Raw genomic sequence first — 576,716 nt, forward strand, 5'->3', positions numbered from 1 at the left:
TCGATCAGCTGATCAGAAGAGGTACAACTCTATTTTCCCATCCTGTGATGGTGAAAGAAAGCATTTGCAAGGATAGAACAAGATTCTCAAAGCAGAGCTCAATGAGTCGATGTCCTCATTTGTTGATCTCACTCTGTCCCATCGCAGCACTGATCAGTAACAACTTTTCCCCCTTCTAGACTGAAATCCCATGTTCTCAGCAGCGCATCGTGTCAACAACTCTTGTGTTAGTCTAGTAGAGGTCTTCAGTTTCACCAGCCTGGGATTGTTTTTTTGCAGGGTATTTAAGATCAAATCCTGCTTGCTTTCAAATGACAACACTTTTAAATCACCCTGTTTAATTTCATTCTTTATATAGGCACTGATTTTTAAGTGTATTACATCTGGGTGTAGGGTTCCTCTGGATATTACCTGTGTAGGATGTAATTGTAAATTATCCAGACTTTCTGCAAAGCCACTTAAAGGAAAAAAAAATGTATAATTTCTAGGGTTTTTCTTGGTATAAGAACAACATTCAAAATCTTTGTGCCTACCTTATCATTCAATTTCCTATTGTCTGTGGAATTATTTTGTTGTTTCTGCATTGTCACACAGACTCTGCGTTTCCTTAAATTATAGTGGCTCTTGTTGACATTGCCCTCTCTTACTAGCGAGGATTGGGTTTATCAGCAATAAGTTAACCTGCTCTGAATTCACTTCTACATCTGCCAGTCTGTAGTTACTGAAAAGATTTCTCTTTTCTTTTTCCTCCTCTTTTCCCCTTGGCTAGTTCAGCGTTTTCAACCATTTTCCTTATTTTCAAAGGCTTACGCCTGAGGGATTAGGATCTACATTCGTTTAATATCGGGAATAAAGTGGAAGTTCCAAACTGCAAAGCTAAAACTTGAAGAAGGATCTTTGCAGAGATTAATAATTTCCTGAGCAATCTGCGAGCTGAATCATGGTTTAATTAAATAGCACAGATTTAGTGAGTTTGCATTTAAACATTAGCAGACCCTAGAACGGGTAAAGCTGAAATGAGTTTGAATCTTTTCTGTAAATGGGAAGTTAAATTATCATAGTAATTTGATTAAATCATTTTTAAGTATTTTAAGCTAAATCGCCATTTTAAAAGAACAGTTTGAAGTCTTAATCATTGCTTGGAAGTGCCCCTCTCTCTGCTGTTTTTTCTTACCTCATTTCCTGTGACAAAATCTGTTTCCCAAGGCAGAGCTTCCTCAGCTCTGCTCCATGAAGCACTGTTTGGCAGCGGAGTGCTTGCATCAGGCCAGTGGAGAGCTGGCTGGTCACATTCTTCCCAGCTGCTAAATTGAGTTCAAAGACAGCAACAAATGCATTAAATGCTTTACTACTAGTACTTTTCCGTGTAAGCAATTGCTTTGTTTACCGCAGGGATGGGATACAATCACCCCTGCAAGGAGAGGATAAGATCCCTTTTTTAAAGGTGTTGTCCACGCAGTGGAAGAGTTTGAGAGCATGGAGTGTAATAGCCGTATCAGAGGGCAGGTTTTGATTCATCTTCCGTTCTTGTGTTTTCTAGGCCTGTTCTCTTCCTCTTTTCCCTCCTCACTCAGTTTCTGTGTCAGAAATATGTAGAGCGTGCATATTCCTAACGCTGCAGGCCAAATTGCTATCCAAACTGCAGCGCTAAAGATCTCGGGCAAGTTTCCTCTCTGTGCGAAAAATTAGTCCAGACTCCGTCCATGTACTTGCAAATTCAAACATGGTCGCAGATGCTGATTACAAATGCTGATTCTGGGGAGAATTGGACCAGTTTTGTAAAGAGTTAAAAACTAAACACTGATTGTCAGGTTCTTCAGAAAGAGTCTCTTTATGCAGTATGGTGTAAAAAAAAAAAAAAGGAAGAAGAACTTGGCGAGACTTTGACTCGCCAAGCATTTTGTTGCTGCTAAAATTCTCCTATCTGATTCCCCAGCAAATCTGGCTCTGGCACTCTGGGTCCGGGAAGAGGAGGAAAAGGTGTGTAATTTCTGCACAAACTGTGCATGGTTTATAGAAAAATTATTTGGAGTAGCTCATCGTGTGTTCTGTAGCACAACAGTGAATACCCAAGGACTTGCTAAAGAGTCAGGGAGTAAAGATGACCATTTGTTTGGAGTTTGCATTCCAAATTAAGCCCAGTGCTTGGACACTATGCTTAAGGCTTCAGTCACGTTTGTATGTGTGTGTTAGCATGTCTGTATCGATAACAGCTGTTTGTAGGACACAGAATTCAGGGATTTTCTCTTATTGACGCAGAATTATTTAATAGAATTGCCATCTTAGAAAACTATCAAAAATTTATGGATTTGGGAAATGGTCTCACGTTAATTAGAACTAAATTTGCTAGAGGTAATATTTCCCTGTCATCTTTTTTAAAATGTTGTAGCTTTCTTTTTCCCTAAGAGAGATATTTTTGCGTTTCTCTGCTTTCAGCACAGTGCACCTTGATGTGCAGTATCACATCTCTGCAGCATGTCTTAACTGCATGCTTCTTAGAGCATGTATTCGCTAAGACTCAGAATTATTAAACATGTAAAATTCCCATAGGACTCCATTATGTGTAATTAACAGATAAACTGTCATCAGAATCAATAAAACGTGCTAAATGATCCAAACTTGTATATAATTAAGTGTCTGTTTTAGAGCAGGAGCTGTAACTTTTATTTTTTTTTCTTTTCAATTTGCACATTTGTTTTGACAATAGAAGCTGGAACATTTTTGTTAACCTGTTATTTACTGGTTTGTGTTTTGGTTTACATGTTTGTGTTTGAAAAGAGAGAGGTATTTACTATCTGGCCTAATTATCTGAGGAAATAGTTGCACGTCAGCTTTTAAGAAATGAATCTGAGGTGCATCTTAATTCTCTGAATGTAATTCAGATATTTGAAGCACGTGCAGAATTCGATGTTGCTATCATCAACAGGGTAAAACATGAGGCTCTGTCAAAATACTGATCCAGGGCATCAGACTGCTTAATACAGGGCTCAGAAATGATGATAGAAGTGGGTTCTTCACCATCCAACTCCTCAGTTGTTATTCTGTCTGGGAACAGGAGCTTTATTCCAAAACCAAAAATTAAGATGCAAGGCAGCGTTGTACTAACTTGAGTTTTCAGGGGTATACTTTAATAATGCCATGTCCCAGTTTCAGCCTGAGCTGAGCTTGCACAGTGCAGCCCATCCCGAGGACTTGCACACCTCACAGCAGTTACATTTTCATATGGTGTTCTATGGGCTCTGTAAGTCTGTCGACCATCCAAATTTTGGTAGCCGATAGGGGCTGTTCGGTGGCCTCTTTCACCTATGACCATGTGTCCTTACATTCACCTCACTTTGGTCCACATCAGGGGTTTTTTGGCATTTATGACAACATAAAAGTCGGAGAATTAGGGCTGCTCATCTGAAGTCATCTCGGCGTGGTCCAGTAGCTGCATGTTCTCAGGGACATCTTCCCTTTTCTCTATCTATGCTGTTGAGGGTTTTACAGTTATTTCAGTTAGATCTTTTCTTTTTATTTCACACTTCCATTGCTTTAATCTTTCCAGGTCATGTAGCAGTTTAGTTTAGTTCCTGGTGTGCGTTGTGTCTAGGCTTGTCACTCAATACTTAACACCACCAAAACATCTCACCTGGAAAGGTACAGGCCGAGGTGCTTGCTTTGAGTGATTTAGAAAAAATGCAAAACCCCAACAATAACAAGATAAACCACCCTCTGAGCGGGTGGGAGAGCAGGATTACACCTTGCAGGAGATGTTAGCTTCGCAGAACAAAAGCTGTTCAGGAGCATACTAAGTGTTGCCTGTCTGCCTGAATGTGCCTGAGGGAGAAAAAATTTGCTGAACCTATCAGGAAATCACATCAAACCCGCTTTTCCCTTGTGTTGGTGCAGTGGTCCTAATCCCGCCATTAGCGTCTCCGAGCAGTGGGTAACGACCATGGCCTCCAACTCCACGGCCTTGGAGCCCGACACAGAATTTTCCTGAGCTTTTCCATAGTAGAGAAGTCATTCTTGCTTCCCTGATAAAATGCAGACCTCAATTCATACAGCCTTTGGCACTATCATTTCTTCAAAGCAGTAACTGTAAGAGATGGTTTATGGAGCAGCGAGGGTGACTGTTTTACTTGTTGGAGGAGGATGAGGGGAAGGATTACTTACACAGGAGTTAATTATACATTTGTAGTTCCACAGCGGTTCCAGATATTTTCCTGAAGGTCAATATAGAAATTAGTGGGTAATTCTCTTCCTCCTTTGTGAAAGAGGATGGACAGAACCAGTGACAGTGTTGCGCAGCCATAGCGTTATCTGACTTCTGGTGCACCAGACTGAAACCTCCTGTTGCTCCTTTGTTTTGCAGACTCAATGCACATAGAGGATGTTGAGGCAGTGCAGAAACTTCAGGACGTCTTACATGAGGCTCTGCAGGATTACGAGGCCGGGCAGCACATGGAAGACCCGCGTCGCGCAGGCAAGATGTTGATGACTCTCCCGCTTCTGAGGCAAACCTCCACCAAGGCTGTGCAGCATTTCTACAACATCAAACTGGAAGGCAAAGTCCCCATGCACAAACTTTTTTTGGAAATGCTGGAGGCCAAGGTCTGACTAAAGCATCATGGGCTTCCCCATCATGCACGTTTTAAAAAAAAAAAAAAAAAAAAAAAAAAAAGGAAAATAAACAGGATAATAATGGCAAAGAAACTTAGTGTTTAATTAAGGAAAAAATGACTGCACTGATATTTAGCAGCAAGACTGTGAAGCAGCTTTCAACTTTTTCTTCTGTGTCTTTCTGATGCAGTTTTTCTTTTCCTTTTCCTTTTCTCTCTTTTCCTTTCTGTTCTTTCCTTTCCTTTTTCCTTTTCTCCTTTTTCTTTGCTGCTGAACTTTTTAAAAGAGGTCTCTAATTGAAGAGAGATGGAAGCCAGGCCTGCCAAAGGATGGAAATCCATAATATGGATGCCAGTGAACTTATTATGAACCATAATGTCCCCAATGACAAAGGAATCAAAGAGAGAACCACCGTACCTAGCAGTACAGTACAACACGATGAACTGACTGAATGCAGTATTAGATTTCATAGGAGCAGTCTCTAATTAGACGACTAAGCGACGATGCATCGGCTGCTTCTTATCATTGCATTTTCCATCTAGATCAGTTACAGCCATTTGATTCCTTAATTGTTTTTTCAAGTCTTCCAGATATTTCTTAGGTTAGCTACAATGTAACTTTTTCAGGGAATAGTTTAAGCTTTATTCATTCATGCAATACTAAAGAGAAAGAAATACTGCATTTTTGTGCTGGCTTGAACAATGATGAACAATAATGAAGGACAAATGAATCCTGAAGGAAGATTTTTTTAAATGTTTTGTTTCTTCTTACTAACGGAGATTTTTTTGTACCAGCTTTACCAGTTTTCAGCCATTTATTAATGTGGGAATTTACCTTACTAAAGCAATAGTCGAAGGGAAGGTGCATATTATCACGGATGCAATTTATGTTGTGTGCCAGTCTGGTCCAAAACATCCAGTTTCTTAACATGAGCTCCAGTTTATAACTAAATGTTCACTGACTCAAAGGATTAGATTACACCTACAGTATATCCGAGTAGTCTAACATATAAATACTCCATGTCAAATACCAATCTGTAACGGTGTTAGGAGACAGCGACTGTACAAAGGTATAGTTGCTACGTGATTTCTAACTGCTTCAGTTGCAAATGAACGAGATACTGCCTGTTTGCAAAATTATAACCTCACACGCAGAAAAACCCCATGAACCAATAGTAGCTTAGAGGCAATAAGGCAAATGCCGACGTTTGCAAAATTAAGAAACCAGAGTAGTAGACTTCTGACCAAATTGAAGAATTTAACACTTCTATACCTTATTTATTGATTTAGATTTTATTTTGGAAATGGCAATCTTTAACAAGTAGCTAAACCAGTATATGTGCTTTTCAACCAGTATTGTCACAGCATGAAAGTCAGTCAGTTTCAAGACTGTTACGAGGTGTAATCTAATGTATAAACCGATTAGATGCCCCCAGAAAACTACAGTCGCTAAATAACCAATAAACAATAACCTCCATCAAATGCTATACCAATGTACCAGTGTTAGTAGCTGCTCCCTGTACTATGTGAACATCCTTATTCTATGTACACAGATGTAATTAAAATTGTAATCCTAACAAACAAAAGAAATGTAGTTCAGCTTTTCAATGTTTCATGTTTGCTGTGCTTTTCTGAATTTTTATGTTGCATTCAAAGACTGTTGTCTTGTTCTTCTTGTGGTGTTTGGATTCTTGTGGTGTGTGCTTATAGACACAGGGTAGAATTAGAGACAATATTGGATGTACAATTCCTCAGGAGATTACAGTAGTATATTCTATTCCTTACCGGTAATAAGGTTCTTCCTAGTAATAATTAAGAGATCGAAACTCCAAACAAATACTCGTTATGAACAGATACACACTGAAATCATAATATTTTCAAAACAAGGGATAATTTCTGTAACAGTTTATTATAGAATACCAATGTATAGCTTAGAAATAAAACTTTGAATATTTCAAGATTATAGATAAGTCTAATTTTTAAACGCTGTAAATATAGCTTTTATTCAATCATCTCTCAGATGTTGTTATTAACTCGCTCTGTGTTGTTGCAAAACTTTTTTGGTGCGGACAAGTTTCCAAAACTATTGCTACGTTGTGTGCTTTAAACAAAATAACAATGGGCTGATGCTCCGTCGGCCTCGTGCTAGGAAAAAAAAAAAAACTGTGTATCTATCATTAGCTATATGGGACTATATTGTAGATTGTGTTTTCTCAGTAGAGAAGTGACTGTAGTGTGATTCTAGGTAAATCATCATTAGCAATTCATTCAGATGGTCAATAACTTGAAATTTATAGCTGTGATAGGAGTTCAGAAATTGGCACATCCCTTTTGAAAAATGTCAAAAAAAAAGAAATACAACTCCTGGGAAAAAGGTGCTGATTCTATAAGATTATTTATATATGTAAGAGTGCAAAAAAAAGTTTATTTTCCAGAAAGTTTGTGCAGGGTTTAAGTTGCTACTGTTCAAGTACACTATATATATATAAATATATAATATAAAGATTGTTTTTGCTGTATCACATTAAAGAACTTGGGCTTCAGGGTCAAAAGCCAATCGACTAGAAGTATACAAAACCACACAAAAAATGGAGATGTGTTAAAGGCACACGGTGCAAACTTTAGTTTTCGTTTTCCGTAATTTTTTGGAGCTGCAAAAGAACAAGTATCTCAAGACTGTAAAAGCATTACCTGAAACATAGCCTAAAGAACTGCACGGGCTTTATAACGTTGTTCATCTTAAACCTTGCTGGAGAAGAGTTCTTTCAAGACCACTTACTTAATGTGAAGTGTTGGGAAAATTTCAAAGGGTGTATGTTTTAGCCATAAGGATTTAATTTCTATTTTTGCTTCATTTTTTAATTTTTTCTTATTTAAAGCAATATGATTGTGTAACTCCCAGAAGTTACACATTTGTTTCAATCAGATCAGATTGTTGTATTTATTCCACTATTTTGCATTTAAATGATAACATAAAAAGATATAAAAAATTAAAACTGCTATTTTTCTTATAGAAGAGAAAATGGGTGTTGGTGATTGTATTTTAATTATTTAAGCGTCTCTGTTTACCTGCCTAGGAAAACATTTTACGGCAGTCTTATCGTGCAAAGATCGCAAAAGGACAAAAAAAATTAAACTGCTTATAATAATCCAGGAGTTGCATAATAGCCAGTAGTTAAAACCGAAACAAAACAACAAATAAAAACAAACATGTCTATAGCTGTAGATGGGCTTCACATCTGTATAGCAATCAACTGTATATTTTTGTGATGTGTATCATACCGTGTGCTCCAACCAATGTCCATTTGTGTAAATGTATTTATTTTATATTGTATATATTGTTAAATGCAAAAAGGAGATATGATTCTGTAACTCCAATCAGTTCAGATGTGTAACTCAAATTATTATGCCTTTCAGGATGATGGTAGAGCAATATTAAACAAGCTTCCACTTTTGATTGCTTTTATTTTATTTTTTGTGTTGTGGGGGTTTTTTGGTTTTATTTTCTTTTTCGGAGGAGGAAACGGAGCAATTAGCATTACCTTTTGTTACTTCCATTCAAAGAGGAGCCAGCGTTCTCCCTTCTCCCTTACAGTACAATATGAGTGTAAATAAATGCTATATAAAGCCTTGTCAGAATGAATTCCAGTGTGGTGCAAGACATTTTGCATACTCTTAAATATGCAAAATGTCTCATAGCACATTAGAATTCAGGCTGGCAGGCCTTTATATAGCACTTATTTAATCTTAAAGCATCTCCACATCAACCGGCATTACTCAAAATCATTACCTCTCTGTCAATGTCATAAAAGAAAACTTTCCCACTATTTTAAGATTGCATTAATATCATCTAGAAGTACTTATTTGCTTTCTCCATCAACAACCAGGTCTATCATTCGTTTCCTACTGCAGGAGACTCCTTTTATGTGTTCTGGGTAAAAAAAAAAAAAAAAAAAAAAAAAAAAAATCCAAAAATCTGTGTTATTTGATCCAGCTTTTCTGAATGGAAGTAAATAGCCACCGGAGCGATAACATAGATTGGTATTAATGAAGAGCACTGCTAAGTCGCCGGGATCCAGGGGGGTTAAACAGCACGGTTGCAAACTGGCAGCAACACACAGCGTCTGAAACCTCTCAGCCTTTTAGCTCTGAGAGGCCGCAGCCCCGTCGCTCGGGGTCAGCCCCTCGTGCCTGTGGACCCTTCTGGAACCATCACAGAAGTGCTAATGTGTGCTTTTCTTGCTTTTTAGCCTATCTTGATAGTATTCTGTCATTGTGTTTGCCAACATATTTCTCACCTTCGCTGCTGGCCGTTCTCTGGAGATTCGGGCTGATGGCACAAAGGCTCCTGAACAGAACGGTGATGCTCGGGGACGGGAGTTGTTTCAGCCAAGCTACGGGGGCAGCGCCGGGGGCTTTTCGTGCTTTGCGCTCTTTCAGTAGCAAAATATGCCTTGAAACGGGAGGGCACCTCTCCCCTGCTACCAGTACCTTCTGTGTTTTAACCATCCTAGGCAATGGAAGGGGGGGGGGTGTGAGTAAAAGGAGCAGCAGAACAATAGAAAGGTGAATCCCCCTGGACTCTTCAAAGGAGGTCAGAATTGGGTTTTAGTGTCAACGCTGCTGTGTGCACAGCCATATGTACATACAGACGGACCTACGCATGCACAAAACCGGTTTTCCCCCCTTTTTTAGTGTTCTGATTTTGAATTATTGCAAAGTACTGCTTCAAAGGAAACGTAATACTGCACTGTAAGTTAAAAATGAAAAAAGCAGTGTTAGAAATTTTCACACACAAAGGGGAAAAAAAAATGTAAAGAGTGGTGCTCCTCGTGTTCCTCAGCATGTGATTGTCTCTAATCATTGCTCAAAGTTTTCACATACAATTAAAAATCATAAATAATATTTCCGTACCATTTTTACCAGAGGATCATGAAGCACCATACCATCATAAATTTAGCATCACAGAAGAGAAAATAGAGGGAACACTGAGATGAAGTCACTTCTAGGGATGCAAGTCTGCAGAGCTGGTTTGGTTTTTGTCTTTCTGTCTTCTCCCCACGCGGCCTCTGCAGCAAAGCCAGGACGGGCACAGAAAGCCATTGGAAACGTTTCGGTAGGCAGAAATGTTTCAGTACGTATCTGTGGGGAACTTGGCTAGGAGCACAAACCTCTCTAAACTATGAAAATAGCTACTAAATCTTTAAAGAAAATTTAAAAAGGACTTGGGGCGCTGGCATTCGTAGCTTGACCAACACATCCCGCTGCAGCTCTCAACTGCTGCAGCCCCAACCTGTGGCTGCAGCACCAACACTGAGCTGAAATAAGGAGATCGGCAAACCGAGGGTCTTTCCGTTGTGGATATGGCTTAGCTCAGCGAAACTAGTTTTTGACTGACGTGGTTTACATCACCCTTCCCTACCCCCCCCCCCCCCCCCAATAACAGAAGCCATCCCAGTGTAAGAGCGTGGTTTTGCCACCGTAGGTGCTTGTTTGACAGCCTTCTACCCCCGCCGCCGCCCCAGCCTGGCCGTGGGACGCTCCGCTCCTCCCGCGCTGCTACGCTGGCACCCGTGCCTGCTCGCAAGCTGGCCGATGCCCTCAGTACTGATGCAAAAGGCCAACGCACCGCTTGCTCAGCTGGCTACTAAACGGCACGGGGTTTCTGACGGGCTCCAAGTTTTCTTCGGAGCTTCGCATTTGAGTAATCATCTAACTTGATAGAATTCGGGCTTTTTGTTTGGTTGGTGGGGTTTTTTTGACCTTGTGAGTTCACAGTGTGAGAAGGTCTGGCAAACACCAATACAAAGTAGTCTGGTGTGGTCCCTCCAGCTGATCCTTTCTGAGAGAAAGAAATGGCATGAAAACCATGCACCAGTCAGTGCTATTACACATGCAGTTACGTCTGCTTCTTCATACACAGTGCCAATGCTGCTGAAATACTAACAGAGGTTTAATATGGTAGAAAAAAACCCAAACAAAACACCAAAAAAGAAAAGAAAAGAAAGATGGATTCTGAAAGATAACAGAGATGGAAATATTGTCCTTAGTAGGACAAGCCCCCATGCTGTACATCTTTAAATGCCCTTCTGCAGCGTTGCCTGGTAATACCCTACTGGAAAAATAAACCCTAAGCATAAAAACACCTGAGATTTTTTGTGTACAGGCTTTCGCAGCAGAAAACACCTCTTTTTTATTTTTTTAACCTTACCTGTCCTGGCTCTTGCACTGAACTCAAGAACGGGACAGCTTCCATCTGTTTTCTGAATTTTTTTCTACAGCCTTCGTTTATTTTCCTAAACAGCTTTTTTCACTTGCACCTTTCCTTTACTTTGCATTTCGTCTCTCTTGTGTAATGTAGGTGTCTGATTTCACATGGCACTCTGCTAATTACGATATCCTTTGGTCTCCAGCCTGCCTGCTGTAGCTGCCTCCCAAGGAGCGTGCTTTTCCTGGCCGACGAGGTGCTGGTTCTGTCTGCATGGGCTGTCTCTAACACACAGATCACAAACTTCCTCCTTGGGGTTGCTATTAAAGAAGGAAAAAAAAAAAGTAACTATAGAAAGGAATACGGGTGCGTTTATTTGCTTTTAACATTTTTCTTCACAAGTGTTTGCGTTGCCACATCCTGGCCATGCTAATCATTAGTATTTTCTTAAGATTAAAGGCCGCTCTTTCTTAGCGTTCGGATTCCCAAACCTGGCTCCTTACAATCTCCGTTAATATAAAAAAGCAAGTGGCGGTAGATTGATTACACGCAGGCTCTTATTATTAAGCAGAACAGAAAAGAAAGGAATTTCAAAATATAATCCTCCGTTCCCAGGAGTATTTGTCTTGTTCTCCATGAAGTTAAAGGTCTGAAATAATGTGCCCATCAGGAGCTCAATGTTGCATGTCCATGCCAGTTGGTCCAAGGGCTTGTTATGATGGTAATGACCTGCTGAAACGTGAGCTTTGATGGCAACAATACAATTGCTACCAGCTCACCCGCTGGGAGAAATATTTTATTATTGTCAAATGCCCTCCGCAGAGATTTGTTTTGCCTGTTCCTGTTTAAATTAAATTCAGAGCAGAACTGCATTATTATTTCTCTAGAGTATATTTGAAATAAACAACTAGTCTCCAAATTTAGGATTCCTGGTTAGTTTAAATTTTCTTATTAGCAGAAAAATTACAATAGGTGACAACATAGCTGCAGGAATATTATTATGGCAGCCATACAAGAGATTTACACACTGAGAGCATGGCCTAAAAGCACAAGAACTCCCTTCTACTTTACAAATGCCAGCCAAATTAATAATTAACTGTGCCATAAATTCTCCAGCCCTCAAGAATGATGTCAATGCTCTTCTGTGTCACACTAGAGGAATTTTGTCATAAGACTAAGTGGTGTTCTTTATAAAGAGCGTTACTTATATGTAGGAAGCGGCCCAAGAAAACAGCCCTTGCCACTCCACATTACAGCAGCTCAGCGAGCAAGTGACAGCAGGACTTCAGAGTCATTTACTGCTGCTTTCTCAAGGCAAAACTCTCTCCTTATGCCTGTGAAACAGAGCAAATTTTGTTCCACATTAAATGGGCCAGATTATCTCTTCCACAAGCTAAAGAGACAACACTAAATCCCAGCTCATGTAATTTCCTTCAAAATTGTTCTGCTCGGGCTGGGTGTTCCCAGGAGCGCCACCAGCAGAATTACCCAGCGATTCAGCTGTACTTAAATTGGCAGATGTCGGAGATTTAAGACAGTCCCGAAGCCTTAACACAAATCCTCTATTTCTGAACTGCCTCGTGGCCTCTCCTCGCTCATCAGCCGATGCCACCGCTGCTGCCCGCTGCCAAGCAGCCGATCCCGTGGACTGACAAGCTGGCGGGCAGTGCCGTGATTGCCTTGCTCAATCCAGCACCAAGAGCCAGTAGGGGAGCAGAGGATGTGCTGCCGGTTTGCATCTCCGTCTAGCTAAAAACAGGCTGTAACCCTGCATTTCTTGTTCAGGGGGCCTGGTGGCCTGGTTGCCCGCTTGCTGTTTGCCTTTTTCCCTGTCTTGTGACTGCTCACGCCAGTGAAAAGCTGCTTCATCGAAAGATGGGGTGAATTTTGTACCCTGCTTTGCTGAAAGATGCTTTATTCAGAGAGGCATTTGACTAGTGCAGGGCAAGCATCTTAGCATGCGCAAGGCGATACCTATAAGCTAATGGTGCGAGGGCAGGTTATATCTGCTCTGCGTCAAAATGTCAGACATCCATTAGAGGAGCTACCACACTCTTGAAGAGGGAGGACCATGTCCTGGGGAGGCAAGGACCGCCGGGTACCGTTCTCCTCCAATGATCCCCCTTTGACCGCGCTTCCCAGCCTCTTGCACAAGCTGCCAGGCACTCACACCAGCTGTGGGCTGACCAGCAGAGAGCGGGAGTTGGTGCGGCCAGAGCCATGAGCTGGCGTGGTTGAGGATGGCAGTCCTTACAGGCTCTCCTCGCAGGCAAGGTTTGCCAATTACGGATGTTCGCCTGGCTGGGCGCTGGGGAACCTGCTGCGGTAGCCGCTCAGCATGCTTTTTAGAGAGAGAGTTAGAGGGTCAATGGCAAGTGAAAGGGGTTAAAAGAAAAAAAAATGTTTAAATCACAAGTGCTTCATGAATCGCACTCCTAACACTCTCCTGTTCAATCTACCATGCTCTATCTAATTTCACAGCTTCATTGGGAATGTCCACAAGGTGAGGGACTGGCAGTAAGAGGAAGTCAATAAGGGCACAATTCTCATACCAGGCTGCGGAGGAGTCACAGAAGTGCCAGTATTACTTGCTAACTTGGGGTTAACTTGGGGTCTATAGGGCTCCTTGATGGTACTGAACGGAAAAACTCCGTAACATCCTCAGTAGTTTTCTTCTTGACTGCTACCCCGATTGAAAAAAACCAAAACAAAACACCTGGGTTTGAGTCCCAGTGAGCATCTCTGTAGTCTGACACAGAAGTGCTTCAGTCTTCCCTAGGGCCTGCAAACTTACTGCCCACAGACTTGCCGGGTACACAGGTCTCTCTCCTTACCCACAGCTGAACCTTCACTGAATATTTCGTCCTTTCCTACATAACAAAAACAAGTTAATGAATCAGATGTCTACAGCCCATCGAGGCTGAGCTGTACAGCTTAGTCGCAGACATGGAATAACCTCCTCAAGCAGGGGCTGAATCGCAGCTCATGCCCATGGTTTCCACCTCAGTTAATTTGGGCAGGTTGTTCCCACTCTGCCATGAAACCTCAGTGTAATCCTACAGCAACCTCAGTGTAATCCTGCAGCAGTGATCACAAAAGAAGTGATAGGAAAGAAATGCCTCCCCCCACCCAGCCTTTTCACTTCTTCTCCTCCAGGCTCCTCCTGCTCCTCTTCTCCGCAGGACCAGCACTCTGTTGCCAACCCTGGCCCAAAACACTGGATTTAAGGCAGGGGGGCGGAATGATAATCTCTTTCCAGAAAGGGTGCCTTCCCCCCGCTGCTGCCCGCCACAGCTCTGGGCTCACGGCTCTGTGCTCAGGGCCCCAGCCTGCGCTGGTATTTTCATCTGGAAGCAGTACCTAGGGTAGCAGCATAAAGTTTCTTGGGGCTGGCCCTGGGGATGCTGTGGAAGAGAGGTTGCCTGTGTCCCCAAGATTCGTGCGAGCGTTTCTTAGTGGACACTACAGATGCTCTAAGCTCAGGCTTGAGCCTGGGCATTACACTCCAGAGCAGCCTCTCCAGAAATGCAGAAAGCACTCCTGCTTGCTAATAAAGAAAAAGGCAGGGGGTCTGATACACCCTGATTCTTGTATTATGGAAAAGCCTACAGGCTGCATTACCAAATTCTCCGTCCCCTCCCTGGGAAAGAAAAAAAGAAGAAGAAAAAAAACCAAAACCAAGCCACTGTAATACAGTCTGACTAGATGCGTGTTTTTATCCTTTCTGTCTGGCTGTCACTGCAGTCTCCATGTGACTACTGTGCCATCAGCTTTCTCTGAAAGGGCTCTTTCCCGAAAAGGGTGGCACTCTCCCATCTCCCCATGCTGTGCTGTTGTGGTTTAAAGACACTTTCAGTTTTTCGCCATTCCCAGGTGACTGGCTGAGTGTCAGCCTACCCCTGGCAGTCACATATTTCTCCAGAAGATTAAGATCAGCCATATTCCGGAACATCCCGAGTTGATTCCTTTTCTCTGCTCAAGGTACTCTAAAAGCTGCGGCACAAGCCTTGTACAACAGTGGCTGCTTCTGCGGAGTTTAAATCTGCAGAATGCAACGTGAATAGCTTACAGCAGCACCAGCAACCTGGCCATGAGTGTTTTCTTATGAGTAGCAATGGGGCGAAGGAATACAAATCCATGATAAGTTTCTGTCTTGCTCTAGTTTAGTTATGTGAACTTGGACATCCATTTACCAGCTCCTTTCCATCTACAGGGGGGAGATAAGCTCCCATGTCCCACTAATACTGTGAGAAATAATCAATCAGTCCATGTATGGAGGCAAGGACTGATATTGTCTATGTATCCAGCTCCTTACAGATGGATAAAATAAACTGTTGTGGGAGGGAACAGGTCGCTTCTTGAGGCCAATTCCGCACATTGTAAGGCAACAATGGAGGATGCACACAACTACAGCACTGCGCTGGTTTTTCTTTGCATTTCAGATTGGAGTAAAATGAACAAGTTCTTCAATTTCTTTCCATGACTCTTCGTCCTCTCCCATTTATATCTTATCCTCTGACTACGGCAATAAAAAAAAAATTTGTCTTTGATATATTTGAGATTGTGGTACGTTGATGGATTTCGGGCAAATTGTTAAGATGGGCTTTGATAATACTGTAAGATGTAAACGTGCCTATACTTGCAATATATGAGGTTTTACATAGTTCCTACATTGATTCCCTTGCTCCTTTGTCACCTCGACACAGAGACCCACTCACAAGGTGACCATGACAGAAGTGTACAATGGAGAGGGGGGTCCCTTCCCCCTCCTTCCCTTGCTCCTTTACATTGACCAAATGTCTTTCTAAATGACTTGCTGAGCCAGGCTATTCTTATATCTTACATATAAATGGACTCTGTCTTACAACCAGAAGATTCAGGGGAAAAAAATTTCAGCTCCCAATGTGAAAAGATTAAGGTCAGTCACTTTACACTACAAAACCTTTTCACAAGAGCAGCATAACAAAAGGATCTGCAAGCCTATCTGCAACATGGTTTATAGCTCCAAGAAAAACAAGGGAGCCTAGGACATCCTTCTACATTGACTTATATAGACTTTATATACTTACAGCAGAAACGGTTGAGGAGAGGAAGGTGATATTAAATAAGAAGAAAAGCTAACTTGTCTCCTTACTTCCGTTTACTCACTGGTATTTTTTTATGGAGAGAACATCTGCAGCGTAGTTGAGCATGTGTGATTCATAGAGAACGTATCAAGTCTGGATCACATTGGGTCACACTGCAGTGAACGCAACGGTACCTGGTAACCAAATCCCTACGACAGGTTCCTCTCTGTTTACTTCATCAGTATCGAAAAGCAGGTGACAGACGCTATGTGACTCAACACCTGTGAAGAACAACACGCTCCTTGGACTGAAGCAGTTTCGAAGTGCCATTCATGAAGTCAAATCATCTTAACAGATGTTCCAGCTTAAAGATAAATTATTTGTATTTGGCACTGTGGCCCAGCCAAATTGCATTTCAGTAGACTTCATTTTGGCAAAGCGATGAGTATCAGAAAGGCCTCACCAAATGCATTAAAAAAAATCTATTTAAAATTTACAGACCGTGCCAACAGCAATGGGGGTCTGGAGCAGAGCTTGGTTAATATAAATAGGTTAACAGTGGCCAGAAGGGGTAGCAAACACTAGTCATCAAGCATGCCCATGGATTTGGAAGAATCTGAAGATGAGAAGGTCATGTCCATGTTAGAAGTGGGAGGCAAAATCTGCAGAAAGGAAAAGAGACCTATATGTGAAAGCAAATGCAGCTGTGGGGGCAGAGAGAGCCAAATATGGACAAAAAGAGAGAAAGAATATATGTAGGAATGGAATAGACATCAAGGAAGAGGATAAAAACTCCAGCTTGCCTTTTTGTTATGTCTATTTCATAACAGCCTACCCCCCTCTTGGAGTCAGTACAGTTATATTCCTTTATTATGATTATTAAGTCAGTCCAGAATATGAACTGGGCCCACAAAACTAACAAGGTAGCAGGCAGATACTGGGATAAAGAGGCATCTTAGCAGAAAAATCAGAACATTGCCCTTTGATTTTGTGATAGAGAGTGACAGATCTAGCCTATGTTTTGCTTAAGCAGCAGGACAATTTGGAGGGTGCGGAGCGCCATAGTGTCCTGGCCCCGTTTCCCCCTTTGCCACTGCCCTGAGCCGCTCTGTGGTCAGAGCTGGGCTCCCCTCTGGGGCTGATGGGGCTGTTCAGGGCTTCGCTTACACCTGCGCACAGCAGGAGGCTTCCAGGTGCTTTACCCTAATCTGCTCCCAGCTGGTGTGAGTTTAAGTGATGCCCTGGGACAATTCAGCCTGAAGAACAGGTGGTCCTAATCCCTCTGTATTTAAGGCAGAAAGAGACAAGCCGATCTTTTGCTAGATTGGGTCAGATTTGGTTTAGAGCTGGAGTACAAGATCTACTCTGGGATGAACCAGCTTTTTCCCTGTCCTGCTTTGCCAGGCCCTATTCAAGAGGGGCACTGGTGTTAATAGGAGCCACTTCAAATACATCAGGTTGGTGGTTTGTTTTAACTATGATTAAAAGCCTAGGCATCCTGAAGCCTGTGTGGATTATCGCTGTTTGGACTGAGTGGGTGATGAAGCACTTTATCAGCATGTACAATGAAAGTACTTCTGACCTGAAGGCCTTAGAAAATAAGTATTGCGTGGAAGGTAAAACATAATTAAGAAAAAGATGGTGGGTGGGTACAAATAACAGCGAGAGGATGCTGATCAGGTCACTATGTACCAAGTGCTTAATCAAGTGTGAGGGCTTTCCTATAAACTGAGAGCAATAAAGTTTCATCCTGGTCAGTATGCAAACTGTGCTGTGCACTTTGGCAGCTGAAGCTGAACTATGTGACGGCAAGCTGAATGTCTATGTTCCACCTGCTATATGAGCAGCTATTTTTGGAAGCTAATTACCCCTGTTTAGGGAGTCGGGTTAATATATATTTGTGGGACACAGGATTAGAAAGCAGAAGGCCTCAGCTTGTTGGAAATCAATTTTAATATCCTATGGCTCTGGTAGCATAAGTGTCAATATACCATATACATGTCTTACAGAGGCTTCTCTTTTACAATTAAGCCACTTGATTTACTGCAGGCATGACACTTGAAAGAGCTAGGGAGGAGTTTTATTTTCAGGGAAAAGGGAAGAGCCAATGATACCATTCATAAACAACTCCTAAGCACAACTGCTTATTTCTCTTAAGTCATCATATGAATTCTTATCAAATTGTAAGTATATGTTTGTGCCTGAAAGATGGTCATTTGGAAGGGAGCATATTTTTGACAGTTTGGACTTTTCTCTGCATTTCACCCTTGCAGTGTTACTGCAGTGCAAAGCTTGCTGACTTCTCTTCTGAACTGTTAGAACATCAGCCCTCAAACTGGAGGGAGGAATCTCTGTACTGGAATGAGGCATGTGTCTTGAGGTGGACACAGAGACCTTAAAAATAAGGAAAAAAAAAAAAATCTACCTCCATGTCCCTCTTCTGCAGAAAGCTCCCTCCTATTTGCCAAGCATATGGAAAGAATAAAATTGCCGTGCTTTATCCAATGGACCAAAATTTGTCTTGAATTGAAGTAAGTCCTGCACGCAAATCAATAGTGTGTAACACCTCCTCTGTCTCTCTTAAACCCTGAGTAAGGACAAACTTCTGTACCCAATAACAACCAGAAAACAAACTACTTCATGTTAAGTGAAGGAAGAGTACAACACTTGCAGCTCCCTCTAAAGAGAGCCCAAGGTCGCCCACTGAGGAGAGACACTGGTGTGAGTGGGACAACATGGTCTCTGAGCAGATGAGCTGGGGTATCCAGGGTGGATATTCCTGGTGCTATGAGTCCTTCGCACCTTTTTTGTGGAGGAGAATTCTAGCTATGGAAAAGTGAGCTGCTGGGGAATGGACAGAATAATTACTTGGATTTAATAGGTTAAGTTGGGCAGAACTGGTGTTGCTAGAGCCTGGATTGTAATTATTTAGTGGAGGGTAGAAGAGGGAAGGCAGGGCAGTGAAGGGGGAAGAGGAGAAGACAGTGTGGGTATCCAAGGAGCTGAGGAAGGCCAGGTTATGGAAGGTGTGTGTGCTTATGCATGGGTGGAGAGGGTCCAGCTATCACAGAAAACAAGCAACATCTCATCTGAAAGCTATCGAGTAGGGACCATGGTGAGAATAAAGGCACTGAGATCAGGTGCCCCCACCGCTATTTCTAGCTGCTGGAATGGCTGTGGCCCAAGCAAGAAGAGGAAGGGAAACCCATGTGCAGGCAGGGCACTTCGGGCAGTGGCAGGCAGGAATTCTGCTGCTGTTGGGGATGATTTTGTGAGGACAATGTTTCACTCTAGGTCTTCTAGGCACTGTGTTCAGTGTCCTTCAGCCTCTGGCTCTCTCTGAAGGCTGCAACATGGGTATTCATCCTTTTTTTAATTTCTCCTAAATGGATCCACACTAGCTCCTGCTCAGAATACAGGATTTTCTGAACACATATGCCATTTTAACACTGGCTAAATGAGGAAAAATCTTGTGTAAAACATCTTCCATTGTAATTTTTATATAAATATATTAAACTGAAGTAATTTTGAGACAGGCTTAACAAACAAACCAAACTAGGTAGAACTAATCTGCACAGATTAATTTTGTTCTTTAGCCCCTGTCTATGGGGCAGCAATCTTGCCATGCTTATTGATTATCAGACAAGACTACTAATCCCCTTAAGGTCATTAAGTGTACTTAATTAAAGAGCAGTTAGCAAGCTTCTCTTTACCAAGTTAATAGTGGCTGTTAAAAGTGATTTGTACATTACCAATATGGTAGCCATTAATCTAAAAGTCAATTTGTCATTTATATTTTCCCAAACAAATACATTCAGTAGGCTGCAAAGGAGGCTAGAAAGCATTCAGCATCTGTTCTTGCAGTCTGTGTACAGAAGAACCCTGTTTTCTTAAACTGTAAGGCTTAGGCAGTAGCAATTTCCACCTACTCTCTTCTATGACCCACTGTCCTGTTCCAGCCTGAATTGGCAGGGAGAGGAGGAGAGGATAAAAATCTTGGAAATACTTAGTTGGGACAAGTTTCATGAAAGGTAACAGCAAGATGGAGAAGCTCAAATCAGTGTCTTCTCTGACAAAGTTTGAAGCTCAGTGTTACTTTCTTTGGCTTTTTGACTGGCAATTGGCATGCAAGAAGTTTCAGAGAAGCTTCTCATTAAAGCCAAGGAAGGAGGCTGAAGGTATGGTCAGGGTGACTGAAAAGATATGGAAGGGGAAACCAGGGCTATTGATGATGAGAAAGGAGGGCAGGGGAATGCAATTCTGTAGAAACCTGAATTTCATTGTTCTGTGAATATCACAATTAATTTTTTCATTACTCTATGCAAATACTTATAAGTTTTAATATGATATATATTTCAAGATTAAATATATAATGAAATACAAAATGTTTTCTGGTTCTTATTGTGTACATAATTTGTTTTGAGACAGATGTATATAGGTTGAATCTTCAATGTAGATGTTGTTTCACTAGCAGAAACCTATTGCTGCAACTAAAGCAAAAATTCTTTAGCAAAACACCATGCGTCTGTCATGTACTCTGTTCTACAGACTTAAATATGTAATTTAAGAGCAAAAGCAAATGTGTCTAGAAAATTATGAACCTCAACTGAGCTCCTTGTAGGGTGCAGGGTAGAATGAGCGTTGCACTGGGGATGGAGGTGTAGCTGCTTTGGAGCACACCCAGCGGAGCTGGGCCAGCAGGTACCTCTCAGCAGTGCTTAGTGGTGCTGCTCTTTTAGAGAATCACCAGCTGGTGAGGAAGGTGGTTGCTTTCCCTGTTTGGCCCCAGCAGGTAGCTTTCCAAGAGTGGAAATTTAAGTTCAGGGGACTGGAGAAAATCTGAAGGTAGAGGACTCACCTGTAGAGTATTTTAGACTTGGGAAACTTGCAAGGATAAAATGTCAGTCACAAAAGTATTGTTTTAAACCACATTAAGGTTCATTTATTTGCCTTCAATATTTTATTTTTCTGCTGTGTCTCAGCTATATATGTACATAAATCTTTGTCAAAGATAGACCCTACGTTGTAACTTTCTTTTCCCATTAAAAAATGGATTCTATACGTGCCAATGGGATAAAATTCTCATTTTGATCTCTAGATGCAAATATATCCATAAGCCAGGATAAAACATTATCTGTCCTGATCATACAGCCAGTGTCATTCTGGCATAACACCTGCATTTGAGAACTTCTTTATAACATATTATTTTTGCTTTACTAATCAAGCCTGTTTAGAAAGTTAGCAGGCACCTTGACTTATGGTGAAGGTCTGTCTTTGGCAGAAGTACAGATTTAAATCTTTTTCCTGCTCTGGTATGTCATCAGAGCTTTCTGTGATGATGCTGGAAACATGACTAGGGAACTGATCTTGCTTTTTAAAAAACAAACAAAAAACCCCAAACCCCAACCAACCAAATAAAAAAAACCCACCCCAAATATGGCAAAACAATTCTGCTCTAAGTGGATCAGTTCTCCAATTAAGTTCAAGGTTTGGCTGCACAAAAAGCTAAGAAAATGAAGGGTGGAAACAAAACTGAAGAGGGGAGAAAACTGGTGGAAGGGAGGAACTGTGATTTCTTTCATGCTGGTACTATTGCTGAGAAAATGTATATGGGACTGTTCAGGGAAGGTGGAACAAATTGTATGAAGTAGTGCAGCATCCACCCAGGAACAGAAACTTGTTACCTGTTTAATACAAGTGTAAGAGCACAACTTAGATATTTTTTTTATTCTTAAGGTCAAGCACATTAGGAAATTATATAATAACTATTATTTGTGTATAACAGAAAAGAAAGAGAATACCTTTTAGTTCGGAGGCTTTTTACATGAGTAAGGGCCAAATCAGCATTTCTCCTGAAAAATCCTTTGTTTCCCTCTAAGGTGCCAAGGAGAGGTTTTTCTGCAGCAACAGGCAGGGGCAGCGACAGGCTTGGGGCTCAGCTGGAGCACCTGTGCAGTCATCTTCATTTTGAAAATGTATATACTGTTAAATGACAGAACTCCCTCCCCCAAAATACATTTAATTTGGAAATTTCCAAGCAGCTTATCTGCTAACAATCTTTTAATATTCTATTTATTTATTTAATATTGTTGCTTGGGATGCTCATATAATCAGATAAAGGTCATTAAACCAAATTTATGATTAAATAGGATAAAACTATTCTCTTTACTCAGCCTATTAATGTTATAGCTTATGCTGACTAGATGTCGATATTTCAAATGAAGTTACTACATTTTTCAAATATCATAATTATATGAAAGAGCTATATTATCTCATTGTGAGGATTACTTTCCACTACCTTATCTGCCATAATGTCTGTGCATATTGGCCTTCAGATTTTCTCGTGCTGCTAACTGCAGACATTTCTCTAAGTCTCCCATCTGGTATCTGCATTAACCTCCGCATAGTTTTGTTTTGTTATTTTATTCCTTAAGTCACTGTTAAGGATTTAAGAGGCTGTCTCATACATTAGTCAAGCTTTGTGTTTTCAGGTTGGCTCGTCAACCAAAGTATCAAGTGTTTTCTCCTTTAGTTGCAGCCAAATTGTTTATGCTGTGGCAATGTCACAGTGTAAAGCAACTGCCTCCTGATTCTGGGGTGCATTAATGGAAGAGCATTCTTTCAAAGATATATTCACTAAAATGTAACTGATTTGAGCACCTATCTCAAAGCTATAGACTCTTGCAAGCTTTCTGTTTTGGGAGAAACAGACCTTAAGCTCTGTATTTTCTATGCCAAGCTGGAAGAGACCACCCTACGCCACAGCACATCTTGCATCTCCTTTTGTTTTAAAAGCTCTGTGATATTTGAGGGTTTTCAAAAGCAAAGTTGCTGTAGTTTGAGCTGCTGCTCTTCTGCTAACCTTTTTTCTCCTTTTAATTGTCTGTGACCTTGTCTTCAGAGAGGTTTAATTAGAAGCTCATAATGGCCACAGCCAATTTGATGGGTTTTGTGTAAATGTAGACTGCAAAACCGTAAAGCTGAGTTCCTCAGACAGTCCCCATTGTTGGAGATAGCTGGCCAGTTAACTCCAATTTTTAAGATGCCTGACAGATCTGAACCCATCCATGTGCGGTGGAGTCTTAGGTCTAGAAGTGAAGTGACGATGTGACTGGCCCACATGCAAATGACACCCTCCTAGTGTGGATGCTGAGGCTGGTCTCCTTATGACAGGCTGGTGACCACACAGCAGCAGAGTAGGTCTGGCTCCAGCAGCAAATAAAAGCATGGCAGAAAAAATAAATTTGACCTAGAAAATATTTTATGATAGTCTAATTTGAATGGTTCCCGAGTAGTTATAAAGCAGAAGCATAAACTAGATTTTAAAAATAATTTATTCACCCTTTTTATGCTGAAAATTTCTAATAAATTAATTTACAGTTCTTCATAAGAATTAGTGTGTTAGTTCACCTCCAGATTGTCTGATTTCTTGACTCTTTCCCTATAAAAATCGGACAATTTTCTCCTCATTGTTGACTCCTGTCTTCACTCTCATATTCTTCCAGGTTTTTGAGTTTCCTGCTCTCTCAACAGCTGGCCTCAATTTCATCATCCAAAACTTCATTTCTCTAGGCAATCAGGCAAATGAATTGTCTTCATCCATGTTTAAAACAAATTCATTCTAAATTAGTCTGTGCCCCTTCAGCGTTAATTTTCCATGACTATTATAGTCATTGAGCTTTATAGCATGAACACAAGCAAATATTAAGTTTGAAGGCTTAAATGTTTTTCAGTGAATTTTAAATTGTGGGCTACATCTTCAGCTGTGATTTGAGTCAATAGGAGTCTTCAAAGCCAAGGGATATGGTTTACGTGATGTGGTGAGAACAGTAGCATTATGTTGTCTTCATGCTAGTTGAAAAGCTGGCCTGTAACTAGTCCAAATAAGTTGTTTCAAATTATGAATATGAACAACTTTTAATACAAATTACTTAAATTACTCAGCTATGAAACTAAAAATGTTGAATATATCTAAGGTATTACTTCAGCGTAGTCCAAAGTCGGCATAAATGAGCTGCTTGCTATTTTGATCTGGGATAGTTGGCTGAAAACTATTTAATATTTATTATAGTAATAAACATTTAAATACAAAATGCACTGAGTAATTTTGCAGCTGATTTGGAGAACAGGGAACTCTCATACAGCAGTAAGTTTTTAGAACATTTCTTATATCTAAGTAAGATATACCTCTGACATATTAGTACTCATATGAGGAAATCAAGATACAAATCTTGGAGAGTCAGTCAGGGCCAGAAGCAGTGGTTTGACTCCTCCTTTAAACTGTTCTCCAAAGGAACCTAATCTAGGTGGACTAAATTACCACTCAGAAAAGCCTCTCTATCTGCACTGAGTACAAAAGGCACATAAACCCATTTGTCATGTATTTAAAACCTATTACCTTATTCTACATGCAATCATTTAGTTAAGGCTTATTCCACAGTCTTAACATTCTCCCCTCATGAATTGGGGTACTGGTAAATATTAGCAAGTTACTTTACTTTTCCACTTGAGCCTTGCTTTAAATGTTATGTATGAGAGTATTACTTCAGTCCTATGTATGTATTTCTGGAATTTAATACTCGATGATGCAAATATTTCATTCCTTGTCTGCTGGTTCAACTTGATCCAGTTTGATTTCGTGACAACAAAGTTTGTGTGGTGCTTGTATGAAGGTAAATTTGACTCAGTCAAGGTACGTCAGGAAGAGAGCCAACATAAGTATCTAAATAAAGGAATTTCTGCCTAGCAGACCTACTCATCACACAACTTTTCCTAAAATTCCATTTAAAATATTTGAAGAGGAACAATGCCTCCTATAAGTCAGCACATGGTAGGTGGAAAGAATCTTACATTCTGAAAGCTGGAACTTCTGTCAGCAGCTAGTGGTGGTCTTGGTCACCTGGCCAGTTTGGCTGTCGGGCTGAGTCACACTAATTTGTGAATCTGTCAAAAGAGAAAGACTACACCTCCCAGATTGCATACATAATTTTACTTTGACATTGAACATTTCAGTTCAGTTGAAATGAGAAAACAAAACAGGAAAAAAAAAACCCAAAAAACAACAACTTAAGCTGGGTAACCTGAGCTGTCTTGTTTTGAGTCACGCTGGAGGTCCTGAGTCAATACACTGGGCTACCTCCAAACACCTTCAAGGCTCAAGTCAGCTTCAGAGTTTCTCAGACACCACTTCTGTTGTATGACTGCTCCAAGTTCAACCATATCTTCCTGGATCATGACTTCCAAATTAAAATTTCTATGGAGGTGCTAAACATATACATATCAATTTTATGTCCCCCAGCCCTTCTGAGTAAGTTTTCTCGCAGATTATTGATCAGGTTATTCATATAAGGCTGAAAGATGGGACACACTTCTGTAATACTGAGTTGTGAAGGACAAAACTGTTTCAATCTCAAATTTCATTTTTTGGATATCCAGGCAAACAGTGCCTTATTATGTAAAACAAACTGAGAAAGATGAATCCTAACTATGAACTTTCTTTTAATATGCTAAATTATAATGGATTGATAGGATATCTCCTTCAACCTGTGCAGCAGGTTAAGGACACATTTCATGATGGAGAAATGTGATTTCAAAGTGCGCTTGCCATAACTACAAATGGGGTGGCCTTAGTCTGTTCCATAGAGAGTAAATACCATTAGAAGTGCAATCTAATGCTCTGCTCATGATGATAGTAAGGTCCTAGTTTTGCTGGGCCCCAGAGAAACTATAGTAGTTAGCAGTACATTCATCAATATGACTAATTATCAATCTCTTTGTAGTTCCAAAACATTCTTGTCCTTTGCTTTCACTAAAAAACAGGAAAAAATAACTTAAAGTTGTTTTATATCTTGAATTTAGGTAAAACAGAGTTGGAAATTGTACGTAGAACTCAAATGGTACAAGAGGATTAAAAGCCAGTAGCAAAATTTTATGGCATTAGAAACTTTTGAAGCATTTTCCTTAAATAGACATATTTTGGTTGCAAGAATAATCATGAAAACTTATGTCTGGTCTGAAATCACTTGGGTTTCTCCTATTTAAAGAGAAAAATTTCCCAGCAGAATAGAAATGATGTGGTGTGGGTGATCCGCCCTCTGCCCACAAATAATGAACTGTCAAAGGTAAAAGAACCACCAAACCGTCATCTCTTCATCTGAAGCCTGATGCCATTACTAGCTCTCCTGAAAAGTTAATAAGCCTCAACAGAAGATCAAAGTTCAGTCCTCACAGGATGGCTGGCAAGATCAGAGCTACAGCTCGGATGGATCTTTGTAAACAAGCTTATAAGCTGAAATGTATCTGGAAAAAGTTTACAGAATATCAAATTCTATTCTTTGAAGAATCTATTACCTCTAATTAATTGAAACTAGGAAGGAACATCACCAGTCATTTGTCATTCATAACAGATTTACTTCTAGGGTGGACTACTGAAGACATTAGGTTTTTCTTTTCTAAATAGTGTCTTATACCTGAAACTTTCAAACACTTGTTAATTTTTCCAGCTGTAGGAACACTTAGTTTGCTATGGCGATAACTGGATAAATTTCAAAATTAAAAATCATTCAAAAACTGAAAATCATTTCAATTGTTAAACTTCTGGAGTAGACAACAGAAGTGTCAAAAGGCTGGATGTACAGTGAAATGCTTGGAATACAAACCATGAAGTATACATGAGTCATATTTATATAATGGAGTTAATTTTTAGTAAGTTTGAAAAAACTTTAATGTGAATGTGTCTAGGTATTTTGGTAGACAACTGCTTGAATAATTTGTAAAGAATAATTGAAAAATAATTGCATTCTTCTGGAAATTAGTTTTGACAAAAGGTTTGTGTATTTGAAGGACTTCTGGAATCTATTTTAGTGACTAGGAAGTAAATTGTGCCTTTTAAATATGCATATAAGATATGCATTAATAGTCATCTTGCCCCTGAAAACTGGAGTGTAATATGAGGCCACTTTCTCATTTATGCTTGGTTATACTTATGTTATGCTGATATGATGCTGGTATCTTTAGTGTTACTTGGTAAAATTTATATAATAAATTTAACATCAAGTGTGTGGAAGATGGTGGTAATTACTTTTCTTTATCCCAAACATCCAAATACAGAAAGGCATAAATATAGACGTGTTTGTGATTTTTGTCAAGGTGTCCTTGAATGAGAGGATTTAAACCTCAACCCTGGTGCTTGGGCCCAAGCCAAGTCACGTGTCCTCATTGGTCTTGAGGCTTTTCCCGTGAATGCAGCTGTCACTCGCCTTTGCGGTGTATCCTAATGGGATGAGACTTCTCTGTCCAGTCCCTATCTAATACTATGGATGTGTAGCTGAGGCTATAGGAACCCCTAGCTGTTTAGCACCTCTTACCTGAGCTCAGTAGTTTTTCTTTGCTCTGAGACCAACTCTGCAAGAAAAATCTCTTAATTATGAGATTTATAAAATATGTATTAAGCAAACGAGCCTGATTAAAAATATATACATACATCATTTAGTATAAATTATGTGCGAAGTGCAAGGGGATCATTGCCTGCTATTTAAACCTTCTCCATATGCACAGGCTGCATTGTTTTAGCAATATTGATAAAGCTAAAGCAGTGCATTCCCCAGTCTTCAGCTATATCAGTATAAGCACATTGATGCACGTACAGTTTATTTCTCTTCCTTTAGGGAAACTGGGATATTAGGACTTGCCTTTCCTCAGAGATTTTAAAAAGGAGTCAATTGGACTGTGGCTGTACCAAATTGTTTGTATTTTTTGCATACTCCTGATGAAAATTACACTGACATTTGTGCACATTCATAAGGATGGTCATGAAAATGCAATGATAATGGCATAAAGTAGTTCTGCCTCTCACAAAACAAATGGAACACATTTTCCTATGGTTTTGTCTGTTTAGGGATGTCCTATTCCTTATGTGCAAGCTCTGTCCCCCTGCCCCTGTTTTCTGATGTATCTGTTAAGATCCTGGGCATCATGTGCTGTGCCTTGTCAAGGAGATATGTGTAATTACATGTGGGCTGAGTACAGCCAAGGAGAACGTATCAGGGCTGAGTTCTGCCTCCTCTTCCATCCGTGGTATAACTAATTTAGAGATCTCTCTTTGACTTAGCTAGTAGTTTTTGAGTGCCCTGTAGACACTTCAAATTCTCTGGGCCCTCTTCCCCTCTAAAGCTGCTGGGAAGGGGAAAGACACTAGGAAACATAATGTCCTACAAAGTCATTCTTGGTCTACGTAACTAGCTCAAAAACTGCCACTAGTCCTGGCCTTGGAAGGAGACTTTAAGGATCAAATAAGTACACAACTTGGGATATGTTTTCTCGAAGCAGACTGAGACCATCTAAAAGCTTGCTGCATTTAGAATGGGTGATCCTGTTCTTGCCAATACCCTCGTACCCAATTTTGGCGCTCATTTGACTCCTTGGTGAGTGGATTCAATCTGCTAAATCCTCTGGGTGGGGTGGGACTGCCTGTTTGGGCAGCAGTCAGAATGAGGTTAAATCAACCTTTCCTCAAAGAGCTACCACACTGGGAGTTTTGTGGAGAAAACCAAAGGGACTGTTTCCCTACCATGTGCTGTCACCCAGCACTTTGAAGGACTTTCTAGTCTTTCTCCTTTAGAACATTTTCACCAGTAGAGATGCAAATCCATGATTCCTTGCTGTGACTATTAGATTGTATTTTCATGTTATTGATTCTATTTCTATTTTAGCTGATCATGTAGGGAAGATTTGTAAAGATGCAGGGTCCTACTATCAATTTTCCTTTGCCATGGGATATTAATTATTGGCTGCCCTCTAGCATTTCACAGGACCAGTTTGCTGGAGTATTTGCCCATTGTATGAAACTTCCATTTGTTTGGCTTTTAATAGTAGATCTTTTTGTTAGTAACCGAAACTAGATTTACTGCTAAGTTAAGCACTTTCTTGAACTTCAGAAAAAGGGTTCGTTTTGACATTTGACAGTTAAACTTGGAAATTTTACTGCACTTGGTAATTCTCTGGTATTTTCTTCCTTCCTGCACATCTCATAGTGCTTTGCTAAAGTGACTATCAATCTTCTCGATTTGTAGATAAGGAAATGAAGACACAGACACCTGCACAGTTACTCATTTCTGAGCTCTGATTAGAATTTGAATTTTCTGACTGTTTTGTTTCCTCTTCAGATAGCCTCCCTTAATCTAGCATCTGAATTTTTTTATGAGAAGGATGTCCATTTATTTTATTTAAACTAGCCTATACTTATCCTACAATTCTAGAAAAGTACAAAATCCTACAGTGTATGCTAATGCTCCTCAGAATTTACAGTATAGAAAAAGGTGCACAAAATTACTTTATGCAAAAATGTGTATGCAGTTACAGCAGATACAATACTTGTTGAAGATAACTGGGAATAATGAACATCTCAAAGTTAGGATGATGAATAATGTTAATGTGTTTCACTCACAGGTGGAAGTGTAACAAGCTTAACTTGGTGGCTCTAGGGAGATGGCTGTCTCTTTAAATGCAACATAATTTTTAAAATGATTCTTGAAGAAAAGTGGTGCCAGGAGCAGAGGAATCCCTGCTTTAAGGAAATGCACGTGGCTTCTATGGCACTGCATGCATTTGAAAAATGGCACATAATGGCACAGGGGAACTTTGTCGCAAAATTGTACTGATAGTAAAGTTCTTGCTCTGTATCAGTCTGAAGTGGAGAGAGGACCTGAAGTCAACTGCACTACGCTCCTGAGGCAGCCGTGTCCTTTCAGGGCTCGGGGAGTAAATTGGTCCTGGTCGCTGGAAATGATCTGAAGAGATAACTGTTACTTGAGAAGGCAATACTGCACTGTGCTGGCACAGGTGAGCTGTAAAGGGGCGGGAGGAAGGGCAGAAAACAGGCCTATGCCCAGTTTGGTTTCTTTGTAGTTCCTCATGGAGGGGAGCAGAAGGGGAAATGGCAGTAGCTCCTCCCCTGTGTCTTGTTCTTACTGCTCATCAAAGATCTTGTTGGTGCAGCAGGAAGGGTTTAATTGCTCCTCCTGGCATGGGGAGACCTCGAATGTGTCCTGTACAGGAAAGAAGGGCAGTGTGACTCTGCTCTGGAAATGATGAAGGTCCTACCTCACCATTATTGTCTACTACCCCAGCAGCTAGGCAAAACACAGCAATAACAATTTTATGGCTCTGGAGTTTTTCCTCTGGGTCTCTCCTTTAGGACATATAGAAGACACAGAGCCCTCAAGAAGAAAAGGGATTTACCACTAACTTTGGAGATCTTCAGACCAAGGTGAGTTCAGGGTGGAAACTTTCAGAGGGAAGGGAAGCCAGATAGGGAGAGAGAGGGGAAAACTAAAGGTGGGAGAATTAGTGATGACTGTGTGCTATGAAGGAGAGGGATATGTTGAAAAGCAGAAGAAACTGGGGGGAAACAAGGATGCCGGGGGCAGAAGATAAAGGTTTGAGGGATCTGATGCTGGTTGAAGAGTTGTTCTGAATAGAAAGTGATAAGATCCTTACAGGAGCAAATAGGAGGAAGATGTTTGGGGAAGGAGCATATCCTTGGGAATGACAAATATGAGTGAATTGACTGTAGTGATTTGCAAGAAGCAATAGGAGGGGCTGTGAATAAAAGTGAATTTAGAAGCTGAAGGAGAAGGATATAAATGCAGGGTTTTTGGCAAAAGATGATAAAGATAGGTGAAGTATTTTGAGAACGGTGAAGTATTTCGAGAACTGTGAAACAGGAATTTTCAGGAAGAAAAACAGGAAGTTGAACATTTATAGGAGCAAACAATTATGCTCATGTTGTATGGTGCAGTCCTCAACTGAATACCCAGTTCATCTGTCTTCAGAAAACTGCCTAACTATATGAAACTTGAACAAATCCTAATGTAACTTTCCAGTTTGTCAACATGTATATGCCAAGTCAAAGTCCACCTCTGCTGTTACGTGAGGACTGTGCTGAAGACACTGACTGTCATGGAACCCAAACAGAGAAGAGGAGGCAGCTGCAAAGCCGGAAGATCCTCCTTTGGGGTGGAATGAAAAGTTGGAAGAAGATGCGGAATCATGTTTTGCTGAAAGAAGGCTGGGGCGAGGAAGGTGAGATCAGCTTGAATGCCCAAGGTTGAGCAGGATGCTTGTTGCTTAATGACGATAATGCAGAAGAGGATGGAAGGGGGTGTCTGGTGAAGCAGCTATGGATTAAGCAGCCATGAAATCAGGGATTAAAGGAGAAGGTCTAGTGAACAATGAAGAATAGGGGCAGGGATTTGAGAGTCTGGAGAAGGTGTTGATAATCAGTTGCTGAAAACAGAGAATTGATTAATTAGGTACAGATAATGTATTGAAAGGGTTGAAGGCCAGAGGATGGATTAGAGAATGTTTTGTGGAGAATGGGCTAATAAAGGAAAAGAGAAGCTGTTACTTGAATGCTTCCTGTGCTGGGAACTGGCAGGAATGCATATGATGGATTGGGGCGGGCGGGAAGTGTGGAGGAAATAACAGATGCTGTGGGGAGAGAAAAGGTCAATTATTGGAGCCCAAGTGCTTCCGCTGTATAGGATGGCCCTTCCTGCTTGGGCAGGGCATTATTACAGCCTACCATGGTCATGCACAAGAAAATATGTGTAAAGAAGTCCTTGCAGAGATTTCTTCTCACTGGATTTACCATGTGGGGGTGTACAGCCTAGCTCAGTGTTTTCAAGTGAAGGCAGCCTGTAAAACTTGTTGCCTAAAAGAGTCTTTCATTTCTGCCTTTCTAGTAACAAAGAAAGTTTTTGGTGCTAAAATAAGCGATGTGATGTACTTTACTTCTAAAGCTGTTAAAAGGCTCTTAACAGGTCTATAAAATACTTGCCGCCTCCTCCTGTGCTTTCAGAAAATTTTACTCTAATATTTATTTCACTGGCTTATACAGAATTTCCTCCCCTTTAAAACATAAGTTGTTAATTATTTCTGGGTTGTCATGATCAACTCCCCTCCAGCTATTAAAATGTACTTGCATTGTAGTTTTATTATTACTTGCAAAATATTGGAAAAAATAATTTTGCTAGGCAGTTAAATTTGAAATAAATATTGACTTGGCTATGCAAATGGATCTTTTATGTTAATTTCCTGCAAATATTCAAATGGTGTAGTTTTAGGAGAAAAAGCACTCATAAAAACAAGTCTTTATGAATGTTCACTGAAAGTGAATTTTGAATTGTACACTTGAGCCTAATCTTTGAAAGTCATGCTGTGTGGGTTAGTCTGCATAGGTCACTTCACACAATAGCAAAAATAGTAGCATGCGACTAGTCAACGCTGCACAAATACAAGCTAATATTCATATAAGGTGTTTGCAGAACATGACACAAATGGAAGCTTTCAATACACTGCAAAATTCCTCAGTTTTTCAGAACTCTTTATGAATGGAAGACAAGGGAAAACTGATGAACAAATTAGTTGTCAAGACTTTGCTTACCACTAATTAAAATATTATTTAAAAGCAATTGTGATGGTGCAGAACACCCATGGTGTTTTGGGGAGAGATGGATTCCCTGAAATTCTAGCTCAATAGTTCCAGGAATTATGATTGCAAGGAATTTATTTTAAGTTGGTATTGTGCTTATTAGTAGAAAACACACACGCAACTGTACACTTTTTGTGCAGACTAGTTTGGTATCGTTGGAGTTTTGAGTAAGTGTATTGCTGCATTCCCTGTCTCCTGTCATCTTTTTTTTTTCTCTCACCTGGTTATCATTGTTAACAAAGTCGAACACGTTGAAGTTCGGAAATGGTGGTGTTAAGTTTGCCCTGTATGCAAAGTTACCCTGTGGTTTTACGATCTCCAAGATGCTCTACTGACCTCCACTGAGCATGTGCAAATTGGTATTTTTGAGGGCTTATAACTTGATTATAGAAAGATGACTTCTCATATCAAATCCCTGCTTCAGAGCATATCAATTTTAGACATGTGGTCTTCAAAATTTTCCAGTCAAGGCACAGACTGCTGTATAACAAACTAGGCTTCATGGTTTCTTTTTCTTTGTAATCTGCCCCAACCATCTAGAACAGTCAGTGGGTCCTGAGACTCTGCTAACCATGGGTTAAGAAAACAGCTGGTATGGAAAGCTTTTTGGGATGACGCTATCTGCCATAGATAAGGTGTTGAATCATTAGGATCAGGCTCCCATTTATGTCACAACTTTCTGATGAAGGTCAGATTCTCCAATGGCATCTGTGTGGCTTAGAGCACCCCAGCAGCTATTAAGGCTTTCTTCTCTGATGAGATAAACAGTTGTAACTAAAAGCTTGAAGCATTCATATTAGGTAATTTTCCTTGTGCTGCAATTCTAATTCTGTTAAATGGGCATAATGAATGCTTCACGAGAACTCATGGCATAATACTAGCACACTTTCTTGCCTGGTAGGATTCCCTGTTTTCATATATGTATATTAAAGAGCCCTCAAAACACTCCTGTGAACAGGATCCATAATATTTCCCACAAAATCACTCTCAGGTTTTTTGTTTGTGGTACAGTTTATATTGCATGCCTGTCCCTGGCTGAAAAGGCCTTTGGATGCTTGCTCATCTATTTAATCTCCTGCAGGTAGTTCATTCATTTTACTCCTGATGAACAATGATGTCCTTGACAAAAATGTAGTGATCCTTGCCTGGGTAATTTTGCTGTTGGCCTGCAATGTGGTTTTGCAAGGTTTGTACTATTGTCTGGTGTATTTGGATGAAATACGTAAAGGGAAAAATTGTGATCTCTGCTGGGCTGGTTATCTTTGGGGACAGAGAGTGCAACATTTGTCAGGGCCATTTCCCCAAACTGAGCACTGACTCTGAACGATGCTATGGTGTACTTGGGAGGTGGTGGGGCTGTCAAGTATTTGCAGAATATAACAAATTGCATTTTGTGATGAATGTGCTCTGAATTTCCTTTCAGATACCTGTTAGACCTGCAAGGATTCTTGGAGCGGGCCTTGGTGGTTGCTAGAAAGATGTGGGACAGAGCAAAATCTGATTTTTTTTTTTTTAATATTTCAGGAATGTCAAGAAATATACACAAGTCGCAGTCTGGTATCTTTGGTCACTTGGTAAGCTCCCATTTTTGTCAGGTGTGTGCTCCATGACTCATAGCTGTTCCCATCTTGTTTGATGTCCTGACATGGTAGCTAACATCTGGGGGTTTATTACTGCTTTGTTTTCTGTCTGTTCTCTTTCCATTGTGTTCTAAAAGACCTGGTTTGTTCTTGACATGCAAATGCTCTCACTGTTGTATTATTGATGGCACTGTGATAGCCTATGGTCAAACTGTATTTATCTAGAAATGCTTTACGTGCTGAGGTGTTGCACCATGCCTCAGACCAATGTTTTCCCCCCCATACCTTCTGTGGTAAACAAAGTTCTTTACATTTGAATACTTTTGGGAAGGTAATTCTGACAACAGAGCTACTATGTTTAATGACTACCAGAACACGAAAACACTGCAGAGTGACTGATAACACTTGAGTAGGAATTACTGTTTATCTTTTATGACCTTAGGAAAAAGATCTGTATTAAAGCAGAGATGTTCCAGGAACAGTCGAGGAGCTTGTTTGATGCAGTATGATGGGCTTGTTAAAATGCATTAAGAGTTATGACAGAGGATGTTTTCCTAGCGATTGTATATGTTGCCAAAGAATTTTGTTACTATGTAGCTAGTAAAAGTCCAAACATGCTAAGGTGACGAGTTACTGGAGGCTATTTCAACAACATTGTCAGGAAAGAAAGATACCAGCCAGGTTGCAGCTCATGCAACTTCCATAATAAAGGTAAAATTTATAGATGCCTTATATATCCTCAGGGGAGGTATTAATTGGCATGTATCTGTCCAGAAATACGTATAAACAACCTATTGTAGCTCACGCTCAGCTCACTGATGACAACTTTGCAGCTTGTTTGTTTGCTTTGCATAGCTGTACTGAAGAGAGAAATGATGTTCTTCTCAAAAACAGCTGGAGGTCCTGACAATGTTTCTTCTTTGTGCTTTTTTGCTGTGGAAACTGTACCTACAGCACTCTTGTTCGTGCTCTTCCATTGGTCCTCTGACTTCAAACTCCCACCCTAGTTTCAGTGTGTAAAAAAAGTTAATTCTGCTTTCTCTACCCAGTGAAAGTCTGACTCTAACACTTGAGAAAACCGGACCCAGAGAGAACTGACTCGTCGCTTCCAGAACTTTGCAGGGCAGACCTTGACAAACGCACCCCGCAGAAGGGCTCACACCCCCAGAAAAGGCGGCCTGGCCCCGCCGAGGTTGAACCAGGGCGGGCGGCCCCACAGAACCGCGGCCTGAGGAGCGCCGGGGCCGGCCTGCCTGCCGCGGGCCGCCCGCTGCTCCCGAGGCGACGGGCGGCTGCCCAGGGCTGCGTTAAATATTTCATACCGCCCACCCGAGCGGCAGCGAAAGGGGCTCCCGCGGGCCGCCCTTCCAATCCCGGGGCTACGCCGGGGTGGGGCGGGGGGAGGACGGAAGGAGCCGTGCGCCCGGGACTGCCGTCTGCTGCCGCTTTAAAACGCGGCGGGCGGGGGCCGGCGGGGCCGCGGCGGGCCCGGGCCGCGGGGGCGGGGAGGAGGCCGCGGCGTTGCCGGGCGACCGCGGGCGGCGTTGCCGCGGGGAGCCGCCGGGCGCCGCGCCGCTCTCCTCGCTCCGCTCCTCTCCCGGGCGGAGAAAATAACGGTAAATCAACTTATTTATCGGCTGCCATCGCGCGGTTTGCCCCCTGCCCAGCCGGCCGGTGAGCCCCAGCGCAGGCGTCCGCTGTTAGAAAGATCCACACGGGACAGATGGGGAAGGTGGTTTTAATCAGCTTTGCCGAGCGCTGAAAGGAGCAGCGTGAGGTGGGCAGCGGGGTAAGGCACGAAGCGGGCCGACGACGTGAGGGAAGGATAGGTGCATTGCTGGGGGCTCAGGCCGCGCCTCAGGAGCGGAGTGGAGGCAGGGGGGTGTCCCTCAGCGTACCCTGAAATAGCGTGGCGGGGACGGCGCTGAGCAGCTCCCTCTCAGCGGGGTAAAGCTGAGGTAAGCGCCGGGGGATTGTAAACGTGCGATTTGACGAACTAGCTTGAAACCCTCCGGAAAGATGTTCGGACGCTGAAGTTGCATGCCCTGGTTTGCTGCCTTACTCCGTAGTCATTACCTTACAGCGTAAAGCTGAGCGTCAGCCTCGCGCAACGCAACAGATCCGGGATAAACCCTGCTTGGCTGTGAGCGCGGGTGGGCTCGAGCTGGCCTAGTCTCGTTGCCCTTACTTAGAGAGATGTCTTGCCAGAGAAGGTGCAGGTGAGGCTGCTGGCAGAAATTTGGAAGGAGAATTCAAACCCTTAAAATCCCTAGCGGGGCATCGCCTCTCTTGGTGCAAAAGGGCATGTTCCTCCCATGGATTGTGTCTGTTTTTTGTGGTTTGCAGATACTGGCTGTCGCCCATGTGCGTTTCGCTGGCCAGAAGACATAGATGTTCCCTGTGACTGAGTCCTTGCACGGGTGTTTTGAAGATGAAACGCTACGTAAACTCTTAAAGCATACCACCTGAGGACATTGCTACTGACATGGACATCATTATTTATTTACGGATGCTTTAATCAGGAGGAGCTTTTTTGTAAACATGAGTTGCTGGGCTCTTTCCTTGAGGTGTCGTTTCTTGTTTCATGCTATTGAAACATTAATCTTAACTTATTATGACTCCTTTGTGTTGGTCAGCTCTCAGGGACATTTCCCTAGGCTTGAAAATGTGGGAGCTTTCAAGAATGTGTCAATCGTGCCAACTCAAGCCACTTGTGGGCTACCAGACCGAAGTACTTTCTGTCACAGTTCAGTAGCTGTTGAAAGTATTATGTCCTGCACCCAGAGGTTCTGTGTCCAGGAATGTCCGTACAGGTCGTCACCTTCTTCCTACAAACTGCTTCTTTCAGAAGGCCTTGGTACCTGTATCGCAGAGGACAAAAGGGACTTGCATCCAGGGTCCTTCAGCAATGCTTCCAGTTTTATTTTTCACAATCACAAGGATTGCTTCTCTACTCCCCGTTCTCCAAGGCTTACAGCTTCATTTACATTAACTGTATGGTTGAAACCTGAGCAAGAAGGTGTAATGTAAGTAGTATTGAAGGTGTTTACTTTCCTGGTGCTCTTAAAAAAATTGATCATTGTAGTCACGGTCATTATGAGCAAGCTATTTAAAATTTTAAAAGGTACAGTGAGAAACTGTGACGTGTTAAGGCTGTATTTAGGTTGGGGTCTTCACAAGTGTCAAGACAAGTAGGTTCAGTTTCAGTGGCGTTGACAGATGATAGTCCAATTGCTTTCAGCGGGAACTATTCATACCTAATGTGTGAGTCTATTCTTAAAAATCTAACTTTGTGTTTCTAATTCACATTCCTCCTTCTAAAAGCTGCTAGCAAAACATATTGTCAGGGGTTTGTGCTGTTGCTGCTTTCATGATGGAAAAAAAGGATCTAAAATTTTAGGAATCCCCTAACACAAGTTTTCTCCTTAAAAGCAAACAAGGAAGACCCCCAGATCTTCCAAAATGAATATTTCAGAGCTATAGAAGAGTGGTCATAATTTTTCTGGAAGGTCTGTGGACTGTTGACTGAATGAGAGATCATGTTGCTACTTTAACAAAAGATTCCACTATTCAAACTGCTAGTGAAGTTTCGCTAGGTGTTCACAAAATAGATGTGGCTAAGCATGCTTTCTCTCTTACTTGCCTATATCTCACATTTTTAGGAAATATTGCTGTTAAAAGTGTCCCTTCAGCTTGACTGGGCCTTACTATAATGAAAACTTGCTTCTTGAAAAATGCATTGCAAATCCTGCAGAAAAAGTTCCCTTCACTTATCACAAAATGCAGAGCCTCCTGTTCTTTCTTACCCTGGTTGTGTAGATTCTCTTTAAAGTGAAGCACACAAAAAGTACAGTACATTCCTTCAGAGTGTATGTCACAAATCTTTTTGTACTTGTATGCATAACTTATTCTTGGAATGAAAATAATGATCTGCTCTGTTGTAGCATTCTTGATACTTACTTTGTATGCTGCTGTGAAATGGTAAAGTTGTCTAGGGGTGTGAAAATCATCAGAAGCAATAGAAATGTATAAAATTGTAATGATATTTGTACAATTATAGTCTCCTTTATGCAAGGATAATTACCTTTAAAAAAATCAACCTAGCTATACAAATTGTGGTTACGGAGGGGAAATAAGATCTGCAGAGCAAAAGTAACTTTAGTTTGAGCTTGAGTTAAATCAGCTCAGGTGAAGGTATGTGTAAAGGTGTCTCTGGAGCTTTGGCCTAGTGTCTTTTATAGACAGCATTTTCTATATAATGTTTGAATCTTGAGTGCCAGAGAGTCTGTTCCTGGGGTTGTTTTATGCTATGAGTTCATGTCCATTCACATGCAGGCGTATCAGAGTCTTGTTCAGCAGAGCATATGCCTAACTCGAAGCAGAAATGTCCTGCTAATTTCCAAGCAAGCTGTTGCAGTGATGTGTTGAGTGAGCCCCGTGAAACTCTTTTGTCAATGGGATAGGCTTTTGCTTGCATGGAGCCTAAACCAATGAAATGTATGTCCTTAGTTTCAAATGATTTAAGTGCTGTGCAGAAACCAGACTCTGCTGATGTCTGATTATCCATGGACTAGTGTAAAACATTAGCCTCCAATTGCTGCTGTGTTAATAACTGCACAATGTACATATTCCTGTTCAGTGGGTTTTATAGATCGCTTTAAAATCTAAATGTTTTTACTCAATTTTTGTAACAGATCACTTCATTCTTCTGCCTTGTGAGATTGCTGCTGCTCAACATGTAGAAATGACAATGGTAGAGCCCAGTCCTGAAAATTGAAGTGGGACAACAGTTATTCCAGTGGTCAGGATAATGTGCCACTGTCCAGACTCTTTTTCACTGTTCACAGAAAGTGTGTTAATTTTTCTTTCCTCATAAAAGGAATATAGAGCTCCCATTGTGGTGAAACAGTAATTGCACACGAATAGCCACTGAAGCTTGACTCGGAAGGCATCCTACAAAAGAGAAGCAGTTTATCAGCTAAGATGTTTTTCCTTTGATTGTATTGGTTTAGTGAGTCCTTCAGGTTGGCAGGAGTTTGACTTTCCACACGTCCTACATTTTGCAGTCCCTGATGGGGAATTGTCCCTGTTAGATGTCATTTGTGAGACCTTTTAAACCCCATTATCACAGCAGAGGGACTTCACAGACCTGGGACTCATTCTAAGAAAATCTTTGCGCTGCCACCAAAACACTCAAAAGATGAGCCAGAACCAGCTGCTCATTTTACCAGTAGAATAATTGAAAGTCTAACAAGGTGTTTTGTTTACTGGCGAAGTGCTCTTACATCAAGTACAGCAGACCCGTGGTTTTTGGGCATGTCATACTAATGTGTTTCTTTGTGCTGAATGTTATATGGTCTGGCTGCTAGAGAGCACTTAGGAAAGAAGCTAGGAGTGTTCCTATGTAGTATCCCATTGCATCCTTGTAAAGACCGTGACATTTCTGTTACGCATGTGCCCGTGGAAGAGAATAGCAGGATTTTTCTGCTAGAACTTACTGTGCTGGCTGAAGTGAGATACAGATGTGAGTAGCCAAAGTCTGAAGGCCCTTTAAAGATTGTGACATTCTCGGGGAGTGCATACATGTGGATAATCAAACACACCAAGAATTTTCTTCATCAATTTCATATACCAAGTTTTCTTGTGTGAATCTGGGAAAGAATACACTTTCATACATAGAGAGGGGAAAGTCAGGTCATGTTACAGATTTATTTGAAGCCCTAATGTTCTTCTGAGATGTATAGTATAGATATTTGTAGGTATGCTTTTAAGTCACTGCATATTGGAAATCTTGAAGAAAAGCAAGAGAATAGTGAGAAAACACTGACATTTGTACTCCAGCCTTTAAATTTACTTTCTCTTTAGGCAGTAAGTGCAATAAGTGAGCAGAGCTCTTGTCCCTGAATTTTATTCTTTCCCCATGCTTCCTCTCTTACTGCATGTACTCATCAGTTAATATAAATGCTTTCAGAAAGCCTTTGTGTAGCCTGTAAGTAAGCCTTAGCAAAATATAGGAAATCATATATGATGATAATCCTTTGTAATGGGATAGGATAAGAATATGAGTAGAAGCTTAGCATATATGAGTAATGATTACAGAGAGTTTATCTCACTTTAGTGTGAACTGGGCTAACTGGAAGTTAGATGACCAGAAGACAGTGGTGGTGGGAGAGAAATGAGCTGGGGCCTTTTACACACAAAAGGGTTGGGGGAATGGCCTGATTGTGAAGTGGGCAGTAGGTGTCTTTTTTAAACTTTATTTATCTAAAGGACTAAAATGATATCCTATTACTTTATATACATTCAGATGTTTTACATTAGGAATTAGACTGAAAGGAGGAGTTGCCTTAATACTGTATGTCTGATTTTGAACCCGTGCAGATGTTCCCATTTGCAAGTGCTCCAGTTAATGTGTGGGGATCACCAGTGCAGCTGCGTTAGGTCCTCTAGAATATTTTTCTCTTTGAAAGCTGACCAAGCAGATTTGCATTGCTTGCTTTTTCTTCCTCCAACCCCTCCATAGAGAATTATGTAGTCAGGAATTGGCTCTGTGGGACTGCAGGTTACCAGCAGTTGGAAACTTCACAGAGAGCAGTGGTTTCTCTCTGTAATCATGGCTGGAATAGAAAATCGTGCTCGGAGTCAGAAGTAATGCTTATGCCTATTTCACCTATGTTACCACTAGTTTGGTTTTTTTTCTCCCTCACCCTGTTTTCTGCCTCTTGATTTTTCTCTTTCAGCAGTGAGTCACAATTCACATTTGTTCTTTCCAGTTTTCAAAGTGATGTACATCAAGGTCACTTACCTTCTTAAAGTCATGACACCTTTGGGGATAAAAACAATGTGGGGATGTTTGTTTTAGATAACTAAAAAACCAAAAAACTGGATTATCCAATTATTGTTTATCCAGGAACTGGGTAAATCCAGTTCCTAAATATTTTGCTACTTAGCTGAGCCTTTCCTCACAGTTGTTATCTAGCAAAACTAGCATGTTTACAAGCAAACAAAATATTGAAAAGACCAGTTGACAATATATTAAGAAACATGTTTTTAGTAAGGTTTGGAAAACAGAAGTTTGCATTTTGCGAGTTGTTTTATTGACAATGTTCCAGCAGGCTAAAATGGTAACACTTAAAATGAATTAATTTTCCTCTTGGATTTAAAGGGGAATTAGTGAATAATGGAAGTATCAAAGAACAGCCTTTTGGGTACTTTTCTTTTATAAATGCATAGTAGGTGAAGATGCTTATCGGTAGACAAGGGTTTTTTTTTTGTTGTTTTATTTCTGAAATATGTCTAAGTAAATCCTGGTCTCATACAAATTTTATATGCTTCTCTCTTGTGACTTAATGCACTAATTTAGTCTGGTGTAACTGTTAAAATATTTGGCTTTTCATGGGCCAGTAAATTGGGGACTAGATTTCTCAAGCAGTTGAAATGGGAATGCAGAACTTGATAATTTTTGTTGTACTGATGATTACCTTAAAATACATAGCTGTTTCACAAGCATATATAGCCTATGCTTTCTCAGGACCCTTGACATGATGGTGAATGGATTGGCGAAAATATTTCAGCAGCTAGATAAGCAATGTTGGTTGCTATGGATGGTATTCTTTGTACCTCATATGTCAGTGTTGCATTTGATATTGATGTGAAGTCATTGTGGGAAAGCAACCTAACAAGGGGCTGGCTAGCCTTCTTGCCTTGCTCTGGTTCTCTTAGGTTAAAGAAAGACTATGTCAAAGGGAGAGTGTAGGGGAAGCTGGTGTTTTTGCTACCTTACCTGGACAGATTTGGTGGAAAGATGGAAGACTTACTTCCAGAACATGTCATTCATACTGCTTTTCGTGGTTATATTACATTTGCCTTGTTAGACTAAGAAAAATGTAAGTGCCTCCACAGGATGTACTATGTTGTACAGCTTTGTATGAAAAGTGCAGCAGACACCTGCACGGTGCTGGCCAGCCACTGTAGCTTCTGTCATGGAACCCTGAAGAGAGGAGGCAAAGTGGACCCCTCTTCCACCCTTATGTGAACTGGGGTTGCGTGCACTAAATTAAAAGAAAATGAACATATCTCACAGATTAAGACAGAAAATATCTTTGTTAAAGTTCTTTTACACTTAGCACATCCTGTGACTTTCACTGTCACTGAGCATCTTCAAGAACTGTATTTTTAACGTTTATTTTAATGTGTTCTGGTTAGCATCACTTTACAGGATAGCACCTTGGCAAGAATGTGTATATGTGTGTGCCTCTGACCTTATGTTGTTTTTCTTGGTTATTTCCAAAGGTGTGTGATAGAAAAGGCTATTGATGGGCAGACTGTGTTCAAACTCACGATCTCTGAGAAAGAGACCATGTTTTATTATCGCACAGTAAATGGTTTGCAGCCACCAATAAAAGTAATGACACTGGGGAGAATTCTTGTGAAGAAATGGATTCATCTTAGTGTGCAGGTGAGTAAAATAAAAACCATTTAATATTTGTTGAAATACAACATTTGTGTGAGAATGGCATAACTGTATAAATATAAAAGGGTAAATTGGGGGATGTAAAAGATAACTCGAGTCTTGTAGGTAAGGATCTTAATTTGGGAGCTCACTTTGAGGCAATTGATAATTTTGTACTGGAAGGAAATGCTGTGCCCATTCTTCTGAACAAACAAGACTGACCCTTGAAAAATTCTCACCCTTAAGGACACGAGTATTTGGGGTGAAGAAAACCTACTTATTTCTGATGTTACCAATACTTCTAGGGTCTCTGAGATCATTTCCTAAAAATGAGAATGTCGTCCTCATCTATACATGCTAATGTACTTATCTGGCAGAGGTGTGTCCCATTTAATTTTAAAGACTTCCTACAGTGCATGTAAGTAAACATGTATGAGTTTGTGCAGGATCAATCAAGCTAGTAAGTTACAGAGCTATTACTTCTTATTTTAAAAATATGATTCAGAATTATTAAAACACAATCCTTGTGTTCTAAAAGTCTTCTGTTGACATAACTTTTTAATAAGTGTACAAATATCCACTGAGGATAAAGCAAAATTGAGTTTGTTAAATTTTAAACTGTATATACAAAAATCAGTAAACAAACACAGAAGAAATTAAAATTCAGTTATTTGCATGTCTTGTAATTCCCAACAGACACTCTAGTAAATTCTATTTGTAAGCCAAGTTCAACTAATAATTATAAAGCACAGTTATCAGGTATTGAAATGTTTATCTTCTCCTTCCTTCATTTCCTTTATCCATTCTATTAAATTTCATTTGGTTTACAGCACAATCAAGAATAGTTTTGCTGCTTTCTTGAAACTTGCTAAAAGGTATTGACTGTGATTTGGATTTTTAGTGCTGATCTTGTCACTTGTAAGAAGTATCTAAGCTGACGTCTTGATTTTTTTGCAGTTTTCTTTTTTCAGGATAACAGCATGGTAGTGCGAATAAGATTTTGGCTGTTGGATTAAAAGAGTGACCTTAAGGTAGAACTAATGAACTTTACACTTCAAACACTCCAAGGGTGCTATATTACTGCTGCTGCTGTCAGCCACGTTTTGTACTAGCCTCAGAAACTGCTAAAGCCTGGGATAGCAAAATGAAGAGTGAAAGACCTGGATTTAAATACACACACATATCTTAAATTGTATTACAAAGAACCCTCAAGCATTCTGTAGAATTTAGTCCTTTGTTTCTTTGGGGAAAGTTGTTCAATGCATAGCAGGAGTAAAGAAGTGTAGCTTCTAGACCCTTAAAGGGACTGCAGGTTTAATACCTTTTCCAAGTTTCTGAGCTCAAGGTAGAACCTTACATTCTGTGATTTGTGGTATTGTAGGATTCAGCTTCCCATTAAAGATGATAGCGGCTGCAGCATGATCCATTTAGCACTAGGTCTGGCTATGAAACTTTAGCCAAAGGGTTGTGTTGGGTTTTTTTAGCAGCTGTCCAAAAGCTTTTTTTTATAAATGGAGAAATAAATAGTAAATGAGAATGAGAGAGACCATACAAAAATATGCAAAAGTAGTTTTCATATGGAAGTGTCTGTCTTCAGACAATAGTAGTATTTGATGATATACATTTATATATCATGATATATATTTGAATGTAGGTGTTTCCTTAAGCTGATGAAAAAGTCTTTTGAAGATAAAGCACTATGTAGTTTTATAGGCATTAATAATTTTAGTTAAAAGCAGTGGAAGAGCCTGGAGTTTACACCTAAAAGTACAAATCGTCTGATCTTACCACACGTGTGACTTTTGACTTCTCTGACTAAGCAGCCTTTTCCCCAGGTGATGCCTGTGCGGTAGGTATGGGCACTGCAGCGTGGAGGAGAGACCCTCCTCTGGGCTGTCAGTGAGCTACCTGGGGTAGAGGCAGCAGAGGGTCTGAGTGCAATAATGGCCTATTGCTACTTCGAGCTTTTCCAAGTCAGTCAGACCATGTAGAGCTCCATGCTGTCTTGTTGAGGCAAAACTGCCTCTAATGCCTGTAAAGGATTAGCAATCTCAGTTCTGTGTCACTGTTTTAGGCATAACCTTTATTTTCAAGCAAAGACAAGCCCTAGGACTCAGCGCCATGGCAAGTAAATTAGGAAAGTTTGCAGTCATCCTACAGCCATGCTGGTTTTGAAGTAGGTATGGTGTTATCAGCGTAGTTGCTGTATAACCTCCTTCTACAGAAACAAAAAGGAAGTTGTTGGATGTGAAATGTCATGTATGTGACTGTGATGTTTAGCCATAAGCTATTAGGGTTAACTAAACTAACAGTAGATTCAGCCCCTTTTTAGGTACTTTGCAGAATTTGGAACACTGTTTGGCATTCTTTTCATTGGGGATCTAGCCAGAGCTGGGTGACATGTCCTGATGTTAAAAAAAAAAAAAAAAATATTCATACGTGTTTGACAGCTTGCTTGACATGTTTTTTGGACTAAAAGAAAATAATGTTTGTGAATGTTATGGGGCAGCCAAGTACTGTTCTTGATAAGACAGTTGAAAATGTGGAACGGATGTTTTCGTGCATGTAACAAAACTTGTATATGTGGAAAAAGTGTAATAAAAAAAAAAGAGCAAATAGCAGCATTGTCATATTTGAGGTTGTAGGACCCCTAAAACCCTTATCTGTGAATTTAAGACGTAGAAGGTCGGGATGCAATGCTGCTATGCTAAGCAGAATTTTACATAAAGAAACAATATTCTCTGCGCATGAAGCATAGCAGGCACAAACCATTCAGATTCTTTATTTAAAAAGTATGTGCTTTTACAATTTTTAGGCAATATAATTCAGATACCGGTAATAACTGAAGAAGTATGGGGTAACAGCTCTTTTGTTTGTTATGAAAATGTTTTAACTTTATGCCAGAAGTGTGGGCATCTAACCTATTGACAGGCAGTTTGGTTTCCCAAAAATTTAAGCATTAAATGCTGCAATTAATGTCCCTGGCCTTCAATATGTATGACTTTTCTGGTAGATGAAGCATATTTGGTCCTTGTTTTTCCTGAGACTACAAAACTTTTTAACAATGTAGCTTTTAAATTCAGTGGTGGTTTAGGTCTGTGTAGGAAATGCAGGTGACAACAGTGGGTCAATATAGTTACCTTGTAAATTATATTGGATATAAACTTGACCAGATATTCTCAGAGTATTGCAAAGTATTGTTCAAAGCTGTGCACAGCATTGCATGTTTGACTGGTAGACAGGGAGGAAAAAATTTGTTGGTGCGATGCCTTGTTGCTCAGTGACTGTTGACCACGTTACAGATATGTCTAATTTGGGGTGAGTCTGATTTAGGACAAAAGTTTTTTTTACTGAATGCTAGCACTTACTAATACAGTTACAAGTAGGGATGTCTAATGGGTCCTGCCCCTGAGACAAAAAGCAATACCTGTTGGTTGGCTCACAGGGAATTTATGCATCTCATTTGTGACAGTGCATGGGAGAAGGACAGGGGTGGGCTGGCTGACACACCCAGTGGCTGCAGCCAAAGAAGCAGGGATTGAGGCATAAGGCTTTGCATGCCAAGTTGGTGACAGGAGTAACAGCTAAGGGAGACTGGGATTTGGTTTTATAAGTGTTCACGGCAGACTGGTGAATTTTTTTGTTTGTTTTTTTAGCAGATTGGTTGTAGTTTGTGAAGAGGGTGTGTGTGAGTGATGTAGCTGACTATGAGAGAAACTGCTCTGCCAAGGAGCGAGGGTCCAAGTCCATCTCTGAACACAGGTATGCCTAATATGAGACTGATTTGGGCCAAAGGTCTCCAAAGGCAAGCAGTCAGTAGGAGCTGGGAGCCTGCAAACAAAGGAGTTCCTGTGGTCAGTAGGAAAAACTGAAATATTTCTGCATAAATGCTAGGCAACAGACACCATGACAGAGGAGCATAAAATACTGGTTGCAGATGTAAAACTGAGTTTAGAGAGAGCAGAAATATGGTAGGATGACAGATATGTTTGGAATTCTCAGGTATAGGAGCATATGCCTATTCAGGAATGATAAAAATGAAAGCTAAATGGCAGAAGAGCACCAAATAGTAATTAAATGATAAGAGGAAAAGAAAGAAGAAAGGACAGCACAGATTGAAAATAATTTCTTTGGAATAAAATAGTTCTAGGGGAAGAGAAGGCTAGTAAATGAGTTCTACTTGAAGTAATCTAGGAATTTAAATTCTTGGGTTTGGATTTAGGTGTGTAATTCGTTGGAGAGAACTACTACTAAGAACTGTGTCATTGCAGAGACTTGTTCTCCAGTTTATAGCTGGGAAATTAAAGTTCTAGTAACAAGAGTGGGGCCCAGACATTCTTGTATGTTCTGCGTGAAAGGTTTCTTCATCAACTAGTCACTGAAGTGGAAAGTCTGGAGACCAGCTTTGTTAAGTGATGAGGGCATTATTAGAGGATTTGGGTGTCAAAAATAATGTTAAGTATTCATACGTAGATTCAGAAGAAATAGAAGAATAAACAGTTCTTTGGTTCTGTAGGTACACTTTGGGGTTTCAAAGAGACAAACAAATAGGACTACTTTAATAAAACAATATGAACTGTGGAGCCCAGAGATTGAATAGAAAAAAGGCCTGGAGGTTATTAAAAATAAAAATTATATAATTAAGAGGAATCTCTGCTCTTAACAAAGGAAAAAAATTGGAGATGTAGTGCCCAGGCTTATCTGAGTGAATAAGCACCTTTGCAGTTAGAGATGGCAGAGTCTGCAAGCACTGGGGAATGGGGAAGCAAATTTACAGAGAATGCTGTGTGGGAATAGAAATACAACTGTAAAGATGTCAAGCTGAATTAGACTTTGCAATGACTGTTAAATGGTAAAGAGTTCTTAAGACTTTTTTGTGTAAGAAGGCAAGACCTGTGTACAGCGAAGGTGTGCTTGAGATTAAGGATGATTTGAGAAAGGTCCCCAAACTAAATAAATACTTTGCTTCTGTTTTCAATAAGGATAATAACAGTCACAGAGCAAAACCAAGTTGGGTAACAGAAATGAATGTATGGAAACAGAAGTGATCATGAAGTAGAAACATGAATTTGGAAGCTTATTGTGTACATGCTGATGCAATCAGATGGCCTTTGTCCAAAAATTCTGAAAGAACTGGTACATAAAATCCTTTGACAAAGAGATATTTTATGCGAATCTGCCAAGTCAGAGGTGGAGCTATAATGCTTACATTTAGGAAGTGTCGTGCATTGATGCTGGCCAGCAGCCAAGCACCTAAGCCCCCCTCATCCCTGAAGTGGAACAGTGGAGAGAGTAACAATAGCAAAAGCGAGAACTCATGGGTCAAAATGAAGACAGTTTAACAGCCAAAGGAAAGGGGGTGGGAGGGGAACAAATGGTGCAAAGGCAATCACTTGCCACCTCCCACAAGCAGACCACTGCCCAGCCAATCTCCGAGCAGCAGCCACCTTGTAAGTAAAACCCCTGCCTCCCCAAAGTCCTCCTCCTACCCCAGTTTTTATTGCTAAGCATGAGGTTATACAGTATGGAATATTCCTTTGGTCAGTTTGGGTCAGCTATCCTGGCTGTGTCCGCTCCCAATTTCTTGGCCCAACCCTAGCTAGCTTACTGCTGAGGTGGGATGGGGGGCAGAGTGGGGACACAGAAAGGCTTGACACTGTTCAAGCACTCTTGAGCATTAGCCAAGATATTCGTGTGTTATCAGTGCTGTTTTAGCCACAAATCCAGAACACAGCACCATACAGGGTGCTATGAAGAAAGTTAACTCCATCCCAGCCAGAGCCTGTATAAAGAGGAAGGAAAAAGTATCTTGGCAATGCAGACCAGTTTGTCTTGACACAGTGGCATATGAGGATTTAGACAAGATCTTTGAAGGAATAGATAACGATGTGGAGCTAAATGAAAAAGGGGGTAAAATGCAGCATGGATTTACTAAAGATAGCTCATCGCTGTCTAACCTCTTAGCTTCTTTTGATGAGAGAACGCATTTTCAAGCAAAGTAAATGTGTCAGATTTCCTCTGGAGTTCAGCTTAGCGTTGATGTGACAACCCATGAGAAGTTATAGGGTCAAAGGGAATGCTCATGGGGAGGGTTGGCAACAGACACTGCTCTGACGAACTTGCTTGTAATCCTGGAGGCAGGGGAGGAGGGAGGCAAAAAAGCAATTTAATTCCTTGAGAGTTAGTCTTTGGACCAGCCTTGTGTTGTATTTTCATTAATGATCTTGGTAGAAATATTAAGAGTGTACTGATAATACTAGCTGGTAACTTACTGGTAACAGTAAGATGCCATACAGGAAGAATGGCATGACCGAAAGGACGAGGGTAGCTGGCATGAAATAAAATTTGGTATTACAAAATGCAAAGTAATGAACTTGAAATCCCTCACAAAATCTTTTGCTAAGTAGTTAATCATTAGAAAATTGCTGAAGTAGCAGTCCCAGGTAGTGATGATGAGTTACTGGTATGATGTGTCTACAAAAAAGGCATGTGTTGGGGAAATGTATCAGGAGAGGCATTTCCAGTAGTGAGAGAAAAGTATCATTGCTGTTGCTCCAGACTGTGGTGAGATTTTGTGCAAAATGTTGAGTACAATTTCTGTCATTCATGTTTAAGGAATACAATTCAGAACAGCTACTAAGCCTACGATGACAGCGAAAGGCTCTATGCAGGCCTTACAGAAGATGATTTGGAGAACCTTCTTTTGGGAATTAACTATAGTGAAGAGTAGGAAGTCATACAGTTTTCTCTGAATCTGTTGGAGTGTAAACACCAGGCAGAAAAAGGGACTATTTAAGTTGGAAACTGAGTCTGTTCTATTGCAGCAGAGTGTTTCTGAAAAATCAGAATAGTGGGGATAAGAAAATGTTTGGGGTGTTTTTGTTGTTTTAATTTAAATTCAGTAACTTTCATAAAAAGGGTAATGTGGTATAGTGCCTCCAACAGGAAAAGACAGGAATTCATATAAATCAGTTGTTATATAGGTGGACTGTGGGATTTTTTCTTTTTTTCCCTTTTCCTGTGATATTACTGTAACAACCACTGCCAGCAGGATGTTGGACATGAGTCACTAATAGTCTTAGAATGGACTGTTGAAAAAGCTACTTGAGACTAGATGGCATCAGTCTAAGAGTAACTTCATACTTTTTATATAGTTTATGCAGCCTTCTTAATATGTGGTGTATTGCTGACAGAGCTGTTGGCTATCCATTTCTTTGCTCTTTAGACCCAATAAAATTTTGAAAGTCATCCTTAAAGTTCTGCTGAGGTAAGTTGACGTGGATTTGCAACAAAAGTGAATTTTGACCATTTTTTTTTCTGTGCTCCAATTAATATGACTTACTTTTCTCTAATGTTGTCTGCCTTAATTTTCCACTGCTTATGATTTGTAAAGGAACTTAATATTTTCTTTTTGCAATTTCAAACAGTTTTATTTGTTGGTTTTTCTAAGGCCATAAATTGTGGAACCTGTTTTCTTGAAATTACTGCTCCTATTCTAGTTGATTTCAGTTGGTGAGGATCAAGTCCTTCAGGCTTCTGAAAGTTTTGAGTCCTTCTATGTGTTTGACCTTGATTTAATGATATTTATCACTGTATCTTTTTAGGTATATATTAGCAAAAACTCTGAAGGTACACAGTGGAGTAAAGGATATATAGCCTTAATTTAAAAGAATCTGATATCACTGAAGTGAAACCTCAGGAAAACTGGTGTCTTAAAAAATTAACTTTTATAGAAATAAAAAATTTGAAAGCATAGCAATGCATAATTAAGGCCAATTGTGTACCTCATTGTGTCTGCAAAGTGATACCAATATCGGATTTGTGCCACTTAGTAATAGCAGCTTCATTATGTATTTTCTTTTTCAGATTCACTGTTAAGGGTCTCTCACTTTCCCTTTGATACTTCAGAATTTATTTAACCAATTAAGAGGAGTGGAATTTAAACATGAATTTTGAGATAAAGCCAAGGCTGCTGAAACAGGAGATTCTTTAAGAACATGTCAGATTGATGTATTTGTTTCATATTTAGTGTCTGCAATTATAACAATAATCTTTTTACTAGCCTTTATTTTGCCTGATCATGTCTATGTAACTCTGCCATGTTTTGGCAGACTATAGCACATTAAAAGCTTTAGAAAGTAAGTTTAAAATCTAAATGCAGAGAGGTAACCATGACTGAATTACTCTCCTGGGAGGAAAATGCTCTTAGAGTGCCTATTGAAATCAGCATTATCATTTCAATACATGTCAAATATGAGTCATTTCCTAGTTTAGGCAAAATTTCTTTATAAATCTTTAAATCTCCCAGTTCTTTCAAGAAAAGGTTAAAGTACTTATGATTTAATGAGACCGCTTTACATCATAACTGTTTGACTATCAAGAGAAAACTTGTCCTTTCCAATTTGTGAAATCCTTTTATTTTCTGCACAAGTTTTTGAATACTTTAAAATTTATATTAAAAGCAAAGAACCCCAGACTTAAAAGCAAGGAGGAAAACATCTACTCTTACACTCTCTGTGTATGTATCACTAAATACGAGGTGTCTTAAACTGTATATTCGCTGACTTTAGTAAGGACATGAGAAAGCAAGGAAGCATTTTAATTTAACAAATCACTTTGATCTCCTGTTTGAAGTCATCACTTACTATCTGTTAGGAGTAGTTTGTCAGTCCCAAGAAGGGAGGGGAGAGTTTGCATTGATTCTATGTATTGGAACAACTTCTCTCTTAATTGCAATTTTGTGTTGAAAATATTTAGGAGGATACAGTCTGTTCATATGTTTGGTGCTATGCTCCCAACAGACAGCAGAAATAAAATGCGCGTTACAGTCTGTATAATGTATTTGATTGTCTGTTTAGAGGACTGTTCATAGAAACAATGAGCATTGTTTCTGGCAATGGCAACTGGTTCATCATTTAATCTGCTACGATTGTGGGCCATTTAGATACTGCTGCTGAACTTGCAGCCTTGGGTTTCTTTGATATTATAACTTGCTGTGCTGCATCCAGAACTCCTACTGTGGTGCTTGCCTCTTCTTCTCCTGGTCCAGGAGTCAACTGTGTTGATTTGAAAGCTCTTTGTTATAACTTTAGCTCCTTGCCATATTTCCTAAGATGGCTCTATCTTCTCTTCACTTATACTGTCTCTTAAACTACTTCCTTTCTTGCCTGAATATGAGTTCAGGCAAGTTCTTGCATATTTGCAGATTTAGATTTAGTCTAACAGGTGCCTGGGAACGCAAGACAAAGAACTTCATCTGGGCCAAGATTTTAATTTCAGACAATGCCAAAAATACAGGTTTTGTCAATGCCACCTTGACTACACTTCTGGAAATTGCGAATGTTTTTTCAATTGCAAATCCCACTGAAGTCTGCTCAGACTCTATTATATACAGTAGGAATGGAATTAAGCCTTTGTATGACCAATGCTGGGAGTTGGTAGTATTGAATGGTTTGCAGAAGTTATACCTGATTTGTCTGGAGAGTTTCAGATGAGATTTGAAATCCATCAAGTTTCAATTTGTTTTACAAGCAGTTTGTTTCCTTATACAAAAATATGTGCCAGACAATTAAATTGTATTTTTAATAATGGAAGCACTATGTTAAGAATTATTTGCCTTCTTTTGTTCCTCTAGTCTCAAATCTTTAAAAGTTCTGCAGTTCTTAAGGTTGTATTTTTGGTGTCTGGTGCAGTTTTACTTTTTTTATTTAATTTTTATTTTTTAGATAAAAAGGAGTAAAGTAGAGATGAATAATGAATGATCTGTGCCACTCTAGAATTGTGGGAGGTGGGGTATTTTGTTTGTTTTTTAATTAGAAAATAACTTTCAGTCTTCCTAAGCATACCATAATTTTTTTAGGATAATTAATAGCTGTGACTCCAACTTCTAGTGACCATTGTAATATGCAATACGTCTATTTCTGTCATGTAGTTACAGTACATAAACTATGATTTGTAAGCGTATTTTTGTTGGAAAAAATTGTTATTTAATATTGTGGTGGCATATGATTCTAAAAGATATGTCATACAATGCGGAAGTAGCTTGCCTACTTCTTAGATGAGAATGTTTTGAAATGTAAAGAAAAAAAGATATTCAAGTGTTCAAATTCAATATTAAGAATAATAGTAACAATTGCATAGCTGGAGTTAGAAGAACTGAGAGAAAGAGATGTGTGCTGTTTAACAGCGTCCTGTGAATGAAACTGTGGTCACTGGAATCAACTATTTTCGGATTGCTAGAAATCTGGAGTCCTACTGGGAGAAACATAAGCAAAAAAATATTGTTTAAACTAGATAGCCCTTGATTCTGAACTAATCTTTTCAATACATGTTTATATACACTGCTTATAAGTGGGTTGCCAGATATGTATTTCTTGGCATAACTTTAGGTACACTTCTGCAGCTGTATGACTGCTCTTCTGTTTGTACGTTTGCGTGCCCTTGAGTTGTGTAGGGAGCAAACTTTGAGAGACTGGAAGTAGCTGCGTGTACTTGGTATGGCTGTTGGTGTAAAACATTAAGATGACACTCAGAAGGTACATCTACGTTATCAGTTTTGTGTATGGGAAGAGTTCTTTTTGATACAGGTTTGCCTTCTGTCTATTTGGAGTCGTGTTACTGAAGAGCACTGCTGATACCCTTGAGTTTGATTCCTTTCTGGGAAGACCAAGCTTGAAGTTGTACACTAGAGTATCACCATTTAGAGCACACCATTTGTAATGTGGGCAGAAGGCCCTCCAGAAGGTAGTTCTTGGCATGCAGAGTGTGTGAGCAGAAAACTGGCAACTGGTTTGAACTTCTTTGCTGGTAAAGATGGATCACAGATACTGAACCGTTGTTCTTCCCTCTTTATGCTGTGCTAGTTGCTAAGTAGATGTTTTCACAAGATACTTGAAACTTTTTTGATAAGAGGCTATAAACTTCACAAGTACAGACAAATAGCTTCTGCTTTTCCTGGTTATTTAAAAAAAAAAAAATTACTACATTTTGTTCAGGTTTCTGTAGCTTAAAGACAGAGATCTAAGTCAGAGGTCTGATCCAAGAGATGGAAGATGAAACTTTCAGATTATCCTTTATGCAACCTCCATTATTTGTGTGAACTTTTATGTGTATCTTGCATTATCACCTGTGCATGCAGCAAATGGAAGGTGACATAAATGATGTGTAGATCCTGTACAATGCAAAATCTGTATGTGCTGGTGGCAGTCCACAGGAGGAATCTTCTGGTAAGTCTTTATGTATCATTTTCTCATGGAAGCAAAGAATATTTCCTGGCACTGAACAACTTGTCAGCTTGGCTGGAAAGTAGTAAGTTCTGGGATGGAAGAGGGGGAAGAACTCCTCCTGTCCATGTATCTTGTTCCAATATCTCAGCTCAATAATGCCGTAATTTTTGCATCATTTAAGAACTGCTGCGTTGGTTTGACAGTCTGCCTAGCTAATCTGTCTTTGAAAGAAGAGTAGGTGCACAGAAACAGCTTTCTTTTAGATACATCACTGACCTGTTTTCTGACAACCAGTGTTTTTGAAGCTTCTTAAGCTAGACTGTATTGAATAGCCACTGACTGACCTATTTTTAGTTTAATAGTCTAGTTCTTTTTTATAATTTATATTTTGGTATTGCTAGTATCTTGTGGCACTGAGTTCCTCATATGCAATTATGGCTGTATGAAATTGTTCTTTATTTTAAATCTGCTGTCTGCTAACTTTTTCCTTTGTCAGTTTCTTTCTATTTATCATTCTCATTCTATTTGGTATTTTTGTTATAGAACTTGATTGCATGTTTTATAATTGTTTATAAACTGGATCTCTTATGTTGAAGCCATTCTGTGGTTCAGTCATCCTCACTGACCTTTTCTGAAACTTTTGGGGTTATACTGTTATAATTTTGGGGATGCAAGGGTCAGAACTCCACTTGTTATTCCAGATATTTTGCACCATAAATTCCTAAACAATGAAGTTTTGTGGTTTTGTTCTTCATTTCTTTCCCAATGAGGAATGTGTTTCCTCTTTGCCATTGAGCATTTTGCGCATTAGTGGATGAATATGTACAGTAACTCCAAGACCACTTTTTCTGAACAGTGACACTTCAGAACTTAATGTTATATTTACATAGTTAAGAATATTTTTCTCATGTCTACTACTTTGTCATTAACACATTTATTCTGCTACTTTATTGCCTGTTCCTTGAGATCCTTTTGTAACTTTAAAGTAAGCTTTGACTTCTGCTGTCTGGATGTATTCACTACATCCTTTTTCACCTCACTGATCACTGTTTTCAAGCCTATGCAAAATGTTAAATAGCAGAGATTGTTGGAGTTACCTCCTGATAAACTTTTGTCTGTGTGAAATGTGGACATTTTGTCTCTACTGAGTTTGAAACCTTTCTGGAAAGCCAGTATATTATATTGGTCAGTTCTTCCTTATTGACATGCATCTTAACTACTTCAAAGAGCTCAAAGTTGGAACTTGATTTCCTTCCATAAAAGCCACGTTGCCTTTTCCAGTATACAATATTTATCCATGTGCTTTTCCAACCATTTCACCCTGTGGAGATTTGATTTGATGAATTATCAGAACAATTGCTCCAAGACCTGGTCATGCATCATGTCTGTAATTTTAATTTCTGCATTGTTCTTTGATGTGTGCAGGGCTAATTGAAAATTGTATTTTCTGTTTCTGCTGCTTTTCTGTCTCCCATTGAATCTGAAGGTGCTGCTTTTTTTAATTTAAAAAAATGGCCTGGAATACCAGCTTCTGTAGTATGTTTTAATACAGTTAGCTCATTTACCTTATCAAAGTTTGAACTTTAATGTATAGCAACATGTTTTCAGTGGCATGATCTATGTAATTCCTGACATTCAGGTTCAAACATTTTAGGCTTTAGATTTCAAAGACAGGTGTATTTTGTCATGATCTACAGCCTACATGCATTCTTAGTTAGGACTTTTTCTTTTAGATACTTTTAAGTTATTTTTTCCCTAAACTTGACTGTTAGCTCTCCTAATTTGATAAAGAAGTAAACTTGCCCTATTTGGGCGTAGGAGAAGCTTGCCTTTCTTTGATTCTATCTATTCCAGAAAAGTGTCTCAATTTGGAATTGACCTAAATCTTTTTTCCATGCACTGTTTGCTTGGTTGTGTGTAGAATCATGCAACCTTGCTTGTCTGACCCTTTGTGATACTGGCAGCATTTCAAAGAATGGCACTGGCTTTGATATTCTGCCTCCTGAATTAATGCCAAAATATTTTCCTCTTGAACCTCTCCTCTCTCCTTTCCAGTGGTATTCAGGTGTACTATCGCTATTGACTCTGACTGTAGATGGCCTGTATATCTTGAGGTTCACCATTGTTGCACCTGTAGGCAAATCAGCATGCGATATTCAGTGGCAGCATAGATTAAACTATCAATATTGCTCCTAATCTGACATTTCAGAACTGCAAGCTTCTGTTTCTTTCCATTGCAATTCTTACCCTGAAGATTTATCTCAGTACTCAGAGATGTGCCTTTCTCTTTCTAGCTTGATGACCATGTCCCATGGGACTTTTCCAGTTCTTGGAGTCAGGACTGGTCAACAGAAAGTGTTTCATCTCTCTGAGCTTCTCCAGGTGGCCTTGCTTGAGTCTTGATAGTAAATATTATGTCTCATCAAGTTACTACTTGTGCCTTATGCACGTACCGCTTGTCTGTAAGGCAGGTAATTACGTATGTCACAGGTCGGTAAACTGGGCTACCACTCTACTGCTGGACTTCTAAGTGCATTTTATTATATTTGAAGGGCTTTTATCCTTTTTCTTAAATTGTGTTTATTGGCATCCACATCTTTGCTGTTGATCAGTAATCTCCCTGGCCTTTCTGTGCCTTAACTCGAGGCCTGTATACTAAAGTGTACAGGAAATCACTACAAGCTTTCTGAGCAGCGTCCCCTGGTCCTCTTGTGGCCCATCTCCAACAAAATGTGGATGAGGGAGCTGCTGCATAAACTTTTTCCTTTAGCTTTTTCCAAAAATAAGCTACTAAAACGCAGCCCTCCTAAGTCAGGTTTGGTCTATGTTCAGTTAACAGCACTGTTTGGATCTACTGCAAAGCTTTGCTGGTAAGATGCTTAGTAACTCTGGAGAAAAGCATTTATTAAAAAATGAAAATAGAAGCTTACAGTGAATTGTCATCAAAAAGAGTGTTGGAAAGTTATAGTACAAAGGAATAGTTGAATGACTCTTTCTAAAGCAGTTTGTGATGGAAGGAAGAAAGCAGGGCACAGAGGAGGAGGAAAGGGCCTGAAGTAAGGTTGTTGGGAGGAATACGAAAGGAATAAAGGGCAGGATTTTGTGGATCCTTGACCATGAAGAGAAACTAAGCCTTGAAAGGAAAGATGAGACTTTATTTGCAAAAACCCCTTAACTGGATACATGGAACTTTTGTGGTGAGGCATTCAGAGGGCAAGAATAATTGCTTTCTTTCTATGTAAATCATCACAAAAAGACAGAGGGATGGATTTTCAACCTTCTAGTCCCAGCAGAGCTGTTCAGCTGTTGTAGAACCAATGTATTCTCACATTAAATTTGGGAATGACTTACAAGTCCCAATATTGAGCAGTGCAAAGTGGTGCGAAATTCTTCACATGTAATCAATTCAAAAGACTAGAATTTAATCTACAGCTGATAATGTAACACAGGGTTAATAATTGTACATTAGTAACAGCTTCCTTCATTTGTGTGGGTATCTGCTTATTCTTTGACTAGTGAAGCACAGACTTTATTCAGAAGGGACGTTTCATTTGACATCTACATCTCATCCCTAATTTACATGATTACAAGTAGTTCAGGAAAATTCAGAATCAGTGGTTGTGCTGTATTTTAAATGAAGGGGGCAGAGAGAAAATGTGCATTGTTATGAGATTATCTAAAATGTACTTCCAGACCTTTTGTTTCAATTAATTTTGGCAAGTCTATTTTACGTAACTGTTTTAGCTGCTAAAAAGCAGCTTGTTGAATCCTTAATACTTGTATCCTTTCATGTTACTATAGTGATCATCAGATCTTGGATCTGATTTGTTCTGTGACTTGGGGAAAATAGAGTTGTTATGCAGCAAGAAAGCAATTGTTCTCCGTGTATTTTCAGATCTGATGACTGGGATCCTCTTACATTTTATTGTTTGGAACTCATTTGCAGCACAAGAGTCACTTGTTAAACCTTTCCATGTAAAAAGAACAGAGATTGATCAATGATTAAAGTAGTAGTTAGAGTAAAGCTTATTTGTTAATTACTGTAGTTTTTAACAGAATCTATATTTGCAATCTTGAGCTTTCAGGTTCCCTCTGCCATTCCCCTGCCCAGATGTGTTTATTCTGTCCTGAGGCATCAATAATAGATTGATAGAACTCTACTGACACAGATAATAAAGAATAATTTTCATTGGTACAGTGCTGGTTGGGGTAGAAAGTGGCAGAGCTGTAGTTAACCGTTTTAATATTACTTCATAGTACTGAAATGCTGGTGAGGTACTCGCCAACAAAAGATTAAATGAAAATTACCAATCCGTAATTGGAATGCATACTCTGTGGCAGAAGGATCACTAATCTCCGATTCAACTGTTTCTTTTAAAACAATGTTTACTTATTTAAATAGTAATTCTTTAAAAATACAGACCATTTCAAAAGCTATCTCTTTGCATCGATCTCTTTGTCTTCGGCCTTGTTTATCAGATAATTGACAATGTGGGTTATATCACTGTTTTTAACACAGTCCTAAAATTACCCTTGTCCAAAAAATTGACATAAATGATTCTTATTTTGGATCCTTGTGTTTGTCGTTACTTTCATTTTTGCATCTTAAAGACTTTATTAATAGCTATTAGCTAGTCTTAAGCCTGTAAACCACCTTATGGATCGGTCTGCATTCCAGTTTCTGATTTCACTGTTTGGGGTCAAATTTGTATTAATATGTGGCTTGCTCTTGAACAGAGCGTTAATTGCTTCAGGAGCACTCCACGGTTCCATCTTTTTCTTCCCTCCTCCGTACCTTTTTTTAAATTTTTGATGTTCTTCAGGGAATTCAAGCTGAACTAGTGGATCTATGCACAAAAAGAAAGACTTGGACTGAAGGAAAACCATTTCCCGTTGAGAAGGGATTAACATTGTAGGAGACAGTGAAAAAGAAAAGTAAAGGAGGGCAAAAAGAAAAGCTAAATATCTTTTATACAAATGCTAGGAGAATATGTAATAAGACTGCTGAATTGGAGTGACATGTTTTCAAGGATAAGAAAGATATTATTGGAATAAGAGAGACAACCAGGAAAATGAAGGGGGATTTAAAATGCCAGGATACACAGTTTTAGTGAAGGGAGAGCTAATATAAAGCTGGAAGAGATGTAACAATATTGCTGAGGGATGATACTCAATCTGCAGTAGGAAACACTCTTGCTGCCCCCCCCTCCCCTTTTTTTCCTTCTTTTTAAACTAAGTTCAGTCATTTGCATACAGGGTAAGTAAGGACAATTTAATGTAGTTGTGATGCTTGGCTGTTGCACTAGACTTGTGGGTGGTCAGAAAAAAAAGCCCAAGCAATAAAAATATTAAAGACATAAACCAGGTCCCTAAGAAAACCAGAACTTTGATTTGAAGAATGCTGGGGTATTGAGGAGGAGATAATAGAAAGGGAGATTGTTAGAGATCAGTTAGGATATTGACTGTGTTAAAACTACAAATGAGAGCATGTTTCCACTGTTGCTGTAAGGTTGTTGCCTTTATACTGTTATTGAAACAGTATAGAATATTGTCACTGTTATCATGGAAAGATTGCAAATATAAATCTATATATGGAGATAAGAAACAAAATCTAATGACCATAAAATCATGAAATTTTTAAATGGTTGTGGGTTGGGGGTATGTGCTAGATGGAGGAAACAGCCCTAAAGTTATTGATTTTTAGCAAAGCTAACTTTGAAGGAAAGCAAAGTGCTCCCGGGATTTTTGCCTGCAATCCTGTGATGAATGGGAAATCCACTCCACACAAGTAGAGAGTACATAGTGTATAAAACACGTAGAGAGGCTGCAATTAAAATTCATCCCAGTTAAGTCAAGAAAAGGAAAGGCCAATATGGGCCTGAGGCAAAAGAAGGAAAGGCAAAGAGACAACTTGCCCCTCCCGACCTTATGCTTTTTCCTTCCTCTTTGCTGTTCTTTACCATTTCTTCTACTGTCCCTTTATCCTCTCCAGCCCTTCTGTTTTAAGACAGTTCTGTCGCTGTGGTCCCCTGATGAGGTTTCTTCCTCAAGTCTGTTTTTTGTACACTGGATTTCTCAGAGCATGGGCATAGCTGTTCAGAGTGCTCATAACATGGGTGTGAGTCTCTCTCCCCCGTTTCCCCCCAAAATACTTACACTGTGCATCCCCTTAAACATGGTGGCAAGCTGTATGTAGTCGCCATATTTCCTCTTCTCCAGCTTTATCTGTTTGTGGCTCTGGGATGATTTCAACTCACTGTATGGTGAGGAAAGGAATGAGGCAGCAGGAGCTGGGGAGGGCAAGAAAGTGGGTACATAACTCATATAGACAGCGGGACTATATGAAAATTTTTAGAAAAAGACACTGTGCTGTGCTGGAGCATCTACCACTGAAATGGCAGGAGTTCTCCGAGAGAGAAGGGTCAGACAAGCACATAGATGGTTGCAGGTGCTGTTCCTTTCTTTTGCGCAAGTTAGGACACAAATCAGGTCTTCTTTTGGGACCCAGTATGCAAGATGCTTTATTGTCCAACATCCCACATACACACATTATCAGACATCTTGTTTCAAGGCGTAAAGAACAGCTGTGAGGAAGCAAGTAAATTTAACATATTTGAGGTCTGAATCTCAGCAGGTGTAAAATGGCATTGCTGAAGCCAGTTTATAGTGGCTGAAGATCTGGCCCTTAACTAAAGCAAACAGTTTGAACAAATTTTGATCTGGCCTTTTATTTTTAAAAGGCAAACAAAGATAATAATGGCAAAAGTGGATTTCAGAGAGAGATTTAATGGGACAGTGATGAAAGATCGAGTGGTCTTTTTCTGTCAGTCAATCTGTATTCTCTCTTTTTCTTTTTTTAAGTCCCAGTGATTTGTTAACTGCAGAAATTGGCAACAGGCAGAGAGGATGACCATGTGGTCTTATGGCATCCAGCTGATGACCAGTTTCTGAAGATGGTTTGAGGGATCATAAAGTTCAGTTCCATGTGTATTGTGATGATAGTTGCATCTATATTTAAAGCTTTCTGTCACTGAAGCACTCTTGGTGTTGTCAGATGTCTATTGGACTGGATGAGCTGCAACTTCTTACAATTGAATGTCAATAAGACCAAAGCAATTTTGGTTGATTCATAGCACCAGCTTAAGCATATTCACTTGCACGGATTACATTTGACAGATAGTTACCTTCAGCTGAACTCTGTGGTTAGAAGCCTTGGTGTACTCTTGACAGTGAGCTTAGAGCTGATGCCTTATGTTTATTTCATATCCTGTTTTTGCCTTCTTAATACTGCATGTGTATGTCTACATTTAAATAAATTCACAGCTGAAGTACTAGTCAGTCCGCCTGTTATCTCTGGACAGAATGTTGTGATGAGTCAATTTCAGGATTTAAAAAATGGTGCTTTTTCCCATTTAGGCAGTTTTAATTTCAAAAGCCATCTAATCAAGGATTATTTTTTTTTTTATCAGGAACTCCTACAAAAGTGTCTGTCAAAGTCTAACAGCAAGAGTAAAAGAAAGAAAAAAGTAGAGGATAAAACCAAATGTGAAAAAGTATTTTTCCTTTTGGAATGTTTTCCTGGTATTCTACCAGTTTGGCCTGCAGGAAAATATATTCAACACAGGTGTTCTTACCTTGTTATATTAGTGAAAGTTAAAATCCTCTGGATTCCACAACAAGATTGTGTGCAGTGTCATCAAATACTGATGTGTGTGCACATCCCCTATAAATCTTGTAAAGAAAGGCATATTTCCAGGTCTTTTCCTGTAATGGTCCTGTAATAATCTGGGTTAAAATACAGTTTAATTCACTGATTTGGGTAGTTGATCCTGCTTATGGCGAACTTACATATATTGAAACTTCATTTGGAGCGTACTGAAAAAGAATTAAACCTTTGAGTTATTTCAAACCATTTCCCCATGCAGGGTCCTATCAGCTTAAAGCAGTATCCTGATTTTGAAGAAAAATTCAGTGATATAATGCCAAATAGCTTGTGTGTATACTGTTTCTACTTGCTCACAACTTCAGTTCCTGTTTTTAAAGGCCAAAGGTGATTTTCCTATAGACCTTAAGAAGGTGCTAAAAAGGAAATTTTGGACTTTTTACTTCCTTCTCAGTGAAGAATAGGAATGCAGCATTCTTGAATTTTGATATGAATGAACTAAAACTAAAATACTTTTAAAACTTTTGTAGTTTTGTATTTTGGCTAGACTGGCGCATTCTGGTGAGAGAGCAGAGTCGACTTTATATTTGTGGCTATAGTTAGATAATTAATTCAGCCTAGAACTATTCTGGCAGGGCTTCCTTCTAAAAATGACAGAATGGTTGGAAGTAAAGGAACCTCCCCTAACCATGAATGTTAACTTAAGCACTTTCTTTTTTTCAAATCATCATAATAAAGTTCCTGACCATGCTGTTACTTAAGTCAGCGGTTGCAATGAATGGCCCCAAGCCCTCTTTGGTTTCTTCTTGTAAAATGCTCTTTGGCCTGAGAACCAAAGATGTGTGAAAAGCATCACATTGAAACCTGCGTAGATGGCAGGGTTGCAGCTTGCCACTATCTTCTTGTGCTCTTTTCCTTCAAGCTTGCAGCCAAGTTGCTTCAAAGGCTTGAAATACAGAGGGGTGGGTAGTAGGTTTGGGTTTGCTCAGAGGTGCAGAGTTCTTATAGCTTAAAAACTTTGTTTTTTGCCATGTGAGGATAGTATAGGATTTGAATGCAGAAACATAGGAATTTAGAAATGTGAATAAAGTAATTTAATAATAGCAGGTAAAATAAATGTTATCATGTGCGTATCTTTTGCATTTGCTCTAAGACAATGGCCAAACAGTCTAAAAACAGCATTAAAGATTTTAAGTAACTGTAATGTCTATATAAGGTAGTACTCTTTTTCTCCTGTACTTAGTGAGAAAAAGAAATGCATTTGAAATCGAGACAGGGTTCTAGCTGAAGCAGCACCAAGCTCACTGGCAAACTCATCAGGCAGTTCTTTTACTGGTATAGAAGGTGCCATTCATCTGTCAAGTGTTTTGCAGATAAATTCTCTGAGCTGGCCTGTCCTCCTGGATATTTTTCTTTAATTTCCATGCCCCTCCCTCCCCTCATCCCCCTGTCCCTATTAACATGGGTAGTAGCATCTTTTTTGGTTTGTTTGAGAACAAGATCCCGGACAAATTTCTCCTGACATACTCTTGTTCTCATATGTTTGCTACATAAATTCATTATCTCTTGCCAAGCTTTAGATCTGCCAAGTGTCCTCTGTGTTGTCTCAATTTTCATTCCAAATAAAAAAATTAAAATGCAAAGAGCAAAAGACTAAAAATGAACTCTTTTTATCTTAGGGTTGTAAGCTTTGTCTCTGAGAGGGGGAAAAATAAAAAAAGAGCAGCACAGGGCATTTTTATGTATGTAAGACATTCACTGCCAAAATGTACTTACACTACAAAAATGTATGATAGTGCTTGTTCCTGAATTATCTATTCAGGTAAAGCTTTTAACTTTGGTTTAGGCTGTATGTGATATGTTGTAAGGAGAGATAAGCAATATAAGACTGTATGAGCAGGCTGTGCCCCAGTGCCGGTGAGTAATGTGTGGAGTAGGAGGTGGTTGAGCGTCATGTGGAATCTGCAGAGGCTAAGCTGTGGAAACTACCACACCTCTTTATTTTCTAAAGTAGTCATAAGGTGGCTGACAGATTACCCAAAGGCTTGGGAGGAGTAGAGGAATTTTGGGATAAGCTGTTTATTTTGCTCCCTATTTGTACTGATGTTTGAGAAAAATAGTACTTAAAGGCATGTAATCTGCTCCCACCTGTATTCACTACATTTTGTGTGTTTTTTTTAAAGCTAAATGTAAATGTAGTAGATTAAAAAGGAGAAATAAAAATTAGTAGAATAATGCAAAATAAGAAGAATAAGGCAGAACTGGGGGGTAGGAAAGGAGCTTTTGAGATGGATGTTCAAGATGTGTAAATTCTGCAATTTATTCATTGAAAGAAGATGTTGAATTGTCTGCTGTTTCTGATGCATCAATTTAGGGGCACATAGCTTCCCAGATTTTTAAAAATATGTAAAATGCAGCATTGTGGATTTTGGTTGCTAGCTCTGCTTAAATCACAGCGGAAAGTAACTTTGGATTCATGTTAATGGTTTCATACTATTTTTTCCCCAAAATTCCATTCATCCACTTTGTGTTGCTGAAGTCTGTATCACTGACCTTTCCTCTTTACAGAAATTCACTTGCAAAATATTAAAGCTGTGTGGAAGCCTTTGTAACTGCAGCTTCAGCAAGATTTACAATTATGCAAGAAAATACTCAAATACATACCTGTGTGCTTCTCATCTCTTTGATATGCAAAAACCCTTTACTGTATCTTTTATTAACTGTTATGTTTCTGTTTCACACCTGCTTTTGCAGAGTAGAGATGTGAACCCATGTGTCCCCCAGTGGTAGAATATGCCGTATATCTTTATATAAGCAGGCAAAAAGAGCATATTTAGACAGGTTGAAGGTGAAAAAGATTTTTATGCTCAAGTTTCTGATTAGACCATTACAGCAGCATCACTAATTCCACTCCTTCTATCTATTGTCTTCCCTCATCTGTTGTCATCAGTGACCACTGTTGATTTGTTGACTCTATTAAAGTATTCAAGGAAGCCACAGACCTGTCATTTTGGTCATAACCTTAATCTGTTTTCTCACCTTGGGAGAAAATGTGTTAATACACTGTCTCATTCTATAGAATGAACTCATTGGAAAAATTCCTGATGCAACAAATTGCAATATGTTTAGAAGAACAAAAGGTTTTCTGAGTCTTGGTCATTTTAACAGATAGCAAGCTATGTTTAGGTAGAAACTTTTATAAGAACCATACCAAATTAAGTAATGGCAAGCAATTGTAATGGTATGTTGTGTAGTAATTTTTGAGCTAGATGAGTCACATCCTCCCCTGATTTCTCATAATCTCTGATTCCTTGTTATTTCTGAATGATTAAGCAAATCATTTATGCTAACTTCTGCTTTCATTTACATCTCTGTAAAACCTGTGTAACTTTATTGATTCTAGAGTTGCTTTAGCTTTTATAGCAACTAAGGGGAGGGGTCATTTCTGCCAGTTTGATCTGGAAAATAAATGCAACACCTTTTTTTATGCCTTACAGGTAAATTGTTTAGCTACCTAATTGCTTTTCATAAAGCACTTTAAAATTCTTCATATTGTGTATCACCTTCTTTTAATAATAAAATTATTTCAATTTCTGAGAAACTTCTTGCTGTGCAAACAGAGCTTATTTCAAAGATAAACTAATACAGACTTGTTGGAGTTTTCTTATAGTTTATTTTTCATTCACTTATTCAGAGGAGAATTTGCTTAGTTTTCTCATATTTGAGAAACAGGCTTTATGTTTTAGTTTGTACTTAATTTTAAAATTTAGCTTGCATTTGCAGCTAGCTAAATTTGCATTATTAACTTAATTAGTTTGCCTTTTTTAAGTTTTAGTTTGCAGATACCTGATATTTGGAAGAATCTTGTTCACTGCCTGGTACATATCATAGATTTCTGAACTGCTTCTTTTTCATCTTAACTGAAAACAGTGGTGTCCATTACATGTACTGGAATGTATTCCATTTCTTAGTGTTTATCTGAAGATTAATTTTTGGTCCTTGTTTTATATGTCAGTCATTTCTGCCCTGGCCATCTGAGACTTTCTTTGATGGTATAAATAGCCTTAAGAGCTGAAGTTACAGTTGAAGTGTTTGCCATCACTATGTTGCCTGGATAACTACATAGACCAGGGTTGGTATCATTTGGCTTGAATGAGTGGAAAAGATTTTTTTTCTTCTTTCCTTTTTGGTGGCAGAGTTCTCTCTATTGTGGAACTCCTCATTTATGGCCTGCAAATCTGGGAAGAAATCTGTCTGGTTTCTTCATCTGTCTTGCCAGACACTGTGATCTAGTTATTAGAACAATAGATGATAAGAAGAAACTTTAAGATTAAATTGTATTTTATGGTTACTAGAAGCTATGATGAATAAGAGTAAAAAGAATGTATATTTAACCAGTGGAAGAGATTAATGTTGTCTTGAAATAACTCCCCTTAATTTATCTGTAATATTTTAATAAAACTTTGCTGTGCCATTAAATATTGGGATAGGAAAGATAACCTAAAGAGAAAGATTGTACTTGCTAAGAAACAGGTATGTCTTTGAAACATACAGTAATTATAAATTCTAAAACATTTAGGAGAAAGACTACTGCATCTCTTGGTTGTATATCATTTAGTGCAGTGGAGTTTTGACCTCTGGTTAGCGATCTTGAGCTCTGCTGTGATATATTTAGCTATTCTTTATTTTTTTTAATGGAACATAAAGGATTCTTTTCCCTGTCTTTCTTTCCTATCTTATTTATTAGAAATAATTTTTCACAAGTTATGTGGCTAGTATTAATGTTAGGACTTATTTTTAATGGAAAAATCTTACTGATGCAGAAAGATCATAGCGTCCACTGAAGAAGAATTCACTTCATTTATTTTGGCTGAAATGATGCAATTCAGTTCTACATGGAAGAGACTAACTTTGTCTCAGTTGCCTTTATATATATGTAACAAGACATTTTGATGACAGGATGATCGTGTGTGAAGAAAAAGTGTATGTTTCTTAAATGTGCCAGATATCACATGTGTGTTGCAATGTAATATATGTGTGTATTATTACCTGAAAGACAAAACTTTGTAGATTGGGGTCTGAGAATTCCCCCAAATTGGCTTCGGCTTGGAAAGTGCCATTGTAGCTCAAAAAAGGGGAATCAATATAACTGTCTTTTACTTGATACCCAAAATGTGTTCTGCCTCTGTGTTAATGAAGAGGAAAACTAGGCTTTTTTTTGAAAAGCATATTGATAATTTTTATTGCAATAGTAAATACTTTTATTATACCTGTTATACTGTTTATTTATACCTGTTATACTACTTATTTATACATTTATTATACCATTATACATCTGTAGATAATGCTACCATTAAAGGCTTAAAAACAAGAGAGAAAAACACATGGTATTCTTGAATCAATCTACACAATGAGTGCCTTTGGGGGAAGTACAAGTTTTTGCATTCAAGGAGCAGCTATACAAAATCATGCAGAAGAAATCCATGGAAAGCTACTAAATGTATAGAAACCGTGGCTGGCTGATGAAGTCTCTGAGCTGCCAGCGGTTTCAGGTTCAAAGAGTATTCAGGAGCAGGATTGTGTTTACCATAGTTCTGTATGCTCCCCTGCTTCTGCTTTTTGCCATAGTTAGTCCCTCAGTCTTAGCCAGTACAACTGCTCTGAAGTGGTTGTGATGCTCCTTTTTGCCACACAGGTTACTGCAATATAATGGAAGTTTCTGTTTGCAGTTAATACATGAAAATACTGGGTTTTGTTTACATGACAGCTCTGCCTGATCCAAACCCAGTGGCAAGACACATGTTAAATTTTATTGTTATGTTTTCATGGGTAGGGTCGGAGTAGCACAGATCTTTAGGTGAGAAAATAAACAGTTGTAATGCCTTTTCTGTCCCTATCTCATTTTATAAGTGGTTGCTTGTCCTTCAGTGTGTCCTCGTTCATTCTGCACTACAGTGACCCATAGGGTAGGGAATTTTTCCTAGGTAGGAAGTGGTTGGATTTGGTATTGCTGGCTCTGATGGGCAATTTGCTTGTGACAGAGGACCATAAGGGCTTCATTCGGGATGCACTGAAGGAACTTGCCTATCAGCTTACTGGTCCAGCACCTCTCATCTTTGAAACTCTTCTGGATCATAACAAGAATACCATTAGAGGAAAGATTGTGGATATCTTTCACCATCTCAGTTCGCCATCAAATGGATTTTCCATTGCTTGGAATTGGTATTAGGCTCTGCATTGGCAGAGGCTAATGTAGTTGCAGAGTGAATTTATCTTAGTAACTAATCCTTGCCACCTCCCTGTGAGGTGATTTGCTAAGTATTTGACAGATGGGGAAGCACGGGAGGGAGACATGGCTTCAGAGCTGGGATTAGAGCGCTGGTGTCCCAGGCTTCTGGTCCTGTGCTCTGCACAACCATGCACAGCCTTTCCTACCTGACTCCTGTTACTCTCCTGGGGCAAATTCCTATAGAACATTATTTAAAAAGACAACAGGGGAATAATCTTATTGTCCTAGTCAGGAGTGAAATTCATCTTTTATTTCAGTGGTCTTGTATGCAATTTAATGCTAATGGTCAGGAGACCTTAAATAACCACATCAAACAGCCGGTTCGGTGCCAGCCTTCCTTCTTATTTAGCTTAGTCTAAACTGACACCAAACTTTGAGACATTTCTCTCCTCCCACAGTGGAGAGCCGTTGGGATTTTTTTTATACCACACATGGTTTCCCTCCTACATTTCCCTCCCATGTCAGATATTCATACCCCCTTTAATAACCAGCAGGGGGATCATTACATTGAGCTACTGCCAAATGCATAATGACTGCTGCCTTTGCCTTACACAGTCACTGCACTACTGATATCCAATTCAGCATTGTAAAGTGCTTAGAGCTACCTTGGGGATGTGCTATATTAAACCCAACTATTCTAAATCCTATTTAATACAAAGAGATTGGTGGTGGGGGAGGGGGGAGGGAGATTTAAAATTGTTGTTAGTTGCCTATTTTCAACAAGTAGAAATACCTGGTCATTTAGGGCCCAATTCTGTCACTCAAGTCATAACAGTCCCACTGATTTTAGTAGGGGTGCATGAAGGTGAGCACTCTGCTTACCACTGGGGAAGGCAGAATCGGGTCCTACAGAAGCTGCAGCTGAGATGGTAAGTTTGCAAGGAGCTGATGGGGGTGAGTGCGCCTGTTTCTGAATTCCGCTTACAAATGTTTTACAGTGAAAACAGGAAAGCGGAAACATGCTTCATATCTGACTAAAAATAAAGGTACTCTTAAACTTGTAAAAGCAACATTTTTATTTGAATGATATGACAGAGCTGCCAGAGGAGTGTTACCTGCTATAAAGAAAGCTTAAGAATTATTACCTTTATTAGACCAGTGACACTGAGCTTTAGCCATACATTTCTAACTTCTGTCCCTCTACAGAGACAATTTTCTTTTCTTAAATAAACTGTCATGCTAGTGTTAATATATTGTTGGCTCCCTCATACTCTGAGAATACTGCTGATATAAAACATGTATATGTTAGATTGGTAATAGTATCTTTAGTGTAGCTGACTAGAACAAATGTGTTTCCCTCATGGCTGTGCTAATGTGATAAAGGAAAATTGGCTGTTCATCAGCTTTTGGCTGGCTAAAGACAGTAGAGATGGAACCACATTCTTTTTTATGCATTAATACCACTGAGAACTTTTCACTAGTTATATTTCATGTGCGGGCATGTTGTGCAAAGATGTTGTAAAACATGAGATAATGCTACAAATAACAAAGTAGAAAAGCCTGTATCTTTTATGATGATAACAGTCGAACACCAAATGACAGTAACAGGCTGTAAAAAATGTGATGCAGAAAAAAAATGCAATGTAACCACCATATACACATATACTTAGGCTCTTGCAAATAGGGCATCAGATGTTATAGAGGGCTTTGAATTAAAATTAAATAAAAAACTGTTGTATTTAGGTCATTGATGTGTCAACACAAAAGATAATTTAAAATGGAGTGATGTATTTTGAGTGGTGAAACTCATATGCGATAACTTTTTGAACAAATCTCAAGGCTTAGTAATTATGATAATAGCCTTCAAATTTCCATCAGTGGAAGGGCAATAAATATTCCTGTCTAAATTTGGGAAATATTGACTGAATCTAGAAATGGCAATAAAGCTCAGCATGCATCTGTATGTTTGAAAGTGCAGTTTAAGGAGAAAAATTCATCTGTACAATTTTGTGTGAAGTCTAAATAAGAAAAAAATCCAAACAAAATTCTCCGTCTCATTTCATATTTTCTTTCTTAAAATACTGATAGACTCATGTTGCCTGAGGCACTGATGCTGATCATCTGAGCTCAGATTTATAGATAATTGTGTCTGTTTATCTTGGTCTGAAATTTGAAGGACTTTATTGGTGGAATAGCATTGTGAGTGCTTATATTGTGGTTTTCAAACTGATTTTTTTTTTTCAGGTTCTGGCTTTCCTCTTTGCAACAAATTGTTCTGGCTTGTAAACCTTCTGTTTGTCCTCACATATATATTGTTCTTACAGAAACAATTATTCCAGGTTTATTTTGTTTTGATTAGCATGGGTATCAAGACAGGCTAAAGCACTATAGTTTTATTTGGCCTCTGTAGACAGGATTCACCAGGCATCCATATCTGCAAAATAGAAATAATGCTCTGTAAATCGGCAACAACAGAACAATGTTTCAAAATCGGAAGGCTACCAAGCTCTCACGTGAAATAAGCCTTATGCAAGCTAAATATTGCTAAAAATCAAGTAATTTCAGTTTTGCAGATAAATCACTTTCTGAAATGAGATTAAGTTCATTCAGTAAACAATTCAACAGCCTTCAAGAGTTTTTAATAAGTTGAACTTAGTTTCTATAATTACCTTCAGTAATGGGAAGCTGACTATAGCCACAATGCCTCCAGTTTTCATTTTGTATGTGCCTGTAGTTTTTAAATGAGTATTAAATTTCATAAAATGTAAGGCTGAAAGGCACTTCCATATTCAACTTTTTCTAATTTCATGAAACCTAAACATAAGGATTTTTAATGCAAAAAAAGTACTTTGTAAAAGCTCAGCGTCTTGTGACTTTGTGGAGCTGGGAGAATGCCATTAAGTATTTCTATGAATGCTAGCTCAAATTTAAAATGAATTGGCAGGGAAGAGAACGCTTGCAGAAAACAGTACCCTGGGGTGCTGGCTGAGTGCATATTCCTAGCCAAGGGTTCCCTTGATGTAAGGGAATTACCCACTGGGTGTAAAGCAGATGTAGCCAGTTCCTATACCATTCCCTTCAGCCTTTGTAGAAGGAAACATGCTGGGGTTAGGGAGGTGTTTTGGAGGGGTGTTAGAGGCCTGGCTGAAATGTGCTGCATTTGGTTATCCTGAGTATGGTAGATAGCCCCTTGAGGCCTGCGTGAGCTGATGTGTATGAGAAGAGCTCTGACAGCTATAACATGTGCCCATGGCCTGCAGTGGTAAAGTAGCTGTAACCAGGCTTGCACCTTGTGAAACAGACCCTTCTCCTTTTCCTCTCTTCCCCCTCCCCACCAGATCACTGTACTGTAGATTCTTCTTTGATTTAACCACTGTAGAAATGTTACACTGTGCATCTGAGTGATGATATTATTAACTGGATTGCTAATGGATGGATGAAAAAGAGGTATCTACTTTCAGTAGGCACCAAAAATAAAGACACACAGCAAGCAGGTTTAAGTAATGTTAATGGTTAATCAGTGATAGATGCAACATATAGAGAAACTGGTGATTGCATAATGAAGCATGTGTTTGCCTGATTGCATTGATTCTATAGGTGCATCACAGCAGAATTAGTTTCTTCTTGAATGGCTGGGAAGATGACAACACGCCTTTTGATTCAAGGATTCTTGTGGGAACAGTTGCAGATGCTGATGGTACACTGCAAATTGGACAAAGTTTCACAGGTAAATCTTGCAGTATTTTACTGGAATGCGCTGGAATATTGAAAATAAGATGTGCACAATGTGGTTAAAAAATGTGTGAGTAATTTTGAGTTATCTATATGCTGAGAAGTAATATCTTCCTGCAGGAGAAAATTCCTATTGTACAATTAGCTTTCTCAAAAGATTGGCTGAAAGAGCGAAGTTTGGTAGGTGATCTTGTAGGTTCATAATTTATTCTATGTGTTACTGCATATAGGTATTTTTTTCCTGCATTCTCCAAAACATAGGTCTGTAGAGTGACACATTCCATTAATTTAGGATCATAGTTTTTCTGAGTAAATATATGAAACTATTTCAGAATGGGATTGTGTAAGGCCACTAGACTACACTCCTGAGCCAGGAATACACCTGAAGACTTCTGGCATGTTCTTCAGTTCTATCAATACTCACGTAAACTACTAGCAGAATGAGAACCCTTCAGCCTCTAGTAATGCCCGATAATGTTACTCTTCATCTACATCTAGAATTTTATATGTACTCCATCATGACATGATCATTGCAGAACAGCTGGAGGATGTTTTGTTGCTCTCCACAAATTCTTGGCTCTGCAGATATAAGAACACTGACTATTGCTCTTCAGGAACATGCAGAATTTGAAGCTAACTCCTAAACGTAGCTATATGTCACTTCAACAACTTTATTGTGCTCTTGGGCAAGAAAATCCTGCTTCTTAAAGCTTGTATTTGGAAATGTGTTTTGTTGTGATTTTGATTCTGAATACTGGCTAACTAATAAATGTATAAAAGAAAGGAATATTTTAAAATGCTTTTTATCTTTATTGTATAAATTGATAAGTACAGTTGTACCTACTGTATCTCTTCTCTAATTAGAGGTGGCACATGGACTGGCTCATTACTTCTGTCTAATGAGCCGATCCTTGTGCCACCTCTCTAATCAGAAAAGAGATAGGTACAAAATGTTCTTATAAAGTTATTATAAATCATTCTTTTTTATAAAAAAAATTAAGTCACTGCCCTCTATAGTTTTGTCCAGGTGGTTTCATTCAGGAGGGGTAATTGTGCAAGAGAGATCTCTGAGTACTGAATTAAAGGTGCTCTCATGCAGTGCAAAGCTGGCTTCTGCTCAATAGATTACTTATTTATAGTATATTTTCTTAGGTTTAGAGCAATTTGTTGGAAGAATGCAAGATTTTCGATTTTACCCCATGGCACTTACAAACAGGTAAAGATCCTTTATTTTTGTAAAAAAAATAGGAGTGTGGTGAGAAGAAAGAATAGATAACAATATGTTTATTTCCCAAAGTACAGTGCTTTTCTGATGTCTCCTTTAGATGATTGCTTATGATGATGTGGTTTACTGAACCTCATTTCAAAATGACTTTTACTCTAAAAAATCTTGAGCTAAAATAAGTTCAACTTAATGTGTTTTGTTTTTGAGCTGTTGCTTAAGTATAGCTAGTATATGTAGTATATATATAGTGAAACTCAACACTCTATAATAAATGTGTGCTTTTCTTGTTATTGTTGTCCCTGTTACAACCTGACTTAGTAAGTGTTCTTGCAGAGAGTAGATCCAGTTGCTAGATTTCAATGCTTATAAAACTATCTAGGTGATATCAGCTCATCATAATTCTGACGTAATAGTGTGTGCTGATAAGCTTAGTTCTGCTGGATGAGACTTGCCAAACTTTCCCAGAACTCCATGCATTGTGGGATGAGGAAGGGAGCATAGTGGGCCAGTCCAGTTTAGACCACTGTAATACTAGTGATTCAAGGGAAGAGGACAGGCACTCCAACTGGTCAGCATGCTGGCTTTATGGCTGCAAGCTTGGCTCCTGTGCTTACCAGTTTCTTTCCTCTAGTTTCAGCGTCCCCATGGTATCAGACGTCCATGTTGGGTATTCTTGATGCTCCCCCACCCCACGCAAGCATCCCTACCCTGAGCTGTCATTGTCTTAGCTGTTCATTGCTTTCTATATTAGATTGTCAGTATAAGCTGCTAATGACTTTGCTAGCTCAGCCCACATAGCCCTGGGCAATTGCTTTGACTTCCTCCATCCCTGAGGCCAAATTACGGTTGCCACTGCAATTTCTGTTGCCCTCCAGCCTCCCTTCCTAGTGCATTACAAAGAAACGGTACCTTTGTTATCTAGCTCATGCTGGATTAATCTAGTCAATTCTAGCTGGCCAGAAGTAGTCAGGTCCTATTTGTCTGCGTGGTGCTTCTGGGTAGGCTACATGCAATGACACTCGTGACTGGAGACCTTAAGGCTACTTAATGATAGTCTTTCAATAAGATGTAGAGCAGTTTCCTAGGAGCTCAGCTGTCTGCAGGACATTATGATGAATTGAGCTCCTGTGAATTTAAAGTATTAATACGAATCTGAATTCCAAGTTATATGAAAATCATGTTGGTTGTATTCTTTCAGAGCAATGCTTGTCAAATCCTTTGAACTACAATTTAAGTCAGTGAAATGAATAAAGTTTAAAAATTGAAAGAGAAAGTATTTTACAAAGTGTTCTGACCCAATGATATCTTTGTAGGTGTAGTTTTATATCCACAAATAACTTGGTCCAAAATGTTTATCTGGGCTAAACTGCAAAGGAAAGTCTTGCCTGCATATCAATTAATTTAAGTCTATGGCTATCTAAAAGGTCCTGTAACTCTGGGTTCTGTGGAATTTGTAGTGGCAGCTAGCAAGTATTTATTTGCCTAATAAGTATAGAAAAATTCTGTTCTTACTGATAAAGTAGGAAAATGGAAAAAGTATGAGTTTTTTTAATTTAAAAATTCAGTATCTTCTAGGCTCACAAAATCCTTCTTTTACACCAGAGGTGAGCAGATAAGGTTTAGGTAACCTGCCCATGTCATTCATATATCTATCTGCTTGCCTGCCTGTCTATGTATCTATTTCAGTTGCTGATGTCAGAGGGAACTAAAGTGACTCAGTGGCTTTGACATGGGCTGTAGGAAGCAACTATAGCGATCACAGACTGGGGAAGCTAAAAAAGTGGTCATTTATACTAAAGTTAGTTAAAAGTGAAAATATTTCTATCCAGGTTTGCTAAGGTGCAATGTGATATTGCTCAAGCTGGTCTTTTTGGAGGATTTGAGTGCAAACATTCAACTCATTTGTGGTTACAGGCAATATGCCAATACGATGGTGTCCAGATCACTGATTGGAGTCAGGCATGATGCTGTAATAAAATGTTGAGTTCTTCTCCTTGCATCTAGGGCTGGATTCATCCTGTCTAGCTTTAGACAGCCCAACAAGGAGCTCATTTCCCTTGGCTCCATATATGTCTGTAGAGCAACAAAAGCAACTCCAGAATACTTCTTCACAGACACCTTCTAAAGGTGCCTGCTGCTTACCACTGATTACGTAGGGACCCTGGGTGGCCTGATTCCTATCTGATTGCTCCATTTATGTGAGATGAAACGAGGCCTTTAGGGCTTCTACTATAAACTAAGCTGAATTTTGTTCACTCTGTGAGCCTAGAGGCACAAAGTGGCACTTGTCCTTTTTTATCATGTATGTAATTACTTTTTTATATGCTGTGACAGAGACATTTTGGAAGTATTCTCTGGAAAATTTCCTCATCTGCATACCCAATCTGAGTGCCGCTGTCCTGGAAGTCATCCCCGGGTACACCCATTGATACAGAGGTACTGCATCCCTAATGGTGCAGATGATACCACTAATGACAGAGTGCTGAGGTTGGATGCAGAAGCTCATCCTCTGTATTACATCAATGATGATGACATTGGGACCACCTGGATTTCATCTGTGTTTGCTAATACTTCAGGTCTGGATCATGGTGTTTCTATCACAGTAGATTTACAAAATGGACAGTATCAGGTAATGAGAAGATTACATTTGCTATTTATTAAATCAAAACTAGGAAAAGATTTCTGTAGACATTTCATTACAATTTTGAGGAAATTCAAACCTTTATGCTTTAAGACATTATCTTTAGGGGACCAGGAAGAAAACTTGCTTTATCAGCATAAAACAATGTAAAAGGCAACAGAATGCATTATGGTTCTTGTCATTATCTTTTGATGTTCCTTGGCTGTTGTAACAAGCAGTAATCTAGAACAGGTATACCAGAGTGGACATCCTGTGTGAAGACACTAATATTTAGAAATTGGTTGCTCCCTTTTAACTCCATTTTTGTGAATTTCAATTTTAATTTCTATTAAAACTTGAGGTGCTTGTTTTATACCTTCTGGTAGAAAGCTGACTGCAGTCAAATGGAATTTAACATGTCTGTGGCATGCTGATATATCAGAGGGGATTTCTGTTTTGTACATGTTCTGGAGATGGTAGTTTAGCCTCCTGACGAATATAGAAGGAGAACATGATAAGCAAGGAAGGTTCCTGAATAGGCCGGATTGCACCTAACAATTCAGTACACCGTTGAGGAGTGTCAGGATGTCTTGGAAGGAGGGACATATCAGTAGTGGGGCTACGTTCACAATAGGGGCTTTACCAAATTTCTGTGTATTCTTGCTAGCTTATCTTTTTTTCTTTTTTTGTCATTAATGGGGAGAAGGGAAAGAATATGATGATAACTTTTGGCTATGTAAGTAAGAATTAGTCCTTTAGTTAAAAGTGAGTTCAAACGTCTGTGAAGTTCTAAGACTTGGATTATTTGACACATATACATTTCTGCATAACCGGTATGCTGGGTCAAGTGCCCTTTAATGCAACACAGGGTTATTGGATGAGACTCCAAGCTAAAAATAGGGACATTCCTAAAAAAAAAAAAAAAAAATTTTCTTTTAAATTTACTTGTTATCAGACAAACAACTCATCAAATATTTGGCAACACAAAGCTATGCCCTTTATTTTTGCCAAAATAGTATTACTGTAGCAAATCGTGGACTTGACTTTGTAGTGCTTTTTCAAATGGTCTTCAAGAAAAAGTTCTGATGCAACAGTTCAGTTGTTGTGTAATAATGTCTGAGAGATCAAAGGGCTTGATTAACAAAAAAGATTATCTTTGTTTTTAATTGGAAATACGTGGACTGAAATATTGGTTCTTTTTCTGTCTGTGAGTGATAAAGCAGACTATATTGTGCATTGAAAAAAAAAGTTTATATTCTCATTATTTTACAACTCAGCCATTAATATCAATTCATGAATTTGTTATCTTCTTGTAGGTATTCTATATTTTAGTGCAGTTCTTTAGCCCGCACCCTGAAGCAGTAAGAATTGAAAGGAAAAAAAGAGATGATCTAAACTGGGAAGACTGGCAGTATTTTGCTAAAAATTGCAGTATTTTTGGAATGGATAACAATGGATCTCTGGAAAAACCAGACTCTGTCAACTGCCTCCAGCTTCCTAGGTATGAGTGGGTATTATCTGCGTAATACAGATGCTTTGAACAGGTAACATCCTGACACAATTCATTTCTATGTCCCATTGGGATAGAATCTTTTAATTTGGTATACTCATTTATTATGGGCTGTGAGTATATAAAAGATCCCAAATCTGACCTTTCGATTGAAGATTGCCAAAAGGTCATCTGTCATTTTTATCAGATTTCAGGTACTGATGTAACAGATAGATTTAAACAATCTAGTAAATGTGAAAGTATTCCTCATGATCTCCAAGAATGCAACTTGTTCTGAAGCTTAGAAGAGAGGCCAAACTTAAGTACAAAAGCTAATAATTCAGCCTTACTACTAATCATGCAAAACATGTAAGAAAGGGGTTGAAAATTGTATCTCAAAGCTTTCTAGTCTTTCTAAGCAAGAACCAAAATAAAACGGATGGGGGAGGGGGAGAAGGATCATTACCTTTTAGAAACATGTTGCAAGCCTTTTTACTAGACAGTTAGCATGTGCAAATTTAAAGTATTTTATATACAATATACATTTCATAAATATAGTGATATAGTGTATAACATGTAATATACAGTAACTATATATTGTAATTTTACACACATGCATGTATGTACATATATATATATGTATGAATCTATATCACTACATATATTTAAATGCACTATCTCTTGCCTGATTTCAGATGCCAGTCAATATTAGGCTTGTTTAGTACTTGGCTGGAAATCAGTCAGAAAATACAGTACCAGGTGCTGTAAGCATTTTCCTTTTTTTATTGTTTCACTTTTGCTACCTTCCTAAGACGTTTCAAGCGTCAGCATCTTTGTCTGTTCTCCAGGAGTTCAGTATTCTGAGGAGAGGAGCATAGGTCATCTGAGTTACACCAGTTTTCAGCAAAGGACTTTGAGCTTTATTGCTGATCTTCAGAGCAGAGGGTAGAGGAGAAGGGAAATCTCTTAAGGCAAACATTTTTGGATAAATAACCCAAATGAGGTGTAATACCCTCTTCAACCCAGAAATATGTATTAGTATATTTTCTATAAAGAACTGAAGAGTTAAGTATGAACTGTTTCTGTAAATGTTTTGTGATTAGCACTGTTTCTCCTCTGATTACAACGTAAATAATGATAGGAAGTGATATGAATGAATGATTGTGGGTACAGCTGATGTACAGAAAACTGTTTAAAAGATAAGAAATACACCCTGTAACGGTGACTATTCGGTGTACTCAAAGTGAAGTTACTGTTGGAACAATGCTTCAAATTTGTGTCAGTGGTGTAGCAGAGCTTGCTGCTGAGACTTATAAGAGGGAAAGGTGATTTTATTGTAAAACAAAACTGGTCTGTCTCCCCCCCATACTTGTAAGTGCGAAGACATGTCCAAATTGTCTGTCCAGGATTAAGACACCAGTGTGCTTGTAACCCGGTGGCCTAGCCAGGACTCCTTGAGTTGATGTGGAAGGCAAGTGACCTTGGCTTTGAAATCCTTACCATGGCTTGAGGGCTCTTGGTTTGGTGACCACATGGTAGTACTGAATGGACTCTTTTGTGTCCTTTAGGAGATGAAAGTGATTAAGGTTTTTGTTTCTCCATCCTGTACCACCTTTGTAAGTTAGGAGTTGCTCACTGTCCTTTATCTCCCCTGTCAGAGGCTTGAGTCTTTGCTTAGTCTGAATACTGACTGACCCTTGTTTTAGGATCTCCTTTGTTTTTCTGGTTTCCTGAGGAGCTACAAGTAGATGCCCTAAGATCTTGACGACCTACTTATCTAGGTGCTATCAGCCTTACAGTTCTTCTGCTGTTCCTGCTGGTGCTTCCATACCAAGATGATGTCATTCGTCGACCATTTGTACCCATCTTAACATTTCCATTACAGCTCTATATGTCATGGAAGCAAAATACTTTCTGCAGAGGGGAAGAGAGGACAGTATCCCCCAGAGAAACATACAGATATATTCCACTGAGATTTTTGTGAAGCACTGACCTGGACAGGGGCACAGTAAATTCAAAGATCCTTCATGAAGACAGAGGAGTATGACTCAGCAGACCTAGTCCAACTTCGAATCTCGTCTTTCAAAAGCTCAGAGATATTTTGAAGTGACGAGAATTATGTTTTTTGAATGTCGTATGTCAGGTGCCAGGTGATACCATGGGATATCTATTTTTAACGAGCCTGTGTAGGTGTGCAAATAAGCAGGAATTCTTGCCTCTTGCAGAGGCAAGTTCTACTCATAGCTAAATTCTGCCTAGTAAATATGCCAACATGAGATATGATTCATACCAAACTGTGCAGACGTGCAGTTTATATATACTTGTTTACTCAGCCTTTGCTTGAATTCTCAGGACTGTCCTTCCCCTTCTTGGGCTTAAATATACAGTTTTACTCTCAATCCTGCTGCATTCCATTAAATTTTCTTGCACTTCACTCATTGGAAGGTGGCATGTGTTTCTAACTCTGCTCACGCATCAAATAAGATGATACCGTCCTGTGACTCGAATTCAAAAATATAATTGTCTCTGTATGGTTTTTATATATGTTCAGCAGGTATATAATTAGCAATATAGGCATGTTAATTATCATGTTAGTCATCTGAATGATTTCCTTATGTAGTTCAAGCATAGTTCATGTTTCTCAAAGACATTATGTTAAAGTTTTCAAAAAGATGACACTGTATCAATCACACTTTATTCATATTTTGAAGTTGCCTTTTAGAGGCTTTACTTTTAATTGGAAACTTAGGGTCTGGAAAAGAGCATGGCCATTTGGAGAGAAACAGACATACAGAGGACATTTCCCCTGCTTGAATTCTGGTGACTGGGAATCCACTGACATGAGAGTTTTCCCCAGAAACCACAAAAAGCCTATGGACAGTCAAGTGGAGACCCTCTCTGAGGAAAAGGATATTAGGAGATAGAATCTGTAAAATGTGTGATATTTTGATTTTCATTTGTCTTCCTCTCTATTTAAACAGCTTTACACCGTATTCCCGTGGTAATCTAACTTTTAGTGTTCTTACCCCGGAACCAAATCACCGACCTGGTTACAATGATTTTTACAATACTCCATCTCTCCAAGAATTTGTCAAAGCTACACAAGTGAGGATACATCTCCGTGGCCAGTATCATACTAATGAGTCTTGGGTAAACTTTAGGCATAGATACTATGGAGTTAATGAAGTTACAGTCAGCGGAAGGTAGGTGTTATGGAACTCTTCCCCCACCCATCACTGCCTCCGACTATTACAGCTGTGCAAAGTATATAATGACCTGCCTAAAATTTAATGAAGTTGTTCTGCTTTTACATTTATGAACGAGAAGGGAATTTGGTCTGAAGCAGTGCATCAAGTTTGAAATGATTGGTGTACTATTTTTTTAAAACATTTGCTCACATGTTATTTTAAAATTAATTATACTTATTACACAAATCTGTCAAAAGCAGTCCTTTCCTTGGAATTACCAATGCCTCTAAGCAAAGGCTTATGATTGAAACCGTGGCTTGTGCTTTACTTCAGTAGCTCTTCCAAGTTTCATTATAGATTCCCAGACATGGCAATTTTAACAGTCTTAATGCAGAGCTCATTCTTTATTTTAGCTGTAGTTTTCCTTTTAAAACTGGGCAGCTGTCAGTAAAAGTGTTACATTATCTGTGACTGACAACTTTATTATATAAGATAAGTGTGCTGTTTTGTGAAAGGACTAATTATGCCCTGTAAATAATATGCAAATTTGGCAATGAAATAGTTTCCAAGAAGCATATGGTGCAGATTTTTGTTAATAAGTATTATTCCTGAAATAATTTTGGTAGTTCTCATTTTGAGAGAAAGCACCCCATTAGAGGCCACGTTTACTTTAAAATTTTCTACACTACTAATATGTTTTCATTATTGATTTAGATGTGTTATGGTAATGCTTTTACTAAAACAGCTACAATCTTGGTGACTATGTAACAGTAAAATAATTTCAGCTGTAGTTTGCAAAGCTGTGCCATGCCTCCAGAAGAGCAGCCCTTCAGGTAGAGTGGGATGGTTATTGCCTATTAACTAATACTCTATAAAGATTTTATTTCAGTAAGAAATGGACATTTTAACTGAGATCAAAATGGATTAATCTAGAAGATTATGCTTGATATGGTTAAGATTTCTTGAAAAACTATAGCCACACTGTGAGGCTTAATATTGATGAGTAATTGCCATTTATTTATTAAAGTTTTACATATTAATATTATATACTGAAATATAGTTTTCATTAAATATTATGTAAGGTTACAATAGCTGTACTACATGCTGGTTTTTATTTTCTTGGAAAGCAATTGTTGATACTTAAAAATATGTTGAGTTGAAGTAGTCTTTTGTAGGTTACTGCACTTAAGAACATTCTCTTTGGTGTTTATTTGTTCTTAATAAAGAACCAGACTGTGTAATACACAAAATTGTCTTTGACCGTGTTATATATTGTTGGACAGAAGTGTTTCCATGTTTTAATTTTTTCTTCGCCTACCCATTGTTCTTTCAGGTGTAATTGTCACGGCCATGCTGATAATTGTGACACAGCTATGGAACCGTATAGGTGCCTGTGTATCAAGGAAAGCTATACAGAAGGAAATAATGTTAGTATCTCCTTTGTCTCTCTACGTCACCTATGAACAGCCTCAAAATTGGGACTTTAGTCCTGGGAAAGAGTATGTGTATGTGTGTTAGTGTTGTCCTAGCTTTTATAGGGAAACTTTCCATAGCAGGGTTTGAGGGTTTGTATTAAATAAGGACACAAAAAACTTCTACCCCGCCCTGGCCAAAAGCCATTCCACCACAGACCATTAGGAGTGCTATGTTCAGGGATTTCATTTCTTGTTAGAGGATTAGGCCATTTTCAAACATTAGATGCAAACCTGAATTTAGACTGTCAGCATCTGATAAAGATTATGGCTCTACCAGCTGTAGCAACTAAGAAGTGATCTGTAGAGTGAAAAGGTAATGAAGACCCAATGTTCACAGCAGGTGTGCTTCAGGGATTTTTTTTTTTCTTTAGTCTACAGTAGTTTTAGTCTGGTCTGATGGACTCCAGACCCATTCAGTAGATGGAGCACAGCAGGCACAGTCCTGGAGTTCAGTTTCCAATTTAGTTTTATTTGAAAGGAAACAATTCAAATGGTCCAAGACACCTCCATGATGCAAACCAAAGCACAGTAAATGCAGAAAATTTGGAGATTTGCTTCAAAACTTCATGCCTAATCCAAGGTAAAATACTAACATAGATTTACCTTCTGATACTTGGAACATCTGTAGATACATGGGACATCTGTAGGTTGCAGTCTCTGACTTCAGCTAAGAATGAGATCTTTTTAATGCAGTTGTTTTACAAAATACGTCTAACAAGAAGAATTAAAACATTTTGGACTTGATTTTAAATGTCTCTTGTATAGCTGAGCACAGTTAAGAAAATGCTGAGGCATGCCTGTACATGTTTATTTGGAAGTTATTTTCTTGGGGGTCTTAATCATTATTTTGATCTAACCAGTGATTTGGTACTGGCTTTTTAAAACATTGAAAATTGAGCTTTGAACTTATTTATTTAAGGACAACCTGGAAATGTCAATTTCCCATACTTTTTACAGTCATACATGACATTTGGTTATCTTTAAAATAATCTGTAGTAGCAACATGATTGTTCTAATAAAAGAACAAACTTAATTTTTTCTGGTCTGTGTTTTCGGATAGTCAACATTTAAGGTTAAGTTTCTTGGAATTAATTAAAAGGCCATATTAAAAAATTCAGATACAATCTAGAAAATGCATTCTTATCATCGCTTTGCTCTGCTCTTAATAACAGCATTTCTCAATAAAGAGGGATTTTGTGTAGTGTGTAGTTGAAACTTACCAAGTTGCAAAATTACAATTTTCCTGCTAGTTTTATAATTCTTGGCTATGGGAGAACTAAAATGGGGATGTTTGGTATAAGTCATGGTCTTATAGAGAAATATGTAGAGGAGGGCTTAGAATAATGGAAAAAATTTTGTCCCTAGGTTAATTATTTGTCTCAAAAAACCCAAAGAAAGAGAAAGAAATGAAGAAGTTGAGGTTAAGAAAGAATGAGTTACATTAAAGGAATGAATCCCACAATCCCACTGAATGTTAGATTTCTGTCATGAGTACATGTTGTATTCCTTGCTAGATGTATGCCTTCTGGAAATAGGCTTTCTAAAAATTAAGAAGCGGTTATGGAATAGCAACAGCAGTAGCAAAGGGGAGACTAATCTCACATCAAAAAACTCCCAAGCAGTCTGTGCTTGCTAGAACAGAGCAAGAAGTGTTAAACTGAGTGCATTTGATATTGCACTTATGATCATGTGAAAGACCTTTGTAAAATTTCATAGGGGATCTAAGTTTTCTAGGTTTTTAAGCAGAAGTGTAGGATCTACAGTCTAAATGGGATTTGAACAGAAAATTGAAGTTTTTAGATGGGTCGAATTAGAAAAAAAATTCAAACTGACAACGTCCCTTTAATTAGAACACACATTGTGAAATGTTACTTTGTAGGGATTAATTATAAATATTTAATAAGATCTGGAAGTTCACCAAGCACTCTTGCAAGACTTATGCTACCTTGTGAAAACAAACCAAATACATTTTAATGACGTATCTGCCTTATCAGGTATTTTCTGTCAGTGTTAATGGGTTGTTCCAGTGAGTGTCACATTTTTGATTTGGCATATATGCATTGTAACTATAATTGAAATGCTTGAATGAACTGTATTCATTCAGAGTAGAAAAAGGATGTTGCTTAATTATTTTCCTCATTCTTTAATGACCGTGTCAGTTTCTACTAAATATGAAATAAAATAGAGGTATTAATAAAATAAAATTAGTATTTGCAAATATATCACTAACTATGTTGAATTTTATCAAAGATTTACATGAAATCCAAACAGCGTAAAGGTTTTGATTTTTTTTGTAAGGCAAACACTTAAAAGCAAAACCAAAATCCATCCTGATTTTTTACTTATTGGCATTGATAAAACTCTGTCTTATAGACTTGCACCTGTGTTTCTCAGGCTTCCACCCCAGTGAATTAGGCATTTATTATTTTTTTATTATTTTGGATTCAATTAAGCATTTTTCTCTTTTTTTGGAGAAAAAATTGCACTGTCAGCAAACAGTCTTTTTTTTACCTTCTGTCCTCTGCTAGCAGTAAGTGACCACAATTGAGGGTGTATAAGAAGGTTTTTGGTTTTAGGTTTCTTTTAGTATCCTGGACCAGAAATCAAAGATCCCTTGACAAGCTCTTAACATATGGCAGAGTATGTCCTTGTCACATTTACACTTAATACAACTAAAATTATCATCTTGAATTTATCTGGCGCATACATCTGGATAGCTGTTGCACAGCAAAGAAATACTAGAAACTAAAAATTTGCATAATTCATTGCAAATGGAAATCTTAGTTTAGTTATTTGCATCACCATGTTATGAAATTTGACATACCAAATGGAATTTTTTTTCCTGAGTTCTGTTTTGATGAAGAAATATATTGCTATGAAATTTGAGATGATGGGAAGAAGGGAATGCTTAAGAAGGACTTGCAGATGTTGAGGGGCCAGATTAAGCAAGAAGAGGAAATAAATCCAGAGCTTGTCTCTCATCTTATGAAAAAAATGTTAAGCTTCTTCATGTACAAATTGTTCTGTAAATGCCTTGTGTCCTGCTTTGGGAAATAGCTCTGCCTTTTACAAATGGAAACTGAGGCAGCAAGAGTAGAGTCCAGATTTTGGTAACATTTATATGCAAAGACTAATTTATAGACATGAGCAATAGTATGTTCAAAAACTTTGCATGATGTCACATGAAAAACTGGAAACAGCCCATGAAAAAAGACTACAATCAAACAAGGTCAGCCTAACCTTAGAGCCTCCTTTAAGTCAGTCATACAGAACTTAATAGAGAAAGGTAATGGCAAAATATACAGGATTAATTGTAGAAATAATAATAGAAAATAGAATTTAAAATAAATAAAGCAACTCTGATAAATGCTTGAGAGGATATGAATGGAAGTGAGAATGTGACTGGATACAGTAAAGGCTTCAGGCCTTCGGAGTTTTCTGTGCAAATAATTAATGGCCGTAAACATCTGCTGTCTGAAAACTGGATATGGCATTGTTGATTTACCAAGAATTGGATAAATAAGGCTTTTTATGTTATTACAGAAGAATCTATCTAAATCTTAGTTAAAGGTCAATCTGTATGATCGTGTTAGATGTTGGAATTAATGATACATAGTACCTGAGGAGCTGTAAATATTAACTGGAGTAAGTGGTCACTCAGTTAGTAACAAAGACTTCTAGCTTGCAGAAGCAAGCTAGCAAAAAAATGCACTTTTTGGTAAGGACTGGGCCATAATTTGTGTATCCAGAGGATAGGCCTAGGAGGTAGCTGGTTGTATCAGAATAAAAAGACAGGAAATCAAGCAGGCAGATGATTGACTGGAGTTTTACAAAACAGCAAGCAGAAAGGCACGTAGTTCAGTAGTCTTACCTGCCTGAAAATTTTAGATAAATTTTGATGTGTCTGTGGAAGTTATGGGTTTGTCCATGAATCCATCCCTGGAAAACTGGTGTAATTTCACAGTTCAAAGATCCAGGCTTCTAAAACAATTTGTGTACAAGCATTGCTGAAATACTGAAAGAACTTGTTGCAGTCTCAGGTGCCTTGTGATTTGTTGCACAGGTGATGACTTGCCGAAGGAATTGTGAAGTGGTCATTATCCCTTACACATTTTGATCTGATGTTTGTAAGTTTTACTTGAGAGGTAGGCAGGTGGCAACTAGCATTATGGTTGTCATTGTTACCTCTCAGAAATTAAGAAGGCTGTTCCAGTCTGAAAATGATTTTCAGGGGCTTATCCACTGTGCAGGATATTTATTTCATTTAATGTGAATGAAAACTGAGACATGACTAGGCTGGTGCTTCACTGTTGTTGAAGTAGCTGTTCTAAATCATAGTGCCATATATATTTATTGAATTTCTATGATTTTTTTCACATATTCCGTATGAGTGCCCAAGTGATTAGCCAATCTGTTTTTTTTTTCTTCTTTTACCCCACTAAAACTATTATTAAAAAAAAAAAATCCCATGCAATAGCTTCCTCAGAAGAGTGAAATTAACCCTAGAAGACCTAGTAACTGTGGCTACAGCACTCTATAATGTTACAGGGGAATGGAATTCGAAGGCTTTTTCCAAATAGACAAGGTAGAAAGAGGGAAAAACAAACACAAGATCTCTTAGAATTTAATATCCTGAGCAAGTCAGAGCTTTGGTAAAACAGAACACATGTCGAACTCATCAGCTGCAAAGCATACTTTCTCCCTCTCTCTTATTTTACAGAAGTCCTACAGAGCTGGAGTCAAAGTGCGAGTTAGATGGAGTGGATGCCTGATTTTGAAAATAGCTTTGAATTTTAATCCCAGCAAACTGAAGTGTGAATTAATTTACTGAGCAGCCTGATTGTCAAAATTAGTGTGGTTGCATACGTTTTGATTTTATAGGACTTAGTGTGGCTTCAAGTAACTTCACAAAAAAAAAAAAAAGCATAAATGAAAGAGGAGTTGAGTGGAAGTATATCTTATGCTGCCTGAGAACATCTGTGTTAGTGTTTGCGATCTCAGTTGTGTCCCATTATTGGAATCTGGCATTTAGAATGGTAGATCTTATGTTCTTTGCCAGTCAGGTTCTTTGTCAGTAACTTTACCATTGCAAAGCAGCAGTAGTATCTTTTCTTAGAATGCTATTTGGCATACGGTATTTGTAAACCATCTGTTACGTCTGTGCTTAGTTTCTAAAATTATGTTGCACCCTTTTAAGGTATGTGCAGTGTTACAATGGAAGCCCATAAGACACTCTTCACTTCTGTTCTGTCTTCCTGAGTCACTTGGAGTCACTTAGTGTTCTAGCTTTTTTTTTTTTTTTTCTCCTAATTAAACCTGGATTTTGAGTTTAAAAGGTCTTTGGGGAATTTACAAGAGAGAGATATGGTTCAAAGCTCTGCTAACATGTGGTCTTGATAGTCAAATGCTGTAGTGAGGGTGCTGAGGAAAAACCATAGGGAAATTAAGATGACTGTCTTCAGAGCTGGGCTAAGCTACACTGGAATAGATGTTGCCTAGAAGCCATATTTATTTGGCTAATGAAGCTAAATGGAGTGAAAGCATATTGTCCATTTGGGTACAAACTGGGATCTTGTAGGAAGGTAAAAATAGTATGTGATTAACTATCCTATTATAGTCAACGCTTACAGGGCAGCATAAAAAACATGGTTGGGTGATACACATAATGGAGTAGACATAAGACAGCATTTCAAAATGCCTGAGAAGGTGGCATTCTAATCTTGATATCACTTCTGTGTAGTATTAATGACACATGTATATTATAGAAACATGTGTATACTATAAGTATTATAGGGGTGTATGTACACTGGTTATTGCAACTGAACTTTGACTGATGGGTGTGAGATGGGAACTCCTATACAGTTTAGGAATAGAAAAATAGGAATAAATTCTACATAACATTAAAAAAAAAAAAAGGATGCCACCCAGAGGCAAGCAGTGGGATATTTTACAAGTGTTGGAGTAGAAGGTTCTAGTTGATCATGACTTATTGCAAGTCTTAAAGTATTGTTACCGTTGCCTTCTGAAGTATTTCTTTGAATATTTGTTGACTGTTTCTTCAGAGGCACTGTCCTCAGCATTCTTAGCGACTAATGAGGAACTTGGCACAGAAAGGCTTAGGCTGAAGTCACTGGTGATATTTCCGTAAGTGTGCTGGATTCAGGAATTTTGAGAAGGTAAGTTTTTAACAATAATTTTAGTAAAAAAAATTCCTGAATTCATTATTGGAAATAAGTTTTTAATCATAATTTTAGACTAATAAAGTGAGCCAAGATGAGCAAGATATTTTGACCATCTGGCTCCATGTAATGTTTTCTCCAAAAACTGTTTTCACAGAAGGTGAGCGGTTCAGATACTATACGTGTGTTATTGTCCATAGGGAAAGCCATGTATTTAACGTGTTTTCTGAAGGGCCTAGATGTAACTGAGTTTAAGGCCATCTGCATGTTTGTGGGTTTTACAGTTATGGAGAAAGGCTTGTTTTGTCAAGAATTAACATTCTTTATAAATCTGCAGCTAGACTTTGTTCAGATTTGTCAAAGGCTTTTTGGGAATTTACCTATCCATTTTACACGTAGTAGCCAAGAATTGAAACCTGAATCTCTCTAACTTTGAAAATCCCAACAACTACACTTTGGATAAATACAGAGTTTACATTTGGTGAATGGAGACCTGAAGACTGCCATATGTACATCATCATGCTACCAAAAGTGAAAATTAAACACAGCTGTGGAAGTTAAATGCAATTCTTAACCTAATAAAGGTGTGACAAACTCAGCAGGATGAGGTGGGGATCCAGTACCCATTTTTAATGCATACAGGTGTGATAACTGCTAGAATAGCAATTGTTTCACAGTCATTGCCAACTTTTGAATGACTACTTTTTTGCCAAGGCTTTTAAAAAGTTTTGTCAAAGTTTTAAAAGTCACAGAACAAGAGACGTGGTGGTTCAAAGAGGCTCTGTGCTATGTAACCAAATGCCATCTTTTTCTCTCTTACCCTTTAGTGCTGTGTGTCATTTAACAATAGGTGCAAGCACAGGTGTGCATAAGTAACTGATCTAAGATTAAATCTGAAATGAAATGATGAATGCTCTCAGCCACTATGTGGCTGGCCACGTGTGAATGGAAATTCAGGGCTTGGCAGGTTGGTAGCTATTCCTGTACTATTTTCCTTTTAAGGAGGACGTATTTCCGTAGGCATGCTGTGAGGAGGAAGCTGCATCAGTGGAATGGTTTGGCTGGGAGCCCAGGTTTCTTTCTTGCACTTCCCAAGTTGTGCAATGCCTGAATGAACGCTCTTGTCTCATGTTGCTGGTGCTGTGTAATGCTGATTTTCCTCAACTTAGGGATAAAGGGACTGACTAGAGAGAGGAAAGGTGGATGTGAATGAGGGAAGGACTTGAATAAGTTTAAGTTGTATTTCCGTTATGGTCAAGGCTTTCCCCTCAATGTACTTAAACTGGGCTAATCACAGTTAGGCAGTGATTCTTCTGATAACCAAAGGTCAGAGTTCAAGGTCTCAAGTGAAGCTCTTCTAATTTTCATCCTGAAACCTCCTGTTTTTCTCACTGTGGTGATATTGTGGGTTTTTGTTATTTTGTTTTGTTTTTAACAGATTGCAGAAAGGTGCAGTGGCTATTGTTATCTTACCTCTTACCGTTAATTTTGTTTATTAAAACTAAATTTCAGCAGATAAATTTTGTGCTTTCATTTTCTCTCCCAGGTTGCTTTACTTATGAATTGTGACTGCTCTGCAAATCTTGGACTATCTTAATCTTATGTTTTCTAATTCAGTTTCTCATTTTACCTGCAGTTGATGTTTTCCCAGCATCAGCTGAGAGTGAAACAGTTTAGAAACTTCAATATAGTTTCCTAATGGTTAGCATATAGGTGGTGTAGGCACACTGAGCCTAAATAATTATAATAGTGCTTGGAATAGTAGACATGAAGAAAGATGAGCACACTTCTGGAACTTAAGAAAGAACTTGCCCAAATACTTTACAGAAGCAACTTATTTTGAGACATTTAAATTCCTTCTGAAAGATGGAAATTATAATTGCAATATATTTTGTTTCTTAGATCCAGCAAGGCACCAGTATTTTGGGAATGGACTTTTAGTAATGCCAGTTAAATTAAAAAAAATTCTTCTGAACAAACAACTATATCTTCAGTACCAACATGTACCATTCTTTGAGCCAATTTCATAAAACATAGTTGGATTGTTCACCGTAAAGAGAATGTGGTTGTCAAAAAAGCTATCCATTCATTAACTTTAAGAAATCCAATTTGGTTTTAGTTCTTGATGAACGAGTAGGCATGATAAATTTTCTCCTTGAAGTTTTGTAGAGTCTATTATGAACTGAAGGTTATTCCAACTTCACATTCTTCATGAAGCTCTACTTAGAAGCTAATATTGTGAGTTCATACAAATAAAAAATGAGCTTCTGAGGTGCTCCTGAACTACTTTAAAAGTATTTTTACTGGTTTGGATTTAAGCTAATTAAGACCTTGAATATCATTAGTCTTTGTGACTAATAAATTTGAAAGAATTGAAGAAAACAGGATAGTTTGTTTAGGTGTTTAAACAATGTACCCGGTATCCTAGCATCGCACTGGTGTCATATTTAAACTGTAACTTGACAGAGTTGAATATGTGTAGAGATTTGCTTTTTTGTTTAAAATTTATTTCTTGAAAATTTCATGACATGAATGCACATTAAGAAGTGCTGATATTTCAGATACTCTGTACAGCATCACATATTTGGCCATAGGAGGTCTTTTGTTTCCCTCACAAGGTCAAATGGTAACTGTACAAACTCCAGTTACTACAATGCTACAAACTACAATAAGAGACATTGTTTAAAATGCATCCAAATGGATGCATTAGGTGAACGTCTTCTGTGCCTCAAACACAGTAGGTACCATTTTGCATCTTTAAAGGTTTAACTAAATCTGAATCTCAGGATGTTAGCCTATGTTGAGTATCTAAATACTTAAAATTTTATTCTTCTGCCTACCTTCCTTGATTTGTTGTTAGAGTAACTTAAAAAGATTTTTAAAAAAATGAAGAGATGGTTTTCTTATTTCCCTATATGCTTTCTCACTTCTTGTCTAAAAACAATACTTTAAATTTTTAAATGGGGGAAGGAACACAGAATGAAACATCAATATAGAGTATAGTAGTGTTCTTGTAAGGTAAAGAAATAGTGTTTTCTCTTTTTTTTTTTTTTTATTTCAGTGCGATCACTGTTTGCCATTGTACAATGACAAGCCTTTTCGTCCAGGTGACCAAGTTCATGCCTATAATTGCAAACCTTGTCAATGTTACAGCCATGCAGTAAGCTGCCACTATGACTTAGCAATGGACCCTTTTCCTCAGGAATACTACAGAGGCAGCGGTGGAGTGTGTGATAACTGTCAACACAACACAGCCGGTAAGTCACACAAAAGAGAATGGACTGTTTGTTTTGCAGTCACTTTTTGGCTAAGTCTTGTGTCAACTGAAATAAGTAATGCTCAATGACTGTCATTCCAATAAATTCTTGTGTACATGTATTTTTAAACTATCCAGATAGTGCAGTAATTACAATTGTGTCAATACTTAAGCTACAGGAAAATACTGCTAAAATTTGACCCAATCTTGTATAAAATCTTCTGTGCAAAACACATTCTAATAAATAATTAGCACATATAGTTTCAAAGCTGTTTTCATTAGATGTGCTAGAGCATTTAAATCCAGAATATCATCTTTCTAATTGAACCAGTTTAATAGATAACATATTAAAAATGTTGTCAAATTTTGCTGTAATGTCAGTTGCTTGCTTATTGAGTAAAGGTTCCTATTCTGTGTAAGTAGTAGATTTGAATACTTTTTTTTTAACAGTTCTATTTCAGTTTTCTTGGCTTCATCTAGTAAAGGGAAAAAAGAAAAGTTTCGGGTTCAATGATAATTTTTCCAAAAAATGTATAGGCATTTGCATGGCACAGCTTCTATATAAGTGTGGTATTATATAACAGATGGAAGTTTAATGGAGTAAAACATAGTTTGTAACAGGTTCATTGTTTCATATGCTCTGGATCACTAAATTGGCAGGTAGAGATGAAAGGTGCATTAAAATGGACGTCCTGAAAATTATAGAATTCTCTCAAAGGAATAGAGTCTTTAATTTTGAATTATACAGCTAATTTTAATGAATTGGAAGCCATAATGCATAACCTTTCTTTCATGCAGGAAGGAACTGTGAGCTGTGCAAGGATTTCCATTACAGACAAGCAGGTGCAGATCTTTCAGCCATCGATGTTTGCAAACCCTGTGACTGTTATGCAACAGGCACCAAAAATAAGAGCCTTCTGTGTGATAATGTAAGTAGCCTCAATACAGAAAAATGACAAAACATTTTCATCTGCTGGGTAGACAGCAGTAACATTTTACAAAGGGTATTTAGATGGTAACTACTTTGTAAAAAATACCTAAGTTCAGCTTTTTCAAAATGACAATTAGCTTACGTCAGAGACCAAAAGCTGAGAAAACACAGAAAGCAATTTGAGATGTACTGTTGAAGAGTTCTTCATCTAGATCAGCAATAGACATAAAAGATGCTGTGTGAATTTTCAGAAATGAGTAGTAGTTTTGGGATACTAACAGGTACCTGTGCACTCAGTAATGTTAAAACATCCAGGTTTTGAGTGGTTTTGAAGGTCTTGATACTGTCTTAAAATTAGTAACAGATTTTGAAAATCCAGGCAATAAGCTGAGCCTGGAATTGAACTAAAATTAAGCTAGTTTTTCTTGTAATAAGACAAGGATTGATCTCCCTCTTAATTCATAAAGTCCATTTAAAAAAAAAACCAAACAAACAAACAAAAAAAAACCAAACAAACAAAAAAACAACAAAACCCCCACAAAATTATGCTGAAAAGAGAACACCATCAGCTATGCTTTTTAAGCCTATGGACCTCATTGACATGCGAGACACATAGTCCAATAATAAATCTATCTAACTTTCAAAACATGCATGTCAAGAAAAAAAAGCAGGAAAAGTAACTGAAGTCTGGAATATATATTAAAGATACATTGCAGTTCATGTTCTAGTCACATATGTCCTGTCCATTGCCAAAATCCAAATTTTCTTAGGAATAGGAAAGAAATAGCTTCTTTGTCTAAAATTTATTTTAAAAACATTTTAAAGCTAGAACTTGCTCTACAGGGAATTGAGATAGAACTTCTTCAGCCTGTTGCCACATTTCTTGTCTCTGCTATTTTCTAAGTTTTTTTCATAAAACTATCTCTAGCATTTTTCATATGATGTCTCTTGTTACTGCATTTTATTTAACAGTCAGCTCTTGTCGATCCTCTTGTATTTTCATCCTTGGTTCTATACTGGTACAAATACATGCCCAGTTTGATTCAGTGTACCTTCATGGGACTTGTGCATTAGTGCATATGCTGAGTGATAAGCAAATTTAGCACAATGTGTTTTTTTAAAATAATCCCCTGTACTAACAGGGGATTATTTTATTTTTTATTTGTACTAACAAATAAAAATTAATTTGTAATTTTCTGTCTTCTGAATATGATACCTTTTGCCAGCATCACAGAAATGAAAAAAAAACTTGAAAAACATAGATAGCATGTTAGGACTATTTTTTAAGGTGTCGGAAGAATGAAAGCAAATGCTGATTTGCATGTCCATGGTTTGTGGTGAAATGTTAACGTAAAACAACTTTAGCTGTGATTAATAATCAGAGGAAGAGTAGTTTACAGAAATCACTGCTTTATAGTGAAATATACAAGAACATTGATGAAGCTTGACTGTGAAAGTATGAACGGGGAGATAAAATGGGAAAAATGGGGGAGACCGTATTGCTCAATAAAGCATCAGTTGACTGCTGCAGTAGAAGCAGAGCAGGGAGAAATGATTAAGAGGCATTAAAGACTAGATTAATAAGGCTGGGGACTAAAGGCTGAAATGAATTACATGAAATAGGAAGGCATCATTGAAGGAAGTGTTTCCAAATTTGACCTGTGGAAGATGGAATCGTAAGGAATAAGGACTCTACTCATGAAAATTAATTGTCACGTCACAATTATAATTTTCAAGGAAATATGCCAAAAATTGGGAAGAATGCACTTTTACTGCATAACTCACTATTTTCTGCAGTTCATCAAGATTTTTTTCTTTCCACAAAGTGCCAGTTGTGTCACTAAGTTCCAAGAGGTACAGAGTTCCAAAATTCATCCATTGAATCACAAATTAATCTATTGAATCACACAGAAAGAATATTTACTCATCAAATGAAGTGTTATTAATGTAGATAGTTTACAGGATGGGTAGAAGAGCTTACTGTAACACGGTTACTCCCATCTCAGTTCTTTGGACGGATCATGAAAACTTTATGCCTGTTCTGTTCACCTATTTCACTCTACAGTGAGAAAGGCATGTAGGTGTGTAGCATTTCTCTCTTGAATAGGTTCTCAGTTCTCGTACATCTGTAGATCATGCCCACTTACAAATCAGTGTGTAACTTCATTTATATTTTAAAGTGTGAACTAACATATTAAAAACTTCAAAATTATAACTTTATGGCTTGTAGTAATGAGTGGAATTTTAGGAGATTGGTGTAGCAGTGCATCCATGAGCAGTTCGTTAGACCTTTTTTGCAGAGAGAGGTCTTCCCTTGAGACTGATGGGTACAGGAGAGAAAATTGCTACAGCCTAATAAAATTTGTCCACTTCTGTGCTGATTATTGACATCTAATAAGTGTAGAAAAGATATACACATTGGTTGGATCCTCTTTGTGAACATTTGTCACAAAATATTTCAAACAATCAGAAAGTCCAGATGAATTATTTGAGGTGCCTGAGTTTTATGAGAATGAAAGAAGAACTGGCTGCCTTCTTCCCTTCTCCCTAACCATTCACACATGAGAAAATTCTGCCAGAATACTACTGATGTGATCATTCTTGCTCTGTATAGAGAGCTGGAGATTAATTTCTTCTGGCCCTTATACCCCAGCCCTTGACTCATTTTTCTGTGCTGCTTTTTACCCAGACTGCTCTACAAATGCTTACATATTCAATCAGGCACAGCCGTTTGTAGTCCTTTCATGATTCTATTATAATATGCCATATATAATGATGCAAAAAAAGGCACTCTTCCAGGGCATTTGTTTCTAGGCAAAGCTGAAAGTGCTGCTATTGCTTCTACCTAGTCTTTGGAAGTACCGTTCTGGTCTCAGTGAAGGTAGGCATCTTTCTTTACCCAGCTTTTGCTGATTTTTAAAAATTTACTCTTAACATGCAAATAAATATGTATCATCTACTTATTGGTGGAAAGAAGCTGTACTTTACTGCAGAGCGTATTGTTCAGAGTTGCAAAGACTTAATTGCCTTCTGTCAAGGTGGCAGCTATATTGTCTCATGTTGCAAGAAAACTCTTTCTAAGGCATGAAGATGAACAAAATGTTAGTTACTGTTTTCTCTGAGGAGTCAAGTGAAAACAGATTCCAGTGCTACCAAGTAAGCTTTTGAGCAGGCTTCAGATTTCACCGTTCTGTACACTCCCTAAATATTGCTCTACTGAATTTCTTTAATTTTTCTCCCTCAGTTTTGAATGTTTGATTTATTTTTTTTATACATAATGGAAAAACTAGCTAATAGCTGTGTATGTATATATATTTTAAACCAAAGTAGAGTCTTTATTTCTGATAACTTCACTTCTGGGTTGATAAATTCTTTGACCTAAACTAGAATGAGCGTTCCCCTGTTCTCATTTTTCCACCTACATAGTTTTCAACCCATTTATTGTGATTGACAATAAATAAATAACTGGAATGTGTGTTACAAGGGAAAGAACATAGGTAAAGCAGTTAATTAAGGACATTTCAGTCAACAGATATATCAAATAGAATAAGGAATATAAAGGATGCAAACATGTCAATGAAAAGCTCATGTGCATAGTGGAGTCCATAAAAAAAATCAAGTTAAAAAACACTCTGTGTATTCTGAATCCTGGATTTCCCTTCATGGAAGGCCTTTAATCTTATTGCTAAAATAAAGGAAAATGAGCTTTTTGTGTTAAATAATTCCATGGCTTAATTTCTGATGGGTTTTGTACCATGGAAATGCTGGTTTTCTGTGATAGTTTGTCAAGTTATTTTGGGGATTTGGCCTACTCCCACCCTTTGCAGGATCATGGGCAGAGGGTAAACACCTCATTTTACATTTTGGGCAGAAGTAGTAGAAAGCTACTGGCTTTTGAAAGTCATCATATGCAATGACAAGAAGAGATAGCGGGGGAGTGAAAAGGAACTTCATTATTGCTGCTTATTCAATTTTCAGTTCCCAAAGCTGACATACTGAGAATACTCTCAGGTATTTGGTGGTCAGATCATTAACCTATGTGTGTGAGCTAGCACACCTTGCAGTTCTCATTTCCTAAACTGAAGAAAAGGAAAAGAAAAAAGTCCTCAATCCCCTTGCTCCCTGCTCCCACTTCCTGAGATTGCAGTCAACTGGATGCTGGGGTCCTTGCCAGATTTGCATCAAGTAAGATGGTAGTGAGAAGCATATGATTAGCATTTATATCAAAAAGGCAGAACATAAAGATCGGAAAGCCAGCAGTGGCAGGATGAACAGAAAGAATTTCATGCAAGAACTAAATATACCCAGGGGTCTCAAAATGTAAATTTTAGGGCATTGCCAGCTGGTCAAGGGAAGGTGCTTCTGTCCTGGTAGAGAGTAAATAATTGAAATTAGTAATGACTCAGCCAATTGCAAAAGGTTTTTTGGGTTTTTTTGTCATGTGTTTTGAGCTTCAAAAGCAGAAGTTAACTTTGGTAAAAGAAACATAGAAAGTGTCAGCTTTAGTTTTTTATTAGTAACATCAAGCCACATCTCATATTTATTCTCCAGAATTGGAGAGACTTTCTGATAACATTTCTGGCAGTATGTTTCTTCTATTACAGACACCAAAGAATAGCTATTTGAAATTATAGGGATATCCAAGGAGAAAAAGATGGTTTTAACTTTCAGAAAGGCTTAGGCCAGCTATTTTTTTCAGCAAATTCCATTTTATACTTTATGAATACATATGCTCAACAAGATTTTAAGTAGCCAGAAGATATATTTCTGAGACCATGATATGTACATGTTGAATATCTACTAGATGAGCACTATGGCTAAATTGCTTAGGGTACAGCAAGCTATAATTAAGACAATTCTTTGGAATACGTCACACTTTGTCCTGGGTACTTAAATCTCTTCTTAAGTCCTTATATCATTTTAGTAACTGGACATTGTGAGGGTTCCTGAACAGGCTTCTCTTTGAATTTGTAATTCTCGATCTGATAAGTTATTAGATGAAAGTGTCCCCCAATTAAAGAGTGGTATCACTACAGTCTAAAGCAGTGTGAACAGCTCGGTATATCTAAAATTCAGAAATATCAAGTACTCTGCTTCCTGATTAAGGACAATGATGCTGTAGCTCTGATTTGTGCCGGAGGAAATTGCTTGCATACTTTTTATAACTGTTTACATTCAAGGATATGAGACTAATGTGTATTTCATACGTAAATTATAAATGACACAAGGGATATATGCCAACTCAGCATCAGTGATTTTCTGTATCAAATGACAATTGTAATTATGAGGCCCCAAGATACACCACCACTTGGTAGTAATGCTCGGCTAGACTAATTTTCGTAGTGAACAATCTAGACAGATATTTTTCCATAAGTGATTTAGTACCAAGATGGTCATGTTAATAGACAGGCTGTTTCTGTCTGCTTACTGTTTGGGTCAGAACCAGGCCTCTCAGGCATAAGCAACAGGAGAACAGATTGCTTTCTGCTCTTCTATAACCAGCATAATTAAAGTCTATTTCTTTAAATGGCAGATAGCATTTGGATCGGGGGGAAGAGGGGAACATTCAGTAATATCTCCAGTGCACAACTGGTGAAATCCTGGTTAACAAAATCTTTATTAATTGCTACTAGTATTCTCAATGATACTGTTGTTAACAGAGTAAGCTAGATTTACAGAAATAATAATAGCACTAACAACAGCAACCACTTTGCTTCATAATTCACTTAGATTTTTATGTAACTATACAAATGGTTTGTTCTACCCATTTTTATGTAGATTTCCATATTATAACCTGTGGTACACCTATTTCTGCAGCATTATAAACATTTGTCAGCTTGTACAACTTCTTTATAACAGTATCCATTGCCAAGCATTTCACAGTGCTTCTGGATTATTTTGGTGCTTCTCTGTCCATACAGAGGAATTAAAGATATTCTTTTTCTTTATTTCCCATTTTTTTAAAGCCAAATTTTCCCCAAATTAAGCCCAATTATTAGTTTCTTTCCTAAATTCATGCAGTAACCAATTTTCATAGGAACTTCAGAGTGCATATGTACCTTAATTTTGCTTTTCTCTTTTAGCTAAAATTCGAGTTCTTTAAAACTATTTTTTATTGCTTTTTACTGTGTTTTTTCTAATTTGTGTGTTGTACCCTTCAACTATTTAAGCTGAAGCCTTACCTTTCCTTCTCATGTCTTAAATATGAGATTCCTGTTTAGTATGTCACAGAATGACATTTCCCTTTTCTGGAGTGGTATCATATTGTTCATATTTAATTAGTGGAGGCCCAATATCACTTCCAGGTTATTTTCCACATTATTTTCTTCACAATTTTTCTTTATTTCATGTTTGATGTCTCCTTGCAATGTGTTGTGTTTTGAACTTCCGGATTTAATTCAGCTTTACTGATTTTAGAATATTTGCGCAAAGAGTAAAAGTGATGTTGAAAATCAACCTGCTGAGGGTGATCATAGCACAGCAGTGACCACCCTGACCAGGGCACGGTCCCGCAGCATCAAAACATGGCCAAGTGCTCATAACAGGGTCCACTGACAACCCCAGACAAGGCAAAGTGATAAATCAGGTCCAGGGTCCATCCAGGGAGTCCAGTCTGCAGCCAGCAGGAGATGAGGCTGAAGACATGGCTGCAGCCTAAGTCCAAGGGATCCCTCCAGGAGGCAGGGGACAGGAACAACAGCAGCATAGCCCAGGTGAGGTGTGGATGCCCAGACTGGAGCTTGTCTGGAGCTCCTGGGCTGTGGGCAGACGGTGTGAGTGGAAGCCCCAAGTGAGGCTGCTCAGGGCCATTAAGCTTGGTTGGTGTTTTCAGGGTCTTGATGGTGCTGGCTGTGCATCCTGAGCTGGGGTGATCTGTGGGGCTTGTAAGCATATTCTTCCTTCTGTCTTCAGAGTCTGCTATTGAAAGTATTGAAGAACTTAGCATCCAGGACAGGCAATTACAGAACCCTACAAACCTTCCCAGTTTTACTTTTAACTACTTTTTTTCCCCTCCATCTACTATTTTTGTCTGGAGCATATTTCTCAACTTTTTCTCTCAAATTCTGCACAGCTACTTGAAGTGTATGCAGTATATGAAGGAAAAAAATGGTGTAATATGGGGCACATTACAGTGGCATATTTCCCTTAGCTGATATTCATGTTTCTTGTAATGCCACGCTTACTATAGAAGGCAGAGTTAAAGTGGAGTTATGTATTTTAATTTGTTATTCTGTATTTTGGAGACTGAACTTCAATAGATATCTTTCATCTTGATATCCTATATTGACAGAGAATGGCTGAAGAAGCAGAATTAAAAGGTTGCTAGTAATTTATAGCTAAGACAAAACCAAAATAGTAATTTGTGAATACAATCAGAGGCTCCTTTTTGTCTTGTCTATAGAATGTTTTTTCTCTGCTTGACTTTTTTTCACAAGACTTTGAAATCAGTGTTATGGAAGAACGGTGGATTATTTACAGATCCTCTAATCTGGTACATAGAAACCTGTTTTCAGATCTATCAAGAAGCAAGACTTTCACTCTTTTTAGAACCAGGAAACCAGTTGCCACTTGTATTGATTACAGATGGAAAACTCTTCTCTATGTGACAGCAAGGTAGGAGGAAATTTATATAGGGAGATCTCCAAATGGTTTCATTGGCTGGTTGCTGGAGAAAACTTGAATTGTATTCTTCATTTGGCCAGATATTTCTCCGTCATTCTGAAAAGTTATATTTATTCTTCTGGCATATTTTTTTACCCTATTAAGAGAAAGTTTGGGGGCATACATTTTCTGCAACTGAATGGGATGGAAATTACTGCTTCTTGTAATAGCTTGACACTTAAAATTATGCTGAAGAGACTGGTGCTCTTTGCTTCTCTTAGCACTCAGTAATCTACACATTTCAGTTGTTGCTTCAGGAAATAGCTACCATCCGCTCACAATTAGACGGGGGTTTCCATGTATTTATGATAAGAACAGCCATACTGGATGAAATGAGACTTTCATCTAACACAGTATCTTCTCTGATAGTTACCAGAAGCTGGTGTTAAGAAGCATGATCCTTCTGTGATATACTTTTCTAGATTCCAGTTATTTATGGTTTGGGGACTAACTGAGCTGAACTCAGGGGTTTCATCTGAGTTGTCATGTTTAGTGTGCACATATGGAATTAATCTAACTCATTTTTTAATGCACTTCAAAAAAATGTATTTTTCTACACACTTGAAGTGTAGAGAAAAAGTACTTTTATGCTCTTTTAATTTTGCTTTCTGATAATTTCCTAGGTGTTCTCTCCTTATATTGTGGGAAATAATGAATATTCATTCTGTGAGCCATTCATGATTTTATAGACATGTATGCCCTTCATTTTAGTAACTTCTTTCCAAACAGAAAAGTCTTTTTTTTTAGTCTCTTTTCATTTGTGTCTTTGCTTATCCTCCTCACTCTGTGACCTCTTATTTTACAGAGGGTAACCAGATACACAAATTGTGGAAAATATTGATACACAATGGATTTTTATGACAGAATGTCATTTTCTGTATAATTTTCAGTTCTTTTCCTAATAATTCCAGTATTTCTATCACCTTTTTAACTGCCTCAGAGCTTTCAAATGATTTTTAGGGGGAATGGAGCAGCTTTAACAGCTCCTTTCTTGAGTGATAATAGCTAATTTTGGACTCATCGCTGTCTACCTATAGTCAGCATTGGTTTTCCCCAGGTGTGAAGTTTGTACTTCTTGATGTAGAAGTTAATTTGACTTTTTGATCATTCATTTCGTTCAGTATACACAATATTTCCAGATGTTGCTGACTTAAAGGAGTGCAATAGATTCATGAAGCATGATTTTTCTTTGCCAAAAGGTACCGATCTTTCCCAATATATCAAAATCATGCTTTCATTTCTATTAATTCACTCTTTACAGAAAAAGGCTACTAGTCTGTGGATATCAGAAGCTTCCTTACAGCCTTTTGAGGACATTGATGTAACTTCTATACTTTTATTCCTCTTTTACTGAGGTTGATTTAAGCAATTAACTCAGTAATTTTACATTTCAGTTCATCTAGAACTCATGACTTGTGTGTAGTCACTTTTCAACAGATGAGATTTTGCTAAAATCTTTTCCTTCTGACATTTCAGTTTGAAATCAGTCTTGAAAATCATTCCTAATGTAGAACAGTAACACCTCTTTCATAGTGAACAGCTGTGAAATACTTGCTTTGCAATCTCTGTTGTGGTTCTGTCTTTCCTGACTGCTACACAGGATCACAGAAGCATTAGTTGGTCATCTGCTCCAGCTGAAAGTAGGATTGTTATCAGTGCTAGATCCAGTCAGTCATGATTTTGTCTGGATGAGTCTTGATACCTCTGGGGATGGAGATTCCACATCCCCTCTGGGCAACCTGTTACTGATGCTGCACTTCTCTCTTAGTGAAAAGTTCTGATGTCCAGTCTGAATCTGCTAATTATGCCACTTAATTATTTATTGCCCTCACTGATTCTCTGGTAGTCTTCCTTTGTTTCTGACATTTGAAAATTTTTTTTTTCCTTCATGCCTTAAGCATGTTGTTTGTTAAAAGCTGAATTTTGTATTGTCTTATTCTGGTTTTAAAACTTGGTGCTGGTTATCCTCTCTTATTTAACTTCCTTATTTTGATCTGATTTCCACTTTTTGAAGACGACTTTTTGCATGTAATGCTTTCCTTCATGTGGTAGCTTTTGGAGTAACTTTAAAGTCTTTTTGGGTATGAGTTATATGTTTGTTGAGTGCTAATGAGGTATCTTTGTATAATACTTGCTATTGTGTAACCTGAGTATGCTATGATCACTAACACAAAATGTTTCTTTTTACAGTTATGTATTAGCCTAGGTATTTTTCTTCATTTAGGATTAAACTCAGAGTTGCTTTTCACATGCAAGTTCTCTGATGAATGGCTGTGATGCATGACTGGGTCTCTTATAATAAACTAAATATCTAGATCAAATCCAGTCTAAAAGGGAGTAACTTGAAGATCCTTGTTGTTGTTTTCTGCTATTGTGGTCTCTTAACTCTTACCTTTTTGTACTTGCTGTTGTCTTTGTTTAGAAAATATTGTTTTCTTGCCTTTTTAATATCTTAATCTTCCTGAAAAAATGTTGCTGATACAACAGTAATAGATGTCTATCATGAAAGCGTATTAAAGAGGTTTTATTGGACTACAGAATCCTTTTATGCAGAAGGGGTAGGAACACATGCTTCTCTAATTTTCATTCAGTGTTTTCTACACTGAGAATTTACTATTAGATGTTGAAATACTGTATCTTGTATTAATAAAGCTTAGAGCTTCATTGTAGATTGGAGGGTGTGATAACATTTATTTTAAGTGGAACTTCCAAGTAGCTTTGTCTCTAATGCCGCAGGACTCGGTTGTTTCAGCTTTGCCTGACTCATAGGTTTAAGATGAAAAAGACAACTGTCAGGAGAAATTTTTGTTCTGGTAGCTAATTGAAAGCAAAGTACATTGAACTACAGCTGTTGATGATGTAGATGAATAACTAGGTTTGAATCACTGCACTTTTTCATACTTGTAAATATTGGCACTGAAAAAAATACGCTGACCCAAAGAAAATTACTTATAATGCAGAGTTTAATTGTTTGCTGCCATCTCTGCATTCCCCAGAACACGAGTTAGAAAAGTTAGGTTTTGCTCCTTGATTATGAATCCTGAACCTTTTGCCAATTCACGTCTCCTGCATGTCTCTGTTGCTTTGACTCCCTGTTCTCATCTATGTTGTGTATTGACTGATGTCTTCCATTTGTTTCCCCATCCCTGTGCCTTTGCCCTTTCCCTGTGGTCAGTTTTCCCACCATATTGGAAAGTGATGAATACAGAGATTGTATTTTTTCTGGCTTTTAGAGGTTTGAAATTGAGATAGCTTTACAGGAGCCCTTTCATCTTGTAAATACTTCCAGATCATGGCCCAGGCATAACAAAGGATGCCTCACTATTTCTGAATAGCAATGCTACCTGTTCAGGGAGTAGGAGAGGACCTTTCTATCCCACCACTGAAGTGGGACGCTTAGATCCCAGCTGAACCAAGAAAAGAGGGAGAGGTTTTCAGATACTGAGCTGTTGGGTCACGTCCTTCTTTAAAGGAAGAGAAAATTTATCTTGGATGAGTAATCAGAGAAGAAAACTTTCAACTTTGCTTCGTTCTTATTTAACTAATATTTTCACTAAAATAAATAAGCATATGGTCTGAGCAAAAAAAAATGCAAAATTGGACCTTTGAAAATGGTAGTGTTTTGCAGTAACTGTGATTCAAAAAAGTAGTTTGTTTTAATAGAAGTCACCATTTATACAATGCATTTTTGTAATTATTCTTTGCAGTTTTCTCTGTCCAGATGGTAAATATTGCCACATTGTTTACTCAAATCTTTTTTCCTTCTGTTTTGAAAGAACAGGACTCTTAAACCCTATTTAAAAATTTAATACTTACACTCTATTTAATATTTCTCTCTTTTTCTCTCAACAAATTAAGAAAGTATGTTACACAGGCTTATTTTTTTCTGTTCCATTTAAAGTTTTTCCTCCCCGACTCATACTCCCATTCTTGTTGCTAATGAATGTATCATCTAAAAATAGATATGTTCATCATTCTATAATATTTTGTATCTTTCTAGATTGGAGGCCAGTGTAATTGCAAGAGACATGTGTCTGGCAGACAATGCAATCAGTGCCAGGAAGGATTCTACAACCTACAACAGTCAAACCCTGATGGCTGCAGTCCCTGTAACTGTAATACCTCTGGGACAGTCAATGGAGATATTACCTGTCACCAAAATTCAGGCCAGTGCAAGTGCAAAGCAAATGTTATTGGTATGTGTAATGCAAGAGTTTGGAGCCATTTTTCTTGTTATCCCTGGAAGTAAAACACACTTGATTTCTAAATGAAAAGTACAGTAAACTTCTTTGCTGAAGGCAGATTATAAAAATGAATGAAATTAACTGTTGAAAAATTATTAATTTAATAATTCTATCAAACTACAGCTTGAAGCTTAGTTTAATCAACCCTTTAGAAGTTTCTTTATGGCGTAGCTACATTAGCTTACATAGCTCCATACTAATAAGTCACAGAAATAATGTAATTTGCTTACTGCATAGATGTTTCTTTTAGGAAATTAACACTTTTTCAAAATGTTTTATACTTAATGAGTTCTAAGCAAATCGTTTCCATGCTAGTTTTCTTAATAGACCAAAATAAATGGATTTTTTTCTCAAAATATTCTGTGCTACAGGGTCCTTTGTGATAAATCTATCAATTTTTTTCTATTATATTTCTTTGAACTGTTCCTATGAAATGCAAAATAAGTCAACATAATTCCACAGATCATATACATAGCTAGGGTTAGTTATCAAGGGCCACATAATTTTAATTTTGTAATTCAATGCCAAGCTGATTATAATAAACTGCTACCTTCTGTGTTATTTATCATTTTTTTTTACAAGACGTGCTTTTTTGTTTGTTACTCCCACAGGTATTTTTCAGAAATTAGATTTGATTATAGCAATTTATTACTTCCAGCATATTTGAGGGGAGCCACAGCCACATAAGGACAAAATTTATCAAGTGCCCAAAATACACAGGATATATAATACACTTTGAAATGTTGATGTATGGGAATATTATGCTGGGAGAATTTCCTGATAAAGTGAGCCTTGCGTGGTAACTGTACATGTCTCAGACTATACATATGTCTCAAAAAAAAGAGATCCTTTTCTGCTTTGTTATTAACACAATTAGTAATCTATTTTTTCTTTAGCTAACCATAGCTATAGGTTGTATTATCAATATACAAGTAGATGTTAATTTATAAGTTTCACTGACTTGTGAATATTGATTTATTTGTAATATAGTGAGTCTTTGTTTCTTCTTTCTTCTAATTTCCAAAAGCAAATACAAAATAAAAAAAAAATGAAAATAACTCTAAACAGACATAAGCCTGAACAGTTTCTGTCCTCTTTCCTGTGCAATGGCAAGTACCGATGTTTTCCATATGATAAAAAGGGTGCTAAGAGTAAAAAATAATCTCTGTGCATCTTAAACCTGCTCTCTACATTCAATAAAAAGGACTTAAGAGCATTCTTAATTATATATTCTTTGCCTACATTTCACATTTGAACGCCTTTCTTAACTCAGTGGGAGTTTGGTGTACAAGAAATGCACGGTCTGGTTCTCATGTATTTGATTGCCGACATATTATTTTAAATATTTTCTCCCTTTCATGAAAACAATAAGAATTATTTTTATTTCCACTGAAGTAGTAATACAAAAAATGTGTAAATCTACGCGTTCTGCAAATTTATCGTAACTATGGTGGGGGGCTGTAGTTACACAAGTGTGTGTTCGCTGTATAAAGACCTAATTCTTTCCAGACTGGATTATCTTTTTTGTTTTCCAAACCAATTGTAAATAAGCTTCTGTATATTGGAACGTGTGCAGCAAACTTTAACAAAGAACTTTCCTCTTTGGATTTCTAAATTGGTTTTTAGAGCAATCTGTCTATTGCCGTTTTATCTGTTTAAACAAACACTGTAACAGAAAAATGCAGCTATGGACTGCGGTGTTATGAAACACGAACTGTTAGAGTTAACACAACTGTTAAATCTTACTAATGATTCTATCACCAGTAAAATACATTAGCACCAATAATTTTATTAAAGTAGGTCATTCATCTAGAATAAAAAGGTAGAAGAATGTGAATTAAATGCCAAGCGTGCTAACTCCCCTGTACTTGTTAACATTGAATGTGATGCCCTGTAGGCCTTCCTCAGTATCGTTAGGAATAGATTACCTGTCAGGAATATGTATGGCATATTCAAATAAGCACTGCGCATATTTTTAAAACTGATATGATATGAATCCATGTAGACCAATTTTAATAGTTCAAAATGAGTCATAATTCTTGTTAACAATACAGTTATTTTTAAAATTTGCAGCAATAGTGGTCCTTTTTTATTTTCCTTATTGAAATTAAATGATATGCCTTAGGTGAGTCATTCATCACTGTTAAAGGAACTTGCCTTCTGTTGGAGTTTTGGAGTTTTTATCCATATGTATAATGCATTTCCTACCATTTTCAGTTTTATTTTTCTACATGTAAGTTGCTAGATGTATTTTTGTATGGTTTTTTTATGTTTTTAAATGCTGACAATATTTTGCTAGAACATTGTATTTACATTTTTCTGAATGCAACAATTAAGTGACGGCTTCATAGTGCAGGATTTTCCCATTGCAAGGGAAAATACATAACTGAATTTGCATTTTTCATATAATAATCTAGTTTGCTTTCTTGTAATGTACATTTTATAAACTAAAATACAAATGCCATCCCTTGGGGCAGGGATAAAGCAAGCAATGACTTTGAAAACAAAGCTAATAAAACTGCAGGATGAAGTATGAAGCAAACAGTTTAGATTTTAATGTACTGCAGGAGTTAACTAAATCATACATTTAGATAAAAATATTTCATTTTGGATTATGGAAAACATTTTCTGCTTTCAGTAAGGGCTACCAATAAACACTACCATAAATGTAATCAATGTTAAAACTGAAGTACAGTGTTAAGTAAATCATTCATCGTAATTAGTCTAACTTGTGTTGTCATAGAGTATATTTAATGTTTTTAATATAATGTATAAATCTGTTATCAGAACAGATTGAGAGCCCAGTGCAATTCCCTGTATATTGTGTTTCTACAATACAGGGTGAAGAGTTCATGTAAGCATTGATTGTGCAACAGGTACTGTTCTGGGGGACAAAGAGATTAATTCTGGTTTGTCTTAGAAATGTTACAAACAATCTCTTGCAGAAGTGTCTTAAATTGTATTGAGAAGCCAGCAGAAACGCATTGCTTCTGCAACAAATTGGAAAAGTAAACAGATTTTTGGGATGCCACTGTTATTCAATTGATTTGTGCAGTCCTGTCATTCCTGTTAATTATGTTGGTGAAGAATATTAGTCCTTTCCTTTCTCTTTTTTTTTCCCAAGTGTAATATACTTATCCTTTTTTAAAATTGAAATTAATAGCTTTTCACCTTTTTTTATTAATAACTTTTCTCTTTCCAGGTCTTAGGTGTGATAGTTGCAATTTTGGATTTCAAGCTCTCAGATATTCTAATGAAGATGGATGTGAGCCTTGTTGGTGCAACAGCCATGGCTCAGTGAACCAATTCTGCAACCCTCTCTCCGGGCAGTGCAATTGTAAAGAACGAGTGAAAGGGCTTCACTGTGACACCTGCATGGACAACTTTTACGGCCTGGATGTAACTGGTTGTAAGGCTTGTGAATGTAATGTTGCAGGGTCGTTTTCTGGAACTGTGTGCGATGCAAAGACAGGGCAATGTGCATGTAAACCAAATATTGGAGGAAGACAATGCGACGAATGCCTAGATGGCTACCACAAAGTACAGGAAAATCATTCCTTTGTTTGTATGCCATGTAACTGTGATAAGGCTGGTACAGTAAATGACTCTCTGGTTTGTGACAAATCAACAGGACAGTGTCCTTGCAAAGCTGGTGTAACCGGCCTTCAGTGCAGTCAGTGCATGCTTCATACGTACAACCTCAGCATGAGCAACCACCTCGGCTGCCAGCGTTGTGACTGTGACGCGCTGGGCACATTGGCAGGAACAGTTTGTGACCACGTTTCTGGACAGTGTGTCTGCTTGCCTCAGCGTCAAGGGAGAAGGTGTAATGAGTGTAAACCAGGTAAGAAAATTGGAAGACAGTCTATTTGATGTAGTAAGTTTTGCTTTGTTGGATATTGTCGTGGTTTAATCCCATTTGGTAACTAAGCACCACACAGCCGCTCGCTCACCCTCCCCCCCGCCTCTGTGGGATGGGGGAGAGAATTGGAAAAAAAAAAGTAAAACCCGTGGGTTGAGATAAAGACAGTTTAATAGGACAGCAGAGGAAGAAATAATAATAATGATAAAAGAATATACAGAACAAGTGATGCACAATGCAATTGCTCACCACCTGCTGACTGATGCCCATCCCATCCCTGAGCAGCAATCACTGCCCCCCGGCCAACTCCCCCCAGTCTATATACTGAGCATGACGCCATACAGTATGGAATAGCCCTTTGGCCAGTCTGGGTCAGCTGTCCTGGCTGTGCCCTCTCCCAGCTTCTTGTGCACCCAGCAGAGCATGGGAAGCTGAAAAGTCCTTGACTAGCGTAAGCACTACTTAGCAACAGCTAAAACATCAGTGTGTTACCAACAGTATTCTCATCCTAAATCCAAAACACAGCACCATGCCAGCTACTAGGAAGAAAATTAACTCTATCCCAGCAGAAACCAGGACAGATATCATCATAGTTCCTACCATTTTTAATGTGTGTTTAGACAGCTTCATGTCTCTGACTTACATTATTAATTATTTTTCCATTTCTTCCTGTGTGAGTGAGAAGGAAGTATTAATATCCTGATCACAATCAAATATTTATTCTACTGCCAGAGGTTGTACAATTTGTGTTGTATAATTTCAACTGCAATTTCAACATGTTCAAAATAAGGTTAGGCCTAGTTCTTCTAGATATTGAGAAAATATACAAATTGTCATGGCCCATTCACTGAATAAGAGGTAAACTAGCATAGTTTGATGAACAGCAGCTATCCTCGTAATGAAAAATGTGGATTTGGAAGGCAGAGTGCAAGCTCTTCAAGAAGGACACTTCATGCATAAAGCTGAGCATGGCGGGAGGTACAGAGATGGTTCCTTAAACTCTGAGGCTGGCAAACCTGCCCCTTAAAAACATTCACCTGCCTTGCTGTGTTGAGGATGTGCTGGCTTTCATAAGGACTGCTTACAGTTCGGCCCTACAAGTAGGTAATACTGCAGTTGCTACGTATCAGTTCAAGATTTTGTACCATATTACTGTAAACAGAGTGGGAAGCTCTGTAGTTATATGTTAATGTTTTTGTTTTAAAAAGTAGGTGGGTAAAGTGAAACTATAGATAATATTAACCTACCTTTAGTAATAATATTAAACAGATAGGTTTAGTTCAAGTTAAATACATATGCAATTTATTAAAGTAGCAGGTCACATTAAAAGGTACATTATAGCTCCATTGGTTTTAATATGCCATTCAATAATTGGAACAGGGGTTAAAAAAGCTGCTTAACCTCCATTAAGTATTTTTAAAAATACTTTCATTTAAATTATTTTAGGTACATATACTAATAAATAAGGCAGCGTTCTGTTTTTCTTAGTTCCTCCTCCAGTGCTATTTGACCTGCTAACCCTCTACAGCAGCCACTTAATCAGAGATCGGCAGAGGAGTGATGTCAAGGCTTCCCGAGTCAGTGACCACCCTTGTCCTTGAAAAAGAAAGGCCAGGGTTTATGCAGAACTAAATGGTTTAAAAAGGTTTAATTGATAGTATGAACAGACTGGTTTGTAGAAAAGCTTACATGGCACTCAAAGGAATACTTCCACAATTGTTAAAAAAAAAAAAAATTTCTTGCTGGAAGAATTATTTTTAAATTTTCTACATAATAACTATAAGCATGTACGTGCTGAACATGGAGCTCTCTTCTGCAGGTGAAAGTGTAAATCCTTATCATTGTAAAAGCATTGTATTGTTCTTAGTGTAGCACAGCATGCTGTGTATTTTCACTGACATTTTAGTGCTGATTCTATTGTGAGCTCATTTTGACACTTAATATAGCTAACTTTTATATAAATATTCTTTGTTAGCATGTTCCAAAGATAAAACAGGGGTGAGTATAACCTGCTAGTAATACTGGTATTAAGCTGTAGAAGTATGGAAGAGTGTAACTGGTTTCAAGTACTATAAACATGTCCTAAGGCTTTGTCTTGGGACAAAGATAAGAAAACATACTCCAAGTATATATGTAGCCAACACAGCCTAATTAAAAGCACACAATTAATTAGTTAAAACTGGCAGCCCTAAAAACATACTAAGGATTGCTTAGGCTGTTGGGAAATTTCAACTCTGTGGTCCAGCTTTCCTTTAGTGGAACACAGGTCGTATGTCATTTGTTGTTTTTTTGGTTTTTGTTTTTTTTATTTTCTTTTTAGTCTATGTAATTATAAGTCTGTTTTAGTTAGTCTGTTATAGTTATTTAAAATAACTTCCCATTATAGCACTTCTTCTGTGTGCTTTGGTAAAATTTGAGAGGTTTCCAAAAGTTACCAAAATCTTAATGGAGGAAGAGTTGCCAATGGAGAAAAATTCAAACCGGACGTGAATTTATCATCTTATTATGAGATTTATTTTTAAATAATTCTTTCCAGAGCATTCAGCCATGTGTTTCATCTATTAGACTGTATCCATGACTTGCTCTCCTCCAGTTTGTTCTCATACAAGTAACATTTTTGGTAGAGTTCTATACATTTAATTTTTTTTTTAACCTGGTGGTGTATGCAAAGAAAGGAACGCTTATTTTTAACATGAAACCAAATGAAAGAGCAGTTTTACCTTGTATACAAACTTACTTTTGAGATGTCCTATGTTGCAGTGGTAGAAAAAGGATCTTTCCAACCCCCAAATAGTTGTGAATAGATTGTCCCTACCTCATTCCAGGGCTGTGGTGCCACACCGACCGGAATTTGTGCCATACAAATCCTTTTCAACACAGGTCTTTGCTGCTCCCATAGCAGGATCCAAGCTGTTTAAAAGAAGAAAAAAAAAAAAAAAAAAAAAATTTTGTAAGTTCTTTACTCAGTGACCACAGCTTTTCATGAAGTGGTATGTAGTATGGAAAAGATGTAAGTCAGCATGTAGCATGTGTGGCCGGGCGTCAATACTGAGCTTTTGTGTACATATTACCTCTCTTCTTGGCCAGAAAGATGTGAAGTATATTGTGACAACGTTGTCAGTGTTGTTAATTGTGCATTTTGAAGCACAGATTGTGGTTAAGAAATAAGCATTACTGCCATAGTTGGTAAGCATGTAAAAGTCCTAAGGAATTGTTCGGGTGTCCTTTTCCATGAGATATACAGTGGGAGAAATAATAAGAGTATGATTAAAAAAGAAAGCTGAATACTTTGCTATGACTTTCATTCTTCCTTTTGAAGAGTATATTTGATTGACAAATATGATCAGTTATGGTTGAATTGAAAAAAAAATTTGAAAAAGAATAAGCATAATACTAGTTATATACTTAGATCTTGTAGAGATTTGCAGTCACTGTCTTAAAATTGGAAATTGGCTCTATTGTACAACAGTGGATCCTTCATAAAGCAAGTTTTATGAGCCCTTCTAACCTTGCTATAAATTAAGCTTGCATTAAGTTGTTTCTTACTCTTTCTTGCCAAATTCTAGGTGGTGGAAGTAAATAATAATAATGGTTATGACAAACAGTATGAATTTTTAATTCAGTGTCTCTTCTGTTTTCCTCTACATTTAATCACATTAATTAATTTACTTATAAATTAGTTGAGAGAAGGACTCTCTCCCATCTTCCCATCTCTCACTTTTACTTTAAAAAAATTTTTACTTGCTACTTCTGAAAAATATATTGTGGTAGTATCCAGAAACTTAGTTAAACTTTTAGATCATTTCTAAAAGATTATAATCAAAAAATGTCATACCAAGTCCTTTACTGCTCTACAGTAGCATAGGCAATATGACATTAGGAGAGCCAGGATGTTTAACATTCATGTATAGATTCTTGATAATTATGAATTTCTCTGCTATGACAAAAACAACATATTCTATAGTGATCAATCCTGCTCAGCAGAAATTAATTTCTTTACTGGAGATGTACTTATTTACCCACTATAGTCTTTTCTTGGACATTAGTTTCATGCACAATTTCTGATGGCCAAAGATCTGTTGTAGCCTGAGTGCTTATCATTTACTGCAACTATAAACTGGGTCCTGAAGAAGTGCTTTGACCTTCTGCAGGAGTCCAGGCTTAAACTTGTTTCCTATCTTCCTGTTACGTTCTTTGAGTGGAGTCGTTCATTGCGCTCAAGAGTGACATTGCTGGGAAATGGTCTCCTCTATTTATGCACAGGATGGGCACTGTACTGCGCAGACAACTGCAGTATGAGATAATACATGCTGCCTCACTAATAACTTCAAGCTATTCAGTCTCTGTGGTGGCTCAGTTCAGAGCCTCTCTGGAATAAAGTGCCAACAGCATGGTTTTTTATGATGCGAATGTATGTTAACTGGAGACTGATATCACTTCACTGTCCACTTGAGATTTATCTCACTGAGGACCAGAGGCTAAACTTGAACAAGGGTTTGAGCAGTAAAATTCTAATGTTTTCAATTTGTTTAGTTCCTCTGCTATTTGGATATGAGCTCACAGTGCAACACTGCTGCGAAGAGAGAGAATACCACCCTAGGGGTGTATATATAAAGCTATCTCTTGTAAGACAAAATAAATAATAAGGCCTTGGGTGATATGACATGTTACAATACAATTTTGGGCTCTTTATTATAAAGCAGGACATCAGAAAGTTGTTGGACAGCAGAAAAGATTTGGTAACTGAGAACACGACTAGGAAGAAACTGATTGAACTGGAGAGAGAGGGAAGGTGGCTGAGAAGTCTGTGCAACTACTGCGTGTTGGAGTAATGGTTGAAATTCTTCTGTTGAAGTTGTGCAATAATAATTAATAGTAACCAGCTGAGAGAGACAGAAACTCCTATCAATGGCCCTATTTTAGGATTGATGTTCAAAGATAGGTACTTGCAGTTGACAAGTGCCAGTTAATACTGTGTTACCATGTCATTTGCAGCACTCATACATGTTGCTACATTTTTAATCAACTGTACTACTCGGGGTGGGGGGGGAAGCAGAACAATTTGTGTGAAAAACCCAGTAAAATGTCCATTAATAATCAGGTAACAATAGAAAATAATTTTGGAAAATTAGGTAATTATATTTCTTACTGGTATTCTGTTACTTGAATTGTCTTCTGATCAGACATATAGAAAAGAAACTACTAAGAATGGAAGAAGTCCATATTTAGCAAACTAGATTATGCAAGTGGTACAGCATCATTCAAAAAAATGTGCTTAAAAGCTCTTTTGTTTGAAATTTTAGGTGAGGCTATGAATAATGGGTAAATTCTTCAATGACCAGATTAGAGGTGTGTAAACTCTATCTAACTGTATTTATCAGTAATCTGTTAGAGGCTTGCATAGATGGAGATTGCTTGTGAGGGCAATAGAATGAAAGATAGCATAGTAGAAGCATACTAAATATACTGTGGGGAAGGTGAAATTAATGCTCTAGTTCATAATTGGAAATAATACAGGAACAGAAGGATGGGATTCAGAATGAAAGATTTTTTTATAGCAGATAAGTAAATTCCTTTTATCACTGTATTAGTTTTTATAAAAGTATTTGTGTAGGATGCAAGCTATATGTTGAGGAGGAGTAAAATATAAATTTTACATAGACCTGGGAATACTCATCAAATGTAGGTTTTTTCTAAGAAACATCCTCATGTTTCAAGGGTTAAGCCAACCACTGGTTGAGAAAGATTAAAAGACTGACTTAAGAAAAATATGTGCATTTCTTACATTTTGCAACTGGCCATTGTCAGAGGTGAGATCCCAGACTAGAATGGATAAATGTCTGATCTTGCGTGTTATTTTTTGTTTCTACTGCTTGTGGTGCATTCATTAGTACCTCTCATGTCCTTGGGTCTTTACTTTCCCCACAGACACGTTAATGTACTCCCCCTGTTTTGCATTTCCTCTGTCTAAAATAAAGTCTGAAGAGAGAGAATAAAAAATTGGAGTTGGCAACTGGAGGATGAATAATAGCTTTACAAAGTGCCAATGAGAAGATTTAGAAGCTCAGCTCTGCAGGAGGACTGTACTGCTTTATTTGAGTTGATGTGCCTGTTACCTAAGGTTTAGTTCTGTTGTTTCATCCCCTATTATACACAAGTTAATAATAATAATCTTACTGTATTCACTTTTTGCATATTGTCTATTTTCAAAATCCCTTTCTTTTCCAGGTTTTTATTTTTCTCCATCCAGTGTCACTGGCTGTCTGCCATGCCTGTGCCACACAGCTGGTTCAGTGAATCAGATCTGTGATAAACTAACTGGCCAATGTAATTGCCAAGATGCCTCTGTAACGGGACAGACATGTGAACGTTGCAAAGAACTTTATTTTGGATTTGACTCTGTCACAGGGAGGTGAGTGTTTCTTTTTTACAGGTTGCTTATAACCTCCTTCTTACATTTTTCTCATAGTAGCTCATTCAAAGGTTTAGTGACAATGGAAAGATGTGCTCTAGTTACATTAATCCTTCTTTGAATTCATGGGTGCAGTCTGATTTGTGTGTGCTACGTTATACAACCCTCTGTGCTCCCATGAGCTGAAGGAAATCAAAGTTTTGCCACAGACTTAAGTAAAACAACATGAAAACTTTATAAAGCTAATGCCATCTAATGTTATAGCTATTTGGCAATTGTTTCTCTAGATTTCCTCTGCATCTTCAGTAAGATGTGTTGGTTTCCGAGGTGTTAATCATTGACTATTAAAATACAGGTAATGTGCTATTCTTATAACCAGGGAATGCTTTTGAAGATTTCAGGAAGATATTTTAATGGGAAAAAAATGTGAAAAATTAGGTATCCCTGTCTTTCCAAATTTCTTTTAGCAGCAGCAGCAGTTGAAATATCTACAGCACCTTTCCTCTTAAAAATCTGTTTTTCTGAAGCAGTGTATTCTTTTTCAGCATTTAGTTATGTGCTACAGGGTAAATTGTTTATCTAATGTAGCCTGAGGCCTCTAGGTACACTGAAAGTATATAGATATATTCCCTAGAATGTAAGGGGAAAAACGTATATAGAGGTAGTACATTGTTATTCCAACTATTGCTCTATCTTTGTTTCCCAGGATCATCTTTCTTGCTTAATCCTCACAATCTCAATTTCCTTTTAAATATTGTCCAGAAAGATTGCACAGCTCTAATGCTATCATATTTTCATGCAGACTGATGGTGTTAAATTGTTTTGTTAAATTTAATATTTTTGCCTTTTTAAAAAAAAAAAACAACCCACAGACAGAAGCAAAATCTGTACAACATTCCCCTCCCCGTGTTCCTTTCCCCCAGCTAGTGTGGGGGAGACATGCTTTTAGGCGGTGATTATCAGTGTCGTCTTGCATATACTTGACATTATTCTGCAGATTTTTCACTTTAACTTTTATGTTACTGTCACTCATTAGGAGATTTTAAAAATTATTTTTCACTGGTGCGGGTCACAGAGGCATCTGCTAATGGCCATAAAGTAATCTGTAGGAAAAAGGACTTCCTATTTTCACTTCCTGTCATTTCTAATGATAAGGAATAAAATCTGTGTAATATTAAAGTTCCCTTTTAAATATATTTTCCTTATTATTAATGGTCTTTTTTTTTAGTTACTTGGAATAGATTTCAGGCCCCCCGCCCCCGCCTCAGTTGTAGCAGGTGATGTAGAGGTTTATGTCTATGTTAAGCAATAGCTCTCCTCAACTAGATATTGGCCTCCAATTATTTGCATTTTGAGCTGTCTTCTGAAATTCAAAATGTGGAAATGCTTAGAATTATCTAGATCCAGATCGTGTAAAGATAGAAAGTTTTTACAGTTCTGGAATTTGAATCAGAGTTGGCTTTAATGCCTTAATACTACTTAATCCTCGTGACAGTATTGAAGACTGCTGCTGTAGTACATTAACATGATTAACTTGTGTTGCATATGCTTGGCTTCCTTTTAGTTAGCATCGACTCAGGCAGCGTACCTCTGTTCCTCAGGCAGAAACGTTTATCCACTGAAAATGATAATCCAGGTCCTTATTTGTTAATCTATTTTAATCCATTTCTTTAACTGTTAATATCTTCTTAAAAAGAGTAATGTGCTTTTTCTTTCTTTGTAAAGTTGCAAAGTCATTTGAACTATCCTTGCTCCAAGTCTCTTTTAAGGGCTGCGTGGTTACAGATCGAGAAGGATATGAGCTGTCTGTTGTGGCAAAGACATATCTGTCTTGGCACAATAGCAGAAAGACACAAAAATAGTAACACACAGAGACTGTGAGGCTTTAAAATTCTCCCACTCTCAGAGGAATGTATATGTGAGCTGATTTACTCTCTGATATTTTTGAGACAAAACAGGAACTCCATATTTCTTAATGTATTTCAGGTTACGAAGCAGGAAAATTTCCTCGGCAATTAAAGAATTGGAGATACTGGATGTTTGCAGTGGTCTGAACAGATCTGTAATGGTTGTGGGCATTGGTACACATTTGAAATGCTTTACCTCTGTATTGTTTACTATAATGAACTGGTCAATGAACATCACAAATTGTTTATCTATATATATATATCTTGACAGATTACTGTTTATGAAATCCATTTAGCAAGTGAGGTTTTCCCATAAGGATGAAAAATGAAGATTTTAAACAGATTGCTGGAGAGGCTCTAACTGCACCTAGAGAGTCAATGTAATAAAGGTTTCTCTATATTAATATTACAAAAACCATTTATCCTCACAAAATCAATATTGCAATTCGTCTTGGCCTGACATTGCTCTTTCCACGTTTTAAAAGTCTGTTTTCCTTGATTATATATAATTCTGTTTTAATAAAACTCAAATATATCTGACTCAGAGTATCTTGAAGAAGTAGCATTAAACAGGAATGCTGAAAATATTTCTTACATGATTAAAAGTTTCAAACAATTAGTTATTTTTTTAAAAATCCCTAATTGACTGAATCCTTAGTCGTGACTGAAAAGCATAAACTATGCATAACAACAAAGCCAGTTCTAGTGTTCTACAGTGTAAGAAAATGATGCATGTGATTACACACATATAATGTGTAATCCTGTGGAATAGAATACAATAACATGTATGCTGTTGTTTGCAGGATCTGGAACCTAATTCAGTATAGGTGGAGGTAGGGAGCCTACATTTTTCATAGAAGAAAATGCAACTATTTCAAGCAGAAAGAAGCAGCCCCACCCTGCCAGGCACTGAAAACTGTTACTGTGACTGTACGTGTATGTGCGTTTCATTGTCTCGTGTGTGAATGATAATGAAAACTGGAATACTCAGGGGCTCCTTATTCATAAGAGGTGCAGTAATATACAGGAGAGTAAGAGAAACTTGACTTTTACTGTTTACCTACTGAGACACTTTTGTTAACAGCCCCCCCAAACTATATGTACTAAATATCATAATGTAATGAAATTATGAAGTAATAAAGTACTGTCTTACTGAGCAAATAATTCTGTCTTCATTTTTTTCTTTAACTAAATCATTTTTTCAGTCATGACATTTAAACAGTCTAAACAAAACCTCTATTTGAAGGGGGATTTGGATGTACTGTCTACAGATGAAAAGACTTAATACAGTTTGAAAAAAATTGCCCTTTTCTTTTCACTATAAAAGAGAGCAAACTACAGTATAGTGGTCTCCAAGAGAGAGTGTATTTTATTTATTCCCAAAAGGATATTAGTCCATAAAACAAATTTGCAGCTTATTTTGCAGCTTTAGCTTTTATCAGCCTCTTTAAGGGTGTTGAATGATTACCCAGGAGATCACACAGCACGAGCTGCTGTGGAGTAAAGAAACTCTAATACAGAGAGCTCTGTGATGGGCAGAAAATGTATGTGAAGAGTTTTCTTAAACTTGTTTAAAAATCTGTCACATTTAATGTCTATTTCACTGATTATTGACCTGAATTTTAGTGCCCTAATGTGAAAACAGTTTCCACCCTCCCCTCCTCTCTCCCTTGCCTTAAAAATCCGATACCTAAAACATACTGAACTCACTTTTATTTCTGTCTTCGTGTAGATAGGAAGAGATAGACCAAGGTGATGGTGATGACTGGAAAAATGGCAAAGTAACTTGTGTAAAGGCACCACCACCTATTTCCTTGGATCTGGTGAAACTGGCCAAGGGGAAAGATCAGCCAAATATAAATCAACAACTCTTGTCTAGTCTTAGGGTTAGCAGAGCAAAGGGGACGTGGCATGACTGTCTCTCCCTTGGACTTCTTCAAGGTCTTTTTGCTGCTTCATCATCTTGGGACCTGGCATCTGGAGTAATTTAAGATTCCCTCTAGGCTGATGTTGCTTATGCCTGAGAATGGGACTTTTCCAGCTCAGGTCAAGGGGAATGATGTGTAGATTTCCCAGTATGTTTTAGCTGTGCTGTACAGTCCCACATTTCTCCCAGTCCATGTTTTTTCAAAATTCTTAGTCTGCAGCAATTAAAATATAGTGAAATTAGAATCTAAAGTACGAAGTTTTATTTGCCATTGTTGACTTTGTTACGACCAATAATGGCAGTCTGTATTGAAATGGGTAGCATAACAATATTTGCAGTAAGGAAAAATTGCTGTGCTTAACTTCTGAGATGCTCCGAGTCTTTCAATATTTGCATAATCTGACATTGGTACTCCTGCTATAAATGAGTGCCAGTGGGGAAATAGTATATCCAGTGAAAAACAAGTTGATCGTGAGAGTTTTTACATGCAAAAGCCAAAGCATAAATTAATCCTAAAAGTACTCTACTGATGCCAGAGAGATTTACAGAATTGAAATGTGGCATTTGTGTGATACCAATGCTTTTAATTTTTTTGTTCTTTTTAATTAAAAAATAATTTAATTTACACATTTAATTGAATATTCTTTTTAGTTGTTTTCAATTTTGTCCATCAGGCTGCAAAGAAAATGTGCTTTCTGTTGTAATGTTCATATTTCTGCTAGTTTGTTTCCTTTCATTGTTTTAATCTGAGGGTTTTTCCTCCCAATTTTTGTCTACATTCATTCTCCTTTATTCATAGCATGTTATTTTTTTCAACTCCAAGTTGCCTTTGTGGACAAGAAATTATTAATTGATTTCTTTTTCAACAAAAGCCTGGTTTCCTTTAAGTTGGAAGGTTGCATATTTTGTGCAGAAACCTATGAAACTTGTTACACATGTTCCACTGAACAGCTCTGCAAGAAAGGTTGTGTGAGTAAGCGTTGTAGGACTGAGTGCATAATGTGGTTATTACCAAACATTATTATCCTTTTTGTGTATGGATCAATATATGTAAAAGCTCTTTAATTCTAAGCAGTTTTTATCTAAATTAGAATATTATTCTGACATTGAGATTTTAATGTTTATTTTTATAATGGGCACCTTTTTTGTAAGTTACTGGGGTTTTTTTATCAGGCTAATAGATTTTTCTACCGTGTCTCAGGCTACTGAACTGTTTATGATTTTTTAATTATGTTACCCAAGAATCTTTTAAACAAAACCCTACTGTGCTTAACTGGAGCGTTAATGTGTTTTGCTCACTTCCTTGGTTTGTTTTTGTTTATAGATGTCAGCGCTGTAATTGTCATCCTGCAGGAGCCATTAATGGGACTTGTCATCTTGTTACTGGACAGTGTGTTTGTAAACAATTTGTAACTGGCTTGAAATGTGACAACTGTGTTCCTGATGCTAGTAATTTGGATGTCCACAACCTATTTGGCTGCAGTAAAAGTAAGTGGATGTTAGGTCTTAAAAGCATGTCTTTCAAATTAATGTTTTTTTATTGATTTAGTGAGTATTAAATTAGGTCAGCAGTACTAAAACTGGCTTTGGCTTCCCACCACCCCACCTTATTTCTGGTCCCTGAAGTTTGGGTGATTATCAGTGTGAGTACCTTAGGAGTGTTTTCCAGAGAGATGTACAGAATCCTTCATGTCATACACGCAGCTTACGCTTGCAGCCTAACCCAGGGGAGAAGTAATGGCCCACAGTTCCCTTGCACTCCCCATCATGTTCTTTGTAGTGACCAGTGCAGAGTTCACCTTTTAGTCACAGGAATGCAGCAGTATTTGTACAACTTACAGCTTAGCCCCCTTTCCTGCCATTGACAGGAGGCAGAAAACCTGTCTTGAGAAGGTCTGAAGAACAGAAGGTCTGTTGAAGACTTGCTCCTGGTGATTAATTCAAAATCTGCTCCTCAGTGTAACGTAGCTTTGCCTTTCTCCTCCTGGGGCTTTTTTTTCAGTCAGTTTGGGAAAATATGTGATGTGGTGTAACAGTCCTAAATCAATGTGTGTGAGGTGGGACTAGGGCTATGTTGATGGTCCAATCATGAGTTGTAATGAAACACATTGCAATGGAACATCTGCACTTCCACCCTTGCAATAAGTCTGAATATGAAGAGATGGTGCAATTTCAGCCTTTGTTTGTGTCATAAGTAGTCTAAATTAAATGTTCAGATTTTCTCACCAGTGCACAGTCTCTAAGCTGGCAGGGATTTTTAAAGAAGGAGAGGAAAAATATTACGTGTAATAAGAAAATTAAATTTTTAAGCTGCCTTCAGTTCAATGTTCAGAAACTGGCTTTGAGGACATCATACCATGCAATGCCACACTGTGTGGGTAGGCCCTCAGCTAATTCTGAAGAAGTTGCGTTACATTTCTGTGACACAACTTACTGCTGTACACAGTTAACACACCAGTCTTGGAAGTCATGTAACCAGTTACTGAGGTACTCTGCAGATGCTAATTGGTGATTTCTGTCAGCAGGCCTAATTAATAATGGCCAGACTGGCCCTACTGTGAGAGTTAGCTCAGGTAGCCATGTGTAATGCAACAACAGGGTCAGACATCCCCAGGTGACCTCTGGAGTACGTTTCTGAATCATTTGTATATTTTGCATGGGTATATTTATATGACATTCTTCATTGGAATGTGCCCACACTGTATAAATTTGCAAGCAGAGATGTACATGCACGAAAAGTTCATTTACAAGGACAGACAGCTCTCACTTTGATTCCAGTTTGTATTTCATTGCAAATCGATTTAAATGTCAAACAATATGCATTGCAGAATGCACAGTGCTATAAATGGGATAGAACGAAGAGACTGATTTGTTTGCAAAGATGATTTTTTTTCTCCAAGTTTAGAAGTGCTTAGATACAGTTTTGCTTTGTTTTTCCTCATACTCTTCTGTAGAAGGCATAGTATCTATTCATTGTGCAGATAGTTGATTGGCTTGTTGTTTCTTTAAAAAATGTAGGATGTTTCGACTGAATGTATAATAATAATAATACATGGCACTTTTATGATGCTGTTCATCTTCAAAGTGCTTTGCAAACATAAACCAACCTACTTATTTATGTTGGGATATACATTGGATAAAGGTCAATGGCAATTCAACTATAAAATTGATTAATAATAATATGACATAGATAAATAATATCATAGATTTTAGTTAGAAAAAAATACATCAGGCAGTATTCTAAATGACAAGCGGAGTCCTCTTCTGGACATAAATGATATAGCAATTGCAGTCCTTTGGTTATTTGTACCAAAATATTTTAACTTGTTGCACAGATATGGAGCTTTGCCTAGCTTGATATTTGTGGTTATTTTCATTGCAGAACAGTATTTTGTGACACATACCCTTACTGGTTATATGTCTTTGCCAAGGGAAGCAAACCTAAGTTGCTGTCACTGTCCAACTAACATTCTTTAAGCAAAAGACCTATTTTCATTTTTTTCTGACCAACAATATCTTAGATGCTTCATAAAAAACCTGAAATACAGTACTTTGCTTACACATCTAAAATGCAAAACAGCAAACACATGGGAGCAATATGCAATAGTGTGAGACGGAGAATGGAGAATGAAGGTTATGCCAGTAAATTTCTGATTGCTCAGGTCTTATAAGCATGTATTACATAGAGAGAAACTTTCAAAAATGCCAAAGGGATTTAGGAGTACTTATTTCCTTTGATTCTCAAACTTTATTCCTGTAGACACTTTAACATACATTTGCTTCCTAACTCAGCTGAACTTAAAAACTCTAGATTTGGCAGCAAAACAACAAATGTTTTCTAATGGGAGATGATGATTATGTTCAATCCAATGAATTCTAGAAATATTTTCTGCTATTTCTTGGCTGAGAGACTGCAGTAGGAGCAGGGCTTTTCGTTATCTCGCTCTAAATAAAGAGCTTCAACTCACATTTTAGATTTGTATTAAAAACCCATACGCAATGTGACCCACTGATGTTGGCATAAGTCTCTACGTCTATCACTGGTGTGGCTTGAGATCCTCATGTTGCTTTCTGTCTGCAAGCTCGCTCTTTGCTTCTTGTCTCCTGTTAGCTTGGATGAACAGATTTTGATAATTAACTTTCTGTGAATTGTGTATATTAAGCAAATATCCATGTAATGGAGATGATAGTTTATAAACAGAAGGAGAAAAAAATTAATGGAAAGCCACATGTTTCTAATGTTAATATTTTCCTATAATGCTTAATGTAAGGGATAAAAGCTTATTGGGTGGTTCTGGATCCAGCTCCTGGTAGCTTACTCCCTGTGCTGATTTCTGTATTGCCCTTGGCTATTCTCATTCCTGGAGCAAAATGTTTTCCTCTAGAGCCATGCTCTCCTGGTTTTCCCTCCCTTGGTAAAGAGGGTAGGGAATGGCACAGTCTGCCTTTAAGTCAAGCTATAGCAATTACTAGCTGCCAAAACAGACCAGTCTTTTTCTGTGCTACATATACTGAGGGTCAGAGAGGGTATACTGAGGGCCAGAGTAGTGCTTTCCTTAGTACAACAGGGTGGCTGGAGATCTCATAGCAGGGTATGGACTCATGCTCTGACTTGAATAATAACATAAATATAGAATAAATAATATAAATAATAACATAATAATATAAATAATAACGTAAATATAGAATCATAGAATCATTTAGGTTGGAAAAGACCTTTAGGATCATCGAGTCCAATCATAAAACTGTATGTGTATGTGGACATGTGTGTATGTATGTATATGTGCATATCTATGCATATAAAGTTTAATAGCCATTATCTTAGAATAATAGTAATAGAGTAAAAGAGTAATAGCCATTATCTTAGAAAGGACCATGATCATACAGGTGGATTACAGAAGAGACATGGGAGGGACTTTGACTGCTCTTTCTGAAAATGTGAGACTTTTGGCTTGTGAACTTCGGGTTTGCTTTTCTCTTTGTTGATACTAGTGCAATTAAGTAGCACGTTTTCCAAAGATAATGGAGGTGATAGCAGAGTAGTATTTTGCTAAATAAGAATCTCAAACTAATTTCTTAAAATGTTAGACACCTTGCTCTCATTGATTTAAATTTAATTGGAAACAAATGGAAGGAAATTGCCTAAATAACCTTCAAAATTTGCCTCTTCATGTTTTTTGTTATTTAATTAAGTAGGCTTATTGTAACACTTCAGTAAAACTTGTAGTTAGTTGGACTTTCCAGTTCTGTTGTAATAGAGGAAGTTATGCCTGGCCTATCCTAAAATGGAATGAATCCTCTGGAAAAATAAATTATAATTGAATTATAGACTTCGGTAATATGACCAGAGAAACGTGTTCCCGTTTTATAGAGGTCTTGAAATACATTAAAAAAAAAAAAAACAAAACAAGAAAGTGTTTGGAAAACTGTGGTGTACTTACTTTAATTGGGGGGGGGGGGGGCGGAATGGGGGATTAAGTTTGTCATTTGTTTAAATGTATAAATTTGTTTCATGTACTTGGATAAAAAGCTTTGTTGGAGAGCATTTGGATGGATCAGTTTAGTCTATTAATGTCTTGCCTGAGTGACTGTATGTTTACTTGATGGTTTTTCTTTGAAGAAGATTTAGCAGTTTCTTTGCATTTTTATTTAAATTTGTGTGATTATTGATTACCTACATTTTTACATTCTCTGTTTTTGTGTATGTGTTAGCTCCGTTCCAGCAACCTCCTCCTACAGGAGAAGTTCTCAATTCCTCTGTTATCAGTCTTTGGTGGAGTTCCCCCGACTCTCCAAATTCTAACAGGCTTACTTACCAGCTGTATAGGGATGAGGCTGAAATTTATACAACTGAAGACTACTACCCTTATAGTGAGTATTTATAGGAAGATGACATCAGAGATTTTGTGTTTGTGTGTGTGTACATATCTGTATATATGTGCAATTTTTCTTAATTATTTCTTGTTTTTGTCATTATCATTTGCTGTGATTTTGAATGCATTATTCTGTTTCCCTTTGGCGAGTTACTGTTCTATGTTATTAATTTTGTTTGAAAGAAATGAATACTTCAGTCTAAAACCTGGCAAACTCAGTCACCCAAAATAGTTGATGATTTTTTACTTTTTAATCTGAAAAACTTTAATTGACTCACCAAAAACATTCCCTGCAAATATACATAGGCTCCAAAATCTAAAAGAGGCAAAGTCACAGAGAAAGAATTGGGGTGAATGGAAGAGACCATAATGTGCTTAAACTCACTTTTTTCATCTTCCTGGTTTTAAACTGTTAACAGATTAGGAAAGCTTTTTGTGGTCTCTAACTTTTAGCACCTTCTGTTAAGCTATCAGTGTAGCTCCTGATTTGCCTTTAGCAGCACCACTTCTCTCATGCTGAGGCTTGCAAAGGGACCCTCAGAAGGCAGTCCTTAAGGATTCGGCACTGTCCTAGCTGGAAGGGCCATTTTATGCTACTATTGATCCTCTTATCAAAGAAAAGGAGATGCATTTGGATACTGTTTTTTAAGTATATATGGCACACAAGTGGTTTTTAAGAAAACAGGTGTTGTGTAATGCCACTAAGGTCTGATTTCTGTTCTAGCAGCTTCTTTAGTTTGTTGCATTTCCATACCAATGCAGCATTAATATTTTGCAGAAGTTGAGTCTTTCTAATTATTGGCATGTACCCTGGAGGAAAAAAAAAAAAGACTTATTCAGTGGAAGTACAGATCCTTTGGACTGCACCTAACATTATTACGTTCTGGTGCGTGCTGCTGTGTTACAGTTGATTGATTACTCTGAGGTTTATGTTGTGAATTTGGGCACTCCACAGTACATACCATGAGGAAAGGTACGCGACCCCATGTAAGCATGGGATTAAGTGATTGAGAGGAGAGAAAGAAACATTACAAAAAAGCTGAGAGTGCTAATAGAAGATATTCCGATTCCTTAATTTGGTTTAAAAGCCTACCTTTAGTAAAAATATGAATTAATTTCAAAAGAAAAGCTATTAGACTTTTGTTGTCATAAATTTGTGCTCTGTAATGTACTTGAACCTGAGTGCATTGTTGAGGAAGTTATTTCGTGACTGTACCTACACACTTGGTAGAGTGTGAAAAATTCTGAATGTATTTAGCTGTATAATGAGACATTAGCATGTTTTTATTTAACAAAACATTATTTTGTAAAAACATAGATTTGGTTTCAAAAGACATTTTTGACATTTCCTGCAATCCCCCTAATTAATGTTGTGAAATCATCTACTGGTGTTTGAATATCAAGAATACGTTGTTAATGCTGTCAGAACTTTGGATAATGTTACTTTTTTCTCAGTATAGTGTGGAATTTGTAATGCTTATGAAATACTCCAAGAGTGCAACTGGATGAACATTATCTTATGACTAAATGAGAGTTTTATAGAAACATTGAACTTCCCAAGGAAAATTAAGAATAATCTTCTAAATCGGCCTGGTGATCTGGCTGATAGTATTGCAGGCTGCCCAATTAAAACAATGTTTTCCTAACTGCTCTGGGAAACCAGAGGCTCAGGAGATATGAATCCTTGTCTTGAGGATAAAATGAAATACTTGCTCTAAAATGTGAAAAAACAAAAAAACAAAGGTTACTTGCTATTCTAACTCCAAATCATGTTGGTTCCAATTATTTATAAATGTAGCTAAATACATGGTGGAGTTGTCCGCCTGAGGAATGTAGAACCTTCTACCTTTTGGCCTTATCCAATTTTATCTCGCTTATATTCCTATTGAAATAAAGTTACCATCTGGTGATCAGGTGTTCATCAACACTGAATGAACTTTCTCATAATGTTGAGATAGTGCTGGTTACTTTTCTGGCAGACAATATCATCATTCTGGGTGATCTGCCTCTTCCAATTCCTGTACTTGAAAAGGGGAAAGTAATGTGCTTGCTGTCAACATTAGACCTGGGGCCCTAGAGTCTGGGTTGGCCCTAGAGTCCGGGTCCTTTCCAGAGGCTGGTTTTTGTGGGTGGGTTGGTTGTAGAGCTAGGGTAGTGTTGGTGCAGTTGTTTCTAGAGCAGGTATGAATTCTGGAGTTGGTGGTTTGGTAGGAAGGTGGCTCTAGATTGGGTTCTAGCTCACCTGTTGGTTCCAGAGCGGGTTCTGGCTTGCTTGTTGGCTCTAGCTCACCTTCTAGCACACATCCTAGCTCACTTGTTGGTTCTAGATTGGGTTCCAGTTCACCTGCTGGTTCCAGAGCAGGATCATGGTTTAGCTCACTTCTTGGTTCAGGACCACGTGTTGGTTCAGGACTGCTGCTTGGTTTGGGACTGCTTCATGGTTCCAGAGCAGGTTCTAACTTGCTTGATGGTTCCAGATTGTGTTCTGCCTCACTTGTTGGTTCTAGAGAATGTTCTAGCTTGCTTGTTGGGTCTAGATCAGGTTCCAGGTCAGCATGTGGTTCTAGAGAAGGGTTGGGTTCTGAAGGGGGGGAGGTCCTAGAATCTAGTTCAGGGGGTACTCCTGTTTTGTCATCTCACAAGGATTTGTGGTACTTGCTGCTGATGATAGCAGTCTCGCTGGGCTTTTTCTTTGTTTTTTTTTTTTTTTTCTTGCATGCTCTTTTTCTTCTTTGTGGCTCTTTTGAGTTGAAGGCCCATAGGATGGGGTTCCTATCATCCTATAAAGTGCAGCTCTCCCAAGTTTCTAGCACGCTGACTCTTGCTGCCTCAGTGGTCATTCTTTTCTCTGGAGACAAAATTGGAAACTGGATACATGGCAAGGTCCTTCTTGCCGGTGACCTTCACAGCAACTGGTTGCCATGCTCCTGCTCTGAGTATTCTTGCCAGCCTAAGAGTCTTGTCTAACACTTGTCGAATTGGCTTTGGTACCTCGCTCTTGCACCCAGAAGCACTTCAGCCAGGGAAGGTGTGTCCATGCAGCTCAGAAAGGGATCAACAATTCTACAGTACACTCGAGTACTTGCACCCACAGCTGTGAATGACATGCTAGCCCAAAGGCTGAAAAAGAAACAGCTGAATCTCGCCAGCAAGACTGAAATCTGCTGCATCACTTGCCCGCGGACTACTAATGCACGAGAATGTTGCAATAACCATTGCGGTCGCTGGCAGAGCTGTTCTGCAACCTTGCCTGAAGTACAAGGGTTTGAAAGGCATGAAGATGAGATTACCTGGTCTCCTTATTGCTGGAGTCCACCGATAAGTTTATGATTGCTATAGGTAGTTGAAGCGCTGTAAGCAATTGTTGGGCTGACACTGCTGCTTTTGTACTACAATGTCAAGGGTTGAATATCTAGCAATACTATATAATTTTGTGGTCCTCTTTAAGTTGTACTCAGGGCTGGCTTGCCAGTGCAGATGTACAGAGAGGACTTAGAAATAGCTGTGTCCTCTCCGTTTGCTTTGAAAAAGTTTAAGAGTATCTGTGCTCTGGCATGTAATATATTACTCCATGTTCACTGTTTCTTAAGGCAAAACAACGTATGGTGGTACGATTGTATGTAAATTCATGTTGTGCTGTGATGATTAAGATGCGTAACTGCTTCTGGGGTATACCCAGGAGCTATTCATGCTCGTGGCTGCTGAAAAGCCATCTGGAGTAATGGAAAGTAGGGGGTGAGGAAGGTAAATATAGCCTTTGGATATACCTTTTAAATAAGTGTTTGCACTTCCGTTTCACTTTCCAAGATCAAGTGCTTCACAAATGAACTATTAAGTGCTATTTTAGAAGTGAGAATGTGAAGGCACACAAAGGTGAAATATTTGGTCTTATGCAATGAAAGGAATCAAAAACAAAGGTGTGAAAATTTACAGAATGGTTTGGGTTTTTTTCTGAATCAGATCCACTAATACAATGCTGATTTACATTTGAAATAGTTATTTCCAAGCAAAGGAGGAATAAGAAGATAATTGTATTAATGTTCATGATTAAAGCAGGAACTAGAAGAAATTAAGTGGAAAAATTATTTCTCTAGTGATACCAACATGCAGTGGGAGATAATAAAGGGAAAAGGGGAGGGAGTTTTTCTCTGTTAAAAAAAAAGTTGAGAAGGTAAAATGTTGATAATGATCTCAAGAAGAGCATGCAAACGGGTGTAAATATCTTATGTCTCGGATTAGGGCTGGAAAGACTTTAAATATGCAAATTAAGATTATTTTTAATGTGTTAGACTGATACGATTTTCTTCTCACCTGTTTGTTTTAGGTGTTCAGACCTTCACCGATACCATGTTATCTCCATATACCTTCTATTCCTATTACGTCCAAGCCAGCAACGTTCATGGTTTTACAAGCAGTGCCTCAGTGACATACAGGACAAAATCTGGGACACCTACAGGAAGCTTACATTTAAATCCTGTCTTTCCTGTTAGTCACCACTCAGTTTTACTTTACTGGACAAGCCTCTCTAATGACTCTGGGCCCATAGAGAAATACATTTTGACGTGTAATAGCTTGGTTGATCTTCAGCCTTGTGGCCAGTATGAAGGCTCAAAAAATTCAGCAATTATTTGGAATCTCATTCCATTTACAAAGTATATTTTTTCTGTGCAAGCTTGTACCAGTGGAGGCTGCTTAAAGAGCCAGCCAGTAACAGTAATTACTGCACAAGCTCCTCCAGAAGGGCTGCGCCCACCAATGATCGAAACTATCAGCTCTACAGAACTGGCTGTGGAATGGTCACCACCTGAGAAACCAAATGGTAGGACATTGTATTTACTTTTGTAAGTCAAAGATTTTGCAAAGAAAAAGCAGCTTTTTCTCAAATCTGGTTAGAATATCCTTATCCATGTGACATAAATTGAGAATGAAGTAAAACATTGTCTTAATTTGTCTGTCTGCCACTAAACATATCCTCAGAGCCTGTTTTATTGTTTTGGAGTCCTGAACTCCAACTGAATGTGTTGGGTCCAGAATTTAGCCCTTAGTGGCATCTGCTGCAGCAAAAATCACATTTATAATTAAACATTTACAGTAAAATTAATTTTTTCCTAATTTGCCAGATCACCTAGTTCAGACAGATGTGGTGATATTGCCTTACAGAGAATAAATAAGCAGATAACAGTTATGGGAAAAAAAAAGATCTAAGAATTAACAGAGAAGTCTGGTTTTAGAACCATCCGTCATGAGTAGTAACTAATTCTATTACCAGTATAACTTTGTTAGGGATTAGGCGATTGCCAAGAGTTGCTGGTCTAACTTGCGTAATAATATTTTAGGGTTCTGAAACTGAGAAGGCAGCTGTTGTAGGATACTTCTGTGATGCCACAGATTTTACTTGTAAACACTTTATCTTTTAGTATACATGCAATGGAGCTTTGTGAGCTTGTACTTACATGCACAAATATTTGTGCATGAGAAAACAAGCATTTTGATCTGTTCACATGAAGGGCATCTCTGTATGGGGAGCTCAGTTTTTTCTTCGAACATCTTATTTGCTAGCTATTACCAGATTAGGCAGGAAGAATGCCCACACAAGAATGCCTGCATGTATTTAGAGGGGCAGTTCCTGATACTTGTTGTTAGTACTTGTCCCTCAACCTGTAGTATATACTCTTCATAGTTTACTTCATAGCCATTGCATGCATGTAATTGCCAGCATAGGCAGATTTAAGCAAAGCTCATATTTCTTTTGATGTCTGGTCAGATTTCCTGGTCTTTCCAAAGGCAAAGAGAGAAGCTTTTTCTCCCAAGCCACCTCTCCAGTTCTCTGCATGAGTACAGCCCCAAATATATACATTATATGGTAATTAACTATCTCCTGGCTTTGCTATGTCTCTCATCTTTTCTATTTGGGAAATCTCTAGTCAGCTTTTTTATGCTCTCTTCCTATAGTTAAATTGCTTCCATGATCCAACCTAGATCATGTATCACTTCATACCACAATACTGAAGTTTTTTTTTTCCCAAAGTGGTGAGACCTTCCTGTGTACGTAATAGGTTTATGTTGATGAAAAACTGACACATGTTCTAAAAGGTTAGCATTAAACTGTCACTCAAAAATTCCCTACATTGTTGTGTTTAAAAAAAAAAAAATGTAAATATCCTTTTGAAAATCAGAGGCCTGAAGTAATTTCCAGTAACATTTGATCAGAACTTTAGGATATCGTCTTCCAGTGAGAATGGAAGAACTCATACTGTAATCCAGCCATTTGTTTTCAAATCCCACAGTTGCATGGAGGGGAAAATAAACAATGTGATGCAAGAAATGCCAAAGTGAGCATTTGGATGAAAACAGCAGAAATGAGGAAAACTTCTTATGCTATATTTTCTGTGATGTTGATTGATTGATTGTTAGCTCATGAAATATACTGATGTTGGTATTTTAGTAGAACTCTAGAAATCATTTAAATGCACTAATTTTTCTGGCTCGTTTTTTTCTCTAGGCGTAATTATAAGATATGAACTTTACATGAGAAAAAAATTAAAACCAGCTGGGAACTTTCTTCCTCCTGAAATTCGTATTTTCCAAAGCAGTGGATGGCTCAGTCCTCAACCAGTTATGGAGTCTCCTAATGAAAATGCCCTGGCTCCACCGCAGACCAGTACCACAGTCACTGATCTGGAGCCATTCACAGAGTATGAATTTTATGTGCTAGCATTAAACATGGCAGGTAGCATATCTTCCGACTGGATATCAGGACGAACAGGAGAGGCTGGTAAGTAGTGGTTTGAATTTTTGTGATAAAAATGAAAGGAAAACCTAAATTAGAATGCATTCTTAATTTTTTTTTCAATAAAATGTGTCTAGAGATGATTCAAATCAGGACAAATTCTCATTTTTTAACTAATTAAAGATAGGTCAGATTATCTCAGAACTTAGCATGTTAAGCAAAAACGTTTTCTTCACCATAAAATCATATTGTTGAAGAAAATAATCCCTGTCAATTAAGCCAAAATTTCAAAACTACAAGACTGCAAAATCTACCAAGCAATGTTTGCATTCTCCACTATTTTCCCAGTTGTTATTTATATGTTCTTTAACGAGAGAAAATATGAAAAAAGATTGGTTTTGTCACAAATGTATTAACAGTTGGTGTGAATCAGGAATGCTGTCCAAGAAGGTACATATATTCAAATGAGTTTTCCTGAACAGAGGCTTTGATTGTTTAGAATGCAATTTTTTTTTAAGAACTTGAGAGGGTTACCTTTTCTGGTGTACAGTGCTTAAAACTTCATATGCTTTTATGGATGCCAAGTGTCATAATAGGGACCATTTTTTCCAGAAGTTTAACCCATTCACAACAGCTCTTATTATGATCCTTCTCTTCAGATTTTCAAAAGGGCTTGCCACTTGGCATATTATTTGAAATAACAGCTATTTATTTCAATGCTTTCATTAGAAATTTAAGGTTTTTAGGCTGATAGAGCCTATGTTTTGGCATTAAACATCTCCGTTACATCACTGATGCTTTTGTTTGCTGTTAGCTTGAAAATCATATCCTCAGTCATTTGCTCCTGCAAAACAGCAGGCTAGACTAATTCCCCTTTCAAAATGAGTCTTTGTGCTTATCTGTTCTTAAATACTATACGTTATAAAAGTGTTAAATTATATTTGGGAAGAGGTCCATTAGTGTGGTTGTTTGTACGTAGCAGAAGTGCTGCGAGTTGGTATCCTATTATTACAGAGTAATCAGGTGGGGATTTAACTGCAATGCAAACAATCCTTTTACAGATTTACTATGGAAGGCAGGGGAACTGTTTTGTAAGAAGTGAGAGACATGTTAATTTCAAACTGGCCTAGCAAACAAAATTGCTTTTAAGATGCTGAAGTATTGAACACTTTTTGCTTTTATCAGTTTTTTCCCAGGTCGCATGAAGCTTTTCTTCAAGACTTTTTCATTTGTATGTACTTTCCTACCTGCTACAGGGGTTAGGACTTTAGTGCTGATTAGTATTTCTTTGAAGACATAGGCAGAGTTTTATTCTGCTTTCAGGGCCAGAGTAGAAAACAGGAGAATGATGGGTGAGCTACTTCTTATGTGCTATCAAAATAATCTGAAAATTCCAGTTAGACTTGAAAATAAGGTTAAAAAAAAAAAAAAAGAAAAAGAAAAGACTGTCTGAAATGGTGTTTTACAAATACAGTGAGAAAGCTTGCATTACGCACATTGCTTACTTATGAATGTTATTGTATTAATTTGATTTTAGCCCCAGTGTTCATGCCATCTCCATCAGTATTCCCTCTTTCACCATATTCCCTCAATGTGTCATGGGAAAAACCTGAAGATAATTTAACAAGAGGAGAAGTGATGGGATACAGCATCAGTTTGATGACAGAACAAAGGTTCTTGCCACCATTTTCCCAGGTATTATTGTTAGTTACATTAAGTTTTTCCTAACTGGTAATAATAAAATTGATAGTCTGATGTCCTCCTTGACGTTGCGATGAATTGGTTCCCTGATTTGCTGTATATCCTCTGATCTAACTTTTTCACCTATCAGGTTATGTTGAGTGCTCTGTAATGTTATACATTACTTTCAGGTTTTAAGTTGTATTCCTGAGCTGACTTGTTTTCAGTAGTGGGTGGGATTCAAAATTAGGAGGGATGGGATTGAGGAACAATATTTAAATTGTCTTGATCTTTGCACGTTCTGATTCTGTATTGTTGCTATATTTCCTGATATGCTTAAAGCCATGTTATTTTGTAGGAAACTGCATTTTCATTAAGAAGGTACCTGTCTGGCTTCCAGACAAAATCTTTGAAGTGGGGAAACCTGAAATAGCAGAAAACCAACTTTATAAAGTCTAAATATGTGATTTTAAAATACTGTTGTAATTTTTGAGTGACTGGGTTTGGCAAATAAACACCATGGTAGTAATCTAAAAGCTTAGGAATGAGCAAAGAAACACGATAGGTGATCAGAATGTGGGAGTGGATCTGATGCTCTGACATTGTATTTCTTGTTTCGGAGCTGATTTTGTCTTTCAGTGGTACCACAGATTGGCCTCAGTTTACTTGTCTATGAAGTGGGGATACTATTGCTCCTGGGGCTGTTGTAACAATACATAAATGTAAATTGCTTCTTGTCACAGGCTTGCAAGATTTTTCATCTAAGTAAACATCTGATAAAGAAGTTATCTAAAATATTTAAACGGTTTATTCAGTTCCACTCTCGCTGATAGCTTAAAGTAATGCTAAAGTAAAGCGGATTCAAATACATGTAGGTATTAGTTATTCCTTTCCCTCTTAATGCCTGGTAATCATGTCACTCATTCAATGGTGGTCAGGTTTCACCACTGAATAGTGCCATCTTCGTCATCTGGATTGTAGCTGCACTGTTTGTAGTAATAACTGCACCACCACACAGTTTTATGAGGCAATAACTTTGTTTCCTCATTTATCCACTCAGGAACTGGCTTATTACCTCATAAAACAGTGTGATGTGAAGTATTATAATCTAAATTCTAGCTTGTTCAAATGCTCCAAAATAATCCTCTCCATCAGTTGGTCTTGCAGGCTTTTCCACATCTAAATAAAGGAATCTGCAAATTCAGAGACAAGTTTCTTATTAGTGAACATGTCATCAATTAATAGGAATGAAAATATTATTAACCAACTGTTGTCTTCCAATCTGCTTTGCAGGTTTTGCATATAGCTGAGGCTCATGAGCTATCCTATGTAGCGACGGGATTAAAACCTTACAGGACGTACAACTTTACTGTTACTCTCTGCAATCAAATTGGTTGTGTAACCAGTGAGCCAGGCAAGGGGCAAACCTTGGCAGCTGGTAAGGAAACAATCTGTATCAAAGTGCAAAGCTGGCGCACAGTTTACAAATTAATACCATTAAGATGATCGTAGTTTGATGCACAGTGACAGGGGTAGGTGTTGTATTAATACAAAGTGACTTGCTTAATTATTATTTGTTTATCTTGACAGATTAAAACCAAAATGTTTTCAATGAAGGTTTAAGGTACACTATTATGGCAATAGGATTTGTGTACTGCTCTCTCAATTGCAAGTTATGGATATGTATATTTTTGTTCCTGTTTATTTAAACGGTAACTGTACATGAATGTAGCTGAATCCGTTCATTCATTTATGATGCTGAGAAATTGTTAACTTGTTGTTGGGGCTGTGTGTCATATTTGCATGATAGGGCATGTAAAATGCACATGCTGTGCAATGCCTTGCTTAACCCATGAAGGAGGAGTTGCATGGTTTTTCTATTAAACTCTAACACATGTACATAGTGTATTTGTGTGTCTAAATTGGAAGTAACATGTGTGCTTTGTGTCTGCTCTTTTTAAAATGTTTATTTAGCCCCTGAGATTTTGCTTTGTAGATGTGTATACTCAGTTTTCTACGGAAACAACGCTTAAGAATCTGCATATATGTGCTTGTGCACCTTAATAAATTTTCAGTCTTTGAGTTAATTTCAACCACATATGTCAGGGACTTCAAAGGTACTACCTTCCTATGAATTTAGGAGAAAATAAACATCAGTACAGAACAGAGATGGAGAAAGCCTGTATTTACTTTGAAGAAGACTGGCATGAACTCACTTCTTGGACATCAGAGGATCAAGAGGGTTTTGAGAGAGAAATTGTTAGGAAAAATCAGCTTCACAAGTCCCTTTATTCATGGAACGAGGTAGTTAGTACAGCTCTTTTATACTATAAATACAAGCTCAAAATCCATGCTATGTGATATAGTGGTGGCCACCTGCAGAGAGCTGACTGCTTAACATTGTGGTTTACTTTTGCATAGGCATTTAAAAACAAATTAATTACCTTCACAATATTAACATTTTCAGTTAAGCAATTAGTGCAGTTGTCATATGGATGTTATGATGATCATCTTTGAAATTATGTAATTTGGTCTCCTGTAGGAAAAAACTTGAAAATTTCTACTGTGCAGAATGTTTTCCTAGGCTCCCTGGGCTGTATTTGAGTTGCCTGAGTTCTGTCAAAGCTCCTCTGTGTAATCAACGAAGAGATATAGGAGCTTCCAGACAGGGAATAAGGAGTTGCCCGGAGCCAGTAAATAGGGAGCTTTATATACATGAACTGAAGTTGAATTTAAGTTGTTGGGACATTACCTCTAGTCTGTCCTCTGTTCTTCATCTGTCTGTCTAGTTAATTGCCTTTCCATTTGTTCTCAAGTGGAAGATAGATGATTCGTTTCTTGATTCACCATGTTGTCTTTGTGTTTCAGTGGGCAAAGATTGTTCTGTCGGTCTTCTCTCCTGCTGAATTGCTGATTTCAAAATCTAGTTTGTTTCTTCATCCTGCCACTGCTTAAAGTTTCAAGCTGGCCATCTACAGAGACTCCTACTTGTATGAGTATGACTTTATCCCATACCACACAGCCACACAAGGAACAGCATTCCAGTCTGTGCTGATAACCATGGAAACAAATATAGCCTAAATGGCACACCTTATTACTACAAATGATCCAACTTTGCATTTGTCCATTTATTAAAAGATTCAGAAACAACAGTTTAGTTATGCTTGACAGCTTGTTTATGACCATCTCCTCCCTGGTTGTGTTAATACTTAGAGACCTATCACGTTAGAGAAGACAGGAGAATAGAAAATAGAATAACAGACACATCCCCATTTATTAGCTGTTTTGGAGTGTAGCCTTTTCCTGCTTGCTGTTGTAAGCCTTGAAAGCAACAAATCATTTCTGTATCAGGTTCCTTTTATGTTTTTAAAGCATGTAAATGCAATGTCTTAAATTTTTTAACTAAAGAGTAAAACACTTAAATTTTGCACGCAATTTTATCTTCTGCCGTTCACATCTTCCATTTCTGGAAATACTTATGTGATGACTCTTAGATCAAAGAGAGTTCAAAATTGGAACAAAGTTAGGAGAAATTGGTCCCCGTCGTATGTAAAAATAGATGATCAAGTCTTAGTCCATTAATATCCTTTTGTGTCACTGAATGATGCAAAATGAAATTAAAATTGCCTTTCTAGGACTGTTGAGGAGCTCTGTTTCGTGAAGGAATGTCTCCCTGGCACAGAGACAGCCTCCCTGGCTGGATGCCAGTCCCCCCTCCATGCACTGGCAAAGGGAGCTTTTTGGAGGAAGTCTCGACTGAAATGTGCTCCAGCATGATGGTCCCCTTGCATCGTAATACAATCCAGGAGCTTTGAATTGAGTTCCAAGTTGGGCTAGAGGTTATACTAAATTAGACTAATTCTTCTCCTCTGATCCTGAGGAAGATAATGGAAAACCATCTCTACTCCGTCCATGTGTGGAGTACACTGATTTATCACATGGAGCATTTAAATCAATGGGTACCTTGATGACTGTGATTTTGGCGTGATGTATATTAGCAAGGGGCTTGCTTTTGGAATTGCCAATGTCTTCTAGAATTTGCCGCTAGAACTCTCAAATAATTTTTAAGCTTTGTTCATATCCATTAGGTCAATTTGAAGACTAGCTACAAAAAAAAAAGATACTCTTCAAAATCTATCCTTCTTTTTCTCTGGTAACATGTTTTTTTTTTTTTTTATATGGCATAACACAGCAAATAAAAACAAGGGCAGAAACAAGGGAGTGAAATCATTAGAAACAAAAATGCTGAGGAAAAAAAGTAAGAGGTTTTGAGAGAGGATTTAAAAGACAAAGAAAAGAGACTTCTGCAGACAGAGGCAGAATTTAGGGGTACGACCAAAGGGAGCAGAAGTCTCAGAAACAGTCTGCTGATCTTTCAGTAAGAAGTCTTTTGGGGTATAACTTAAAATTGGTTAAAGTAATCCAGAAGCAAACATAACAAGTAGATCCCTTCTAACCTGGTTCGGTATAGGCATCCGTACCAGGGATATCTCATGAGTAGCTTTGCAGGAGGAGAGTGAAAGAAAACTAAAATCAGCCATATGTCCTTGCGTCTGTCAGACTGGCAAAAATCTCCTCCTCATCAATATATACACCCACAATATTTGTAAATGGTAATAAAAGAAGACAATTAAGCCAGAAGAATGTGAGGAGAGAGAGTGGGGAAGCAAACACAATAGAGTTAATAAGAATTGAGTTATTTTATAAAAAAGCTGATTGGAGGCTGTCACAAATGCATATGAAACCCGGAAGAAGAATAAATAAAAGATCTTGCACAGGTATGCCTGATGTGTGACCAGCTCTGAGAACGGTAAAAAGTGTTGGAAGATCAATGTTACAGGGTAATGCAGTATTGGGATGAAAGATCAAAACAAGCATGTCAAGGTAATGGAAGAAGAGAATTAACCCATATCTGTTACTCAAAGAGAAGGTGACTGGAGAGAAATATAACCTCAATTTGGTATGTTCAGATAGAAATACACAGATAGTTGGCTTTTAAAGACTCAAATAATTAAAAAGTGTTTCATGCTTTTTCAGTCAGTATTTTAAACGACAGACTAAGGATGTGCATTCCACAATCCATGTGGTATTTTAAATACTCTTTATGCACTGCAATATTGTGCACATGCTATTGAAAGCCTTGGCTGATGGATGACAAAAGTTCATTTTTAATACTTTGTTTGAAACTTTGAAATCCAATTTGAGCTTCATTTTTGTCTTTGCTACCCCAAGATCGTCAAGTGGAATTGCATGTATGTAACTGAAAGCAATACTGGACAGTAATTATACATTTTTCATCTCAACACCTAGAGCCATATTTTACTTTATTCCTTTCTCCAGGTTCTGCTGATTTTAAATTCCTGTTTATTTTTGAGAATGGCATTCAGCCTGTTATTGTTACCAGGTCTCAGGGTATTTTTTATTTTTCAGAAGTGCTTTTGTGCTCTGTGGTTTTGTCTTGTGTAGGATTCTGAGCTGGTACCTTGGAATCTACAGAACTGTATTAGCTGGTACCAGCGAAAGACCTGTTCCCTTAAAAGTGATTTTTTGACAACGTGTTTGCATAAAGTTATTAATTACTTCCATTATTCTTTGCAGCGTGTCTACCAAGACAAAACATGCACGTTTTCCACATTTTTCAGTCAGGCAGAGAAGCATCTTTTTTTTTTTTTTTTTTTTTCCCAGCAATTTCTGGCATTTCAACAGGATGGAATTAGCCATGTGAGTGCTTGGACTAGTACAATTGCTTGTCCTACCCCCCTCAAATCAGATAGTCAAAGGGTGCCTTAGACAATCTATACAGCTATGTTTCATTAACTACTGTGTGACTGAGCTTATTTCTTGTAATTAAGTTCGTCTTTCCTTTGCCCTTCTTAATTTTTTTTTCTTAAACTTCATTTAAAAAGCATTTTTTAAGAGACACCAAAGTATGGCTTTGTGATTGCTGCCATTTACCCCAGCACATTGTATTCCTGATCCTTTGCTTTTGATGGCAATTACAGGGTTCAGAAGCTAATTTGTAGAAGATATTCTTCCAGCACCAGCTGCATCTGGCTTCTTGGCAGACTTCTCAAACAGTTGTATTGGTGGCTTTGGAGTTGCCTCTGGGTTTGCTGGGGTAATGATGCTGATGGGCTTTCTGGGCTGTCTTACACTCCTTGATGTCATTTTCTTTTTGATTACCCTTTTAATCTGAGTAATTTGTCCATTTTTTCCATTCATGAATAAGGTCCGGTGCAAGCCCTTTTCAAAAGCCTCAACCCATTTGTCATGGCAATACAGCATTTGTTTATGCCTGTCATAGACTGCTTTTCTACCAAATGCTATGCCTCAATTTTAAAATCACAAATACCCATTAAACAGGTAATAAGTAATGTATATTCTCCTTTGTTACAGAAGAGAAATGCAAGGGCCATTTGCTGCTGGTCTGAAAACACAGATTGTTTTGCATGCATGTACATAAGTCTCTTCATTGTGAATAGGACCCAAAGTGATTAAACAAGCACTCTTAATATGTTAATTTATAATTTTAATTACAACAATCTTGTATATATAGTCATTAGTGAATACTAATATAAATATTTTTCTACCTTTTTATTCATAATGCATAAACCAATCATCCAGTTACTTCTCGGCAGTTGCCTGTTTCCGTTTCATAATACAATCTTTGTTCTTAGTTATGAATGCATTTTGTTCATTCCTGTCTTGAATAATCCCTCATTAAGCTAGTCACTTTCTGCTCCATGCTAAAAAGGAAAAATTATCATGCAAATGTGGCATGCCATATTAAAAAGCACATTACCAAACACTTTTGTTGCTGTCCTTCAATTAGTTTCCCTTCTTTGAATTTAATTTCATTTGTTGTTAAACTACCGACTTGATGTATGGACTCATGAATTTGAGGCTGCTGCCAAGAATGTAGCAGGAAAAAAAATCAAAGCCTCTTCAGAAAGCTACAGAGGCAAAGCTGAAATGAATTTGCTTCACCTTTGACAAGAACACTTGAGCAGCATTGGAATTCTCTGATGATTCAGCTTGGCTAATTATCCAATTATTTATTTCAAGAATAAAGATACTGTTTTACAATTAGAAAAGTGTAAAGTAATCTGAGAAATTTCATAATGACAGATGACTTAAGTAACTTCTGAGATAGATAAATAGTATCTGCTCAAACTTGTCTTGCCAATTGTTCAAGCTGTAGTTAAACTGCTCTTTGAGTTTCAGGAAATGTCTAGGGATTCAAAAGTTATTTGTTTCTTCTCCCCTACGAATCACATATTATACTTCAGAAAATAGCTCAGCTTGTTCCTTTCCTTCTGTGTCAAATTTGCAACGTTTTTAAGCTATGTTTAAGTTGCATTCCTCTTGATTAAAAGCTTTTGGTTCAAAGCAATACTTTTTAATTGCCTAATGATATAAGTCAGTTCTTAGGAAAGAACCGTGCATTTAGGAGTTCATTTGCAATATAACTGAAAAATTCATTGCATGGCAGTAAAACAATTTACTGTTAATTACAAGGAGAAGAATTTGCTGTACCATGCTCACAGATTGCCATGAATCATGCAGCACTCCTAGAGATTTATAACAGATGTGTAAGTGGGATGAATTAGCAGGGTTTAATAACAGAGACACAAATCATGCAGACTTCAAGGAGCTTTAATTGATATACTAGAATGTGACGGGCATGAATCACTCAGCCATTCAACAGCACTGTAACATATGGTCAGCTCAATATGCTGCATCTTAAATCGGTTGGTGAGTCGTTGGTTGTCCCATATGGTGGAAGCAATATATTTTTCATGATTTTTAAAAAATACTGTGTATTACATCTATTTTTAAAGAAATATGATTGTAACATATCCATGTTACTAAATTTTCTTTTGATGTCCGTTAAGGGTGGGTTTTGTTCTTTTTGGGGGAAGAGTCCAAAATGGACTCTAAAGAATCTTCTAAAAAAAAAAAAAAATAAATATATATATATCTCAAAATACTGTCAGAAGATACAAGTATTATTTCTTTACTCATACGTTGTTGAAATGACTGATACTATTGTGAAGCGCAGAGGAAGAAATGATCATACCAGAAACGCTATGGCGATCTCAGGGTCCTCTGAACTAATAACTTGCAGCAAAAATGAAATGGATGACTAATAGTGAGGGGTGTAATTTTACCTGCAAGGTAAACTCCAAGGTGAAAAATACCCCAAGGTTTTCTTTAAGTTTTTGTCTTCAAATTTGCCAAACATTCCATTTTAATTTTTATGTATGCCTTTTGAATTCAACTGAACAATAATTAAAACCTGTATACTTTTTGTTACTCTTACCTTCCTGAACTATTCAGAGTGGCTAATTGAAGGCTTCTGTGGAAGGGTACACAAATATCTACCTACAGTATGCTGAGCAGTAGTTATTCAAACATATGTAAGCCTGTTAAATTTAGCCACAGTGCAAATATGTTATTCCTGGGACAAGAATCTGGCAGGGTATGGAAAAGCTTTAGCAGTTGTATTAGTAAACCTGACAGACTTGAGAAAGGAGTATTGTATCCTTAGAACCGTGGCTGCCAGAATTTAATGTCAACAATTAAAATTTATTTTGATCCTTACCTAGTGTTTATTACTGTTTGTATACACAACAGACCTTACTAATACAGAGATGCACTATTAGATGGAATTACCATCTGTTCAGAGCGAAATGCTGGCATCTGTCTTTTGAGTCTAAAACTAAAATGATATTATTTCAAACAAAACAAAATTAACTGCTCTTTACTTACCAACTTCATTTTTGTGTACATGTGTGTGCATACACACATGGGAAAGGCTTATTTGTAATGACCTGTGTAGCAACATCTATATTTAGATATATGACTTCAACATAAGCTGTATGGACCATCTGTCTTTACTGGTCTTTTTTGTGCCCTCTGCTACACAATGGCATGCAGCAATCATGGGCTTTTAAATACTGTTTTAGCTTTATAATATATTAAATATGTATTATATGGCAAGGCATTAAAACTACATAATTAAAATACACAAAATGTGACTTTGAATCCACTAAAATGTAGTATGCTCATTATTTTGACAGATGTGTCTTAACAGAACGTGACTAAAAAAAATTAAATAGGTAAAATTATAGTCGATTCATCTTTCAGAAAGTAGCTACAGGTACCACAGTGACACCTTTAGGAAAATATATACTGTATCTTTTAGTCTTGAATATTTTTAATTTCAACATTTAGTACCCTGCTGGGCTCGTGCTACAGATTTCTTTTCAGTCCTGTCTGTTCCTGTGCAGAGTTTGGTTTTCTGTTTTGTTTGGTTTTGTTTTTGGTTTTTTTTTTTTTAACTTGTGTAACCTATTATGTACAGTCTTCCACTGTCTTGATGCACAAGAATTCTCAAGCATCAATGAGACTGTAGTTTAAATACTAATGTTATAGCAAAGATGTTACTTTCTGTAAGGGTAGGCTTCTGTTCCATATATCACAAAATAATAAATTGTGTCATGCCAGTGTTTAATGCGTGTACACAGTGCATTAACTGTAACTGTAGTACATTTATTTGTGCTAGAGGAGACTTGAAAATGATTAAAAAATCAATACTTCCCTGTCAGAGAAGCAAGTGTTACGATGCATTTAAGTAGTTAATTGCATAAGGCCCATAAAAGCTTCAGGTTTGGGTATCAGAGATGCTATAATTATGGTCCAAGTAGCTGCCGTTTATTAATACTAGACTTTAAAGGAAGATATAGTTATTGTCATGAGGGTTAGTTAGCTGTATGTGTTTTAGAAATAATGAATTTTAGCATTTCTGTTTTACCATCAGTAAGCTGAACTGGAGGGCTCAACCTTTTATGTTCGCATTTAAAATGCTGACGTACACTAGTTCCCTCCAAAGGTGAAGTTTTGATTGTTAAGCCATGTTTTCTATTTAAACTTGTGCATTAATACCACAATTCATTAGTGCTGTGCCCTACTTATGCAGGAAAGCTTATGACCTCACGCTGTATTACTTCAATTTTGACATTGTAGATTTCTACCATAGCGTGAGATACTAATTAGATTGTGAAGTCATAAATGAAGCCTAAGCAGGAATTTACAGCACATAGTGTCATTGGCAGTTTCCCAGTTCCCCCACTGCCTGCTTTCTCCAAGTAGAATATTTATGAAGTTAAAGGGGGGCAAAGAAAAAGAAAGAAAGAAAGAAAAAGTAGCAACATGCTACAGGCAAATAGGAAAAATATGTTAATGATCTTGGAAATGCGCGAATGTTTAAAAGGGTGTTATTAATTCATTCTAAATGAAGCAATCTCTCCTCCTTTAAAGAGCTCACACTATGTACAATGATGTGCTGTGAAGTAATATGTCAGATTTCGAAGGCCCATATTTTAATTCAAGTTTTATTGTTCTTGAAAGGCGTTTATTGCTCTTTACTATGTCATTATGGGAACAAGTAACTTTTACAAGTTGTCATTGGATTTCACTTCCTGGGTACAAATGAAGTTTCTGTTGTTAAATCCTTTTCTTTATCAGGGAAAGAAGGGGAAGAAAAAAAGGCAAGATAAGGTGGATATAGATTCTATAGGTAGTAGCACGTTCTTGTACTTCTCCAGATGATGTCTTTTATTGTTTCAGTGATGGTCCATTTCTTTCCTACCTGTGTGGTCGTCATGCCATTATCCAAACAGGTCATGCTGCCCTCCAGTGGCTTACTGTACAGCATTTAAAAAAAAAATAAAATTGTTCATAACTCAGCTATAGAGTGACCAATGATATCAGAATGTTTAAAAGAATATCAGAGTATTGGTTTTAACGGGAGGAGGATTGTTGTAATAACATAAAACTATCTTATGCTGATACCTTTGTGGAAACAATCTTGTATGGAGTGTTACTGTGCACCAGTGTTGGTGGAGAAAAGTTAGAGAGGATCAGTTTCTTGAACTGAATAATTATCTCAACATATGCTAACGTCTTGTGTGCGCACCATGAGGAAAACAACATGATGGGCCTTCAGTATTGTGGATGGATGGCTGTTCTGCCTTTGTTGATGAGGATAAGTTCAGTGATGAAAGATTCATGTTGTCATGTACCATACTGCTGAGATGTAACAAGAGTTAATTAACTGTTCAGATTCTCCTTTGGTCTTTCACTCAAATCCAGTGCTGAAAGTCATAGAGATACATGCTTACAGTGAGTATTGCATGAGAGGCTAATCAAGGAAGGAATACAAATACACTTTTTATGAAGACTTTGATTCAGATCCTTAAATATTATGAAAAAAAATACTGTGGATATAATACTAGGGACCTTTATCCAAAGCCTGAAAAAACAACTTGGTTATTTCTTGTGGAATTGAAAGTAATTCCTATAAAGATTAAGAATGTTTTGAGGTTGGTTTGTTTTTGTTGTTGTTGTTTTTCTATTAAGCTTTTACGGGATATCTGTGTTTATTCTTAAGATGATCAGAAACTGAAGCAGGATGTTTTGCAAAAATTATGTGGAATAAATAATTTCCCGAGTATTATGGACAATGATACCTAGATAATTTTTTTTTTTTTTTTATGCACAGCACCAAGAAAACTTAGTGCCCCTTATGTTGAAGGAATAAACAGCACAACGGTAAAAATAAATTGGAATGAACCTGAAGAACTTAATGGGCCTTCTCCCATCTACCAGGTGGAAAGGATGGATTCATCTTTAGCTACATTGAGTACAGAAGTAATGAAAGGGATCCGTTTCCCAGGAAATGGGTATTACAGATTCCCTAGTTCTTCTCTCCCCTCCAATACTTACTTTACAGGTAAATGAGTTTAAATAACTTACAAAATGTACCAATTGTACTCTGCATTTGTTTTACCGTTTGTTATCATCTTCTATTTGATGTTCATGGTAAAATCCGTAGTTTTTAATTTACGAGTATAATGTGATTGTTAGTGATGTATGGGCTGTTTCGATTCTCACATAAAAAGCCTATGGAAAACGCTATTGAACATATGGGATTTGTATTCCCCTGCCTTTGGACATAGAGATGTACATCATGGTGAATGTTGCTGTGTATTTGACTCATTTCCTGGTGGTAAATATAAGATGGCTTTTATTCATTCTTCTGGGATAAAAACTTTTCGATAAATTTGCTGTGAATACTAAGGGATGTTTTCTTTGGTATCTTGCTGACGATTCTCGAGGTTGCGTGAGCACTCAAAGTGCTTTCTTCCGTGTTCAGAACACTTGCGGTGTTGTCCTGTTTGTTTTGTCAAGGAAAGAAGAAAGGCTGCAGTCTGACAGAAGTCTGCTGTTTCTGGGCTGCTGGGTATTATCTCCTCACTCTGTTTTCATTAGCTAGTCATTTTGGAACTGTGTGTTTTTCAGATTGAAGCAGAAAAATTATCCAATGTTCAGTGATTCTCATCATTTGCTGATGTCTTCAATTCTTGGATAAAGCAAAGTTATAGACAGTATGTTTTTTTGGAAAATATCTAGATGAACCTGGTTGCGTGTTTGAGATGTTGTAGAGGTCTGTAAATGAAATATTACATTGGTGTGCCTGAAGTATTAGTTTTTAAAAGTACAAGAAGAAATGGCAGAGCTGAAGGTTTAAAAAAAGAATTAAAAAAGGGGTATGAAGGGTGGGTGTGTGTGTGTGTATGTGCGTGTGCATCTCTCTCTCTCAAGTCATGAGACTGATAGCAGCAAGGGGAAATCCAGAAGGAATCTAGGTAACACTGCAAGCAAGTGTTAGATGGCATGCTGATAGCGCGAAGGCCACACCACAGTGTGGTACAACTGAACCTGGTACTGAGCCTTATTTGTTAAGACAGAAAGGCTGCAAGAAACATGCAGCATTGACACCCAAAAGAATGCCAAAGATTTGAAGAGGACTGAGTAGCTGACATCCCTTGTCTTCTGGGTCACCTCGGCTAATTCTGGCAAGAATATGTGAGCACAGATATCTTGGTACTTGCAAGTACATCTCTGTGCAAATTCAGTTATTGTTTAAAACAAAAGTCACCTTATTATCTCTCTATGATCACCCAGTGAATCCAATTTAAAAGAAAAAAAAGTTGAAGATCACTTCCATTTTTTTTTTTACTTGCTAGGTGCTTACTTGACTGATAGTCAAATAATAATAACAAGTGATAATGTGTTAGTTAAATATTGACACCATGTTGACTTGCAAAACCTGTCTCTGTGCAGGAATCTGTAGGAACAGCTGTTGGGCTCCTTTCCTCATCCAAATTGCTCGATGCTTTTCCTGATATGAGAGTTTGCACCCTTTACTGTATATTTAGTAAAAAAATTCTTTGTATTTCTTCTGCTGTCAGTTGTGATGATCTAAACACCAAAGGAATTGTGAGCTGCAGTTTTTCTCACTGGAGCTCCAGTCAGCCCCACCACTGCGGTTTAGTTAAATAGTTTAATCAGACAGGTAAAGAATTATGAGTATTACTGAATTTCCTTCTTCTCATCAGAATTCTCTGAGAGTGTTGGGGAAGAGCATATTGCACTACTGGGACTGTTAACATGCCTGTCTATTTGTAATCAGGCAAGGCCAACACTAATCTACCCAAGCGCCGATTCAGTCTGGGCTTCAGTTATGCTCCATAAGCTGAGACTGAGGCCTTGAATAAGGTTTCTTGAGATGACTGAGGTGATTTGAGAGAGTTTGGACAGACAGGTTGGGAGAAGATGCTAAAATAAAGCTCCCTTCATAGTGGCACCTGGTGGCTGATAATGCTGTGTGGATAAATATAATTTATTATTGCTTTGGATTGTGTTCTTTCTATTCAACCAGCTGCTAGTCTAAGTATCTGGAGATGATCTAGAACCAAAACGTGCTAGGCAATTTGTCCAGACATCTGCTGGTAATGACTGATAATCAGGTTAAATTAGCCTGTTTTGGTACCTAAAAATGTGTGATTCAAGTACTTGGCAACTTAATAAAGTTTTTGAGAAATATAAATCTGGGTTTCTCTAAGTAGATCATTGTTCCTTCTTCCAAAACATGATGGAGGGAAAATTATAGCAAATCCATAGAGAGTTTAGAAAGACAAACACTTAAGGGAATGAAAAATATTCTTTAATTGTTCTCTGCACTTCTTTTGTTGTTGAGACCCTCTCTTATTACCAATGTCTGAAGACACGCAGTTGGCAATTGTGCTTTATAGATGGAACGGCTTTAGTGTGCATGCAGCTGTGTACATTTTTGACACAAAAGTGTGCCAGCTTGTATATGTCAGTCAGCAGACAGATACTTCTTAGTGCGCCTGGGATCTCCCTCTGCTAATCCAGAAAAAGATAGATCAGTTTATTCATTGATAATAAATGCAGTTGTCCTCACTACCTCCCCAGCTGGTCTTACACTCCGAGGTGCAAGCAATAGGGGCAGATGTATTATCTGGGAAACTTTCCAAACGCATCTTTGGGAAAAAAAAAAAAAAGTTAAGCAATAAACACTGGCTACACTAAGCAGCGTCCTTCTGTCTGTAACAAAGCCTCCAGCTGCAGAGAAAGATGTGCTCTGAGTACACATTAGATGAGAGGAAGTCAGGTAAAGAAAAGGATTGTTTCTGCCAGAACTGTCCACATGCAACTTCTCAGCTCTTCAAACTGTGAAGAAGTGTTTTGGGCATCTGTAATATCATTTCCCAAAAGGTGCAGACTTTATTTTTAATACTTATTCATATCCCTTGAAGATCTTAGATACAACAGCATTCATTATATCTATCAAAATACCACCAGGCAAAGGAACTGTTAGTGTTCTTGTTTTAGCTAAGGAACTCATTTGTCTCCCATCACTCTGAAAACTGGGCTATTCAGGTGTTTATCTTCATATCTTCCCCATGAGACAGCAAAGTGCTATCATTCTGATTTAATAGATGGGGAGCTGAAGTTCAGATTCTACTTAACGAAGGAATTTATACTTAAAAGGCCCTCTAGAAATGGCTAGAAGGTTTTACAAATTAGTTATTTCATGTGCTTTGCTTTATCAGTACAGCTTGTGTGATATGGCTGTTGGTCTGGAGTCAGAATGCAGCAGTAGCACTCTTGTGTTTGCCTTTCTGGTTCTCTAGTAGTCAAGAGAGGTACTGTCTATTTTATGCAGGGTGTAGACAGGCAAGCTTGGAGTTCGAAGAACTGTAAATAGCTGAGTGTCTGAATATCTTTTAAATTCAAATTATGTTTGTATTATCTCTTTAATGACTGAGTCTAATGGCTAGGTCCAAAAAAAGCCTAAGGATGAAGGTAATGAGCACGATGTCATGTTAACGTGGCTTTCACAGCTAACAAATGGGTGAGAATAGTTTGCTCTGCAGGGAAGTTAGGGTCTTCATGTACTTTCTAGCAGATGCATACCAAGGCTTGCAAGTAAGATCCTTTGAGATGATTGAATAAAATCCATGGAAAATAGCATGCTGAACTGCTGAAGTGTGTGTGTGTGAATATCAACAACAAGCCAACAGATATATTTATGAAAAGAGATTTTCCCTCAATGCCTTTTTGCTCCTTGGTTGAGGGTTAGGACTTGAGGTGCCTGCATGGATGACATTAAAATTCATGAGTTTTGACCTGTGTAAACGAGCCCTACTTAGGATCAAGTTTGGTTCTAATTTGAGATACTACGTTCTGTTCAGGATTCATAACTTATAAATATCTCCTGAGGGTTAGGCAGCTTTAACTTTTTGTTTTACAGAGAGTAGGGGATCATATTTTTTTTTGAAAACATGACTCCCTGAGAAAGCAGATGGGCACCCTGTGGAGTATATTGGTGGATGCTATGCCTTCACATAGAAATGGTGCCACTGCTTCAACTTTTAGAAAATCCTGTCAAAAAGCTGTACAATACTGTTTTCTAGAGCAAGTATACTGGATTAAACTCCTAAGGATGGATAAAGGGAAGTTTTTTAGTTTTCAGGTTTTATTGAGCAAATAGATGCCAAACTACTGAGTTCTTTCAAAAAGGAACTTCTGGGCCCAAAGAGCAACTGGTTGCAAATTGAACCCTGAATGCCTCTGGGATACAATGACATGCGAGCTAGGAGTTTCCTGACTGCCATAGGGTTGTCTAAAGTACAGTCATGGATTACAGAAATCACTTTTTGAATCTCTCCTCTGATCTATTGCCAGACAGAAAGCCTGTGGCAGAGCTGATGGGATAGGGCCTATTATAGTTAGAAAGGATAGAAATTGCAATTAGTTTGGCACATGAATGAATGAGAAAGCTCCTCGACTCCGCGCTATGGAGATATAGTTGGGCTCCATGAAGAGAAACTCAGTGTATCTGTAGGGGTATGTAAGAACTGCTCACTGTGTAACGAGTGACTCCATTGCTACAAAAGAAAGAAATCACAGAGTAGCAAGATGGTTGTGTGGAAGGTTATGTTCCTCCTGAGTTCTCAAAGTAAGACTACTTTTCAAATATAACATTGAACATAAATTGACAGTTCTGTGGCATCGTAGTGGGTTTTGTAAATAATATACTTGTTCTTTCTGTGAAGTGGAGCAAAACAAATCCTCCAAGGGTGCTTTATGCATTGCTCAAAATACAATTTGAGCTTGATGTTAGGAGTTATAATTACACATCCATGTGAGAAGGGAGACCTTTACTTATTTAGTGATAAAATAATTCATTTTTTCTGGTGGATGAAAGATCCTTTGTAATATTTTAAAAACAGTTGAATTAGCTATTACTATTTTAATGTGATTCCTCTTGGATGCTACTTGTTTAAAAAGAAAATTATTCATGTAGTATTGATCAAGATGCAGTCCATTCTGAAGAAACTTTGTATTTGGCCTTGCTTTGAATCCAAGTTTTCTGAAATAGGATCCTACACTTAAAAAGAAGTGGGTCTTGCCTGGAATATGTACTCTTTGCCAACCTCTACCTGATGCAAATTCAGCTCTGTAATAATTAGGAAATAACTGTATGAGGTAAGATGTTCATATATTCAGCATTACAAGTAGAGCTTTTTTTACAGTGACATTTTTAGTGTCGTGAAGTGATCTTAAAAATGTGTATTTTAAAAAAATATATGTATCCGTGCTAGTGTTTTTACTGCCAAATTCTGACTCAGATACACAGACATTTTTCAGAGTGGAGTATCTTTCCAGTAATGATGTTTCTTAATGAGTTTGCCATGGAACACTGCACAAGCGTCGTTTACATTTGTTCTGAGCAGAAGTGCTGAGAATGGCTGTGGTCATTCAACGTTTGATCTCCCTGTAGCTCTTCATCACAGTGAACTCTCTTTGCAGTAATGTAAAACAAATTCCACTCCATATAATCTTGAGCAAACATTTCATAGTTAGCAGAAGATGCAAATATTTTCATTAGCGTATGAAGCCAAATAAACAGGCCTTTTCCAGCATCCCAAAAGAAAATTATGGAATGCATTATGACTGAATACCAAGAAAATGAACACGGCGGGAGGTCTAAAAACAATGTAAGAGGAAAGGCTGAAGAAAATGGCGTAGCTTAGAAAAATGAAGACTAAAAGGAGACATGATAATGGTGTTAAAGTATATAAAAATGTGTAGTTTAAAAGAAGAGAACGAACTTTTCTCCATGTCTAGTGTGAGTAAAGCAGCAATGCACTCATAATAAGCTTAAAATATAGAAAGGTAGGTTGTCTTCTCACAATATTTTTTTCCAAAAGATTCAGGCTAATTGAGCAAAGGAATACATTGTTGTGAGAGAAAAAAATGAAACCTCTGACACTGCAGATTTTAAAGAATAGTTGGATGAGCATTTGTCAGGAATAACCTAGGTAAAATGGATTCTGCTTTGGAGTAAGTGGATTGATTCTGTGACATCTGAGAATGTTTTCCAAACATATATCCTATTATAAACTCAGATTAACCCCATGAAATAAGGAAAGATGTTCATTTCACCAAATACCTTTTAGAAGGAAAGAGCTGCCTTTTTTTTTTAGGAACTTTTCATAGAGTTCTGATTGACAGTTTTCGATAAAGAGGGAAGGTTGCATGAGTTCAACAGTTTTTCTTCTGTTTTATTTTTTTCTCCTCTAGATATTTTCCAGCATTTCTTTTTATGACTACTGATAAGGTTTGAGATGGTTAGAAATGAATTTTAATCACTAAATCAGGATAATAGAATAATTTAGGTTGGAAGGGAAGTCATCTATTCCAACTTCCTGCTTATAGTGAGTCCAGCTAGACCTGTTTAGGCCTTTGTCTAGTTGAGTTTTATCTCCAAATATACTTCCAAGTACTGTTCCTGTTTTCAACATGACCTGCCTTTTGGTAATCTTTTCCCCCTTAATTTCTGTGTTTGAACTTGCATCAATTGCCTCTTGTTTTGTCACTATATAGCTCCAAGAAAGTGTGGCTCCATCTCCTTTATATCCTTCCGTGAGGTAACTGAAGAAGGCAAGATCATCTCTTCCACCCTTCCATTCTTAAGACTGAACAAATCCTGTTCTCTCAGCCTCTTCTCATGTGTCATGTACTTTGGCCCTCTGACTGTCTTGATGCCCCTCCACTGGATTCATTCCAGTGTGCCAATATCTTTTTTTTTATGCCAGAGTACCCAAAGCTGCATTGCAGGACTTGATTTGCCTTTGAATTTCACAAGGTTCCTGTCAGCCCATTTCTCCAGCCTGTCAACATTCCTCTGAGTTGCAATGTATCCACTGCAGCCCTCAATTTTTGTTTTATTGCCTGCAAACTTTTTGATACTACGCTCCATCCCATTGCCCAGGATTCATTTTAATGAATAAAACTCTTAAACAGAATTGGTACCAGTTCCTTGTAAATGCTGCTCGTTGGGCTTCACGCCGCTTGTTGCAAGCCTGTGAGTCCTGCTATTCAGCCAGATTTTTACCCACTTTTATAGTCCACCTGTGGTCCGTCTATTTCTCCAGCCTGATGGCAAGGATCCTATGGGAAACCATGTTGAAGCCCTTGCTGAAGCCAAGGTACGCAACACCGGTTGCTTTCCCCTTTGGCTGCTGAGCCAGTCCTTTCATCACAGAAGCCAATCAGGTTGGTTGGGCACAATTTGCCCGTAATAAGTCCATGGTGGCTGTTCCAAATCATCTTCTTGTCCTTCGTGTGTCTGAATATGGCCGCCTCCTGCGTAGCGTCCCTGGGGGCAAAGGTTAGGCTGCCCAGCCTGCAGTTTCTCTAATCTATAGGCACAACTATACAGCAAATGGTATTAAATTTGTTTGCTTCAGCCTTACCCTAAAAAGATGAAGAGAACTGGAACAGAAAGAGAGAAATCTCATCTTTTGTTTAGTTTGGCTTTGTGTTCTTTGTCTTTTTGCTGGCATTTTTTTCCTTACGTAGCTTTTTAAGAACCATCCTTTTTTATTTCATTACATTGAACTGAAGAAGGTAAACAGATTTTCTGAGGGAAAAACTATTACAAAAGAAATTCTTACACCAAGCTTTCTAATACTGAGAGAGAAAGGAAGAGAGAGCATTTGTTAAGCTGACTTGGAGAACACGCTTTATATCTTGGGGAACTTTTGATAGTGCCACTCATTTTTCAGACTTTTTTATTAAATCATAAACTAAAGAGCTCTTGGATAGCTCTTATTTTATTCTGTCCTTTCTGTCTAGGTTGTTGCCACAGGACTTCTCGTTAGAAATTCTTCTAATTTTTCTGCCAACTTCTTACATTTTCTCCTCTTGTCTTCACAAAAGAATGATTTGAAGCCACGTCTTCATCCTCTGTGAAAGAAAGATAAGGATCTCTCATATTACTGTCAAGTGGCTGGCTTCAGTAAGAAGGGGAACCATCCTTTTTTCTGCCTGAGAACTGTTTGCACAGACATTTTAGTAAGAATTTTGTCTTAATACTTAAAATGAATTCACAGTTTCATCTTGAAAAACACATTCCTTCCTTCCTTCCAAATCCCAAGAAGCCTAAAGACAGGGAGTAAGAGAGGAGCTGTGTATAGAGAAAAAGGAGTGATCCAGCACAACAAAGTGAACTGTGCTGCTTTATGAACAAAACAACTTAAAACATTTTCGAACATGCACAACAGGGACTTAGGCAGCAAATAAGCCAAGCCGATGCTGACCTTGCCGGTGTTACAGGGGTAATATTTTCACTAAGATGAGCTGGTTTTGTTAGGCACAGACATACTTTCTATCAATATCAAGTATCTGCTTTTTTCCATCTTCATAGAAAAGATTTATTGTAGCCACAACAGGGGAGGGGAAAAAAAAAGATTCTCCCCTTCTGTATAATTTCTGATATTTACCTCATGCACTTTAACAGATCAACTATGCAACACAAGCTTTGGCATGCAATTGCAATTTTTTTTTTTTTTTTGCATCATCTTGGCTTTAGTGCCCAAGTTCATTTTTACCAGTGTTGTGTGACATTCTGCACTGCACGGTTGCAAACAATTTATTCTGCTTGTGCATGGAAACTTCCAGAGCATGTAGTAGTCCCACTGCGGAAGTTGTAAAAGCAGTAGCTTTCTTATTGTTATATCAAGCTGCCAGTGGAAAAGCCCTTTCCCAGACTAGATGGTAGTTTCAGCTGTCTGCTTGTGCAAGACCAGTTACAGGACTGGGTCTTTTGATTATCCTAAATATACCACACGACCTCTACGCTGTAAAACAGCAGTTCTTCCCCTTTTGTCACAGTTCTCATTGTGCTTCTGTTAATTTTGTGCAAACATGTTTCACTGTTTTGAAATGTAGTGGACATTTTCGCTGTAGGTGACAAACTTAAGAATTGGCAGAAGAAAAGATTTTTATCAATTATTTCAAAGCACTTGTGTTTAGTCAAGGGTAATAAAAGTAGTTCCTCTCTACCAAGTTTGTATTTTTTTTATAAACTAATCTGAGTGTGTAACCACTTATGTACCAAGCTATTTTATACAAGATTTATTTCCACGAGTAAAGCATACCTATGTATTTGCCACTTCTTTTTCTTGCTCATCTCCAAAATGCTGATAGGATTCGATGTAGGAACTCTGTATAGGAGTCTGCACAAAGAATACTCATTGAATTTAATGAGAGTGACTGTGGAAAATAAAAATTTTGTTTTAGTATCTAGTCTGACCTTTGTTTGGTAACAATGGAGTTTGCATGTGTTAGTTCAGCTTTCTGAAGAAGCCAAAGGTGGGGTTATATTCTGTGTTTACAAGGGTGAAGAAGGGGAGGAGAGAGTTCACGGAGACTTTCTGCTCTCTGTGCCTCTTCTGTGTGCAGCAAGGATAGTGGGCACCCTCATATATGTTTCTGAAAATAAACAGTTACGGAAGCGCTGTGTTTTGCTTCAGGCAGGACATCTTCTGGGATTCCTTTTGTGCTTGTGCACTGCTAAGAAAAGGTGCGAGATGGAGGGACTTGTTGGGAGGGAGATTAAGGGAAAAAAAATTGCTGAAAATAACAAACATAAAGAAAAAACCAGAAGGTAGAAACTGCAAAAATGCATGAAGTTTAATAAAAGAAGAAAATAAAAGGAGGCAAGAGAAGGTGGCAAGCATCTCTTGGAAGTTTTGTGAGATATCCATGTACTGTGTGTTAAATGGAGGCTCGTTTCATTTGACTATGACTATATAGTTAAAGCAAGGACTGAAATGATACAGGTCAAAGAAAGAACTTGAAGCAGGTTTGAGCATAGAAAATGGTAGTTCAATGGATGTTCATCTTTTAGAGTGAATGTATGAATGCTTCTGGAAATTCTCAGACTCAAATACCTGATAGCACAGAGATAGGCGAAAGACAACTGACTATTTCCAATGCTTTTCATTTGCTAGTGCAATTGTGGGTCTTCACTTCAGTACTTTAAGATTTTTATAAGATTCTTATGTGCTGGTATAATTGAACTTGTAACCCAAAGTAGTTTTAAAGAGAGAGATTTGAGAAGTAATAGCCAAAAAGGGAATATTCATGTAGCTTTGACTTTAAAAAGTGTCAAATTTCTGTCTTTTATTTCTAAACTCTTATGTTTTTAGTTTGTGCTAGAGCCAGAAGGCAGTAACAATGACACTTGGTCAAGATTTTTATCCAGACTAATCATGCTAAATCCTCCTCTTGTGTTTTTAGTGGTGCAGTTATACTGCATCTGCTTGGAAAATATTGGCTAGTCCAAGGCAGGATGGCAGGAATTTTGTTATTTTTTGATGCTGCCTCTCTCTTCAAAGTTCTTCCTTAATTCCAAACGATACATAAATTCTTGTCCATTTTTTCCCTCACCCTTTAAATGTTTCATTACATTGAAGAAAAGCCTGTTTCGCAAGCCTCTTAAGAAAGGTTCTTGCATATGGACAAAAGAATACTAATTTACAAGAGGAAACTCAGAGTGACATGAAGGGATGTGGCATGACAAGCTCTTGTATGTATTAGATTATTTATTTATTTATTTATTTATTTTGAGGAGCAGTTTGCGGACAGGCACAGGAAGAATGTTATCCATTCCTCCTATTCTTGGGTTCTATGGAGAGTTTTCAGCAAGGAGGAAGCAAAGAGAAAGGTTTAGCTCTGTATTGGCTGGTGAGATACTTCACATAAAATTAATGTCTTCTGGCTCATGTTTGGCCCTTATTTAGATTATTTCTATAAAGGGTTATTTAGTCTGATGGCTCAAGGGAGACATTGCATTTGACTAATACTGAGCCTTTAAATTATGCCTGCTTTTACCATACAAATTCCTTCCCATATTGTGTTTTTAAATGGTGAAGATGTAACTACTGAATTATGTATTGACTGAAAGTGTGTGAACAGTCATGCATTGATTATGATTGCATTGTGAATTTGATCAGGAAATTTTCCTAATAATAATATAAGGAAGCTTTTCACCTTCTAATTGATTTTCAGAGCGATTAAATTAAGACCTTTTCTAAGTACGACTGTCCTTATCAATTACTGGCAGAATAGAGAAATTAAAGGATTAAAAATTTACGTGTGTTAAGATTCAGTATTTAAGGTCTAAAATCAATCAGATCATAGACTGAATAATTCCATTATGACAAAACTATCATTCAGGATTAGACTGTGATAATTTGGAGAAAAAAAGGCTATCTGCACTCATACATATGGGAAAAATTAAGATGCAGAATTAAGCACCTAGAACTTAGGAAATGGAGATAAAATGAGCCGCATGAACTTAATTCAGCCTTGTTATTTTGATGTGTTATGATGGCATGTAATCAACTGAATAAAAACTAGCTTATCCATAGGGTCTGTATATGGTATGGACCAGCTGTTGCCTTTTAAAAATTCTTACTGTTCTGTATATGGCTCAATGTCTGTCTTATTGTACGTGTCTAATTCTTAAGTAAACACAGATTTTAATTTTGGTTTTCCTGTGCTGTTTTCACTGGAGTGTGTGAGTACTTTGTAATCACTGATATTCATTTTTACAACACTTATTAGTTTTATTTTATGAATGGGGACTTTGGGTAAGGAAAAAAAGAGGACTGAATGTTAATTTTGGGTGCTCAGTTTTACATCGGTAGGACCTAAGTTTTCAGAGTAGTTCATGGGTTTAAAAGTAGAGTTTCCACTGAATTCTGTTCAATTAGGAACACTTAACACTTCCACAGATCTCTGTGGGGTATTTAAATGCAAGCACTCAAGAAAATGGAGAGTGTATAACAAGTGAATAACTCTGAAAAGTTTGACTTAAGTGATTTGCCTCACATTGCGTAAGAACTTTGTGGCAGAGGTAGGGACAGATTTCTCCAGAGTGACATTGAACTGCACTAGCTATGAAACTGTCCGTTCACTTCTCATACTCCCCTTCCTCTTTCATTAAACATCCACAGAGCACTACATCAAATAAGACAAGCTTCTGTGCACAAAATCCTTATTTGCTACATGAATTCTGTTTTAGTTGCTGAACATCATAAAATCCTTGAGGCAGATATCTTATGGGAGATGTGTGTTTGTATAATTGTAGACTGTATCGTTATTCATCCTCTATTTGTGTATTCATTAATTTTTTTCAGACAATTTTGGTTTTGCATTTCCTAGATTTTGAGAGTTTATTTTTACAGACCTAATGTGGTCTATACAGTTATTCTGAATAGTAATTAAAAAAAAAATCTCAATGTCATAGGAGAATCCCAGACATATCCATCATGTGGAACATTGCTGACTAATACGGATGTCAATGGGTAAAAATCTTTAATATTCATGAAGTCTTTCTCATCTGAACTATTAGAGACACTGACTGCTGCACTAGATGATCATCCGTATGTGAATGATAGAGTGCATGCTTTTCCACTGTATTCCATGTTTACTAGCAAAATATATTTTCAACTGGATTTTTAAGGCGAGTTTTTAATAGTGGTTATAGGTTCTCTTGTTTTTCTATTTAATTTCCCTCTTTTTTTTTTAATTTCTCTTGCTTTTTCATCCTTTTCCTTTTTTGACACTATCCATGATTTGTTTCTTGCTCCCTTCCCCTTCTCTTTTTTTTTTTTTTTTATTCCTGGTTTGACCATTATAATGTCCTTGATCATCTTTCTTCCATGTGCTTCAAAGCGTTGTCATCTTTTTCTTCATACTGCCAGGCACCAAGTGGTAGAAAATTAAGTGGCCAAGAGAAAGACTCTTTGCCTTCCTTTCTAGTGTCTAGCCCACCATCAGAATCTGGTGGCCAGGACCAATTTCATGAAAGAGCTTTCTTAGCCCCTACGTTTCTAAGATACAAAGTCTCCATGCAAATGTAATTTTTCACTGAGAATTTTGCTGCCATCCTCTAGCTAACCATCCTGCAAAGAGCAATTTCCTGACATTGATAAATTTAGACTTCCATCTTTTTTTACCTCAGGATAACTGCACACTAACAAATTTGTATCTCTGATACACGGAAGGAACCAAAACACTTTTGTGTGAAAGTGTGTAAAAGAGTGATTTAAATTACTTCTTCAAAGTAGTAATGAAAAAGTATATGGCATGAAGCAAATATAGTTATAAAAGATTTTCTTTTCTTTTTCTTGAGAGAATATTTTAGAAAAGTTCTATGCAACAATGGTGTCAAAGGCCTGGGAGGTAAATTTAGCAGTAAGTGCTGCTGCCATTCCAATTTGCAGACCTTGGGCAGGAAGCACCTTCTGTATCTAAGTGTTAGTGATTTGTTTAATTAATGCACTGACTTAAAAAGTACGTTGAAGTTACAGCATTTTAATTTGACTAAATCTTTGTTAGTTACTGTACAGAGTTTCCAACGATTGTAGTCAGCTTTGTCACTGGATGGGATCCTCAGGAAACAACACACAATGCTTTTGACACTAGAATGACATTTTCTCACAAGTTACTTCCTAGTGTTTTTCTTCAGTAACTGCATATTTAAAAAAAATTGAACTAAAGAGTATAACATGTATTTGATTAGATACAGGTTATATGTAGTTTGTTATTTTGACTTGTGAAATATTTTGACTTCCTTGGTTTTTGGGCTATACAATGCTGTCATCTTCAACTATGAAGACAAATACTTCTAAACCGAATTATTTTTCAAGATACATCCCCAGAATGACATGGGATTACACATTTCTTTTCCAGTGTTCCTATCTTTTCCTCAAGGTCTTCATACTTTCCATGAAATGCATTGGACTTGATAGATGATCCCTAAAGCAAACGTGTAGACGGAAAAAATTGTGACCTTAAATAACAGTGCAGTATAGTGACTGAGAATTCAGAAAGCAACTGTTGGCAGGTTTGCATTTTCATTCTAATGGTTATGCTAAGTAATGTTGTTCTGGTATAAGGACCATTTAACGTGGTGACAGAAATGTCATATACTAAATTACTGGAGGATTCATTGAGCTCAATAGCAAATTGTTGCATGACTTTTTTAATTTAAAGACATTCTAGAGAATGATATACTGTATTGTAGAAAAATCTCAAAAAGTAACTATGCTCTATCTCTCTATGTACCCAAAATGAGATTTGATCGAAAGTAGTTAGATCTGTGCTTACTGACTTAAGATCTATAATACCTTAAGATTAATTGGGAGCATAAATGGAGAAGCTGACAACCTGGAACCTTGACTTCTTAAAATTGCTGACCCAATTACTGCTAAGCCCTTTGCTGACATGTTAATATGTCTCTTTAAACTGGTAAATCACCACCATTTCAGTGCATGCTAGAGTTGGTCCATCGGATGAAGGAAGATGTAAGTTTAATTTAAATAATTATTGACCTATTATGACCTTTTCATTTCACTTGTACTGCTCCTCTCAAGGTAAGCAATTATATTTTTATAGTGTTGGATGGTAATCAATGTACAGGAGCTATCTTTATTGATTTAAGTAAGGCCTTTGATCTGGTAATCACCAACTATTGCTATCTAGGCTGGCCTTAACTATATTGGATATTACTATGGTTACTTGGTTTAAAAATATGCAGAATTTAGAATTTTATTAAGATGTTGCAAGCAAAGTAAAAAAATTTTTGGAAATCCGTAAGACTTCACTTCATAATCTTCATTAGAAATTGGAAACAGGTTATTTTATACAATACATGACATTTTTTTAACTTATAATTATTTTTAGGTTGGCAATCGGGGTGGTTTGTTTTTTATTTATATATATCAAGCAGATGGTCCTTTGGGGTCAGTTTTACTTAGTGGGGAAAGACTGGCTTTTCTTTCTTTCTTTTTTTTAATTTGCTACCCATGTGGGAGGGAGGAAGGTTTAGTTCATTGGTTGTTTTTTTTTTTTTTAATCTGTATTATATTGTGAATATAGGGTTGCAAACTTCTCTTCCGTTTGGGGGAGGAAACTGATCTGAAATTCTTATTCTTGTATTTTTTTTTTAACCACCATGCACTTTTTGCACATGCATTTTGTGCCGTTTTTTTAACCAATATCCATATCAACGTATTAGGTAAGAACAATCATTGAAATGTTGGACCTTTATCATACTTTGTAAGTGGTACTTGAATATCTTCCAAAGCATAGTCATACTTACAACTAATTAGTTCTCATCTTTTTCCTCACTCCCCGTGCACTTACTTCTTTTTTACCTCTTCCCTAACATTATTCTCTGGACATGCTTTTCTCTGCCCCTCCACCCCCCCCACCTCCCCCGGCTTTTGTTTTAATGTATGACTTTGGAAAGCCTTAGTAGATGTGGGTTTAAACTGTCTTTAGAAAGCTGTGAAATTTGTGATCATTTTGATCTGCTCCTCTAATGAGTTCCAGAGCCTCTATCCTTCTTGCAAAGGGAGTACAGTCTTGCTCTGGTGAGCCTTGAAACTAACAGTGGTTGTTCAGAGAGGTCACCAACATAATGAGAAGGGCACTCTTGAGATATCTTGAACCACTTCCCTGGATGGCCATGAAGATTAATACTGGGACCTTACATTTGACCTAATATTCTGTGGAGAGTCCGTGTAGTGAGCAGAGCAAATGGGATGATGTGCTCGTGGCAGAGACTGTAAATAAAGGCACTGTGTTCTGGATTATTTTAAATTTTTTTCTTTTTTCTGTTTTTTTTTTTTTGTTTTGTTTTTTTGTTTTGTTTTTTTTAGTGTGAGTTAAAATATTGCATCTCGTTCTTGCTTTAAGGTCATGAAGGTGTGAGTTGTTATGAGCAGGTGCATGCCTGAGAAGCAGTGCCATAATCTCCTAGCTAGCCAGAGGTGGAAGAAGGCAGGCTTTTGTATGCTGCTATCCCTGCCAGCCTGTGCTGAAATGACTGGGACTTGGTGCTCTGAACTGCGTACATGAACAAGCTGATGATACAGTAGAACTGCTAATTAAGCACATCAATGTTCTTTCCAGTCTCCATATTTTGTGATTTCATTACCTGTAAGACCTGTAAAAGTGTTATTTTGAAATTATTTGTCTATTGATAAGGCATTTTATTCCTTCATATTTGCTCTATTTTAGGTTTACAACCCATTCCTTGTTTGTAATTTCAGAATTCTGTCAGCGTTCTATAATTTTATCTTGTTTCATATTGCTAATAGGTTTAATTGTGCAAGCAAGCAGTACTGCAGTTCGCTTAATCCCAGCCTTGTTGTTCAGTCACGCACACTATTTTTTTTTCAGTCTGTTGGTCAAAGGCTAAATGAGATGGTATGTAAAGGCTGGGTCTGATCAGTAGGCTTGAAAGTTTTACCTTAAGCCTTACCATTATCGCATTTTAGGACTGCAGGAGTTCAGAGTGGAGTGACAGATATACTCATGTGTGAATCTTTTTATCTCTAGATGCCTATATAGGAGTGTATTCCAATATAGCATTTGATTTTAAAATAATGTAGGTACTAAAGTAAATAGAATCCTTGTCTGCCCCTATGGCTAAAAAATAAAAATGACTCAACACTGAGACAGGTAATCTTATATTGGGTGAAATTATGTATTTTTCTCCTCTTTGGAAAAAAAAAAAGTTAAATTCCTTGGAACTATGATAAGCCTTGAAGTCATAAAGGACATTTACTTGTCTTTTGTGCTGCTACTAAGGGTTTTTTTTCCCCCTCTCTGTCTGGGGAACCTGCCAGACAGGTCGCTTTCCCCATCAGGAGAATTTTTTGTCCTGCTCAACATCTCTCTATACTATTCCACCTTCTTTGGGAGTACTCTGCCTAAGCTGAAAGACAATATGTAAAAGCTTTCAATATTTTTCTTATAGCAATAACTTCACACTGGTGTTTCACACAGCTGTAAATCTTGCATCTGATTCTTTCTTAAAACTTTTTGTATTCAATAGCTATATCGGCAAAATATTAATTCATTTCACCCAATTATGCTATAAATATATACCAATATGAAGCAATATGTTCTCCTGAACAACCCTAAACCTGCTCCATTGGCCCCCCATTTTACCACGTGGTGTTTGATAGATTGCAGGAGGGGGCTGAGATAAAAGCCATGTCATCTGATTTTAGTACAGTGCTGGGTATATGATAGGTATTTAATACTGACGATAAGAAAAACAGGCTGCCACGTTTCAAATTAAAAAACTATCGAACCAGGTCATATCCTGGATACATATGCTCTTAGGGCTATACTTGCTGATCTGAATTTCTGTCTTCCCACAAAAGTTCATCCAGCTCTCAGAGTACCAGTTGATTAACCATTCCCTAATACACATTGTAGATGGCAGGCGCCAGAGTCTTAGTCATTGTGCCCCAAGGCTAAGGCACTCTGCCTGAAGATATTAGATCTGCCAATTTTATCTGTGTTTATAAAACTGGCATTTCTATTTTCTCAAGTCTTCCAGGTAGCCAGAGTGAGCTCTGTAACTCTTTTTTTTTTTTTTTTTTTTCCCAGAGGCTTATGGGATATTAATCATATGAAGTTATTTTAGACATTTATATTATGTTGCAAATATTTTTAAACTGATCATATACAGTGTGCAGGGAAAAGGGGAAGAATAAGCAAAAAAAAAAAAAATCTCTTGGGCCATTGGGTAAATTTTCAGTACAATATACGAGCATTAAGCCACACAAGTCCCATTAATGTTAATGGTCCCAAGCTTTCTTTTATTCATCACAGCACTGATTGCACTTGGTCAGCTCTTTATCAGTTTGAAATATTGACAGTAGGAGGAGGCGTTCCCTGAGCCAGGCCTGACTGTTGCAGTGCTCTTTTAACTTAGTCATCCTGCAAATGCTCCTATAAATGGATTTATTTCAGCAGATCCAAAATACATCAACCAGATCATCTTACCCTGGTGCTAGACCCTTTGCATTGGCTCCAATTTGCAAGAGCATTGATTTTAAACATTGATCATTACTTATAAAGCACTCTATAGTTTTGCGGTATCTTATTTATTAAACTAACTTGTTACCTGTATGGCTGCTAAAGTCTTATCTTTATCTTGTTAAGAAGCGATTATTTGCTCCCTGGTTCTGATTATGATTTAGATTATAAAACAAGGCTATTCCCTGAAAATATGTTGGCCACAATAACTCAAGATTTCTAAAATTTCTGCTATGCAGCTCCACTTTTCCTTTAGTGGTCTCTGTCTACTTCAAAATTCTTTCAGTGCTTTCTGCAAATGATATTGTGCTTACTATAGTTATTGCAGAAGAGATTTCTCTTTTTTGATCATATTCTTACGGAGTACTTTGTTTCATTTGTTGGAAAAACAGGCTTTATTTTGTTTTAATTGCGGGAAAAAACAGGCTCTTGGGGGTCATGCCTTCTGCTTTCTGAATATTTTTTAAGGTGTCTTTCTCTGCTGTCCTATAAAATCTATGCAACGTTGTACAAGTAAGTAGTTGTAATAAAATATTTCCCTATACTAAGCAAGGGGGGGAAGTACAGAAATATGTTGCTGTTCTGTTCTTTAATTCAGAGAGTCATTGTTGCTTATACTGATGGCAGTCCTCAGTGCGGTATAGCATGATATTCTTGGGGAGTTCAGAAAGGAACACACTCTCTTCTTCAGGGAGGAAAAAAAAAAAAGAGGAAATAATCCAAATTTGACCTGATACTTCGTATCCAAGCCTGTCTGTTTAAAATTCTTTGTTCTGTCCGTGCTTACATGGACGTAAATTAGGATTAGTGTTGTTATTCTAGGGTAGTTAAAGTTATAATAACTGATGCTTAAAATGGCGTGTCCTCGTATTTTCACCTGAGTAAAGAAAAAAATTAGTTAAATAGTGTCACATTTTTACATAGACCATTTTTTCAGGGTTGGTAATTAATAGTGCTCTTTTTATTCTAGTTTACTTTAAAAGTTTCTTGATTTACTAAAAATGAAACTTTGCCAGCAGAAGTGCCACCACTAACAGAATGAATTATCTTTGTTTTGCAGTAAATACTGGGAATTTGGGTGTAGTGGAGTTTTAGCTCTTGGGGGATTTTATTTTATGCATTTTCAAGTCATTCAGTGACTTGCTGCAGAGACAGGGAGGGAGGAGGGGGAATCTATTTACACGAATTACAGTCTTTGTTCCCATCAACCTTCATAATTGGATGAACAAAACGAAGGCTTGACTGGCAGGTACAACTATCCCAGGTAATATCTTTTGAGTCAGAAACAAATTATTAAGTGAATTGTGGAACTAGGGCAAAACCTTGTTGGGAAGACTCAAGGAGGGGGTGAGGGATAAGTGTTTTTGAGAATGTCTACCATTGGGAAGACTTACTGCATTGTAGAAGGAAATGAAAGTTTTATCTTGGGGTGAAAGTCATCCCTTCCATGAAAGTTTTGGCAATATTCAGTGAGTTCCTTTACAAACAGTTTGCACATTTAATTATTATGTTTTGGGGGTTTTGTTCGGTATTTTTAAAAGATGAAATATATTATAAAGACACTGCCTCTGCACTCTAGCTTTCAAATTTAGGTGTTTCTCCCATTTATTTTCCTCCTTTAGGATTCTTTAATCTTTCTTCTGTCGTTTATATTTTTCTTTCCCCAATTGTTCCAATTCAGTGATTGAGATACACCGATTTGAGCTACTTATTCCAAACCCATGTTAGATTGTCACATCGGCATCATTAATTTTCAAAAAATTAGGATATTCCTGTGTAAACTTCATTATGCTACTGAGCTGCATGCACTAAGGGGGGAAAAACGAGCTGAATGGGAATCCTGGGTGAAGCAAAGACTGCATAATTGGTTTTATGCCAGACCTTCTGCCTTTCACATAGGCAGGAAAGGGCCAGGGAAATGTCAGAGGCGGAAATCAGGGCAACGCAGTACTCCTGCAGAATCTCAAAGTGCCTGCCAACTGCAGCCAGCCTGAGAAATGGCCAGTGCTCAAGGTTGCTTTAAGACAGAAATGCCCAGGTCTCCTGGCTTTGTAAGTCACAGACTGAAATCTTCCTACACCTCAGGGCCCTCAATGTACTTACTGCATGTTACGAGAGGAAATACGTTAGTAGTTTACAAGCAGTCCCTCCCCAGAGCTCTTACTATGGGACAGGGCTGAGCTGGGTATAAGGTTTCAGTGTGCTCTGGAGTCAGCCTTGATAGTCCAATACTTCCTTCCTACAGCAGTTTGGGATCTGGATTAACTGGCAGTCCCCGTGACTGAAAGCCCTACTGTCAGCAGCTTGATGCAGCAGCGGCATTCCTGCACCTATGTAGCTGAGAGCCAAATACTGTTCAAGAGCCGTTGGCCAGCTTTCTTCTAAGGCTCTGCCATTTTACACTAGACATGCCTTGCTGCTACAATTACACAGTTCACCCTTTCAGTAGCAAAACACAGTTTAGATTGAATTTTTTGTAGAGGCTTTTTCATTTAGTGTTTTCAAGTGCATCTATAAATAAGTTTTTTTTCATTGTTGAGGATGAGGTGAGTAATTTTTTCCCCTTTCCCTTACACTGCCCCAGCATCGCAAGCAAAACTTTAAAATAATCAGTGGGAGTTAAATAAGCTGGCTGTCATTTGAATCCTCAGGCAACACAGGGGACAGGAAAAAAGGTGACTTGGAGCCATTGTTTAGCACATGGGCAAGGTTTGTTGCCTTTTTTTTTGGTTTGCTTTATTGTGAATATGGATGTCTTTCTATGAGACACTACAAATGGTAAAGATACAAAAATGGTCACACTGGAAACAAAAGAATATAGAGGCTTGTACTTCTTAGTAATGTTGTATGTCCAGTCACCCACTTTTTGATTTAATGGATTACAATATTGTAATCAATCATGATTTTCTGTGTTGCAGGAAGTCTCATACTTTGAGAGAAAGGGAGAGAGAGAAGAAAGAAAAAATTATCAGTGAATTTTGCAGGAGAGGAGGAGAAATTTCCTTATTACCATCATTCAGAATTAGTCAGTCATGTATTCTGTAATCACTCATGTTTTAAGCAATAATGTAAAAATCAACACAAAGGCAGGCTACAGCAAAGTGGTCTTTAATTCAAGAATCCCATAAGGAATTAAAATTCTGAAAAGATGACATAGGATCAATCAATATCTGCCTGAAAATATAACAATATATGGAGGCTAAATGACATCATGCTATGTGAAAGAAATTGTTAAGGAAAGTATTTTCAGTCTTGTCCTTCTCTCTTTTTATTTACATTAATAAAATTGTTTGAATTTTAAATCTTCACATGTCTCTCTTGTATTAGGAACACAAAGTTGACAGCATCTGCCCTAAAGAATTTACAGTCCAAGTGTAAGACAGGTTCAACTACACATACATAGAAGGTAGCAAAGGGAAATTTTATGGAAGTTATTGCTTTAATCCTTGTGTCTTGGCAGTTTAATTTATTCCTTGTTTAATGTTGCAATTTAACTTACACTGGGCAAACAGAATTATTACAGTATTTAGTAAATGTTATGTGTTATATCAATTTCCTGTCATTATAGTTTTCTATATTCCTGATTTTCTTGTTTGCCTCAAGTTGAATCTTTGTGTAAATTGTGCCCTTTATTTAAGCCCTTACGGCTTGAGTCACATACCACTGAAATGTCTTCATTCATGCTTATGTCTGGATTGGCTTTTCTACTGATTACACCGATGGATGTAGTTCAGAATTTAGAGATATACTTAGTTTCCTCCAAGTATCAGAGTCATGAGAAAATCATGAACTCCTTGCCATACATGGAAACGCACAGAAACACCAACAGATATCACTGCTGGTGCTGCTTTGTGTATCAGTTGGCTTATTACTTCTTCGTTTGCATCCTGACACACAGTGAAAAATCTCAGCTGAGGAGCAGCTAGCCTGCCTGGGTGGGAGGAAGACGTTACCTCCATGTTCCTCTACTGTCAGCATTATTATGCACCATCCTGGTACCATTGCCCAGGTAGATGACTGCACATAGGGCTCAGCGTAATATCTGGCTGTGTTTATCCCCTGCGAAGTGTATTTGCCACATTAGCTCTATTACTGGATGTAGTACAGGAGTTTTTCCATGTCCATCGCATACCACTGTATTGCTTTCCTAAAAAACAGAGGAGGGGGGAGGGTTTGAGTTGTATTTATCACTCAAAGTATTTCATAATGTGTGATTATTCAGCTGATAGATGAATGCTGTTTCATCACCAGTTTTTTAGTTTTGTTTTATGCTTCTGTATGTGCTTAACTCTTACAGTGAGTGCAGGGGTTTGATTCTTGGGAATAAGCCAGACTACAAATTGATGATGAAGCCTCCACAGCTGGCTTACTGCACTGGGTCATATTTTCTGTAGCACATTCTTTACAGAAGCTGGGCAGAGCAGAGAAGGTTGGTGAATTTGGTGAATGTGGCTTTTAACGTATGATAAATAACAAGAAATCCCCCGTTTGATTATTGGGCCATATCCTTATGGTCACACACCAATGAAAGGAAAAGGAAACGATAACAGCAGCTGATGCTGAAGAACGGCTACAGGTGGTTCCCCCCTCCCTCCCCAGTTCTGTTTTCAAAAACAGTCCAGGGACTGAGACTGCATGATAAATTCTTCCTTCTGTGCATTTGGAAACATTAGTGAGAGTAAGCAGGGGTAATACATATGCTAAAGCACTTTCTAAGAGAAAGTTGCTAGACTTCCTAGCTTTCCACGCAGACTTGCCTCTGTTTTCTACACGTTGTAGATTGTGCATAGTAGTTCACTTTTACAGTAACAGAGCCAGCATGTTAGCTTTATCCTGTTGACTTTTGTGCCTCTAATCACGGGGTCATTTAAAGCCAGCAGGGCCAAGGCCATCTTTCAGGATTACAGCTAACCCTACATGTCCAGTGCAAGAGAGGTTGGGCTGAACTTTTCTATTTCCATTCTGTCCTGATCTGTAAGGGTGATACTTTCACTGAAACTGAACTTGAGGTGTTGAAGACAGTGTTTCGGTAGCTGTGAATCATATTCTAAGCAAAATATTCTGTGTAAGTGCTACAAAGTGTTCAGATATGTTTCTAGTGAACATTTAATGTCAAACCCCATAAAGCACTTAATTTACAGAGTGTGTGGTTCCTAGGTACAGAGGCACATGGATAACAGAAAAAAGTGTAATGGAATATTATTAACTCTTTCAAAGCAGGGCCTCCTGCACTTTCAAGGCACAGTTCCATTAGGTGGCAAATACCTTAGAAGGCAATGATTGAACCTTTACAATCACCTAAATTGATGGAGGTTGAGGAAATAATTGTTCACTGTCAGCGGGTATGTCACGCTGTATCTAGCACGCTCTCCTGCAAATGTAAGAGAAGTGAGTTTGCTATCTATATATAAAACTTGCACCTGATCATTCCATTGAAATCCTTTTGTGAACTTAGGTCCTGCAAATAAAACCAGTTTTAGACTTCCTCTGGAAAAAGTCATTATGCCAATAATAGTCAGGGGAAATACTGTCACAAATAGTACTAGATGAAAACATTATATATTACTTTCAGTTCTTAATTTGGCAGTTTTGTTGCAGTTTATTGGTCTACCTTAAAACTCTGCATTAACTTGAATATGTTGTTAGCTTTTTTGCAGTTCTACCATGAGTAGCATTTGTTGCTGAGTTTGTAACTTGAAACTATGGTTTTTGCTGAGTATTTGCTCTGTGGCGTTGTATTTCTGTCTAGAAGGTTCCCCCCCCCCTTGTTACATTTCCATTTTTGTCCTGTGATATTCCTCAAGACACTCATTAGCTTATTTTAGTTATTCTTCTGTTCCATATGTACACTGTCTAATCAATACTCTTCTTCAGTTGCTGCAGGATTTCCACCTTATTGTGCTTCCAGCTTCTGTGATGCTGTGATGGGATTCTGCCTTGGCTAGTGCACTGTTGTCTGAATTTGCTGTGTTTCAGATCATTACACTGACTTTCATTTTGATGTATTTGCATTTTATTCAGTTCTAGTCATACTCTTTTCCCTTGATCAGTTAAATTACTCTCTGTGCAGTGTTACATTTGTACTACTGCTGGAAATACTAACTAAAGGCTTATAATTGAAGTGCTATTTACAACTACTGACCTCCAAGCTCATTTCTGATTTCTCTGTGATGTTGACCTTTTATAGATTGCACTGTTGTAAATCTTTGAAGTGATTCTTCTTGTCATCATATTTCTAGTAATTATGATTTGCATTGCATTAACACCTAGAAGCCTCTCCCACCTTACCCTTGTTGCATAAGATGACCTTTTTTATGCACTAATTCACATACGGGTAACAGAATACAGTTCTTTCTCTAAAGAATTTATCCTGAAATGAAGATGAATGCTTGCCTCTATTTCCATACTTTAAATATCATAGTCTGAATTCATGAAGTTGCTCAGAAAGGATTCTTACTCCTAGAAACTATTTTCTTCCTTTCCTAACAAAATCAGAGCCTGTTGAGCTTCTTTCCAGCCTACATAAAGATAAATAAATTAAGATTACAGGTATTACTTGAGAGAGGCCACATTTGAGTGAAATATTACTCAAATTATTAAATGTGAGTAAATTTAATTACTAAATTATTTATTTGAGTAAAATTATCTCGAATTTTGTTCAAGATGAACAATAACAGCAAAGAAATAATTAGCTGAATATTGGGCTGATGTTTCCTCTTTGTTCATATTTCGCTTCAATATTAAGAGCAACACAGTAACAAACTTGCAGCTGATCCTTACCCCAAGCAGGACTTGAATCCTAGAATTCCATGATTACATTTATTATTTCTACTCTGGTAGCTATGCTCTGAAAAAATAATGCTGGTTGGATGTATGCTTGTTGTATACTGTCCCAATGTACGCAAGCGGAAGACAGTTATTAATTGTGTTCCTAGGCTTGGTTACTAAATGAATTTGAGTCAGGACGCTAGTTTCTTTAATGATTGTATTGCTTAAAACCCCTGTGTGAACAACTGGATGTTGACTCTAATGGCAGAGGGATGCTAACAGTTAATGGTCTCATCGGCATCTCCATATGAGGTTTCACCCTGATCTCTCATCTAAGTTTTTCTGAGGTCGTCATTTATTTATTTAGATAGATCTAGGTAGTCAGACTGTCCAGTTCCTTTTGGGTCTTGCTAAACTCTCAGATACTTCTCATGTCAATATTTTGCAGATTGTCATAATGATGTTTCTCTTTTCACTGGGAAGTTGTAAAGTGCCTGTGATAAGGTACATCTTTGCTCTGGACTTCTTCCCTTTCACTTCTTGAATGCTGTCTTGTTTGTGTGTTGAGCGTGTGTTGGAAAGCTGCTCTGCTCCCTATCTGCCTTTCCTAGACAATCTCATATGCTTGTACAATGTCTTCTTCCTTGTGCACTAAGTGCAGCAATCCAGTCGTCTTCACTTTATCCCCATATGAGTGTATTCTCATGCCATGATCAAGCTTGCTCTAAGCAGACTTTTTTCTTAAAGAACTACTTTGTATAAATATAAAATCTTTAATGTATAAAGTATTTATTTTTTCCATGGTATAAAGAACTGATTGAACAGGTCTGGAATGGCCCGGTTAATTCTAAACTGCAGCTATTGATGTGCAGAGTAATATTGATATGAACTCAGAACCCGCTCTGTAGTGAAGTCTTGTGATGTTCTGCATAATATGCAGTATTTGGAAAAGGTTAGACTAATACCCTTTTTTGGATATATTAGTATTTCTCAAATGTCAGTAAATACCTAGTGTCTAGGTAATTTTTCTGAAATAGATGTGGGTGTTGTGCTGATTTTATATATATTTAAGGCTGTGGAGAACAAAACAGTAATGAGTTTTTCAAACATTATGGAACCTTACACAAGTGATATTGGCCACCATTCTTCAGGAGGGAATATGGAGGCAGGGGATTTAAATGATGGCTCTTGGGTGACATATCTCAGTCATTGGCTGAGTACAGACTCAAGGTCTCCTAATTTTGAATCTTTTGATTTAACCACCAGGTATTACACTATTCCTGAAAAAGCATCACTCAGTAAGTGGGGGGATAAAGTGCTACTAATACATCAAATCTTATCAAATTACTTTAAACTTATCTTAGCTTTCTTTTCACCAAGGTTTGCTGTAAATCTTTCTTACTAGGGAGTAGCAGGCCTTGTGTCCTTGCTAAAAGGAGAAGATTGATTTACTATATTCGTATGGAACCAGCAGTTTCTTATGAGTATGCAATAATGAATTGGAATATCCTATAGCTTTTACCCCTGTGCAACACTTTGGGAGACCTTAAAGACTGGAATATGTTACGGAAGTCCATTTGACAGAAACGTATAAATTTATGTCTTCTGCATAGAATAACAGCATAACAAATCTTTTAGTATGTGCAATATTCTTATTCTTCAAATACTCTAATTGATTGTTCATTGGGCTCAGTCAGCCAAAAGTGGAGAGAAACTTTGTACAGACATCATTAGTTTTTCTCCATTTAAAGATTAATCATGAAGAGCTCTGGCTCTTTAATTCTGTAATTTGTATATTTAATGGGCTGCTGCAGAATCTATGACAGTAATTAGCATAGCCTGAAAACTCATTAATACGCAACAACATGATTAATGCAGCATTAATGCAAACATGACTGAAGTTATTTGGGTTATGTAGTAAGAAGATTAAAGCTAAAATGTCCTGTTTGTTTTACCAGTAGTGGGTATAATGGGGTAGCAAGCAAAATAAGAAAAAACAGGTAACAAATTAGTCATTTTAGTGTAAAAGAAATACTCAGTCCTCATCAAGAGGATTTCGGGTTTTGCCTGATAGTTGATTTCCACAAGAAATGTTACATATTTCCCCCTTTCATTCATTCATCATATTACGTATTTATGCTTGTTCAACCTTTTAGTTTGACTTAGCTTTTTGGCAGTTTGAGGTATTAAGAGTATACACAAAAAAAGTCTTCAAATTGTGTCATTCTGAATCAACTTAGACTTTTGCAAAACATGGGGGGGTTGTACAGACTAATTTTAAAAACAATGGATTTCAGCTTCTCTAGGTTTTACTATCATCACAAAAGAAAATAGGCTGCTGACTTGCAATTGAACACTCCAGTTACAGCTTGGAAAAAGTTTGGGAAAAATTTTCTTTGTGTTTGTATGTACGTATATGACTTTTAAGTATATATTTTAAATTTCTGCTAAAAAACCAAAGCAACTTAAAAATGGGCAGCATTACTTGATTGATGGAATTACTAACTCGGTTTAACGTTTGTGATGATGAACTTCAAAAACATTTTCAAACGCATTAAGGTAATGGTAAAATATGGAGCCTGATCCTGTACCAAAGACAACAAAAGATGTTGGACAGATTTGGGAAAAATACTTTCAAGCTGCTTCTCTCAAAATCCAGAAAGCTATAGGCCGTCCCATAGTGTGAAGAACTTCTTGTATTCAGCAGAGGGTATTCATGAGTATCCAGGAAAGCGTCCGCTGAGCTCCTTCTTTTCCTCTAATTCCGTTGGCCATTATGTTAAACTGCTTTAAATACTGATTGATTTTTGTGAAGTCTCCCTTATTTTTTTCAAAGATGTATTTTCTTATAAAAAATAAATTTTTAAATGTGTTTTAGCTATTGTAATGGCATATAGCATGCAGAATCATTCTCACAGAGAGAATAACGACTAAATATTAATTAAATGGAAGTGTATAGGAACTGAGACTTTTACTCCCCATCTATCCCCTTTCCAGTTAAAAAGAAATTTTGTTTTATAATTTCTGTGGGTAAATGTACTTTGATTAGGCAAAAGCATTTGTATACAGTCTTAATGTTAAGTAAATGCTTAACATTTGTCATCCTGAAGGGACTGCTGAGAGCCTAATGCTGTAGTCAAAATTTTATGTACAATTTCTATTCATTTTAGTTGGCATTATGCTCAAATAAGGGCTTTAGTAAACATAAGGCGATCGCTTTCTTTGCCAACAATTTTCTGTTAATTTGATTGGAATGTACAATTATATAATTATTTACACCATTTCATATAAAGATATAAGTAGAATGAAAATATAAATGGTGTTTGTACAATTGTACAATCCTGGGAGAAATTCAACTGAAAATGGATGTCCTTCACAGATTATCCAAAATTCATTTCTAATAATCCTTTGTGATTTTCCAGATATTAGGCAGGTTTGGTTTTTTTAATTTTTTCCAACCATAACGGACACTGTTTTCCTTTTATGATTTCCTAAGTCCACAAAGAAAATGTTCATAATATGCTAGGGCATCTAATTTTTCTTGTTACTTTTTAGTCTTATGCATATGGGTTGGTATTTGAGGTATTTATGAAAATTAAACTAACAGTGTTCTTGCTGACCGCATCCAGGTTGGAAATATATCGATATGGCTGTTTTTGTCACTTTTGGACAGATTGGTTCATGTGGTTATAGGTAGGTTTTGGTGAAGGGGCATGGGACTTTTGAAACTTGTAGCAACTTCTGTGTATTTAAGGAGTCTAATAACTTATATTTGTTGGCTATTTTGAGCTGGACTCTGAACATCCAGTTGTAGAGAAGGGTACTTCATACGTGTTTTAGCTGAGTGCACGGGACAGAGATCAGTCTTAAGTAGGTCACTTTGCTGAAATCTCTCAGCTGTTATGGTAAAAGGTGTCTTCAATTACTTTGGCCCTCTGCCTACATTCTCCCCTCAGCTCTTCTCCCCCAAAATTTTGAAAAGAGAAAAGACATTTTTTGAGTACTTTGAATGTTGTTGTATTTTGAAATGCTGACTTTTTTTTTTTTTTAAACTACATTCAGTTCAGTGAAATTAGAAAGGTGTTTCACAGGAAGCAAAACCTCTTTAGTTTGGATGAATAAAGTTTCTTGGTCAAAAAAAACCCCCATTTTTAACTTTTTATTTTGCAACAAAAATGTTTAACGTTAGTCAGAAGTTAATCTTATTGCTGTAATAATTATAAATTGTTAGTATATGTTATGCTAATCTAGGAGTTGCTCTAATTAACTCATTTTTTCCCTGTGACTACCAACTGGCTCTTCCTAACTGAAAATGATCCCGTGTGCTCTGTAAAATTTGCTTTAAGCAAAAACACAGCCTCTAAAGAGCACATTCTTGCCTGTAAATACTTCTGTGCAGAGCTCGCGAGCTATGTTGAATTGAGGCAGAAGAATCTGAATCCAGATGCAAATCTGAGTCTGAATCTGAAATGTTGCTGAAGTTCTCTGACTTGCAAACCTTACATGAGAGGGAGGCAAAAGAAGATATAAAAATCATTTCATATTCATTTTCTGTATTGGACAAAAAGCTGGGTTCTGACTCATCTGACATTACCGTAATAGTATATTTTTTGGTCTAATATCAGCCTGTTACTGAAAGGAACTCTCAAAACGGTGTGCACTCACAGGTCATTGTTGCTCAGTTTAATGCCTTCAAAATGCCCCCACTGGTCACTCACATCCTCATTCCTCTACTAACCTGGATGTGCCATCTATGAAACTAGGATAAAAATGTAATCGCAATTCACTGCTGCGTAAGTCGAGGCTATGTAGATCCTTACAGAAGGGTAGAGTCTGCCCTGACACACTTTGGGATACTTTAAAACATTAATAATAATATTAGTAATTTATTCTACTTGTCCTTTTATTACTGTGTTCTTTTTGTCTTTTATGTTCACTGTATGTAATGCTTGTATTATGTTTTGTACAATGCCATTATAATTAAAGATATTCAATTACAGAAATTGAAGAAATTTCTTTATTTATAATTAAAGGAATTCTGACAGCTTCTCCAATTGCAGCTATTATTTGAAATGGAATTAAAGATTTTATTTGAATGGCATACATTAATGTTTAATTTGTAGTAGAATTTCCTGTTGTTTTTTACTCCAGAAATGATAGCAACTCCTTGTGGACCATTTTTGTCACATAAACAGGCCTGTTAGGTGGATTCTTCAGTTGCAATTCAAGATGCAGTTGATTAAAAGCACATGCGTACTATGCCCCACAGATGGTCATATTTTCCATCCAAGATTTAGTAGCCTCAGCAGTCTGGCTGAGATGCAGTTTCTGTATATGCCAATTAAAATTAAAATAGTAGACACAAGTCTTTGAGAAACTTTCTTGTAAAATCTCCCTTTCCACCCCTGCCAAAAAAAAAAAGGAAAAAAAAAAAAAAAAAAGGGAAGGTTTTTCTGGTAATCCAATGTGGATTTCAAGTCCTGTGAAACTTCTCAGGTTTTCAAAGGAAAGCTTTCTGTGTTGAGGTTAAGTAAGATCCATTTTCAATGTTCAGTGTCAATGTCTTCAAAAATGTCTTTTGGCAGCTTGTTAAATTAACTGTGCTCTCCAGTGCTGGGATTAGAGGCCCTCAGTCTCACCCTCTCCAGCAGATACTGCAGCTGTGGAAATATCTGGAACCTCAAAGTGCAGCAATAGTGGTTATTTCTGAGCCAGGCAAAGCTATGTGTTTCCTTAAAGTGTATGGACACTATTTACTGAGTTTTTTACGTGCTGGGCATTACTTGTGTACAACTGCTTTTTGCAGGTATTTTAATAGCATGACTGATTTTCATTGTCTAGAGAATATGTTTCATATCTGTGAGTGCATCGTGATTTGCATGAAAACATTTATGTAATTAGGAAACAGGGTCAAAGGATATTTCTTATAGGTATAGGTAATTAACAAACGATTTGGTATGAATGTGCAGCAGAATTATGATTCTGTATTTTTTTAAATATGGATGCTGTCTACAAGAAAAACTTTTGTCACATTGTTTTCTGCCTGACATAGGATAGTGAAAATGTGTGTGAAAAGACTGAATAGTTTGATGGAGTTGAGTAAAACCCAATGAATTATCCTGTTCTGTAAAAAGCATTTTACGCAGAAATGTCATGGAAGTGTACAGTATAGGTCGATGTTGCTATTGCTGCCTTTTCATTTCCCTTTGCAAAAAAATTAGTACAGTAAAGGCATGGCTCCACCATAAACTCAGCCTGCAATATCTGGATTTGCATGTTAAAAAGGTTGGGCCAAATTGATCATAGGGTTTTGTAATTTTCTTATTTGTTTCTGTAAGATGATGATCCAGGAGATGGCTTAAAAGAAAGGCATTATAGTCATAAAAGGTTGGTAATTATTGAAAACTTGTTTATTAATAATTATACTTCTCAAAACTGGATACATAATTTATGAATTGTTTCATTAATATGTCCTTAGTTACTGAGTAAGTTTATACCACAGACAATAATATTCCAATATTTACCAGCTGTTTAATTAGCTTGTTGTTTTGTTATTCTATTTAAAAAAGTAGTGTAAAAAACTGTTTTGTGTTTTTTTTTTTTCTTGTATGTCATTTGAATGACATTTAATATGCTGAGACAATATTTTATCAGAAGCCAAATGGAAGACTATTGATAATGATCTGGAAATTTCTTAATTAAGCTTAGTTCATCAATTATTCCTTGGGATATGGCCAATTTTTGTTAAAACTTGGATTTTTTTTTCAGGTATTCTTTGTGTCCTTAGGGAGATATATATATTATTTATAAAAGAATATATATAAATATACATATAAATGCATGTGTGTGTATATATATCTTTTGGAAGCAAACCCCCACTATTCTTCATAGAAATCCTCCCATGCAGGAACTTCATTCCTACTTTACAAATACTAAGGGACAAATGAAAATCCAGAGGTAAAACATGAACTATTAGAATAGTATGCTAATATGTGAATTACTTTTTTTTTTTTCTTTTTTTAAGAAAGAAGCTACCAAACAGCATAAGTCACAACTGCATACCTTTTTTTACAGATGAGTAAGGGCTCTGAAATCACAGACATTTCTCTCAAAGGCTGATTTAGTCTGGATTACTAAAATTTCTCCTGCAATGACTGGCAGGGGTTTTAGGTGAACAAAACTTCCATGGTTTTGATTTGCCATTTTACTGCTGTTTTTAAAAACAACTTTTCATTTGTAATTACATTGTTAGAATGCATAAGAACCATTTTTGGCATTAACTATCTGCTTGCTTTTTCTAACCAGGTATTAAAGTGAAATTTAGAACCCAGGAACCTGATGGTTTGATTTTTTTCTCTGCATCACCTGGAAATCAAGAGGAATACGTTGCACTTCAACTGAGGAGTGGGCGTCCTTACTTTCTTTTTGATCCACAGGTACAACAAAAAGACAGGATCCTATAAAAATAGCTTATATTATTTCTTTCAGTACTTCTTTACATGGTTATCCTTTTTTTTTTTTTTTAAATTATTTAATTGATATAACTTAACTGGCTCTTCAGAACCCTTAAGTAACTGGGGAGATCTTGGGGAGAGAAACACTGAAACACTAAAGCTTTGCTCATTTTTTGTTATGTTTGCCACAGGTTACTACTTGACTTTTGCATTTTTATGGGTTAGGTTTTTTGTCAGTACCACTAAACACCATTACAGCTTAAAGTACCAAGGCTTCAAAGGTGGGCAGAACTAGGTTTTGAATTAGCAAATAAAGGTTTTCTATTTTTCAATTATTTTTAAGCCTCCCATCTTGAGACTTTGTCTTTTCCTACTGAAATCACTGTGTTGCCATTAATGTGATGGGAGTAGTCTCTCACTTCTAGTAATAATGACCACAGCAAAGACATAATGAGGGAAATATTATCAAATAAATTCCACTAAATTGAAAATAAGGCCACATTCCTTCCATTTCTGTTTGGGTGTTTTCTGTTTTCTCTGCACCCCAAAACTGGATCTCCTCATAGAATAAAAAAGCATTACAGACTCACTTATATTTCATAAGTATACAAGAAACTGTATCATCGGATTTTCTGATGATATTGGCAGAATGTGGTATTGTATGTATCCATATACATGCATCCTTTTTATGAGGTTACCGCTGCCTCCATGTTGCTGGAAGGTCTGGTTGCTGTATCAGCCCTATCTTCCCTCATGCCTCAGTGTCTAATTATGTGATTGGCGTTGTCTACTGCTCTGGGGGTTGAGCAGAAATGCTCAATGGTATGAGATAGTGGGGATTTAGAGATATGCCGATCCACTGTTAACCTTTGCTTCCTGAGCTCTGCCATGGTCCAGGCACTGGTGGTCTGTGAACATGCAGAGGTGGTGTGCAGCAGTGAAGTTCCTCGTTAGCTCTGGGGAATCTGTAGAGGAGGCACGGTGCTACAAAGAGGCTAGCGTTATGCGATCCCTCTGCTAGAAACTGTGAAATCTGCTTCTGTCCCCAAGATATAAATTTCTGTTACTTTCACTGCATTTACACACAGGCTTTATCTTCTTTTCCTTGCTGCAAGCTGAATCAGTGTGTACTTCAAGTTTTGGGACCATGCTTAACATTGTTGTTAATGTTGCCCTCATCCACATTTTAATAGGTACTAGTTCTGTTTTATCTCTTTTACACTTATACCTTCACTTAGCTGAAAAGGAATTTTTATTTCCTTTGCAAGATCTTTCTAGGTGTGTTTGGTTTGTTGTTGTTTGTTTTAATGGGAGCGGGTATCTTTCAACTAGTATTTTAGTGCTTCAAATAGTATTCCTAGCCCTCCTTGCAGATTTGCACCTTCTGAAGTAGCTTTATGTCAGCTAGGTTGGAGTCACTCCCTAGAATATGTTGTATATGTTTGGATTCATAGTATTTGGGGGATGAAAAGGAAGGGGGACAGGTGGGACACTGACTGGTTTGGGGCTTTTTTTTTTCTTTTTCTTCTTTTTATCCCTTTCCCCCCATCTTCTACCTGTAAAAAATGCAGGTCTTGTCCATATTCAGTATTTTTTCTTGTCCATATCTTGTCCATATTTCAGTATATTTTCAGTAGTTACTATCTTGCATTGTAACAAATTGCTTGTTTATGAATATATCTTTGTATTTCATTTGAATCAGCTTGGGACAGCCCTGTCCCATGCTGACTTTTGTGACCATCACTTACATATTGTTCCCTCCTCTTACAAAGTCTAAAATAGCCTATATTGTGGTTCAGTGACTGTTTGTAGGAAAAAAAAAATAAATCTTTCATTCAAAGCATGCAGGAATAGTGTAGGTCTTAACATTTGATTTACTATAGATATATCTTGAAAGCTAATGTTTTCTAATTTCTCATTAATAATGTGGAAAAGATTCCTGTGCCTTCTCAGGTTCAGAAGTAGGGTACTGTGGCCTACATCAATATAATTCTTTTAGTATCTTCTGAAACTTTAGCCTGTGAAAATTCAGTTATAAAAATTTTTCAGTCTTCTGTATCCTTAATATGGTGTGCTACCTTACTATCTTTACCTTTGTTTCTATGTTTTCTACATAGTTTGTTTCTTTTTTCTTTTTGCCATTATTTGCTATTCCTATCCTAATGTCAGGTATCATGTTCTTTAGCAGCAATTCTTAATCCTTCATTTGTGCGTCACAGTTTGCATTAGTGTGCAAATGCTTGAATTACTTCTTACATCATGTGGTTTTTTAACCATGTTATATGCATTGTTTTCTCTAATTATGATCGTGGCATATATGATGAGCACAGAGGCAGGGCCATAAATGCTTTTCTCTTAAAAACTGCAAGAATTCTTTTTGATGACAATTGTGTCTGCTGCTTTTTATCTAGAGCAGCATGGTGTAATATTCTTTGCTCCCTTCCAGCTGTGTCCTGTCACAGGTTAATTATTTTTACCCTTAGTCCCTTTCAGGATTCTGGTATATATCTTTGCTCATGATCAGCAGCGTATTTTCTTTGTTGTATCTGCTCTGGGGATAGTCCTGCCAAGTCTTCTTAGTGGGGAGTCTTCAGCAGCCTAACTTCTGCCTTCTCTTAGTGTTAATTTCAAATCCTTTTCATCCTGTCCATTCATACTTCTCTCAACTTTTATGTACACCACCATTCATCTAGCTGTTGTCTGATGATCTCTTTTGTCTCCCTTTTGTGTTGTCTAGCTGCTCATTTTTCCTTCCTTATTGTTTTATTGTCATTCTTTGCAGGTTTCTACTCATGGTCCAGGAAGCATGAGATTTTTTTACTAACAGATGTCTTCCTCAGTCTTGTCTGCATAATCAAATTGTTCCGTAGACCTTCCTCTGAATTCATTGTATCTACAAATCTTCAGCTGTCCGTGGAGTTCCTTCTCATCATGATGCCTTTAAATCCACCCTGAACTACACAATCAGCTCTAGCTAAATGTATAGTTATCTTTCAGAGGCTACAGGTCATTTGTTCTCTCTTTTTCCCAGGGAAGCACTGAATATTTCATACAAAGTGAAATCACTAATAGTGGAAATTTAAGGCCAATCTGGAGCACCATTTTCTTTAGTGATTAGGAAAGTCTTCTGAGGGTAGAGTATTGGGATTCTTCTCACAATATGGATGGAATTGAATCCAGCTCTTCCATTTTAGAAGATGATCCATTTCCTAAACTTTACAGAAAAAAGGAGGAACACTTGATACTTTTCCTGTTGCCTATGGTTTCTGCACAGAGGCCAAAGTAGTAAGCACAGTCTGAGGGTGACCTGTTACTCCCCAAAAAAGGAAGATGGAGAATACCTAGCTACGCATCCTGACTATACCTTGCTGCTTGGCATTGGCAGTACTTGTTCACCTTCTCAGTTGTAGGAGTTTGGGCATTGAAAGAACTTGACTGGGAGAAGTGTAGTTAGTCAGACTTTGGCACCTAGACAGTATCTTTGAGGATCCATATTTGTGATGTTTCTACATGTTTTCATGAGTGTAATCATCAGCATGAAGAGCCACAGAGATTCATATTTACTTAGTTATTACTAAGAGCTGCTAAAAATTAAGACTTACTGTATGGCTCAGCAAACTAATCCAGATTTGGTTCCCTATGTGTGATTTCCAAAATGCATAACAAGCCATTTCACAACAGGATACTTGAATTTGATTACAGAGTCACTCAAGTAGTTCTGGATAAAATGTTGTACAGAGGCCTTCAATGCAGTGCATGCTGAACCCTGAACACTGTCTTTTTCTCCCCCCCCCGAAATTAAGCACAGGTTACCACATATGGTTGTGTGGTCCCAGATTGAATTGGTTACAAATAAATGTGGTTTCTCATGTACAAAACTGTTAATGCTCTAGACTGTTGCCAAACATAATATGAAGAACCACTTATTCAGGCACCTGATCTTTAGAATGCAGCATCGTTTGTAACAATTTTAACGCTAACTAAGTACACTTTGATGAGACAGCATTTAATAAAATGCTCATTAATTTCATCATTAGCAAGGGTATGCTAAGAAGTAAGCCAGTTTCTTATGTCACGCCCAATTAGCATCCCATGCTAGTAATCCCATTAGTATTGTTGAATTCACTAATGGAAAAACTAATGGGCATGCTACCAGGGCACATTAATTGGGCATGACACCAGTTCTGGTTTTAATTATTAAACTACGATAATGAAATGTGTGTTTGTAAAATATTAAAATGTTGAAATAGGAGAGAAGACAATAAAAAATAGTATATGAAAAAGTGCACATTAGTATGTAAGGATATATAGCTTTGTATTGTTATCATGGGACAGAGGACTGCTGTACAAACTGCCTCAGTACCAAGATGTTGGCTGAATGGCGTAGGAAACGTGCTCTAAATATTAATGGGAATTTTTTTCTGGCATTGTGTACATATGTACACATCCTATATATTTTCATACATAGCATATACAGTGACAGTCCTCAATTCAAAATGTATTGTAAAATGTATACTGTGTTTATAAAACTATATGTTGACAAGCAATTTAATAGGTGCACATCACTAAAGGCAGAATACTAAATTTTAACAAGGCCTTTTTAGTATTAATCACAATAGGTAGTTGTTTTTATTGACAGGTTTTCTTCATATGCATAACTCTAAGGTCCTCAAGCCAGAAAGACTACTAGAAGATCTGGGTGAAAAAAAATTCAGAACAGTCTGGTTTGCTACTGCAAAGTAACAAGCTAGACCCCCAAATTATAAGGAACCTTTTATTTTTCTTTTACATATTTTTTGGAAATTGTTTTTTTAAGCTTGTCTTAAGCCACAAAGTAAAGGCAGAGGTTGTGATTCTTTAATATTATGTAGTGCCTATGCAAAGAAATGTTTTCCCATTCACTAGTTGCCTGCTAGGTAAGACAGTTGTGTTTTGTGAACTCAACAGAATAACTTGGAGTTCCCACATGGTTCAAGTACGGTATAAGGTCCTGAGACAGCATTATGGGAATTATTGGGAAGTTAGAAGACTATTTGGATATAAATCTCAGGAAAATTCTTGAAATACATTAATTTTATTTTTATTGCATCATTATATGAATTTATGGGGTGTTTTGTTTGGTTGTTTACAGTCTTGAGATGTGGTTTGGCAACAGCATCTGTTATATTCATCTCAGCAATTCAGAAAAGGTTTTGCTGCATTTTGTCATGGGTGTCTCTTAATTCACCCCCTCATATCATTATATTTTTTATTTTAATAAAACCAGGTAAAAATTCTAGTTAAATTTAAAAACATTTTTACAAGCATCCCTTGTATGGTAAAAAAATCCTCAGTAACTACCTTCTAAATTTTTTTCCTGAATCTCTTGGTATGACCTTTTCCTTCATAAATGTATTATACTCTCTCACTTAAAAATTGAAGTCCTTTCAATACCAGGTTACCAAGGACAGAACACACTCTTCATACTGTCCTACAAATACATCTTTTGGGTCCCTTCCTGTAGACAGGCACTGCTGTCAACAATCCTGATATGTAGTTGCTTTCTGTGGATGGCACACTGAATCATGGCCATCAAACTTTACAACCACAGTAACCCATGAAGTAGTTAAATACAGACTTCATTAAAAAAATAAATAAAAAATAAAAAATTGGAGTGACATGACCCTCAGTAATTTGTGCCTCATCCTCGTCTTTATCAGGGGAACTACACAGGGTTTTCTATTTTTAATAGAAACTGAACTGGATCCTTGATCCCTCATTTATTATTTGAGAAGGTTAATTTAGTGGGGAAATCAGTCCTAAACATCATTCAGTATTCCAAAAGAAGTTAAACAGAGGACTTTCTTCTTTATTTTTAGATGTTATATACCACAGAGTGGTATAAAGAGTAAGGTATAATTCTAAACCTTACCTTCATAATATTCTAAATCAGATTCTTCTGTTAATAAAAAGGGATCTGCAGTAGCAGTCACTCCAACTAATGATGGTGGAAAAGAGTACAACGATAACAGTTGGCACCAAATAATTGCTACAAGAATTCAAGCACTGGGAAACATCACAGTGGATGGGCAGTACACAGGTAATCAATTCAGTTCCATTTTGCTTTATTATTTCGGTATTACTCAGAGTGTTGCTCACTTGCTTACTTTTCCACTGCCTGTCTTCATCCAGACAGCAAAAAATTCACTCAGTGTTCTGAAAAAATCACTAGTGTTTTGTCTGTGCATCTAAGGTATCTGTTCATTGTGAATCTTTGGTAATTTAATACTAAGTGTGAGGACTTTGTCCCTTTGTGCTTGTGACTCTATGATTGTGTTAATATTCTCTTGTAAAATAGAGTTGTAAATATTTCCAGGATATGTATGGGCAAGTATTAGGATATTGTGTTGCATTAGCCTCTTTTCTCAAATGTCAATATTCCATTATTGAGTTGAAAAATCTGTTGAAAGCATTGAACAGAAGAATAATGACCTATTTTGTTCAGGTTCTTCCTTAGCAACCAGTGGCAGTACCATTATTGGAGAGAACATGGGAGTTTTTGTTGGAGGACTTCCACAGGGTTATACTATTGTAAGAAAGGATGTAGGTGAGTATGGTTGTGGTCTGTATAATATGACAAGACTGTAGGCTGTATTGACATTGTGTCAGAAACATGAGGACAGTACTTAATTTGCATAATTATTTACATAATTGTTTTAATCAAAAATAAGTCTGTACAGTTTCTTGAATTTTATCTTTCAGGATAGATTGAAATATCTATATAGCTGATTTCATCAGCAGTAAAGCAGCGTATGAGGTCTGTGCACATTTTAATGTATTTTATACACAGAACTGGTATGCATGTGAAACTTATGGGTATATTTTACATTCTAGATTCCCAAAATCTTTTCCAAAGTACACATACAAACTGTTTTTATTAGCGTAGGGTTATGCATCCCACCTGGAGGCAGGGAGACAACATGCTGGCCTTTTTTGGTGTGCGTTTTTTTCTTTTGGTGTGAGTTCTGTTCCCTAGGGCTCAGTATTGGGGCCAGTTCTGTTTAATATCTTTATCAATGATCTGGACAAGGGGAGTGAGTGCACCCTCAGTAAGCTTGCAGATGACATCAAGTTGGGCGGGAGTGTTGAACTGCTGAAGGGTAGGAAGACTCTGCAGAGAGATCTGGACAGGCTGGATCGATGGACTGAGGCTAATTGTGTGAGGTTCAACAAGGCTCAGTGCTGGGTCCTGTACTTGGGTCACAACAACCCCATGCAACTCTACAGGCTTGGGGAGGAGTGGCTGGAGAGCTGCCCGGCAGAAAAGGACCTGAGGATGCTGGTCAACAGCTGGCAGAATATGAGCTGGCAGTGTGCCCAGGTGGCCAAGAAGGCCAAATAGCATCCTGGCTTGTATCAGAAATAGTGTGGCCAGCAGGACTACGCAAGTGATCATCCCCCTGTACTCAGCACTGGTGAGGCCACACCTCGAATATTGTGTTCATTTTTGGGCCCCTCACTACAAGAAGGACACTGAGTTGCTGGAGCATGTCCAGAGAAGGGCAATGAGGCTGGTGAAGGGTCTAGAGCATAAGTCTTATGAGGAGAGGCGTCAGGAACTGGGGTTGTTTAGTTTGGAGAAGAGGAGGCTGAGGGGAGACCTTATTGCTTTCTACAACTACCTGAAAGGAGGTTGTAGCAAGGTGGGTGTCGGTCTCTTCTCCCTAGTAACAAGTGACGGGACAAGAGGAAACAGCCTCAAGTTGCACCAGGGGAAGATTAGGTTGGATATTAGGAAAAATTTCTTCATTGAAAGGGTAGTCAGGCACTGGACCAGGCTGCCCAGGGAAGTGGTTGAGTCCCCATCCCTGGAGGTACTTAAAAGATGCATAGATGTGGTGCTTAGGGACATGGTTTAGTGGTGGACTTGGCAGTGCTAGGTTAACGGTTGGACTCGATGATCATAAAGGTCCTTTCCAACCTAAATGATTCTATGAGTTTGGATCCTTCAGGGATTGTTGCTTTGAACTCAGGGGTGTATGAATATATCTGTATTCTACAGTTATATTTATGTGGAGCTGGATTGTGGCTGGCTTCCAGAGAAATCAAAAAATATATGTCTTCATATATAAACTTGGTATATATACCAAGTGTATATTCTACCAGCAGATAACAGAGAGGTGACTGCATATAAAACCAGTGTACAGCCAGCTGTTCTCAGTGGATTCATATCCAGGCTTTTGTTGTTTTCATATTCACCTGAAAGCCAAATTGCTTGTATTAAGTTTGTATTCCCACCACTGATAAGGATGTGAAATCTAGTTGATGCCTTCATGTGAGGTACACTAGAGTACAACTTCCTCTATCCTTCTTTGTGTCACTTTACTAAAACCAGAAATACGTGCACATGTTCTTCTAAAACTTTGGTTCATAAAGTAATCCAGGATGCCTCCCTCAAAAACCTCAGCTAAATAATCAAAATGAGATTGACTATAAATGCCATTCGAGAAAACACCATCTGTAAAACCTGCTTTATATTTTTGTCCCCAGTAAAGAAAAAGAGACAGCAGCCATGAATCACTGTTTTTTTAATCCAAACAAGAAAAGAAAAACTTCCCGATGAAGCTTCTAATGGTGTATTCATCTCCCTTAGCTTTTGCAATGCTGTTTCTTCCTATTCAGCAGATGGATGCCTTTGTTTACAATTATTGTTTTGTTTCAAGAGGGTAAACCTGAAAACTTCCCTTGGAATCTTCATGGAGTGGATTTACGCTCTTGATTTGAAAGTACCTCTATGCAAAATCTCAAAAAGTTTAATATTTTCCAGGTACTTAGCAGTAGCTGCTGTCTTTAGTGACTAGACTCATTGAAAAATCTGAATTTAGCTTGGAGACCAGCTTTCTGAAGTCATTGATGGCTGGTTCTCAATGCACATATGGAAATATATGATAGGGTGAGCATGTATAAACATATAAATTGATCCCTGTGTTTAGTTGCAGGTGATTGGCTTAAAAAAATTATTTTCCTTTTTTGCAGGGATGAAGATGATAGTCCAGAAAGGATTTGTGGGGTGTCTCAGTGACATATTTTTGAAAAAAGTGCATACTCCCTATGAAAACTGGGAATCTTTGAACTGGGAGGATGCTGAAGAGCAAAACAACACCTATCATGTTTGGGAAGGATGTCCCATTGTCCTCTCAGAAGGAGCACATTTTCTTGGCAAAGGTACTTTGCTGTACTATTGCACTAGCCAAGTATGTTCTTGATATATAAAAGGTGATCGTATCAAAAGTATTGAAGTGATGTGCTTTTCAAAGCTGTTTTAGTTATAGAGGATTATTTTTGAATGGCTTAAAATTTGGTTTCTGGGTTTACAGCAGACTGCCATGTGGAAGAGGAGATGCATTCACAGACAGGTGCTGCTGCTGTAACTGTATGCATGTAGAACCTTTTTTCACCTTTTTTTTTTCACTTTTGAAGAGACACAAATGCCTATAATGTATCCAAAAAATGCCAGATAGCAAAATTTAGGACATTGCACCAGTTTGGTTTGTTGCAGTACATTATGGATAACTGTCCTTTATAAAGCTGAGTGATAAAGTTGTAAACCTTAATTTTTAAAACCTCTGAGTTCTTCATGTCAAAGTAGAAAGTAGCACCTAGATTTTTGCTTTTGGTTTCTTGAACCTATTTATTTATGTACTCGATTTAACTTATGTATGTATTCACTTGCTTTCAAGGGTTCCTGGAACTGCATTCAGGTGTTTTCAGTGGTGGACTGGAATTTGAGATCTCGTTCAAATTTAGAACAGATCAACTGAATGGATTGCTTTTGTTTGTTTACAGTAAAGATGGCCCAGATTATCTTGCAGTAAGTTGAGAGATACAAACAACTATATTCAGATATGACCTGTGAGTTTTGTCTACTAAGATATGTCCAGCATTTAAAACAATTTCAAACCATGTTATTTTTGTTTTACTTACTTTGAAATGCTGTGCACAGCAAAGTGTAAGGTGAGCAAAAAGACTCCCACAAATGCTCAGAATAAGTTACCCATGTTATTTATGTCATAAATAAGAAAGATATCAATATATGAACAGCAGAATTATTCTCTTTGCTGGATTAGAAGTGATTAGAAAAGAGAGTAAAAGACATGTATTAAAAACTTTTGATTCATTCTTAGTAAAGTATAGAGTTACCCAATTTCCCAGTTCTCATACTAGAATAAAATCAATTAAATTGTAAATCAAACCGTTCATGATGGAAATTGTCCAGTATCCTAAGAAAGCTTTCTTTTTGAGGTATATGTATTTTTTAAAATCAGTATGACTTGTTCATTTTGATTTGAAACATAAGGATTGTCACATAGGCAGAAATTAGTGGTCCAGCTTAATCCCATCTCATCCCTATCACTGTTTTCCCAACACTGTAGAGGAAGCTGCACAAATTCTGTATTAGGCAAATTTGTGGGATAATACCTGTGAACTTTCTTTTTGGTGTCTGTTAAATAAGAGTGTTTTATGCTCAGAAATATTTGTGCTTCCATCTTCTTCCAGGATTTTGTTTAAGGTTGAATGTGTTTGTTGTAGCTTTTCAAATTTTTTTATTAGTTACATGGGTCTGGATTTTCATATTTTTCTTCCCCCAAGTATTTTGAATGTAATTAGACTGTAATCGCCATTGCTTAGTGGGTCAACTATAGTTACTACTTGCACCAACTAGTAAGTATTACATTGAAAGTAATATATCTTTTTAGTTGGTCCCAGAAGCAATCATTTACATTTAGAGGTTTTTGAGGGTATTGTTACTCTTTATGACCTGATCTGCCCTTTCTGCATTTTTATTGAATTTCATTTATTCATTTATTTATTATAATGCAGCTGTTTTGCTAATGGCTGTCATGTCACAGCCTGTTTTATTGCATGGCATTATATCTAATGCGCCTTTTCTCTTAAACTTCTGACCTAAAACATATAAATATATTTTTCTCCTTTTCAGGTCAGCTATAACTTACTCTGTACTTATTTTTATATTATTGACTTTTCCAGCAGATAATTTTTTCCTGGATTTTGAATTCTGCTAGACCTGATTGCATCTTCTTTTTCAAGCAGCCTTAGTTCAAAAATTAAGCTGAGCTCTAATAAGAATTCTTGCTAATTACATGTTATTACTTTAGTTTTGCTCTCAAGTAATGACCAAGATGATGAGCTAATAGCATAAGATGCTATACATACACTACTGTCCCACCCTAAAATGACTGGTATGCGTGTAATTCACAGTACAGGGGCACTATTTACGTGAACAGTATTCACAGCGACAAACATGGGGCTTGGGTTCTTCTGGAGATTCTTCTGGTATGTGATCCTTGTTTCCTTTCTATTGTTCTGTGAAAGACTAACAAAGATGAGAAAATAGCTTTGGACTATAAAGGATGAAGGGGACTTGCTAAATGGAAAGTGCAGTCAAAAGCATAAAGTAGTGAGACAAAACACTTTCCTTCTCTACTCATACTTCCAGATTTTTGGCAGTTTTATATTGAATATTATTTTTAGCACTGAAAACTGTGATTAAATAATTTTCTTAGCATTTGCCCTAATTCAAGTAAAATTTTTTTTTATCTCTCTTTTTACTCCTGACCTCCACATCTCCATAGCCTTAAGATGAGGAATTTTAGAGAGGATGAGTATACGCATGCTTTTCCAACCCTTGCAGCTTTGTGTTCTACACATACATAATGATGACAGAAGGTTTTTCCGTACACTTGAGCTCACAAAAAAAAAGGTTAATAGAAAGTGAAAATGAGGTGTGTAGCATGTTGCGCATGAGCTACGATGTCTTTGTTAGGAGCTGTGGTCAGGAGACAGTTGCACTGCAAAACAGATTAGAAGCTATACCACTTACTCTGAGTGCCAATGTAAGACGGTATTCCCTGACCTTTCCCTTTGCATAGGTCACAACTCTCTTATTAGCTTTATAGTTTTGGAATGACTAAACTAGACACGTGGCTGACCTGCTACCAAATGGCTAAAGATTCTGTCTTGTCTTCTGCCCAAGACAAAATTATGTCCTAGAAGGTGCTCTCTGTAAAGGTCACTTCTTCCATGACTTCCATGCCCTGAGAATTTACTCAAGCTAGAGAGGTCAATCTGATTCTCTTTGGATCTAGGCACAATAATTAACAGCAAACTGTGACCAGATAAACTAGTACGAAACACTAGCTCTCACTCTGGCACGTGTTTCCTCAGGAGTTTGTGATTGAAAGAAGGTAATGTGACTGCTGATAGAGTTTGCATTACCGATTTTGATGCTGACCGCTTCAACAGCAGTGAAAGCCCAAGCACTGTCAATCATCTTATGTGTGACAGTGTCACCAGCTCCCAAGACGTTGTAGCTGATGAAGCGGACGTTGAATTCAAGAGCTGATTTGCTTCTGCAAAGCTACAAAGTAAGAAAGGAGTCCTGCAGGAACCTTTTCAAAAGAATTGCACTTCAGTAGCTGCATGAAGTAAAATAACCAGTGTCCAAGATGAAAGTGTTACCTGCGATGGAGCTAAGGAGGGGTATGAAATAAATGTTTTGGGGACTCAAAGTCAAAATTTTTTCATTAGCAAAGAAGTGACTGTACTCATGTAGGACTTGTGAAGGTGGTATTCCTGTTGGTCACCAGTGATTTCTCTCTGCTGGTGTGAGGAAGAGTCCTATTCCCTTTCCATTAAAGAATGACTGATTCTGAGGAAGCTATTGAGGAGTCTGTGTTTGGGCTTCTGCCCTCTGGCTGGCCAGTCTGAACAGGACTGGTACCAGTACAGAACATCTCTTTAACCTTATTGATTTTGAATTGGAAAGACCGGTTTAACATCAGTTCTATGTACTTTTTCTTTCAAAGCGCTCACAAACTGACTGTCATTGCCAAGTTCTTTCAAGTCTGTTGCTTGTCTCTGTTGATACCCCTGAATCTCAGGATGACTTCCCAGTTCAAAGGAGATGAAGCCATGATCAGTCTTGTAGTTCAACATTGGTTGAGATCGTTTTGGATGGCAGGTTTAACAAAGTGTCATTCAGCCTCTGATGCAGCCCCTATCCTATCTGAGTTTTGTTCTCAGAGCTATGGCTGGATATTCCTTTCATCTTCAAAATCATGTTTATAAGTAGATTAAGTGAGGTAGGGACTAGTCCCTGCAGAGAAGGAAAATACAGAAGCACAAAATAACTTAGGTAAAGGGATCTTTTGAAGTAATTTATTCTAAATCTCCACTAAAAGCAGAGCCGATTTAGTTAGATAAGGTTAGTCCAGGCATTTTATGTTTGAATATTGTGCATCAGTCTGTGGATGGACAGTCCACAGCTTCTCAAATTCTACAGCCTGTTCCAATCTTTGACCATCCTCATTATAGAAAAAAAAAAAAAAATCCTGATAGCTAACTGGTTTCTCTTGTTACAATTTGTCTTTTGCCTCTCATCCTTTCATTGTGCACCTCTGAGAAGAGTCTGGGTCTGTCTTCCCTGTATCCTCCCATAAGGTATTTGACAGTAAAGTTCTCCTCCTGCTTGCTCTTAAGACTGAACAAACCCTGTTCTCTCAGCTTCAACTCATACATCAGGTACTCCAGCCCCTGACCAGCTTGGTGCCCCTCCACTGGATTCACTCCAGTATGCCAATATTTTTCACATACTGAAGTGTCCACAACTGGATACAGTAGTCAGATGTAGTCTTATATGTGATGAATAGAGGGGAAGAATCATCCCCTTGGACCTACTGCCTACCTTATTTCTAATACAGCCCAGTGCATGTTGGCCTTCATCATTTCAAGGGTACATTGCTGACCAGTGTTCAATTTGTGATCCATCTTGACCCTCAGTCCTTTTCTTCAATGATGTTTTCTATGTCTGGAATACCAGTGGCAGTCCCCTTTGCTAACAACTGCAAACTTGCTGAGAGTATACCCCCTCCTATTGCCCAGGTCATTAATAAAATTTTTAACCAGAATCGATCCCTGTATCAATCTAGGAGAGATGCCGCAGCCTGCCACTGGGCCTGTAGAAGCTCTTCTTGCCCCTCATGTCCTGTTCCAGATTCAGGCTAAGTTTTGGCTTTCTTGGTTCCAACCTTACATGCTCAGATATATCAAAATAAGAATTGTGTGCATAGAGAACACTATTAATAAAACTTTTCAGTGGTGCTTAATATTTGTACCCCAAATTCTGAAAAGCAAGTATGGTTTTAAGCATTAAATTGAGAATCTGCTCAGGTTTAGAGCTGTTATATAATGCTGCTGTTCTGTTGAGAGATGGCAACTAAGACGTCTGGCAGAAGACTAAAATGAACTTCATGCATTTCTGGTTTAAAGTAATAATATATTTTCCAAGAACAGATTAACAGTCAAGCATTTTTTTAAAATGGTCCCAGAATTTTGAATGAAGGGCTATGAACTCATGGAAATAGGAAAAGTTTTGGTCCCAAAGAAACAAACAAACAAAATCCTGTTTCATGAGCAATAGTCAGCGTGCGCTCTGGGACAGGACCTGTATTGCCCATCATATCTCAAGTACTGAGTTCTTTCTTCAGTTGAGGTCTCTGTTAAGGAAATACAACCTAATTACAAATACTGCAATATTAATATTATCAGTAACCTAAATATGTCAGTTTCTCAATACCAGTGATAAGCATTTATATTAAATCTGTAGTATTTATTTCACTTAATAAGATTTTAGCATGGAAACAATGCCTTTTTATGAATGTATCCATATTTTTCAACCACCAGTTCATCACCTAAGTGTTTATTGTTCTATACCTGCCAATTTACAGTCTCAGCCTACTTGTGTTCCATTCAGTTAGGATAAGAGTCTTGCAGTAAAGCATTTGGAAACTTCTGCAGTGAAAATTTAAGTAAAATGTATTTCTATTAGTGAGTTGGCACATTAATCTCAAGCACATACAAAAACAATTATTTTTCTTACAAGATTTAGGAGAATAAGAATGAAATACAGAATCTATGTGTGCTGGAAAAATTTGAAATTGAGTTCACCAGCCAATTAAAAAGACCTTAATCAGGTCTGACATTTCATTTCCTTATTATCTTGTTACATTCTTCTAAAAAATGAATTGATAGATAAAATACTGTTTTCTCATTCTCAAAAAAAAGCAAAACAGTCCTGGTTCATTGTCTTTTATTTTACTTAGTTACATTAGTACCAAAGTCAGTTGTCAAAAAATCAGAATATATTTTCCTGCCTTCTGAATTAACTAATACACTGTATTTAGCATGTTTTGTATAAACAATTTTATTGTAATTTCTGCTATCCTGAAGATAAAAATGTCTTGTTCGTTGATCTTGTTCATTGACTCTCTTGATTATTTTTTTAAAATAACTGTGTCTGTTGTTGCTGTGTATGTGATGTCTCTTTCAAAATCTTTTTTCTGTTTTAAAATATATAGATTGAACTGAAAAGTGGAATATTAAACATCTTTTTAAAAACTGGCATTGTCTTTACACAAGTGGATGTCTGGTTAGGACTGTCCTATTGTGATGGAAAGTGGAACAAAGTCACAGTGAACAAGGAGGGCTCCGTAGTTTCAGCCAGTATGAATGAACTGAGAGAGCAGATGCTTGAACCCCGTATTCAGCAGCTGAAAGTAAACTCACCTGTCTACGTAGGAGGAATCCCACCTGAGATTCAGAATTTTTATAAAGAACTGGGGTTAGAACAAGGTAAGATGACAAGAACAACATATGTTTTTCGAAAACTGGTGTCATGCACAAAGTGGACATTCTGCTGCTGATAGTGTAAATTCATGAATATGTAACATGAATTTTTCTTCTCACCTATTGTTTCTTTAACTACAAGTTATCCCAACCCATCTAGCTTTGCTTAGTCCTGATCCTTTTGTAATGCTATAAAAATTCATCCAACCCAGTGATATCTGAAGCAATCTAACTCATAGCAGAGGAAGTGGAGAGTAGCAAATGGTAATCTGAGATGCCCAACCAGAAGATCTCAAACGTTCATCAGAGAAAGCCAGTTCAGATACACTTATTTCACTTGATCAACTTGTGTCACTTGCAGATCTGGAATACAAAACCAGTGGAAGACAGTAAACATAGCTTAAATCACTGTAATGAGGCTGGTTGCTGCCACATGGAAGAATTGTTGAGAGTTTATTAGTCCTTTTTTAGGCGATACTGATTCTAGTCTAAAAAATTAAGTGAGAATAAAACCCTGAATTTGGATTTTGGCTATGTTACCATGATATTTTCCATGTTATCAGGTGGAGGGGGAGGGTCATTTTTAGCCATTATTCTGTCCCTTCTGTTCTGGAACAGGTCAAATTTCTAGGGAAAAGAGAGACACATTAATTACAGCCTGATACTAACAGCCTCCACAAAAGGATCTACTGTATGAAATGTAGTTTAAAAGTGTCCAATATACTAGGTCTGTTTACAGTTTGGGTGTGTTTTTTCATTACTTATGAAGCTATTCATCAGTCATGTATTTTTCAGATAATGGGCAAATAAGTAGCAGTCAGTAAGTGATTAGTGGGGAATCTAGTAAGTGGCTTTGCATGAGCTCACATTGAATGCATGCATTCAAGGAAGCTCTGTAGAGCTTCATTGAAGCCTTGTGATTTCACAGCTATAGAATAGTTTGAATCAAATCCATGCACTGGCATTCACAGATAGCTCAAAAATATTGTTTTAAGTATTCTTCCAGCTGTAGGTATCCCATATATTATAATCTTCCTCCAGGTTCTGTGTGCATAATATTTATGGCCCAAAAGAGCTAGCCAGTTGTACGCTGTCAGTGTTGCCTCGTAGCAGTTGCCTCGTGGGTGGATGCATTCACAACTCCTGCAGCAAAGAGATCTGTGAACAAAGAATCTAGGGCAAAATAACGTCTAAAGTGAATGTCTGAAGTGGCACATCAATAAACATTACTTTTTTCACTGAGCCTCCTCAGCATGCTGCAAAATAAGATGGTGGCTGTGAATTTATATTCAGAGCGTCTGAAGACAAAAACATTCTTGCGTGTTCCTAAACGTAGATTTAGATGAGCAAGATTAGGCACTACAGCTTTGAATATACTTTTATTTAGGACTATGATGATGTAATGGTATGATAATAGAATATAGAGACCTTACCAGTTTAATAAATATTTACAAAAGGTTTTCTCCATTAATGGCTGCTTGGTAGTTAATTTTGAATAAAGGAATATTGTTTTTCTCACAGCAAATAAGGGATAAATATCCTTCTGCTCCCACCCCACCTCCATGTCAGTTACAACTTTATTTTAAGAAATTTCAGCTAGAGTCTGTGACCCTTTGCATGACCCATCGCATGACCTCCTCAGAGATCAAGGTGGAGGGGAGCTGGCAGGAATGTTTGTGAGAATTTGTACTGTTATTACTTATTCTGCAGCTAGCTGAGAGTAAACAAGATTACTTGGCTGACGTCAGTCAGAAATCTTCAAATAGTGATAAATGCAGCTAAAAAGATACTAAAAATAATGTATTAAAATAGGTTATACAGTATGCATCTCATTGGAAATTAAACTACTGTTCATTTTGTCTAATGATTAAGATGACCATGCAGACTGGAACTAATTCTTTCCTCTGCCACAGACTGCCTAAGAAACCAAGCATATCGCTATGGAGTAGGAGTTGAGCATAAATGAGGATGTATTCATTTTAAGGAGCAGTTTGTCTAAATTCCTAGGGTTGTGAGGAGAGAAAGGTGTTTTAGAGGCTGATTCAAAATGGATGTCCACCTTCAGTGCCTCTCTTTTTGCATGAACTATGTATGAGTATTAGATTCTCAGATGTGATGGCTAAATGCAAATACTACTCTGAACTGCCATCTTGCAGTAATAAAGGCAATAAAAGTACAAGATATAAATACGATGTTTTCACAAAGCCAAAAAAGAGCACGCATCTATGAGAGGCTGATCTTTAATTGGCAAAGTTAATTCTTCAATGAACTGATGTCTTCAATTTGGTTACTTTGGTGTTATGTTAAACACCAACCACTATACTTTACTCAGATCTGAGAACTACTTTGTATCAATTTATTAATTTCTTTGTAAATGAAGTCATGGAAGCATATAGAAATTTGAACAACTGCATCCTGAAATTTTGTAGTGGTGTTTTTAGTTACTTGCAGTAATTTAACATATTTGTAATGTTGATAGGAATATCACACACACACACACACAGAAATATATATACATATACAGAGAAATAAATATAAAATGAGGTTACTTATTTTTTTTCTTATAAATGAACAGTTTAGGGTTATGTTTCTAGAGTATGTTTGTAAACAGCATACCAGTTATATCCCCATTAGGATAAACTGATATACCTCCATGATCTCCTGAAGTTAATTATATATTTAATCTATAAGTTCTTCTCAGTTTGAGGAAGAGTGTATATTAACAAAATATTAGCGAGCAGCAGAAAGCTGATTTTCAAATTCAGAATCACTTTCATGGTAATAATTTTAAAGAGAGAAGTGACAGAAGAGAAAACAGAAAGCTATTTCCTCGTGGGATGGAATTGATAACAATGAAAGTATAGCTCAGCAACCTAGGAACTCAACACTAGAATACCAGAAATTTTTACCAGCTTAGTATCTTGAAAGGGGGACTGAATGTCATGTTGGAAGTTAACATATTCACATTACAGTCTTTAATGCTGAAAATATAGAATTGAAAGGAAGAAAAGTGATTCTTAATTAATGACTGAAGCTCTTTATGTGATACTAATCCCTTACTGTTTGCTAGGTTTCGGTGGTTGCATGAAGGATGTTAAATTTACACGAGGTGCTGTCGTTAACTTGGCATCTGTGTCCAGCAGTGCTGTCAGAGTCAATCTGGACGGGTGCCTATCAACTGACAGTGCTGTTAACTGCAGGGGAAATGACTCCATCCTAGTATATCGAGGAAAAGAGCAGAGTGTTCATGAGCGTGGTCTACAACCATTTACAGGTAACACATTGGTTCCTTAAATGAAATACATCATTTTTATTTCATTCTGTATTAATGTATTACCATATTCAGTGGTTGTTGTGTGTTTTTTTTTCCTCCTCTATCCTTCTTTATGTTCTTTGAAGAATACCTTTATAGGGTGATTGCCTCAAATGAAGGAGGATCAGTATCTAGTGTATGGACCCGTGTTCGTACAAGAGAATCAGGTAAATATAATTTTAAGGCTTACTTGTTCCCATTTTTCATTAGCTATCTGTTGTCAGGTTGGAGAAAATCCCACCACAACAATTTTGAGTAGAGTAAGTTACATAGTGTTTCTGAAGGAGCAAAACTGCTAAATGTTTTTGATAGGTACCAAGTTACTATCTCCAGCTATAAAGTGTCCAGGCAAATATTTTCCACACACAATACAAGGTGTCTTCCAAATACATATTAGATTATGTAATTGTGTGAGAGCAAAGAATGTGAAAGGATTGGACTACGTCAACTGAGTAAAAACAGCCATGCATCTAGGTATGTTCATACACGCACATCTAACCTCACATTACTGGAGTCTGGTGGAGTAACTAAATCTGTATTTTCCTATGTATAACTTAGTGATACAAAATCAAGTGTAGAGAAAGGAGATATTGGAATAGCAGGCACAAGCTGTGGAAGATAAGAGGCCATGTAGTTGTTAGGGAGAGGAGGTTCTTGCAAAAGTTTTTCTTTACGTTACCTGCACGTGGGTATGCTGTTCAGTGCCGCTGAATGAGGATTCTTTTAACAAGTAGCCCATAGATATTTGTATGTGAAAATGTGGCAATATTTACTAGAAAAGCAGCATGTGGCTTGTGGAGAAGGTTTCAAAGTAGGAACATAATACCTGCTGAGCCTTAAAGATCAAATTTTTCATATATTTTATGAAGAAAATTTAAAGGACCTTTCCTTTTTTGTTCGGTGTTTTTGCAAGCTTTATTAAGCCAGCAAGTTTTTTGAAGATTTACAGTTCTGCATGATTTATTTAACCAACTTTCCCTCTTCTGTAAATTGAAGTGTAATTGCATTTCATCAATGCAGAGAATTCTTTTAATGCAAGATATTCAATGTATGATCTTAAAAAATGATAAGATAGCTGCGTAAATATTGGACTTGCAAATGCATTCCTGTACAACTTACTGTCATTATTTTGTGTACCACCCAGAAGAGAGAAAATACATGCATATTTTCATATCAACTGTCTGACAACTGTAAGGTTTACCATAAATTTATGTTTGCAAGCTGACCACAGCATTGAGCAGCTACACGTTCCCCGGGGTTGGAGAATAATTGCGCTATTTAATTATTTTTGAGTTGGTTTTGTTATGTCCCTTATGAGAAGACCATCTGCTATACAGTACCTTACCTTGCCTTGTGATACACTTCAGAACTAATAAAATCAATATATTACTGTAGTAACTGAAGCTTTCCTAGAGTATCACATTCTTACTTTACACAACAAACACAACTTCCAGGTATTTTTATGCTTTCCATTCTGGTACCCTTCTTATAAAAAAACAAGGCTGCATTCATATTTAATGAAACTAAACAATAAAATTACAAAAAAAGAGAGGTTATATGATGGTGAGAAAAGCAAATGATCATCAACAGGGCTAGGGAGTCTACATGCATTTACAGCAAACTCATCATCCATCATCCTGCCATAGTGTTCCTTGGGCCTTTCCTCTGCGTCCCTTGTGCAGTCATCTGTGATGAAGTTGTTACTGGCCAGACCTTTACTTGGTATAGTAATATCTAATAAATAGTTAAAGGTTATGGGAAATGGGATGATTTTTTTTTATTAGCAACTCTGTGCATATGTAAGCTTGGCTTTCTAGTTCTTTTAAACGTCTGCATTTTCCTTTTTGCTTTTTTTTCTTTTTTTCCTTTTTATAGTATGGAGTGATCAGAAGCAAAGAATTTTGCAAAAAGGCCTTACAAATCTCTGCTTTGCCCTTAGACAGTTGTATGGCATTGTGGAAATATGAAAATAAATGGAAGAGCTTAAACTTTTTGAAGTACTTTTATAAATGAGAATGAACATTTTCAGAAATGTTTCATAGTTGGCTTGGATATCTAACAGATAAATATCAAATCCTTCTCTGTTGCCATACTATCTTGCTTCATTCAGTTGTATGATTATAATGGCTGAACTTGTTAGCTACATACAGTCTACCTCCTCCCTTTGAGTGATGCTTAAGTATGTTTGGTACATTAAATGTTTTTGGAAAATCGCAACAAGACAAGAAGGAATGTTATGTAGATGGAGTTTTGATGGTTTTGAAATATAGTTTAAACTGAATAGCTCAAGATGTGCAGTCATATTAAATCAATGCTGAAAAGTTACAACTCTAATAAATTGTATTTATGCTAATGGTTGAGTCTGATTTACTGCAGCCATTAAAAGTGAAGAATAGGGGCAATAGTCTCCTCAGAACTGCCATTTTCTCTATTTTCTATTTTATCCTTCTACAGTTCCACAAAATGTGCCAACTCCCTCAAGAGTTCACAGTATAAATGGTTACAGCGTTGAGGTCACCTGGGACAAACCTGCTGGGGTCATAGGTGTAATTGAGAAGTACATTTTGAAAGCATATGAAGAGGATGGTCCCAATGTACCCATCACTAGTGCTGAGTTTGCTGACACTAGTATGCTCACAGGTAAATGTTGTTAAGTACCATTTTTTAGGCACATCTAATAACGGGATGCCTCCTTCTGTTGAGCTATCAAGTATTACTTGTCTATTTTTGTGTATACACAGCATATATAATGTTTGGAAGGGTAGTATTTGGTGTCAGCATCCACAAACATAGCAATGTACTGACTTCAAACAACAACAGAAATTAAGACACAACTCAAATACTAAAAAGCAGTTTTATTTAAGGTATTCCTTCCCAGCCTATTGGTGCTTTGGGAGAGAATGCAGTTTGTTTGTTTGTTTGTTTTTGCTTAGTATATGTGATTTTTTTTTTCCTCCCCTGTTGTTGACCTAAATGAACCTTACATGTGGGTCTCATAAGATACTATTTGACCTGAAGTATGAAAGCACTTGATATACTTGCCTAATGTTGATCACATAAACCTAACAGATTTCAGTGGGAAATAGCATACCTTTATGTTAATCAGATGCTTTGCTTGATACCACTGGGATGTGGAGGTGGGTTATTATGGAATGAAGGAATTTGGGGCCTTGGGTTTACAGGGTTTGGTCACTGTTGAGCTGTGGGTTGTGGACAGGAGCTATAGGAACCATTGCCCTTGCGATGTTTTTGGGAGCCTAGGTCTTTTTACCCACAGGAGGCAGGTGTTTTTAGGAAGAAACAGTGGACTCTCTGCTACATAAAAAACATTTTGGGACCTCTCTTCCTGTCAGGATAGTGTGTATCTGGCTTTCTGCTCTCGATTTACAGACAGCCTTTTCTGGCTGCTACAAATTTGCCTGGGAAGGGAGCATGTTACTGACAACAGTCTGAATTATGTTATGACTAAACAGGGCAATATACAAACTCTTACTTTCATTGAAACAAACTGTGACCAACAGATTTGTTTATATACTCTCTAAAACAAATTGTGTATTCATAACAATTTAAAAAGTGCTAATGACATAATGGTCAAAGCTGGTGCTTTGGTTTGGCTCAGCTTTGGGCAATGTAACAGTCTTAGAAAGTGCCTTAATGCTCAGGCAGTATATTATGGCTGCTTTCCTGAAGCCCAGGTAATATGTGCTTAGTGTTTTTATATAAGTAGGTATGTTTTGTGTTGTTTCTCTGCCATAACATATGTATACATTTTCAAGAGCAAACATGAACATATTTTATTTTCTCAGTCTGAAATCTCTTGACTGTTTGTAAATAATGTGCTTACAATACCAAAACTGCATGGGCTTTCTATTCTTACCGTGATTTCTTTGATGAACTTGTTGATTTGAATATTCTTGCTGTAAAGCAGTACAAATTATGTTAGTAGAAATTAAAGACCATATTAGAAGCATATGGATTAGATAGCTTATTCACAGCTGATGGTCAGAACCAAAATTTTGTTTAAATTTGTTTGCATTGTGCCATGATTATGTGTCAGGGTTATGAAAAAGTCTACACCAGGCTGGACAGGTAAGAGGTTATCGGTATGCAGCTTTCAAGAGGCAGAAGAATAAGACATTCCTTTATATTAAATGGAGGTAGTAAACGGATCCCAGTTCTTTAATCTATTATAGCAGGTAGCTGTTGAATACTGCAAAATAAAATGACCCTAAGGACTTAAGAATGGCTGTATTCAACCATTGACCTCTCTGACAATGTCAGATTGTGGATGCTTAGGAAGAAAATGTAAGAAATGCACTAAGCATAGAGTGAGTCTTCCTGTTAATACAAATCCAGCTGGTAGTTTGTGGAATTCCTGAGCCGAAAGTTGCATGTGGACCATCATGCTTAATGGTCTGTGGTAGAATTGTCTTTCTTTTTTTAATACATTTATGCTTTTGACTTCTGTAACTTGCTATGGCAGTAAGTTTTCCAATTCAGTTTTGTGTGTGTGGAAAGAGTGCTTCCTTTTGTTATTTATAACTGCTGCCCAATAGTTTAGTCATGTATTTTCCAGTTTTGGCATTGTATGAAATATGTAATTCATGTCCTCATGGTGAGGTCAGAGCTGAGACAAGTGAAAAATTAAATCACTGATCTTGAAATTATTTTACGGATTGATTTCAGTGAAGCCTACACAGATGGACTAGTCTGTGGACATTGGGAAATGGTTCCCCACAAATGTGAGACTCCCAGGAAAAGGTGTGGCTTTGCCTGCTGAATCATCTTTCCTGGTTAATCAAAAGTTAACATAAACACAGAACCTCACCAGAAGATGCTGTCTTTGCTTACTTTGAGTTTGCTGAGAAGGGAAATTTTGCTTTTTTTCCTCCTGAATTTCAGGGACACTTCTTTAGAAATTCCTTTGTTGAATTCCATGAGAAGTTTCTACAGTAACCCCAGCACCACAGCTCTCACTGGGATCGCTGATGAAGCAACTCTGGTATTTTTCCACTCCCTCCTTCAGATTTTCATTCACTGTTAAGCCTAGGCACTGCTTAATCTGCTGCTTGCAAATATATCTGAGGGCACTGACAACCCCCTTTACCTTATTTTTTTCTGTTGTGTTTTGGTTTATACTTAGACTGTAAAATCTTTTGAACAATTACCATGATCTGTTCTGTGCAGTAGGGTCCTGAGTCATAACTGGAGCACAGTAACAAAAAATTAATAATAGCATTACCCATTTCCCAGAAGGCTGTCCTGTGTGTGTCAAATTCAGAAGAACCTGTTGTACCCTTGTCAAGAAGAAAAAGCTGGGCTAAATATTAAAGCAGGTTCTTAAATGAGCATAATCCCACAGTCTCAAATGCCTATTTCTGACTCCCAAGAAACCAAAATCCTTCAAAATCTGACCCTTGTAATCTTCAAAATGTCAAGCTGTTTTTTCACTTTCATCCAAGAAAAGAATATTCAGCAGATTTAAATCCTTAAAATGAGGTTCTCACTGTTGAAGCAGGAGTTTATTGGATAAGGTAATATATTTCAACATGGTGTTCAGGATCTGTGTTCTAGGATGAGAATGTAAAGTTAGAGTGTAAATTTTTGGGGTTCAAGGAATGCTGTGCTAGCCCATCTTGCCTTCAAAAAAAACATGTAATAACACTGATACACTTTGGATACAGCCAGTCGCACTCAGTAGAGTAATAAAGGAAGCACAGGGTCATCATATCAAAGAATTTTTTTCCTAAAGGCTGGGTTGCTTTACTCTGCATTCCGGTGTGTTCCACGTGCTGTTACTATGCTGCCATCAAAATCTGGAATATAAATTAGAATCAGTATTTAAAAAAAAATGAAAGAAGCTTTAGAACAAACTGTTTCAGTGCGGTTTCTGAGCAGCTTTTGCTTCTACTTTCTTTTGGAAGGCAGAATATTACAGAATCACAGGATTGCTGGGATTGAAGGGACCTCTTGAGATCATCTAGTCCATCCCCCCAGCTCAAGCAAAGTCAGCTGGAGCCAGTTTCCCAGGACCATGTCCAGTTGAGTTTTGAATATCTCCACAGATATTCCTCGATGGGAAACCTGTTCCATTCTTTGACCACCCTCACAGTAAAAAAGTGGTTTCTTGTGTTTAGGTGGAATTTCATGTATTTCAATTTGTGCCCATTGACTCTTGTCCTATTACTGGGCACTACTGTGAAGAGTCTGGCTCCTTCTTCGTTGCCTCACATCAGGTATTTATACACATTGATAAATCACCCTGAGCCTTCTCTTTTCTGGCCTGATCAGTCCCAGCTCTCTCAGCATCTCCTCATAAGAGACATGCTCCAGTCCCTTTATTATCTTAGCAGCCCTTTTGTATCATCCACAAACTTGCTGAGGGTGTATGCTTCCCTCATCATCAAGGTCATTAAGGAAGACGTTGAGCAGTATTGGCCCCAGTATCAACCCCTGGGATACACCACAGCTGTCTTGCCTCTAACTGGATTTTGTGCCACTGATCACAATCCTCTGACACTTCTCATCAAGCACATACAAGAAAAACACTTTATAATTCAGATCGCTCTCATTGTAGAATTCAGGAGATCCACAAGCCTCTAAATTTTACCAGCTCCTAATTGCAGGCAGTGAAGAAGGCTAGCAAAAGCTGCAAATAATATTTAAATGAAATATCCTGCAAAAGAATTCACAAATGTTTGGTATTCCTACTACAGACTCCTCTTTTGATTTTGTATGTTTTTTGCAGTTTGTCCTGCCTGTGTCACTGCCACAATAGCCAAGTGTGGAAGTTGTGGCTGCACACGTGGTAATGAGAAAATTGTTGTCGACGGTTTCCCCTCTGAATGCCCTGAATGTTCCCTCCTTCCCTTGACACGTGTTTATAATTACTTTCCACCTTTTAGTCTTTTATGCTTGGCAGATGAATATCTCAGGAAAAGTTAATTTAATGATTTAATATGGTTAATCAAAGTGCTTCGGCTTTGAAAGCGCTCTAGCCAGGGAGTCTCTCAGAAGAGGAGAGGGGGCCTCCTGCCAGTGACTGATAGGCCCGGGCTCGCCGGTGGGGCCACAGGGCTGGGGGAAGCTCGCTGCCTGACTGGCAAATGCCCGTGCTCAAAGAAACGCTGCCGGCTGAGAGGTTCCCCCTCTCAGGGAGAGCTCGTCCAGGCCTGAGCAGGCACTGCCAAAGCAGCCTGTGGTGCTGCAACTGGCCTCTGCATCCTGACCGCTGCCTCCCGCGGGGTTTGGGAATCACAGGGCCTGCGGGGGGCAGCCCCAGGGCCAGCCCCCATGGTGCTGCTTAGGGTCCTGCAAGGCCTGGGGCAACAGTTGGGGGCAGTGGGGGACGGCAGCTCCCCACGGGCTGGGAGCCAAGGATGGCCATGTCACAGGCTGGGAAGTGCCTGCGCTGACAGGGTGAGCCTAAAATGAGAGTTTTACTGCCTAGTGGCTCTTAGAAAATGTTTTCTTCAGGGTACTTTGATCTACATGGGATTCGTAAGCAATTTACCACAGCCAGGTAGTTTGCCACATGAAACTATTAAAGAATTACTTGGATATTACTTTCATGCACTTGAAATTACTTGAAAGCTCTTGGTTTGTGCAAATATTTTACACTCAAAACACTCCTATGCTGTAGTTAATGAGATTTTTGTAAATTTGCAGAAAAGAATTGGAAACAAACTAATGTAAATATATATATAGGGCCAGAGCTCTAGGAGGACTCCCAAATCCATACTCCAAGTTGGGACAAATTTCTAATGTTTTAAAACATTTCATGAAGATAAAGAGTCACAACATACTAACCAGGTTGGTATATTTAGCTTATATTTACTTACAACTAAAATCTGACAGAACGTTTAATAAAAGCTGAAACTTTGTATTGAAAATATGGATTTTAAGAGCTGCTTCATCAGTTGCTTGAACCACGCTTATACAAAGATGGTTGTCATTTTCAGGTAAATTCTTTCTCTTTGTCATCATTTTGTAGAAATAACCTTTGGTTGGAAGCACAGATAGATGACAGAAAACATCTGAATATTTCCCATAGCCAGAAGAACGATGCTATGCACTTTACAGTGTCGTGCCATGGCGTGTGAGATCTGGAAGGCTGTATGCACCCTTCTGACAACAAAGAGGTGTCACGTACCTTGTCTTGAGGGCTGCGGTGCTTGTTGTTGCCCTGTTTTGTCCCTGTGGGTGTTTTAAGGAGATTTGGTCTCTCTGTCTCTCTCACCGCCGTGTACGCACACCTCTCTCAGTGGGAGGATCTGAAGGGCATACCAGAAGCTGCACCTGAGCCCCTGGTCAGATCCCTATTTGACTGCGGCAGCTAATGCAACGTAGGGTAGCCAATAGATCTGTCTATGTCCATTAGGTTTCTGTAAGTTGTCAGGTGGTGCTTGAGCTCCTAATGACTCTAAATCAGACTGGCAGAATGTAGGTTCGTATCTCTGTTCATTTAGCTGCCTTTAGCAGACTAGCAGCATATTTTTCAATATATGCATTTTAAAACATAAATGATATTAATATTCTGCAATATTAAGGTTGTAACTTGATTGAGTTTAGACCTAAATGAATCTTGTTTACAGTCCAATGCAGTTGTATAAATTTATTCATGTGAAATGTAAATTGTCTGATTAAATAAACCTGAACATTTTATCAAAATTACATCAGCTCTTAGCTGCATACCAATACTTTTATTAATAAAAAGAAATCAACTTCTTAATGTTTGTGAGGATGGAAAGGATTATGAATATGTTTTTTATAGACATACTCAAAAAAAGTTTGCAAAAATGTTAACAGTCTTTCTCTCTCTGCAAACTTTTAAAATTAACATCCTGCAGAAAATGAACGATGACAAAGTTATCTGGAAAGATGAAGAGTAACATAGTGATAGATATTACAGAACCAATACCCTCTGTGTTTAATTAACTCTTGGTGCAAAATTGGACTGTTGGGCTAAGGTTTTCTGCAAATTAAAGCAGCCAAGGAGTTGCCCTGTGTTATGGGGAATGTAACAGGCTTCATGGAACCACTGCAACCTGAATTGTATCTTCAAGGCCAGTGGAGCTTGTGTATGGTTGGTTGTGAAATTTTTCTGTTGGGGAAAAAAAGGGTCTTCCAAGCCACAGAAATCCAGTAAATAAAGTAAAACTTTTTTGGTTTTTATAAGCCAAAGAGTTGGAACAGGTGCCATCTTGTTCAATAATTCTTCAAAATTTTATGACTCATACTAGACTTATGGTAGAAGATGCTTTAAAAATGCAGATGCACGCGACAGATTGATGTGCACAGGCTTTCAGTCCAGGAATGCATATGTAGAAGACGCATGTACTTAAACAGTTTTTGCTACAATCTGTCGAAAACACAAAGTCAGTTGGGGACTTCCTTTTCTGGTCAGTGGACTGTGATTAAGTGTACTGTGGCAATGATGCATCCCGACACACAAGTGACTTTGTTAGACAGATGCTGTATGACCTCAGGCATTCAAGTTGGCTAAATAGTCTTTAGGTTTGGGGAGGGGAGATTTGGTAATTTTTTTTAAGAGCTTAAACCAGAATTAAGGTAAATCTAGAAGGTCAAGTGTTATTTCAATTGCAATATGTGTATTTCATAATAGGTCCTTATGAAGTAGAGTGTTAGGGACGAAACAATGAAAAAATCTGGCAAGAAAAAGTCCCTTTGGCAAAAAATACATTCAGCTTGTGAAACAAATGGAATTTGTGTGGGTAAGCTCTGTGGTTGACTTTGGAAATCTTCATATTCAGTAGCAGAGCTGAGTTTTCAGGCTGCATATTAAAGTAGTGCCTGTTCATGATTAAAATGAGCTAAATTTACCTGTAAAAAACAATTGAACTAGCCTTGTGAAATTGTCCTCTTCCACCATCTTAGCTGAGTGCATTTTTTTGTGGAAGTGAGGAAAAGAACTTTAGTATTTGTGTTAGATCTGTAAGATTAAATAGCTTTTTTGTGTGAGTTGTGTGTGTGGGCGAGTGGGTTTAGTTTTGTTTTTATGGGAAGGTTCCTTCAATAAATGTGTTTTAAAAAACTCACCTCAATTTATATTTGTTTAACCAATTCATTATGCAGTGTAAAAGCTCTATAAGTTACCATAAGCAAGTGTGGCTTTTCATCTGTGAAGACCTGGTGATGTTTTGAAGCAACTTTCTGAAAAAGCAGGATGACAGATTGGAACAGGGAAGCAGCTGCTTTCATAACAGTGTTAACTGGATGAGGAAATTGCTAAAATACTATAATTGCCTTTGAATCTATTTTTCAGTGTTTGTGAACAGATATTTAATATTTTTATATACTATATGCATTAGAATGATGAATGGAGTATGTATAAAGATGCAACTAACTCTGACTAGTCCATGCATCCATTTTACCATAAATTCATTGTTGACCCCTTTCTACTGTCCATGCCAATGTTTTTATCCCTTCTCCGCAAGAATGAACCTAGCGTTTTCTCTCTGACACAACTCTAAACCTCAACTTTAAATATTGCGAATAATTAAGATAATTTAAATAAAAGTATAGAAAATTAAATGCTAGTTTTGCATATAAAGTGGGCTTAATGTTCTAGGTGTGATTCCAGATCACTCTTTTAGACTGTTAACTTTACATTCATATTTAACAAATGACATTATTCAGTTTCATGGGGTCACTATGTCAAAATGTCTGTGTTAGAACTTAAATTTATTTCCAAAGGTTCTTTGAGTGGGCAGATAGGAGTGGTGTGTTAGAATGATTTACTGTCTCCGATTCCCCATGTGGATTTTAAGGCTTGGAATGTAGTCTATCATGAAAATTTTAAGTCTAGATGGATTCAGCTGCTCTGTAGTGGCGGGCTGAATGAATGGGACTCATATCCCAAATGTGGGAGGCTGACCCTCTTCTTAAATATTGTTGATGCTTCTAATTCTATCTCCTGATCAAAGTGACAATTTAGCTACCTTTCTCCTGTTAACATTAACGGAATATATGCAAGTGTGTTTGTGATGAAATTTTGCTTTGTTAGCATCCCGTCTTGGAAAGCCTGATGGACTCTTATCAAATCAGCAATTACTGGGTGTAGATGAGCTGCCAGTCTGAGAGTGTGATAATGGAGGAGTTAGATAAGTTTTTTAAAGCTATCAACCAACTTCATTGGATGATAAGTTTTTTTTTTTTATTGCAAAATTTATTTTGCTGTGCTATAAATTAATTCACGTGCATCAGTGATGATCTTTGCTATGGGACTGCTGACTTTGTACTCTAAGATAGTCGGGCACTGAGTGTAAATTTCACTGACTGACTAAAAGTGCAGAGGAAATGAGTGGGTAATGAGAGCAGAGCAGCCAGTTCTTTAATTGAATTAAAAGCTGGGTGACACCAATGCAGACACCTGTCCAATTACAGACAGGCCAAGGTGTTTACCATTGCTGTACAAGCGATTTGAAGATGACAGAAATCTTTCCGCCCACAGATTAACATAATGAAGGAGAACAGATTACAGTGGATGCTGGCCAAACAGATAGGTTGGCAGCTGAGAAAAAAGTAGTTTGCTGAAGTATGTAAATAAAATCTGTGCACTTTCTATTGCCTACCTATGCAGCACATCTGTTTCTTTGTTGAAAGAAAACAGTGCAAGAGTACATATGAAGGAAAAACATTAATTAGGAAATTAACAGATTATTTTTTTAAATTGCTGCCTTTGCTGAATAGATTTTTTTTTTAACATAAACCTCCTGTTGCAAAAGGGTTTTTTTGGTTTGTTTTTTTTTTTTTCAAATTCACACTGCCCTTCACAAACCTATCTATGCAATGTACACTCTGTTGCGTGGCAGGTGCTTTATATAAAACCTTTCTACTTCATCAAAAGTAAACCAAACAGCCCAATCCAAACCTTCTACAGCTACGGGCATCTTTCTGGATATGTGCTGCTGCAGCTCTCAGTGCCTGAAGCCGTTGGTGACCCCACAGAATGTCTTCCATCAGGAAATGCAAGGAGCATTAATTCACTGCTTCATAAGAAAAGAATGCTACAAGTGCTAAATGTACAAATAAAACTAAATTGCTTCCTAAAGTACAGTAGAGTGAATAGATAGATGGCATATACACTATACCATGCTCCTCTTGACCGAGAACTTGCAAATGTCGCAGTTAGAGGATTTGGTTTCTGCATGTGTTTATTTGCTGAAGGTAATTCCAATAGTACCTTTTATACTTTCCCATGTTTAACCCTCTATGATCTGGACATAAGTGCTTTGTATCAAGTCTTATGCAAAAAAGATGTTTTTTGGACTGATGAAATTTCTGTGCTGAAGAATTTACTGTAGATTCCAATATTCCTGCTTTACCAGGATAGTAATGCTTTAAAACATCATTATTTCCTATTTTCTGCTTTTTGAATGCTCTTAAAAATATTTGCCTTCCATCACAGGAAGATTACAGGCACATTTGCCTGGGTGGTGGCTGACACAACATTCTTTTTCTTTCCTGTCCCATTTGCATTAGATAGTAAGATGGCAGTACAGCTTTCCCCTGTTAACTGGGGGTTTGCAAAATCAAAACTATAACCAGAGAGAATGGATTCTGGTCAACTGTTTTTAGTTTAACACTACTCTGAAGTAAATGTGATTACTTCTCAATATTTCGTTGTGTATATGAGTAGAACTGGACGACAGAGAATTCAAATAGAAAGACCATTGCAATGTCAGCCTTTAAAGTTTTTGGATTAATTACAAGAAAAGACACAAACATTACTAATTCAGTGAATGCTAATCTCACATTTTCCATGTGAACACACCTATTAATAAACACAATATAAGCATACACAGGCTTTGATTGTCCCACTCAGAAAATAATATATTTATGCTGTAACTTTTAACTTCCAGCATCAAATTCTCCAGGCCCTTTTTGTGAGTCTAAAGGGCTTATGTAGGGAAAAAAGACGTTTTTTTAATGAAACACAAAGTTATGTTGCAGTCTATGTAGTAACTCAATGAAGAGTAATAATAAGGACTAATTTCTTCTACCTGTTTGTGTACATGTAATGCTGAGGGGGTTTGCAGTCTTATTGTACTATGGGACGTTTGGCCAAGAATTATGGTTCTCTGAGGTACCGTTGTTTTTGAAGCTGCTTTGCAAAATCCCAGTGTCAGACAGTTCCAAAATAACATAGTTTGCTATAATTTTTTTTTAATGAAAGACGCCATTGATTTTACTAAAAGCTGTGAGAGTAGAGGTGAAAACATGGTTTGAAATAAAGCTTGACGTGAATTGGCCTTCTTTTAATTACTACTGCATTTTCATTCCATATTACTTTGTCGGACCTACTTTGAAATGGGAACTGCTGATGTTTCTGAAAATTACTGTAATCCACATTTTTTTCCATGTAGTCCTTCTGTATATTGCAGTTCAAAATATTGTGTAACTTCCTGAAGTGGTAAGCAGTGATTTGTTGCATTTGCTACGGCACGGAGCTGATCGATATGTGAGAATCTAGCAACTTCTCTTCACTAACATAAGCAGGACCTGAAAAAGCATAAGATTACAGATCTTTTTTTCTTGTAAACCCTTGGGTACTGTGTCACCTGAATTAAGTTACTGTAGTAGTCTAGCAAATATATGGTCTATATGCTGCCACTGAAGTAATGGAACACAAGTGGGATGTTTCATACAAAAAAGATTTCAGTTTATGGATGAAGAGGGGCAACATTGGAGAGGAAGCATTAAAAAAAATTTGATCTGGGGGAGACAGTGAAAATTCCTTGGAAAAACAAAATGAATAACTGAAAAAACATTGTGAGGCAGGGACTAAGAAAAAAAACCTCCCTTATTGTCATTGTTACATTAAAATATACACCACAATCTTGAAGCATAACTAAAGAAACTTAGCTGCCTAATTAGTATTAAGAATGGAATAAAATACCATTTACTCTTAATTTATTCTGCAAAATTTAAGTCATGGCGTAACAGGAATGAAACCTTAAAATAATTTTCTTTTCCACCTGTAACAGAAAACTTTAATTTTTTTACTTCTGTCTGTGTATGTATGTAATCAGTCTGTACACTGTACATGCATAACACCTTGCTTTCTTCTGTTGCAGGCATATTGACAGGCTTGCATCCCTTCACAAACTATGCTGTAACCCTAACTGCTTGCACTTTGGCTGGCTGTACTGAGAGCTTGCATGCATTGAACATCTCCACTCCACAAGAAGGTAAAGTAATTTCAAAGGTCTTGACTTCCACATTTCAGTCATGAATAATAAAACAGGAGAAGAGCTAAATGCTGCAAAGCCATTTGCTGGAAAACCCCAACCTAATTTGATGACAAAGTGCATTGCCAGACCATAATTGCTCCATTTTTTGGGGGGGTGCGAAAATGAATCAAACTCCATACCCTTTAATGACATGCATCTTTAATAGCTGTAATGCAGATTAATGGGCTTTTTAATTGCTGTTACATTGTTCATGCAAGAGCCTTGTCATTAATATGAAGCATCTGAAAGATTAATGAAAGCTTCCTCATTTTACTATGGCTCAGAAGTAAATCTAGAGACAGTCTGACTAAAAAGAATTGATTGTATGGCACAGTATGAAATTGAGAATCAAACGGTTGATTTCCATGGTTTCTTTTAACTGCTAAACACCAGCAATAGGCAACAATTATTTCAGTGTGATGAAACCTCCAAATGCCAATTGAGTTATTTATTTTAATCACTGTTCAGATTTTCCCTTTTTTTTTCTAAACACTTTTACGCGTTGTTGTGCTCAAACTTAAAGGTTGTGAGTGCAAATTAATGTTTTCTATGCTTACATTAAGAACTAGAGCAGGAAGAAAGAGAAAATACATTACAGTTCTGACTTTAGAGGCTAGGCTGATAAGTAATACACATCAATTACTGGAGCAAATGCTCCCAAAATATCTGTGGCATTTCTAACTCCATTCTCAATTAGACATAAAGTCCATATCTCCTGGTAATATCATCCCAAAGCCATGTTAATCCAGTTAAAATCATCAGTTACTCCAAATTTACACCAGTAGAATAATGAAGACTTTGACATGTATTTATAGGACAGTAGTTAATCTTCCATGATGTGGAGTAGTTTTCAAAATTTCCTCCCTCCCACAGTTCTTTGTTTTATCTTCTCATGTAAACTAGGTAATAATACAGTACCAATAAAACAAATAAAATTTTAGCATGAAGTTAAGTAAATTACAACCATAATGATTAAAAGAATGCTGGAGTGTTGAACTGCTGCCAAAGCAGGTAGTCATGCAAGGCATTGTCCTGATGACGACAGTCCTGAAGATTGCAGTCTAACATTGCTAGAACAGTGTTTTGATGTGAACATGTTAGCAACTGCCAGTAGCACCAGTCAAATCAAAATCCAATTGTCGCCTCTTGGAAGTTCTAAATAAACTGACTGAGTTTGTCTGGTGGCATTATCTATGAAAGGGTGTAGCCTCTGACAGCCAAATAGTAAATGGACCCTGTGATGTAAACATGAAATACAGAAGCGTATATTTCTTTCGGGTGTAATATAGTAATTAAAAAATAAATTGTTTATGTCTTATTTTCTCAGCTTAGTGAATAAAGCAGGAATTCTTACATGTGTTTGAGAAAAACACCCACTGTTTTCAGATGTGCTGTCATATTAAGAAGGTTTAGGCAAGAATAGATTTTTTTTTTTTTTTTTTCTCAGAGATCAAATAAAGCCATGGGGAACATGTGTTTTATCCCTCAGAAGAATTGAGCAAAAAGTCAATGTGTGGAATTTCTATTTTTGGATGCTCTTGTTGCATGCTCTTAGTAACAATAAATTGATGATACAGAAGACAGACACCATATCACACCCTCCAGCTATCCCTGTTTCCCTATTGAAACATTCATTACTTTATATTGTTTTCACATTGCCAGCCACTGCTAGTTATTGTTTTAAATTGCTAGCACAGAGCTTGTAAATTACAAGATATTCCTCCCAGACTAAGGCCCGAGTTCTGCTCCCCTTGCGATATTCAGTGGGATTGCTTGTGCTTCTAGCATATAACTCATTGGAACGGTGAGAGAACTCGGCTTTTAAATTATTATCCATTGCCAACTTCCCATATATTATATACATAAAATCTGTGCTAAACAAACATTACTAAGTGTATTGAATTATGAAAAGTCTGAAATAAGGGGTAGTGCCTAAGAATATAGCATCTGCGTTTGTGATTAGAAAGAATGATCGCTTTGTAGTTAGGAATAAAAAGCATGAAGGAAGAGAAAATAATTTGTATTAAAGAAGGACTGTACTAAAATCATGTACCCCTCCCCTTGCTTGGTGTTATCAAGCTGGAAAGATAAAGTTATATGAGCATAATTATTCTCCTAAAAAGCAAAGGGTATATCCTTGTCTTTCATAGAAGTTTCTGTTTCGCTAGGAAACCTCACATGTAATAGGGGAGTTCTCAAAATGCTGGTATGTTGCAAGCATAAAATCTCTTCTGAAATTTCAACCAAAAATCATTCTGGTAGTAGCTCCTCACTGAAATTATTTATTATTTGTGGAAATATGATGTTATACTTTTTTTTTTTTCTCCAGCCCCTGAAGATGTGCAATCACCCACAGCGATATCCTTTCCCACGTTTCTGCTGATGAGTTGGAGTCCACCAAAAACACCAAATGGTATTATTACACAATATACTTTATATATGAATGGAGTACCTATTTACTCTGGAAATGGAACTAAATATGTTGTAAAAGGTGAGTTCTCTGCTAGGTAGCATGTCAGATAGGTATCTCATAGTTGTTAGGAATAATTATATGACTGACCCCTTCTTATTTCAGAGGAAAAGAAAAATAATTTTAAAATGGGCTGGATGCACTTTAAACCCTGATGGGTTCTATTTTTTAAAGAATCCTTCATAGAACTCTCTGTTGGGACTCTCAGAAATTTATGTTGCCATGGTGTAGCTAAATCTTGTGCTGTGTTGTCCTCTTTCACAGGACCTGAATCGTCTTTTTAATGGTTTTATAACTTTTTGATCTTGTACCATCTAGCTCTCAAAACAAGTAAACTGTAAGCTGTTGAAGACAAGATATTATGTACAGGTTTAATAGTTTTTCCTACTGTCTTCCTTAAGTATTCTTAATTAGAGAGACACTGTGTTGCTTTCCTGTGTAGCTCATGCTTAATTCATTTGTGAAAAGCATAAACTAATAATCCATTTTCTTCTCATAACAGGTATGCAATGTGTCAATAACAAAGTTATATCCGTACTCTTAAACCGTTATATAGAAGCTAAATGACTGTTATTTGGCAGTACAGTGAAGCATGGTAATCTGACTTCCTGTTTTAATGTAATTGTAGTTTAATGAAGTATCAATTTATTTGTTCTGACATTATCTAAACAACAAAAAACAAAATAATGATAATAATAAAAAAATATTGAGCTAGAGGTATCATAGCACGGCATAAGCACTATTCTGGACCCATCAGAATTTGTATATGGTAGTAGGTACAAGTGAAAATAAAGCATTTCATATCGGACAACTTGGGGGAAAAGGGTACCAAGACCCTACTTTCTTTTTAATGTAAGGCCTTAAAATTTAAAGCTATTTCTGCATCTTGAGTTAGTATAAAACATATTTAAAAATTCATATAGTTCAAATTTCTTTGCCTTGCACAGGCCATAAGCTACTGGTGTGGTGGGTCAGTTTTGACACTGAAAAATGAATCCAGTTAGAGAACCTCCTGAAGGCTGTTGATGATTGCTATAATAAATAGTGCAGACTTTAAGTCAAACTTTTTCATTCTGTATTCAAAGGTAATGGATTTTTCGTAACCATAGTAACCTTAGTGTATTTCTGGATAAATACATGAGGTATATACATTCTGGTTTTATTTTTGAATATAAACTACCACATTATGTATTACTAATAATATGAAAAATAGGATATAGGTTAGCATAATGACAGCTCAAACTAGTGTGCATTTTTCTTCTGCAAAAAAATAAATATTTATCAAAAGTATAGGTTCAATTAATTTCTCCCCCATCCCCCCAGTTCTCTGGTATTCTTGTAGTGCCATTTATCTTTTTTGCAAGATCTCCATTAATCTCTTATTGCCATACCATAACACTATTCTTAAGAATTTTGAAGTGCAAATAGTTGTGCTTCCAATCTTATTAAAATCATTACTGAAAGTTCATCACAGGTAGTTTTACTGATGTGTTCATCTGCAACCTGGTTATAAATTGACAAGCAATGTAAAACATTTGAGGAAATGTTCACCGTAATATATTTTGGTTGGTTGATTTTACATTCATGTCTATTGTATTCTGACTCATAGCCAAAATGAATGCTTATTGATAGAAATTGTGGTCAAGTAACTTTTGTAATTGTTCTTCAAAAATATAGAAAAGAATAAATTAAGAAGGGTCAGGACTTGATTCCTCACGTTCTGCCTCTAAATCTTGAATGATACATCAGAATACATTCAGCTAAACCAGTCTAAGGAAAAGTTACCTGGTTTATAACCTTCCTAGAGGACCTCTTGTTGCTTTTATTTAGAAATTATTTATTTATATTTTTCTAGAAATTTTGATATTTTTGTTCCTATTGAGCATTTCATAACTTTTATTTCAATTAAATTTTAGGCAGATATAAGATATAAAGAGAACAGAGAATCTTGCATTCAAAAGAGAAGGCTAGTGAGTTGGACTGTGTTGTCCTATGCAGTAGAGCACAAGAGCCACTCTTGCCTACTATTCTGAACATGGTGTGGAGATCAGTCTGTTTACTTTGGATCCATTTTATTTAGCTGCCGGTTTCTCACTCTGCCTGAGGGGGAAGAGGCGATGTGAACCAGCAGGCTGGGATTTGGGTCACTAGAAATCCCAGTCATTCTGAATCAGGTTTATTCAAGATCTTGCTTAGATCTGCATATATGTTTAATTTGACCTGGTTTTGCTTCCTGCCCAAGATTTTCTTCTTTGTAGGCTAGAGGTAAAACAGGTATAACATCTTTTTTTTTTTTTTTTTTTTTTTCTCCTTTTCTTCAAGGGTTATGGTTTTACAGTGAAAAGTTGCAGCTTTTGACTTTCCAGTGTTATATATGTCTCTCTCCTACATTTTTGGCTTTTCCCATGTTATTTTCCGTTTCCCTTCAGCATTTATGCTAGTGATGTTGGTGACTTATTGCCTCAACATAATACATTATTGACCCTAAACAGAGAGACAAAGTTCATTGTCTCTGACATCTGTTTGCTATTTATTCACCAAAATGATTTTCCTAATTTAATAATTATACAACTGAGTTCCTGACCGATAGTCTATACCAGAAAGTCATATATTCTCTCTGTGTTTTTTGAAGTGCTGTATCTATTGAAATATTTTTTAAAACCTTTCTTTTTAGGAAGGCATCAATTCTGTCTAAAAATTGGTACTTCACTTCCACTTCAGACCATGGAAAGTGCAATCAGCTTAAGCCCATACTAATTAATCCATAACTTGAGGAGGGATATGTTTTCTTAACATCATAATTGCAAATATATTGTTAACTTACTTTCTGATCTTGACAGTTGTTGAGGGCTTGAAATACTCATTGATTTTCAAGGAAATTCAAGTGTTTGTTTCCTATAGGGGTTGAGCTGTAATTAAAAAGGAAACCCTTTAAAAGCATATATGGCAAATGTACACTTTACCATATTGAAAAGGGGGACCCATTAGGCATCCATCCTCCCTTAGTGCCTTTAAATATTTTCCCCATATTGACAAATTTGGTTTCTGTGTTGTGAGTAATCAAGCACTGAAATGAAGCCAGCCCCTGTACCACAGCACCTTTGTGAACTCTCGGCCTGCAATTTTTCTGCTTCCCACCTTTAGGCACTTGCCTTATGTGGTACTACTTCCTCATGCAATCTGGGTGCTCTTTCACATCCTGAAGTCCAGTGAAAGCCTAATGTCTCCAACAGGTAGGGACAAGCCAAGAGGAAATACTCAGTCCAGGATCCCAGGCAGAATTTAGGCTGTGTGAATCCATGCCCTTGTATTCATGCTTTCAGTTCCTCTATGTGAGAGTGCAGAAGCTCCTGTAACCAAGACCAACAGCTGCAGCTCAGGAAGGCCATTGCAACAGGGTTCTGCTCTCCAAACCTGCATATCTTACTGTTCTGTAGAGATGACTAGCAGCTGTGAGGTGATGGAGAAGCTGGTACAGTTATCGTCAAAACTCTTAATACATACATACTGATCTTACAAAGGCTTTTGATTTTAGGAAAATTTGAGTTGATTATTCCTGTGGAGAGGAAAATAAGCTTTTCTCATTCATCCAAACATTCACAGGCAAAATGGAAGCTTCTACTTTGAAATGTGGAGATTTCTTAATGTAATTCTTTTTTCATATTTTTAAATTTAGGTAAAGTATTCATTCTTATTTTCTCTTTTCTTTAAATTAGTCTCAAAAATTTCCCACCTGCCTTAGATGAAAGAGAAAACGGGGGGGTTTTATACTGAAAATTATTAGACTTCAGTGGCCTGAGCTGGTGGTGCCAATACCACCAGCAGAAAGGTGTTCTAATAAATGCAGAAAGGTTATAGTATGGTATAGTATAGTATAAGCAGAGATGGTAATGATCAGATGTGACCCAAATGCCAAGGGTTTTTGTTGGTGGAAACCTTATTGTTGTGAAGAAACTTCAGAAAAAAAGATTAGAGCAAAATATTCCTCTATTCTTAAATGCTGAGCATTTGATGGACTACGAAAAGGTGTTTGTTACCTACCAGGGTTACAAAGGGAAAATGACTTTGTAGATATCTTTAGAAATCAAAAAATGTATAAATCTTTGCACTGAGCTTGGCATTGAGGATGTACATCTGCATTTTCTGCAGCACTAGATACTTGACAATGTTAACAAATTGTGTTCATATAATTTTCCTAGCAGAATCTAATGGTTCTCATCATGAATCTTTAAAAGGAAGATATTCTTATTAAGACTCAGCTGTATGAAACTTATTTTTCTATGTCAACCTGAAAGAAGTGTTTCCAGTTTTTCAGGAAAGAGATGCTGTCAACTATGTTACAAGGGCAGATCCGCAACTGAGTTAAACGAGTATAGAGTTATCCTAAATTACATGCCCAAGAGTTTAAAAAACTGTGACAGACTGCTTTGTACCAGGTTTCTGGGCAAAATATTAAGGAGAGCATTGGAAAAGGTGAGAAGAGCTGCCTTCACAATTTTGTCTAAGAGCGTGGACTAAGCTTCAGCTTATTCAAATTGTTGTTTGACCTGTGTGGAAAGGCTGATCCTAGAAAACCAGGATAGAATGGGAGCCTTGTTTTTCTGTGAGGAAGAGGCAGATGTTTGACATCTGTGCAAACAGGGCTTAGCATATCTGAACTTAAAAAATGGGAGAATCCCAAATTAGTACCTGTATTTTTTATGTTGCTCTAAACCATTAGTAATTACAGTACACACTATGCACAGCCATGCACAATTATTACATTTTAGTGAAAAATTGGCAAAGTTTTTTTGTCCTTTTTATCCCTATGACTACTACTGCTTGTTTTAAATGATAGATCATGATAATAAAAGCAAAATCCATCATAATATCAATATTGTACTAATTGCCAAGTGAAACAATTTGAACAAGAAAATCCACAGAATTGTACATAGAGGATAATTGCAATAAGATGTATCACTGCAAGAAGCTGAATCACTGAGAAGGAAATACTTCTTATGTTAGGTTTAAGATGCAGTTCTCATGGTTACTTTTCATACAGTTTTTAGCTATAGCCATGTTTAAATACACCAGTTTCCAACCCTAAGGATTTACGTTCCTTTGTTTTAGGTCCTGCTCAAAGATGACAGGCAGCTTTTGCCTTAAAGGACAAACAATAGAAAAATTCTGTAGTCCTCTGGTATGAGCTTATTTCCCATCTTCCAGTTGCAGTGAAATATATATAAATACCAAATGAACGCAGTCTGTTCTTTCACTAGAGTGTTTTGGAAAGAAGGGTTTGCTATCCAATATAATGTTAGGGCTAGATTTATGTATATTATAACTCAGAATGTCACAATTCCTCTTTTTTTTTTTGTGAAGCAGAGACTTATTTAATACCATTGTGAGCAATGAAAAGTTAGTCTTCACCTCTTTGCAGTTAGAATTCGTTATCTGAAATGTCTTGCATGTGACCCAATGAGACATGCCCCAGTGTCTCTTTCTTATTTTAGGGTCTTGCAATACCATGCTACAGTTCCAGGCCCATATTTGGTTTAGCAACACATCCAGCTGATAAGGGGTACAGGGAATAACATGTTTTCCAGGATGGTGTGTAAAAAACTCTTGCTGCCTCAGGCTTTATTGTGGCCTGAGTATGCATTTAAGTAAACATATATTGGTGCACCTAGCACTAGAGGGCAGAGTACACCAGTTTTACAGGAGAAGCTGCCTTTCTCTAAAAGTTGTAGGCGTATAAGAAAGAACATTTGATACACCTGAATTGGCAACACTGACATTGCCAGTGACCGGTACTATCGTAATTAATTCTGCAGACCCAGAATGCAGATTCAGCAGGCACAAAACCAAAGGGCAAATGGGCTGTCTGAGCCTGGCATTCCTGTATTTCAGCTTCAGACAGAAAGATCTGGTACACTCATTGGACTCAATAATACAGATCTGGGGAATTTAGAAGGGAAGGGGGTGAGGTAAGGGTAAAAGCATTATGTTTATTTGTAGCAGCTCTGTTGTATCATTTTCTATTGCAGTGCATTAGTGCAGTGTTAAATAAAATCTGCTTATTTAAAATCCTTTTAAATAGTGTTTAAATATTTCCTGCTGATACAATCTGCTAAAGTAGTTATCCTTGCTGCAGATTTCAGTTAACCTTGTCGCAGATATTAAGCCTGAAGCTACACAGACTTTTAGGGACCTTGATTATAGAGCAAAACCTAATGGTGTCATTATAAAGCCACAGCTGGACAAGCTTCTGGAGTCCTTGTCCTTTGATCAGATTTGGGTAACACAGCAAGCCAGGAGAGAACTCACACTAACCCTGCTGGAATTGCTGAGCTCTCAGGTTGCTTGAGTACTGCTTTCTAAAAATTAAAATGCAACACAAATTATAAAATGAGAGTGATCGGTACCTCCTAATCTTCTGTATATACCAATGCAAACTGGAGCAAATAGCTTCTCCAGAACTAATAGCTGTAGAACAGGGAGAGTCCTTTTTTCTCCTTTTGCTTCTGGCAGCATAGGAAATATTTTGGCTCTGGGCTCTGTTTTTAAACAAAGAGAATAAAAACATTGATTTCCAGGCTTGTCTAAATCCCATGACAAGAATTAAAACCACTAAAAAATGTAAAACTCCCAGATTATTTTGTCCTGTGATCTTACTTCAAAATTAGTTGTCAGAATTAGACATATATAGGCTTCTAGTTCTTTATTTTCTCCTTCACAGATATCTAGATTGGTCAGCAGATTTAAAGATGCTGAGATCTCTTCAAAAGACAGTGCGTACTGAGGAGGACAGATTTAAATCAAGGGTTCATTGAGTTCAATTTGTAAAATTTAAATACAGCCTTTTTTAGTCTTCTTTTTTTATTTTTTTTTTTTCAAGCAGCAGAGCTTACTGTCCACACATTATCGTCTTGGAGGTGTTCTGAACTGTCATGTGGATTTGCAGGTCTTCTCCAAGACATCCCCACTGCAGTTAGATAGCAGCAAATTCTTATTTGGCACTTTCTGAGATCAGTTTGTTGTAATGTTGTCTGTGCGAACTTCTCTTGGGCCAACCGGCCCCATATTGTGCATCTTGTACCTTCCTTTGGGATTTCTGAAGGGCGTAATTTGCTTCTCTGCATTTTGTCTTCCATCAGCGAGAACTTTATAATAGGGCCCTATCAAGTGATACAGTTTCTCTTTGTGAGCAGTTGTCATGTGGTGACCGCTGTTTGCTATTGAATATTGAGAGGTCTCCTTAGATTTATAAGAACTAGAATATGCTTTCTTGGCCATGTTGTGCTCATAGCCTGAAATACTCTTTGTGGGATCTTATTTTCAGCAGTATATCTGGTAATTGTGGTTTGCCTGAAGCTAGTAAGGCGAAGTGGTGGGTTCTATTCTGGTTTTAATTTTGCTGATAAAACGGACTTATAGTTTAAGTCAAGATTTCATCAATCACACTTGTGTTAAGTGCTTTAGAAAGCATCAGAAACTGTGCAAGGTTTTATGTTCAACTTATAAATCGTATGATTATAAATAAAGAAAAGCACCTCCACTTTCCTGAGAGTTTTTCGTTTTGGGGTTTTTTTAGGGTTTTTTGGTTGTGGTTTTTTTGGTTTTTTGGGTTGTTGTGGTTTTTTTTTTTTTTTGCAGGATAATTTTGAAATGCTTGGTAAATGATTTATGCTTAGTTTCAGGTAATGCTGGACTCGTGTAACTAAAGATATGACGCCTCTTGCACAGATGGACTAAGGCCAAGCCTGCGGCTTCTGTTTGAATCTCTTGATATCCATTCATAAGGATATACCTCACTTAGCTCTAACTTAACAGGCTTGGAAAGAGTGGGGCAGCCTTCTTGATATTGCAAGCTGCATAATGAAGCTTCTCTCTGGGATTTTTCTTATGCCCTGGAAAACACACTCATATTTCTCCTTACTCATTTAGGACCATTTGGCCTCCTGAACTGCCAAATGCTTGATGTATATTTAAGATAGATATTTTCTTCCATGATGCTATTACAAATCGTGTTGGATTATCAGCTGTGATAATTATTCTGACTGAGCAGTACATGCATTCCTGTTTGGCTTGCACTAGACACAGACCCTTCTCTCTATACCTGATGTGTCCCAACCTTCCTTTAACACTAGAGGAATGTTAATAAATGGCGACAACGTACAGGCAGGTAACACCACAGTAATACTTCTGGAGGGTTCCCCTTTTTCTTGGTTTTACCAAATGCATGGGCACAAAGGTGTCGAGTCATTAACCATTACTTAAATATTTTCAGCATTTTATTTACTGAAAAAACAGAAAGCTATAATGAGATAAATTTATGAAAAGGGGAATCTTTGATGTTTGCATATGTTTCAGACTTGTTTCACTAAATCTGATCAACTTCTTTACAACTTGTATTTCTAAAATGCTTCACCAATTAATGTCTTTTCCTGTTACTGTAAGTCCAGACCTTCTTGAGTATTTTTCATCTCTCACAAGTCTTGTCTTGTGTGTGAACAATACAAGTCTGAGTGTTACAAGGCCATAAAATAGTTCGATATAACTTTGATTTCAAAAATATTTGATGGTTTGTATGATTGGAGGAGGATTCCTGTATTTTCAAAATCTGTTTCCCTATTCTCCTAAGTTATGTGAAAATATATGCAAGGCATAAATCATGTCACAAAAAGCATGAGAGGCATTCTAGGACACTTCCTTTCCTGTTGAATCACTGCCAGAAATCTAACCTAGGTTTCTACTCTGATTGCCTAAATTGTTTACATAAACCTTAATAGCCTTTTAGTCAGTACTGAACTCCATCATGTTTTCCACTAGTCTTCCATGAAATATTGTATTTTTATGACAATCTATTTCTGATTGAAGCGTTTTACATAAATTGTAGTTGGACTTTGGAAGCTGCTGGGGGTTTTCTCTTTTTTCTTTCTTTCTTTTCCATGGTTTTTATTGTATAAATAGAGTGACACATTAAAGTGACGTGTTACAGGGAAATAAACTAGTGCATGTGAAAAAATATTTAAGTGAACATAAAACTAAACATGTAAGAACAACATCAGATTAGTGTTCATTAAGTAAGGCTTAGACTCATGGTCTTAAGAAGAATGGAAAGGTAGATGATAAACATCGTTATTGTTTCTGTGATGGCTACTTTGAATATACCATGTGCCTTTATTACAGAGACACATTTAAGTCACATTTACAGTATGTGTATCTTGATTTCTTTTTCTGCATGTCTGGCTATGTTTATGGCTACGTGTAAATAAGCATCTGGATTTCTAATTTAAGAATCGTGCTGTTCAATCATTTTGGTAAGGAGTGGTGCTGCACAAGGTCTACGCATGTAAGAGAATAAGGGATCAGGTGGGAAAGAGTGAATTTTTACACTGGTGATAATATACTGCCTGTGTTCTGTATCTGGAAATATATCATTAGCAATTTCCAATTCTAATTTGTGTTTTAATCAATTCAGTCACTAAGTTTCTCTGTTCTTTCTGTGAGCATACGTGGTTTCCATCAACAGAGGTGCATAAATATATAAAATTTTATACAAATATCTTGGGGAGACTTATAATGTTTTTATTTTAAAATAGTTGGTATAAATTGTCTAGTTGGTATAAATTAGAGTTGGAATCAGTGCAATACAGATAGCTGGGGCAGCTAAAACAGCTCTGCCAATGGTTGAAAGCTTTCTTGTTAGGGCAGTGGGTGAATAGCTTTGCATCACCTCTGCTAGTCAGTGGAAAAGGTTATTCAGAGGTGACTAGAAAATCTGGCTTACTAAAAGCTTCTGGGTCCTCATTGCTTACCTTTCCAGGATCATTGGCTAGACTGGGTGAGTTCAGACAAAGGATGAAGTGATGAAAATTTCCACAGTCTATTCTAGGAGAAATGTAGAAAATGACAGAAAGTATCAATAGTGGAAAGTAACCCGTGTTGGTACAGTATGTCAATAGCTTCCTTTTGAAAGCTGAATTTATACTCACTTCAACTTTAGAGCTATTTATGAACACTTAATTTTAATATTGTTAGTCATTTGTTTTCTGATCAAGGAACAATAATTTAATTCAATTTACAAGAATGTTCACATATTCTCATGAGCTGGCATGCTAGCCTTTTCATCAGCTCAAGGATAAGAATGCTCTCCTACATATCGAAATAATTGTGGTACCTTTTGCTATTCTTAAAAGTTAGGGTAAAAGTATTATTTTCATTTCAACTAATGTGTTTCAAATTTTTGAGATATGACTCTTGGGATTTAATACCATTGTTGCAATGTCACATAACAATTTTTAAGCTGTTAAATTGTACTGGGAAGTAAAATACATGTATAATTGAAGTCATTTGCCTAAGTTTACAGGCAGAGATAAAGTACATAGAAAGTTAGTCAAGGAAAACTCAAAATAAAGTGAGGTACACTGAAGAAATCAAAAGATTAAATAAATAAATGTTACCAGAAAAAGAGAGGTACAAGTCTTAGCTTAACTGTGAAAAGAAGTTGCATGGCAGAGATTGAGGCAGAATAAACAAATGGTAGTTAGAACTAGAACATAATTTAAAATATTTGGACGCAGAACAAAGGAAAATCCAGGGAACTAAACAGACTAAGTTCAAAACAGTTGAGAGAAATTACAAGATGACTTCCTCCACCAAAGAGCCTGTTCCTAATGATGCCTCTTTGGGAGGTACATTAATCAACACTGTAGTGCTCCAGCCAGAGAACCAAAAAATATCAAAGCAACTAGACTAAAATCATTCCTTGTTCCTACACCTTATCACCAGGTAACAGAGTGCTTCTTAGAGGTAGAACTGTTGTGGGGGAAAGCCACGGGCTCTGCAAAATCTGTGGCATTCACATGCTATCATATAAATTGTGGTCTTCAGCAGAGAAGCTGAGGACATGAATGGGCATAGAGATTAGTCTACTCCTCCAGGAGATCCAACTAGAGGAGCAGTATGTCACGTTAACTATGAAGCGAAGGAAGTTTCAGTTACAAGTTCTGCGTTCTCTTTGTAATTTAGGTAGAGGACTTCAGTTTACTCTGGCACCTTCTGAAAGCATTGCCGTTTAACATCCGCCTCTTACAGTCATGTCCCTGAGTATCGCAAGAAAATTCAGAAAGGTGACACCAATACTGTAACAAAAAGGAGATACATTCCCAACAATGACTACTAACATATAGTGTCTGTTGCTTTTCTGCAAGAAAGAAAAAGTAGTGATTATAAAATCAGAACAGCCTTGCTGGAAGAAAAAAAAAAGAACTGTGGAGCAGTGGGACTGAAAAATATACTATGTTCTACATATACGAGATTGGAGGGGGGAGAGGGTTGGGGTGAAGTACGAAAGCCTCTTAAGGGTTTGCCACTTGTGAATTATGCATCTCACTCTCACTAGTAGGCGTAAATGCATAATTCTAATCTGTTCTTATTACTTATTTATAACATGCAGTAGAATGTAAATTCTATGCCTCCTTTGTAGAAGCTTAACATGCCAGTTAAGTTATGCAGATATTTCAGGGAGCCTAAATAGACAACTTTCTTGGCATAGCACACTGTTGTCAATTAAAGGGCATAAACTTCAAACAATAAATTAAACTAGCTCTCCCTCCCCATTTACAGGAGGAATATAGACAGGATGTAAGAAATAAGGGAGAGGATCAACAGATAATAAGAGCAGCATTCATCTTGAAATAAACTACTCTGCATTATTATTATTTATGGTAGTTACTGTTATTAATAAAGTACGTGTGGGATAGAGAAAAAGCCTGCAACAACCACTGAATTTATGAGACTGGGGACAGATGTATGCTCTTTCTTTTATATCGCTGGCACTGATCGATTTGTATTTTTCCCTGATGATGGTTTATGCCATTATAACTGTTTGGTGGCTCCTTACTATTGAGTTATGGTTGCAAAGCACTTCAAAAAAGAGAACAAGCCTCTGAACATTATATCCTAATCTGCACATCCTATAGATACGCCATAATACAGAGCAGCTGACTGCACCACCTGTGATCTGTGTACCCACAAACATGATTTATTCTGGTAATCCCAGTTTAATGCATCACATCAGATTGTGGCAGTTATGTTATCTGATGACATTACTGACACTATATGACATAACTGGGTAGTGCAACATGTCAAGTTGAAAAAAAACTTTGGGCTTTTCAGGGTTTTGTGGGTTGGTTTGGTTTTGGTTTTTTTTTTTTTTCTGCTGTGTTTTAAAAACAAATATACAGCAAGTAAACTTAAAAAAAAAAAAAAGAAAAGGGGGGGGGAAAAGAAGTCCCAGTAATTTTCCCCAACTACATGTTGACCATATTAATGACTCAACAGCTGGGACTGGTTGTTCTGGTAAAGACAGAGCAGAGCAGGTAGAAGTACAGTGTATTTTACTATGCTGCTAATTCTGTGGCCAGCTGAAAACTAGCTCAGCTTTTGTAGTCTTGCAACAGATTTAACTTGCTATAAATTTTCTTGTTTAGGAATGGTGCTCAGAACCTGAGTCCTCCCACCATCCTTGTTCCAGCACTACAGTAATGTTTTAGCAAAATCCTTTATTCTCTGACTATAATTCAGATATACAGAGCTGTTCTGATCCTGGGAAGGTGATAATATCTCTTCTACAGAAACTCTTAAATCACATGATGCCTTGCCTGGATGGTGAGAGTTGTTCTCTAATCATCTTGCATGCTGGGTACTATACAAAATGGTGGAACAAGTTACCCATAATGGCTGTAAAATGCATATATAGCTAAAGAAAGCTCATAACCTATAAAGCACTAATCTGTAACCTCTAGTTGATAGCAGTGCAAACAGCCATTGTCATATTTTTCTGGTTTAGATTCCAATTTCTAGTCTGAGTGTGCTGTCTCACGTTTCTGCTTGCTTGATGAATTTTTTGTTATTGAATATTTTGTTGATTAAAACAATTGGTTTGAGGTTAAAATGGTATTTTGCAATTTAGTATGCATATTCGATTTTAACAAGTAAAAATCTACTAGTAAAATTATTTACTTTTTGTCAAAGAAAATATTTCTTTTGGAAATTAATTTCTTTCCTCGCATCCCTCTTTTTCTTTGCTTAGGCAGGAAAACTTAAAAAATAAAATACAATGTTGAAGAGTTCTAAGTAGTCTCGGATACAGAGAGAAGCATAGAAATCTTGCAGGACTCTGTTCTACAGATTTGCAAATTACAGTGATGCTTATAAAAATAATTTTAAAAACACAATGTTGATATTTAATGTTTCTCCCCCAGAATTTGATTTGTAAAGATAAACCTGAATCTTTCTTGTCAGCAGTAGATGTTCCATGATTTTGAGTGGTGTGACTTTCTCTCAAAATTCCACTTTCTAAATTTATTGGATGTCCTTTTTTCCCCCTGTATTATTGAAAGGGAGTTCATGGGAACACAGAGTCCTAATTGCTTTTCTATGTAGCACTTACTATCTTATATACCTGTATGGTGTGTCATCATCTTTGTTTCCTTTTCTCAGGTTGTTTTTTTCAGCCTCTCTTCCTAAGAGAGTGTTTGTAAGCCTGTGCTTTCTCACTGCCATTTTCCAGACAGACTTTATTTCTGCACTCTGTAATATATGCTATTCCAGATGAGACTGCACTATTGATTTATATAAAATGGATAGTAATAGTCGCTGTATTACTTACCATATATTCTTATATAACTTAACATCTTACTGGCTTCTCTTACCACAGCTGCACATTCATACATGTTCTTCAGTGGGTTGTAAAAGTGGCACTCAGGCACTTCTCTTGACCTGATACGATTAACTCGGCACCAAATGTAAGGTGGATCTGAATTTTGTTTCTCCCACTGCAGCAAGATGGGAATTACTTGGGAATACAGGATGTATTTCTGTTAGTGAGCCAGGGGGTTCTTGGTCATACTAATGTGAATCCAGAGTAGTTCCAGTTTTATAGCAGCAGGAATCTGAGATTCAAATTTGCAACGTAGTTGCCTAGTGCAAATATGTTTTCCAGTTGTGAATATAAAGCTGAAGTAATACAGAGGTAAAATGTTCAAAACACTTTTCTTCCCTTTTCACTTTTTTAGGCTCGACATTTACTGAAAGACCATGGTTCTTATGATGTATGCTAACAACTCCCCTCTATTTAAGCTGATAGCAATACAGTGACTGGATTGGAAGCATTCGTGAATGGAATTTTTCATTTAAATCTTAAAATAGGGCTGCATCATGCCATATGATGTGCAAAGAAATGCCAAAGAGAGAAATGAAACTAAGATAGTGATATTGGTATGACCACAATTACTTCCCTTCATGTGCCTGCTAAAAATTAATGTGCTCTGTCCTCTTTCTGCTTTCTCCCTCTCTGACCTTCAAACTCACCTTATTTGTCCAGTTATAATTGAAGTAAACTAAGGAGACAATGCATGGTTTTAATTCTAGCAAACAAAGACATGGAAGTTCATTAGGTTCATCTGATGCTGAATATTCGCACTGACTGGCTATGTGTTGTTTTGGCAGCAAGAAAAGCCTTTAAAAAAACTCCCAAAACACCCGTATATATTTCTGACGGTGACTAACGATGATGGACCAGGAGAACGCTTTAGGGACGTTAGGGAAGGAGGGTTCCAAGGAGCTTCACGCATGCATGGTGATTCTTCTGTGGTCAGTGACATGAGATGTCATTAGAGTCACACAAGGAATCAGTAGACTAATTGGTGGTAAAGTATTAAGAGAAGTTTAGATGTACTTCTCTGATGTTTCCCTTCAACTTTTTCTAAACAATGTGGTATGTGGCACTCTGCGTGATTTGAGTTTTCTTCAGCTGAGCACCTTTAGGATTTCAGGCTAGCGTGTCCTAACTGGAGGGCAAGAACAGCCTGGAAAATGTGCCCATAGTAGCTATCCCAGGGACACGGTTTTAAAATAAAAGACTGGAATCCTTGTATTCCAACTTTTGCAATGGGAAAGGAATAATATGCATGTTGAGTTAAAAAGATGTGTGCCTTGCTAGGGTAAGGTTAAAACGAATAGTTTTACCAAAAAAAAAAAAAAAACAAACAAAAAAACCAAACACAATAATCAGGAATGGATGCTAATGTGTCCTTGTGAATTGGCCAGGATGAAACAGAACATTTGAGGGATGAGTTTGTGCTCAAAGAATTTTGTGCTCAAACAAGAGTTTGGGCTGATAAATGGCAGAAAAGTTTTATGTGCAAGAGTTAGGGGTTGTAAGAGCATAAATAAGAGACACTGTTACTAAATGTGAAAACAAATAGACTTTATAATCTTTGCTGATAAAACATAATTATATTTAAAAGCATTAAAGTACTTTGGAGCTACCACTTTTCCAAAAGTGGAACTGTAGTTCTACCATGTGCATGTAATAACTTCATTAATTGTTTGCAATCATTGCAAACTGAAATGATTAAAGCTCCTTTTCTTTCACATTTGTGTCAAAGGGTTTTTCTTCTTGAATATAACTTTTTTACACAGTCCAACACGAGTCTTATGTTTTTGGTGCTCCCATATGATACATGGTTTTGTGTTATGCTCTTTAATTTCTCAGATGGGGCCTGGAAGTTGTACCTTTCCTGAACTCTTCTGAAGCATATAAATCTCAAATGGAATGAGGATTGACTCCTTTATGAGTAATTTGGAAAACCAGCGATATTCACTGCTGAGCAAATAGCTTCTAAAACACATCAGCTTTTGTTGGCCAGCTAGAAGCAAAGTTGTTTCATCCATATGCCATTGTGTCAAAGTCTTTGCTGGTTAGAGAGCAGAACAACAGCTTATGGTGCTTCCTGAAAATAATTATTTCTGACCCTGAGTTTATTTGTCTCTCTTTATTTCTTGCCCTTGTTTTTAGTGGCTACACAAAATTCTTTTAATTCTCACTCTGGAACATTCTTAGTTATTAATTAATATCCAGTAGGATTTGCTGCTATCTTGGAAGATATCTCTTTTCTTCAATTAATGGGCCAGTTCCACATGTGAAAGGCCATTCATTGCTAGTTTATACCATTAGGTACATGAGCACACTGTTTTCTTGGGCTTGATTGAGTTGACTGAAGTAGGCACGTGGTGTCATTTGTGATGCCCTGTTTTTTCTGAAATATTTTCAAGGGAGTGATGAGTATGGCATAGGGTTCACAGGAGATCTGTGAAAAAGATGCAGCATTAGTATAATACCTTCCCAGAGAAGGTTGTACACTAGTGATCATTCTTTGAGAGTCAATATAATTAAGTGATTGGTGCTTTGTATATACAGAAAGCAGGATATACTGTACTAAAATTTATATATGAGTTGTTGCTTGCTTTCAGAAAATGGCGGAAGGGAAAGAACTGCTAATGATGTCTGATGGAGCAAGCCTGATAATACAATCTTGGCACTTTATGAATTTGTTTGGGGGTTTTATTTGGTAGTGCATAAAAATCAGATGGGGACATCGTTGTATTTGGTGATGCAGATTTATGGTCCCAAAGAGTTTACCCTCTAATTAAATATTAAGTTACTGTGAGTTAATTTAACAAACTATGAGAAAGAAGAAGAGAGAACAGAATAAGGATGTGAGTAATGAGTTGAAGTAGTCGTACAGTCTACCTACATAAACAACGTGGTGATTGGAATTCTTTGGAAGTTTTTCATCTTCATACTCTCTCAGCAGGTTTTCTTTGTTGTGCTGCTAACAATCCCTTGCTACAGTGCTGCCGTATTATTTTCCCTTGAATATAGCAATGGGATAGCTATTGTCTCAATTATTTTCCTGAGAGAAACTATGTGGGGTTCCTTACACAAGTCACGTTTCAACTGAGCGCTCACCAAGACAGGACATTGCCATTTCTGGTCCTTACAATACCTGCCTGAAACCAGGGAGAGTGGAAATAGGGTGGAAGAGGGGAGGGAAGAAGAGTATGTGACTCTCTTGCTGTAAACCTGAATACAGAATGCTGCATGTTACAGATAAATTAAAACATTGCAGACATTATTACTATGTTATTTTTGAACTGTGATATACTCTGACATCTCAACGGTAAAGCTCATGTTTTGAGTCAAGTTCTTAAATCTTTAATTTTGGCGTTGTGTTTTTGTTTGTTTGTTTTTTTTTTTTTTTACTCTATTATGTTTTCCTTCTCTATCTTAGTTACATCTCTCAAATTCTATGCTAAAAGTAGCACTGTAGTGTTGCATATTATCTTTCAATGACTACCCATTAAATTTGATCAAAGCAAAGTGAGTGTTCTTATTGACCATGCAAACAGGGTCATTCTTTATTCTTTCTGTCTCATGCATTGATTGTGCTATCAGGACTTATGCTGGTGGTTATTAGAAACTGCAATATATACCAACCACTATAGTTAGATTTACCATGATATTTAAGATAGTTGCCTTGGTTAGTGTGGGAAGTTCCACATATACCACATATATAATAAATGTAGTGGTATGCAAATGTCAATTTTAATGATAGCCACTATAGTTAGCAATTCTCTTGCTGACATGTGAGCTAGAAAAGAATTTAGTTTGTTTGTATTGCCTCTGAGGTCAAAGAGATGAAAAGGCACATTGATCCCTTCTCTACCTGTCCTTCCCCTCCCTCTCACCTCCCTTTTTTGGAGGGGGGAATTAAGTAATGGTTTTAAAACAGATATGTGGGGTTTTATTGTATTTATTTTTCTTCTTTTGTTCTGTTTTTGACATGAAAAATGCAGAATTATTTTTTTTAGCTACCTGCTACCTTAATAGGATGATTTGAGAGAATCCTGTACCCCCAAGAAAGTCTCTTTTTTCTTTGCCTTTTGGTGCTCTTTGCCCTTCTGAGTCAAGAAATGAGTACAAGACCAAATCCTGAATTGAGGTTTTTCTCAGTAAACCTCTATAATTTTTAAGTTTAGCTTTGTTTGGGTAAGAAATAAGTGATTTAAGAGAGCAGTTATTGGAAAATTGCAATAAGAAGCATTTGATATTATTTTAAAGTAACACAGGGGACTGGAATTGTGGAACACACAGGAATATAACCTGATCAACCAAATGTGTAAGAAAAAAATTTCAGTTTTTGCTGTGAGTTAAAAAGAAAATAATTGTCTGCTTATTGGGTTCATTCTGAGATCAATGAAATTCTTCCAGCAACAGCATGAAATCAATTGTAAAATAACATATGATTCCTGCCCTATATTGTAAATTATAGTTTGTTTGACATTAATCACTGAGTTTTCCGTGCACTGGGGTCCATTTTCTTGTAACGCAGTTCTGGATAATGTTTGTGGATCCTTTTCTAATGTGTTTGAGAGCGATCTGTTTTTCATGTCCACAATTGCCTACATTTGATCTTATGCAAATCATGCAATCAAGCAAATGGAAAAAAAGGCGTTGTTGCTAGAGGACCTTGACAAACAGTGGCTTTGTAGTTTTAAGAACCTCCTCCCTCCTCATTCAGGTTCATGTTTGTATCTGTAGTTGTTTGAATCCATTCATCCATTATGAAACACTTGAACTTTAAACAGGAAAATATTTGCCAAATCAGATTGTGACAAATAATTGTATCAATGTAATATGATTTTTGTTGTTCAGTTTGTCAGTTTCTGGTTCTAACCTTTTAGAAATACTATGTACACTATATTCGCATGCTCATCCAAACCTTGGTGAAGTCTATGGAGAGATTTTCATTGGCTGCAAAGCTCATCCTTTGAGTGACATTCCTAAGTCGCTCATTTTTATATTTTCTTCTCCTGCTCCTACTAATGTAATTTGTCTTTTTAGCCTTTATCCCACCAAAATCTTTCAGATTCCTTTGAAATTTTCTATCTGGCATTTATTAGTCAAAATACATTGGCATTATTAAATCAAGATGAGGAATAAAGCTTTCTTTTGATCCTGGTGACATGTTGCTTTTCTTCATATTTTGTCTTTCTACTCTTTTTTTTTTTAATCTCTCCTCTCCTTCCCTCCCCTCTCAGTATGCTTATCAGTTGATCCTAAAGGATCTTGCTGCTCATATGTCCTGTGTTTCCATTCCTTGTTATTCCTCTTCTTTTAAACTTTGCATATTTCCCTGTCTTGTCTTTTCGCTTTTTCCATTCCAGGCACTGAGACACATATGATAACTTATAGTCACTTGTTTTTTTTCAGGGAGGGAAATAAAACATTTTTCCATCTTCTGTTCTCTTCATCCTTGATAAAGTTCCTCTCTTCAAATTTAACTAGGTATTTCCAGAAACTCTTATGCATGCAAGTAGTCTCATCAGCTACAGTGTGCATCAAATAGGGTTTCAGTACAAGCTACCTTTTTAAAAAAAAGCAGTTCCTTGATGAGGAGTTTTCCTTAAAGGAGAGAAAAATACCCCTCCCCAACCTCCATCCCAAATCTGTGTACAAGGAAAACAGCCATTCACCACAAACAAATGGAAAAGGAGAAATCCACTTTTTTTCTCTTCTCCCTTCCCTTCTGTTATATTCATTGAAATGTGAAGCCCCACAATACAGTTTCAACTCAGAGAAGAATGCATATTCACTGTTTACAAGAATATGAATTAAACAGGTGCCAAGGATTGTTTTCAGTCGTTCATTTTAGGATTTCTAAACGTAAACCCATTCTGGTCATGTTTTTTCCCACCCAGCACATGGAGTATCTGATTCTTGTCTCACGGACTTCCATCTCCATCTGTACTTTTTGCGGCTTCTCTGACGGCAGCTGTGAGGAACAAGGGATCTAGGAAGTTGTACACTAATGAGGGCAATACAGTCGGTGCAGTGTGTGGAGTTTACTTTCTCTGCTTGCTGAGCCAGCTTGAGCACCTGCTCTGGAGTGTGCGTTCCCCCTCTCACCCACATAAGCACTGCTTAACCCTGGTAGAATCAGCCCCATTACGTTGATTAAACATGTCACTGTGTTACAGGCATTCACTTGATGATTTTTTTTTTTCAGTTATGGCATTTTTTTTTAACTCACACTTTGCCATGTGCTCCATAGAACAATACCAGTGATAATATCAGTGAGTGATACTGCGTTTTCAATAAAAATGCACGAGTTCATTCTCTCCTCACACAGAGTGGAGTAAATCAGAAGGAATTCTGTTGCAGCAGGGACTGGAGACATTATATGAGGGGAAAACTAATGAGAAAGAAGTTGGGTCTACATCATTTCTGCTTTAGTCATGCCTTTGTCATTCAGTTGCAATTTTTGAATTTGTGCTCCCAAATATTTTTGTACAAAATGATAGTTTGATACTATTTGGCTCTGAAAACACTAACATTTGTTATGTCTTCCAAAAACCCAGAACTTTTCTGGCATACTAAAAATGCGTATCTATAACATGCATTTTACTCGTATACCTTATACTGTTGCCAAAACCTCAGTTGTAAATTCCTTCTTAAAGGATTTGCTCGTTAAAATCAGTGATTTGTATTTTAATAAAAAATGAAAAGGATTAGAAAATTATGACTGCGTTACTTTCCTACTACATTTTTTTTCTGACAAACATTCCTTTATTAGTATAAGGAAGAATATATGCAGCTAAAGATTTTTTTAGAATCTTTATTCAGCAAAGATGCTACATTTTATTCACCATTTTCTGCAGTAATTGAAACTCAAGATAGCTTCATAATAAATAACCATTTAACAGTTGTTTTGCTATAGCATTAGACAGGTTGTCTTTACTGAAATATATTTTACAAATGTTGGGCATTCATGCAGCTGAAGGCAAACAGGCAAAGAGAGAACAGACCAGTATGAGTGGTGGCAACAATGAGCTTCCTTTGTGTTCATGCTTATAGTGAAACCTACATAGAGTGAATCATTGTATGTATTGATGCTTGACATTCATGTATCATACAGCACATTTAAAAAAAAAAAAAATCTGGCTGTGTTAATGAACCTGTACTTGTTTTTCCATTAATTTGATTTGATTTAATCATCTCTAAAGGTGTTCATTTGCCACCGTAGCAAATTGATATAGTATGTAGCACCTAAGAGGCTAACATCTTTGTTTTGTTTGGGTGGTGTACGTTCTCGTGTAAATGTACTGTACAATGGGGTCGCCTCAACCAAAGCATGCTCCGTAGATCTATTAGTAGTCAAAATTTGCCGTTATTTGTTATTAAACAACCAGCACCTATTCACTCCTCTGGGACAAATCTGAAACATTGAAGACATTAAGGTCCCTCTTCCTCTTGATTTTCTGAATTCAATGCTCTCTGACAGTTACAGAAAAACAAAATAAAATTAATATACAAAGTAAATTCATATTCCTTTTTTGCCCTAGATTTAACAGTTTTTACGCCACACCAGTTTCTGCTCACTGCGTGCACGCTTGCTGGCTGTACAAACAGTTCTCAGGTCACCTTGTTTACAGCACAGCTGCCACCATCTCACGTAGATGCCCCGGTCCTGACGGTTTTGGATTCTAGAACAATATATGTACAGTAAGTAAGGATTTCTTCTCTCCTGGCAACACAATAGTGCATCAGTTTATTCAAGAATTCCAGTGAGTTCAATCAGGGGAAGGGTTTGTGACATAAAATTAAATTTATTATGATTAAATGCATAGAAGTGATTAGTTTAGTGGTTCTGTGAACCTTCTGATTATCACTTGCCAACTTAATTTCCATTTTGTCTTTACGCAATCAGTATAACCTACATATGGGCATAGCCTCTGCAAACTTCAGTGCAGGAAATGTTCTGGTGATATGCCCGTTTTGTAGCCCCTGCTTTGTGTGTTACTGTAATCATTTATCTATTGAGTACAAATACTGCATTAGAGGTATGCCTTAGAGTTATTTTTATGGTTGCAAAAGTATGTTTTCAAATTCTTAAAATAAACCCCACAAAGTCCCCTAAACGAAGACTTACATTTTTCAGTACGGTCTGAATCTTTGCTGGTCTTAATCATATTTTGCTTTTATTTGCAGATGGAAAGAACCAGTAGAAGTAAATGGAATACTAGATCGCTATATAATTTATATTGCCAACAATGAGCAGAATTTTACAAAGTGGAATGTAATCTATAACAGCACAGAACTTTTTCTGGATTTTACTATTCAGCATCTTTTCCCGGGTACAGAATACCTCATAAAACTGGCTGTAAGTTTTAAAGATGCGTAGTAGAGGTGTAAAATGGTGAAAATGATTCTGATTTGTTAACATCTTAAATACTCAATGGTTCATGTGTCCACTTTAACCTCTTCTTTCTGAAACTAAGGTGGATGAGCCATCCTGAATGATAGTAGGTGTTTTGTTTCAAAACAGGCCCTCAAAAAATGTGTATGTAATTTAAATACATATTTTCTTTGAGGATAAGTTGGATGATAACTACTAGAGAATTGACCAGAAATATATGAAAGATTTAAAAAATGTCTCCTGCCCCCAACTTACAAGAAAATGTTGAATGTATTTGAAAATGTTAGCCTTTCATATTTTGTACCATGGTAATTTGCTCTTTCTTCATAAAATCTGTATGTAGAAGGAAATAACAGAGAGGAAGAGAGTTCAGTGTCAAGTAGCAGTTTGATTACTGAAAACATTTTAAAAGACCTTGGTGTTTTCATTGCATTTCTTTATCATTGGTTTTATTTTGTGACGAAATAAAACAGATTCAGCTCACTAACAAACCTGAAAATATGTGCGTAAAAGCATGGGATTGTCCCTTGTTTTAAGCACACTGTTCATTTTATAACAATACCTATATAAGGATATTTGCTTTGATAAATGCCATAGGAAAATATTCTGCTCTTGATTATGAATAAATTTACATTTATGTCGACTGGGTATGCATTCATTTTTTCTTAACATGCTCTTGAATGTTCTAAATATTATACCACAAAAAATAAACTACCTTCAGGTAATGATAAGGATTTGACTTGAACTTGAAAAAGCAAGGATATTCAGTCTAATTAAAGCTTAGATTCATATTGAAATGATTTCATTTGTGCCTAGACATTTCAACGTAGTAAATTGTATAGTATATAACATAGCACCATGTCCAAAACTAAGGCAGTACTTCAACAAATATTTTATGCCTTTATAAGCAAGTGGGACTACCAAAAGAATTTGTGCTGTCCTTCGCTGTGCCACAGCTCTTCTCTGCTCCTGCCCAGCTCCTGTGTATGGAGGGGCACAAGGAGAGAGGATCAGGGGAGAATTAAGAGCTAGGATCTGGAGAGCAGCTGGGACTGCTTCTTTTGGTGGCTCTACTTTGGGATATGATTAAAACAAAGTAGTGTTGTGTGGACTTTGTTTTTATTTCATTAATGTGTACAGCTTTTCTAGAAGTTACTTAATATGTTTTTAGGAACCTTTGATCTTTATATATTATTTCTCATTTCTTTGGTTTGTTTTTGTTGGGTTTGGTGGTGTGTTTTTGGTTTTTTTTTTTTTATATTTGCATTGCATCAGTGGTAACCAGAAAGTAAGAAAAGATCATTTCTTCTGGTGGTGAAGATAAACAGATTTATCTGGATAAAAAACAATGGTCTGTGATAGGCAGGTTGGAAGATCTAAATGTCCTTGCAGCTTTGAAAATGGCAAGTCTAAAAGTGCATGAAATACCCAATATCTTTGAGGTGATAACTTACTTAAAACATTTGAACCCATTGTATTTAGAACTTGTCAAACTAGTTTGAGAAGAATGTAATAATACAAATTTACAAGTTACGAAGCTTAAGTGTGGCCAAATGGTATACCTGATGAAAAAAAAAAAACAACCCCCCCCCCCAAAAAAAAACCAAACCCAAATCAAACACACACACCTGGAAATAAATTCAAATATTTACTGTTTCACATATAATTTAATCTGAATTTCAGTAAAACTTTTAAAGTAAAAGCAACAATAGCATGCCTTCAATACTGGAAACTTAATTAAATGCTTCCTGTTTTTTTGGTTAGAATGAAATATTTCAATCAGCTAGAACCTTTTTCTTTTCCTTGTTTCACAGATAATATTAATTTTGTTTTGTATCCATGCAAAAACTGCTTTTGGTTTATGTGGGAAAGTGGAAGTCGAGTTATCAAAAGTTGCAGCTTTGAATGCAGGAATGAGGATCCTTATCAGCAGAACTTTCAGCACCTCATAGGCTGCTTGCTCTAACTTTTGTATGGCAAGGTTAATATAAGTACATGAAATAAAGTTAACATAATATTTATCTGTGTATGCTGTTACCAATTTTCACAATAGATTACTGCCATTTAATATATAACAATTTTATTTGTAAATTAGTGCAACAGCTTTTATAAGCAAATCTAAGGCTTCTTTCCAAAGGTCAGCTGAGAAGTCTTAAGATCATCTCTCCATGGATTAGTGCAAAGGAACTTGCTTTGCTCTGTTCATACTCTAAGCTGGATGGGTGTGAGCCAGGCCAATCTGAAACCAAATGAAAAGCTGAAAGGCTGCACTTGGTAGCTGGGGTGGCACACTCATTTATTGAGTGCTTTTGTGATTTAACTGTTAAACTAATATCTCCTCACAGCTGTGTTGTGTGGGTAAGCTAGCTCAGGTGCTAGCTGGAGAATCACCGTGTGGTGTCTTTTTATGTGGTTTTGTATCTGTTCCTTGGCTCTCTAGACACTTTGGTATTTTTGCAAATTTTCCCTCGAATCTGTTTCTCAGTGAAGTTCAGAATGCCAAAATGGGGCTCATTCTGGGTGTAGGATTTCATGGTTTTGAGCATCACTGGATGTGATTGCCAGAGTCCCAGAAACGTCCAGTTCATTTGGATGCACTAATCTAAAATCACATTATTTAAAATACAGATGAGCTTTCTTTTACTGATTTTCATTAGAAGAATCAGCAACTTCGTACCCCAGCAAGTTTCAGAGATACAAACATTAAGCTTCATGAAATTCAAGGAATAAATTAACAGGAAAGCTGCTGTTACTGAGCCCTTGAATAAAAACGCCCTCCACTGCTGAGAAAGACTCCATGGAACTTGTTTAGCAAGACACTAAGGAAAGTACCAGGAAGAGGTCTTCCAGAGCTGGTCTTTTTGGCTTCTTCATGAAGCCAATAGAAATAAAATCATTTGAAGAAAAGTCTGCCTTTGCTGGAAGGATGATATTCTTAAATATTTTCATTATCAAAATGGTAACAGCTATCTGAGCATCCATCTAAGCTGACTTTTTTTTTTTTTTAAAAAAACCACTATTATGTTTAAAGTAAATGACATTTTCAGATGTTCCCAAAACTGAGGTTGCATTCTTTCATCTTTATTTCATAGCCCAGACCGAACACAGGGAGTCATTCTGTAGTTGTGTTTGGAGTGTAATTTCCAGTGAAATCAAAACAATCTTGGTGTATAAAATAGCCTCATTTACAAACAGTTCTTATTTTTACCCATGGGGCTAGTATACACTTTTAGAGCAGGGTAGGAAATACATTGACTGCTCTCTGATTTGAAACACTCTGGGAAATGGGAAATTGAAGCTAATCCTTTCAAATAAAATATACTAGATTGAGAGAAACATTTTGTTCCTGGAGATCTGGAGAGCAAGGTTATTTTTCCTTTGTGTGCTGATGATCCAGAGTGGGCTACTTGTCCACTTCAGCACATGGACAACTCCTAAGACAGAGGTGATCCCTTAAGTTTTAATTAAGAGTATGTCTGAATGTGGATCTTTGTTGAATTCAGGTTTTGATTTATTTTATTGCTAAACAATAAAACTAAAAATAAACAATAAACTAAAACAAAAATCTTTAAATCCAGTACGGAGTTGGTATATTCTTGTATTTTTTTTTTTAATTTTTCTAAGAACTCCTGTCTCTTCTCATTGATCTTAGTGCAAGTAATTGGAAAACCAACACACATAAGGACCATATCTGCGTAGTCTTATGTTTGTGCATGTAAAACTTTAAAAGCATGTTATATGGGGCGATATGCACAATGTATTGTTTCATAATCAAGCAAAAAGTAAAAGTCGTGTAATCAATCTTTTCTTCTCTGGTAACTGAAATACAAATGATTTGACTTTGTTATCCATAAACATGTAATAAAAACTGTTACATATTGATTTATAATACAGTGTTTTTTCACTATTTTAATTGCATCTGCACACCACTCTGTGTGCTATCATGAAGTGTAGGAATGTCTGAATGGCATTTTTTTCTCAGTCACTATTCACAGAGATAATTTTTTAAGTGTGTTGCAAGTTGGTCAGTATATTCTGTGTTTGGAACTTGTGAGAGCTTTTCAGTCAATTCCAGAAGAGTTTTGCACTGTAAATGACATATTTTACTGTAATTTTCTTTAACTGCGGCTACAAAAGCAGTGGAAATCTAATTGTGATTATGACTCACAGTCAAATGCAAAATGCTGCAAGTCAAACATTTGTATAATGTTTTAGCTATATTATACCTAAAAACTAAGTGTCATGAGCAGCACAACTTGTTATTTAAGTAAAGAAGTAAACAAATCTATGCTAAGAAAAGTATCTTCTGTGAAAAGCACAGACTTAACTAAGTTTAGATATGTAAAAATTATAAAACTTTACAAAAATCATTGCTAAAATTATTGGTATTACATTGAAATATGTTTATTTGTTTTGATTCATATTTTAAGGCTTGCACTGGAGGTGGATGCTCAATAAGCGAAGCTAGCACAGCTATAACAGATGAGAGTACACCAGAAGGTGTTCCTGCTCCAAAAGCCCAGTCATATTCATATGACTCCTTTAACATCTCATGGACTAAGCCTGAGTATCCGAATGGTAAGTGAACTCTTTTAGCCTCAAGTTAAAAAGATGATTAGTAAAGGTAAATTAATATTCTAAATGGCAGCTTATACGTGGTGCTTAATTTTTAATGATCATTTTAGCACATAAAATACCTGAGATAGTATCATTGTCTGCAGCTAGGAGATTGTGGTTTTCAGCCTATCGTACGGTTTCAGTGGCTCAAAAGTGCTCCCTTTTGATAGTTCTTGTGTACTGCATCTCATTGTTTAATGTTTTTGAGGACAACTAAGCTGAGGAATAGGCATTCTTGGAGAATATCAGTCTAGGAGGTTTATTTCATCCTCCACTAAAACATTAATTTCTTTTACATTAATTGATATGTAATAATCATTAGACTTGTGTTCTATGTAGTTATCTTGAAGGTGTACATTTCCATGACTGTGGAAGCTAAATAATATCCTTTCTTTTGTTTAGAAACGTTTTCCATTGTGAAATATCCATGTGTAAAACTTTCAGACAAATTTTACATTTCTAATGGTATTGCACAGTATCATATGGCCTTGTGAATCACCTTGATTTTATTATCGTGCACCTAACAGTTTAAATCACAGCAGAGGAAGCTATGCACAAATCACTGAATTTAAAGAGACAGAAATGTTTTTCTTCATTGGCTTATCATATTGATATATATTAATTATTTCTCACTGTGGTTTCATATGAATTTCATTTTTCCCCTGCAAGTTTTTCCCCGCTTTTTATTCTGGTAGAGCACATCCTATTTGTACAACTTCACTACAAGGCACTTTAAATGATTCCCCAAAAATTGGTGATTGTAAAGCTACATCTAGGTAATATTCTGTACTGTCTTAAATTACGTTTAGAAAGAAACGAGTATGTCATCTGCTGTTAAATAATGTATTTGATAATTTATGGTTCTTTGTATGGGAGTAATACTGGAAGATTTTGACTCCTAGCCCCTTAAAACCCTCTAACCCTGCTTCTAAAATCCCATCAGCATATGTGGCAAAAGCTTAAAGAAAGGTAAGGAGAAAGGAAAAAGGGAAGGGGTAAGGGATGAAGGGGAAGGAAGGTAGGAAGGCCATGTATGTGGCTTAGTGGCTAAAGTCTGAGTAATTTTCAATGAAATGGGCATGTGTAATAGTTCCTGCCAGGACCTGATCCTGTTATCCTTGCATTGTGGGGAAAAAATCCAAGAAGTTTAGAGAGTGGTTTAACTAAGCAAATAAATATAAATATATACATATGTATATTTATAGATGCATATCAACAGCACAGGGTAAAGACCTATAGTTTGATAAATAAGTTTCCACAAGCTTCCTTTAAAACAACTAAAAGTTGGGAATACATGACTAAATTTGCATGTTGTATCTTGTTAATACAACTTTTACCTATTTACAGCTTGGCTCTCCTTTTAAATACAATAGATAAGTTGTTAGGAACCAACTGAGGGTGTTAGTGCACCCTCAATAAGTTTGCAGATGACACCAAGTTGGGCTGGAGTGTTGATCTGCTGAAGGGTAGGAAGAATCTACAGAGGGATCTGGACAGGCTGGATCGATGGGCCGAGGCTGATTGTGTGAGGTTCAACAAGGCTAAGGGTCCTGCACTTGGGTCAAAACAACCCCATGCAACTCTACAGGCTTGGGGAAGAGTGGCTGGAGAGCTGCCCGGCAGAAAAGGACCTGGGGGTGCTGGTCGACAGCCGGCAGAATACGAGCTGGCAGTGTGCCCAGGTGGCCAAGAAAGGCCAATAGCTTGTATCAGAAATAATGTGGCCAGCAGGACTGGCGAAGTGATCGTCCTCCTGTACTCGGCACTGGTGAGGCCGCACCTCGAATATTGTGTTCAGTTTTGGGCCCCTCACTACAAGAAAGACACTGAGTTGCTGGAGCGTGTCCAGAGAAGGGCAATGAAGCTGATGAAAGGTCTAGAGCACAAGTTTTATGAGGAGAGGTGGCGGGAACTGGGGTTGTTTAGTCTGGAGAAGAGGAGGCTGAGGGGAGACCTTATTGCTTTCTACAACTACCTGAAAGGAGGCTGTAGCGAGGTGGGTGTCTGTCTCTTCTCCCAAGTAACAAGCGATAGGACAAGAGGAAACAGCCTCAAGTTGCACCAGGGGAAGATTAGGTTGGATATTAGGAAAAATTTCTTCATCGAAAGGGTAGTCAGGCACTGGACCAGGCTGCCCAGGGAAGTGGTTGAGTCCCCATCCCTGGAGATGTGTAGATATGGTGCTTAGGGACATGGTTTAGTGGTGGAATTGGTAGTGCTAGGTTAACAGTTAGACTCGATCTTAAAGGTCTTTTCCAACCTAAATGATTCTATGATTCTATGAAATGCAATAAATAGTTTGTTAGGAAAGCTGTTAATCTGATCTGGATGAGCAACAGATGTGATAAGAGTCAGGGGAAATTATATTCTTCTGTTCCTTGTCCCTTCATCCATGGAAACTGGGTGCTTCAACAGCCTCGATGACAACGCTGTTCACCTCTATATAGAGTTTTGAACAATGCATTTAGGTAATTGCCGATTTTGCCATATAGCTTGCTCCTCTGTAATCCCAAATACACCCTGTGTAGGCTTCCTGTGTGTATTTCTCCCCTTTAAAAATATTCTCTAGTATTTTCACATCATCTCACTATTTGAAGCCCACATAGTATTTTTCCCTTGGTACTGTTGGTATTTTTTGGTGATATGTGCATATCATGCATGTTGCTGTTAGAGGGTTTTCCTTAGGGTCAGAACTGATGGAAGAGATTCAGTGAAGTCAGCTGCTGCTGTCCTGCCTTGCAGGGAAAGGCTGCTGCTTTTTGCCTGTGAGCTCTTGCTGAGTGGTTAAGAGCAGAAGAATTGCCATGGCATGAGCATTTGGCAGATAGAAGGGCGTTAGGGGAGCAGGGACTTTGTTTTTTTCACCATAGCATGCTCACACGTACACAATGGTCAAGAAGGGATATGCAAATTTTCTCTCATTTCTCTTCTTTCTTCTCCCCCATTTTTTGGGGAGTTTCAAAAAGATCATATAACTAGTAACATATTTTCCCATTCTCCTATTTCTTTCTTTCCAATTTCCTATTTCCATCCTTATTTCATAAAAATAATTAAAAAAAAAAAAAGAATAAGCTCTAAAACTTTTCACTGAGTAACTGCTTAATCAGGAAAGCTTGCATTGTTCAGTGACTTTTTGTTCATTCTCAGCATATCTTTTGGGCTGCCTAGTGGCCACGTCATTTATAATCGCTCTCTGTGTCAGTATTTTAAAACTGTGTAGGAGGCTGAAAAATATCGTAGTTGAGAAGACTGAAATATGAGAAAGACCAACAGAAGGAACTTTCCCTTAAAGTTACCTACTTCAGCATTTTACTGGTGTATTCTCATACTCAGAAATTCTAATGTTGCTCTTTTTTTTTTTTTTTTAAAGATAGAAACTGTTTCCCACTTTTGACTTAATTGATTCAAACTTGGTGAGTTTCATTCTGCTAGGTGTAAGTAGTGCTTTTTGAAATCCCTGAACTTGGCTTTGTTTCAGGTGGAAACCCCAGAATTGCAGAGATTTGCATATCATAAATTGTCGTCATCTTAGTAGATCTCTGGGGCCATTCCTTTCCTTTCTTGTGATGCTATTTGACAGAAATTGCTGTTTATTTCCATGGGTTGAGGAAGCTTATTAGCTGTTGGTGACGCTGAATGGGTGTGTAGGCTGACTGGGATTTGGACAGCATAGACTTTACTATGGTATCTTGATATATATGGAGTCCCGCTGCTTGCCACCAATTAGAAAAACTTAAGAGGGATTAATATGCTACCCTTGAGGCCAAAGGTGGCAAATAGGATTAAAGGCCACTTGGCTTCTTCATAAAGATGGCGCAATGGGGGGAGTCAAGCTTTGAGATAAGGGACTATCTAGCCGTCAAAGGCTAACATTATCCAAACACAGATATTGAATTTCTGGGCTCCATTTTTGGTTGAATTTAAGGCCAATTTACATTATTTTTTGAAAAATTTTCATTTCATAGAAAATGGGAAAAGGTACACCTAATTCTTTGTTGCAAGTTGCTTCAGAAATGTCATTTATGTACCAGGTGTAGAAAAAAGACATTTGGAAGATGTTATGGTGAATATATTTGTAATATGCACAGTTTCTTTTGTCTTATTTTCAAACCAACAATAAAATGGCTGATGGGACATGGCCCAGAGGTATGCCACTTTACAGCATTCTCTATTTCTATGACATACATGTCACATATGTAGATAGTGTAATATAAGCTATATTGACGATTTAGTTGAGGGCAAGATACGGAGACGCTTGTGAAATGACACGTGGCATCAGATACTCTATTTTGAGCCTTCACTATTCTAGTGGCCTCAATAAAAAATTATATCTTCTTCAGAGTATATCCATTATAGTCTTGCCATATAGTTTGAGGTCTGGTCTTTTAAAATCCATTCACATAAAAAGTGACCTTTCTTTTCACCATGGAAAATTTTCCTTAGATTTTCACTTCTCAGAAACTTCACTTTACTTGTGTAGAGATCACAGATAAAATCAGGTCTCGGTCTGGACTGTATCTTCCAAGGCTATATGGAATTGGTATGGGAAATATTAGGTATAGTAAAAAATATAAAATTATTCAATGGACTAATCCAGTACTTGTTCCTGCAAATCCTTGTGCTTGTGAGAGATGACTTGTGTTTGTAGTCAGTGAAATTGATGTAGGTAAAAGTATGTTTGCTTAAGATTTGACCTCTACCTTGTACCTTAAGACTAAAGTGCTTGTAGTACTTTGGATTCAAAACCTCTTTTCATCTTTAATGTCTGGAATATCATTGACAGATTATATGGCCTCATGCAGCAGGGGAAGAGGAGGAAGAAAAAGGGAAGAACTTTCTTCAGTTTAAGCTTAATTTGCATTGTTGGATTTCTTTTCAAAAGTGAAACGTAATTGTACTATAGTCACTAGAGATTTTGTCTTCAGTGAAACTAAGATTTAATCTAGCTACCTAGACTTAATAATTATGAAGAAACCGCATCTTTTTCATGGTGACCATGTGTCACTCATGAAGCCTTGTAAATTGCAAAAATGTGCTATGCTCTTCAATATTTCATGTGTGGTAAACTTCAGGAATATCTAGCAAGTCTTGAGAAGTACATAAACTTTGGGCTGACTTTGAACTTTTTCTCGGTGTGCTTTGGAAACATATACTGGTGAAATAGAGAGGCTAAGTTATTTATCCCTGACTAAAAACAATTATTGCCTAATTTAGAAAGATGGCTTCACATCTCCAAGTCAGACTATTAGCCCTTTTGTTCTGAAATGTACTTTTTTCCTTTCTTTTCATTCTGTAATTTTCTCCATCAGAGTTACATAAGGCAAAGGCGGAAGTAAAAATCAAGAGATAACGATTAGAGATGATTGTTCTCTGACAGTACTGGGAGGACTAACAAAAGCTCAATGTTGACCAGCAAGCTGCTCCTCCATGTGTAGATGCTGCATAGTGCTACGGTTTTAGGAACACTTTAAAAATAATGGTCCAGTTAATTAATACTGAGTTACAGTGGGGATCCTATAGAGGTACATATGACACCCATGTTAATATCGAATGATCTCATTATGATTCATGCTGTTACCATAAATATCAAAGGAATTAATATTGATTTGTGCATTGCTTTAAAGGGTTAGTGCTACTGGTATAGGTACTTAAAGTACTTCCGTGGGGTTTTTTTTCCCCTGTAAAACACATCCTTAATGCCAGAGTTCACATTTTTCCTCTGAGATAAATATAATATTTTTTAATATATATATAAAATTTATTTACTTAATGTAGGACAAATATCAACCATTAATGCCCTTGATTTACAAGCAACTAGACACAGAACCCCAAGGGATTTTTGCTTTAGGAAGCTTGTCAAATGTGGTAGGACTGATAGTGTGAGATTTACCAGGACTTCCTCCCACACACGTCTCTGCTGTCTGACTTGAGTTTAGCCTCTCACTTTTCTAGAAGAGGAAATAATCAAGAAGTCTGTGAATCACTTCACCATACTCAGCTCTGCATTGCTTTAGCGTATAAATCTTCTGAAGTATAACTCTTCAAAGCTCAGCTGAAACAGTTGCATACACACTTTTATTTACGAAGCATTTCTCCATTCAGTAGAGGGGAAAAATCTTTTCTCAGTTTCAAACAGAGTCTTCCTCAATGTAGTTTCAAACGACTCAGTTTTAAGGGAAGGAAAGATGAACTGAGCTATATTTTACAATACGAAGATATTTTCTATGACGGGAAGATTAGAAGGCACCCTCTGAACTGAACTCACTTCTAATGAATCCTATAACTTTGCACTTATTGGCCTTAAGATTTCACACTTAAATAGCTTTTAAAAAAGGACAATATTCAGAAGTGAGAAAGATGGAGGAATAGCCCTGAGAAAAAGGATTCCCTTGCAAGCTTAACTTCCAAAGTCTAAGCAAATCTGTAAAATTTGGTTTTAGTTCATTACATTCATTACATTCAAAGCAACGTGTATGTATAGTCTGTACAGGATTCATACTATCCTATCCTGCACCTTTGGAAGAACAGAGACTTAGATTTCCTTATAAATGAGATAAGCAATCACCTGCAATTTTTGAGTTAATGTTAGCCAATTACACTAGAAGGACCGTTCTCTCCTCTATCTAAAAGTCTTGCTAATGTTTGTTTTGAGTTTGCAAATATGTTTTCTTTCTTTAGATTGAATAGGTAAGGAATAGTTTACTTCAGGACTTTTTCTACAGCATACTGAGAAGGAAACTGCAATTCATACTATTTTGTGGTTTTGTTTAGAAAAGTGGGTAAAACTGTTTTCAAAACAAACAAACAAACAAAACCTGAATTAATGAAGTATCTAGCTTGTTGGCAAAATGCAGAAAGTCTGAGATAATTATCAACAAGAATGAGTATCAATAAGGTGTTTTGTGTGACCGATTTGTTGTAGTTGTAGCACTGGCCTGAGTTGTCCCTCAACATTTCAGTTATATTGTAGATCACCATTTTTTTTTCTAAGTCTAAAGCTGTTAAGATATGAGATGGTTTTGTGTGCACCTTTCCAGTTCTTGTTTCGATAGCCATATGCAGAGTAGGCTGTGGAACAGAATCACCTCAGTTTTCCTGATTCCAAGGTGACGTTAGCTGCTATTCAGAAGCAAGTTTGTTAAGGGGTAATCTTTGGAACAGCGTACTTGTTTTCAAAAGATGCAATCCACTTGCAAGGTTTTCAACAGTTAAAGATGGGAGAGTGTGTTTCTTCTAAGTGTTGGATACACAGTCCTGCTAAACACTTACCTGCTTAACTGTAAACTTTTTGAAATACTACTACTACCGCCCTAATGTCTGTAGCATTAGTTTTTTTCTAAACTCTGTACCTCTTTAGTTATTAAGTGAATGCTATCACATTGTTTTATAGGTATTATTACTAGCTATGGATTATATATGGATGGTGTTCTGATGCAAAATTCATCACAGCTAAGTTGTTATGCTTATGGACTTGCTCCTTGGAGTCTGCATTCCTTCAGAGTCCAGGCATGTACTGCAAAAGGTTGTGCTTTGGGTCCATTGGTGAGTACCTTAATTTGCATTCTGGGAGTGTAATAAATGTCAGATGGCAGTGAATATCAGAGTAAATGGTGATGATTCACTCTGGTCAGTACTAACCCATCTGGCAAAATGTGACATTTAAAAAAAATCCTGTTTAAGAGCTGCTAAAGATTTGATAGGTCATTGTTAGGCACCGTTCCAAAGTAGAACATAGGTACAGGGAAGAAAGGCAAAATTTGAGGCTGAAACACACATTATTGAAATTAAATAGAGTTAATGTTTGAAAGGTGCAGATGTGCTTTAGCCAGATTTATAAGGATGTATATAAAAAAAGAGTTACTGTTTCAGTAATGAGCAAATTTCTAGCTGCCTGACTGAAAGGACTGAAGTTAATTTGAGAATTGCAGAAGCCAGAAGTGGCAACAGGAGCAAAGAAAATATAGTGATTCGTAAATATCTTTTGAATGCAAGTATGTGATCGAAATATTATACTGGACATATTTTAACAGTCTTGTACAGCACCCCATTTCTTCAGGATGTGAGAATAGAGGAATATTAAATTTGACATGTGAAAAACAAGCCTTCTGAGGCTTTTTTATTTTGTTAAAGGTTTTTAGACGTATAGGTGAACTGATAAATCCAGTATGATTTCATAATACTGTAGCTGATGAATAACTGGAATAATATCTACCATGCTTGAGTTTGTTTTCAAGCATAATTGAGAATGAAACCTGTGTTAATTCTGAGATTTAATTTTTTGTTTAATTCAGCATTATGTGTGCACTTTTGATTTTGTTAACAAGAAAAGGAAGAAAAAAGAAAAAACGGAAGATTTGAGAGTTTTTCATGTTGTTCTGTTTGTTTTTGCATTGTAATTTATAATATCGCTATATTGTCCTCTGGAAAGAACTTTCAGGTTTTATTTTTATGATATGATTCGTTAGTCACATTTCCAATATGCCTTCCAAGATTGCTTTCTTCCAAATGCTGGTAACATCGTCTATCTGTAGAAGACTAGACTTTATAACCGTTAAACGTTTTATAGCTTGCTCTACTTTGAAGGATATTTACTCTTAAAAGCTTGAATGGCTTTCTGCCAGTTTTTCTTGTACATTTTTTACAACTTCACATATACCCCAAAAGCAAACCTTGTTTTAAGGTATTTGAGGTGCAATAACCTAATTCATTGTACTAGTGGTGATGTTCAAGACAAGTCGTTACCAGACTTTGCATACAGATGAAATATGGATGTTTTCTGTAATTCTGTGCTATCAAATAGGTATCAAAAGGACAGAACAGAACGGCACTAGTTAGGGTTTTAAAAAATATTTTTAGTAGCCTTTTTTCACATCTCCGCTGAACTGCAGACTTGTAACTTGACTTTTGAAACAATTGAAAGTAGGGGTCGCTGTAGCTGATACTGATCTGCATCCTATGATCAGTACACAAACTGTTTTCCAAAGCCAGTGATCCATCTCTAATCACAGGAATTGAAGTACAACATCTTTATTTAGGCTCACCTAAGTGCTGCCAGGAAGTTAAAGCACTGCATCTTCATTTGGTTTTTTGAAAGATTTTTGTATCAGCTACAGAACAAATCCAACACTTTAAAAAAAAAAAAAAAAGGAAAAGAAAACCAAATGTTTTGCCTCTACTCTAAGTAGTACGAGAAACATCTCTCAGCAGTAAACTGATACGCTTCCAGCTATTTTTGTTGCTGATCTTGTGCTTAATGTGCCCTAATTGATGAACGAATGCTATGTGACCATCCTAAATACGGGATTTCTCCAGCTTATGTTTCTGAAGGTGGCTCTGAAGATCTTAATCAGTTATGAGAGCATTAACAGTTACTGTGTTTCAATAACATTTTTATTTGGGTTAGATAGTTTTTGTTTAACTTTTTTTTTTCAGTGACTGATTTATTTTCAAGTGAGATGCAAATTGGTAACATGTAAATTAAGAAATGCTAAATTTTCATCTCTTTCTAGTAAAGTCAAGGTATTGCTTTTGTGTCTGTTCTAATTGGGCTTTGTTGTTTAAAAAGGAATAAACATATGTGTTATCAAGAAATAGTGTAACCTTTAATAGATTTCTTTAGAGGAATTCAGGAGATCTGAAATTCTGCTGGTTTTGAAATGTGCTAGCTCTTGTAAATATCTTGTAAATAAATGGAAATGGTCAACACTGAATATTTGTCATTTCAACCCACTGCTATTAAACTTAAATTTCAGGGTTTTATTTTATGTTATGTTAGTACTATTCTTTTAAACTTAGATGGATGCCAATGTTTTCCAAATACTATTATTATTATTCCTATCCTATGATTTAGTGTTACTTTTATGACAGTAGAATATTTTCTATTAAGCTCTTAATAAACATGTCTGAAAATACCATGGAATTATGTATAAAGTAATGTTTAGAAAAAGAAATATGAAACAGGTTTTCTGTGCCATATGTTTATATACAGAATGTACATTTTTTTACACAAAATATTTTCAAAATACACTGCAGGAGGTGTAGCTGTAGAGGATACTACATGTACAGTGCTTCAATATTTTTGAATGCTACAAATTGGTACTGTTTTAAGAATATTTTAATCCTCTTCAGTAGAAAAAATAGTAGATATTCATTTCTCCATGTTTCTGATGTGGTAAGATGGGCGTACCTGCATTTAGCTGCACAACTTTACAGGAAATGATTTTAGTTTAGAAAGCACCGTTCAGTCAAATTCTTCCATAAGGATGTTTTTCACTGAAATATCCAAATAATCAATGTAGCACTGATCCAATAAATCCATGAAGCTTTTTATTTATCTTTAAGCATGTACTTTATCCTGTTGACTTTACTGCAACTGCTCACCTATTTTAAATATAATAAAATGTATGAATATAGAAGCACATGTAGAGATATTGATGCACATCAAAGATATAGCCTGACACTTGTAAACAATAAGCTTTCCAAATTTTACATGCTAAAAGTAAAACATTATGTTTCAAGGACAGAGAAAGTATGTTTGGTTATTTTGATGACAGAGCAGGTGTGGCAGATTAAAAATAGCATTTATTAGCACTCCCATGAACTTGCAGCTGAGAGGCACTTAAGAAAGGTGTGAAACTCTCTGATACCTTAGAAAACACCAAATAAATAATGTATGAGAAACAAACTTGTTGCCATAAATAACGTAATAACAAATTATTTTCTTCCGTAGCACTGAATGTTTAGTACAAGTTGTGAAATTTAAATACTAAATTTCTATAGTATTGAATGAGTATTTATTTATACAAAAAAATCTTTCATATTCATTACATTATCCAGCTCTCTTATCATATTTTGTTTTCTCTTAAAGATCTACTTTATTGCAACTTAAATTTGTTAGATGAAATTAGAAGTTAATCCAGGGAGCAACTGATATTCTGCAAAGGATATTTTTTCTGTATCAAATATCTATAGTAATTTACTACAGCGTTTAAATGCATGTTCCTTACAGTTACCTTTTAAAATGCAGAAACTAAAAAATCTGTGGTCTTCTATTGCTGCTTCCTCCCCTAACACTAAGCTGAGATCATTCATCAGCACCAGGTGCAATAGTGTTTTCAAGAAATGAATCTTTCATTCTTTTCCACTATTTATTTCATGCTCCTTACAGGGATCTCCATACAAAGTATATTAGTTGCTGGACAGCTTCAAACAAATTTGATGAAAGGAAAGTAAAATGCCTAAAAATTAGGACACCTGCAGTGTTAGTTATATTTTTTCCTAAAGAAATAACTTTTCTTAAAATTTTGCATTTCTCATTCCTTATCTGTTTGTAAACTATGGCAACAAATCTCAATCTCATGGTTGAACTTACAGGTAGAAGCTCGGACCATGGAAGCTTCCCCCAGGGGAACAGTTGATATCTTTGCCACTATTGATGGGTCCAAAGAAGTTCAATTAAAATGGCTTCCCCCAAATAAACCTAATGGAAAATTGACCTACACAGTCCTTGTCACTGGTCTCTTCTATGCTGATCAAGGTATTTTTTTTCCTTTATAATAAGTCTAATGATAGCATTGATATGCCATTTCAATTTTTTAAAAAAATTCCTTTAGTACTAATTTTTTCTGCCTTTTTTTGCCACTCCATTGATTATTTTAGAATTATCAATTTTATTCTTTAAGAACTGCTGCTTTGATTTATGATGCTTTACATTTGTGCAAACACATAAATTGGCAAATAAAGATAAGCCCTCTGCACTCATTTAGTCTCTAGATATACACATGGAGTCTTATCTCACAGCCTTCACTCAGATAAGGAAGCTATACTCACAAAATTTCAGTTGGTTTGCTTATATAAGTGGGAGCCATTCATGAGAGCTGTTCATAATATGGTTGATTGTGGGTATATTTGAAATTTATATAAGCCACAGTAAAGAAGTAAGGCTTACAAACAGGCAGCTACCTAAAAAAGTATGCAATGAAATCAGACACTTATTCCTAAAAAGAAAAAAGGACAAGAAAACCGACTTTTTATTTCTATATAACAGACTCACCATATGATACAAAAGCCTGAAAAGTAACAATTATCTGTTAAACCTTATTGTATCGTGGGCTGATGTTTTGTTTCCATTTTTCCATTGGTTTATGTTGTAGTTGGGTTGTTTGTTTTTTTTTTCTTATGTCTTTTAAACCTAAACATAGCAAAGTGGTCTTGGGTGAAAATGTTGCTAAATCAGAGCGGTAGAGTTAGACAGTGAAAGACTTTATAAGGCACTAGAGAATGTAAATGGACATTTTTTCCAAATGTATTACACAAAGTACATATTTTTCAGTTGAAAGTAAAATGCTGTGTCCTCTAATTATTATAAAAATGTAAAATACTTGGGCAGTGAATAAAAATGAATGTTCACAAAATGTGTGTGAGCATTTAATATGACAATTTGAGCTATTAAGCATGCTCTAAGGTATAATAAATAATAAAATATTGTACACAAATAATGTTTATAAATTACACCTAACAATGTGTAATTAATGTGTAATTAATTTTTAGTGCACTTTAAATAGCATGATTGACATCGGGCAACTATAAAAATGTTTTCTTATGAGTATAATACAAAACTATGCTTGAAAATAATGTTTGGATGACATTTAATCCTTCCATGTACTGTACGCAAATTTAATCAGTATTATAAATGCAGTAACAGATAGAGAATTGAATCACTGATGGCTTCATAACTTGCCTTTTTTCTTCTGCTCAGAATGAGAACGATTTGTTGTTTCCAGTATCGGTGCTAGAGAACATACACGCTGTAATTGCTGTCCTTTACCAAGTAGTATATAAATGAACTTGTTTGTGTGCTGTTTGGAGAAACACATTCATTGAAGAGTGTAATGTGTGGTAGGCAGTCTCGACTGACCCCTCACAAAGGCTGTTCTGTCCCTTTTTTATGCAATGAAGGCTTTGATGTATTCTGTTGTGAAGCACTTGTAAGATTATGAGGAGAAGGAGTGATGATCGATTTGAAAAAAAGGAGCAACATTTTGGCTGGACCCATGACAGCACAGCCATTTCCGCCAAGGCAGCAGGGTGAATAATGCAAAAGCCATATTCCCCTTGTGTTTAATCTTGCATTGTTTTTGCAGAGAAAATTTCTGCTTGCTTTCTAAGTCATGTCATCCTCGGTTGTCATCCCGTCTCTCAAACCATCAAAACGGTATTAAATGTTGCAAAGCTGTGCAGCTAGAGAACTTTCAAAAGTCAGAACCCATTTGCAGAGCAGCCCTTGTAGAAAATGTATTCTGTTCTCGGCAGAATTTTCCTTCAGTTCTTTCCACTGAGAAGTTTACTGATTTCTCCCAGTGGAATCTGCTGGAATTTATCGGTTCATGGTTGGCAGTCACAGATTAAGGTAAATGTCGATCCGTAATGACCCTCTACATGTTAGTATTGCAGTAAAGCTGGGCTTTTATGTCAAAGATATCGGAGAGGGAGCTATTACACATGACAGGGGTGATCAAGGGACTCCAGACCAAGGCAAGCATTATTAAATATTGACTAGTTCTGTGATTTATGTAGAGCTGGAGGAAAAAAGTGACTTTTTAACCATTATATATTCTTCAGCAACGAAAACCAGCCATTTATCTCCTGCTGGTAATAAAGAACAGAGTGCCTGCATATTTTAGTGGAGGGAAAACCTGGCCTTATAAATGAGATGGACTCTTTCATGATAACATTTCAGTTTGCTAATTGCCAAAAGCAAAACAGGCAAATTGGAAGCAATTATAAGAGTTGACTTAAAGTGGCTACTATGTTAGTTCAACTCAGGAGAGCCGGGTGGTGGTGAGAGAATCATTGGGGAATGGAACCCAGAAAATTTCATTACGTTTGTTCACTGTTGCTGAAACTTTGCTTTGCGATGCTAAATAAATAGTTTTCCCCCCCCGAAGTCAGAGCTGTAGCAATTGACATTTATGCTGGCTGTTTTGGGGGTATGCAGGAAGGAAATTAAGCATTAATTCATTGAACTTATATAAGACATCATCTGTTCACTAGATTTACACAAAGCTTATTGAATTGTCTGATGGCTAATTGGTATTTTCTTGACATAATGAACAACTGTATTTCATCCTTTGCTGCAATGTCTGTTAAAGAGGCAGGGATTAAAATGTAAAAATTGGAGGTGGAATTTACCTGGAAGGGCTGCATATAAACATCAAAATAGTTGCACCCATTGCTTGAACTGGTGGCCCACCCAGCAGCACGTTAAGCTGTCAGTTTGGGAAGCTTGGGAAACAGATTTTAGACCTCAGATCTGTAAGGTCACATAAGTGAATAGCTTTTGAAGATTGTTGCCTAACAAGAGTTTGTTGTAGTGACCACACTGATATTTTTGTAATTTCTGTGTATACAGCTCTCAACTGAAAAATATTTATTTAAAATCATTATTATAAATAAAACCTCAAGCTTCTGGTAGGGATATGAGTCTTTAATAGACGAACATATAATTTCCCAAACAGTGCAGTCACCTTGCACTTCAAAGATGGCTAGATGTCAAAATAATGTCTGTTATGAAGGAAGAGGAGATGGGGGAGATTTTGCTTGTCTGGCTGGCCGAGTCATTCCAGCCATGACCTGTTTTTATTTGAAAGTAGGGATACTCAATTACATAATGCCAAGACCCACTTAAAAAAAAGCCCATCAGATATAGAATATTACAAAAAAAAAAAAAATCACAGATTTTGGCAACGCTTCTGTAAAAATGTAGTATTTATTTACTTTGTTTAGTTAGATATCTGTTTCTAAATGAAGTAGAATTAGAGAGAATTGAAGCTTAAAAAACCTGAATAAATATTTAAGCATGTCAGGGCATATTGCAGAGGTATCTATAATTTGATAATGTGGGGGTTATTTTGTTTGATCAAAGAGTTGGATTCATTATATCACTACCTTTTTCAACTGTAACTTAACTACATGGGACCTGAAAGGTCTACGTTTGAACCTAACATATCTCCATTGCATTTTTTTTCTTCTTTTTTAAGTAAGAGATATTACACCTCTGAGGGATGGACTCATGAGATATTTTTGAAGCGCAGAAATCCTTCTGCATAAGTGTAGCCCCTGGACAGGGCAAAGGATACCACTATGAGAGCAAGCAATTTTTTGTTTAATGCATGTTGTATTTCTATATTTTTACACCGCCATCCCCAATGTATATTGTGAAACTCTGCTTGATGTGTTGTTATCTTATCAGTGCCCTACTATAGCATATGGTATGTTGAGATAGCAGGTTGATGACATGGAAAGTGTTTAAATAACATGTAACTTAACACTTTCTCTGTCATGAACTTGTTATTCCAACACTTTAGAGACACCAGCTGATCTAATGCTGAATATTCTATAGATGTCCCCAGGCTTAGCTCCTTTTTTGTCCTGTTCCAAATCTTTCAAATTTCACATGTATATGTCTCTGTCTGACTGTCTTACTATTTTATGTACACTGTTTTTCCACCAAATGGGTCTGCCATTCATTGTATTTCTTTATGATATCATATAACTTTCCATCCAGCTGTTTTTACAAATATGTATACCTCATAGGAATTAAAGTGAACAGCCTGAGAGCTTATTGGTTATTTCCTTGTTATAATAAAATTTATTTAGTTCTAGACTGTTTTCTGGTGGGGCCAGGTCATCTTAAATAGCTTGCAAAAGATTTAAAGTTGCTGTGGGTTTTTTTTTTTTTTGGGGGGGGGGGGGGGAGGGGGGAATATTTATCCTCTTACAGTAAAAACAACAATACATCCGTAAAGACTCCATTGTAATACACAAAAGCAAGAGAGAATGTTCTAATGGTACAAACTTCTTTAAATTCCTGACTTTTAAATCCAATATAAATGTTTCTTAATGTATGTCCTGGTTTTTCATTGCTGTTTAGTTCTGATACTGCCAATGATACTTATTTTGGGATTTTTAAATGGCGAGGTCTTGGTAAATAGTGTGCGCCTAGTCAACATTTATCCATAGCCAAATTGGAAGAGAAGGAAATACTATCATAAACTGATTGAAAAGGTCACTGTGGAATTGCAAGTGTGAAATGTAGATCAGCAGGAGATAGTTTAGATTTTCTGCCAATAGAGAAGGATACTGATAATGGATTTTTCCATAGTTTGACCGTGTTTTAACAATGTAGGCAAGAGAAATATCTGTATCAGTTAGCCTCCATTTTCTAATTCAATTGTTTATTTTTCTGACAATCTTTCTCACTGAAAGTATGTGTTAAAATACATGAAGGAGCTTTGTTGGGTCTTTTCACCATTCAGATCTACACAGGTATATTTTCCAGAACAGTATTTGTTCCCAGCAAACTGCATATGGGGATCAAATATGATTTTAGAAATTGGGGGCTCTGTCCCAATTCTGCGATGCTCAGGCAACATGTTTTCCTGCAAAGACAAGGTGCTTTGCCTCAAGTTATTTAAGTCTCAGTGTCTCCTCGGAAGAAGCCTTAAAGAGGAACTTGGTTTGCAATTGGTTAGTCCAAGGCATGAAATACTAATATTACCAGATCACAAACAGCTTTTCTCTCTTTAAGAGGAGTTAAAGTTCTTTTTATTATCTGATACACTTCCAATTCTCCGAGGACTTGAGAGGGAAAGAAAGGTGACAGAGTCAGGGTTATTCCCCTCAAGTAGTTTCCTCATTAAGCCCTATTTACCCTCACGGTGGTTTAGATTAAATACAGGGTCATTTTTAGTTGCATCTGGATATCTGAAATTAAGTTCTAGTACAGGAAGAATCAGGTATTACTTCTTCTCCAGAGGAGAGAGTTGGAGGAAATTCTTATCTTCCTACCTGTGTCAGATGACTGCGTTAGCACAAAATGAATCCAAATCTGTAGTCCCCTGGATGTTGTGATGCATTTGAATGCAAGTTTGACATAAGGAGAATCCTTAATTAACTATATGTCCTTAGGGAGTTTCACAACACAAAGTTGCAGGGTTATACTCAAAACTCTTTGTTGCTCGTGAATGTAGAAATCAATGTACGTTATTTTCAGGTTAGTTTGGGCTTTTTTATTTTTACTTTTTGTAACTTCTCTTGTTGACATATCATCCAAGGTTTTTACTTTTCAGCAATGTGGTTCATCTGGTATTTTTGTAAAGGGAAAATTATATGTCTGGTAACTCTGCTTATTTGGAGATACTGTATCAGAAAACTTCCTTACAGCCTAGTCATTCTCTTGGCAAACTGTGGAATTTTGACAGCAGAATACAGCATTTTCTGGTAAAAAGAAAAAAAAAAAGCTACATCTATAAAGAAGTTGACTTTTGCATATATACATCAGAATGTTGTTCATCTGATCTTTTTAGTTTAATATTTACTATATTTATAAATAAATAGAAGGAAACACAGACCATCTATTAATTAGATTTCTATTAGAAGGTTCCTCAGAATCTTGATTGAGCACAGTGCTTTCGGTACACTCTTCAATCAGAATTCAATAGGGAATGTTAAGAATCAAGCTAGTGCATAAAAGCAATGTCTGCTGGGGGAAGACATGCCACCTGCAGATGCCAACAGAAGTGGTGAGAGGAATGCTGAAGTCCCTTAAAGTTCCTAGCCTGTCTTGTGTTGAAGGCTTGAGAATGGAGAATGAAAATTCCATGGGATGTTATCTTCAAAGATGCAGAAGAAGGTAAGTGTTTTACATTTAGATTTGACAATTTAAAAAGAAGGCAACAGTTTGAGAATTAAACATGTTTCAGAAATGACTAAAACATTTCCGAGAGACTTGTTAGAGAAAATTATGGTGATATTAATGATATTGGTAATTTACCAGTTACCTTTGTATTATATAACGAAATATTTAATCTGTTTCAGTTTGTACTGCTATGATGTTGCACAGTGCCTAAAGTACCTGAGTGCCTTAATGTTACTAAAGCTAAGGACCCTGAAACCATTGAGGCAGTGTATTCCAGACCCTCTCTGGAAGTATTTGCTGTTATAGTTCTCATGCTGTTATTCTTGGATTATTTTTCTCATGGCCTTGCACCTGCAAACCTCAATAGTGTTGTTACAGAGGATCTTCATGGGAGCAGCTATGATGCTGTGAGAATTGCCTTTCCCCACCAGGTCTTTACCTCCCAAAACCTAGTATACAACAAAATAATAATAATTTAAATGCTTGATAAGTATTATCCATTAATATATATATACAGACGTTTAGTCACCAATCAGTGTACAACACTTGCACTATGTTGCCACACTCCACGCAGTACAAATAGCATCATAGATGGGAACAACCAACAGGGAGTTTGAGCAGTTTCCAAAGGAAAGTAAACAGCAGCAGAGGGACAGCATGGCAAAAATCATTATCCCCACTGTGAGCAACAGCATTGGCATATACAGCATCACCACCTGCTGCAGCAGAGAATCACCCTCTCCACTCCCAAAGTAGGATGCTTTTGTGGGAGCCTTTAGCTGCTTTTCCAAGACAGCCATTAAGGAGATTTTTCATATTTCCCCCTCTTCCTCCCTCACTTCCTCTGTCTATGTCCTTAGTTTTAGCTACAGACCTCACTAATAAAACTCACTAGTCCTAAAGATATTTGAGGGGGAAAAAAAGGGGATGCATGATCCATTTTCAAATAGTCATGTTTAACCTGTTCACTACAGCAGGACTTAGGGGTATTTTGGCACTGAGTAATGTGCCATTTAAAGTTTGATTTGCATGGCTAGAAAACTCATAGTTTTGCATGCGCTTTAGGATTATTATTGGGTAATGTTTAGTCAAGCTTCAGTAGATTTTGAACAACTTCACAATACACCACCTACTAGCATGATATCCTTCAGCACCAGATATGCTTTTCTTTTCTATTCCTTGGTACGGGTGTCTCAGAGGAAAAAAAAATGAAAGCAGTCTCTCTCTAATGTCTACATTGGGCTGTTTCTTTGATGAAGACTGTAGCATCAGACTGCAGATAGTATTTTAATTGGTCTTCTGGATCTCTCTGTTCATATAGTTGTGGTTTTGTCACAGGTACACTTACCTCTGTACCTGGTGTAATTTATTGGCTTTCATGTTATAAAGCAGATACGTAAGACTGAACCCCATTTCTGTGAGGAAAGTATTATCATTTCTTACAGGCTGAAATTCCTTGTGACTGCCTGTCGTGGTTTAACCCCAGCCAGCAACTAGGCACCACACAGCCGCTCACTCACTCCCCCCCGGTGGGATGGGGAGAGAATCAGAAGAGTAAAAGTGAGAAAACTCATGGGCTGAGATAAAGACAGTTTAATGGGTAAAGCAAAAGCCGCGCGCACAAGCAAAGCAAAGCAAAGCAAGGAATTCATTCACTACTTCCCGTCGGCAGGCAGGTGTTCAGCCATCCTCAGGAAAGCAGGGCTCCATCACGCGTAACGGTTACTTGGGAAGACAAACGCCATCACGCCCAATGTCCCCCCCTTTCTTCTTCTTTCCCCAGCTTATATACTGAGCATGATGTCATATGGTATGGAATAGCCCTTTGGCCAGTCTGGGTCAGCTGTCCTAGCTATGCTCCCTCCCAGCTTCTTGTGCACCTGGCAGAGCACAAGAAGCTGAAAAGCCCTTGACTAGTGTAAACTCTGCTCAGCAAGAACCAAAACATCAGTGCGTTATCAACATTATTCTCATCCTAAATCCAAAACACAGCGCTCTACCAGCTACTAAGAAGAAAACTAACTCTATCCCAGCTGAAACCAGGACACTGCCAATAGCAGGATAGTCACTGAGACCATCCCTGCTCCCTTGGAATAGTCTAGGGAATAACAGCAATCTTCTGGAGATGGCATTGGTAAACAGTATTGAGTAAAAGGGAATTTGCCAATCAGTTCTCCTATGAAAATGGTCTTTTAGTTAATTAATGTCTTCTACAGTTTTTAACCCACATGAAGGCTGAGGAGGCTACATTGACAGTGCTTAGGTGTCTATGGTAAATCCTAAATGTAAAAATACAATTTATGACATTAGACACAAAATGATTAGTGTCAACTGCGTCAATACATGACCCAAACAAAATATATATATAATCTGACTAGAGCTTCCGCAGATGAAGAAATTGCATTTGGATACTTGTATGTGGTGGTTTCAAACAAATATGCTTCTCTTTAGAGGCTAATGTAAAACCTATCTCTTTTCTCAGGTAGAGAAAGCATGATGAAAACTGGGGTTTGACAAGCTTTGATGAAGTTTTTATTTGAACTGTATAAGGGCAATCAAATTAGATTTTGACTACGTAACTTTCTAATGTTATGCCAGAAAGATAAAGATACTATGATAGGTCATCCTTTTATGTGCAGTTGATACGGCTGTTTATGTTACTCTATATGTTTTTGCGCTAAATAGGCTAGAGGGAGCTACTCTCTAAGTACGTACCACAAAGACTCACCTGAGTGTGGTTCTTTCCATCTACAAGTGCATCATTTATGATGCCTCATGTAAGGTGACTGGAAAAGCCAAAAGAATGTCTTATGTCAAATAAAAAACCTAGATCAAGTTTAGAGCTTCATTCCTTCAAAAGTATTACAACTAAGTGTAATGGCATTTGACAGTATTGACGTTTTTTGTATGACTTCTTTCGGCTAACTCAGCATTCTTAAAAAATAAATAGTGTTCTCCCTTTGTGATTGAAAGGGTTAAATAGTACCAATTCATTACCACTCACAAAAGGATTTATTTTGTTCTCATAAATCAGTTTTATTCCACATTTTTATTATTCCCTTGGGTCAGCTGCTCCAATTGAAATCAATACAAGTGCAAGTGACACAATCAATCTAGATATTTGATTATGGATTTGAGACTCCCAGTTCTGCTCTGTGTGTTTAGCTAGTCTCCTTCTGATAGTGTCCCTGGAGAATGGAAAATTCTTATTGGCATTCATGAATTATGGGCATAGATTCAGAAACCAGATACTGTGATAATCTCCATTTATGTACTGCTGCAGCTAGAGAAAGAATGTTCTAACCATGGAAAAACAAGCTTGAAGATTTTAAAGCTAACTGTTTCTGAAAACTTTTTGGTGTGTAAAATCTCTCCTGAAATCAACTTTATACAGTCTCATCATTTGTTTATAAAACCTCTCAAACAAAATGGATTAAATCAATAACTAATAAATCAGTTTAACATCACCAGCACAACAAACGTTTTTGCTATTTGATGCCTTCTGGTCATTTATAGACAATGTGATGTTATGTCACTTGAGGTACTAAACTGTGCTGGGATGTTTTCTCCTGTTCATGTTGGGATAAGAGCACCTGGCCACTAGAAGCCTGGTGAAATCCACATAAGTTGGTTCTCCTCATAGAATGCTTTCCAGAGTTGGGTGGCCTCACCCTATTTTACAATTTCTTCAGATCATGGACTGAGTTCTTATAGTGTGTCCCTACAACACTTAGTACAGCGTGTGGGGGTCCAGGACTGATGCCCCTTGGTGCTGTTGCAGCAAAGTGAGTTACAATACCAAAGAATATACTTACAGTAGAGTTTTAACGCTATACTGAATACACTTTTTTAATTGGAAGGTCTAAATGAGACACTCGATTGCAAGACTCATTGGACATTTCTATGTTTATGAAAGAGTAATGAGAAAACCTAAACCAGTAATTCAAATAAAAAAGTTTCTTCCTAACAGTTTCATCTACAAATACAGAGTTTTTAAGTTGAAAGCCTCACGGCACTGAACTGGAAGCTCAAAAGGGTACATGAGACCACACACCAAACATTCTTCTCTGCCTGCCATCATGAGAGCCTAATCTCAGCTGTAGTCATTAACTATCCATGGGGTCTGTGCTAACTTTCTTGTACGAGCTCCTCCATCAGCTGTGGGCTTTACTCATATTTCAGTCCATAGAATTAATGAGCATATAAATGCACATCCCTTTGTGTTTGTAACACTAATGATCAGTTATTTCTACTGACAGGAACATGCTTTCATCGTAATGATTACCCCTGCTTTGCCTTAGGGTTCTTGAAGTGTTCTGCAAATTTTCATAGTATCATAGAAAGCTGAGGTTGGAGACCACCTCTAGAGATCATCTAGTCCAACTCCCCTTCTGCAAGCAGGGTCAGTTGGAGTACATTGCCCACGACAGTGTCCAGTTGGGTTTTAAATATCACCAAGGATGGAGACTCCACAACCTCTCTGGGTAACTTGTTCCAGTGTTTGACTGACCTCAAAGTAAAAAAGTTTTTTTTTCTTAGGTTTAAACAAAATTTCTTGTATCCTGTGTGTGCCCATTGCCTCTTGTTCTGTTGCTATATACTGCTGAGAAGCGTCTGGCTTCTTTACACCCTCACATCAGATATTTATACACATTGATCAGATCCTCCCCCCTCCAGGCCTTCTGTTCTTGAGGCTGAACAGCCTCAGTTCTCTCAAACTTTCTTTGTGTGACAGATGCTTCAAGCCCTTTATCATCTCTGCATGGATTCCACTCCAGTAAGTCCATGTCTGCTTTGTACTGGGGAGCCCAGAACTGGACGAGCACTCCAGGTGTGTCTCAGCAGGGCTGAATAGAGATGAGGGATCCCTCTCCTTGATCTGCTGGCCTTGCTCCTCCTAATGCAGCCCAGGAGGCTATTGGCCTTCTTTGTCGCAAGGACTCATTGCTGGCTCGTGTTCAACTTCTTGTCCACCAGGACCTCCATGTCTTTCTGAAAGCAGAAGAGCTGCTTTCTAGTGTCAGCCTCCAGCCTGTACTGGGTGCCAGCTCAGGATGATTGACAGAACGTTCAGCATCTGCATTCTGTAAGTCTCAAGACAGTCTAAGATAGCTGTACCAAATTTAAGTCCGCAAAAAGTCACAGAAGGTGCCTTTGCCTGTTTTATAGTGAGGGAAGCTGAGCTGCCAAAGAAACAACTCGAGTAATACAGTCAGAAAGTACATCTGGGTCTTTGAGGTTTCAGATTTCTGCTGTATGTGGCCATAAGAACTTTCATCTTGTTCTTTAAATGTTATCTATTTTTCATTCTTAAAACTAAAGGCTTCTTTAATTACCAGGGAAAAAGAAAAAGCTAAGGTTTTTCAATGCAGATAATGTGAACTGTTCATTATTTACAGGAAAATGAATGTTTTGGATTCATAGTTTTGCTGGTTTGCCACAGTGCTTTTAAACTACTCATCTTGCCTCATCCAGCAACTCCCCCCCGCCCCAGCCCATGAGAGTGAAGGTTTCCTGTGATAAGAGAGACTTTAAGTTTTGGACTCAGTTTGATGGACTGAGACCATAACATGTCCTTAGGAATAATACATCTGTCAACTCAGGAGCAGAGGAATAAATAGTGGTTCAGGAGATTGAAGCGCAAACACACACCACCACCCCACCCCCCCCCAACACTTTGTTGTAAAGAGGGGCATGGCGTCAAAGCACAGAAACCACTTCATAACGTCAGTATAACAATTGGGATGACAACTGAAAACAGTTCATTATTACAGTTCTTAGGAAAAGAGAGTCACCAGTAATGATGGGGAAAGATTTTTAGCTGGTTTTTATTGGGATAATCAAAATAATGGAAAGTCATGTTTTTATTCTGAATACTGTGCTAGAAATAGTGGGAAAGACAGAGAGGGAGAGAAGAAAAATCTTAGCTGGGAGGAAAAGAGTAGTTCGTGTGGAAGTTAATGAGGCTGAAGAATAGACAAAACTAACGGACAAAAGTATGAGCTTACTGAAGAGGAAGTGTGCATACTGACAGAATTTCCCCCAAAAGACTTGGTGCCAGAGAGCCAGGAACCAGGACAGGGACAGAAAATGGTGCTCAGTGAGGATAAGACCAATGGAAGGATGAGGAAAGAAGGTGAACAAGTAAGGCTTTGTTTCATTTTTATTTTGCTTTTCTTACATTAACTTTTTCTGTGGTCCAAGATAAGATGCTTAACCTCTGTATGCTCACACACATATAAAGCAGGCATAAAAATAACAAAGTTGTTGTGCTAGTTAACTAAGTAATCTTTGTATAATTCTTTAGATCTTCCTATGAACTGTTCCTTGACCTGGATTTTTTTCTACCTTAACCTGAATTTTTTCTGCCTTGACCTGGATTTTTTCTACCTTTATTCTTTGAGTAGTCTTCTACAGTGGGAATAGGTCATCTTCTATCTGTTTGAATATTGGGAAGCAACATGCTCTCTAAGTAAAAGAGGTTATCAAGACCTTTATGTACTTAATGGAAACAGTAAAGATGGGTAATAATATTTCAAAGCGTGACACAAAGCCTTAAACTCACCCCAAAAAATATCTTTTGCCATGTACTAGCACACAATATGTAGTGTACTTTTGTGATTGAAGCCTCACATTATCTTGAAATAGTGATATTGAAAGAAAATAATAGTTTATTAAACATTTGTGATGATAAGACTTACGTGTTTCAGGCTTCAGTACCTTTTGGTCGAAATCTTTCTGCATTTCACAAACTATAGTCCTGTAATATCAGGAGACCCAAGACCTGTCGGTCTCTTCTCCCTAGTAACGAGTGATAGGACGAGAGGAAACGTCCTCAAGCTGCGCCAGGGGAGGTTGAGGTTAGACATTAGGAAAAACTTCTTCACCGAAAGGGTGGTCAAGCATTGGAACAGGCTGCCCAGGGAAGTGGTTGAGTCTCTATCCCTGGAGGTATTTAAAGAATGGATAGATGTGGTGCTCGAGGACATGGTATAGATGGACTTGGCAGTGATAGGTTAACGGTTGGACTCGATGATCTTAAGGGTCTTTTCCAACCTTGACGATTCTATGATTTATGATTTAAGTTCAAACAAATCTGGGGGTAAGATGAGCAGTCAGCTCTAGGACTGCTCTAGGATTTCTAGGACATTGCAAATAGGAATAGGTAGAATTCTGTTTTACAAAGGTAGCTCAGTTGTTGAAGTCCCATAAGAATACAAACAGAGGAGTATAAGGAAGGCAATTTTTGACGAATATCTTCTGTATAATGATGGCTAGCTGTTGATGATTAGGGAAAGAAAAGTACCTGAGAGCCCCATGCTGTTTTTCACTAGCATGTCCTCCTTGCTTTCTGAAGTCAGCAGCATAATTGTGTCACTGTGTTTGTGATACCGACACATTAGACTGGTTATGTTTAAACTTATTACTTTATCATTACATTTCTGACTATTAGTAATAAAAGTATTTGGTAATTTGGAAAAGATTGCCCATACATATGAAACATGAGTTTTTGCTGTTTAATGCTCAAAAAGGAAACATCTCAATTTATTACCTTTCTCCTTAAGAGCATTAATTTTTTTCCAGAGGGGAAGAGTATATTTAAATGTGGCTATTTTTGGAAAAAAACCACTTTTTAAATGTGAAGTGAATGCACTTGGTTCGTGTTTTATTTCTTTTTTCTATTGCAGTCTTTGTCATGAGAACGGTTTCATGTTGTACCATTTCCTGTGCTCCGTACAACCTTTGTCACATGAATAAGATATCAGAACGCTAATGACTAATATACAGTATTCCGTGTCTGCTGATACTATACTGTACTACCGTGACCTTTGCAATATTATGTATTCTGATTGGCTGTCCATTTCACCTCTTCCCCACAAGTTAATAAGGCTGTAAAAAGGAGAGAACTTGAAATGGCCAGCCAGTCAAATTACAGAATATTGAAAAGGTCAGAACAGTACAGCACACAGAAAAAAATTACGGAATATATGAGGCATTAAAATTCTTGTGACAATGATTATAACAAGAATGGAAAAGGATACCCGTTTATGTTATTTCAATCTAGTGAACCCCATAGGATGACGGACCCAGGATAGCAGTAATTTACGCACCACCGACCCACAGTAGTTTTATTCACCTATTTACAGCAGTAGTCAGTAACAGGAATGCATGTCTGCTTGGGAACCCCCTTCAAAATGTCCACCCAAAACCATAGTGAACCTTCAAACACAAATACTCACCAGCTAGAGTGCTGTGTGAAGCTTAGCACTTTTAAACAATGATTTTGAATGGAATATGTATTTGTGTATCTTTCTAATGTTTTATTACTTGACTTTTTTTCAAGTATACGTCGTTTTTAAGTATGTATATGGCTCTTCTTTAGCCCTAATTTCTTCATTTAGATAATGTTTTCCTGAAAAACTGAGATACTTTGATCTGGTATAAATTAGGAATAAACTGGGAACAGCACAGCTTTTTCTCAAAGACCAGACTTAGCCAAAGAAGTCCCTCAGAAATATTGGGGGAAATACGGAGAGCCTTATGAGCAGGAAGGCTAGTAAAAGAACAAAACCATCACAATGCAAAAATATATAAAGATTAAAGAGCATGGGGAAGCAATGTCTGCAAAGGTTTTAGTGTTTTTTGAGAGGCTGGTGGCTCTGAACCCCCTTCCATCTGAATTCATCTTTTGGTAGGGGTGCTCGCATGTCTAAGTATTGAAGAACATGGTGAGCCAGTTCTAGGCGTTTGTTTTCTGCCTACTTAGGTTGTTCATGTTAGCTATGTCTTGAGGGGATCTTTCTTGTTGGAGCACTGGTGACTGTTCACAGCAGAAGTTCCGAGGCAGAAATGTGCAGTAACAAGGAGGTATTCTGGTAGAAACCACTTGTCTGAAGTAAAACAACGTCTCTTAGGACTTCACCAGTGTCTGGAGCAGCTGCTGTTTAGGTCTGTGGCAGACTTGCTGGTAGTCTACAGTAGGACCTGCGAGCAGGATGGGGGGAAAAACACACATGAAAAATGGAAAAAGAGAGACCTTATCCATTTATACTCACAAATAGGGTCCACACTGAAGCAGTCTAGGCAGGAATGGCACAGAGCGATATGACAGGGTTATCGCTGTATCGCTTCTTGTCAGGCTGAACCTATGTACCTGCATTTTCCAGCCCACTGAAAGCAAAGTTTAAGCAGTGAGAAGTGGCAAAGCTGCATATTGCAAGTCATCCCCGGCAAGACCTGCATTTTAAAAATGTTCTAATATTTTACTTGCCAGTAGCAGTAAGTTGCTTGGCTGGCAACTGGGATAAAACACCTTTTGTCTGTGTAAAATTCAGCTTAGGAAGCTTGCAAGTGCACCTCAGCTTTTTATTAGAAGCAATGAAAAATTTTGAATTGCTATGTTGTCTAACTCATTGTAAATTTGCAAGTTCGTTTTTGAGCTGAATAAAATGGTTATGTAATTACATACTTCTCCTAATTATTGAGTAATTATATACTTCTTATAATTGCCGAGTAATCACTCTGCTATAACTAGAATTTAATGTTACAACTAATTGTATAATTACTGTATATTAATGTTGTTATCCAGGCAACTTGGAATAGAGTGTTATCCTTTTAATTCCTTTTCTGTTACTCGAAACTGTATTTTTAAAAGTATAGTATAGTTAGCCATTGGAAGAAAGATTAACAGTGGAATAAAAATATGAGCAGAGGAGGTACATGCTTTCATACTGGGCTCAGGTGGATGAGAATAAAAATATTAACGTGTTAAAACTGTACTGTAGATAGAAAAAGTTGAATTTTCTCATGAATTGGGCACATAAATTGCTCTTAGGGGGCCTACTTCTATGCTTAAGGTTTGAATCTATCCTATCTCCCTTGATCTGTCAACACTGGATTTTTAAACTTTCCTACACATTGTAGGTGAAACATTTTAAAAACACATCTCTGTTCACAGCCAGCTGAGTCCTTAAGTATTTCACATCACTAGGACCTTCAGAATGTATATGTCAGTTGACCATTTCTACTGGCTTTATTGTTGTTAACAAAACATTAGGTGCATATAACAGTCTTGTGTTGTTGGGTGGGCATCACAAATAGTAAGTCACAGATTGCCTGGTGGTACACAAAAAAACTGTGACAGATAATGGGAGAAACATGCTTTGTTGGATTGTATCTGCTCCCAAATCATACACAGGGAGTTTCACAAAGATGCAGAAGGAGGGTTTGATATACAATTTAAGAGCTGAGATCAAGTAATGCAGATGCATTTTTCTAGTGCTGGCTGAGTAGCCGGGTACATGAGGGGAATCTCAGACAAAATAACTTTGCTTCTGCAGAATTCGTATGTCTGTACATGGAATGCGTAAAATGTAGTTGTTCTTGCATGATAAGAAGGTTTGCCTCCATTGCTGGGGTCTCTCGGGCTAATGTAAAATTCAGTGAAATCCAAAATAAGTCCATCAGGTTTCATGAAAATATTCTACATTCACACTACTGTAGCCTGTTTGGGCAGTCTGGTGCTATGGCATGGTGTAATCGAGGCAGAATTTGAGCAATGAGGAACTAGGCTACAAGGCAGATTTATAAAAACGGTTTTATAAAACTCTACCCCTCCCCAAAAACTCAGAAAGTTTGTTTGCCATATGTTACCAGCAGAATAACTGAAAATACCCTTTGTGCAGCCCTGTGAACATTAAAATAATAGAATGGCTTAGACTTGTACCATAAGTGAATCACAGATTGTTTATAGGAATCCCAAAATTACAGCAAAGTCCAGATCACAGGTAAAATGTCATTGGAGCATGACTGAAATGTATTGCATATGCATGTAAGTGCACATCATAGAAATACGGAATATTTGAAAAACCGTTTCAGGTTTAATAACATTTCAGTTTTAACAGTTCATTTGAAACTTGCATAAAAATGAGTAAACCTAATGAGTTTCGCTTAAAAAATTAATTAAAAGAGAGTTTCTAGTTTTTTTTTAATTCTGTCTTACTTAGATGTTATGGAGGACTCGGATGTGAATATTCAATCTTCTGCCTGTGACAATGCCTTAATTAATTTAAGATATTTTTAATAGTTATATTCTGTTTAATCTTATTCTCATACCTGTGGTCTCAGACTTACATGATTCTGCTGTTGTTTGTAATGCAGAATTTCCATTGACTTCAGTGTGAGAGCTCTCCATGGATTGATGGATAGTAGTAATAATATTAATCATTTATATAGCACTTTATACGTTCAAAATATTGGATAATCTTTAAATGAGCTCAGCTTTGCTGTCAGATACGTGAGTGAAATCTTCACTGAGTCAAAAAAAAAATGTTACTTGACATACAATTTTTTTGTTTTCCAGTCTTACTTATCAGGTATTTTGAAAAGGTTTATTTTGTTACTTTTGTAGGGTAGAATATTGTCTTATCTTAAGTTTGAGATCTTAAAAGGGTTGTAAAGGACATGTAGGTTGCTGTGGTGTCCTCTGATGATTCCAACTGATAAACCGAATACTTCAAATCCTTGTATTATCTTTGAGAGGACTGCAGGCCATGCTGGAAAGCATGTGTTTCTTACTGCATATGACTAATTCTTCTGTATGCAATGGAGTTAGCTTATAAACTCCTAAGGTAAGTGTTTTTCTAGTGAATTCAAGAAGTTTTACCTGTTTTTCATAGGCGTAAGAATTAACCTTAATGTTTTGAATTTGCAATTATCACACAACTGTTCTAGAACATGAGTAATTTCTGAAAACTGGCTTCTGTTTGCAGCATATAGCAGCCAGCTTTGCAACTGCATGGTTGGTTCATTTATTTTTCAAATTTTACAAGTACCACAAACTGTTTGCAAAAGGAGGAGAAAAAGGTGAATAATATTTTTTTTCTTCCAAATAGGCCATTTTTTGGTGTTATTGGTATCAATGGCAACTTTTCATTTGAGTAGAAATGAGACTTCATTCATAAAGACAGCGAATTGTAGCAGATGCAAGGTCTAACATTTGTTCTTCTCCCCCTCCCTTTTTTTTTTTTCATAACAGCTAATGCTAATTATTCTATTGTAAACGGTACTCGGATGTTATGCAGCAGCAACGAATCCAATGTATGGGTACCCATGAAAGGACTGATTCCATTTTCTAACTACACAGTACAAGTGAATGCTTCCAACAGCCAGGGCAGCTTGATAAGTGATGCTATAACAATAGTCATGCCTCCAGGAGGTAAGTATGAAAAAGTGCTTTTTCTGTGCATGTAACAATTACACAAATACTCTGTTGAACAAAACATTATTTATTATTGCAACTGATGACTGGAAGTTCAGAAGAATATATTTGCATTAGTACTTCTTACTAACAAAATTGTTCTTTTCAGCTTCTAATTTGTCACATTGCTCAGTTTAAGAACTAGAGAATGAAAACAGGTAGCTGTATAGATAACATATTATGTAGGTGAGAAGTGCATTATATACTTCATTTTTTTTTCTGTGAATGGTGGTGTATTCTATCATGGACGGCTAATCTAATCTAAGAATATAGAGAAAGTCACCTGCATTTTGTAATCTGTTTTAGAGTAAGTTAAGAGCTGACAAAGAGCACTTACTGGATAGACTTAGATCATTTGTTTAATAATAGTGATATAAACCATTGGTAATATGTTGAGCCAGAATCCACAAACTGGTATAGCTGTAAGAAAGTCAATTGCCATGTGCTTATTTACAGTGAATGAAGCCAGTTTGGATGTGATCTTCATAAAAATTTGAAATAAGAGAATTGAGCAAATACTCCCTGAACACTGTGCATGTATTTGTTTTTTTAATGAAAGCTTAAATTTACAGCTGATGTATGTATATGTCTTCCTTTTGCATTCTCTTTTCATGGACGTCCTAGTGAATTAGATTTTGTTGAATAAATGCCAGTGGAAACAATGAATTTAAGGCAATTTTGAATTCTAAAGGGAGAGCCCAACAAAACTTGATCTTGAGAGATATGTAGGTGTAGCTGATGAGCAGGAATAGTGTAGAGTGACACATGTATCATTTGAAAGTAAAAATAAAGAAAAAAGAAAAAGAAAGAAACAGAAAATCCCATAAACCTTACAGCTCAAAAATACAATTACGCTTGGAACAGTTTGCTTGCAAACAGATGGATTGGTTTGGTTTTGGGGCCAAACCAAAAGAAAGACTTCTGAAAAGTGAATACATAAAATGCAGAGTTTGTATGACAGTTTACTGAGCAAGAGGGAAAAGGTAAATTCCCAGCACATTTTATACTTTTCCAATCTGATTGCCAAATTATACCTAATATTAACAAATATACATTGTGATATAACAATAAAACCGCATCTGACTTTTACTGCTCACTTAAGACTGAGCAGTAAGACACTGACATTTCTAATCCCAGTGTCACACTTCAATTTTGCATGTAGAAATAACAAAATTTGGTAGTGAAAGCAAGTAAAAAGGTAAAGGATCTGTGAAGATAGGTAAGGATGTGCACAAGTTTATGACAGGCATTAAGATACACTTTCTTTCATCATTAGATTGTTGTTGATTACAATTAGAAAACTTATAGCTTTGAAATTATCTTTTTTATGACCTTGTGGTAGTTTAAAAGCAATACCTCATTGATTAAATAGGTTTTAGTTCATGCTTCCTTTTAGTTAATGATCTGAAAACATATTATCCTGATTTACACATAAAATCATGCTGAAAAGCATGTGGCATTCACTAGGATATGTGTGTTTAAGTAGAATTAAATTAGCAGTGAGAGTTATTAAAGAAATCTTCCATACTATTGTCCAGTGGACTGTGAGCTGTAGTGAAATGAATAATAAATGAAGCAGTGCATATGAGAGAAGTACTCTCACACACACTATATTCTCACTATATGTGTACATATATACAGACACACAGACGTGTATATTTAGGACAATAGACTTTACTATGATGTTTATTATAATGAGACTTTGAATGCCATGCAATTCCACTGCATGCTAAATTATGAGTATAATGGTTAATTTTACACTGGGCTGTATTCAGTGCCTTCACTTACTTTCTAAATCATTAAATGAAATCTAGATGCTGCTATAATCAGAAGGAATTTTATTTTTTACTTCAGTGGCCAAGATTTCACTTTGACAGAAGTTTTGTTTTGATCAAAGAGTGAAAGAGGTCTCATTATATACAAAATCACAGCCTTTTAATGAGTGTTAAAATGTAGCATTCTCTTTTCAAGGATAACAAAAACAGCTGTTTCAAAAATTTGCATTGTGGGGAGTACTTCATGGAGCTTTATGGAAGATTGTATAAGAGGGAGAGTGATAGAGGACAAGAGAGAATTCCATTTTGAAGTTATTGTGGATCACTGTTCAATTATGATACAAATTTTCTTCCAACATGCATTTCTTTTGTTTCATTTTTTATTTAAAATATGTTGCACATAATATAAAGCACACCAAATCTTTAGTGTTACCTGATTGAATATATCTTAATTTCTCATCAAGCTGATTTGCCATGCATGAAGTCAACACTTAAAAAAAAAAAAATCTTAGAAATAAAGAACATTTTATTTAAGCTCTTGACTAAAATTGCAGTGCAGGTTCAAGAGTTCTTGGAAAGATTAAAAAAATAAAAACTGAATCCAAATGTTAATCCATAAATATGAAACTTTCTCTTGACCCTTACTCTGTAGTGGTCTGGAGTTACTAATGGGGTTAGGATTTCAACTCTTAATGGGCCTTGGTGCATTAGTGTTTTGTATGCATGGAATTCAGCATTCCGTTTAATAAGTGGTTGACATTGGTGATGTCCCTTAATTTGCTTAAACCTAATTGGCTCTTTTATCAGTCAAACCTGTATGGATTGGCAATTGATCAGAAAGGGTCAGCCATGACTGTGCATGTACTTAAATGCTGGAACCACCAGTTAAAGTCACTGTTGCATAATAAGAAGCTGAAACCATGAGAACAAATGATCTTCAGAGTCGGAAGGCAAAAGAAAGGGGAGAAGTTTTTCAGGATGTTCAAGTTCAGAACAAAGGCATTATGGAGTATATAAATTTTAAATACACTGCTTTTTGCCTCAAGACTTAAAGCTTTTTTTTCCAGATGAGCTGAAATCTTGTCTGAAACTGTCTTTGTTACATCAAAGAACTGCATAGAAAGCTAAAAGAGATGGAAGAAGCATAAAAGGGCATAGTTTAAAATGATTAGTGACAAATTTCATACCGCAGAGGTAGAAGTAAATTTTTTTGAGTTTTATATTTTTTTCCAAAAAGAATAAATTTGTTCTATTTATCTTGTCCTAAACTGCTTTGGTAGAAGTTGTAAAAAATAATATACTAGCCAGCGCTTCACATTAATTTGAGGATGCCAGCTAGTAAAAGTTGTGGAGAACAAATTGTTTTAAAGTTAATTTAATTAGGTAAATGAATTGAAATGATACAGCAAGATGTAAAACTGAAAAAATCTGGGAGAAAATCTTCTGTACGGAATCCTTGGTTAATGAATGCTGTTTCTGATGTAGTGGCACATAGAGGACCCCATTAATTTAGGATTGCTTTGTAATAAGCGATGGTAAGCTAACAGAAAAGAAGGTTGCAGTCACTACTGGTAGTAGCTTATACTCTAGTTAAATCCATTTGTTCCCTGCCTTCAATCACAAAAGCCCTAGTGTGGAAGGGAATGAGAAGTCCTGTATGCAGAAAGGAAGAAGATAAATTATGTTGAAAAAATAGGTGCAAAGAGAGATAGCAGAGAGAGACAGGCTGCTGATCAGATGAGAAGCAGTAAGGTGGAGGCTCAATCACCATCTCCAAAGCACAGAAAAGGACTGGATTCCCAAGTAATGACAAGAGGTATAAAGCCTGTTGCGGATGGTAATTCTGTATGACATTGCAGAGTTGTGTCTGCATGGTTACTTGTGTTGGGGATTATAAACCATTAACTTGGTGCTAACATCTATAGAAAAGAGCCTCAAAGAATCGATATGTATTTCCTATGTAAAAAGTAAAAGGGAAGGTACTCTGAAAAAAAATATTTGCCTAAGCAGTGAAGTGCCTCTTTAATCTCTGCCGTAATTTATGAAGTATGTTGTTCGTTTATATGCTCTGTCTGTGATTCACACGACATAGGAATGTCTAGCTGTGAAAGATGCCAGATTTTGCCTTGGACTCTTGAGCACCTGCCCTTTGCTGGTGCCTTGTTTGCGTATGGGAATCTGCATGCCTCTGCCTACAAGCTTGGGCTAGTTCTCAGCAGCAAAAAGTGAGCCTACATGTAGCTGTTGATGTTTGTTCAACATCTGCAGAGGATGGTGTCATGTAACCAGCGGATTTCAGCCACTGTTAGTTTAGGTAGCAACACCTCTGAGACTGGATATTGAACCAGATCATAGGATCACTGATCTAATTATGCAAACAAATAAGAACCACATCATACAACTTATATTCACATCTGAGAGCATTTGCTCATGCAAGTTGATCACTGAAGCCAACAGGCCTCCTTAGATGAATTAAATCGTCAGTAAACAAAGCAAACTGATGCTGTTAGGCCAGAATTATTTAGGAAGAAAAATCAAACCTTAATATGCTAGGATTTTCCCTGTGAGACAGGCTTGTTTTTCCATGATGCTCAGTATCACATTAAGAGTCATACCATAAAACTTGTTTTGAGAGAATCTCCTTTACTTCAAATTTCAGGTATGTCTGAGACATTAGTTCTTTTTCTTATTTCTCTCCTTTATTCTATTCTTTCCCTCCTTTCCCTCCTTTCCCTCCTTTCCCTCCTTTCCCTCCTTTCCCTCCTTTCCCTCCTTTCCCTCCTTTCCCTCCTTTCCCTCCTTTCCCTCCTTTCCCTCCTTTCCCTCCTTTCCCTCCTTTCCCTCCTTTCCCTCCTTTCCCTCCTTTCCCTCCTTTCCCTCCTTTCCCTCCTTTCCCTCCTTTCCCTCCTTTCCCTCCTTTCCCTCCTTTCCCTTTCTTTCTCCCCACCCTCTGACTTACATTAAAATCCAACAGGATTTTTTTTGTTCTGCATCTTCTGTTTCTTTTTAATTTTTCTTCTCTTCATTATCTTATATCACTTCTTCTAAAGGTAGAGTAGTAAAAACAGAATTTAAAAATGGAAAAAAAATAAATAAAAGGTAGTATAGGAAAAAAAAAGCTTCTGGCATCATTCTATTTTATTCATTGTGAAAAATTTGTATTTAAAAAAATTCCAAATTCTCTGACATTTGCATGATGTCTCTATAACTTCCGAATAATATAAACTCTGATTTTGATGAAGACTAGGAAATGTTTTAAATAAAATTGTTGCAAACAAGTCAATGGAGGTGGGGTGAGGGTTGCAAACAAAAAGTTTGTAATGAAAAATTGTGACCATATCTTTTCTAGGGGTATTTTAAAGAGAAAGCAGGATGGAGTAGGGAGAGGGAAAGAGCTCTCCTACATCTCTCATCAATGACCTAGCTAATTAAAGAGTGTCAGTGGCAAGCTGTGTAAATTGTCCATTCCAATTCCTTTTGTCCAGAAAGATGATTTCATGGGGATATAAGGGTAGGATTCCAAAAGTACTTGTGTGGAATACTGGGACTTGTTCTAATGAAAAAATAATTCTTCTCTAACCTCTGCAGTATTGAACTGATTGTCATTTACATTAGTTCTACTTTCTTCTTTTATTCCCCTCTCCTAGTCTGTTCAGCACATCTTTCAGTGAGCTCATACTGAGTCTATTCTTGGTTTTGGGTGGGTGTTTTGGGTGGCAAGAGAAGAGAGAAGTATGTCTCATTCCTGAAAGGTTGTGTCTTCATACTCCAGCAATGGGAGGCACAGAGGTGCCTGCTTTACGGCTCGCTCTTTTAAATTGTAACCAGTTGGGGCTCAGCCTAACTCCACACATCATAAAGGACTGCCTCAAGGTTGCTTTAAATTGAACCTTAGTTAAGTCCCTGCTCATAAAAGTAGAGATTGCCAGAAGGCAATGACAGTCCAGCTATCTCTTTTTTTCTTCTGATTGCCTCCTTCCCTTTGCCCCTGCACCCTGTCCTTTTGGGGCTAGGCAGATCTCCCATAGTTACAGCGATGCTGTTTCAATGTTCCAGCCATAGGACACCTGTATTTGTCAGACCTTAGGTTGCTTTCTGTCTTCCAGAGCTGCATGAAACAGTCAGGGCAAGAAGATCAAAACTGCAATTTTAGCTGCCTAGACGAACATGGATGTTTTTGCTTGCTTGGGGAGTGCCAGATGAGAAATGGAGAACCATGCAACAGCTTGAAATAGCCAATTGATCATCTATAAGCAGGCAATTAACCTCATTGTAGAGGTCTCACTCCAGGTCTTTCCAAAACCTTAGCCTTTGTATGAGGTCCAGGTGGTACTTAAGATCTCTTGGAAGAAATCTGCAGTAAAGCAGATTTCAGACTGGAAAACTATAGCTTGATTGTACTTCTGAAAACAGAAGAATATATAAAAGTGGGAAAAATCAGCTGCTGTGGCATTTAGCAGCAGATCATTCTTTAAAATCATTACATACCATCACATAAACCTATTTCAGACCATTTCAATTGTACATAAAAAAGGACACAATTTAGATGAAGTGTGAAATTTTTATATAATCTTAAGCCTATTCATGGTTGGTTGGTTGTTTGTTTGTTTTTCATTCTGTGTAAATCTGAACTAGATTGTTCAGTACTGTAATTAAAGTCAACATTCCTTGTGTGATAAATTAGGTTCTTCTTTTGAAGGAATTCTACAATAAAATGACATTGAAATTCCTAGTGAAAACATTCAGAAGACATTTGAAAAATCACACCATGAATTTTGTCTTTTGAACTACTTTCCAGATATATGCAAGTATTAGGAATAGGATCAATTTTTATGTTAATTTGCTACTATGATTTGCACTGCTTTTCTAAAAAGCTCACTTTATTAGACTTACTTTTGACAACTCCTGCCCCAATAGCTTCCAGAATAAAATGACATTTTCATTAACTGTCAGCAAAGGCAAATGTCTTTGGGTGGCTTTTTTTTTTTTCTTTTTGGGGGGTGTGTGTGTTTTTTGCTTTTGTTTGCTTGTTTGTTTTTTTGTAATTTCATTCTGCATTTTCTACACTTGAAGCACCTAGATTATGGAAGACAGCCTGCTGATCATAAAGCACTTGAGTAAAATGGCAAGGGGTTTTTTGAGCTGCTTTGCAGTTGAGGAAGCTTTGAAGTTCCTCTGTTTGCAATGAACTCTGTAAGCCTCCAGCAAAGTTCTGTCACCCTGTAACGTATTCATCACGTTTCCATATTAAAAAAAAAAAAACAACAAACCTTAAGGTGCGAAAAATTAAGGGTCTCTTAAGATCTTGCTGAGGGTGAAATGTAGAGGGAATCAAATCACTATTCTTTTCCTCTCTTTGGCTGGGGACAAAACCAGAGATGATCTTTCTTAAACATCATGGCCATAAAAGTGCTTTTGCTTTTTTGCTGGTTTCCTTTATAGTTAAAAATAACTTCTATTAACTCTTATTTGGAAGTTTTCTGTGTAGTTTGGAAGTCTGAAATTGAATTTAAAAGATCTTAAACATTGTATCTGAATTCTTAAAACACTTTGCAGAATTAAAATATTTTTCCTCCATATAGTTAATTACTTGTACTAGTAGTGTTTTAAGTTTGATTTTTCGCAACTCTTCCCTAGTTTAGTGCTCCTCATTATGTAACATCTATGCAGTTATCTTTGGGCTAGTTGACTGAGTACCTAAGGAGAAATAAGCTTCTCTATAAAGACAGAAAGGGAGAGAAAAGGGAAGTTGAGTGAGAATCAGTCATTAGAGTCACTATTTCTCCTCTGGTGTCCCTATAATGCAGTGGTGTTGTATGCTAACCTCTTTCTTACAACAAAGGCAACTGTAAGAGTCTATAGCCCTTAGTGATTGCTGACATTTGACAGTTTTTCCTCACTGTGCTTTTCTTTCTGAACATTTATTTTTGTGTCTGCACGCATGTGCAGATGCACACACACAAATATGTATATGATATATTAGTATATGCATGTTCATGCATACATGCTGGATTTTTGTCTTTTTTTTTCTTTGGATCTGTATGCAGATCTTATTTATTCTTCTGACAAAGAAACACTATGCTCTTAGATTAATTCCAGGTTAGTAAAATACAAAGGAAAGGGAATTCATGTATTTCATGTTATGGTGGGATATGTCCAGTATTGAATTATATTAATTTGTACTATTTGTATACTGACGTATTTACTTTTATGATTTTTACAAATATTTACTAATTCAGGCTTCTGAAGTGGCTGAGGATTGTTATTCCCATTTTACAGATAGGTAGAAAGACAGGCATTTGTTAGCAAGGGAAGGTAAAAGAGATTTTTATATTCATCCTCATGCTGAAAAGTATAATATACGTGTCAGAAAGTTTGTCAGCCTCTCTTCTTGTCCCTCAGCTTAGACTGGGGGATTGCCTCTCCATGAAAGGTATTACAAAAGTTGAATGTGACCACTGTGTGCATAGGAAATACATGAATTCAGGTTGACTGATTTTAGATTATCTAAACAGCTCTAATAGAACACATAGAAAGAAAAGAAGTTGAATGAGTGAAAGATGGCATTATATAAAGAAAGAATAATTCTCTTTTCTCTATTTTTCCTTCCACTGAAGTTGTGAGTGCTCTTACATACTAAGAAGCCTATTTGAGAGGGTTATTCGTAAGAAATTGATAGTGCTGTCCAAAAAATTCAACAGGATGTTCCTGATGGTTGTAATCTGAATTAAGCAGCTGTAAATTTTCTGTGATGAAGATTTAGCCTTTTCAGTCTATGTTTTAAAAACGAGCACAGGACAGGAAGTTTTCCCTGCCTCTTTACTTTTTGTCAAAAGATTGAAGAAAACCTGCATTCTAGAGAATAAGTACTGCCAAGGTATTTCCTTTACCTCAACATATGGTGAATTGTATGTGCAGATTTGAGTAAATGCTGTGACACGTCTTGTGGCATATAAGGTAAAACACAGTCAGCCTGGCTTGGGTTTGAATAAAACGTGATGGTGTTACTAAGACTTTTAATCAATTAGGCTACCCAATTTTGAACAAGAAGACAGTAGCCAAGGTCTTTTCAGTAAAAATACTTGGGAACAGATCATTCATTGTTGTATATTGACACACTTCCACCAATTCCAGTGGATTTATGTGTTCTTCAGCATTATCTGAGGAAATGAAGCCAAGAGTTAATTCGTATAAATGGTTTATTTGTTAAAAGTATCTAGAACACGACATTAACATTAAGGAGTAGCTACTTAATAATGCTGTATGCACATTCTTATGTGGATAGGTCGGGTATAAAAGGTTGTAATCCTTTTACCCTATTCATCAGATAAGTCAACTGTATATTTTGCATGGATTATTTCCATGTGTGAATAGGCTTGTCTGAATTGCTTTTTATTCACCTTAAATATTAAATATTTTGCTTCAGTGGATAACACCTGGATCATATTTCTGTCAATTGAAATGCTATTTTTAGTGGGAGACCAATCCATAAAAACAGTTAGAGATTTTTGCCACAGTTAGGTGGAACGGAGGTGTCACCTTTCGTATTCTGTCATAGCTTATATCTGTTAGATCACTGGCCGAAAAAAGGAGATCTGGATCATTCGTCCTAAAGTGACTGACTTTTCAGTCTCCCACTTGCCAGGCAGCGTACCAATCTCTGGGTTCATAAGCAAGGAAGGTGGAATACTGCCCATCAGTCCTGTTGCAACTTTACTACTGTGGGGAAAAAAAACCCAAAACAAAACAGAGGCTTATTTACTGGAGAAGAAGACAGAGCAGGTACTATTGTAACCCAGGGATGAAGACACTTCTCTGGTCAGGGTGAGGCAGTGTGCATGTCAGCAGCAAAGGGGGCAAGAGGTGCAGGTCTTGAGTTCTGGGCATTTGTGAATCTGGATGTATGTTGTTCATCAGAGCTAATACTCAGCATGAGCATCAGAATGTGATCCTATTGCTATTTTCTAATACAGCTTAATTTATTGATACCGCAGCTGTTGAACTAGACTGTAACGTGAAGTGACAGCCATAGCATTGCAGTTGGCAATTTTGAGAAGTGATAAGAATTCTTGTTTACTCTGTAAATATGATAGTTCAGATTTGTCGGTCTTGGCCTCATGTGCTACATAGAAGAATAATATACAGTGTTTTGTTGTTATTTTCCTAACTGTAATGGTTTTATTTCCAGAACTAAATTTTTTTATTCTGCTCTTTGCCATTGTACAGATTACCTCCCTGAGAATTTTGTGTGTTGATCAATGGCAGGATTTGGTTATATAGGAAAAATAACTGTCCATACTGTTAATGATGACATATACAATTAAATTAATTCTCTGCCATCTCCTTTGATGTACACAGATCTTTCCCATTAATATTGATGGACTTTAGAGTCACAAGCACATGTTGGGAGGGGAGCAAGCCCCTGAATGTTGTATTTTGCTCTTTGTGGAACTGACTATATCACTTTATGTCTAGATGTAAGGAAAGCTGCTGACAGTTTTGATATATTAAATTATAACTGAGAACTAATTCAAGGATCAAAGATGCTCTTTGGGAGAGATCACTTTACTGGTAGGAAAAATCATTACCTTTTTTCCCAGTCTCATATATTTGTACTGTATGTCTTGGAAATATCATTCCCTACAGTTTCTGAATCTTGATGTTTAATTTAACACAGAGGTCTTTGAGCAGCACAATGGGAGGGGGACTTCTGCTAGTAAAAGCTCGTAGAAGGAAATTGAAATGTACATGTTTTTTCTCATTTATCAAAGAAGTGCAAAAATCTAAACTGACATTTTATATCAAATGAATTATGAACTGTGTACTTTGTACCTAAGGGAACAACAACTAAATTAGACTTTTGTTAAAAAGAGAGAGAGAAGAAAAAATAGGCTTTTAATAAAATATACAGTCATTTTTGGTATTTTGTCTGAACCTGACATATGCTGTACTTTGCAGAAGAAAACTAGAGAGTATAGGCTACTTCAAAGGCTATATGCTTTGAATGCCTTAGAGTGAACTGAGAAGCAGTTTAAGATAACACACAAACCAGAGCTTCTACTTAATAAGTATTGTTGCTTTGATATTTTTGTTTTCAGCCTTGTCCAAATCAGGTGAACAGGAAAAGATAATATGCTTTTTAATAGCTTGAGGATTGAAGCAAAGTAGTAAATGATATTTTTTTTAACTTCCATTTGTGGGAGTACGGTTGCTACTGAAAAAGACTTCCAGGGGCCAAAATTTTAGAAGACGCTGGATTGAACTGTAAGAGGTAAATTTACAAAGAATTATATCCTTGGTATTTTAAGGGCATGACTTCCACTGTCTTTAGGTGAACAACACTTCTTGCAAGCAAAGAGGAGACTCCCAGTCTGTAAAGTTAGAGTTTGTAACATTTATGAGATTTTGTACATTCCCAATTTCTGAATTTCCTTCACGGCTTTCATTGGGAATATATTTATTTCAGTGCATTGACACAGAAGACATTTCGATATTGTTGCGATAAGCACCTACACCTTAGAGAAAATTGTAAATGAGAAGATAAAATTCCATGGTTTCTTTGACAACATATTCCCTAGTGCACTTCTATGGTGCTTTTTGATATATGAACAAAATATCCAAGAACTAGTTGCTTTTCTCATATGTCATATACATATATTTCATAAAGATATATTTCAGAGGATTAGGTAAGTTAGCATATACAAAAGCTTTCAGAAACTCTGCAAGCTCCTTGCAGAAAACAATGGTGTATGAACAGTGATTGTGGGGAATATCATACCATGAACACATCACAAAATCTGAAACCCAATAAGACCAGCTATGTTTGTAGCTTTACTATTGCTTTATATCGGTACCATCAGGAGACTAGAACCAAAACTAAAGCTGTAATGAGATGTATTAATGACAGCACTTCCTCAGCTGAGATATCCAAATGTACTCACATCCAAGGAGGCAGTGCCTTCGTCTTTGCAACCTTGCAACTCCTAGTAATGATAAACTCATCTGATCCTTTAATATGAGTGTCTGCTGTGAGGAATGGTTTATTTATTAGTATAAACAATGGATATTTTTCGTTAAAAGTAAGGTGATTGTTTTTACTCATTTATAACCAAGATTTTACTTTATTATTTAACAATACTAGTTTTCTTTTTCTAAATGTTCTCTCTATAAATCATAGTGTTACATAGTATTTGCTTCAAAACAACATATAAATGCCACTGGAAATGTGGCAGTGTAAATGCACATTTTTATGTTACAGAAAGGGAAGGAGAAGAGGTGGCAGCTTGAAGGGGTGCAGTGGTTTGGCAGAGCAACGACAGAGAGCTGGTACCCTCCAGGCATGACGGAGAGTCAGACTTTCTGCTTATGCTGTCTATGGAGGAGATGAGAGGGATAGGGACAACAACTGTAGGTGGGAAGAATCACTTTCTTCTTTCTCAACACCTGCCTCCCATCTTCTCTATAAAAAGACAGTGACAATGAGACAAAAGTCTTTTGTTATTACCACATATGGCATAAAGAAGTTGGCAGATGCGAACCAAATCCAGCTCTGCGTTGCCTGGATTACTAGGAGCAGAAACTTTGAGGGAACCTCTTTTCCTCCTCTTTTTGCAAATAACGAAAGAATTTGAGGGGGGAAATGTCTGTTAAGGCTTCAGTTGTTTCATGTCCAAAAGGTAGTCCAGTGACCTGGATCTCGTAGATACCTGTAGGACATTCCAGATGTAATAAGACTGCACCACCCACTGTGCGTAGTTGCTCCCTAACACCAGCTAATCTGTCGTCTTGTCAGATCTGTTTTCTATTTATGGACACTCTCAAGCTTGGATTCCATCAGAAATGGTAGTATTTCACACCATCCTCTGTGTACTGCAGAGAAATTTATGGATTAAAAATAACTACAGGTAATCTTATTGCACATCTAATTTATTTGCAAACCTGCATTGTTCTTCAGTCTTTACATTTACGTATGTATAAACTGATTCTTCTGTCAAAATGCACATCAACTGGTAACACTTTAGTTTTCTGCCAGCAGGGTAGACTGTTCTGTGAGTAACAGACACTGGCACATTCATACTGCAGGAGTGCACGTAATGCTAGCATTTGAACCAGGAGACTTCTCATTTAACAAGAACATTCACATCTTTTTAATATTTGACTTTAGCATTCAGTTGGGTTGCTATATTTTCTTAGTTTCTTTTGCCATATTGAGTGGAGATACAGCAACAATCATTTGCAGAAACCATGTCTGCTTGTTCAAGTAAAATGCTGCTTTCTGGTTTTGAATACCCTATGTTATCCTTTTGCTTTCAGTCATAGAATAAAACAATATTAAAAATCAATTTTCAACAACTTATGCTTCAGACTGGGGCATATGCTTCTTGTAACATCACCACCTCTGTGCCTTTTCCTTTTTCTTTGTTCCTTCTTTATCTTCTGTGATGTTAAGAGTCCTCTTCATTGAATTATTAGGATGAAAAAAAATTCATCAGGAAATCATCTTGTGCATCTTCTTTCCTCAAAACCATGAGTTGTCTCATTTCTGGTAAAACATCTGTTTAGTCTGATGGAGATTTGAAATCTTTCCTGCAGCAGTTTAATCCCATTACTGTATGTCTGGTTTTCCAGGACGCAGAAATTCTCTTTGTCTGCAAAACTTCTGTGAAGTTGAAGATTTCTGTATGTCTGTCCCTCTGCTCTTCTATTATTCTTTAAGCTACATAGGTTTAAATGTTCCTTCCTGGTCTTTTGCCAGCCATCAGTGATATAATTTGCTTGTTTCGTTGCTTTCGGGAATCACCTATTTCCAGAGCTATCGAAGAACTGTTTAGTTTTAAACATGAAGTAAAAAGCTTGAAAGCCAGCCTGCAGGTCTCTGAAATTGTACCATCAACATTAAGAAAGAAGCTTCAATTTAGTCAAGAGTCTCCCACCAGCAATCTAAGAGACTCTCACCAGAGATGTTTCCATCGATGTGGAATATATACCTGCCTCCGGTCATAGCTCTTTCACCTTCTTCCTTTCAAAAAAAAAAAAAAAAAAAGAAAAAAAAAAAAGAAAAAAGTCCTGAAATTCATCTCTAAAGCTGCTTCATGCAGGAAGCTGAAGCTATTGCATGAAGATAGAGTGGATCTTGTTCCTTCTGCTCTTGCCACACCTATTGCCCTAAGTAAAAAGAGGCACATCTGATAGTTTCTCACAGCTACTTCACAGAGATATTTCATTTTCCAGTAACCAGAGTCACAATTAACCCACAGGAACTGTTTGCTTAATTGTGGTTTCTGCCTGATTTCATAATACCAATCCTTATGTTTTTTCCTCATAGTATTTTTTAAAAATTAATTTTGCGATATGACAGTTATTGGCTAGGCATCCTTTTAAACAATCTGATGAATAATTAGTTTTACTGGGCAGTTATAAATTCCATTCAATGTCTTTATGACAGGTATTAAAATCATTCATCATTCAGCTAATTGCTTATTGGCACTCTTTTGTAGCTTTTAGAGTTTAGCAAAGTTCTTGCTGAGTAACATGGATAAACTTCTATCGAGGATGAGGCAGGTTACTTTTTATATAAAGGTAAAGGTGACAAATCTATAAGACATTTTTATAGTGTTGACTTCAGTAAAGTATAACACTTAGGAAAGGGGCATCTCTTACACTTTTTATTACTTGAGACCCATATCTGGATTGCAGATGTTGAGGTTGTACCTGAAGGAAAGTTCATTAAAAGGAGGGGGAGGTCTGATTTTGTTTTTCGCTGGAGCAGTATTAATGAGGAATAAGTAAGCCTGCTCTGGGATTGCAAAAGACAATTTTCTTAAACTTCGGGTCTGCAGGTCATGGATTAAAGCCTGAGTTGATTTTCAGGGCCCTACTAAAATTGTACTCTGCAGCTTGGAATACCAAATAGTGCAAGTGGAGGAAAATTTGCAGTCAGAGCTTACAGACTCAATCCAGATAAAGATAAATTTTAGATTTTTTAAAACTTCTTATTTTCATTTTTCTGAGTGATATTGTGCCTTACAAGTACAAGTAACATTAAAAAATAATGCTAAAAGTGAAAAGATTTACAAAGCCACTCCTTTTCAAATGAAATCACTATTACAGCAGAGATCAGATGTATAAAACAGGATAGATCATGACGAGAGAACAAGATATTTCTGTACCTTGTTTATGTTATACTTCTGAAAAGAAAATTTCATGAACATGAGGTGTGAACAGGTTTGGATTTACTGGGAAGTTTATGGAGGCTTTAAGCTACTCATTTGTGTCTCTTTACTTGCTTTTTCCCATAGCACAGCTTCCTTTCTTCCCAAGCCCCATATGCCAGAAAGGGGCAAGAAAAAGGCCACTGTGGACCTTTCACACTGTATATTCTAAAGTGCATGGATGTGTGTTGAATAAGGGGTGCGTTGTCCCTGGTGTATGTATTACTAGATGGAGATATATCTGTAACTGAAAACATATCTCTGTGAAATTATAAAATTAAAAAGAAAATCCAAGAATACTCTATGCATTCTTTAGGCATTGAGTAGGTAGAAAACAACATGGTTGAACATATATATTAAATGAAAAATCAAGAAAAACTGTGTGTATTTGCTATACACTGAGTAGGAAAGATAACTGGGAAAAGAGGGTTAAAAACCAAACTGAAGTAAACTTCAATGAACCTGTGAAGATAAGAAACAAAAAAAGCAATCTTCTGCTTTGCCAATAGATAAAGGTTTATAACTAGCATGCCCTTCTAGTGATGACATATGGCCCAGCATCATGGCCTGTCTTTCGCTTAAATGAAACAAAAACACATGGCCACGTTGAGAATTATGGAGAGTGCAATGACTGGAATTATTTGGACTGAGCAAACAACTAGATAACAGGCATACCTGGGAAAATCGGGAGAAACAAATGTCAACGTGCAGAACATATTGCCATAAAAAGTGCCGTAATGAGATGATCTCAGTATGGGCGCCTAAAATAGAAAATGAATCAGGGGTATCTAAACAACCACTGCAATGAGATAAAGAAATGGGGTTTGTGAATTGAACCTGGAAAAGAGTGAGAGTAGGCATGACTGAGCGAGACATTCATTTAAAGGCAGTCTGACTGAAACTTTTCTTTGCTGTTATGGCACAAACGGTGGAGAGCCTATTTTCCTTCTCTGTACTTAAATACCTGCAGTTATCATTTGCATATATGCGTATGAAAAATATTTCAGTTAGATGCAAATGCATCATCTGTGCTAAATATTTTACACATGCAGATGTGGCAAATTGTAGAGTTACATTTACATAGCTCCAAACTCTTCTAGTTGCGTATCTGCAGATCTTATGGATACAGAAGGGCCAATATATCTGATCACTGTTAAAAGTGGTGTCGCTTCAAAGTTGGTGTGAGTTTACAACAATTTGATAGATATCAAATCGAGCTCTACTGGCTTTTCTTCCTCTTATTAAAGATTAATAGTACAGACATTTTTATAACTAAATAATAATTTATTGTCCTAATGATAGTTCATTTTTAATAATCCTACTTAAAGTTGTCTACTTTCAGAAAATTTAAATTTCAGATATATCCTTATGATAAATATAATTAATACCTCTCAGAAAAATAGGCTTTCAACATGGAGTAAACATTTAAGCACAACCATTTAACACAATGCTTGCTGTCCTAAAATAAACAAACAGTTACAAAGCTGACTACTACTGCGTATGTTGTTTAAGATAAGGAAATTTAGGAAAGAAATTGAAACACTTTTCAAAGACTGTTTAGCACATTAGTGGCCAAGCAGGGGTTATATCTTTCTTGACTCATCTGCATGTACCTGAGTATGTGGAATACAATATATCATTGTCAGCTTGCAACGGTCTTCAGTTTTTATTATTTTGCGGGGCTGTTTATTAATTTTTTGATTAAAATTGACTTCTGATTAAATATTTTATTCTGCCTTTGTAGTCTCTTCATATACAAAGCGTGACTTTCTGCCCTGCTAAGTGAGGATTTACTGGGCTAGATGTTGATTCAGTAGGTTGCAAGTGGAGTGGTTGCCCCCTGAGGGTCATATTAAAGCTTGAGGGGAGCTTTTTGAGCAACATTGAATCTTAAACACAATATATCAAGCTGATAGATACATGGCTCTTCTGTTGAGAAATTCGCAGTAGAATTACTGCTGGTTGCCAGTTATTACTTGGGTAGTAAGGAGTCTCTTGGGAGTATGGATCGGATAAAAAGGGTTAAACTCGGGGAAATGTTACACTGAAGACGTGGGTGATGAGGAGTGTTTGAAATAGTCAAAGGATGTTTTGTGTGCAATTTAGAATTAGCATTTTTTGGGGGAAGCGCTCTGTAGTTTTAATGATCAAAGCATGATTAGTTTAATAGAGCACCTTTCTCATTATGACTCAGCAGAGACTTGACAATTTCTTTGTTGTACCCTCCTGCCGCCCTGCCCCGTTCCTTTGAAAGTGCATAGCTGAGGACGCTCGCTAGTGCATAGATGAGGACATTCTCTGCAAGCTACAGGAAGTCTTTCAGATTAAATAAATCTGCTCTATATTCTAACATGTTGGTTTGAAAGTAGTTGGCTAGGCTTGTTCTACAGGTCAGTTGACTTTCACAGAAGAGATTCATCCAAATTTCCTACTCTTCCCTATGCTGTGCTTTTGTTGGTAGAAGAGATTTGAACATTTAGCTGAGATTACCTACGCCATTAAAATAACATCCGCACTGTGAATTGTTATTGACATTTAGACAGCTACATCTTTGTTTTTTGATGAACATTCCTGTATCGCTATAACCACCACTACACATACATAAAGCTTAATCGGAGCTTTTACTTTGTAGATCTCGGAGAGCTTTACAAAGAAGGATAAGTATTATTATCTCCATTTAACAGATTGAGAAATGAAAGACAAAGGTGAAGTGATGTGTCCTGACAGAACTGGAAATAAATTTAACGCTTTTGCTTCCTCACTGAGTTGTTCACACTCTCTCCTCAATAACAATGTGAACTTTGGCTTCCTGGCCAAATTACAGCTCAGCTAATTAGATTCATTTTTAGATGTAGCTTTTTTTTGCTGTGTAGAATTTCTGTGTGCACTTAAACAACTAGCGCGTTTTAAGCTATAGACAGTTCAGTTCTAAATGAGGTAGTACCCTGCTTTGAAGGCATATTGAGTCTTTCTGTTAGGGTCAGCTTGTGAAAACACTTTAAAACCCTCTAATTAAAGTTTTTACATTATTTGTGCCATCTTTCTCATGTTGGCTGAGTTTGCCTGCTAACAGCTTCAGGAATCACTTTATAAAGGGATGCCAAAATAATTCATTATTATCTGCGAGTACTGTACTTCAGATCCATAAGATTTAAACACCCTTATTGCACAACTCAACTCCAACATTAGTTATGTTGCTGGTAAACAGAACAATGTTAAGTGAGGTAAATATATGTTCTCCATTTTACTCTGAGAGTGAAATTTAATTCACATACAGAGGCATTTGGTGTGCAGATGTTTGGTTTTGATGGCTCAGCTGGAGGGATGTTGGGGGCTGTTCAAGTTAAATCAGCCATCTTCTTCCCTCTGAGTTGAGGTGCTCACAAACTCTTGATTGGCCTTGAAGGTGTTGGCAAGGGATTTGCAGACCATGAATTACCTGAGTCTCAGACATCTCCTGGGTTTGGAAACAGGAAGATTTCAAGTTTACCTGGGATTTACTGGAGCCTTATTGCCTAGGTCTAGATAACAGCAGCAGGAGGGAGCATCCGAAGGCAGCCAGGCTGGTTCAAGCCCAAAAATTTTATGTTGTCTTTTTCATGGTAAGAGAGCGGACGGGAAGGGAGTGAGGGAAACAGGAGATCCTGTTCCACTTCATTTTGTCCTGAAAAAACAGGAGGGTTGCAGGGCTAGGGGCCAATTCTCAGAAGTAAAATACCTGGTAATAACTCAAGCACCCTAGCAGACAGCTTTTACTAAAAATTTCTTATGAGAACTGGCAGACCTTGCACTTAAGGGAAAGGGAACAAGTCTCTAGATTGGAGCAAGCCATGTCTTGTGTCTTTCTACATAATACAATTTGGAGCTGGAGTTGAAGAATTTTTAAGTTCTCCAGTCATAAGTATGTATAATCAGAGTAAAACAGCCAGGTGCCAGTTCACATATCTCTCCATATATATGTCAGTATGAATAAAAACTATTGTATATGACTGATGACCTCTTTTTTCTGAGCCAATGCCATCCTTTCATCTGTTTCAGGGAGAGAATGATTCAGACAGTATCACAGAGTCTGTTACTTTCTCTTAGTTACCACCTTATATACAGGTGGTAAATGAAAATCATAAAACTTACTGTAAAATACTGTTCGCTCATCTTACAACTTATGCCCTGAGACTTACAACTAGACCTTAAGTTACACATCTGTGAGACTGTTTTTTCCAATAGAGAGAAGGAAGAAAATAACAGCAACAAAAATTTCTCTTGGAAAGACCAAAGAAAGAAGCAAATGGTAACTACTGGACCATGAAAAGCAAAACTATTATACAAGAGTTTAAATGACAAAGGCAGTAACTTTCCAGTGTTTTAACTCTCTGGAAAAGAGCTACAGAGCTAGGGCTACAGACATGCATGATATATAAAAGTTCCAGATGTGTTTATATACAGAAAGTTTCTTCAACAGATTGTTTTCTTCTTAAAGAAAAAACAAAGCCATAAACTCACGGGTGCAAATTGGCATAGTTCTTTTTACTGCATGCAGTGCAATTTGCAGCAGTTAAAGGTCATTGGTGGTATCATTACTGACAGATTTTGATCTGCAGTTCCTGGACTTCATAAAAATTAATTTCCTTAACAAAACAGTGGGCTAGAGACTGACACTTCAGTGAATCTATTTTGATTTCTACCTAAAGACCTTTTTTCCCCTTAAAATTTCTGCTGTTTTCTTTTAAAATTATTATTCATTTATAAGGGTGAGAATGTATCTGAATGATAAAAAGTCTGATCAATTTTACTCTTGCTGGGTAACATTTCTGTGAGCATTTCTTTAGCTTCTCAGGGTGGCAGAGCTGGGCACAAGGAGAAGTAGGTAATATTTGAACAGGTGGTAGAGAATATGTTGTTTCTGAATTACTTCTGGTGTTTGGAGGTTTGCTTTTAGCAAAGGGATATTCATGTAACTGTATTGGAAAGAAGAAAATAAAGAAATAACATAGTTCAGTAGTGAAAATGTTAAACTAAATGGACCATGTTAACATTGCTGTTGATCCTGAGGAATAGTTTTTCCAGTATATGGAGCATTTTGTTTCCACCCAGCATATGTTCTCCATGGTTTTCTCTGCTCTAATTCATCCATGTTTTTCAACAGCTCCAGATGGCATGATGCCTCCAAGGCTTTCATCTGCCACTCCGACCAGTCTTCAGGTTGTCTGGTCTACACCAGTTCGCAACAACGCCCCAGGCATGCCCAGCTACCGACTCCAGATGCGGCGGAGGCATTCTGCTGGTGACATTTTAGAGTACGCAGACCATAGCAAGGCCACCATCAACTACTGAGCAAGAAAAGTCCTGTTATCTTGAATATGGCTCACCTTTAGGGTGGCTGTTTTTATTACAAGACATGTAATGTTTTAGTCTTTCTTTAGGTGCTGGGGTGCTTAATGATGTAACTCATGCTGCTTTTCTTTGCAGTTTGCTTTCCAGCCCTACTGCTTCCTTACAGCACAGGGTCGAAGATCTTCAGCCGTACACCGAGTATGAGATGAGAGTGGTTGCCTCCAATGGTTATGGCAATGCTTATAGCAATTGGACTTCAATGACCACAGCAGAGGACAGTAAGCAGTCCGATCTTATTTAACTCCCTTTAGCAGAAAATATAAATGAGTTCAGCTGCCATTGCATGCAATTTCTTTTGGTTATCTAGCTTTCTCAGTTAATGTATTTCCTTCCTGAATATTAACTTGCAATAATAATTCCTAAGGGATCGTGTATCTGTTGTCTTAGATCTTCATAAACCATGAATATTTAAATATGTTTTGTGAAGTAGTATCTTATTTCTTTATATAATATCCCTCCATGCATATGTGTTCATACGTGGTTAGTTTAAGATACACTGGTAAGTACAACTTTGTAAGTGGTATTCCTTTATATTCTGGGACTTGATTCTGATTTCAGTCATATCAGAGAAAATAAGTTGAAGTTAATAGTATATGACAGTTGTCTTATCTCTGTGTTGAGAATACGTAAGCTGTACCACAGCTGAACAGAACTTTTCATTCCCAGTGATCTTTGTTAATTCAAAGTGGTGATCTACTGGTCTGAAATTGAGTTTGTCATTGCCAGTCCCATCACTTTCCTCATTAATAGTTCTATGTTCTTTAGACTCACTCCACGTAATTTGTTCAACGGTCCCTTGATTTAACAAACAGGTATCAGCATATAGGTATAGCCATTTAGTTGGCAGGGTAGGATTTTGCACCTGATACTATATGTAAGCAGAAACATAGAACAAAACTTGAGCTTGTTGTACATAATACAGATACAAAATACATACTTTCCAGCCTTTTTAAGAAACTGAGCTATTAGTTTTCTCTTACAGAGTAGCAGGATATCTAATAGCACACTTTTTGGAAAAATCTGTTGTTTTCAAATATATTCTTTACTTTTTTTTTTTTTAATCAGTAATGGATGACCCTATTGTACCAAATTTTAGAGAAATTAAATATTTTCTAAAGAGATTTTTCCTGTTATATCTTGTTTAATAAGAAAGTAAGTCATTCTGAGCAGGAAATTCTGAGGTGGGGGTGGGGTGGGGGGTGTTTCATTACTGGAGTCATTACTACGTTGCTCTCTCTGCCTTCACACCAAAGTGCCTTGTGGTCTTACTCTGTTTTACACTGACAGGAGACCTGCATTTCAGACTGCAAGTTTAACCTGATGCTCATATGCAATTGTTGTAGCAAATATTCAGTGCTGGTGACTCAACTTCATTTTAGTCCCTTCTCTAAATGGATAGCTGTCTATCTCGAGAAAACACCCAGAAGAAAACATGTGTTCCCACAACTGTAAAACACTTTTCTTTGAAGCTGGGCAAATAATTCGCAACAGAAATGTATCTGATAAATCCATTTAAGCTCCAAAGGTATAAATGCTTCTATGAACACATTACCTATAAGTAATCACCTAATAAAAGTAAGTTCTGAACTTGGTCTTTACATACCGGAGATGTGTTATCTACCTGTGAAAATCTTTGCTGAGATTCAACTCCTTTATTGTAATTGTTTGTTACCAAAAGTGGATACAATATTATTAAACTTGTCTACATTCATGGTCTAAATGCAGCCAGTTTCCTATGACTATTTCATTCAAATTGCAATGATTATTTAGCTCTGGTCAGATAGTTCACATAGTGTTGTTTCTTTTTAGATAGGAGGAGCACAGAAGTGCATTTAAAAGGCATCACTTCTTAGTATATATAAAAATTATTTTTTGTGCAAAGTAGTAGGTGTGGAATTTTAAAATTCTGGTTTTGGGAGTTAGGGATAGGGCAGAAGGCCTACACAGGACATGCATTCCTATATAGTCTCCTTGAACATATATGTAGAAGTTACCTGCTGCATAGAACTTGGATGGTCTTTGTGCACTAGCATGAAATGCTACCCTCTGCAAAACCTGGCTGCAAAAATGCCTTAAGTTAGTATCGAAGGCAGATGTTGCCAAAGGAAACTTAAGAACAAGAAAAGAAAAATATAATGCCTCTGCCAGAGTTTACGCAATTAAAATATTTTGAGATTAACAAACTCTCCTCTTGAGCTATGATGCTGCGTCTCGTTCCTTAGTTTAAAACAAACTTCTGTAGTTCAGTTATAAACTCCATGTCTCCAAGGGGAAAATTATGTTCATTAAAATGTCCTCTTCCATTTGCATTGATACTGCTAAAGAATACGTGCTGATGTGTCCCCGGTATCCAACACCCTTGTAATTTACACAAAAACTGCCAACTTTCAGTGGTGACAAAGGAGTCTGGTTTTGGTGTCATTGTGGAGGGCTGCCACCTGTGAAAGGATATTCAACTCAATTGCTTAAGACTGAATGATTGTCATTGGGTATAAGCAGTATTTCTGTCAAGGTTTCAATATGTTTCTTGTAAAACTGCCTATACTGACAGCTTGTTGCAGAAGTACACTTAATTCCTGGCCCTGCTAACCAATGGACTTTGACTTTTTAAAGTACAATTTGATAGTATAAATTTCCAATATCTCTTACTCTATTGAAATATATGTATGTACACATGTTCTTATTGAATTTTATGCAGTGAATATATGTCTTTTTTGTTTCACCAAAGCATAAAATATCTGTAGGAATAAAATATATGCATGTGTGTGCGTTTATGTGCGCATATACCTGATAGCAATAGATGTAAATCAACACATCCACTTTTAAAGTCAATAGAGTTCTACTAATACAAGCTGATAATTTCACAATATATCTGCATATTATATTTTATTTATGATAAATATTTAGTAAACTAGGAGGATATTAGGAGAGATTAAGGAAAAAATAGCAAATGTTGCCATAAGAATCAGTTGTATCTGATAATAAAATGTCTTCATATACAGATTAGTAGGTTTGAGTTATTTTTTAATGCAAGAAAAAAATACCGTAAATAATTTTCAAATACTTCCATTTACATGAGTGTGGCACTAGTAACTGATTCCATGCATTTTTTAAAGTCTAACCTGCCTGTGCCAGATAACAATAATGTACATAATCTATGAATATTTTAAAACCTGCTAAACGTGTTAATAAAAGATGTTTGTTCCAGTGATCTTGGTCAGTATAGCATCAGACTATTTACTGACAGACAAATAGAAACAGTTGATGAAGCTTCTGGATTAGATCGTGCTTTTGGTAACTTGAATGTAAATTTAAGATAACTCTCTTGCAATCAATGTAATCACCACTGAACTGAGAGGTCAGTATGTACCATTGAACTGACAGCAGAATTTCATCTATTGCATTCAGAAATAAAGTTAAATTTTCTAGATATAAAAAAGGAGATATCAGTTAAGTTTTCCCTTTTGTTATGGCAAGTCTTTGAGCTATCTGAGAAGGAAGCTGTAAAGGAGTTGGTTACAGTTACCTGAAGCTGGCCCAATGGCAGCTGCTGCGTTCTTATGGTGTAGCTTTATGATTTGCAAAATTATATTGGCTGGTAGCAATCCACGCAGTGTAATCTTTGATCAGGGAGATAGTTCCCAAATAAGAAAGCTGCTTTTTCTAGTGCTTGAGAAAATCCATCTTGATTTGGACAAGTTTTAAGTTAGCAGAATTGCTACTTTAGAGATAAGCTGCCTGTTCCTTTCTTTTCTTTTGGATGTCCCAGAAACTGTCTGCAGGACATCTCAGTCACCAGCACGTTCTATACGTTGGCTACATTTCAGTCCCGTGGGTCAGCGTACAATTCCGGTATGGAGAGCTCTTACTGAAGCCCTTTTTTAAGTGCCTGGCTTGCACTAGTTGAGAGAGAAGGTTTTGTGAGTTGCCTATCAGGCAGTCCAATTTTTTACTTTTTAGTTCTTACATAAGTGACTGCAAGTCCATCTCTTTTATGTATAAAGAAGTTCTAGGCGAGTCCAATGTTTATTCACAATAAGTCATGTCAAAAGTACACAGTAGTCACTTGAGATCATTACATATGGAAGTTGCTAGGAAAAAAAAAAAAGCAATTGAAAAAAGAGAGCTCCTGCAATGTATCAGCTGAGCTATTTCTTGACAAAACAGGGAAGCGTTATTCCTATCATATAGGGTGCCATGGTGTGCTCCTCTGGCATGCTTACCACAAAGCTTTGGTTCCAGGATGAGGAGGCCTATTCTCTTAAAGCTTCCTTACGCAGACAAGAGAGAGACAATGCAGGACAAGAGGGTAGATGATCCAGTTCTCAGCTCTTGGAAGCACTTGCTTTCTCTGCTGATTACATTCGTTGTCTGAGAAGACGAGTCTCCTACTTTAGCTATGTATGTCAGCTCCATACAATTTAGGCATATAAACGAATCCATAGTTAGTTGATGTGAATGTGGTCACCTGTGCTCAGGAAAGATAAATGGAAACTGAGGCAAGAGAAGACAGAATCTAGTGAGGTGATAAAGGGAAGATAAAGTCATGTGAAATACATGACAGGGTGAACTGCAAAAGGACAGAACAAATTAAGCTGAAGTAGTGTAATGGCAGATATGATACGATGATAGTATGATAAATAGCACAAGCTCCCCATGCATGCCTATAGATTAGGAATTAGAAGTTGTTTCTTAACTGGTAGGCTGAGGTTCTGGAACCAATGTGCATTTGGAGCAGTAAAGGGCAAAAAGTCTGAATATTCTGAAGACAGCTCTTAATATGTATTTGAAGGGGTTCATATGGACTGCATGTCATTGCATGAACAGCTTAACAACTTTTGAGTTCTGTGATCTAATGTGATAAGAGATTCCTGTGGTCCCTTGTGCCCAGAGCTACACAATTTGGATTTTCTGCTGGATACAGTTGGTAGTATATGAAAGACACCAGATTTTGTTAATATGTTAATATGTATTCATTGTCCATGTTCCTGAAAAGAGTAAATGATTCAAGAATAAAAGGCACAGAATTTCTATTCTGCTTAGTGAGAGCGTTTCCCAGCAAATCAGGTATTTCTCATTAGCTTTAAAGGGCAGTAGTCCAGGTACATGTCTCAGTATATTAATGAAAGTATAGATTCCCCCCAAAATACATCCATGAGAGTATAGCTCCTCACTCCCCCAGTATGTACAATAAGTAAACAAATGTGTGGTTCTAGTCAGGGAATTAAAAAAGATGAATGACAATTTTGTGCCTACATTTTAAGTCAAGTCTGAACTTTTGAAGCAGATGAGCAAAATAGCCTGCCATAAAAGATAATTTCATTTGCCAAAATGAAACTACCTTCTAGTATTAATGCTGTAATGAAATGGTTTGAAATATGAACTAAGAATCTTAAGGAAAAAGATGCCCACTGTTCCCATGTTCAGTAGTTACTTCTATAAACAATTACATCCATGCAAAAAGCTTTATGATTTTATTTCATCATTGTCAGGCTGAGCTGTGTAGCTGTCATACTTTGCAGTCTTCCCTCCAGTGACAACCACATTGACAACATGTTATACTCCACATTGATTTTACAGTTAAGGAGCTGATTGTGATATATAGGGATTTTAAGAATTCAGCTGAGAGGCTGACTTTTGCCTTTTATCATTCCATTAAAATTTTATAACCATCTTTTTCATGTCATTTCATCCATGAATTCTTACTTTAGAAAGTGATAGCTACTGCTGTGAGCATAACTTTTCTCATGTTCAGAGCTTTTTATTGTATTAGCAAACTATCCCAATTATAGTTAATACTCATGTTTTACATAATTGTGGTGACCCTTTCAACCAAGCAGTATCGTGCTAGTTGATTTGTATATAGAATTAGATGATTCTGCTTGCCATTTAAAAAGAAGCTACACTGAATGAGTGTTGAGGACCAGGATTTAATGCTTTCCCATCCAGTGGGGCCAATTAAGCATCTCTCAAACGTCTTGTTTGAACTCAGAGAGTCTTAAAAGTCTCTCTTTTAAAAGGGCAGTAGGGAATGTGTGGGTAGGTATGCTAGCTACCAAAATATGCTTTTTTGAGAGGAGGGGGAGGGATTATGGGGACCCAAAGTTTAAGTTTGACAGCTCCTCCCATACATTACAGATTGTCCTTAAGGAATATATCTAAACTCTGGGAGGGTTGAAGCAGAGATTCAACTAATTACCATGAATGTTTCACCTGTAATGCCAGCAACTTATTCAGTAGGAATAAAAAGGCTTATCTGTTCCCTTACAACAAACTGCTTGATTGTTGTGGGGGGCTTTTTGTTGTTTTTTTTTTTTTTTTTTTCCTTCAGCAGAAGCTCACAGTATGATAGCTTATTTATGAGGTATAATTAGATAAAATGCAAGTTTGTAGCTCAGTGGTAAGTATTATATCTTTCGACTCCCCTCCTCCATTAAACTAGAATTTGCAGCAACTTATTTTCAAGGTCTTCAATTGCAAAGCAAGTTTTCCTCTTTCCCCTTCACCCCAGCAAAATTTTCGGTTTACAGAGTATACATCTAATTCAGGTTTACACCTCCACCTCTCCATCTTTCAGTGAAGTCTAAATAATGGACCAAATTTTGTTCCAGCTTATGACCTAATTGATTTTGCCCAAGAGTACATGCAAATAGAATTGAATTGCTCTTTACAACAGATCATCTTTTATACTTGTAAATTCAGAGATCTAAATTAATCCTAGAGTGCACAAGCATTAAATATAAAACTCCATCCTTAGTATCACAGTGAGTAGAAGAGGATATGTGATATGGATGAGTTTTATGGAGTTGCTTTGTGATGCATCATATAATGAAAGAAAAAACACTGTTACTTTTTCAAATTTAAAAGATAAAAAAAAGAAAAAGCTTGCTATCCCAATTTTACATCACTGTTTCCACAGACATCAGTGGAATAATCCTGATTTAGCGCTCTCTGTATGTAAAAGGAGAATCGGGATTTCTGACTGCTTCAGCTGTTATCCTAAAATATAGGAGGAGCCATTCATTATGCTGGATTTATTTGTTTTCTAGGGTTCCTCCCCCCCCCCCCCCCCTTTGTCTTTTCACTTAAAAATTATCAGGAATTATTTAACTGCTAGTGAAGTAAATTATTCTTCCTGTAGAGATACTGTTCCTTGTGGTTTGGACAGCACACTGCTTCACTAGGAATTAAATGATGGTGGTGTTGATTACTGTGGAATTCAGCATATGCTATGTCATGTGTCCTGGAGTCTTATCACACCCACAATCACTAACGAATTTTAAATTTTCAACCCTTAGCATTTGAAACTTAACCCCCCCCAAATCCCCAAACCTAAAGCTATTTCAAACAATTACAAAATCCAAGTATATCTTTTTTTAAGATTTCAATAAAATGTAATGTTCACAGAAAAATCTCATAAATGTCAAAATTGCTATGGGCAGAATAGGGGGGAATATAGTATTTTCTTGATCTGCTGTAGCAATTTATAGATTTCAGGACGTGGTTTATAAGAATGCTAAATGTTCTGGAATTACAGCTGTTACTGATCAGTGATTGAGCCAGATTTGTGTTATTGCACCATGTTCTTGCTTGTACCTAGAGAGCAGTAAAGCCTCAATATAATAAAAAGCACCTGCATTTTAAATGAAATTTCAATTGAAAAACTTAACAGCCCTTCAAATTGCAGAATTTAACGCAGCCCAGTAAAGCTTAAATAACACTTTGCCTCCACAGGCTGAGGGTTTTGCATTCAAGGTGACTTGATTGTGTCGCCTGGTGAAATTATTTACAATTAAGGAATTTCTCTGGAGGGCTGCAGAGTATTTGCTGTTCCACAACACCTATGCAGGCATATGGTCGGTCTTTTTCAGTATTCATGGAAGCTCCTGAACCTTTATGATAATTGAATCAGTTAGAGTGCTGAGTGGAGCAAGCATAAAACCTGTTAACCTAAAGGTCAGATCTGTGCATTGTTTATTTATCAGTAGGTGAAAGAGCTAAATCGGCAGCTTCTGTCACAGTCGCAGTAAAAAATCGCCTATAATATTAACAGGGAGTAGATAAATTGCAAAAAATGGATTAGAATTATAAACAGAATGAAGTAAAATATTGAATATATAATGAGAGATGCAGTAGGGGCTTACTGAGCTGTAAAATATGCAGCTTTGTTATGCCTGTGCCGTTGGTTGCAATTAGTAGGTAGCGCTCTAGAAAAATATCAACAAAAGCTAGAACTGCAGTTCTATATTGATACTTAGCCATACACTTTCTCCACATGGTAACAGCATTGAGAGGACGCTTTTGAGACACAGGAGGAAAAAAGATGCAGAGAAGGAGGGAGGAGGGTTGAGAGGAGGGAAGGTGTCCTTACAGAGCAGCTTGTCTTTGATAAGAGCTGTATTCATCCCTTGAATAGCTGGGCCTACAGTTTCTGAAGAAATAGGCTGTTTGGCAGATTTGAACTTCTTTTGTCATTTTGAGACTCATTAGATGAGTACTGCTTGCTAATGCTGACTTTTTGCACACCACAGACTATTAGTAATTTTCCTTTCCTTTTTTTTTTTTTCTGTTACAGAACCTGGACCTTTAGATCCACCGCTTCTATTGAATGTTACAGCAAGGGCAGCAAGCATCACCTGGCAGCACCCTTTAAAGCAAAATGGCATTATCACTCATTATAATATTTACCAAAATGGCCAACTGCATGCTACAGTGCTAGGAACTAGATCTAATTGCACTGTGCAAGACTTGCATCCTTACACAGTCTATGTGTTTCAGGTAGAAGGATGCACCTCTAAAGGATGCTCTCTTTCACCCGAGACCCCAGCAATACAGACTCTTCCAGATGCGCCTGAGGATATTCCTGCTCCAGAGCTCTATTCTGACACTCCAACTTCTGTGGTCATATCCTGGCAACCACCTGCTCACCCAAATGGTTTGGTGGAAAACCTTACAATAGAAAGGAGGGTGAAAGGAACAGAACAAATATCAACTGTGGTGACTCTCCCTCTCAGTCAGTCCATGAGCTACATTGACCAGAGTACGGCTCTGAGCCCTTGGCAGAAATTTGAATACAGAATGCTGATGAGCACTCTTCATGGAGGCACGAACAGCAGTGCATGGTCAGAAGTTACCACTAGACCATCAAGACCTGCCGGTGTTCAGCCACCTGATGCAGAAGTGTTGGGACCGCATTCGGTTAAGGTAGGAATAGTTCGCATTGCCTCATGGCTTTAACATGTTTTCTGTGTAGCAACTGTGTATTTAAGAGAGACATCTACTGGCTGAGCCAACAGATTTCATTGCTGCAGGGGCAGTTGAATAATTAGTGTCTGTCCTTTGGCTCAAAAGCATTAGATTCCTTTCCATTTTTTTCCTTTACACCAGCCTCTGGCATTAAACTCCAGTTCATTTTCTTCCTTATACACCTGACATATTTTGAACATTAAACTTGAATGCTTACTTTTAACTCCCTAATCAGATCAGAAAATGACTACTACCTTCTCCAAAATTTCAAGACTTCATTAAATGCTAAGAAGTAAAAATATTTTTTATGTAATTAAATCTTGTATATAATTATTGGATTTTTTTAAAATAGCTAATGAAGAAAAAAAAATAGCATTGGGTTCTCCTGATTTATGAAAGAGTCATCTTACAGGACTACCTAGGAAGTTTTCAATTATTCACATCGTTCTGTTGGGAATGAACTCTAGAGGACAGGATAACTACCATTGTTTTGGCTTGCATACAAACTTCATTCAAGGGAAATTAGTGTAACCAAACAAGAGGGATTTTTGTAGCTTAGAAGCCTCTTTTGTGTAAATACACACATGCTTCCATGGATTCAGTCTTGTACTAATGCCAAAAGTATTGGTACAGTAGCTTGCTCATCAGAGCACAAAACAAAGGACATTTGCATAAGATTGAGGTTCATCTGTTAGATTTATTATTTTTGGTATACACTGTATTTTCAAAAGGTAAACAGAGTGGTGTTACCAATGCAGTCTAAATAGTATGAGGGTATGAATTTAAGCAGTAAACCAATGCTGATTTTTTGCTTTGTTCACACATAATTTTAAGCTATGAAAAAAGCTATTCACCATTAGACAAAAAAATCCTGAGCTTTTAAACTTATGTTTTAATGTCTAAGGAATTGCATGCTACCTCCACATTAATAGCAAATGAGTTCAGTATGAGTACAATGGTTACCGTAAGAATTAATAATGATCGACCACTAGTAATTGTGATGAATTGCCAGACTGTTTATTGAAGATTTGGGCAATCTACTTCCAGGACTCTGCCCTCTGTGCTTCTGTAGATATATCTTAATATCCACGACAATTTATACTAAAGCATTTTTCATGGATTTACCAGAAACAGCAATGCTGAGTAAACAGTAGCCCTAGTTCAATGGCGTGCTTACACACATGTCCACATTTTATTGCATGAGCTTTTACACATTGGTTTCAACTCTGAGCACAAAGAAGTCACTGCAACCTTTAATGCTTCAGTTAATGTGATAAGGGCATAATAATTTTATATTTTACCCATATTTTTTCTTTCTCCAAGTGCAGTCAACATCCAATCCTAATTTTAAAAGCCTGTGAGTCATCAGAGGTCTTGTCATTCTTTACTGGATGTCTTTTCTTGAGATCAGAGGTGTGTGCTCAGTTGTAATTTTATTGTCTTTTGCTTAGCTCAAAGATTAAGTAATCTACCAATAGTGAAAGTCAATTTGATCATTTACTACTTCTGAAACCTGAAATCAGGCAGTGCAGTCTTCACTCTGTAATAATTTAATTTCAATGTAACAATGCTTTTTAGATTTCTTTTCCTTTCTTGCTGAAGAGTTCAAATGCTTTTTTTTTTTCTCCTTCTTCTTGCCCAGTCAATCATTAACATTCAAAGCTCTTTAAAGCCCTTTAATGTCTACATTGTATGACCTTCTGTATGAGTGGTGGTCATATTTTGTGTCACTGCTGCTCTTGTAGTCTCAGGTTTGTTTTTCCCACCTGGAGACACATATATGTTTGGTCTGTTAAGACTAATTTCTGTCAAAGATGCTGAAGCCTGGATGTTTGTATTTCCATGACTCAGTTTTACTGTTCGTTTTTCTTGATTGTCAATATTTAGGTTAAAATGTTCAAAATAATTAAAGGTGGCAGCATTTAATTGAGAAAAGTGACTTATGTATATGCTTTTCCAAATATACCCTCTTCTGAGTATCTATCTTTCAGCAAAAATTCTCTCTCTCGGTGTACAGAGTATTGGTATCCTTTGCTGACACAGACATAAATTCTTCTGATTTATCTAGTATTTTATTTTACTTAGTGTTGTTTAATTTGACAGCCATCATAATTGGGGCAGAGCTGCGAATACTTGGTACAGTTCCTGTGCAGGGGAAATTGCATGACTGAGGCATTACTTCGCTTCTGATTTCTAAGATTCTAAGACTTCTTAAAAATCTTAAAATTTCTCTTACTTGTCCAGGACAGCAAGAGATTTATATTTTTTAGCTTTTATTATCATTTTTTATTATTATTTATTATATCTTCAAAAAATTGAAATAAAGAGCTCATTGCACCTCGTAACTGAAGAGATTATGGACAAGGCTTGCTGCACCCAGCGATTTTCTTGCCTTCTGCTTATTTGCAGATGGGAGCACCAGAGGAAGTGACTGGGATTTCCTCTTACTTGTTAGTCTTCTTACAGGTCTGTCAAATGGATTAGCTCACTAGTGGTGGTGGTGTTTCCTTCTCATCAATTTTATGGCAAGTTCCCATCAGAGTAGTAAGACTCTGAGACCACCCAGAGGGCTGTGCCGTGGGACAGAGGCTGTCTTGTGGCCTGTGTGACTGTTCTGTACTAGGAGAACACAAGAAGAACAAGGTAGCACCTGTTTTAAAAACATTTGGTGTTTTTTGCCCTGCTCGTTCAAACTAGGGTGTAGATCTGAATAGCTGCTCTGCAAACCTCTCATATCCCTTCATCCCAGAAGTATGCTAGTTGCACAGGCAGAACAACTGTGAAGTACTGTGCCAGGATTGCCACTTAGGGGTTGAAAAGTTTTCCTGTGTGGAAATAGGATGGATCTGGTTTGGGATTGCTTTACACTGGTGCCTTTAAACTCTGACGAGAGTCCCAGAAAGGCATATTTCCGTCCTGAGCAGATCAAGCCCACCACACCTGCAATGCATGTATCACCTATGTAGCATTCAAATAATACTTGTGGAATTTGCTTGGGCTGTATGATGTGCTCATCTTATTCAGTGCCTATGATGGTAACTTCTAAGCAGAGAATGGAAAACAAGCCGCCTCTTTGGGAGGGAGAGTTTAATTACCTCTTACCCTAGAGAGAGCTGTCCTCCCAGGTTAGAGCAGAAAGTATTGGAAGGGCACTGTGGGAAAGATTAGTGAGAGGCTCCTTTACCAAGCCACGGTTGCAAATCAATAGAGGCTTTCAGCTGTCAGTGCAACCAATCCCTAAACCATGAGCGCAAATATTTGCTTCTACTGAAAACAGAGAGAATTTACAAAAAAAGAGAAACATATTTCCATTCCTTTATTTAGTCATAGAATCAATATAAATGATTTGAGGATGTGGAGAATTCAAAGTGCTCCAGGATAGTACTCACTTGAGTATACAGCTTATTTTCATAGACCAAAGCTTTCACTCTGCAAGGAGGAAAATATCAGCACAGCAGGTCACTCTTGGCATAAACACTTCTGATATATATGTGCTCCTTTAACATTTAATTTTAATCAGAATGGACCGATATCTCTCCATAACATTTAGCTTGCTTTCTTTTGTGCAACAGAAAGTGTAAAGCTGTCAATAATTTTTAAAATACCCATTTCTGTGACACCTGCATGATATTTTTTAATATTTGCTGAATTGATAATGTTCATGGTAGCGGAGTATACTGCGCAATAAACTGCTTTTGTGGCTGATTAAATGCCAAAGTGAAGTGGAGGTATTCAGCAACTGCAAAAGACGTTTATTTAGTGTATGCCAATGCCATGAACATTATTCCTGTTACACAAGATTTGCTATACCCTAATGTACAGAAGTATAAAAGAAATTGTTTCCTTTTCTTGTGAGGGTTACAATTGCTGTGCTGCTTCAATCTCACACTTCGCACTGATATGACATTCGGGAATGTAGCTAGGTTGAGTGGCTTGAGAAAGAGGCTGGTTTACACAGTGAATAATTATTTACAGGAGTTCTTTGTCTAGGAAAAGCATTATGTGGCTGGGTACGCTGAACTAAACTAACTGTAGTACGCAAATTCTCCAACTTTAGCCATTTAACTTTCAATAGGAAAACTTCCCTTTCGCTGCTGTGGTTGTCCCTTGAGGGCTTCGGCCTGGGGAAGACAGATACAGTCTTGATTATTGGCTTAACTGGAGACTTGCTGATTGTTGTGGTTTAACCCCAGTCAGCAACTAAGCACCACACAGCCGCTCACTCACTACCCCCTGGTGAGATGGGGAAGAGAATCAGAAGAGTAAAAGTGAGAAAACTCATGGGTTGAGATAAAGACAGTTTAATAGGTAAAGCAAAAGCTGCGCACACAAGCAAAGCAATGCAAAGCAAGGAATTAATTCACTACTTCCCATTGGCAGGCAGGTGTTCAGCCATCCTCAGGAAAGCAGGACTCCATGATGCGTAACGGTTACTTGGGAAGACAAATGCCATCACACCAAACGTCCCCCCCTTCCTTCTTCTTCCCCCAGCTTTATATGCTGAGCATGATGTCATATGGTACGGAACAGCACTTTGGCCAGCTTGGGTCAGCTGTCCTGGCTGTGCTCCCTCCCAGCTTCTTGTGCACCTGGCAGAGCACGGGAAGCTGAAAAGTCCTTGACTAGTGCAAACTCTACTCAGCAAGAACCAAAACATCAGTGTGTTATCAACATTATTCTCATCCTAAATCCAAAACACAGCACTATACCCGCTACTAAGAAGAAAATTAGCTCTATCTCAGCTGAAACCAGGACACTGATGCATGTTTGCCTGTATTGCTCTCCCTTGCTGGCCAGTGCCACCAACTGGACCATTGATAAGACAAGAAGCTGCAGCCATTTCCTGTCATTCTTTGCATAATTTCTTTTTCAAGATAGAAGTTGGCATGAGTTGTACTTAATCCTGATGTTTCTCTCAAGGGGAAAGGAATTTTTTTTCTTTTTGGTGCTTAGATAGTTTATAAGAGAATGGTTGGATGAAGTAAGTACCTTATTGACATATATTTCTTGTGCCATGCTATTCCTTCATGATAACATCAGTTACAGAAACTTCCTGAAGTTTGATTAGATGCAAAATGAGAAAAATAAAAATTTACGATGATTTCATTGACTTCTCTCTTAATATATGCTATATATGTTGCCTGCTAGAAAGGAAGGGCCATGGTGATTCTGTAGCACCAAACTGTCATTCTTCTTTCTAATTTCTTTTTTTTGCATATTGATTTAATATCATGTCATTCATTTTCTATGGATTATTTCTTTTTCTTAAGTATCTCCTCATGACTTCTCTGACTGAGGAAGGGTTGTAGGCTTTTTAATTCCATTGTCATTCAGGTTTGTTGTTACCTTCAGAGATGACAATCACTTAATTTACAGTTCACCTGCCATTATTTTCTTTGTATAGAAGAAACTGCAGCAGAGAAAGCTGGTATTCCACCTTACGGATTGAAAAATGTCATCAGTTTGCTGTCCACAGCACCTTCAAGAGTTGCAGTCAGCACTCTTTCTTTGCAGAAGATTATAATTTATTGCTACAGAGCAATAAATTTTTCCAGTAGTTATTTCTCAAATTTTACTACTAAATTGCATATGCAAGTGAGCAAACACAAATGAACAAGGCTCTGTTTTTATAGTTGTCTTCTGTTCTTCATTAGCTCAGGAGCTGGACAGTGGACTGCTAAATGCCTGTTGTTCTGTAAATAGGCTGTGACTAAAATATGCGGGAGAAAGATTTCAGCTGCGTGGAATGGATACCACTGACACATATAAAGCAATATATCCTGTAGTTACAGTTTGAGTATCATCCATGAAAAGGAAGGTGTTTTCTTTATGTATTTTCCACTTCCTGTGGAATTACAGTTATAGGCACACGTTCTGGAGTTGCTTTTTGTCTCACACATTAACGTTTGCTGTCCTGTGAAGTTGCTTCTGATTACAGAATGTTGGATGCAATGGTAATAACTCCATGGTCACTAAAGTTGGTGACTAACAGAGAGGTGATCGATCCTTCAGTGTTTTACCTCTGCAGATCACTGTGTGGTAGAGAATGAGGCTGTGAAGACCCTTCCTCTCTTCCAGGCTAAAATCCCTGTTGCTATTTCATTCTCAAAATGCTTCAGACTGCAGTTGCCTAAGAACATAATTTTGAGAATGCGAACAACCCTGATACCTAGGCCTGGTACACTGAAGGGAGATGCAGTAAGCCCACATAGCAGCTTCGTGCTGGGGAGAAAAAAAGAGTTTGAACTTTATTCACTGCAGTTCCAGTTTTACGCAGGTATGCCTGGTGCATTGGGGAAATTGTTTAGGAGCGATCAATCCTTGTGTGAAGATTGCCTTGTAATGCTGCTAAGGTCAGTGAGACCTTGGTTTATTTGCCACATAAGTGCTGCTTGAGCGACTTAGGATACTCCAACACCCATAGGAACAACCTTAACTTGCACACTAGAGGTTTTCCACATTTTAGGGCTGTGATTTCTTGCACAGCTTGCTCATTTGGTACAGATCATACAGTGGGGTGAACTAATCAGGGCTTCATCAGCATTATCCCCCTGCCTTTGATATAACTTAAATACTTTACTGTTGTAGGTGTTTAGGATCATAAATAAATGTTCTTTCTGTTTTTCCACTGCTCAAGCTAAGTACTTCTAGAAGTTTTTGTAATAGCAATCTGTTACCACAAACTTGATCGTGCTGTTCTTCGGTGGCAGTGCTGGCTGGAGTTGGATGTAATTCATGTGCAAAGTGTATGAGAACAATTATCAGCGACCTCTGTCAGGATTTGCTTTTCTGGTGTGATACTGGCTCTTGATTGAATCCCACTATAATTTCTGTTAAGACAGATAAGAACTCATGAGGAATTCATCTCCAACTACTTTTGGGGGGGCTGTGAGGGGTTTGCAGAGGATTGTAGTCCAGTGGTTGGAATGCAGAATTAGGTTAGCAGGTCTTTGTTTTCAGTTTTCCTTCTTTCTGATACATGACTTAGTCTGGGATTTGGTATTTTCATCTGTAAAACTGGAATAATAATACTTGCAATTTGAGACTTACAACATGCTTTGAGGCCAACAGTGAAAAGCTCTCAGTAGTGTATTTATTACATTCTGTTTGTAGATGCTACAAGCAGTAGTTAGGAGAAATGAGAATAAAATGAAGCCAAACACGCTGATTTAAAAGTTAACTGTTGAAGCCAGGCCTGAACTAGTAAAATAGTTACCCATGTGTCAATGCCTCTCTTCATGTAGCTCAGAATTAAATTGCAGGGTTTCAGCTGCTGTCAAAAAAAAAGAAAAAAAAATTCCAAGGTTATAACTGTTTAATGGGGGGAAAATGGCTAATTTCTGTCTCTTTAAATTTTGTGGTGGAGAAAATAAGGTGCTTTGATCTTTAAATGACAGCTTCCAGAGTCATTACATTGAATCAGTTAATCTCTCCCAGTAGTTACCTTATTCTCTCTTCCTCATGGGCATCCTCTTTCATGGTCTCGGTGCTGAGCTTCAAATCAATGAACAAACTGTTACTGCTTCCAACGCAGCCTGTCTAGTGAGCTTTCCTGCTTTCATGCATTGCCAAACTCTTACCTCAAACCTTGGCACATCAAAGTGGAGAAGAGGTCCAGTAGTGCCACATGTGTGTTAACCAGGCTGGCTCCATCATCTTCTTTTACACTGTATGGGTCAGGCAGTCCCTTACCACTTGACAAGAGAGGTTTGTCAGAGACCGCGTGTCCTGTCATTCCCAGGTGGCATATGTTTTTCAAAGCAGGTCAAGTGACACAGCAGTGACTGTGAGTATGCTTGGTCACCTCTTTATCTAGTTTTAAGAAAATACTAACCAAAGTAATAACTGATCTACATATCTTTGTATGAGATATCCATGCCCAGACAAAAAATAAGTTATGTTCTGTGCCGTGTTGCTGACTGAATATTCTTTTTGTTCAGCCTGCTTTTCATTTCTCTTAGGAATAAAAAAAAAAGAGAGAAATTTCCCAGTGTAAGCCCCACAAAGCATCTATGTTATGTACAGTATGAGGTATTTTATCTGCTAGTGCACAGCAAATGTTGTGAAGTAACACCTGGGATTTTCAAGTTTTACCAGCTAGTGCACATGCTGTATAAAACTCAGGAGCTGAGGTTCTGGAGCAGCATCTGTTCTCCTGCCCATCATATTTATCTGTTCCTTTATGTGAAGGGGTTACAGTACTTGGTAAATCTTGTGCAAGTTCTATTAGAGTAATTTTGTGGTTTTAGGCGTAAAAGCTAGGCATCTAAAATGTAATGTAATTAAAAAATAACTCCTCCTCTCTTCCAGGCAACAAAACAAGATTTGGTACAAGGTGAACATTTTTAGACAATTTTCTGTTGTGAGAGGGTAGTACCTGGAATTTTCCGAAGCATTTGACATACAGTTCTTTTATTAGAAACCACCTTGCATTTGAAACCACCACTTGTTGCATTAAGCAACAAGTAAGAGGGGTTTTTTCACTGATAATGACAGATTTACTGTATTAATATTCCTAAAAAGGACCTTGAATATATTATCTTTAATCACACTTCCCTGAGGCAGAATTTCAGGTTAGGTGGTACACTTCAAAAAAGAATAACATAATTATGGTTGCAGAAACGTGTGTTTTGCTGTAGTGTGAAAATAAAAGTGAACCATGCCCATTCCCCTCTTTCTGTGACATATACAGTGCATCCAGAGTGTGCTGTATGGTAGCAACAAAAAGCATTGGGATTGGAAATTTCACCTGAAGTTTACTGACCTGAATGCTTTCTACCTGCACTTGAAAACAACACTTTCTGTTGTCTGTGCTAATCATCCACTCTTAACTGCTTCCTAAGCTTATGGCTAGATCACATGAACTACTTCAAAATGATAGTTTTGCTCAATGTCTGTGAGAATGGTGCAGAATCAATTCCTACCTTCTGTGAAATTTTGCCTTGTTTTGTCAATAGTATTTTCTTTATTTGTTTGATTGTGATTTGGGGCCAGAAGTAACAGAAATGTGAATACAGCATTTGATAATTTGCCAGAGCTAAGCCTTTGTATGTGGGTACCAATAATCTTGTTTGTGCTGTCTTTACTCAAGATCACCCTGTTTCTAATTCTCCGTTTAATAGTATTCCAGATTCTGTTATCAAAATCCTTCAGCTTTCTCCAGTACTTTGTTGCCAGGTTTCTTACAAGTCTGACGGCCTAAGAGGTCCTTCTGTACCTAGGATATAACATTTCCTAATCCCCAAGGGTCCTTTAAAAATCATTTAATAAATCAAGCTTCTCTGTTTCCATGGTTGTGTGTAATTGTGCATACACCTTTTTAAAGATACTTACTTTGGAGGCTGGAGAGAATTAAGGAAAAAGTTCAACTTAAACTAAAGTATGTCAGTATTACTATTTAACACTTCAATATTATCTTTGTTCATTTTATTCTGCATATACCTTCATCTAGGTTTTCTCCATTTCCGTGTTCTTTGCAATGTTGGATTCAATCCTTAGTTATCCCACGCCTGGGAGGAAAAAGAGACAGCAATTGTTATAGATGAGTGGGTCAATGACAAGGAAAACAGTCCCAGGGATGAACAAAGCAAAGCTGGTATATTTCCTACACTGGGACTTCTAGGGGAGGAAGGATTGATAGATGCTCTTACACTACCTTTATGAAACTTTGAGATTCTTAACACAGTTACATGTCCTGGTTGTGTCAGTCTAAAGTCCCCTCTGTCATGACAGTGGCAAAAAGCCTTAAAAAAGAATTGAGAACATCCTTGCACTTTATAGTACAATGATTTGAGTGTGGTTCCTCACCGGAACTGGTAAGAATAAATATATGGAATAATAAACTTAAAAAAAGAAAAACTTAAAAACCCACCTAACCTCAGTTTAGTAAGAGTAAAACCACAGGAAGTGTAGCAGTATGTATGTATATACAACATGAGTTCTGTATGTAATTTCCAATTTTTTGGTGATAAAGTTTTCTCAGCATAATTTTATAATTCTAAAAATGGAAAATTGTGCCTGTTTTTTGTCTGATACTTACCAGTATCAGTATCTGTAATTTATTACTGAAAAATAAAAGGGAAAACCTGCGTATTTCATCATACAGACAGTGCAGACAAATCTTGTTTCTCAAAGGAGCTAAGGTAGTTACACATTTCTGAAAATTGTGCAAACACAAAATAAGGTTTCATTTTACTCTGCCACTAATAGATGAGCACACCAGGCAATACACCATAAGAAAATAAATGACAGTTAGTGATACTCATGATAATTAGTGTACTTTTGCTAATACATCTGAACATCTCAGAATTTTGAGTGAAGTTGAGCATTTACATTCTACTGGTGAAGCTAAACAGTAGATCTTTCAATGGCTACAACTGTTACTGCAACCCTCACTAAAATTAAAGGAGGTTAGATTTGTAACTGATGCACCTTTAGAAATCAAATTTCAATTACCTGGGAAAGGTTATATGCAAAGTCTGTCTTGAAGAAGAAAGAAAAGCACATCTTGAGATCACACTTGTGTCCATTTGTAGCATGTCCCGTCTGTATTTTTGCATTCTGGCTGAAAGACTTCTGTTATTTTTTTTTTTTTCTCCTTCAGGTCTCATGGAAACCTCCTCTGATACAGAATGGTGAAATCCTTAACTATGAGATTCGCATGCCTGATCCACGAATTGTCATTACTGGAAACACTTCATCAGCGTTAAGTCATTTGGTGACTAATCTTATACCCTATACAAACTACTCGGTCACTCTAATAGCTTGTTCTGGAGGTGATGGCTTCCTAGGAGGCTGCACAGAGAGTTTGCCTACCAGCGTGACTACACCTTCAACAGTTCCTCAGAGTGTTAGTCCATTGTCTGTGACTCCAATCAGCGAGTCCTTTATTGCCATTTCTTGGCAACCACCGCTAAGGCCGAATGGTCCTCATCTGAGGTAAGCTTTTAGTTGCAACTGAGATGGCAAGCGTTGTCTTCTTACCTAAATCTGACTCAGAAAATTCTAGGCGATGCAAACTTTATGATGTGATATCTTAATTCCTGACATTTTGAAGTTCCTCTTTGGGGTTCAGGAGTCCATGAGTGGACCTGTGGAAAGTGGGTGTGTCTAGAAGCAGATAGCAGGGTGAGCTTTGAATTGTTTTGAACTTAGGAGAAGTCAGGATTATTTAAAGCAAGTGTGGTGTCTGTACTGTGGCATTTACTTTGCAGAACACATTTGGGAAGGCTCTGGGTCTTTCAGATCAGTGCTGTCTGAAGAGCCAGAAGGAGCAAACACAGCATATTTGCAAAGTTGTAACTGGTTTGGGCTGCAGCATCAGCCATGTTTTGGTAACCAAAACATGCCAAACATGTGATCAGTTTGGGCAACATGTTCCACCAACAAAACGACGAGAAAAGTATGAGATCTCTGTGAACATAAATATTTAACACACTCAATATTCTCAATACTCTGTGGGGATTGTTCTAGGTAAAGAGAAAGTGACCATGGTAGTGTGAGGACATGAAATAAGCTTCAAACCTTAATGGATTTAATAAATTGGAAATGAGAGAGTGTGTGAGAAAAAGGGAAGTTAAAATACTACAAGTTTAGTGGCAGAGTCAAAAATGGGAGATGCAAGGAAGTGCTGGATTTCACCACAGGAGCTAGAGAAAGGCATCTCTTCTGAGGTTTGTCTAGAGAGACGGGATGAGGGATCTTGACTTGAATCTGTTCATTACTGAGTGTGTGTGTGTATACATTAAAAAAATATGTATTTGACTGCATGAAGATTTATAAACACAAATATATCTTTATACATACACAATAAAAAATGTCAAACAAATCTTTCATTCTAGTGCTGTAATATATTGGGAAACATTGTGCATAGAATTATATCTCCATACTCCATATGTTCTGGTTAGTAGCTCTCTTCTAGGTGCACTGATGGGTTCAATAATTATCATGTAATGCCATTTCAGTTGTGTATGTTATTACAGCACAGTAGCTTGACTCTTTCTTCTGGCTTAATTAGGGCACACTACAACTGAATGAAATGATGATTGCTCTACAGTAAAATTTGAAGTTTTTGAAAAGCAGTCTCTGTTATTCTGGGGTTAACAACATGACCATTTTACCATAGATTATTGAAGTAATTCAGCACAACCTACATCTGCAGACTTCATTTCCTTCATGGTGTGCCATGCTGCCCTCAACAAGAACAACCACTGAAGCAGCTGCTCTGTACAGCATGATGGAGCAAGAAGTCTGCAGCAAGCAGAGCAGCAGCAGCAGCTGCCAGTGGAGGTGATTTACACATGATCACCACTCATGAAATATATTGGACAGAACATGCCAGGACTGTTCCTAATAAAACTGTAATGATCTGTCTTTGGGTTCTGTTGACACTGATGAACCATTCATGTAAGAGCTGTTCTTCGGGTATAAAGTCATCTGAATGTTTTGATAGAGTTGGAGTTTAATTAGTTTTTACTATTTAATTTCTGAGGTTGTACTCCTAACTTCTGCAGTAATTTGGTTTGGCATCACTAAGGTCAGTGGCACAATGCTTATTTGTACCAGTTGAGGATTATTCCCCAAACTCAAGGCTGAAATTTATTGGAAGTCACGCACATACATCCTAGCTGCCATGGAGCATAGGAAGTCTCAGCTCTCTTGTAAGCGAGCTTCTCAGTTGACTTCTGGTTTTGAAGCAACACAAAATCACTGTATGCAGTACCTATTAAATACCCTCTTAATTCAGTGTCTCAAATCTGGAATGGTTTTGTCTAACATTTCCTCATCCGACTGGAGATGATCTTAACCTAAAAAAGATAAGTGTCAAATTACACGTGAAGCCAGTGGTCAGAAAGATCATTGCAACGAGGTGGTGATCCACACCAAGGCATTCTGCAGAATGCTTAAACACAGAAGGAAACATTTTCACAAATAAGGGCTTAAAGAGAGAGTCTTTAATATCTGCCTGAGTATCCACATACGTTTGGCTGGAACTTAACAGTAGCACCTTTCCAAAATGGGGGGCAGGGAAAGGATGATACACAGCAGCTCAGCATTTTAGACAATCAAGTTGTGTATCTAAATGAATACATATGTATATGACCCTACTTTGCTGGGCATCAGTGGAAACACTATTGCAACTACAATTTGATTAATACTGCAGTTCACCATTGAAAACAACTCCAGAGCGGTTCTGTAACTGGTAGGAAGTGTGCAAACATCTGGTGCCTTAAAAAAGTACCATCAAACTGAAACAAAAGTCCTATTAAAAAACTCCTGTGAAATGTAATAAAGAATAATAATCCTAAATATTTTGAGCAACTCTATATTGTTTCGTTTAGCATATAGTTTTCTATGTAATCCATAGAATGATTAGGAAACGCAAAATATGTTATCCCCTTTAGTTTCTGTAGACATGAAGTGATTTAATCTTTGATAAATTCCATAAAGGTTTTGCGTAAAAGATGACAAAGGGTGAGTGATGCAGAATGGGTGGAAGGCATGTTGTCCGAATCAGGCCGTCTCATGGCTGACCCGATGAAAGATGGGCTTTAGCTGACCTGCTGTTTGGAACAGAGGCAGGAATACAGCTTCAGATACCAATTAAAATCAGGATGAAATAGCTTGGTCTTTCAAGCTCACATCATGAAAGTCTACCCAAATACAAAGGTGCCTTGCTAAGGTCTACAGATGGAAGAGTTAACTCATTCTACACCTGTTTGTCACCCATATTTTACACTGTGGTTATTTGCAAACACATGTTAAACACAAATGCACACTTAAGTTGCTGCTACCAGTAAAAGTAGTAATAGCAATGCTATATGTTTCAGCACATTTGCAAGAGAGAGACATTGCCATTTCATATTCTGTAGCAGTCTGTGCATATCAGATGGCATCAGTCAAGTCTGTATGAGACACTGTTACTGGGCTATTTGGATTTGGTCTTCATAACTTTTCCACAAGTTTAAAATCTATAAATCATTAAATAAACTCATTCTTTCAAATGGAAGTGCTTCATTTTCCATTTTCAAAGTAGTTTTTTTAAGTAATTGAATGTTTTAAATCATGAAACATTAAAAAGAATGTTTATCTCAGAAAGTTTACAGCTGTAAAAACAAAATAATGTGTGGCTTTAAAAAAAAACTGATTTTTTTTTGTGTAATAACATTAGTTGAGATAATCCTGGTGTTCTGCTTGTCTTTTGTGTTAGATATGAGCTCCTGAGACGTAAAATCCAGCAACCACTTGCATCAAATCCCCCTGAAGATTTAAATCTGTGGCACAATATTTACTCAGGAACTCAGTGGTTTTATGAAGATAAGGGTCTTAGCAGGTGAGATTACAAAAACTATAAAAACAAATGCTGGCATTTTGTATAGTGTATGTTTAATAGTTCAAAGTATTTCTTGTGTCTTTATGTAGTGAACATATTAATTATGTAATGAAATATTTTTTGTCATCATCTTTGGTATTAATCATTCTAATATGCAGGGATTTATTATTAGTCTGTCATTCTTGACTCGTACATTGTTTTACTCTGAAAAACAAATGAAAATAAAGATCTTGTGAAATTTTAGCGTTGATATGCTCATGCAATCAAACCATTTAGATTTATGTGTACATATGCTCTAGATTTGTGTCTTGCCAAAGTCATAGCACAGGCAGAATGAATGTTTGAGAAGTCCTAGTTGGGAAACATTTGAAACTTGTTTTCAGCATTGTTTTTCTTACCTGGTTTTAAAATGCAAATTAACAATTGCTTTAATATCTCCAAAGGCAAGAAGAGTATTTATCGCACTCTCAGCAATCTAATTAAAGGCAGCTTTGTGTTAGCTTCATTATAGTTAAATGCGGAGTGTTGAGAGTTGGGAAATGGAGGGTTCTGTTTCTTAGTAGGTTACAGACCTACTGTGTGGTATAGAACAAAGCATTTGCTCTTGATCAACCTTAGTTTCTGCACCTCCAAGTCAAGGCTACCACCCTTAAGACAAGCAAACACACACATTAAGAACCTGTAATGGAAGATTCAATGTGGATTCTGCATTGGTTTTTTTGTAGGTAAAGTCTTGGGAAAACATTCATGGATGGTTTCAGGATGTGTGTGTTCTCTGTGCTTGCGTGCTGGCATGCTTTATGAGGACTGCATGTCAGTCATTGCCCCTCAAATATCTGTATGTTGCTTCTACTTTGATAAAAGCTGTGTGAGCATCCCTCCAGAGCACGATGTGAACCAGCAGAATGTGACCTCTGCTCCAGACTGTTGTATAGACCAAACCAAGCCAAGAGCTACTGCCTGTGGCTTGTCACTGCCTGTTTGCTGAAAGTCACTGCTCATTTTCATCTATTGCAATAACTGATCATGGAGTTGTTCCTTTACCCAATCCCACCCAAGTGTCCATTTCTTTCTTAAACCATGTTTGAAATTCTACATAGAGTTCCCTTTGGTTTTAGTTTAGCTCATTTCAGCAGCACTGATGTGTGCAGCAGTTATGTTAGCAGTTCAGAGGGGGCAATAAATTCTGACAGGGTCTCAGTGACAAGTCATTAGGCACAATGACCTTTTGGGTTGAATGAGCTATGGCCAGAAAAGTGTGCCTAACCCTTAGATACACCTGAACGCTTCTTTTCAACCTGCAGCTATGTTTTTGCAGTCAACAACTCAGGATGAGTGTGTGGCTGGAGTGAAGATGCTGCAGAGAGACGCAAGCCTTATTTTTCACAGAAAGAAAATCCATGTATCAGCATCTATTTTCATTTGTGTCATGTTTTAAGCATGTTTCAGAATTAGTGAATTTTTTATTATATTCCTGCTAGAAGTCTATTTTCACAATGATTTTTTTTTTTTTAGTTGGCTTTTTCATTTCTAGTAGGCTAAGCCAAACTTCTTTTTTTTTCCGTTGTTGGAAATACGGATCGAAAAATGAATCTCAAATTCTCATCATTAAATTGTAAGAGTAGATTCCATTCATCTTTGATTGGTCCTGTGCTACAATGTCCAAGAGAATACTACATGTTTGCAAGCAACAGAAGTGCAGAGAGGGAAATGTCTTACGTATGTTGTCACTGTTCTACAATGCTTATCATTACAGTTGGAGCTAGTGAGCTCCCATTAGTTTGCTTTCTTCTTAGTGGGACTGTGAAAGCTTAGCTCTTTTGAAAATCAGACTGGATGGTTGCATAATGTAAGGTGCTATAGTAAAGCAGTAAAAAAAAAAAAGTAAATACACTATGTGAGTGATTTCATTTTGTAGGGAAAACTCTAAATATTAGGCATTTACTGTATGTTCCTTTATCGCATTTGTAGACAGCTATCCCAAAGTGCTGCAGCTTCAGTGAAAATTTGAACAAGATGATCCTGTGTTTCCATGGTTGCGCAGTTTTGTGGGGGGCTTTTTATGATGGAATTAATTTTGAGATTATGAAATCCCATTTAAACTACATTAATATGCGATTTGATATAGAGGAAAAACCATGGAGTGACAGTCACTTGGTTTACTAAGTATACATGAAGTGTTTAATAAAACTGTGTAAGTTGAATATACACAGTTCTGAAGAAAATTACTTTATTAAATGAGTTTGCATTCCTAGGCACTTTTTTTGATGCTTTTGTACTAGGAGAGTCCTGGTGTGGTGAATCACTTTTACAAATGAGACTCTGCAAGTTAAAATCAATGGGTTTCCCAAAAGAGGAAAAAAAGCCTCATTTGATTAAATTCTGATCCAAATTTTGGCAGGTTGCCACTGCTGTAATTACATATTGAATTGAGCTATAATCTCTCAACACCTCAGAAGCTACAACTACGACGAAGTGAAATAATGTGTTTTATTTTTGTTACTATGTTAATGGTGCTGAAATATTTCCAAAAAATACACACTTCTTATAGGGTCTTCATTGCTGCAAACCATGCAGCTGCACTTGTTGGAGAGGGAGGGAAGAAACAGCAAAACTTTGGCACAGGCAGAAGGTTTACAGCTAATGTTTTCTACGTCTGCATTTTTCGTTCCATTTAATTATTTTTAAAATGTCTTAGGTACACAACATACGAGTACAAGCTCATAGTGCACAACGAGGTAGGATATACATCAAGTGAAGAAGTGATAGCTACTACCTTAGCAGGATTACCAGAGAAAGGAAGTATCCTCATTGCACATGCTGTTAATCATACTGCTGTAGAAGTGGAATGGTCAAAACCAAGTAAGTGTGCTTAGTATTTATTCCAGTAACTAGATGTTAACCTGCCATCACTTATGTTGGTCTCCCTTGCTCTCATAGGAAACACAGTCCTTGATTTATAATATACCTAAGTGTCCTTGAAAGGAGAGGAAAGAAATAGGGAAAAAAAGGTGCACATTTTGCTATTTCTCAGTCATGTTTGTATTTATTATATGCTGGTTCTGCAGAATGAGAATAGTGAAAGTGAAGAAATAGTTAATGCAAACTCATGAGAAATCTATAAAGTAGTAGTACACAGAATCCTGTTGTCTTTGTGGTATATTTCATCTCTTTGTATGAAAATTTACATATACATTCCTTCAGGATGAGAGGATCCCCCTTCTCTCTCTTTTTGCTTGGCTCCTTAAAATGAATTTAGCCAATTTCTGTAGCTGGTTTGCTAATACAGCAGTGGGGAATTTCTTCATGACTTACATGCAAATGATTTTATAAGGACTGGGTGCTGAATTGCAACAAATGTAGCCTCTTTATTTTATAATTGCATGCCTGAAGTATGCATGCTTATAAAAACTGACAAATGTAATAGATCTGAAGCAGCTCACTGAAGTTTCATTACCTTAGTAATCTAAACCCCTGACCTTCTAGATGTAGGTAATGCAATCTGGTTTTATTTTCATTCATACCTTAGAAATTTTCTTCATATATGTTTGTGAATGCAAAGGTTAAACACCAAGACAGGGCCATTCGTTATTTGAAAAATTTATCATATTTTATTACTTCTTATGTTGCAATAAGCATATTAACTATTTTGTATACCCATGTTTTGTTTTTTCATAGTATTAGTTTTTAAATTATTTTCTTGTTTTCTTTGAGAACTCGGGAGTCCTTAATGTAAGTTGCCTTGCTAGTTCTCTTTTTCTGGAAAACATACTGAAGGTTCCTGACTTCTAAGGATTTAGGAGTTGTATCTGTGCCACTTAAAATAAATATAACATATCACTCTTGGTTAAGAATTTCTATGACAAAACCGTGTACTTATTACACCTGAAAACATGCTTTTGGCTTTTATCAATGCTATTTCCCAGTCAGCTGAGTCCTGTTCAGTGGTACAGTTTGTCATCTAAAGCAATATGTATCAGTGCTTAAAGTTTTTGTCATAATTAGCCTTTTCATCTTGGTGCCTACTGGAAATGCAGCCGCATTTGATCTGATCTGAACTTAAACTGTTTGACAAAGGACAGATAAGATAACAGACTATATCTGGGTTACTAAAATGGAGAAGCAAGGCTTGCCCGGAATCCTTGTTTATCTACCAGCTCAGACCAATGAATGTCCTTCCTCATGTAGCCAGAAAATCGTACTGTTTCTTTTCTTCCTTTCAGTCGGGAAGCTGGTGCTGGGCAAAACACAGTTTAAGAAAAAAAGTGAGGAGTTGTTTTTCTCCCCTGTAAATATAATGCTTTTGAGTATATTACAGCTTTACATGCAGATGATGCTATCATGCTTGTTCTAAAATAATAACATGTAGATTTTCATTTTCACTATGGCCAAAAGGTCGTCTGTGTAAAGTTGAATATAATTATAATTTAAGACAGAAGCACTTGCTCCTTATTCATGGCTAGAGGACTAACACAGGAATTCAGTACTTTTGGTCCGGGGTAGGGATGTGTTTTTTGAAGGGAAGGAGCAAAAAGGGAAAAAATCTTTGAGGCTTCCATCTTAAACTAGTGCCATAGAGCAATCTGATTTGCTCTCTTCCTTCTATCTGGGTGAAAGCTATCCTTTTGCAGTGGCAAGCTGCAAGGTCTGCACACCACTGCTAGCAGTGGGTTTCACCTATTAATTTGTTTACTTCACAGATTCCATTGTCATGAAGGTGATGTCTAGAGAAAGAAAACTTTCTCCAGTATTAGATAGGATGATGAACTGTTAACAATTTTGACAAGTTTGGAAGAGCAGTCTGTATCTCTACTTATAAGGGTGAAATTGAAGGCACTTGATGGAATCTTTGCTTTTTTTTTTTAAATAAGGGGGTCTGCATAAAATTTGTTTTTTCTCTTCACAGTAAATGTTGTTGATAAAAAACTTGCTGACTGAATATTTTTCTGGTTGATCCCCCAATATTTTCCTTTCTTTTCTTAGCACTACAAGATTTGCAAGGAGATGTCGCATATTACACCCTCTTCTTGAATTCTACTGATGATAGAAGATCTCTGAGGATCCAGGCTGATGTAAACTCTATAGTCATAGGTGATTTGCAGCCCAACACAGAGTATCAGATATTTTTTCAAGTTTTTAACGGAGCCCACAGCATCAACAGTGAAGTTGTGCATGTGACTACTTCAGATGGAGGTTGGTTAGCAGTGAATGCGGCTTGGCTTAAAATCTGAGAATGAAATTGATTGATTTTTGTTAGGGTTGAGATCAGTCATCCTTCCATTATAAAATTTCCGGTATAAAAGGAAAAAGGGCTAAAACGCTAAAATGCTTAAGTGCTGGTTGTCATCATGTGGTAGATCAATAAACGGTCCCACTGAGACAGAAGCAAAAGCTCTAATAGCAGATATTAACCCAGTTTGTTCTCATCTGCTCCTGCATACTCCTATCTGTGTGCACTAAGTTAGGAACTGAGTTCATATCAATAAATGGTGGAATTTAGAAACAATTAATGGTTTTTTTTTTTTAAAGATTTGCTCTGTGAAGCGATATGCTTTTGACATGACAGTCATACAAAGGGCCTTTCCTGAGTCACCAGAAACTCTAGGTGTAATTTCAGCCTCAAAGAAAATTCTTTATGAGTCATTTCTATGCCAGTGGGCAAGTGCGGGGGAAAGGGTGGGGGGAGGAATAAAATAAAAAAAATAATTGTGAATCTGAAATGTGTTTAGAATGGTCTTTCTAATCTTTTTGCTTTATAAAGTCTCATTATAAACATTATAATATCATTACCTCAGAAGCAAGTGTTCCAGGTCATTAGCAAAGCACTTTAAGTGAGGATTCCATTTCCTTTCTGATGCCAAAGGTCAGCACCTTTTGTTTGTAAAATAGAATCGATCACAAGGACAATTTTTCTACTGGTAAAGATGGGTTCTTATGATTAAAATAGGTCTTTCCATGGTTATTTCTGACATGCTTAGATAATTATGTAATTTAACGCTAAGGAAGGTTTTTTTGTTTTTTGGTTTTTTTTTTTTAATAAGTGTTAGACTTCTTCATTACCTATAGTAATCAACATTCAAAACCATTTACATAATGACAATATTGCATATTGCTTCATAGTGCTTCAGCTATGAGGCTGATAACGTCACGTTTCACCAGACAAAGTATTTTGGTCTCAGGTTTTGCTTTAAAAGCAAAATGCTCTGGTTTTCTCTTTTTTTGGAAGGATTAGGATTGGGGAGACATAAAAATAATGTTTGTATGTTGGCAGTGCAGATAGGTGAATCATTTATCATCGTATCTCACTGGCCACATACTACTGATGATTGACACTATGCTGCTGGTATAAAGCATTTTACCATCAGCTCTCATGGTTTCTAACTGAGAGTATAATAAGCCAATTTACAGAAGACTACAGACTGTGATAACTTCATCAGAGGAAAGCAGATAAGCAGTGAACCCTTTGCTAAACCGAAATACTAATCTGCATTTGGTTAAACAAGTGCTTTTGCAGAGACAGCTGGAGTTTATTCAGTTTCTTCCTTTATTTCTAGAGCCTGAGGGCATGTTCCCTCCAGAGGTTGTCATCATCAACAGTACAGCTGTACGTGTCATCTGGACATCGCCTTCAAACCCAAATGGTGTTGTCACAGAGTACTCTATCTATGTAAATAATAAGCAGTACAAGACTGGAATGAACGAGCCGGGGTCCTTTCTTTTAGCAGATTTGTCTCCATTCACTGTATATGATATACAGGTTAGAATATCTTTTCTGGGTTGTGTAATATTCTTTAATTTTACATAAAATATGTATATTTCCAAGTGGAATATTGTTTCATTAATTTCTTTACATACGTGGACATATATTTGCACTGATGTTTGTGTGTATATACATACAAGACATAAATTTATTTTCAGCATATTTTAGGTCTGTGTACACTTTTCATAACGCAAGTTTCCATTATCTTTTTTCAAACCATCAAAACTCCATTTACTTTCCCCTAAATGCTCTGTGCTACAACATTAGTAAAGCCTCAACATATATTACAAAGAGGCAAAGATTCTACTCCTACTCATTAAAGGAAAATTGCAATTGTTTTAGAAACATCAGGCATGCATAATATATCAGCACAGAGAAATAATGATATTGCATTTGTCATCCTTTTATCATTTTTTTCTCCTTATCCTTCTGAGGAGGAAGCAGAGCTGATCTCTGAAATCATAGTAGTACTTTTTATGCTGTTAATAAGTACAGTATTTTTTTCTTTGTGTTTCCCATTCTCTGTCTCTCTCTTTGCCTCTCTATTCATGTATCTAATGAACGGCAAAATACTGCATGCAGAATAAAAAAAAAAAAAAATCTTTCTATCCTTAAGTTGTATTAATATATTCAAGAAATGCAGTTTGACACTTAATTGTAACTATACCTGTCTATTTCGTTCAGGTTTCGTTTGCATTATATATGAGAAGGACTTAGTAGTACCATGCATACTTCGTCCTGAAAATTTGCATCCAGTTACTACATGCCATAAATAAACATCACAGACAGGCACACTGTAACAGATTTCTATGTTCCAGCCCCTCTGAAACAGCAAACCTCCATCCATGAATACACATATGACTTTCTGAATGCCGCTTGGAAACACATTTGTCTTTTCTCAATAACAATGCAAATTCAGTGTACTGCCTCACTTATAGACCTTCTATATTAATTTACCACGGCCACCTTCTGTTGCTTGAGATGTTATTTATTCTTCTCTTCTGCTTTCCTAGTCTTTATACTGGACTTATATTTGCATCAATGTGATAGGTAAAACCAAAATTAGCTGGTTTTAATTTTTTTCCCCTTTTGATTCTTTTTCTTCTTGTCCTGGAAACAATATTGTCTTGGATGCATGTGCATCTCACTGGTAATCTTACTGCATTATCTTTCATTTTTTGTGCTCTTTTGAGTAACTTCTCTGTTGACCATACAGAACCAATGTTACCATCCTTCACTAGCTATTTCACTTTGCCACTGCTTAGTGTAATCCCAAGAATTGAAGGAATAAGTTTTTATTTCTGTGGCATTTTTCATAGCAAAGTGTATGATTCCTATTTGCATTTTTAACTTTTAATTTTCCAGAATATACATGAAGGAATAGAAAACATTAAGGAAAAATTATCATTGTTTTTATGTCAGAATATATGGTAAGTGTATAAAACTTACTCAAGGCCCCGAGCCAAAATACATTTTTTTCAGTGTTTTGTACCAGATTCTACATACACATACAGAAAAACAAGTTCACTGCAACCCTGTTGGTGATAATTTGATAGAGAATAGCAATTAGTGCCAGAGAGCTGTCTGTACCTTTTTTTTTTAAAATGGTGGGGGAAAATGTGATACAGCACAGTGTATCTCTGGTAGATGTACTTATCTCAAAGCTGCGGTATTTTCCTTGCTGTGTGGGATCTGTTAAATAGAAAAGAATAAAATCTTGGGTGAAGAGAGAAGTCTAAACAAGTAGCAGAGCTGAATAATTTCTGCAGCTGAGTATGTGAAACTCATGTACTTCTTCATCAGATTGAAGCCTGCACGGTGTATGCCTGTGTGAGAAGCAATGGGACCCAGATTACAACTGTGGAAGATGAGCCAAAGCAGCTGTCAGCACCCATTATTCACATAATTGGCTCAAGGTACTATGCTATAGGTGGCTTTCATATATCAGAGCTATTTGTGGCTGGAATGGGGAGCAGAATGTAAGGTTGTCTTCTCTCAATTGAATAAGGTGCATAAAAGAATTCAGTATACACTTTGAAAACATATTTCATGGCTGTTATTTTTGATCTTGGAGTTTATGGCCAAAAGAGCAATTGAAGAAATCTCACCCTTGGTTGTACATATCCATTTGGGTATCACTGTGCTGTGATAATAAATAAAGCAAAAGTGGATGTAGTTAAGAGAAGAAGTGTAGAGGAATGAAAATTATCACATTTTGCTGTCAGTTAAGAAGAGGAAGATTAATGCTCAGGGAGCAGCACGATGCTGATAATGGAAACTTAGAATAATTGTGCGTAAAAAAAAAGTCACCTACCACAACAGTAAGAATTAGTAAGCTATCTTAAAAGGCATGCATATCTATGTCTCCTTGAACCACTGTTTGCAATCTGCCTATCCACTACCTCCACAGGCATGGGCAAACTTCTTAATTGTAAAGGGAGCATCAGATTTGCAGTCCTTAGAAGCAGCCAAATAGTAACACATACAGTGATTCTTTGGGAGTTAATATCTTCCAAAGGCAGACTAAAACTAAGCTCGCTAACACATTTTTCAGAATTACACCAACAATAAAAGTTAGCCTCCTGTGTGTATGTTATTGTTCATGTGATTTTATTACACTTCTGGTGGAGTATGCTCGTTAGCAGGGTTTCTTTTATAGAAAGAAAAGCAAATCTTTTTTTAAATAACAAAAATCTAACATCTGAGCCTTCAGAAATGGCCAAAAGAATGGATTTGCTTCTCCAGTCTCTTAAGGACTTTGGTTTGCTGTTCATCATTTCTACATTTTGCTTGAATTCAGCATTTGTCTCTGTATAAGGGTGAAATTAAGCTTGCTATTTTTCTGTCACACATACAGATATAGTCAAAGCTTGTTTGATGATGAGAACTCAATTCGGGATCTCATCTTTTGCCCTTGGCTTTAACTTATGTATGCCTTTGTCTGTATTGTCTGTACTGCAAACACTTGCACATGTTTCTGCTATTATATATAGACTAAATATGTCATAACACATGAATGCAAAAGGATCAAAAATGCCTTCCTACTTTATAATCTGCTCCGCCAGAAACAGACTGTTTCTACACTGCCTTTTCCTACATGTCATATTATCATCAGCTGTTCTTATATCCCAAAAGAATACTAACTACTGATCGATTGCCCGGACATGTCTGGCCGTGGCCTACACGTGCCCCGGGTAGTTCATTTATTTGCCACGGTGGATTTGCTAGAGTGGAATTTAATCAATAGCTAATTCATTAATTCTGGTCCTCGAGTATGTAGGGATTGTGCAGTATAAAAATGACTGGCTGGCTTCAGCTTTGATTGAAATATGACAAACACTACAGCTGACAGCTTCAGCAGGTGCTGGGCTGAATATGAATTTTGCTTATTTATCCTCCATAAAAGAAAAAGCTTGGGCAAAAGAACAGTTTGTGTAGACAAGAGGACATTTTAATACATATCTGTCATCAGACAGAGAAAAAAGGCATTTCTAGAGTATAGGCTCATGGGATACCTAAGATATAATACAGACTGTGCAGTTTATTGTCTTTAATTGGAATCATGGCGTTTTTCCCTCTTCTGAATCAGTTTGGGGGGCTGTATTATTGATGAGAATGCTGTAGGATAATGTCTTTGTAGCATTCACAAATAATTGTTTTAAAATTTGCCTCAAGGTGCTGCATGACATAAATTATAATTTCACCCACCAACTTCTTAGAAGTCTTTCTGATAGCAGCTCCATCCACACTGTTCTAATGAAGGTTATACCACCGGAGCCATTATAAATACCTTACTTTTCCACCCTTTACAGTTAATAACTCAGCTTCAGGCTGAAACTTGGCACAAAAGGTCGCAGTCCTGGAATGATTGTTTTATAATGCCAAACTTCAAATAGAAAACAGTGCAGGACCCAGTCCTGAAGTCCAAAGTCAGGTTTTGGTTTGTTATGTTTCTTGTCTGGGTTTTGTTTTTTTGGAGGGGGGTGGCATTGGCCACCTTTCGGTAGAAACAAATCCTATTGAAATCAAGTATGCTTTTTTTTTTTTTTTTTTAGTTAGGACCTCAGGGTTTGTCTCTATAGAGAAGTATTGTATTTTATTGCACAGATTAGAAAGTTCTCTGAGTACTGTATGCGTGTGGATGTTGACTTAAAGTTTGTGTAGTAGATTAAATTCTCGTGGTGTGTTGGAAAATAGTTCATTTCCCTTTAAAATACTTTTCTTCTTTCTCTCGTTCCTTGTAATACAGCATGCTTAGTAGCAGCTTTGTTCCTTTCAGAAAACTGAGGCACAATGCAGAGGAACCCTGCTAAAAATTCTGTTCAGTGCTTAATTAAAAGGTTGATGGCTCTGAAAACACCATGCGGCATAAACGAGGGAAAATCCTTCCGAGCTTCATGAAGGAAGAGAGGGCCCTGTATGCACCATGGGGGAATCAGAAACCATGGTCGGGGTGTAATAGAAAGCTCAAAGAAGATAAAGCCATGGGAGAAAAGCTAGGTGAACTATTTGGTTTGATGTTCAGTATCACGGAGCCTGGGAAGATTTCTGTATCAGATGCTGTTCATGGGTTAATGAGCTGGAGGAACTATCTCATGTTAGTGACAAAGATTTTAGAACAATTGGATAAAACATATAGCAATAAATTGTTGAGATGATGGTATTTACTCATGAGTTCTAAAGGAGCTCAAATATGAAACTGTCTAACTTACCGTGCTGTGTAAAATATCCTTTAAATTGGTCTTGGTACTGCAGGAATGGAAGATGAGACAATGTAGTGCAGATTTCTCCAAGGGGATCTGAGAAGCTAAAGACTAGTAAGTCTGATTTTCATACTGGGAAAATGGGCAGAAAGTACAAATAAGGAAAGGGATTCATAACTGATGTGAATAAACATGAAATGCTGGGGAAGACTGCTGCGGAGTCATGTCTACCCTGTGTGTCCAGGCAACATAAAAAGTCAGGTCTTTCAAGTATGCTTAGTTTTATAGCCCTTTACCTGAAGTGTCCAAGGCAGTGTTCCCATGGAGGAAACCTGATCACTCTCCCTACTCTAGTAATGGGATAAACAAGGCACAGAAAGATTTCACAAAGAAGTTTGTAGCAACAATAGAAGCATAATGCTATTTATCAGACTTTCTGTACTGTGTCATACCGCCTCTCCAATTATGTTAGCACTGCAGTCCACGATACAGCAGGTAGTTAATTCCTGCACAATAATGCCAAAGCAGTTGCTCAGTATGTGTGATCTTCTGATGAGGAAAGTATTTCATCCACTGGTCATTAATAATAGCAGTGTTCCCTATCTTAAGAATGTTGGGTGAATCTTGTGATTTTTCTGTGACGTTTTTTTAATTCCAGCTCCTAAATGTAAAGTCATTGAATCCGAGATTTGATGTGATTTTTTTAAATTTAAGCCTTGTATTTGATGAGACTAATACAACATTTGCTCTCAATATTCAAAAGTGAGGACTTACTATATTCTTAATCTTGATGGTTAAACCTTTACTACTGAGTTGAGGAAAAAAAAAATCAGGAGGAGTTCTTTTCATGGCATTTGAACTATCATAAGTGGCACATGCTTGAAATGAAGTTTTCTCTGGGCAGACAAGGACTAAACGCCACATGGCAGGTGTTGTACATCTATCTGTGTCCAGAATTTGCAAGTCTGTTTCTCTAGTTTGGGCTGTGGGCGCTTATCAGCATAGACACAACTCCAGTTTGCCTGAGATGGAGTAACTGGGGATGAGGAGAAGGAGAGGGTGGACAGGCTCCATCCCCGTGTTTCTGTAGCTGTATCAAATGCACCGTACGTGATACAGCTCAATGCATGCTAAAGTGAAAGTTCTCAGCTCAGCCTCAGGTATTTGTTCAGATGAGGGGGTGTCAAAAAGCCTCTGCAGTCCTGTGAAAACCCTGCTGATTTTTTTTAAACTGAGCTATGCATTGTTCTTGCTGTGATACTTTCAAAACCACCACAATCAGAAGGTGTGGACATAACTGAAACATTCATAAAATTGTGAAGGAGTCTGCTTATCTGTGAGTCGTTTTGGGAAGGTCATGCTGAGTCTTACCCTTTCGGTGGCACTGGTCAGTGAGGTCCCATGCCACGTAATTTTCTTGTGCAGCTGCAGCTTTACACGATACCAGGCTATGCCCACCTCAAGTGTGTATCTATAAATGTAATAATAATAAAGTGATTGCTTGTTAAAAGAAAGAAATACATGCTGAACTCCACAGAAAAGGCAAAATGGTCAAATCATTGCATCAATTCTTAGGCCTAATTTGAAATTGTTTTAGAGAGAAATATGACTTGCAAAACTGCAAAAACTGGCACAATACTTTGAAAATATACCCTTGAGGGTCTGAATGAAACTTGCAGAAAGCAAATAGTTCAAAAATATGACTGGAAATGCTTTCTTTGCTCCTGTGATCTATACTGTGCAAAGACCAGAAGAGAGTTACAATGGCATTTATAAAGATTGAAGTACTACCCTTCTTTTTCTCTTCTTTTTATCTTTTCTCTGAAGTTTATACAATATATTTTCCTGCTTTTATGTTTTTAAGTTAGGTCCTGTAACGTTATTTAACCGTAGACGTGTGTATGTGCACGAGTGTGTGTTCATGTGCATGTGATAGAATATGTAGTGAATACAAAATAGCCATGTACGGAATATGGAATTAAATCTGTGGTTCAGAAGAAGACCTTGGAATGATAATGGTGACTCTACAAGTCACCTATGAAGTTATTCCTTCATAGGTGACATTAATGCCTGTTCTGCAAAGGCTTATTGCTGTGTGTATTCCTCTGTTTGTACCTCAAGGAAGTGAAATAATAATTCAGTTATTTTTATTCTGTTACGATGTCAAAGTTTATCTCAGCAGCTGCTGTTTCGCTGTAACATTTTCACTTTAAATTAATGCTAATTTATGATGTCACTGTCATTCTGACAGTGGCTGTGTAATTGGGACATGGAGATTAAGAAGAGGTACTTGGAGCCTAAGTATATACTATGCAATGTTGTCAATCACTCCGACTGATCTACATGCAGCATTGGGATCTCGTTCTCTCTACCCAAAGAGAGTCATAGTGAAAGAAATTTGTGTCTTATACAACATTCCAGCGTGATTATGCAAGAAATGAAGTCCTCATTTGAAATGCCAATGTAAAATGTGTATGTTATAAAAGACAGAGCAAATTTCTGTTTCAAATGTCCCTTTTGACTTTTTTTTTTTTTTAATTGTAATATTAAGTTAGATTTTGGAGCCAATATCTGCACATTTTAGTAGTGACAGGCATACTACAGTTTAACACGATTTTTCCCTTAAGATACTTTCTTCTTTAAACTGATGATGGTCTGATATCAAACCTGAAATCAACAATAGGATTTTTTTTTTTTTACACTCTTTTGTGGGCTGCTGCAGTCATGCTTTTGTGCTCAAAGTCAGAAGTTTTGAGTCTTACTTGTGATAAACACTTGCATTTCTTACTTCTAATTTTATGTCAATGAAAATATTTAAGCACAAAAGAGAACTAGTGCTTACTGATGCTATGATGAGTTCTTTCTTTTAATTCTGCGCTGAAGAATACATTTCAAAGCAACATACATTTTTGGTATAATGTTTTTGAAAGTGAGGAAAAGGCAAGATGAATACAAATCTGTTCTGAATGGTGACCGAGCACAATGTGAGTAAGCTGCACTAGCGGCAGCTCAGAGGGCAGGGTTGGTCTTTTGCCCCCCAACTGCCCGTCCTCTACCAGGTTCCTGTCTAAGAATGGAACAGTCGTGCCAGCCCTGACAATAGTTCATGTACGCCATTCCTGTAGCACCAAGAAGGCATGCTGAATCCTTTCTCCTACCACTGAAATGAAACGAGTAAAATGCTAGAAAGTTTATTACACATAAGCTTCCAGAAGTATGAATTAGATGTCTTTTAAATAGCAACCTTTGAGGGCTTTGATTGCATGTGTGATTTTTTCTCCCAGAGTATTAGCACATATTGACACTTTTTTCAAACTTTTACACCTTTTGGTTATTAAAGCAGCTGTGAAATTCATTATCCAGAGGAACATTTTGGACACTTCAAAATATTTCACTCCATGTGAACTAGTATAAATGGAACTACTGTATGCTACTCCTTTAATGTAAGTATCCATAGAAGCATAAATTCTTTCAATAATTTAACAGATGTTAATTTTCTGCTTATTGTAGATCTCTTCAAATCAACTGGGCATCACCAGGACAGCCAAATGGCATTATCCTGGGATATGAACTCTTACGTAAAGCGTGGCAGAGCTGTACCCCATCAAAGACTCCAAGGAGCAGCAAAAGTAATACAATGTGCATGTCATTAGAATGTAAAAAGCATGAAAACATTTGTGGAGAAGCATGTTATCACCCAGAGTTGAAGGTACATGTATATTCTTAAGTTAGTGATGTAACGAAAAATCATGCTTCTAGGAATAAGTGTGTAAACCTAACTTCTTTAGTTATCATGGGAAGGGAAGTGGAGGATTCTGCTTCTTTTGATATTTTTAAATCAAGGCTCTGATATGTGTCTTGAAACTTTTAAAAATCAAATATGGATGTTTGAGCTCAATACAGGGATAGCTGTGCAAAAATCTCCAGCAGTGTATGTGAGTCAGCTGATGACAAGCGATTCTGTTGTCTTAAGTCTGGGATTGTAGACTTTATTTCTCCTTTCAGAAGAAATGAATTGATTAGCATTTATGAATGGGTCTTGCCTGAACACTTTGGTTTGGAGCAATAGCACAGTCCTGAAGTGAATCCCCAGATTGTTTTTATTTACTATGTGCTGGTTCAGGTAGAAGTGGTTTTAATGCATGCGAACTACATCCCTTGCACAGGAAGCTAAGCCAGAACCTGTCTTTCAAAAACCCTTCAAATATGCTCCAGCTCTGGATGGAGACTTTAGGCTCCCAACCAGTCTGTGGACCACCTCACTTCACAAGCACGCATCTGAAGTTTCTTCCCTTCAGAAAGCTTTGCTCCACATGAATAGCGCAGATGTTCATCCCAAGGAATTAGGCTGTATCTGATCCAAAGTAAATCTCACAAGCCACGTTTAATGCAAGCGTGAGAAATCTCAGTACCAACCTCTTGAATCCACTGATCCAATCCCATTGTGCCAAATTACACAGTGGGTATACATGTATATAGATCTCTGTATGTGTTCTTGCATCCCACTTGGAAGAATCAGTTTTACTCAGCTGCATGCCTTAGGTCACACACCGTAAACTACCAGAGGAGATACTTTGTCAGGTCAAGTATTCATGTATCTGTGGAGCACATAATGGTAGTTCATATGGCTCCTTTGGCACAAAGTGATCGCACTGGACCACTTAAAGGCCACAGGAAATTTTCTAAGCGTATGCAGAATTTCAAAAACACTAGTAAAATTACAAAGCTTCTCTTTGTGTGAGGAATCATTCCTCAAACCCTGCATGGCAAATAGTGGTTATTAACATGACTTGCTTTTCCCCTGCTCCCCCCCTGCCCCAAATTCTTCCTTGGCTAAATGCTTAATGACCAGATTCTCCAGTATGGAAAATCTATTTAGGTTCAGCTACAAGGGGGTGGCTGTTACATGACAATGATGAGCAGCTCTGAATGGGATCCATTGCAATTTGTCAGATGTATTTTTAAATTATGGCTATTTTCAGGTTAATCTTCATATGAGTTCCTGTTTACGAGTAGGATCAATAGCGTCGCGGGAGTCTGTAATGGTTTTTATTGACAAATGAGGTAGAAAACTCTTAGTTTGAAAGTAAGATTTAATGTAATGAAATAGTGTCCCTATTTGTCAAAGGCATCATCACATGTTCCGTGACTAAAGCAAACAATATGTATTCACAAGATTCCCTGTCAGACAAGACAGTAATTAAGGAAGTGAGCTATGTGAGGGGTTCAAATCAAAATATAAATTATTCCAGCCAACACAGCTTTAGCTTTTGAGTTCCCTTGACAGCAATACTATACTAAACATATGTATTTCTGAAATCTTGTGAGTGGATTATGGGCAGTCCTTTGTTCTAAAAGGTAAATTTACTTATTTTAGGCTTTTGGCATGGTAGAATTTTTAATAGATCTTGGCATATGTATAAGTTAAATTTGTATTATATTAATCTTAGAAGTTTTCTTCTCTGTTTTTATTTTTTTCAGCCTTTGTGCATTTATGGTAACTTTGAGCTTGGAGAGTGTCCATTTATTTTTACAGCTTCCTGACTTTCTAATTTTTTTCTAATTAGTTTTGCATTGTTTTGTTATAATGGTCTCCATGTATTCTCAGAGACTGTGTTTAGGAGCGGGTGCTACTTGGTTAAGTAATGGATATAAGATAACAACTGGAAGGTCCACAGGAAACTGAAGCACTCGTACATAAAATGACATGGGAGTAATTTCTGTGGGTGAATTGATTAAAATTCCCCTCCCAGTGCTTTGCCTGGTTTGCTATGTGCATCCACCCTGGCCATCCAAAATGCCTGTGAGTGATACTGTCCTGGTTTCAGCTGGGATAGCGTTAATTTTCTTCCTGATAGCTGGTATAGTGCTGTGTTTTGGATTTAGGATGAGAATAATGTTGATAACACACTGATGTTTTAGCTGTTGCTGAGTGGTGCTTACACTAAGTCAAGGACTTTTCAGCTTCTCATACTGCCCTGCCAGTGAGGAGGCTGGAGGTGCACAAGAAGCCGGGAGGGGACACAGCCAGGACAGCTGACCCCAACTGGCCAAAGGGCTATTCCATACCATATGACGTCATGCTGAACAAAAAAACTGGGAGGGAGTTGGCAGGGAGGGGCACAGCCTCTGCTCAGGAACTGGCTGGGCAGCGGTCGGCAGGTGGTGCATTGTGCATCACTTGTTTTGTATATTCTTTTATCATTATTATTATTTTCCCTTCCTTTTCTGTCCTATTAAATTGTTTTTTATCTCAACAGAAGTTTTACCTTTTCTCCTATTCTCTCCCCCATCCCACTGGGGGGGATTAAGCAAACGGCCATGTGATGGTCAGCTGTCTGCCAGGTTAAACCACGACAGATATCCACAAAGCTCCTGGCACATCCATGTTCCTCTTAAACTAGAGTCTGTGACAGGGACAGCATAAGAGCTTGTGGGGCAGCCCTCTGTCACGCTTTATATAGACACTGTCAGTCTATGCCAGCTATAAGACTGAAACATTTTTGCTAGTATATGTGGTCCTTAGATTCAACTGTTTACTGGACAGAAGTGAAGAAAAGCAACAGTGACCAGCGTGCACTTGTTTTGAAAAGAAAGACTCTTATCACAGTGCCAGGTGCTATTTGCCATATATTAATGGCAAAGCCAAATGCGAATAGATGCCACTGAGAGTTAAATACTGAGCAGCTTAAGTAACATTCAGATCCAAAATAATAAACAAGTTTTTTGTTCATTTGATGATAGGCTGGTCAGCAAACCAGGCAGATTTTATATATGTAGTTTCAATAGACAAACAGGTTGTGGAGTTCTCACTTTTGCTCTGGTCATTTATTGCACCTTGCATACATGACACAATGGGTCTAATTCTACTCTTGCAATTTCCTTGAATTCAGGAATATGAAGTGAGAGGAAAAGTAGACCTTTTATATAAAAATAATTTGGAGATATGTCTTGGGCTATTTATTAATATTTCCTTATGGATTTATGGGTGACACTTGGCATTATCAGCTTGCTATTGTAAGACACTGCAGAAAAAGAGGGATGTTGTTTCTTATCTACATAAGAGATATAATCCCCTCCATCCACAGAAGCCAAAGTGTTTCAGTAATAGGAATACAAGGGTGTGTTTTCACTGCACAGCACAGCGGAATGCAGAGACTCTTCAGCTAACATTGGCTGAGTTGGGTCCAGCTAAGTAGCACAGTTCTATCGGAAAGGCAGCGCTGAAGAGCCCGGGTGCAGGGTTGCACTGGTATGTGTGTCCTGCATTATGGATCCATGTTAGTATCTCTGCATAGCACTGTGCTATGTAAATAAACCAACTTGCTCAGAGCTGTCTTGGGAATCTCTAAAAGAGCAAATGACCTTTTCACTACAAGGGACATGTGTACATGAACATTCATGGGCTTACGTAGGCCTGATATTAAGCCTAATGAAGACCAAAAAAGATTCTTGCTATCCTAAATAACCTTTGCATCAGATCCCTACTTATTGTTTCTAGTTGTTATCCGGTTTTCTGCTTCAATGTCAGAAATCTGTGTTATTTTAACTAAAGCTAACACAGTGCTGTGCTTGGTATGTGCTTGCTTACCCTGGTGTTTGTAATCAGACTTGGATGGATTTATAATTCTTGAGCGCAGACAGAATTTAGAAAGGTTTTTTTGTATATAGTTTTGCAGAAAAGCTGAGAATACACTCTCATGATGAATTTTGGTAGCTGTCAGGAGGGTCTTGATGTCCTCTGTACCTTGTACAGTAACAGCCCGGTGCTGCTTGGGTGTTTCCAAGCTGCCAAAATTGACAGTCTTTTCCTAGCCGTTTTCAGTAAGGTGCGATCCATAACTCTATCCATATTCGAAATCTCAAAACAGATATCAGCTTACAGAGCACATACCACAAGATCTGCAGAGATGTACTTCAATTAACAAGCAAATGTGCCCTAGCTTCGCCCATCAGGGAGCATAATCTCAGTACCGATGGCAAAGACATTCCTGTGTGATCCCCGTAGCTACCAAACTGTCCTTCTGTTGTTACTGGCATCCTGAGGTGAACACTGAAAATAATGAGACAGGTACAGTAAAAAAGCAATTAAAATAGTGGCATAAAGGCTAATAATTTCTGTACACAATGGATCATGAGTATGAACATCAACGGTTAAAAGGGTCCTGACTGAAGGTGTTAATACAGCTTCAGCACTTTTTATTTTCAGTAGCAACAAGCTGTATAAATCTGCAGTTAATGAACTAATCAAATATAACTCTGACATTGGTAAGAAGTACAGGCTTACCCCTTTACTCATCGTAATTAGCATGTGCCATTTGTAAAAAACACCAGCAGGACTCTTCTCTTTAAGGACAAGAGGAGCAAAACGGTGGCTTGACAACTAGCCTCAAAAGCACTATTTTCAGGAGTGAAAACTAAGACATCTCGACACTGGTGAAGGCTATTCCACCAATATTTATATAAAATTTACTATTAATGCTAGCAATATTGTGCAAATTCTTCTCAAGTTCTTTCAGGCTTAGAGAACCTTTAAAAAGATAACACTTCTTGTATAGTGTGTCTTGTAACACACCTGAAAGACAGGAAATGGAACTCATTTTAGTAAGATAATATATAGTGCTTTGTAACAGAATAACAATAATTTCTGCCCATGGATTTTAGATCTAAGGATGTACCAATTACCAAAAGAGAACAGCAGTTTGAGAAAAGAAATGGGTAAGTAAGTATACTTAGCCAAAATGGGTGTCTATATAGATTCAGAGATAATTTAAGTAAAAGAGAATGAGCCTTGCTAATTTAAACTATTCCCTCTCACATGAGAACATGATGGGTCAATCATTACTCTGGTGTTTGCTCCACAGGCAGAAATTTTTAATGAACTCCTGTAGCTAATAGGAATTCCTTAGAGTGTTTTGTGAATTGCTATTTCACAAAGTGGCTCTGGCAGCAAGCGTTTGACAAGAAGGATAAACATGGCTGCCTAGCACATCTGTTTATTTGAGTAAATCAGTCCTAGCTCAACTGGCATGTGTCCATAAGGCCAGATAATATCCTTCAGCAAAGTCTTCAGCAAGCAGAGGGATCAGGGATGACACAATTTTAATTAAAAGACAGTTGCATAGATAAGTTTGGAGTATTTTTAAAAATTGTTAAAATATTGTGTAATCCTGCCTGCCAGATTTGATATCTAGTTACTCTGTGCTAGTGTCATGGCTGACTGGGCCTTTCTCAGGTATCGTAATAAGCCTTTCTTTATGTCCAGCCCTTCCCAATCTCTGTGCTCCTGGGTCACAGTCCCTCTGTGGGCTTGGTTGGGAAGATAACTACAGGATTTATTTGTGAGTAACTCAGTCTACCAATATTTTTAAGGACTCCCATGATAGCTAAGGATGAACATCTTGTATCATCCCCATAGATAGTAAAGATCTTCTGGCTAGCAAGCATATGTCAAGCATTCAACCCTCTGTACGAGGGTGAGATCTCCGACCTGCCTAAAATGTTGGTGTCACTGTGTCTGATTGCTATGAGGCTTCTACTTTCATGTACATAGTAACACCATCCAGTTGGGACTGTCACTTTTAGATCGAAGAGGATGAGATAATAATAACCTTTTGCCACTATAACTTTCAATCCATCTGCTTTTCTTCTTTGTCTATGACATAATTTTAGCATTACTTGAATGCATTTTATTTTATGGATTGATAATGCAGAACCCTTGGGCTGAATATCAATGCAAATAGAAACTAACTATCTTTAGAGGACTGCCAAAAAAGTGTTATTTAACAATTTACAGCTGACTGCAGAGGATGTTATGGAGCTACATAATAATAGCACCAACTATATCAGTCGGTAATGCCAGATGAGAGTCTGAATGTGTTTTAGAGCTGACTGGACCCCTTTTTGGAAGCTGTCTAAAGGGTATTGAGAAATACTGAGGACCTTAAATAATTTTGAAGAAGGAAAAGCAGCTGCTGCAAATATTGTAATATACCTGGGTGTTCAGCTAGGGATTTTTTTGAGGGAATTCAGGAGGGAAAAGGAGAGACACCAATAATAATGCAGTCTTACAAATAATGTTCCAACCAGAATGCTTTAGAGTTAGTAGTAAAACAGCCCTCCCAGTGTCTGTGTGAAGTACGCAGAGCAGCTGTTTCTATTGAGGATTCACCAGAGAAGGGGCATTTCCTAAAAGTGGAAACATCTCATGGAAAGTAAAATGGCTGCTCAAGCATTTGCGCCTGGATAATGCCAAAGATATACAAGTTTCTTTATCTGAATGATGGAAAGATTGTGTTCAGGTGAAATTTGAGTGGTGAGCACCACTGAAAAGAAGGAAACAGTACAGGGATGACAAATTAAATCCATGAAAAGGAGAAATGGGGCTAGACAGATCACTGAGGGAGACACAGTCCCAAGGGGCACACAAATTAGGACCAAGAATGTGTGAGGAACATGTATTTGGCCTCCTTTCATGCAGGCAGGTACAGCATTTACTGGCTCTGGTGTCTCAAGCTGAGGATGCAGTAAAAAGGACAGGACAGAGGCCATTTTTTACAAGTGTCAATAATTGTTGCTAAATGTGATCTATTCTGAAGACAGTGGCATGACAGTACTTGATTTGATATTTTTAAGAATGCTTTTAAATGACTTGGAAATACAGAGAGACCAGGTAGTCTTCTAGGTTGCTCTGGAGCCAGTTGTAAATGAACAAAAATTCAGCCTGGAGTGTGTGCCAGTCATAAAAAAATATCCAAAATATAGGAAGCAGAGAAGAGGTGTAAAGCGGAGTTTTATTTGACATCTTAACTAATGATCTGGAAGAAAGAACAGTAGGTTAATTAAATTCATAGATTGGATTATATTACCAGTGACAAGGTGGACAGGAAAATAATATAATAGGACCTACAGAGACTCAAAATTCCTGAACAGAAAATGACAAAATTCAGCTACATTTGGTAGTCTAAAACAGATGCTGAATGAGAAAGTGTGCTGGAAAAGCAGAAAACTGTGTGACAATTCAAAGTATATAAGGTTAGAAAACCTCAAAATATAATGAGGAAACAAGAACACCTTCTGCCCTACCTCGTGTTAATTTTGGGTTACATATTGTTTATGTATTGTACGTTGTAACTTCAGAACCTAATCTAATACTGCCAAGGGTGATTGAGTAAAGGCCATTCAAAAGTGCACAAAACAAAGCATCATCCTTCTGAAGTCAGAAAGAATTCGTTTATGACTTAAGAAAAGTAATAATATTTTTTCTGTATGTATATATTTGTGTTAACATTATAACTGTAATGCAAATTCGATGTCCTGAGCCTAGTAATATACAATTTTTTAAAGTTTTTTGTCAGCTAGTAATTAAAGTACCTAAGTAAACAAAAGATCCTTCTAGAGGAACATTTTCTTTCTTTGCTGCTCAGATAACCTGATTTAGAATGTGCTTAAAGTCAGGGGTGGAAGTGCTCCATGTCAAAAGAAAACAAAGGAGCAACTCTGCTCTAACATCCGTGCTGTACCGCCAACTGCATTTTCTGTCTAGCTGTAAGAGGCACCCCTCTGGCTAATACAAGTTGCACTGACTGTAGGTTCTGAGTTTACAATTTTTACGATGATTCTACTGACTGTTCTATATGATTTGCTGTGTATACAGTGTGCCACTCTATCGACACAGGAGTAAGCATACAAATAATTATTTGATTGTTCAAGTGTATAATTTTCTCGACAGCACCTAGAAAGAAGTCCACAGTTAAAAGGACTTTTCAAAATTCATTTCCATGTAAATTTTATCTTGAAAAAAAATTCTTATATAAATACTGTTCTCTTGAGATCACATTGTCTGAAGAACTGTGGTCATAAATAAGTGATCATGTGCTATAAGAAGAAAATTCCACTTATTTTTATGTGAAAGAAAACCCAAGAGCTCATATTGGGAAATACTGTTTTTTAGTTGTAAGGATTTCAGATGACATGTTTCATCATAAATAAATAAATAAATAAGAATTAGGGAGAAAAGAAAAGGATAAGGTAATGGTAGATTATATCCACATATTGCAATCTACTCCACATTGAGAGACTCAAACAGCCTGCAAGGCATTTGAAGATGATTCATATTAATGGACTATTTCATTAAGGTGCAGTATGGTTGAAGGCCACAAAATAGCAGCATTCTGTCAAATACACAGTAGTTTATTGAAGTCTGATAATGCTGGAGGGCACAGGATTTTAGCCAAGTTACATTTTATTTGACTGCAGTCATATTAGCGTCGGTACTAGGATGTGTTGTACACATTTTCATATACGTTGTTTTGCCAGAGAACACATTATGTTCTGTTTAACAGATATTGCCTTACTGATTTTTTTTTTTTTTAACTACTTCTAGGTATGTTGTAATGGGATTCTGCACGACAATAAACCTGGCTTCCAATGCTGCGAGGACAAGTACATTCCATTTATTCTTAATTCACCAGGGGTTTGCTGTGGTGGTCAGATACACACTGTGCAACCAAAACATCGGTGCTGTGGTGGTTATTACACTAGGGTATTAGTAGGTAAGAGACAATGCCTTTCCAGTGCTTGAAAGAAACAAACCAACTGATATATCTGTTAAACCAAGGAGAAGGAAAACATAGCAATAAATGTGGTATTTATCAAGATTTCTAGATGTCTTCAAGACCTGTGTTCAGTGGGATAAGCAAAGAAAATTGCACTGACTTTGCCTTCTAAACACAGTACACTGTTTATACAAGAAAGGCTTAATTGATGAAACCTGATCATTGGGTCATTTCCCAGAGAACTAATTTATGCCAAACTATACTTAATTGCAGTAAGTGCTGCATAATGGGGAGGGCAGTTCTGCTTAATAGGAACACCATCAGGCAATTCAGAGGTGCGGCTTAGTTCTCTGCTTGACTTGACCCCATGTGATTTTCCCTAGCCATTTCTTTTGTGGAACAATTGTTAGCATGTGGGGTTGATATTATGGATTACGTCACTTCTACTTGTTTCTGCATTGTCTACTCTTTGTTTCTACCAATGTTACAGATCAAAGTACACATCCCACATATATTATCTTTGATGGGAATTTATCCCTTTCTTAAGGCTGATCGTACTCTTATTCTCAGAACTGTTTGGGAAGTTTGCCAAAACTGTGCTTCTGTGCTATTGTCCAGAGGTTGGTTTTCCAGTTTGTTGGTGGGTTTTTGACAGGGAGAGGGGAGGAAAAAGGGGAGGAGAGCCCTTTCAGGGGGCAGTGTTCAGAGCATATATCTCTTTGTAGGCAATTGTCAGGTCAGGAGCTAAAATGCTTCCATTACTCATGAGCTGGCACACATTCCCTAGATTCAGAAATGCTTGAATATTTGCCAACACATTCAGCACATTGCAAGTTCTGATCCTTTGAAAAGTAATTCATATATCACCATATTAGAATGCCTTCCATGATGTCATCAGAAAAATGCTATCACATGGAGAACCAGAGAAGAGTATTTTGCTGGCCTCATTAGTCTCAGTGTACTGAAATGGAGAGATTATACTGTGACCTCTGTACCCATCCAGTTGTCTGTGTTAACTAGCTTAATGTTGTTTACATCAAGAAAGAAAAGCACAGTGAAACAAAATGTCTTATGTCTGAAAGTAGTTCCTGTTCAGTCAGCAGTCCACAAGCATGAAACAGTGAATGTTTGAACATGATTTTAAACATTTTTTTTTTTTCCTAAGTATACTTGCTGCATTCTCTTTTTCCGTACTCTAAAGGGCAGCAACAAGAACAATGTTGGTCACTTTTTTCTTTTTTATTTTTATAAATATGCTAATAACCTCAAGCTAAATGTTAATGTGGGTCATTCTTTGATAAGGATAACAATTAACTGGTAAGACTGCATGGTAGTTTTCAGAGAGAGAACATTTTCAAGCCTAGCTTGGAATGGATCCCATTTTGAGAGGTTAATGAGAAGGTTACTGATCCTTTGTGTCTTACGTCTAATAGTTCTTTAAAAAAAAACAGTTTTATTTCCAATAGACATAAGCTACATTCTGTGTTTTAATACTTTCTCTGTGTAGCAACTAAATTAGATTCCAAGGAATGCAGGAAAATATGATGAAGTATCCAAACAGATTATATCTATTATACTCTAAAAATTTGTTCCATCTTTTTTTGTTTATTATTGACTTTATTTGATAAAGTTATTTATACAGGAAACTCTCTAAGCATACATATTTCCCAGATGTTGTTTGGCCAGCTTGATAGCTCTAGATGTACTGAAGCACACTGGGCTGAAGGCATGAAGACTACAAATTAGGAAGGCAGAAATCTCAGTTTCTGAAACAGTAGTGCACAAAGAAGTGCAAACAGCCATCCTAGAACTAAGATGGCAGGAGAGATTCTTAAAGCAGAGCAGAACAAATAATGCTGCTACCACCCAGGCACCTCCCTGGCAAGGAATCTGGGGGGGAAGGAAAACAGTGTTCTCCTTCATCTGTTACAATCACATCACATGTTTATTTCTGACAAAAGCTGCATTGGGTTTAGGGCTCTCTGTCTGTAATTCCCAGGCTTTCAGAAGAAAAGGACTTGAGATATTACTTTTAATGAGAAAAATGAGTTTTAAAAATCAAAACACATTTCTTTTGTTAACAATTGGGAATCCAAATACTTTAATCACCTCTACTACCCATCTTCAATAGCAGAAAAAAAACCCTACTCCTTCCTAATGACATTTGAGCCACAGAAAACATTGCAACACAGAAAGATAATACAAAAATGTAATTCTTAGAACACTGGATCAGATCAAGTGCAGACACTAGTGAATGAAAATTATTGCCATTTACTGTAATTTTTGTATCCTTTACAGCAGTATCTACTCCGATCATAGCACACAGTTTATGCCAGCCCAGCCCAGCATTATAGTGTCAGTCTCATTGGCAGTCTTATCCTAAGGGCTTTTCCTGCAAAACCTAATGCTTTTGCTTAAGTAGCAGCCAAGCCCACTGATTGTGATGGTGGTATTTAATTTTTAAAGTGAGTTTAATCCTTACGTTCTTTGGGAGATGAAGTCCTGAACGACACTGAAAAACTCTTTAAGCAATGTGAATTAGTCCTTCAAAACAAGTTTGGAATGATTTTGGAGGAGACAAGAAAGTGTTTTGCTGAGAATAAGTAGGCTGACTGTTCTGTTAATCATAGCAAAAACAAACTCTCTGTACTATGTAGCTGCCTCTATTTAAAGGTTTGCAGCTGTATAATTATCATATTTACAGAAATTATTTTTGTTGCTCTTCTCAGTTTGTCTTTGTCATGCTTGTGTTTTGATATCTTACAGAGTCTTGGCCCTGAATTCATGAATGCATGTTTCTTTAATTATTATTACAAATTAATATAATACTTTTATAGCATTCTAAAGTACCGAGTGATTCCGTGCTTTCACGTGGAACGTTTTGTACACAAAGCTACTAGTGTGTGAACCCAGACTTGTTGCTATCAGATGAAAGCTTCTCAGGGATTTCAAGAGCTATAAATGCATAATATCTTTAATTGTATTCTTAAATTGACAGGAGAAGTATGTTGCCCTAATGAAGAGCAAAACAGAGTTTCAGTTGGAGTTGGTGACTCTTGCTGCCAGGGAATGCCTTACTCCACATCGGGCAATCAAATCTGCTGTGGTGGATCCCTCCATGACAGTTTCAATCAGCAGTGCTGTGGTGGAGAAGTCATAAGTACAGACTTGGTCTGTTGTGGTGATGAAGAAGAAGGGACTGCACATAGACCTCTCACAGGTAAGTGATAAAATTTTCAATTAAAAAAAAAAAAAAAGGGGTCTTCATCTTTCTAAATCTCTTGTGACACTAACCATTCAGCAGTGATGCACTCAGATTTAAGGTGTGTATGTCAATTTGTTAAAATGCTGTTGCACTTTACTCACCTATTCTGATAGACTGCAAAATGGTGAGCTTTCAATAACACTTCTCTGCCTTTGTCCAAAAGCTGTGGGGGCTGGAGACACCAGAAAATTCAAAAGGAGTGCATGATCTTTCATTGTCCCAGTCAGGAAACAGGACCAGTCCCCTCTCAATGAGTAGAGCAGAGGTTAGACTTGGCCACGTTGTGCTGCCATGCATCCCAGTGCAGGGATTTCCCATTTGCTCTGGAGGTGTGGGGTTAGTCACCTAGAAATTGAAGATTACAATGCTATCTGCTTGGTGGTCTATGTCCCTCACTTGTTCATCTACATAGGTGTAAACCTGCTGCAGTTTAAAATTAACAAAACTTTATCCCTAGCACTAGTCACTTCTTCATCTGGTGTATCCCATTAATCTCTTGCACGCCACAGGAAATTACTCCATCACTCAGAGGTACAATCTGAACCCTACTTCCCCGTAAAGTGCTCTGTGACTAGCTGGTGACAGAGACTGGAGGTATTATTTCAAACCATATTCGGGTGTTTTCATGTGTCTTTTCTTTCCACAGTTATTAGACAAATTATATACCATCAGCCTTAGGCTTTCTCAGCCTGACAAAAAGACTTCAGAAACAATTGCAGTCTCAAAGGGGAGCCTGATTTCAAAACACAGAAATAATGAAGGTTTAGTACCCAATTCTGCTTGATGTACAAAGATGAATGATGCAGCGTTTTCACCATATGCGTGCCAGTTTGAGCCTCTAGTTGTACAACTAAAGCTCTTAATATATAACTAAGAATCCAGATCCGAGGCTGGACTCCTCCTCTCCTCAAAAGTGAGCTCTATCTTCAGCTTATTTTTTGTATTCACTGGATCCTTCAGCCGCTGTGGTATTAGAAGTACCCTAGTTCTGTGTTGACTGTCAGAAAGGGGCTAATCAGAAGAGCCATTGCAATGCTTTTTGCGGTTTCTATACCATCATTCCCTTCCAGTGGTAACTCATGGAGTGTATGCTGTGAACAGCACCGCTTGTGTGATTTTAGCTCCCCCTCACTGTGATCCCTAATTGTGCCTGATCTACAGCGTCTATGCAGGGCTCACAATATCAGCTCTGAACAAGGCCCTCTTGCATAGCCGCGCATTGTGTGGCTGCCACAAGACGGGGCTGGCTCATAAAACATCTCTTTATGTACTTTATTACTTAAACTCTTTTATTTGCCTGCAGGAGCCCTTTAACAAAATCACATTGAATTGACTTTCTCACACCAAATCAAATCTCCCTGGTCCCAGTTCAGTTGTCTTTGTCAATATGTATTTTATAAATGGAGTGAATTAACAGATGCTGTTGGAACAGAACTGCTGGGGTAGCGTTTATGTTTTTACTGCTCTCTCTGGGCAGATGAGTTGTGTAGGAGTGTAATACAGGTATCTTGGGATGAAAGTTATGTTCTTCATTTCAGTATATATGTATTCTTAACAGTTTTTTTCCTTAAATATATATATTTAAAAGACCTTTATAATCCTCTTTTTAAAATGTGTTTAGCCTATAGTGCTCTATCATTTACACCATTTTTCTTGCGAATGGGTAAGGATGACATATTTTTGGCTATTAAAAAAGAAAACAGTGGCTTTTTCATCGTTCACAGGTTTTCTGTGAGGACTTTATGCTGTGAGCCAGCATACAGCTGAACACAAATACGGGTTTGAAAGATGAATTAGCGCCATAGTTGAAGAGAGATCATATTCTTTTGCATTAAGCATAGAATAGATTGTGGTTTTGTATCATATCATATACATCATGCTCAATAGGTTTTTGCTTAATTTCTTAGAGTAATTCAGCCTTGCTAAACACATCATGAAAATGCACAAGCCAGGCACAAAAATCTACCTGCTCCCTATCCCTATTATTATAATGATTCTAATGGAAAAAATACTCTCACATAAAAACATAATTTACTTATCATTGGCAAATGGATAAGTAGAATTTTGCAAGAATATGGTAATTAGAAAGCTGATCTTATTGTCTAGAAGGAGAAGAAGTAATGGCGATGACTTTATGCAAAAGCTGAAATGCTTCTGAAGCTCTGTTTTGTAGTTGGCAATGAATGCCATGGTTAAAAAATATAATGACAATTTAAAGCCTTTGTGTGGGAGTTTTAGTTCCTTGAAAAGAATCATACAAGAAAAACATGATCAATAAAAGTGCAAGCCTTGAGCACAGCCTTATTGTTTCACGACCAGTTTGAAAGCAGCATGTTTCTGCAGAATCTAGATCCAGGTTCGCACTGAATGTTGGTTGAAGGGCTGGAATGGTAGAACTTTTTCATTTGCCATTGTATACCTTTTTCAGAGAGTCTATCCTGCAAAAAGAGATGTTTTTTCCATTACACATTACTCTCTTTTTTTTTAATTTCTATTTTCTTAGGTTTTATTTGTCGCCCCTTGTTGGCCTTATTTAGTGGGGTGACCATAGAGACATCTACTGGCAAAGGATGGCAGTGATGCCGTTGTGTACACACATCCTGAGCCCCACTGCTGCAATGTGATTTTCCAAAGTTGTCTATTTCTGGCTATAAAGGATAATGTCAGCTAAAACCACTCTTGGATATTCTCTTTAAAAAAAAAAAAAAAGCTAGTAAAATGCCTCTATACTGACATCCCAGACTCATGAAAGATGATGCTTTGTACTGTTGTGGTTCCTGATCTGTGATAGTTGCAATACCCGCATGTAAGCCAAGGATTTTTGGAATAGTTTGCAATGTACACTGGCTCTGTATTTTGTTGATCCTCTATTCTGGCTCCAAAGGCTAAGCCTTTTAATACTCATTTTTCCTTTTTGAAAGCATTGGTTTTGCAGATTTACTAAATTAGTAATTCATCACTCAGTTATGTTTGTAAATTTTTTCAGTTGCTGGGGATGAACACGAAATAATTGTTGACAGAAATCACTGTTAGCAGGAAGTGTCTTTTCCAGCCCATGGATTTGCTTTTTGCTGTAATGCATTATGTGCTTATGAATCATAAATATATAAAGCATGACACACATATTCCAAGTGATTTACAAACAAATAGTTTGTGTGTTGGTATTTTGCTGAATTCAGCAAGGATTTATAGGAATTTCTGGATCCTTAAGGAACTGAATAAAGTGATTTTTAGAAGGCAAATCAATCCATCAATATCCCATGGTCCTATTTTGTTTTTCTTGGAGCATATTTAAAATTGTACATTTGAGGTGTCAAGGTTCAGGAGTCAAGTGCTACATGTGATAAATTAAGCAAAGGTCAGAGGCTATGCAATGCAGTTTCAGAAGATTGTCTACCTCTGCCTTTGCAGCTCATTCATGCTGAAGTGATGCACTATGGGAATTACTACCAAACTCTGCTCTGCAACATCTGCTCTCCCTAAGTGAGTTAGTGCACGTCAGACATCTTTATGTCAGAATATTGCAGTGATGGATGCAGTCTTCAGAAAATGCTGCATAAAAATCTGGTGTGCCGTTCTGGCCATTAAGTGAAATTACTATTTAAATTAATGGCGCTGTCACAGTTTATCTGTGCAAAGAATGAACGCTGATTAGGGTATTAAGTAATTAGCAATTTATCACACTGGAACAAGGTTGATAATAATTAAAGAAGTAATGGTTTACCAAAGAAACTAGAAAGGGAGTCACTTCTTGTTATGTGAGTGAAATCTTGGCTGAAAAATTTAATTCAGTTAAACAAAGATGAGGTTCGCAGTGAAAGAATACAGCCTTGTTTGTTTCAATAGAAAAACAGGTCATTATCAAAATTTTAGTTTGCCTGTCAAAAGTCCCTTGGGGCTGTCTGAGTTGCTTATTAGTATTGAACTGAGTCATTTTCTGCATTAATTCTCTACTTAAAATTGCTAGAATCTGAGGACAATTTGGAGAAAGGGTGTGAACAGGGGGAAATATTTACCTCTTGGAGAGCTGGTGATCACAGTTTGATTTCTGTGAATGGAACCAGCCCTGAAAATAGGTAAAGTATGCAAGTAACATCACCATTTTGAGTCATTCCAGTGATTGGAATGAAATGCTCTGAATGCTTTAGCAGGATCATACCCTTAAAGAGTAATTTTCATTATGTATGACTTCCTAAGAGAGATTTGCTGCAATAAATGGCAGTGAAGAAAAGTGGCTGCTTTTGCATGTGTTTTAAATGTCTACATACTACAAAAATTATGTCAAATACCAATTACTTTGTAGATGTAACAGTATATCATAGCCCTGTGGGTTTTTTTTTTTTTTTGTGATACCTTTCTAGTTGAATTAGTAATAACATTTATTTCATTGCCAATTATAGAGGTGTTTGTAGCATTTGGTTCAGAGTTAAAATTTACCCCTTTCTTTAAATGGTGTGGGGTTCAACTCTGGTATTTCACAGTTGCAGAATCATTCATGTGAATATTTGGAAAATTACAGTGGTTATGATGAGCTTTTCATTTTAAAATAAAATTATTAAAAATAGAGGAAAGACTGTGGAATTAATTTTGGCAGCTTATCAATGCCACTACAGAAATGCAAATTATATTTAGGTATTAACTTCTTAAAGAGTAATTCTCTGTATCAGATGACTGAAGCTTCACTGTGGGTATTTGGCAAGTCACCCATTCAGTTCTATGTACCTAGTATGAACCCCCACTTTAAAACATAAAATATAACGTGAAACATTCTGGAATGCTAAGATGCACTGTTGGAAGACTCCCCACGTAAGGGGGGATGAATGAGACCTGACTGGAAAGTACATAGAGAAGCTTTCTCAATTTCTACATTCTACAGGAAATTTTCATCAACAGTCTGTCTTAGACCTGCTGTGCAGAGTACTTTGGTATCGTACTTCATAGCAAAGGTTCTTACAAAAGTTCATCAATGGTGTAAGTTGATTGTAGGGGATCCCTGTTTACTCCTCCTCTAATTCTTGATTGCTTTCAGCAGGTCTAGAAGTCAGGACGCTTACTTCAGTCACCTCACGTTTGAATTTAATCTCACTTTAGCTAAATCTGCGTAATTCCAGCTGATGATGGTTTTATGCCAAGCTATATTGCATTCTGAGCTTTCTCCTTTCTTTATCTATTTATTTATTTACTTATATTTCCTATTCAGATATATTTTTTTTTGTTTGTTCATTTCAGGGATGTTCTGTTGTGGGCAGGAATATGTGAATATGTCAGATACCATATGCTGCTCAGGTTCCAGTGGTGAGTTCCTAGCACATGTTAGAAAGAATGACCAAGTGCCAGTAAAATGCTGTGAGACTGAACTTATTCCAAAGAGCGAAGAATGCTGTAATGGAGTTGGATATAATCCTTTGAAATATGTTTGCTCTGACAAGATTTCAGCTGGAATGATGATGAAGGTAATTGATAGAAAATTTCTCGGTAGCTCTGATTTGACGATGGAAAGAGAAATACACTGTTCATAACTATTTTTCTAAAATAGGAATATAAAAACTCTTGTGTGCATTATTCATTTTCACATTACATCCATATTAATACCGAATGAGTTCACCATGATTGATGTTATTGCAATGAATTCTAAAGGAATTAATAATGATTAGCTGCCTCTGTGAAGTGTTGCCCAGCACTTCAGATTAGTACGGTGGCTAAAAGCTGGCATACTAACAAGACTGGCATGTAGAGCCAGCTTCTGTTCTGTGACCACAGTTCCTGATGATGCTCCTTAAGTGGAAATTGAAATTGAAGTGGCCAGTTCTGAAGTATCAAAATGTTATTACGTTTCAATTTGGGCAGGCAGTATGACATAGATTCCCCAACCTCCTAAAAAAATATAAATAAAAATAAAGCAATTTACATTTTCTTGATGGAATTACTCCTGATCCTATAGAAAACCAGTGGCAATTTTGGCATAAGTTTCAGCAGTACCAGGATAGGTCCCTGTATAACTTTTAGCAACAATGAGGGTATTATATTTTTGGTGCCTTTCGCACCTAATGAATTATACAGTTTATTTTCACTCTGTTTTAATGTAAGAGTAAACTAAGCACCATAAAGGTTAATTCCATCTTTTCTAAGAGTGGCCAGTGACTATAGGTATCAGCATGAGAAAATTTGGCCAAACTTTCAAAGCTGAAGTGTCTCGCAGCTCCAGTTGAATTCAATAGAAATCTTCAAGAATTAGCATCTTGGTGTTATATGTAAACTGTAAAAATATTGTCAACTGTTATTACAATTTTTTTTTAAGAAAATGAACATTTCAAAGGACAGAAAACCTGTTTATATATATATATGTATATTCTTTCATATAAATATATATTTATATTCATATTCATATTTAGAGAGGGAGAAAGTGGGTGAGAGAAAGAAAGAGGACTGGATATTGTGAATACTATGATATGGAAATCAGGTGGATGTTGTGGAATTTATCACTAAAGTAAAAAGAAAAGCAGACTCCACATACAGGTGTTCCTGTATCCTTTGCATTCATCTACTAAGTTAATACACAAATATTTCTTCCATCTTCTCCTTTTCATGTCAAGGTTTTCATGTCATTTCATCTTCAGACTAAATAATTTCCTCCTAGAGAAAATCCAAGTGTTGTGATGAGTCACCTACAGTTCCTCTATGCATTGTATTAGTAGTTCATGCAAGGCAAAAAATGGCTGAGAATAGGTTAATGCATTCTGGTAGATAAAATGCTAGATCCATGCCTTAGGTATAATGTATAAACAAAGGAAGCGCTTTGTATTTCACTTACCTGCAGTAGAAAAGAGATAGCAGTGCTGGCTTTCTGATATGTATAGATTTACTAACATTAAAAGGACCGATATTCTGAGACATATTCTGGAGCTACTTTATATGTGAATCCACTGCATCTATATCCTACATCTTATATTGATATCTATCACAATGTAATTTTTGTGAGAGTGCCAAGTTTGGGAAATTAAATTAGCTGAAGTTCATAATCAGCTAGCAAACTAATTTCAATAGATGAATTAAGGAAGCATTAGATATACTCTGTTTGTTCTTCCTTCTAAAGTTTGTAGCCTAATGGGCAGAAATATTAGTAGCAAATATGGCAGTACATTTCTTCCTGCAACAACCTATATTTTTGAGAATTATTGCTCTCTAGCTTATGGTTTGGCAAGAATATTATTTCATGAATTTTAATGGAAACTTGTCGATGTTCAGTGTGTATTTCTATTTCTGTGAATTGTTCTTTATGGGTTAAATCTTATATCTGCATCAACGTTTGCAGAGGTCCTCTTATTGCAGCAAAACTGCTGTTTAGGAGTGATGTGGTAGAGGACACGATTTATATCGCCCATGGATACAGTTCTCAGCCTTGACAGCTGCCAAGGAATTGCAGAGAGCCCTCTTGTGTACTTGGCAAGCTGTGTGGGGCTGGGAGTTCGCTACTGATTTGCCACAGGATATTGGCCTTTGCAGGAGCAGAATGTTCAAATTCCCAGATAAAATCCTGTTCTCATCTGATTATACACTCTTCTACTTTCAACAAACCCAGCCATTTGGGCTTCCAGTGGTTAACATTTGTGATGTTTTCATGCAAGGACCCTACAAAAAAAATATTTCTTTAAGAAAGGGTTATAAAATCATTGACAACCAAAGACAGTAGACAGGCCAAAGGCTGAAAGGTCTCCCTAGAAATATCAATGTACTCAATGTGGTTGCTTGATTTGTATGTTGTATAAAGACAGAGAAATACAAATGGAAGCATTTGTAAAGAAAGGATGATATGGTAAATATATTAAAATTGTATGTGTATTCCTTAGGTAAAAGAAGAATGCAAGGCTAATATCCTTTGCCCCTTATCTATGGAGGCAACAGCACATTGTGGAAAGTGTGACTTTGATCCTAGGGAGAATATCTGTGCATGGATAAAAGGTTCACAGACAGCTACAGAAAAGGAGATGAAGGAAGGTGTGTGTCCAGCTGAAGAGGAGACTGTCTACACAGGAAGTCCAAACCAGTATTCATTTACAGGTAAAGAACAGTGGCATATCAGATGGGTGATTTGCTAGTGTATTTCATTCACTCTGGAGAAAAAGATGTCCTGAATGCTATCAAGTATTCTAATTAAATGTGAAGCAATTGTAGTGAAGTAGCATTCTTTAAGAATTAATCTGTGAATCAGGACAGTATCTTCAGGGAAATGAAATGAGTAGCAAGAAGTTCAGTGAATACATAAGATCTCAACTTGCTTTCACAAAAGCTGATAGGAGTATTGCTATATCAGAAAATGGCCCTGACTAAAGGAACAACTTCCATATCTATCTGTTTTTAAACACAGAAGTAGTCCCATAGGCGCAGAAAAAAATAAACAAAAGTTATTTTGTATTTTGATAAGACTGAGATGATCCATATTTAACTTTCTTTTTCTAGACCTGAACCTCAAACCGTTTACCACATATGAGTACAGAGTGGCTGCTTGGAATAGCTATGGAAGAGGCTTCAGTGAAATTAGCAGGGCTGTCACTAAGCAAGATGTGCCACAGGGCGTAAGTCCACCAAAATGGGCCAAAGTGGATAATCGGGAAGACATGATACTTCTAAACTGGGAGGAACCACTTCAACCAAATGGTATTGCTATATGTTAAAAAAAGAGTATGTTCTATCATTCAACTGACAGTGTTCCAAAATCACAAAATGTTTCTTAATTAATCACTGGTACTGAAATGTAGAAGAATCTGCTCTAGGTTGAGATCGTTTTCATTGCAAATAAGAGTAGAGTCTAACTTCACAGAAGACAATTTGATATGTCTCTAAGAAATGCCCAGAAGCCTCTTTCGAGAACAGTTGTAATAATAATTGGCAAATATGATCAGAAAACCACAATCATGTTACAAAATATTTGGGGATTCAGGAGGAGGGGAGTGGATGGTACTCATGTTTCTTTCAGGAAATCTTGCTTATGATTTTCAAACAGTGAGAAAACTTGGAATAGCTCTCAGTAAAAATTGAGAAATACCGAGATGCGGATGTAGAAGTTGAGGAGAGTAGCTGGTAATTGACCTTAGCCATTTAAACAGGTTGATTGTCTGTTACAGTGGTCGCCTAGAGATTTCGTTTAATATTTTCTGTGTGCAGAGTAGGTTATTACAGTATACCATCACACAGGATTTCTCAGCTAACAAAAGGGAAAACTTTCTTTCTGCAATAGGTCTTATTATTCACTATATCATTCTCCGAAATGGACTTGAGCGTTTTAGAGGAACAGAAACGAGCTTCACAGACACAAGTGGTGTCCAGCCATACCAAGAATATTCATACCAGCTGCGAGCCTGCACTGTTGCTGGTTGCACAGACAGCAGCAAGGTTAGTAAATTGGTCTTTATGGAACTGGTGCCAGAATTTTATCAGCCAGTGTGGTAACATAAAAATGCTTTTGGAAAGGTGTAATTTGAAGACACGATGATTATTGAGTAAGCAAGTGAAAAACATCAATAATCTTATTTGGATTCAACTACTGACAGGTGATTATTTGGAACCTAAGGTTGATACAAGCAAGTGGAAGAAGAAAGCAGTATCTCAGTCTTGGCAAAGCTGAAATTGCACTGTAGGAACTGATGTTTGTTAAAGAGAAATCTGCACATGATAGAATAGAGTAAGGAATATTAAAACACACTTTCTCTAAGCCTAGAAATTAAATCTTTGCTTCTCACTAGGAGGTCTATAGCCTCTTCTTCCTTGGTATTTCTTAGATCATCTGCTTCAGCTCTAGTCTATGAATTTGTTCAACAACCTTCTTATTTAGAGCCTCCTTCCACTATATTACCCTTCAGTGGCTTTCCATGTCTGCACCTGCTTCAGGCTTTACACTCCTATTGCGTACAACCTGCCTCTGCTTCAGTTTTAAGCAAACAGAATCTCCTCCCTTTGTCACTGCTTCATTTCCTCTTGTATCACTTTGAATCACAGATGCCTTTCACCAGCATTACTACTTGACCAGCTCTAGTTTCTGTTCTGCAAAGTACCAGTCTTATTCATCATTTGGAAAAACTATTTCTTAAGTGACCTCTTTTTCACAATAATATCCTTGCCTCTATGGAAATGAATTTCTAGGACTGCAAGCGTAAGGTCTGTGGGGCAGAGGTAGGGAATAGGTAGGATGTGCTTTATAATTATAACATCTATGGAACTGAAAAGTTGATTTCTGTTTTTCAGGTGTTTAACTGTTTTTCTTATTGGTGCAAATCTCAGCCAAAAGTATAAGAAAAGAAACACTGATGCAGAGGCATGGAGACAGGTGCATAGTCCTGTACCTGCACACAGAGCCATGGTCTGGAAGCTATGTAGACACAGTTGCTGCAACCATCGGCCTGAGCTAATAAATCCTGCTTATTTCACTTGTCTGTGATTAAGGAGTTTACTGTTGCAAACACTGAAGTCTGCAAGTAGGGACTGATTCCACCAAATGCACTAAGACAATATATTATAGAGGGCACATTTTATATTTACAGCATAATATAAATACTTTATGGTGGTAATAACAGAAAAAGAAAAGTGATTCTCAAAGAGAAAAAGGTCTGACTCACTTATTAAACCAGTGTAATTTGGAAATGCCTCTGTAGGACATGGTAGAGATGTGTCAACAGAAAATTAGCTTTTTCCTTTTTCTTCTTTTTTTGTAGAAAGAGCTTAACAAGTGCAAAGTTATTCTATCTTTCAAAACCTTAGGTTTCCTTACAAAAATATGGAGTTGCAAATAACTACAATAGAGCTCAGATTGCATGGGATATATGGAGGCTTAGCCCCATGTTTACTGGTGCTTAAAATATATGAAATCAGGCAGTTAAAATGCAGAGACACTGACAAACCATATGGAAGAGAGTTATCAAGAGTTTTCAAGCAATACAGTTTTTGTTGTTTCACCCTGTGCTATACACTGCAGCTAAAACGTGGTGAACCTGTTGTGATAAATTGTAGACATAGACTTATGTAATGTATTCAAGGTCAGATTTCATTGTGAAAAAGGAGGGAAAAGTAACTAGTTCTCCAGGCCCTTGGTAATGATATGCCAGGCCAAACAACATTTTAAAACAAAAGTGACATTCTCATTGATCATGGTATCTAGTGTACTGTTACATTAAATTGCTGTTTAATTCATATGTCTTCAGGTAGTTGCAGTCACTGTCCAAGGAGTCCCAGAGAGTGTTCAGCCACCAGACATCAGTGCTTTGAACTCAACAGCATTACATTTAAGCTGGACTGCACCCAAGAAACCAAATGGTATCATCAAAGAGTACCAGATCAGTCAAGTAGGGAAAGGACTTATATACACTGACACTGCCAGCAGAATGCAGCACACAGTATCAGGTAAGGATGCAGAGCTCTCTGACAGGCTAGTGTCCTGTCCTTAAGGTATAAGACAGTATTAACATGTTAAAAATGCTATTTGTCAGTAACTTTTAAATCCCTAGTACTCTGCACAGTTTACAGTGCTTTATCGTGACTTCACATATCTTAAATTTTTTTTTTTCAATCTCTCTCATTTCTGGTTGCTGTTTCTTAAAATATTAATAGATTTAATTTCAAAATTTCAAAATAAATCTATCCAGCTCAATTTAAGATTCATGATTGTGATGTGCTCGAGGTCCCAGATATTCTGTGTAGGCTTGCCATCCCTTCACACAGATTCAACTCTCTCTTTTACCATCATTAATGTGCAGTAATGCAGTTGAAGTCACTAGTGCTGCTGTGAATGTGTAGCAGTGTAGGAGCAAGAAGGATCCAGTACTTTATGCCTGAGATAATAAAAAAGGAAAGGAAGACAGAAAGGGAAAGATCCTGGATTCTGTTTATAATCTTATATATTGCTTATAGCCATTTTCTAAATACTTGGTGAAATTTCACTAGTGTGTGTGTATCCGAAAGAAGCTTTAGTCAAGGGATTTTGGGGGAAGATTTGACTCAGACCTCAAATGTATTATTTTCACATATTCAATTTTTGGTTGTTACAAACAAACAAAATTTGAATGTTACACTGAAGCAAAATTATTTTTAGAAATGTTTCTGTTGAACACAAAATGGGAACATAAACATTCTGGGATATTTTTTTTTCACCCTTTGACCTCAGATTGCTTATGAAATTCTTGTATCTATGATTTTTAGGAATTCATAAATATATTATTTTTTCCTTTTTTTTTTTTTTTTTTTCATCCAAGTAGGAAACGGAGAGATTCATATATTATACACACCATATGACAGCCACCCAAAGAGTAAATGTTGACTCAGGGCAAGTAAAACCTATACAACATATATGGCACTCTCAACCGCCCCTCAAAGCATGAGTCCTGAGTCAGAATGGATCCTTTAGTGCATTAAAAGAGTTCGTCCTTGCTGCAGTCACTCACAGGAGGAGTAAAGGATTGCTGTTCCTCTTTGACAATATCATGCTCAAGTGTGAAATTCATCAACTGTATATTACACCTTTCTCCATATTCAGTGTTTCTGGACATGAGATATTAACTAGAGTATGCCAGTTGGTGGTACGTGTTTTAGAATTGCTGTTGTAAGTTTATACTGTAAAGAACACATACCAACAAGGAATGATTTATCAAACCCATTTGAAAAATACTTCTTGTGCTCCCACTTCCTTCCCAAAAGGCAGTTATACCTCCAGAGTAACTGAGATTTTAATACAAACAATACTGTTTTTCTTACCAGTTGGAAGGGAGAGGAAATGAAACTACCTTCTGAGAAACAAAGATCTTTTTTCCATTTGTGTGTCTGTTTTGTTAAGCCACTGTCCAATTCTGCTACATTAAGCCAGGAGTGAAATAAGTGATCGTTCCTCCTGACAGACATAATCAAATCTTGTGCTGTTTTCTGAGGGAGATTCCTTGGGTAATAATACAGAATCCATGACAGTGCTTTAGAAATGTGGATAATTATTGCTCTCTAAATTAAAAGAATAAGTTAAAACAATCAAATTTATTTCATAGATAATCTCAAATGTTTGAACTGTTGTCTTATTCCCTGTGGATGCATGTTTTGATTTTTCTCATCTTCCTTTTTTTAATTTTTTTTTTTTGCCAAAACTGTCTGTTTTTCCCTGAGCAACAGTTGAACATTAATGAAGCTGTAGCATTAGTATTTCTTGAGACTCTGAATCTAGGGTCTTTCACATAACAGACGAGAAGGCTAGCACCTTGCCACTGCACCATTGTCTTGCTGCTTATTTTTAATTACATCAAAGCTTTGGAAACATGATCCCACAAATGCTTTGTGGGAATAGTGGTGAATGTGCTCATCATGTGAAATCCATAAATTGCTTATAATCCTCTCAAGATGTTAAAAAAAGCATTAAGTAATTGAAGACAGGAAGTCCTCAGTTAATTATTTAGAGGTGTTATCAATGCTTTAAGCAAACTGAAGCATTTTCTGCTATCTCACTGAGTTGAATGCCACTGGGACCTAGGGGCAGCAGCCATCATCTTCTCATATTCTCTAATGCAAACAGCACATGGCAGCTTGTCAATAAAAGACCTTTTTATATCATTTATTACTGAACACTTCCACTACCCTGTACAGAACAATTTGGATGACAGTTATGGCATTGTTTCACTTTGTGTTACTACTACTTTACAAATGGGCCTGCTAATGCTTTGCAGTGGGGGCCAGGGAGAGGGTAAGACTGAAGAAAATAATTAGGGGAATTGTAAAAGAAAGCTAAGAGTGCCCTCTTCAGCAGCATCAGGTGGGTATATAGTAAAGATTCTCCTCAACTCCCCCTTTTTAATACACTAAAGATAATATCCCAAGTAAGAGGCTTTATCGAGAACATGTGGGATGAATCATCTTTAAGTAAAAGCCAAGCAAGATCACTGATGTTTATTTTAGTAAAAGAAACAATATTAAGAAATACTTCATGACTGAAATGGTTTGAAATTCTTTCAGCTGAACATATTTTCTATTCTAGGGTAGTGAAAACTGAAGAGATACAGAAATGTTGTCACTGGTCAACTCTATCTCCATGCAGCACTGAATCATTAGTAATATTTATCTAAAGGAAATTCTTGGGGGTGGAGGGATTGTGTGAGGCTGTGGTCAGTAATCTGACATCCTCCTGAGTAAAATTCCCGTGTCAGGGCCCTGGAGTGTTAACCTAGGAGCTAATTACTGACCTTGCTGGAGCCATACCCACAAATGGAGACAAACAGTATCAGAAGGAATTGATTTGGCTAATAGAAGAATGCGCTTTAAAAAACCCTACTGTTTCACAGCCTTTTGGCAAATGACAAATGCTGCAATAACAAAATAGACTGCTAAGTTTAAAAAAAAAAAAAAAAGAATAAAAAAAAACCACAATGAGAGATCAAAAAAGAAAAGGAGGGGAGAAGTATCCTCTAGTGAACAATCAAGTAGTGAAATTAGAAAAGCAAAATGCTGTTTATGTTTCAAGATTATCTTACTTGTTATTTTTATTATTAATCACATACATAGATTTGCACAGAGCTTTCCAAAGCATGCATAAGACAAGGCATTTAATGCAGAGCTTTAATAATCTAGATAAAAATCTGCTGTGACTGCTCCATGTACGACTAGAGGTCTCAGGTATCAGAATTTCACCAATAAATTTAGTGAAACCATGTGCTCTCTTTTTAATGCCCATTTTTCTCTTTAAAGTGTAGTTGTAAATGAGTATTGCTTTATTATGCATGTTTCCTTTAAAAGTGAACATGACTCCCTTTAGGGGAATTCAAGTAATTTGTTGCCACAGTAATCTTTTCTATCCTGAAATGTTAAATACTTGGCTTTCCTCCATGCCTTTGCCTCTCTCTAGTCTGCAACTGTCATTTTCTCCCTTCTTACTTTTATACGCAGCGTTCAGATGATTTTTCTTCTCCTCCAGTTCATGACTAGGTTACAGCCAGGGCTGTCCCTCTGTGTCATCTCTTTATTTTCTCTCCTTCACGTCTTGTTCAATTTGTAAGCAGCCTGCATGTCTTCCATTCAGTATTTTACCTTTCTACATAATTGTTGCTTATTCTTTCTTTCTATTTGTTTCTAATATATTTTAATTAAAATATCTCCATAATGGCTATAAACAAGGATTTGTTTATAAACAAAGATCTTACCCAGACTTTTTTTCTTGTCGCAGAATTGCATTGTTCTTGAAGTAATTACAATTAGGCACATGAGCTACATCAAAAGTACGTTATTAAGGTCACAAAGCCAAGCACTTAAAAATTGACCCGTATAATACTTATGAATTAACCTGTATAATCCTAATTCAGCCTCTTTCACACAAGCAGTCTGCATTACACAGCAGCAGTGTCATTTGTACGTAGGGTCACTGCCTCATTCAGTCCACAAGCTGTGTCTCTTCCGGCGAGGAATAAAAATAAATAAAAAAAGACTCCTGCATGTAGCACTGCTGCCTCAGCTTTTGCTATGTTTGGTAGGTTTATTCCTTCTGGGAATCTTGGTGTAGATGGGCCTAATTCTGCCTATGCCCAGAGCTAAATTTCCTTTCTGCTCGGCAGAAGTCAGGGAGGCACAAGCCTGAAGTTCGTGTGAATGTGGAGCACAGTGAGGGAGGCAACAGGGATGGTGCCAACCCAGAGGGATAAAATGTGGATCGCTGAGGGGCTGGCGGCATTGGCTGCCAAAAGGAAGAAAGGAGAAGGAGCAGTGTCCTGGGAGGATGGCCAAGTGGCCAGCCTCCCCTGGAGCCTTCCCCCAGCCCTGCCTGTGGGCCCAGGACCCCATTTCAGCCCAGCCTGCTGCCCTCAAACCCTGCTCGCAGCTGTGCCGGCCCTGCCCTGCCCTGCCCTGCCCAGCCACGGGCCCTGCCAAGCTGGAGCCACCCGCGGGCCTGTGTCCCAGCCCAGCCCCAGCCCCATTCCCAGGGAAGTACCTGGGCTGGGGCTGCCCCCAGCCTGCCCTGCTCCCCAGCTTGGGCGATGGGACAGGCCCTGGCAGGTCTCACAAATCCTGTGGGATGCCAGATTAGAAAGCTACAGCGAATGGAGTGTGGGACAGCCCAAAGGAGAGGTGGTCTCTGGATCGAGGCAGTTGGCTTCTGTCCTGGCTCTGCAGGGCATTCATTTCTGCTCAGGCTGTGGTACTGAGGAAAACACACCTTAAGCTTTCACAGCTTGCCACAACTTTGTCTTCTTTATTTTCCGGACACCCTGCCTGAGACCTAGGGCCTGAATTGCTAATTCCTGAGCTCTCAGAGCTGCAGCTGAAGGCAGCAGGGGTTGTGCTCAGTTATATAAAGTTTTGCATAACACCAGGTACGCTGACAGCCGTGTCCCCGGCATCCCAAACGGCCTCCTAGCACGTCCGGGGGGGTTTTCATTTCTCAGTCTCTTTGTGTCTGCATCTTGTTTCTGAGCCAGAGAAATCTTTTTTTTTTGTTTTCCTTTTTTTTTTTTTTTTTTTTCAAATTCTTCTGGGACTGCATTAAGCCATTTGCAATGCTCAGCTGGTTGGTGTTAGTAAAGCAACTGTACGCTCTAGGGGTGGACGCTACAAAAGAAGTCTCGAATTACACATAATTAGGCAGGCCAGAGACCCCATGCTGGAGGGAATTTTAGATAGGACTGTGCCACAGAGCCGGTATACAAAGGGGGTCAATTTGTATTATACAAGGTCCTAATGCTGGGATTTCCTAGTTTATGAGTGTTCAGTTTTGCAATCTTAGTATTTTCACAGAGTTTTTGTGTATAATTTGCTTCTTGTTGTTGTACTGTTTGTCCCCTTTGCACTCAGGAACAGGAACTTTTTTTTAATGTATTACGAGGTGTTAACAAGAGGGTCCTTCAAAACCCGCGACAGAGAGGTTTTCAGTGTTTGTGCCTGGTCATATCATTTTTAAGATCAACTTTGAGAAATACCCAAAAGAGCGGTTTAGCAAAGGCCCCGTAACCTGGGCTGGAGCATGCTCTGTGAGGCAGTCTGATCAGCAGTTAAAGCTGAGCTCTGAGGTATTCAAGACAGGCTCACAGAGGTCTGCATCTTTAATGATTTAACTGTAGGAAGCTTTTAATGGGTGTGCAGAAATGGCTATTTTAAAAGCTTAGTATCTTAGCCAAATTTTGGGTACAATTTTATGAGGCGTCCTAAAATCAAATTCTTAAGCTGCAGGCAACTTGATATCAAATCTGAAGTCATTGACACACAGCATAAGGATGTTTGAAAATTTCCAAGGAAAGGTCAAAGCAATATATTCTCTTTTAGTCTCATTCAAGGATGTCCAGCATAGAAGGTGGGAGCTGAAAAAATAGTTTTTAAAAAATTACAGGTAACTAAAATTAATATCTTGTAATGGGGAGGGCTTGGTTGTCAGTCCTGCTTCTTAACTGCTTTACAGCATTTATAGTAAAATCTTGTCACAAATAGGAAAAAATAGGGAAAAAATTGAAAAAATAGAAGTTGGGAAGGGGGCAAGAACAGAGTACCTTTGGACTTGTTTGCAATATAGTAGAAGATTTCATGTTCAAGTAAGAGAGTATTTTATTGTCTTATTGTTGCAAATACATTTGTAATGAATTTTCAAAACATTACAGGCTCTTCAGCTTTTCAAGTCCAAAACTCTAAGCAATTACACTTTCAGGTGCTTATCTGTTGGAAACCTTTGAATTTCTATGGCCATTGCCAGTGATGGAGATTGTCTGTGCCAAGAATGTTTAGGTTCCTTCCAGTTAATTTTTAACTACTTTGTACAGGTTAAAAAAGCCAGCGAAACACACCTTAGAGACTGGGTAAATTTTCAGATGGTAATCTGGGCTGAGATCTGGACTGTTGTTACTACGCTGTAAGTGCCATCTAAGTTAATTGATTTGAAGCTAATTCAGATATGTCTATATGAGGGACATCCATAGATCCATTGCAGCACAGATACACATTCAGTCTGAATTGTTTTGTCAGGTCTTTTAAACTAGTACAGGATACGTATCTAAATTAGCAAGAACTCACTATTTCAATATTATTCAGATGTAAAATTAGAATGGTTCATATTTTATGTTTGCCAAAAATACGAAAAGTTAACTTTAAGTCCAGCAACTTTCTATGTGGTAATACAATTCTTGGGATGCTTGATGTCAACATCTCAGTCTAACCTCTGTTTGCTCTTTCTAGGTCTGCAGCCATACACTAATTACAGCTTCATGCTTACTGCATGCACATCTGCTGGGTGTGCTTCTAGCCAACCACTTTCAGGTCAAACTTTACAAGCTGCTCCTCATGGTAAGGGAAGAAGACATTCTTATAGAACTGCAAAGAGATGGTCATATAGGCTTGTATTTTCTGATGGTTTAACAAGGTACAAAACTCCACAATCATCCATCAAGGCATCATGTATAAATTTACACAAGAGAATCCATCTCTCTTAGAATATTTGTATCTTAACACACTCTTTATACTGACTGCCTGGCACTGCATTTCTGCCTTCTTTTTGTGACAGTTTCCCCAAGTTAAGTTATCTTTAAGTTAGCAAAGTTAGAATTAGCAGATGCGTATTTTTTAAAGCAGAAATAAATATGCGGAGACAACTGGGCATATAAAGGCTGCAGCCTTTGCCCTTTTTCCCCATTAATCTGTACCTTGTCTAGTTGGTTGCATTTGATATAGGATAAATACAGAAAGTGTGTTAAATTCTGTCATTCTCTCTGGCAATGTTTTATGCTTTCATTATGTTGCTGAAAGCAACAGCACAAACTGTGGGAAAGGAAAAACAACCCTTTACGTTTCTGTCATAAAATTAAAACGGTGTCATTGTGATGTTAATAGGGGTATGGCCAAAACCTCATCATATCATAGTCAGCTCAACAGAAGTGGAAATCTACTGGAGTGAACCAAAGAAATCCAATGGACTCATTACTCAGTATCGATTATTTCGTGATGGAGAACAGATTTTCTTGGGTGGCAGTCCAGACCTGAATTTCACAGATGTTAACCTGCAGCCTAACAGTAGGTAAGCCATGTGAAAGAGCTCTGGTAATATCTGAAAGGTGTTCAAAATATATGTACGTGAGTTTGTGAAATGTACAAAATATAAGTTACTCTTTTAACAAAAGAGAAATGTCTTATGCTATTACTTAATTACTGAAAAATTGGTAGAGCACTTTTAGGGCGTTTCCAAATGTGGAAAGCCTTAATCAAAGGACTTCTCTTTTTTTCCTTTTCTGAGAATAGGTCATTCTGACTCAAAGAGGGAGGGTTTGGTGTTTTTTTTTTTCCCTTGGGTGGTTGTTGGTGGCTCATTAGTTGCTTTTTTCCCCCTCATGGAATATACTTTAAAAAATTAAAGTCTTTATAAGGCAGACAGCACTGCACATGGTTTATAATGTTTCTGTGCATATTGAACATACTGGCTCAAAAGTAGCAGCTGCTGGTATTTTTATAGAGGCCATTCTGAAATTGGTTTTGATGCTTTTTGAGTCAATACTTCTCTCACTTATGTAAGCTAATGTGAATTTTAGTATTAAAATTATTATTATGATGAGTAGAGAGTTACTTTTCTCACATTAAGAAAACTTAAAGGTGAAAATCTTCACTAATGCAGTATTTGTAATAATCTTTGTATAGTCTATTCACTTTAAATTAGTGAAAATGGAAATGTTCTATACTGATATGCCTAAAGCTTCTAACCATAGTGTCTACTGATCTTTTTGTGTTTGCACAGATATGTTTACCAGCTGGAAGCCAGCACTTGGGGTGGCAGCAACACTAGTGATAAATATGTTATACAAACACCAGTAGGAACACCAGAGAAAATTCATGTCCCATATAATGTCACAGTAATTGATGCATATTCTATATTTCTAGCTTGGGACGTGCCAGGTAAAAACGTATTTCTATGTAGTACTTTGTAGCAAAATGAAAGGATGGAAAAATTAGTATATTCAGGCAGGCAGCTGAATCATTCGGATATTTTTATTCTTCATATTTGGTTTTAGTGTTTGTGTGATTTAAATAACCAGTTTCTAAAGCTGCTGTTTCCTAGAGACATATTATTTTAATAATATTGACCTATACACTTGACATGGGTATTGTGAGGATTAGCTGATCAAAAATCCTTATGTTAATTTGATCTTGTAAACTATTATTGTGTGCAAGTATTAAGGAAAAAAAACCAATTACACTGAAAATAAGTTTTCCCTTCTGTTCAGACTAACCTGAGTTATTGACAGGGAAACCTGCCAAGCTTTTGGGTTGGTGATGTCTTGATAGCTATCCTGGCAACTAAAATGTCCTATTATCCTGCAGGTATGCAATGTTGAGCTCCTTCAACAAAAGGTGTAAGAGTGTGACACAGAGATCCTGTGCTAGCTTTGACCTGATTGAGTAAATTTCATTCGCCAGAGCACTGTAGTGTTATGTGGACATGTTACCTTGCAGGAGGGTGGGTCAGCAAAGGCCCAGAAATATTTTTCCTCTTGTTGCTCTTCTGAACATCACCAGGTTGTCTTGGCCTGCTATAGAGGGAGGCTAAGAAGGAATAATTGAATAATAGCATCTTTTTATATGAGACTGTGCTCTGTTTCATTAATATAGATCATAGCTTAAGTGATTGGTGTACTTTACTGATGTTATAAAAATGATGTGCTGTAGTTATTGTGGGACAATGAGAGCACTGTAAATGAACAATTTTCTGTCTAGTCTAGTTCATCTCCAGCGAGGTGTTTTGCAGTTTCTAGATACTGTTTTTTTCAGTTAAAATGAGGTCGATTTTTTTAGAAACTTCAGATGTTTGCATATTGCAATAACAACACTATGTGTTTTATCAATGAACTCAGGGAAGTTTTTGATGTCTCCTCTTCCTAATTATTTAAGATATTCTTTCCTTGCATAGCAGTCACAGTAGAGTCAATTGTCTGTAAAAATAAAATCACCTAGAAAAATTATTTTGCCTTCAAGGCTGGGATTGCAAGTATAGTGGCAGTGCTTAGCAGCGTTCACCCTACCCATTTAAGCAATGATTAATAAATCTATAATACCCTGAGCTGTCAATCTTTTAGTTTTCAGAAGCACAAAATCCATTATAGAAATGCTATAATATATGAAAAAGATTAAAATCTTAAATTAAACTTTTCCCCCTACTGCCTGAAAGGATTTAGAACCCAGCAGAAGGCAGGTGAATTCGAATGGCATATAATCTACAGTTGGTTTTATTGGAAAGTGACTCATGCTGTATTATAGTTTTGATAATAAATATAATTTAAGGTACAAAATATTCAGCAACATTAAAAATAGATTTAAAACATAAGAATATACTGGAATAGCATAGGCTTGTGAAGAGTGGGGTGTTTCCCAGAAAAGCTTGTCCTTGTTGTTCTAGACCTTTTTTTTTCCCAGCTGCCCAAATTCCTGTTACTCTCAGTAGGTTACAAGCCTGCAAGGAGAATCAGGCTGTGGGTAGTACATTTGGTTATGTTGCAGTTAAGATTGTGCATACAAAGGTTTATGTATTCCTGAAACAACATAATAAGAGGGGTGAGGAGGAGGCTGGACATTATGGTTCTGTGGAGGATACAGGGTTGTATGGCTGTAGGAATCATTCTGCTCAGTCAGGGGAAGGCACATGTCCTTCTTCCCAGGTACTGGGACGTACCTTGAATGCTTATCTCACTTTCATAGATATTTGGTGACTCAGTCCCTTCCTCTTTGCCTTCTCGTTGCGGGGCCAATTATTTATGTTTTTAAGTATGAATAAGGGATTGTTTTTCATGCAGTGCCCCTGTTGGGTAGACAGGAAAGCAAAACTTGCTGTTCCTTTTATTATAGTGCCTCAGGGCCACTAGTTGATCGTACAGGAATGGGGAGTACTAACAGCAGAGAAATGGTACTAATGTTACTACAAGAAACCCCATGTGCAGAAGCATAGGTATATGCAGAAGCTAGGAAATTAATTCTTGACCCTTCATAATCCTGCTTCATGCTCATTCTGAGACCTTTGTGCTCCTAGTGTTTTTTTCCCAAGAGGAAGACTGTGGGGGATGCAGGTGGCGGTTTATTTTGGAGGTTCTGATCTTCTGGAATGGCATACATCCCATTAACAGGTCCTATGCATGCAGACATCTAGGGCCACATACATCCCCAGCTTGGTGGGATTAGCCTAAAGAGTCCACAGCTTTTTATTCTTATTTATGCCATTGTGCGTGGTGTAACTTTTTTTTTCCTGATCTATTTTTTTCTTTGTATGAGTCCTTGTTTCATGATAGGCTATACTGAGATAATACAGGTTTCCTTTATAAACCCAGAATGCAGAGTTTGTTATAAGGATTGTCAGGCTTGGCAGTCACTCTTGGACGAGACAGTTGTTTGTAATTGGTATAGTCTCCATGGAAAAAAGTGCTTTTCATTAACCAAGTTTTGATGAAAGGGTAGTTGGCCATAGTGTCTTCCTGTCTGTGGATATCAGGGATGCTTTGGCATTCTATCTTCTTATCTGCTGTAATAAATTTGGATCAAATAATCACCCTCAGGATTAATTATGGGCATCACATTACACAGACCTTCCTTTTGGATGGCTTTAATTATAAAGTTTCAACATCCGTAATGTATCTAAATCTTATGACGCTATAGATATGTAGCATTTCAAAACTCCTGACTTAGCTAAATAGCAAGGTGGCCGAGTAGTGGTTAAAGTGATGAATTCAGAAAAAATATTTGACACACCTCACTCACTATGGAAAATAGGACTTTATTTTCTGAAATAGGTATCCCATTATCTTGTGTTGCATTGCCTCAGTGCACAGACCTCAAAGGTACGGTACATTTCACTGATATGCTACAGAAGGATATGTTACAATTATTATGGAACAACTATTAGTGCCATGGATAGATGCAGAAAAGCTGAATGGAAAAAAAAACCCACCACATAATTCTCGCAAGGCATATCCATAAATGTTATTGATAGGTAGGCAGGCAGCCATCCTGCATTTCAACTCATGGACAACCCCACTGGTCCTCACTGGGGGACTGATTCTTCTAGATATCTTCAGTAGCTGCTGGTGATACCATGAAAGCTGAACATGCTCAAAAGAGGATCCTGTCCTCTGCTCCTAGGTTACTTGCTTCATGTGTTAATGACTGTCTGGATAAAAATGTCTTCTTTCATCATGTTGTAACACTCTACTTCATCCACCTCTGGGTTTGCTTATCAATTAGAATGAATGTTGTGTAGCATGTCTGGATTCCTACTTTATTGTTCTTGGGATCAACTTTGGTATTCGAATGACATTTATTTGTCTCTTAGCTTTGTCTCTCAACTTCCCCAGCTAACCTGGTTTCTCCTTCATTGGTGGCCTAACAAATTGTTCTCACTTTTGCTAAGCCAATGTTACATTTCCTCGTTTTTCTTTTCTCATGTAAATTATTGTTTGCCCCACATCACTGTAGGACAAGCTTTTCAAGCTCAATGTCCAAAGTTCTGCATCTTGAAAGCAGTCAGCATCTCCAGCTGTTGCTCTCTTCAGAATCTTGTTGAGAATACTTGATACAACCAGAATGAGATATCTGGATATTTGAAGCTTAATGTAAATACTTAATCTCAGGAAGCCAAATATATTGTTTTATTTTGTGACGTTAAATATTAAAATATAACTTTACTCTTAATTGTTTTTAAATAAAAGATTATTTTAGTATTTGTTTACTACAAGTGAAACAGCGCAACTATTTTTCTTTAATTGTGATTGGGTTTCACATCATATTAAACAATTTTTCAGCAATTGACTTCAAACAGATTTTTGGTGACTAGTCTGTAAAACAGACTGTGGCTTTTATCCCCCAATTCTAAGCATCTTGTGCTGCAAATTCTATTTTTGAGCTACCCTAGTTTTGAAGTACACAGAGCCATCAAACCTAATTTGCAGAGTTTTGCACAGAATTGTCCATTAAATGTTATCCAAATATGCCCACAAAAAAACAAGGTTTAGTTTGATTGACTTGTCCCATTGGAAAATGTGCACCTGCTGTGAAATGAAGTCGCAGAGGAAAAAAGTGGAATAATTTAACTTTTTTATTTGTAAAGATAATCAGGGTTTTTCTGATTACATCTTAACTTCATAAATGTTAAATAACCTATCAGCATCTAGTTGTTGTAAATTATGAAAAAGAGTATTGCTGGGAATATTAACCAACTAAATCCTTGTTCTTTAGTGAACATGAAAATGTGTTATGGCAGGTTGTCATTGTGCTCATGGTAACTTTGACACCAAATAACAAAACTGCCATTTGCACTTAGGGTAAATTGGTTCACTTGTGCTTTTACGGTTCCTTTTATTCTGACATAAATTTATGAACTCTGGAACTAACCAAGTCGTGTGGTTTCCCAGCTGACTTTAACAAATATGCCCATTTCGTTTCCTTCAGTCATGAGAGCACACAAGGTAGTAGTTTCAGACTGCCTGCAGATGCTGAAGGCTATTCTGGAAGAAAGGGGGTTTTTTACAAGTTTCTGTGTTGTATGAGTATATATTTTTTAGTTTTCAGATTATAAAGTGATCTTTGATCTTAGCATTTGATGAATTTCATCAAATTGTAGAAGGATTTCCATTTGATATTGGAGTTTTTCAGGATGTTTACTTTGTTTTATTTACAATTTCATGTTCACTTCTTGAGAATGTTTTTTCTTCTGAGTATGTTTATTATTGGTATCATTCCTAATATATTGCAAGAGTTAGCAGAATTTTGAGATTTTGGGTTTTATTTGTTTGGGGTTTTTTTAGGATTTCTGCTGAGATATGGACTGAATGTTGGACATGGATAGGTCAATTATTTTGAAATAAGTGTCCTTTGCTGCATATTGATGGCTGAATTCAGCTGTCATTGTTTGTATTTAATCTTCCTTGGGAAATCAAGCATTCTGAATAGTTCCAATTTCAAAGGTTTCTGGTGAATTTTGTCTAGAATAAATGCACTGATCAGATGCACAAAAGTTAATTATGTGTCACTTTCATAAGACATGGGTTTTTCTGGCGGAAGTATCTGGTCTGTTGTCAGGACTGAAGAAGAAGGGGACCTTAACTGTGAGATTACAAAAAGGTTTCTGTTTGATGTGCTGTCTACCATTTCAAACTCTCACTTTTGGATCTTCTGTTGTGACCTTTACAGGCACTCTAATTGTAGAAAGAAAAAAAAAAGTAGTTTAGCTGTAATAATATATCTTTAATTACTGGTATAATTATACAATGCACACTCAAGTGCACTCTTCTGGAGCATTTCATCTTCCATATATCACAGACAAAAAAATATTTTCTTTGTTGCAGAAGCCATCTACTTAAAGATCACCTCTCAGTGGTTTACTCTGTAACACCCTGCACAACTTTAAAAGTTGTATTTCTATTATTCCATTCTTAATGATTAGATCTTGGTGTTTTCCTTGAAACTTTTACACTCAAAAAGGAAAATTTTACAGTGGGATTTTTGCACTTTCTGTCTCCTTCTCCCTTCACCTCTTCCAACGACTAATAAATACCAGCAACTTTTTTCTTCCTGTAAGCTGAATAAGATTGAAGTCATGCCTCCACTTCAGGGCTATTTTTTCAGCTTTTTAGTGTAATGGCATTTCCTTTATCTAGCATCTAGTGAGGCAGCAGCATCTTATTTCTTTGAGATTTTTATGTCCTCTTTTTCTTCTGAGAATTGTAAAAACTTGGTATTTCAAAGAATTTTCTGATCTTCCAAAGTGCATCAGTTGTTTATAGTACCACAAAGAAACTTGAAATCTCTCTGAATATCTTGTAAATTTTTTTTTTAGTTAATGTGCATATTCACATACATACTTAGCTAAAAAAAAGTCCATCTAAATGATGCACAAGTGGAAAAAAATGCTCTTTGTAGCTTCAGGGTAATAGTATCAATGTAGATACTTTATCAGAAAAGGACCAAAACCACAATTAGGAGAAAGAATGGAGTTGTTTTCCAAAGTTACAAGTGGAAAGATTCTCAAGATCTGGACAAGTCTCAGAACTGCTCATAGGGATCTGGTTCTTGGTGCAATCACAAAGACAACTCTTGTGACATCCAAAGTAGGTGTTGTCTTGAAAGAGAAATGTGCTCTTACTAACCAGATACATCTTGACGCATTTCAGAAAGATATCTTGTCTGTTTTGTACTTTGTTCTTTCTTAAAACTGCCTTATGTGACTGCAGAACGAAGGAAACACACTTAACAGGCACTCTTCTCTGGTTATTCTCTTGGTTTTATGAAATTGCTGCTGTCTACGTAGAACAGTCTATAGTGGGCAAAAAATAAAAAGCCTACAGCCCATTTCCTAATTAAAAAACCAAACCAAACAAAAAAAAACCCACAAAAAACCCCCACAACAACCTTGAGAAGTCATGTGGGAGGAAACAAGAGGATATCCAGGAACCTCTGACGATCATTCTGAGGGGATGGCATATGGCTTAGCTTGTTCTTGTGGAGAAACTGTTTTTTTCAGTTTCTCAGCAGAACGGGAAAATTAAGAATTGACAGCATGGGGAGAAGAATAGATTGGGAAAATGTTTGAACTAAAAAAAAATAGTAAAAAATTGAGGGGTTTTTCCCAACAAAAATTAAACTGTTTTTATATCAGTTGAAATGATATGTTTCTTGGTTCAAGCTAGTGTATTGGTACTTCACTGGTAAAGCAGGCTAAGAACATACACTCAGCTGCTGCTGCTGGGCTAAAAAGGGATAATTTGCTGAATGGTGGCAATTCACTTTTTTGATCATATGACTCTATATTCAAACAACAGCGCTTAGTAGCTGTTACGCCTCCAAAATAAAGAAATAAAAGCTGCCTGGTTCCCAGTCATAAGGTCACTCTTCCCAGACATAGCAATTGCAACACAGGCATTGACTGAATTGAATTTTGATTTTTAACTAAGAACCGTAATGTCTGTCTTCCAGTTGTGATCTGCAGATGGATCTGTTTCAGTTCATATTTAAATGATATTAGTTTCCAAAAGAGGCAGTAGGTAAAACCTCCAGAGGGGGCTTACATTTAAAATTGCATATGATGAATGCCTCTTTGAAGTTGCCCTGCACTGTTGTTAGTATTTCAGATAATCACTGGTTCTTCTCTTTTTCTCAACAGGGGTATTCATTGTCAATGTGCCTTTGGAATACAACATCTTACTGAATGCGAGCAGTCCTGCTGTACTGGTGAAGCCAGTAGGACGCGCACATTTTGCTTTTGTCGATGGCCTAGATCCCTACACCCTGTATGAGATAAGAATACAAGCATGCCAGAATGGTAAGATGATTTTAAAAGACCTCTGTGACTGGAAGGGAATGGAGATTTTTCCGGACAGATTCAACTCAGCAAAACAGATAAAATCTTATTCCTACATTGGAGTCAAATGTTTACCTAGTAAAAAGAAAGCCTAGCACTGAATGAGGCATTAAATATTTCTCCATGTTATATCATGAATATTTTAAATGGAGATTTAAAAAATGTATTTTAGATAATATGTGCCATTTTATTAAAAGCTCTTCACAAATAGCTTAACAATTTTTGAAAATGTGCACACAGAACAAAATCAGTTCTGTAACTGTTCACCAACAAGAAGTGGTAGTCATGAAGACAGAAGAGAAGAGCCCAAATATTACAAAATTGCTTGACTTTAATGGAAATTTTCAAAATCCTATTGAAATAAGTCTTTCTAAAATGACACTTTGGAAACAATTCTCTCCTCACCTGCACTGGTGAAAATCAGGACTAATTCATCAGTGGAGTTCTGATAATTTGAATGAGTATTTAATAATGAAATGAGGTGAAATGAGGCGCCATTTCATCAAGAGCTTCTTTACTTGACATTCATTTGCTTTTACTGTATTTTTTGTTAAGGAAGAAGCTCTCATCTCTAACCAAACTTCTGGTTTTGTAGGTGGGTGTGGAGTGGGTGGTCAAACATATTCAAGAACTGCTGAAGCACCTCCTAGAGAACTGAGCCCACCTATCATTAAAGCAATGGGATCTGCACTTGTACAGGTGAAGTGGGCACCACCTAAGAAACCAAATGGCATCATTACTAACTACTTTATTCACAGGTAAATGCTTTTATCACCTCAGATTCTTAGTCTCATTGAACTGTTCATTTCTTTATTCCTTGATATACTAGGAGGTTGAAAAAAGTGAAGTATATGGTAAAATATACATTACCTTTCAAATGATAAGGTAAGATTGCTGATCTATGGATGGAGAAATAGAGAATAAGAGCTGAGGCAAGAATCATCTTCCTAATCTAAAAATGACAAAAAGCAGGTGAAAATATATTTTAAAAAACTTCAAAGGGACAGACAAAAATTTTAAGATAGATACTCTCACTGTTTACCCAGACCACTACATACATTCTTCAATCCTCTCTGATAGACAATTGAGAATTTTGGAATGGGAATAGGAGTCATTCCCCATTTCTGAGATCTTTAAAAAGCAAAAAAAGGTATCTAGGTTCCTAACACAGATCAATTTTCCAAGATAAATTATGTTCCTGTTTGTAAGTAAGTAATCTGGAGTGTGATTACAGTACATCTATTTATGTTCCTTGGTGTTTGTATTCAGCTGCCCTGTCTGGGTGGTTGACTGACACATCCTCACTCCCTATGAGGACCTTTGTAAGCTCTGCGTGAGGATTTTTCTATATAGATAGCTGTGTTTAAGGAAGTATCAAAGTAGCAGAGCACTGTCGTCTGCTGTGCTCATTGACCCTTTTTTAAAAGCTCACTGAAGGGATCTTCTTGAATAGCTTAAGAAAGTCTGAGAATATAAAACTCAAGCCATGTATTGGAGAGGAATTTAAACTCTGAAGTTCCTGGTTTTCCCAACTCTAAATATGTGTGGCAAACACATGCTGGGCTGAACCTAGCCTCCCACAAAGAGTTTGGGACATTTTATTATATTAGAGCTGTGACTGAGAAGACAGGGAATCGAATTACCTTTTGGAATCAGCAGTGATAATTAATATAAATTCGCTTTTGCCTTAAACACATTAGTAGTCTCTAAAAATTCCCTCTCTCTTGAAATATCCTTTTGTTTGCTTTTTTTTAATTGTCTGATCAAAACAACCAAGTCCCTCCCCTGTATAAAGAGGAATAAAGTGTATATTATAGCCCAAGACATGTCTTCACTCTGTTGGTTTTGTAAATAAAGCTGATGATTACCACTGCTATTCCGTGGCAGCCATGGAAAGGGAAAACAGGAAATATAATGCAGAAAGCCTGCTTCAGTGAAAAATACTGTAAATTGAATTTGACAGCATTTGATGGCATTTGATTATTCTAGTCACAGCCAAACAATGATATAAAGAGTAATATGAAACAGAATGTGTTACTGCCTAGCAGACTCAAAAGCAATAAACCTTCCTCCAATGTGACACAATCACTTCACAATCATAATTGTAGCCTGTTTGATACCTCTGAGTACAGCAGAAGGGCACTGACTGACATAGATACATTTTGTTTTTTATTTAAAGTGAAATGAAAATGGCGCACTGGGGCTCCAGATACAATCGTTATATTCACCTACATAGGCATGAATCACTTGGCAGTTATTTCAGCTGAAGTTTAAATGTGCTTAGACAACAACAATATCAAATCTTTCTCAGATAGCTGCAAAAAAATCAGAAATGGGATGTAAGCACATAGTTCTTTTTCATTTTGTAGCCACACATAGCCTTACATTGTTATAGCAGCAAGACTGCAGTATTTCTATGGGAGGTTATGGCATGTAATTTCTTCTTCATCATGTGCCTCTTCCTTACTGCATCACCACCAAAATAAATTCATTTAACTCAAAACCTGGAATGCTTGGGGAGCTCGTGTGTGTCCAGATCTTTGCATTAAAATGGCAGGGCTCGTGCTTTCCTCTAGAATCATAAAAGCACTTGCAAGTTTGCAGCCATTTTGTTAGAAACAAAAAAATTAAAATGTTAGTTTATGATAAAAAAGATGGTGACATTTTATTTTTGATTCATTATAGCAGTTTTAAACACAGATCTGAGGCTTTTAAACTTTTCTAGAAAGGACCACAACTTAGAAGAAATTGTGAATTGGAAAAGATCTGGTTCATGAGACAATCACCCAATCTACTTCTCTTCCCATTCATCATTACATAACATCCCTGTGACAACCACAGAAATTGCTAGTCTGGAAAAATATTATGGAAATAGGTGGTGTATTTCTTGCTGTATTTTAATAAGATATAGGTCACATCAGCTAATGGAACTGCTCTCTGTTGACCACCAGCATGCACTGTGTAGGATGCACATGAGATGACACTTAAAGAAATATTGCCTGTAAAATTACAAGTACTTTGGTTCGTATCTTGCTTAAGGGAGTGTCTGAATCTCTGTCAAAGTGTCTATGTCATGTTCAGTAAGATTATATTATTTAGTATATATATGTGAGATTGTAATGTAGCTCTCATTAGCTGAGCAATCCTGATGGTGAAAATGTAGCAGAAAAATCAACAGGCAATTTAAGACAGAGGATATGTCTCAGTGGCTGTTGACTGTTGTGACTTGCAGAGTAGAGGCTTCTAAACTGACTCTTTTTGATTAATTCATTGCTTACCCTTAACCATGAGCTGCATCAAAGACAGCTTGCAAGGCACATATATTAGTAGATGGTTTAATATAAGAATCCGTATGGATGGATATGTCATTGAGTATAAGAACTCCTGAAGGGTTTTATTTCTACCTGTAATTGATACAATACCTAATCTAAACTAGCGTATTACATGCAATAATGTCAAATTCCTTTTGTTCACTTTTTGACATCAAAACTTGTAAAAAAAAAAAAAAAAAAGAAAAATACACAAAGTACATTAGTATAGATTTGTTGAATCCAAATGGTAAGTGAGGCTGCTTTGTTTAACTGGATGTGAAACTGTAAAGGGGGAGCATTATTGATGTTGCATTATTCCCCTACATTTGACAGTGTGCTTCCCCAATCGTTTGAATTTTACCCCAGTACTTCTCAGTGTTTCTAGAAATAACTCACTACCACTCTGGTAAGGAAAACAGCAGGCACTGCTGAAACGTGTACTTTTGTTGCATGGTGAAAGGTAAACATGAGAAGAATAATTCTGGGTTGACCTGCAAGACCTCAGAGATTCACTGAGTCTCCTTCCACATAAGAAAGCTGAGGAGCGAGTGTTACAGTTAGTGTTGCTGCAGTCCTCTGCATACAGCTCTACAGTTATCTGTCACAAAGAAGATTATATTCTCCTCTTTATGTCATCTGGCTCAGATTGGCAGTGGGGCAGGGAGAATTTGCCCTTATAAAAATAACTGTATCTGAGCATCTTTAAAATGAATGTAAGCAGCAAATCAGACTATGCAGATTAAAAGACAGCTTCCAGCTCTTGGAAATGTTATTCTCCTTTGCAGCTCATTGTACATAAGAAACACTTCCAGTTAAATGAGCAGTTGAATCTTAAATCTTAAGACGATTGAAATGATTACAGACTGTTCAACCACTTCTGTTCAAAGTTTATTCATACATGAAGATATTCTGGTTTTTAGCACTACAGATGGAACCATTTACCTAACCATAAGTTTCATTCATTAAATATTCAGCAGTAATAAGATCTAAATACTTAACCAGACTACATTGTACAGCTTTGCTTGTGGATGAGCTTACAGTTGGTGGCATATTTGATCTTTCAGTGTGAAAAAACTGTTTATCACAGAGTTTCAAAAAATGCATGAAACATAAATTTGTGTATTCATTTAAGTGCCATACTGCTTGGTCAGACAAGACATATTAAATGTGACTTTATTGCACTAAAATATGCTCTCTTTTCACTTATCTACAGAGATTTTTTTAGGCATGTTTTTGAGTACACAGGGAAAAGACTATATTTTTAGGTGCAGGAGAAAGTCATAGTAGTGATTCACCTTTCAGAATTGTGTGACTTGCATTGTCAGTGAGCAGCATCTAAGGGAGAGTTCTGCATAAGGCTTAATTTGCCATTACAATAGACCATGGGGAAGTGTATTAAAAATAGCTGATGGAATTTTGGTGTCAATGGGAAATTTTGTACTCCAACTCTTCCAGACATTTTGTTGCAAGACAGCGAATTGCTAGGGAATCTTTCCTGCCTGTTCTACCTACTATTCTTCACCCAGTTCTGCCAACCAGTTCTCAGTATCAATACATCTTATAATTTGCCTATTTCACTACACCAGAGTACCTCAAAACTTTTTTTTTTTTTAAATCACGCTTTAACCCTTTTAAACTAAACAGTGTCCATATAGCCTGCTTATCTCAGAGTTTAGCAAAAATTCTTTAGTTTCATATAAGAAAATAATGTATTCATGCATGCCTTATATATGCACATACACAAAGGATGAATAAACAGCTGTGTACACACATATATTCATTATGTTCTTCATATTTGCATGTAAATACGTGGGTATATACTATTAAAAGCAGCTAAGATTACCAGTTTAAAAAAATTGTTGCATTTTGTATTTTTAAAGTAATTCCTGGGGTTGATCTAACAAAATAAAATCCGACACAATTCTGTGAAATACAGATTTTCTCTTGCCAAAGAAATGTTCTTCAGCTTCTGTGTGTGTGTAGTGATGATGACACCCAGTACTCAGACAAACCAATTTTACTTCTTAAAATTTGCCCTACTTGCAATAAAAGTGGCAGATAATGTAATTTGTTTTTTGTTGTTGGCATGGAGGGTGAAAGTGCTTTTATGTTCTGCAAAGGCCAAGGTTCCTGTGAAGAGTAGGGGAAATACTTAAATTCATGTGCAGTACAGCATTGTCATTGAGATTTATCACAGTGTTTAAATGTAACCAACTTAATTTCACACAAACATTTTTATGCCAAGTGAAAGAATTGATTTGATAACTGTTTTGAAGATGAGTGCTTGCCTTATTACAACTGTTGTAAATTATATACTAGAAGGGACTACATTAGAAAGGGGCTGAGGATCATCTGTTATCTCCTCTGATACTCAGAATGTCAGCAGGTCCAACACAAGCAGGTCTGTAGTAGGAATGCTATATATATGTCTATATATATATGTGTGTGTGTGTGTGTACATACAGATATATATACATATGTACAAAAATAAAAACCCATTATGCCAAAAGCCTATACAGTGAATAGTCTTCATATATCTTAAGTTTGTATTTTTAAACAAAAACAGCATTGCAAAAAATATGTAGTTTATTACAGAAAACACTACTGATATTTTAATTAGTTTTTGTGGTGGAGCTGCAAATTCTGCTAAGTTTATGCACAAGGGATTATTTATTTCATTCGCAAGAACAAGTGAGAGACTTATTGTGAGCAAACCAGAATTTAAAAGTGCACAGATTTGGTTTTGAGGGCACGATAGAATATTTATCCCTGGTTCACTAGGTAACATTTTTCTCAAGTAAATTGGTCATAATTTTTCCATAAATGAGGGATCCTGAGGTGAGTACCTCCATAAATAGCTAGATTTTCAGAAATGTTGAAAACTTCCACCCATATTGCAATTCAAGTCATTACTTAGCAACTACATATTGATTTAAAATTTCACATTCTAACTTCTGAAAGTCTCATATCTGATGTGTTCTATCCTAAAAGGACAATATGCTGTTGTATTCCTACTCTGCTACTACAGACTGTGACAGCACACTTGTTTGACATGTTTTATGGTATTCTTCTAGATGAAGGAAAATAATTAAATGATTGCCTCAGAAATCTCTTCTTCACTACTCAGCACCTAAGACAAGTTCAGGAAAATGCTTTTAAGATGCAAAGATAGACAGGCAATTCCTTGTATGTGTGTAATGTATAGAAATAAGTTCTGCACTTTTCTGAGGTACAGGTTGAACTTAGAACTTCAGGATCTACTACCATGGGACTGTTAAAGTTATTCTCAATTTTAAACACATTGCCTTTGATTTCATTTCAGACGTCCTGTGGGCAGTCAAGAAGAGCTGCTTTTGTTCATCTGGGCTGAAGGAGCTTTGGAATTTATTGATGCTTCCGATGCTCTACAGCCTTTTACTCGCTACGAATATCGTGTCAGAGCTCAAAATGCTGTGGGGTCAGTGGACAGCCTGTGGGCTTCAACCCAAACTCTGGAGGCTTCCCCATGGGGCATGGGAGCCCCTTGGGCACAAGCAACAAGTGCCTACTCAGTGCAGTTGAACTGGACCCAGCCTGTGTCTCCCAATGGGGTTATATCTCTGTATCGAGTAGTCTATCAAGAAAAACGCAGCGATCCAACATTTAGCTCCCCAGCTGTTACAGCACTAACTGTAACGGTAAGACTGGACGATAAAACCGGTTTTAAGTTGTTTTTACTCTGCTTTGATCTCTGTGGTATTTTAAAATCTCATTTAACACCAATTGGAAAAGTGGGGTTTCCAACTGCCAGTAGTTTTGTTGGTTTAAATTTGGTGTTTGGCCCAATGCAGACTGAAACTTTTCACATTAATATCTAATTCCTGGTAGAGGCAAGTAGATTACTTGAAAGCTTAGGTGGGTCATGTCTGGAGGAATTAAACACATGCATCTAACTTTGTCAGCCTCGCTCTGAAAATACTGTCCTGAGCTTTTTGTCTAACTATTGAACTAGTTTCACAGAATCTGCACAAAGAACAACAAAATCAGTCCTCCTCGTATATTATTCTAGTTTTGTGATTCAGTTGGCATCACAAAGTGAATGAATTCATTAGTAATTACATAGTTCATATATGCCACACATTTGCATGTTCCCCTCATAATTCATCAGTAATAAAAGCAGATCTACTTTTACTTTCATTACATGTACCTATATTAGAATGTTACTTTGCACTGCTAACATGTCTTTCCCTTCAAGAGACCTTCCAAACATGAATGTCTGGAAATATTACATTTCTATTCAGTATGTGGAGGGTCAGACTCAGGAAAGGGCAGGTTGTTTTGTGAACTGACCAACAATGTTATGTACAACAGTGAAAGAAGTGGTTATGGTTTGTGCAGTTACTATTGCTTCTCCCATCTATATATTACATTCTAGTCTTTCTATAGAAAGACAGTTTACCGATAGTTGAACTGAACTGCTCCATGTAGGATAGATGCTGTACTTGACTGTCTCTTGAAAATAAGTTTTAGAGAATGTTTAAGGAGGTTGTAATAAAGTTGAGTTTTCTCAGCAGTGCCACCTCAATTTCATAAGCCTAGAATTTTCCCTAAATTATATTCATAGGACATGTTTGTATTGAATAACACCAGAAATCCCCTAAATTCTTAATTACCCCAATTATAAAGTATCTGACATTCAAGTAGGATCCTAAAGAGCTTCCTCTGGAATACCCAATAGTAACCTTTAAGTAAGTCCCTTAGACAAATCTTGACATGCCAAGGTGGGAGAAGTTTCCAGTTCAGTAATCTTACATACTCTTGTGATCATATGGTTCCCACGCACTTTTGTGTCTTAGCTTCCTGGAAGCCTAAATGGATTAAGTTTGTAACACGTCTTTTTCTGACAAAGAAAAGAGGTCCTGAACTGAATTATAGGAATATATACTTTTGGCTTCTGAAATAGTTGCATTTGCATTGTACAGTATGTTAGGTTTTAAAAAGTAGATTGGGATTTCAAAGTTATTGAACTTCAGCAGGATTTTGGTACTTAGCTCCCTTAACTTGTTTTAAAAAAAATAATCACAATCATAATTGTGATGTGACACATAAGATTTCAAAACCAGTGAAATGACAGGGCTTCTCCTAATACTCTGCTTCAGCAGCACGCAATGTGTTGCTGAGCATCGGAATTGACCTGGCTGGTCATGCATTGCAATGTCTTCTAAGCATGCCAACAACAACAGAAAATGTCCAAGATGGTTGTATTGTGGGTAATAAAACCTACCAAAATGGCCTTTTAAATAATGTTGCCATAGTGAGTTTCTTTAACAGCATCAGTTAAAAGCCTTTTAAATTAACAAGCTATTATTTACTGAATTAGTATTTTCCTGGCTCCAAAATCCTTTATTTTCTCCAAACACTATCTTGAACCAAAATTACATTCTGGCAGCATATGTATAGCTGTTCTACTAGTGTTGCAGTGAAGCTGACTTGCATGTTTTTCCTACTGTCCTTTGTCGTGAACATTTATCAATTATTATTTTTGCTACCCTTTTTATTTTTAAATATTATACTACCTTTCGGGGAGAAATCTTTCTGCACAGCTTTTCCATCAGTTGCACTTCCTTTAAGCTGTTGCAACTACATTAACTCAACAGAGTTGTGGCTGATTTATGCCAAGGAGCTGAGATCTGCATCCTGCTTCTTCTGAATATAGCAGAACAGCTAAAGCTTTGAATCAAAGTTATTGACGTGAAGTGCACAGAGTCCTGTTATCAAAGATATCTTCAGGAGGTCAGGTCAATTATCCCAGCAGGCAAAAACCTGGACACCAACTTTCAAAGTTATAACCCCTTAAAAATAGAATTTTATCATGAAATTGCTGATATACCCTTAACTGTAGCTTTGTGAATGAGACACTTTAATTAAAATGTAATTTTATTGAAGGAACTAGCATTCCAATGATTAAACTTCTGCCCCTTTAAAATATAGCTTTCAGGGGTACTAGGCTAAATCATTTAATCTCCTAAAGCATCTCTATTGGAGCTCCCTCGTGGGATACGCCATTAGTCATTCTCTCACACAAGCTTCCATGTTACAAGCAAGACTTAAAGTATTAAGGAGCAATGAGTTCGGTCCTTTATTTAATCTGTTATACTCCATTCTTATCCCATTAGATTATTCCAGAAAAAAAGCAGTACTAGAATCACAGTAGCCGATACCACCCGCTCTTGTCGGTTGCACCCTGGTTGCCTGCCACAGGACATAAAGCTTAACCAAAACCTAAAGTAGAAATACAATCCTTGTGACACTGCAGGATACAAATTAAGCTCTTGCTAATATCCCTGCAGACTGTTCTATTTGACGGCTTCGTTTCCATCCATTTCCAGAGCCAAATTAGAAGCATCTTCTGGGTTTTCAAACGATTTGACAGACTTATCCACTCTACCTTCCCAAAATGCAGCTATTCACTCCCCAGTTAAGGTGCATTAATCTGTATTTGAATTAATGTGTCAAAGGTATTGCTGTCCAGTACCTTAAGGTTATCGCTGACCCCTTGAAATTTTACGCTGCCTATGGAGATAAAAAAGAGAACTCAGCTCTGAGAGCAAAAGCTGCTGCAACTCAAACGAAAGGAGGATCTCCCTGCTTAGAAGCAAGTACACGTGAGCCATTTTGATGCTTTGCACTTAAAGAGCAGTGTCACCCATTTCCCTAGCTTGTTTGGCCACGAGTGTTGTGACAGATGTTAGGTGACAGCAAGTTAAACTGACATTCTGGTTTATTTGCAGAGCAAAGTCAAGACTGGTTACGGCAGTACAAGTGTCTCTCACAATGTCTTCGCAGTTCATTTTAAAACAAGAATGATATTTAGTGTCTTATTGACAGCATTAACAAGAGACAGATGTGTTTATAGAGGAATGGATTGACAGTAAGTTCTCATTTACAGAAATCTGCATAAAGTGACTAGATTGTCAAAGCAAGCTTCTCACTCTTGTGAACTTAGGGCTTAAGCTTGTGAACATAGGACCCAGAGCTGATTTCATTATAAAGCTAGTACCTGCCAAAGAGCATCAAAGCATCACAGGTCTTTAACTGTTGTATTCCAAATATTGTTGTGAGGTAAAGCTGTAGGTAAGTTTGGACTTTTCCTTGGTAGATGTTTTGTGGGTGTGTAATGCTGTTTCTCCCATGACAATTATATCAAGTATTTGGTTGTTTATCATGAGCAGGAGCATTCAAAGCCAAGATGATGGGTAAAAAGTATAAGAATATGCAGCTGTTAGAATGTGCTTGGAGAAGGAAAAGCATCCAGAAATGAGGATCATAAAGAAAAATTCTGCCTGCTGTGGGCAGTGACCCCCATTATTATTATGTCAGATCAAGGCCTCGGTGTGTCAAATCTGCCTCAGCAGAGTGTAACTAAAAGTACAACGGGCTTGTTACCAAATGCGAGAGAGAGGCGTAAGCATTATAGGCCTTATTCCTGGGAAATCCTACACCTGTGCCTACCTAGAAGCACAGGTCTACTCACAATGTGTTTTGCAGTATGAGGATCTCAGGCCAAATTTATCCTACAAGGCTTTTTTGGCATAGCTATGTCAGCTTGGGGTGTAAAAAATTAACGTGACTCTTAGCTGATATCACTGCACCAACAAAGCCTTTGGTTTGGATACAGCTATGCTAACAGTTGAGAACATATGTTGGCTTACCTTTCATTATTTGGGGAGATGGTATATAACTACACTGGCCAAGGTCCTCTTGGCAGATGCTTCATCTGTGGTAGGGAAATCTGTAGACATATTGCAGAATAGCAATAATAATAGAGACTTTGGTAGGAGGATGATGCTTTGGCTTGCATGATTATGTTGTTATAACCAGACAGTAATTTGTATGTCGAATATATAACCAGAGTAAAAATAATAAATAAAGTCTACTTGCTGAAAAACCCTATATAAAATATATATCAGAAATAATCTTAAGTGGCCAGTACTGCCATATACACATGCCTCCTATGCAGCATTTTACAGATATCTGGAATCTTGCATCCAGAGTTATTTTTCTTTCTATTCATCACATTCAGAAATACTTAATACATCCGTGTGTGATCCTTCATTTCTGTTTCCTCATATAGACCAGTGAACATTTGGCAGCATTAGAGGTGAGATACCACATAGTTATCAACTTCCTCGTACATAACATTATTCAGTAATGCAGTATGCGGGACTGTATGTGACAACTTCCTTATAGAAGAAGGAATGAAGATCATAGCCACAAGAATAAGAAAAAATATGCTAAGGAGAGGAACTGGTGAAACTTTTTTATACATGCCTATTTCAGATGCCTGGGAAATGGACTGCACTCTAAGAAAACAAGATGAGAGTAAATGGAGGAATCCCTGCACATGCCATAAATTCAGAAGATGTGCTACTTAGCAAAGAATGAAAGCTGTAAACAGCAGTGGAGGGCAAAAGTTAATTAGGCTACTGTGCTGCTGTTAGTGAGTGGAAAGTAGCCACAACCAGAAACAAGATGGCTGCTCAGCAGTGCCCTAATACAGCCAAAAGATCATATCCTTAGCTCTGCAAGGGCTTATGGGTTAGGGGGAAATCATACACAGATGACTAATTTTTTTATGGTTCACAGCCGATCAAAGTGAAATTCAGCAGCTGTTCAGGACAAGTGACCACTCTAACGGCTGTAATATAACCTGCTAAATAGAGAGGGAATTGCATGAGAGCAAGAGGTTAGCTGTGATTATCGGCAGGTGAGTGCTTTATTGAAGTTGAAAGACCATTAACATTGATGGAGTAATTATTTCAACTTGAAAGTAATTACCTTGATGGGTGATAACTTCTCCAGTGTTCCCAGGTTTGATTGGACCAAACAATTGTGAACTCTTGAAGCCTAGAAAAATATTACAACAATACTGCAATGTTTAAATTACTGAAACCACTGTTAGAGTATTTTAATTATGCCTAACAGTGAAAAGATTTTAACTTACAACAACTGGTGACCTCTCAAGTATAGAGACATTTGCTTTCTAATTCCAATGAAATGACCCACACCTACTATGTGTGTGCTATATGTGATGGGTTTGCAAATGAATCATTTGATTTAAATGCAGTTTTTAAGATTCAAAGCCTCGTTAGCACAGTTTCAGGAAGGGCTTGTACTGGAATTGCTGTAATTGTTTTATTTGCCAGGAAAACCCAATAATATAAAATGCTTCCCATGTTTTAATCTCTAGACCTGTTAAGCTTACACAGGATGAATACAGGACAAGTGCTCCTTCACATTGAAGGCTGCTAAAAAAAAAAAAAAAAAAAAAAAGAGCATGTGAAGCAATCTGTGTCTCACAGATTCTGTTGTTTCCATGCTGCTGCAGAATATGCTGGCTTTGGCACTATAGCTCTGTTTAAATAAGCATTTGGATTGGCACTATGATGCCCCTCCAGAAACTGATTAGGTGCTTCAGTAAGCCCCACCTATCAAGACAGACACGTAGAATTGCCTAATTAGAGCAGAAAGGATGAAATGGATTGTTGCACAACTTCGATGATTTTGAAGTACTGTGGTAATAGAACTGGATGAGAATGGTGAGAGAGAGAGAGGCTTCAGCTCTTCTGTTTATGCCATCCTTGCTGTAACCAAGGCCACTTCAGTGTCTCCTGGATGCTTTCGGCAGCCACAGAAACATAGCTTTAGACCTTGCTGGAACTCGGCCAAGAACAAAAGAATCCTTGCAAGTTAGGATGTGAGGTAGCAGGGAAAGCTTTATCTGGTGTCTGTGAGGTCTTAATATGTTGTCAGGCAACTGGTGATTTGAATTAGTGAAGGCTACAGCAAAGGGGTTTATTTCATTACATTTTTTCTTGAATAATTTCTCCCTAATTCAGTGTGCAACATGAAGTTAACATAACTGTGCCCTTCGATAAATTTTCAGACTAGAATTAAAAACACTGATAGGGTTATGTCTGATCATACCTAATAGCACACTCTAGATTGACTAGACCGGAGTGCCTGGATCAATAGGTAATTTTTTCTACAAATAAATTAGTTACCTATTTGGAAATATCTGGTATATTTTATCCTTGGGTTTCTCCTTGTGTAAGATCCAGTTTTCACCCATTCCATAGGTCTTTTTTTGATGAGTGCAACACATGTAGAATTAAGTCTTTTGAGGGATATTTACAATGTCTGACTTCAGGCATCTAACCTAGTTAGGAGCATGAATGTCCTCTATAGACCATGAAACCTCCAGAAAATCTAAGGCATGGACATTTACCGTCCTTGGGCTGCAACCGTTCACACGAGACTGCTTTCCTCTAGTGCACTTATGTGCCACTACTGGCATGCGTCAGTCAAAAGACGGTGGTTGATTTTAAGATGATTAATCAGCTGGTCTTTCCTAACCCACACAATGGAATTATGCAGGTGGACAGATTTAAAAGATGGTACCCTCTGACAGAAAGATGGTGGTGGGCAGCAGTCTGGAAGCGGTAACATTTTCAGTTTGTGCACCTGCAGTCATAAGAGAATAGATGACCACATGACAAAGCCTAAAGATAGATGCCTAAAATGAGATTGTATAAATGCTCCATATGCTGTTTCTCTGTATATGTTTTTATATATGCTTTATATTTATGCTTTTCTCTACCATCTTTTTCTGCAAGTCTTGCATTTCAGTTGTGGGAATAAGATTAAGCTAATCAGGCAGTGTAGAAAAACACAGTGTTTTCTAATTTGTAAAAACAAAATAAACAAAACAGAAACCCCCACAAATCCTCACCTTATTAAGTATAATTTGATAGGAAGATATAATATGAGGGACATTCTTCCCTTTGTGTCCTGTTGTGTGTGACTGCACTAAATCTGCTTTAAAAACAAGGTTTTGGTATGCTACAGATGCTTTTCCATATATAAGTAGGGAATAAAAATGGAGGAGGAGGAGGCAGAAATTTGTTGGATAATATGTACAGCTGTTTTTCAAATTAGATATCTGTTTAAAAATGCTTAATTGGATTTGACTAGATTTTAATTCACATTTAACCAACATTCTTAAGTGGTTATATCAGGCAACTCCAAGGTAACTCTCTTTGTTGGTAAAGTCATAGGGCAGCTTCCTAAAATCCCCGGGGTCATGCCCAACAGCTACAGATACAGGAATTCTTCAGCTGATAATTAGAAAGGCCATTCCCCACCCCTCCCATCCCATGCCCCTGCTCCACTCCCCTCCAGAGCTAAGGTCTTTTATTCAAATTGGCTGAGAAGTGTGATGTCATATGCTTATATTTCATAGGGAATTTTAACAAGGAGTGTGTAATTTTAATAAACAGATCCTCTTTTTAAAAAAAGCAAGAGCAAGCCATATGACTCATGGGAATGGGTAATATAATATAGAGCCTTGTACCGCTGGGGACTCCATTTGAATCTAATCCAGGTCTACAGTCACCAAAGTCATTCTCATCAAACAGCCGTTGGGTGTCCTATGCAAGATAAGTTTAGTATTCTCAGCTGACCTCCTGTCCTTTCTCTTTACTGCTCCCTTTTGAATCCATTCCCATCACTCAGCTTCACAACCTTATTCAAGCTCGTTCTCCCCTATGCTTGTTGCAGTTTCCCATTTTCTGCCTGCCAAGTGACCTCTCTCTCTCCTCCTTTCAGACTTTACAAAAAGCACTGGAATGCATGTATAATCTTGCCACACTCTTTTTTTAGGGGGCGAGACCCTAATTCCTGCACAGCACTAAAACATGAGTTTATCAACAGAAAGCTCTTTGGAAGTGGGAATGGGTGTCTGTCTGTTAATTTACAGCACTATATAAATATTATTTTTGAGACTATAATAGCAATTATGGTGAATAGGGGCCAGATGGTCTCTGTATCTAGAAAGCAGAATGGCAGTGTATTTTTAATGGACTTAAATGTTACTTTTTGACAGGAAGCTAATATTAAATTCTGTGTTATAGGTGCCTGTCAGGTGGGTATGGTTCTGAGTTTTGGTTTTTGTTAAAGTAATTACTAATGTCATGCCTGGATACTTTTGCCCACTAAAGCCTTGTTCTGTGGTGGGGTCTTTGTTGTTGCCTTTTTTTTTTTTTTTAAGGATGGTTATTGATCTCTTGCTGAGCTGAGATTTCAGTTTTATGCCAGATAGTTTGATTAATGGGTTGGTTTCTGTAAGTGGACTGAATGGGGATAGGAAGCGCAAACCGCTCATGCCGCCAACCCTAACTCCGTCAAGACGCATAGCTCATTATGAAACAGTTATCAAGTATACATGAAAAATTAATTGGGCTCAGTTTGATTCTGAAAAGGATCAGCTTTCTACTTGGCGGTCCCCCCAATCTTTCCAGATGTTGCACGCTAGCCCCTCGAGAAGCAGCGAAGGGAGATGTATTAATACATTGTATTGATTAGATCAAGACCCCTGACAGTTATTTGTAGAGATACCATCTGGCTGCTGTTCGAATTCCTTCACCAAAAACAGGACGTGACATGTTATTAATCTCAACTCTCTAAGTATAGACAGTTGCCTTTTCTGCTAAACCGCATTTTACCATTCCGTAGGAGATGGAGGCAGACCTGAAGGGTGCTGAAATTAAGGTTATTACACAAATTGAGCCATATGGTCCAAATATTTCAGCAAGAAAATTGCCAGGCAATAAAAATTGCTCCTGCCTTCCTAATGGTGTAAATTACAGTTTAACCATGGCTCTAATGATGTCCTTCTGCCGCGCTTAACTACTGTTACATGAAGGACATTGTTTTAAAAATATAAAAAACAAGTAAATGCCAGCAGCGTGTTTTACAATCTGTTAGTGTGTCATTAAGAACACTGTCAGAATTACATAAACATAATGGCAGGCAACCTAGCATACAAAAGAACGAGTATGGAAATAGAAAGTGTCTTGAAAACTCCTTTAGCTCTGTAATGTCAAGAGCCCTTTCCCTTCTGGAACTTTTCCAGTATGGGAAAACGTGGCTGCTTATTTATTCCAGTTCTCACACAGGCTTTGATGGAAATTTAAAAACAGAAAGAAAATACTGAATATTCCGATGCATTTTGAACAGGTGACAATGGAGGGGTATAAATTTACTATCACATTATACTGTAACTGTATATAAAGTTAACTGGGTATGAAAAAGGAATCCAAAATGTGACTCTCTTTTCAAATTGAAGCATTGTTTTTATTCTTTGGGTCATAATGGGACTTTCTGTTGTTTTTCAGACTGTTTGGAGAATTGCAGAGTATTAAAACGGTTTCAAAGCTCAAAAGCTCTGTGAATTTTACTAACAGAGTTAGTAATCCTAAAAAATTTGTTTCTTAAAAATAGCTGTGACTTATTTTTATTAAAACCAAAATGAAAGTAGTTATCCCGTCAGCGGATGCATTACTGACTGATTCTGGTGATTCATACAATGTGGAAATTAAATTGTAAATAAGTGAATAATTAGCCAATGAGATTTCATTTCAAAAGCACTCATCCAACTATTCAGTTTTTAAAGAAAAAACTCTGAGATGGCCATACAAAGAGGAAAAAAATCACGTAAGTTTATAATAAATGCTATTTGGAATATTGAGTTTGACCACTTCTACTTTAAACCATGTGCAGATTTTAATAGTCCAAATATGCCAGACCTTTTGGTAAAATACCCTAGCACAGCCACGTTACCAGCTTGGGGTGTGGCTGACTGCGTGCACAGTGGTGGTTCAGGGGAGGTGCACTCGGAGCGGTCTGTACCAGTTTTGTAGAAGTGGCTGCTGGAACCCAAGAGGTCCTGCACCCCACCGCTGTGATCTCTCCCTCGCTTGAACCACATTGCTCTGGGTCTGCTGAGCAGGTGGAGCTGCTGCTTCCCCTGCCCATGAACCTTTGAAGACAGAAATTTCCACACCCTTGCAAGGGCCCCCATTTCCTGATGGATCTTCACACTGGTTGAAATGCGTTTTGACAACGTTGAAAACACAACTGAGTGATGTCGAACAGACAAATGGGAGATTGCAAGTTAGCTGACTGGGTTGGCTGGTTGGTGAATGAGCTGACAGGTAGCTCTTGCATTTGTCTTCAAACCTAGCACAGTTTCTGAATTGTGTGAAGATCTCATTTGTGTGTGGAACACGGAAAAGATGACAATGTACTTTTGACAAATGTAAATTGAGGCCAAACCAGAGAGTTAATCAGATTCAGTAAAGTTCAAAATAGTCTATATATCTGTTCTTCCTGCTTCTCAGTACCAGTATGATCACAAGTGAAAGCACCAAAACATGAGTAATTCATGGTTGGTTGGCTGGCTGGTTGGTTTCCAAAGAAACCAAAGGCAGAAAGTAGTAGACTCTAGTGAGGATGGTAGTCTGAAAACTTCATATGTACAATGCTTGGAGATAGTTTACATGTAATCTGTATTAGGAGGAAACAAAGTCCAATTTATCAGTTTATCCCATCACAAACTATCAATATTTCCCTCAGCACCTTGAACTTTTTATCTGACCAAAGTTACAGAAATGCAAGGCAAATGGGATCTGGAACATCTAAGTGTATTGTACTCTACTCACGTGCACCCATACTGGATGGATTTTATTGTTTAACTGTAAAAACTGTATTGTATTTTTAAGTCTGTTTCTTTAGCATTCATCAAATAAAATCTCTTCAGTCTTTAGAGATTGGTACAGATGTCCCTCCACCAGCATCTGACGGGCTGGTAGATTAGGAAAGGATATGCTCATTGAACTGCTTTATGAGTGCCAAGAAAAACTATGAGCATGGAGAGAAGGTTTCTACCCATTTAAGTGGAGGGCTTGCTGGGAGAACCCCTGCCAAAGTCGCTACCAGATTCAGAGAATTTTTTCTCACCTTATTAGCAGGTGCCATGTTACAGCCTTTAGGCATCAAACATCATCTGTTATACCTCCGGCAACTGCAGGCTGCTTTACTCCTTCCACCAAAACTGTGGAAACTGTTTCTTCCTCCCTTCCTTTCCCTTCACAACTCTTCCTTTCTAAGAGCACGTTTAGAGACTATGGTAGTCATATAGGGAGCAGGAATTAGTTCCCATCCTGAGGGTCTCATAGACAATAACTTATGTCTCTTTCAGGTTTTTGTTATGAACTTGTTTCTACTTCCAGATACTCTGTGGGTCCTGCAGTCCTTACAACAGGCAGGACTCTGCTTCAGTCAGGTAACGTCCTTTAAATGTCTTATACTACTGGAGGCTGTGTAGTTACGCAGGTAAAGCCTTAGGAGACAAACAAGCACTTACATGTCCACTTAAAGCAACCTATGACTGGTGCAAGAGCAGCAGCTGGACTTGCAGCACAGCAGCCTCCCCTAAGCACTTTGACTTTTCAGCTGTAGGATGTCTTTTTTAAACTAATCCATGGCTGCTCCACCTTCCTTCTTCATGTAGCACGTGTGTCTTCTAAATGCTTCTGTGCCCACACCACCCTAACATAGAGACGATGTTACTGCTGGGGTATGGTCCATGAGCCAAAATGACTCTTAGGAGTCATATATTCACAACAGAGAAGATGAACAGAGGTCCTGGTATCTATTTAACCTACTGGGGCATATCACAAATCACTACTCATTTTGCTTCTGAATTTTGCTCCAAGTATTTTTCCAGGTCCATTTGCTGCAGGCTTGAATGCACAGATTCTTTTTTCCCCATCCAGATCAGAGTTTCCAGCCTGAGCCAAATCCTTCATGCAGTGTGGCGATGCTACTCTAGTGGCTGCAAAAAAAGGCACCAAGTTTACAGTTGTCCCACAAAATCAGAATTGCAAATGCAGATTTAATACAGCAAGAGAGTGAGGGAAGTGGACTCCTTGCAGTGATAAATTTTCTGTATTTTTGCTATAAACAAAACTTTGCTGTGCACAAACAAAATGAATGAAACTTTGCAGAGCTCTCATATTTCAACAGGCTTTAAAAAAGAATTAATGAGAAGTCTGGAAGTCATCTTTTCCCAGATGAAGTGAAGTAGTATTCTTGTCATTATGGCATCATAAAATTATTTTTTATTGTTTTCTCTTCAGGGGTTCAAGACAGATGATAATTTAGATTTTCTCTAATGCTAGTCTGTGCTAGAAATGCTAGATCCGTGATGTACCAACAGATCATGAGATTTATGCTACAGTTGTAGCTTAAGACAGTGATATATTTAAGTGCTGTGCTTAATGTTACTGGAAAGTCATGGCCTAAAAAGACTGAATAGAGACCCTGAGAGCAAATGAGGAGAAAAACATCACCTTTTCCACCAGGTAACACAATAGCTTGAGCTCCAGTTGCTTTGATGTCAAATACAGTGCCCTGTTTGAGAACAAACAGAGCTGAGAACATGTGGCTTTTAAAATAGGACATTTCTGAGACAAAAATTTGCAACAGTTCTTTAGCATACTGTATTTTTTCATCTTTCTGGTCCTGCATAGAAGCATCACAACACTTTCAATTGCTTTGTTAACAAACCTCTGTAATGATATTTGGTTTGAGGGTGTTTTTAAACCCACTGATTTGAGTAACATCGTCTCAGACTGAAGATCATTGCCAACATGTTGACCTATGCATTGAAATTAGGAGTCAGGGATATTTGCTTCAGTATCATGGATTAAGTAAACCCAATCCCTGTTCTGGTTGAATACCATCTACATACAGCATTTAGTTTTGTTCTCCTAGTCACAAAGACCCTGATCCAGGATCCTTGAAAAAGCAAAAGGAAGCTTCTGTTGATTTTGAAGTGTTTTGAAACAGCTGCAGTTTAACTTCTGAAGCTATCAGTAGTTTTCTGTTTCACTTTAAGAAAAAACAAGGAGTTCACCTGTATGGTCTGTTACGTTGTGCTGATTGAAAATGTTGTCACTGGCTTGGGTCTTTGAGTCTTAAGTGAATTTAAGCAAAAGTCACAACTCTGAATTCTAAAAACTTACTTTAGATGGCCAATGTAGGCTAGTCTGTCTAATCTGTCTTGAGAGACAGTGAGGCTCCTCTGAAGGGCTATTCAAAACAGAAGTTGAACATAAATATCTGACTTTCCCTTTGGAGGAACCTCTGTTCCTCTGCACAGAGTATAGAAAGTAACTGAGAACACTAGCTACACAAGTTCTGTGTCTGAATGTAGGAGCTCTGACTGTTTCCCATAGTGCCTATCTTCATCTTTGAGCACTTGAATACATTTACAAGTCTGGCCCAAAATGACTGAATTGTAGTAATTTCTTTTTGGATTGCTCATTTATAACATGCATACATGCAGCTAATCAATAGATGAGACAGCAAAACTAGTGGATTTACAAGTTAATATGCTGGAGTCAATAATGTGCTGTAAAGATGTTTTCAATTCTGAAACCAGCACAATTTGTTTTGTGCTAAGCCTATGTACCTGTTGACTTGGTTATCTATTTTAATTCCCAAAGTAACTTAAATATCCAAGGAAAATACAGAATCTGAACTAAATTTGTTATACTTCAGTTTTCATGTAATATTTCAGTATGTACATCTTTCATTTCTTCTCTAACTACTGCATCTTGCTAGTACAAATCACAAGCAGCTCAGAGTTTCTTCCCTTTTGGCAGGAGCTTTGCACTGGGAAGCCCAAGCCACACTAGAAAGGACTAATGAATGTGTAACCATATGAAAAGACATACTAAAAATTCTGTTTTATTTATGCATTAACATTTAAAAGTGATGCTAGCTAGCAGCTTTTCCTGTTCATATTGTAGCAGGTTTGTCTGTCTACTTTTCTGTGTAGGTATTTGAATTTAGTGTTAGTCTGACAGCATAAAAAATGGGAATGGGCAGTCTGCAGACACTGCTTCATATGCTGTGTCAAGGTGAGTTTCTTCCCGACTTTGTGCCTTAAGAGGCTTAAGCTAGAGAGGACTGTAGCCATATGATCCTAGGAGGATCTGGAAGTTCATCAGTCCACTGGCATCACTTGGTTTTAAGACATTAAACCTGCAAGCAGCTTCTGTCCCAGTTACCCCACCAAAATCTATAACCACTCTTTCTTCCTGTCTTCTTTTGAACTCTTTTCTTGGCATGTAGTTGATTCTGAGCCTTCATATGGCAAGACATAGCTGCTAAGGGACATAACAATATAAAACTTAGTCTTTATTGGACCTCATTATTTTCATCAACAGTGCAGTCCATAGCCGCTGCAATGGGAAAACAAGATTTTTTTGTTCTTACCATCATGTGACACAGAGGGCTTTTCAGGCTACTTGTTGAGACTTTCCACTAGCTTATATGACCAGTAGGGGCAGGGATCCCCTGTAGCAATCCCCCACTCCAAACTTGGGGGAACATCCCGCAAGTGCTGGAAGGAAGGTGTCAGATCTCTGCTGAACCTGTCAGTATTTTGATGGGAAGCTGTGCTTTGCTGAGGAATGTGTCCCCAAAGCGTACACCTAAATATACGTCTAATCAATATCCCCTGCTAATATTCATTCAGAAGATAGGCTGAACTTTCCTCCAGCTACAGGAGAGAGAGAGGGCATCCCTACCTGCATAAGCAGTCTGCTTCTGGCCTTCTGCTAAGAGTGACTGCTCTCTACAAAAAGGTGCAGAGCGAATCTCTTTGTCTCTCGGTCCTGGCATGGATTGACATAATGGGGCTGCACCTTTCCCTAACTGCTACCTGCACACTTCCATTTACTTTCAGCCTGTCTCTATTGGGAGAGCAGGTATTTCCATGTAGGAAGTGTAAAGCATTAAGGGAAGGAATGAAAAACCTGGCGAAGGAAAGCCTTTCAAGAGATAGGGGGTTGTATACTTTTGGGCCCATCATTTTTTAAAATACCCAGTTCGTTTTAAAGGTGACATTTTAAGTTCAACCACATATTCAGACTAAACTTCGGCCTTTATAATGTAGCTGCAAGTAAATTGTTTATGCTTACCTTTTAATATCTCTCAGAAGTGATTACACACATAGCAGGCAAAGTTTGAATGAAAAGCTAGGACTGTTCAATACAGGGCAGAGACAAAAAATAAAACAGTAGGAAGTAAAAACCTTTTAGTCTCCTTTAAAATGTTGCTTTTATTTTCCATTGTGTTGGCAGAAAGCAGGGATTTAAAGCTGTGAATTGCCTTGAGGCTGTGTTATCTTCCTCTACTTAGCAGCAGTTAGAACTGCTCTTTTTGCATGTGTTGGGTGAGAGAGACAAGGACTCAGAATGACTGAGAAAAGGGAATAAAGTAAGCTTGCATTTAACAATAATATGACACGTATATTGTACCTGTGTAAAATGGGAGCTAAAACAATGATGATAGTTTCCTGAAGCTGCACAGAGTAACACAGGGGGATATCCTGAGACTTAATTAATTGATGTTTGTTACATGATGTGAGATCCTACAATGAAAAGTCATCTATAACTGCAAAGTCTTAATTTTATGGAGCACAACTGACATTCAGTGGCATTTTCAAGGAAACTGATGTGGGAGTTCACCTGCAATCTATGTTAAAATTTAGATTGTCCTTGTACAAGTCCCCCTAAAGATTTTCTTCAATTTTTTTTTTCTCTTTACATTTCCTTTTCCCCATTATGGCTGTTGAATTGTGCAAAGGCAAAAATTGAAAATAATTGGTTTTATAGGGTTTCCCCTGTCTGTTTTCCATACACCAAAAACATAGCCAAACTGTCTTTTTCAAATTTTACAGAAAATAGAAATTTTCAGATACTGTGCCCAGGTCATTTTAAGATCAGATGGGAGAAGTTTTACAGTGTTCAGAGCCACTTTTCTTCACAATATCATACATGATGTAATTTGAAAGGAGATGAAGAAGGCAGCTTATGGTGCAGATACATGTAGTCACAAATGTCATAAAGGAGCAATGTGAATGCTTTAAAAACAAAACTTCAAATGAAACCTAGAGCCAAAACATTTGATAATGACAAGGGCATGTTCTTTCTCCAACAAAGCAAAACTGATTGCCACAAGATACCTTCAGTTGAGAAGTTCAGGTACATAAATTATCCATTTTTATGGATAACAAAAACATCCACGGTTTCATTACATTGGTTTAAAATTACAGAAGCCCTTCTGCAAAACACCTCCCACTCTGGACATTACTAGAAAAAAAAGGATTTGAGACTAAGAAGATGCGGACTGCACTGATGTGGCAGTCTAGTTTTTGTTTGTTCTGACAAAAGCATCTAGCTTCATTCTGGCCATCGGCCAATATATCACATAGAAAATACAGTTTATGGCATTAGGAAAAATATAATATTAACCCCCTAATGCTCCATGTTAAGGGATGTGCCCCCTACCATTTGCAGGTTTGAGCCCTTAGGCTCTAGCTGCTGTTTTACAGCGGCAGCGGTTTTTCTTTCTTGTGCCATGCCTACAGACAACATAGAACAAATCTATGAGAGGAACACCGCTCCTAAATGTTGACGAATAGCATATGGAAAGTTGCTGCTCAGCAAGAGCACTACGTGTGGTACTTATTTTAAACATATTCCTGGAGTTCAGTAGTATGAGTGCACTAGTTGTAACTGTAGAGACACAAACCCCAGCCAGCATTTGTGTGCTTGCCTTTCCTAGCTTTTTAGCTTCCCTGAAGACGCATTTCTATCCCAGATTATAAAGCTCCACCTGAAGGATCATTCATTCCCATTCCCCTCGTGTCCAAGGCAGACAACAAATTGCAAGTCCTGCAATGCCTTGATGAGTTTATGCAGATTCCAGATTACGCAGTGTGTGAATTTGGAACATCACAAAAACGTCCCAGCTCAGTCCTATAGGGTCTGACATTGCTTTAACATGATGCTGGATTTCATATACCATGGAGTCTTTGCTGATGTATCTGCTCTATCCTCTCTCACTCCCACCAGCTTTCCACAAAACATGCCCCTCTCAGCTAAAGACCAGAACGTACAATATATGTGCATTTTACTGAGAGTGACACAAAATGGTTTCAGTGGGATTTAAGTATTTTATCTCATGCTTTATTGTACCTCAGATAAATAGTATTAAAATTTTTGCTTCAGATTCTGCCTGTCTTATTTTGAAGAGAAACTAAGTCTAGTTCTTCATATCCAGAATGATTATTGAAAGCAAAAAGTATCATTCAGGTTAAGTAAGGATGTCAGATTTGAACTGACCAAAAACAAAGTTTGGGGAAAACAGTCCCGTCAGGTATCTAGTTTACAAAAAGAGCTGCTTCTCTCCTTCTCCATCACTTTCTCATCACGAGGAATAATAAACATGGTTTGAAGTGGAAGAATGTGGGGGAAAGAAAAAGAAAGAAGGTTCAAAACTACAGTTTATTATACAGTAGGTCTTGTGAGTGTTGTTAGAGATAAAATATTAATGTTAGGAAAACATGTTGACATCGTCCTCTAGATGGTGTCTATAGTGGAATGTCATGTCATTGATATTTTGGTTTATTTGATTTATTTAGTCATGCAGAAAAATCTCTTTTTGGATTTCAATATGTCTTAGTACAAATTAGACAAATACAGATGCAAATACATTTTTGAGAAAGTAGCACTCAGTGATGTTTGATGAATTTTAAATAAATAATTATGTAAGAAAAGAAAAGGGAAAAGAAAGAAAAAAAAAAAAGACAAGAGGAGGGGAAAGAAAAGGAAGAGAGGAGAGATCAGATCTTACTGAAAAAGCATGGAGAAGGCTACGAAGTGTTGACTTTGCCCAAAGAGGTTCTTTTTTAACATTTTACCAGCAGAAGTGCAACATTGCTGGTGGTTTACAAGTGTACTGTTACCCAAAGGCCAACACAGTGATTGAACGCAGCTTGCTAAATGTGCTTGATTTCATTTTAATGTGCAATGCATCCTAGTTTTCTTTGTGGTACTTTGCTTTCCAGTCAAAGCTGGGGATTCGGATGCTTGGTGAGACCGCAGCAGGCCCCCCGGTATGCCGGGAAAGAAAACTGTCTACTGTGAAAATAGGCACCAACTCCGCTAGACAGATTCAGCTGCATGCAATTCACAGTTCCTTCCATGCTCTGCCAGAAAGGAGGAAAATGAATTGCAATGTAATATTTCTATATCAGGCATTAATTGTTGCTGTTTGCAGAACATTTTAAACTTAAATTACTGCTGTTTCTAAAGGTTTCTCCCTGGTATAGTCCACAAGCCCGTGTAGGACTATTCAGGTAGGAAATGATTCAGTTGTGTGCTGGGTGAAACATGGTGTGCAAATTAGGTTTTTTTCTTAAAAAAAGCTGCTAGCATGGTACTGTTAGGAAAGGATGGGAACCTGGAGTCACAGAGGATAGATGACTAGTGTTCTCTGATGTTGATGGCAAAACTACCATTTCTTTTAAAAATAAATTACAAGAACAATCTTAAAGTTGAAAAAAAAAAAAAAAAAAGCATTAAGTTTGCCAGGAATCTCAAGGAAAGAATATTTTATGATCATGTAACCAAAGTTTATGTTTTAAAAACTTAAAAATTTTTGTGTAAATGTTTATTTAGTTTTCTTTCATAATACTTGTTTTTTTATATACCGTAAAAATTATCACCAATGTGGTATATGTTACTGCTGGCCTGTTGGGTAATTTGTTAATTACAAACAAATAATATAATAATGATTTAAAATGAAACATATGTGTTGAAGGGCAAGTTCTTAAAATGTAAAATTTTAAGAGCGATACCAAAAAATTTAATGAAAAAATCTAGAATTATTTTTTACACAAATTGGGAGGAAAATAAATAGTGCAACACCAATTTCTCGTAAAAATGGAAATTCTGGTCACCTCCAGGCAAGATAATTTCTGGTAAAATGAGTAACACTTTGGTTTCTGTTTGCCTAACCTTTGAGATTTTTCAGTACTACCATGGGAATAATTTATATTCCAGTACACACTGCCACAGGAAGGGACTCGTAGATTACTTGTGTATCCGTAAGTTATATCCTTGTGAATTTGAGCATAAGGCTTTAGGAACGGAGTAGATTATTTTAAACAAAAAAAAAACCCACTGTGTGCATGATATAAGCCTCAGAAGGAAGGCAACCCAAAGGACAAGTTAGGGATTGCATATGAATATGAACTCAGTGCAAATTTTAGAGTGAAGGCAGGGGCTAAGAAGTAGGCTGGGAAATAAGAGTGAACATCAGAGTCAAGGTGGAGGCACTCCCAGTGCTTTGCAGAAAATGGCAAAGAATCTGCATTAGATGGGGAAATGGATAAGAGGACAACGACAAAGGTGAGGATAAATTGAGTATCTTAGTAAAACCCCAAGCATTCCCTATCACTTCTGTCACTTGTGGAGGAATCTGTTTGACTTCCTTTATGGAGAATTTGAAAATTGGCATTGGAGGATGGTCAGATTAACATTCTGACTGCCAGGAGACCGTAGCTTTCTCCTTCCTTGTCCAGGGAGAGTTCAGCATCTCTGCCTCTGTAGAAAAGGGAATGTCATGCTGAATTACCTTCCTATCATTTATGTCTGGGGGTTATGAAAGAAAAGGTTTGGATCCCTGTACCACTACTATCATTAGCAGTGCAGTAATGTCTGATGCCACTGAGTTTAGTTAGAGACTCAGAAAGAATGAGCTATCTTTTTAAACAGATATTGAAGATACCTGCCAAATAGGGATTACTGTACGAAGTGAAGACAGGGAGAGAGAAGAAACCAGAACCTAACCTTAACATGACTGGTGATGACTTGCTGAGTTTTGATGACTACCTGTGAAGCAGGGACAGATACTCAAGCTGCCTGTTGGGCAGCTCTTCAGTGGTTCAGAGATCTTCTGATGTATCTGTCACGTTTTGAACTTATGCCCCGAGACCTGGGCAACTGGGTAAGGTGGCCTGCCTTGAAAAAAGAGGAAAGGCCCAGAGTGACACCACCAGAAAGTGCTGCTTCATCAGATCAATAGATTCAAAGATGACTAGGTTGTGTAGTTGTATGCAGTTTAAACATTTGTGCAGGGAGTCCGCCCGCGCAGAGTATTATTGGCAGCTACAGATCAATGCTAATTTTTGATCATTTTCAACCTACAAAGACCTCTTGACCCTGTTGCCACCTTAGGGGCACTTCAAGTAGTCAAAAGCAATCACAGCAGGCAGTGTAAAATCATCAGACCCTTGAAGGCTGTGCAGCCTTGCCCGTGCCTGGGAGGAGGACCGAGAGGTAGCGAGGAAGGCAAGCACTTTGCATTATGCCTTTGAACGGCATGAAAGACTATGCTAATTTGTTTCCAGACTTTAAGTGACTTCTGTGCTCATGAATTAAAAAATAAACAAACAAAAAAGGCAATCTGAAGCAAATCTTGACGGATACATTATTCATGATTCATGTTCTCTCATTTTATGTTTTGAAAAATGTGTTAAAACAAGGTTTTATTTTAAATAACTTTTATCCTAATTTACAGTTAGAAGAGTGGAATTAGCCGAGGAGTGTATTTGTTGCTGTTAACAGCTTGTGCTGCCACTGGCAGCGCGTGAAGCATTTTACAGAGCAAGAACAAAGGTGCGGTCCTGCCTGGAGTAGTGGTGGTGCTGCCAGTGCCGCGCAAGGGAAGGGGACGGGGCTGTCAAAAGCAAGGGCCGTGTCAAAGGTTGGGCTGCGCTGCACGGATCACATCACAGTGGCTCCTCACAGCTTGCCTCAGGTGTCCGTTTCTGTAGTGTTTACATTAAAAGTACCAGCCTTATAGGAGGAATGTGAGAGTGCACATGCTTATATGTTTGCTGGATTATTCTTAATTTAATGACTGAATGAGTGAGAATGCTTCTCAGTAGGAGACAGAGAAAGGAGAGCATGGGATTGTAGTCCATCAGATTTCATGGTCAGTCAGTCTACGAACATCTTAATGTTCACATTAAAATTTTATTTTGTTGGTTTGCTTTTAATGGTAAATGAAATCTGGCCTGTTAGCAGTGTGTAAACATGGGATATATGAGTTCATGGCTTTGCAGACAAAGACTGGGAGAATATTCCACACAATAATTTTGCTCCTGCGCCTGTTTAAGGCTGTGTCGTTGTCCACCGAAGCCAAAGGTTACACTGCTATCCTTTGCAAGGTGTATGTTGCTATTTATATTTGACCATTCCAGCAGGACAGTATTTCTAGGCTGAAAATGTCATGGGAGGACATAAAGTAATTCGTAAAATGAATTACTGAGACTGCCGTCCATCCTCTTTTCAGCATCAGCCTTGGAGCTGAGCAAATTCACAAATGGCAATGGCAGCAGTGCAGGGGGAGAAAACGTGACTCCATATTCTGGGAGTATGTCCCCCGAGCTTACTTCAAAACCAAACAAAACAAAAATACATGTAAACCGTTTGCTCTTCAAGAAGTATCTGTAGGAGCCAGGGATAAAAGTCATCCCTGGAAGGAATGGTTTAGCAGTCTCCAGAGAACATGATGAACTGCAGGCAAGGAAATCCCTCCATCCTTGTTTCATTTCAAAGTGTGGTAAGGATTGTAAATAATTAAATCTTAGGGTTTAGTGGGAAAATGGTAGAGGGTGATGAAAAATATGCCAGTTTTCTGTTTAAGAAAAGAAATCAAGGGGTTTTTAGTATTGCTGTCACAAAAGCCCACCCTGAGGATGCAGCTAATTAGAAAGTAGAGCCATTGCTCTTTGTATGGTGTTTGCAAGAATGCGTTTGTACCTTCGGAGAGCCTCTGTGTAGCGTTTCAGGGGTAGTAATTTAATGTTGTGTGCTCCCTTTCTCCCACTCCCCCCTCCCAAACCACGGAATGTAAATTTTAGTCTTTTAAAATTTCTGTTTTGAAAACCTAATAGATAACTGTCCTCATAAAAACTATTAATACAGACCACATCCAATTGTAAAGCTAATTTTAATCATGTTTTGTGCCAACATAATTTCTGATGCCAGATTTTTATGCTAAGCATGAACTTCAATTTGAGCTCTGTTCTTTAACCTGCAGTTCATAATTTTGCATTCGGCTGTATAGGTTTTTGGCTATGGCAGTTTGAACGCTTCCACTTTCAAGGATCTAAGCCATAAATGTTTATTAAAAGAATCTATAATGAAATCAGTTTTGTTATTTTTTTAATGGCTGCCTTGAGTATGTTGGATGACTGAACGCACGTTGTTAATCATTAAGTACTCATGTTACAAAAAGTGTTTGATAGTATTGCCATCTAGGGGCTGAACTAAATTCTCCATACTGAAATAAACTGTAATTGAACAGGTGCTGCTATTGACAATATACATATGTTTTTGCTTTATAGCCCACATGCTTTCCATGTTTCTTATGACAAAAGATATCTCTAAATGTCCCACAGCAGCCAGAGCTTTTTTATATATAATCTGTTCGAGGTGATTGCTATTTGCATTTGAGCTTATGCTTTTTTGGCAGTGATGACTGGGAATTCCTAACAAAGAATTATACTTTTTTGCATTATTAATCTTGCTAGTGTTTGCCCTGTTTAACAGAAAAAGGAATCATTTATCAGAAAAGTATGTTTATAATCTGTACTTGTGGCATCTTCAGATTTAATATTCATAATGGTCATTCAAATGCTGTGCTATATTTATCTAAAAGACTAACTCATTGTTGTGAGGAAATAACTATTTAAATATTCATGATCTAACTTTTAATATTTAAAAAAAGAAATTAATATTTCTTTAAAATTTGTTTCTGAGTCTGATAGCTTAACAAATGTTTAAATATTAAACAATTGGAAGTGTTAGCATTTAACAACTTAATATGACTCACTGAAACAGGGAAATTGACTTCAGCTGTTTCTGCCACACGAAGGAAACTGAATTCCCACACTCCCCTTCTTGAGATCTATATAATTAATGCAAAAGCACAACTAAAAATGAGATTAAATACACCAGTGATCAGCTGAACTCCTTTCTTCCTCACTCCTCTGAGACAAATCTGAACAGTATCCTCCTGAAACGTGTTTACTCCTGTTCTTTGTTAGCCACTGTGTCTTTCGTGGCTGTTCAAGATAATACTATGGCTGCATCGCCATCCTGCCTAGATCTGAATTTGTGCTGAGGCTCGCTTTGCCTCATATCCGAACGGTTTCAGGTCTGTGTCAGATGCTGTTTGGGGTAAGCTGGATAAAGCTGTGAGCTGCGATGCCAGTGGCCCCTTCTGGCCATGGCTGATGTCCCTCAGTCTGCACCCACCCACATGCCCCTGTCCTGGGCTGTGGTCTGGTGTGGTGGCAGGTCAGCCCCAGCCCTGCCAGCCCTGGCAGAGCCCGGTGGGATTCACAAACAGCCATGCTCCTCCTCACCTCTCTCCGCTGGTGCAAGGTGAGGATCTAGCGCCATGGAGGGCCTAGCCCGCTTGCCTGTGTCCCCATCAGCAGTACGGCTGCTTCCTCCAACCTAGAGAAACAGGGAGTTTTCTTGTAAGGCAGTGGGTTGCCCCACAATCATCTTACCTTGTGAATTTATCTCAAGCGACACCTTTACAAAGCGGGAACATGGAAACCAGTTTATTCCATCCCTCCCTCTCTCTCCCCACCTGCACCCCCCTGCTTTTAAGGGGTTTGTAAGGAAATGAAACTGTGCTCTTGGAAACACTGTTGTCTATCCAGATTACAATGCTCTAAGTAGCTAGAACAGGATGGCATGCCTATCAAATCTCACGTCTACACACAAGATGTGTAAGGATTCTGTAGAGGCAGGCATCACTCATATACCACAGGTTTTTACATGTGCTTGAACCCTTCAGAGTACCAGGCACTCTCATCCTCACTGAGCAAAGCTCAGACACGTGCTGAATGAACTGTAAGTTGTTTGCTAGCTGAGATTTGGACTGTGCAGGACTCCCCTGGAGTCGGCTCCAAAGGCTCTACAATAATGACAGATATTTTTTAAGAGCCTAAGAGTTTCTTTTTGAGGTTCAGCTATTGAAACCCACCAAAAAATCCTGGTAACCAGATGGGGTATTCTGCAAAGTGGTCAGAAGTGACCCAGAGCTGAGACCTCATTTTCCAAGTGACATAAATCACAGATGCCGATTACTTTTTTAACTAACTCAAACATCTGTATTCTTGCTTCAGGGAACAAAGCATCAGGCTCATTTATTTGGATTGAAACCTTTCACAACATATCATATTCATGTTGTAGCTGTAAACAATGCCGGGCAGGTTTCAAGCCCCTGGACATCTGTGCACACGTTGGAAGCTTCACCCAGTGGCCTGAGCAACTTCACAGTGGAAAAGAAAGAAAATGGAAGGGCTCTGCTGCTAAAATGGCCAGAGCCCTCCCAACCAAATGGTGTGATTAAGGTAATCTTCATCTTGACATTTCACTTGATCAAAAAAGAGAAGGGAAATGCTGAAAATCAAATTAAAACATTTTTGCTGAAAAGGACTCAATCAAATACATTATACTTTAAAATAAGACAGAAGTCCTATGTAAGCACAAGGCACTCTGTGAGCGCTTTCTGCTTGTGGTTATATTAAAATGAGTATTAACATTCCTGTGCTACCCCATGACTGTAAATGTTCATTTACAGTGAACCAAATTGTTTAATGTATAGAAAGCTATGCATGAAAGCTCATAATCTTACTTGGCCTACAGTAGACATTGCCAAAATGTGTTTCTAGAAAACCTGGGTTTGACAGAATGTTGTTCTGAAATTTGGGACTTCTTTTAGCTCAATGGTTTGAACTGAGTGTAAACCTTTACCTGCCAGGTTTGCAACTAGAGGGTTTTATTTGGAGTTTTTTCTTAAGTGACTTTCTCTAGAGTTAGTCTGCGAGAAGCTTTGTGCTAGCCCCTGAGAGCCTTGCAATGAAACTTGGTAACAAACAAATAAAATGAAAACTGTCACTAAGTGATTTATTACTGCATCCAAAATTAAAAAATAATGAAAATTGAATCAAAACATTCTTTTTGTATCAATGGTCTGTTTGTGTGCTGATTGTTACTAGTAAGGAAGTGTTTCTGAATCAGTGGTTAATAGTCCTTACCCTATTGCAAAGATTAAGGTGTCTCATCTACTGGTTATTGACAAAAATCGTTGATTTATATATATTTTTTTTGCTTTTACTCTGGCTTCTGTCCTTTCTTCCCTCCCTGCCTTTTTTTTCTTTTTCTTTCTTTCTTTATTCACCAGACCTACAATATTTTCAGCGATGACAACCTGGAGTACAGCGGTTTATCTCGCCAGTTCCTCTTCAGGCGCCTTGAGCCGTACACTCTCTATACCCTCGTACTGGAGGCTTGCAATGCAGCAGGCTGCACTCGTTCTCTACCCCAGCCGGTCCGAACAGATGAAGCACCCCCAGTGTCTCAGATGGCACCTGTAATCCAGGCAGTGAACGCTACCAATGTTGAACTGAGCTGGTTGCAGCCAATTAATCCAAATGGAAAAATAATTCGTTATGAAGTTATTCACAGAAGCACAAAAGAAAATGCTGCAGGGTACAGAGCAACAACAGAAGACGAGAAAGTTGTTTTCACAGAATATAACACTGAAAGTAATACATTCATATATAATGATAAAGGTTTACAGCCATGGACAAGGTATGACTATAAAATACGCACCTGGAATGCAGCAGGCTATGCTGACAGCTCCTGGACAGTGGCAAAGACTAGTCAAACTGCCCCAAAAGGTCTCGCTGCCCCCAGGTTATCCTTGGTGTCAGTTAACCCCCGTAAAGTGCTCATCTCATGGGCCTCCCCGGCACAGCCCAATGGTATTCTTCAGTCCTACAGACTGCTAAAAAATGATGTTCTCTATCCTTTCAGCTTCGATGCTGCTACTTTCAGCTACACCGATGACGACTTACTGCCATATTCGATGTACAGTTATGCCATAGTTGCCTGTACGATGGGAGGCTGCTCTACAAGTGAGCCAGCTGCAATACAGACGCTGGAAGCAGCTCCTGCCTTAGTGGATCCACCATCTCTGCAGGCTGTTAGTGCCACGCAAATTAATGCATCTTGGGCACCTCCCCAAATACAAAATGGAGATATCACCAAGTATATACTGAAATTAAACAATGAAGAGTATTATCCTGGCAAAAGTTTGCAAATGTTTATTTCTAATCTACAGCCTTACACGCGGTATGATTTTGCATTGGTTGCCTGTACTGCGGGGGGCTGCACGTCTAGCATACCGCAGTCAGTGATGACCAAGGAGGCCCCACCATTAAACATGGAAGCTCCCAGGCTGCTTGTCATGGGCTCGGAGTCAATTGAAATCACATGGAAGCTTCCAGCTAACCCCAATGGTAAAATCACAAGCTACGAGCTAAGAAGGGATGGTGTTCTTGTTTACTCAGGTCTGGAAACTCGGTATCTTGATTTCACCCTAATGCCAGGCATGGAGTACACCTACACTGTCACTGCAAATAACAGTCAAGGGAGTGTGACCAGCCCATCAACTCAGATAAAAACCAACCCCTCTGCTCCGTCTGGGATGTTGCCTCCTAGGTTGCAGCCATGGTCCTCAAAGGAGATTTTGGTGGCGTGGGATCCTCCTATCAAAGTAAATGGTGACATTAGAAATTACACAATCTCGATCCACAAGCCTGCTGAAACAGGAAAGAAAACTGTTGACTTTGAGGCATCTCATGTTTCCTTTGTGAGACGGTCGTACATAGTGGCAGAGCTACAACCCTACAGTAGGTAAGTCTGGAAGACCTCACTTGTTGAATAAATGCTGCAAGGCGGTTCGGTGGGCTGGCAGATAGCTTAACAATCTTGTTTAAACAGATAGTCAAGCCCATGGTGTTTTGTTTCCTAAAAAGCACGTGATAAAACCAGGATTTTTTTAATTTTTAGTAACACCAGCTATATATCATCTTGATGAAGCGCATAGGGTTGACTTTGGTTGTAATTAATACAAGCTGCAATTCACTACTCTGCTATAGACTCCAGAACCTGCAGGCTTGTATTTGTTTATCTTTCACAAGATGTCTGCATTCAAGAACAAACAGGGCTTTAGTTGACAAAATTCGGGATGGGGTCACCAAAGACCTGTTAGCTAGCCCATTCACAGTGTAGGTAAGCTAAGATTAATGGCCTCACACCAGGAACATGCTCGCACCCTTGAGTTGAAAACAAGCGACTTGTTTTTAAGTGAAAGCTAAATCTTAAGAGAGGGTACCAGGCTTGGCTACAGAAGGAGCACACTTGATACTGAAGTAATATTTTCCCCACTAATTCTTGATTATTTACCTGACCTTTCCTTATATATTTGTGTAGGCATAGTTTGTGTGTGTTACATGGCTGGTAAGTCTGTCTACTGTTTACATATAACTCATCTAAATCCAAAGAGAAGAGTAATAGAGTGAAGCTCTATAGCTCTCAAATGATATCCAAATCATCTCCTACAATGAATCATCATTTCAATTCATATCATCAAAATCAAAACGATTTTGATCACTTGTCTCCTGCAGATGTTAATTCTGCTCTGAAAAAAACCCAACAAATGCAAACGCAGAAGACAGCATTCTTCCTTTTTGCTACACAAGGCACAGCATACACATATTTGTTGCACAAATGGTTTTCATATTAAAAAATGCCGAAGACCAAGAGAAATTAAGAAATCCCCTGGATCTCATGCACAGTCTATATTTGTATTTGCAGTGTTTTAATCACTTCGTTCCTGATTTGTGTTCCCAAAGGTATGAAGTACAGCTCCAAGCTTGCACAGAGCTGGGTTGTGCCTCCAGTGAGTGGGCGTCGGTACAGACGCTGGAGGCGCCCCCGGCAGTGCAGCCTGCCCCTCTCATAGAAGTACAGACCCGAGCCGGGGGCTTCCAGTCGACTTCTTCCATCCTGTGGACTGGCCCACAGCAGCCAAATGGGAAGATTTTATACTATGAACTTTACAGAAGGCGAACAACTCAAGCCCACATAAATTTAGACCTCGCGCTTGTTTACAATGGTTCTTCAACCTCCTTCAAAGATGACAAGTTGCTGCCTTACACAGAATATGAATATCAGGTGGGAATTGAAGCCGTTTAGCAGCTCAGATTATGATTTCAGTACACTTTGAGAACCTTACTTTACACTTACAATGAACATACACATCTCATTTCTAATGTTAATAGTATTGTGATACCTGAATGATTATTGTTAATGTATTTTAAATAGTTGAGAAGCTGAAAATAATTTTGCACAAGCAATACATTCATTCAGCATTCATTTTTCTTTATCTTAATCGTGCCTGTGTTTCTTGTATGTTAAATGTTTATGTATCCTCCAGAGCTTTTGTAAGGCTCTAATGTTATGTGAATAGTGTGAAATTCTAGTTCTTAAAAGGCAGCTTCATTTCATTAGGTTTTCTTTCTTTTTCCATCCTTACCCAATCTATTATGAATTAATTTTTACTTTATGATCTTAAAGTAGTTTACATCAAGAGGGACTGGCGTTGTTTCCTCTTTAAATTAGACGTTAGGATCACAAGCAGTTTTCGTGGGTGGTTCAAAATTGAATTTGCTGTTGATGTTTGGTGTTACTTCTCATGCACATAGGTATTTTTACTATGTTTTTTCTTATGAGGCTAAGATAAAGCAAGGAGACCAGTTCTGCCATTCTTTCACCCATAATTGTTTTCTATGTCAATGTTACAAGTTCTAGTATCATTTTTTTAATCATACAGTACTAGTGATAATGAAGGGCTTTACTTGAACTAAGAACTTTGCTATTTATAACTGTCTGAAATCTTTCCCAAGTTTTTATGAATTAGTGGAGTTTAGACCCTCACCAAAAAAGCAGCCTTGAATTTCTTGTTTCTAAAAGTAAGTGGATGTAGTATCGTAGCAGGATGACGTTGATTTTTGAATATGATGTCATCTATGAATAGGCACAGTTATTTGCCGCTGAACAGGATACCAATAAGCCTCTGATTCTGTACACAATATTTGTACACATGATATATCTTGAAAATAAGTTTAGCAATGCTCAGAAGTCTTTGCAACCTTTTTCCTAAAAAAAAAAAAAAAATTTCAAGCATGGATTTGTTTTGAGATACATGAAACATGGTGCATTCCACCTCTTGAGATCCTGCAAGGTGGCAGCAATCTTTCTTTTACAGGCTCATTTGCTTTACAGGATCACAAGATAATTCAGGTTGGAAGGACTCTCAGGAGGCCATCCAGTCCAACTTCCTGCTCAAAGCTGGGTCCGTTAAGAGGTCAGATGAGGTTACTCAGGGCTTTATCCAGTTGCATCTTGAAAACCTCCAGGGAGAGAGATTGTATAACCTCTCAGGGCAGTCTGCTCCACTGCTTGACTGTCCTCATTGTGAAAGTTTTTTTATTACGTCCAGTCTGGACCTCTCTTGTTTGAGCTTATACCTGTTTCTTCTTGTCCTCTCCCACCCCTCCACATACCACTGTGAGAAACCTAAACCCACCTTCTTGTTAGCCTGTGAGTAGGTGCTGTGGGACTGCAACCATATCCCGCCAAAGCAATCTCTTCTCCAGGCTGAACAAGCCCCAGTCCCACTGCTTCTCCTCATAGGCCGAGTTCTCCAACCCTCTGATTACCTTGGTGGCCCTCCACTGAACTTGCTCCAATTTATCAATATCTTTCTTGTATTCAGGGGCCAAAACGGAACAAGTGCTAACTAAAGGCATGTAATCACTTCCTTTAATTGTCTGGCTATGCTCCTGTTCAACAGCTCAAGATGCTGTTGGCCATCTTTGCTGCCAGAGTACGTTGCTGGCTCATGTTCAGCTTTCTATCTACTAAGACCTCTAGGTCCTTTCCAGCAAAGCTGCTCCCTAGCTGGTCAGTCCTTATCCTGTAATGCTTCAAGGAGTTATTCCTTCCCAGGTGCAAGACTTTGCATTTGTCTTTGCTGAAATTCATAAGGCTCCTGATGACCCGTTCCGCTAGTCTCTTCTGAATGGCAGACCTGCCCTTGAACATATTGACTGCTCCCCTCCAGTTTGGTGTCATCCACAAATTTGATGAGAGTGCACTTTACAGATCAGGTTCTTTGGTAGCTGTGCTCCACTGCTACTGTCATGTTCTTTTTGGTAGCCAGAAACGATAAAGAATTAAATCCAAAAGGTTGCTTTATCACATTAGCAGTACAGTCGATCCAGCTGCTATAGGTACATGTGTCATAGACTCACAGAGTCACGTAGGTTGGAAGGAACACCCAGAAGGCATCGAGCCTAACTCTCTGCTTGAAGCAGGTCCAGATAGAGCAGGCTGCTCGGGGCTGTGTCCAGTTGAGTTTTGGATCAAGCTCTCCATACTTGAATCTCCAAGGATGGAGATTGTACAGCCTGTGTGGGCACCCTATTCCAATTTCTGACTACATATCTCTTGTTTTTGTCTAATTCCCTGGTTTCAACTTGTGTCTGTTGCCTCTTGCTCCATTACTGTCAGAGTCCCAGGGTCTGGAGGGAGGAGTACAGTGTGGCTTTCTTCATAAATCAGTTCCAGCAGCTCTAATTTGGGTAAGAAAAGGATTCTGAAGGGACAGTTATAAAACTATTGGAAAGAGAGCCTAGGTTGTTTCTAGAAAAGTGTACTCACTGCGGCATTCACAAAGCCTTTCTTCTCTGCTTGACAATCACAAACCTCGTTTTTTTTCTTTTTGATGTTTCTGGATTGGCAGCATGTCTGCAAGGTAACAGCCAGTGTGAAAAGTGTGTCAGTTAGCTTTGTGCTGAAGGATGATGAGCATCTGTGAGATGACTGCTTCTTATTGCTGATTGCAGGTCCATGTTTCTTGATTTCCTTCAGTTACTTAATGGCGTCTTCTTCAACCTAGCAGTACAGGAGATGGTGGAACAACACATTCCAAAGCAAAAAGCATAGTTCCTTAAAGCCTGAAAATTTATTGCACTTTAAGTATACGAGGGTCTATTTTTCAGTTGTCACTTCTCTTGTGACCAAAGCTGTTAAAACTTTCCTGGAAAAAGCACACTTTAGGGTGAACTGTTTGTATTCTGAGTCCTAGTGTGTACAAACATTAAGGTTTCCATTTCTTTCTGCTAGCTTTCCTTTAAAGCCTGTGTAGGACCTGTCTGTACGCCCAGAACAGCGTGAAGTCTGCTCTCCATTTACTGTAGTTTCCTTATAGCAGAACTATTGTTAAACCAGATCTCCTTGCTATTTTGGACACAATCTGTAAAGAATGCGAATTCAAGTGCAGGTGGGGCTGAGTAGGTAGCAAGCATTATAGCAGACCCAAGCCCTACTTATTAGTTAGGAATCTTTCTTAGATAAAGAAAAACATCCCAAGTTGTTATCTGTGCTGGAAGTTGTAGACATTGGCTGTGGGATATTCTCAGTTGCACCAGCTTTCAATTATCTCAGTCTGAAGTTGGTTTTTGGGAAGTTGATAGCACAGAGACTTGCTTGAGCCAAAGTTTTTAATGATCTATTAGTGATGGGTAACAAAGAAAGTCTCTTGGCCAGATTCCTGTGGTTTACCGTGCTGTATTCAAGACTTTGCTTTTTATCTCAGTTCTACTCCATAACCAAGATGAGCTGTTGACTGGGACGCTAAATCATTTTTGGTTTTTTTTCACTGGTGGCCATTTATTTCACTGTGAGAGGTTTTTGCATGCACGTGTTTGTCTTCTGCTTATGTCACTTGCAGCAGTCCTCTGGGATCTATTCTGAGCCCCTCCATTGTTGACAATTTATATCTTGCCTGTGAGACAAGTTATTCATAAGTATAGGGCTTGGCTTTTGCTATTATGCTGATGAAACCCAGATTTATATTTCACTTAAACTGGATATTGATTCTGCTGTCTCTGCATTTGAGGCTTGTTTGCTGGACATAAAACTTTAAATGCAACTGAATTTCCTCCAGCAGAATGCAGATAAAATCAAAGTGCTGTGATGGGACTCTCTCCAGCATTTTTGGGAGTATTGAGATTTAGTTCAATGAGCCCTGACAGCTTCTTTGGATCTGAAGTCAGGATTTTGGAGTTGGGTTGTTTTGGGTTTTTTTGTCTTTTGCTGGAAACTTCAGCTGAATATTTAGGGCTTGTAAGACTAGATGTAAAAGTTGCACTTTCAAAAATGATTAAGTGACTTTAGCAGCTCATGCTGGTCAGAGGGACTATGCCCCCTAAATGCTTAGGTCACTGTTGTTCAAGGATACACTTTTATTCTTTAAGGGCCAGATCTACATAAGCATATTAGCACCTGCTACGTATCAGTGGATTTTTAAGAGGCAATAAGTTGCCTACTGTCCCATATTCAGAAATAATTACTTAGATCTTTGAAATTCCCTCTATCGGTCTATTCATATATTTAGATATTTGCATTCTCTTGAGCATTTGGCCTTTTAGGTATCTGTTGGAATACTGCTTGAGATCCTTAGCTGTATTAAACAGATGCAATTGCATGATCTCCTGGGAAAAAAAAAAAAAAAAAAAAGACTTAAACAAACTTTATAATTTATGAGACCTACTGAGTTTGCAAGTGTAATCTTTTGATTCCTGGAATATTTCTGAAACAGAGCGTGTAGGCTGTCCTCAGGCATTATTGAGGATGTTGTGCAATGTTACCATGTAATAACCTATAGAGTCAGGCCTGTTTTTCTCAGCTAAGGGAAGGCCCTTTTGAACAGAGAATTGTGGTATTTAGTGCTATCCTGCAAAGCAGAGCTGTCAGAGTATGATGCGATTTCTATGCAAGTGCAATGTCACTCTTCCACAATTGCACTTAATTGTGTATTTAAGACTGCTTCTTTAGATTAATGGCTTAATGTCTCCCTGGTTTAAGACACATCTTTATTTCCACTTAGCAGGCATGGAACATGTAAAAGACAGAAAAGTAGGATTGTCCCTTTTCAGAAAGTTTTATGGTTTATTCTCCAGGAGGACTATCTGGTGCACCAAGGCAGGGTCTGCAGTGCTGAAGCTGTCTGCCTCCGACTGCTGCAGGAGGCACAGCATCCCTCTTGGTTGTGAAGTGTGCTTCTCACACTCCAGTTACTGCAGCCAAGTGAAGGGTCTAGGAAATACCCCGAGATATACCAGCGGAAATATATTTTGGGTCCTCCATATTGGACTCTCAAAGAGAAAACAAATCATATTCCAACTTTGGAGAGATAAAGAGGAAAAAATGGGTGCAAAGTCATGAAGATTAAGGAAGGACCAACTACATGGAGTGCAGAATATGTCAGCCCTCTTGGTCACTTTTCAGAAATGACAAGAATGACACTTGGTTTACCAGCCTGTCTGTCAAATCGTTGGCTGAGCTCCAGCTTGTGCTGCTTAGTTATTGACAAACAGCTCAGTGACTTCTGCAGCTTAAAATGGGGTGAAACTGGTTTTCTGACTGGCCAGTGATGGATAGTCACCCATTTGTAATATCCCTCATATCTGGCTCCTTTTCATCGTTTTAATTCACCATTTCTTCCCGTCTCCCTGACAGAAAGACGCACTACAAAGTAGTGGCATAAAATAAAATGTAGTTCTTTCTTGCACTCCCTGCTTGTTATCCCCTCTTCATTTTGTTTGGAAGAGTGTTTTTTCTTACAAGGTTCATTGTGCTCCCTGCTTCCAAGTAAAGAGTTTCTCATCCTACACCTGCATTAGGCTACCGAGCTTGACCTCAGTTTTGAAAAGTAAAGCAGACATAACTATATTGTTTCACTGATGTAATGGTGATACTCACTCTAAATACCCTTTTGCAGAACGAGATGCTTCCTTTCCCCTGGTAGATGGTACCTGGCATGGAGAAGGGCCATTTAAAACCACATGATTTCTTCCCTTAAGCTCCATTTCAGTTACTATGTTTCTGGTGTCAACACCATCCTAAATTCAAGTGCGTAAACACTGCATTGATGCAACAAACCTTGATTTTTGTTCATTAAACTAAATACAGATATTAGACTGGATTTGTTGGCTTCCAAAATTACCAGTGAGACTGCTAGAGCACCACTCTTGCAAGACCCTTCTTGGTAAATTGTGATTCTGATCTATTCAAAACCATGGCAAGCTATCCTTTAAAAAGACATTAGTGTGAGTACCAGGGGAAAATATAGTCCAGGGCTGTAGATAACTTGATATGATTTCCTTGATTGTATCTTTTTATTTATGAGGCATAATTTATGACTGCTGAAAAGCAAACTAAAATGAGTGATGACTAGCTACAGCCAAAGTAATAAGTCAGAAGCGGAGAAAGAAGTGGTGATTTTGATCGAATCTATTGAATTAGCTGTTGCCCTTAGCCATTTCAGGTATTGGAAAGACCTTTTAATATCTGCTTATCTCTCTCATGGGAACTCGGTAACTATCTCATTATATACCCATAGGAAACAAATTATTTAATTTTCTACCTTTTAGAGTTAAACCTGTTTACATCTCTCATTAATTACTGGTGTTATACTATGTTATATGAAATGAGCTTCCTTTAGAATTTGGTAATTTTGTTTAAGGCCCAAAGTGTTTGTCTGTTGTCTTTCCCTTCCCCAGAATGGGTTTGGTACTTTTATTATTAGCATTTGAACAATGGAGATGAATAGCAACGTTAAGAGGCTCTAATTATCACAGTGCTAGAAGCCTGGACCTAAAAATCTATCCCATTATATGTTTATGGCCTCCCTAAGGATGCTAACTGAATGTTGAACAGGGAAAAGTATGGATCTGAGGATGGGCAATCAGAAAGCACACATTTGTTTTCTACCTTTTTGTACCCCAGGTCATGAGTGGACATGGTACTTTCTTGCCTTTGCTCTGTCCCCCGCAGACTGCAACCACTTTTGAAACTTTCTACTTGCTAATACCTGCCTGACGCTGCCATGCCCAGAGGTGAATACATTATCCTAATGCTGAATGCTAGATTTTGGTAAACAAGCTTTGTGCTCTGAGCTGTACTGACGTTGCCTAAGTAACTCCAAATTAGTCAGGGCTGCACGCCGGTCAGTTCTGATGAGAAGAAAGACTTGTGCAGGGTGCTGCAACTGATGGCGAGAGGGAGCTGCTCTGGTTTTCTCTAATTTTAACCAGCCAAGATTATGGTCTCTTCAATTTCCTTGCAGACTGCTGTTCGAGCACAATTAAAAATTGGGCGCTGTGTTTCTGAACTTACTGATATCATATCTTATATACCCCTAAAATGCCTTACTATCTTGAAAAAGAATTACACTGTGAAAACTCTGCATTTGTGTAAGCGTAGGGTTAGAAACTGAACAAATCTGAGTCAAGAAATCCAAAGCAAAGTCTAAAAGTAGTGCTGTAACTTAGCGACCTCTGTGAAACAACCCTAGAAAGAGAAGAGTGCTACAAACTCCTCTCTGCTACCATTTGTCTCTCCTGACGTGCGCTGAGTAGTGCCAGCATTGAATTCTTTTCGGAAAGACCAGCAGTCACAGGTGTGTGCAGTCCGTGGATGCCCTAAGGGCAGAGACCCAAGTCGTACCTGACTCTTACACACAGGAGCAGAGAGTTATGTGCCTGTGTGAAAGGGGTGGCTTGGTCTGACCTTGTGGTTCCCCAGAACCTACAGCACTACCTAACTGCCCTAGAGCTCTAAGCAGTGCTGAAAGCCGAAGGCAGGTAGTGATTTACTAATGAGACTTTTTTTAGGGCAAAAGGCTGTTTTGTGAGTGCTTGCAGGAGCTCAGTGCAAGCTGCTACCACATCTGGAGCTGAGATCTTGTCCCTCACAGAGGCAACTGTGAGGGACTGCAGATTAACTGCAGTGTGAAGCGGTATGATGCACAGTGCCTGTAGGACGTGGTGGGAGCCAGGAGTCGCTGCTGGTCAGTAGTCAGCTGCTTGGCTTGCTCGCCTTTCTGCTGCTTTTCTGCAAGCAGGAAGGGTGAGCAGCATCTGGCCTCCATGCAAAGCAGAGGATCCCAGCCCTCCCTGACCTGGGAAGTCAGCAGGAGCTCAGGACTGCTGCCTTCAGACAGGCAAGCTACCACCAGCCAGTCCACCCTTCTGCCTGCTGCTGCCTTGCCATGCTTCAGCAGAAGTGAACGAGATCTCTCCAGTAAGGGAGAGTTTCTCATTCTCTGTAGGCTGTCAGCTGCCCGAGACTCCCCTCTGCAGGAGCGGAGAGGATTCCCACTTGGGGGCTTCCCAGTTGTTCCCTGTGTTTGCAGCCGTAATACCTGTCACATTGTTTGAGCCAGGTCTGAGATGCGCGTGTTGTGAGCTGGCAGGTGTTAGCGCACGCACAACGTCCTCTGCCAAACCACTGCTCAGTCAGCCGTGGTTGCGCTTCTTCACGTAATTGGAGTCGTGTGATCAAGGGATTGCTTTTTTGTTTTGAGGAGCTTTTGCCCACACACTGTGTTTTCTGCCTTAATCCTGGACTACCTTCTGCCTTAATCCTGGACTATCTTTGTCTTTGTCCTTTGAGGGGCGGTAACTTGAGTGCTTTCTTTTGGCAGCTTCTTCACCTTCCCTTTTTCATCACGGTGAGGCCATAGTGCTTGCCTGGTTTATTGTTGCTTTTCTTTTTCTAGTGCCTTTCTTGCACTGCAGCATTGGAGGAGCTGTGGAAGCACACATCCAGCTGCTTCCCTCAATTCCCATTAGTACCTCCTGTATGGAGTAAATACCTTCAAATATGATCTCAATTTGTTGAAAGAAAAGCTTCTTTTTTAGTTTAAAACATGCCTTCCTCAGTAAGGACCTGGGGTTTCAAGAATGTTGCAGCAGATGAACCTGTGTGGCTCAGGGCTGAAGTCAGTCATCTAATGGGCTTCTTCCACTGTCAGCATCTACAGTACCATGATTTTTTTGCATCTATGCCCAAGGGCTGCTGTGATTTTGTTGCCCTTTATGGGAGGAGTCATTAGTCAGTTTTACTAAGCTTGAACTAGGCTGGGCTCACCATCGTAAGGCTGTGGCCATCTTCTCAGCACTTCCCTTCCTGCTCCTCATAGGTTTTGCCCCTTCTTGCTGTGTCAATGAACCTTGAGGTTGTCCTGTGATCATTTTGAGCAACAGCCGATCACCAGTTTCTTCCAGGAGCAGACATCTGTGAAGGCTCATTTATGATGGAAAAAAACAAGCTTAGTTACCTGCAACTGGAATTCTTCAGCCCTCCGAATATACGGTCTCCAGAGAGGTTTCCCCCCTCTCTCTCTCTGGCTCCACTTCAAAGTGCAGTCTGGGCCAGGGGCCAGAGATTGATCAAGCATTTTAAATAGTAACCCCTGTAGCTGATTTCGGAGCCCTCTCCTGGCTTTTTTGGGACAGTGCAGCCATTAACAGCAACACATCTTTTGGCAGGGTGCTGAGCCACGCACCATGATGTAATAGTTAATGCTTTCAGAGGCAGTATATTCAGAAAGTGAAGTTATAAGAAACTTTTGTTGGCTTTCTGCTGTGTGTGTTTTGCCATTCAATACATCCCTGAGATGTGATTTCTTCTTGTTTGCCCCACATTCCTGTGTGCTCTTTTATAATCTTCTTACATTATAAGCAGCAGGTAATACTGCTGCCTATTAAGCTCTTTACATTTCTATATGAATGCAGTCAAATATTTTTTGGTGCTGATTATACCACAATTTAGAAAGAATTTTTGTGAGCCCAAAAAGCTTTTTACAGAAGTCCAAACCGTGAAATTTCAGTTTAGCTAGGCAACAGCTTTCATCCATGACCGTTTTGCGGTGACTTTTTGAGGAGCCAAGACCAAACCTCTGATTTTAACAGGCACTCCTATCTGTGACTTCTGTTGCCATGCTATCCATTTCTTCATGCAAAGTGGCTAAACATCAGCACTTCCATCCGCAGTCAGTTCTGGGCACTTACTGCTCTGAGTCTCCAAACGCGGACCAGGATTTACGCGGACGGCAGTTCGCAAAGGGAAATACTTTTATACTCATCCATCCTTTTACAGATGGTTGAGCAGAAGCAGAGGGAGTTAAGGGAATCCAGCTTAGGTCAGTGTAAATCCAGAATTTAGATCCTCAGAAGTCCTGTTTAGCTGTCATAGCTGTCTCAGAAGCTGGCGTTAAGAGTTTCACAGACACCTAGAGGTTTTCTGTTGGACACATGTCTTGGCAGGGCTGAGTAGCCGGTGTCTGTCTAGAAGGCACACTCAGAGCATGCCTGTCTGTCAGGCTCACTCACATGTAGCCATGACTTTGGCCTCTGGTCAAGAGGGACAGGCATGTGGTGCCTGGGGGATGGACTGCAACCTCAACTATCCCCCACCTCCCTGGGGAAGGGCTGGGCTGGGGAATCATGTCTGCTCCCACTTGCTTGTGCTCTGCCCAGTCAACCTTGATTTCATTGTGTTCATGCAAAGTGAAACAGCCCCAAAGGGAGCACTGGGAGCACCCTCAGTACAAAGATGGGTCATCTGCTTTGCTTGGGCATTCCCACTCTGGAGGGCAGCAGGCTTGACTGCCTCCATTGGAGCATGTGACTGAACCTAAATTACCTGCCTTGTGGAGGAGTCTTTTAACCACTTAGCTGTAGTATGTAAGGGGATGAGCATCCCCTTTTCCCTTGTCCTAAGACAGTGTTGTGAAAAAAGAGCCCTTGTTTGCCTGAAATAGGGCTTGTTTTCTGAAAGACAAGGCATACGCACCTATGATAGGAGAGGCATCAATGGAGGAAGGTGTCTCCATCCAACCCTCAGTGAGGCGTCTGCTTCCCAAGTGAGTTGCATCCCTTTCTCCTCCGAAATTCCTAGGGGGTCCCATTCTGAGGCCGAACTGCTGTGCTACACAGGAAGCCTCTGTTCCTAACTCCTCACCTTCAATTTTGCTGTGGGCAATTTGCTCGGCAGGTCAGGTCCGACACCGTTACGCTCCATGCTCATTAAGGCCACAGCCTGGATATAACTAGAGCGTTTGAGCTCAGGTCAGTGCTGAGTCGATGCCAGTGGCACACTCAGAGCTGCTCTTTCCATATGTGGCTTATTCTTTCCACAAAGAAATATGCCCCTTGAAATGAACAACTTGTGGGCAAATCTTTGTAGCAGCTGGAACTGAACTGAGATAGAGGATTTGACCTACTGCAGTAAAGTGAACAGTTTGACTTTATGAAAAGTTCACAACAGAGATATATTACTGATTTCACTGAAAATAAAAGTGCTTTGGCTGAGCTTTTTATCGTAGGGCATCATGTGTACTTATGTAGCGTTTCACTGGATGGTGCTATATGTTGCTGATGCAATCAGGCAGGAGCTTTGGGGTTGTAATTGGCAGAACCACAGTCTTCAAAGCCACTCTGGTGGTTTTTGGCCTTTTTCCTTTCCCAGGCTCCTTGCGAAGTGTCCTGTGGTCTTGGAACTTAATATTGCAAGCTGGAAGGACTCCAGGGTCAATTTTGAAGACCTCTTATTTATTTCTAAACCTCTTATTTTTTTTAAGACCTATTTCCACCATCCGCTTCCCCAGGACCTCTGAGTAGCTCACATAAGAATGTGGTTTACTGTAGTTAGAACTGCTCGACATGAAAGCTTACTAAGGAATACGTATACTAAAAATCACTCAGACAGTCCTCTTGTATTGCCATTTAGATCTATCATTCTGATTGATCACTATGTGGTTGGCTAATATTGAGCCTAATTTAACCCTATATGCTCACGCATCCATCTATTCTGTGTATTGTACCTGACATTCTACAAATTACTTACTCATGCAAATGATGACCTAGGGCAACCTTTTATGATATTCGTGTTTAATTATACAAATGGTTTTTGATAAATAAGATTATACATCCTTCCATATGTTTATTCACTCCTTGATGAAAGCAAAATTTAATTTTCATGCAGATTTGTTGGAGAGTGTGTTTAATAAGTGCTGAGTTTTATGTAGTCTGCAGATCACTCTGGTTTTGGGAAGCTGACAAAATCAGTAGGCATAGTTCATAGAGACATGTGGGTTTTAATCAGGCCTAATTCAACCTGCTAAATTTTGAAATCTTGGAACTGAAGCCGTTGCCTTTGTGCTCATGCAATAAAGCAAATGCTGTTGTGAAAATAAATGAGATGCTGACTTAACTATACATTTCAATGGGCTTTATTTATATTATGAGTTACTGAAAATGTTGCCAAATGACTGATACATTAATATTTTTAATAGAGGGATGTTCCTGTAGAACTTTCCGGTTTTAAAGAGTAACTAGTGTTTGGCTTGTGTGATTCAGTCAAGGTGAACATAACTTAAGTATGACAGTGCCAGGCTGAATTCATTGGGGCTGCTTGCATACATGAAGAAGTGTATAGAAGGGAGAAATTGGCAGCACCAGATATCAGTATTTTTGTTCAGGTATCTTTCTTTGAAAACATTATCACTGTTGATCACAGCTTCTCAGGGAGTCCTCTTTGCATGGTATGACACAGACAGTGGTGGGAATTCAGCGTTTGGGGATCAGGTATGAAGAAGACACACGAACACACACTGCCTGAGACATGAAATCAGCTTATTTTCCCTAATCGTAGCAGTGGGAAATATTCCACTTTTCTGTTAGAAAGTCACTGGGTCAACATAGGTGCTGGGCATTTTGCATGGGTGTCATTGCGCTGCATTTTCCTCAGTGTCAGTACAGCTGCAGTAGCATCCCTGGCTAACCGTGGATGTTTTGTAGGCTTGAGTCCTTCTCTAACAGTTTCTCTGTTTTTGTGTGCCGAAGGTGTGGTCGGTAAACTCAGCGGGCCGGACGCCGAGCGGCTGGTCCCGCTGCCGGACGGGCCCTGCCCCTCCTGAGGGCCTGGGAGCTCCCATCTTTGACACGGTGGCATCCACAGTGGCCGTGGTGAACATCAGCCCCCCTCTTAAGCCAAACGGGGTTGTCAGTATTTACAGGCTGTTTTCTAATGATACCAGAGGGACCGATGTGGTGGTGAGTATTGTCAACACTGTCTCTGTACTTCCATTTGAGCTTATACTTTCTAGCTTTAACAATTTTGTTCTTACAAGCTGCTACTGTTGCTTACAGACTGTCTTCCTCTCCTGCACTCCCGTTGTTAACTGCTCTGCAATGCTCTCTTTTGGCTAAAGTGTGACCAGCGCTTTCACTCACCTAAATGTGCTTCTCGAGGAACTAACCTCATTAAACACTTCTGACGTGGTGAAGTGCTGTGACAATGTCATGGCAATCAGAAGTATTGTTCAGGGGCAGATAAACGTTCAAACGACACGCTTCCAGGCAACTCCCACCAGTCCAAATGGTGCAGGTGGAAACTGCAGCCATTAGGAAATTATTGTGTGCTTTGGATAGCCTATGGATTTGACATTCAGATGAGCTTCCCTTAAAATCTTTCGGTTTAGTAAGAAGTATTTCATGGTAAAGCACTGAAGAGTAGTGCAAGTAGCCAGGCAACGTCTGTGTTTGGTGTCTCAGCCTAGACACCATTAGGTGTCCAGAAAATGACTGGTCTCAGCTTAGGAAACCTGCAGAGCTTCATTAGAGTTATAAAATAGGGAGATGTGGGGAAAGGTTAGGGCTGTGGAAGGTGCCTGGAACAGTTACCACCAAATCAGTGCAAAATACTTGAATACTTTTTGTCTGTAACACTATCTGTTTGGTTTTTACAAGTAGGTAAATATTTGTATGGGATTTTTTCCCTTACGCTGTCTTGCTCAGCTTGGAAGTGCTAGGGACACTTTCCCAGGTCATCAGTCCTGTCTGTGAGCTTAAGCTGCCTACCGATTGCAGATTATAAATTTATTCCTTCCACTGCAATTGGCTGTGTCCATGTTTGATTCAGGCAGTTCATCTCGTTGGTGCTTGCATGGCCCTCCATTTCTGTCCCCTCACCCCTGCCATGCTGCTGGCTTGTCTCTGGCTTTGGCATCAAGAAGTACCAAGTGCTTTCATTTGCTTGCTTGACTCTTTCCTTCCTATTTTTTGCTGCACTCTCCTAAATCACATGCTGCCAAATGGGAGCAGATCTGGCCCCTCATTGCTGTTTTCTACATATTTTTATTTCCTTGACTTAATCATAGAATCATAGAATCGTTAAGGTTGGAAAAGACCCTTAAGATCATCAAGTCCAACCGTTAACCTAGCACTGCCAAGTCCATCTATACCAAGTCCTCAAGCACATCTATCCATTCTTTAAATACCTCTAGGGATGGAGACTCAACCACTTCCCTGGGCAGCCTGTTCCAATGCTTGACCACCCTTTCGGTGAAGTTTTTCCTAATGTCTAACCTCAACCTCCCCTGGCGCAGCTTGAGGCCGTTTCCTCTCGTCCTATCACTCGTTACTAGGGAGAAGGGAGAAGAGACCAACCCCCACCTCGCTACAACCTCCTTTCAGGTAGTTGTAGAGAGTAATAAGGTCTCCCCTCAGCCTCCTCTTCTCCAGGCTAAACAACCCCAGTTCCCTCAGCCACTCCTCGTAAGACTTGTGCTCCAGACCCTTCACCAACTTCGTTGCCCTTCTCTGGACACGCTCCAGCACCTCGATGTCCTTCTTGTAGTGAGGGGCCCAAAACTGAACACAGTACTCGAGGTGCGGCCTCACCAGTGCCGAGTGCAGGGGCACTATCGCCTCCCTGGTCCTGCTGGCCACACTATTCTTGATACAGGCCAGGATGCCATTGGCCCTCTTGGCCACCTGAGCACACTGCTGGCTCATGTTCAGGCAGCTGTCAAGGCGCTATACCCGCAAATGACTACAGCAACGAGGTGAAGTGGCAGTTCCTGAGAGCAGTTTCAGAACGAGGGCACTGTTTCCTTTGCCAGAGCTGCCACGTCTCCCTAGCTGAGCGTAGGAGAGTTTCCTAACAGGCTCGCCCACCACCATGGCTGTTTGAATGCAGAGCAGCATCATGTTGGCCCTAGACTTAGAGGTACCTACCAGAGAGCACATTCTCCTGTCTGTGAGTAAACTGACCCAGCAGACACATTTGTATCACTCTGCCCAGTGCTGTCTCCTGTATCCACGTTGAGGAAGTTTGTGAGATACACATGAGTATTTGCTAGCACACTTATCATGGAGCTGTTTTCCACATTAATTTCTTTTTGCTTCAGTACCACTTATCCCAGAGTTTCTCCTTAAAGGTTTCCTGTTTCTCTGTTCCTGAGAATGACATTTGCAAGTTGACATACAGTGGTCACAGCTCAACTCAAGACGTCTGTGAGGCCACTGATGGCATGGTGTTTTCCTTTGAACAGTGCCCTTTAACTTCATAATGGGAGAAAAATGAATTCAGAGTTCCCAGTACACAACAGCTGCATTAATGTCAGATTTAAAGGACATGCAGAACCTTGTGCCCGCCTTCTTCTGGAGTTAATTCACCTCCATAACTCTTATTTAGTACTTGTGGTGCTTGAAGCTGTGACAAGTTCCCTCTTAATTTTTATAGCTGTCAGAAGGGACTGCCACCCAGCAGACAATACATGGGCTAAAACCTTTTACCACATACTCCATTGGTGTGGAGGCCTGCACCTGTTTCAACTGTTGCAGCAAAGGACCCATGGCCCAAATCACCACGCAGCCAGCTCCACCCTCGGAGCAGCCCCCGCCGCAGATCCACACCGTGACCTCCAGGAATGCTTCTTTCCAGTGGAGTGCCCCTCAGTCACCCAACGGCATTGTCACCAGGTAGGAGCTGCCACCCAGCCGAAACTGCCCACTTCAGCTAGGGGTGGTGGCAGAACAATTTTCCTGGACATGAGCTGGAGGGTTGAGAGCATAGACAGTTGTGACAGCCATGCTTCTCCTTCCCTGTGCTGGTGGTGATATCCTGTGTAGCCTAAATGCCATCTGGGAGGTGATTACACACAACAATTGCTTTTCTCCTGAGCAGGATGTTGGGGGGGGTTGAAGGTGGAGAAGATGAGTTGTTGCGAGTGGAGGTAACTGCCTGAGAGCTGTGGTTGCACAGCCAAAAAATTGTGAGATCAACTGGCAGTAAAGAGGCATCTGCATCTTGTAGTTACTAAGGCAAATCCTGTTTTGCAGAAGTGAGCAGCAAGGTAACAGGCATCAACAGTTTCACTGTGAGTGTGACTGACAACCACAATTGCTCATAGGCATTTTACAGTTGGGGCCAAAATCTCCAAGAGAAAAATTGGGATCAGGTCCATTATCTTCTCTGGTAGCCACACATACAGCAATTAGGATGAAATCTATGACCGGCTGTTATGCTGTTAAGGCTCTTGATTAATCAAAAATCTCAACTTTCTTCTCAGCTATGAGCTCCATGTGTATATGGCTTGTCCCCTGAACCTACAGCCAGCAGTGAAGGCTTGCAGTCCTGGCCCAACTGAGGTGAAGTATACAGGAAAAGGCCAGAGTGCCAACGTGTCCAACCTCGAGCCTTACACGACTTACAACCTGCGAGTCGTGTCTTACAACTCTGTTGGCAGCAGCGCCTCAGAATGGATTGGTTTCACTACAGAAAAGGAGCGTGAGTATGAGAAATGGTTCACCAATCAGCAGTGCCCGCTTCTGACGCACAGAGCTGCATAGTGCCAAATGACTTCTCCACCTCTGTGAAAGATGATGTCCCCAGAAACCTGCTCTTCTGGTCACTGTGCCTCTGCTTGCCCATTCATTGAAATTCTGCTCTGGGGCTTGACAGCTCATTCCTTCAAAAATATTTCTTTGCTCATCATCTGATATCACATCCTCTGTCTTGAGTGCCTGGAAACCTTTTATTTTACTCTGAATGGGCGGCAAAGCTGCAGAACATAAAATGTATTACCAGAAGGATGATGTGTAGTAATAAATACAGTGCCATAAATAATCCCTGGGAAAAGTGGAGATCTTGAAAGAGACCTGGTGATTCTTTTCAGGAACAATCTTACTGTCCTAATTCATGTCACACTTCTGCCAGGGCTCATGAGAGTTTTCCTTGGGTGTCATCTGAATGATTGGATCTTTGTTGACAATGAAGTAAGAATTTGTTGCTACCTATCTAACCACCACAGGCAGTACTGTAAGGCCATGTGGTGGTCTGCATGGAAATTTAACATGCAGGACCTGTGCCTACAGTCAGAACAGATTTTGCCATCAAAACTGAATTTGTAGTAGTCTAGCATCAGCTTTTATTAAAAAGATCTATAATGCTGTAGCCAGACTTATTCCATAACAGATGAGATGGGCATTTCACCTCAGCCTGCCAGGTCAGGACAAAGAGGATGTTCACTTTTTATCATATAGTCTCGTGTCAGGATTTCAATTCAATTCCTTTTGCATCACTTGGTAGTTCTGCCTAGTAATTACTAAAAACGTATCTGCTACATCCTTAGCTGAAAATTTCAGGTGGAACAGCCCCAGATTTTCTTCTTCGATGTCACCACTGAAAAAAAGAAAAAGGTCCTTATCTCTAAAGCTGTGTTTTATTAAATTGCAAACTAAAAAGCTGGAACATGATAATGAACTGTTAAATGGAGAAAATTTGTAATGAACTGGTGAGACATAGAGAACGCAAGGGTTTGAAAGCCATTTTTAAACCCCCACCCACTGGGTCTGCAGCTCCCTTCTTTCAGTCTTGCTTTTCTTGCCTTGCTGACCTCTTCACACCAGCTCCTGGGTCACTCTGAAAGTCTCCTTCCTCTTGCCTGGAAGGCTTGCTTTAGTGACAGTGGGCAATTAGCAGCAAAGTGCGGCTGGACAAGCAGCTTTCTTATGAACAAACCAGCATATACTGGGCACATGGCTTAATGGCAAAGCCACAAGAAAGGACCACCTCAAACTTAAATGACGTCTTTTGTCAGCAAGCTGTTGAGCCCAACTGATGAACTCTTCCTCCCTGAAGTGAGTTCTGGGTTTCTCTTCTCTCTGCCTGCCATCTGCTCTCACTTTTCTGAAACCCTGTGTTTTCATGTATGTGCGTGTGTTAAAAGATGATCTTGGGCAATTTCTTGGTGGCTTGCAAAAAGAGTCCTCTCCTTAGCAGTTTGGTTCCCACAGCCCGGCATGCTGCAGCTGAACTTGCACAGCCTCCTGTGTCTCCCTGTCCCCCACCTTAAGCTGGAATTTAATTTATACAGTTTTAGTGTTTGTACCACATACACAAAGGCAAAGGAAGGGAGTTCTAGGTCTTTATTTTAAAGATATGAGATATTTCTGCTTTCTCAGTGTAGAGGCTGGCATGCTACAGCGGCTTTCTCTTTTCTCCTTGTATCTTCCCTACTCATACACACGTATATGAGAGAGAGAGGGAGTGCATGCAACAGAGAGCTTGTATCATGCAGAGTCTCTTTCTCTGCACTGTATAACTCGGTCACGCCTGTTGGCTAGAAATGAGCTTTTTTCCCTCTTTTGCAGCACCTCGGTACACGGCTCCATTCTCCGTTGTCAGCAATTTATCTACCATCCACATAGACTGGAGTCGCACTTTTGTACTGAACGGCCGCCTGAAGGAGTACGCGTTAACTGAGAGCGGGCAACGCATCTACAGTGGCTTCGACACTGAGCTGTATTTACCAAGGACATCTGACAAAAGTCAGTTTCAATTTCCAGTAGCTTTCTCTCTGTGAAAGAGTCTTGAACTAAGTTAATATTATTGTGTGCTAAATTTAAGACAAACTCTCCATAACTATCCTAAGCTAAGAGCACAGGAGCGTACTACAGACACACTGAATTGCAGCGAAGCAGGTGCTTGAAACAAAAATCCTTGGAGCTAAGCTCCCTCTTAAACATTGTACCTGACTGGGTGAGACTGCTCTGGCTCATTGTGAGGGTCGAGCTTTCCCAACCCTGGAGCTGCATTGCAATTCCACCCGTCAGGGACACACTCTGGGAAATGCACAGAAATCTTCAGCTTCAGAAGAGGCTGGAGCCTGAATTTTCATTTGAACCAGATCAAGTCAGTAGCTCTTGGAATTAGCCATGTTTTGAAATGCAGTTTCTCTTTCAGAAATTTGCAATCTTTAAAATATAAGGAAACTCTGGCAAGGGAGGGGCAGGGGGAGAAGTGAAAAAAAAAAAAAAAAAAACCAAGAAAAAATATTTTCTGTTTTCAAGGCATTGGGGGTTTTGTGTGTCAAAGGATTTTGTAATTTATTTTTTACCTTCCTGATTACTGCAATGATGCTAATACCTTTTTTTGTTTTTTACTCAAACATTCTTAACATGTTTGTATCAGCCGTGAATGGAGTATGAGGGATTTAGGGCAAAATGATGAATAAATTGAAAGTTGCCAGTTACGTATCATTGGAAGAGGGAGGACTGGGCGGTGAAAGAGGAACATAATTTGTACCAACATCATAGTGCTGACTACCTATGATCTGCCACGGTTCATAGTTGAGAAGTTCAGTACCCATGTATAAGGGATTATGAGGCTCTGATCTGGGACTCAGGTGGGTTATGATGGGTTATGTGCTCTCCCTGCCTTGGCTTTTCTCAGACCTGGCCGTCTCTGGTGGTGGATCATGGTGAAAAAGCAGCACCTACACAATTTGGTTTCTCCTGCTGACCGTATTTTCTAACCTTTTTTGCTCAGCCTTTTTGTTTCAAGTGACCTGTATCACTGACGAAGGGAGCGCCATGACACCAGTCATCAAGTACAGCGCTGGAGATGGAGTTGGTAAATATGCGAAGAAATTACCTAGCACCTATTGATTTTATGTGTTTGTGGTAGAAATTTGATATGTCATACATGCCAGACAGGATGGCTTCTCATTGCAGGATCAGGGGATCCCTTAACATCTTTAGGGTATGAGGTATGTAGGCAATGAGCCTTTTTTGCCACAGATGGATTTCTGTTCCTTTACATCATGATCAGCTTCAGATCCTCTCTCTATATGTGTTGTTTGGAACAAATATAGTGTTCCAAAATGTAGTGCTTTCTCCTCCTAAACAGAATCTACTTTCTTCCAGATCTTAGCTCCAAATTAAGATTATCTTGAATTCTAATCCTGTCCTTTCACATTCCTCCTCTGTCTGACAACGAAAATATACATCCTCTCTCCTCCCTGCATCCCACCCACCCCAGCAAGGGGCACGAAGGCATCCACCTGCCCCTTTTGCATGACCAGCCAGCCAGTCTCCGTTTGCAGTTTCACCTGGGATGTGTTCCCCTAGCAAGTTTATGAGAATGTCATATGAGACACTGTCAGGACCTGGCTTATAACATCTGCTGCTTCCCTTCTGTCCACGAGGCCTTTGCCTGTTCGTGGAAGTGAAGGAGTTTGGTGTGGTAACATCCCAGTCACTTGTTGTCCATTGAGTAGTAGATGCCTACCAGTACAAAGTTTCAGTTTTTTTAACTCCTTAGTTTTCTGGGAAGCAAAGCTAAGCTTGAACCATTTCTAACTGACGTATGGTTTTTAATTCATTTATTTATTGTTTGAGTTGGATCTTGTTCAGCTCCTTAAAAAAAAAGATGGGCCTTGTCTTTGCAATGACTCTTTACACTGCATTTCCCTTATATCCCATTTCATGTTCTCACTCCATCCACCTGCAGAATTTCAGGCAAGGCTGCTGTAAAGGGATTATAAAATGTTCCCAGTTGCTCTACGTCCATCACCTTCCGCAGACTACTCCTTTTTTCTTTTGATTGCTGCTTGTATCCAGACTGTACTGCAAACTCGATCAGCACCACAGGCAACTTGTAGCAGAGGCTTGCAAGTGAAGGTGATGGGAATTCCTTAGCAAAGAGTCTGGATTCGCATGTAGGATTTCAAAAAACCAGGAAATCTTGTCACTGAGATTTCTTATGCTTGTGTTGTGTATGAGCAAAGCCATCCAAGTGGCTGTGTTTTTCTAACAGGCAGGGGAAGAATAAAATGATTCATGTTGTTTGCTTTTGTATTAATTTATCACTCATTTCGGTTTAGTCTTCCTCCCTCCCTCTTCACAACTGCACAGGCCTGCCTCTACACAGTGCTGGAGAGAATGTCCTCTGTCTGTACCGCTCTGAAATTACCATAGTCATTTCCACTCTTCAAGGTTACTTGGAGAACCCTTTTTTTCTCGCATTCCACCTCCACCGCCTCCTTTCTCAAGAGCTGCTGATGCATTGGTGATTTCCAGCCTGAACAGCAATGCCAGAACTTTAAGCAGGGTCTCTTGAGGGTAGTAAGCTTTTTATTATAGCCCGCTAGCATATTGAACCATTATGCCACCTTGAACAGAAGTGCAAATAAGCACATGACGACAAAATTACTTAAATTTCTGCCTAATTTATTAGCGAGGAAAGGGATAGCATATTGTTAAATGCTTTCTGAAATAACATTCCCTTTCTCCCCTAATCCCTCTTGATTTTTACAGGTCTGATCTTGACAACACCTGGAGAGAAGGACAAAGCGGAGTCCAAACGTGCAAAATTCTACAACGAGTTGTGGTTTGCAGTGCTGATGGTAGTTCTAGGTTTGATCCTCTTGGCTATTCTTCTCTCCTTAATTCTTCAAAGGAAAGTCCACAAGCAACCCTATGCACGGGACAGACCTCCTTTAGTTCCACTGCAGAAAAGAACATCACCGATGAGTGTGTACTCATCAGGTGAAACCCATCCGGTACGTTTGGTAAAATGTAATGTTGTGTATCCATCATGTTATATTTTTATCCGCCCTCCCCCCCAAACACACACATGGTTTTTATTCCTCTTTCCGCCATTTTGTTGCACTCTTAGTTACCAAATGAAGGCTGTTCAGTGTAGGAAAAGGGCTGTCCGGTGTACCTATGCAGGCACAGAGAACACCCACCACCCAGCTGGACTGCTGTAGGACGAGCTGCATGCCAGGAAGGTTTGGGGGAGAGTGAGTGCAACCAGGGAAATGGTAGGGACCTTCACAAAATGTGTGTGTGCATCTGTGCACACAGCCACAGTGGGACCACCAGAGAGGTGGGAAGAGGACTGCTGGGGAGTGATGAAGAGGAAGGCTTTATATCATTTTTATTAGGACAAGTTATAATTCCATAAAAAAAATGGATAAAGAAAGAACATGTTCCACCATGTAGCAGAGTAGTGGTGCTATCTTATCCTTTGAGGAAAAGCAAGACAAAAAGAATACGGCAACTGTTACCAGACTGAGAATGGGAGCAGCCGTGCCTTCCATTTCCATGCTTCTTCCCAGGCACAGGCCGTGAGATGATTCTTCTTGTCACTTCTCAGCTGCTTTTTCCTGTGAGTGCCACCAAGCAGGATTGTGACTCCTGCATCCTTCACGCATTCTGTTCCTTCTTGTCGCGGTGCCAAGAAGCTGCATCTGTGCCTCAACGAAGGAGCTCTTGGAAACAATGGGATTTCCAGTGTGCCCCTTCTCCTGGCAAAGGCTAAGAGCATAAGAAACTTCTTTTTTTGGTCTCATGGTTTTGATTCCTTTTCCTCTACAGTCTGTCACGTTGCGTTGTTACTCTTGACTTTAAAATGTCTTTGCTATTGGCATGCCTGCACAATTCCCTTCCATGAGCCTGCCCCTTCTTTTCTTTTTTTTTTTTTTTTTTTTCCTTTCTCTTTTTCCAGAAGCTCATGGACTTAACAGAAAGGAAGATTCTACAGTGCATCAGTTGAAGGACTTAATTCGAGAAGTTCCAATAGAGCTACTATGAAGTGGCAAAATCGCTTGAGTTTTACAATTGTGAGGTCCTGTGGCAAGCAATGCTGGCTACCCACGCGGTACTTGATGGCCAGTTAAAAGTTAAATAGTGCCTCATCTTTGTCAGTTCCCCTGCTCCCTCACATCCTGCTACCTTGCTCCCCTTCACAGAGCTGCAGCTCATTCACACCCTCTGTACACAGACTGCGCCTGCATCGCACCTTGCCCTCCCCTAATGCTTTTCCTTCCTCTCTTTAACCTCAGTTTGAGACCATTGCTGACACCTCTGATTCATCAAGCAGTGTCACTCTCAAAAGTTACACGATGCACTTTGAGGTAGAGTCGATAGCTTGCAGAGTTGCAAGATGTGTGATGTGCCAGATGACCCAAAGAGCATGCACGAAGGCATCTTACATTGCATGTTTCTCCTGGTGGGTGAACGTCTTCTCCCTGGTCATGAGAACTGAAAAAGGAAGTCTGCTAACATCTACTTGCTGTGCAAGTCTGGGCTATTGTTCTGGTAGTCAAAACTCTTTGGACCTCTGCTTGTTGGCTACTTCAAAAAAAAAAAAAAAAAATTAGGGGAAAGTCCTGTTTTACAGGGCTGAGGGGTTTTTTTGGTTTTTTTCCCCTTTTTAATATGACTGTCCTACAATGGGGAAAGGTCAATTTTTTTTTTTTTTTCCCTTCTGTTTATAACTGTGCATGATTTTTGAAGCATGGGTTTCTCTGATCTCTTCCACTCCTGCTTTGGTTTTATTCAGACAAAGTGTTTGAGACTATGCCCTTTATTTTTGATTTATTAGTTTGTGTCTTCCTCATAGGGGCTGGCAGATACGAAAATTCCAGGAGCTGGTTCTCCCACGAGCAATCGCAGTGTCCATATCGCATCTGGGGCACGGAGACCAAGTCAGAGCCAGCTAAGTCGCACATATTCCCCAGCCTCTCTTCATCGTAGTGTCAGCCAGCTGCTCGACCTCTATGACAAAAAGTCTCTTGTTGAAGACTCACCTTGGGATGCCATTATTCGCAATCATCGCACCGCTGCTCGTGGCTTGGTAAGCACTGCTCTTCCTCTGTAATGCTCTTGTGTGTCAGCTGCTAGTGATTTGTCTGTTCTGCTAGAATCATGAAAAGGTCTAAATATCAAAAGCTGCTGGAGATACAGCCAAAAGACCTAGACAGACATGGTCAGAGATTAGATCCTCAAAATCCTTCCTGCCTACTGCTCTCTTCTGGAGCCGCAGGTGATCACACACTGCTCTTACAGGATGCGAGGGGTCCACATGCATTTGTCTATGGTTTCCATTGAACCAGTAACTCCATGGTCTACCAGGGATATGCACCTTGAAGAATTCCCGTCTGTTTGGTCAACTGATAGGCTTTTCTCTCCATGCATTTCAGCAGATGTACTGGTGTGAGGAGGGGTCCTTCACACAGATAGTGCCAGAAGCAGGAGCTTGTGTTCTAGTGACTCCTGTTCTGTGACCTTGGACTCAATTGCTGACGAGACCTGCTCTCTGTCCTCTGCTCAGTCAGGATGCAGAGAGCATGTGAATGCTCAGATCTTCCGGCATTCTTGACAAATGACTTCAAACTCCGCCCACACGGGACTAGAAGGAGGCTGGGGGGCAGGCAGAGTATCTGTCTCCTCTTAATATAGGAAAGGACAGGATTGGCCAGTGTCACCAACACGGACCTGACTGCACAGATGTAAGAAGTTATGATTCTCAAGTCAAGGACAGTAGCAACTTCCCTTCCTCTTTGTCACCAGGAAACAGGCTTTTTAACCTCCACCCCTCCAGCTTCCACCCTCCCCTGAGCAAACGTGTGGGAAGGGGTTTGGGGGCCAGCGAGACGCGAGTGTTTGCTCCCAGAAAAAGCTGACTAATAAGGTTCCTAAAAAGGGGATAGGTGGGGGCGAAGGGCATGTGAGGTAGTAACAAATTTAGATGAAGCGTGCAGTTATCATTGAGCGGATCTTGTTATCATTGAGCGGATCTTGTCCAAAATGCAAAAAGTGAACTGGAGAAGGATGGTCTGGCAGCTTCCTTGGGCTTTCACCTTCAGTACACCAAACAGCTAGAAGGGCTGGAATGCTTAGGCATGCCACAGCATGGGGGTGTTGCTACCATGGCTGCCATACCTGCTTAGACCATAACAGCAGGACCAAGGAAGCTGATGAGGCTTAAGAAGCTAGTGACGCTTAGCTCTAGGCAAAACCCCTACAGGCACAGGTTACTGCACTGATCTGCAGCTCATGGCCTTCCTGAGTCAGCGGGATCATGACTCAGCCCCGAGTCACTTTCTCACAGCTATCGCATCCTCGTGATTTAATTCCTCGGGGACCAACAGCCTACCCAGGGTGTACCTCTGTATGATCTCATTAGCTAAAAGAACAGCTTCCCAGTGCTGCGAGAGGAAGCTCTTGCTCTGTCTGCTTATCTTGTGCTGACACCATGATTTGGTTTAGCTTGCAAACCCCCCATACACATGCTGGATGTTGGTATGTTAGAACTGGTTTACAGAATAGTCCAATGAGTTTCAGAAGTGGTAGGAGCAGGAGAACAAAAACTTCCTCTCACTTTTGGTGGGAAACAACGCTGGCAGCATGAGCTCAGCAGCTTTTTAAAATCAGCTGCTATATGTCCACCCTCTGTACATTGCTTTCCATTTCCCTGAACCTAACTGTCTCTGCTCCTGTGTTGCTGCTCAGCTACTCTCTTGCAAACACACCTCCTGCAATGCTTTTCACTCAGTTCTTCCCTTTATTACACTCAGCAGCTTAGGACCATCAGCAAGTTTTGGTCACCCCTTTGTCCATCTTGCAAATTACTATACTGAACGGTTGAAGTGGCCCAGGACACGCATCTGCAGTAATGCTGCTGGTGACCTCTTTATGCTATGGAAACAGCTTACTTCTCTCCTCCTTTCAACTCTTTCTCTGGCTTGAAGGCATTAGCACGAGTGCAGCTGGAAGAAGCTCAGACCCTCCTTTTAGAAGCTTGAAGAACAAAATCTTATCTAAGTCACGGGTGACGTGGTTGTTATACAAAACAAAACTGTAAACATGTATTCTTTTGCTTTTCATCTCTCCAAGTTCCCCCATCACACTGTAACAAACACTGTTATATTTACCATTTGTCAGATACATATAGTAATTTATTTTTTTTTTTAACTTATTGCTTACTATGAAAACCTTGTTGGTTTGGATTCAGGTGCTTGAATGCTTTAGGTTCTTACCTCATGCTGGGAGGAATGGTAAAACATGTAGAGAGGTAGAAATGCACTTATTTATCTGACCTTCAGAGCCATGCTTGGAGGAAAGAGAAATTAAGGAATCGCCTTCAGTCTGGTACAGCTTTGGTTTACATGTTTTTTTTTTCCCCTCCTCCTAACAGTATGTAGATGAAGAAGATCTTGTCAATGTCATCAAAGGCTTCAGCACAGTCACCAAGGAGCACACCACATTCACTGACACCCACCTCTGAAGAACACAACCACCTTCTCTAGAAAATGGAAAGTGGGTAACTTGCCAAAAGCAGCCTGCATGGCTTTTGGGCGAGGGGATAGGGCTGCTGTTTCCCCACCCCATGCCCACTAGTTAAAAGATAAAACTGTTTGTTGGGAGGGGATGGGGGGGTAAGTAAGTTGGCCTTTTTTCCACCATCTCTTTAACTGTGTAGTAAAAACTGTGTGTTAGCACTGACGCCTCGGGAAGGTAAGAGAACAGTGAAAATCCCTAAGTCGTACAGTAGCAGAAGACTGTGAAGGTAGAGGCTCTCATCTTTGCCTCTCACCCAACTTTCACAGTTGAGGATGGTTGTGGGGGTGGGGGGGCAGTGTGTTTGGTAAGGGAAAGCCTTTTACCTGTCCAAAACCCGGCATGGGCCTGGAAGGGCCATTCGTAGCATTATAGCCATGTCTTCTCCTGGCCTGACAAAGCTCCACCACAAAATTGTGTTCATGCACAGGTGAATAAACAGCAAATGAAGGAATTCTGATGGAGTTGCTTTAACCTTTGCGTTCTCTCCCTCCCTCCCTCTTTCCCACCCCCTCAGCTCAAGTTAAAAAAAACAAAAAACCAAAAACCCATTAATTAATGCTTAACTCCAAGCATGCTTTTTCAGAGGTAGAAAACCTCCTAACCCCCTCCCCCATTAAACACTTGCTGTCACAGCCTTCCCTTTTGCTTATGTATTACTAATCTACAGGCAATAAAATTTGTTCACCACCCACAGTAAACTAGGAGCAAACAGCAAGCAGCCAGTGCAATGCAGGTAGGAATATCACGTCAAGACACTTGTAATTGAGAATTATTATACCATGACAGTAAACCTACTCCCATATTCATCTCTGTCCTTTTTCCAGAGGAAGTGACAAGGAAGCCCTCAAGAGACTGCCAGTTCTGTGTATTCTGCCAAGAATATTTTTATGCATGCTCTCAGTCACAAACAGCAAAACCCTTCATCTGATACCACACATTTTCAGAAAGCACAAGCAACACTCCTCTGGCAATTTATTTGGACTAAGAGGCAAAATAATATGCTATTTTGAATAGCTTCCTCCTTAACCTGCACAAAACATTTCAGATTTGAGACAGCAGCATACAGAGCAAGGATCCCATTCATAAAACAAGACTACAGAGGCAGCCCTATGAATTAGGCAAAATCCAGCCAAGACAGCAGCAGCTCTGCAGAGCAATGTGTGGCTGCATCTAAAAGGCATCTTCCACTGAGCAACCAAATATTCCTTTAGCACCCTCCTTTCCCCCAAAACAAAAATAATCACAACATTTCACATGCCTGACCACATTTACGCAAGAATGCACAACAATATTTTGGACCAAGTACCATACTACATTTTGGAGCGTTACATAAAGCCACACATTGATGTGGACGACTCTTCAAAGGTTTGGCAGCAGCCAGGTACTTTCTCATAACCTTACGATTTTCATTCTGGGTATCAGAACAAAGTCCCATTCAGGAAACAACCCACAACACGTAATGTTATGCCTGCTACCAGCCAGAGGGCACCTCTACCTCATCTTTGCCACCAGTCACATTTTCACAAGCCATAGTCTTGGCAGGATGAGTCATTCTTCCGGTGACGTGGTGAAGCAGCTGTCTTCGTAGGCGATGGAGAAGCCGCACCAGGTAATTCAGGCCCACCTTCAGCAAGGACTGGTGCAGAGGCCAGGAGAGGCACTTTCTTCCTTCCCAGGAAGCCAGCTCCTTCAAACCCCATTTTCTTTTTGCTTTCTGCTTTGGCTTCACTCTCCTCTTCTGGTCCTCTTCGTTTGAGATCCAGAGAACTCTCTGGCAGACGCTGAAGCTCTGTACTGCAGCACCCACTTGCCTCTGTCACGCCTGTGCCTCGCACTTCAACTGCTGTTGTCAGGACTGCCTTCCTCTCAGTCGCACTGCCCTCAGCTGTTGCCTTCCTGGCCTCTGTCTGGCTTGAATTCCCATTTGCAGCAGCTGCCTTTTCTGTTGGGCTTTTGCTGGATAAGTTAAAACCCTGGAAGTCCCGGTAACTGTGAAAGCTCTCCGTCCGCCTTGCTCTTGCCAAGAGGGGGCTTTCTCTGTATGGCCGCACAGAACCATACGTGGCTGTTTCATGGATTGTTTCGTGGTGCTGCAATTGGAGGCTTCAAAAAAGAAAACCAACAACCAAGGACAAGAACAGCAGATGTTAGGCTAAGAATAGCAGCCAGTTCTTCTGCACACCCTGCTCCCACCCACCGCTGCAACTCCCACTAACTTGGCAATACACTCATAACAACCCCCACCCAAGGGCTTCCAGATCACTTACTTCCAATTCTGATATGATACTTTAATCTGCACACATGTACACCAACAGAAATTGAGGAGTATGTGTGTGTAGTTCAAGACACTTAGGACAAGCCATATTCAGGGGCTCAGCTACAGCATTCAGGTCACCAAACCCCTCTTGGCCTATCTGAAGGGTAAAACCTTTGGTGTCTGCAGCTGGTGCCACCCTTGGTGACTTACCTGGAATTAGATTCCCGAAGCCGGTTTGGCTGAACAACTGAGGTGGCAGGACTGATGTTGGGTGTGGCACAGCGAGATGTACTCAAGTCACACTGGTCAAGCAACTTGAGCAGCTCTTCCTCTGTGGGACCGCCAACATCTGAAAGAGACAGCTCTTAGTGCCCAAGTCCCTTTACTGTAGTCATGCACATGTGAGGACAGAAAAAGAACCACACCCCAGTCCTGTCATAACACAATTTACCTTTGTCTTCACTCTTATTAACCATGTCCATAGCTGTGGTCAGGTCCCACATCTGGATGCTGCCATTTGAATGCCCAGTGAAGAGGTAGCGGCGTGGCCGGGAGCCCATTCTGCTGGATCCTTCACATTCTCGCACCGTAAATGATGAGATGGTGGTGCAGTCAACTGCCTGGATCTCGCAGATCCTACAGGAAGAGAAACCCCAAGTTACCAAAACAATTGCACCTGGCAGAGTTTGGCCACTAAAGTCAGTACTGTTTGGATTTTTCTGAGAAGGCACCAAACTTGCCGTCACAAAAAGACCTTTCTCCAGACGAAATTCCTTCCCCTGCATGACTGGCATGCTGCTCGGCTGCAGACAGTACCTTCCCCCCAGTCCATCTGCAGTCAGTCTTACTACTTGTTTATTTTTATTAGGGAACCCCCATATGTTCGACATCCATTTTCAATTTGCAATGATTAGAAACCTAAGGCTCTCACAAGAATGACAGCAACTAGCCCCTTCATATGCCAGACACTCTAGGAAACTACCCTGCAGGAACAGCACATTTAACCATATAAAAGATATGCAAAAAAATCCAAGGATGATAAATTCAAGGTTATCTATACAGATAACTTTTCTCTTATGACAACTGCAGTATCACTTGACATGGCAGATCTCCATCGCTTTTTTCTCTTTTAGAAGCTTATGTGGGGACTGAAAGCCAAAAGACTCCCAAAACTAAGCTGCTAAGCTAGACTCCACACCAGAACCTCACATATTTTGGGTAATTTGTTTTACTGGCCCCTCATATTGAGCTTTTCACCCAGGAAGTGCCAAAATAAGTTCTCTAATGAAACTCTCCACTACATACAAATCGAGCCTGAAGTAAGGAAAAAAAAGAAAAAAAAAAAAAAAAAGGCACATCAGTAATCCTCAGGGCTTCTGTCTTCAATTCAGATGCCAATACTGTTAAGGCATCGACATTTTCACCCAGATTCAAAGTTATTAAGCAAGAGATGCAAGAATAATAAGCAGCATAGAACTGAGATGCACCATCTTTTCTGATCTCTTGCCATCTTCCTAGCCTAACAGGAAGAAAAGCAGCTGTGGTTATTTGGCAACTTTTTTTACTACATTAGCAGCAACGTAGTAGAGTATTATGAAGTCAAGCCTAAGTAAGTAATTGTATAGCTGACCTAGAAGACAGTCTCTCAGTTTTAAAGGTTCTAATATCTTCAAAGACAAATGCAAAGAAAGAGAGAAACTGCTTCCCTGTCTACCTTTGTGAGCAGCATAATCCCTGCCACCAGCAACTTCAGCATTAGTTCTGAAATTTAATGTTAGCATGGTACCATGGCTGAGTGTTACAGACTCTGTACAGGCACACAAATGTTTGTTTTCTGAGCTCAGCAGGCGAGCCATCATGAAGTGAGTCTCTGATACCACATTTTTCAATAAGCCATTTGGCTTCTAGGTTGTGGTAGATCATTAAGTACAGTTCTGTTACTAACAAACACACAAACTAGAGTTCAGCCAGAGCTGTCAAGCACATTAGAAGCTCGCTAAGTGCAACTGCATGCATCCCTAAGGGATGGGAGACCCCACCACCTGAAAAGTCCTGCTCCTTTCCCACTTAAAACCCTAAACATGGAGGTACCTTTTCCCAGTTGAAGACAGCCTTACAAACAGCTTATTTGTGATGGGAACAACTTTTTGGATAAACACCTGTTGATCATCACGTTCGCCGAAGGGTCCTAGAGAAAAAAAGAAAAATCACTTTGTTGTTTGTTTGTTTCAGTTCCTCACCTTCTTGCTCACACAGTCCTGAAGACCCAAACGCATGTTAGTATGATCATTGCAACTTTAAAGCATCAGGACCAAGGAACCAAAGATGACTAATAGATAGAAAAAGCCATCCACTAGTTAGAAGCCTCTACAGATACAAATCTTTTTTGTTCTTTTGTTTGAAAGGTCACCCATTTGTGAGTTTCCTGCATGTTCCTGGAGGAATTACTATGTCAGTACAAACCCTACATTAGGCCTCTATAACAACACTAAGTACTTTCTTATTTTGCAGCTCTTAGATGTCTAAGGGCTTAATGATATTTCTTGCCATAGTACTGACCCCACCCTGTGTTCACAGGGCATCCTATTCATCAAAGGTTCATTTGCAGGACTCGGACCACAAGGAATTTAGACTACCTGTCTACCCCTATTTACTGACATGCATTCCTTCAGTATCTTGCTACAGCAATGTGCTAGCACCATTTGTCTCTGCAGTTTCAAGGCTTCAGTAAACTTTGTCACAACTTCAAATTCACTTCAGAATTTTTTCACATGTGCATCATTTAACCCCAACTGAACAGTGAACTGGAATTTGCAGCAGATCCAAACCTGGCTATGCTCATCTGCTTTAATACAGTCTCCTGTGCTTTCTGTCATTCTCTAGTTAAATCAAAAGTGAAATGCTACATGTTTGCCCAAGGAAGAGGTACAGTAAGCATTCCAAAGTTTTCCCTCCCTTTTTCTCACCTTCAGAGTAAGCCCTTTAAGTGTACTCACTGTACAGCCTCAATAGTGAATATTTCCAGGTGAATCTTACAGATCTCTGCCATCTTTTCAAGGGGAGAGCAGTACATAAGATCTTACAGCCATCAGCTGACTTGCATGTTATAGGGTTGAAGGTCTGTTAAACCTTTACAAGACCAGTGAATATACAGGCTCAGCACAGCGCATTCAAAAGACACCCTACCAATGTCATTTCCAGAACAGTAACTGCCATGACTCTCTGCTTCCTCCAGGGATAAGATTTTGAATGATGCAAGAGGTGTTGAGCCTGGTTGAGTTGAAATCATGCCCCGGAACCGAGTCACAGTCCATGTCCGTACATGGTTGTTATCAGCACAAACTAGAAAGGAAAAGATGCACAATAACATTTACAAGGGATGACAAAACTTTTGAGATAAACTCCTCTAATGATTTCTATATGATAGCTTTTCAAGACTGAGCGATCGAGCAGAATTTAGCCAATGTCAGGTCACAAAGCATCTCCAGACAATTATCTAACAATCTACAAATTGTTGCTGATGTCCTGTTCTCTATTAGTTTTGTCTCTTCCCTCAGAAATTCAAGAAACAAACTGAGGCAGGTGGAACACAGTAGCCTACAGCACACTTCAATCCTCTGTGTGCAGATGCTAGGACAAGACATGTCATGAGAGCAGCCTGGCAGCAGAACCCTCACCACACAACAGTGCTCTTCTATTTCATTCATCAGTTACTCAAGTTTTCTACCTACAGATGTGCCTTTTCCTGGCACGGAAGGTTTAGCACCACGTTGCAGGGGAATGCATGACTTCTGGGCTGTATATTTGTTTGCAGTATAATTGGATACCATGTCTCCTGTTCCTTTTTTTAAAAAATTGGGATAGCAGCAGAAAGTAAATCTGTTCTCTGCCATGCCCTGGTTGCTGGATTCTGGGTGAAATAGATTCTTACAGAGGGAGGAGTGATTGCATCTTCCATGAAAGCAAGACACTTTCCTGAGCATAAGACGGGACAAACAGGACAGTGCAACAAACACTGGGAGACTGCTGAGAAAAGAAGAAACACAGACAGCCCTTTGAAGCCATGGGAAGGCTTTTTCTAGGGCCCAAGAGGAGATGGTGCATATTTTGCTGCAACTGAGAAAGCTCCTGAAAGGCTGTTAAAAGAAAACAAGTCCTAAAGGACCTGTCCACAACAATAAGACTTGACAGGGATACATTTGTTTACAAACCCTTTTATTTCCACAAACGGCAACCTTGGAATAAGACACAAACAGAAGAGTTAGTTGTTCCAATATCTGGTCAAATAAAATCTAGGCCTTTTAACTGCTAAAGGCTTTGAAGAACGCTTACTTTAAGAAAGAGGATCCAAGCAAATCTAGCCCTTCCCCCACCCCCGCATCTGTCCAACTCATTTCCATCACATGTGGGAACAATGCAAGTTATAAAGCAATGCATACAAATACTTCATTGCTCAGGAGGAGGGGAGAACTGCCAATACAAATTTGTGCACAGAAAAGAAGATTACCTGACACAAGGTGTTTCTCTGAGAGCATGATCTTCGTAACAGGACTTCGATGAACGGTGAAGGTCTGAAAGAGCTGAGGCCCAGACCCAACTGTTTCAGGGTGCTGTACAATCACTCTCACTGCTCCAGAGCTGGTGCCATAGGCAATCTCAATCCAATTGCCACTTACACCTAAAGCAAACAAGAACACAGTTGTTCCTCCCAGGAATGAAAGCTTGTCTTACTGGGGCCAGCAAATGAGGCAGTAGAAAACAGTATTTCCAAAATTCCACAGTAAGATAGACATTTATTTTAAACACTATTTACTCATTATTTTCCCATGAACAGAGAGAACATTTTGCCACCAAAAAAACCCAACGTTTGTTCAATTCCATACTACACTCTTCAACACTGTCTTAACAACAGCCTTCTCTCCCATTCTCTCCTCCCTCCTGGAAGTGAAAGAAGAGGTGGATAAAGCCATATGGTCGGATATTTTGGCACTCCTCACAGTGATATGGTCAATATGTGCCACATACCGTTTATTTTTCTGCCTTAGTGAGAGGCAAATGGGAAAGCAAGGCAAAAGCAGGGAGGACTACAGTTAAAAAGGTCACTGTGGTATCAATATAGTGATGTGAGTAACCACTTTCTCCCAGTTAGGGGTTTTTTTGGGTTTTGCTTGGGATTTTTTTTTTCTTTTTTCCTTTTTTACTGTAAAAGATAGCTGCACTGTGATTACAAAAGGGTGTGTTGAAACATTAGCTAAGCATCATTCAGCTGCATACGGAAATGGTTTTTAGTGTATTGGTTTCACGGTTAGACGCAACAGCAAGGTTGTCTCCCCTCCCAGTTCACCACAAACTATTTCAGTGAATACAATTCATAATCTAAGTGCATATGTTGTGCAAAAGGCTTAAAATAAGCAAAGGTACATTATGCACAAGCATTAATATATATGATGCATTATGTTATTACATTATACATTAATGTATAATGCATGATGTACAAGCATATGCACACATACATGTAAGTACACGTACAGATGTAAGGGGAAATAGTTACGCCTTGTTTTCATCATTCATTTGAAGATGCTTAAATGAAGAAAAATTCATTGTTTATGTCAAGGCCTACCATGTCTGCTTTAGCCCTGCTATGCAGCAATAGAAAAAGTCCATTTAGAAAAAAGAAAAAACCCACATCTGTAACAGACTCTCACTGAAGAGACAGTGATAGAATACTGACTTGTTTTAGGTGTGAGGTAGACACTGAGTGCTGTTATAGCATCATTGGAGGGATCATGGTACAATTCTGTCACTAGAAGATCATTGTCCTTCATTCTCAATGGGAACTTCTGCATGTCTGTGGGGAAGAGACATTTGTTTATTACTCTGAATAGACAGAGTTGTTCTGATGCAACTTAGACCAACTAAAGAGTTTAAGAACAAAGCTGCTCACTCCTTTTTACTCTGCCCTGCCCCCATTTCTTACCTATATAGTAGATAGAGCCGTTGTTACAGCCCAGCAGCAGAAAAGACCCAGCAGTATCATAGCTTGTGATAGGAACAACATCCTGAACCTAATGCAAACAGAAAGGAAATAAATAAAAATAAACAAGTCAAGAAGTTAGGTTGCTACTTTCTCAGTTTTCAGACATTTTTGGTATATTTTGTTGAATAACACCTGAGCTTGGTACTGGTCTGAAGCTGTTGTGCAAGCATTCACACATACAATGGCATGCTTAAAGTACTACTGGTAGATCCCATTCCTCTGCCAAACTGGATCTTAAGTCATGGAGTTCAGCAGAAGCATGCAGACAAGTTAGCACAACTGCTCTGGAAGGTCCTTCTCCACGTGAAGGCACAAAGCTTAGAGCATTACAGCTAAACCACATCTTCAAAAGAGGATTTTTTTTTTCCAATATGCAAAGTAAGCGTACTTCACACTTTGTCCTATCCCTCCTTCCCTTTCTGACAACTCCTTAAGAGGTTGCTGGGCAAAGGAATTAGATGTTACCTCTCTAAGCCTTCATTTAACCCTACTTCTTGTTTTCCTCTGCCAGCCTCTATGGGGATCTCAGCCTCCAGCAGATATATAATGAGGGGAAAAAAAATTCCTGTCCCATTACAATTTCCCACTTCCAATACACATCCACACCAAGTAAACTGGAACGCAGCCCTGTCATATTTTACTCACTGGTCTGCAGCTTCAGGTGAGGGATTAAGAATGCCCTCTCTTTGCCCTGTAGGATCAAAAAGAATGCTTATCCCCTCAGGTAGGACAGAGATCTCAAGCAAATAAGAAGTTTAGCTTATCCTAGGTATGATCCCCTATCTCAAGCAATTCTTTTTTGCTTCAGCCCTCAGGAAGAAGAAGCCAAAAGCCAGTTTATCCAGAGCACTCAAACATGCACAAAATCAGAGCATTTTTCCTGTACGCCATATGTTTCAGTCAGTCCACTTAATGGACACCGAATACTAATTCATGGAAATTTCACCTTAATTTCTCATTTCTCTCTGACCAGCAGCATCCTTCCGATTGCTTCAGAGATTTGCAAAATACCTACAATGAATCTGATGGCTAAAAGTAAAACAAACCAACCAAAGAAACTTCCCCGCACCCCAAATAGCTAGCACACTAAACCAGTACCCATTCCTAACCTAAGGATAGTCTGTAAGCCCATGAAACATATTCTAAGCCTATCACTTAGCCTTACAGAGAAGGCTGCAACATGAATATAGGTTCTGCATATTTTCCTGAGGGGCTGGGGTGGGGTGGGGTGGGTGGGGGTGTTGGAGAGAGGCACTTTCCCTCCTTTCTTTGTTTAAAGAATTGCGCCTCTCTCACTTATGTTCACCCATAATTCAGCACAGAAGCAATGCTAAAAATAAAGTGTTCTTGGAAAGCACTTGGATTTTCCCTGTATAACTGATGATTGAATGACCTGGAGAAGGATCCTTTCCAATTACTGAAAAGAATTGCTCTTCTTGATCTCAGTGCTTTCACACAGTACTTTTTCAGATACAGCTGCTTAAGTACCCTACCCTCCCCACAGTCAAATTCATACTACACCTAATTAAATAAGGCATCTAACAATCGGGGCCACAGAACTTGGTTTCAAAAGATTTATTTTTATCCAGACTACTTTAAGGAAGTAGCACAGGAGCAGAAAGGCAAGAAACCAAACCGAGTCGCAGCATCTAAGAGTCTCTGGATCAAGGTGCAGTGTGCTCTCTGGTTCTGTCGATCAAAGGTATATACAGAAGCTCTCCCATCTGCAAAAAGTTTACAAAACTAACGAAGGTAGAGGCAACCCATCAACAGATATACCACTTTACTCATCACCTTGCAGAAGATATAAGGACTGCAAGCAGAGGTCTGAGCAAGAGGATCCTCAACGCTGCTGACAGCGCAGACTGACTGACTGGGTCAGAGAAATCATACAAAACAAGGAGAGTCCTTTCTTCTGCAGCAGAGATAAGAACACCAGAGGTGATTCAGCAGTTACATCTGCCAAGATGTGAACTTTCATTAGGAAACAGAACGACGCAGTACTACAGTCACTGGTAAAACACAGCCATTGAGAATCCTCACTTCGCAGACTAAGTTTTTCTGTCATACTCTATGGCTTTACGTTACCTCTTATACTGTAACACTAAATATTCTGCTTCCAGTAAGCTCTCCTATGCTAAGAATTTCATTACTGATGTATCTAGCACCCACAACCTTCTCTCCTTGTTGCATGCAACTGAAACATTGCCAGAGGAATAATCAGTTAGATCTTCAGGGTGTAATACATCAAATACAAAAATCACATTGTAAGGAAGGATAGCTCTGCACAAACTAAGCCTCCTTAAAGTAAAACTCAGAAAGGCATCAGGAAAGAAAGCCTGAAAGGAAACAAAGTTCTTGGTCTGAAATGGGGCATTGGCACATTCTGTTCCTCAAAACCTCTCTCACTGCAGCAAGTATGGTTACATCCTAAGTCCAGAGCTATGGGCAACTCATGGAAAGCAGTTACACAAACATCACGTATTCTCACGAGGAATTTGAAGATCAGAGGTACAGCCCTGCCACTTAACTCTTTATGGGGTTCTTCAAGAAGAATGTGTTCTAAAGGGAGATGAAGACCTACAGGAAGATTTTTTTTTTCTCCTTGCTAACAAAAGAGCCTAATGTAGAGAAAGCACCTTGAAACTGGTTGGATTTGGGTTTTTTTTGTTTGTTTTGGGGTTTGTTTTTTGTTTGTTGTTTTCGTTTTGTGGTTTGGGGTTGTTGGTTTTTTGTTTGTTTGTTTTTTTAAAGGGAGCTATTCTCATCCTCTAGGAAAAAAAAATAAAATCAGAAACCCAAAAAACTTGGCTTGAGGACATCCTGGCGTATAAGGCCCTCTTAAAGATTTTCTACTTTTCAATAGGAAAAGCTTTCACCACAGGAATAGTCAGTCAAACTGAAGAACTATTAATGTGATCAGACAGATTTCTGTGGCTCCCCCTGGAAACAAAGAACATGAATTGGACATTGGTTTTTATTCCTTATGACTTCCTCCTTTAGACAATGTTGTCAAACGTGAGCTCGTCACATAGTATTAAGTTGTCTCTTAATAAAAGATTTTGCAAAGCTCAATAGAGCTTTAAATAACGTTTTGTTTAATTCAAGACCATACTAACATGTCTGTCTCTGCTGCAGAAGCAGTGCTATCCCATGCTTATTATCTGTGTTATTTGTTAGCAGTACTGTCACTTAGGGGTGGAATCAGAACTTAGTCAGCAAACAGTGCAGCAGCCTCAGATCAGTTCTGCCTCTTGAGATTTGCAAGGCAATTTGGGGACTTTTATCACACCCAGGTTTTGTGCCAAAGACATACATCTGGCTGTGTTACAAGCTTTGTTATTCACATAAATGCTCGACTTTTTCTCAGACTCATACGGACTCCAAGGATCTCTCTATTTAATATGCATTCTGACAACAGGAATAAAGTCAGTGCAGCCAGCAGCATCCACATGCAGACAGACACCTTTAAAGCACCATGTATATTTCTGCTGAAGAAGAGTCTCCCATTGTAAAACAACTTCTGAGATCCCCAGATATCAGACTGTCTCTTAACTTGTTTTCTTCTTCTTTCAGACGGTGCAGAAATTGCCATCACACATTCCCCACAATTTTTTTATTTCCTATGATCCTAGTGAATTTTTACAAAGTTAGTAATCCACAAGGAAGTTTAAATATACACACACTTGACATTTATTACTCCAAATCACACCACGTCCTTTTATTTGGAAGCCTAAAAAGCATGCTTGGTAGTACCACCAAACAATTCAACATTCTGCTCACAGGCACAATACTCAGATACCAAGGTGGCAAACTCCATAACACAAGTCAGGGCTCAAAACCCTGTGACAAGCAATTCACACATGCTTTTAGATTTTTTTTTTTTTTTACTAGAAAGACATACCAGCTTATTACAAGTGATTTGGAAAATTGAATTGAACACACCTGCCAATGCTGAGTCACAGCGTTCCACACTCCCACTTTCCCTGTATGGCTTGTAGCCACCAGCTGGTTGCCAATGAAGAAGAGAGCATCTACAGGGACTCCAAGACTGAACACTCCTACAAAAAATGAAGAGTCTGTGAAGCTCATCTAAAATAAAGAGAAAAAAACAGTAACAATGGAATCTCTCCACTATCATCATATGTCACATTTATTACAGTAGCAAGTAAAGAACAGCCAAAACTGGGTTTGCAGTGTGCTAGGTGAGGTACCATTCAAGCAGCAAACTGGGTTCCATTAAATTAAACGGCAGCGTGAGGTCATCTCTGCTGATGCAATCATTACTTGGGAAGGAGAAAGGAGGCAAGAGAAGGAAGAAGAGCCCATGCGAAATATGCATTCCTTATTTTTCTACAGCCATCAAGTTCTCAAATGGCTTTATATTCCTAAGGCATTAAAAAAACAAATAAAAAATCCTATTACAACAAGCAGGATTTTTTTGGTGGTGTTTTTTTTTTTATCTGTGACTATTAAGTGTCATTTAATAAGCAGTAATTGGACAGACAAATTTATGCCATACTGGTTTGCAATTACCTTTAAAGTATTACAAGTTCTCACCGCTCTTTTTTTTTTTTTTTAAAGTCCGATCAAATAGACATAGTCTGAAAGCGTATTTTAGAAACTAAATATGGTTACAAGGCTTCATCCTTATCCTTGGGAAAAGATGGAACGACCCTAATGTGACGCTACTTGAATACATTCAAATTTCTCTTTTAGCAGAAATACTTGAACCCGGAAAAATAAGCAGCCTGCAAAAGCCCATTTCTTTCTTTCTTTCTCTTTTCATCTCCAAATCTTAAAGTTTGGTTACAGTCCATGAGTAGAGTACAGGCTACTAAAAATTGAAACCATATAGGGAACCAGTTTCACCAATCATCACATACTATTCAAAATCCCGAAGATAAGACTTACCAGCAAATGCTAACCTTACAAACAAAGCAGATGTGGCATCAAGAACATTTCACTTAATAAAAATCAAAACACTGAAGAACATGACAGGCATTGATATAACTATGGTTATAGTAGACCTTAACATCTGAGCTTTTCCACAAAATTTGTCCTCCCTTCAGAGCTTCCTAGTCTCATCATAGATCCAATATGAATATTTTTAATTGAACTGCAAACTTGGATAACATACTACATTTTGTACTATTTATTGTATCATGTATTTAAAAGTCACAGCAAACTAAAAAGGTCCGAGATCATTTCTAAGTTTGCCAGCTACAATGCCCAGCAAATTGGCCCTGTAAGTAACTCAGTTTGTAAGTAATTCCAGGCTAATTTTTACTGCCTGGTAAGTACAGAAGTCATTACTACTGGGGATACATTACACTACCAACTGTCAAGCTTCACTCACAAGTTTCCTATTCCATACTGCTCACTCTGTATATTTATATTACTCCTCACTAATATACTGTAACTGCAGCAGACAGATGTCTTCAAAACAAGAGTACTCAATAGCTGGAAAATTTCCCAACATTGTTTTGGACAAATGCAAATGAACAGAGGGCCATTCCCAACCAAGAAGCAGCCCTCTGTTACACCCCAAGAAGGAACTTCAGGAAGCTCAAGATATACTTATGTTTTAATTAGGATGCTAAACTGTTTTCCAGGGCATAGTACAATCATTCAATGCACATAATATTCAGCAGTATAGGGCACATGAAAAAACTTAATAATAAAAATCCACAGAAACAACTAGAATTGATTACTCCAGAGAAGGATGAGATTCAAGGAAATCAAGGAAGACAGCTTGAATGGTCTGGAGGAATTTGAAGTGTCAGTCCTGCTTAGGCTCAACAATCTTGAGACCCATCCACAGGGGAGACAACGCTATACGTAATGACAGGCTCTTGTCTTAAGAGTCCCTCTCAGTAAAATACTGCTTACAGCAGCAATCCAGCAGCGGTGTCTTATGTAAGTAATATTGAAAGGAAAGGGAGCGCTCTGGGAGAGCTCTATCACAAAGATGCCAGCCCACACAATTTTCTGAGGATGGTGTCGCCAGGCTCCAACGACTGTTTGGAACAAGTAGTTTCTTTCAGAAGATGATAGCAATGTACTATATCTCTAACACAAAGCAGGACTGCAAGCATTCGCCACTACAAAGAAACAAGACAGCTATATTCAAGTTATTACTATTTAATACAAGCATATTGTAGTTTTTTTAAACCAAGCAGCATGACCTATTATCCAAAAGAGGAACAGTACATTTTGCTCAATGTTAGTCAGACTAAAGATTCAATCCTGTAGGCACTTTCTTTCTGCTCCCCCCGTCCCCAAGTGACATTTCCTTTGTTTCACAAAGTCACTTCAATGCAGTACAGCCTGTTTAGCGAAAGTGCTTCCTTCAGTTTTCTTGCCATGTTCAGTTGTAGCCTGCGTTATCAGAACCTTACGATATTGCCATATTTTAGAGTTTTTATTTGAAGCAGAAGTCCACTTATGGGTTTTGCCTCTCTTTGCCCTTAATTTCCAAAAATCCGAGATGTTACTTCATGTATCTTCTTGCAAATCCCAAGGTAACACAAGCAGCTAAGTCAAACCAGAAAATGCAGCAGGAATGTAATAGCATAGTGCTTAAAGCAATGCCTATCACAGGAGTACAGCTGTCACGCTAACTCTTCCCTGCCTTTAAGATTTGGTCAAGGGGAGCATAACAGAAGAAAAGGCTTCTCAAGTACAGTATTTACTCCCTGTTTAATAGAGATATTTCACATTCAACTGTTAGACACACCTTTCATATTTATTTTTAAATACAATGGAACCTCCTTTTCTGTTTTGCCGACCATGATTACATACAAGAGCTCTATGAGTCACAAGTAAAAGAGCATTATACAGCTGCATTATCTCATGCAAGACCTTTGCCTTTCCCCATCTGCAAATCTGACTTGGTGCTTCCACTCATTCAAGCATGAAAAAAAGCAACAGCTATTAACTTAGCTAGAAATTGCATGAGCTTCTTTCAAGCTCTTCCTTTAAAAGGCACACAGATCAAAACTTGATTTTGGTCATTTTGGCTTTAATTAGCAACCACATTAATTCTCATACTTCAACTAGGGAGATACATCTAACAACAACTTAACTCAGTATTAAGTTTCAGAGACAAGTGTCCACATAAGAAGACTGCTGTCACACTTTGTTAGCAGTATCCACTGCCAGAGGAAACAGACATTACTGGCCTAATAGTGCGATTCAAACACCAGGGATTAGGCTAGAGGAAGTTCCTAATAACCGTCCCTTCACTGCCTCCCAAACTTGCCCTGTATTTGAACAATAGTGAGTCAGACAAGCCATCAGATCAATACCAAGGAACATTTACTTCTGAAAATGTCGTCTTGCTGTTTCTAAAGCCTTCCTAATTGTGTGTTCTTCAGTGCCAAGGTGTACAAGCAGTAATTCCTGTATGCTTAGGGCAGTAGAGTGTGTTTTTTCCCTACCTAGACACCCAAGTTACAAAGTGAAGACATTTTCATCTTCCAAATTCCATTTATGAACTACATTTGATGCAGAACTGAAACCTTTTTATCACCTCTGTTCAAAAATACAGCTTTAGTAAGACAAAGGAAAGAAAAGAGCAGAATCTCTCAGTATCTCTAGCTTTCCATCTCAGAAACTTAGTTCCTTTGTGCTATGCCCTAGATTCAAATGCAAGTCTAGGGAAAAGTTTAACTATAATTTGCACCTTCACACAAAAACTCAAGCTGAACTGAACAGTAAATGTTAGTAGCTGTTCAGTAAACAGACTACTTTTTTATTATTCATCCTTTTGTTTTTAAGAAAGGATTCCTCTAGCATGACAAAGAAGTAAGTTAATACGCTCCAAAACATTGCTTACTATGGCTTGTTTTGTCACTTTGTGAAACTGATTACCCAACACTGCTGAGCATACATACCTCAAAATAAGGTCACAGACTTCTTTCTGGTTAAACACACACACAAAAAAAGAAAAAACAAGCAATTATAGTTACCAATTTCACTGCCACTACCACCATCTTGAATGCTCCACAAGATTATGCTACTCTCTGAGGCAACTGCAACCATCTTATCCTTGTCTCCATGAGGTCCTCCAACCACCTTAGCGTTGAGAGCCACTCGCTCAATTGTCCAGTCCAGATAGGGACTCGTGAACACCTGCTGCCACCCAGATGATTCTTTAATTCTGGAAGGGCAAAGGAAGGAAGGAGGGAGCAGAGGTTAAAGATTCAGAAACAGACATCTCGGTCTAAGCCTGAACCAATGTGGATGATCCAGCCAAAAGCTTGGGCTAGCCAAACGCTAGAGAATGAGGTTCAGCCCAAGACTTTATAAGAAATCTCTGTTAATTTCCAGAGGCAAGGTGTCTTACATATCATGTAAGATATCCAATCATGCTCTAGCATAAAGCTCTGCTACCTAGTCACATTTTCTGTTTATGGTATACTGTGAACAGACTATACTGAATTGACTATAAGCTTTATTTTTAGAGAATCACTTGCCTGTGCAATTTTGAAGACTTACATGATGCCAGAAAAGCACAATTTATCTGATTTTAGGCAATAATTTAGATACTTCGCAACTGAGCTAGAGCACAGTAAATCTAAGCAATTACATTATATAAATGTTAACGTGGAAAGCACAAACATATCTATAGTATTTTTTGCTATTGTTGCCATTCTTTTACTTCAGCATTGCATCCTGCCTGGAGATGAAGCTGTGCTCTGATCACTGTGCTCTACCCATACAGCATGCAGAAGTTGTAGTGAAGTGACTTGAGAGCAGGACTGCAATATCCATAAGCCTTTAGATGCAACCAAGACATTCTCACAAGCTTTATTATCAAGTTTTGAAGATTTCTGCTGTATTTCAAAGGGGAAAAAAATACTATTCTTAGGATGCACTGTGCTTTGCTGTAGCTTTTTACTAAAATTATTTAAATACTTAAGACAATTATATCTGTTACAAGCAGCATAAAAGAAAGTCACCAAACTAAACATCTGAAAATAGTTAATTTCTTACTGCGTGGGATTCACTGTCCAGTCCACTTACTTTCAGAAGTGATTCCGACTAAAATTCATATCTTATCCTTACATTAAAATAATCCTGACAAGAATCTTAAAAACCACATCATTTGACTGCAGCATAGTAGTATACGCAAGCTATATTAAAATTTGTGAGTGAAGGGAAGAAGCTTTAAGTATATGCTCTCTCCTCAAACACTAGATATTCAAAAAAGTCTGGGCAAATTCACTTGTCAAGCAATAAAATACAGACAGGTATAAGATGCAGCAGAGAGGGGGAAAAAACTGTTACCAAAGCTATGTAAGAGCAGAATGGAGGAGGAAAAATTCCATCATTGTATTCCTAGAGTTCCTGCGAGTTCCAGAAGAAAAAATATTCAAATCAAGACAAGACTGCTACCTTGAGTCACTATGAAGAAAAGCAGCATCTTAAATTGGCATATTGACCTGTGCCCTCTTGCAGCAGCCGTTCAAGTCTGACATGCTTCATCAAAAGCATCACTAATGACTTAAGTTCAACGGTAACAAGTCTCATTAAGTAGACTACCAAGAAGGAAAGAGGCAGAATCTTTCACTTAAGTGAGTTAGCATCCACAAAAAACAGTCAGAGATAAAATCCTAAGGAGGGGACAATTAGCACAAAAGACAATTTCAAATCATTGCCTCTTTCTCGGGTCAGACCATATTAAGCATAATTGACAACAAGAACATTAAGTAGAGCAAGAGAAGCCACATTTAGTACAAATTAAAGCAAAGCAAATTGCAGTGGTGAATACAAGAGACAAGTTAGATGTGATTTAAGTTACAAAGTTTAAGCAAGTAAATTAGTATTCTATATAGTGAAAAAGGGAGCAAACTATGGCTTCAGCTTGGGAGTAAAGAAAGAAGCTATTCACATTACACTCCCTATTCGCCCTTCTGTTTCGGAACCACACTATGACAGCAGTGTTTGTTTGTGGCAACAGTTCTTGTTAAAATATTACTTTTCATTGAAAAGACAGCCACCAATTAAATCAAGACTACCAGATGTGAACTAAAAACAGCTTCTGTAATATGAAGGTGTTACTTATTTTCAGCTGATCTTAAAAAATAGCCAGTTTGTTTACAAGACATTTAAAGACATTTTTCAGCCATCCAGATGAAGTAGCAAGTGCTTAACAGTTCTGCTAAGCCAAAAAACCTGAAGTTTAAGACAAGGTACGTCACTTATGTAGCAAAAATCCACTAACCGTTTCACATTCTTTGACAGCCTGACTTCACAGAGTGAAGAGAGTACTTCCTCATATAGTAGGAAGAACTTTTTAAATAAATCTTTCCTTTAAAAGTCTGCTTTAAAACAGGCTTTCGAAGCAGTTACATTGGAGTCCATTACTTTTGCAACTGCGACAAGAATTGACATCAAAGCAGCAACATTTGAATTCCTATCAAGCAGTTTATTTGCACGAGCAAAAGAGGCAATTCATATGTATAGAAGCAGACTGAACGCAGGCGATCTACTGTCATTTCAGAGTAAAGCAAACTTTTTGTTTTGCTCATAACAAATTATCGTATTTTTTTTAGATTCCTGTAATTTGACAAGCAACTATATTCATACCTGTAGCAAACAGCAAAATGGGCATAGGCAGCTACTATCCAATTGTGGTGGCCAGCTACTATTAATACTTTCCGTGGGTCCACAGGAAATCCTAAAAACAACAACAAAGCTAAAGTCAGTCAAGTGATGGGTATTAGAAGATGAGCAGAGACACCTAGAGCAGGGTAGAGCTCTCTGCTAGGATATGCAACAGAAACTTTGATAATGAAGTTTCTCAAGAAACATTTTCAGCTAGATTCTAGTTAGCAATATTACTCCTCACTATCGTTACAACTATTACAGTTCTTACACGGAAGGAAGACATTTCATCTCAGTCACTACAATGCAAAGTGTTCATAAGGAGGAAGAGATAAGTACATGTCTCAGTTTTAAAGCCTGCCAAATGGTAAAAATTTGAAATTGTTATCAAATAAGAAACAACGCTTTCTTTTATAAAAGCTCTTTCCAAATAGTTGGTGAAACCCTGTATTATTGTTCCAGACTGTTAAACTGAAATTTCCAATATCTCAGAATACCTACAGCTCCTCCATTTGTTATCTAGTGGGAGCATGCCTCTTTCTGATCTATAGCTAAATTAGGTTTGGTGGAGTGTTGGATGGCACTGGAAATCAGTGGTTATGGTACCTCCCCAAGTTGGCTCTCAGCCTTGGTATGCTAAAGAACTAATGCCTAGAGACTGCATCTTCTATCTCAGTTTCCTCACGACTGCCCTCTTCCAAACCTGCAGCAACTCACAAAAAAAGAATCAGCTATTCATATCCAAGGCTTATTTTTATATTACCTGAATATAGATTCACCTTTTAACATACTCTAGATTTTCCTAACACTGCTACAATTTACACAATTATAGCAGAAATACAACACTTCTAACAGCATCATTTGTCTTGCAAAGTTAAAAGCTGAAAAATGACAGAATCCAAGCCTATCTTATTTACAGTTTTTACATATATATATATATATTATATGGAAAGTACTCTATATAGTCAAACAACTGAAGACTACCTTTTCTCTAAAAACTTGACTGTTGCAGGGCAAGAGAGGCACCAGGAGCAAGAAAGAGGTGCAAGAGCAGGAACAAAGACCAAAGAGACACTGGTCTGTCTGGTGTTTATCATGGCTTTAGTATAGTATAAGGTGTTTGTCTAAGGGGCAGTCTAAGGCTGCACGAAGAACCTTGATTTGCCTTTCTCAGCCTCATGTCTTGGTTGTGCAGCAGTGAGCCTTAAATATTGTACAGGGAGTAGTGTTTAAGTAAGTGTTCAGCAATTTAAGATCAGGCAAACATAGAATAACAGACTGAAACCAGAAATAGTCACTCAGTTTTTATTTCCCAGTGACAATCACCTTTGCAATTTGTTTTGGTTTTAAAACTGACATTCCTCACCTAGCCTGACTGTACCTTCCCCAGTACCAGCAAGCGTAGGTTGGACACCACCTCCATGAACCTCATTCTCGGAGCAGTTTTGACCAGTTCTAACATCAGCTGGTGGCCCAGCAGTATTATTTATTTTACGGTTGGGAATGCCTATAAAAGAAAAGAGATGTTTTGTCCCACTCCGTAAACTTTAGCAATGTAACAGATATTCATTCACTTTCAAAATACATGATTAATACTTGTGCATTCTGATCTAAAGTCTAATTCATCTGCTGTAAGTATTAGGCAATACTGTAACACTGAAACAAAAAATGTTTTTGCTCTCTATGTCGACATTCACAATTAAGGAACAATTTTCAGAAAGCTTTTCAACTATTGACTAGATATCCCCTTGACTTCAGGTTAACACATGACCTGTGTTCATCTCTACAGAGAAGTAAAAATCTAACAGGTACTCATCTTGTTAAGGAAAGCTCAGTTGTGCTGATTTGCCATCTAGACATAGGGCACCTAAAGTAACTCTACCTTCATAAAGAAGAAAGCACTCCGTGCTGGTAACATTTAACTGAAACATACCTGAAGAACCTCTACTTTACTACCAAACACAGCCTGCTTAGTATTAACATGTCACCTCCCTCCGCCACCCAGTACTCTAAATATGCCATTTCATACAGCATACAGATAAAAGCCTTGTTTTGAATCAGAATGATGTTCGATTCAACCATTCATCTTAATGTTTCATAGGAAAGCCTTCTCTGGACAGTCTGACAATTAGAGTAACTACCTTGGCCAATCGCCCCCACAAACTAAAGCAATAAGTGACAGCAAGCAACATCAGACCATGAACACAAAAATACCTGGAGGAGGCAGGTAGCCATGAAAAAGGACACTGCCACAAGATGAGCGTTCCAGTTCTTCACATAGTAGCAATCTTCTCACTAAGGACGAAAAACAGATATGACCATAGCTTCCACTTCCCAGGAAACATTACATTATTTCAGATAACCTTCTGTATCAGTAAGTTTGAAAATCTTCAGGGTCACAACTGCCCAGGATTTGTAAGTGGGTCATTACGACAGTAATAAATGTGAGATGACCTCATATTTAAAAAAAAAAAAGAAAAAAAAAAAGAAATTACCTAAAGGAGTGATTCCATAGAATTCAGCTTCATGCCTGAGAACATTAATACTCACTCCCCTAGAAAAAGAAAAAACAAAACAACAACAAAAAACAACAAACAAGAAAAAACACAAGAACAGAGCAAGTCAATACCTTGAATATAAACACTTGCATATAACTAGATATTACACAACTTGAATGTCAAGCTACTTGTTTACAGAATTACCACCAAATGCATTCAACATGTTGATGTTTGAGATTTCAAAGTGATCTTAATATTAATTCTCTTTCATTAAAATAAGGATACAGAAAAAATAAAGAACTACATTGCCAGAAATGGTTTAAATTACAAGAATCTACTAAGAAAATATAATGCTACCATTTCTGCCTCCACCACTCCACACATACTGTCTAGACATGGCCCCAAATCTACCAGGGAGCTGAGTCATATACTAGGCACCCAACTAGCTGAGTAAAACTGAACAATCCTCATTTGAAAAAGTTTTCTAATGCATCTGATCAAATTAATTTTCACTTGAAATAATTAGGACTTCTTACCGTAAGTCTAACTCCTTTGTGCGAAGAAAATTTAAAATGGGTGCAAAAGCTGCTGGATCTCGATCAATAAATATCTGCAAAGAAAAATTGCTGTACCTTTAGCATTATTATGGAGCAACTGTTAACTAAAATGCTTTTTTATGCTGAGCATGGGAAAGAGGAGTTGAAGATGAGGCCGTCAGCAGACAAACATAACCCAAAGTTTTTGGACCATCCCTTTGCTCTCCTTATTCTACTACCATCCAACATCCATACCATTCAGCATTCTTAAAAGACATATACACAAACACTGCTGCAAATAGATGGCACTTAATAAACATGTTCTTTAAGTTCTGGAGTCTCCACAAAGGTCAATGGGTATTCTCACTTTCTATCATGTGTTCAGAATGCAGTAAATGTAATAATATCGAGATAAGTTTAGACTTTTTGTTAACAAAGTCAGTTACCATTACAACTACCTCTATGCTTTTAGCAAAGTACTTGTGTACCTTACTCTCACTCAACAACATTGCTGTAACTATAGTTTCCCATTTAAGAACATCATATACACAGACTGAAATAGCCATTTTGCTATATATATTGGCCAACAAAAGCTACATCTCCATGTCAGGACCACTCAACTACATATGCAATACTATCTAATGAAAATTACCCCTCCCTCTGCAATACAGCAATTAGCAGTTCTTTCTGTTTAAAAAGAAGTAGAGTCTCTGTCTCTGCATTGTCTGTACAATGCAGAATGAAGACAAAAATATGCACATTGTTCCAGTCTCATTTAATGTCTTGGAATGAAGATGAGCATAAAGAAATCCAGAGATGTCACCAATTTTCATGAAAGTTTGGAGACCAGAGCGGTGCCATGACATTCAAGTAGTTACATCTGTGAGACCTTTATTCTGTCCTAAAATCTTTAAAATGTCACTAGACATAACTAAATTAAATACTCCCAGTCATTCTCCCACTCAATAGCATGAACAGTATTGCAACTAGGCTTTGAGACTGTAAGAAAGAGGATAGTGTATTTTGTATCGAATCTAACAAAAGAAAAGGAAAATACATGGTGACATTTTGGAATTATTTCAAAGTCCCATATTTTCCTCCCGTTGAAATAAGTGACAAAACACGAACAAAAGGTCAAATCCAAATGAACGTTACTCCTCACACACTCTGAAGCAGAGATAGCGCTGTCAGCATGTTAAACGTAGGCTTCTGCAACACTGCTATTAGGGGTTATGTAATACAATAGCAACAGAGAAAATACAAGCAAAAGCCAAAACAAGTTTTTAAAAGCCCAGGAATGTGAGTGTTTTTAATTCATTTGGCCATTTGTTTTCCATGCTTTTAAGCATAGCTGACTTGGGCAGCGTAACTCCCATTAGCACCCACAGTAAATATTCTTTAGGAGAGAACCTAACGGAAAGCATAACATTAAATTAACAATTTATCAGTAGGTTTATTACTCACAGCACCAGTTTCATCCTTCAGCGTTGAAATTCTTCCACTCAGCAAACTGAAACACGAGAAATCTTTGTTAGATGTCCCCCAGAAAGGTACTAACACAAATACAAAATAGCAACACTCTCAGTCAGTTTGCTCTATTTGTGTTGTATTTTGGTAAAACTGTATAGCTGAGCAAGGAAAACAGCCTAGGAAAGGCAGAATGCTAGTGAGGGTGACGTATCTCTCCTCAACAAAGGAGCAGTGCACGCACACCTAAGGAAAGGCTAAGAGCTGCATCATAAGGACCTTCAGATTCCCAAAGAAAACAGACACAAGGCCTAGCCTGAAAGGATGGAAAAGTCTTCCCAGGCACCCAGAGGGCTGCATAGTTTGTTACAGTCTAGTAAATCAGTAAAAGCTGCTGAAGTAAAAAGGAAGAGTAAACAATCCATACTGCAAGGACTTACTGGGCAAGAATGGGGTGGATAAGTTTTTACACCATTTTACTTCAAAGTTTCTCTCCCATCAGATCAAAGTACTTTTGCTCCAGATCAGTAGAAAACACACCACCACCAAAATCTTGGTTTACAGATACGAAGCAAACTAACTAATGTCAATAGTTTTATTTCAAGATGCCATCTGAGTCTGGATGATAATTACCTCTGAGATTTTCCAGTACTGGATGACTTTCAGAACAACCTCCTCAGATTAGTGTTGAGAGATTGGGGAGTAGCAAGGGACTTCCTCCTTGTGCCTTTCCTTCCATGCCTCAAAGAAGGTGACATTTCCCTGGCACCCCATTTATCTGAACATTTCAGTAAAACAGGAGCAGGTAATGCTGCCTGTCTATGTCAGGTGCCAGACTTCTATTGGGAAAGAAGTCTAGAGTACAAAAATTAAATGTAAGGAAGCAAAACTGCCAGCCTTTAGGTTTTCTTTTATGTGTTTGGGATTAACCATGGTGGTAGAGGTACAGCAACTACAGCACAAAATTACTAGGGTACAAACAGTAAGCAGCACAACCTACAGAAACAGTAAAAGTTAGCAGAAGGATGTTCAGTAATCCAACAGCTCCTGTACCACAAGTTAAAACCCTCAAAACTTGGAATTATTGCTGTACCTTGAGTTTAGTCAAAAAATGTTAAAGGCAGTGATCACAATATGATCACAAGTGGCAATATAGTAATAAAGTCAGTGGCATCTCCCTTTCCTGAAGACTTGTAGCCTTATTTCCACAACACTCCATCTAAAAAGCGACAACTCTTCAACACATATAAGCTGCCATAGCATCATTCAAGATAGAAGATGCCTTTTGGCTAACAGCTTATTTCAAATTAATCTGTCCCATTGCTGCAGATAGAGAAAAAGCATTAAGGAACAGAGACACTATTTATGTATAAAGTAAAAACTGAGAACATTTTTTTTTAATGACTGCTAATTTGTCTTTGTTTAATGTCATGATATATTACAAATACCTGGAAAAAAAGGAGTCTGGAATCCACATCAGCGTTTGTCTTGAAGTGCTGAACCTAGGAAACCAAAGTTACAAGTTTAGAATCAGCTGTAAAATTGGAAGGAAATCTGCTTTATCAAAATACTTCCACTTGTCCTACAAAGCTGATATCGAATGGGTTTGGGAAGTTTGAGGTCATTTAAATGTCTGCACAAAGTCAAAGAGGTTGCAGACTCTTTGCACAGATTGTCCTTAAACATGAAGCAGGACTGTCCAGAGACCCCAAAATGTCATTCTTTATATGTTTGTAACACACCGTCCCAAACATCCTACATTTTCTGGTTCTCATACTTAGTCAACATTAATGCTTGCAAAAAAAAACAAAAAAAACAAAAAAACAAAACCAAAAAAACCCACACACACAAAAGCAGCCACTAAAATGTAAGTTTATCAACAGTGTGCTACACTTGTCATTAACTGCATGTTACTTTTACTTAGGACTCAGGGGGTGCTACATTGTGCACTGCAGAAGACCACAATGAGCTTCAAGTTAATATTTTACAGTAACTTTAATTATTTGCCATTTTGCTATTTGGGCCCTCTTAGGGGGGCCCAATAATAATAACAGTTAAGAAAGTATTTACTCTGAATCATATTATGAAATAATACAAATTATAGTATTACTTATGATGCCAGACAGTATTTTACATAATAAATAGCTATGAACTCTTTTATACTACTTCTGGTTTTGATTTAACATGAAGGAAGCCAACTGCACTGGCAGCTTGGACAATGAGCTCATGCTCCACATCAGCTCTCTGACTGTACAGATCCTCTTGCTAGTACCATGACTAAGAATCCTTTGGTGACCTCTTCATTAATGGGAATCAAAAAAAGGAAATGCAAAAGTAAAATTCCATGAAAACTTTCCATATACTACAGGAATTTACTCCAAAATATTTTTGGAATAAAAGTACTTAATCATAATTTATCTAGTTTTCACTGCTTGTATTTTCCAGTTTTGGAGAAAAAAAATGTAAAAAAAAAGCATTACTTTATACCCCCTAAGAGGCAGAAACACTAAGGCTGTATTGAACTACCGTCCTCCATAAAACGTGGATTGTGTAGCTGCTCACTGCAAGCATAACAATGACAAATCTGTTCTTAATAGAAAATCTACAGTATCAGCGTTCTAAGCACAAACATGCACAAAGCCTTTTCTAAAAAAAAAAAAATTAAAAAAAATTAAGGACAATCAAAGCAGTTTGCCACTTAAATGGAAAGTGACTTCTAAGTATATTGGCAGTTTTGCACAGCTTTTATCATCAGTAATACAGATCACTACCCTTCTCTACTTTAAGAGTAAGGGATGATTGATTTAACTATATTATAGTATGTCCATAATAGAAAACAATGAGTTACATGAATTTTATCCAGGATTAACCTAGACACTGCTTGTAACTATAGGGATAGATGCAGCATCATCAGTTAGCCCTTTTAAAGGTCTTCACAAGCTAAAGACTTTTATTGCCCAATACTTGAAATACTTTACAACTTTCAGTTATTTTTGTGTTTTTAGAAAAAAAGAAAAGAAAAAAAAAACAGAGGACTTATGATTTCCCAGGAAGGCGAGAATAGGTAGAAAGATATGGAAAAAGCAGTAGAACCACAGCTAACTGGCATTTTCTACAACACCGAATGATAAATGCTAAATTAATTCTGAAGCAATGAAGAAGTCTGATGAGACCATGAAGACATTCAGGATCTTTGAACAGATGTTTGATGTTTGAGGACTCAATGGTACTATCTCCTCAGTACACTACAGCACAATTTCTGACCTGGGGGCATGTTTGCATTTAGGCACATAAGTGACAGTCAGCTATTCAGAGGTGTGAAGATTGAAGTTCTGCTGGTGTTTTGACCAGCTGGGTTCCACTCTAGCATTACCTAAGTCAGTAAAAGAGCTTAGCAGCAAAACGTTTGGGACTAGATGTTCCAGAAGAACAAGCCACACAATAAGGAGGACAGGAAAAAGAGCCGTCAACTGATTCCACATTCATCTCCTTGCAATCTTAATAGTGGGTTTAGATAGCACAAGGATTTTCTGTCTGTGATTTAACACTATGGTACCAGTTTAGTAAGCAATACCTCATACTAACATATACTTTAGAACATTTAATACATACACATTAATCTATGTAAACAACAAGACAGAGTCCTCTTTTCCAGGATGCAGAAAGAAGCTTAGCTAGCAATGTTTACATGTGTAAGTGCATCTGCAGCTCCATGCAGCTAGCATGCAGTGGTCAGATAGACATCGTATGAGGAAAAGAAGGCAAACCCAGTGCAATATCCTCAAATACTCTCAAGCAGGTAGCAGCCTACAGTTATTTTAAAGAAAACATAGGCAACTGGAAACACACTGTGTCAGTTACAAAACAGCCATTTTCATAGTTTATTGCACTTGTAGGGTTATCTTATAACCAGAGGGAGATAAAGCGTCAAGAGAATTCACTAAATTTGTTACAGTAATTTCTGTGAATGTTAACCTGCAAGAGGCTTCTGCTCCCAGCAAAAGAATCCACAAAAGCTGAGACCAGGAACTGTTGGAGCAACTGCACACAACAGAGAAGCTCTGGCAGTCCCAGGGAGCAGCGGGAACCTTGTGTTAGAACATGGAAAGCTGGGGTCTCTGTACTAGATGCTCCGAAGTATAACTGCTGTCAGAGAGAGAGGAGAGCACTAGATTCCGCTTCTCATACAACTCTACAAACAAGACTAAGAGTTTCAGGTTTCTAGTAAGGGTAACAGGAACTAATGAAGTGGAGGAAACGTGTATAGTGTCCCACGCTCCCCCATTTGCTGTCCAGATCATGCACTCCACTGTCAGCTTTGAGTCACCTGCCTTTGCAACCTGAAAAACCTGGCTCAGGTATATTTTTCAAAGAATATGAGTACTACAAAGGAAATTGAGCTTGCAAAAGACCAAAACCTCTTACACAGAAGTACTATTGCACGTTATCTCCCTATTAAAAGGGAAATGTCCATGCATGCATTTCCTACTCCTTACATCCAAATGATATCTGTTGACTAGAATCTAGACCTTCAACTAGAAATGAAACACATGCAGTTGTTAGTTTGCCTTATTCTTCATACTTCTCTGTGTAGGCAAGCCCTCTGAGGATGTGTATTTCTTCCCTGATTCATGCCCTGTACACAATTCTCTGTTCTCTGCAGAGGCACTGAATAAGTAAGATCTATTTAAAATTATGAGATTGAAGCATCTTTGTGATTCCAGTGATAATAAAAACCTAAAAGATAAACTGGCCTATAATTTCAGAGACAGAGTTCGCTGAAGAACCTTATTCAGTGTAACATGAAATCTGGTCCAAGCCAACGTCAACGTTACCCTGAAAGCATCATTATGGCATAGGCGAGTTTTGCCTATGCAAGTTACAAGTAGCTTCTCTGGGCTGAACCAGGTTCTTAACATCTTATTATAACAAAGGAATTCTGCATCGATTGTTATGGCACCCTCCTTTAAGAAAGGCTGCAACATACAACTTAGTTGTAAGAACAAGTTAATCTTCTGGGTAATGCAAGAAAATTCTTAACGTAGTAGTAGTAGTAGTAGTAGTAGTTCCTACAATTTATAGCTGCTTTCACATTGTGCGCAGACTCAGGAAGACATGTTACTTCAGTTCCTATTAGCTATGGTAATCTGAATGATTTCATGCCTGAGCATTTTGACAGGAACATTTGCACTATTTATCACACAGATTCTTGATCACAGCTGCCCGGCTATTCTCTATCTCAGCCTGCCAAAATGTCTACATATGCCAGCTTCCACACTTCCAGCGTACGTTCGAATACAATACAATTCTTTATTCTGCTTGATAGCAGCAGTATCCTATTAACCTTTTTAATACCTTAGTCTCTGAGGCTGCTAGACAGATTGATCACTAGAAGCCCACGGATCTTTTCGCAAAGCACAGCTCTCCGTCCCCTACTTCTGAAGAAGCAGTATACCAAGAGTCCGAGAGACGCATTACTGGGGTACGTACCTAGAAACCCCCGAGATCGCAGGGAGACAGCACGCAGGGCTGCCAACACTTCCCGCATCCGCCCCCGGGTACCCCTGCCTCAGCTCCCCTGCAACACGCTGGCTGAAGCTTCACCCAGGCCCTGCCGGAGGCAGCATCACGCCGGCAGCGCCGCGTCCAGACCACGGGGCCCCGGCGGACAGGTCCCAGGCGAGTCGGCACCGCCGCCCTCCCGGCACGGAGCAGCCGCCGGGCCGGCCACCACCCGGCACGGCCGGGCGGCGCCTCCCTTCGGGCAGACCCCCGGCAGGGGCCGGCCGCACAGGGCACGGCTCCCCGCTGCCCCCCTCGGCGCTCCCCCTCGCTCCCATGCCCGCTCCGGTACGCGCTGGCCACCACAGCGGGCCGCCGGCAGGGCCCCGGGCCTGTCCCCCTCCGCCCGCGGCACCCTCGCTCACCTGGTGCCGCCCACGTTGAGCTGGATGATCTCCCCGCTCCCGCCGCCAGCGAAGCCGCCGCCGTTCCCCGCCATCTTCCCCGCCGCCTGCTCCAGCCGGCGCCCGCCGCCGCCTCCCGCCGCCGCCGGAACCTCGGGGTCGAGGGAAGCAGCGGCGGGGCAAGGCGAAGGCGGCGGCGGCGGGGAAGGAGGAGGCGGGGGATCGGCCAGCGGGCCCGCGCAGCCCTCTGCGGCCGCCGGCGGCCAGGGCAGGGTCAGCGTCCGGCCAGGCTGCGGCCCCGCGGGCTCCCCGCCGCTCAGGCCCGGCCAGGCCGCGCCGCCTCCCCGGTCCGAGCGGAAAATGCCATGGCAACGCGACAGCACCTGGAGGAGGGGGGCCGGCGCGGGCCAAAACGCCTCGAACCCTTCGCGGAACGGGGCCGGCTGCGAAGAGGCGGGGACCCCCCCGCGGCGGCGGCGGCGGCGGCGGCGGCGGCGGCGGCGGCGGCGGCGGGGGGAGTAGGCCAACGCCCCCCGGGGCAGGGCCGGCCCGGAAGGGGCCGGGTGCGCTGGGCTGCTCCCGGGGTGGGGGCCCTCCTGCCAGGCGGTGGGCGGGGCCGGGCCGGGCAGGTGAGCGGGGCGGAGCGGCCCGGATGGGCCCTGTCGCCGCCGCGGGCGCCGGCCTGGCCAGTCCCAGCCCGGCCTCTGCCGCGAGGCCGCCGCCGGGAACCCGCCCGCCCCGGGTGCGGCGTCACGCCTGGAGGAGAAAGAGCCGAGAAGGCGGAATTGTTCTCTTGTGTGTTCTTAAAGGGAGGGGGGAGCCGCCTGTGCCGCCATCAGGCACCAGCGACCCCAGTGTAAAATAAAGCCACCGCTAGCGAGGCCCCTCGGGCCTTGCATCTCCCTCCGCCCGCAGGGACCCCGGGCTGGGGAGCTCACGCCTCCGGTGAATGGCAGTGCCCTGCAAGAGAGGCACAGAAACAGAAAATTCCTTGAAAACCGAACGGGAAGGCAGCGGTGGCACTGCGGAGTTTACAGCCTGGGTCGCAGCCTGTCCCCGTTCATCAAATCCTGCACCGACGAAAGGGAAAGAATAGTAGACACGACAAACCTGAGCCCACAGTGCAATTTGAGGAAGAAATCTATCACAGCAAGTGAAGGAAAATTGAGGAGGAAATAAATGATAGTGTGGTTAGCAGAGGAAGTAATAAAATTGTGGTTTAAAGTTGTGAGGGTAGGCTTTATGATTAATTTGATTAATTCCTACAATCAAACAAGGAGAGGAATAAGCAAATAACAAGCCCGATATTTTAATCCATTATAGGTGAAATTTGCCTAGAGATTGAAAACCCACTGTGAGGATCCACACCCTATTTAAACATCATGTTTTCCTGCAAGGACACGTAGATAGAGATGAAGCATGCTCAAAAATTCTATTTTGAAAATGCTGTGAGAGTTACGTGACTAGGAATAAACTGCTTGAAGCTATGTGCCAACTTCCTCACTTGCATACCTTGGAAATTCAAGTTTTATTCCTCTAGTCATATTAACCAAAGCTGTGAAGATACCTTTGCCAGGCAGTGAAGTATTTTGGAGAAATGACTTTGCTATCATGAAGCCCTACCAGTATCCCAGAGAAACACAGCCATGTTAGGCTTCTTGGGCTAATTGGCTAACCAGCACAGTGTGTTAAGGTTGGGCAGGGAGCCTACGAATACTTCTGTAATGCGTTTTGAATATGTTAGTAGAGATGCTTCTGCAGGGTGTTTTGCCCTACAGCCTAAGGGGAAGGGAAAATTAAAAAGCAGCCAAATGTGTCACCAAGCCCCAGACCTTCATGCTTTCTGTATGCTTCGTAGTCTGGCTGTAGTTTGGGTTTCTCATTGGGTTTAAGAAGACCCTGCTTTTGGATTTCTGCTGAGTTGTCTTTTCCTTTCTGGGAGCATATAATAGGAAATAAAAAATGTTCAGGTGTGCTATCAGGCAGAGAAGGAAATTGAACTTTCTCTCGTATGTCCTCAGGGAGTCCTCTGACTGTTAAAGTATTGGATAAGAGAGTGGGAAGGGATATTTATTTTCTTGTATTTGGAAGGAAGATTGACACTCCCTACTTCAACCCATCAGCTTTTAAAAGAAAAACTTAAGTCGGAGAGGGTTTGAGGCTGTGGATCATGCTTGGAAACCATACCCTCCAACCTACCACTGTGGAAAGACTCTGTGGAGAAGACTTGCACCTATCCTCAGTGTTTCCTATGGACCGTTTTGAGTGGCTGCTCATTCAGGCAGCTGACTAAAAAGTCACTTTTCTGCATGCCAAATTCAATCATGTTTTATAAGGAATCTAATAGCTCAGGTAGTCAAGGACTATAAATTGAACTGTGACTGGCCACGTGTCTTAAAGAAGTGGCACTGTAAGCATTGCACATATAAATGCTTCTGTGGCCAAACTTGCTTAGATCACTTGAAAAATATGTCTTAGGCTCCTGAATCATGTTTGCTTCACAGTGCGTAAATACCATTAAATTGAAGATTCACCTCTTCTTAAATAAAACATAAACACCGTTGGCATTTGTCATTCCATTCATGAAATTCAATCCGTGAAGAAGCAAAGCGAGAAAATCAGCTGTGCATCGATGCATTCTCTGACAGCTGCAGTCCTCAAACACTTCCACTAGATGCCTCTATTGTTTTTAAAGTAAGCTTCCAAAATGTAACTCCTGTTTAGCCTAACCATTTAAGGCATATTCTCAAGACCATTTCTCTTGATGTTGCAATTAAAATACATGATTTGTAATCACTCAAAAAAAAAAAAAATCCCAAGCTCATTTCAAAGCACACATCACATCAGCCTTATACAATATTAATATACGAAGCAACTTTATATTGCTAGTTTCTATCATCTTTTTATTAATTCATCCAAAAAAAGACTGTCAAAAAAGGGTCACCTGTGGCACTATGCAAAAAGTAGACATCAGAATTAAATACACATGCTTCTGAGGGATGATTGTACAGTTTAGGAAATAAGAAGGCCCATGCAATGAATTATTTGCTATGCAGTGGTGCACATTTTAATTTGTAATTTGATCTCTTTCATTGCAATAATTCAAGCTAAGAGTACAAGGAAGGGTTTCTTACCCACTTTTATCCACTTGGGTATGAGTACAGTTTTCTTGTGGAGCATCCTGTTTTCTGGCCAAGAAGCTAATTATTCCATCCAAAAGAAGGCAAATTCTGCTGTATAAATTGTATTCAGCGACACCTCCCAATGACATGATTGCCCTTAAGCTACTTAAAATACAAGCGTAGGGAGGAATTGCTACTCTTTGACATGTTTGCCAAAGTTATTACCTGAGAAACAATCTGGCTCCCCAAGGAGCCAAAGGAAGTTAAGTAATAAATTCCTTCTCTGCCTCTTCAGCAGATCCATAGTGTGGGAGATTTTGCACCACCCTGGACAGGCTCCTTTCCGACCACTTACACCAACGCTAAATGCGGTGCAGCAGTCTGTGCAACAGGACGGAGTGGCTGGACACCAATTCCTGAGATATATTTTTAGCTGTTTATATAAAGCCTAAGTCAGACTTTTTTCTTCTTTTTATTTTTCACAGCATCTGCTTTGGAAAACCAATTAAATGTTTTGGAAGTGAATAAGCGTTTAGTTTTGGTGATGATATTATTATTGTCTAGGACTCTATTTTAAAATAAAAGTAACTTTGTGTGTTTGAGGGGAGGGGGAGCCCCTCAGCAATTTAAAGCCCTCATCTGTTTTTTTAACTGTTTTCTCACAAAACATGAGAACTTTCTGACAGGGATCTTGTCTCTATATCTTTCTGTAAACTGTCATCTTGATTGCTGGTGTTATACAATAATAATGCCAAATTAAAAATTTTCTACCATCTGCTCTAAAGGGAGGAGCCTTGGAGTCTCACCAATGTAGTCACTCTGGGAAATGATACTATGAGTCACTAGGAACAATAGTTAGTGCATGCTCAGTTTTTCCCCAGCTTTGCTTACAATTACTTAGCTTGAAGGGCCTGAAGCTTGAAGGTATTCACTTAATAGCTGGAGTCCAATAAAGAATACTAGAATAATTTTAAACAGGCCACAGGGGAGAGAGGAAGCTCATGGGACTAGGTGGAGCATGCATTTCTTCATTCCGGAACATATGGTTGTTGCTCGCAAATTGGGAAACAACCTTTCTTTTCAGCTCCAGATGCAGTGCTGCACAGTGGGTGGCTACCAAGGATGTTCCCTTTGCCCAGAGCAGCTCCACCCCACAGCCAAATAAAAGGGATGTTGGCAGAAATGTCTATAAAGTTTTTTTTTCCCCTCTTAAAATAGAGTGAAAGGAAGGAGACGATAGATCCAGGATCAGGTCAGAAGCAGCTTCCTAGAAGGGAAAGATTCTGCAGCGTCCTGTAAAGAACTATGTATCCAAGTCTGCTGAATTCCCAGAAAATTCTTAAAACCTTCATTTTCGGAAAATAAGTCTTAAAATCTTCATGTTCAACAAGTCTGCAGAAGATTACTATTATGCTCCAGCATAGCATTTGTTCTCAGTTACCAAGTGTGGGATGTCCACTAATCCTGCTACAGAGCGCTACTGAGTTCTGCTCCCCAAAGGGCTGCCAAAATCACATGCCACTCAACAGCTTTCCTTTCAGAATTTCTGCAGCTGACTTTTTTTCCCTGCAAAACTAAAAAAAAAAAACCTAAAAAAAAAAATCTACCAACTGTCTTTTTGAAAAGTTCCTTCTTCCCAATACTCTAGACAAATTTAATATGAAAACAAGTGTTAAATTAATCTCAACCTAATAATTTTCAGTATATGCTGGCAGAGCTGGGTGAGACAAGAAACAGCTAAAGTACAGCAAATTTACGTGTTATTTTACTAGTGCATGCCGTGTCCACAGCGTGGGGCTGTTTGCCAGTACATGGCTATTGTGAGAGCCTAGGCTTTTTTCCATTCAGGGCAGTGGAAGAATGCCACTGCTGCAGACTCCAGTTTGATTTGAAAATCCCTTGAGTTTGTGTGCAGTGTGTGCATTTGTGTTCACCATTTAAGTAATTCAGCTAAAGTTTCTGCATCTCTGTATTGAGTCAGATTCTGTTTATGAACTGGATGTAGCTAGTAATCAAATGTCTTCTGTAAGACTGCAATCTATCCTGGACAAAGAGGGTTACATTGCAGTAAGTTAGCACAGCTTCATTTATGTTGGACTGCTGTGTAAGCAGGCACCACTGTATAGCAGGGTGAAGGTCCAATAAATAGCTGTATATACTGTCAGGTACAAAATAATAAAGGCTCAGGTTGTAACATAGGCATTTACCTGAAGCATTAATTCATTTATGTCTTTTGTTCGTTTGTCAAGGACTGTTCATCAGCCTGGGTTTGTTTGTAAGAGCAATAGAGAGGATTGAAGGTCATGCATATTAGAAAAGCCTTTCTTAAAGATAAGAACAAAACACAAATTCTGAAAGTAATCCGTGAAAAAATTTTTATATACTCAGTTATTTTGTTCTCTTCATGCTCCTTCTGAGATTTTTCAGCCCATCAATGTTGATTATGCTCAAGCATTTTAATGCTTGTTTTGTGGTTCCTTGTTTCAGTTGCAACAACTGAGGGGTTAGAGACAGAAACTTTATATTGTGTATGTGAAGCCAAGATTGAAACACCAAAAAGTTTTTTAACTTCTGTGAGCTGAAAGGACAACTGTCATTTGGCCTGACCTTCAGTATAGTACCAGCAAAATAACTCCACGTAATACCTTCTTCCTTGGTTTGACTCTTACCATGTGTTCGTAATACCAGATCTGGATGTCTTTCTGCAAGGCTGAAGGACAGCCAGCGATAAAGCATCAAATCCACTGCATACACAGGTGACCTGTCTAGCATTTAGTTACCCATTCATGGGTAAAAATTCATGCCGTTTCCGCCATGCAGTCTTGTCTACGTTCATTTTACAGCCATCAGTTTGCCTTCTAATGAAGAAATGTTGAACTGCCTTCTTCAAAAAGGTATTTGTGAACTGATTTACTCAACTACTCTTTAAAAACTGAAATCTCATGCCATACAACAGCACAAGGGGGCATGCTTTTTCAAAATATTTTCTTACTGATTGGTTCTCAGTGCTGGCTTTGGGTGCAAGAACAGAGATACCTGATAACCCACAGATCCATATGACTCCAATATACATCCCTCAAATGAGCCCTGAAAACCGTAGTAAGGGTGAGAGAGGATCAAAGCTCCTTTCAGCTCATTTCTTCTAAAGACTTAAGAAAATGTACTTTATACGCACAGGAAATTACAGTTGTCTAAACTGGACGGTTAGCTAAACTGTGGCAATAAGAGGAAATACAACACAAACGTCATATTTGAAGTCCTGATACTACTTAGTTTTAAGAGAACATAGAGTACTCGTCTGTATAAACAGCCAGGAGCAACCCACATTGCTAGGAGTCCTTCCAGCTTTATCCACTGTATACTCACCAAATTGATGAGTACTTAAACCCACATATCTAGACCGCTCACCTGTGAGCAAGGTGCCGTGAACTTACCTTGCTTCATTTGCTGCAGAGAGTCCAAAACTCTGCTACATCCATTTTTATTCACCGATGTTTTGAAATTACCTATATTTATGTGAACATCTTGATGAAGCTTTTGGAGGTTCAAAATATACACGTAAACACAGATACTGACCTATTCTTCTTCATTGGTAATTATTTTAAACAGTAACACCTATTATGTTAGCTCCTTACCTGAGTGACTGATTGCCAACACTTAGCAAAACGTATGTGCGTGTATGTATCTGTGTATGTATATGTAATTCTTGCTTGGTTCTAGATGGGTAGGGAAATGATCATTTTAGCAAATATTTTATTTACAATACTTAGTAATAGTTAAGCAAGCGGCTGAAATTTTTGGCCTTGGAGAGGAGGACTGTGTTCTGGTCTATTCTGTCCAAAAGTTGTTGGAGGAGGATCACTTGTACTACTTATCTTTTCATGTGAACTTTTGAATTATGTCGGCTGCCACCTGCGTATTCTGCTTTTCCTTGAGTAAGTGATCATATTTAATTTTATTTCCTTTTTTGAGGGCATGTTCAATAGTGAGATCTTTGATTTACATCACTCTAGTAGAATAAACCTCTCCAAAGAGGCCAGCTAAGCCATGTTTATGGCTGTTTTACCATAAGCAGTTTGAGTAGTTACTAGAGCAGTGCAATGCAGCCAGAGCATACTAGTGAGCTAGCATACAGCTAGTGTACTAGCTGTTAACATATGGGCTGGATGAGCAGACAGCGAGGTGGATTGAAAACTGGCTGAACGGCCGAGCCCAGAGAGTGGCATGAAGTCTAGTTGGAGACTGGTAACTAGTGGTGTGCCCCAGGAGTCGATACTGGGTCCAGTCTTGTTTAACATCTTCATTAATGATCTGGATGATGGAGTAGAGTGTACCCTCAAGCAAGCTTGTAGATGACATGAAACTGGAAGGGGTGACTGATAGATTAGAGGGTCATGCTGCCATCCAGAGGGACCTTCAACAGGCTGGTGAAATGGGGTGACAGAAACCTCATGAAGTTCAACAATGAGAATTGCAAAGTCCTGCACCTTGGGGAACAGCAACACCAGGCCCCAGTATATGCTGGGGCCAGCCAGCTGGAAAGCAGCTTGGCAGAAAAGGTCCTGAGGGTCCTGGTGGACACCAAGTTGAACATAGGCCAACAATGTGCCCTTGCAAGAAAGAAGACTAATGGTATCCTGGGCTGCATTAGGAGGAGTGTTGCCTGGAGGACAAGGGAGATGATTCTTCTCCTCTACTCAGCACTGGTGAGGCCACACCTGGACTACTGTGTCCAGTTCTGGGCTCCTCAGTACAAGAGACACATGGAGCTACCGGAGAGTCCAGCGAAGGACCACAAAGATGATTAAGTGTGGAGTGGGGCATCTCTCTTATGAGGAAAGTCTAAGAGAGCTGGGACTGTTTGTCCTAGTGAAGAGAAGGCTCAGGGGGAATCTTATCAATGTATATAAACACCTGAAGGGAAGGTGCAAAGAAGAGGGAGCCAGGCTCTTTTCAGTGTGCCCAGTGACAGGATCAGAGGCCATGGGCACAAACTAAAACACAGGAGGTTCCCTCTAAACATCAGGAATCACTTCTTTACCGTGAGGGTGACTGAGCACTGGCACAGGTTGCCCAGAGAGGTTGTGGAGTCTCCATCCTTGGAGATATTCAAAAGCCATTTGGACGTGGCCCTGGGCAACCAGACCTAGGTGGCCCTGCTTGGACCAGCTGACCTCCAGAGGTCCCTTCCAACCTCAACCATTCTATGATTCTGTGAATGTGGCTGTGTATTTTAAGAATGACTTTTGCTTTTCAAACCACAGAGAAACATGGTTTCACAGCTTCCTTTGGTGGCTGGTGGTTTTCCTTCTCATCCTTTCCAACAGTGCACCCTCCTTAGCCTCATTTTAGATTCTTTGAATCTAGCAAACCCTTCAACACAACTAAGTAGCGAATGTGGCTTTTTCTGTAGCAGCCAATGCATATAACAGTACCTGTAATTTCATAGATTCTGTTCCTTATAGGATGCTGTTCTCCAGTTGCTTATCATATCACCAGTCTTCAGGAATTTAGGCTGAAATTTCCCACGTTGTGTTTCCTCCTTAGGCTCTTTTTGGAAACTGAAAACGCTAAAAACTGTTCTGGATATCAAAAAATAGAAAGGAAATATGTCATTTTAGAGAGGTTAAAAATTCTTAGTTTTACTTGGCATTCGTAAGCAGGACTTCAACTTTGGCAAGACAACGGATCATCTCCTTTTGGGGGAATATGGGCTTTGTCAGCAATCTTATGAATAGTCACTGAAATTTGACCAAGCTATTAGTATCTGAAAGCCTCAACCCGGGCTGTTCAAAAGCAACCTAAACTTTTGAAGCATAGTCTGAGAAATTCCTCTTAGAATGATTTTCAAATGTATAAATGCCTTTAGCATGTTATTATTGGACCAATTTTTTTTTCTTGTTTTAAAATTTAAAATAAATCTCCACCTATGAAGTAGCTATCCCTTCCTTGTTCTTGAAATAAAGTATAATTAAGAGTCTTCCAGGGAGGCAACTGGGAAGCTGTGGGTAGGCTGGTACATGCAGGGAGACAGAGCCTTGCCCCAGCTGCTGTGCAAAACGGCTGCTTCTTCCAGACTGGCCTGGGTGGTCCATAAGAAGCAGAAAGACCCAGAGTCAGAGAGGGGGAAAGCCAGACTTTTGCAGGTCACCTGGAAGACCCTTGGCAATTTTACCTTTCCCTTATTTGTTCTCTCTATTCTCATCTTCATTGATGATGGTTTCCAGTGGTGGGGGTTTGTTTCTTGTGTGATGTGATTTTCTTTGTCTCTCAAATCTATAGAGATGCATGGCAGAAACTTCTGTTATTTTGGCATAGTTCACTAGCAGTATATCAAACAAGAAAATTTTAAAATGCAAGATCCAATTGTAACAGTATGTAAAGTAAAAGGCAACACTGCATTATTTTCACACCTTGCCAGAACCTTTTCTTCTTACCACAGAAGCAATTAATGTTGCATCATCTTTCTTTTCATATTACAGTCACAGTGCTTGACTCAGGAAAGGATAGGTAATTGTCAGTTTTCTGTATTACAGTCACACACACACATGAAATCTTATTCATGAAAAAATATTCTAATTTTAAATAAAACTTCTGAAATCTCTTGAGAGGCCAGAAATGAAGAACAATGAAGCCATTTATCACTTATTGAAATTGACTAATTACAATGAAGGTTACCAATAACTTTTTTTCTTCCATATTTCTGGAAAAAAGAAATCCCATTCTAGAAATGCTGCAAAGATGAAAAAAAAAAACCTTCTGTGTATCAGTACATTTCAACTTTGCGCAGCAGAACTAAGACTTCGGTTCAAAAATCTATTAAAACATTATCTTACCTAATATTACTAGGGGAACAAAAAATATTAACTATGGAGGATTTTTCATTATACAGAAGTCTCCAGCCATGGCCCAAACAGAGACCATTACTGTCATTTCACATTTATATCAATTAGTGTTCCATCCTTACCTTGCATATTGCTTTTCATCTTGTCATCAAATATTGAAATAGAAATGTGAAAGAGTTCCTTGGGGGTATGGATTGGGGAGAGAGGGAGAGTAATTTAGAGGAGACGTTTGAGGGAATGGGATGTGAGAGAACAGTGGAAGTCACATTTTGGAGAGAGCATAGCACATAATATCGAAAGGTCCTTGATTTAATTCTGTATTTCAAAAAAAATATTGAGTAAGGAGATCTTTCAAACTTTGGTGATAGTAATAAGAATACAAAAAAAATAGCAGGTAGAAGAAAAGATAGGTGTTCTCATTTGCAGTCAGTGAACCAAGTAAACAGAAGAAAATGCATCTGAAATATAACGATTAAGGACAAAAAAAAGAATTTTCATTTTTTACTCAATGCATCGTGCTTTTAAACAGGATTAGATGTGCATGTGCATAATGAAAATAGCCATAGTTACACTACCTGTTTATTACAAGCAAAATGTCACCTCGTGGCAGTAAGAAACACATCATTTTGTTGTTTAATAATTTTCTGCTGCAGGATTTCCGAATTGTTCCCTGATGGTTTTAATGTTGGACATTGGAGAAGGAAGTAATTGAACTGGTTTAAAAGGGGCTGACTTTCAAAGGGTGGGTACCTTGTTATTTCTGAAATTGTCTTGAAAATATCCCTATCTGAAAATTGAAATATTAAGGCACATGAATTAACCAGTCATTTTCAAAAATCATGACTGTAAAGTCCAATATCTTTTAGCAGTCCCTTGAGTCAGAGTTAATCAAATTCTAGCTATGGATTTTTTGCACCCATGTTGGCAGAGAAATGCTATGTAATTACAGATTACATAGCTGATTGATGGTGACTTCATGAGTCACACAAAACGATAATAAGCCATTTCTTTAATAAGAAGTATTTAATGAGTGGTGTTTCTACTTATTCCTTTCTTGTTTTAAATGGATACTATAGAGCTCTGATTTCCTACATTTCCAGAAAAATACTTCATATATTAGACCATACGTACCAATTTATGAATCATTGGCTTTTCTGATTTGTACTTAATTGTTAGTTTAATAATACAAGATGTGAAAGCCAGTCGACAGCATGTCAGATAAAATTCCAGGAGAAGCTTGCTGGGAGTGGAATACCAGCAGTGCAGTTTTACTCAAGGTTTCATAGGACTGTGTTGCCTTAATGCAATTTAGTAGTCTATTCCCCTTGTAAATGGAATTCTCACCTGATATAGAAAAGAATTAATTTTAAAATGCTCTCAAGTAATAATATATAAATAAATAATATATAAACTATAGCTTTACCTAGTATTATCTGAATTCGTTTTTTTTTATCTCTTTCTTTCAGAATTCATAGGATTACAAAATAGGACTCGTTTTCAAACAGCGGGGGATTATGTTTCTAGTTTGCAAATCTACAAATTGATTAAATAAGCAATTTGTTAACATATTACAGTATTTCTCTAATCTCAGAAACGTTATGTTCTATTTAAAAAAAAAAAAAAAGTCTTTTACATTTCTCCAGTCTTGCACCTCCTTGCTTCTCCATTTCCCCCTTGTTACCCTATTTATCAGACCTCTCCACCTTGTACCCATTGAGTACAGGTACCCTTCTCAGAAGGCATTTGGCAGCTAGCTCCAAACCATTTAATTTACTTGCATTTGCCACACACAAACGTTCAAGTTATTGTTTCCAGTGGCCATCACGTTGTGGTTCCAGAGAAAGAATCCAGTTTCCAACTAATGAAATAACCCTTTCTTTTCTATTCAGGATCACAGAGTTGAATTGAAACCCTGAACTGGAGTAAAGTGATAGTGTTTAATCTTACCTGGCCTTAATGCCATGATTATACTAGGTTTCCGCACAGCACAGCACAGATGGTTTAATAATTTTCAGGCCATCCTAAAGACCACGACATCTTCTAGTAGCACATCCTGCTGATGACAATGGTCATTGCCAGGTGCTTCTTTATATCCAGGTAACTGCCATAGTGACCACAATTATACAACTAAAAAGCGTCTTCCTAACCCTTGGCACTTACTGGATGCCTTATGCCTGGAAGCGCAACTACGCTTTATCCTATGTAAACTAAATATGCCTGGTTTTATTCTTCCTATGTAATTCCCATGGGTCTTCCTTCTCTTTGAATTACACAATTTAGCGACTTCAGAGGTGTTTTTACCTTTTCCAATCATGTCCAAGGAAATGAATACCAATGAGTTTACAGCTATATTAAGGGAGAACTGCACCAGAAAAGTTCATAGGCACTAGCATAATTTATTCACTTCTATTACAGGAACAAGAAATATGGCAGTAAGAACCTTCATATGATAAAGCATGGCTACTATACAATGCATACAGTTTTACTTATACTGCTTTAATTGTACCTCTAAATGTAAGAGAGAAGAAACAAGAGAGTGTGGGTATGGTGGGAGAAGGTTGTAGCCTTCTGCGTCACACCGTGCAGCTCACGCGAGACGGCAGTGACTGCAGCCCTCCTCGCTTGCCCATGCTCTGCCGCTCCCAGGCCAGCGCTCACATCTGGCAGCGGTGCTGCATGCTCAGGCAGAGCGTTTCATGTGTCACCAATGCGTGATAATTAGCGAGCCGTGTCATGGCACTCTCTGGTAGCAATTGTAAGAAACGCTCTTTGCCTTATGGTTTTTCTGTCTGTGCAGAATTGAAGACATAATTCTTCACCCTGTGTATAAGTGCATAAAGATTATCACTGACACATTCAGGTCGTTGACTTTTCTTTGTAATATATGCAATATAAATTTTATTATAGCATTTGTTTCATAATAAAAGTCTGAACTTGATGCCCATTTAAAACACATTCTTTGAATTTCATTAACAATATTCTGTGATGATGAATCAACTTACAGAAAACTCATAGCTATTTCTTATTGTGCTCAAGTCTCATAAGAAACTTAAAGCTGGGAATAGTTTAAAAAACCACAACAGATTAAAACCTATAAAGAATTAGTAATACGAGAAAATAAAGAAATACTAATATTTTTTGTTATTGAATATAATGCTAAAGGAAAAGTAAAAAATGCCTAGCAATATTGAAATGCTGTATACTGAAGTTACTTGCACTTGAATCTTGTGAATTTATAGCTGTAGCTTTTGATACCATGAACAATATATTTCCTGTGTGAGAGCATATTCTATTGGAAATAAAAAGGATATGTACATAAAAGCAAAAATTATGATTGCCTTATACCAGTCAAAAGATAAACCCATTTTTAATGGACAGACTGTAGCATGAAAATAGGCAGCATTTATGATCCATCTGAATGGATATGGGGAGAGTGATTAAATATTCAGCGGAAAGGCAGATGCCGTTGTGGTGTGTGTTTGGTTTTTTTAAGTCCCTAGAAAAAGCAAATCTAATGGACGGAAAAAGGCCTACAAACTTTGAATGCACTTTTTGGAGGTCTGGAAAACAAAAGAATTTAAGTCAAGAGGGTGATAAAAGAGGATATGGGGGGTTGAGTGCACTTTTCTTAGTTATACTGAAAGTAGCCAAAGGCTGAATGACAGCATTGCTTAAATTCTGTCCTGATTTTCGGCGGCTTTGGGTATTGAGCTATAACATTAACTGCATCCTTTTTAATGTACTTCACTCTAAATCTTAAATTATTAATGCTATTTTTTCCTTCTTTTAAAAAAGAAGAAAATGTCCTGATTAACACACTGTATAAGGCTGTAAATAAAATTATTCCTTGTTGCACTTCCAAAAGAACTGCATACATTCTAGCTAAATTGTATTTTAAAGCTACTTTTCAGACATTTATCCTGTTTATTATTATCTTACAGAATAAAACTAACAAATCATAAAGCTATTTTCCAAAGTTTAAAAAGGGTTATGTTGCTACTGTTTATTTGGCATGTCAGATCATTTTCCCTTAAAAAATAAACAATTTAAAACTGCTGGAGAATTGGTGCTTAAATATCCTGAGACATGGAAAGGCATTCTCTATAGGGCTGCCTGAGGAAGAAAGGATAGCTTCTCATCCTTTCTAGTCTATGTATAGATAAATAGTACCAAACTTTTGACATTGCTTCTTATCTAAGTTTTCATCGAGTGCCTTTAATGATTCATGTAAACATATTGCAGGTAGCAAGCAATATTGTGGAATTATGTATTAAAATAGAAAAAAAACAAAACCAAAATAAACCCCACTGGTAACAGTAGAGTAATTGTAAAATTTAAGGAGTTTCCTGATTATTAGGTAGAACTTGGTCTGTAATCATAAATGCTCTTTTGAGGTATGCATAACCCTAAAGAGAAGATCATACTTGCTTGTCTCTGATGCCCTACCATCAAGACCCTTCAAATGCAAATCCACAGAGTTGTAGATTTACAGCTAACCCAGAGCACCTTTGTTTTACAGACAAACATTTCTTCAAAGTCAAACAGAAGGCGAGACCCTTTCCTGATCATAATGTATAGTAAATGAAAAAGAGGTTTAAAATAAATTAGACCATACCGTGCTTGATCTGGAGTTTAGGGCAAACCCTGAAACGAGACAACTCTAATTCACTCAACTTACATTTCCTCCCTCACTTCCTTTTGTAGTGAAAATTAGCTATGATTCTGTATAAAATATTAGTGATACCTCAGAGAAGCCTCCCTTTTTTAGTTCTTGTAGGAGCCAACGTGTAGCGAAATGCTCCTCCCTGCGGAGGTGTAGAGACACAAGTCTCTTCTTTCAGTTTATTCACCACTGAAGAAAAATTTCACCACTGAAAAATTCACCACTGAAGAAAAATGCTTTGACTTCAGAATGCTGCCAGAGATTATATTCTTATATTAGGAATAATAAGTACTTTGGGCAGTCAGTGCCAAACTGAAGGAGGAACAAGCAGTTTAAGGTATTCCCTGAAAAAACAGAAAAGGAACTCTGCATTCCATCCCACTGAATATCTTAGAACATCAGTAACATGGGAATATGCAGAGATATATCTCCCCAGAAAGTGTTCTCTAAGAGCATAAATACAAAACATTATCTTTCTTCCAAAAAAAAAAAAAAAGTTAACTTGTAGGATGTGCTCTCCAGGACCAGATTAAGCTCTCTATCTGCAGGGAAAACTTTCCTTAGTATTATCTATCCAGTACTGGCTGTGATTTACCCCTCAAAGGTCCAAAGAACATCGCAAAAAACCAGGCAAGGAGTTGATTGCAGTATTTGCTTTTTTGCTGTTAGAGCCGCGCTTCAAGCTCAACACAAATACAAAGCAAAATGTGATATAGAAAGTACTGCACAAAAATGCAGTAGTATTTCAACATAGTTCAGTAGGCAACCATATTTAAAGCATTGCATAAATATAACCTGTTGTTTTATGAGTGTTAGTCACCACCCCTTACCTTTGCCTCAAGTAAACCAAAACCCTAAACTGAATTTCATGCAACTTAAGATAAAATATCTCGAGCCTTTTACTCTGAATCACCCGAATATTACCATTGTTGAAAGTGATGCTGAACACGTACCACTGAGAGTGCCCTCCTTGGATTTTAAAATGTTGAGTAGCAGACTCTTCTACTTGTCCAACAATTGATTTCGTTTTCAGATATATTCTGTTTTATAATGAACTAAAAACATGGCTCTCTCCTTCTGTTCTTTGTTTTTAGAAGTATTACTCTCTATGCTCTATAACATTGATCCCAAGCAGGACGAAGAACAATAACAAAGAAAACATTAATAAAACCATAATCAAGCTTTATGACAACATATATTTGGCAATGGGGTAACCTCAAGAGAAATAGAAGAACATATTCTAAAATACTGTGAAGGAAATTGTAACCTATAATGATTTTACATATCAAAGTTCTACCTGGATTTACTAACGAAATATCCAGAGACAAAATTTCATTGATTCTGGATGGTCATAGCTCCACCAGCATTTATATCGACAGCCTCAAGAAAAGGCCCTGAAGCAAACGTATTTTCGAGTTGAACTGTTTCTGTATGAAAGCACAATAGATTTTGTTCCTCCATATAGACACCTACTCTGAGTTCTTTTATGGTCAAAATGATTAATTCAAAACCTCTTTTATGAAACAGAAAATTCAGTAGAAAACTTCGGTACTTGCTAGATTTTAGGGTGCTCCATTAAAATCCACCTAAACAAAAATATCCTTCATTTTTTTGTAACCAAAACACAAAAAGTAGCTAATTTTAAACTCAGTAATAGTTGTTTTTTTGTTTGGTTTTTTTTTCTTTTCAGACAAGCACCCAAATATCTAGAGAAAAAAAAAATGACAAAAGCAAAACACTGTTGATTCTGGGAACTACCTTACGGAGAAATAAATTCGTACAAGTCATATCCACTGATGAAGGGCATTATAAAAGATGATAAGAAAGATGGCTTACACATCAAGAGGCTTGTATCTCTCGAAACACAATGCTCTACGATAGCTGTGACGCCAGGCTCCATAAGCAGATTGTTACTGACATGGAAGGGAGGGGTACCAGCTGCTGAATCACTAAAACAACTTCTGTAATGTTGTGTGGTTCTTGGAGGCCTTCTAGTCACATGATGAAGCCTGATACTGCTTAGTTTATAAAAACTGGTTTGATTATTGGCTAGCAAAAGCTTATTAGAGTCCCAGCTGGAGCATACCTTGCTTTTAATTCTGGACTGTCCAAGCCATACTGTATGGGGTAAAGATCAGGAAGAAACCTATGATGTAGGAAAAGAGGTCATTAGAGAGCAGAAACGCTGTAGAAAGTGGAAATGCTGTACAGGATCTTTTTGTCTAGGAGAGGCGCATAAAAATCCACCAGAAGTCTTTTACCTATTCTCAGAGTTTGACAAATTCTGTTTTACTGAATCACAGTTCCCTTGTTTGTTAGAGTGAGAGGCTGCTAAAAAGACAAAATAAGTTTAGCTTCTGTGGTATTGCTCTCAATGTTATGCAGGCATTTGTACCAAGTTAGGTAATTATGATTTAGTTGAAGAAACTTGCAACTTACAGAAACTTACTTAGACTATCTGTTCACCTCTACAGTATTTTAATAAAATTTGCCTTTGGCAAAGAAATAAATCAGGGTAATGATACCTCATTACTCACACAAAGTACTGAAACAGTAATATATTGGCTTTGGGTGAATAATTTCAATAGTGATCTTGTGGTCACAGGCAACTGGAGCCTAAGGTCTCTTAAACTTTTTGTATCCTTGGCTTATAGAAATAATTTCGGCAAACTTTTGCTTAGTATTCTCCTGGGTAAGAAGAAACAGGAAGCACCATCTGTTCTAATCAAATACAGGCAATTCATATGCTACCTTCCAACGTATTTGAATAATCCTTTAAACAAAACAGCCCCCTTTTGAAAATATTAATCACATATCTACAAACATCTAACTACAGTGTACGTAATTTGACAATGAATTAGAAAATGCAGAATCAAATGTCGAATCCACCACAGCTGAAATTAGTGATACCTCTCTAAGATGAATCCTGTTACTACAGAGATACCTGTACTCAAAGCCTTCTGGCCCAGCCCTGGTATCTGTAAATACAAGCAGACAAGTAATATCAGGAAAAAAGTCCCACCCACCCTAAAACTTAATTATTTTTTAATAAAAATACATATTTATTTTTAATGTAGGCATAATAATATTTTCTTTACTTTTTAATATTCCTTACTTTCATAAGGAGCTTAGTGTAGTATTAGAATACACTTATATTCTTAATTAAAACAGTGCAACAAAATAGCCCATGTAAGCAAGCAATATGGTTTCCTCACTTTCTTTTACAACACAGGCTTGAAAACAGCAAGATGACACTGACATTTGAATGTGCTGTACATTACCTTTTACTGAGTTAGATTTATTAAAATGTGAACTATGTAAAAGACTAGAAAACCCCAGTAATTAATAAAAAGTAGACCAATTCCTATAAGAAGAATCCTTTGTAATCTACTCCCCTTCTCACTTCAGAGCTGTCGTCAGAAAAGAGCTGAGTGGAAATTCTGCATTGCAGCATGACGCTGATGTCTGTAAATCTAAGCCTTAGGGTACCAAATCAAAATGTTCTTAATTGACAAAGATCCTTCACCAGAAATGCCCTCTGCCCATATCCTAGTTCAGAATATTCTATTACAAAACCTAAGGAAGCATTTTGTTAAACACTAGGCAACCAAAATTTCAGTTTCTAAATTTGAAATCATAACTGAGCTAGAGTTCTCTGTAATAACATGTGTTGATAACCGTGGCAAAGCCTCAACATGAAAAAGAAGGGCTTGCTTTTTTTTTGTTAAACTATGAAAACATGCTTGCATCCACTGTGGCTTTAATGTCTTAATGAGAACTTGACCACCCATAGTGCAGTTCTCCCTTAGGTTGGATTTTTACTGTCATAGGTGTCTGTCACATAAAACATTAGTTAGGCATCAATATTTATATATATTAATGATTCATCTGTTGGAGAAACAAGAATGTAACAATGAATCGTTTTATTGAGTGTATTGTACTATATTACAAATCATAAGACTAAAAAGGATTGTAAGGAAGTCATCCAGGCTAGACCTTGTTCCATGGCAGGATCAGGTATTGTTATTAGTACAGATACTACCCTCCTTGTATACTTTGCATTGAATGATTGCTTTGATGTAAATACATGATTTTCAATAGCTGATATATCAATAGCTAGAAAGCACGCCATTGCAGGTGTCATGTAAACCGTGACGTAAATAGTATGTGCGGGGGGAAGCTAATGCCATGAGCTACACAATGCCTCTTGCTGACAAACAGTTGTCTCTTCAATGCTAAAAAACTCATCCCAGTGTAATTCCCCTATAACAATGTTGTTCAGCAGGTCAGGTGTATTTACTTTCACAGTCAATCTTGTCAAGACATCCTGCATTCTCTAATCGGTGGTGGAAGTTTATGAAAAATAGTTTTATACCTAAACTATATGGACAAGGTCTCAAACACCCTTACTTGGGTGAAGAGCTCTTATTTATGTGGGAGACCATTCAAATCCATTCCACTATTAATTGCATAAATTGATTTCGTGTATGCTTCACAGAGAAGGGCTGTTTTGCTTTAAGCTATTTCCTAGTTTTACAATACCAGAGCAGAATTGCAAAATTAGAAGACAATGGCAAAACCTGCTGGTTGTAAAGTCCTGACTATAGCTCCCAGAGAAAGTCAAGCAACGTTTTGACAAAGCACCAAAGTTGGCTGAGGAAAATAAAGCAAAACGGTAAAGCACAATAGGGTATTAAGAATAAATTAATATAAACACCTCACCCTGAGGTCTTATATTGTCAGCAAACTACAGATCGGAGTAGTGCACACTAAAACATGCCAGCTGTGTTTTATTGTTTTGTTTTCCATTCCTTCATGTTATTTAAAACATATATCACGATGGCATTCTAATGCAACAGTATATTATAAAAATAACTTCTTAAAACAGTCTAGCTTCTACTGTGTCTTGCTGAAGAGACCTTACTGTGGAAAGAGGAAAGAAACTTATACTGAAAAATATTAAAATATACTTCTTTTTCCAGGGAGCAGCAGGAGCAGGGGAAGGAATGGGCTGGGAGCTGAGGGTGACCCCGGCAGGGCAGTGTTGTCACCCACGACAGCACAGTCCCACAGGGGCTCAGCTGGACAGACAAAGCCATGTGCTGGAAAAAGGTCCATTAAGAGCCCCAGGCAGGGCCCGGGATGAATCAAGTCCAGGAACTGTCCAGGGGGCCCCAAGACCCTGGGGCTCTCCGCCAGCCAGAGGCAGCGGGAGACAGGGCTAAAAACAAGCACAGCAATCACCGTACCCGAGAGATAGAGCAACAACCCAGGGCTGGGCTTAAACGGAGGTCCTGGACCCATGGGCAGAGGGTGTGAGAGGAGGGTCCCTGCTTATTGGTGCCCTTGGGCATCAGTATGAGCATCAACTGAGGAAGCACTCATGAATGGAGAAGGCCTGCAGGTTTAGACCCTTGCTCAGCAAAATGTCTTTTATTAAAATATTGCTCTAGATTAAATGTGACTCTGTTCCCAACTCTGTGTGGCAAATTCACGTGGGAGATCCTAGATTAGCCAACCCGTTGCGCGTGACAGGTGGGATCTCTGAAAAGAGCCATTGTGCTGAACAGTGAAAGTGGGGGTCTGGGAGATGACTTGTTCTAGGAATGGGAAAAGCCCGAGTCCAAGTGCTGGGATGGAGAAGGTGTAATAACAACATTGGTTGAAAACCATTTGTAGAGAAGTCTGATGCCTGTTTTGTTCAAAATCTGCACGCTAAGTGACCTGCATTATGCATCACAGGCATTTGAACAATACAAAATCAACTCCCAGCTAGTTCTTGTGCAGACCTCTTAGAGGTACATTCTTTCCTTGATTGTGTTGACTTTGGAGGTATTAATCTTGATTTACATTAATATAAAGACAGATAAAATTTAAGTCCTTAAATTTAATTTTCATTAAAATTACTTATTTATGTTGAATTCCTGTTTCAACCTAAGTAAGCCTGATGACCCCATGTTGTACAAATGCATGCAAGCAAATATGCAGAAGATGGTAAAAGTTTCTTTGGCACCATAATAACTATGCAGAACAGGATTTAAGCTTTTTATCAGATCCAGCGACACTCCAACTCCTGTTAACGTGGTGACCATAACATTAGCAGAGAACCAATCTCTAATGCATATATTCTGTTCTGTGAAGTTGACAAATACTACATATTTACCTTTTTCCAACTGCCATCATTTTGCTACTAAACATGATAAAAAAAAATTCTCGTGAACATGAAAATATTTTTGGTCCACTACTGATTTGTAGGCAGATGTCATGGGTATTTGACTAATGCATATACCTACACAACAATACAAATGCATACTCACTACACTGGAAAAGCACGGAGATACTGTTTTTCTTATGTAAAGGTTTCTGGTTTGTTTATGACCTGGAAGTGCCGTGGCCTTATCGTTTTTATAAGGTGAAGTATAAATTGTGCCTCTTGTGCTGTCATTTCACATCTCAGGCTTTTCCCTTACATTATCGCTTTTGTTGTAGCACTTCACCTGCATTTTTGAAGATATTATGAGCAGTGTGGTGGGAGGAATGTTATATAAATGATTTAGATGACACTTCGTACTAACTACATGTCACGTTTTTTCTAAGTTAGCTTTTGGGTAGAAGATTCTCAAAGAAATGCTCATCCATTAAACCATCGGGTTTATCCTACTGTAAAAAAGAAAAGAGATTTTCACAAATTAAGAAAAACTTCAGCTTTCTATTGAAAGACTTGATCAATCTTGATGACTGGTATGTAGGATATACTGAATATGGTTGCATCTGATTTCTACTGAATGGTCTTCTGAATCATCAAAGAAATCTACCAATATTCTTGGTTATTACCCGTGGCATCAATCTAAAACAATAATTAAAAGCATGTGGACGGAACTACCATTTTTTTTATACGTAGTCTATTCAAAACAGACTTGCTGCTACAGCACAGCTATGACAAGAAGTTGTGAATTTCTCTTGTCTATGCTTTTCTAAGTCATCTTCTATAGACATGTAAAGGACTTCAGGCCAGTTCCTCCAGCATGCCTGTCTACTTTCCTTCTTTCGATTCAATGAGAATGAGTTGCTCAAATACCTTTTAATTAAAGTACTATAATTGGGAAAACAAATTTGAAAGCAAATAGAAATTAAAGCAAATTGTAACAAATGAGAATGACACTTCAAGCATGAATATTTAAATAAAAGTCTAGGTTCTGCTTAGATACAACATCACATAAAGCTAAAAATATTTTTTAACACTTCTGTCAGTGAATTCTGGTAGGAAAGAATGCAATTGCAAAATGAAACATCAGGTGCTACAATAATAAATACATTACCCTGTGTTACTGAATACCAAGCCAAGTCTTGATTATCCTACACAGATTGCTGGGATGCCCTTTGGTTCATTCTGGATTGAGTTTATGGGCAAGATTGGGGCCATCCAATTTGCTGAGACCTATGGGTACTTTTTGGTTATTGAATCAGGGGTTACAATCTGCTGTAGCTTGTGATTACGATGTAAATTAGTTATTCAGAGATGACCAGTTCCTTCCTTCTTGATGCTAATGAAGAAACACCTATCAATTCCAACATAGAGGAAATTAAGAGCCAAAGCAATGACTCTATTTTGCTAGCAAAGATTTTCCTTTCCAATTACACAGGTAAATGAAGGATTACCTCTTAAAGGGATACACATGGCATGAAAGTACCAACAATATTTTTATAAAAGCTCTAAGGAAAAAAATACTAGACGTAGTTTAAAACACCAGAGATTTTATTTTTACATTATAAACAACTAACATTTAAATGAGTTTGCCGGTTCAAATCTCCTTATCAAATATACATACATTCATACATATTTTGGAGCCCAATTCCTCAACAAGTCACATTATAAGAAGTTTCATTCAAAAGGGACTGCAGAGTAAAGCTCAAACATTTCTTCACCCTCAGCAAAGTAAGGATAGCACTATACCATAATAAAGAGAGTAAATTAATATTTGAACCAACTTTGACCCATTTAATAATTAGTTTCCAGCAAGATGAAGCCGCTGTTGCAATAAGGCAGCTGCGGAACACAAAAGGAGAAGGAGAAAGAACAGACACAAATGTCTGTTTGCAGTATTAAAAAATGCAGTGTCCATTCTGATGAAGTGCCTCAACTATAGGCTGCTTCAGCAGATGCTGAAGGCATGGGAATGCTTTTGGTGATTTCAACGCATTCACAAAGAGCTATTTCCTTATAGTCATCTGCCATGCAACAAGGCAACATTTACTACAAGAAGATGTTCTGAAACATCTGCTTGACCTTAGAAGACTGTCAGTGGTAATCAATTATTGCCTATTTTTGACAATTCCTCTCCCATTGCGGGGTCTTGAATTTCTGTCTGAGCTTTTTCCTGTTGAAGTAGCCATTCCACCAAAAGATCTGAAGGAACATGGTGTAAACGGTGAATTCATAACCCAAAACATGAGAACATACTCTCCAAAAATCATAATTAATCAAATGAAAGTAACATGGTTAGGTTTTATTGTGTCTCTCATTAGATTTATATCCAACTAAATTCAGACTTTAACACAGTAGGAAAGAGAAACAGTTCTTTCTGAATTTACCAGGAGCTTTTCAGTGTGAGTGAAGATTCATAACAAAAAATAACATTATGCAAGATATTTGGGAGATCTAGTGGGAGTTTTTCCATGTATATGAGATTTTTTTTTTCAGCATCATAACAAAGGCGTGCCACAGACTCTCAGAATGAAATGACCTGAGCTCCAACAGAATAAACAAAACTCATTTAGAAAAAAATGTGGAACTGAATAGCAGAAATTTCTCCTTCCCTGACAGCTTTTCCCCTTTTAGCACTCCAATCTAGAATATCATTTTTAGAAGCAAGGAAATTAAACTTGACAGAAGCTTAGACTGTGAAAAGTTATAAATAATTCGAACCAACCTAGGAGCTTGCATGCACATAATTTTTATCACACTTTCATCCTCAAAAATAAAATTAGACTAGCTATTCTGTATTAAAGCAGTTCATCAGTTGAGGAAGTTCCCTTTAAGTCATATGGAAGCCATTCATGAGAACCCATCTGGCTTCTGTAGCACCAAGACAGGATGCCTTTTTGCTGCCTGATCTTCTGAGTGATAGTCTGTGTCCTCCTTGCTTCTCAGGATATCTGATGATATTTCAGATCCTGACTGCCCCATCCTCCCCTTCCTAGCTCCCAGTGATTCTTAGGGCTGTTGTGTACAGCAACATGAGAATTTTCTTTCCAAATGCTCTGTTTCCTTCTTCTCTCCCACAGCTCCGGTGAGGGGACTCCTGCTACAACAGACATGTCCTTCACTGCCACTTTGCAATTAGCAAGTCTGAGGAGGGGAAACACCAAACCTGGAGCCACAGCAAGGGTTTCCACTCAGCCAGGCCAGAAGCTGCCATAGGCAGCGCAGCTAAGGGCAACCATGCACACGAAGAAAGCATCTGTGCTGGCCAGTGAGGAACAGGGACCGGTGCACAGCTGTACAGCTCTTCCCCAGCACTCATCCTGTCCTCAGGGAGACACATGCTAAATTGAGGGGATGGGGAAAGGCAGGAAGGAATAGATTTCTGGCGTGGCTTTGGGGTCCTCTACTTACTGAGGCTTATCTGAACACTTCATGAATTTGTCCTCTTAATACTGCACGGTAGCAAGGGGAAAAATCTATGCTTCTGAGTTCAAAGCTCACATCTTATGCTCTAGGCCACTATCCATTGCACACTTACCAAGGGCCAGACATCATATAACATGATTTTATGCCTATCGTGATAGATGCTACCACTGTCTTTGGAATAGTAGGAAAGAGCATACCTAGTGCCCTGGGAAGCATAGTAAACCCTTGTTTCAGCCTGCTACCTTGTGGTACTTGTGAACTGCTCATTGTGACATGACTTGCAATCCTAAATTTTGATTCTAAAAAGCCTTCAGGGAACAGTTCCTCATCAGCTCCTTAGTCCCTGCCTCTCCTGAACAGCCTCCTTCCCAGGCTGACTCCACCAGATAGCAGCACAAGCCTGGGAATCTGCTGACCTTCTTTGCTTTGACCTATATTCCTTTTAAGCCTATCTGCTACATCTACACAGGCATACCTTTTGGTAATTGAAGACAAAGTCTGTCTTGGCTTGAGACTAAACAATTTAAATCGGCATCCAATCTTTATAGCTGATTGTGGGTTAAACTGTCTAAATGGCAGCTGATAGTACACACTATCAGTGTGCAAAGAGTGCTCCCACTTTTCTCTCCACAGCATGTGCTGTCAGGTCTCTTTAACTGTCCTGTAAAAACAAAAGATATTAACCATATGCCAGCTATTTTTATAAGATGCATACTTAAAAAAGAATGAGGGATTGCTGGAGAGCATGGATTCATCCCATGTGGGTTTGTTGTTTACAAGTATTTTCACTTCCACCTGCTCTTGGGCTCTGGGAAGGAGTTAGAGGGGGAGCTGAGAGGGAATATACCCAAGAGGACATGCTGTTTGCAAGCCCTTGTTGTCTCTGAAAAATGGATCAACATGGCAAATACCTTGCCTGCTAAGTTTCTCCCAGGCAATGAATTATGATGAATGAAAAATATAATTCATCCTGCCTGTGCCTCCTCTTTCCTCCACCTCCTTTTCTAGACACTCAAGAAAGGCATTATGTGTACTGAAGCTAATTTTGGTCTTGAGTTCTGGCCCAGTAGTTTCAGAAAGCTAAAGCAAGGCTTTATGATTGGACACAATTTGTAAGCATATCAGAGACTTTTGTGTGAAAACACAGTTTAAGGACTTGTCCTTGAACTGCTCACTGAGGGTGGACTGAAATCCTAGTCTATTGATCCTAGAGTGTGGGGACTACACTATGAATAATATAGACTCAGAAAATTGCATCTTTTGTCCCATGGGGCAAATTGGCTACGCCAGCCACTTCGCACCCTTTCTGTGCCTCTGGTGGACAAGTCCATGTTCTGCATATGGTAAAGCAGAAGCTGTGAAGATTTCAGTGGCAGTGTTTGCCCACCCACTCTGCGTCTCCAGTGAAGGAGGGAGAGGAGCAGTAATGGGGAGTGCTTGTAAGAGGAAGAGCAGACTAGTTGATGGCTAAGCCCTTATTTTATGCATTAGACATCAAGTGTGTCACAAGAAATGCAGACAGGTGAACTGATGGTTTTGATCATCTTACAGTGGACCCAATTCACAATAAAATACCTTCCTTTTGGCAAGGAGATTTAAAGAAAGAAATCCATGTTCAGACCTACAAAATGTGTCAATAGCACCCACTTTGCAAGGTTCATTAATTGAGTTGGCTTTAGACAGGATGGAAAAGGATGGAATTAAGGAACATTACTGCAGTGTGTGTTTCTTTGTGCACCAGTTTATACAAATTGAGAAGTGACAGGTCCTTCGATAACTTTTGCAGTTTTCATTTACCACCGCTTTCCTTTTTTTTTTTTTTTTTTGCCCCCACAATCTGAAATCAAAGGAGTAGAACTAGATTGGTGCTACTTAAGTCTTTATATTTTATTGGAAATATTTTTTAGATGTTCTTATAAGATTTATATGCTGAACACCACAGAACATCATGCACATAAGTAATGAAAGTCAAAGGGCCTTTGGTCACTTTTTACTGTGTGCTTCATTATTTAATATTCCAATTCCAGAAAGAAATATACCTGTTTGCAATATCCATAATTTTTTCCTCCTCTAGAGTCCGCTGCCTCAATATAAATAAGAATTGCAAAATATGTTTTCAACTCCTGGAGTATTTTTTATATCATTTTCAAAAAACAAAACAAAACAAAACAAAACCCATGCAAACAAAACCAACCAACGCTATATAATACAAAATTTCTACATTCCCCCTTCTATTCAAACAATTATTATCTTACACACTCTACTGACAGGGATATAATACAGATATTTACTATAGCCCAACAAGGGTGCATACGAACAAGCTCTATGGGGAGAATTCTTGCAGCCCCCACCAGTCTTAGGCAGCCCCTCTGCTGCCCCACACTACCTGAAACTCTCAGCACTGTCCTTCTCCTAACTCTAAACCTAACCCTAACAAAACCCCTTGGCCTTGGCTAAATCTTAGCTCAAGACACCCAGCCATGACCTACATGAACAGCTCTTGGGGGAGAAATCTTTCTGCCATCTAAACCATCCTTAGGCAGTCCCTTTGCTGCCTAACTCCAGCTGCAGGTCTAGGCTCTCTCTCCATCCTAGCCACAACACTAACCCTAGCTCTATGCCTTGGCAGAGGCTTACCCCAAGTCCATAGTTAGGGCACAAAGAAGTCCACAGCGAGGAAATCTTGCATCTTTCTCTATCCTTCAGCAGCCCCTGGCAGCTGTGTGCCACCAGGAGTTCTAAGCTTAGTCTATCTCCCAGGTAGCCTTACCCCATGACCCACAGCAATGACAAACACAAACAAGTCTAAGGGGAGACTTCATACAACAGCCTACACTATCCTTTGACAGCGTCTTTGCAGCCCTACACCACATGGAGCTCTTGGCTTTGTTTTTAGCCCATCATTTACTTGAAACTGAACTCTAGGCTTTGGCCAACCCTTAGCCAAAGACCAACATCATGGTCTGCATGAACAAGCTCGCTGAGGAGCGTTGTTTTTTGCAGTCTATACCATCGTTTGGCACCCCTTTGTATTCCGACACCACTTGGTGTTGTAGGCTTGCTCTCTCTCCCAACCTTAACCCTGACCCTGGGCCTTGGCAGAGTGTTGGCCTGAGATACTCAGCCATGGACCATGGGGAACAAGCTCTAATGGGAGCAGTGGTGTTCGTAGAAGCGGTGGTGTTTGTTTCCATGAACAATATATTTAATGTCACAGCTGACAGTGCTACAGATAAGTTATAACTGCATATTTTTAATAGCTAGAAAATTACCCTGGAAGAATATTTTAGAGTTTCTTTGGGGTGGTCTTAAATTACAGGAGCTACTTTGCCTTGGGGATGCTAATACTTCATACTTAAATTAAAACATGGATAAGGTGAAATAGTATTTCAGTGCTAAAATTATATTTAATTTATATTAAATTTAGTACTTGGTGGAAAATGTTAATTATTCTCCTTTAATGTGCTGTTACTTTATAGCATATTAATGTACCAGAAGTACAACCAGAGCTTACAACTATAATTTAAGTTTGTACAAAAGCAGAAATACATTAAAGAATTTACATTATGAAATAGATGCAGAAAAGAATCCCCATTATCCTTATGTTACTGATGGGGAAAGTAAACAAAAATATCAAATTTTAGAGCTAAAAAAGGATGTAGGTGTCTAAACAGGACCTGAAGCAGATTTCAGACAAAGTTGGAGTTGCTGCAGTACCCAGTCCACCCAGACATCTAACCTAGAAACATTCTGATACTATTGTTGCAGTTACTTGTGACATTAAACTATCCCTAACACCTAAAAATTCTGCTTTCAGACACACACAGAAAAGTGATACTTCGAAGAGTCCTGTGGTACTGGATGATCATTGCATTCCTTATATCAAGTCACAAAAAGTAGAAATTTTCTGCATAAATCCCTGCATTAGGCATTAACAAGATCGGGCTTGACAGAAAATATGGTGGCACCACTTTTTTTCTTTTTTTGGCAAGGCAATAACATCAGTGGAAAGGGAACTGAGTTTCTAAACCCTGCTCCAAGGACACCTTATGTACTTTATCCTATGGATAATAACATAGAATTGAATCGGTTGCATCTTCCTCACATTATAGTGCTATACTTTTTTCAAATATGGTTCCAAGGCTAGATGTTATTACTGAAGTTACTCTTGCAAAGCTGATTTAAATACACAAATCTGAGGTTGAGCTGTCAACATTTGATTGCTTTCAGAAATGAAAGAGTTTTTTTGCAGAAGCTATTGCATGTTTTCTTATAATTATTGTCAGCAGAAAATGCCACAGATGTCTCTGTGTTACAAGTTTCTCTGAAAAAGAATTGTTGAAGGAGCAAAGTTCAGGGTGAAGCTGTACACAGATTCAAAAGTCTATTAGCAGAGTTAGAGACTTGAGACTATAAAAATATGTTCCTGAGAAGGGTTTTTTCTTTCTAAATATGTGTAGGAGACAGTAGATAAGTTCTTTGTAGCAGGCATCAAGGAAAACAAGGAGATGACAGTCTTCTGCTCTTCTCTTTTCCACCATCAAGATACCTTTGTTAAAAAAAAAAGTTTTACTCCCTCAGCTCTGCTTCTTTTTTCTTTTTCTTCTTCTTTTTTTTTTTTTTAATATAAAGGCTGCGATATCTCATAAAAAAATACATATTTCTCCAGATTAAATTATCAGTGGTCTGCCACTGTCCCCTTGTTTGCTAATGCTTTTGTTGATGCCCTTGTGCTTAGCATCAGAGCCATCCAAACCCCAGCTATCTGCTTGGATCTCAGTTCTGCTTTTAAGTTTTTGGGCAGTCTTGATTATTCTTACACTAAGTAGAAAAAGTAGAAAACAGGGTCTGGCAGCCCAATATGTTTGATTTTTAAAATAATGCCCATAGCTTGAAACAAAACAAGTCTTTGTTTGAAAGAAGTATTTTGATACAGAAATTGTTAAAATGCACATTTCTGAATAAAACTAGACTCGCACCATCCTGAGTTGTTTAGTTACAATCAAAATTTTCCCATTAGGTGAGGAACATGTTTCACTTAAGCAGCTCTAAAATTTCCTGAAGCTGTGGTCCCCGCAAGAAACATGCCCCATTTGCCGACATCAGGGAACTGTCTTTAGGACAAAAACATTCCTGCTGGTGAGCACACAGGCAGTCTTTCCAGCCAGGGAGAAATAAAGCTAGAAGCTACTAAACCGTGTAAGGATCGCTACGCTCAGCCCAAATTACTGGTAAAATATCAAACTATTACGTAGGTCAGAAACGCGACTGGGTGTATCCTCTTAGTTTTAAACCTTTTTCTGGGGAAGGGAGGTTGAGGTGACAAGACTGGCAAGTGGGGCAGAAGCAGAAGAGAAGAGTTAATAATGCATCTGCGTATATAAAAGGGAAAAGAAGGCAATATTAGGAAAAGATGACTATTCATTAAGAAGTCAGGAGTGAATAGGAGAAGGACTGGCCATTTCCAAATGAACATGTGGCATTTTAAGTGACTAAAGATATACTTTGCTTGGGCATTTTCTTTTGATTAGTTTAAGTAGCTGCTGAAATACTAAAAATAGTATTTTTATTGCCTACTTTTTTTCATGTACCATGCAGGGACTTAAATACTGAGCTCAGAGATGCTAGTTCAACCTGAGCGTGAGGGAGCAATAAGTCAGGTGTGGGAATTTGAAGTATTACAATTCCCCCAACATTTTCCATAGGTTTAGTGCATAGCTTCAACCAGGACACGCTGAAAGCCTTACAGAAATTGGCAATAGAGGCCAGGTCTCCAGAAATGTTTCAGCACCTAATCCTACAGGAATATAATCTGAATGTTGATGCTTATTATGTAATTTTATATATTGAGTTCTAAGTCACTCAGAAATGTTTTTAACATGGGAAGGTATTCTTTGTATATTAAGCGCCAGATTTACAAAATTTCTCAGCAGCCTTAATGGAAAAAATAGGATATTCAGTGAATGTGACTATCTGGCCATCCACATATATTTTTTCCCCCTGTAAGTTATAGAAAAATATTCTTTACTATGCTGTTTATAAAATGCAAGAGCTAACTTACCAGAAGCTAAAGGAATTCAGCAAAACAATTTTGGGGTGGGGAAATTTCAGAGGAAACCAGAACTTTGCATTGAAAAAAAGAACACTTTTACTCCTTTTCTTCACCCACCAAAAAAATCCTACTGAAAATTTCCAACAACAAATTATTTGTTCAACTACAGTTTTATCAGAAAATGTATGCCTTATGAAATAGTTTTTTCTTCCTTTCTTCAATAGAGTCAAATAATACCATTCAATTTTCAGTGTATAAATTCTCAAAGAAAATTTTGGATCATGCCTACTTTTTTTTTAGACAAAAAGTGACAGTTTCATTTGGACAATTTCCTTGTGCTGCTTTTAGAATGATGCAGGAGAAGGGAGATTGTCTGTGTGTGGATGACAAAGGAGAACAGAGAATAGCTCTAGATGCAAAAATTTCGAGCAGTGTAAATCAACCGGAATTTGGGTTGTTATATAAACTGGTAATATATGCTTTCTCTTGGCATAGATGATCATTAATTGTTATTATTCATGCAAGTTCAAAAGTCTGCAGTGGAGTTGGTATACAATACCAGCTGTGGGATTTTTTTTCCCCATTTGTCTCTGCCAGACAATACATCACATCTGTTGAGCCAATTTTGATCATGATATTATCAAAAACATATGAAAATGCTTTGGAAAATGCTTTGAAATATGTTATTTTAGAACTAAAATGGCACAGGAAATTGAAGGATGCTTATGTGAAAAAAGAAAATTGCATCAGGGCCTCTTCATAAAATATATGTTTGAGACATTATTCAGAGCTTCTGAGAAAGAAGATTAAGAACGCAAGCCAAACTAACTAGCCTTTTCTGATACAATTGGATACACAATATATTTAAGACAGAGATACTAACTCTGATACGCTAATACTGTATAAAACCAATTTCTATTCCCATTTCCACCACCACCACCCCTGAAAAAAAAAAAAATTCTGAGCCTCTATCTCTGCCTGTTCATCCTCTCTGCCCAGCTGCCAGTAACAGAACTAACCCTCATATCAGCATCGGGGCCAGGATTTTACATCAACAGTTCTATTCCATCTCTTCAAGTCAGTTTACTGTTGGTTTCCTATTATTCTATATATCATGTCAGAGATGCATATCAGGATACCACTCCTATTTTTCTGGCTTCCTTCATTTTACTGGTGCTATGGTATATACATTTTTGCCTGAGCATCATGAAAAGTCAGGATTAAATTGCACATTATAAAGAAAAAAAAAATCACAGAAAAAGTTGTAAATAAAATTTAAAGCACTCAAAAAACAATGCTGCTTAATATTACCTATGAGAAGACCAGCTTCTCTGCCAGGATGAATGCCTAGTATTAAGCCCATTCTCAGAACTCATCTTTATCTGAGGAGCTGCTGTCATACCCTTGCATAGTAAAACTAACTTTCCTACATGACTGAAAAGTATAATATCAATTCCTATAAAAATAAACAGGTAATTTACAAAAATATTAACCCAAGATTTGCAGCATTTCCAGAACAGAAGAGTTTTAGAGTTTCTGGATGAACCTCAGAAACACAATTCTGTGTTTCTACATCACTGCATTTCTTCATTCAATGCGCTTTAGCAGGGACATTTACAAAGCAGTAGCCTGCTATTAGGGTAACTTGGTGAGAGGATGGTCCCAATTTGTGAGTGTCTAAACCCCCTAAACCACCATCTCCCTCTGCAGGACTTACACCCATCCTACAGGACCAAATTCATATTTGTGGATAAGCCACAAGACCTTTAAAGGGTCTGGATACAGTGAAAACTACTTAATCAATTAAGATTTAAATCTAAGCAGTGACACAGTTACCAAGACTCTGAAACTGTCAGAAAATTGAAAATTAGTTTAAAAAAAAAAATAAAAACAAATCAATCATCATGTAGTGAGCATGACAGAAGCTATTTACGTTAGCTTTTTTCTGATTTACAACAGATGTATAAACCATTCTGGTCATTACAAAGAAGTTCATCTCATTCTATTAAATGTTAAGTGGATTGTTAAAATTTATGCCAAAATATGCTGTAGTGTTCTATCTTTGAAACACAAGCCAGATTTACTCTGATTTAAGCTAATGCACATGCCTGAAAAGCCACTGACTGCAAATAAGCATAGAACTTGGCTTAAGACATTCCCTCAGTATTGATTACAGTTTTCATTGGTTTATTTTTTCCATTTATTTTAATAGTTAGTATTTGCCTATTATTGCTGCAGATGTTGGCTTAAACGTCCCGGAGAGTAAAATTATTTGTTTATTGCAGACTTCCTTGTGCCTGTTATCCTAGCAGTGTGCGTTAACTTTTACTGATTAGTGAGACACTAATAACTTGGTCTACTGAAATGGCACGGGGAGCTTGGATTCTCCTATTTGTCATTTCCCAAGTGCTGCAGACCTTCTGTCATTTTTACTCAGCTCCTGATCTATTTCATTAAAGCTTACCAGAGATTCATGTATCATTATTAGTAACCTACTGACAATTAGAAAAATTAAAAAAAAAACACAAAACAAAACAAAAAAACAACCAAACAAAAAAACTCAATACCTGACACCAAGGGCTAAATATGCAAAAGAACCTGGGCCACCAGTTGACCTTGATTATTATGACCACCCTCATCTCATCCTTCTTCCCACCCAACTTGTTATAGCTTATTTAAGCTCAGGCCCTTGAGCTATGTTGTAGATACACCCATACCTGGCCTTGTCCTTTGCTGTCCTGAGTTGCTGACTGGTTTTCCTGGGTGCAGCTCTATGTTGTAGTTGTGTCTCCAGCCCCATATCCTGCTGCTCCTGACTGGCATCCCTGGGTGGGCACTGGATTTATTTCATTACTTCACCATGTCTGGGACTGTCAATAGACTCGAAGAGTGACCCAGCCGTGTCCCCTAACATTTTGGGACTGTATCCTGGTTGCTGGGGTGATTGCCCTGCTTGTGTCATGCTTGGCTCCCAGCTCATCCTCTCTCTTGGAGTAATCCTGCTATTGCTGACATTGGATATCTTTCCACCTAGCAAAATCTTGAGCTTTGACCTAGGAACTGAGCACTTAAGGAGAGCATTTGCAGAAAGCAGTATGCTTGGTTAGAAGCTATCCATGCAGACCATAGGGAATGATTAGGAAAAGAAACACAAAAACCAGGTAGGTCTTCCTATAGTTCAGAATTAGCTCTCTTAGAGCTTATGCCATAGGAAAAGGCATACTGTAACAGATCAGAGATTCATCCAAGTCCATCATTTTGTGTCTCTCAGTGACCAGTAACAGATGTTCAGAAAAGCATGCAAGAAACAGCACATATCAAAAGATTCTTCCTTGTATACGTTTCTGGAGGTATATAGATATAGGGACCTCTGAGAGACAAGGTGACGTCGGGTTGCTGCATTTAACAGCCCCCGGTGGACATACCCGATTTTTTGAATCCATTTAGAAGTTAGACCTCTACAGTATCTCATGGTAACGAGTTCTACTATTAAGTTATCTGTTGTGTGAAAAAGTGCATCCATCCATCAAAAGCCTGCTGCTTGGATGATTTCTACTTCTTGCAGCAGTGGATCAGAAACCAAATAGAGAGGAAAGAGGAGCAACAAGCACGGGTGACAGTTCCCAAGCTGTAAAGTAGACAAACAGCATTACATATGTCCTCCTGCGCTTTTATGATTGATATAACCAGGCTACGCGTTCCAGAAAACATGCTGCATGCAGCTCAAGAGCCTAAATAAGCCAAAGCTCTGAGGAAAAGAGGGCCAAAGCGACTTGTTTTTTTCTTTCCAGCAGAATCCAAGTGACAGAGTTCAAATCTGGATGTGCTTTATTTGCACACGAGGTAAACACACGAGCCAGTAAGGGTTCCTGGGTGAAGTCAGTATAAATGCAAAGCATGCCTTCCCATGGAGCACGCTTTTTTGTAAGGGCAGTAAAACAACAAACAGAGCTGAAAGAAATAACAAGAAATAAAATACTTTGTGTTCTAATCTATCGTGAATGTTTGTCTAGTAAATAGATAGTTCAAGTGCCTGGACCATCCAGATTGATTTAATTTTTAAAAAAAATTTTCTGTGCAGACCATGTTCCAGGGAAGGCAGGTTTTATTATAATATATGGCATGTCGCTTCCCTGGCTGCACAGCAGAGCTTTCAAATGGGGCTTTGAAGGCCTTGTTTTACTGGGAGGAATAGCCCACTTTCATTGCCTGGGCAGCAGAGCTCTCATTGCAAAATGAACAGGAGTTCCTGTCCTTCACTCAAAGCATTATTATTTATTTACTTGGATGTCTAGTCACTTTGGAAACTGTTCACTCTGTCAAAAAAAATTCCCCATTCGGCCATTTTCACTTCTGTTCAAAATCAACACATCACAGGCTCTTTTACATCTTTAAACAGTAGCTGGTGGCGTTTCAGCAATTACTGGCTGTCAGTCCATGCTCACCTATTAGCACTAGCTTACAGTTTTACTTTGAAGTGAGACAGATGGGTTAAAATGACTATTAAACAGAAATTAAACATTCTGAACTATTTTAGTAATCAGGTTGTTCCATGAAGTCAGTAGTCATCGCAAGGGCACAAACAATTTATTTTTTTCCTTTCTAAAACGTACCATTTTTCCCTCTAGTCTGAAGAACAGTCTCACTGATACTAAATGTCATTTAGCACGTGAGTAATGGAAGTAGTCAGCACATATTCCAGGTTTAACTGTTTTCCTTTTAGTTTGACAATGTGCCTTTAAATACTACCTAGGAGACTTGAAAAGAACAGACTGTCGTCAAAAAATGCTTTACTAAGTTCAATTTAGTACAAATTATTATAAAAGTATTTGAAGACATTCTTCTTCCCACTTACACCAAAATTGTTTAGTTAAATGATTAAAACAAAATTACATTTGCTACTATTTTCAGGACTCTTACAAACTTAGCTATTTTCCCTTACAACAGGGAAAATAGAGCCTTCGTAATAACCTTGTGAATTGCTTACTCAGAATGTTAATGTTTTGTATGTTCTGCATTTTTATAGGTCGAATTCCTGCTGTAGCTCCGTGTTACTGTAATGTTAAGTACAGTCAGGTCTGCTGTGGATCTGTTAAATTATTTCAAGTTTGCAAGGAATAAGAATGTCGTGGATTAATGTTCTGCTGATATTTAACGTCAAAGGCAAAAAACACCAGTATCATCCCCCCATCCATGCTGCTGCTTTTAGTGGCATAACAAAGCAATTGAAGATAAAACAACAGACAAAATCTGCAGTTTTTATATCTGACTTCTCTTCCTCATCTCTGGTTTCACCCACGCAAGTCTACCATCAGCATTATTTTTTCCTGTAATAGAGCCAAACAGTACTCAGTTTTTTCCTGCTGACTTGCAAAAAAAAAGCATATTGTTGATTTACTATATATTATTAATTATTTAAATTTTTCTGTAACTAAAAAAATATCCATGAAAACTTGTGGCTTCTGATTATACCAGTTTTGCAAAATTCCACTTGCCACTTTCTTCAAGGGCCAGTAATATTTTCTGATAAGAAAACAAAAACATCTTAATGTATTTCATTACCATAATCTCCAGATCCAAAGGTAGGCCAGATTGATTTTAATTTATTCATTTCTCTACTAAATTAAAAGATGCTGTATTACCTTGAAATGCTAAAAGTCATGCATAAAAATAAAGACCAAAAATATCATGACTCAAATAATCTGAAGATCAGTCATGAGCCATCTGAACTTCCTGACTGAAACCATGGCCTTCCTCTCTAACCTAGTTTAGTGCAATCCTAAATCTAGCCTTCCCCTGATCCAGTCCTACCTTAATGGTTGTATTAATGCTGAGAGTCCACTTATATGCAAAATTAAGCAACCCTATTAAAAATAATTCTCCATTCAGCCTTATAATCCTTCTGAAAATAAGCCTTCAAGACAAAATTTTATGTCATAACCCTAACCCAGGTAAGACTGCAGAGGCATCAGGAAACATCCGTCTTCATTCAGTTCAGGCACACACCTCCATGCAGGCCTTTATTTGCAGTGCTTCAGACCCCCACACTAATTTAGTCTTGATCATTCCTAAAACCATTTCCCAGAAGGTCCAAGATATCAGAGTAACTTGCTAACCGTGGCAGAAGTCTGTGCCCAGAGAGCACTAGAGAGTCCTGAATTTTAATGCTGACATCTAACTGCGGTACCAGCAGGCACTCCAGGAACCCTACGGAAGCTACAGACTCCTGATTTCTTTGACCAACCGTAGCAGATTTACATATTAATGTAGTAATTAGTGAGATAAAATGTTTACAGGTACAATTCACCCAGTAGCAAAAAAAGATGCAGGGGCCTGATGGACTTTCGAGCATCTCCTGCTCAGGAGACATATACCTGAATGTTATAAGCCCTGACTAGATTTCTACATGCAGAACCAGCACTCTGGCCTGGAATATTTTTCTAGTATTCCTGGATGACCAAAACTGGATTCACATTTTAAGAGAACAAAGGATTTTTTTCATGTTAACACATGGAAGTTTAAGGAACTTTCTGGAGCTGAAGAGCAGGCAAAGCTGCCATGGAGATACAGGCTTAGTCTCTCAAGGCAGGCATGGAAGCAACACCATTACTTCCTTACGTTTAATCAGTATTTGCTCTAGTTGCTGAATGTAACTATTAGCAGATGCTATAAAACCTACAAATACAGCTACCATTGGGGTTACGGATAAATAATCCATACCTGCATAGCACCATGCCTACCACCACCACACTAAATAATGCTCTCATGCAGGAATTTCTGTTACAAGTTTGGAAATCTGTGACTGGTTCCCAAAGTAAATTTGTCTTGTTTTAAGATAAAGGAAAAATTGTGGTCACCTGCAAGCCTTAACTGCTGTGGAAACTAAACACAACCACAAAAGGGAACATTTCTGCTTAGACAAGTGCTGTGCAAACAAAAACCCCCAAGACAGCAGACCTTCAGTGGACACCTAGCAAGGGTTCCCTTTTATTATTTAAATAATTCACAGAATGGTACTGATCAGAGAAGCAGTCTACAGCTTTGACGTGTCGTTTATCAATTTTGTTTCTGAATTGATATATTATACTATTTTGAAGCCTGAGAATAGGGATACAAATGACAGAGTAGATTATTTCAGGAATAATCCCTGTTGAACAAATTATTTTCAGTGGTTATTGTATCTTTATATTTCACCAGCTGAGATCATCTAAGACAGGCAAAGTGATAGAGTCTCTGTTTCTATTAGCCTGAGAATACCAATAATATTTAAAATGCAGCCCCCTAAACCTCTAAGATCAGGTCATTTAGCAGAGATACTTATCTCCAATCAGAACTATCAAGCCCTTTATTTCTCCCAGGTTTCAGCAAAGAAAAGTATTGAATTTAGCAGACTTCAGTAAGAACTACAGAAGCAGAGCCTCCCTAAAGGCATGGCTGGTCTCCAGCCATGTAGGCTGAGCTGTCTAGCTCTGGGGCTCCGTGGCTCACAGTGTCGACCGCCATGTCAGTCTCCCATCATTGGTGACCTACATTTTGTTTTTTTAATTAATCAGCATCCCAGGGATGAGCCTAACCAACTACCACTAAAATCAGATCTCTCAAAATGGCTGGAGTTCTCCTAGTTCTTCCCATTCCCCCTCACGTTTGTCCTTTTTCTTTAAGAACATATGGAAAGTAACATTAAAAGGGTGGAGTTCTTTTATGTTTTAGAAGAGACCTGGGTCCATCAAAAGAGAATTACATTTCCTTATGTTTTATTATACTCTTCAACAGAAGACCAAATTAATTTTCATTAGTTCAATATCACTTTGATATCTCTGAATTGCCAAAAAATAAGATATTTGCAAAGTGTCAGAATAATGTAGATTATTATTAAAGGTTACGGGGCTCTTGTTAACTGTGTTTTCTCACCTCAAAAAGATGTCGTGCATATCTTCTGAATCTCCCAATTTTAGAAAATAAGGTGGTTAGAACTGCTTGGATTCCAGATTAGAGAGAGACTGGGAACTGAAACACAGAGTTGTAGCCCACATTTTGCATTGTCAGCTATTCATAATTATTGGTATTTTCAGCTGGCAATGACTGTTGAAGAATCAGTGCAGGATTCCCTTGCAGGTGTTGGCTATGCTCAAATCATATGTGATCACACAAGGCCAGAGAAGAACAGGTTTCTGTCTTTTTTCCTAGGCATTGCACCCAGAGTAAGGGTTGAAAAAATAGTTTCACTTGCGTTGTTAATAAATCCATACTTGTGAGATGGAAAAAAATACTGCAGACCTCACTATACAGACACAAATCACATAGAAATGCAGAGGGAAGGTAGAAATTCTGTGCTGAAAGAATTTAAATATTCATTGGAAAGGAAAAGCAGGAGATCTGCTCCCAAGTACTATGTCTAGCTGTGGGCTCCCAGCACAGGAGAGCTGTTGCTGCCGTAGTGGAGGGAATGCAGCAGAGGAAGGGCCACCAAGATGGGCAGGGGGCTGTGGCCGGTGGCGCACCAGGAGAGGCTGCAGGACCTGGGCTTCCCCTGCCTGCAGGAGGAAAGGAAGGCTAAGCAGGGAGGCTGGTGGGCTCTTCCATTACCTCATAGGTGGTCGCAGACAACACCCAGCCAGACTCTTCTCAGAGGTGCACAGCCAAGGTAGGAGGCAGCAGTCACAAGCTGCAGGAAGGGAAATACCAGCTGGACGGAAGGAAAAAATAATCTTCCCAGTGAGGGAAAGCAGACACGAGAATGAACTGCCCAGATAGGTTGTGGAATCTCCAACCTGGAGATGCTCAGAACTTGACTGGCTAAGGCCCTGAGCAACCTGATCAAACTCTGGAGTTAGCCCTGGTGTGAGCAGGGGTTGGGCCTCCAGAGGTCCCAGCCAACATTAACTTATGTTGGCTCTATGGTACAGAGGTAGTAGGTACTGCATTCTTCTGGGATATTTGAAAGCCTGTTCCAAAAGCCATCATTTATACAAAGTGGAGTAGCTCCAACAAGAGAGACAGTATATATTTGGGCTGGCAGGTTTTCTTGGGGCTGAGGTTCATGCTGTGCCCAAGCTCCTCCTTAAACTCCTGTGTCCATCCACTAGAACCACCTGCCTTTCGCCAACCAGATCTCTAAGGCAGCTAGCTGGTTTCAGATAGGAAAATCCAAATACAAACCTCTGTTGCACTTCCACCTGAAAATAATTAAAAGCTCAAGAGTGTTTTAATAGGATTGTGCATTTTTTAGGTCCTCAGAGACATCCTTAATTAGTCTGATCTTTTGCAGGCACTTTTAGTTAAAGCAAATTGAGCAACAGCATCATCTTAGCTTGCAGTTCACATCAAGGTTTTTATATAGTTTCAGCAGATACAAAACTCAGCCCACAAACTTATCCTCACAGTCAGCACAATCTGCTTGCAAGAGTCCAGGTTTGCTAGACTGCTTCCGCTCCAGCTAAAAAGAAATCAGTTTAAAAAAAAAAGCCAACAAAACTGTGCTAAACTTAGGGTCTGTTCACAGAATGGAACGAAATGCTATTTTAAATGTCCTGAAGCTAGCTCTAAACAATCTTGCACATTTACACACGTGACCATAGTATTGCACAAAGATATTAGGAACGACCTCAAAAGTAACAGAGCTGAAGTAGCTCAATTTGTGCCTGGGAGCAATTCACCATACACAGCACCTTCCCAGCACAATGTATCAAATGTATTAACTACAGCAAGTCATCATATGCTACAACCATAGCATGTCACGAAATATCAAGGGCACTGCTATATTTCAGACCCCCTCAGATTTCCTAAAGTACAACTCCAAGGTGACCTTGGAAATGCATGTGCTGTAAAGAAGGGTTAAAAACAAACAAAAATCTTTTAGCAACCCTTGCTCACCTGCTAGCAGTGCATGGGGAGAAAATTTGGTCTTGGCCCTTAATCAGTTTAACCATGAACATAAAAGCAAAAGATACTATGTGGTGCCACGAGAGTGTGGGAACACCTTTCTTGTTTTATCTGTGGTCGGTCTGCAACAGTTCACAAAAAGTGAGCTAAATGTTGGATCGAGAGGGGAAGGTTCTTCATGTCTCAACTGTTCTTGCCCTGCCTCCAAACAGATGCTGTAAGTAGGGGATTAGTACAATAAAAATATAGTGAAAGCAAAGTAATCTGTTGTCCTTCAAATGAGGAAAGCTAATTCTTTTGGACACAGCACTACACTGGGACCTCTATACTGTTGCTACTTCTAAAAAAAAAAAAAAATCAGCCAACCCTAACTTTGGGATTACCTATAAGAAACCCACCAAGCAGGTATTTGCATGACTTTCTTGAACCATCGTAAGAAAGTAGCATTAGGGTGATTCACGTGCAAATACCTTCCCAGGCCAAATGCAAGGTCAAAAAACTCACTTTTTTTTATGGTTACTACACTAACAAGTATCCAGGGACTTGGCTGATACAAGATATATTTTGCATGCTGTAGAGTTTAGCACATGGGTGTGTTAAACTGGAAATTCCCATTTCTAAAGAAATAGCAACAATGAAAAGCAGTGCTTTACTCCCAGAGCCACTGGCACTAACACGGCTTTCCTGTTTTTGCAAGCTAATGCCTTTCAGCACCCAGACTCTTGTGTGTGTGCACGTGTGCACCTCCCAACATATAATTTGTTTCATGAAGAAGAAGAAAAAGAAATGAAAAATAAGAACTTTCTGCTTTCTGCTGCCTTTATTAGCTTTATTTTGCATCTGTTCAATGTACAAGCCACAGCCATGGATCAGCATCACACTGTATTGGGCACTGCACAAATTGAACAAATAATATTTCCTCTGCCTCAAATAATTTATAATTTAGGGCAAATGACAGTGAATGCTGAAGTATCTTGCTAGCCAAAAACATAAACAACTGCAAATACATTCAGTTCCAAATCTTGTTGAGTTTTCACTCATTCCTCACTTGAGGAGAAAAACACTCATATTGCCATCAGTGAGAACCCTTAATTAAATGAGGAGAGAGTTAATCTACCTTCCCTGAAATCCCACACAGCATGTGAACAAAATCAGGGCCATTTGTCTTGCCTGTCTCTGATGTCTGCCTGCTTTTCAAGGCTGTTTGCCTCTTTCCCTCCACCTGTCTGAAGGAACTTTTCTTTAAGTACTAGAAACCAGCTTAACTAATTTAGACAGAAAATAAATTTTTTACTTGTGCCAAATCGTAATTAGAATTGGTTATATAATGAGGTGCAAGGTAGAAAACACTTCAACAGACTAGGAAATAACTGGGAGCTGGAGTGAATGCTGGAGGAGAATGGACCCTTTATGGAATATATGAAAAAAGAGACAAAATGAGGCCAATGAGAAGTGAAGACTTGCTAGAAAACAGAGGTGTAAATAAGCCTTTGTGCAACATGTAAAGGAAAAACAAACAGCTGTAGGAGCAGGACTGCTAATGAAGCCAGGTTTCCTATTGATTTCTGTCTCCTGCTTGCTGTCTTAGGTACAAGTTAGGACTAAAGCTTTTGCCACCGGGGGGCATTTTGTGAGGCCTCTCTCCTGCCTGCACTCCCTAATGAAGCACAAGCTCCAACTGCCTAGGCAGTAAGAAAACCACAGTTGTTCTGCACCTTTGTCTGCCTGCCTGTTTTTCATGGACCTTGGAGAAACCTCACTATTAATCACTATTAAATTGTATTGAAAGTAACTGATGGATTCAAAAAGCCTCCAGGAAAGGAATGGATACACAGGGAAACATATCACAGTCCTGCACAGCATGGTCTCATAAGCCTCCATTCACTTCAGAGAGGGAAAAATAAAAAAAAAAAAAAGAAGAAAAATGAAAAAAAAAAAAGGTAGAATAAAAATAACATGGCATCAAATGAATTAGGTCATCCACATCACGTAAAAAGGAACCCAGCAACTTTTAAAATGCACAGTCATCCTCTGCTGCCCTGTGTCCCACTTCACACCCATTTACACCAAGGTGGACTTCAGTGCATGATTCCCAAAACCAAGGACCATATGACAATTTGCATCTCGTGGCAATATGGGCTAACAAGCAAAAGCATTTGCTATCTAGATTATTTGAACTAAACATTTTAATATGGGTAAGCATTTTGTCATCTTTAAAAGATGATATAGTGAATCAGTAACTGCAAAATGTTATTACATTAAAACAGCGGAAGGTATGCGTAGAGCACTGTCTGATCTTTATTAGAAAGTTAAAATTGTCATATATTGGACATTATTAAAAGGACCTACATGCAGAGAAGAGTCCTGCTGCTAATATGCTGAATTAAACATCCTTATAAACTGGCATTAGTCCCATACCAGCACTCAGCAATGTTTCACAAGCAGAAGTCACCCTTCGACCCCATCCTGTTATGTCCCTGCCTTCTGCCACACTGCTTGTTCTGACCATGCTTTGAACTCCTCTGTGCAGAAATCACAGTGACAAGAAACCTACGCACAGCCCTACTTCACTTTCTTTTCGAGGTACTCCTTTCTTTGTAATTTCTCCTTTGCAATCATATAAATCTGGCTCCTTGCACTGCTACAGCAATATCTGCTTCTGCCTGGTCTGGGAAAGAAGTTCTGGATTTCCTGGGCTCCAAGAGAAGGCAGGAGCAAGCCAGCTGCCAAACTCCCGCAGGGATAAAAATGTTTATTTGGACATCGTGCTGGTGCTGCAGATACTGGGATGACTTAAAGCACGCTGTTTCTCTGCCGTCCCACCTAAAATAATGAAGAACAGGCAACAAGTGGGAGCTGCCCACAAGATCTTCCCTGACAAGGCTGCAAGAGGTGCAATGCAAGGCGGGTGAGCAGCATGCTGGAAGGGGACCCCAGCGTTGGAGAGGCTGGGCACACACACTGCCAATGTGCAGGAAACCATCACCTTGCCAAAAATTAACTGCAGTCAGAAACACCCCCACATAGAAATTCCTGAGTCAAGCTAATGGAGTTCAAATAACTCACAGCATTTGTTTGGTTTGGTTTTCTTTTTTTCTTGTTTTGTTTTTTTGGTTGTTTTTTTTTTTTTTTTAAAAGACCTTTCATCTAGTATCTCAGCCCCTCTCCACTCCATCCCACCTCCAAGCCCTATGGTCCTGCCCTTTTCAAAATGACAGCTGAACAGGGGCAGGGCACAGAAGGAACTGTCTTCTGAAGAACCAGATTCTTCTCTTGTTGTTTAGGGGTTGTTGTTGAGACATTCTCAAATACATGCTTCCAGCAGATTACACAGGTAGGCATTCTAGCAACACAGCTGATGCATTTGAAGCAGAAAAAGAAATATGTGGAAAATGTAAAATCAGCCCTGCAAGCAGGTCCAGTCATACAGAAAACTGCTTTTTCAGACTAAATAAATTGTAAGGTAACTTGGTAACATAAACATCTGAAACAGTGCTTTACTGCTCAAGATTTCGCAGCGAATTACAAGCATGCTGTGCTTGGGTTTAAGGGTAAGAATTTAGACATGTTGTTGCTGGGTCAGGAGGATTGGCTTTGAACTGGCTGTTGGCTAAGCAACAGCACTGTGTCTGCTTGCAGGGTTCTGGGTTGATCTTGGCCTGAACATCCATTCTCTCCTCTGGCACAGGCTTAAGTGCATTTTCGAGAAGACATTCAAAGCTTCAAACTTTGTGCACTCATTCCTATGGAGAGCTGCCTTGTCACCTCATTTACTCTCGGTTGTAAGCAAGTTGGCAGCATGAAGCACGTAGATGATTTTGAGCAGTTACATTCTCTGATCTCTGGCTCATTTCCCGAGTCACGTATCAGTCTTGTGTACAAGTTTATGGTGATTTTTTTTAATGCCTGTTCAATTCAGTTTATGCAAGATCAAAATCAGGAGAAGGAAAAGATCTGGCCTTTTTTTGTTTTTAATTTAAGAAAGTGCTGCATGACAGACAGCTCATTTACACTGCTGTCCATTGACAAATTGTTATTACACTATTTAGACAAAATTGTCTTTTTGGCAGCTGTTCATTAGTGGTAATTACATTACAAACAAAATAATTGGGTTTAGAACTTCTTATTTTATTTTTGTAGGAATTAAGGAACAGAAATGGCATCAAATCAATCAGAGAATGGATACCTAATTGGTAGTAATCGAAGCACAACAGATTATCCAGTTCTTTGTCAGATGAGCTACAGTAACCAACAGTGTGGGCCCTCATGGTAGTGTACATCCCCACAACCCACATCTATCAAGATGCCATGCAAGGCAGCTTCACCACCTATCTTCTTTATGGTCCTTTTCTCATCCTTGCATCCAGAAAGCATGAAGAACCTTGCATGACCTAACACAACCACAGACCTGCCAGCTGCTTAGACTGAGCAGAAAAGGAGCGGGCGAGAGCCCTCTGGCTCTCCCTTCTGCTCTCAGTCAGCCACAGATCACTAGTGGAAACAGCCTTCAGCAGCCTGGGGCTGCTCATGCCCTGGGCAGACTCAGAAGCAGGTCCCATCTAACACCCTCACCTTCTTCTACCTGTACCATGCACAACCCCTCAGGAGGTCCCAGTCTACAGCTGTTGTCGCTCAAGGGTGCTGCGAAGCACGTAAACAGGCTCCTGACTGCTGTTCTTCCACCATCTTTCTCGAATATAGAACAGGATGGACTCATTCAGCTTTCACCTTCTGGAGAGGGAAATCTAGCAACCAAAGAAAACCTCACCTTACCCAAAAAAACTGCCAAACAAAACCTCACTTCTCCATTTACATAGAGGCCTCATGTTTCTGTCCTTGTTTCAGAGATTCACAGAAGTAATAAGGGCTGGATTTTCTACTGATCATTTTCCATGCGTCTCTCAGGACCTCTCTTTTCTCCATTTCTATACACTTCTCGTCAACAATGCTCAGCAATCAGTTGAGAGAGACTTCTTTGGTAGGTTTCTTCCTGGATTAACTTTTTCTTGTAATTTTCTTCTGTAATTTTTTCTTGTTTGGACATTCTCACCTTGGCAACTGGGTGCTAGTTTCCGTTACACCGCGTTTAAATCTCCCCCAAGTTCTCTTGCCCTTGTTTGGGCAAAGGAAAAGTTTACCCACCAGCATTTTCAGTTTTCTAGACTAGCACAAGCTGTATCTAACCACTTTGAACTTCTCTCTACTAACTCCATGGCCCAAATTGGCATGAAATAAAAGTAAATTTTACTAGGGAGAAGGAGAAGCTGACAGAAGCGGCACCTTTATATCAGAGAGGGTTGCAAAGACAAAAAGACGCTATTTGTAAAAGTATGATAAATTCTTGCTTAAAGGATGATCGATAGCTAAAAATATTGTTTTAGCATACCATTTCTAAATCTAGGACATCTAGAAGGGTGCATTATTAATGGCATCTCTTGTGGTTCATTATTTCTGTGAGGAACAAAACGACTTCATGATTTAAAGATGAGAAGATTCTGCACATATAAGCAATAGAGTAAGCATGTTTAAAATCATAAATCTTACACACCTGCTCACATAGGAGCACAGTTGCAGTGGATGAAGGGCTTTGTGCAGCTCTGTCCTCACCATGAAGTTGGACATTCCTCAACAAAAAAAGATTTATTGTGTATTTGTATATATGCATATGCTTCTTGCATAGATGCTGTATATAGAATCATGGGATAATATAAGTCCTAAGGAGCCTCTGTAGATGATCTGGTCCAACGCCTGCTCACACTAGGGCTAACTCCAGAGTTTGATCAGGTTGCTCAGAGCCTTGGCCAGTCAAGTTCTGAACATCTCCAGGTTCTGAAAGTCCCCCTGCCCTGTTCCCCAGCTTGGTGTCATCAGTGAGCTTGCAAAAGTTAACTCTGTCCCATCATCCAGGAGCGAAGACATTAGATATTACTGCCACCTCTGTTGAAACCTAAAGAATATCACTAGTAACTAGACATCAGCTGGCTTTTAACTGCTGACCATTACTTTTGAAGCCCAGCAGTCCAGCCAGTTTGACGTTCACCTTGTAGTTTACCCATCCAGTCTGTATGTCTCCAGTCTGACTACAAAGATACTATGGGAGACCACGCTGCAAGCTGTGTTAAAGTGAAGGTATGCTCACTGCTCCCCCCGATCCACTGCGACAATCAGTTCATCATAGAAGGCAATGAATAAGGTTTGACAAGCAACATTTGTTCTTAACAAATCTAAACAGGCTGTTCCCAGTCACCTTCTCCCTAGAAGAAATAACTTCTAGGAGAGTTTGCTCTGTGATCTTCCCGGGGACTGACCAGCTGGTAGTTCCCTGGCTTCTCCTTCTTCCTCTTTTTGAACACAGCTGAGATGTCCTTTTCCAGTGATGGGGAAACTCGCCTAACTGCCACGACCTGCCTAGGACAATGGTAGTGGCCTCACAATGACATTGGCCATTTTCCACAGCACCCTGTGGATGTATCCCGTCCAGTCCCATGGTGATGAGCGTGGGCACTTTTCCTCAGTGCTCCCTGACTGACCTTCCTCTGCTACTTCACTCCCTGACTCTGCCCCTAGGCAAAGGGACCAGAAAGAGCAGAGTGCAGATGAAAGCAAGGGAGGCAGCAGTTTTGTCCCCAAGACTCCCACACAATTCAGCAGCAGCCCTATACACACAGAGGAGTTGTACATGCACAAAATGACCAGGCTCCATACGAGCACATAATCTCACATGTCCTGGTAGTGTTGGGCATCCTCCAGCTGGCTTCTGCCAACTATCTGTAGCAGACTACTCACTACATCACAGGGCCCCATAAAATACAGCCAACGCACGCGCTGCTGGCTCTGTTTGCCAGTGCAGGGCTTCTGCCTGAGAAATGTGAAATATGTGCTTGAGCCATAGTTTTATATAATACTCCATTTGGAAAGGAAAAAAAAAGGAGGTTTTTTTTCTATTTTGAGGCAATTTTTCATAATTTGGGACTCACATTTCTAATGAAACTACTAAGGTCTATGGAACTAAAAGAAAAGTGCAATCGCAGTTTATATGAAGATCAGAATCTATCTAAAATTGAAGTCATGGAGCATAGAGTGATTGTATTACATGTTTTTCTCACTTATTCATACCTATTCCAGACTGTCATCTCAATGGAGTACAAACACTACATTTTCAAAAGATGGTAGTCCTTTGTATGTAATAATCTCTCTTTCTTGGAGACAGGAATTTAAAGATGAAAATGATAAATGCCACTCTAAACAGCTAATCTAAGACAGAACTGTACTCTTTGTGCCCAGTTTATACTGGCATGTTTAATAATATGCACAAATTATACATAATGTTAGGTTTATTTTAGAAATTCATTAAAATTTATGCGGAATCAAATAGACAAAATAAGTATATAACTAAATCCTTACATAATTTGGACTTTGCCTTAGAGAGGTGTAAAGGGGATCCAGTTGCAGTGATCTGCTGCTAAATGGGAGCTATCAAGAAGACAGAGCTAGACTCCTCTTGGTGATACAAAGAGAAAGAATGAGAGGCAATTTTTGAACATTGCAGCAAGGGAAATTCCAGATGGACATACGAAAAAAGTTCCAGTTAAGCCCTGAAAGAAGGTGCCTGTAAAGACTGAGAATGTCCATCCCTGCAGATATTCAAAACTCAGTTGGGCAAAGTGTAGGTACATAGATCTGTACATTAACTGTGGGTTTAGAATTTATTGTAGACTTTTGAGGAATGTTTTATGGACAGTATCCTTGCCCTCAGCTCTGAGACACTGCATTTCTTGCACCTGGTCCTGCATAAACCTTCAAGGGTTACCATAACTGATGGGTGCATCTTCACGTACAAGTGAATTTCACTCTAAATTATTCTCTTCTACCTGGGGAGAGAGAGAAGCATCCATTTGGAAACTGAACAAATAAAATGCTAGGTTTTTCAAGGAAAATGTTGGTGACAAGAAACATTCAAGAAGAAGAATCTGTATTTGTGACTCCCTTTTCTTTTAGGGTGGCATTATCTTTATGCTCTGATGGAAAGTGTTCTTCTGACTGTCTCAAGTCCATAGGAGTGAAACATAGTGAAAACATTTATATCCCTGTCATGCTTAAAAATCGTAATTGTAAATGTTGAAAGGACTGATCCTCATTTACACTTGGATGCCATTTTTATTGCACTTACAATGTAAAGATGATCAAGCATTAAGAGTTGGAATTGATAAATTTTTAATACGCTCTAGTATAGAAGAACAGAAAAGGCCAAATAAGGGATTCAGAACATCCCTTCCCTCTGATATACATCGTGGTGCCTCTGCCAGGATTAATCAGGCTTTGGCCCTCTAAACATGAAATAGCAGATAGCCTAAGGCTCAGAAAGGGGTCTAACTGTTCCTCTTATTGAGATTGCTGCTTGATCGGTACTTGGAATTATATTACTTTTCTTTTGTTTTCAATTTGGAGTAGCTAAGCTGAAGAGACACCACTCATTCATATTCTATGCTTCAAGGTTCTCCTAGCAATCAAGGGGATTGAAATTTGAAAGCAGCACATTTAAGGATATGGCTAAAGGTCCTGGATTTATCACATTAAAACTCTCATATACTGCATGTCCTTTTACCTCTTGGGCTGATGTTACTGCTGTTTTTGGGGTTTAGGTTTGGGGTTTTTTTTGCTGTATTTTAATTATGGTTATTCTCCTTCCTCCAAATAAATTATCATTATGTCCTGAAGCTCCTTCTAGCACATGGTCAGCCTCTCATGCATCATTTTCCATGAGATACTATACATCAGCAATGCAAATTACTGCTGACAACTCACTTGCCTCTAAAGATCTCACTCCTTTTTGTTTTAAGCCCACATGAAAGAAGTCTAATTAATCACTCTGGATAGAAAAGTCCTGGTACAGACTTCTCCCAGTCTGACTTCATTCACCCTCTCTGCCAAGACAACTGTTAAAGCACTCCAGTTATTTGTGACAGGTACATTTACTCACTAAAACCTGGTTATATATTGGCTTGTTTCTCATTTACCTGTACAGTAGGGGGTCCCAACACTGAACTCAATTATACATCTGTAAATATAGAGTAAATGTTTGAATAAGTAGAAACACTTTCTGCATACCATCTGTAACAAGGCTGGTGTTGGACCCACTGGTTTTTAGTCAACATACCTAATTTAAGAGCAATAATCTACAAACGGCACAAAATATATCAAAGTAGCAAATCCCACTTCAGGTGAAAGTGAACACTAGTAATAAGGCAGTATTTCTGAGATGGTAACATCCCATTTTTGCCCAGATTGCTTCTGACCTGTATTTCCCCAGTTTTGTCTTGGAGTGTTCTGGATTTCATTTTAAGGATTTAAGGATTACAAAAGCAACATCATTTTATTTTAATGTCATTCAGATTCTAAAAATTACATTACGTTTTTATTCTCCTGCACGGGAGGAGGATTTTTCCTAAAGCCGACATTTGCCACCGGATTCACCAGGGCTGTCTGGACATGTAAATACAGAGTTAGTTTAAAATCATACTCCAGATACAATCTCTGCTTTGTATCTGTTTTGTCCTGTCCTGCTGGCACTGTTGAGTGGCTTAGTGTGCTGCAGATGAGCACAAGAGCACCTTTTACCTATAGTCCACTGAGCTGAGCTTCTTACTGTTTCGTGTTAGCTGGAGGTCTCTTCCCAGTGAACATGTATCCACACAACAACATGACTAAGTTTACATCCTTTACACTCTTTCCACAAAGTAAGCCTTTGTCCTGAATTCATCAGGCCTTATTGAGGGCTGTAATGATGCCCTGAAATTGGATAACATTTGTTAGATTTTCAGTGCCAGCTTCAAGATCTGGATAGCGTGGTGTTTTCCGAGTTGGACTTCCCATCTCTCTCCTGTCTCAAAACAGGTTGTGTGTGGCTGAGACGGATGTAGAGAGGTACATCTCACCACACAAGGCAGCAGAATAGCAGTGCATCCTCCCATGAGATCCTGAAGGATGCTATCAAGCCACAGAAACCTCCTTGAGAAACCACATGATGAACGTTCACCACAGAAACACAGAGGAAGATGTTGAGAGATATTTATAATATTACATCACTAACTTCATGCTCTAGTGTTTATTCTGAAACCATTCAGACTGAAATGCTTTCATGAGCAATACAAAACCTTATTCAAGAGCAGTTTACCATCTTCTTCTAGTGACTGAGTAATCAGTTTTTCTCTTACATAATACTGGGAAGACTGCACTGTTTCACTTAGGTTTTCAGTTTCCATTACAAAAACCTTACATCAACTCAGCTGCAGTGCTTCCCCCACCTGCCCCTCTTTATTTTCCCCATACAGAATCTGGGAATATACACAAACGCAGTCCTGCTTCCAAGAACCTTCTTTCACTTAAGAAAAAGGCATGTTCTACATTTTCCTGACAGAGGCGTCCTCTGTGATTTTTGTCTACAGATTATCCATCCTCCAGATATCCTTTCACAGGCTCCAAATTTTCCAGCTTTCAACCTCTAGGGATGCAAGCTAGATGAGATCTTCAGACTGCCTTGCAAAACCATTTTAAGAGAGCTTAGTGGCTTCTGCTTATGATTTGAAAGTCAGGCTGTTTATTGCAAATTAGCACAATGTTTTGACTCCTAAAATGCATATAAAATCCAAAGAAGCCACGTTCACCTCTGATATTCTTCCAACAGAAATAGGCTCGTTCCTGTTGTTGAATAACTTAATTTTGAAAACTACAGTGTATGGACTTTTAATATAGTTCTCTACCCAGAAGTTATTAATGAAACATACTTCATTACAGGGTTTCATGCAGTCTGGTAGATGAATCACTGCGATTGACTGCAAAAATTGCAATGACCTCACGAAGATAAGGATTTCGCTTGATATGTTGTAGAAGAATGGAATATTCTTGATTATACTGTGGTACACTTAGGGACTCTTGTGCCCTGTCTATCATTGCTGGCTACCACAATGAAATACTGATTTCTGTTCTAGCAAATCCTTCCTTAAACTTATAGAAACTGGTCAAAAACATTAACTTTTTGGGTAAGAATTTTATATATATACACATACAAAAACACACACACACACATACATATATATATATATATACAGACACATATAAATAAAACCTATGTGATTTCACTGTTTTAATACACGTGAAAATAGAAACTCTCCTGCCAACGTAGAGCACAGAGTTCATAATTTCAAATATATCTCTATGGAAAAGGTCTCATGGGGAGATGAGGGCTTTTGCTGTGTTGACAGTCCCCATTATATTTGATGATTAGCACTGATTCTGTTCTTAGGAGACCTTTAGCAGAATGGTCTAAGTATGAAAACACTTACCAGTTAAGCGGCTAAACCCAAGTAGTACTCAGGATTTGCTAAAACAGAAACTAGAACTGTGTTGTTGTTCCTGGTAACAATATATACTCAGTATCTCTAGAACATATTGGATTGCAAGGTGTCATCTAGGGACACTGTCCCTGTTCTGGGACGTTTACTGTAAAAGTTATGAATGGCCACCTTGTCTCATAAGGATGGATGCTATTAATCCATCAATGGATAATTACGATGCATGAGCGTAGGTCATGTTTTAACATTTAATAAGTGTATTGCGTGCTATCCTGGGCCACAGGACACATCCAACAATTGCTATGATTTACATTTCATTAATTGTAAAGAATTATCAACACGGCCATGGCCAAGAATTAAGTGATGTATATTTTGGTGCACTGAGAGTAGTTAAGAAAATGTGATTTGTGCTAGAACCTACATGACAAATTAGAGGCTGAGAAGTAATTGATTTTTTTTTTTTTGGCACAGATATATCTATACCATAATTTTATCAGCTACAGTGTTGTCAGCTAAGTACTCTTAGAGAGGTGTTGAGCATCCTTTAATTGTAAGATTCACTATTTGTTTCCACAAAGACTAGAAGAAGCATGCTTTATCACATTTGTGTTTGCTATTTCCTAACACAGTTAGACCCCAGTTTTCTTAGGTGTTTTGAAAAGGTGTCCGCAATGTCATGACTATAAAGAACTAAGATTATACGAATATAGAAACACAACAATGCCAAAAAGAATATCCAGGGACTGGGTGAATTTTAACTCCAGCAAAACCTGAGTAAGTTCTCTCTCATAAGATTCAGATGAGATTATTGAGTTAGAAAGAAAGTGATGAAAAAGCTTCTGAACTCATATGAATATACTTTCACTACTCTTATGTCTTATGCAGGTCTAATTCTGAACTGCAGATGTCCAATTATATTAATACTGGGAGTACTGCTTTCCCAGAAATGCAAAATTACTTGAACACCTATGAGTTTTTCTTACGGCTTTTTAAGCAGAGTAGTATGAAACATTAAAAAATACTGCATAGCCAAAAATAACAAGACTGACTTGCCAAGAAGAAATGCAAGTGTCCTGCTGTGTCCAAGTCCACTAACCTGGCACTTCTGTTGTTTCCATGCCAGGTGTTCAGGATGTCCAAGCTGGATTCATAAGGACTGCCGATTCCAAAATGGGAAAAAAACCCATCTGTTTATGAGCTCTTAAAGTCCAGGTGCAAGGCTCAAAATGAAAAACTCCCACGTTCTTCTGCTTTATCACTGATGAGCTTGATAATGGTCAAGTCCCTTCCTGTTTGGACAATTTCTGATAAAACATTCATATCCTGGATCCATCAAGCTAAAGACCAGAGCGCCACGGATTAAACTTCCTCCCAGTGAAGCAAGTGTTGATAAAACACATTTTCCACTGCATTCTCTCACAAGAAGTAACAGCAGTTTTAGACCATGAAGGTATTATGAGTCAAGCAGGCTGTTCAATGAACCCAGTGGGGTGCGTTAAAAAAGTCTTCCTGGGATCCTCTTGGAGGTTTTCACGTACAAGCATGGAAGACTTGAGTCCTAAGGGTTTTCACAGACTAGCAGCTGATACATCTACTTTGTAAGCATACTTGAGGAAAATAACTAATGAAATAACTGTCCTATCCTTCTCAGCTTGGCAGTAGCTCTCCAAAAACAATGCATAGAGAACCTGTTTCAAAGGAGCAGGGTCTCCCAAGGACAGGCTGTAGCAGGAGACTCTGAAATCATTATTTCTCTAATCAAGCTTTCCCTACACTCAAACATAACAGAAAATTTTAGACCCAAAATGAACAAAACATTTGAAAGCAGTTAATTTTAAGCAAAGAAACAAGCCTCAATTTAGATTAAGTAGTAAATTAAATGGCTTTAAACTGAAAGAGGGTAGATTTAGGTTAGATATAAGGAAGAAATTCTTCACTGTGAGGGTGGTGAGGCACTGGAACAGGTTGACCAGAGAAATTGTGGATGCCCCATCTCTGGAAGTGTTCAAGGGCAGGTTGGATGGGGCTTTGAGCAACCTGGTCTAGTGGAAGGTGTCCCTGCCCATGGCAGGGGGGTTGGAACCAGATGATCTTTAAGGTTCCTTCCAATCCAAACCATTCCATGATTCTATGATAGTTAAATTCTTTGCTAAATCAATATGTTTTGAGAAATCAATATATTAATGTTTTTGCTATTTCAGAATTTTGTCAGGATTAATATAGGACTAAACAACATGATTTTCACTAAGGCAAAACTTTTGTCCTATTCATACACAGAAATACCTTCAAGTGCTCTTAAAGCTTCAAAATGCTCAAGCTCTGGCACAGAACCATGCATCAAAAATGCATCCCCACCTTATACCTCATCATAATTTCAGCCTGTTCCGATAGAGGATGGTAGTCTATTGTTAGCAATCTACTTTGCCTTCCTCTTTGATCTCATAGAGAGCTGCTGGCAAGCTGGATTTTGTTTGATCATTGCCTAAAAGACAGAAGGGTTAGGAGTTGTATAAAAAGAATTGCTTCTCAGAAAAATTGTAGAGCCCTTCGCAATGCAGAGCTGTGGAACATGAGCTCATTTAGGCTAAAAAATAGTGCTATTTGCAAGAACTACCACTCATCAGTTCAGTCTCAGACAGGATATAGGAACCTCTAAAGGAAAAGGAGAAAGCCTGAAAAGTGCTTTATTACAAGCAGTTTATTAACTCACCACCTGTGAAGACCAGAACTATTCTAACACTTCCAGAAAGCCAAAGCTTCAGAAACTAATTCCAATTTGAAGCAAGCCAGACACCTTTAAATGTGGATACAGTAATTTTTAAAGTTATTTTCAAATTTGAAGTCACCGAAGCTACCCATCTAAAGATAACCTGTGAAAATCAGGTGTCAGGACTTCTCAGATCTGATCCTCAGTCTCTGAACCTCAGGGCTCAGACCCCTGATGCCTAAAACCTACTTGTTCAGATTCCTTCCAGAGTTGATGGGGAGAGCCTGCCGGGGGCAACGCATCCCACCCAGCATCTCTCTGCCAAAAATACCGCAAAGAACTTGGGCTCTTAAATTAGGCCCTCGGGTCAGTAGAATGAATTTTGGATCAAATACACAAGCCTGAACATGATTCTCGACTTCTGCAGCCTTCTAACTGGCAAATAATATTTTAATAAATTTTCATTATGATTTATTTAGCAAAACATTTTTAACAGACCTGCCCACTCTCTGACTTGATTTCCACAACACTGAATGCTGCTATATGACAGAAACTGTATTCATGCAAGGAAATAACATTTTAAAATAAGCTAAAAAGAAAAAAACCTCCAACAAAAAACACCCCTTGAACTTAAATTCTTCACTCATTTAAGTAGCCCCTTATTGAGAAAAAGCCCAAACGAATGGACTTTCAATTCCATTTTGAAAAATAATTCAGAAAACTGAAAGCAAACAATATTCTTCCTTTTGTCATAGAAATTGCTTACTTTAAAACTGCATTACTTTCTCCTGCTTCATTTTATGATTTTTTTTCTCCACTTTGCACCAATGAAAACAGATAAATTCATCTTTGTAAAAGAATAGCAAATCACGTCCCTTTCACTTTCTAGTTAGCTGCTTCTATTTTATTGTAACATATTTTCCAAGCCTGTTCAAACCTGCCCAAAAATGTTTTTGTAATGTATTTTCAAGCCTCAGTTATCAGTTATATAAAAACTTAAGAAGTTCCCACAATTAGACCTGTCCCATTAAAATGAATTAATTTTCTATAGCACAAGAGCCAGTTGAAGTATTCTAATAATGAATAAGAAAGCTTGAGTATCTCTTATAACAACAATTCATTGATTTAGGTGTCCTGTTTTTGACAACAAGTTGAAGGCTGAGCTACTTTGAAGACATTCTCTGGGCATTTTTATATTTTTATCCATAGTGAATGGTTATATTCATCCTAGCCCAATAAATTGTTTCCCAAATGCTCACTTTTTGCTGTGAATAACCTACTGATGTCATTGTTGCTCCTTATGGCAAGGAACAAGTATGGGGTAACAGCCACAAGTGTTATCTACTTTAGATATGCATCTAAGAATCTGGTCTGAATGCAATTATTTCTAGAGCTCAGACTGGCTTGATGTCTTATGGAAAGAGTGTTTAGGATCTAAACTCAGTGGCTACATCCTATACTAATGGAAGCTGATAACACGCAGGAGGGAAAAAACACCTTGAGTTGTTCACGGGGAACTGCACATTCTCTGCTGAAGTGAAGGTCACAACAGCAACATGTGAACACAGGGGTCACTTAGAAGGGGGGGGACACAGGCAGAGACAGCACAGCAATGCTTTGCCTGGGTACCAGAGCCTGTGAAAGTCACAAATCAGGGTGGATTTGCAAGCACCGGGAGGATCCCTAGCTGTTCTACTTTCTCAGTGTTCTTGAGCACTGCTATGCACATGCTGAAATGAAAGGGGATTTTTTTAGTTAATTCTCTGAACTTGAAATAGGAACCTCTGGGCTCCACTGTAATTCCTGTTACATGCAGGATTTGGACCAATTTTTTTCCATTGCTTTGCACTTTGATTTCTTTTATAAAATGAACTCCATAGTTTGTCAGTCTCATAGTTCAGCTTACATTTTCTTGGGTGCAGCAAGTGTCTCTCCCTGCATTTACAAGATGGCCTTTCACAGCATGCTCCTGTGACTTCAGCCTGCTTCTTCCGAGCCAGGAATGCATGAGATGTTGCCAAGTGCTAGCATCATTTCAGTGTCATCCCTGTGATCTTTTGTACTTGCTGTTTCGCAGAGAGGTTGCAGGAGAATCTCAGTCCTCTCTCAAAGACTGTTCTGGTTAATATTGCTACAGAGGAATAGTCAAAAGCTCAGAAGGCTAACAAAATAGTTGAATATTGAATATTCTTTTTCATTTAATAATTTATAAGACAACCCATAGGTGTTCAGCAGTTAGACATTACCATAACCACCACTTTCATCTTCTCTCCTTGACCACCATAGGCTGCTAGTGAACTAGCACCTATACAGAGAGGCTCAGGACTATGATGTGCACAACCAGGGTGGGGACCTTTCACAATTTCCCTAGTGAGATGCGATAATGAGCAAGTATGATTGAGGATCTTCAAGGCTCTCTCTACCCCTTTTCATGCATTAGCCCCTGCAGCCTTAAGGTCACGCTGATCTGCTCATAAAACACCCATAATTGCCTTTAGGCAATTTGTTCTGTTGAAAATAATTGAGATAAGAATAACAGGAAATTGCTATATATTGGCAATAAAGTCATTTATTTTAATTGATTGTATAGCATGCCTTATGTTATTATAAGGATTAATAATCAGAAGCACATAACTAAGTCATCTCTAGCTGTGGAGAACCATGAACAATATGCACCATAAAAACAGGAGCAGCTGTAGTCATTGATGTTCTCTGATCTTCTAAATGCACACTGGAAATTGTATTATGCAAGATAACAGAAAGGGAAATGTCTTGTTTCAGAAATAGTATGAACATAATCAGATTTGTGAAACCAAATGATTTTAGTAATATGGGGCACTGTGCACTGAGAGCAGAGAAATGGTTTTATGAATTGTAATTCACTACTCAGTAAATGGCAGCAAATAAACCATAGGGACTTCATCCTTCACTGTTAGTGTGATTGCTATTCCTGACAATTCAATATAAATTCAGATTTCTCAGGTGTCACTCACTGGAAATATGAAATGGGGAGAATGCTTAACAGAGTAGCTTCAGAGTAGCCAGTGACACTCTTAAGTTTCATTGGAGGGAAGAACTGCACTGAAATGAATCAAATGAGTGAAAGTCCACTCTAAGCATCACGCCTTCCTTAATCAAGACATTATGTTTCCACACTGTTCATATGTGACTCCTTTGTGTACTTTAATTGCTATTTTCCAAATCCTGGTGTGTCCGTCCCCCCCCCCTCCAAGGGTGAAAATGGGTTTGATATTTTTCCCACTTGAGAAAAAAAAATATTGCTACATGATAAGTTGAAAAGTTACTCCTTCAAGTGAAAATATGCCCCTTACAGATACTGCTGGGCTGTGCTGAGTCATACTACTCAAAACTATTTGTCTATGTAGACCAGCTATATATTTATTATAGAGGACCATAATAAATAAGTCTGAAATTATGGCTTTAAGGCATATCTAACATGCATTTCATGGGCTGAGCTGCCCAACTGGGACACCGATTTTGCCAAACCAGTGGGTTGCAAATTAGCTATCAGTTGGTGTGACAATGTACTCTGAGGTACAAAAGCAAACACAGAAGGTAATCTCATTTTGCCAACATAATTTCTGTTTGGAGCATTTGTCTCTGCATTTTTGCTTCTAACTATTATTAAGCTGTAAGTGGAAATCATATTGAAGTGCTCCCTCTCTCCAAGCACCACTTAATGCTGTTCCACATCACCAGTCCTCTCACATCACACTCTCTCACATCTGTTGCAATATGGTTCTTTGCTTTCTCCCATGCTGCCCCTTGTGCTGGAAAGGAATTCCTCATCGATACCCACAAAGTTACCTCAGTGATCTTCCTTCACTTCCCTTGCTGCTCCTTAAAACTCAAACTATGATACACGTGGTAGAAGTTAAGCCTCAGGTGTGTTGGTATGACTCCATATCATGAAAATAAAATCTCTCATTGCTGCCTCTCTATTCAGTGACTTCCATCTGTCAATCAGCATCCACTGCCTTAAGACTTTTATATAGATATTAAACTCTCTGGGGCACAGAAAAATCTCTTTATTGTATGTCTACAAGCTCCTAACACAGTAAAGAGCTGGTCCATAACTCTTTTATGTAGGGATTGTGGCAATTCAGGTAATTAATAATAAAAAAAATGTTTACACAAATACTACATCTATAATTCAGTTCTAGTAGCAGGAATCAGCTCTTTCTACCTAGTTATACCAGTCATAGATACAAGAGCTTGGATCCCCAAGATCAGAGAAAAGACTCATACAGAAGAAAAATCTCTCCTATATTGGAATACTCTCCTTTGAAGTAAGAACTGATGGCCCATAGTAGGGGCAGGATGCAGGAAAAAACAAATGACTCTGCTCCCAATGTGATTACATACATTAAAAAAAAAAAAAAAAAAAAAGCAACATGGACACTATTAGAAGAGATGGCCAGGACATGCTCAGCTATGTTAAAAATATATCTCTTAATAGTAACAAGTCTTTTTTTTTTGTTCGGTTGTTTTTTTAAGGGAGGGTGTTGAGGCATTAGTTCTTTACGTCAGTCTAGTTTTGTCGAATCTAGATCTGAGTAATTCATTTTCTCTTTTAAATACACATTAATAAAACAGTGAGGTAGTGGTCATGCCATTGAACACTATATTTTCCTTTCCCAAGGAAACTATTAATTTATAAGCCATGGTTTGGATCCTTAGCTGCAGAGAAGATTAACAAGAAAAAAGTGGCAAAGCAACTACACCCCTGTATATTATTTATAAATATGTTAAAATAATTGCTATATTAGAAGATCTGAATTAATCTGGAAGCTTATATAGCAATATTTTTTACATTAGGCTGTTAAAAGATACTTTAAAAGACCTTTTAGATCTAAAGATGCTAAAATGATATTTAAATATACTTTTGTGTCATTTAAAGGTAGAGGGAGAGTAAGTCTATCAATTATAACCTTGATATTATTCAATCAGACTCCCTCTGAGTTAGCTGAGGCAAGTAGAGCTATAAAATCAGATTCTGGAGTTTGAGCCAGGAATTGTAGTGTATTTTTGTTTATGCTCATGGCACAGAAAAAAAGAAAAAGAAAAAAAAAGAGGAGACATTTCTGCTGTGACTGACTGCCCTAGTCAAAATATTTACAAGGCTATTTAGCAAAGAACTTCTTAACGAAGGTGAAATCTAATTTAGCATATTTTACATTCCCATACCACACTTCACAAGTTTTCTCAATTCAGTAAGACTTCCTACTGAAGAATTTAAGACAATTAATCCAGGGATTTGTATTTTTGTACATTTCTGTCTAGGCAAATATTTTTAGCTACTTCTTACAAAGTAACTTTTACTTTTGTGTTTAAAACTTAACCCCTATGAAAAATGGTCTTTCAGAAGATTATCTACTGGTTGAGAGACTCTTAACACCCTCCATGTGCTGATGTTTCACTGGGCAAGCTTCCAAAACAGGTTTTTAAGTTACATATTCTTCAACAAGCTGATTTATATTTAGGAACAGCTAGTTAGTAAAAAAGAAAAGAGGGGGTCTAACAGGAGCAATGTGAAAATATGGAAAAACTGGAAGCGTAAAAAACTGACAACACCGGTAAATGCCACCACACCTCAAAGGGCCCTCTGGTAAACAAATAGCAGTTCCTCTCATTATTATGCATCAAAATATAGTTTCTCTATGCCCTACTCAAAAGTCAGTTCAGCTCACAATTTCAGCAGAAAAATGATCCAGCAAAAGCAGCACATAGTTTTCTGCTGGATTTGTCAGCTGGTTTAGGTAGCCCAAACAGCTCAAGGGAAGGCTCAGGTCCATAAAAAAGCATTTGGATCTGTGCGTGGGGAGAAGAAACGTTCTTAAGTCAGTTTGTGAAATCTCAGTCTAATCCAAACCCTGCTGAAGTTGATGGAAGTCCACCGATAACTTCATCCTAGTTTTCTATCACTCGAGCATCATATTCACAGTGTCTGCACCAATACGTAACTTGGGCAAAGTAGCCACTATACATTTCTCCAGGTGTGCATGACCAAAGTTTCCTTGTAGAAAACAGGTACGGTATGTATTGTGAATGGTTTTCAGCTCCCCTTTACAAGTATGTTTAAATTCTATCAATTCTAGTTGAAAAGGGATGATTTTTTTTTTTTTTTTAATTCCGGCTCGGCTCAGAGATTTTCTATTGCTAGTCAAAATGACAGCATGGTGAAATCCAGCATAGAAGAGCAGCTGCCCAACCAAGTAGTTCAGATCACCATGCCCAATTACCTTGTGAGTAAGCTGTCTTTTCCTGCCATGGAATAACTGATCGAGTCCCAACTCTAACATTTAAGGAACAGCAGCCATTTCTAGAGACAGGTCAAAATACACCTCAGAAATCCTTCCCCCAAAGCCAATTTGCTTCTTGGGTTGTGTAAGACTTTCGGTGCCAGAAGCCCCTTTTAGGGGTGGATAGCACCATCCTCACACAGATGGAAAGGTCCCATCTCCTCCCTTACCCTGCCCTGGTGCACCCACCATGCTGTTTGAGGGGCAGGGCACCATTTGGGAAGGGAGATTAAAAGCCAGTCAATGTTACTGGCTCATTATTAACTTCGTGGCAATGGAAAAGGGTGGAGGTTGTCAACCTTAATTAATGCCTGTTTTAAAAGCACTTTGCATTCCTTGCCTGAGGTGCTTCACAAAAGCCAAGAGCTGTTGTTATTAACAACTTGCAATATAAACACACTTGGCCTGATTTTCCTCTCCCTCACAATAGGCTTCACACTTGTTTAAGTCTTGATTGGGATGGAATAAGCAGGCTTTCTGCGGTCAGTGCAAGGGGAGGCTCTGAGAGGTGGCATTCAAGAACCTCCAGAAGAAAAGCCAGCAGGAATAAAAAAAATAAAATAAAATTTTAAAAAGTATCTTGGTTAAGTGCTCCACTCCTTGAAGGCTGAGCATGGAATCAAGACAACACCAGTTGTATAACCCTTTGCCCTGTGCGCTTCTTAGTCGCTTGAGTGAAAAATCATCTTATTTGGAAAATTATTTTTTCCACAAATGCTTTTTTCCTTTTACTGTGTCAAACTGCTTATGATACAGCTAGAGCTAGGGAGACATCAAAGAAATACTGCTGAGATGCTTTGATCAGAAAAAAAAAAATAAAAAAAAAAAAAAAAAAAAGAAAAAAGAAAGGAGACATGGCTCAGCAGCTTGGGTCCTGAAACACTTTTCTGTAAAGCATTAAGATATTTGGAGAGGAGGGGAAAACAAAATAAAACAAACAACAACAAAAAAAAAACACCAAAGCCTATCAAGTTCTAAAATCAGTCCCAGAGGTTATGAGCTTTAATGTTCTGCAGGTCACAGGAGGCCTTTTAGTTTGTCCTTGATCCTTTAAGTAGCTGGAAATGAAAACATGGTGCAGAAGCTGCAGCTTCAATTAGACAGAATATCGAAAAAAGGTTGCTAATGAGAAAACAAACAAGTGCTCTGGAAGAATGCCATCCCACCCTGCCAGCTGACGTCAACAGACCAGTCACACACATCTAAATATTATAAAAGTCGGGGTAACGCACAAACATATTTTATGCCTTTTTCCTCTGCTGACTGGCTCCTTCAGAGTTGAAGCTAGATCTCTCCCTTTTCTCAGTTAAGGAAGTTTTTGATGTTTTCCTCTCAGCTTTTTAGCACATCAGAAAAAAACAGTTAGGAAAGAAGGTGCTGGATTTTTTTTTTTTTTAACTTTTTTTCTCCTCCTCCTCTGGTTTACAAATTACACCAAGGAACTAAACCAGTTACTTCTGAAGTCACTGTTATCCTAACTGGTAATACTGCCCTAGTATCAGAGAAGACGTCTCTTAGCTTACACTGGACAGATAATTTAGGAGAGGAGACACGTGAGGGAGCTTAAATATCAGTTTCAGTCCTCATTCTGCTTAACATGGCTTGGTGTGTGTGCAGATATTTAGGACTACATAAAGCACATGTGCCTTACTTTTATGCTTTTCCACTTGTCAGTTTATTGTTTGAAGAGCAGAAAGAGATTTGGATTAGAAAAAAAAAAACCACACAGAAAAGCCGTAGAAGTGGAAAGGAAAATTACAGGGTCCTTATTCAGTTAGACCAGATTCTGATACTGCTGCCAGCCTGCATGAATGCCATGAGGAACAGGCAGCCTTAACTCATAAGTTAATACAATGAATGACAATCATGTCAGCTTGGGTCTCCGGATGGTCAGGCTCCATATCCATAGGATCAGAGTAACAGCAAGGCTGATGCAATGACTGCGTACCGAGGGTCCATATGAAATATCTAAACGTTCTAGTCTACAACAAATACCTTGCAAATATCACTCCACTATAAAATGCGACTCAGAAAAGGGCCAAGAATGTGAACAAACGATTTCTTTTAATGATCATTGCCCCGAGTAATCAAATCTTTCAGCTAAAAGATATTACCTTTACTACATTCAACCAGAGAGTATTAGATTCACTTTTTTTGCATATGTAGAAGGAAAACATAAAAGTATTTTCCTAGCAGCAAGCATTAATAGCCGGGAAGAAATAGCGTATTTGCTTGGAAGTAACTTTGCTTTAAGTTACTTGTAATTTAAATAATGTATCAGTTACTATGATATACTATTATTATTTGAAATATAATGTAAAATACACAAGATACAATGATGCTCACAGCCAGTGTTTCACACATCATTGTAGGGTGTAGTGCAATTTGATACAAGGTGGAAAACTGAGCTCGGCTCTCCATCAATGCTGTTCAGAGATGAGACAGGCCCTGAACAAGTCAGGTCTCTTTTTTTGAAGGCAATAGCTCCAGCACAGCTCAGCAGCAAGGCCTTGCCCCTTCCGGCACCAGCCACTGCTGCTGTCTTCTCTGGTGAGCAGAGAAAGAAGTGGAGGAGCACAAAATGATCACCTTGAGGTCACCCAGGGACATACCATTGACTTGTCACCTCCTGTGCCTAGGCAGCGTGACCACTCTCACCATTAATCCCACTCAACTTGGTTCTGTGCTTTTTTTTTTTTTTTCTTTTTGTACATTATTGTGAATTGAGAACTGTGAGATATTCTTCATTTTGTGGCACTGCATAGCAAAACATTCAGGATCCTTTGCGACTTGCTATTTTAAAAGAGAATGTGCCAGTGAGACAACATACTGGCTGTTTCCTCAAGTGAGGCTTGATTAAATAAATAAAACAAAAACCATCTCAGAGCATTATATATTTCAACTTCCTCAAACAATTTGTTTTCAGAGAGTTTAGCACCGTACAAACTTTTTACAAGACTCCTAGCCCAGGTTGCTCATGGAATTGCATAGCTCCAGCTGTTATAATGGAAGGTGTCAAGGAACTTTCCCAAGACCCTACTTTTGGTTAGTTATGACTTTGCAAAACCCTAATGACTTTATGGATTTTGTGTCAATGATGCAGGCTCCCTAGATCCTATTAACGGTACCTTTGAGAATCATTTGCTTGCAGGTAATTAGTAGAGACTTGCTGGACCTTGACAGCTACAACATTTAAAAATCTTAGGAAGTATACGGAGACCACGCATAGTTCTTCCTGTTGAAGAGCTTGTACATGCATTAGGCTAAAAACAAAGCTGAGCATGCTCTAGCCCTTCACAACCCCTTAATGTGCTATTTCCAGAGTAGTGAATTTTTTCTGCAGTTTGCAGACTTCTTAAATTAACTTTTACCATGCCTGCATGACTTATCATGTAGATGTGCAATGAAAAAGAAAGATAGGAAAAATGGTTCTGTGGAAAGCTCTACCTAGTTCATAGCTTTCCAAGAACATTTATTCATCTTCATACCCTCCCCTGCTCCACCCCAGAAGGCAGTATAAGCATAGCAGTTCAGACTCATAAACTTCACATTTTATAGCTAGAATAGCTGAAAACTCAGCATTTTCAGTTGCTAAGACTTTGAAGAAGAGGTCTTTTGCCCACAAAACTCAGGCCATTATTTTGTACCACTTAAACCAATTTAAAAGTTATTATTGGCATTTTAACCAACAAAGACATAGCTGATAGGTAACTGCTGTGGACTTCTAGCATTACAGATGTGCAGATCCTCTGAACATTGCAGCAGTGAAGCTGCACAGAGAAAACCAGGGGTACTTCCAAGCTACAGTTCTTACAACCATTTGTTTCAGGAATCATCACTTCAGAAGTGTTGCTTATTTTAACTAAAAACAAAACAAAAAAATGTACTCCCCCAAATATATATCCCTTGTTTCTTATTCTTGTGCATCAAAACATTGAGTATTTCCAGCCATTTCAAAGTATATGGTCACCACCGCTCTGATTCTGCTCTTTGGGATGGGCAATTGCTACACAGGTATAGTGACTACCAAAAATGCTCTTGAGCTTATAAAAAGAAATGGAAACTGAATGGTAAGAAATCTTCTCTCATGGATAGCTGTTCTTTGAGGAGGGAACATTTAATTTCAGATTTAATTTCAGATAGAATAACTGGAGCACTTCTGCCACAGGGGACCTTGCTTTTCACCACTGCATATGGCAGAAAAAGAGGACAACAATTTGGGACTCTTCTAGGAAAAAATCTTTAAGAGGGTCTCTTGAAATTGCACCTGAACTTTTTACCCCCAATGATAATGTCACTACCATCTGTAAAATGTCTTCAGATATGCAGGTGGAAAATTCTGTAAATAAGTTTTATAAATAAATCAGCTTTCAGAAACAATTAACCCTCCCCTCCATCATTCTTTCTTTTGAGGGTTAGAAGAGAAAAATAATAAAATGTTTTAGGTACCCTCAAGCAAAGGTGTGGGGTTATGCTGGTGGTATTCTCATGTTTTGATCTTGACAGAATATCCGCAAACCTCAAAAAAAATTTTAAAAAGGACTGAAAAATATGGAAGACAGCAATCCCGTGAAACCCTGGAGAGTTGCATATTCACAACTCATAAAATGCAAGCTTACAATGCCTTTGATTAAGTCTGTCCTTAATTATTGAAGAACAAGGTAGTATAAATAAGGGAGAGGGATGACATGCTCAGATCTGCAGCATTATTTATACCTTTCATGTCATTGTATGGTTAGTTTTTCAGATCACGTTAATTAGATAGCAGAAGTTATGGTTGACACTGCAAAAGGCTTACTAGCAAAAGAGCTAGGCATACTGGTTTGCAAATGAGTTGTCAGCAACTAAGCCAGCAAACTGTTTGGGTTTTTTTTGGCAATTCCACAGGGGAAATAACTAACTTGATTAAATGGTCTTCACTGAAGTATCTTAAGAAATACTACTTTAACAAAAAACTATCAGCAACAACCCAGGCACCATCATAAAAAAATCCTTTAATTAGAAGCAGTCATGTAGTTTTGAAAATTGTTCTGGATTTCAAAGAAAGCTCTGGAGCTAGATCTGAAACAATATTTGATATTTGTGTACTTTTAAAGTTTGAGAGAATTCAAATTTGAAGCCAGACACAGTCAAGTAGGTTACCTATTTAAATAAAGCATGACCTTTTTCCTTCCCACTTCCTATTCTGTGAGGGATAGGAGTTTTAACTGAATGAAGGGGAGAGAATTCTCCTCTTAATCAAAGTAGACTGTATTTTATTTTATTTATATGTACATTACATTAGCATTTCATTCTATATTATAATGTATTGCATGTCATATATATCTCACTGTAAAAAAATCTATTATAACATAGAAGGGTTTAGCTAAAGTTTACACCCAAGTCAATTGGATGAGTAGTTAAAATAAGCCTCCCCTCTCCAGCAGATAAAAAGAAAAACTAAACGACTAACTTTTAGATGAGTGCAGCTAAGAGATTAACTCCACCTGGTATAATAAATACAGCCCCAATAACCAGCAGTGTCTTTCCGAGAACTTTTCCCCCCCCCCACTTACTTTCAGACTCTCTTCCCTCTAGGAAGAGGAGCACAAGCCTTATTTTTTTTATTCCTTACTCCAAAATACACAATAAAGCTTCAAAAACTTCACTTTTTAGTAGGACTTCCATTTAAGACTATTATTGTAGCCTCATTTACTGTTAGATAAGCCTTGATCTAATTATATTGAATTGCTGGAAAACTGCTCTCTCCAAACACACACCTGAAAAGAAAGCTCCATGTTAAGTCACAGATCCTTAGATGAGGTCCACAGCACACAAATGGCCTTAGCCATCTTAACATACACAGCTTATTGCTACCAGAAACTTGCTCTTCATTTACAGTGCAACCTGCAGAAGTCCTTAGGGAAACCCATGAAACAGCAGTTGATTTACATGACTTCCCCCATATCATTACAGCATGCAACTGGTGAGCACACCTGCAGAAACACAAGGCATGGCTTATGCTTTTGTAGTGTACGCTGACTTTTAGGGCAGGAGAAGTGAAATATTGCAACTGTGAGAAAGGTTTTTTGAAGTCTAATTGTTACTCAGATTTCAAAAGAGGTCTAATTTCTAACATAGTGGGACACTTGCACGTTGGGCAGTTCGTCTTCCGCTGAAATCTCACATGGGCAGATTGTTTGACTTTATGCATCTGTTTTCTAATTCTGTATCACAAACAGTGATCCAAAATACAATTTCCAAGACATGCAACTTTCACTAAGTAAACTTAAATTTTTCCGAAATAAGAAACTAAAAGTATACTTGCTTAAAATGATTTCTAGCAAGAACTAAATCTTGTATCTAGGCTCCATAGCACTGATTTAGAAGGTTTTGATCATCTACCACTCTGAAAATGACTGCAACAATTTGATTTCTTTGCAAGGTGAATAGAATGTTTTCTTACTTGAATAAAAAGGAGAGGATACGTATTTTGGTTGAAATGTATCTCCAGGGCACACTGCTAGAACTCAAAATAATTTTTTAACAAACAAATGTAAATTATTCTACTGGCTACTTACGAAAGCCAACAGAAAAAACAAATCATTCTTATCAAATTATTGATACCCACTCAAGAGCTATGTGCACAGTAATTAAATTTAAACTTCAAAGCTTGAAGAAAAACCGGGCATATCCTTGGAGAGTTCCAGCTCTTAAGATTACCAACTATAAATATAAAAATAAAAAACAGAAGTTAAATTGTACTGCTTGTCCCTGCAGCTAAATTAAAAGCAGAATCAGACACTGAATTAGTAAATCCAATGACATCAACATGAAGTCCCAGACTTTAGTCAGAGATGATCATTAGGAAGCAGCAAATTAATTCCCATCTCAATAGAAGCAGAAATATGTTTTCCAAACTTTTTTTTTTTTTAAATTGGCAGGGATAATGCCCCAAATCAACAACAACAAAAAAATCCAGGCATGAAAACTCTCTTAACCTTTCTGAAGAACCATGTATGTTCTGGGTTTTATCCTTGATTAAAACCGACATGCCATACATGCTCCAGAGAAAAGTACATACACTCAGCTGAACTTCTAACTCTTTGGTTCAAAGGATAATATCTTGACATTAATCACTGAAACATAAAACCAAACACAGTCAACAACAGCAAAAACTCATTGTCACTTTAGCATGATTTTCAGCTAAGATTTGCTGGCTGAGACCAAACTACAGAAAGACACCTCTTTTTGCAACACAAGATGAGTGTCCACGACTGAGATTCTTCACTACGACAACAGCAAACTAAATCCTGCTACGAATGACTGAGACGCTGCCAGTTTGAAGACAGGACTGTGAAAGTATCCTAAGGAGTAGCGATCATTAAAACAGAAACAAAAATATTCCTAATTTTGTGTTGTTTGAAAACAATTTATTTCCTATTGAAAGATCTTTTGTTTCATATAAACTCATGTTTTGCAAAGAGAGAAGGGATTTAAGCATACTCGGCCTGGCTACATCCAGAAGTGCTGGAAACATGATTCCACTACCAGACATCCAGGCTACCTTCCAGATCAAAGAGGCAGTTACACATTTACATTATCATCCCCTGGTAGAGCGAGTTAAAAATTCAAAAATGAAAAAGCAGGTTTGAACAGCAGCTGTAGTTTTGGTACCGGGACAGTCAGGGAGATGAAAAGCTTCATTTTATCTGGAGGGCAAGAACAGCACAGACAGCGGTGCTGGAAGCTTTCGGTGTTGTCCTACCTCTCAGAAAATACAGAAACAACAAACAATTTTGAACAAATTCTCATTACTTATTAATTCCAGTAGATTCCAACTCCATCTTCTCCCCTCATCAATAGATCTTGAGCACCCAATATAATATCCCTAATAATAATAATATATCTTTCATTTCCAAAGCACCATAGACAGTAATAAATCATGGAACGGTACTGCTATTCCTGAACACAAATGTCTTTGTCTTTTCTGTCTTGAGGATCTCCTCTTAAGTTAAAAGTAAGCAAACAACTGAGCAAGGAAGACACAGGATTCGCTGTCAATCACACCATTAAGAGAAATTTTGATGACTGTTTCAGAGGTATAAAACCTTTGCCTGCAATGCCTGGCATCTTCAAAACAGCTGTACTATAAGACTTTCATTTTGCTGCACAACCTTTTGTTTTTAAAAATGGGCAAGCAAGGCTTTGATAAAAATAGTACAAAAGTTAAATTTCTGTTGTAATCAGTGTGGTGTCTTTCAGTATTTCTGTATTCAGAACTATTTCATTATTTCTAGAAAATGGCTCCAAGAAAACTAAGGAGCACAGTGAGGTTTAACTGGCTCTTTAGTCACTTGATTTGTCTGTGGATATCACATGAAGAGAGTTGTTCTCTTTTCTAGCTCCAAAAGTTTCTAGCTCTGACTAGGTAAAGCACCTATAAATGACATCTGGAGGCCAACCAAGTTTAGTGGAGCCCAGATTTTGCCTCATAAAAAAAATGACCAGGGTATCTATATATTTTTACATCATTCAGAAACAACAGAATCAAGATTAAGTGAAGAAAGAAGTGATCATTTTTAACCTTAGTTTAGGCTTCATTTCATCTAGTCTGTAGTGGTAGGATGAAATGATCAGGTACTTCTCCAGTTGGCATGCCATTCAAGTGTTCACATACCATTTCATTTGGAGGAGTGGGTGAATAAAGGTATGACTCACATACAAATGGACTGCCTCTTTTCAAGAGGGTCCCCTTCTGGTACTGGTTACCTAAATGTAGCTCCAAATGAAGGTATAGATTTCTCAAAGGCATTGCCAAAAGCCTGATGTAAAGCTCTCAGATGTGAAAGATGTCTGGCATCTAATGACATTTGAACCACACAATCCATAATGGATTTTATCAGCACTTTTGAATACCCAGAAATGCAGTATGTAACTGTTCTCACATTTAATTCCTACCAACTTGTCTGCCTAAGCTAATAAAACCGAAACTTGGAAACCAGACTCAGGGTGCCAGGACAGCAGCAAGCTGGGTAGGTTTGCAGTTTTTAATTTTCACTTGTAGTGAGTTTACAGGATAATTACTCCAGAGTTTAAGAGAGTCACTGAGGTTTGGATGACATTTTGCCAAGCTTTAGGTTATACAAAGAAAGAATAATTTGGTTGTAGTTTAGAAAGTGAACAGACCAAAGAGGGTGTTGTTTATTGGAAGCTTCAAGAATTTCATTCTTTAATACCCTCTTCACTATTGGTAGAAACTGAACTACATAAAGCTACATTTATGGAGAGTGGCTGTTTGCTGAAAATCCAATGGTTCCTTCAAATCCTGGCCTGTTATCATACTGTTGCATTTTTCATATTAAACTACAATTACCCTTTTTCAGTGGTTCAGTTACATTAATTTCTAGTTAATGTTAGTGTTTGTCTACAGCAGGTACACTTAAAACAGCTGTAGTTCCTTTTGGAGCTGTACTATTATTGAGACCATATGGCCATTATGCTGGTGTTGTTTTCTCTTTTGTCCTCTCCTCTTGACAAAATAATTTATCTTTAATGTGCTAACGCTCTTCAGAGCTGGCCTGAACTGGTTTATTTTTATCCCCTGAGATGCTAACAACCTCACAAACAATCAAAAGTCAAGGCAAAAGAGCATGGGTGTTACAAAGGTAAAACCTTAATAAAGTTCTCCACCCACCTCTTTTTTTTCTTCATTAATATCAAGAAAATGTTGAAAATAAACAATGCAAGCATGTTATATGTCAAACATGTTTGTCTGCTGTTACAATTCCACTTTTTAGTGCTATAGTGATTCCAGGCAATGCTAAGAAAGCCATTATCTGTCAGAGTCACCAACTTCCAAAATTCGGTTTGTGGTGTTTAACCTGACCCTGTTGAAAGATTTGCCAATAACGGTACGCAAGTAATATGCAGGAATTAAATTCACTGAACTCCCCAACTAAGCTCTATATGACCACATAGTCTAAAAAATTTAACTATCTGATATGGGGGCGGGGAGGGGAAAAGCAGCCTTGCGGATATCAGAGAGCTGAAGGTGAGGGTTTCCTCGGGTCTTTGCTGCAGAAGGACAGAATTAACATACAGTTTAATTTCTTTACAGAGTGCAACTCTGCATCTCCTTTTCTAAACAATCTTAATTAAATTTGAAAGTCCTGTTTGCCAGTAGTGTGACTATATATTAAGGCTAATATATAAGAAATACGTATCATATAAGAATAAGAAAGTTATTGAAGGAGGATTATAGAACAAGACCAGCTATCCAAGGTCTACAATAGAAAACAACCCTCAGATCTTCTAAATTTAACAGGAGAAGCATATACATAACTGTTAAATTTCTAAATATTTAAAAAAGAGTTGTATATTGCTGATAAAAAGTCTAGTTTAAGAAGCCTTTGATGACATGCAGAAGAGATTTGGCATGTGATAGTGGCTCAGTGGTGCAGCCAACCATCTCACATCTGCCCTGGAACGGTCTTCTCTGGAATGAGAGCACAGCACCATGCCGCAAAAAACAGCAAAAGTTGCTGTTCATTGGTTTTCCTGGTTGTTTCCTGTTGTTAGGATGCAGGGTCTTCCATCAAGGAATCATCTGTGCTGTGGCCTTGCCATGAAAAACACATTTTTCAGTTTTATTTCTGCGAAGAGTGACCTGGCAGCAGCATCCTTCATTTTGAGCACAGGCCATTCTTTAACGCTTGGTCTGATGTTTCTTCCAGTGCTTTCATACACATATTTCAATTCATATTCCATTGATGCCAAATTTAATATTTCTTACAAATCTCTACAGCTAGAGATAAGAATGCAGTCAGACAATCAGCAAAGAGTGACCCCAGAAATATTTTGCACGTTGACCTAAATTTGAAATGAACCAGTTGATAACACACGCAAGCAATTCGCAGTCTCTCCAAGCGCAGTCCCACAACTCACGGCTACCTCAGCTCATGCCAGGGATGAAGGTGGATAAGCTTAGTAACCCATATGCCCAGGCAGACTACTTTGCACAGAGTAAGACTGTCATGGAGAGATCTGCCTTGGGCTAGAGAGAGGCATTTGCAGCTCCCAAAGCAACAACAAACTACTGTGTTGTCAGTACAAAGAGAGCACCCGAGTGGAAGGAGGCTGAGGCAGGCAAAAATAAAGGGAGGAAGGTGTGTCTATTCCTCTTGAATGCAAAAAGGAAGATATTACAATCAAGCACACAAGCACCTGGCAGATGCAAACCAGAACCTACCAATACTTGCTTTTTAATCCATTTCTCTGAAGGAAGAGTAAACAAAATATGTCTAATTCTATTTGCCCACAGTACCTCAGCTGACATCTCTGGGTGGCTATCCATGAGCCCTTGTTTCCAGACACTGTGGTCTCCTGCACATGGCTTTCTGTGGCCTGTTACCATAGTTTGTCATATATTGTCATGTATTACCATAGTTTTTGCCATCATCATTAGGCAGTCAGTTCAAAGCCAGTACAGGAGCCTTCATGCAAAAATGAACGGTGAGAACTTCAATGCTCTGAGTGAGAAGAGGAGGGAGAACAGCCTCTCCCAGAAGAGTGCAAGACCAAACCAAGTGAATAAGTCAACACAGAAGAACAAAGCAATAAACAACAGTTGTTTGAGGGTAGGTTTTACACACTAAACCTACACATTTGTTAATTAGGACTGACATGGCAGGTTTCCAGGTTTTTTAAGAGGCAGATTCACAAAGTCACATGATTTTTTGGTTGGTTGCGATGATCTTGCTTGGATTGTTTCAGTATTGTTGCTATATACCCAAACCTAGTGCCACTTTTTCAAAACCGTGTTTAGCAATTCCCAATTAGACAAATTCACCTGACAGCCCTAAGCTTTCCTTTATTTAAAAAAACCAACCAAGCAAATGCACAAAAAATTCCCACCAAAACAAACCCCCCAAAAACACAAAACAAAACAGGCAAACAGAAACACACAGATAAGACTGAGAATAACAATGTATTTTTAGGTATCATTCTTCATTAGTACAGATGAATTTGGATCAAAGACAAAAGCAAATAGAAAACTAAAGGACAAAAAGGGAACTTAAAGAAAAGCTAGCTTGCATGCAAGTTTCCTTCCTTCTGTACTAAAATGTGGACTTGCTTAACTCCTCTACTGAAAGCCAGTTGCACATACTGATAACTGCTTTGTCCTTTAGTTATACCTGGCAAAACCCCATATTCATTAAGTAACCTTCAGCAATAAACTTGACAAAGCATTTTTTCAGTGATCTATCAACATAAAAAATGAGAAGCAGTGAAACAGGCAACTAATCTGATTTTGCACAGCACATTTTCTTTCCTCCTATGCATTTCATTAATGTGCTTCTCCTGCTTGATTCCTCTCTCTGCAGCATGGTTGCTGCTAGATTCCTTACCATCCTGCTTACTTAACGACACTGGGACATTTCCTACAGCTCTCCAGGAATTCCACAGCTGCAGGAAGAATATTAACTTGCCATCACCAGTCATAATATTTTCTACAGCAGGCATCACTATCTTGGCTCAAGTACAAGACAACCTCAGACCTAACAAAATTCTCACTTCTAGGTTGAGAGAAAAGAAGCAACATAGTGCATTAGAACAATATTAGTTTCTTTAACTGTGGAACAGTATAACACCCCACCCCACCCTTGATTCCCCATCTGGATTGAGTCCACCTCTGGACAAGCCCCTCTATTTGGCAGCCACATACATAGCCCTACAATCCCTCCAGTCCCAGACAGTCTTGGTGGACAGAAAAACAGCAGCAAATCCTCAACCATACTTTTTAAAGAAGAAAAAAAAAAATCAAAGTGAAACACCAATAGTCAAGACAGCCCTTCAACCCCCTTCTCCAGCATGGCCTGAACTAAATGCCCCGTCAAAGTGGGAAAAAGCGATCCCACTACCCTCCTCCCTTGTTTTAACCCACTCACCAAGCTTTGTCTAGATGCACCAGTCACAATGCAATGGAGTTTTAAATGTTCAGCCTGGTACCACAGCTCACTGCCCTGTGCAGGCACAGGCTCTCCATGCAGCCCATTGACCCAAAAGGCCTTACCACCACAATCACCTCCACCACCTGATACCATCTCCACCACCACAGCTGCCAGCAGTGGAGGCTGATGAGGCCCCAACCACACCCTGCTGCAGGGCACAAAACCACCGTGTTTTATGACAAGACTTGGATCAATCCTTTCAGTCCCAGAGCTCTGGATTTTTGGAATTAGGGTATTTTTCAGAAGCAGCTTTACTCCTTAGGCTAGTACCCAGGGACCTCTCCCAGACCAGAGACTCACCAAGCTGTCTGCCAACCTCTGCCCATAGAGTTACCTCTCCATCACCTTGTTTTATGTGGGCAGTGGGTCAGCCATAGGGGTCAGCTGTGTAGGACTAACTAGCTTGCACCTGAGCTGCAGGGCTTTTGTCTCCTCAGCTCCATGGTTTGTCATACACCAGTTTCAGGCAGGAGAAGTAAAAGTCCTACCTTGATAGCCTGACCTATTGCCCCATGGTTCAGCTGCTCTTCCTCTCCAGTTAAACTCTTCCTCTCCAGCTAAAGAAATTCAGTCTCTCAGAGAGGTGCTGGCTAAGAGCTATTGTGTAAAAAGGGGCAGTAGCAAAACCCACTTCAGCCTTCTCTGACTGCATGTTAAAAGGTCCTGCTAAGTGCTTCAGGAGGAAAAGACCTCAGTAACACATTAGATCAAGGACTGCAAAGAAGCATGTCTCAGCATCCTCAGATAAATCTTGAACATAACACCTCTATTTTCAGCATTTCAATTTTTTAAACTGGATCTAGACATGAGGATTCAATGGGGACCTGAAGGAAACTGCAACTTATATGTTAGCAAACCCTGGTGCTCTCTGTCAGATGGCAGAAGAGGGCTCAGTTGCTCCTCAGCCCCACTGCCACGTCCAACCTAGCTAATTGCCGGCAAGCTGAGGGCACTAACCTTAGCCCCTCTCTGATGATCTGAGAAATTTCCTTGGCTGCTTTGGTGCTCTAGGGCCTCAATACTATGCATAGGGTTCTGGGTCCCTATCTGGGGACCAAATGCTGAAAAATTAGGTTTTGTATTGACTATTTTTAGGTACATAAATTCTTTATTGGACCTAAATCTCAGACCTATACTGAATGAAAGCATCAATTATTAAGTATCACCTCAGTAATTAGCCTTTCATGTTAGCTGAAAAGCTTAGCGTTCCTTCATTTGATCAGAGGTCTCTGTCTCTTCTTCTTCTTTTCTGTCATTTCAGATATTTTTGTGTCAAGCCTGATCTTTTAAACTTGAGGGCTCATGAATTAGAAGGCAAACGTTCTGTAATATGATAAAAGTGAGGGCTAGAAGTTATTCTAATGCATGTTAATTAACTCTGTATTTTTTTCTACAAAAAAAAAAAGTAAAACAGCAGTTGATAGGTGCTTTTACACATAGTAAGAATTCAGCTGCTTGGAGGTCACTCAAAAGTGGGACAAGACAAAATGGATCAATCCCACCACATGACATTCCAGCCTCATCTCTTGTGCTTATGTCATCTCCATGTGATTTGCAAAGCAAAATTTAGATATATTGTGCCCTTTCCTTTATGGAGCTTACATGCATAACGATTGCTTTAGAAACTGTTCTTTCAGTGGTTTTTTTTTTTCCCCCCCTTTTAGACAAGCGATACCATGACACTGTTTTCCTCTACTGGCTTGAAGGCTGTGGCAAGATCTTCAGACAACCTGAGTAGTGACATTGCAGAAGGATGAAGATGAAGCTGAGTTCTTCCTCTTCGTCCACTTCTTTTTCCTAGCTTGATCTATTAAAAAAACAACAACCAAAAAATCCAGTTATAACTTCATATGTCAGCCTATCTGTCCTCCTACATATGGAATAAACTGAGACTGACAAAGGTGGGACAGGCACTCCCTTGGATGGAAAAAGCATCTTCAGAACGTTTGGCTGCTCTGCAGAATGGGGAATGGCAAAGGGACCATTGAGGTAGCTCTTCCCCCACCTACATGCAGATCAGCACACACGGTGTCAAGCACACACGCTAGCACTTGTTCAGAAAGCAAAATCGCTGAGCTGGGAAGTTACTGAACACCAAGAAAATCTCCCAAAAGCTTAGGTGACTTGAAGGGCCACAGTGATGTGACTGTTCTGCTTCCAGCTTGAGTCAGTGTTTGTCGCTCCAATACCTCGGATGCATCTTTCCAATGAAGGGCCAGCAGAAGAGGTCTGAAGGGAGCACAGGTTAGGCCAGCCATAAGCAGCTAGTTCAGAGCATCTCATCACCCTAGGATCAGCTGTAAGATGCCCACAGCACCTTTTTCCCCTTCTGCCCTCAGCTACACTGACAGTGAGCTGAGGTGGCTGCAGACCCCAACAGACCTGAAAGTGACTTGATTTTGTAGCTTCAAGTGCTAAGATGAATGAACATTCAGGCATATTAGCAAGATCATTACAGTTAATTGCACTTGTATGAAGCTCCCACTCACTGCATAAATTGTGCTTTTGCAAATACTAAGATTTCTGGTTGATTTAAAGCAAACCCTTTCCTGCAATGTCCTCACTCTCCCACTTTTTTTTTTGAAGACAACATTACCCTGTGGGTTACTGCTGGAGCAGAAGCAGTTGTGATATTTATATGTGAGGTTCAATTGTACAAGCAAATGAGAAGAAACTGCAAGAAGAGACTTTTTGTTGTTTTGGTTTTTTTTTGACCCCTATTCAGAAACTGGACAAAAGCATAATTTTAAGAACAGGGTCAAAAAAATAGTTGGAAAGGCACTTCAACAACACACTTCATCCAAACTTTAGCAGCCTAGAGAGGCACACAGCATTGAAATTATCTCTGCAAACATTATATTCCTATTTTCTTGCCCAATCCTTCAGTTCCTTTGGGTAGAAACTATCCTCTTTTATCCTACTCCAGGAGGAGACTGGAGGACAGAGATAGCCAGAGATACAGAGATAAGACTATGGCCTAATATTCTGCCCACATGGAAGGACATTCCTTTAATAGCCTTCTCATAGGAAGCAGAGTTATTTAAGTTGCCTTTAGCAACCGTTTATTTGACATAAAAAACAGAAGTCTGCCTCCTGGGCTTTTGATTCTTGGTAGCAGTACTCAAAGCCAAGCTCTCCTTTTATATTTTTTCTTGAATATTTTTCATTTCGTGTACCTGCCACTGGACTCAGATTTTTCATGAGTAGCACCTCTGAAGCACTCCAGCAATTTGGCTACCTCATTTATCAAAGCAGCTTCATGTCTAGTGTTTTACTGTGATTTGGCAGCATAGCTTTCGGTAAATTAATAATTGCTGTCATCTCCCATGAAAGGCAATATGGAGGTAACTATTGTTACAGCTTGAAGTGTAGGTCCAAAGTCTGTTCAACTTTATGTGCTTTCCAAGAGTCTGTACTCTAAGGGTTGCCTATTTTTTAGAAAAATTGTGACATTTAATGAGTACTGCTTTACAGCCTAAGACTACGAAGCTTCAGTGAGCCAGCAGTTCTGTTCTGGGGAGAAGGCCAGACCCCAAGTGCTAGCTTTGATTTTACATGCCTGTCATTATAATGACTTGACAGATGTTTAGAGTGCTCTCAAATAAACATGACAAACAAAATTAACATATTATCTGTGGTTCCCATACTTTTCACTGCCTATTTATCCTATTTATTTATTACACAGCCACAAATCATTCCCAGTAAACTGCCTTGGTTAAGAATTAAAGTATCATCCTAATTCCAGAAACACACAGCAATTTTTTAACATCCCAGTTCAAAAAGATTTCTTCTGTGCACATTTTTTCCTTTCTTCAGAATCACCCTGCACTTCATTAGATATCTGAGGTGATAAACTGACTGCCAGTGGCCAAAATAACCGCAGAGTACAAGAAGTTCCTGGTAGTCTACATGATTGGGGTATTCATTTCCTTGCCACAAGAAAGCAATCAGGCATTTTGGTATTCAACTTGGTGAAAAGATGCAACTGTTTGATCCTATCATGCATCTGCATTACTATAATACCAACAGAACCCCACTGCACATGGCAAAGATTACCGCAGAGAGTAAAGAGATGATCCTCATCTCCAAAGGTTACAATCCCAGGACAAGAAACAGTGCAGGGATACAGAAATATGTGGAGTATTTTAGCAAAATGGAAACAAAGTGAGTGACTACAACAAATTTGCTCTAAGCACAACAGTAGCCAAGCAGTACTCCATCTTTTTATCTCAGCAAAAGAGAATTTCTTAGAGTCGTTGAAGAAAAGGAGGTAAAAGAAAATACTTGCAGAAAGCTTCTCTCAAGCATGAGAGTAAGCATGTGCTGGCACTAACCTGAAGCAGTAAAAAGAAAACAAAATGCAGTTCCAGAATTCTTTCTATATTAGGTGTTCAAAACTTTTTTTTTTTTTACAGACACATCCTAACACGATTGTTACCTACACTAAAAAGGTTCTTGTTGGTGCTTTCTGCGTCAGCCACAAACTGGAGTAGAGTACATAAACCTACCTCTCAAACTCCTCTCTAATTGTTGTAAAACACGACAAATGTAAAATAAAATTTAAAAAAGGAAAAAAAAAGGAAAAAAAATGGCAGCATCATAGTGGTGGGATATGGCTGGAAAATACTGAGGAAAGAAGGCATTCTGCTAAACTGTTGGGACTGATTTTTTTTTTAATGATTTTTCAGGCTAATGATTTTTAGTTCTGGCTTTTATCATCATCTGTAGGATGTCAGAAGAATATGAAGTGAGGTGTAAAGGACCTGGCTTCAGGGTATCCTGATTTGTAATGCTCTGGACTTGCATTAAGGATCACCTGCTTCAGATATAGCTCTAATACAGACTGACCATCAAAAGCTCCTGAGATAATTACTATGCCAAGAATTGCCATTGCTACTTTGAATTTGTTTTTACTTTATTTATTGCAGATAGGATAAGATTTAGTGGAGGCTCACAGGCAGTTTCAAACCCAAGCTATATATCTGCAATGATGAGATAGATAGCACTTCAGTTGTCAAGCTACTTCTCTCGCACAGCTCCCAAATAGCACATGTGGAGAAAAAAAAAAACACTTGAGAACTTGATGTAATCACCACAGCTTCCCCCAGATCCTTTCAGGTCAGTATCCCCTGTCTTTCTGTTCTTCCAGCTGGCCTCAAAGATCTTTTTGCTGCAAAACTACCAAACTGACAGGCAGACAAGCTGGAAGAGATAGGAAAACAGCTTTATTTTGGTTGCGTGCAATTCCAACAGCTGTCTTAGGCACTGCAGGAAAAGGCAACCCATGGAGGTCTGCACATGATCCTGTTGTCCTCGTCATACATCATGACATGCCACAAGCTCCACAGCAACATATTGTTTTCAAAATTTCTAGCATATTAATTGTGAAAACACTAATCAGAGGCTTAGTCTATCTTTACCATTTCTTATTTATTTTTTTCATAAATAACCCTTTCTACCTGCATTGGAGATTGTTTTATTAATTTCTAATAGGACCAGAAACATGCAAACCAGAGGCGTACAGCACAGAGATTTGCTTCAATGAGTTACATTTGTTATGCACAATGCCACGAAAAAAAAAAACATTAAAATGTATGAAGTCATTTAACTATAGCCTACAGACATAAACAGAAATTTTAAAAAGGAATGAAAGGAAGATACCTTGACTTATCTTTGTAGCTAGTTATGCATTTCTACATTCTGTTTTTCTGTACAGAGTAACTGGCTTTGGATTTATAATGAAAAGGACAAAGCGTTTATGGTATGCTCTGTAGTTAAGGGCTCTACATATTCTCCATTGTAATCCTTTACTCTTGGAGCAGTAGGCTCTGTTAAAGGACAGTAAGTATGGAATAGATTTATTAAGGTTAGCAGAGTTAAACTGATATGCAAACGCAGCCCTTCTGTGCTGACAATAAAAATTAATTTAAGTTCTAAACCTGGTTTCCATGATCACCAACCAGCAGCAAGAACTTAGAGGAATTTTCTTTTTACTAATTTCCAAGGCACTGTTTTCTTGTATTTTCAGTCCACACAAGTAGAAACCACTTCTAGTGCTAATTTTGTACTAAGATCTTGCTTATTAAAAGACAGGCCAAGCTCAAAAGCAGCATGCAGCTGCAGTGATAAAAAACCCTGCAGCCTCTGCACTGATCTTGATAGAGCAAATAGGAATCTATTTTTTCAAACCCCTTTCTCTACGTAAAACAGTGTTTTAAGGGCTTCATATTGGAAAAAGTTAATTTCATCAAGCATTCAGCTGTGGAGTGCCTGTTCCCAAAGGCTGCTCCTGTCATACAAATGCCAGACCCTTTTCTTCTTACTCCATCTGTGCAGTATGACCAAGAGAAAACATTTCTTCCCTTTCAAGCTATCCCATCACTGTTAGACAACCGGCACCCAGAAAGGTGTAATACTTTTATAGCTGGGGCATATTCAAAGCTTGCAAAAGCATTGCAAAAGAGCAAGAGTACACTGCTATAATGCAGGCTACACTCTGACTCTCTTCTGACAGTCTCTAAGGACACTGAGAAATGAAAAGGTCTTTGCGCCTGTACCACCTCCACTTTATGAAGCGCACAATAGTACATGACATGTTACTCCCACTTCCACTTTTCACAGTGGAGCCTACTTTTTTATCCTCCTTTTTGCTACAAACTGTTAAGGTATTATCTATTAAAAAAGCATTCAGACTTTGTGACTTTTCACTCTGTAGTTCAGAAGGGCCTAGACTGCGACTCTTGGGCTATTATTCAGTCCAAATGTGCAATACAGTGCCTTTAAATCTGCAAAATTCCCTCTTCTGCTACAGAACAAGCAAAGGTGACAAATTATTCTAAATGCTCTATAAATTGCAGAGAAGTGTATGCAAAGTGTGGCTGTGCTAGTTAAAGCAGAACCTCTCTTGATCACGTTTACCGCCAGATCAAGTGGACTTGAATCAGGGATTGTCCGCTGCAGTGATGCACTCTACCTTGTGCGGGCACATCCTATATTTGCCCCTTTCAGACTATTAACTTTAATGCTCAGATATCCCTGTTGGGTTTGGCACTCAACTGTCACGGAAATTGGTAGAAAATACAGGGAAACTTTGGACAAAACCATGACTTTGGATAAAAACTTTAGGAACAGCTTTTCATCACTCTAGTTTAGCATGCTTGAGTGTGTGAATACTGAATACTATAATCTTTGGAGAAAATGAAAAATCCATACAAAACAGGAGCAGATTTGTGACTGGTATAAAAGTCAGAATCAACAGTATAGCAATATATTCTCTCACCTTCCCATGCAAGAATTTTTAGCAAATAGATTCAATATTTCTAGTCAACCAAAGTTAAGTCTCTGCCTCCCCTGAGCCAAAAAAGACTAAAATACACTTACTGTGAAAGATGTATCTCTTCAAATTAAACAGGGAGATCTGAGAAGATTTTCTGAAGGATCAAATTAATAGTGCAATTAAAAAAAAAAAAAAGGAGCTATTACTAAACTACTACTAAAGAAGTCATTTCAGGCTGCTGTTCGTCTCCTGGAGAATATTGTTATTTATTACTAATGATAAATAGTACATTCCCATCAGGATCTCAATTATATACATATTACATGCCTTTCTCTGGAGGACAAAGATCTGACTGCATATAACTAGTCTTGAGAATTAGCTAGAATTAAAAATTGAGTTAAAGTAAATCCTTCTTAAGGAGTTTCTCACCGAGGAGGTTCATTTGCCAAAGCCATACAAAAGATGTCTATGTAAACACCCTTGTAACATTCCCAGAAAAAACAGTGCACCCAGAGTGTTTAATGAATACTATTATTAATAATTAGTAACAGTGGAGACAGAACACAACATATTACCCCAGTTTTAGTGCTAAAAAACTAATATCAAAAGCCTAGTCAGTGTATTAATTACTAAACCATAGAGAGATGAGTTGCTTTCTCTGTAATTGTCTGTCTACAGCATCTAGACTAGAAAACCAGCTAAACATCCAGAAATAACTAAAACAAATAATAAATAATATATTATTTATTGTATCACCAGTGTAGATGGACTGCTATAAATCATAAAAAGTTGTGAAGCCCATTAGTTTTCTAAGATACTGATTTTAAATTGAGCTATATTGTCAAATCACTAAATTAACATGAAACAATAGTCAATGTATCAAAGTAGGTTTTTTAGTCAATTTAAGATTGAACACCAATGTTGATACATAGTGAAGGCATGAATATATCTGGGTCCAGAATAAAAAGCTGTATAAGCTACTCTATCAGATGTTATGTATAAAGGGTAATAAAATGATGTTGTTCTACAATAAGTAATGTACCTGTTTATAAACTTCTTCAACATACTCCTCTGAAAGTTTGTGAAAGCATGATAAGCAATGGCCTCAAATTGAAGTGTTCAAGTTTTCTAAATACAATAAACCTATTACAATCGATTCTCACACAGACGCTTTACAATTGTAACAATAGTTTGGCAAAGCAGGGAATGCTCATTCAAATAAGAACTAGCATTTTTAATATCTCTGTGTAGCTTAACAGCTTTTTATTTCTAATAACAGTAACTCGGCATCTTCTCTATTTTTCCCAAGTGGAACACTTTGTTCGCAGTAAGGTTACGATGTTCATTTAAATCTGCAGGGCAACACAAACAAAAAAAATCTTATTCGTGTTTTTATGACAAAATAATTACTTTAACTCTGACAAATTCTTGTAAAATGTATATTTTTCTTAATATATAAAATCCTTTCCTTTCAAACAGTGCTGCAAGGTAGGAAAGAAAAGGTAATTACCACATAACTGTATGACAGCAATTTATTAGAAATATTACTGCTGTATTTCAACACTATACGTAGTTTCCCTGACAGGAAAATTTCCTTCACAGGAAATAAAATTATATACATATATAGACTTGTGAGGAGCACACAGGGTTGACTAAGTAGAGCAGCCTTCCATTTCTTCTTCCACGGGGCATGTTGTATTCCTATTTAGAGACCATTGGTGTAGAAGTAATGCTGGAAGAGCAAGAACTCAAAACAAACATACAGACCAGATTTTCTCCCATCTGCTGTCCTGGTCTTACAGGTTTGCTTAGTCACCTAAGGAAGGGCCATTCCAGTTCAAGGGTGGTCTCTTTAGAGGTTTAGCCCTTCTGTGGGTTTCTATCTTACCCTCCAGCTTTCATCCTGTTGTATCAAAATTTCAGGAAGAGGTGAAGAAAGGAAGGCACGGCTAGGAAGTTCATGAGATTCAGCGAGCTTCTGGGTTTGACCCTTCCAGGCTGTTCGCAGCTCAGACAGTAACACCTCCAGGCTGCCTAAATATTGGGGAAAAGGAGAACGGGTAGCCTGGAGCTACAAAACATGGAGGGGATGCCAAAGCAAGCTCTTCCCCTAGTACTCAAGCAAGAACAGGGCATGGAACAAATTCTCTGTGACTCAGTCTCCCTGTCAGTCATGCAGGGCTATCCAAAAATTGAGGCTTTGACCAACATAGACACTTTGGACACTTTACCAGATATAGTACCCCAGAGAACGCAGAAAAAGGCAGGATTATCATAGGCAACAGCAAACAATACAGATTTTCTCTAGCTACTTCTCTACAGATTTTAGGTCATTTTTATTGATGTAATGTTTCCTCTAGCACAAGAAATAAATTATTTTGTTAGGTGGCACGTGTGCCTTTACAGATTCTCATGTACTAGAACTTGTATCTCATCCAAAATGTTTTGTCAGTGTCTTTTTTTTTTTTATGGTATTTGTTTGGCAGTACAGGAGAAAACAACCCTCTAAGAAACTGAAATACCATTTTCACACACTTGCTTAAGGAGCAAGTATCCGAACAGCCTGGAAATGTCTCCATATGAGTGTGAGAGGAAGGAGGTTACAAATGGAATTTCATTAAGTCCTAATTCATGCTTTTGTAGCTCCATATTTGGAAGGGAAAAGTGAGCCATGCAAGATTTCCAGAGGCAAGAAAGACACAGGTTTTTAATACAAAAGTCTGCTCTTACAGGAATTAAAAAAAAAAAACCAAAAACAAAACCAAAAACAACCCAAAACCAAAACACAACTTTAGAGTTCATCGTTTTATAAATTCACTTAGCTATCCACAGCATTTGTGATCTATCATGGCATGTGGAGAAGGAAAAAAGATTTTCCAATAACATTACTGGTACTAGACACATTTGGATCATGATAACTCTTATCTACTTATACCATCTGGACTGTTGCATCTTTGCTTCTTCTTCAGTTATTAAACTTACAAATAAAGGATTTTATTTGTTAATGCTTTGTTCCAAACAGGTAAATCTAGTCTAATTCATTTTGATAAGGTAGGATAATTTAGATCTGTTACAAAAGTGAAAAAAGAAACAATGTCTTTTATATAAGTTAACAGGGTTTCTTTACCCAGAGATCCTATACAAAAATCAAGGTAAATAAATGCTGAATGGATTTAACAAATTTCCATACTAATATCTCAAATGCTGTCACAGGATCTCAAAACAATATACTCTTTCCAGCAGATCCTGAGATGACCAAAAGTTTCTTTAAAATGAAAGAAACCACAGACACTCACTTCCATACGCTGGTAAATGGAAACAAACTGGTTGGAATGATCCAACGGTTTAAACTAAGATACCACGTCTCTGAGCGTCAAAGACAGTAAACCTTAAACATTACCAGTCCTTTTCTGAAAATCAGATCCAGAAGGCACTGAGACACATCCCACACAAATCAGATTGGAACGACGTAAGAAAACAGTCCTCTTCACTTACCACCACACAGTTGCGGGCTATCATTCCCTTGGCCAAGACCTAATCAAGGAGTCCATTGTAAAATATTCACTGAAGAAATGACTGCTCTGGTGTGAAAAGGCTACTGCCCTTAGAGATGCTTGTTCACACACTTCTGCAGAAGGTTACCACCAGCACAGGAGAACTGGCAGGATAGCAGGTCAGAGCTCCCCGCACCTCCTTCCGTGCAAAGACAGAGCAACGACCATCAGCTCTTGTAGCACACGACAGAAGAAACTCCAGCCTGCCAAGTTTTTGAAACAAAATAGCAAGAAATACAACTTAAGGTACAGTAACCAAAGAACATTATTTTTAATATCAAGAAAAAAAAAATAATTTCCATGCTGGGTGAGTCAAGCCTTTATTGCTAAACCAGCTTAAATTAAAGCAGGTGGCAAACTGCTATACTCTGTAACCAATGAAAGCACAAAAATCAGTTTCACAAATTATTTCTTAGCATTCCAGTTGTAGCAAGCAGGAGATTCAGAAAAACTTATTTTAATTAAAAACTTTATTTTTCATTACAGTTCACAGTTTATACATGGCAAGACGAGCCCTTGCCATGTGGACATTCAGAACACTGTGCTGGGGAGACAAGGGTCTTTGTTATAAGAGCATTGCTCGGTGCTGTGTCATGGAACTTCCTTAGTTTTAAAAGCGTACTCTCTGTAAATGTTAATTGACTGATATTTACACTGAATTGACTGAATTTACATATTAACTTATATTTATTAGAAAACAAGCTAAGCATCCAAAAAACATTAACATTCATATCTTGCATGTTATCTAATGGTCAGAGATGCTGTAAGATTTGCCACTTGAATCATGCCCAATCAGCAAAGTCCCATTCTTTTTTAATTTGCACAGAGCCTAAATTATTCTTTAAGGCCTGTTCTACTCATTTTATGTACAGCCAGGTTACAGTAGACTAACATAAGAGAAAAATGCAAAATTATCCATTCCATCCTGCATTTCTTCTGAATCTCATGTACACCTATAAGCAAAACAGAAGATACAAAATTAATGTGTTTTCTTAAAACCAATAAAGAAAACCCATAGTCTGGTTTAGATCTGCTTCTCATCAGCCTGTCCTGTCTGAACAATCATCGGTATTCAGATTGTGCTATTTATCAGCTCTTCTTCATGCCTGCACTTATATTCAGAGCCATCTCTATTTGAAATGTAGAAAGTCACAGTGATACCAGTTTCAATTGCATTCCCATGTCAGTCACAGCTCCAGCACAGGCAGCCACTGTACAGCGTGACATTCAGGAAAGCACTCCAGCAGGATTCCTGGGTAAAATATCATATGGCGTCTGGTGTGACTTGATTTAAAGAGGAAGTTAAGAATCCTTTCCATAGAGCAAATATCTGGCAGAAGATTTATGCTTATTAAAAATCGCTGTATTTTTCTGCATTTTTTTCTGGGTGTGGTTATTAGAATACAGCAATTAAAAGCCTCTCCTGCCTCTCCTCGAAATAGTACATTTTTATTTGCTCTTGTCATCTACCAAATAATTTAGTGATAGATAAGCTGCAGATTTTTTGGTACATCTGACGCAGAGGAAAAAACAACTGCTGAACACTGCTTGAAAAAATAAGACCCGAAGAGGGTCTGCAAATTCTACAAGTCAGTGTGAACAAGTATCAGCTGGACCTGAGTAAAACAAAATGCTTCTGGGGGACATGTTTGCAACTTTTGAAACTGCAGTGCCTTTAAATTTAGCGCTAAGAACATCATTTGATGATTGTTGAGTTTTGGCATTCATTCATGCTGGTTGGTATCTTCACAACAGACACCTTTAAAACACCATCGTTTCAAGAAGAATGAAAGCTCAAATGAAATACACTTCTCATGCAAAAAAAAACGAACAAACAAAAAACCATAGAGGAACTGTAGAGGTTCTGGTTCTTCAAAAGATAAGGCACTGACAAAAATTTCTTAGGTAAAAGGCTGCATAAGAACTTCTTGCCATTTACAAATGTGTTGTAGTCCAGAAATGGTCCATTCCTAGGCTCAGTAAGGTAGACCCTGAAATTTTTAAGGACTGATCCCTCAAAGCTACATTGTTACACAAACAAGTGTGATTCATTCTTGAGGCCATATGGCACATTAGGAGAAGTGAAAAACAGTCTGGGCAGATAAAGGCAGAAGACGTTGCTTGTTCCAGCATCTTTCGATAACAGAAGTGCCATTCATCTTTGTGTCTTTGAAGAGATGCGATGGTAACTCTGGGCTGTAGTTTCTGTGGAACTCATGCACACATATAAAATGCTATTAGCATTGATCATCGACAGGGTGGAGGAAAAAAAAAAGGTATATGGCTAGTCTAAGCCAAGAGCTTCTCAAGGACTGGGATCCAAAGTCACAGCTACTTAATGTTTTCAATAACAGCTATCTCTTCTGCTGCACAGTGCGGTGTCAAACCATTCATGTAAATGCTGTCCGTCTTTGTTAGAGCTGGCAAGATGTCCTTCTCACTGGTGAGATGGTTGACTGACAGGGTTCTCTTGCAGGGAGTCAGGTCTTGATTGTGGTTGACGGCGAGTTCTGCGGAGAGCTTCCTTTTGATAGAGGTAGCCCGCTGAAACTTGTCATAGATCTCCACACTCAGGCGCCTTCGAGTTTCTTTGAACTCTGCGGTGACATTCGCTGTCCACTCTGCAGCATGGGCTCTGAATTCCCCCACCTGCAGCAAAAATGAGGAAAAAAAGGCAGCATTATGGGGCTGAGGACTTTAGACACTGTTTAGGCTCAAGAGCCTAGTGAGAAAGCAATGCGGCTTTGAGCTGGCAAAGAGCTGCTGCTTGGCACAGATTTCTCATGCTGCAGACTCACTCTTTTATTGATGGCAACTAAACAAGAAGAAATGTTGCACTAGGTAAGAGTTAACAATGATTCTAAAACCACAATAAAATCTTTTTTGCTCAATTTTCTTTAATTTTAGGCAGTCAGCTATGTGGGGAAGGTGCAGAGCCCTGACAGCTGCACAGTACCCAGCTGGTCAGGGGATGCTGAAATCCCAGCAATCCAGGCTGTGTTGTGTATTGTTACTAGGGTGCAGGGTTATTTATGAGCACTTTTACTGTCTCTGGAAAGATCCCTGGGAGACTTGGCAAAGAATTTGCTAAATTTAGACAGAAAAGCTTTTTTAAGGGAAAACGTCAGCTGCTTGTATTCTCTTTTTTGTGCTTGCTCCAACATAGCACCAATACAGCAGCAGTTTCAGTCATGTCAGCAACATGTCTGCTTACCACCCTGACTCCGCCAAAGTGACATACTAAAAGGCAGCACGAAGACAACTGCAGAGTGGGACTCCGGGAGCCGTTACCGCTCACACCCAAAGGAAACGCAGCCTGCCAGTCACCGCGGGCGGCTGCTGTACAACTACCATACAGCTGGAGGGGGGTATTTCCCCTGCTATGCCCAGATTTCCAGTCAGGCTGGCTGCAAGGTGCTAGTTTGTACCATCGCCACCATTTCACAAACGTATGTATACCCCCTGCTGCCCGCTCAGTTCCTGTGCTTTAACTCTATAGGTCTTTATAGTGACAGCCGTGGCAAAGGCTGATCCACTTTCAATAAAAACTAACATAATTTTTACCCCTTAAGATTTCTTTCCACCATTTCAGTGTTTCAGTACTAGGAAAGCTGGAGCATCCCATGAGCCCAAGCTCTGAGGGTAAGGCTGACGAGGGGGGAGGAAGGCAGCTGCTGGCACAGAATCCCATTATCCTTATTTTTCCTGAGATATGGCATGAGGTAGACTGAGCAGCTCACACAGATAATAGCCTGAGGTGAACTATGACCTTGTAATTTATATGCTATTTATATTTTTGCTCTTGTATTTCAACCAAACCACTGTTACAATATTAAATAAGTTACATAGGTAATTAAAGAAGGCACCTTTTGAGGAGATTATCTCATTATAAAACTGCAAAGGAAATAGATTGTTTCTCTTTAAGTCTCTGCTTTGTGGGCAGTTTAATAGTTGGAAGATACAGCACAGGGAAGATAGACTGCTGATAAATATAACTCCAAAGCAAAGCATTTCAGAAGAATTAACCCACTTAAATAAATTAGTCTAATTGGTACTGCAGAGTCCTGAATTTCAATCATTGGCAAGCAAGCTCAAACTTTGTGAGCATAGAAATAAAAAAAAAAGAGAAATATGGGGAGTAAACCATCAGAGAAAAGTGGCCACAGGCTTATTCATGCTTTGCAGTGCAGCAGAAAACAGGAATATAATGAAGGTAAAAAATAAACAGCTCACCCAGGAGTGACAGGCTTTCAGGAAAACTTTCCCCCTCCAGAAACAAAACAAAAAGATCTCTTTACCCAGGGGTCATTTTATTACATTTGTCTCAGCTTCAGTGAATTACACAGATGACTAATGTGGACCCATTATGTATATTTTCTAAAACAAGGATTATTATCTGTAATACACAGAGGACTCGCCCAGCTGAATGATTATTAGTATTTAAATTGTGCAATTAGGATCAGACATACTGCACTTTAGATCTGAAAATAATGAAATCTGTAATGCTGAAACATTTCAGCTGCTACAATATTTATATTTGTAGTAAACAAGTAATAAAAATATGACAAGCAGTATCAGTGCACACCCTGGGGCAGCTTTGTCCTTCTCTGAAGTTTTACTAAAGGCAGGCTGCTCAGATTCTGGAGCATGCTTCTGTCCAGGGGAGCAAAGAGCCAGTAAATAGGTTCCTATTTTACCCTACACTTTTGTACCCCTCACCAGCTGCATAAGCCTTCGCCAGACCAGTTATTTTGCTCAGGTGCACATCTCTAGCATGTGGTCACATTTAAGGGATGTTATCAGACTGGTAGCTTTAAAATTGTGTCTTGGCAACCTACTGGAAGCTACAAGCGCCTTGAACTGTCTCCCCATATGCTTTTTAACCTTCCTTTTACTAGCAGTTTCAGTTCCCACTTCTCTCATGTTTTCCCAGGAAAAAAAAACAAAACAAAACAGCTGGCCACACATCTGATGAAAGCAAGTCTACATAACCCCTAGGATAGGCTCAGAATTCCCTCGCCTGCCCATCTCACTGCATGCTGGTGATAGACCTGTCTTGCACAGGGCAAGCTGCTACGTTTTAACTCTTCTGCATGTAAGTTATTCAGGAGAATTTTAAAACTGTAGTTGTTAGGCTATCTGATTACTAAATTCTAATTAGATTTCTTTTGGGAAGCAAGTTTATGCAGCCAGCTGAAGAACATCATTAAATATGCCTTTGGAGATGGGCTCATGTTCCAATTAAGGTGATGTGGAACATGAACATGGTGGACTCAATCCTATCTTCCCATAGACCAGAGCTATGATGCTGCTTGGCACAATTTCAGTTCTATATTAAAATCATAGAAAAAAATGGAAAAATGTGGTGCTATTGCTAAGCAGGATTGAAATGCATTAGTAGTAAAACAGAGGTAATTGGCACAGCATGAGAAACTAGAAGTTCAGTGCTGTGTGAACTATGCATGCCCCAAATTACTGCTTTCAGACCCTAGCTTTTGTGTGAACTGAAACACACTCAAAAATGTTCTCTCTTCAGAATAAAATTCTTAATTCCATAGCACTTACGGACTCAAGCACAAAAGGTTATAGGAAAAGAAATGTGCCATTTTTAGCTGCCAGTGTACATAAGCACTTGCTCTTATAATTTCATCCCTCCTTTATCCTTAGGGACATTTCTGTATATGTTCAGGTTCTTTCTGTCCTTAGGGTATGACATTTTATCACACTGCATTACAGCTCCTCTTCATCTGGGGGCTGACAGCCACAAAATGTCTTCTACAAAATGATTGAAATGCCAGTTGCCTATGCTGCTCAGAAAAAATCTTCACATACCTATCTATTGTAACAAGTGTTTACTTTTCTCCAATTCTCCTGCCTCATTACAGCACACAGCTCTGTAGACTCTGCAGCTGTCATAGTTGGGGGCAATGTGACATAAGGATGAGGCCTCTTAGTCACAGAAATTATTGACAACTAAGTACTTTACATAAGGCTGAATGACACAAAATATTTCAAAAGTAACAGGAAAAACATGTCACAGTGATAGCACCTGACTCAGCCATACAATAAGCAGCACTAATCTGGTGATGCTGCTCACTCCTAGCCTTTGGGGAATAGAGATGCCACCAGTAATGGGGACACAACCCCTAGCCCAGCTCCAGGATTTACTTCCTCCACATCAAAATCCAAATTACACTGCAATGTTCGACATATTTCACAAGGAGTATTAACTCTAACCTATTAGCATTATACTTTGAACATCAACAGCTAGTAACTTTATTAGGTATTTATGAAGCAATACCCTACTGCCTTGAGTCCAGGGAAGACAGGTCTCGATGACAAATTCTCAGGAAATATGGTAATGGTAACACAACTAAATATTCCACACAGCACACTGCACGAAAAACTAGATCACAGAATCATAGAATGCTTTGGGATGGAAGGGACCTTTAAAGGTCATCTAGTCTAATCCCCCTCCAGTTGGCAGGAACATCTTCAACTAGATCAGGTTGCTCAGAGCCCCGTCCAGCCTGGCCTTGAATGTTTCCAAGGAATGGGGCATCTACCACCTCTCTGGGCAACCCGTTCCAGTGTTTCACCACCCTCATCGTGAAATTTTTTTTTCCTTATATCTAGTCTAGATCTACCCTCTTTTAGTTTAAAACCATTACCCCTTGTCCTGTCACAGCAGGCCTTGCTAAAAAGTCCGTCCCAATCTTTCCTGTAGGCTCCCTTTAATTATTGAAAGGCTGCAAGGTCTCCCTGCAGCCTTCTCTTCTCCAGGCTGAACAGCCCCGGCTCTTTCAGCCTTTCCTCATAGAAGAGGTGTTCCATCCCTCTGATCATTTTTGTGGCCCTCCTCTGGACCCGCTCCAACAAGTCCATGTCCTTCCTGTGCTGAGGACCCCAGAGCTGGATGCAGTACTGCAGGTGGGGTCTCACCAGCGCAGAGTAGAGAGACAGAATCACCTCCCTTGACCTGCTGGTCACGCTTCTTGTGATGCAGCCCAGGATACGGTTGCCTTTCTGGGCTGCAAGAGCACATTGACGGCTCACGTCCAGCTTTTCATCTATCAGTACCCCCAAGTTCTTCTCCTCAGGGCTGCTCTCAATCCCTTCATCCCCCAGCCTGTACTGATACCAGGGATTGTCCTGACCCAGGTGCAGGACCTTGCACTTGTCCTTGTTGAACCTCATGAGGTTCACACAGGCCCATTTCTCCAGCTTGTCCAGGTCCCTCTGGATGGCATCCCATCTCTCAGGCGTGTCAGCTGCACCGCTCAGCTTGGTGTCATCTGCAAACTTGCTGAGGGTGCACTCGATCCTGCTGTCTATGTCATTGATGAAGATATTGGATAGCATTGGCCCCAGTACGGACCCCTGAGGGACACCGCTTGTCACTGATCTCCATCTGGACATCGCACCATTGACCACTACCCTCTGGATGCTCCCATCCACCCAATTTGCTATCCAAATACTTTGATACTTTTCTATCAAATAAACAGACAATTCCTTGCCCAGTACAGGCTGCCTGGCCTCCAGCTACCACTGCAGATGGGCCTGGATATCCCATACATTCTGCATCATATCTGACAGCCCCAGGGGGTTGTCTCAAATACCATGGATCATCTCCAGTAGCATCTCTAAATGTCTATGTTAAGGTGTCTCTGGCTACCTGTGGTGGAAATGTCACATTTACTCTATTAGGATGTAATGAGGAATAGTCTCTGAACAATTTTGAAGTGTGTCTACTCATTCTTGTTAAAGTCACTTTTGATTTTTTGGGGGTTTGTGTTTGTTTTTAACTATACATCAAAAAAATACAGCACGAACTTCCTGAATGACCAAACAGTTCCCACACTGTGCATATATGTTTTCACCAATATCATTTAAAGACAGACATACTGAATTTGACAGAACTAGGAAAAAAACATGGACATTAAGCAACCATTCCTTCACCTATTCCTGCCAAAACCCATCTAAATTAATAATGACCTAAAATTGGCTCTCAGCCAATATCACTGATGAGACCAAAACTATTCATTTTCATTGGCACCATGTTTTAGCTTTCTCACTGTCTAGCTGAGCTCTGCACTTGGATAGAGGCCAACAGCATAACCCAGAATGTATGTCCAAGGGGATGCTACTGCTAGAAGAAAAAAAAAAAGAAGATATGAAGCACCTGCTTCATTCTTCAGTACATTTACTTTAATTCCTTATACTTGTCAGGAGTTTGGGAATCTTTCTGGCCACTCTGCTCACAACAGATACCCAAATAATTATACAAACAATACTGCCCGCCATGCGGGAAGACCACTCATCCTATTAAGTGTGGTCTGGACAGCACAAGCCATGTAGCCATAACCTTTACATGAGTAATCTGTACTTTGAATTAAGCTACATCTGTGGTCTAACAGAAAAAAAAACCACAAGCCTAATTAAGGACATCCTTAAACAGACCAAAATGAATACACACTTGTCTAACAACTTTGCCTTAGTTTTGCTCCTGTGTCTCAGGGATATTTTTGAAAAGCCCCAACATTACAGTATAACCAGTTAATCTACTTCTACTTAGAGTGGGAAGAAAAACATCCTGCTCAGATGGAACTCAGATACATGACATGAAAGTTATGATATACTTGGGAGGAGCTAAACCACCAAGTACCAAATAAGAAAAAATTAACATTATATATGCTATGCAAGAAAATGAAAATATATATTTCTAAATAATGGGTGTAGCTTTTTCTTTCATAACTGTACTTTATGTTGTTTCTTTTGGCATACAGGGCTCATACATTTTACGATGGCCACGTTTGTGCAAGCCAAAAAATGAATTAAAGAGCAAGTAGATAAGCTGGAGAGAGCCATCTGACTGCATCTTAGGAAAAGAAAAAAGTGGCCGCCTTTGCAGATATTCTTCATGCTCTAGATGTTCCTCAGTATATAATTTCTAACATTTATCGCTATTACACTCTCCAAAATTTTGCAGCTTCATTTTTCTTCTCCAATGTACTTTTTCTGTTACTTAAAAATAACATATCCAATTAACCTCTCCATGATACGCTACTCGGAGACAAAACTAGAAAGAGCATGTACCTGTCACATTATCCAAGGCAGCAGAGTAGAGTACATAACATTTTATCTTAGCTTTCAAGAAACTCATCCAGCATTCACAGAAATTGTTCTCAAAGTCCCATTTAAAAATCAAAATTTAAAAAAATGTAGGTACAGAGAGAGTTGATGGGTTTAACAATGCAGCTGTTGGGTGAGTTGATTCCCTGCGTGGGTAGGAGGGTTTGTCTATCTGCCATCTCACTTTCCTGTAGTTCTGGGCAAGCATACACCACCTCTTCCCACCTGAGCTACTACTGGCTGCAAATTTATGTTCACTACATCAGTTGTCTATAGGCTAGAGAAGACTGGAGTGCATAAGAGAAAAAGACAAGTTTCACAGACATTTTTATTGAAGTCTGTGCATTTCCTGTATGTTAAAGGAATCTCATTTATAGTCCAACTAAATAAATTTGCATCCCAGTTATCTGGCTTTTAGTATTTCTCTAATGATAGCATTATTAATAAGCACCCAAACCCCATTGCACTGTAATCTGTGGACAGTTATTTAGAGAAGACTCTGCTCTACTTGTCTTTAAAAGTAAAGGAAAACAGTAACAAAATGCAACATAGAAATACCACAGGCACTAATGAGATACTTACGCTGAGCTTTCCTAGGTGTTTAACCACTATCTTCTATGCCTTCATTCTGTCAGGACCTCAGCTCTGTAGCAGAGAACTCTTCTATACCAGGTCTTTAAGCTACCAGACTTTAATTTCAAAGTGCCAAAGAATGGCACAAATGAAGTAGTAAGGGATCTCTTTTTTTGGTTCCCCTGACTGGTATACATTTCCCTCTGTTTGTCAGGCAAATATTAGAGGGGAAAAAAATCTATTTTGTGAAATTGCCATCTTCTGGAGTAACATTTAAATTACATAGACAGTTGTATTTTTGTAGCCATGGTGGTCAGAAATGTTTTGGGAGCAATACTCTCCCACTGGAAACTGATTATTCAGTCCTGTATTAAATAACATTTGTGCGTTCATTCTGGTGAGCAATGATTGTTTGGTTTCACCCACATAACTTCCATGAGCACATCTGATGCCTTGGATGAAATAAACCACATTCTCCAATGGGAATGCAGAGAGCCCATGAATTTTGATTATTTTTTTGTGGAGGAACATCTATGATGGCAGCTGTGGGAATATGTTTTGTAGGGATGTGACAGATGGCAGATGCAGAAATGGCCCTTTTGCTCTATCATGGTCTGATTCAACAAAATAAAAACAGGTAGCCTACAAAATAAAAAAAAAATGTCTACAAAACTAGAACCAGATACACTAGCAGTCACCACACTTATTTTGGTTTACCACTTTTTTTTCCAGAAATATGAACACTCCTATGTCAGGTACCTCCTCAGAATTATTATTGAATATTGCCCATCAGACCCGTCTTTGCATAGAACTGCATGTGTGTGTCTCTCAATACTATACACAAGTTATAGGCCTGATTATCTCAGTTCCTAACGTTCTGCTTTATTAACAACTTCCAAAGATAAAAAAGATGCTGACATTTTCCTATCAAAAATCAGCTGTTCTATTTAGTTGTTTCATTTACCTCAGAGAGCCATCCAATCCCTCTTTCAACATTGATGAGAGAGAATGACATCCACCTGTATTAACCACAAGAAACTATTTAGGTTTACATAAAGCTCTACCAGCTGAGCTGAAGGTGATTCAGGAGAACAGCATGTATTCTGTCTGCACTACACAGCCAATGACTTTGCTGCAGCCAGAAATAGCAAACATTTTAAGAATTATACTAGAAGCATAATGAAACCCAAGCCACAGGCAGTTGAAAGACTCTCAACTTTCTCCCACAGGAAAGAGAACTGTTTCATAAACTCTTTGACTTTTTGAGCTTAAAAAGATATGCTAAAGAAAACATTAAAGAAGGACTTTTAATTTTGACTTGGTACTGAGTAAGGAATGGCTATTGTAACTACATGGTCAAGTCCCAGTAAAAACTGTTTATCTCTTAACTTTCTAATGTCAGTATCTGAAGTGATATTTGTGTGAAATATTAAAGCTCCACTTTGGTTGTTCAACACTAGTATTACAACTTCACTCATCCCTTGTAAAGGAAAGTATTCCATACTTTCCATATTTCCATACTTCAGTCCTTTTTATCCATGACTGCAAAGCAGTTTCCTCAATGTCAACACGACTTCTTGAAGATGCAAGGGTATTCTGCCAAACTGGCTTTGTGTGGGGACTTGTCCACAAGACAGTGATCAAATGCATACACACTCAGTATTACTAACATGCTTTGCCATCTTTTCCTAACAATAGCCAAGCACTGAGATTAGCTTATAAAAGTAAAGTTTTCAGGAATGATAATCATGAAGATGTGGACTGAACAAATTCCAGATTAAATATCACTCTGTCAATAGAGTTAAATCAGATACATTTGTCACAGTAACCTAAAGGACTGATTACATCTTGTCTCCAAAAATCAAGATTTCCTAATGTAAGCCATGATAATGTACATTCAGGGAATCTTCATGGGTAATTAACTCCAAGAAATGCCACTGCTATAACTGAGCTCTCTTTAATCAATTTATCTTATTATGAAGTATAAGTCACTTGCTCCAGTTTTATTTTTGCAAATTCAGTAGCTCTCATCATCACTACCTGGTTGCATACAGCCCACACTGGAGGCATTTCCATCTCCCCTGAACCATCCAGTTGGCAGGGTGAGACAAGCAGGAGCATTGTGGGAGAGCAGGGCCAGGCGCCAACCGTGCCCCCCTGCCCTCAGCAGGCACAGCGTGCCATGCTGCTCATTGGAAGTGTATTTAGGCAGCACGTCTCTTGAAATCAGTGCCACACCAGCATCACTTCAGGATGATCACCTCTTGAGAAGGGAAGAGATCAAATTGCATTCAAAACCAGGTCAGCCATTTCTACCTTCTCCTTACATCAATACTCTTTATACATCTCTGAGACTTGGAGATGTTATGGAGGGACTCTACTCCCATCTTTCATTTTTGGGGTGGGTTATTTTTGTCCTGTCTCTAGTCAAATTTGACCAAAGACCTATGGCTGTATTTACTGTAGAAAGATTTTATATTTTCCCTGTCTCATAGAAATTATTAGAAACAATCACCTTTTATGAATGTGGCTATTCTTTCTCAAATACAGTTTTCTGTACATCTTGGATGGACTGGAAAAAACTCTTAATGCTAGCAGACTTCTCTTCAGACAGCTTTTTTGCCATTTTTGTAGCTCTCCGCATTCTTTCCAAAGTTTAGACCACAGATCTAGGGACTGGTTTCTGGTAATATACCTTTTAATAACATCTGCAGCAGTAACACCACTTTCCTACAGAAATTCAATGATCTCCTGCCTGCACATCCTAGAATTGTGTCACCCCTATTAATCATTGCCTTGCAAAAGGACTTCACATGCAATTGCTTTCACACCATGACTGTCTCTCACAAATATTGCTGATTCAGTGCTTTGTAGGAACAGACTTCCATCAAGTCAGTCTGACCTACCCATTGAACTTGTCGATATACAATTCTTAAAACTACTGCAATTGTTTTCTTAATTTTTGTAAGAAAAGGAAAAGCCCAAACCCTTGTTTTCTTCAACAGAAGCGGATCCATCTCGCTTAAAACAATGCACAAGGTATCAGCAATTGGCTCACACTTTTGTAAATAGCCTCTGAGCACCAGGCTGAAGAGTTATTCTTATCTTCATTTCTAAGCAAAGAGATTTTTGGCAAGAGCCAGTTTTAGAGCTCACCAACGCTGAAAGAACTTGTCCTTCATCCTCCTTGGTCGCACACCCTCACCAAACAGCCTCTGAGGCCTGTTTGCCTGGTATGTCAGTTCAACTCACTAAAACCTTGCAAAACTGTTTCTCACTTGAGTCCGCTCATTTTTTCATCTTTTCATGCATACAGCCTATATTTAGGGTCCCTCCTTAGGAGATATGAGAGATGGGTTCAAGTTCTTTTAGGGTGGGACCCTTATGCTAGGTGAGAACCTTCAGCCTGAAACTAGTAAAATGAAAAGACAACAAATATTATAGGGAGTGTGATAATCTCCATGGCATCATCATGACAAGCCTAATTCCATTTTGACAGAAGATTAAACTGAATGATGATTCAGAGGAGTCAAATTTGTTTAATTTGTTTATAAATATCAAAGACAACAATTGCCTCTTGAATTTCCACAAGAAGTGAATGTGCTATTTCTCATGAAATTTTAGGCTTGGTCTTTAAAGCTGGATCCATATTGTTCAATTCAAAAGACAGACACCCAGCATGAAAAATCACTTGTCCAAACTAAGCCAATGTTTAACATGAGTCAGTCACCTGGACTCTTGATATACAGTGAAGAGAACAGGCTCTTCCAGGATACAATTCATTTCATATTGTAAATCCTTAAAAAATTCAAATGGATCATGCTCATTTCCTTCCGCTGACTATAAAGGGAATGTAGATGACTAGATCAGGTGTTGATATCTACACTGGAGATGAATCCCATCGTCATTGACATGAATGGAGTCTGGACTAGAGCTTAACGAAGAACATTGTGAGGCCAAGGGAAATAAGCACTTAATTTTAAAAACAGGAATTTGATATTTATATACCAAATGACTAAGATTCCTGGTTGGGTAAGCATTTTTGCTAGAAATGCTGAAATTCAGAAACTGTGACATACTGAAGTAAAAGAAAAATATGACAAGGAAAAAATCCTGCTGAAATTTTACCTTTCAAAGAGACTAAAATCAGAAGACCTTAAAGACTTTAAGACTGAGTAATCAGAGTACAGAGAATAATGAAGAGGAGGGAGTTTAAGGTAAGCTAGTACAGCTGAAGCTGAACTTCAGAGAGATCGCCTACTTAAGATTACAGCACACAGCATGTTCCAGTGACTTTCTGACACTTCATCTATCTTACTGTATGAACTGCTTCCAGCAGCAGATCTATCCTTCTACAACTCCCACTTCTGTCTCTACTTGTCTTTCACTTCCCTCCCCATTTTGATGCATTCAAAACTCTCAAGAGTATTTCAGGAGACAAAAGCCACTTGAGCAACTGACAGACATTCTGGTTATCTGGGTTTTAAGATCAAAATACAGCATTATTGTGGATCAGTGCATATCTGATCAGGTTTTTTTATCTCAGTTCTATTTGCATATGGCAAACTTTCCTGGTAGTATCCTGAGAAAAATAGATGTTTTATTTTGCTGAAACAGTGAAATGCATTATTACTGCAAAGTCTCATGTAAACTGCTTTTAAGAACATTGCAACTGCATTAAGAAAAATGTGAACAAGACTACAGATATTAGGTGATACTCATTATCAGCATGCCCCCTTCCTGGAATATGGAGGTATCCGTTCACAATATACACCCTAAATATGCTATGATAAACTATTGTTTACTTTAGACTACAGGAAAAGGCAAAAAGGAGATTATTACAGCTGCCTATCAAAAGAGATATCAAACACCTCGGCTAATATATAGTTTTGGTTGTTGAGGGGAGAGGGGCTTTTCAACACTTGCAACCCGCTCTGTCTTCGTCCTGGACTCTGGTACAATTCACTAGACTTGGCTGCTATCAGTCCTCGGTCTTCGACCACTGAAACCAACACAACCGATCACTACTGAATGATCTGCTCCTGCTCTGAATGATCTCTGTATCTGAAACATGGTAGGCTACTACTATTTTTTTTGTGAAAGGTATGGTACAAATCCTACACAAAATCTTGTTTACTTGTAGGTGCTGGTACTCATTAGTAAGTTTCACAAAGGAAGATTTTCAGCGTCTTATATTTCCTAGGAAATATATTAAACTGTTTCAGTTTTCAGAGTGCATTAATTATGGTCCTATAGATTCTACCATAGCCTCTGTCTCTCTGTAGATTTTATATATTGTTTCTGATTTCAAAGGCTACCTTTAGGTATAATGAGCTATTTCCCCACAGACTGACAGAACATTTCCTTAAAAGACAGTTAAAAAACAGACTTAGAACTAGGATTTTCCATTGCACTCATTTCTGCTATTTGAACTCCAGATAGGTTCCATCCATAGGAGCTGGAACAGACCATCATAAATTTAGGTTTAACTGAAAAAACAGACAATACAAGAAATTCAGAGTCTCCTCTGGCTTCTGCTGGCATAGAGAAGACTTGATGACTACATTTCCACTAAACTCCCTCAGCTCCTTCCCTCAAATTTTCCTAGGCAGATAGTAAGGATGAGCTAAGAGCAGCAGTTTTTATCATAAAATGCTACCTGTAAAGTGAATATTTGTACGATGCTTCTGTTCAAGCACAGCCAATCTTATAACAAAATTTATATATTTGTATATAAACTTTATAACTTTTATATATATTTTAACTTTATATAACTTTCTTCCTACAAAGTATCACTAGGAGAGAATACAGAAATAATTTTTCGTATTTTTTAACTAGCATACGACTTGTGCTATGCTATAATTCAGTTCTCAAACTGGTCTCCGTCATTTTTTAAACTATAACATTTTTAAACTGCTAAAACATTTTCTTTCTGTTTTGAATTCTCACATATGCCTGAGCAATGGGTTAAGAAGGGGGGGGAGATTTCTGAACATCAGAGATATGATTAATTGAACAAATGGTACCAATTATGTTATGTCTGTCTTTAATCAAACCTAACACACGAGACACTTGTATACAGCGAAATCATGAATACCTGCACAGCCAAGAGAATTTGGATATATCTGAAGAATGAGGTTTTCCTTTCTGTAGACAAAATGAATATGCTTGTTTAGGCTACAAAGGTGAGAAAGAATGGAAAGATGAAATAGGGCATACATTCCTGGTGCCTGAGAAAAGAAAGTTTGGCATAGCACTGTGCTGCATAACCCAGCAAATGGAGTTTTACTTGATAAAAATAGGAATGTATTTAATGTGTTAAAGGAATCCATGAGGTTGTTCAATTCGTGTTTCTTTACATCTTTTCCAAAGATAGTCTATATTGAAATAGCTTCAGTATAAAATAAAAACAAGATATTATAAAATCCAAACATTCTTAGTGTATTATCATCATTAGAATAATATGAATAATGAGACACTCTAAACAAGATTAAACCCTCAGTGTGCTATGTACAATTATATAGCCAAGACAGCATCTTATCCAGAGATCTTGCTGTCTGGATAAGAGAGAAGAGTATGAGAAAAGTGAGATTAAAGACCAGACTAATTCTAGGAAATTGAGTGAAGAACTAAACGGTGTCACCAGTGTCTGAGGAAATGCAGCAAAACCAAGCCTGAACAAGGTATTTTTGCATAGTCCCAGGTCATAGTGCCTCAGTCATATCACATTTTTTCAAGAATCCAGAAACAAGTAACCCAGGGAAACTAAATGCAGTTTAGGAAATGCCTGAAGTTGAGGACAGTTAGACACTGGGAGAGGGCACAGAAGAAACACCACACGTGCTTGCCCAGCTCTTACTACTTCCTAGCGCAGAGGGAAAAATGGGCTAGATCGACCTAATTCTGAAGTTCAAAATAACGAAGAAAAACCATGCAGGCTAACGGCATTTGAAGTGATCTATTGGTTTCCCTGCAGCCAGCGTTAGTCACGCAGGTTGGGTGTTAAGGATGCCCTCAGTGCTCTTCCAGAAAACAAAATGGTGATCCTGCAAACTGTTGAACTTGCAAATGGGAACACTTGTGTGTTACCTGCTGCTCCGTATCTGTGAAGGACACTAGTAAAGCTCATTGTGTAAGGAAAGTTATAAATATCCTTTCAAATTTACAGCGTGGGGCAAAAGATTATGCTCTTTAAATGAAACTGATCAAATAAATATCGTCCTCTGCTTCGGAGCTACGTGTTTATGAAATGCCTGGTAAAAGTGTACTTACAACAGACCTGCCACAATGCTGTTTCTAACTATAAAGAGCTATGAGGATAGCAAGGGCAACAAAAAAGGGCTGCCCACCCCAAATACCTGACAAAGTGGGCTTAATCCTGCCCAAGCGCCCAGCTCACGTCCTCCTGCCTGCTGTCACCATCACTGCTGCCCTCTGGTCAGAAAGCGGCAGGGACCCTGAGGGTCTGTAATAAATTAAGTTATATAGGTGTAAGCTACCCTCTATAGCAAGGTCTTTGGGAACTCAAGGATTGCCAGGATTACATCTAGGCATTGATGCCGGTCCCTACAGCTAGGAAAACAATTTAAAACAATACAAGTAGTAGGCCACTGCACAGTAACCAACATATACATTCCATCAAAAATAAATTAGAGTTTTTATATTTGAGTAACACAAAAACTGATGCATACAGAGGAACTGAAGTTAAATTAGAGGGAAATAATACGTTGCTTAAAACAAAATTAATTTATTTCTCAAACTTCTAGTAAAACCTGAAATGTGCTAGCTGCAACAGAAATTTTATTTATCTTCTAACATTTTCAAAATCAGGACATTTTCTTAAATGACAAAATTTAAAGTAAAATATTGTAACATCATTGGAATGATAAATACACATTTACAAGTAAAAAAATATATTTGAACTGAAAGCAAATGCACCTGACTACAAATAGTTAGGCATGCCACTGAAGATACAGTAAAATACACCCAGGCATATTTAAATAATTCATTCCAAGACCTTGCATGATATGAAACATTTATTCTCTTACCACTATAAAATGATCAAAGGTATCTCGGATATAACTATTTAGTGATTTAGTATTTTTCTTTGCATACCTGCATCCCATATAGAAACAATCAAAGCAGAATGATTTTTGCCTCAAAAATTAAGGACTACATTCTACTGTCTAGAATAATCCTTTTAGAGAATTTTTTCCTGTAAGTCAGGTGCAATTGTGCATATACACTTAATTTAATAACACATTTAATCTAATTTTATATGCAGTCATGTAAAAGTCACTGTATGTTTGACTAGACTGCTACAAAGTTTGGTGCAGTTTGAGCTGCAGCATATACTTCATACATAAACAGCTTTGACCAATGTCCTAGGACCAAAAGCAGCTACAAGCTCACCTGACTTCTAATCAAAGTTTTTTAAAAATAGCATTTCTTCCCCTTTCAAAATGTTCTTACCTCTTCCTTTGTCTTTTTTGATATGACTCTTAGCCAGTCTCCAATCATGCTGAGGACAGCTGCAAAGTAAGCAAGCCCAACAAGGATCCAGAACCACACCACTGGCTTATAAAAATCTAGGTACTCAATATCTGATCCCCCTGAAAAACAATGCAGTTAAAATTAAAGCAGACTTAATAGTTATAGGTGCAAAACTGTTTTTAAATTAATTCTTCTCCAAAAAAAAGTTATACTTCTTACAACTTTTTCTGTTTTCTTACCTATGCAGAAATTCATAGCAAAACATTTTGTTGAATTTGAATGAACAATGATCTAAATTCATCCACTCTTGAAAACAGTTTGGAGCATGCAAATTTTAGACAATGATTGCTAATCATTCTTCATAATTAAAAAATGAATACAGACAAACTGATTCAACTTCTGATATATTAAGGTAGTCATTGAGGACAGCTTGAATGAAAGGACTTCCCACCTGCTCCAAATAACAATGCCATACCAAATTTAAAATATTGCTCTGGAATATGTACTGCGTTTATATCCTGAGAAATCTGATTTTGCAAGGACTTTGAAACACGTCTCAATACTTACATGAATCCTTTAGCCCTAGTAAAGAATAGCAGCACCTGCATTAACAAGTGTCCCTGTTGGGTAGGTAAACATTATCATCTCTATTTTGCAGAGGAGGAAACAAGGGTGCAGGGACTCGAGCTGAACTGATCATACTCAAAAAAAAAGGTGGATAAAATAGATGTCAGCTGAAGGCAGCTTTTTTGAATCCCACTGCCGTAAGCACCAGTCACTTCCTTCCTTCCAGTGTTAAAGTAAAAAAAGGATAATTTCGGAGATGTCTGTAATAGAGCTTTCAGGTACAATACAGTTATAGAGAACAGATGCTTTATTTCAACACAAAAAAAGTTAAGTTCATCCAGAGCTCTTGACAACACAAAATAACTCACATTTCACATCTTGCAGTACAATAAAACAGAAGCGTTAAACTTGCAATTCAGCTGTGTTTCAACAAATAAAATCAGGCTCATAGTTTGGGTTGCTGCAAGTAGAAGTTTGATGTGCGTATCTGCCCACAATTGAAGAGACTCTACAGTAAAACCTTTTCAGGCACATTAAAGTCGTTTGTACGGGTACATAATATGTTGCTTTATGCATCTGCATCCTGTACTGAAACAGTCAAAGGACAATTGGCCCCAAAATATCAAGCACCTTGCTAGAGTAACAAGATTAACTCTCATGAAGAGTAATGTTTTTTTCCCTAGCTGTTACTATCTAATCATCACAGAGATTACATGCAAACAAAGAATTTTGCTGATGGTTATCTTTGTATGGAAGCCCTCATAGACAGAAGATTTGTCATTCTCATTTCAATAAGCCTTTTCATCAATAAAATCCATTGAGCTGTAGTGGTTTACTCAACTATCCAAGAGATGAATCCACATTGCAAAAATGGATATACTTTGACACTTGCATAGTCACAAGTGAGACAGAAAACAGGGCTCTGTCTGGAACAGAAGACAGCCAATCACTAAAGGGTTGAGTCTGTCACAGCCCAAGACAATCAAAATATCAGAAATGAAGCCATTTGTTAACATCATCCAGCTCACATCAGTCCAGTACAACAGGATTTTAGGGATGATTTGCCCAAAATTTGTTGTCATTCAAAAAAATGGTTGATTACCACCATGCCTTTGCTCTATCAGGAGCTAGTAATGAGCCACGCTCAGTGGTTCACCTTCTTCTCCAGCTGTTCATAGAACACACAAGAAAGTATCATATAAACCATCCACTCAGCTGGCTTCTAATTTTTGGTGTGCTAAGTTTATAAACTGAAACTGGAACCTAACTCTGCCAGTCTGCAGGGAGCACTTCCTTCATAGTTTACACCTAATTTGTTTACAGCAAGGTTAATTACCAGGGCAGGAGTTAGGACATTCATATTCAATCAAGAGTTTTCTTTACTGTCTGGCCAGGAGATGGCTCCATCTAGCCATGCCCAAAGGCGTTCAGCTTTCCTAAAGTTAGAGAGGGACAGTCAACAACCCTCTAGGAAAAGGCTTAAGAGCTAAAATCTTTATTAGCTGTTGAGTTTCTGAATTTTAAGGACTCCTCAGGTGAGGTCTCAATTTAATGGAACACCAGGCAGAGAGAGACATACCTAATTATGTTTGTCCTGAGATAGCTACTGTCTCCCGTGATGCTTAAACATCAGAATGCTATAATGCAGTTACCTGGGAATGTCATTAAATAGGATTTCACTGGTAGGAAAGCATTATCAAGAGTCAACTGTACTGAATTTAAAGTAAATGGAATTCATTAACTACTGATTTACAATTCACATAAATGGGTATAAATGTATTTGGGTATGAGTATGTATAGGTAAATGTATTTGTACTGAAGTATATGAGAATTCATCTAATGATTTTACCGGTAACATTGTAAAAAGCATATCAACATGATACATTTGCATGGATTTTTTCATAGCGTAATTGGTACTTAATAACGCTATCATCTTTCTTTTGCAAAGCAGATTATTTTATATAGCCCTTTAGGAAGCAAAATGCTGAGAAGGCAGAAGCTGAATTTTTTTGTTTGTTTGGCAAAACCAATTTTGTGGGCCAAGGGACAAAAGTTTTTTCCAACTTTGTTTGACCTCTACCTGAAATAGATGACAACCACAATAAAGAAGAAATACACCTCCCAACTAGAGTGCGCTTACTCTTTAGCCAGAAGTCTCACTGACAATCTTTTACCAAAAGAAGCCACAGCTTATTGCCAAGATGTTTTGTGGTAAAGATTTGATCCAAAGTCCCTTGAAATCTAAGAGAAATCAAAGAGTTTTTCCATCCATCTTCATCACAGGCTATGGCATTGCTGCTGCCACCATTCTTACATCTGCCAAACAACTTTTAAATTATTTGTGATTTTCAGCACTTTCGAAGGCATAGGTTGTTTTATGGCCCAAACACATATTCCTTACCAAGGTGAAAAGCTTGTGTTTTAGTGAACAATGGCATTAGAGAAGATTTCAGGGGTGCATTAGGACAGATTCTGGTTCTCAGGTAAGGGATCAGGCTTTCAAATATATGTATTTTTTATATATTTCTTTACATGTAACAAGTACATTAAGTAAATAATTTTCTTTAGTGTTGCCACTCTTTTCCCCATTCTTTCTACAGCTAACTGACTCAAAATAGAAACATGCAATTATTTCTGTAAAGTTGTCTGGTTTTGTTTGCATTTTTGCTTCAAAAGTAGAAGCAGAGAATATAAAGTGCTATTGGTGTTGAGTATCTTAATTCCATACCAGCACAAATTTCTGGGTTATTCAAGAGCTGGCCCTTCAAACCAGAAAATGTCTTTATTATTTTTTTTATCAGCAGTACAAATTATTCTGGGTATAGAAGTGTGATTAAATCCAAACACAGTTTTAATTGTAGAATGACGAGTAGCTGTCCATCATCCCCGTTGCGACAAACTGGGCCAACAGGCTTAATCCAGAAACGTCATTTGTCCCGCTCCAAAAAATTACAGAGGTACAGCTCTGCAGCTTGAAAGGAATTACCTACAAGGACTGCAAAAAGGGACGGAGAAAGGCCAGCTTATGCAGAGATGCAGAAAAGCAGCAGGCTTGGGACAAGATAACATCACACTCTGCGAGAGCGAATGTAAGTAGGCCATACGAGTTACTTGATGCCACTCTGGAAAATGGAGAGCTACTTCAGAATATGAAGCACAGCTATAAAACACTCCTTACATGCTGTCCTATACAGAAATTGAGGAAGACACAGCACGTTGTCTTAAGCTTAAAGCTGGCTGGCTGGTTCACACAAGACAGCCCCTGTTATGGATGTGAAGTCCTGAGGTGGCAAAGAGCACTTCCAAATGCAAAAAAAAAAAAAGACACAGCCTGTGGGAGAGCACACTGCTCTTACGGGATACTCGACACATGCCTCTTGCTTGGCATGACAGCGATTTCTTTCTGTAGAGGTCTTTCTGCCAGGTAAGTAATACCACATAGTGAGAGCAGATCAGCTGGGCTGCTATGACCACCAGGTGAAGCCTTCCAGTTCAGTGACATTAAATGAAACTAAAATATCTCAGTACTCTACAAACTAGGTCTCAGGCCAAGCAATACAGTGCAGACCCAGATATCTGTATTACAGTGTCAATACACCAAATTCAACTACAGACCAAAACAGTAAAGCAGCAATAAGCCAAAAATCAGAGCTCAAACAAGGGAAAAAAACAACAAAAGACAAAAAACCCAAAAGAGTGAGAACACATTTTTAAAGTGAGACCTGCAAAATTCTGTGATCTGTTGAATTGGACTGATTGCAATGTAACCTTATATCATCATTATGCCCTGCTGTGAAACAGACTGATGTGCTATTTATATTTCTGACCTCTACTTAATTCAGTCAAGTTTTGGACATCTCATCTAATTTAGATTTGAAACCTGTTAGATTAACACCCTTAGAAATATTTGACTATACCTTCCAATCTGCACTGCAATTAAAGGATTTATCTGCACATATGAACAATATATTGTCATGTTATACATATATATACACACGTACCTTAGTGCTAACTTTAGTACCCAATAATATCTTTCATTATACTAAAAAAATGACATTTGACCTGAAAAGATCTTTCTTCTCTTTCACAGAATATTCATAATATTGGCTGGATTTTCTTCTGCCATATTAAAGTCAATGGTTTCTCTTGAAAACAAGAAAAGGGATGTTTGACTATGTCCTGATTTTCATAAGACAGTGCAGGCTGTAGTACAATTTCTTAATTCCTTTTTTTGTAACAGCCACAACAATAAACTTTCTTCAATTACAAGAAATTACTTATTTCCCTACAAAAATAAAAAAATTCAACCCCTCCAAAAATTAGAAAAATCAAACCATTTCATAAGACAAAGAAGCATTACATTTGGTTTTTGGAATACTGTTCATATATTTTCTTGAACATGCACTACAAGGGCTCTTCATCTTTTCCCTCCTTGCATGCACCTTGAGTGATCAGTCTTTTATGTTTGCCTTACTGCTTCTCTTGCTGGTGGAAACTGCAGCTGAAATTTCCATAGGCTCCAAATAGCAACCTAGATTCTGAGCACAAAAGGGGATGTTTTGGCATTCTAATTTCTGGGAACAGAGTACTTGGTCTCCAGTACAAATGAGAAGAAACTTGTAGAACAATTCTGGAGAACTCTACAAGAATTTCTAATATGACAACTTGCACTACAGCCTGTAACACTACTACATTCCTGAATCCCAAAGTTGTTCTGTTGGCTCCCTTTTGGTACAGCTAGTCAGAAACACTCTCTGCTTTACCTGCTAAAAAGTTCTTCAGGGCTTCTCTTCAGCTCTTACCTGCAGTGGTGCCAGAAAGCAGTGAGTTCCACGGTAGTGAAGACTGACAGACATCGTAAGAAGTGTTTCTTTTAAGCCAAACGCACATGTTACCACAACCATGACAATTGTATATAGGGCTTGCAAACTTATGTTTTTTCCTCTTGGATGACAGTTCCCAGAAAAAAATTACCAGAATATTTGGAATTTTTCAAATATTTAGAAATTTTGGATTTTTGAGGGAACTTTGAGCCAAAATTGACATATAATCATGAAATATCATCCCATGGACCTCCAATATGCTACAAGAATTGCCAATTTTATCTTTATTGCTAAAAGAGTTCACTCCACTATAATTGTGAATTGCAGTATCACTGCCCACCACTCTGCTTTAGATTTGACTATAATTCTGAGTGGAAGGTAATTTTCACTCTAAGTATTATTTATGAAACATGCCTTTCTGGCCAGGAAAAGGAATAAATTAATGCCAGTGTGAGGTTTTTTCCAAATGCATTGCCATCTAGGCATTAAGTGAACTGAAGCATCATTCTGCCTGCTGCATGCCTCACCATGACAAACCAGAATCAAGAACACCATGCTCTAGACCCACAATTTCGGATGCAATACCCATACCCTATCATGACAATCTCCCCTACAGCCTTATACAGCACTACATGCCTTAACTCTACACGTTTCACATCTGTTTATGGCATTCAGCTCTCCTAAACTTCAAGGATAGTGTTCTAGATGAAGCCTACCACAAAAATATCAATGGCTTTTAGTGTCCGCATGGTAGTTATGACTTACCTAAAAGAAAAACAGGCAAACCAAAAAAATCATAAAGGCAACTTACTAACTTGATAGAGTGCAAAAGGTTCTGCATACTTCCTCAAAATTAATAAGGAAGCCTAGCCCTTAAGACAAATTTTATCAGCTCCATTGAGAACTTGCAATGTTAGTTTTCTTCAAGTAGCTTAGTATTCATGCACACGGATGACCGTAAGCTTCCACAATGCAAAGCACAGTCAATGAATACCTTACCTATCTTTCAGAATTTTTGCTTAACTAGACAATTATGTACTGGAATGACAAGAAAACAAATGAACCTTTTTGAAAAATCCTTCAAGCCATCTACCATAAACTGAGTATGTTGGTCCACACAAAGATAATATTGTCAACTTCATCTCTGACAAAATACAGTCCCAGCAGCAATGTTAACCTCCCAGTTATGATGGAGATGATAGTCATCTAACCCTGTTCTCTTGAGCATCATCTCTGCAAGTACAAATCCAATTTCCACACACTGAAGCTTTAAGTCAATAACAAATTACAGTACAAATAAAAGTCTTGTGCATGTTACTCTAAAAGAAAATAGAAGACATTCAAGACATTTTGACATCATGCATTTACAGTGGAACTTTAAAATAAAAAAATATATATGAAGTGAACCATAAAAGGCCATAAGCTATAGAACAATGTAATTCAAGGACATTCTGTAGAAAGAGAGTGTTTCCTGGTAAAATTAAAAAACAGACATGATGTAGGAACAAATTATGATATCAAGTGGTCTACAAATAGAAAAATCCATGGAAATTTATAATGAGAGTAATGATGAATGTACTCAGTGTTCTAGTTAGAACCAAGTGGGCCATTTCAGATAATGCTTTACAGTAAATGTAACCAGGCCTTTATACACTATTATTTTTATTCCCTGACATGCACGTACCCCTGAGGAACAAAAGTCTAACACACCCACACTCTTGGCTTGGAAACAGCATTTTTTTTTTATTTGGTGCTGGTTAGAATCTGACCAGAATCACAAATTCCTGAAGACAAAAGGGAAATAAAGAAAAACAATATGGGAAAGGAAAAGGGGAAGAGAGAAATCAGTGAGGCACATTCAAAAGAAATAATAGAAACATCAAAAATAAAACTATGTGAAAGTCCAAATAAATTTCATTTGCCATTTTACAGCCCAGTTCTATAATTTATAAGAATCTTTGGCAACTTCTCACATGGCCTTCGTTTTTTAAACAGCTTGCATTACTTAGTATCTTCAACACTAACTAAACTTCTCCAGATTTTACCCAGATCATTTACGAATATGCCAAACAGTTCAGACACTTCAGAGGTCTGTGTGGGACTTCATCAACCTGAAAAACTTTTCCCAGCGACAAGACCAGTCACATTCCTGCCATCAAGGCAAACTTCAGGCAGGCCTGCAAGTCACTAGGAGGAGCTACCCAGCCTGAGACCCTCACCTTGGTGCACCTGGACTCATGCAACAGCCGTGGCTGCAGATGGGACACGGGAGGAGCCCACACCACATGGATGTCTGCTAGAAACACTTCCCTCAGCTCACTGACAGCAGCCCAGCACTGCTGTCCTTCTTGGCTACCTTTCTCAGCTACCTCTGCCTTGCATAGAGTTCAGGGGTGGGAGAGAGGCATTTCTCCCATGAAAGAGAGATGATGGTTCTGCATCAGGAGAAGCATGAGATCAGGCTGAAGAGAGCAAGTCTTGGACTCGGAGCACAAAGCTCTGAATTTCTAATCCTCACCTCAACACATCACTGACTCAGACCAACACACTTCCTCAACACAGACAACATATACTTACTCAATCGTATTCTGGTAAGTGGTCTAACACCTCTAACACCTTTTCAACTAAGAAGCTGATGCAAAGAACTGGCCCAAGTTTTTTTTAGCTGAGTCTGTCAAAGTTATTTGCAACCAATCCAATCCAGGTTAACCGAAGCATAAAAGTTGGACACATTATCTATGTGTTGTGCTAAACCTTCTCCCTACCATACAAAACACACATGGACAAATGCATACATAGCAAACAAAAGAAAAAGCACAGAAGCAGGACCCAACAGCAATAGAGGCATCTCAATGGCAGAAACAGAGCTCTGGAACAACACTTTGAAAGTAAGAGGTGCACACAAAAAATACATCATATAACTTCACAGGATGAGACATTTTAAGCAACTCCAGCTGAAAAAAATACATTCAGCAGATTAAAATACTGTATTAATTCTTGCACTTCACTCAATCTGTAGGAACAAAAATCTACCTAGAAATTAAGTAAAGCATCTTGTAACAGTACAGGAGAAATAAAAATAGCGTATGCAGAGGCAGGCACCATGCATTTCACTGTCCCACCTCCTGTCTCTAGCCTGCCACATGATCCAAGATGAGGGCAGGCCCCCTCACGTGCGCTGACACAAGAATGATAAAGGGTAAAATTCAGAGAGAGGCACCACAGAGTGTGTCTGTTCCAAAATAATACAAAAATGCAGAACATGTATCACTTTGCAAAATATTATAAGATAAAGAGTTATGAGAAAATCTTACCTGCAACATAGTCACCAAACCCAATGGTAGTTAAAGTGATAACCACAAAGTAAATTGCATCTAGTGTGCTCCAGCCTTCTATGTGCTTGAATATAACTGCAGGAAGAGCAACAAACAGCACGCAGCCAAACAGTATGAATATTATTGTTGAAATTATGCGAATCTTTGTCTGACTCACATTCCATTTCTGGAAAGAGAAGGGGACAGAGAGGAAACCCACCGTTAATAAAACCATGCCACTGTACATAAGCACCTATCACCCACAGCGAGCACTACATTGCTCAAGAGGACAGTGCATTATAATTCTCAAACAAGCAGGAAAAAAAAAAATCAAAGCAGGGTTTTATTTTGAAAGGGTTTTCAAAGTAAACATGACTACCCTAGGAAACATTTGCTAGCAGGAAATGCTGAGCAGGGCTGGAGTCTTCATTGCAGCCAGGTTTGTGATCTGGGTGAGCAGCATGTGTACCATTCATTAATATTAACAGCTATCATGCTGAAGTCTTGAGTGGGGGCTAGACATTTGAGTGAGCTTCAAGTAGTGCTTCCACCTGCAACGTCGCTACTTTTGTGCGTCCATAAATAACTGAATAGAAAAGGTGAATTTTAACCATGCAGTTCTCTCTAATCAAGTAACTGGATAAACAGATAAAGTATTCACTGGACATGACATTCTACATTCAAAAGGCAAATAGTATTTCATACATATTTTGAACATTAGGTAATAGTTAAACCTACAACATTTTATTAAAGGTTAGTAAAACACCTAAATAATTTATTTCATTAAGTTTCATTATGCCATTTAGTCTATGCTTCAAAAATCTCAGTAAATACATTTTTAATAACTGCATTAGTAAAATACAACCTTAATAAACTTCTGTGTGTGAAACAGACCAAGTTAAGTAAATTAAGTTCCTCTGCTAGAATTCAAAGCATTTGGTTGTTAAGGACTAGCTATGGCTGAACTTTATCAATATCTGCACAAGCTTCTAGCCTGTTTGACAGGTCTCTTCCTCTACTAAAGCCATGCCACTTTGCATGAATAAAGATTGGTAGCCAAAGAAAATAAAGGGCATGAACCTCTAGGCTGTGCTACGCAGCTCAGCAGAAGAGGCTGAAAATACCTTAAATGGTAGAACATCCTACAGCCTAGTGAGGAGACCACAAAGGAGTCCAATGTCAGGGAAGCACCAACAGGCTCTCTATGATTTAGGCTGTCCTGCTTCTGTGAATGCCCAAAGCTTTAGTCACCTACAGACCCATAAATCTGGTAATGTAGATGCCTACAGACTGTATTTCCTCTGGTATGATGACATCTGAGTAGAGATTTTAAGACCTGTGATTTTAGGCTCAGACAAAGGTCTTCTGTGAATCAACTCAAAGCAGCAGCAATAATTTCCACGTTACCCCTACAGCTCTACTCTTCCATCTCTGAGTCAGTGATTTCCTACCACAATCTATATGACATCCTTTAAAGGTAAACATCACAGCAAGCTTAGGAGTATAAGGGCAAAGCAAAAATAAGACGTTTTGGATCTTGTTCTTCTTCCCAACCATAATTATTGTAGAAAATGTTGGGCTTCATCCAGTTCTCAATTAACAATGTTCAGTAACATGTTCAGACTTCACAAAGTCCTTCCTACCTTTTGCTACACATCTGGTTACAATGATGAGGTATACCCTGTTTTTCATACTTTTCATTTCACTTGTTAACTTGAGAACAAGCAGCATGAAGAACAAACGAGGCAGTCAGCATACTCACAACAAAGGTATCTTCTACTTTGGCAATTCCTTTTCCAAAGATCGTCCCTAGTTGATCTCCAACACCAGCCAACAGAAAACCAAACAGAGGAATTCCCAATAAGGCATAGATGATACAGAATATCTTTCCACCTTGTGTGCGTGGGGAGATGTTTCCAAAGCCTAAATTACAAACAACTTGAGATGTTTAAGAAGTTACATATATTACATTACACATTTTAAAAGGACAGTTTACAAACAGGTCCTACTAGGTTAACCATATGACACAGCAAACATTGTGAAAAATCAAATGAAAGTGTAGGCCATATAATCATCTTTGAGCTAAAATTAAACTGCTGCACAATTCACTAATTTTTTTTTATATTGTATATATACACTATGAGAAGAAAAACTCCCTTATTAGAGAAATAATTTTTTTTTATTACAGAAATAAATGACAGCTTTTCTTATCTACTACATGTAGTTAATACCAATTGGTTAAGATATGCCTTAGCCTCTGCTACCTGGAAATGTCTATTACTGGACTTGTAATTGACAGGCTGCAGTACTTGTAAACAAGATACAATTTTCCTTCAGATGTGCTGTGTTTCAAAGTGAAGCAGCCTGAAGAGAAGCCACTTGGATGAGCAAAACAGGGATTTCTAGAACAAATGGGACTGCTTAAGAGTCTTCATTATTAAAGGCCTTGGTTCTTTCAGTGTTGCAAACAAAGCTTAGAGAAACGGTTTACAGTTCACAGCTCTGTCCATTCGAAAGTGGAAATCATTTTGTCTTCACTAGCTTGTGTAAAAAAGCATCCTGATATGCCTGTGATAGCTCCATTGCTGCTGGTCCACTTCAAATGGAGAAACTGGAATACAAAGAGCACGGGCTCCAGCATCTGCAAAACACCCTCAGATGCATCTCCTAGGATTGCTATTTTAATGATTTGCCCAAGGTCAGCAGAACCCTACAGACAAGTTTCATGAGCATCAGTCCTCATTTTTAATTCAAAAGTTTTTCTCCTCCAAAGGATCACTCAATGTTTTGAGGGAGCAGTGGGGCAGTTGTAGTAACACCCCAGCATTTGTGACATTACTTCACTTTTCAGCACAATGTGCACTTTGTAGGAAAAACTTATGGGGGGGGAGGGGAAGACCTTTTGTCAGAAAAAGGCTTATTTTCCATGGAGAGATTAAACAAAAGCCTTTTTAAAAAGTTACCTTTTTTGTAGGAAAAAATAACTTGTAAATAAAAAGCAAAATATTTTAGCAAGTAATTGAGAAACTTGTTTCTCAGTGTCTTAAATATTAAGAGATACTTTTCATATACACAAAAATCATTCAATGAAAATCCAATTTTCATGTGAAAAAGCTGATAGACAAATTTTATTAGCTCTATTGAGAATTTGCAATATCAGTTTTCTTTTTAAAATAGCTTAGTATTTATGCACAATGACTGTGCTTTGCATTGTGGAAGCTTACATTTAATGAATAGCTTACCTATTTATCAGAATTTTTATTTAACTATTTTGAGCATGTTGTTTTAACATAAATACAGATTTTCTTTGTGAAACCTATTATCTTAATTTTTGGTTCTGCTCTCATGTAGGTAAGCTACACCAAATCTGTGTCAAAACTACTTTTTCCTTTCAGGACATAGGAGACAAAGCTGCCTCTCACTCAACTTCATTAAAGAAAAAAAATCACATTGGGAATATATTTTACTCCTAGATATTTTGCCCTAATATCTGTTACCACATAGTAATTGTGCAAACAATAAATGCAATGTTGAGAGTTCATTTAGATAAAAAAAGTTAAAAGTTCCTGTTTTCCCCAAATCATGACTAATAAGCCCTGTCAAACTAAATATAAAGGACAAAATTACAGGAAGCGTCATCAATTACAGGTCATGGAGTCCTCCAACTTCATAAGGTTTCCCTGCACTAATATAATAAAACAGTCTGTCTCAGGCAAGTGGGATAAAGTCACAGCACCTTTAGTCCAACCTAGTATCCTTCCCTAACCCAGAGCTAGGGCTAAAATTACCGATTATCATCATTCAGGAAATTTCAGCTCCACTGAGTTCACTCTGTCCCTTCATGCACCACACAGAAAAGACCCTTGAGTTTTAAAATAAAATTAGCTCATCACCAACCAAAAAGCAGCAAACAGATCCAAGGTACTCAGTTTTCATAAGTGTGCCTGTTTATGCATCAACAGGAGCTTGAATAGTTGCCAGGGTGTAATTCCTGAGGGGTCTTAATGCAATTCAGAATCAGGGGTCTGGATACACAAGATATATAAAACTCATACTAAGGGATTTGGAAATCATTCTCCCTTTTTTGGTTTAAGAACTGTATTCACTTGTTCTACAAAAGTGGTGTCTCATAATGGTGACAAAATACCCAGCCCAGTGAAGCACATGCCAAGCAGGCAGTTTTACTCTGTTAGCTTCATAAAGCAAACTGGCATTTTCCGTGCATCCCACAGCTATTACAGAGACAATTGCTGCTGCGGCATACTTCCTATCTGCTGCTAATCGGTGTGAGGACAAGAAGTTCACGTTCAGCTCTATATATTCTCCTCTCTAATTCAGAGTCATGTCTTGCTCAAGAAAAGGATGGTACCTCACTTCTACACTCAAATTCTTGCTTTTCATCCTGAAAAATGGCAAATGCTTTTCTTCCATAAACACCAAAGAAGGTCTTGTATTATTAATTATACTTTAGAAAATCTCACACATTACTGGATAATACTCCAACAGGTAGTAGTTTATCTCTGTCCAGATGCTCATTGCACATGATACAAACCATGGCGCTCTCATGACAGGACACGTACTTTAGTGAACTGATCTACCAAGGGGTGCCCATCACACATTAATCATATTTCCTACAGTATCATGTTTCATAACAGTCTGCTGTTGTACACCACAGCCTACTTGCAAATTACACATATTGTCCTTACATCCTACTCTCGGTTTCTCCAGTGAAAAGCTAATCCATCATTTATGCAATGGGAGAGAAAATGTATTTATATTTCATATGGTTGATGTAATTCCTGAGGGTTTTGTCTCAGACAAGTATTATTCCTTTCTTTAAAGAAAAAAAAAATCAGATTAATCCTGCTGCTAAGTAAAACCAAAGGAAAACTTCATTTTGGGCACTGTGGTTGGAGAGGAACACAAAGCCCCGTGAATGCCACCACAAATCCCTGCGTACCACACAGCTGTTCTCCACACGCAGTGCAGGAACGCCCAGCACCGCTGCAGCAGCTCCCTGGTACAGGGCTGTCTCTTCAGAGTTTCTACTTCTGCTCCAGAGGCCAGCATAAAGTCTGTCTACAACTGTCTTGCTCATTGAGAAACCTCGGGGAATGAGCTATATCACACCACACTTTCTGCTGCCTCTTCCCTCCCCTGAGCTGCTTGCCTAGAGGAGATGGGGGACAACACACACTGTTTACCATACAGGCAGCCTCAGTACCTCAGTTACCCTTCACATCTTTGGTCCCATGCAGTTTTTCCTCTTCCTCTGGCTATACTAAATGGATAGTTCCTAGAACCAGTTGGTTCCCCATTACAACCAACACACTTGGTTTTGAACATGGAAAATAGCTAAGCACTTGATTTAAACTTGCTGAAGTTATCAGAAAGTTTCCCTCAAAGAGCTTTTAACCAACTGCCATGGTTTAACCCCAGCCAGCAACCAAGCACCACACAGCCGCTCACTCACTCCCTGCCCCCCAGTGGGATGCGGGAGAGAATCGGAAGAGTAAAAGTGAGAAAACTCATGGGTTGAGATAAGAACAGTTTAATAATTGAAATATAATAAAGTAAAATAATAATCATAATCATCACAAAAGAATATACAAAGCAAGTGATGCACAATGCAATTGCTCACCACCCACTGACCAATGCCCAGCACGTCTCCAAGCAGCAATCGCTGCCCCCGGCCAGCTCCCCCCAGTCTATATACTGGGCATGACTTCATACAGTATGGAACAGCCCTTTGGCCAGTCTGGGTCAGCTGTCCTGGCTGTGCCCCTCCCAACTTCTTGTGCACCCAGCAGAGCATGGGAAGCTGAAAAGTCCTTGACTAGCGTAAGCACTACTTAGCAACAGCTAAAACATCACTGTGTTACCAACAGTATTCTCATCCTAAATCCAAAACACAGCACCATACCAGCTACTAGGAAGAAAATTAACTCTATCCCAGCTGAAACCAGGACACCAACACTGTCTGCAATGAACAGTACAGAGTAGAAAATTTAACTTGCAAAATGGGATCAGTTTTACCCAAGATAATGTCAGTTCCATTTTCAGACTGTCCTTCCCCAATGCACCCCCTCACTTCACTTTCAAAACCAGGAGCATGATTTGCCTCCTATTTTCACCAAATCCCTTTCATGTCCTGCTAAATGCTTAGCATACCTTTAATGCCTAAAGGACTTTGTGCATTTAGAATATGTTGTCTCTGACAAGCAGCTGTGGACAAGAAATGCATTTTAGAAGGAGCTTCCAGTAACCCCTGAGTGAATTAAGAATAAAAGGGCATTGTAAATAGATTGTAACTAATTGCTCCAGTCAACAAAATAACATATTCCATGGTTTCAGCTCCAAAGCCCTTACAGCCTCCAAGATTCAAATCAGATTCAAGGGGAACCTCAAGTCCCTTTAGCCAGCTATAGGGATGGAAGCAAGGGTACGCTAAATGAAATGAAAAACCCAAGAGACTTTATGGGAATTATTTTTTATTTTCATGCCTCCTTTTTGGACATATTTGTTTGGGGACAAAAGTGTCTAACTTTCCCATCTGAAATAGATTTGCGATTAAGTAGAAATTAGTAACTTTGATAACTACAAATACATTACTGCTTTTTAGCAAAACAATGTTTGAAGTTTCGATTTCTAGCTTTTTTTCCCCCCCGTGACAAAAAAAATATATTATATTGCAAAAATGGAAAACGTGAAATGCTAGAAATTCTCATACAATTGACAAGACACTTTTGTTCAGATGAGACATGAGACTGTCCTTGCATTCAAACATGCATAAAAAGGAAGATTGGCAACTAATTTAAAAAAAATAATAATTTCTGTTTTAAGTAGATAAAAAGATCCCTTTGCTTTCTAGTTAACCAGTATCTCAGTCTTTCAGAAAGCTCTTTTAGGTCCACATTTTCAAAGCAGAGTTAGAAGAATAGAGACTCCAAATGAATATATTTTCACAGAAAATCCCTAGACAAAGCAGGGCATCTACTGAAACTAGCTGGCTGCAATTAAGTATTTCTCATGTGAGAGATTATAGGTGCTTTTGAGAGTTCTAGGACTAGATTTTACTTGCAAAATTGACTGGAAAAGAGTGTCACCACTTATGATTCATTTATATCAAATAGCTCAAGTGGGATTGAAAGGTCTGGGGAAGGTTTGAAACATTTTCTTTCCAAACAAGAAAATGTAAATCAAATACCAGTAAATGTTTTCTCACTGTTTTTGACATACCTCAGATTACACAAGACATCATTCATCAGGTAGCAAACAAAGTGAAAATTATACTGAAATAATGTCATATATTTTGAGATATGATAAACTACTCAGCTGTAGGCTTGAATATGTGGGCAATTGATGAAACAGTTCAATATTAAAAGATAAACGATGTGATGAACACACACACCCTTAATTATACAAAAATGGATTACGGAAGCTTGATACTGAGAAGATTGCATAGACTGAGAGGAAAGGCCGAGCTCCTTGCTGCTGAATCCCATGAGGCCGGAGCCAGGTGAACCAGCTGCCATGCCCTCGCCTTCAGCCACCGGACACTGTGTGCAACTGTCGGCAGTATTGCCGTAGGTTCACATCAACCCTGACTATGCAGCTCAATTACAGGGATTACCTTTTTCAAAGGGCATATGTGTGTTTCGATTCTGAATGTCAAATTGATTTTAAGAGATCAAAAGATGCTTTTTCCAGGCCCCAAGGAGCTATCTGATGAAATCTTTATGAAAGGTACCTCACTGAATTTCTAGTAGCTAAGATGATTTTTCCCTCTGGATTGCCATTTGGGCTCAGGAGATTAGCATTTAAATACATGCCTGCCCATCAGTGCCAAGGCAAAGATATGCACTTATTCATAGATAAATAAGATATCCCTTTTAGCATAAATAATGGTCTGGACATAATCATTAAACAAAAAGGCAGTATATGTACCCATACTGGCTATGTGGAAATCTCTGCATACACTGCAGAAACACTAAAACTTGCGTGTTCATGTTCACTGTGTGGAAACATCTGCATTTTTACATTGATCCCCTTTCATTTCCTCCTCTTAACTCTGTCCTACACTCCAAAGTTTGATATACTTGCATATGCTCGTGTCACATACATATATATTTACAAATAAATACTTCATGGGGATTTATGGCTTTCGTTAGTAATAGTACAAGGACATTTTCCGTCTTCCATGTGACTCTCCTCCCAACATTAAGTAGCTAGAAAATTCCTATTCCCTTTTTTATAAATAGGTCACTGAAGCACAGAGGGAAGCAAA

The 576,716-nt window shown here is 38.2% G+C and overlaps 4 protein-coding genes and 1 long non-coding RNA gene across 36 annotated transcripts in view; 3 read left to right on the forward strand and 2 right to left on the reverse strand.

Moving 5' to 3' along the window:
* Positions 1–8,059, forward strand: part of ESRRG (estrogen related receptor gamma) — a 408,303-nt gene extending 400,244 nt beyond the window's left edge. For all 28 annotated transcript variants that reach the window (XM_087774087.1, XM_087774092.1, XM_087774107.1 and 25 more), the window contains one exon: positions 4,358–8,059. In XM_087774087.1, the coding sequence (XP_087630213.1) occupies positions 4,358–4,602 (245 nt within the window). In that variant the 3' untranslated portion in view covers positions 4,603–8,059. The remainder of the gene's footprint in view (positions 1–4,357) is intronic.
* A 9,147-nt stretch (positions 8,060–17,206) lies between these two features.
* Positions 17,207–35,110, forward strand: LOC148053213 (uncharacterized). 2 transcript variants are annotated; one of them, XR_015708859.1, is made up of 6 exons: positions 17,209–17,335; positions 29,562–29,717; positions 30,073–30,144; positions 30,761–30,959; positions 33,895–33,944; positions 35,000–35,110. It is a non-coding gene; the product is annotated as an uncharacterized LOC148053213 (long non-coding RNA). The 2 variants fall into 2 exon arrangements; XR_015708860.1 differs by lacking the exon at positions 35,000–35,110 and having other exon boundaries at positions 17,207–17,335; positions 29,627–29,717; positions 33,895–34,732.
* A 1,254-nt stretch (positions 35,111–36,364) lies between these two features.
* USH2A (usherin) lies at positions 36,365–428,285 on the forward strand. The gene is made up of 71 exons (XM_087774988.1): positions 36,365–36,976; positions 42,243–42,408; positions 71,117–71,246; positions 72,404–72,467; positions 74,811–75,105; positions 76,413–76,597; positions 79,567–79,788; positions 81,107–81,200; positions 90,489–90,684; positions 91,482–91,612; positions 103,277–103,472; positions 106,723–107,364; positions 113,611–113,794; positions 118,953–119,116; positions 123,341–123,499; positions 127,826–128,320; positions 130,004–130,276; positions 131,769–131,926; positions 133,205–133,349; positions 143,478–143,708; positions 175,625–175,755; positions 181,726–181,852; positions 182,258–182,368; positions 184,804–184,977; positions 185,493–185,623; positions 191,190–191,463; positions 194,528–194,731; positions 194,857–194,937; positions 197,225–197,410; positions 208,870–208,983; positions 211,355–211,516; positions 232,733–232,892; positions 233,379–233,550; positions 238,017–238,164; positions 245,594–245,745; positions 249,577–249,739; positions 267,939–268,118; positions 288,290–288,440; positions 288,613–288,755; positions 297,113–297,741; positions 308,387–308,721; positions 311,993–312,115; positions 314,814–314,977; positions 317,099–317,308; positions 318,670–318,872; positions 320,679–320,791; positions 327,089–327,287; positions 335,964–336,132; positions 339,134–339,355; positions 344,630–344,853; positions 347,248–347,458; positions 347,858–348,055; positions 348,636–348,790; positions 350,593–350,791; positions 357,566–357,673; positions 358,217–358,400; positions 359,112–359,269; positions 366,513–366,671; positions 367,306–367,468; positions 373,344–373,698; positions 397,974–398,201; positions 399,035–400,551; positions 401,553–401,874; positions 414,459–414,668; positions 417,142–417,380; positions 417,971–418,188; positions 420,054–420,230; positions 421,231–421,314; positions 423,000–423,244; positions 425,092–425,325; positions 427,669–428,285. The coding sequence occupies exons 1-71, from the start codon at positions 36,492–36,494 to the stop codon at positions 427,756–427,758; spliced, it is 15,624 nt and encodes a 5,207-aa protein (XP_087631114.1). The 5' UTR covers positions 36,365–36,491; the 3' UTR covers positions 427,759–428,285.
* A 484-nt stretch (positions 428,286–428,769) lies between these two features.
* On the reverse strand, positions 428,770–457,622 carry KCTD3 (potassium channel tetramerization domain containing 3). The gene is made up of 18 exons (XM_087774739.1): positions 457,151–457,622; positions 452,672–452,725; positions 451,221–451,266; positions 449,757–449,830; positions 449,218–449,276; positions 448,937–449,017; positions 448,089–448,229; positions 446,705–446,795; positions 444,082–444,272; positions 440,054–440,169; positions 436,049–436,136; positions 435,803–435,919; positions 434,579–434,749; positions 433,258–433,413; positions 432,163–432,259; positions 430,523–430,707; positions 430,282–430,420; positions 428,770–429,917 (listed from the first exon to the last, which is right to left on the reverse strand). The coding sequence occupies exons 1-18, from the start codon at positions 457,222–457,224 to the stop codon at positions 429,335–429,337; spliced, it is 2,463 nt and encodes an 820-aa protein (XP_087630865.1). The 5' UTR covers positions 457,225–457,622; the 3' UTR covers positions 428,770–429,334.
* Positions 457,623–539,583: 81,961 nt separating this feature from the next.
* KCNK2 (potassium two pore domain channel subfamily K member 2) overlaps positions 539,584–576,716 on the reverse strand; it is a 132,169-nt gene continuing 95,036 nt past the window's right edge. For 3 of the 4 annotated variants that reach the window (XR_015708829.1, XR_015708831.1, XR_015708830.1), the window contains 5 exons: positions 570,192–570,352; positions 568,430–568,616; positions 559,705–559,844; positions 541,469–544,176; positions 539,584–540,007 (listed from right to left, as the gene is read on the reverse strand). Coding sequence is in view for 1 of the 4 variants with exons in the window: in XM_087776974.1 (XP_087633100.1) it covers positions 543,859–544,176; positions 559,705–559,844; positions 568,430–568,616; positions 570,192–570,352 (806 nt within the window). In the remaining 3 variants the exon portion in view is untranslated. Of the gene's footprint in view, positions 540,008–541,425; positions 544,177–559,704; positions 559,845–568,429; positions 568,617–570,191; positions 570,353–576,716 lie in introns of those variants that run through there. The other variant, XM_087776974.1, reaches the window with a different exon arrangement.

Source organism: Nipponia nippon, unplaced genomic scaffold (genome assembly GCF_047370975.1).
Source record: "Nipponia nippon isolate SJK-2023a ecotype South Korea unplaced genomic scaffold, ASM4737097v1 scaffold_4, whole genome shotgun sequence".
NCBI lineage: Eukaryota > Metazoa > Chordata > Aves > Pelecaniformes > Threskiornithidae > Nipponia > Nipponia nippon.

What these genes read in the sequence shown, in the direction of transcription:
- KCTD3 (XM_087774739.1), bottom strand. Translation starts at nt 457,224, where the DNA reads ATGGCGGGGAACGGCGGCGGCTTCGCTGGCGGCGGGAGCGGGGAGATC. An exon ending in TGAAGGATGAAACTGGTGCT is followed by an intron (nt 449,831 to 451,220) that starts GTGAGTAATAAA and finishes TTTTCTTTGCAG; the next exon opens with ATATTTATTGATCGAGATCC. An exon ending in CATTTTGCTGTTTGCTACAG is followed by an intron (nt 444,273 to 446,704) that starts GTATGAATATAG and finishes TTGCCCTTCCAG; the next exon opens with AATTAAAGAATCATCTGGGT.
- USH2A (XM_087774988.1), top strand. Translation starts at nt 36,492, where the DNA reads ATGAGTTGCTGGGCTCTTTCCTTGAGGTGTCGTTTCTTGTTTCATGCT. An exon ending in CCGAATGGTCCTCATCTGAG is followed by an intron (nt 308,722 to 311,992) that starts GTAAGCTTTTAG and finishes CTTTTGTGTTAG; the next exon opens with ATATGAGCTCCTGAGACGTA. An exon ending in CCCAACGGCATTGTCACCAG is followed by an intron (nt 417,381 to 417,970) that starts GTAGGAGCTGCC and finishes CTTTCTTCTCAG; the next exon opens with CTATGAGCTCCATGTGTATA.